Source organism: Drosophila takahashii, chromosome 3L, assembly GCF_030179915.1.
Source record: "Drosophila takahashii strain IR98-3 E-12201 chromosome 3L, DtakHiC1v2, whole genome shotgun sequence".
NCBI lineage: Eukaryota > Metazoa > Arthropoda > Insecta > Diptera > Drosophilidae > Drosophila > Drosophila takahashii.
In genome coordinates, this window is record NC_091680.1 from 2,048,167 (window position 1) to 2,510,956 (window position 462,790).

Consider the following 462,790-nt stretch of genomic DNA (forward strand, 5'->3'; position numbering starts at 1 on the left):
AAGGAGAAAAAGGAGCAGCAGGAGCAGGAGCAGAAGGAGCAGTAGAAGCTGAAGGAGCAAATCCATAATGCGCCTGAAATCCCATACCATACCATAAGATACCACGTTCCTTTGGCACCTTTGTGGCCTGCGGCGAGACAACAAAATCATTTTGCCGCCGCCGAAGGTTCCCCAAAGTTTCTTTAAAGGGGCTACGGAAAGGGGATTTCGGGGGCTTGGGGCGCCCATTATTGATTGGCTAATCAAATCATTTGGCCAGACTTACGGTGCAACTTGTAGAGCCCGAGAAACACAGAACAGACCAACGACAGGCGCAATTATCATTCCAAAGTCGCGACGCGACACGGCCGGCTAACTAATTAATAATCCCAGCGATTAGCCCAGTCCCAAAAACCCAGACTCGCCCTCTTTTTTCCCTCTATCCCCAAGCAGCCCCTATTTCGCGGGCCGTTTATTAATTAAAAGTCTCTCGGTTTCTTGGAGGCTGTAACTGGGCAAGGCTGCTCAACTCAACACCCAGCTAAGGCCAAGTCCATCTGTTGTTCCATTGGGCAAAAGAAAATGCCCTATGAAATAGTAAGGGGTTCGTTGTTTCGGTAAAGGATACGATTTCTTATAAAGTATTTGAGTTCAAAATTAAAAAAAATAGTTATTCATTTATTCTTCAATGTTCTCGTTTTTAGAGCGAGATTTTCTTACGAAACTTGTTAAGAATTTTGAAGACAAATTTTAAATCTACTTAACTGTTCCCAAGTAACTTGGCTCCTTCGTAGCTATCACTATAAAACTTGGTATACAAATGTTTTAAGTTAAGAACAATAAAGCTAATTAAGAATTATACATACAAAACTTAAACTTACCCAACTGTTCTTAGGTAACTTGGCTTTCATTGTCGCTATCAATATAAAACTTCATATACAACTATCTTAAGCTAAGATAATCAAAATTGTTAAGAATTTGAAGAACAATTCAAAGCAATCCCCATAAATCTTGGTATACAACTAACTAGAGATAGAAACAACAAAACCTTAAACGATTGACAAATTAAATTCCCTTATTTAGGTATTCCAAATAATCCTTTTTAATCGCAAGAGTATCCCACATTCTTTATCCTCAAATAATCGATTTCCCTCTTGTTTTCATTTGTTTATTTCGCGCTTTTCGGTGTTTCGGCATTAATTAGTTCTTTTGCGTGTCCAGTGGGTTTGGTTTGGTTGGCTTCGGTTTCTCCCTTGCTCGGAGGTAGGTGTTTCCTAATGAGTCGCCGCAGACGCCCTCTTGGTAACAGAAGTCGCATTCAGAACAAGGATCCAGAAGGTGTACTTGATGGGCTGTGCCCCAAATGTTTGCTCAAGTTAGTTGTGCAAATAAGTTTATTAGTCCGATTTGGGGCGGGAATCGAAAGGGGCGTTCATTATGATGAAGAACAGCAAGCCCAGGAAAGTTCCCAGAGGATGAGAACACACATAAATATGTAGTCCATTAGCGCAAGTGGAAATCGGTTGAGTTAAGAGAGACGAGATGTTCGGTTGGAGATGTCTGTGTTTTATTTAAAGTGCGAAATTTCATTTTTAATAAGCGAGGATTTTCTCATTAAGGGAATTCACAATTTGCGGTTGCAATACGGAGGAAAGTGTGTCTGTTTCGCAGCCATAAGGCATTTAAACATTAAAAGCATTAAAAAAGCAGCGAGGTAAGCGGTTGAACACGAGATGTAATTGCGGATTTATGTGCTGCCAGAGCGGAAGAGTGTTGACCAAAGGATAATGGAGTCCTCGAGCGTAAATAAAGTCTCGTAATATATTCGTGAATTTTTTCCCTTTCTCTTGAAGTATCGCAGATCCTCCATCCAATTTAAACACACTTTAAATCAATTGAATAAAGGAATGTGCACATTTTTACTGCACTTTCAAATAATCCCAATCCAAATGTCCTGTGGCCACAACATAAACAACGGAGGCAGAACCAAATAATTCCCTTTGGCGGCTCCACATGCTAATTAAATTAGTTTTGAATGAATCCACACACGCTGAAATAGCCGAAAATTCAATTTTAGCTTTGGCCGAATTCCACCAAAATTTGCAAAATCCGTTTGCAGGGATTACATTACCATAATCATCGCAGTTTGTAGCTGAAACAGAGGACAGAAAGCCGTTAGCCGTTGACCATGTGGCATTAAATGCCAATTAAATGGCCAAATGGAAGCCGGCACAAATAGCTAATTGATATATATGTATCCCTATATCTGTGTGTCAGTCTGAGTTGGGGATTATGGAGGCACTAATCGCGCTATTATGACGGACGACTGACTGGGCCAACTGATTTGGGCAAAAGGGGGAAAGGGGAGCCAAAAGGATGGTTGTCATAACAACAAGCAGCAGGATATAATTGGTTGCCAATTGAAGGGAATTTGCCGTGGTGTCAGGCCGAGTATGAAACAGTATTGGTTGGGAATTATAAGCTGCTAATGAGACACTGATATGGCGGGCTAATTAAAATTATTGATGGGTTATTCATTTCACAATTTGTGCAACGTAAAGCCAGGGATGAAAACGATTTATCCTAGAATTAAATGGCAATCAGATAGTGAAAGATTTATCTGGATTAAAAATATAATGACAAAAAAACATAATTTAACCTATTATAACGCTAAGTAGGAATTATAAGAAAAGAATAAAAATTCATCTTGAAATCGAGAGCGATTCATCTTGAAATCAAGAGCGATTCAAGAGAAGAATTAATCTACATATCATAGCGAAAAACCGAGCAAACTTCGATCTTGATTTTAAGAATTTTATTATTGTCTCACTTTTGAGATAAAAATACTGAAATTCAGATCGTTAGGATCGTTTTTTTCCTCTAAATGTAGATGCAATCACCTATGATAAATAAGTAAGGAACCCTCTTTCCTAAATAGTTTGTTAACTGTATGCAACAAATAGACAAGCCAGACCCCCCGAAACGATTCCCATTAATGAGATCTGCCTCCTTTCACTTTAAATACGCTGATTAGTCTTGGATCCTGCAGGAGCTCTTCCTGGAAATCGTGTGTTGGGCACGCGTTGTTAGGATCAACATATGGTCATAACCCGGGGTCAGTTGTTGGTCAGTACCCAAAACAGGACCTTAATCAAGGCCAAGAACCTTGGAGAAACAGCAGCCAAAGATGCAACAGCCGTCATAACAGCGTCAAAACTAATTTTCATTTTCGAAAACAAAACAGGGGATCCGAAGATCGAAGAATCGAACGGCGGCATCTGTTGCCGCAACCAAATTAAATTTACAAATTATTGAAGAAACACTTTTCATTATCGGAAAAGTGAAAACTCCCGAGATCAACCAACTGTTGTCGTGTTTTCGGTTCAAATCTGACAGCATCATCATTAGGAAGGCAGGAGATCCCTGCTCCCTAAAATATCCCTGAAGGACTCGACTGACTGACTGACAACTGACACGAGTCTCTCTCGTTCAGGTGGCAAACTACCAAGGCATCGTGATAAGCAAGACTCCTTGGGGCGTCGTCCTTTCAGTACTTTCCCTATCCAACGCATCCATCCACTTTCCCTGCTCCTTTTTTGGCTGCCACGCGCTTCAAAGTGTCAGCTGTGGACCGCAAGACTAGACCAACAACCAGATCTTAACCATATGGCATTGGGTTCGGGATCTTAAGAACAGAACATGTGACAACAAGGCGGCTGGTCGACTCATTTGATTCCATAATTTGCAATAAACACGAATGTTTATGGTAGGAAAACAGCGACTCATTTCGAGATGAAGCAAAGTGCGCCGGCGAGAAACGTCAGCTGGAGGAGTGATCCTCTTTCTTCAGAGGATTCAGATCGAAAACGAGAGTTCCGTTTCGAGTTCGGAATACAATAGGCCTTCCGGCTTGATTCTTTTATTAAGCATAAATTTTAATTTTCAACAGCCTTGAATGTTTTTTAACATAGGGATTATTAAGTATGATTCTTCTTTCAGATTATTCATATTCTTAAGGGTGGAGATTACAGAAAAAAAATCTATGTAGAAGTCGTTTTTCATAAGTACTTTTTAATTCCAGAGAAACAAAATCCTTAGAATTTATTATCTGCAAAATAATAATATTAACTGATCCAAAAGGGTCTGTGAGTTTGGTATCTTTTCTGAATGTTATTTTTAAGATCATTTATTTTTTAAGTTAATTTTTTATCAACTTCATGTGAGTCCCTTAAACCTCTTAAAGGGTTTTCAATCTTTTTAACTTTCTTTAAAGATATATATATCAAGGATATCATCAACATTATTTTCTATCTCATCTGAGGAGTTTTTAAATTTGTGTAATATTTTCTGAAGAATATATCTTATAAATTTGTTTTTTCCATCATTATTTTATCATCTCCGTGTGAGTTCCTTGCAAAAACGGCACATTCACACCCGATGATCACCACAGGACATTTAAGCGTACGTGAAGAGTTACAAAAGGTTGAGTATACCAAAAATCCCCGGAATCCCCGAATGCACGAACGTGCCCTTTGGCAGCATCGCTAATTCCCTGGCCATTGAAGGGAGCAGGAACCAAAAAAAAAAGGAACACCAAACTGGAATAGGAACAAGAAGAACCACCCGAATTGAATGCGAATTAATGTTCATTTCCATTGCAATGCATTTTCAATTCCATTTTCCATTTCCCATTGCCATTCCCATTCCCATTTCCATAAACGTGACCGAGTGAAATGTGTGTCATGGTCAGGCCATGACAAATTGCAGGGCGCGTGAGCAGGAGAATGGCAGCCGGTTTTTGGTTTTTCGGAGATTTACGAACTCCGACTGAATATCCTGATTTTCTCTGATCCCCGATTGCGAAAATACAAAAATACAAAACAATGACACAGCATGAGGCCTCAGATTTTCCGCTTTTAAGGTTAGGGGTTTACGATTTTCAGGGTTTTTGGAGGCATAAACCGATTGAGGAATTATTACGCAAAATAGAGTTTTTACAAAACGGAGTAAAACAGATTAGCAGAGCGGGGATTTTTTCCAAATAGATAGATAGATAGAGAGATAGACTACCCTTTTCTGGTGGAACTGCCTTTCTCTACTGTTCCAAAACCAAAATTCATTCGAAGCGTTGAATTGGAAAGCGGAATTATCAGCACGCGATTGCGCCAGCGATCTGTCACTAATTACTCGCGGCTGCAACAATTGCTGGGGCAGGTGCAACAACTGCAACTGCATCTGGATTGTTGATTGAGTCGCAGCAGATCGGAACGGTAAGAAAGGGAGGAGACGGAGGAGGAGGGGAAGCGGTACAGACCAGCGGTCAACAACTCCGAACTGCGGATCGCGAGCGGCGCGTGCTTTACTTTTTACTTTCAACTTGGCCTCGCGCCTCTGACCGTCCACTTTGGTTATGGATTTTTTTTCCGTTTTCAGTTTTCGGCTTCGGCTTTTCGGGATTCGTGAGCGTCGCTTCCGTGCGCCAGCTGCAATTTGTGGCTCATTGCAATGGGCCTACAATAACAACGAACCAAAAAAAAAAGGGCCAGCCGGAACGGAGAGCGTGGAGAAAGGAAGACCCCAAAACGAATGATATATGCCCTATCACTGCACTGATAAGCATATCATATTATTTTACATTTTAAAGAGCATTGTATATGTTTTAAAGAAATGTTATTCTATAAAATGAATTCGAAATTCATTACTTATTTTAACTTTAGAAAAATTGTTCTTGAATGTGAGAAAAAACGTCTTGAAAATAAGAAAAACCTTCTTAAAAACGAAAAGAATATACTCTAAACTTTTTCACTTGTCAAAAATTGTTACACATTTTAAATTCGAGAAAAAACGATTTTGAAAACGAGAAGAAAATTCTCTTGAATTTTTCTCTAGGCTAACAAATACTTTCTCACAATATTTCGTCTTGATTGCAGTATTTTTTGATCAAGACTACTTTTAAGATCAAAAATACTCTTTAAAAAATTTTAATTTGCTAAAAATTCTTAAAAACTAACGACCAAAGGAGCTATAACTTCTTAACTTTATATTTTGTTGTATAAAACTTGTACGGGGTCTATCAGAAATCTAGTTCCATGATATCCCTGTCCGTAACTCCCCTATCAACCCCCTGCCAAAGCCGTCATACCCTGCCATCCAAAATTTTAAGCGATTTCCATGAAAAAACGAGAGCGGCGCATATAGCAACAAGAACGCGAGTCAGCATTTAAAAGGCCAAGCGAGGCGTTTTACCGGCAATTATCGCGCTGGTCGGTCCGCCGAGGGGAGGATTCCACAGGAGGGCAGAGTTATCGGATGGTTCAACTGTCCATGCCACACGGCAAACGGCGCAACGGCGATTCGGGCTCATCATTAACCACAAACAACAAAAAAAAATACAAAAAATTAAAACAAAAAACCAACCAGAAAACAAAAGCGCAAAAACCACGTCGAAAAACGATGGCCAGGCTCCAATGGTTATTTTCGGATGTTATTTTTTTATATATCTCCGACTTTTTTCGGTTTCAGTTTCGGTTTCGGTTGGGAGATGGAAGTAGTGCGGCTGGAACTGGAAGCGGAGATGGAAGTGGAGATGAGAGATGGAAGATGGAAGCTGGAGCCGTAGGACCAACCTGTTGTCTGGCCTGCGTTCGTTCGCGTGTTGTAATTGCCGACGCCGTCTGCCAGCATCTGTTTTGGGGCCGTTTATCGATGGTCGATGCTCCCCTGCTCCGCTACACTCTAAGAAAAAGAACATCGTCTTAAAAAAATTACTAAAATTAAATAAAGTGAAATATTTGACGAAAAGCAATACAGGTAGATAGTAAAAATTATTTGTAGATAAAACTTCCTTCACAATAAGATCACACTTCATATTACAGGCGCATTTCTATTTGTAAGTAGATTTGTGCTTGTAATTCCCAACCGTTTATTCAGGAAGTGTCAGGTTTACAAAAAATATGAAATAACTAAGTGATGGGACTAAGAAACTTTAAAACCTTGAATAAATAGGTTTTTATATTGTTGTTTTCTTATACAGTGAATTAAAATTCTTATTTAAGGGGTTAAAAAAAATAAATAAATATATATTGTAAGATACACATGAGATTTAAATATGAAACTTGGAGAACACTTTTCTCTCTGTCAATCTCCGACCCTTTTCCTCTTTCCCACTGTTTTCCACCTTGGGCACTGTACCTCATAACCGCAGTGTCAATAATCGACAGCTGCCTCGCTTCAATATCCTTACTTTCGGATGGCGGGGGGCAAAAGCGACAACCCCCCTTTTACATAACTTCGCAGCTGCCCAAAAGTCGGTTCAGTTTCGGTTTCGAATTTCCTCCCCGAGCGTTTTTCGAAGCTGGGTCGAGTGCAGCTTTCAATTAGCCGCCTGCTCCTTGTAATGAATGCCGACAGAGCGGACTGGCTCCACATCTACATCCCCCCTCCATTGGGGGTCTCAAGCCCCCAAGTGACGACTTGTCGAGTCCCCAAAAGAGAAAGGGAGAGGGGAAGCACGTGCCACTGGCGGTGGCAAAGGTGGGTAAGGGAAAAGGGGAGGCTTAAGCTGCAGGAGCAATTTACCAGAGATTGACAGCATAATCCATCAATGGCAGTGCCCCGAACGGAGGGCTTTCAGTCGTGGAAGAGCGGCGTTCGCTCTGCGTAACTGCGAGTTTTAACCCCCCAAAGCTGACAGACCGACCAACAGGTGTAGCTTTTTATGGGGCATATGCCAGCGCAATTGATGAAGTAATTGAAGGGATAAACAGAAAAAACCTTTAAATTAAAAGGAAACTTTTGAAATAAATGTAGTTTAAACAGCTTGAAAATTATTAGATCGTTATGAATTATAACAGAATTTCATCGGAAAGAAAAAGTTAGTTACAATTTATAGACATTTTCTTAAATTAGGCTAACATATAAAGGAAATTTTAATAATTTAAGGTAAAACCTAAAAAATACATTTGAAAATATATAAAGGGCCGTTTTATCACCCGCATGTAAAACCTAAAAATTAAAGACAACTTTAAGTTTAATATGTAAACCCTGAAACGGCCTTAAAAAATTGTAAAAATATCATCATTTCTTTATCCTTTTTCAGACATATTAAAATGTAATATGCGGACGATAACCCGGCCTTAAAAATATTTTAAAACATCATAATGTTAAAATTTCTTGATCCCTTTTTCACACATATTAAAACTCCCTTAGTTTTTCCCCTCATTATCCCTATAATGTCATTTCTGAAAACTTATCTAATGAAACTAAAACGTTTTCATTATAAAAATTCAAGAAAACTACCCACACTCGAACCCCTCTTTTCATATAGTGCTGAAGTCAGGACAATTAAAATCATCATAATTAGAAACTGAAACCCATTAACCCCTAAGACCCTAGGACCCTGCAACTGCAACCCTTTCTTCGCCACTCGAGTGGATCCTGTACCCATTCCTTCCCTTCTTTTGACCAAATATATTTTCGGTTGCAATGTTTGCTCGAATCCGTAATTAAAACGTTGAGTGGTAGAGAAAACTGAGCTCTACACTTGGTTTTCAGTGGGCAGCAGGGTCAACAAGGTCAGGAAGGGGAACCCCTTTTTTCTTCTTGGGGGTGACTACTCCAGGGTGTCCATTTCCGTTTCACGCCGGGCGTGCAAATTAAAACGGAATTACAGAGCTGACTGGACTTCTGGTTCCTCGCTGAGCAAATATCTGAGCTGGGATTGGGTTTCAGCGGTGTCACGAGTGCAGACGGGTCGTAGACACCCGCCAGACAGCTCCTCCTGCTCCAAAAAAAAGGGCTGGAGTTGCATTCCCAGCTGGATTTGAAGTCGCACAAGTGCAGTCCTCACTTCACGAGGGGTTTGGGAAGATGGGAAGCCCACGGTGCTGGCTCAGCTGGCCACTTGGCATAATAATATTTCAAATTGGGCCAACTTCTGATCCACAGCCTCCATAAAAAAGATGTGCAAGTTTTCGTATTCGCTCCTCATCCAGAGAGAGCGCAAACTTTTGTAATAAAATGTTCATTAGTGCTGCAAGCCCCTGCTGAGCTGTGAGTCCTCCAAAAGGGCCATCCAAATCCCAGGCAGCCTCCCCATCCTTTTGGCCATGTGTGGCCTTCTCATCCACCTCCTCTGCGGCTGCGGATGAATTGCAGTTTTAATGTGTTGCCAGCACTTTAACTAACTGGGAATCCCGGCGAGATGATGCTGCCTGCAAGCTGCCACTGCAGTGAAAAATTCGCCAGATTGCAAAGTTGGCGAGACGAGGATGAGGTCCAACTTTTGCCGCGTAATTAAAACCAAAGCATTGCCAAAGTGGACAAGCGCCCTTTAAACTGATTAGCGCCACGAGTTTCGCGAGTGGTCAAGTGCTCCTCGATTGCGAGTGCGGGTTTTTCAACATGTTTTTGGGTTGGAGAAGGAAATAAAGAGTCCAACCGAATGCGGTTTTTATATTCCCCCTTTCTTTTTTTGCGGCGCTTGCCAATTTAGCTGCTCTGAGCTGAATACTCAAATTAAATACAAATGGGACGCAGCTTAAGTGTGGACGTTGTGATTTATATGAAGGGTTTCGGTTTAAATTGGTCAAGTCTGAAACTTTGAAACTTTGTTGATCTTACAAATTTACTTTCAACTAATTATAGTTGATTACTTAAGCAGAGTTCTTTCATCAAGTACGATTCACCATGAGAATGAGAAACATTTTGCATGGTATCCACTTATTCTCATCACTTTTCTTTAAACACTTTAAAGTTTTTATTGATTCCTTCAACTACTTGAACTTATTGACTCAAGCAGAGTTCTATTATCAAGTAATATTCACCATGAATAGGAAACCTCTTGTAAAGTATCCAGACATTCTCATTACTCTCTATATTAACACTCTTTATTCGTAGAGTATTGCGTATATTAATACCTATCAAAATGAAGAAGAAACTTTTCAAATCGGACCAATCATTAAAAAGTTATGAGCAAATAATATATAATGGAATTCAAGCAGTGCAAGCAGTTGTTTTGATGCATGCATATCTCCATCTCCCTCGCAGGTTTTCGACTATAGCGTCCCCTCTTGTTTATATTGATTCTTTCAACTAATTGAAGTTGTTGACTTAAGCAGAGTTCTTTTATCATGAATAAAAAACATCTTCCATTTATTGGCATCACTTTTCTTTAAACTCTTCAGTTTTTTTTTATTGATTCAGGACTTCTTTCTCTCGGCCATTATCTGCAACCATTATCTTATCCTCACCAGGGCTCTGTTTATTTATTCATTCTGATGACTTACTCCACAAAGTCAGAGCCAATTTGGATTTGGATTTGGCCATTGCTCCCTTTTGGCCTTCTTTTGTCTCTCAGCAAATGCGGGCTTCCTTTTTGGCTGCCCAGCAAATGGCAGTGTCGACATGTCCTGGGAACTATTCCAAATTCCAAAACGTCGTCTATGGCATACATACAAATGTCCTTTTTACTAGGCCCGTTCTGGGGTTTTGCTTATTTTTGGGAACCCGAAAACTACTGCTGACCGCAGACCCAGAAACTCCGTTGTGCTGCCTTCGTTTCGGTTTCTTGGTTCTTGGTTTTGGTTCCGGGATTAGGATGCACAATAATTTCAACAATTACTACTTGAATGCAATGTTTATGTTCAATTATCGTGGGCAGCACTACTGACCCATGGATGCCCTGGATGCGAATGCGGAGGACTCCTTTCGGGTCGTTGCAGTTCATTGATTGACATTTTTATTATGCATATTCGCTGGTCTGTTATCCTTGCTACGCTTCCTTCCTTCCGCCGCAGTATCCTTCCCCTGCCAATAACAATAAATTTCCAATTTGTCTTTGGCATTGGCCATAATGACGTCCACAAAAGAGACCTTAATCCAATAGATAAATTTCGAGCATGCCCTGGCTTCTTGGCCAGTCCTTTTAGTCCTTTTGGTTTCACGACTCCCACGACTACCACGATTCCATCGGCTGGCTGTTGCGGACAGTCTCATTACTTGTCCATTATTATTGGCCTTCATTCTCAATCAATTTTTCAATTCCATTCCCATCCCCATTGCCATTTGCAATTGGCCCGTCAAGTTCTGTTTGCCTCTTTATCGTCCTCTACACAAATTTGCATTTCGCCTTGGGTATCCTTGACGCCCAGTTCAGTTCCGGCATTTCTCGGCTTGTTTTCTGCAAAATTTGTAATTTGTTTAAGGAGGTAAATTAAAATGTTTAAATAAAATATTAAAGCATTGAATTTCACTTGAACGAAATTGTTTAAATATCCTTGGAGTTTCTCGCTAGGAGTTTCTTCTCATAAAAACTCTTAAAAAATTAATAAAGAATTTCATAATATTCCATCAACAAACATCCAATTTTCTGTATTCGTATGCAATTTCAGGATATTTTACAATTTGAATAAAGTTATAAAAATTAAAAAAAAAAATATTTATGTTGTTTAATTTCAATTTAAGTTTAATTTTTCCAAAAACGGTAATTGAGAATAATTGAAATTTGTTTAATAGTATTAAAAGTTAAATAAGGAAATGTTAGGAATAGATGACAACCTCCAAAAATTTTTTTTTAATTTTTAAGAAATAGTTTGAATTTTATTTCACAAATTATATTTTAAATTTGTATTATTTTTTTTGCAGAACCAATAACCGACACTTGGAGTTCTTTTCAGGATTTAGACACTCAACCAGATCCCAGCCTCCTCTTTGCATCTGCTTTCTGAGAAGCTGCTTGAAAGACGCGCCCCTGGCCGATGATTAGTCCTTAGATCCTTGGGCAGGATAAATATGCTGGGAAAAACACACGCATATCGCGAAACATTTGGCGGAACTTGCGGACGACAAGTGTTTGAAACAAAAAGTCGCGAAATGAGAGGAAAACTCCGGGAAGCGGAAAAAGGACACCTTGCGGGGCGGCGGCGATGGGAAGCGCAAGTGGCGGACGGCGGAATTTCCTGATTCCCCGATTCCCGCATATGTTGAGCACATGTTTGCTTGGATGGAGGAATTCCCCGGGTTCGTTTTGGGCCAGGAATCAACGTCCTGCGTGGGAAAAGCCCACCCACGCCCACTCGGTTACCTGTTTTCTCTTTTTTTTTTTGGGTGGTTGGGTGACCTTGTGGGTCCACCACCATCCAAGGGAGAGATGCGTGTCTGGCACAATGAAAATCCAGCGTTTAGTTGGAGAACTCAACCGAGCGACCTGAGGGAACGTGGGAAAAAAGGATTTACGATGAAGATGATTCCCAGCCGAGAACTGGGAACTCAGAGCTGAGAACTGAGAACTGAGAACTGTTGACGTGCCTGGTCATGGCCATGTAATGCAACTGTGTTTTTGTAACTGCTTACCTGTTGCACACACGCACATGTTAAAAAGTCATCATAAATCTCAGTCGACGAGGACTCTCTACACAGAAAAAAAACAACATATCAGATTAATATGTGTTGGTCAATTTTTTCTTTTTTTTTAAGATCAATTTGTTCATATAATTTTCATATGAATAAAGATTATGCTTATCCAATTTTACATTATTTCTTCAAAAAATACTTAGAAATTTGGTATTTTATATGATATTGTAAAAATATCAAGTTAATATGATTGAATCATAAATTTGACATAAATCTTATCGGATTTTTATTAATATGAAATAAGGTAGAATTGACCCTATATCATATCGAATTTTTTTCTGTGCAGATTTTCCCTCGCTGTGAAAATATTTTCACCTTTTCACTTTTCACATGCGGGAGTTCTTCTTCTCCGACGAACGATGATGACTGGCCAGGATGGGATATTTGTCTTATCTATCAGATCTGTGTAAATTCCCAGCTTATCATGCAAAACACGTAATACCACTGATCCTTTTGCCAGGCAGCAGGAAGTTAAAGCCAAAGCTGCTACTCCTTTTGTGCAACATGCCGTGACCTTTCCCGCGAACTCGTGACTGCAACGGCTTACGGCTGCCTAATAATTTGTATAAATATTTATTTTTGCTACCGATTTCTATCTGTTCAACGCCTCCGAGGGAGCTGAGGAAAAAAGGTGTGAAATTTAAAACCCCCTGACCATCATGATCTCCTACCGGGAATCGGGGAATCAAGGGGAATCATCAGAGGGTTATGGGTTTCGAGTTCAAATCCGGGACATGTTCTGCATAGCTGAACTTCTTGATTTGCATTTTTAGGTCAGTTGGCTGTGTGGCACGTTCCCCAAAATCAATAAAAGTCGAGGGAAAAACAATTAAGATTTAGTTATTGCATAAACCGTTAAGGGGTTTTTCAGGAATTTTGGAAATAGTTTTAAGCCTTTGAATGAATAAACTAAAAATAAACCCTCAACAGTTTTAAAGTTTTAAACCTCAAAAAATTTTAAAAATACTCAACGAGAAATCAGGTATTTGGCTATTCGAAGTAAGTATTCGTAAACAGCTGTTTATTCAAAAAACTAATTACATTTAATTGCCTAATGGCATTGATTTAATTATTGACAATTGGTTGAAAGCAAGCAGACTTAGATAAACCGTCTTTTAATCGGAAGTTCATCATCATTATCATGCTTCATTCAAAAGCATGATGTGGTTTTATTCTTCTCCTTAGAAATGGCCAAATGAATAGCAATAGTAATACAAATGGTATACAAATGAAAGCACTTTCTCTAATTGCAGTATTGCTTAAAGTTCAATATCAATATTTTGTTGTTCTATGAAAGAAATATCATTAAATCATTCATTTATATTTTAATCAAATTGAGAGGTCGTATTTAATGTTGTGCCTAGAAAACCCCTTTTAAAAAAATGTATTTATGTAAAACCTAAAATTTATTTTAATAAACCCCGATTTCTAAATTCCTAAAATTTTATTATCAATAATTTTTATCAATGCAGAACATTGAATCATAAAACATTTTATTACAAAACAAGAGAGAACGCTATAGTCGGGTGCCCCGACTACCAGATACCCGTTACTCAGCTAAAGGAAGTGCGAAGGAGATGGAGATAAAAACTTTGATCCGCCGTAACTTTTTAACGAATGGTCCGATTTAAAAAATTTCTTCTACATTTCGATAGGTATTGATAAACACCATAAAACTGCATTTTTACTTTTCCGAAATATTGAAATTTTTAAAATCGTATACAAGCGATTGTGGGCGTTAGAGGGGGCGTGGCACCCTTTTGAAACAAACTTGCGCTGCGTAGGAGCTCCCAGAATCTGCATGCAAAATGTCAATCCTCTAGCTTTTATGGTTTCCGAGATCTCAGCGTTCATACAGACAGACAGACGGACAGACGGACAGACGGACAGACGGACAGACGGACAGACGGACAGACAGACGGACAGACGGACAGACGGACATGGCTAGATCGACTCGGCTAGTGATCCTGATCAAGAATATATATAGTTTATAGGGTCGGAAACGCTTCCTTCTACCTGTTACATACTTTTGCACGAATCTAGTATACCCTTTTACTCTACGAGTAACGGGTATAATTATTTAAAAGAAAATTATTTTTAAAAGAACAATTCCCCAATCAATAAATTCCCTTTCTAGTTTGGTATTAAAATATTGCAAAATTGCAGAATTGTACAAAAAGACTTCTTATCACCAATTCCATTTTGATGAAAGGGTATTCTAGATTACTATTAAGTACAATAAAAATTCCGCAATTCCCAATCTCGTAATAACCTTGCTGGAATTTCGCAATGTGGCGAAGATTAGAAGACCCCAAGATCTGCGTAGTAAGTGGTGATGACAAAGATCGCAGATCGCCGAAGATGGTTAGTCAGTGGCAAGTGGCATTGGTAAGAAGTGTTGGGCCCCCCTCTTTCCGGATGAGTCATAAACCGTTATGGGCTATGGGTTACGAAAACCGGTGGAGTGGGGAAACCGGTGAGTAACCAGGTAACCGGTAATCAGTCTCAATCCATCGAACCGTTCGCCTCGAGCTGCAGCCAGCGAATAACTGCAGTGCACCCACATAAAGTCGGGGTCTATAGCTTATACGATTCCAACTCTTATACGCTGCGAATGAAAACACAACATGTTCGAGTTCGAGACCCTCGCTCTCTTATAAATCCCCTGCTCAAGGCACGGCACTTATAAAAACCGGCTGTCTTCCCTTTCAAAAGTCAGTTGCGTGCGAGCCGCGAGCGCGAGATCATTGAAATTTCCAAAAATAAAACTGAGAAACTCAGACGCAGGTCTCGAAATAAACAGAAACAGAAACATATAGAAAAATATTCAAATTGTCGTGTGCTAAAGTGTGAGAAATAATATATCTGAAAAACAAGCTCCTGGATTTATGAGCACTACCAAAAAAGTTACCAATGTGTGAGATACAAAAAAAATCAAGTGAAAACCAAGCGAATATGCCAATAAACTAAAGACATTTGGATTACAAGAAACCCACGCATTTTGGATTATAACATTGCGAAAGGCAGAAAAACCTAAGGTAACCTTAATGAGAATAAATATAATGGGAATATCTGGGGGATACGCAGATACTAGATATGCAAGAAATGTGCAAATTGCAATAGAAATTGTCGCACAGCAGCGGCAAAACAAAAGCACTTAAACTTAGAGGCATAATGAGTTTGTTCAACCTGCAATGCTCTCTCTCTCGCACTTTTTACCTATTTTTTTAGGGGTGCGAGTGGTGCAGCAGAAAGCATAAAAAATGCAAATTACACCGCGGGTCATGTGAAACTATGCTAAAGTGACCAAAGACCGTAGAAAAAAGAAATATACAGATATAAATTAAAACTGCGCTTTCGACAACTCGTCTTCATGCTCGCCTGGTTATTCAGTGCAGTCTGCAATGGAAATTAATAAATTAATTTATTAATAAGCTCGGCAGACTGTGATTTCGTGCCTTATTGAAATTGCTATGGCAACCGAAAAAAAAACAAGCCAAGGCGTTTCGCCCACTCACTTCGCTTTTCGAGCAGTGTAGGTAGGTAGGCAGTCGGTGAAAAACGCAACGCGACTTAAAGAAAGAGAGGGGGCCATACGAAGTCGAATGAGTGGGAGTGAGAGAAACGCGTTTTTTGGAATTTTTTTTCTGTTGTGCAAGGCAATGAGTTCGTTTTTTTTTGTGTTTCTTACGAACAATTGTTTGAGGAATTTAAGAAGATTTGTGCTGTGACTGTAATTGAATCGAATGCGATTAACATAATTTGTGAGAGCAAATTACAATAATGCCTGACCATTAGCTGATTAGTTGGCCATTAGCGAAGATGATTTCAGGGCTAACAAAAAAACAGTGCAGTTTATGTAACGACGACATAGATGGAGATACAAAAGTATCTTCAAGTTTGTCCAGCTAATTTTAGAGACTGGGAGAAAAGCAAACTTGGCCCATCAAATTTTATGGTTAGCCGTTAGCCAAGCTGACCCAGTTTTCCCCTCAGGAAAAACCAGGAAGTTGCCTCGGAGGCATTGGAATCCGTGTCCCAGACCATAAACAAAATTCTTGGCCACAGAAAAGCATGCTTTTCCTCGCTTTTCCCTTTGCTTTTCTTTTATTTCTGCTGCATTTCCCGACAGACAGAAGTGAAGTGTTGTAATTGCTCTTGTTTCAGTGGGCCGTGCGTTTTATGAATAATTTATGCACTTAATTGATTTTTGTTTATTGTTCGGTTCAAGTTAATTAATTACCAACTTTATGTCTTTACAGAATTTCTTCAAAGGCGCCACAATGGAGAATCCCACAAACGAAACCAAGGTGGATTTGGAGCCGCAGGAGGAGGAGCATTCTACAGTCGTCGCCCCTGCAAAGGAGACCATCATAGACATTCCCGCCGCCTCCATTTCCGCATCGAACTCCTCATCCTACGACACGGATTGCAGCACGGCCAGTAGTACCTGCTGCACCCGCCAGGGGGAGCACATCTACATGCAGCGCGATGTAGCCCTTCCAGCCACGCCCCTTCCGGAGGCGGAGGATCTGGGTCTGCTGAAGTACGTCCACCGACAACACTGGCCCTGGTTCATCCTAGTGATCTCCATCATTGAGGTAAGCATTCGAAATTTACACATCCCATTAAATCAAAGAAGCCGCAAAGAAGCAAACTTTCATCCCAAGAGCGATAAAAATGATATAGGGACGAAGGGCGGAAGTTTTCCAAGAGTTTTCCTCGCTTTTCCCCGCTTTTCCTCGCCTGTTCATGTTTCGTTTTCTGCGTCTGACTCGCTGGCGCCCCCGAAAATCGATTGTAAACAAGTTGAACAACAAACAGCTGAAGGAAAAGCGAACAGAAAAGTATATGAAACCAGAAACCGGCAGTTTTTTAAGTACATTTTGGTGATATAATAAGAAAGGGGAAGATATAATAAGAAATTGTAGTTTTATAACAAATTTTGAAGAAGAAAGTTAAATATCCTTTTCTTAAATTATTATTGAATATATTTTTTTAAGAACCCCTAGTAATTTCTGGATATTACATATTTAAAATGAGTTACAACCTCTTTGCAGTACATGCCCTTTTACTTCCGTAATGGAAATGATTTGCTTCGCATAGAAACTAGCACGAATATCAAAATAAACCCACGGGGCGTATGAGAGTTTTAGTTTCAGTTTTTGAAGCCCTGCCAAGTTAGTTGGCAGGACTCGCCCTAAGCATTTTCATAAGACTTTATTTGGAACGCGGTCGCGTGCCAGACAGCAACAACATAAATCAGTGTGTGTGTGTACCCCAAAACTAACCCCCAATCCCTATCGCTTCTGTCCACTTTTTAGATTGCCATCTTCGCCTACGACCGCTACACAATGCCCGCCCAGAACTTTGGGCTTCCCGTGCCGATTCCCTCGGATTCGGTGCTCGTCTATCGCCCGGATAGGCGGCTGCAGGTGTGGCGCTTCTTCAGCTACATGTTCCTGCACGCCAACTGGTTCCATCTGGGCTTCAACATCGTCATCCAGCTGTTCTTCGGCATTCCCCTGGAGGTGATGCACGGCACGGCCAGGATTGGTGTCATCTACATGGCGGGCGTCTTTGCTGGCTCCCTCGGCACCAGCGTCGTCGACTCGGAGGTGTTCCTTGTGGGCGCCAGCGGTGGCGTCTATGCCCTCCTGGCCGCCCATCTGGCCAACATCACTCTCAACTATGCGCACATGAAGAGCGCATCCACGCAGCTGGGATCTGTCGTCATCTTTGGTGAGTTTCGCTTCTGTTTAACCTTTGAAATAAAATCGATTAGAAACTGTCGTTGTAACTTCACTTCATTATGTTACTTACCTTCTTCATAAAACGCGAATTCTTCAGCTTTTTTAAAAAACGTAAATTCTTTAGCCAAGTTTTGAACCATTTTTCCTTTTAACTAAACGCGAATTCTTCAGTTATTTTCCTCTCAATTTTTTGTCCAATATATTTATGATTCTTTCGACTAATGTGCTTGCTTATCCATCTTTTTTTAACGCGAATTCTTTAGTATTTTTTTCTTTTTATAAGTTTATTTATTTTTTAACGACCCAACTAACTTGAATCCTTTTCCTTCTTCTATTTTTAGTCTCCTGCGACCTGGGCTATGCTCTGTACACCCAATACTTCGATGGCGGCGCCTTCGCCAAGGGTCCCCAGGTGTCGTATATTGCCCACCTGACGGGAGCTCTCGCGGGACTCACGATTGGCTTCCTGGTGCTGAAGAACTTCGGCCATCGGGAGTACGAGCAGATGATCTGGTGGCTGGCTTTGGGCGTCTACTGTGCCTTCACCGTCTTCGCCATTGTGTTCAACCTGATCAACACGGTCACTGCTCAGCTGATGGAGGAGCAGGGCGAGGAGATCACCCAGCATCTGCTGCACGATTTGGGAGTGTCCTAAATATGAGATGAGGAATCATCGGTATCCAGATCCAGAGTCAGATGCAAATTCAGCAGCTTCAGGAGAGATCGAGAGACAGAGAGTTGGTGGAAAAGAAAAGTTCACTCAACGATTTAGTTCAAAACTAAATTCGAAATTCGTTTGGCTTTTGCTTTTCGTTAGCATTACCGTTAATCGTTACCGTTTGCAGTTACCGTTTAACCGTTTCAGTTCCGAAACACCGAACACAAACTCAAAAACTCAAAAAAACTAAGAACTAAAAAAATGATGAGAAGAACATAAACATAAACCGAAGCCGAAACGTGTAAACAAATGTTGTGATAGAACCAAAGACTGAATTTATTTCGCGTGTAAAAACAAAGTAAAAATCAAGAGGAAAAAAATCAGAAGAAGAAACAGAACAAATCGCCTCTCGCTATGATTTAAATTAACCCATTATCCCATGTTTTCGTTTAATGGTTTTTAATTTCTGCCTGTTTTCTTAAATTATCTATTTATTGGCCGCAATTAACTCTGAATGAATCGAAGCATCGGCAGCAAAAACACTGTATCAAATTGTTTATACATCCATAAGCATAATCTGCTCTCGAACTATGTAGCTCGTAGCGATTATATATATTACATATATATAACTAGGTATAACTAGCCCCTAACAAATTGTTTCAAATTGTAAATACTATTAAGTCGCACACTAGTCAACAAAGAACAACAAAAAACGATGGGGAAACCACAGCAAAGAACCATTCAATTCAGATCAATTAAGCAAATCGAATTAAATTAAATTAAAGTCACTTAATGCGTTACAAAATCGAGCAAACATTATCGTAATCCCCCTACACACACAGACACAAAAGTATTACTAATTATATTTATTTATTGTAGGGCAGCGAGGGTTTATTAATTTGTCAATCGAGCCAACTATTTATTTATTTATTTAATAATTTAGTGAAATTCACACAAAACAAAAACAAGCACGAAAAAACAACAAAAACAATGCAAGAGAGAAAAAACAAACCAATTCAACTGTAAAAATAATACAATTCAAAAAATACACACGAAAAGCCAAAGAAAATAAAAATCAAAACATTTCAAGAATACAACAGAAATACAACAAAAGCCTTTTCATTTCCCATTTCATTTTTCTTTTCAGTTTTTCAGTTGCCACAGTTTGGTTTTTGGCCACAATTTAAGGGCAATAAATAAACGAGCAAGAGAAGATTATCAAGATACTTGATACACAGATACAAAGTCGCCAGAAAAAATATATATAGACAGCAATGTATATCTCGTACGCAAATAGAGAAATAGAAATATTCAAAGTAATCGCAGAATGAAAATAGCTAATCTGGCATAAAAGCCAGCAAAGCGTAAGCCAAAATAGAATCCTTGCGGGCCCCCAAAAAAAAAAGAACCCCAAGATAGCATATTCGATTTTCAAAATAATGGAACCACACACAACCAATCCCCAAACCCCTTCCTCTCTTCACCCAAAAAAAAAGGAAACTAGGAAACGGAAATGTTCAGCACGAGACAAGAGAAAACCAAATAGCAAAAAAAAATTATAGATAAATAAATAAACAGAGAAAAATTGAACAAAAATAAATGTCTAAATTATAAATGAAATTCTCGTTTTCTTGATAAATAACTCAGGGCGGTTAAGCACACATAAATGGGAAGTTTGAGGTGGGGGCGACGACTCAATCAATATTTGCTCCACATAAATATGAGTCGGAATTCAAAGCGAAAGACTGCAACTAAAACTTGAGGAAAATCCTTAATTAATACCCACTCCGCAGAAGGAGACTTGTGTGTGTCAACGAATTTTCCGCACTCCACACAAAAAGGGTGCAAAGGCAATCGATATTTGGTCTATATTGGCTGAAGTCGTGGCAAATTGAAAATCCCCCATGAAATATGAAGGCCTATCATAAGAATTTCGTAATAATTCATAATGTCGTTCGATATCGCATTCAATCCTGCCGGATTAGCAGGACTTAAGTCCATGAATTTTCTAGTAGGCATTCCACTCGAAGGACTTTCCCCGAATCGAAAATCATCTTTAGATATTTTTTGGTTACTCGACTAAAAAGTACCTCTGGATAAAGAATATAATGAATTTTATTTTTATTTAATATTTATTCAAGATGTTTACGGATTAATTCAAATTTGTGAAGGATGTTGAATTTATAGAATGTAAATTATATAAAAACCTCTTATACTGAATTTAAAATATTTATAAAGCTTGTTTTAGATGCCCGGCTTATGGAAATTATTCTACATTTTTAAAGGATGTTGAATTTATAGAATTACAAAATATTGGAAAAATACTTTTACTGAATTTAAAATATTTTAAAATATCTGTAAAGCTCTTCTACTCAAAATTTACAGGGTAATCTCAATTTTTAATGGATATTAAATTTATAGAAATTAAATAACTTATACAACTCTCTATTAATTAAGCTTTACAGGGTATAATCTTCATTTTTGATGCTCCCAAAGTCTCATTTATTAATGATGCATAATCAAAGATGCTTTGCTAAATCAAAGATGTCTGATGACATAGCCGAATAAATAAAACACTCGAAGATTAGGCAAGGAATTCAGTTGAATTCCTCAATGAACAGGCAATAAAATGTATACAAATAAATAAATTACTACAAAAATTAACAAACACCCTAGGTCCTGCTAATTTAGTCACTAATTTGCAATTAATTATTGCGCATAATCAGAGCTGCCTGATTGCACCCGCCAATTAAATTCCAATTAAATTATACAATTAGCAAGAGGACAGGAAGACAGCAAGGAAGTGCCAGGAGATATTCCAGATAAAGCAGATGTGACTCCAAAACGGGGGCAGCACAAGCTTAGTACCTCTCTGGATTTTCGGGGGCGGAGTAGACGACACTTGCAACTCCCATTGAAGTCTTCTTCAGACAGACAGACACAATGCCAAAGCCAAAGCCAAACCAAACCAATCCGAAACGCCAGCGGAGAGTCAAGTCGAGTCTAGGAGGCAGTTGGTGGACCAAGATTTATGGTAGACAGGAGCTGCCGCCTCGTGGACATCAAATTGAAATTCAGGCACAATGTCAACAGCAATCGGGGACGAGGTCAGACAGGCTCAGACGACGGCGGCTGCTATTGCGATTGCGACTGCGACTGCTACTCGGTATCCACACAGAGCTGCTGCCCGCTGAAGCCGAAAAATCCACATAAATAACGCGGGCATCCAACTGCCCCCCATCCTTGCACCCTGTGTTCCGTTCTCGTCCAGCTTGTTTCTGCGAATGGCAGGTGCAACTCAATCAACGCTTCACCTCGCCGCTCCTCCGCGGTATTTTGCCACAACGTTGCATGTCATCTGGAGCGACGGAACAGCGGAGCTGTGGACAGAAGCTGCGGCTTCGGCTGGGAGCCACCTGCCCAAAAGTTGACTTTGGACGTTTTTGTTTACATTTGGCGGAAAGGTGAAGTGGCATAAAATGGCATGGAATGGAGTCAGCAGAGTCAGAGTTAAAGTCAAAGTCAGATCCAGAACTCAACTGAGGAAGCTGGTGGTAGCAAGTTTCGAGTGGGTATCACAGATCAACGATCTGCGGCCAGAAAGACCTCCGTCGAGAACCTCCAAAGGGTTCAATGTTCCTCAAAGAACTCGGCAAAGGGAAGCGATGACCCGAAAGAGGTGCTCTTCATCGATGAAGGTTTCGTTAGATCCGAGAACAAGTATTTATCTTTTTCTTTGAGTGGAGGGAATCATAACTAGAAGTAAAGGTAAGCAAAGTTTATTAGTTTATCATACTTTTTATAAAGAAGTAAGTAAAATCTTTATAATTTTCAGATTTTATTATAAGGAACCTTTAAAAAATATATGTAAAAATCTAAAAACATTTTTTAATCGAATAATAACTACAAAATGACTATTTTTTACTAAAAATTGAAGGAGACTAGTTGAAAAATTAATAATAAAATTCATAATAAGTTCTAATCCTTATAAATCATTTCCTATTTTAAGTTTATTCAACTTTAAACAATAAAAACAACCTTTAACAATCGCAAGTCTTATAAAATAGTTATTAAGAGATACTTAAAGACCACCAGAAATTTATTTACTATCAAACGAACTCCATAAAAACCAGCAACCTTGTAAATAACTGCTGAAAGACGTTCTTCAAGAATCGCAAAGTTCTCCCCCAATCGGTTTGAATGAATCTAAAGGGAATGCCGATGAAAGGACCACCTATCAAAGCATATAACCTTATCGAGGCGACGACGAGTGCTCCTTAATGTGTCGAGACTTTGACCCTGAGAGGCAATTATCCCTTCTGGTCGATCGGTTTGATCGCCCTGCCCGGCATGACTCCTCGCCATCGACATCGAGCGTTTTGCGGCTCAATTAGGCGGCGGAGTTTCTTCATCTACCTGATTTTTGAGGAGTCTTTGGAGAGTACAGAGGCTACCCAAGTAGCAGCACGCTGGGGCGCTAATTGAAGGGAACGGCAAACGGCAATGGCAAAGGTCAGAGAAATGAGAAAACCACCTCGCTTCACCGATCAGAAGCCTTCATTAATATCTAACTATTCTAATCCTCGCTCAAGGGCAACATTCCGGAATAGTGGAGCATTAGTTTCAGACGAAAGGCATCCACTCCATTCATATAATAACGCAATAGACGCTTTTCCCTTATGAATCCTAGACTTTGGTACAAAGCCAATGCTGGTTTGTTGGTCAGCTCCGTTTCCAGGGAAATCATGGCGGCATCCCTCATCGCCATGGCTTCTATGGCCATTTCGGAGAGGGCTCTTCCAATGCCCCGCTTCCTGTACTCCACATCCACCGCCAGCATGGCAATGTAGCCTATCTGAGCTCCCTCGATTGTCGTTTCCAACTTGCAAACAATTACGCCCACATAACGATCGCCATCGAGAGCAAAAAAGCAAAGATCTGGCCAATTGTAGACAAAGTAGCGATAGGTGTAAATGGAGTAGGGTTCCGAGAGCTCAGAGTCGATCAGACGCTGGAGCACCTTTAGCTGCGATTCATCTTGGAAGACGCAGAAGGTTAACTGGTGCTTCTCTTTGGATTTCGAGTTATCCTTCTCCCCAAGAAAGGATGGTTCTATCTCTTCCACAGAAAGAGGGAGATTCTTCTCTGCAAAATCCAATTCTTCTTGATGGGTTGAGTGATTCTTTTCCACAATATCGGATATCTCCACAGATGAATTGAGTTTATGTTCTACAAGAAGTGCTTCCGATACATCATCTCCCATTGTGGACGATTGTGTTGAGTTTCTTAAAAAACAAGGTAATATTTCGAATTTTTAAGAACAGCTGACTAAGGAAATTGCACATAAATAATAAAACATGAGAGATTGATATGTATTAATAATTACAACAAATTGGCATTTACATTTTTTTTAAATCTGAAAAGATGTGGGCACCAGGGCATTTTTAAGGTCTTAAGGAGTAACGGGTGTAAAAATATTTATTAATGTTAGCCAAGCATTTAAGAAAATAAATCAACTTAATTAGTACTTCCAATAAATTTATGAATAGTTTCAGAACATTCCATATAGAAAATCCTATTGAAATAAACTAAATAGGATAAAAGTATACATTACAACAGTGATTTAAGGTATATAATTTGAATATATCATATCTTAATAGCATAATTTGCTAGCCCAGCCCAAAATATGAACAGATTGCAAGGAGAAACCGCCGCAAGTGAGTGAAAATGTCGTGAAAATTCCTGGCGCGACCTTGGGTGGCAAGGCACTCGCACAAATCCCAGCAGGTGACAGTCGGCGTGGCAGGCTCTAAATAGCATTACCCTGACTCCTGTCACGCTTACCACTTTGCCCCGTTTGCTCCTCCATTCAGGGCAATTAAGAGGCACGCCTGGGACAAAAAAACAGAAGCAGGATCCAAGGGAAAGAGGGAAAACTCCCCCCTTAGCATGTGAAAATTATGAAAATGTCTGCCACGACGACGACTTTGACAGTTGCCCTCGAAGAGGAATCCTTTGTTGTCTGTGCCAGGATGATGACGAGAACGAGGACGAGGAGGAATTGCCGGCAAGCACGCACAGGTGTATCCCGATCCCTGTGAGCTTCCACCTGGTGGGTGGTGACAGCTCTGAGCTCCTGGGCTCCCAACCCTCGGCTTTGCATATATGAAAACTAATTTCGTGCATTAGGTTCGTGTGTTGATTGTGTTTCCCGGTCGACTTGCCCTGGCCTTACTTCCCATTTTACATCCGGATGAGGAAAAGCTCCCTTCGAATGACCTCATGTGACCAATGGTTAATGGAGGGAATGCAACAGAAGCAATTAACCTAAAAGGCCCATAAAGGACACATACAGGACATCGTTTTTGGGGGTAACTCAATACGGGCTTTAAGTCATTTTCCTGTCCGTAAATCAGATTAGCTGGGAGGCTATAACTATATAACATTGCTTGCTTACTTACCCCGCTTTTTGTTTGATTTGCGTCCTGGTTTTTCGTTGTTTGTTTGACCAAGGTGTCCTGGCAATACTTCCTTGGGAAATCCTTTAGCTTTAATTATTATTGGTGCGACGCGAGTTTGTTTATTGATCCAGTAAATTTGATAATTTCGATTAACACGTTGGTTGTTTGGATTTATGTAGGTAGGAATTAAAGGGAAGGAATTTTTAATTTCTGTAAATTTTATTTTTTTTCATTATTTGAATTCATAACTACACTCCCTTTTGATCCACTAAATTCGATTGTTTTAATTAACACTTTGCTTCGGATTAAAATAGGGTTTTTTGACCAATTAATTAACATTTTAACGGATACGAATTTGTACATTCCCTTTAAGTTATTTTGTGGCCAATTCCTTTGGCATTCTTTAGCCTTATCTTTTATGGCAGCTCTTTTCATAGCTATTTATGGAGTTTCATTATTTGAATTCATAACTGCACTCCCTTTTGAAGCTCCAGTTTCTTTCTGCAGACTTCTTGTGTTATTATCCCCGCCACTCGACGACTCCCTTTTTTTATAATTGCTCCTGTGGCACGGAAAACCCTTCCTTCCTTCTCCACCACGGTTTCTAAGCTTTTTCAAATACCCGACTGTGGCAGAAATTAATTACACCGCCAGGACATAAGGGCACTTGGCCCAGGACAGCGGGAGTTCATGGAGTGTTTAATGAAGCGGTTTAAGTGGCGGCAGAGGGAGTCTCTCCCTGAAAAAAAAGGCGGCCAGGGCAACACAAATTTCCATATTTGCCACAGTAACAATTGCCGTCGCCGGCGTCTAGTGAGATAAATGGATGGAGGACAAGTCCTGGGGCCTTTTCCTCTTTTCTTTCCACCTCAAGTGGACTCTTTTTGTGTCCAGTGCATTGAGGAGTTGGGGCTTTTTGGCCGGCTGGTTCTGCCAATATTTCAGTTGGCCTTATGACAGCTACAAGTGCGCCCCTTGATAAGCATTCCCGACGATCCCATCCCATCCCAGTCCCCATGTCCATGTTGCGGATAAAGCGACGACAACTGGACGATGTGAGATGCGAGATGTGTGAGGTTTCTTCTTCTGGGCAAGAAGACAAAAGGCAGGTTGCCAGTTGCAGGTTGATTCCTCGCGTGGGTCGAGGCAGTCCACATGGTCGCGTGCTCCATTGTTTGTGTCTTCCCTGGAATTCCCCGATTCCGATTCCGAATCCGCATGAATATGTCAATGTAATGATCTCTCCTCTTCTGGTTTCTTCTGGTTGCCCCCCTCTTCGCATCTGTGGAATTACATAAATATTAACTTGTACTTTTTATAAACATGTTTTGCGCACCACAAACTCTGAGGATCGCCGAGGTCTCCTGGTCTCTTGTTGGAGATTCCGAGCGGAGGAAGGCTTCGATTGATATGATTTATACACTGACGACCACTAACCACTCCAGACTGGCTTCATTCCTGGCGAATAAGTTAAGTGCCGTCCAGCAAGTTAATCTATTGACTAAAGGCAAGGCATTAAACCTGATCTTAAAGTATTCTTAAGGAGCGCAATCGCATTAGAGGCTGCGCTACAAATTACGTTCTGGTTTTTACTTAGTAATTTACTTTATTTCCGATACTATTTGGAGATATGAAGGGTGTTCAATAAATTAGCTTTAAATAAAAAAGATATATAGAAAGACAAAAAAAGTATTAAATAACTAGTTAATTTTTCTTAATTAATGATTCAAAAAGTTAAAATGTTAAATGTAAAAACATTTTGTAAAACTAAAATGTATTAATTACCCCAAGATTAATGTTTTACCTAAGAAATAAAAGTATAAATATTAAAAAATAAACATAAAATATTTAATTAAATTTCATTGAGTAAATGTTTTGAAAAATATATTTTATTTAGGTATAAAAAGTGGGTTTTTAAATATAAAAAACAAAACAAAATAAATTTATTATTATACTGATTTAATAATAACAATAAATATACTAATACATTTTTTTTATTTTTCATTATTTACTAAAATGTAATTTTGAAAATTAACAATTAAATCAAAAGTACAGTTTCTTACCACTTTGCTATTATTTTCTTCTTCTTTTGAACAAGCTTGTGCAAGTCGCAGGGCATAAATAAGTATGAATATAAGCCCAATCCCACATTAATCAGCGTCAATGGAGGCGGAGGAGCTCCTGTCCACCGGATCGCTAAAAGGACTCAGTTGCGTTCCTGTCACATTTTGCATTTCCTTTGCCCTTTTTTCCGCATTTTTTCCATCATTTTTTGCTGCTTCCTGGCGGAGCACCTCCCGCGAAAATACATGTGACAAGACTGACGAATGACTTGACGGCGAAATGTGCTCAAACAAACATAAATTCCGTGTCCGCCGGGATTGGGATTTGTTGACTGCTCCTCCAGCCGGCTGTCCCGATGTTCTCCCAATGTCCTGGCCAAAAACACGCAACCGAGAGACGCCGGAAAAGCCAAAGTTAACACACGAAACGAAGGATTGGCGCAGGTGCGCGTGTCGCGTCGCCTGAAATTGTAGTTTTTTGCCAGCGGATTGTGTCATAACTCACGGAAATGATAAGGATGGATGGCCCCGCCTTATCGCCCACCTCGCGAACCGGTTAAAACGCACTATAACACTTTTTTTATCCGAATTAAAGGAATTTTCACGAACGAACTAAAAAAACCGACGCCACGCGATGCGTCCTTTGAGGATCAGTGTGTCGACACTGCGATCACACAACCAGGTGGCAACGCTGTCCTTACAAAACTTTAACTCATCATCAGTTGGCAGCCCTGTCTTTAACCCTTATATATCCAGTAATTTTTTCTAATTTTAAATTCCATTTATATTTATTTACAAATAAAACAAATTGTGTAAATACAAAATATGTAAATTTATTCTTTTCTCTGTTTGGTGCTTGATCTTAAGTGTTTTCTTAAAGCTGGCAGTGCTCATTTACGCTCGGCTATATCAAATTGAAACCGATTTATTTAAACTTTTCGGATCATTATTTAATATTATTTATCAGTTGCGGTCTTGAGGTAGTTATCTCAATTTGTGTTGTAAGGCCTGTGAATTTAGAATAAATTGATTGCTTTGCCAATATCGGTTTCCATATAGCCTTTTTTATTTGTATTTTACAGCTTTTATATATAAAGTCTTGTGATTCTGCAGTTATATTTAAGTATATATAGAAAATGTGGACTTCCTTGAGCATTATGTTACACCTAATCAGTTCGATTTGTTGTAAATATTCTCTTACAATTCTCTTACAATATAATGTTTGTACTTAACTAGCAAACAAAACGAAATTATTTACGTAAGCATACAATGAGATATATATATCTGATTCTACAGATACAGTTGCCAACAAAACAATAAACGCGAAACTTAATCGACGTCCAAAAACAATAAAAAAAAAACTTCAACGAAACGCTATGAACATAATAAGTAAGCAAAAATGAATGACAAAACAAGGAATGAATTCTGGTCATCCTGTTTGGGGAAAATCCTCCTGGGATTTCACACCTGGAAATCATTGAAATACGTTTCCGTCACTCGGATCTTCTCCACGCGAATATTGAACATGGCAAATCCATTCATAATGTTGAAGGCAATGGCAAAGACCACCAGCGCTGAGTAGGTTCCCAGGGCGATCCACCAGAGGAGCTGCTCGTGGAGCTTCTGCTCGAAACTCTTAAGAACCAGCAGACCGATGGTTAAACCAGCTATGGCTCCAGCCAAATGGGCCACATACGAAACGGCGACCACCGTTTCAGACTGATCAATGGCCAGGAATTCACTAGAAGATCCCAGCTGCAGCTCATCGCCAGCGTAGCGCGCATAGATGGCAAAGCCAAAGTCAAAGGAAACTATAAAAAGATAGAAAGTTCCATTACAATCTTTAAAAATAACTCCTAGCTCTAATATAACCCACCGAAGACCAGTATATGCAGCAATTTGATGACTCCATATCTCATCTGGTGATAATTAAGCAGGACATTGGCCAAATGGGCGGCCAGCAGAGCGTAGACTCCTCCACTGGCGCCCACAAGGAAGACATCCGGATCAAAGATGCTAGTGCCCAGGCTGCCTGCCAACACTCCTGAGAAATAAATGCAGGCGATCCTCGTGGAGCCATGGACCATCTCCAAAGGCAGGCCGAAAACCAGCTGCACTGCCACATTGAAACCAAGATGTAGCCATCCGGCATGAAGGACCATGTAGAAGAGGAAGCGCCAGATCTCATGTCGCTTATCCGGGCGGTAGATGAACATGGAGTCCGAGGGAATGGGTCCCCTTGGAGCAGCCTCTCCCGTCACCACTGAGTGATATACAAAGAAACCAAGCTGGGGAAAAATTAATGTTAGTTTTATATATATTAAGAGAGGTTTTATCAACTTACCTCCACTACAGTGACCAGGATGATGAAAAAGGGCGGCGGACAGCAGGTGTAGCGATCGGCGTAGTACTTGCGATCCCGCTCCTCGGGCAGGATCTCCATGGCCACGGCATGCACCATTTTGCGGAAGAGTGGCGGTTCGTTGAGCACTAGCTGGAAATCGTTCTCAGAGCAGACTTCACGATCTCGATGGTGTACGGCGCATTTGAAGCTACGGGTCCGCTTGCCGCTCATCTGAAAGTAAGATTCATTGGTTAATTAAATAATCAGATACACTAAATGTGAAAAATAATATTCTATTATTAATAGAAAAACACCTGTAATCAGAAAAGTTAATTTTGTAGGTTAGTGACATTTCTAGCTAAGGTAATTCGATGATTCCTTGTGTAAACGGTTCTTTGAAATAAATTCCATTCAGTTATTATATTATTTAATTTTTTATTTATGATCTGTACTGTATGAGACTTTTAAAAATATTCATAAAAATATATAAAGTATTGGAAATAAAAAAAAAAATTTTTTTGGGCACTTTTAAAAAACTAGGAGACCCTATAGAACTTCAGTCCCTTGACAACCTCACTAAAATTCGTATCACGAATCGTAATCTAGAGAACATATTTTATAAAAAAATTCAATTTGTAGTTTTGCACGTCCTTTTCAAAATGTCGAAAATTTATCTGAAGGCCATGGAGGAGGTGGTGCAGCGGAACAACGAAAACACGAACCGGATTACGGAACAGGCCCAGGGATTCGTGGTGTCGGAAAATGCCACCGATAGTCTGCTGCACACATCCTTCGATCTGACCACCGCCCAGTCGATTGTGAAGCACCTGCACTCCAGTTTCCTGAAATTGGCCCAGAGTTGCGTTCGTGATTTGGATCCCGAAGATAAGCTGTGCTTCCTGCGCGTGAAAACCCGCAAACATGAGTTCCTGGTTAGTCCGGAGGAGGTGTTCACTGTGACCGTGGTGTTGTAGCCCCCTTTGCCCACCGAAGGGTTAATGAACAATGTTTACACACTAGGAAGGAGGAGTAAAAAGGATAGAAACACACCCACTACTGCTACTGCTGTCTCACTCGCTCATTGATGGTGTTGCTGTTGTTGTTGTGCAAATTGCCGGTATTCTTTAACCCCCCGAAAACCCAAAAAACTAAACGAGCCATAAAATTATGAACATAACATTTATGCGTGTGACCCGGCCAAACTAAATTATGTTTATTATGTAATTAAGATGTTGGCACATAGATGCCGATGTCTCTCGACCATTAAAAATAACCACGAGAAGCGGGCAAAAATCCGCAAAAAGCGGAAAATGTATATTGTGTTTAATTAAAAGTGGGGACGGCGCATCCAAATGAAGCCTACACGCAATTAAAATGCCCGATTACGACTGCGAAAGAAGAAAAAAGGCCACAAATTAAAAGAGCTTCGGCCTCAGGGCACAAAATAGTTACTTCCGCCAGTCTGGGGGAGGGGAAAATTTATGTATCTTCTTGTTAATCAGCGCTAGTCGGCCAGTTTTAATGGTAGTAATTATCAAATTTGGTTTTAATTGATAAATTTCCTCTTGACAACTGGAAATTGTAGTAGTTGTAGATCAGGTGGCAACACTGGTCGGTGTGTGGGTGTGAGTGTGTACTTTAACTTTAAACAAAACGGTAAATTGATTTGATTGATAAATCATAAACTTACGCGGTGAAATCACAGATTGCTTGCTAAATTCCTTTAACTTATTTATTAATTATCCATTATGATTATTTATTAAGCACAATTAACACTTAACATTGAGGAAAACGAACGATTTTACAACTTTCCCGCCAGCGTGCGTAAGTTTCTTTCCACGCTCATTCCAGTTCCATTCCAGCATTCCATTGAAACCAGGGTTGTCAAAACAGTGTTGCACAAAGATCAGCTGATCTAATTGAGAACGCCGAAGATCAAAAATAATCCGATTTTACTTCCGAGATGACTTTCCCTTCCGATTTGGGCCAATTTCTGGGTATTAAATTGTTACGATTCGCAGACAAAGAGCGCTGAGAATCTGTGTTGTCAACAATGGGAACGCACCGGACACCCACACGCATTGTAAACGGGTGACAAATCGCATTTTTCGGCAAGATCAAGCGATCACAACAAAGTGCCAACAGGGCCAAATAGGGGAAAATTGTATTCCCAACAAATAATTGCTTATCGTTTGTTTGGCGGACGCAGGCTGCTGCGGCTGATAATGTCATTATCCTGGACGCAAAAAGGAGGCAAAAGGAGCCGGAGTCCTGCTCGCCGCATGACGTCACCAGGTAGGCGACTACCCTGACATTTAACGGTGTTAAAAGCATACACCACAGTCGGGGGCGTAAAAGTAGGTCAAGTATTTTAAAACAATAAAATAATGTACTATTTAGATTTAACAAAAATCTATATATGATATTGCATTATCTATTTTGAGTGGATAAAACTGTAAAATTCTAATTTATGTATAATTGAACATATTTAAAAAGGTACATTTTATTGTTCATCAAACTATTAATTAATATGTTAGTATTTAAATGTTTTAAGCAATTTAAACATTTTATTTGCAAAATGGATTTTGTAAATTTTATAAAAATATTTAAGTAAAAAAACAGTTAAATCATAAAACATGTTCTTTTAAAAAAAGTCCTTTCTTGAAACGGATTTCAAATTTTTTGTAAATGTATTTTTAATAGAAAAAACCCTATAAACTTCTAAAAATATTATAATATATATTCCAAATGTAAACATTCCATTAACCATAAAATTTGATCCATTAATTTTATAATCCCTTTATAAACTCTTATTATTTTGACCATATCTGTACTTTGCTTTATTCACCTTTTGCAGGGCAGGCCGACAAATTGACGCAAAACATTTAACGCTGGGGATCTCGGAGTTGGGTCGGCGGACATGGTCAAACGGCAGACGGGAGCGAGGAGTGAGAGGTGAGGGGGACGGAGCAATGGGCAAGGAAAGGACCACAGGACGACGTTGGCGGTTCTCTCTCTCTATGAGCCACAAAAAATTCCTTTGAATTGCGTCCGTTGCAGCAGAAATACACAAACAGGACGATATGTATTTTCCCGTATATTTTTTTTTGTAGCCAGCGGCCTGTGGCTATGCGCAAAAAAGGACATCTCCTCCGGCGGCGGTTGCTCTACAGGATCGGTGGTTCGGAGGTTTTTGTGGGCCCTTTATTATGCATTGCGTACGGCCTTCTCGCCCGGCGTGTTGACATTTTTATTCCAAACAGTTGAGCAATATTTATAAACTGGCCGGAAAAAAAGGAGGAGGAGTAGGAGGAGGATGAGGACGAAGAGGAGGTCATGGTGCATGATGCATGCCCAATGGCTTTATTTCCGGGTGACCATGTAAAATGTCCTCGTGGCTTGCAGCTTATTAAATGAGCTATTTGATTAACATTGTTCTGCGCCTGCTGTTTCGCTAATGAAAGAACAAAAGCGAATATTTGGACTATGGGGACACCGAGGTCACAAGGCAAAAAACATTTTCAGGACATCTATTTTAAACATTTATCGAAAAGAATATGTTTTATATTCTACCCATGTAGCAAGCCTACACCCAAAAAAAAAATTAATAGATTTACTTTTAATGCTCGTATTAAAATTATACTACATTTAATTATGCAGTATTAATTGTATACTAAATATTATAAAGATTATATTTTGTAGGTTTTATTTTACACTAACAGTTTATATTAAATACTTCAGAAAGCATTACTTAAACCCTCATATTATTAAGATCTTTTTGTAATTCAATAGCTATATCTATAAATAGTATAATTTTATTTCGGTGTAAAAATATTCAAGTTATTTATGTACAAAGCTATTTCCATTTATTTATGGTAATAAAAATGATAAGAAAATATAGAAACATCAATCAGATAAGGATTTATGTTTTCTTTATGATTAGTTTATTATCCTTCCCTAACTTACTTTTTTTAGTTAGTAAAATATAACTATTGCATATTAACATAAAGAAAATAATATTTATCAGATGTTCCTAGCCCTTATTAAATATATAAAAATATATAGATATGTATTATAATATATTAACTTCCCACTAATAACAATAATCTTCATAAACATCCAACCGACACTAAAATTTCTCAATTAACCCTGAACGTACAATTTTCCCAGCCACTCAATTACTTTGTTTTTCCTTGGCAGCTTATTAAATGTCATATTTTGCATGCCCAGGAGCAGGACAAAGTCTCTGGATGTTGATGTTTACACTGGCGAAACACCTTGGAGACCTGAAACCAGATGATCTAATTGAATGACAATATTATTCCAAGGCCTAATTCAATTTGCATTGCTTGGGAATTGCTGCAGGTGGTGAAGGAGGAGCATGGAACATGGCTAAAACACGGGTTGAATCTTAAACAAACACGGCAATTACAGCAAACGGATGCACTTGTCTGGCCAAGTCATTTGGGCCCGGGTTTCAGCTGTAATTAGCCCCGGGATGAAAGGATGCGGAATGGGCTTCGGCTTCTGTTTTCTGGCCCTTCTTTGTCGGCCTCCTCGGGGGTCCCGCCTAATTATCACATTTTTACTCATTAAATTCACATTTGCTTGTTTTTCTCCCCCAGTTAGTTATTTTTTCCTTTTTTTTGGCAGGACCTGCTGCCTAATTACAGGGTAATCAGGCTTTCAGCCGCTGCGGCCACCGAATGATGATTGATTTTAGGTTCGAGGAGTGAGTAGATATGCTAAAAAGCCTGAAAAATTCCCTACTTATTCGCTATCAACTCATTTTCATTCCAGGTGACACATCTGTCCAAACGCGTGCCACAAAAAAAGTAAAGAAATGAGAGGAAAATACAAACAGCAGCTGAAATGGATATGGAAAGCAGCCCACAGTCGCCGTCAAGGAAAAAGCAAATCGAAAACTGATTTGGAGCGGAAGTTCGTTTGCACCTTTCTGCAGTTTCCTGTATGCCGATGATGCCAGAACAATAAACAAGCTGCGGCGGCGGCATCCACGACGATTCCACAATCTACAGCCACTTCCATATCCACAATCGCAATCAGAATCGCCGAGTGTTCTATATAGTACCCATAGAGTACCTTAACTTGTCTTGGCCTTTGACGCCGTCTTTTGTACTAAGAGAGTTGAGATGGGATTGGTATATGGAATATATGAAATGGGATTGAAGATGGAGACGAAGTCACCGCCCGTTGGCTTTTGAATGAGCTGCAAATCTAAAGCTATGTGCGATTTCACACAAGTACAGATTAAGGATATGCGTGTGCAGGCAGAAAAATAAAGGGGTACTTCTTATTTGTATTCAGTAATTATAAAAATATTAGTAAGTTAGTATTTATAAATATATTTAGTAATAATAACTGTACTTATATTTTTTAAATATTGTAAAGTCATAAGGATTTTTTTATAAATGCCTAGATTGTTCTTAAATTTTTTTTAAAAATTTATAAAATAGGAAAGCTTTGTTTTGGACATTTTACCTACACATTAATTACAAATTAACATAATATAAAAATTAAGGAAAAGAAGAAAAGCTGAAAATATGTATTAAGAAATACTAAGTCCAATTATAAATATTTTTCAAAATGTTTCAATTCAATTGCTGCATATGTTATGAACTCTAAGATCTTTCCTAGCAAATTTTCCTATTTTTATTCGACTTTTATGCATCATTGATTACATATCTCTAAGATTAGTTTAATATGCTTTGTAAAGAATCTATTTATACTAAATACTTATTGTTATTTCTACATTTTCTTTCCATGTATGCAAAAGCGAGGACCAAGGAGAAAGGATCCCTGGCAGCTGCTCCTTCGGAACGCTGTATTTGATTTGCGATTCGAGGCAGGCGGAAATGGAATGACACGCGAGGCACTCTTACTTTGTTTGACGATTGGCAAAAATGGTGCCTCCATTGCCCGACAAAAAACACAGAAGGAACGCCAAGAGAGGATGAAGGACCAAGGACCAAATACCCGTGAGCCGTAAGAGACTTCCACTTGAGCCGCACGCATTGTTTGCATTTGCGAGTCGAAGAAGGGGCGTGCTGGAAATCGGATATAGGATCGTTCTTGCGTTCTGTCGCTCGGGACAATCAAATAGCGCAGCGGAGTTTTCCAACCCACTGAGCAGCCGCAATCGGCTGGGGGAATCAGCTGCCTATTGCCTATAAGACGGGTTTACTATATACGAGGAGGAGATGAGGTATGAGGTGCCAACCCGAGCCACGCGTGTCCTATGGCCAATGGTCAAAATTGGACACTGGCCGTCTCATTAGCGCACCAAAGGTTGCAAGGTTAATGATGCGCACCTCGTGCTTGGGCTTCCGTCTGCCCATCTCCCATCGCCTACCTCCTCGGGCAATTATGCGACGCACTTGAGCTTGAAGAGCCACGAAGCAGTGAGAGTACACAGTAAGAAATTCAGTAGAATTATTTACCAAAAAAAAATAGTTAGAATAATCAGTTCAACCAACGAAACAAGGTTATTTCTAGAGTAGTAAGATAAAGTTATAATGATCTTTTAATTCCATAGTTAGGTTTAATAATTTTAAAATTAAATTATATGATTTGATAGGAATTAGAGCCCTGCATGAATCATTCAATTTTTGTTTTATCATAGTATGCCATGAAATTTCTGATTTGTTTAATTCAATTCTATGTGAAATAAATTGAATGTTGTTCTAATTCATTTCAAATTGAATGAATCGAATGAAATATTTTATGAATTGTTTGAATTTTTCAGATTTTTTTTGTGTTTTCTTTTGAGAACAAAAAGTGGAAAATTTTTAACAAATCAATGTTAACTGCATAGTAAATAAAATTCAGGTAGATTTAATCACAAAATAATGGCCCTTTCTTCCTCAAAATAAATTGTCGTTTGAATTATTTCGGAATTCATGCCATTCATTCATTCAATTCTATTAAAGTCAAAATTCAAATTCATTCAATTCTATTAAACACAAAATTCTAATAAATTCATTCATATAACAGAAAAAAATTCAAAATAATTCATTGAATCCATTCATGCAGGGCTCTAATAGGAATTGCCTTCTACAAAAAGTATAGCCAGAAAAAGTCATGGGTCTCTAATATTATTTACTTGGAATTCTGAATTACTAGTTGGGAATTATAACAGAACTTGCATGTAAAGAAAAAATAAAAGCACAGGCAGAATAAACAGTTGGGAATTATAAGCTTTTGTTAGGAAAAATTCCCAAATAATTATTTATGATTATAATCATAATATGATGAACATTTCTCTAATTTCTTTAAGAACCCCTTTGAGTGATATTAAAATTTATTCTCTGTGCACGCGTAGGAGGAATGCAGTGGCCATTCATTGACCCCGTCGAGTATCTAGTAGCTCGGGTTTTTATGGTGTCGTCGTAAATGTCAGGTGCGCGCACCCCATTTAAATTTATTCAACGTAATTAGTTGTCTCCCCATAAAGCGAGTGTCTCTTTCTCTGTGAATAGTGTACATATATTGTTTTGTATAGAGTGGTAGGACAGCAATCTAATTTGATTGCCAACTACAAGTGTTTGGGGGATTATGCTGCAGTTCTTCCGCTGGCCCAACATAAATTCGATTTCCCCTTTTTTTTTTGAAGATAAATTTTTGTTTCACGGATTATACGACATATAAACCATATAAATGGGGGGCACACACAACACCTGCAGGTGCAAAAACATGCAAAAATGATCATTGCGAGATATGTGAACGGGACATGACGCCGCAGGATGCCAAACAGAGGATGCTGCACCTCCTGTCCGCGAGTTGCAGTTCCAGTCCAAAATCCCCAACATTCTCGCCTCGGTTATCGGTTAATATTCCGTGACGATGGCAAAAATATTGCAACGCAGCCAAAAGGGGGGAAATGGGTGCTGGAAAACCAGGAAAAGGGGTCTGGGTCCTGGTCCATTTCGTGTGCACGTCGTTATCCTTGCCCCGGATGCACAACAATCAAAATAAACGGCTGCCAAATTGACCATTGACCAAACATCGTCAGCAGCAGCAGCAAAAAAAACTGGAACGAGGAGAAGGTGGAGGAGAACTGCATCAGGATGTGGAGGCGGCCAAAGGACCTCCAGGATGTGGGTGAGAGAGCGACATCATCTTTGGCCCCGTCACGTCCACTTCGTTCACAATTCACGAGTCAAGCAGCCATCACGAAATAAACATGAAATTCTCTTGTTTTTATGCAGCAGGATGCCGGAAAAGCGATTATAGGTAAGAATGGGGAAAACCTTAAGTACATATCGATTAAGAAAAGCAGTTCAAGGTGATCCATTAAATTTGAGAGGCATTAAATGAAGGAGATGCCATTTATTAAGATTTTAAAAGAGAACCAAGTATTAAATAAAATAGAAAATTTGTAGGAAAAAGCTGAAATCTATATAAGATTTTAAGAAATCCAAGGAAGTAGAAAATCAATTTAAACTATGTAATGTTAAGCCAAAAATAAAAATATAAATAATCGCAAATTAAATAAAATATTAAAATGTTAAGAAAAATCAGAAATACATTTATAAAGATTTTATAAAATCGAAGTAAGAAAAAAATCTATATAAATTGAATATTAGATAAAAACAGTATAGATTTAAATATAAAATAGGTTAATTTATCAAAGATCCATTAAAGAACCCACTTAAAAACTGTCCAATATCATAAGGCAATAGCTTTAATAAACCAAAATTAAATCCTAAGCAATTGTAACAACAGAGTATCAAATTGCCTCTAAATATTGATGCCATTTAACCCAGAAATATGTGTAATGGCCCATAATTGATACCCTATAAGCTGTAAGATGCCGTCAAGAGTTAGTAACTGCCGCCTCATAATTAACCAGAAATGTTCGCTCATTTCATCTGGGGCCCGGGGCCCCACTCGATTTACGCGATATTATTGCAGAATAATGAAATCGCCAAGAGATTCCAATTCAATCTACGCGCCGCGTAGGCCATTTATGGATTGGCATTGATTTAATACCGCGTCGCGAGGCGATCGCCTCCAGGTTTTATTCCGTTTCCCCCGGGTCCAAGGCGCAAGGCATTTTGCACCTACTTCGGGGCCCCGAGGCCAAGATCAAAACCCAAGACCAAGACCACGACCAAGTCGCACTCGCGGCTCCAAAGTCCGAATCTGATCTGATTCCGATTCCGCCGCCTATCGCTCCACGAGATCAGCGGCAGAAGACGCCACCTCGGCGGAGGCTGAATCAGCGGGCAGGAGAAGCAAAGGAGGGCATCACTGCACTCAGGAAAAATCCACCTTATAAAGGTGATTTCGAAAAAATATCTAAACCTTTTAGGAAATTTAGGAAAATTGTATGATTTATAATTCATATTTTACTATATATCCGTTTTATATTGATGTATGTAGATATCAGTCGATTATAACAGATCTATCATAAAAAATAATTATTTCAACAATAAGCTAGTATGAGATTTTAAATAATCTGGTAATGATATCATATCTTTAAAAAATACTTTTAAAAGCCCAGAATTATTTATATTCGAAAATGCAACTATTGCGTATTTTTTATTTATAATTATTTATAATGTTACAATAAAATGTTAAAAATTGTCAGAATAACTCTTTTTTTTTGTTTCTTTTTAGAATTTTTATTAATTGTTTCAAATAATATTAAAACAATTGAAATAATTTTTTTAAAAAATTAAAAACAAACTTTTAAACTCCAATATTTTTAATTGAAAGGAATTTTTAAACGTACGTAGAAGTATTTTTGAGAATAGCATAATTTTTATGAATAAATTTTCCTAAAATTATATTTATTTGTAGGCAATTGTTTAAGAACTCTACAACTTTTTTGCCGAAAACAAAACGATTAAAAGGATTGTTTTTTTCTGAATGCAGTCAGGCACTCGAATGTTTATTCAATAAACCCGATCTGAGATGCGGCACCAGGAGGAGGACAGGCTGGAGAACAGCAGCTGGCTGGCATTCCTGCGAGAAGCAACCGTTGAGCAGTTCTGCAGTTGGCCCATTCAAGACAAGCCGCTGGAATTTCTTGGTGCGTGCTCGGCACAGGCACAACCATTGGCACAGGTTCCAGATATGAGATTCAGCTGGTCGGTCCAGCGTCTGCCAGCTGCGTCTCCTGATTATGATAATGGCAGTTGGACGGACTGGATCGGGTTGGACCGGGACAGGACAGGACAGGAATCGGTACCTCATCGCACCACCAGGCAGCTCATCTTTCGCCGGCCAGTTGTGCTGTGCGCAATTGCTTTCGTTTATGATCGAATGATCGAATGCCTGGCAGCTCCGTTGACTTTCTGATTAATGCAAGAATGCTCCTTGGCGGCGTTCCTGCTTTTTGCCCGATCCCACCACCACCGACTGCAATTAAAAGCGGATACTCCTCAATGAAAGGGTCACTGAAAATTGGGGAAGCCAAAGAAGGACTTGTAGAGCCAAAGACAAGGTCAGAGAATTCAAGAAATCAACCTACTTATCCGTCAAAAATTGTATGACATTTGAAAATCTTAAAATCTTTTAACTAAATGGGGAAAAAAAGTTTTAGTGACTAATATTACTTTTTCTGTAAAAACTTCATGTTATTTTTGGAAAAACATTAACTTTTAAATGCTTTCAGGCTCATGTTGCATAGATTTTAGAACCTTTCTTGAAAAAAACAACACCTATATTATTAATCTCAAACAAATTTGTGACACTATCGCCCAAAATTACTACATATATTTATGTATTAAAGGCTTTATTTTAGACAAGGTTGTTCTCAGTTCTTAATTTGGAGTGATACTTAGTGAAAAATTAAAAAAAAATATTATTTATGGTCCAAGATTTAACTAAATTATACTATATTTAATCTCATAAAATAGAATAATATTGATATTACATTATAGAAATGACTTTTTCCAATAGATTATTGAGCAGATAAGTTATACGTGTAATATGTTTAACATAAAACTAAACAAGGATAAGATTTTACGGGTTTTTTTATATCACTTCCTGTTTTAATTAACCCTATAATTTAACAACTTCTTAAATTTTCTCAATATATTTCATATTGGTACCAAATTTTATTCCAGATAAGAGCATTCCCAGTTCGCCTTCTTGCGTGGAGCCGCAGATTGATTCTTGACCGGCTGCCGTCGCCTGCTGTGCCTGATGCCCGATGCCCCATGCCAGTGAAAGAAATCCCGAACTCAAACCCAAACCGCTGGCCAGATGCAGACCGATCCGATCCGAGGAGGAAGACAAACGACAGTCGCCAGCGCGCCTCGTGCCTCCAGTTGTCATAACGTTCAACACATCGCGCCCCTCGGTGGCGTCTTTCGTCTTGGCCACATCCTCATCCTCGCCCCGTTTGCCGACTTCTGTGTGCGCTGCCATAAAAGGATTTGTCACGTGCGAGCTTTTCTTGAAAATGCAACAATCATCAGCCTGCATTATGCATGGCGCATTGCCAGGTCGGACATCGAATCTCGGCATTCGGAATTCCTGGCGATCCCTTCAGATCATTGAAATTTATAATTAAGTGGAAATATGTTGTCTACGATGGCCAACAAGGATCTCAGATTGCTGGCGGAGATATGAATTCCCCGCAAAGATACAGAGAAACATCAGAAACATGGCCCTCAATTGGAATAACAAATGCATTAGCAGGCCAAACAAGGACCTAATAATGTCCTCGTCGGGGGAATGTGAATGGAAATGCATTGTGCAAAGAATGGGATGGTTTCTCATCCACAATTACCGTTAGACACACACACACACCACATATAGAGGACAAATAAGGACATGCCAGCCTGGCTAATTCATGACTTTAAGGACACTTTGGCAAACAATCGAATTGGCCAAGGCGAAGGCGATGGAATATTCACTTTGCAATTGATTATGCATGAGTATTTGTCGTGTGCGGTTTTCTGTGTGTGTCTGCGTGCCAATCAACTGGGTAGAAGTAGAATCAATCAAAATGCAATAGGATTGCCTTGCCAATCAAAGGCAAAGCCGAGAAAAGAGCTACAGAAGTCACTTGTCCCGCTGAAGAGAAGGAGAAGGAGCAGGAGCAGCTGGCCCAGAGAGCTGCTTACTCAAATCCAAGGCAGCCCGGCAGATCCTGGCCAGTTATTTCGGACCACATCAGGACAAATAGCCAGACCCCAGGTAACCAGGACAAACACTCAAATGTCCAGCGAAGCGTTGCGAAAGGACCAAAGGAGTTATAGGATTACTGGGAGAAAAAGCTAGATTAAGGTTTGTAGAAAGTTATAAATTCAATATGAATTTGAATATAAAATTTGGTATGTGGATGAACATTATAAAATTTCAAAAACATTCTGTATTAAAAAAGCTATGTTTTTTATAATCATTATAAAACTTAGAATGTGCGATTAGAAAAATTCCACAGACTTTTGTGAAATTGGTATTAAAAACCAAGCTTCTATAATTTTGTTAGAATCCTAAAAATACATTATTTTATGTCTAATATTGTCTGATCGATATAAAATTTGGTATGTGGGTGGGAATTTTAAAAACAATTAATTTTCCTTTATGTTTGAAGGATGTGTCTATTAAATTGTGGCTTCCACAGGCTTTTTGCGTTTGTAATATTTAAAAATAAATGTTTTTCCTTCAATAAAGTGACCCCCTTTCGTTCACTGTGTATTCGTAAGCGTTGCATTTATTTGCCCAGCGCACTTTTTGCATTTGCGAAACAAGAGTGCGGCGCTCTTGGCAGGACGAAGGAGAAGCCTTGTCCTCCGTATGTTCTGTTTGAACACGAGCCTACACTTTGGTCGACGTCCTGGCCGAGTACTTTGCACCTGTGTTTGCACTTAAATCGAGTTTGCCGTTGATGAGCAGCCCGGGACAAACACACGCACGGTTACTTGGGCACTTTGGTTACTCGGTTACTTGGCCAGTGGATAGTGCATAGTAGATAGTGGATAGTGGCGATTGTAATTGCGGTGCACTCACCACATTCACAAAGTCCTGGAACGTCACGTAGCCGGGTCCAATGGGCAATTTCGCCTTCTTGGCCCGCTCCAAAAGCAGCTCCCTCTTATTCATAGGCACTTGGGAGAGGAACTCTGGCGACCTTAGGGCCAACAGGAATTCCTCGACGGATATTTCGCCAAAACCCTCGGGGTCGAACTGAAATAATGATTAAAATTATGTAGGTACAATTTGGGATAGAGGGGAATATAATGAATTACTCACCATGTCAAAGAGAAGTTTCCATTTCTGTAAAAAAAAGTTAGGATAGAAATATTATTATATTATAATCAGCGGTTAAAAGGTTAAATAGTTGAATTTTTATAAATAATTATAAGAAAACAACATTAGAAATTAAATTAAAAATAAATGAAAATCGTAAGCTTCCCAAATTTATAGGGCAATACATACATATGTTTAAAATATTAGCTATGAAAACTCACATCTCTCAGTAGCTCCCTACGAAGTTCGGCCTCATCAAAGTCCGAGTTTAGGGAAGTGTGTTCCGTATCATAGCCGGCATCATTGGTGCATTGCTGAAAATTGATAATGTTTAATAGATCTATTTCTTGAAAACTTCTCCAAGATCTTACATAACGCATTTGGGTGTGCGAGAGGGATCCAATGGAGGCCAGGGATCCGGCGATTGTGGATATGTGTTCTATATCGGCCAGGGTCTCCTGCTGACTACTACCGCCGGCATTTTGGTGACTGGTTGGGTTTTCCAGGGCCCGAGAGCTTCCTCGCTCGGAACCGGGCCACATTCTGTTGTTCCCGGCTATCCAGGTTTATTTTTGGGATCAGGGTTCTATATTATGGTTATATATTGTGTAGATTGGCAGTAGTTTTAGCGATGGTAGTTCCTCTATGGTTAAGTTAAGATTTATTATTTAAAGGTCAAAGGAAGTAATGAAATTCCACTGCAAGACGAATTACAAACACATAATTATATTAATGGATTTTTAACTTACGATATTTACTTTTAAAAATAGCTATTTTAAACAAATTAAATAATTTTGGCCCAATAATTTATTTATATTCTTTGAAACTAAACCTTTAAAACTCTTGTTTATTTAAAGACTTTAGATTTTAATAAAAAATGCTAGATATATTTTTAAGGATTCATAAAACACCATTTAATTTGACGATTTAGTATTTATTTAGTAATTAAAAAATCTATTATTATTTCATAGATGTTTTTAAAATTTTGTTATTAAAGTTCCCCAATTGGAGCCACTGTGCGGAGCTTTTCCGAACTCTTTCCCCCAAAAAGCTCTTCCTATAGAAATGAATCTTTGGCGCCCGAGCTTCCACCACCGATTTGGTCGAATGCGTTGAGATGTGGATTTCTCGCGTGTGTTGATGATTTTCGAGTGGCGGATCGAGTACCGCCGAGGTCGAAATGATATTTCTATTTATTTCAATTCAAATATTCCCTGTTTTTTCGGGGGCCTGTGAAAACAGTTTGTTACAATTTGTCGTGTTTGAGATTGTTGCATTACTTCGCGGGCCCAGAGAATTAATTCCGGTTAATCATAGGCTAAAGCCGGTAATCAATACCTTAGTCTATTTCATGCCCGGCAAACATTTTTATACCCTTGTAGAGGGTATTATAATTTCAGTCAGATGTTTGCAACGCAGTGAAGGAGACGTTTCCGACCACATAAAGTATATATATTCTTGATCAGCACCAATAGCCGAGTCTATCTAGCCATGTCCGTCTGTCCGTCTGTCCGTCTGTCCGTCTGTCCGTCTGTCCGTCTGTCTGTCTGTCCGTTTCTATGCGAACTAGTCTCTCAGTTTTAAAGCTATCGCGATGAAACTTTCCCGAAGGTCTTCTTTCTATTGCAGGTAGTACATATGTCGGAGCCAGCCGGATCGGACCACTATATCTTAAGGCTCCCAAACAAATATAAGAAAATTCATTGTAACTTTGTAGGAAGTAGGCGTTTTGATTCTTGACTACTTAAAAACAAAATTGAAATAAATCGAAACGCTGAATCTGGAATCCCTGGAACTGCACCGAGTGAGTATTCTTTTATCTACAAGGGTATATAAGCTTCGGCTGGCCGAAGGTAGCTTCCTTTCTTGTTTTTTTTCTTCTTGGCCCTTTGTTTTGATTGCCAAGGCAACGGTTTGTTGTCGTTTTCCCCTATTTCCTTCTTATCAACAAGGAGAGGTTATTGATCCTGAAGGGAACCCCAGGGAAAAGTGCGCAGAATCCGTCTGGCAAACAATTGTTTTGCATTTTGTTTACGCCTCGTCAATTTGCCGGAACTATTTTGTTTTGATTTCGATTTTGTTGAATTAAACTAGGCAATTGGCATTGATTGAATGCTTTTGTTGCCGAAATGAATGAAATTCGCTTTCTTTTTTCTACAAAGAAAATGACTTTTGTTGGTTTTTAATGGGTAACCCCTGGGGTTAAGTGCTTTTTTTTGTTGCTTGAAGGACCATATTTTTTGAAATAACTTCACTTTATATTGTTTTGAATATTCTTTATATTTATTTCAGCTTTTTACCGTTTTGTTTGCACCCACTAATTTAAAAATATTGCACATTCACATCCAGGCAACAACAAAACAAGCGAACTTTCCACCGGCAAAATGACAACTAAAAGGAGAAAAGCCAAAATAGAGAGAAGAGAGAGCAGGTGAATGGGGTTGCTGAGGGCTGCTCTCTGGGGGATGCAGGATTCCCACGGCACATGCGCTCCGTCTGGAAGGCATTTCCAACCCGTTGGCATTTCCTTCCACTTCCACCCACCCACCACCACCCCCTCCTCCCTTCTCAGCCAAGGGGGAAATGACGCAATTCCAGAGCTCGACACGACGGCACTCACACCCTCAAACGTTTACATAGATGCAGCTTTATTGAAATTTACACATACCACATACATATGAAGAAGAAGAAGCTCTCCTTTTGCCACACTCTGCTACAAAGTTGCGAATTTAAGGTGATGCTTTAATAATTACAGTCGAACTTTCAAAATTTTTAGGTAGTTCTTAAAATATTTTAAAAATATTTAAAGGTTTTTTTTTTTACTGAATAAAGTAAATAATTTTCAAATCTGTATAGTTAAAAATTTAATTTTTTGAAACTATATTGAATTTCCTGAGTTTGGTTTTGAGTAAAACTATTAAAACTGCTCAATAATGGTAATAATTTGATTTAAATTTAACAAACCAATAAAATCCTAAAGAAAAAGTTCAACTGTAAAATGGTAAATTAACAACAGAGGGAATAAGTGTGGAAGAAAACTCTCTTATAGACTTTCATGTAATTTCAGGATGATAAAAAGAAAGTGTAAGACACAGGCGTGATGTCGCTTACGAATCAAATTATATATATACGTAATCGTAGTATAAGGTAAACTAATGATAACATACAATGTTATAAATATTATTAATGCCAAGCGCAGAACTTTTAAAAACTTTTACTTGCAATTATTTACAGTCGCTTACGGTCTAGTTTTTTTGTATAGCTAGATTATGCAGAACGATCCTCTCCAGAACTTGGAGCGATTTAAGGTGGATGATGCGAAGGGCACAAGAAAAATGCGGGGAGCGGGCATCATCGAATATAATGAACACAAATCTAGGAACAGATCGCACAGTTAAATTCAATATTCAATACATTTATCTATATCGCTAGAGAGAAGAACTACTATCGATCCATGGGGAATTGAATTCTTAAGGATTTATTTAATCTCCAGCTGTCTTGTTATAGTTTAATCCTCCTCTTTTCCGGTTTTAACAATATTTACACTTCTGACGGCCTAAAAAGATCGCTGGCTTACAACATGTGATATACATACATATATATAATCTAGTAATTATGTAATTATCGAATAATATTTTTGCTTGCTTTTCCTTCTCTCTTTTTAGGTTGCTAGTTGCTTAATTCTCGCTGTAAACACAAAAGTCAAGGGATATTATCTCTTGAACCGCATAACACTTGCACACTTGCCTTAAAACGGGAAACAGAGGAAGCAGGAAAAAAAAAACATTACAACAAACTCGAATCCTAAATGTAAGGTGCTATATCCTAGATATCCGCTTAACCCTCGACCATGCGATCCGATCCCGAGTCGCACTGCTCGATGACCAGGCGGGCGATCCGCTTGATCTCGCAGTAGGGACTCTCGTGCTCGATCAGCTCGTTGAGGATCTGGATGCCGTTCTCCTGCTCCACCAGCTGGCAATATTTTTCGGGATAAACCTGATCGATATATATAGAATAACTTATAAATTCTTTATAAAATTTAAGGAGAGTATAACCCACCTGCGTCAGATTCGCCAAAGCCCAGACCGCCCAATGTTGGCACTGCGGCGTCTCGTAGCAGCGCACCAGACTCAAGATCGGCTCAAAGCTACGATAGTTGATGTTCCGCTCGCTCTTAATGTTCCACCTCTCGATGGCGGCCACCATGCGCTCCAGAACGTGCTCCCTGCTGGGCGTCTTGATCGTCCAGGCATCCGCCCCGTCCGAGGCAATGTGCGCCAGCACTCCAGCCGCATTGTAGCTGACCTGGAAGCGCAGGTTAGCATGGTTGTTAGCACTGCCCGCAATCTCTCTCTCCCGCAATCTCGCCATCAAATTCGCACAAGCACCACCATCACCCACCTCGATGCCGTCGCTCAAAGAGTCGAGCAGGCGGGCGAAGACCTCGATGAATTCCTGGGTCATCAGCTTGGGCCGCAGCCACTTGACCTCGGCCACGTTGCCCAGCAGGCCCATCATGTTCCGCAGCAGCTCGTCGCGATCGGGGAAGGTCTGTCAGGGAAAATGGTATATAGTTTAGAATTTTTCATACTAAAAAATGGATGCTAATTGCTAATGAGACCAAGGAGTTTACATATTTATGGGGCTTCCTCTTTAGCACTTCTTGAAGTTCCTCTAATATGACAATAAATATAGATTTAAAGAACTCCATCGCTTTCAAACCATCAAAGTTTTCTATTCATTAGTTAAGCCTCCCCAAACTTACATGCAAACACTTGAGGAAATACTCCATGCCGCGTCCATCGAGGAATCTCTTACAATTAATAGCAGTCTCATCGGTTACATTCCACATGGTGGACCAAGCCACCTCCATCACATCATCGAAGACGGAGCGAGTCAGGCGATCTTTGATCAGCGTCAGCATGGTCTATTGAGATTATCATAGATTAATAAATATTTCTGCATAGTTTTCTCTATCTAGACATACACTAACTACTCCTAATTCGCCCAGGAAGAGCTTCTGTCGCCCATCCACCTGGCAAGCGAGTGTGTTTAGCAGATAGATGGCTATGCGCTGGACAAAGCCCTCCTGTTCCGTCTTGGAAACGCCGTGCAGCAAGACCTTGATGAGACGCTCGTACTCGAAGAGCTGTGAAGTCAGGAGCGTTAGCTTCTTTCCATTGAATATCATATAATCCCTAGCTTACCACATCGACTGGCATGTGAAACTGGGTGAGCGTGAGGTAACCATTGCGTAGCATGGTGTCGTCGGTGAGATGCATCTCCATGCCATTCAGCAGCGTGCGAATGATGTGGTTGCGCAGCAGAGTGCCAAACTTGGAGCGATCCCTGCCCTTGACAATGTAGAACAGTGTGGCACTAAAATGAGGAATATTTATATTAAAAAAGGTCTTGATTAGCTGGATTATCAAGTCCCACCTGCCGGAGATTTGCATGTGCTTGAACTTGAGATGCCGATCCATGGCGGAGAGCACAACATCCAGTGCGGTGTGTATGTCCTTGCAGTTCTCGAAGCGGAAGAGATGGTACAGATCGTTGAGTACCTAATAAAGGAGATGATATATATTAAAATCACCTAAAGCAAGCAAAAACCCATCCTCACCCTTGTCAAAAGCACTGGTCTGTCGTGATAATAGCGAGCTGCGGTGAGAATCTGCTGCTCGTTGGCATCGCCGGCCACTTCTAGAGCCGGGATATCGTGTCTTTTGCATGCCCAGTGGGCCGTGTGATAGAGTCCGAGGAACTGCAGCGGTCGCTGGGTGCGCGACGCCAATCCCGGGATGTCGGTAAGGGCAAAGGGCTGCTCCATTTTGGTGCTAACCTGCGTGGCGCTGGTACTCGTCGACTCCTTGGTGGCCACCCCGTTGCCCGCCAAATTCGTGCCCGAGATATCCAAGTGTGTGAGATGCCGCAGATTGTCCATCAGCATCTCAAGCGTTTGATCGGGCAAATCGTAGGTTCCATGGCCATTTCCCGAACTCGAAATGGATATATCCAATGTGCAGAGACGCCGCAAACAGCAGATGGCATGCAGCTGATTGGCAATGGGCCACACATTGAACAGGATGAGAGTGTGCAGATTGGGCAGCGAGCCCAAAGCCTCCAGGCTGAAGTTGGCCAGCACGCAGGAGGTCAGATCCAGATGGCCCAGATCGTGCAGATGGGCGAACTGCAGCCGATGGTGCATCACCACGCCGTTGAGCACCAGGCGCCGCAGGTGGGGACAGGTCAGCTGGAAGTCCACCGGCTCCTTTTCGTTGGGCTCCGCATACTGCAGCAGATGCGAACTGATTCCCAGCTCCAGGGATCGCAGACTGTCGCCGTAGTGGGCGAGTAGGTGGTGAGAGCCCACGGTTATCATGTCGCAATACCACATGGACAGGGCGAATAGCTTGTGGCGCATCAGGGTCTCCAGGCCTGGAAATTATAAAAATTGTTGTTTAATAAAGTGGGATAAAATGTTTTAGATTTATAGGGATTTTATGCATTTTTTAACACTCTTAAAAGACTGGAATTTAATATTTAAAAAATTTTCTTAATTAATTAGAAGAAAGGGATAGGAAAATTACTTTATAAACATTCTTTCAGATTTCTGGTACATTTATCAAGGGCGGGCTTTATAGATTGTTTTTAAATGGACTTTTTCTATCATTCTAGACTTTAAAATCTAGAAAAACGCTATGTACTTTGAGATCTACATATATTTACATTTAGAGCCCACTTCTCAATTGATTATTTTGAAGATTCCACAGAAGCTTGTATAAGGTTTGGAATAAATTGTTTGAGATAAGGTTTCAGATATTTAATTTTTTTGTTAGATGGTCACAAAAGACATCAGGATTTTTTACATTTATTAAGAAGTTAAGAAATTACTTTAGTAAGTAAAAAGTAGAGCAAGATAAAAAATTACTTTATAAACATTCTTTCAAATTTCTGGTAAATTTAACAAGGGTAAGCTTTATAGATTGTTTTTAAACGTACAACCAAATGGATTTTTCTCTCGTTCTAGACTTTAAATCTAGAAAAACTTTGAGATCTACATAAATTTACATATTGAGTCCACTTCCCAATTGATTATTTTGAAGGTTTCAGAGAAACTTGTATGAGGTTTGGAATAAATCTCTTGGGATAAGGTTTCAGATATTTAAATTTCTGTTACATGAACACAAAAGACATCATGATATCCGAGTGAATTCTGTTCAATTACTAAATATTCAATGGAATTATACAACACCGGATGCAGGGTATCCATCGCTCACCTATGCTGCTCAGTGTGCTGTTGCGCAGATTGACGATCTTGAGCGAAGTGCGCTGTGTGTCCTCGAAGAGGCGGATGACGCTGTCGTCCAGGGGGCGATTGAAGCGCTGGTAGTTCTCCAGAAAACCATCGCAGATCTCGTTGGGCAGCACGATGCCTGGATTGAGGCCACGTTGGCCATCGGGGCGGTGACTGCTGATGATGTCCAGGTTATTGCACAGCTTCTGGTAGGCAATCTCCTTGAGGGTCAGCGGCTCCTCGTCCAGCGAGCCATCCTCCATCAGCCGCACCTTGCAGCTCATTTTGGGGCCGCAGTTCCTGTGCTCCGCCAGTGGTGCCTTAATGGTGCCTCTGTTGTCTGGAAAATAAATGGTAAAGTTGGAGTCATGATTCATCTGGAGTTTTTTATTTGTCTTACGGCGTGTGATTGGGTATTTGCCCTAAGCTACATATTTCATCAGCGCCTGAAATAAAAGCTACCTACTAATGTCCCAAATCCAAAGTACTTATTGTCATATTTCACTAGGAAACTATAAATTATACCAGTGACTTTTCTGAATTGAACATCATTTTATACGATTGTTCTGGTGATAATATTTCACAATGTGACTAATAAAATATTATGCTTTCCTATTGGAAATACCTATATTATTATATTTTCCATTTAAAACCACAATATGATGACATCATATCAAGATTATTATAGAAATGGTGAATAGTTGATAATGAGATTTAATTGAAAACAGGTTTCCTATCAAAAAACTATAGAACATCAAAACTATTCAAGACAGACTTTTACTAAAATTACTTGTGAGTATAAATGGTATATGGGTAATCTAATTATTATTACCTTGCTAGAGTGATATATGTGGGTTTTATGTTAATCATAAAAAATATATAAACTTAATTGTTTACTGAGTTCTAGTGTTTGATTATAAATTGTTTTACGGCCCCACTTTTGAGATTGCAAGTCATGTGGGTGTGAAAAGTGCTCTGATACTTTGAATTAAATTAAAAACATGAATGAAAATTACTTTTACCTTTAAGATGACAATTTAAAATTGCTTTGTAATAAAATTTTTCTTATATACTGAGTCAAATAAAGCAATTTATAACGTTCTAATTTGTTTGTCAATTGGAAAGTAGATTGACCTTTAAGTGAAATCGATTCTAAGTCGATCTAATAAGAAAAAAACTATTAAACTAACGTTCTTATAAGAAAATGCGAGTAGATTATTTTTTTTAAACTATTAAATTGAAGTGAATTTTTAAGAGTAAAACACATTTCTTTCTAATCCCATTTAGAGAGTGCAAGTCACTTAGGAAATGACTTGATCTTTAATAGAAATCAGCTCTATTTAAGATTAAAAACATTATTATTTATTGTTTTGGTAAGAGAAAGCATTACTATTGGAATTTTCTGTTATGTTTAGAGAAAAGTGTTTGTTTAAACAAGTTTTCTAAGGTTTTTTTGTTAGACCTTTTTCTTACTAATCATTTTTCGGGAAAGGGAAGTGGCTTGACCTTATAAATATGAGTTCCCCTTGGTGACTAGCCAATCTTGCCCAGACTTTCAAACAAAAGGCACGTGCCTTTGTGGTTTTAATCTGTTTTCTTGGGTTCCGATAGCCATTATAAAGCGTTACATAACCAAGGGTCATCTAATTGCCCAGGTGAAATAGGAATAAAGGGATTATAATCCCAGGAAAATCTCCTTCGAAGACCAAAACAAAGTGTAAATCTATATCGTGTGTATATGCACAGAAAAGTCGGATCACAAACATACATATATCAGCCTATCACAAATATGTACAATAAAAAATGCCAACAAACAAAATGTTTGCATGTGTGTGGGTGCGTAGTTAGTTGAAGAAAAAAAAGAAAGAAATAAAACAAAAAAAGCTCAAAAAACACAATAAAAAGCGTCAGTCTGTCTGGCTTATCTGGGCGACTAGACAAAACGGAAAAACCTGAATAATACGAAACTCCAAAGGGCGACAAACAGCTGTCTGGATATTTTTACCCCAAAACCATTAGAATCCCCTTTCGAATCCGTAGATCCCCACGCTTTCTGTACCTTTTATTTCTTAATGTCGCCCCAAAAAAAGCAGCCTCCAAAAATCCCTCGCTGCTTTTGCGTTTGTCTTTGCTTTTGGTTTTGGTTTTGCCACTGGTGCTGCTGTCTTAGTTTGATTTTGCCAGCTACTTTCGCGAGTTGCGAGCGTTTTTTCCGCGTTTGCGCTGCGTTTTACCGTTAGCCGCGGCACTCGAGCGCCACCAAATGCTATTTGTTTTTCTGCTATTTCGCGTTTTTCGTATGGAAATCACTTCATTATTTTGATTTTCTTTGTCACATTAGTATGCCCAGATGGCAAAACTGCCGTAACGGTGAAAAGTACCTTCAAAATTCCTCTGCCTATCGATAGTTTATTAATCGCGTGAGCTAGTGATGTGTAAGAATTTAAGTTTTTTAATTTTAAAATAATTAAAAAAAGCTTTTTTTTAAAGAAAGTGAAATTTGTTGTAACAAAATACATAAAACATAAAAATATAAGTACATGAGAAATAAAAATTATTCAAAAGCTTTTTTTTTGGCGCCAAAATTTAAATGTTTGTTTAAAATTTCCATTTCTATCTTAAAAAATTAATATTAATGGTTTATATATCCATTTTCCATCCTAATCAGAAATATAAAGTGCTAGAATGACATTTCTTGCCTGATTGCCATCCTCTGTTCCTTAATATTTAACCCAAACCTAACAAAAACACTAGTTTTAATGGGAAACTATTATTTATTTTGTAAGTTAAGCGCTGAAATTAATCAAATGTAAATGTACACGTTGTTAGTCGGCCGTTGTGTGCTTTTTGGGGCTTCCATTTGTGGTTCTCTGTGTTTCGAGGGCAAGCAATAATACAAAAACACTGAACATTGCTGTCCTCGCTACGGGGATCTCTCGGTTTTTAAATCTAAATCACTGCGTTGCAGAATAATCATCATCTCATCATCATCATCATAATCATAATTGTAATCTGGCTGCCGCGCCGCTCAACAATGGTCGGTTGTTTCCGGGACTGGCGTAATAAATAAACTTGTATCGTTTTGCGTTTTTAGGTGCTACGTAAAAAATGACAGAACAAAGATGGGGATCATCTCAAATCCTCCTTCTAACCGGATAGATCTCCCTGATCAAAAATCCCCTGATCGTAGAGCTCGGCGACGACTCTCCGGCCGCCGAAGAACCTTCCATCGAGTGCCTCCTTTCCTCGCATGGCCTCCGCTCCGGCCGAGAACTCCACAAAGATCTTAACGATAATCTCCGCCTCGTCGTCGTCCTCGTTCTCCGTCTGCTTCTCGTTGAAGATGATCACCCGGCTGACTGTGCCGAATTTACTGCACTCCTCCTGGATCTCCTCCTGCAGCGTTTCGTCCACATCCTCGGGACCGACCATATTTCGCAGAATGATTACCCTCGAGTCCACGGGTCGCATGAGCCGCTGCATCACCAACTGCCTGGCGCTCTGGCCCTTGATGGACATGTTCTCCTGCTGCTGCAGCGTCTGCACATCGCCCTCGTCCATCAGCTTCTTCTGCAGCTCCTCCTGCTGCTTCTCGTGGGCCTTCTTGATGTTCTCCGACAGATTTGCTGCCGTCACAGCGGCATTATTCGCAGCGGCCGAGAGAGCAGCAGCTGCTGCTCCATTGCTGGTCTCCACGCCGGTTAAAGTGGCCACAGTGGGCACTAGTGGACCACCGACGACAGTCATGGGCAGCGTGGGCGTGGCCAGGAGGGCGGGAGGCGGAAGAGTGGGCACCACCGCCTGAAGAGGCTGCAGTCCGGCGGGAACACCCAGCAAACTGGGCGCCACGGGCGAGGGAGCCTGGAAAATGCCGGGCGGAAGAAGGGCAGGTGCCGCCTGAGCCAAAGCAGGATGCAGTGCAGCCGCCGATGTGGCTGCCGAAACCACTGGCATGGCACCCACTTTGGTAACCACCGCTCCGGCGGCCATAACAGGTGTGTTTTGCGACAATCCCAGCACCGCATTGCTGGCCACCGCATCCAGAGCTTGAATCTTAGCCGTTGCCGCTGCTGCAGCCACCGCGGCAGCCGTGGGCATTGTGGAGTTTGTGGTCGGACAGGCCAAAGCATTCGGCGGCGTAATCGAGCGACCCACTCTGTAAAGAATATAGTGATTAGATTTAGATTTTACTCTTTAAAGTCTAATTTACACTAGAACAAAAAAAAACGATATGAAATAGGGTTATTTCTATCTTATTTCATATCAATAAAAAACCGATATAATTTATGTCAAATTTAACATTCAAACATATCAACATGATATTTTATCATATCATAAAAAATACCAAATGTAGTATTTTTTGAGCAAATAATATAAAAAAAGATTAAAATAATCTTTATTCATTTGAAAATGATATGAATAACTTGATCATTAAATTTCTTGATCTTTATTTTCTGTGTATGCCATGAAATTTCTGATTTGTTTAATTCAATTCTATGTGAAATAAATTAAATGTTTTTCTAATTCATTTCAAATTTAATGAATGAATAATGTTTATGAATTTTTGGAATTTGCCAGAATTTTTTTGCGCTTTCTTTTGAGTACAAAAAGTGAACATTTTTTAACAAATTAATGTTAACTGCATAGTAAATAAAATTAAGGCAGATTTAACCACAAAATGATGGCCCTTTCTTCCTCAAAAGAAATTGTCGCTTGAATTATTTCGGAATTCATGCCATTCATTCATTCGATTAAACTCAAAATAAAAATTCATTCAATTCTATTAAACTGAAAATTCTAATTCATTCGCTTCTATTAGACTCAAAATTCAAATTCATTCTCTTCTATTAAACTCAAAATTCTAATTAATTCATTCATTGAATCAATTCATACACTTACCTCAGTAGCTGACCACCCAGATCAAAGAGATTCATGCTGGCTATGGCCTCGTCCATGGCCTGTTTGTTGGCATACTCGATAAACCCATAGCCCTTGTGCGTGTGCAGTGAGGTGCCCTGGGCCAGTTTGCAGTAGAGAATGGGCCCGAAGGCCTCGAAGACGCTCTTGATGTCCTCCTCCGAGAGATCGGGATGGATGGAGGCCACGTAGATGCGGTTGAAGCTCTTGGCCTCCTCCTGCACCTCATCGATGACCTGCTGGGCCTGTGGCATATTACTCGGACGTCCCACCTTGATGTTCCTGCCGCCCATCAGAGCGCCATTCATCTGCTCCAGCGCCAACTGGGCGCCCTCGGGTATCTCGTACTCCACAAAGGCGAAACCCTTGTGCTTCTGCGTGATGGGATCCCAGGACATGTTGATGGATTTGATGGGACCAAAGGGTGTGAAGGCCACGCGGATGGTGTCCTCTTTGAGTTCAAACGAAATGCTGCCCACATAGACTCTGCAAGAAGGGAAAGGTTATTAGTTTATACAGTTTTTATAGTGGTGGAAATGAAAGTTATTAGTTTTTGGAGTCAGATCTTATCAGCTAAGAAAGCACAGCGATTGAAAACCCAGCGACTGCCTTCAGTAACTCGAAGCTGCAGTCGGGGTAGCCAATCTTCGCCACATACATTATAGATTTATGCATCATCCAGTTTGGCACAAAATACTTTAGAATAGAGCTTAAAAATGATCGATATTTCCGATATTTCGACCATGTTGATTTGATATGTTCGATAATTTATCAATATTTAATCGATAGTTTCGATATTTGTCACTATTGATTCAATATTTTCGATATTTTGTAAAAATTGATTCGATATTATCGATATTTTGACAATATTGATTAAATATTTTTGATATTTTGACAATATTTTCGATATTGATACGATAATATTGATGTTTTAAAGAAAAAACTCAAATTAAATATCGAGAAATAGAAAAATGTCGATATTTTTCCAAGCCCTAAATCAAAAACCCCTGAACTCACCTGCACATGAGTGCCAAAGCCTGTTGTCGCTGAACCTGCGTCCTCTGAGTGGCCAACTGTTGCTGCTGGTGGGCCAAGGTCTGCTTCATCAGCACCATCTTGATGCTCTGCTCCATGGCGTACTTCTTGGCCTTGCTGACCAGATCGTGCTGCTCCGATGAGAGCTTGGGCAGGGCGCCGCCCAGAAGACCGAGGAGCGCTGATCGGGTGCCCGGACCAAATTTGACATCGCCCGTCTGCTTGAGGTCGTACAGGGGCTGCGAAAGGTAGGGAATTTTCGAATCCGTGGACTTGCCTAGAATTGGGAAGAGGGATTAGTGCATCTCATACTGGGAATGGGGGGTTTTCAGTTTCATTTTCAGTTGATCATCAGCTATGCAATTTGTTTGGGACTCGATTTGACTTGTTTTTTCATTCTGTCTTTTCTGGGACACAGATAAATTGACAATCAAGAGATTGCGTTTTGAAACCGCTTAAATAAAGACAAAAACTGCCTGCTGCCTGCAAGAAAGATGAAGACAAAAAAGAAAAAATAAGAAAACAAATTGTTAATCATATAGAGGTGGCTCCTCGAGTGGATCGCGGAAATTAATCGATCGATAACGATTGTTTTGGATCATTGATTATTGGATACTTAAGGTTAATATGCTTTCACGTTGGATGAGAGAGTCTTTCTATGAGTTTCTATCGTTTATGCAGAGGGGCTTGAGTTTTTGTCATTTATTTGTCAAGGCTGGAAAAATGCAAGAATAAAAAGAGAAAGCTCCCGTCAAATAAAACATATTCGCTTATCGATAGGCAAATTGATTGATATACGTAGTGTGTATGTGTGATGCAGTGTGGTTATTATATATAATATAAAATACAGGAGGTAATGTGTTGTTTCGAGAGTAATGTGTAATGCATATCAAATCAAAATCACACACACATCCGATTATGTGCGATCGACCAAGGCGAACTGGGCACACAGCAGGATATCCGGGGAATCCCCTCCAGAAGACAAACGCAACAAAATATATCATATCATCAGGGATTTACCAAGCCAAACTCCTCGCGTGTGCTCAGCTCGGGCGAGTAGTTTATAAAAATTAGAAATTATAAGCAACCTTAGGTGCGGTTTTCGTATTCGTATTCGTTTTCGTATTCGATTTCCATGAGTTGGGGGCGTGGTAACTGACTTGAAGAAGGGTCACACACATTTTACATTGCTCAGTGATAAAAAGAGAAAAATAAAAAAAAGAAAACAAGACGCTGAAACGATAATAAGAGCAACAATATGTTTAAGTTGGTTAGGTTCTCCACCGCCCTACCTACGTAAAAAAGGCTGTTAACTACGCTTAATGTTTTAGGGCTCGCAGGGAGCAGAACTTGGGATCCAAAGATCCAAAATGTATGGGATTACTTTGAAAGGAAGGTGATCGGTAAGATCTTTTGAATAACTAAAGAATAATTCAATGTTTAATACCCCATTTTAGCTAAAAACAGACAAATGACAGGACGGACTGTTGGTTCTTCACTAGCTAAGACAAAACACAAAATCATTGGTACTTAAATGGTAAATGCAACCAGGACAGGACCGGAGCCAGAATCAGAATCTCGGAACCCGGATCAGTATCAGTCCTCCGACGTGGTGGCTCTTTGTTGGTTAGAAGCGGATTAATGTCGATGTACTTGGTTGGGCATTGGGCTGTTTTTGTGGCTGATTGGTTGGTAGTAGTAGTAGTAGTAGATTGGTAGTAGAGTAGTAGTAGTGGAGTTATCTAATCGGTCATCTCTCTCTCGATCTCAAATACCCGATGATCGATTTCGATTTCGAATTCGATTTTCGAAAACTTATGTACTTATGGCGGAACAAACTTAAAAGGAGAAAAACGCTTACGAGAACTAAAAAAGAGAGATATAGAAGAAAGAGAAAGAGAGAGATAATAGTTATATATGCATTTTGGATTAGTTCTGGCGATTCGTCGACTCGTTTGCGGTTTTTGGTTTACGGTTTGTTCGGGACTCACTGATGCCCTAGGTTTTTAGAACAACAATACGCATTTCATTGCGCGTTTTTCGCTTTCGTTATTTAGCATATATGTTTGTTATCGTTTCGTTTATCGACTGCGGATCGCGCCTTTTTCGATTTTTTTGGCGATAGACTGACTCTCAAATCGATTTGTTTGACTCTCACCTCACCTCACACCTCACAGTCTGAGTTCTGAGTTCATCGTGCGTTTATGAAGTCTGCAATTACTTAAGCAGAACAAAAAGAAAAACCGATTATTTAGTGGCGTCAGTGCTGCCCTTTAGATGCAACGGAGTAGAGTAGTAGTAGTAGTAGAGTACAAGTACAAAAGTAGGAGAGAAAATATAAGATGTGCTTATGTTTTATGCTTGGACAACCGAAAAAATACAATACAATTTGGAAGGCCGTGGGGATTCCTCCTCGTGGATTCCGTTTCGTGGACTGTTGGATTGGTTTTTGGTTGCTCTCATTGATTGAACCTATGTGCCAAGCTCATTCTCAGACATACACAACATGTTTTTTAATTTTTTTGGGGGCGATGTGCTGATCGCCACGGTTATCATTCCATCATACATAGCTATTTATAGACGGACAGATGGGAAACTCACCCGAGTCGGAGCGCGATCTTTTGGTGGCCGGCATATCGCTGATCTCGCGCTGATCATCCGAACGCGGTGATCTCGATGCTCTGTCGTTGCTGCCCTGTAAAAGGAAATTAAGAAAAAGTGGGTTAAAAGGGGTTAAGTAAAATGTTTATATACCCTAACCAAGGGTTTTGTGGTTTGAGCAAACAGTTTATAATGTAATGTATTACTTTAAAATGTAATGTAATGTAAATGTGAAAAATTAAAATATATTAGAGTATCCTAACATATTCCCCAATTACTAAATGATCACAGAACTAACAATATTATTATTTATTATAAATAAGTAACTATTTTAGTGGATATGCACAATGTAACAGATAAAAAGGGTAACACCATATGCTGAAATAATTGGATCTTCTTGATAAATAATTTATGTACACTTTTTCAAAAGGTGTTTCTAATGGATTTCATAAAAGCAGATATGGTTAATTTGTAAGATAATATGGTTCCTCCATATGGTCATATAATGAAATCGTCTATGATTGATAGATCTCTTACTCCTTTTTAATGGTATTGCTTATGTATTTCGTAAAAATAATAAACACTCTATAAATTCCACCATCTGCTTATATTTTCTATATATGTATCTATTATCAGTCTGAAATGCATTTGGAATATGCAATTTATCTGTACCAAATGAGGATTACAGTAGATAAGGTTAAACTAGAAGATAACAAGGTTTCACCATATGTTAAAGGTAGATTTTTTACGGATCTTTCCATCTCTCATCCCTCCTCTCACCCTTTCTCAGGTAAAATCCTCATATGGGACCAAAGGGCTGTACTTGCATATATAGACGAAATCGGAGGTGCGGGAGCGCGTGGTGTTAATTCGGATAGATACACATCCGCTGGGGGTCCGCAATTGTGACGTACTAGTGCCCAAATGCAAGGCAAGGTCACGAAGGGGTGCTACATCGATTCCACCCCCATCCACCAACACGCACAGCGTCCCTCCCCCCGTAAAGTACCCCCTTTGTACCGCTCACTGCAACGCCACTGGCAAGGTACCGAAAAAATGCGCAAATTTCACATCTAACCGAAACACGCGATGTGGAACTATAAACTATATCCCGCGAAGTTATTCCATCGGTTTTCGCTAATACTAACCATGTTCGCTGTTTTCCAGTTATTCTAGTGGCGATTTGTTATCCGTAAACGCTGTTATTTGCTAACTTTTATTTCTTTTGCGAAAATTTTTGTCAAGATGGATACGAAATAGTGGTGGTACTTCAGCCGATGTTTTCGCTTTTCTCAACTATCGATTCTTGGTCGTGACTATCGACATTCAACGACCGTCTGGCAACTTCAAATGCCGATACTTATCTTTTAGCGGTTGAGCATTATTTTAAAATATTTTTTTAAAAAAATATTTTTTTTTAAGTAGTAAATTATTTTTAAATGTAAAATATTTAAATAAAGTTCTAAAAAATAAATTTCGGAAAACATAACAGATCTACATTTTTTTTTCTAAAAACGATAATTAATTAACTTAATTTTTAGTTTTATTAAAAATAAATTATGGTATTATAAAATTGTAGTATTAAAACTCTTCGATTAAAATATGTTTTTAATATACTGATATGATAGTTTATAAATTATTAGAGTAAAATCTCTTTTATAAATTGTTTTTTTAATAAACTTATAGAATAAACTAAAAATAAATAGAGTATCCCCAATGTGCCATACGATAATTTTACATTTATAATTTATCGGTTGGATTTTACGATACCTTTGAGACTTCCGATTTAAAAAGCCCCAACAGTCGCTATTTAGATAAAATTTGTGAGTAAGAAAGTTAACTATTCATTTGTTTAAAAAATAATTTCCTCGAGTGTCAAGTGTAAAAGAATAAAAAAATGTATAAAAGTTAAAAATTGCATTAGAAAAAATGTGCGCTGGTGTCATTCGTCATCCGGGTTATGAATCCACACCCAAATACATAAGGGGGATTCCCTAAACTGTTGAATTGCTGAATTGTTGAAAATTCAACAAAAAATTTCACCAATTAAGGGAACGACCCAAAATGGTTCCTGTTGAATTTTCAAACAGCTGTTATTTGTTGAAAAATTTCACGAAACTAAAAGCACGTAAAATTTGATTTATTATTGCTAGTTACTGTCTAAAAGTGTTACCGAGGTATAAAGAACCACAAATATGCTTTCTAAGTTGATTTTAAAATAAATAATGCGTACTGGTGATACTAAAATGTTACAGAGTTGCCACGACTTTTAAAAAAAGGTGACAACTCTGGCTCAGTGTTGGGAAAGGTACTGTGTTTTTTTACCTAGGTAAGGTAAAAGGTATTGTCAAAAATAAATACCTAGGTAAGGTAAAGGTACTTAAATTTCCCAGTACCTAGGTAAAGGTAAAAGGTATTTATAAGGTATTTTTTATTTTTTATAATTTTTTTGTTTTGTTCAATGTAATCATTTAAACTTAAAATAAGACTAGTTTTCAGTTTTTAGTCGTCTTAATCAAACAATATCTTTTCATTTCATTTAAATTTAAATGTTTTAATATGTGCATATATTTTTAAACCACGCGGCATGAATAATTTTATGCACGTATCACTTCATTAATGTATTTATGAAACCCTCATGTACATATTTGGCGCGCAAAAATTCCGTATGTAGAAACATTGACTATATATTGTGCATATGCATGTATATGCCGTTTGTTTACGTACATACGGCATTTTTGCGCGCCAAATACACTTTGGTTTAATAAATAAATTGATGTAGTGATGGGAACATACATACGTGCACAAAATTATATAAAAAAAACTGCGATTAGTTTTAACTTCACAAAACAAACAATAGAACGGCTGAATTATTAATGCTGCGTTCCGACTATTACAATTCTGAAACGAAACGATACAATGAAACGATACTACAGTGTCGCAGTCAGATTTGGCTATTTTAAATCAGAACAATGTTTAATACCTATGTAAGTACCTTAATAATTCCAAAGGTATATAAAAATAAATACCTAGGTAAGGTAAAAGGTACTCAATTATTTGTATACCTAGGTAAGGTAAAAGGTACCACTAAATTGTACCTAGGTACGTACCTAGGTAAAAGTATCTAGGTATGTCCCAACACTGCTCTGGCTTTTCAGCAATTCAACAAAATTTTCATCAGCCCCGAGGCTGTTGAATTGCTGAAATTTCTAAAAGTTGACTTTGTATGGAACAGCTGATTAACAGCTGACCAAAATTCAACAATTCAGCAATTCAACAGTTTAGGGAATCCCCCTATATTTACGTGACGATCTGCAAAAGAAAATAACAACAATGCCCTTGTAAAATGCAAGTAAGCACACCTTTTTCCATTTACAACTGCATGTAGTTTTTCTTTATTCAACCCTTTTCTTAAGGACTACGACTAAAATTAAACTATGCATTAATATTTACAACTCTCGGTCTTTCTGAAGAGTTTTCCCCACTGTTTTTGGGTATTTTTCTCTGACGTTTCTTAAGTAGTGCACGATGGGGATGAGGAGAGCGGGAAGGGATCACCCGAAAAGGCAAGATTTAGCGTATTAGTGGGATAGGGGGATTACCTATTGTTTTTCTTTGATTTCACAACAAGGGGGTGCAGGAACTTGAACAATGACTCACTTGAAAGGGTTAATTACAACAGCTTAGATGTAAGTAATCACAATCACAATGGTCTATTACGATCTACAGGCTCTTGGTATCCGTGCGTATTCCGTTTTCTTTTTGTAAATCTTTTTTTAAAGCTAATGTCAGTCGCGCGACTTGCTTTCATATCAACATGACGAATTCAAAATAAAAACCAAATAAAAATTGAAAGAAAACTTCAAAAATAAGTGTAAAATTTTAGATGAGGCTTTGAGCTAAAAATCCTAAATCCTGGGATGATAAAATGATCCTACGAATAAATTAACGAGACCGAAGCACGCCTCCCAGGATCGCTAAGTACACAGAAATGTAAGTGGCTTCGGCTTAAGTAAATGGTTTGTTGGTTGGTTTCTTGTTTGGCGAGTGTTAAGTGTTCCAGGCTCATCGGTAGCTTTAAGTTGTTTAAGTGCTTGTTGCATGTTGGTGGTTGGTTTCTCTAGTTTTTCTAGTTGCTTGTTGCCTGGGTGAGCACCTTGGCGGCTAACGGGGTCGAGGGCCGGGCGGGCAGCAGCTTTTCAAGCTCGAATACCAATCCGCACTCGACGACGACGACTATCACAAGGTTTCAGTTGGTTTTTCGGGGTACAGAGACCCTAGTACAGATCATCCTCCATGTTGTGGATGAGTATCTTCTTGTCCTCCTTGCAGCTGGACTTGGCCAGCGTCTGCTCCACCAGCTTGGGATCGAAACAGGGCTGCAAAATATAGATATAGTTAATGAAAAGTATTTAAGAAATAAAGGTAGATACCCCTACCGTTTCGCAAATGTTCATATTACAACAGTTCTCTATCGTAATCTCGCACTGCTCGGTGGCCAGTGGCCTGTTGGTCAGCGGCGTGTCTCCTGCCGAGTTCGTCCTGGCCTGCTTGCGCACCACAAAGGTCTTCCTGATCCTCGGCCGCTTGGGTTTGTACAGGCGACGGATGCCGTGTATAATTACGGCCACGAGCAGCAGGCTGGAAACGATGCCCACGACCAGGATGATGATCACACTGCTGGTCCAGACTTTGGGCGTGATGCACACCTCCAAATGCGTGTACTGCGGAACGGCAATGTTGGTGCTGTTCGCCTGAGCCAGTTCCTCGCAGCTGGAAGGGGTTAGAAGATGTAATTAGTTGGAGTTTCTACTAGAAATTTAATTTTTAAAAATAATTCGATTTTTTTATTTATAAAAATCTTAAACAAAGAGTGTTTTGGATTTTATTAAGTAAGAAGTACAAAACTTTAGCAGACCAATATTTCCAGTTATACTTTTACCTACCGCGAATTCTTCGGAAGATAAAGAAGATTTACTAGCATAACACTATCTCTTAGACGCTTTATCAACCAAAATAAAAACCGCGATGATGGCCATTGTATATATTTACTCGTATAACACCATCACTTAGAGGCTTTGTCTTACAAGACTTAAAACCGCGAATTCTTCAGGAGATTTTGGCCAGTGTATATACAGCATCACCAATGGCGCTTTATCATAAAAGTATAAAAACCGCGAATTCTTTTGAGGATAATGGTAACAGTAACTGCAATTCGCCTGGTGCTAATAATTAAGTTATTTACCATATAGGTATTTTAAAAAAATGTTGTATATATTGCCTTAAAGGTGTAAGGCAAAGGAAAGGTGAAACTGTCAAAAAAAGACCGTTTTTACTGAGCATTTCAAAGTTTTGTTCATCTACTAATAGTTTCTTTGGGACCGTTTTATACATACGTTCCCAAAAATAGGTTGTTGAAGGACCAAACAATTTTTTTTTTCAATTAAGAACGGTCAACTGAAAACCGAAATAAACTGAAACGAAGTGTTTCGCTCAGACCGAAACCAAATCAACTGTTTTGTACAAGCTCTGGTTTCTAGAAGAAATCACAGGACTACTTACATATTGTGGCAGCCAAAGGGCACATAGGTATCCGGTTCGTGTTTCAACAGTCGACAGAAAAGCGAGCAGATCTCGGTGGAGTTCTGTTCGCAACGAGCTCCGCCAAACCGCGCGGGACACTCACAGCTGGGCGGCTCTTTCTCATCCTTGGAAACCCTGCAGTGACCGCCGTTCAAGCACAATCCCAAGCACAGGTTCACCTCACAGTGGTCGCCCGTGAATCCCGGCTGGCAATAGCACTTGGGGTAGGCCAACTCGCTCATCTGGCAGGTTCCATGCAGGCAGTAGTTGTGGCACTCGCGGATCTCGCAGCGCGATCCCTTGAAGCCGGTGGGACAGATGCATAGATCGGTCAGCGGCTTGTATTCGCCGCCGTTCATGCAGCGTTCGTCTTCGAGAATCTTCATCTTTTGGTCCAGCAGCGAGCGTATTTCCATCTTGCTGCTCTGCTCGTCCAGGCGCTCCTTCACCTTGCGCACAATGCTGGCGCAGTGGTGATCCTTCTGCAGCCGCTGGTAGAATCCAGTGCGCACCACTATGCCTCGCGCCTCCTCGCTGAGATTAGCAACGCGAACGAGGGGACTGATTTCCATAACAGGCTCGGGATCGTAGTTGGTTTGATCCGTGGTATCCTCATCCTCCTCAGCTGGCTTTGTGGTGGTCGTAACCTTAATCACCGGCACCTTGGGATGCCGCCAAACCGCCTTGGTCGTCTTGTCGGTCCAGTAGATGGCATCGTTGGTTACCGCTAGATTCAGAGGTTCCTGGTTCTTATCCTTCAACACCAACTGACGATTGGAACCATCTAGCTTAGTGCTCTCCACCGAAAAGTAGATGCCATCGAGGTCGTCGATCCAGAAGAGACGATCCGAAAGTTGATCCACCACTATGCCCTTGGGCATGTGAATGGAGGAGTTGACAATCATGGTCCGGTTGCTGCCATCGAGGTTTATGCGTTCCACTGAGGGATGCGAGTGGTTCGAGTTGGTCCAGTAGAGCTTCCGGCGGCAAACATCCACGGCCACGCCATCGGGTAATCCTCCCTCGGCACTCAGATCTACGAGGACCTTGGGAGCCACTGAACCATGAATGGGGGCAAAGAAGATCTTCTTGTGCTCCTTATCCGACCAGAAGAGGTTCATGTTCAGTGGATCGTAGGCCAATCCTCCCACAGTTTCATTGGCTGTGCGAGCAATTGTCTGCTCCACCACATGGGAGGCGGCCAGGAGATCCCTTTTCAGGGAGAATATGCTGCCATTCTGGTGCTTCAGGTCGTTAAAGTAGATCAGCTCCTCGGACTCGTCGAAGGTCAGAGCGGACAGCTCGTCGAACTGATGGGCGGCGGTGGCTATCGTCTGCCAATTGCTGTCCATGAACTGAATCCGAGTCCTCAGCGTGACGGCAAAGTCTGAAAAAGATTGTATAAAGAAGGGAGTTAGAAGATATCTTAGTCTGGTTAGGTAAGAGATATATAGTATAGGTTCTAACTTGAAAATTATCGATATTTTCGATATTTCGACAATATCAATTCGATAAAATCGATGTTTTGATGGTAACCAGAAATTAAATATCGAGATATAGCAAACTATCGATATTTTTCAAGCTATAGTTCTAAACGTAGAACTTTAAAAACACTTATAAATTTCTAAAAAGTTAAAACTGCGTCAAAAAAGTATGCAACAAAATATTTTTTAAGGTAAAATCCCATGGATTCATTTAAGAAAACGAAATTATTATACCCGTTACTCGTAGAGTAAAAGGGTATATTAAATTCGTGCAAAAGTATGTAACAGGTAGAAGGAAGCGTTTCCGACCCTATAAACTATATATATTCTTGATCGGGATCACTAGCCGAGTCGATCTAGCCATGTCCGTCTGTCCGTCTGTCTGTCCGTCTGTCTGTCTGTCTGTCTGTCTGTATGAACGCTGAGATCTCGGAAACTATAAAAGCTAGAAGATTGACATTTTGCATGCAGATTCTAGGAGTTCCTACGCAGCGCAAGTTTGTTTCAAAAGGGTGCCACGCCCCCTCTAACGCCCACAATCGCTTATATACGATTTTAAAAATTTCAATATTTTGGAAAAGTAAAAATGCAGTTTTATTGTGTTTATCAATACCTATCGAAATGTAGAAGAAATTTTTTAAATCGGACCATTCGTTAAAAAGTTACGGCGGATCAAAGTTTTTCTCCATCTCTTTCGCACTCCCTTTAGCTGAGTAACGGGTATCTGATAGTCGGGGCACCCGACTATAGCGTTCTCTCTTGTTTTTATACTGCATACTTTAAAGCATCTTTTTAAGTGATTGTAAAACTCTAGTAATTTCTAAGGTAGTTTCCAAAGTTTCCATTCCCATTTTATATTTAGAGTATTTCCAGTTTCCTTGTATTTACCACTTTTTTAAATGTTTGCCTATGCTGGAATTATTTTTATCAAAAGTTTAAGGGGCTCAATAAACGAAACAAACTAGTTTTTCCCAGCCGGACTTATTTATCGACCGATCATCGCGATGACAGCTACGTGATCAATATAGTGAAACCGACACCACTGACTCATTTACCACAAATTTAAATCACCAATAACTATGAGGATAATCGAGTGCATTTATCTAAGTAATCTTATCTATAAACCGATATGCTTCAGTGCCAATGTGAAAACAACTACTGTGGAAATCAAAAATAGTTTCTGGAAGGCTTCTAGAATTGGCAAACGTGACCGATAGCATCACTTGACTTCTATCACATCGATAAGAGTATAAGACCCCTTGCTTTATTTGCGGAAATTAAGCTCAATCAAAGGCAAAAGGCCCCCAAATTGTCGAGCCCCCCATTAAAGTTGCCAAAAGTGTCGCGAATTCCAATCAAGCGCCGCCATTTGTGGAAATTGCGACTCGAATTGAATTTTGCAACAACATTCAGGCAATGAATTTTCAACGAACTGCGTTTTATTTTTATTAATTGATTATTTAATGCGGCGCCGCTTCGGGAAATTTAATACCTAGAAATCGAAATCATCAAAAACTAGAAGGGGTCTATAGGGTCTAGACTGATAAGGGCGTTGTAAATTAGTCAACAGGCGACGAGGATCCGAAGACGTCAACCTTCAAAAGCCCCGAGGGAAATCCCTTGATACGTAAGATGTCAAACTCTCTGACCTAAGAAATCAATTTTAATCACTCAAAAGTGTTTTCTATAATGTTATTCAAGGCTATTTCTGGTATCTGATTTTGGTTAAGACTTGAGTACTTAGTGAGTTTGATTTATAAAGCAAGAGATTGATGGGGAGTGCTTTTAAAAAATATATAAGAAGGGGTTTCGGTTTATAACCTTTAAATATCTTAAGTTTTTTTTGGAAAACTGGGTTGTTATAAAATTAATTCAATCATACGTTAAGTATTTAAAAGCTTAATAAACTTTTAATTAAAGTACTATAAGTTCTGGCTATATTCCTAATTTATAAATTCAATTTTCATTCGAAAACTGGATAGTTACAAATGTATTTAGTCATAAGAAAAGCATTTTAAAGCTTAATAACATGTTGATTAACACTTTTAATTAACAACTGCTTTATATTCTCAAAAAATAATTGATTATCTCTAATGGATTTAAATTTACGAGTTAACTTCTCAATACAACAACACCTGAAACCCAAGTGACGTCAGGATCAGGCAATATTATAATAGTATCAGATCCCCTAATCAATGGCAAACTTGAAATTCGTACACAAAAACATGGCGGTCCCAAGAGATTGGTGTGCAAAAATACAAATGGTGACATGATTTGATGATAAGGGGTACCAAAAATCTGCCTTACCCCTCGGATTTTTAATTTTGATTCAGAATCTCCCCGCAAACGAGATCAAAGAACCTGTTGATCTGAAGGGGGGTGTGTCATTTAGTCGTTTATTTAATTAGCCAGGCAGGTGGGTAAAATGCGACACCTGCCTTAATGCAAACAAACAAATAAAGCAAACAATCCTGACTCGGAAATGGGAAAAACTGCAGCTGACGGAACAGAAAACAACCGAAATGGTAGCAGTTCCGTATTGGATTGTATATGGAATACTGTATAGTGTTTTTGTATCATATCAAGGCTTTACTTTCACAGTTCCTCTTACAATAACCCCATAACCAATCGATCAACAGATCCGATCGATTATCCATTCATCACTCGCGACCTGGTCATTGGCCCTATAGCTTTATAGAAACTCTACCAAAAACACCTTTCTAGGTCACTGTCGCTGTGGGAAAAAAACACCGAAAGACCACAACAAACTGCAAAAAGATATTATACAAAAACTTGTTTAACTACAGGTTATTTTAGCTTTTTATAATAACTTCAAATCCTTGTTGCAGAGCTTCGAATAGATAATCTCATTGGTAGGCCATAGCTATTGGTTATTCATGATTCATTCCAATTATCCATGGCTGTAAAATAAAGACCCGCAAAAACACAAGCCTAGCATTTACCACTCCAAAACGCAGTTGCGAACGAACCTTTCCGTCGACCTCCACGCTTCTGGTTTGAGGTCAACGTTTTTATCGATGCAGAAAATGCTAAATTGGCAATATACCATAATACCTGCGAATTGCGGAGTTCATTTGTAGAGCTATTGATTGAAAACTGACCGGGGAGACCCATAAAAACTAATCTATTAATACTAATTACTATTATAAACGCTATCTATACTTTTTAAATGTTACATTTAAATAACTTTAAATTACTATATTTACATCGTAACCACTACTTATTTAGCTGTAAAGTATTTATAAACTTTTATAGTTTTTAACAAAATGACCAGGTAAGTTCACAAACTTTAAAGTCATAAAATTCCTTTTAGTTGGTGAATTAGTAAAGTGAATTTATTGCTGAAAAGCTAAAGCTACATTGTTAAAGTGATAAAAGTTAACTTTTGAATTTAAAACCGTGCTTAAGGTAAGTTATTTTAAAGTGATTGTGTAAAGTATTTTATAATTCAGTGCTAGCATAAATATGTGTTGTGTCAGCATAAAAATAAAGTGCAACACAAATTTTGCAAAGGAAGCTAAATTCCAATCTATGAAAAATAAATGCAAGCTCAGAAAAATGTTGCAAAAAAAAAATATATGAGAAATATTTTTTCTGTAAAGTGTTTCATTTCATAAAAGTTTCATGGAACTTCGATGTTGATAAGAAGTTTTCTAAACAGTTTTATCGTTTTCAAGAGTACTAAAGTAATTGTTCAGTGTTATATTTAAAAAGTTACTATATTCCCGAAGAAATTTGAATTAAAACTAAAGGATTTACAGTTCCTGGTGCAATCCTGAACAATCCAGATATAAACTGAAGTGATTGAGATTTACAATGGCGCTACTTAAAATGCCTGATAGACCAACGGTCAATATTTCTTATGGCTGTCCCAATATAACTCATGAAATAGCCGGTATCTCTTGAAACGCCCGTAAGATATGGATTTTCGCACGGCTTTCAAAGCGTCACGGTGCGATTTCCACCCATTAGCATTATCTAATAGCGAAAGCGAGCAAGTGTTAATGGAATGCCTCGGAAAAGTTCCCAAGTCGCACGTGGGCCCCTCCGATCTATATGCTATATATGCTATATGTCAAGTCAAGTGAGATCGGGTTTCCAGATGGCTGTTTCTGGGTTTCTTTACCCAAGCAATCTGTGCGCCTGCTTGATTAGAAGGGAATTAAATGGATTCGGATTGCGAGATATAGAAATTCCACGACACTAGGTTTTAAATTTAAAGTTATACAGAACTCAGAGCTCTGGATTTGAAACACGATTCCCCCCTGGGGACTGTGGAAATTTGAGAAATCGCTGAAATCTAAACAAACCGGCGATGTTTTGTGTGGCATACGTGACAAAGTGATTCGGCCACATGGCGGCCCAAAGTGGTGGCAAATGCCGATTACAGTGCAACTCCATGCTGAAGAACTATCTTTCAGCAGAGAATTTCCCTTTTCATGGAGTGGAGACCAATTTTAAATTCAAATTTTCACCTTCACCTAATGGTCAGTGGTTTTTCCAGTTTGGAGAGCTGGAATTTTGGTTAGTTTAACTGTATCGTACAGTGCAGCTTCAAGGTGAAGAAATAATGATTTCAAGGAGATTTAAATTTATTTTTAATGGTTTAATTTAATAACCTTTTTATGGGTTGGTCACTAAAATAATTTAGAGATTTTTGAATTTTTTTTACTTTTATCAGTTGAAAGTTAGCGAAGTTCAACTGTATTTCACAGTTGTTTTTGCCGGCCACGTTGAGCCCTCAAAGAGAGTGAGAGCATGGAGAAAGCGCAACAACAACAATAACAACAGCAACACGGGGAAAACGTCTAATAACAATGAGTATCACACATTAGAATTAAACTATTTGGCTATTGGTTATCAGCTATCAGCGACGTGTGCATTGATAGCAAAAGCGCGCCTCTGCCACTGATAAGAGAGATAAAAAAAGCGTTTTTCCTATGTAGCGGGGCAGCTCCGATAGTCAGCTGATAGCGGACACAAACACATGGGAAATATGCTACGGGGCTAATGTCAAGCGATTACATAAGACCACTTGGCTGCATTGTTTATGTCGAATTGATTTCTTGATTTCTAATTGAAATCCAAGCGACGGTAAAATGAAGGTTAGGCTCCAGAGTTGCCAGGTGTGCTATCTCCTAACTGTTTTGTTCCTTCTATTCCCAATTCCTCCTCCCACTGGAAGGTTCCTCTCTTACCCCACTCCAGTGGCGTTCCGTGGACGGGGGTCATCAGCAGGCAGGTGGCGATGGCGATTATTAAAGCTGGCAGTGCTGCCATTTCCATTCCGATTCGGTTTCGGATCATTATACAGGTGGATTATATAGCCGGAGACACCTTCGATTGCACAACCGTCTGGCTTTATGGTTAGGTTTACGGGGGGTTGCGATGCAGGTGCCGTTGCTTGGCCGATTGGAAGGGGAAGGGTTGATTTGCGGGAAGGAAGGAGTCTAGAAAAAAGCGCTGAAGTCCGTAACTTTCGGAGGGGTTTTGAAAGTACGCGCCGCGGAACCCGGTTGCGACCGCTCGATCCGACAAGTTTTTTTAAACTAATTTTTAAAATCACTTGATTCGATCGGACTCCAACTCCATGGCTGGTGATGGCAATATTGGAAGGTATATTCGATATGTCCATATCGATATGTTGAATTCGATATGCTTAATTTCGATAACCGTTACTGGAAATATTTTAAAAATATTTCAAATTATGGTTAATAATCTTTCCAAGTATTGCAATTAGCTATAACTAAAGTCAAGCTTTCACCTATAAACTATAAAGTAGTTGTAAAATTAAAAATTAAATGACCAAAAATACAGGTTATTTACTGCTTGGTTTAACAACCTAGCAACATAGTTTTTGTCCCAAAAATCAGAAAAAATATATGTAATGTCAAAACAATAATAAACTTTCCACAAAATTTAGAAACTTTGGAAATTAAACACATAAAAAGACAATTTAAAAAAAAAAAATAACGGGCAGAGACAGTGTTGGTAAGTGCCCGCCTTTTAACACACAAAATCTACCGTAGAGTTGCTCTGTTGTTTTTATTTTATTTAAATTTATTTCCGGGCCAAAGACATGTACAAAAATGCACTAAAAGGCGGTATTCGCACGGCCAAGCAGGCTTGGAAGTTAAAGAACGGTGATTACACAATGGTTTCAGTTAGTTAATTTGGCATTTAGTTCAGTGGAGCGACCGACGAACAGCTGATTGGTCCACTTCCAGTCGTCCCGCATTCCAATTGGGCCACTCCACTCGAAGAAGCGTGTTGTCGCTACTATCACCGCATATTGTTCGTTTTATCTCGGTTAAACTATATGCTATACCATATCCGGAATCGGTAATTAATAGTTCTGAGTGTTACTTGCAGAACTGGGCAAACTCAACTTGGACTTGGCCAAGGCAAATTCCGATTTCGAACAGCATTTGTGTGAAGGTTTGCTTCGTTTTGCCCCCAAAAAAAACCCCGCCCCTTCTCCCCATCCAAAACTCGTATAGCTAATCGAATAACAAACGCTTATCAGTGCATTTTACGCTATATATCCCGAGTGCTAACCAGCTTTTCCGCTCTTCCAGCTGCCAGATCTTTAGAGTGTTGCTACCTCCCCGCCAGAAACGCACAGAAACACCCCTTGTTGCTACTAAAAACAGCGAAACCAGGCGATAACAACAAAAGTTACTCCTCCTCCTTCAGTATCGTTGCTAACCATTATCGGCAAACTCCACTTAACCCACCGGAGAACCCAAAGAACCCGGGAAGAACAGGAGATAAGACATCTTTTTTCCAAGCAGAAAGCGGCCACCTCAACGCGCTAATCTCCTCCAAGCAATTTGTGAAGGTGCAGAAGCAGTTCTACCGGGATTACTCTTGTGTGTCGCTAGGAGCACCTCTTAAAAGCAGTGACGCTCCCTTACTAGGAGACCTTTGCAGCCAGTATCGTGCCATCCTAGCTCACACTTCAGCGGACGTTTTACCTCTCGGAGATCATCATCATCCGGGGTGTAATCTTCAGCAGATCAGGCGAGCACATCAGCTACTCAGCAAGGCGGAGCAACTGGAGCAGGAGCGCAAGATGGCCCAGAAGGCAAAGTTCGAGAGGCTGCCCACCAATGTGGTGCCACGGCACTACGAGCTCCTCCTGCAGCCCAATCTCAAGGAGTTCACTTTCACAGGAAAGACCATAGTGCAAGTCAATGTGAGTACAGTCGAGGGTCTAGAAAGTGTACTTATCTTAGACTTTATATATGTGCCAATCTGCAATTAGCTCTTATATCTTACTGATTTAGCTAGAGATATAATAGATAAGGTTTCTTTCTGGACTTGTATAGGTATAAGATAGTCGGTATGATATAAGTATACAGGTTTTCTTCAGATAATCAATCAATATCTTACTGATTCAGCTAGAGAAATAATGGATAAGGTTTATTTCTAGACTTTTTTAGGTATAAGATAGTCGAGATGATATAAATCTTTGAGATTTCTTCAGATATTCAATTTGTTTTCTATGTAAATCTGTTAATATTATAGTTTCATTAGTAAGATGATGTTAGTTCAAGGGATTTCTAGATATAATCCATTAGTTTTCTATGTAAACAAGTATTGTATCAGTTAGCCAGTCCCGACTGTAGCATCCATCTCTTTCCATTTCTCCTCTTCTCCAGCCACTTTCACTTTTCCCGCATTGTTATTTTCTGCGCCTCATTGTGTGAACTTTTTCCTCTGACGTGTGCAAAAAAAATATGTGTATATTTCGAATGGAATTGGACATTCTCCTTGTTAACATTTCTCTTTATGCTGCAATTTGCATGCAAGCACAGCACTTGGAGTGATGAACAGATATAGATATGAAGATATACGTATAAGTACACCCACTAGGAAGTGCGATTTCTTTGTCGGCAGAAGGCGCAGAAGGAATGGTGGAATGACTGGGCGATTTGGCTTTGGAACTCGAGGGTACCGCGCAAAAATTTATTCGAGACAATCTCTTTTTGCAAACGCCGCTCATAACGGTGGATTTTGTTTACGTTTTGTTTGCGTCAACGGCGGAAATGATAAATCAACGCCAAGTCGCACTTTTGATACCCTATAAATAGGATTATTATTATTATAATACCTAACTTCAAATACTTTAAACGGTTTTTTAAATACCACTTCTTTAATTAGGAAAAATATCATTATTAGATTAGATAAAACTGATCTAAAATTTTAAAAAATAAAAAAAGTTGTTTTCGAGTTTCGAAAACCAGATCTAACAACATTTTAGTGACTTTTATAATAACTTTTGAAAATTGAAACATGTACCAATTAAGTAAGTTTAGAAACTACAGAACTTTCTAAACTGTAGATAGTCAATGCGATTCAAATATTCCCACCACTTTAAAAAGTAATTAAAATATTTATTTATTTTAATGAAGTTTTAAAGACGTGACTTAAATTATTCATATTTTATATAAGCCTTAACGTGTTTACTCATAATGGACAACAAAAAAAAGTTGTTCAAACTGCAAGTTTATGCAAATTCTGAATGCTTTTTAAGCCGGCGTTTAAGCAAAGACTTGATTAATCTGATAAGACGGGTGAAAGATTTACATTTACCATACCGGCTGGATCCTCCCTGGGTTAGTGTATAAATTTCGCCAAAAACTCGTTTTCGAGCGCTTTGATTGCCTGGCCTAAGCCGGAAACCCACAACAAAGCCAAGAAAGCGGCATTTCTACGACCTTGAAGTAACTGTTTTCGGATTCTGGCCGTTCTTCTCGACCTGGCTAACTGTTTCTGCTTACTGGTTTTTACACAGAAAGATATGATTGATATGTGCTGGTCAATTTTACATTTTTTAAAAACCAAACTATATCATTTTGATATGATTAAAAATTATGTTTCTGCTTACTGGTTTTTACACACAAAGTTCAGATAGATATGTGCTGGTCAATTTTATATCATTTTGATATTATTGTACATTGTTTGTTAAGAAAACACTAAATTTGGTATATTAAATGATATGAAATGATATGAATGATATGACATAAATCATATCGGCTTTTTATTGATATGAAATAAGGTAGAATTGACCCTATTTCATATGGAATTTTTTTTCCTGTGTAAAACCTTCTCTCTTTCGATCTTAAAAAAACTTAAGATCAGGTTGCTCACCTAACGGTTACTGACATTTTGACTGATTATCTTGCAGGTCAAGGAGCCCACCACACAGATAACCCTGAATGCCCTGGACATTGTTCTCGATTCGGTGGAACTCCAGTACGAGTGCAGCAAGTTGAAGCCCGAGAAGATTGTCTACTCGGCGGAGAATGAGACTGCGACGCTGGAGTTTGCCCAGGAGATTCCGGCGGAGACTCAGGGCGTCCTGCACATGTCCTTCACGGGCGAGTTGAACGACAAGATGAAGGGTTTCTACAGGAGCAAGTATTTCGGACCCAACGGCGAGGAGCGCTATGCGGGAGTCACCCAGTTCGAGGCCACCGACGCCAGGCGCTGTTTCCCCTGCTGGGATGAGCCGGCTATTAAGGCTACGTTTGATATCACACTGGTGGTGCCCAAGGATCGGGTGGCGCTGTCCAATATGCCCGTCCAGAAGGAGGACTCCCTGCCCGACGGTCTGCGGCGTGTGCGCTTCGATCGCACGCCCATCATGTCCACCTACCTGGTGGCCGTCGTCGTCGGCGAATACGACTATGTGGAGGGCAAGTCCGATGACGGGGTGCTCGTCAGGGTCTTCACGCCGGTTGGCAAGCGGGAACAGGGCACCTTTGCCTTGGAGGTGGCCACCAAGGTGCTGCCCTACTACAAGGACTACTTCAACATTGCCTATCCGCTGCCCAAAATGGATCTGATTGCCATCTCCGACTTCTCCGCCGGCGCCATGGAGAACTGGGGCCTGGTCACCTACCGCGAGACCTTCGTGCTGGTGGATCCCAAGAACACCTCGCTGATGCGCAAGCAGTCGATTGCCCTGACTGTGGGTCACGAGATTGCCCACCAGTGGTTCGGTGAGTACTACTTACTATGTGCATCCGGTAAATTGGATTCTTTCCCTATGGAACAGCCGTCTTTGATCTATAAGAAATCTTTAAAATGAATTTAAGATTCACCGATTCAGGTTGTCTGACGCAGAAGCACCTGAAACTCAATTTGGTATGCAGATCACTTGGGAATTGATTCTTCTTTTGGGGTTTTAGTGTCAATGTCTTGAGTTTGGGGTTTAAAATGAATGAGATTCGGAGAGTTATTTATATAGTTCTTTAAGGGTATTCCCCTGGCATATTCTGTTATAATAAATAAGGTTTTTCAATTAGGTTAGCTTAATAACTTACACAAAATAACTTAATAACTTGAAAAAAGATCAGATTGATATGTGCAGGTCTTTTTTTAAGATCAAGATAATTATTCATTATTGGTTCGAAAAATACTTAATTTGGTATTTTAAAATCGTATTTTTATAATTTTTATGAAATTACTGATATGATAAAGTATCAAGTTGATATGATTAAATCATAAATTTGACATTATGATTTTAAATGATATGAAACAATATTCTGTTATCAAAATGAATAGGGTTTTTAAATTAGGTTAGCTTAATAACCTACACAGAAAAAAGGCTTGACAAAAGATCAAGTTGATATGTTCAGGTCAATTTAATATTCTTTAAAGATCAAAATGATATGAACAAAGATGATGCTTTTCTTATTTTTTATCATTTGTTCAAAAAATACTACATTTTGTATTTTAAAGTAGTATTTTTATCATTTTTATAAAATAACTGATATGATAAAGTATCAAGTTGATATGACTAAATCATAAATTTGACATAATGATTTTAAATGATATGAAACAAGAATTTTTATATTGTTTATATACCACCATCTAATTTTAACCCTTTTCTTGCAGGCAATCTGGTTACCATGGAGTGGTGGACCCACCTGTGGCTAAACGAGGGCTACGCCTCCTTTGTAGAATTCCTCTGCGTGCATCACCTCTTCCCCGAGTACGACATTTGGACGCAGTTCGTCACTGACATGTACACGCGTGCCCTGGAGCTGGACTCCCTCAAAAACTCGCATCCCATCGAGGTGCCCGTCGGTCATCCCTCCGAAATCGACGAGATCTTCGATGAGATCAGCTACAACAAGGGTGCCTCGGTGATTCGCATGCTGCACGACTACATCGGCGAGGCGGACTTCAAGAAGGGCATGAATCTGTATCTCAATCGGCATCAGTATGGCAACACCTGCACCGAGGATCTGTGGGCTGCTCTGCAGGAGGCCAGCTCCAAGAATGTGGGCGAGGTGATGACCTCGTGGACGCAGCACAAGGGCTTCCCAGTGGTCAGCGTGGAATCGGAGCAGGTGGGCAAGAATCAACGTCTGCTGCGCCTGAAGCAGTGCAAATTCACAGCCGATGGTTCGCCAGCGGATGAGAATTGCCTGTGGGTGGTGCCCATTTCGGTGTCCACCTCGAAGAATCCCACAGGAATTGCCAAGACCTTCCTGCTGGACAAGACCGCCATGGAGGTGACCCTCGAGAATGTCGACGAGGACGATTGGATCAAGATAAATCCGGGAACGGTGGGCTACTACCGCACTCGCTACTCGAAGGAGATGCTGGAACAACTGATGCCGGCGGTGGAGAAGATGGAACTGCCGCCGCTGGATCGTCTAGGATTGATCGATGACATGTTTGCCATGGTCCAAGCGGGTCATGCCAGCACCGCCGAGGTCTTGGCTCTCGTAGATTCCTACAGGAACGAGACGAACTACACGGTTTGGACGGCCATCACCAATTCGCTGACCAATCTGCACATCCTCATCTCGCACACCGACCTCATGGAGGATTTCCATCGATTTGGCCGCAATCTCTACGAGCCGGTGGCCCAGAAACTAAGCTGGGAGCCGCGCGATGGCGAGAATCATCTGGACACTTTGCTCAGGAGCCTGGTGCTCACGCGGCTCGTCTCGTTCCGCAGCGAGGATACCATCGAGGAGGCGCAGCAACGCTTCCGCGGGCATGTTAATGGCACCAGTCCGCTGCCCGCCGATCTGCGCACCACCTGCTACAAAGCGGTGCTGCAGGATGGCGACGAGAAGATCTTCGAGGAGATGCTCGATCTGTACCGGGCCACCGATCTGCACGAGGAGCAGGATCGCATTTCGCGAGCTTTGGGATGCTGCGGGGATGTTAAGCTGTTGCGACGCGTCATTGACTTTGCCATGTCGGTGGGTGGTCCTTTGGAGTTAGAGGATTAGGCTTTTAGATTTATTTATTTTGTATTTTCTAGGGAGAAGTGAGGGCCCAGGATGCTGTCTTTGTTATCGTCGCCGTGGCCATCAATCCCAAGGGACGTGACATGGCCTGGGACTTTTTCAAGGAGAACAACAAAAAGTTGCTGGAACGCTACCAGGTAAGGGGGATTATCTATATACACTCAAAAAATTTATCGCCCTGAATTTTAAAAATTTGCTTCACTAGCGATTTTTTCTTTAAAATAAAAAACTTTTCTACTAGTAAAGAAAATTTTCTTAAAATAAATCAAAATGTACTAAGGGCCGTTTTCTCGTCCGCCTGTTAAATTACTCTGGTTTCTACTTTAAATTTAACAAACGGGAAAACGCCCCTAAATATAAGAAATTTTCCAGAAATATAGAAACAAATCGCCAGTGAAGCAAATTTTCTTAAATTTAAGGCGATTTATTTTTTGACAGTAGGAACATGTAAAGCAGTCATAAAACTATAATTTTATCTTCACAGGGCGGCTTCCTACTCTCCCGACTGATCAAGTATCTCATCGAGAACTTTGCCTCCGAGGAGCGCGCCAAGGAGGTGGAGGAGTTCTTCCAGACCAACCAGATACCCGGCTGCGAGCGCACCGTTTCCCAGGCGGTGGAGACGATCCGCCTGAATGCCGCCTGGCTGCAGCGGGATCGCGAGCAGCTGGCCCTGTTCCTGCGGGATGATGAATAAATGATTATGGCGCTCGCCAGCATACCAAAGCATTTAAGCAACGCAGCACCAGTAACCCGTAACCAGGTCATCATGATAGTAAACTACAAACTAATATCTCCATAACACCACCAACACCACACGACCAAAGCCGTCACAAATGCAAGCGAAATCCCCGAAGAAGATGAGAGCCAAATAGGTTAGCTTTAGTCAAGGATGATCCACCTATATATATCTATATATCTATTGACTACTCGCCCTAAAAGAGGGCGACCCCTAGCAGCATTTAAGACCCCGTAAGCTTATCGAATGTGTATTGCCATTCAACTTTTCTATCCCCTGGAAATTATGTACGTGTTGAGTTTATTACGATTAATAAATGCAATTTCTAGTAAGAGTAAAAAATACGATTCAATTAATATATAGTCTATATATTGTTTATTTACAATTCAAAAACTTATACTCTTAAGCTCTAACCTTCACCTCATCGGTGTTATTGTTGTTATTCTCAAACTTCTGGGCCCGGCGCCTTAGTTCCTGGGATTGCGACCAGAAAGTGGACAAACGCTGATCGCTGTTCGAGCAAAACTCACGGAAATCCTTCAGCATCTTCAGTTGAAAGAGCTCTCCGTCTGCGGAGTTATTAATGGTCTGCGCCTTCCACTTCTTGTTGGGTATCATGTGATTCCAGGCCCACAGGAAACCCACTTTCTTGGGGACATTCGTGTTGTTTGTGTGGCCATAGACGCAGCGTGTGACATTCGCCTCTTGCAGGATGGGAGATTCCACTTGGTAGTTGTTCGTGGCGCAGCTGGAAGATATTATGGATTAGATTCGATTTTAAGGTGTTTAAAGATTGCTATATCTTACCGTATCAAAGCAAACATGTTGCCCGTGCAATGCACATACTGATACTCCTTGGGCAGCTATAAAGGTTAAATTATAATGTTAAATGCTTAAAAAAGATATAAATGATACACTCACATCCTTGCCAATGCTGTATTTCTTTTCCAAAACGCAGGGCAAGAAGCCAAACTTGGCTAAGATGGCATCCTGCAAGAACAGCATGCGATCTGAACGGCTATCCTCAGGGAACTCTGCAAAATAATACAAATATAAATTAATAAAAAAGGTTAAAATTTAAAAAAAAGTAGGATAATGTACCATCAAACAGAGCAGCTCCATTGGGCAGGAATGTGGTGCAAAGCGGAATGAAAATGGGTCCTCTCAGAGGATCTGATTTCTTGGTAAAGGGCTCTGCCATGGGATCCGCTGGTACTGAAACCAGGAAGTTAAACTGATTCGCCTTGCGCATCCATCCGCCAATCTGTAGTAGTCATAAAAATACAATAAGAGATCTTATATATCACTCTCAATAATTATTTACTAACCAAATCAGCCACTATAGGACCCGATGAGGTGACCCACTCCACTACAATTTCAAAGGCGAATCTGGGCTGCAGCACTGTGTGATGTTTGACATGACCCCACTCCATGCGATCGCTCTTCTGGTTCACATCGATCTCCAGATGCGACTGGCGATAGACGCGTTCTAGAAATGATCATTAATTACAATACAAGTATTTAAGATTCAACTAAGAAACACGAACTGTTACTGCAGGTTTCTGTCCAGGATTGAGGAGCTGGAGAGTCCCTTAGGAAATTGGGCACTGGAGTGGTCACTGGCTCATCATGCCAAAGGAAGCTACATCCCTGGAACTCAATCTCCAGCCATTCGTTGACAAAGGCGCTGTAATCACCCAAAGGCGGGGCGTAATCTGAATGAAAGGGGAAGGTTTTATAAATTATATTAAAGATTTTAAGGTAAAGAACAAATATAACTTTAAACCTAACCACCTTTGGCATTCTTATCCTGCTGCACCACATAGTAGAAGACAAAGCCAGGCACCACTGGCTTCTTCCAATCACCAGAAGCATGGCAGATCATGCGCTCCCTTAAATAAATTAGAAATTAATATATGTAATAACTCCTAAGATCAAAGTAACCCACTTTCGCATGGCCTCTAGCAGCTCCAGAGGATGTCGTCCATTGTTGAGGCGGGTTTTCAACCACATCAAGGCATCGTAGGATACAAAAGTGCAGGAGGGAAGTGACTGGGTCTGCGAGAAGTAGCCCACTCCATTGACAGGATGCTTCATGGCCTCAAATATCTCGGCCAAAGTGGCATTCGGGCTGAACTTGATGTCCACGGGGAAGCTAAAGAAGATATATTAATGAATATAAATAAATAACTTCTAAGTGGAGTCCATACCCATCATCCTGGTCATCTCTGGCGGCGATTCCTGCAGCTGCCACTGCATCGGTGGCGGGAAAAATACGGGGAATCCTTCCGTTTTCCAGTTTGGGACGCACATTAATGCTGGCATGTGAAGTAGCAGAGAAAAAGGGATTAGATATGACACGATAAGGGGTTCTATTATCATCACAGGTTCCTTATCCATGGTGGGTCTGGTGTGTGTGTGTATCTGGATTTGGGGATACAGGATTTTCAGCAGGCCAATAGCTTATATATGTTGGTTAGGTTTTTTTGGGTATGTGGTTTTTTGTGAGGGGATTAGTCGAAAATCGAGTGATAGATAAACGGAGCCAGGACATCCTGACCCCTTTTGGGTGGCACAAACCTTTGCTGCGGTGAGTTTATTGGGTTATGATGCTTTTCAGTGATTCTAGGTGTGTCATGCTGCTGAAAGCCAAATACCAAATTAAATTATATAAAAAATACGTAACAAAACCAAAGGAAATGAGAAACAACAAACAACCAAACAAATTCTGAGAAAAACGGGATGCACAAAACAACAGGACTACGAGTACAAAATACAAAAAAAATATAGGGATAACCAAACAACAAGCCAGCAACAAGATATGTATATACAAATTAGCCTAGACCCAGGAATCGTTTTGGGAGTCCTGGCAGCAAACCAGCTAGGAACAGTAGCCAACCAAATCCCCAGCGAATCGTGCAGCTTTTACCAGGGACCGTATATAAAATTTCTAAATAATATAGTATAATATTTTGGGTAATAATGGTAAATTTTTAGATTTTCTGATAATGTTTTTAACTACAGAAAATATAATTATAAGTAGAACTGCAAATCATATTATTTTTTGATTTTATTGTGAATCTGAAGAATTTGCGGAGCTGTTTATGTTATGTTTCGCAGTCTTCTTGAATTATTTAATAATATATTATTTAATATATAATTAATCATCAAACAGATCTGCAAAACTATCATTTTTTGAAATTTTCTCTAGCTTTCTCATGAAACTGAAGAATTCGCGTAGGTGTTTATATTATGTTTTGCAGACCTATTAAATGTTTAATTACCACACAATTAATTAACTAATAAATCTAAAAAATATTTTCTACGGTTCCTGGTTTTTATGCAAATGCAAATACAGTGTTTTTATGTGCGTATTGTGTGTATGTTTGTGTACAAGAGAGATAAGGGGCCTTAGATCTATGATTTTTGTTTGTTTTTTGGAGTCGATATAAAAACCTGGGTCGCTTTTCCGGCAGTCGATTACTGCCGACTCGCTCCCGGAACGGAGAGTTCATGAGTCCCTGAGGAGTTGGAGGAGTTCGTTTGTCAGATTTCGGAGCGGATTGGGGCAGGTCGAAAGTGGGTGTGTGTGGCGGGAAGAAAGACAGAGACATTTGAAAGAGATACAAAAAATATTAGATAAAACCGATCTATAGGCAAACCGATCGAAGTAATCAATCAATATTCAACTCAAACGTGCGCAAATGAAAGTTAATTTTGAGTCAAAATTAAGCAAAAAAGTGCGCATATAAAATGGAACATTTAATCGATTTAACGTTAAATTCTTTTTTTAGATAAGTTAAGTAGATAACCTGGTTAGGCTGAGGCCTGGATATAATGCTGGTGCTGTGTCTCCGCTTGGTTATGTGGGCGATGGGGCTGTCCTGCAAAAGTGAGGCGAGATACTCGATACATCAGGGGAAAGGCAACGGGCAACTAAAAGCGGGCTTTGTGATGCAAGGTTAATCGGGTCAACAGTTCTAGATTTATGCTTCAAATCCCTAAATTGCTTTACAGAATCCTAAAAAATTAATTTAGGTATTTACCATTTGTTTTCTTCGGGGAATAAAGAACTATTTACAGAGTTAATTTAATTTAATTAAAGGTAAACTTGTAGTTTTAAGCTTCTTCTTTTAAAAATAATTTTTAAAATATTTAAAAATTGATTTTCAATATTTTTGAAAATATATTAAATTTACCATTCACTTTTCTTAGCGAATAAATTGTAAGAAATTTTTGAAAACGTTCCAAAAGTTCATAAAATTATTTAAAATTGCAGAAAATATATAACAAAAGTGATTTCTCTTTATGTTTCCCAGTTATTTAATCAATTTCTTCAAAGCATGAACTATCTAATAAACTCTAGAAAGCTTATTTGACCGATCAATCCTCGATTGATCCATTTTTCGACATCGCTGGCAGGACGATTAGTCAATTAGGAGTAAGAACGCAATTACAGAATTAACGCAACGGATCACGAATGCACAAAAGCCAAGCCAAGGATTCATTTGTATCTTACTCTCGCCTTGCGCGCATATTGGCGCTTTAGCTTGCTGACCGCCTCGATGAGTCGGACGAAATCCTCCACCTGTTCCCTCGTATTATCCGCCGTGACATCGGGGAATATATCGCAGCGCTGACAGCTGGCGATCTTGTTCACAATGTTCTCCCGGGGCAGCAAATACATGCGATAGCGCCAGTACTTCAAGCTCTACAAATAGATATTTCTTTAGAGGATTCTATGTAATAAATCTTATAAGGTATAGACCTCCATTAGTGGATAATCCACATCGCCACGCGTGCAGATGTACAGATCCATGTGGTTCCAGTTAAAGTTCTCCAGCTTCTCGGTGGTGAAGTTTACGCCAGAGATTTCATAGGTTTCATGCTGTGGGGCATGAAAACGATACCGGTAGTCCACATTTATGGGGGGATAGGGATGTCTAAAGAAGGAAAATTATTATTAGGGGGTTTACATGAATCGGATTAGATTTAAAACTCACCTGGGTCTGTAACCCGTGACTGTGATCACAGAACCAATCAGTGAGATCTTGTGAAAGATCCTTCCTATAGACAACAAATACTCCTTGTTGATCTCGCAAGGTGGCTTCACCGGCAGCACAGCCGATCCCGAGGAGCAGTTGCCCACCGACGGAGGCTTCTCATCGACCACAATCAGCTGGAATCCCTGAGCCAACCGCTGCGAAACGATTTCCTTGCAAACCTCCTCGGTGGATAAAGGTTTCCTATAGACCGCTCTACTCTGGGCATAATCATGATTCACATCATCGGGAAGCAAAGTGTAATCCGAGATCACATAGTCGTTGTTTAGGGAACGCTTGTCCGGAAAGTAATCCGTGGTGATGGGCAGACAGGCGGGGATGGTCAACGACTTCCAGTCGACGCCTGCAAACGGTTTCAGGCGGGGATTAGCTTGGGTTCTCAGGGATCCTGATGATCGGGAATCAGAGACAGCTGAGAAAAAGCCAACGCCGGTACAGGTGTGTTTTGTATATAAAAATCAAAAATCGCTCAAGCTAGAAGGACTACAGAAATCATAACCAAAGGAGTGGGTCTCCAGTCTCCGGGGAACGAGAGCCAGTCACCAACGGATGGGTGGATTAGCATGAGTGTGGTGTGCGTACGAAATACAGGTGGCAAAAGGTGGGCGTGGCAAGCATGCTAACGCTACAAAAACTACAAAACAACGGCAACATGCTCCAGTGGTCAAGTCAACATGCTACCAACTCCGTGAGGATTACCAAGTTAGGGGATTCCAAGTTCCAACCATTTCCCAATGGGGAGGGTGTGTTTGTGTCGGGGTTTCTGGGTTGTGCAGTTTTTCGGGTGGCTTTCTAAACTACGGATTAAGCTATAATTATAGTGGATGAGTAAACTACATGCAGGGGTTTTTAATTTTTTTGGTGCATTGGCCGAGGTTTTCAAGGGGGTTACAAGCGGGTGAGTGCAAAGCAAAGATAATCTACAGACTCGGATGAAGGGTCACCCAAAAGCAAATATGAAGCTATCGAAATAACTGTCATTGTGGATTTTGGGATACTCCAAATAATTCTCTAAGTATAATATCTGTGTAAACTATGTAAACCTCTAGATATAATATCTTGGTAAGCTATGTAGTTTATAAGGTCCTACGATAGGAAAACTCCTATGACACTTGCTATCTGACTGGATATTTTTATACAGTCATATATCATGACTCATCTCAACCTCTACAACTAATAAACAACTAATAATAAATTTTTATATTATATCATCTTTAAGTTATCGGAAAAATTAGGCATCGTAGATTCTAAAATATATTTCCTATACTTCCTAACTTTAGAAATTCTTCCAAAAATCTTTTTTAAAATGAAATAAATATTTTTTCACTAATTTAGTAATACCAAAGTTTTACTTTTTCCTACTTGTATTTTTCTGGGTTCTCTATCTTATTAGTTCTCTAGTTATTAGTTCAGTAAACTACATGATTTTTAATAATTATTCCTATAATGCACTTTTCTAATAACTTTAAAAACTCTACATATATATTAAAAGAAAATATACACCCCCATAAAAATTATCTTTTCTTAGTAAAGCAGCAACATCTACATTAACGCCAAAACTACAGATCCAAGGATCTTAAAAACCAATCTAATATCTAACTCGTGTTTTGTGTGTTGTGGTTGCAGGTGTGTTTTTGTGTGTGCTCGTGTGTTTTTTTTTTTGGATGCATCGCTAATGCTTTTTGTACAGAGTTCAAAGGTGGTGAATTTGTATTTAGTCCAAACCTATGATGATCTTTCCTCTTCCGCCGCCGCCCGCCTCCGTTTCGGTGGGCGGATCTACATCCCCGAGTGGCTCCATTGCGACCATTTCGACCATTCCGAGATGATGATGATGCTCGCCCTCGACGATCGGCCTCAGATGCTTGACTAAACGACCGATGGATGTGTGTGGATTTTTGTTTGGTTTTGGATTCGATTCGATGGGTTTTCGATACAAAATGATGGGTTGCAAATTTCGATTCGTTGGTTAGAGAGATCCGATTTGTCATTCGTGGCGGGGTTTAAATGTGAATCATACATAAAATTGGATTAGATTTATATTTCGGCTAGGATGTATTTTAATTTTTTCGGTTGGTTAGAATGAGCTACTACTTGAGTTAGTGGGCGGTGGCTTCTGTCTGCACCCAAAGCTCTGGCGGATCTCCACCAGAAAGGCAATCCCACTGCCCAGCAGTCCGCACAGAAACAGACTAAAAGCGGGCACCAGTAAATTTAGAGCCAAAGGTCTTAGCCTTAGCTTCTCCTCCAGCTCCGCCAGGGTGGAAAAGTCCTTCAGATAGCCCATGCGATGGGCCTTCCTATAGCAGGTCTCCAGCCAAAGATCCTGCAGACCGCCCTGCTGAACGTGGAGCAAGAAGCGATGCATTGCATCCTTGAGATGCGAGTCCACAGTCAACTGATACTGATAGGGATAGGAACCGTGGCAAATCCTTGAGAAGTAGAAACGCTTCTTGCGCAGAAAGCGCTGCTGCAGATCAAAAAAACGCCAACGGATGTTGCTAATGGGATAGATGTACTCGGGATCCATGGCTATCCTCTTCTCATCGAAATCCTCTATCATTGTGAAGCTAAACTTGCGGGCAAACTGATCTGCATGACCGAGGGAAGCCACAATGGCCTCCACATCGGAGGGCAGCACAAGGATGCTGTAGGGTAGCTGGAAGAGCTCCTCCAAGCTGCTGGCAGGTTTCCTTGTAAGGGTGACAGTCAGAAAGGAGGTGAGTTTGGTGCTGTACGATTGGACGAGTGTGAAGATCCCACTGAGAATTAGAAAGGTGCAAAGGCCTCTGCCTGATTTCCGCTTCCTGCATCTGGGTGAACCTCCAGCTCCTGGTACTCCCAGTATACCCCAGAGTTGCCCATCCGGCATCAGTCTTCTCACATAGACAAACTGCACGAGGAGCAGGGTGAAAAGCAGGCACAACCACAAAGGGAAACTAAAAGGCAGGAAGACGTACAGGCTCCTCGATATCTCATTGTCCAGGGGGATCATGAAGCAGCGCGGAGCCACCTGCGTGGGATAGGAGTAGTCCACTTCGTTGTTCGGATGTAGGGTATCATATAAATGCGGACTCAACTCCACCTTTCCCTCGGCAATCAGATCCATAAGAGCGCCCATATTCATCACATTCGAGCCGTTGATCTCAAAACGAAAAAGATCCATGGTGACATTCAAATGCTTCATCAGCTGGCTGATCAGGATGCCGCCCAGTCCCTCCAGTTCCCAGGCTTTCGTCTTGAGGTTCCGGTACCAAAAGGTGTTTGGAACATCCTGCTGAACGGGCATGCGTATCCGATAGCCCCAGAAATTCCTGCGATTTGCAGGAGGAAACAGATGATGCGGATCGTAGGAGGACAGGCTTCGCATGCGGATCACTCGCACATCGGGATACGGATCCATTTGGTAGAACTTCTCAGCAGCCACCACCACCAAAGCGGAGCGGAATTGCAGTTTCCAGAGGAGCTGGAAAAAGTGTTCAAGTTCCTCTTGAGATTCCCGCTTTCTAATCAAGAACATGGTCTTGGAGTAGCGTCTTCCGCGGGCTCTCTTCGCATGCCATTCGATCAGTGGATCTTTGGCATTCCTGGCAAACACCAAGTACAGCGTCTCCTCATCCTGCAGCCGACTGAAGCGCACCTGCGTCTCCTTGCCATTAGAAGCCGTCATCTGGGGCAGCAAATAAAAGTGATTGCTTGTATTCCCCATGAGTCCACGATGCAAATCATCCAGAAAGCTGGGACTAACCGATTCCCAGCTGTGGACTATGGTGATGGCATGTAGGCGATGCACTCGTCCAATCCTGTCCAGAAAGTGTGCGAGATGCGAGGGCCTGACAAAGCTTTCCTTGGCTTCGATTTGATAGCCCAAAAAGAGCGTTAGAAGCAGGAACTGGAGATACATTTCCGCTTGGAATTCACTTTCCTACTGACATCTCAACCGGTGCCCCTCTAAAATATAGAAAACCCACAACTGTTTGACCAACACTTACCCGTGGTAATTGCTGGCGTCCACTCCTGCTCCCCGGTGGCTCCCCAGAGATAGGATTTCGCCTGGGTGGCCGTTAGGTTGGGCACATTGGCGGGCAAAGCGTTCATCAGTGAGTTTTGACGGCGCTTGAAGACTAAAGATATAAAATAATGTAAATGTAGAAGGTCTAAACTTTGAATTATTCCATTTTTGTTTTATCATAGTATGCCATGAAATTTCTGATTTGTTTAATTCAATTCTATGTGAAATAAATTGAATATTTTTCTAATTCATTTCGAATTGAATAAATGAATAAATAATTTTTATGAATTTTTGAATTTGCCACATTTTTTTTGTGCTTTTTTCGAGAACAAAAAGTGGAACATTTTTAACAAATCAATGTTAACTGCTTAGCAAATAAAATTCATGCAAATTTAATCACAAAATTATGGACCTTTCTTCTTCAAAAGAAATTGTCGTTTGAATTATTTCGGAATTCATACCATTCATTCATTCAATTCAATTAAAATCAAAATTCTAATTAATTCATTTACATAAAAAAAAAATTTTAAATAACACAGGTCGACAAAATCAAGACTTTTTCTTGGCCCAAGAATAAACGCTACAAAACCTGAAAGAATTATAGCTGTAGATTACTACCTCATCCTTGGAAACTTTCCAACACGTCGAAGTTTTTAGAAATCCGTGGTCAAAGTTCCAAATTTTCGATTTTTAGGCACTTTTTGCGGCTTAATAGTAAAAAAAACCTTTCGTAGCCCAGAGCCACAATTTAGAGGAACTGGTACCTTGAACCTTTAACTTCAAGAGTGTCCAATCACAAAGCTGGGCGACCTCTATTTCTTTAGCTACAATCGATTTTACAGAAGTACTTTTTGTCACTTTTTTTCATCTATAGTAGCCTGATATTTTCCTTGTTGAACTGAGACCCGTACACATACAATACATTAAAAATATCAGGCTACTATAGATGAAAAAAAGTTACAAAAAGTACTTCAGTAAAATCCATTGTAGCTAATGAAGTAGAGGACGCCCAACTTTGTGATTGGGCAATCTTGAAATTAAAGGTTCAAAGTACCTTTTCCGCTAAATTTGCTATTAAGCCGCAAAAAGTGCCTAAAAATCGAAAATTTTGAACTTTGACCACGGATTTCTCAAAACTTCGACGTGATGGAAAGTTTCCAAGTATGAGGTAGTTCTCTACAGCTAAAATCCTTTCAGGTTTGGTAGCTTTTATTCTTGGGCTTTTTTTTTGTCGACCAGTGTAATTCATTGAATGCAGGGCTCTAACTCACAATCAATTTTCTCATCGCCCATCACAAAGCTCTGCGAGGAGGCCGACTTGCTGAGCAGCGAATGGCTGGACACTCGGTCGTACTGCTCGCCATTCTCGCATCCATAATCCTCCTGCTCATTGTTGTTGTTGCTCCCAGATTGGCTATTATTCTGGATCTGCTGCAGTGGCCGCTGCTGACCCGTTTTCGCCGGCACCGCTTGGTAGTGATGCTGCTGTATGAGCACTCCCGTTGGACCCTTGGGAAAGATGTGCGTCCAGCGGCGGCGATTGGAGGTCAGCTTGATGGTCACTTGCGAGGGATCAAAGGGATTGATGAGCGCGCGACCAGGACGCACAATGGGCGCAATGCTGACGATCGTGCGACGGGAGTTCTTCTCGGAAGCCAGCGACTCGGAGAGATTCGTGGTATCGGGTTGCTTAAAATAGAAGGGTAAGAGTTAGGAAGATCTGGGATAGAGTGGAGTATATGTAAATCACTAACCAACGCCGCCAGCATTGCAGAGGTTCCATGGTGAATGTCTGGATCGGACATCTTGCGACGCATAGAAGGTATTTGAGTGGGCGTGAGGTTCTCCCAGTCGTTGTTTCTATAGGCATAGGTCTCCAAACTAGGCACCGAAGTCTTCTTGGCACGCACTATGCGCTGCAGGGAGCTGGGAGAAGACAAACATACATTATAGAATGAAAACCTTCATAGTAAGAATAACAATCCCACCAAGTACTTTGAGCCGGCAGCGGCTGGAAGATCTGCTCGTCATACGCATCGTAATCAAACAGCGAATTGTGCTTGTACTCCGACTGATTGCAGCTGAGGAAGTGACGCTCGTTCTCCTCGCCCTCCCCCTCGCCCACAACCACATCGTGGAGCGTCACTTGGGAGCCAAAAAGAGGCAGCTTAATCCGCGGTATAAAGCTGGAGTAAGCTATCTTCTTGTTGGTGGAGTAGAAACTCAGGTTGATCCAGTGGGGCAGGGAATAATCATCAGCGGAGGTCAAAGTAGTGTCCTTGTTGTGGAATTTCAGTAAAGGAACCGCATGCAAAGGCTGCTCGCCCACGCAGACCAGATCGCTGCCCACTCCATTGTCGATAATGCGCTGCTTGGTGATGTTGGTCAGCTCGCGATCCACAGAGAAGACTCCCACTCCGGGTGTAATGACCACAGAGAGCTGTCCAGTGCGATCAAAGGTTCTATCCAAGTAGTGCTTCTCAAAGGTGTTTAGCGAGATGTTTAGAACCTCCAGAAAGTTGCCCTGAGTGGCAGAGGAATTGGTGGCCGGCGGGATCTTCATGTTTTCCCTTTCGTGATAGCGCAACACGGTGGCCTGTTGATTAAAGAGTAAGGTTACTAGCATAAGAAGCCTTACAAAAGGTAAACCCACCTGATAAGAGGTGAATAGCTTGCGCAGCTGCCCAAGAACAGTGCACCAATCGTCGCATCTTTCGTTTTGAATGGCCACGCGGTAGAAATCCTCGTAGAAGCGACCCTTGTAGTCCTGCTGCAGGCAGTCGCGCATGTGTTCGGGGAACTCATCCAGGGATTTGGCCGCATAGAAGGTGCGGGAGAAGAGCACGATGGTCACCTCGTGATTGCAGCTCAATTTCCTCCATTTCTGGAACAGTTCAGTCAGAAAACCATTGACAGCCTTCTCGAAATACAAATCTCCGTGGATGTCAAAGTCCCACATCTCGGAGGACATCTGCAGGAAGAGATAAACCATCGAAGTGCTGCTGCGAAAGACGATCTTCGTGTCCTCCGTGATGACGCCGCTGGCCACGCGCTCGCCCTGCGACCACATCTCGTACACCTGGCAGCGGATTTGCATGTCGTTGTAGTCAATCTTCTTGTTCACATACACACAGGTGTCGGTCTGAAAGGGAGGAGAAGTTCATTTAGAGCAGATCCTGCCCAGAAACTTATGTATTTCCTTACCAAATAGGTCTTTAGGCGCCACATTTCCGAGCGACCCATGTACTGATCCTTGAAGGTGATCTCTATGGAGTCCAGGGCCACATCCGCCGGGTTCACAATGCGCATCACCACATTGGAATATGGACGCATCTTAAACGCATTCGCGATCCCTGATTCAATGCTGATCACATCCCGACCGCAGCTCCCATTGAACTCGGTGATCTGGAGCAGCAGATGGGTGCCGTTCTCCTCGTCGGGCGCATAGATCTCCACCACATCGCCCACATTGGCATTGGGGTGATCCTTTAGGTTCATCACCAAATCCGCATCTGTAAAATCCATGTAACAATATTGTTTGCGCAATATTCCACCTCTTTACTCACCATAGGATTTGTTGCATCCGCGCGTGTGTGTGTTCAGCTTGTACAGCTTCATGTTGACTCGGTTTTTTGGTTGCAAAACCAGCGAACAATTATTTATTTAATTCCTTAAACAATTTTCCCCATTTTGCTTGCTGAAAATATAAAAATTCTACTTTTTTCGCCTTTTGTTTTGATTCCTTATCTGCATAGTGATGGCACTTCACGGATTGTTTGGTATATTTTTTGGTATTTCAACTCTCAAAAAATACCACTAGTGAAATTCGGTGTACCGTAATATTAAATACTAAATATTATTTTTGATAATTTAATTACGCAGTTTATAAATCATTAAATGATTTTATTAAATGCTATAAGATTCCATTTTAAATTATTTTGTAACTATTATTAATGGTTCCCATATATTATAATTTATTTTTTTTATGAAAAAAAATTATTAAATTTTCAACCTTTTTTATTTCCTAATGATGCCTTCGTTACTAGACACAGCATTTATGCAGTTTTTTTCCCTCAATATTAAAGAATAATATTTAATTTAATAAATCATTTTCCATTGCCCTCGATTGTAATTATATATTTACATATTTTTTGACCTGTCGCTAATCTTGCCAATTAGAAAGATGCGTTCCATATAAAATGTGTTATATTATTGATTTAATACATATAGCTAAGCCTGCGTCACAGAAGCGCAATCGATTTCTTGCAGATAAGAAACTCAAATAACTTTTGAGAGGTTTTATAATTTAAAATCTAATACTCCCTATACTTTTATAGTGAATAGATTGTAACACCGACCCCCGAGTGTTATCAACCTGACCGCTGCTGTATCTATTAATTTACATCTTTCTGGCCCTGAGCTAATCTAAGCAATTAAAGCGTTCTATTTAAGTTTTCCGTACATTTTTTATTGTTTTTATATATTTATTGGTTTAATGAATTTATCTCGAAATGACTTTCGCATTCGTTGTTGATTTTCAATGAATAATTTTTATTGGGTCGCAAATATCAGTGAGTACATTTCGACAAAATTTTTTTTTTAAAGACAGTTCGTTGGCCTGGGTTCAATCCCGGCTAATCCTAGTCCTCAGTCAGATAGCTGCACTCGTCGCAATTCGTTTTCCGGATTCTCGGCTTCGAAGTTTGTTTCGCAATCGCTTGTTTTTTGTTTATTGTTTGTGGTTGATTAGCAGATAGTTCGCATTTCTCTACTTATAGCGAGGGTTATGTATACAATCAGGATGCGTCGGTTGTTCGAAAATGAGTTTGCTCGTTTATATATGTAACTAACAATTCAAAGGGGGGTCACTGCGTCGTCCTCTCATCTTCTCAATCTCAACATGCAGCTTAAACGGTAGACAGAACCAGGGAACAGGCTCCTAAAGCTAACTAAACACGTACGGACTACAAGTAAACGTTAATCACTAGGGGAGGATGGCTGACCACCTCACATGGCCACGGTGGCCAGGACGACGGTGATGTCGTCCGGCTTGCCGCCCCGCGCCTGGATGTTATTCCTCCGAGCGCTGAGTGCAAAGGGCGAGAGGAACTCGCTGTTTAAGGACAGCGTGCGGGCCATTAGCGCCAGGCTGTTGGCCGTCATCTGCAGCTTGACGGGATCCCGTTCGCCCTCCACCTCGCTGAGCACCTGCAGCATCAGATCCTCCGGAACATTATCGAATACTCCATCGGTGGCGATGAGTATAACATCGCCATCGCGCACCGGGAAGCTCATGGTGTCCGCCGATTCGGGGCTGTCGCTCAGCACATTGGGCCCGTGTCCTGGCGGTGGCAGCGAAAGCTGGAAGGGTGTGTTGAAGTAGTGCTGCTGCTCCTCCGACTTGTGCACCACCTGACCCTGCCGCACCACCATAAACCCGCTGTCGCCGATGTTGGCCGTGTGCACGGTGCTCGTCTCCCGGTTGAGGATCAGCACGCAGGCTGTGCTGCTGCCCAGGATGGGCTTCTTTTGCTCCATCAGCTCGCAGTAGCTGTAGGCCAGCAGGTTGACGGGTCGCTGGGGATTGAAGTGGCTGCACTGCACCAGCCGCTCGCAGGTGCGCATGAGGAAGGAGGAGAACTCCCCGGGATCGATGCCATAGCTCCGCCAGCCGCCCACTCCGTCGGCCACGCCCATTACATCCGCGCTGGCGGTGGAGGCCTTGAACCAGGAGTCCTCGCCGTATTTGCCCGGCTTGTACTTGTGTCGCAGGTTGTCCTTGGCGAAGCCGCAGACCACCGAAACGAAACGGGGTCTGCTGGATGCTCCTGCTGCTCCTGCTCCTCCGGATTTGGTAGCTGCCCCTCCTCCGCCAGTGGCCGTCTCCAGGAGCGTGGAGAAGCTGCTGCGCAGGGCGCGCGAGATCAGGCGCGAGGTCCAGTTGAGTGACGAGTGCATCTCGATCTCGTGGTCTCGTGCTCTCAATCAATCAGAATTGCATGCGGGGGACTTTTTTTAAGGGGGTTGTTCGTTCGATTTGGATTTATTCGATCTAGGAGTACTTCTCCCTGGCCTTCACTCCTGGCGCCACTCCTCGGCACTCGGTTTGCCTCGGTGAAAACTCCTGTCTCGTCGCGGGCACACAATTTACGTTCCAATTTAATACGAAAAATGTTATGTGATGTGATACACTTTTTCACGTCAGGTCGCGATCCGGTTCCGAACTGTTTGCGAACTGGTTCCGCGCTGGCTGCCTGCTGGCTCCGCACCCCAACTCCCTCGCTGGGGAACTGGTTCCAGGGTCATAGTCACCCTGTTGCGGTATTTTACGAACCACGTTTTATGGTATTTTTTAAAATCAGTTTTAATATTTTAATATATTTGTAACCGTTTACTTTAAGTTTCCCATTACTTCTGGTTAATATATAAAATTGTATTTGAATTAAGAAATGTAAAATTTAATAACTTTAATAAATCGTGTTCATAATAAGCATAAGCAAACCGTAGCCGACGGGAAAGAACGTGAAAATTGAGTTTTTTTTCGAAAGAAAATGGAGAACAAAGAAAAACTGAATACAATTTAAGCAATAGCATTGAATGTTTTCGGAATGGATTTTTGTGAAGAGCAAATTGGTCAAGAAAAAATGTAATAAAAACCAATGCCAACAATGAGTTTCCACAAATTGGTCATTCCCTAAAAATATTAATATCTTTCACGATGTGATCATTTTCTGAGTTCCTTATAACCCCACCGTGTGAACAGGCTACAAAGGCCCATCATCGATGACTCCAAAATGTATCAAAATTATTGGGTATCGAAAATCACATCGATATTTTTCCACCACTAAACAAAAGTAGTTTGTTTTCGCTCGCCAAAAAAAAGTTGAGCTCCTCTACTCCACGCTGTTTATTTGCCCAGCTGCTGAGTGCTGTTTGTTGGTAGGTTCAAATTCAAAACCAAACAAAGACTTTAGTTTAACCCAGTTTCTGAGCCCGTGACGAAGGCAGCTTAAAACCCAAAGGAGTGCAAGAAGAAGAGTGGTGGGGGTGGGAAAAGAAGTGGGGGAGAGTGTTTTTGTTGTTGGTGGTGGACGTAGGCAAACGACATTGGCATAGAAAATTTTGCATACACTCTTCTTCCCACACACACACTCTCTCTCGACGAAAGTGTAAAAATAAAACAAACAAGTAAAAATAGCACTTGGTTTGTTGTTGTGCCCAAAAAACGTATGTATTTCTCTTTTTTTGCAGACGGAAATTGATTGGTTGTGTAAATTGGAAAGTGCACGAAATCGCGAGCGCATAACGGTACATGTATACACACACGAGCAGCACACGCACACACATGGACTCGGTGCTTTTTGTTTGATGTCCCATTTGGCGGATTGAAGACAAAGAAGAGAGAAGAGTAAAGGCGGTGGAGGAGGAGGAGGAGGACGACGACCAGGAGCGATGACAACGCGGGAGAATGTGGTTACCAGTCGCCTGTCCAAGTTGATGTTGAGTAGTGGAAGTGGAAATGGTAGTGGAAATGGCAGTAGCTCCTCCAACAACCAGGTGCCTCCTGCCCAGTCACCCACCTCGCCCACGGAGCAGTCCCAATCTCAGTCGGAGCTGAACCAACTCAAGCGGGATGCCGATCCGCAGTTCTCGCGCTTCGCCGACTACTTTGTGATATGCGGACTGGATCTGGACACGGGCCTAGAGCCGGATCGCTTTGCGGGTGAGTTTCTGGCCGAGATTTCCCCTGGGGAATTGAATTTTTTAATTCCCATGTTGCCCCTCCCAGGAGACAACCTGCACTGCTCGCCTCTGGACCGCGCCTACAAGAGCAAACCACTGGCCCACTATCCCGAAAATGTGCCCTGGAACCCCTTCGATGCTCATGGCATTTGCATGGTAAATCCAGAGTCCATTTCGAGTCATTCCCCGCCAACTTTGTTAGGGTGGGTCGGTTGATAGGGTCAGGAATATATGTATAATGGTTATGAGCCCAAAAAACACATATTTTGATGGACAATGTGTGTTTTTAGGTCAAAAGATGATGGATAAATACGTGTCAATGGAATCAGGTCATTGTATTATACCAGACTTTATAAGAGGTCATTGCCGTTTACTTTAATCTTAAAGATTTTTATTAATTCTATTTTAAAATTTCATTTTTATTAGTTTTTTTGAAATATTTTATTGGTAAAAATAGCTTATTATTTATTTTTTTTAATATTTTTAAATTAAATCCCGATTTCAATCATTTATGTTTTAAAATTGAATTTTTATTAGGTTTTTGAAATATTTTAAAATAGCTTACAAATTTATTTTCTTAATACTTGCATATAAAATCTCTATATTAGATTTCAATCATTTTCGTTTAAAAAATTTAATTTTTTTTTAGGTTTTTTAAAAACATTTATTAGTAAATAGTTTACATTATTATTTTCCTAATATTTTTATATAAAATCCCTATATAAGATACTACCTATAGCTCCACACGCCAACAACCGACCCACCCTAATCCATATTCATGTCTAATTGAGCTCAATTGGCTGCCCTTTCGGTGGAAATTCATGCTTGGCTAGCCAGCTCATTGATAGTACAGAGTGGAGTGAAGAGCGGAGCACTTCTAATTGATGCCACGAATACGGCCGCGTAGCCCCATCGATAAACCCTCTTATCTCGGGCATCTGGCCATGTGTGTTCGAATGAATGGATTTTATTTATGCCCGCCACTTGAGATCCGAGTAGTCACCCTTTCTCCTCTGTTTCTTCCACAGCTCTCCCTGCCACAGGGTCTGCGGTTCCGCACCCAGAAACACAACATCGAGCCCAGATTCCATTCGTTTGCGACGACTCGGGAAGATGGCAAGCGCTGCTATGGATTCAGCCTGGTGTTCTACGAGGAGATACGCAATCGTAACATCTGCGGGGCCATTCACACGCTGCAGAGCATGTTCATCACGGAGCTGTCGAATGGCCAGCAGACGCACTCGCTCAGCCGGGTGAAGCAGGATGGTCCGGTCAGTCGCTCGCTGCCCAGACACTTCAAGGTGGCCGGCCAGGCGCCGCAGTCCGCACAAAGCTACTACGACATCAACAAGGACAAGCTGTATGTGGCCAAGAGCATCACGCTGATCTGTCAGGCTCCCTACGCCTTTGCCGCCCAGATGTTTCTCAAGAATCTATATAGGTTTGTAGGATCTTAATGAGGTTTCAGTGAATTCCTGTACTAAAACCCATTTATTCTTTTAATCCAGATGTCTTCCTCGACAGCCTGGTGCTGGCATAAGCTTGGAGTCCTACGTGTACAACATTCTCTACGAGGTTATGCTGCCGCAACCGGGCAAGTCCATCCGCGTTTACCTGCCGCCCACGGAGCCGCATCTGCCTGCGATCGCCCTGATCCTTCAGCGACCGCTTTTGGCCACCGAGCTGCCGCTTCTCGACTTTCCCCTACGGCTGCTCTTCAAGTACCTGGGCGTGGAGTGTGTCATACAGCTGCTGACGTGCGTCCTTCTCGAAAATCAAGTTCTGCTGCGGTCCACAGGTAAGGAATGGCAAAGGGAATATCCTACAAATAATCCCTTATTTCCCCTACAGACTACCAAAGACTCATGATCGTGGGCGAGTGCATTACCTCGCTGCTGTTCCCCTTCGTTTGGCCGCATGTTTATGCTCCTATTCTGCCCGCTGCACTGCATCACTTTTTGGATGCCCCGGTGCCCTTTGTGATGGGACTGCATGCCGAATGCGAGGCGGCGCACAAGATTGGCAGCGAGGCTACCTTGTGCTTTGTGGACATTGACAAGAAGCACATCCAGCTGCCCGAGGAGCTACCAGTCTTCCCACACAAGATGGATTTTATGGCCGAGATTGGCTCCGTGCTGGATAAGTTCGAGATTGATAGAGATCGCGATCAAGAGCCTAGTTTTCGTAATGGCTATGTGAACAGGGCAGCCGGCGGTGGCGTTGGAGGCTCCGGAAGTGGCGGATCAGGTGGCGTGGATGCCATGATCTCCAGCTGCACCCTGCCCACCGGTTTGCAGGCAGTTCGTCGCAGCAAGGAGCGCTTTCAGCAGCTGCAGGAGACCGTCTACACGCTGTCGGGATCGCCAGGCGGCGGCGGGGTCGTGGACTACCAACCGCTGATAGCGCATCCCTCGCGAATCGACCATGTGCCGCGCATCGCTGACTTTCTGCGCCGGAAGGGTGGCATTCGGGGAGCTGGCTCCCCGGTGGGCAGTCCCACAGTCTCGCTATCCTCCTCGCCCGTTGGCATCTACCACGACGTGGACGCTGTGGACGCCACCATGCCAGTGAGTGCGCGGCGCGTGGAGAAACAGAAGCTGACGCCTGTGGATCAGTACTACCAGGATCTGCGCATCAACAACTCGGTGCGCGAGATCTTTCTCAATCGATTCGTGCACATGTTCCACGCCTACGAATACTTTGTGATCTACCCGAATCAGGCGCGCGATGAATGGATCTCGAATCGGGAGACGCTGCAGAACTTTGACAAATCCTCGTTCCTCTCCGATCAGCCGGAGCATCATCGCGCCTTCCTCTCGCGCTTCCTTGAATCTCAAATGTTCGCCACGCTGATCGACAACAAGATCCTGGCCATGTGGGAGTCGCAGCCCGACGAGCAGCTACAGCTCTTCGATCAGCGCGTGAAGCTACTGAGGTGAGTCTTTTAATAGTTTAAGTTTATTTTAAAGACACAAATTCAGCACTAGCGGCATAAGAATAAGGATAGAATTGTAGGGCTTTCCACAAGCAGTTGAATTACGTCCACGACGACGCCTTTTCTTTCTTGGCTTCCACTTGTGCCAATCTTTCTTTTTACGGACATGCTCTGAAGGCTCAATGTCTAGCATTCTGAAGATTATTACGTAGTATTAAAGAGGTCTAAATTTCTGGTACTATTTACTTACTCTTTCCACTTTTCTCGCCTTATTTCCCCGGGAGATGAGTCTGACATTTCGGCGGAGGAATGGTCAGTTTCCTCTGGTATTACATCCTCAAAGAGACAAATGAGAACAACATACACAATTAAAATTTGGTTAAAATTCATACTAATTCATTTTTAGGCAGACTTTACATTGGGAATTTAATACAAAGCAGTGACAGGTTTTTCAAAAATTCCATTCTTTATATCAAAATTATTTTTTTAGTATTTTAAAAACCAAGTTTTATTTTGTTCCTTATGACATAAAATTTATGATTGATGGTATGATAAGAAGGGCAGCATTGTTTTGCTTTCTGCAACCAGCTGAGCGTCTACCAACACGCTTTCTCCAAAAGCTACTCAACATTCCCCATCCATACCCAAAAACATCAAAATCAAATGCTCCACCTCCACCTCCACCTCCGCCGCGACCTTTACCGCCTCGTCCTCTTCCTCTACCGCCACCTCCTCCTCTACCTCCACCTCCACCTCCTCCACCTCTACCACCTCTACCACCTCCTTTTTTAAGATCGTAGTCATCCAGGTATTTCAAAAGACTATAGATGATATGATTTAGTACTGATTTAGAATGTTAGTATCAAATACTTACTCTCTCTTCGGTCGCTTAAGCTTTATGGGGGATGGATTCGTCATGTTATTGGAATACTGATTAGTTCTATTCGGATCCACATGTTCAATGACTAAAATCACAGCGATAAAAACAATGAAAATTTTTATAAAATACATACTATACAATTTTTAAAATGTACTTGCATTTGATGGATTTCTCAAGGCTTAGGGGTAATATTAAAAAATCGCGAAATAATTACCGTGGATGTCGATAGACCGCGAATTCTTAAGAACTTTCGTGCGGAAGATTTTCGGCAGGAATGCATGGTTCCTTTGCAATTGTATTTAAAAGTTGCGTGTTTTGCTATAAAAACAAAGAAGCATTTTCTAGTATTTTCAAGAATTCCTCAAAGTTTTTATAATTTTTTTAAAAGTAAGTTTTATTTCCTAATGCGGTTATTCCACTACATTGGTCGGCTCATTCATTAGAACAATTTTTTCTCAGCCTATACGATTTTACGTAGGTGCGAGCAAGACAGATATATGTCAGCTGCAATGAGCAATTAATGAGCAAAATTTTAAAAACCGAAGGCCACCATTTTATTTTTTTTTGTATGAGCAAAATTTAATCTAAAAAGTACAATTTTGCTCATTTATTAGAGCTACTGTAAATCGGATCTTGCTCGCACCTACGTAAAATCGTATGGGCTGAGAAAAAATTGTACTAATGAATGATCCGAACGATGTAGTGGAATAACCGCATAAGTAATACAATTCTTCGTACAAATTTTGTTCCAAATAACATAAAATTTACCATTGATGGGATAAGAATAAGGGCGGCATTGTTTTGCTTTCTGCAACCAGTTGAGCGTCTACCACCACCACCTCCACCACCCTTTCCGCGACGCTTTCCTCTTCCCCCACCTCTACTGCCTCCTCCTCTACCTCCTTTTTTGAGGTCGTAGCTAGCTATGGATTTCCAAAAACTAAATGTGATAAGTTTTAGTACTGATCAAATACTTACTCTCTCTTGGGTCGTTTAACCTCCTCGAGGGATGAATTTGTCTTGTTGGTGGAGTACTGAACAGTTCCATTTGGATCCACATCCTCAATAATTAAAATCACAGCGATAAAAACAATGACAATTTTTATAAAATACATAGTATAAAATTTTTAAAACATACTTACTTTTGATAGATTTCTCATGGTATCATACGGTTTTTTTAGAATTATATAGATAGCTATTATAGATATATGCTGATGATTTGGAACCCCACTATAAAATGTTTTCTTATAAACTAATAAATCCTTATAAATAGAGTTATAATATTATTTTAATCCATATCATGGTATCATACGGTTTTTTTAAAACTATATAGATAGCTTTTATAGATATATTCAGATTATTTGGAAGCTCACTATAAAACGTTTCCTTATAAATTTATAAATCCTTATAAACAGAGTTTTAATGTTATTAAAATCCATTTCAGGCGACGACACGGGGAGAACATGATCGCTGCCACCAGCTATGAGCCCTGTGTGCTCAGCCAGGACTCGCAGCAGGGATTCGAGAAGCGTCTGAACTGCATCGACATCGAGGTGACGCCGCCCAGCGAGATTCTGGCCAACCGGGCGGCCTACTTCCGCAGCTTTCCGCTGCTCGAGAAGGGCGTGCTCAACCAGGAGTGCGCCTCGAGGTAGTTGCCCTAGTTCAGTTCCCCATCTTCTTGTATAGTTAGTCTAGTAGAGCACGTCCTGCTTTAAGATCGAACACCTACCTACCCCTCAACCTTTTAACCCCCCGCACTCATCCTAAATAACAAGGGTCCTTAGATAAATCAGGACAGAATTGTACCTTTGCCTTTGAGAAAGGCTGACCGAACGTTTGATATTACCTAAATGTTAATTATACATATATAGATACCATAGTTAGTTGTACGTAGCTGTATTTCATGTACCTTTGTTAGCTCAAATTGGATAAAATCGAATCAAGTAGCGCGTTTTACACTGGATCTTTATTTCTACTCGTATTTTGTTCTCTTAGTGTGCATACCACTTAACAATAAATTCTGCATTCTCCAATCGTTAACCGAGACTCTTCTTTTCGTTTTGTTTTGTTCCGTTTTCCCCTTCCCCAATCGCCGTAAATTGCACCGCATGCACACACCACCCACAGCTCACCGCCTGCTCCTCCTTCACCCAAAGGTCACCTGAACACCAATCCACCATCCTCCAGCCCCCTTCGGAATCCCCACTAATCCGCTGTCTCTTTGTTCTCGTTCGAAATTCAAACTAAACTATAAAAAACCGATACTTCAAACTCATCCGCGCTAACCACTCCATCAACCCAAACCCAAACCGATTCCGCAACCGCATCCGAATCCCCAACAGAGGCAACAGCCTGCGGCGGGTGAAGAACGGCAACAAGTGGCGGGCCAGGGAGATCTCGCTCGACCAGAAGCCCAACTCCAATGCCATCAATCGACTCTCTGCGAACCTGACCACAGCGGATGTGAGTCCAGCGCTGATAGCCCAGGCCAACTGGACGTTTGTGGAGCGTCTCCTGAAGGTGAAACTTTAATTCTTAATAGAGCCCTGCGTGAATCATTCAATTTTTGTTTTTATAATTCAATTCTAAATAAAACAAATTGAATGTTTTCTAATTTATTTCGAATTGAATGAATAAATTTTATGAATTTTTTGAATTTGTCAGATTTTTTTTCTTTCTTTTGAGAACAAAAAGTGGAAAATTTTTAACAAATCAATGTAAACTGCTCAGAACAACAAATTCATGCAGATTTAATCACAAAATTATGGCCCTTTCTTCTTCAAAAGAAATTGTCGTTTGAATTATTTCGGAATTCAAGCATTCATTCATTCAATTCTATTAAACAAAATTCTAATTAATTCATTCACATAAAAAAAAATTCATAATAATTCATTGAATCCATTCATGCAGGGCTCTATTTCTTTACCTTATAAAAATCACTTTTCTAATATTTATGATCATTACAGGACATTAAATCGAAGACCAAGCGCATGCTGCTCGAAAAGATGGGCAATGAGGCGGTGGCTTTGGGTCTGAAGGGCGATGGCATTGAGGAGAACACCCTGATAGCCAGCATGTGCGATCTGCTGGAGAAGATCTGGTCGCATGGCCTGCAGAACAAGCAGGGCAAGTCCGCGTTGTGGGCCCATCTGCAAGCCTACCTCGAAATGCAGGAGGCGCGCGGAGCTGGCGACAATTCGGGAGCGGAGCAAACGGCGCCGGTGTCCAGCAGTCCAGGCAGCAAGATGACCATTGCCACAGCCTCGCCAGCGATGGCCTGGAATGCCATGCGAAAGCGAATGGATTGTAAGAGGAGCTTGGTTTACTTACCATTTCCTTTATAAAAAAATATGTATTTTAGATCTCTCCACATTCCAAACGGACTTCGACAGTCCGCCCAGTCCAAATCGCAGTCGTTCGCGGGATCGTAACAAATTCGTGGGTCTGGAGCAGCTGTGTCCTCTGCCCGAGTCCCTGGAGTTCGATGTGAAGTGGGTAGAAAAGTAGCTCCTTTAAAACTCCAATTAATAACTAACTTCTCCTAGAAATGTTCTGGCCATGGCGGACATAAAGACTCATATTGGCTACACCCGCGCCTGGGTGCGTTTGTCCCTTGAGAAGAAGCTGCTTTCGCGGCATTTTCGCACTCTGCTCTCTGACGAATCTCTGCTGCGTTCGCTCTACAAGCGTTCGGCCTTCCTGCGCTGCGAGGAGGAGAAGGAGCAGTTTCTCTACCACCTGCTCACTTTAAATACGGTCGATTACTTCAGCTTTACCAACATCTACCCCACAACGAGTAGGTCTTGCTAGTGGTCCTTGGTTTTTCCCCTGATTATTGGTCGTTTCCCTTACCCACCCACAGAGCTACCCTACCGCGTCGTGATCTTCCCCTCCCGCAAGTACGGCTCCTATCACACCTCCAGCAATGTGTGGATCATGGTCTCGGGCACCATGAATGAGACTCAGAGGGTTCCTGTGCCCAAGGGATCCCTGGAGTTTATCTTTCATGTAAGTTGGTCTGCTCCCTACCCATAGCTCTTCATAGCAACTAATCCAAGGCCCTTCCTTTTCGCAGTACAAGAACCTTGGCCTACTGACAACCATGCGCATTGGACACGACAACTCGGGACCCAGCCACAAGTGGCTCGTGGAGCAGGTGGTGATGCGCAATGAGGTCACCGGCCACACCTACAAGTGAGCTAAACTAGCAAGAGGGACAAAAGTGACCAAAAGTAACGTAATACTTATTTTCCTTTTTTTAAAAGATTCCCCTGTGGCCGCTGGTTGGGTCGTGGCGTGGATGACGACTCCACGGAGCGCCTGTTGGTGGGCCAACGGGTTTCGACGAGCGTTAAGAATGCCGAACTGGTCCCAGGATCGGATACTCGCACGCCGCCCAGGACGCGAAGTCCCAGCGTTCAGCGCCAGGAGTCACTGGCGCCCTCGGAGATTCAGCACCAGCTGGGCAACTGCGTCAATGTGCTGGTCAAGTGGCACTACAAACCCAGTCGGGATCGGGATGTGGGCACGCTGACCAACCTGCTGTGCGGGGATGATGGACTGGTTAAGTGCTTGGAGCAGGTCTTCCTCTGCGGCTTCCGCTCGGCAAGGTTCTTTGGACGCAATCTGTACATCTGGGATTATTTTAGTAAGGCGAAAGAATACTCTTGTTAAATTTATTAGTAAATAATGCTTATAAATTCTTTTACAGCCAAGATCAAGGAGCTGTTTGAGCAGAATCTTCAGCTGGAACTGGAGGACTCGGCTTCTAGCCTGGACTCCTCGTTCAGCAATGGAAGCGGAGGCGGCGGAAATAGCTTGCAGCGCCGGGAGATCTCCAGCATTTGGCGACTGTACGTTCAGCTGATGGACGAGATCAACGGAACGGCGCTGGGCAAGGACGGAAAGTTCCAGCTGCTGATCTGCCTGAGCTTGCGCGAACATCTGCTGACGCGGCTAATCAAGCCAATGGCCCTGACCAAGGTCACGCACGAGATGTACGAGGAGGAGAGCTTCCTGCGGCGCCGCAACCTACTCACCTTTCTCATCCAAATCCTCGAGCCGCTGGACGACTGCCACATCGTGCTGGAGAACTCGATCACCCAGGGCATTCGCATTCCATCGCAGTGCTGAGTGATGGACCCACTGCAATACTCATCATACACCTCACCCACGGACATTTTGCAACCAGTGACCTAGAGAATACTCACATACATATGCTCTTGAGGAATCTCGGAACTCTCGAATTCGTTGTTAGCTTTTAATATTGGAAGCGGAGGAGCACATTTTCCCTCCCCCCCACAATTACTCTTACACACCTAATTCTAATTGTAATCCCAAGCCTAGCCACTTGCCATTCAACCAGACAGCTTGCCAAGAAAACCAAGTCAAACGCTGAACGTTTTGAAGAGTGGGGAACACGAAACATTGAAGCCAAAGTTGAACAAAATTCCTTGTCATCGACGCAATCGAATTTTAAAGACATTTACTGTGCAATTAAGACGTTTACTATAAAGAATTCTAAAATGTTGTTCAAAAAATCTACATTATATATGATGGAACGTAGTAGATAAGGTCTCCCAATCCGAAACAGAATCCAGTCAGTCAATTCTCCTGAGTTCCAATTTCAACGGTAGCTTTTGATTTAGTTGATTTACCAAAGAATCTTTGTTTTTTTTACTATGCATTGTATATTATATTACTATATATTTGGTATTTTAAAAGAGTGAGTGAAATGAGATTTACCCAAAGGTGTTTATGTTATAATCAAGCTTTATTTTTACATTACATTTTTTAGCCAAACACGTTTTGCAGATAAAACCTTAAGACACTGAAAGTCAATAAATACGCAAAAGACATTAATGAATTTGATAAATTGGTTTTATTTTTAAGTAATCCATAAAATCCATAAGGATGAAAACAAATGTACTAAAATGTAAGTTATAAACAAAAGCCAGTTGGCATATAATTCCGATCCAGAGTTAAGATCAGTAGTGGTAGAGGGTTTTCCATTATCATCATAGTCAACGTTTATAGCCTCATCGTATTTATCCCAAAAATGAGTGAGTCGTTTTGGTACGTTAAACTGCATATCCTTAAGGATGTTTCCAGGTGGAGCATACCTCACCACCAAGTAACGCGTATCCTTTCTGCGGAGAGATCGCCTATCACTATCAACCGGATAAGGGTAAAATGATCAGGTGACTTACATTCTCGCCAGACCAACGCCCAGTTTAGTGGAGGCGTTCCAAATCATGGCCGTAAATTGGTAATATTTTCTATTATTACGATAGCCGCGATAATGGAACCAATCTCGAACGCAGGCCCTGGGTTTAGCATCATGGAAAACGCAGATGTTTTGCGTATAGTTGCCATCAATTGGGCCCAGTCCATGCAGTTCATCCGAATGCATTTCGTCCTCCGAATCGACATCTGTACATCCTTCTCCATCCGCAACTAATTGCTAAGTAATACATAGTTAGAAACCCATGTTTCACACTCCACAATGTTTTATAAATTAAAGCTTTTCTTGATTAAAATGAAAGGGATAGGGATTTAATGAAATAATATCGAAAATATTTCTACATGACTTTCATCTTTCTACATATGTAAATAACTACATTTATGTACATTTCTGGGTGTAAGCTATGTATAAAACACTTGCCTGTGCATATTTTTTACATTCTTCAGAGAGTTTTTCGTCCAGGACCAGAGGTTGGTTTCCGTACTTCGCCCTCCTGCGATTGTGCGCCTCAAGGATTAAAGAACGTAGGCCTATACAAAATACCCCATTGCACTGCAAAGGACCACAAAGTTCCTAGACTGAAGCTTAATTTCTTCTGGCTTACCTCAAGGGCCATAAAAAAGCAAATAATTTTAAAATGCATTGTGTTTTAGTTATTTAACAGGAAATTTCAGAATTTGACAATATTCACTTGGCGTCAATAAATATACAATCTTTATTAAACATTTTAATTTAAAATTATATTAACCAAATATCCATACATTCCGGTATCATACATCACAGTTTCATCAGTAATATAATTAAATAATTTTTCTAAATCATAGAGGAATTTAAAAACAAAAACTTTAATAAGTTTAATGTCGCTATAATCATAAAATTTTTCTTAACTTTGACTTTGAAGTTATTTACATATGTATACATTGTATACATATGTATTACTATACATATTTCCTATGAATTGAAATGTGCTTTTCAAACACCCCATTTTTTTGTCAACGTCTGCTCGAAATTATAAAGGAAAAAAAAAAGTAAACCGATCTTCCTGGACTGCTCTTGCTCTATCATAGGTGTAGCTAGAAACTTTACGAGGGGGATTACAGTATATTACTATCATAATTATCTTGGTTGTTAAAATGTAGTACTCGATTTAAAATGTACTTATGTATAAATGATTACGAAATTTAAATCGTAGATAGTGGGAATTCGCTGGAAACCCCTTTAGCGACACCCATGCTCACTGGCCAGTGCTTACAATTTCAAACTGCGCAGAATTTTTCGGAATAAGGGGAATACCATATAAACGCTCCGTTCGCATTCTGCCGAGCCGACTTCTCACCGAAACGAACGAAATGGATCATTTTAAATTTGGCTGTCGAATCGAAAAGTACAATGTCGGACTCGGACGTTCCCTGCAAATCGTTCTCTGCGGAATTAAATAAAATTGTTGGGGATCTGATCGACAAGAATCTTAAACAAAATGCAATCCCAAAAGGTGTATGGGACTTAAAAGCATTGGTACTGCGAGCACTTAATTGTAAAGGCGTAATTTTTAGCCATGGAATAATGGGTATGTACATGTATGTACATCTGAAAGTCATTTATATACACATAATAACCCTATTTAATGTAGGCTGTTCCTTCGAGTCTTTAAGGCAGATCGATGAAAATGAATACGAGTTTCATGTCAACTTGGAATTTCCGTTTGAGCTAACACCAATCCGGGATAATGATCGGCCGGGTTTTGTAATGCTTAAAGCTGAAGAGAAGGCTGAGCATCAAGCTATTGTGGATGGTTTTCTAAATCGCGAAGCCCTTAGGAGTTGGATTAAAAATATGTTAGACTTTTATTATGAAAAAATGTATTTTAAAAATGTTTACCAACTTCTTAGCGACGAGCATAATTATAAACTAACATGGTTGCCCGTTGTTAAATTCGACTACAGCAAATGGCCTTTGCCGGATCCGTTATTGCCAGGACAGACTTATAAAGCTTTTCCTTGGTACGCAATTCCGCAAACTATAAAACCTTTCGATCAACGAAGTTTCATGGCTTGGGCGCCGGACTGGGAGCGCTGCAGTATTGAAACGAATCCTTACTACCGAAAGGTGCAGATATTGATGACTGGCCTTCTATCTGCCAAAGCGATAAAAATTCCTAAACTGAAAAACGTAGTAGAAACGACAATGGTACATGCTATACTGAAGGACAAGGAGCCGACTGACCTTGGAGTTCTGTTGATCATCATTGTAGAGAGATTTAAGTGCCACCTAGAGGAAGAAAATCTATGTCAACTGTTTACGGATAATGTTAATTTGTTTCGCTGCGTAAACGAACCAGACCTCGAAAGGTACCACAGTGTTATCTGTAATGTGTTAGGCGAACTAAAAAAGTATAAGTCACAAGCTTTGACTGAAGAACAAGAGGAAAATGAAAAACCAAATCCAAAGGCAGATTGGATTAAAAATTTGAAAAGAATGTTTTCTGTTTAAAATGTAAAATTGAAACATGTCGTAAAAGAAGCATACATTTTGAGTTATAAAAAAAATATCTTCAGGTAATTTCATGAAAATCTGTTAGTTATTTAAGAATAAATATTACTAATTACCAGACAACTATTTTTCATTACATAAATCAAATACATATATCGTACTTAAACTCAAAATTGAAAAGCTTGTAAGCTTGGAAAAACTATGAAATCATATTTAAACCCTAAAATTAATTTGAAATATCGCTTATCAACCAAATTTGAATTATGATTATATCTTTTCTTTTATCAATAATAAAACAACAATAACAATAATAAAAATATTGCATTTGTTAAACGGGTTTTTGTATTATGCAACCACGATTATTTGGGTGGTTCCCCTTGACTTTTTTCATTTCATCAACTTGGGGAATACCGCCAATATTTAAATGTAATGGTATGTAAATGGTATTTTTCGAAACAGAACTGGTATTTATTTTCAGGCCAGTTGGTGTTCTTCTCGGCACGGTCACACTGCCGACACAACAAAAAAATTTCGTTCGCCTCGCATTAATCGAAATCGCGTTTGCGGCCGACAACAAAAGTTGTTAACTCAACAAACCGAGTGACGAGTGTTCCGAGTTCCGTGCGTGTGTCATTCCAGCTGAAAGCCGAGTTTCGCTTTGAGTTCGAAGATTTAACCAGGAGAAGACCAAAAAGAACCAATCGATAAACGAAAGAACCGTTCCGTTTCGAGTTGGAAGAAAGTGGAAAGTAAGTGGAAACTATTTTGGATTGCTGTGATTTTTCAATGCGGGTCAATGGGAGAGCCGATGACGTGAGCAGAAAAAGAGAGAGCTCTCTTTTTGAATTCTTTTCGGGCAATGTGCGTTTTGGATTCTTGCTCCTCAAGGCGCTTGTTTACATAATCACCGCCCCCTTGCCCCTCGCCTGCTCCGTTTACTCCACCTCGGCAAACAGCTGCTGCGCTGTCGCGGCTTATCGATTTTCCTCCTCCTGGTTGTTGTTGTTTTTGCTCTTTGCAGCCGGCAAGACGACGCCATTAATTGGCCGTCGCCACGTCATGCTTGTCGTATGATTTTTGAGTCTGCACTTGCAGCAGGTGGGGAAAGCAGGGGAAGCACCCTCATTCTCTCTCTCTCGCTCTCGATGACGCGTCATCCGGGGCCGCACTTTGCCCTGCGATCGTACGATTTCCCCAGGCGGCAGCGTCATTCCCATGGGGCAAGTGTTAGTCACCTGCTCCACTTTCCCAAGCGCCTTTTTACCGTTGCGTGGCCGCTCTTTTCCAGCCAAACAAACACAACAGAGAGGGGGAGTGAGAGAGAGAGCGCGAGAGTGGGTGCGCGTGTTTGGAGAGATCACACGCACAATCAGAATCAGCTGTTTTCGACTGCTCAATGAAATTCGTATTTTAATGCGTAGGCGTGTGCGTGCGATAGAGATAGCTAGCCCTAGAATTGTGCAATGCAGACAATCTTATCTCGCCCTCTCTCTCTCAAGCCCTAAACCGCTGTAAACTTTTTCTTAGGGTGACCCAGAAAAACGTGTCTATAGGTAACTTACAGTTCCCGTTCCCCAAACGATAGTGGTAGTTAATTCCAGCACGTAGCATCCAAAAATCACAGTTGACGTCAACTCGATTTTCGGCGTATTCCATCCATTAATGATAAGACCCCACAAGGTTATCACTGGAAATATATGTAGAGTACTGGAGAGTATAGTACACCCCACGTTCAGTCTATTATTGTATTATTGTCCACCGATCGCAGCTTATCAATGGCGAAAACACTCGTACGTAGGCGAGATTTGAATAAACCTCGAGATTCCCATGTATTTCGAGGGTTCGCAACTCAGAACTGTACTTTCAACCTTTCGCTCTTGGCCAAAAGCGAACGAGCTGCCAAAAGGCAAACTCCAAAATCATTTCCTACTACACCGTGAGATTCGCCAAAGGTTTTTGGCCTGCTAGAAAGCTTAACCCCATACTAAAATATGTGGTACAGTGCATAGTCCATAGAGTGAATCAACAAAAAACAACAAATTATTAATGACGAGATCACGTTCCTCGGATGATCTAATTTAATAAATCATTTCGTATAATCTCAACACATCCGGTTCTCGCATTTGTAACACAAAAAGTGTACGAAAATAATACAGCTATCATTATTCCAACAATTAAGAGTGTATAATGGCAGAAAAATATGTGTGTTCCTTTCTAAAGTTTGTATTACAGAGAGGTTTAATCTGTGTGATTTTTTCCATTTGATCAAATATTTACCGAACTAAACAGTTCTTGAGTAATAACAACAAATTTCTTTTAAAACTCGTATTATAGTTTTAAAAGAAATTTGTTGTTATTACAAAGAAACAATCTTATGAAATTGCCCTATAGTTCCTTATCAAATATAATTTTAATGAAAGTCAAAAAGAAGCTAGTAATGTCAGTAATAACACTAAATCAGGCGATTTAAAAATCATCTTTCTAGTTCTTTCACACATTTGATAGTCACAGGGTTAGCCTGACCTTCGTCTGGGGAAAAACGTACTTACGAGGTACTACTAGGTAGTATAAAGAAATAATCCCGTACTGATAGGGAACTTTGCCTTCCATTTCCATCCGTTTTGCCAGGCTGGCAAGATCGGACCGTCCGATTATGAGGCTTGGAGAGTGAGTTTGCTATGTGCTCACTATAATTAAGTATAATTCAGCCTGTGTTCGTCTTATCTCTGGAAGTAGTAGTTGTACTAGAAACACCGCTCGTTTCCGCCAAAAGCATTTATCGTGTTTCGATTTTCGCGATTTGCGATTCCAGTGCAGCGGAAGCGCCCGTCACCCACAAATATTGTTCTTTTCGCAGATAAGTTAACAGCAGGTAGAGGGAAATCTTATCGCTCACCTGCTTTTAGAGCCCGGCAATTTGACAATCGATTTTATGGGTCCCACACTTGTCCACTCTCGTCCACTTGGCCACTCGTCCACCCCCGCATTTCGAAATGGAACTCTCTCCGGGTTTTGTTTACCTTTCGATTCACTTCGCTGGAGGCGTTTCATCGTCATTCTTGTGAAAAAGCTGAAGTCATTACAGTAGAGACTCGTAAGGAAGATTAGATATGTTGGCATTATTATAGTTTACCCTTTTATAATATTCATTTTTTAATAATCATCATGATAAGAAGTGATTTAATATCTCATGCAAACTTTTAGTCATATTGTTAAATCATTTTTGTTTATAATCTCAGCCGATTTGACAGCATTGATTATAAACTTCCGTTCTTATGAGTAAAGAAAAAAATAAAAAAGTGATTTCAGGCTGCAATAATTCACTTCTGGTTTTCCAATAATTAAAAAAAAAAAGTCTTTTTCCAGAAATTTTAAAATAATATCAGAAACAAGAGAAACCATTTTATCGTTATGAGAGCAATGAATGACTTGTATGATTTTCTCAGAATATTTCTTATTATCGGAGATGTTAGAAGGAAAATAGTGACTTATATTGTTATTATTCATAATTAGTTTGATTAAAGTTTGAGGAATAAAAAAAAGTTATGTAAAATGTTATTAAATAACCTTCACAATTTTTAAAGAGCTGAAAAGTGAACTTATATTGAGGAACGACTGTAAATCGTACGACGTCGACTTACGACGTATCGCAGGTGGAGATGGCTGAATTGTTACTCGAAATTCAGCTTGGCAACAGAATTAGCATGCTTAAGAGGCTCAATAAATTTTGGTTGGTTCCCCCAAGAAAGCTTACATCAGTTCCCATCTTATTCGGACTTTTATCTCTTGAACTTGAACTGAAAGCGGTTTGCAAGTGACTCAGATCTCGATTAAACCTTGAACAACACCTATAAAAAAACTCTCCCAAAAATAACACACCATGCAGCTCATTTTGGGAGTCTCCAAGTGGAATTTCGCTAATCGTTTTGGTTTGGTTTGCTAGGGTGAGGGGATCTTAAGATAAGGAAAGCAAAATGTGTAGAAAACTCTGACGTATTCCCAATGCCAAGAAATATTCCGACGTAAGCCACATAGATAAATAGATATGTGTGCCATGATGAATAAACATGAGAAATCGTTTGTCTACGTTAAAATTATTGTTAACCACGCACCAGACAGCTGACCGCACAGTGGGTGACATACATAGCTTAAAATTTAATGTTTTGTAAAGTAAAAATAATTACAAAAAAATGTTTAATTTAAAGAGGTATTTATAAAAATATTTTTATTAAAATTCTATATATGTAGACGTTTCTCAAACACAAATATATTATAAAATAAAATTTGCAAGTAATATAAACATAAATATTTTTAAAGCAAATACTAAAACATTATTTGGCTTAAAAGACACAACATTTAAAAAATATAATACTATTTTAGTTAAAATTTTTGTCTAATTTTGTCCTTTTTTTCTCGAAATATTTTTTTATAATTATACGAAAAATAGTAATCACTGAAATATGCCCCCATTATGCGACATGACGATCTTGTTAAATCATTTCGCACACAGCATCGATATTTTTTGGCACAAAAACTGATTTTGGACGACCTTCAGGAAATTCGTCATTGAATGAGCGCAAGAAAATTCCCGGTAGCTAAAATATTAATCTTTTTCCGAGATTCAAATAGTATACCATGAAAAGCAGTAGAGGATTGGCTCCAGTTTTGGGTGATTGGTTCATCGAATGTTCCGTCTGCCCTTGTTTACGTAAAGTGCAGCGCCACTCGGAACTAGTTCGGTCGCCCACTTTTCCGCCTTTCCCTCCAACCCACCCCCCCATTGCTTCAGTTGCTCATCTCACTCTGCTCCCGAGAATACTACGTTTCTATTATTACCCACCTACCTACTCTTCTCGCCTCTTGTTGTTTTTGTTTACCAACTGTTTCTGTTTCGGTTTCAGTTGCGCTTTATTTCTAGGGAATTTCTGTGGTTCGATGCGCGTGGCAAATTAAATCATCCGTTTGGCAATTAAAATCGAAATCGATTTTGGCCGCGTCTCGACTTGGAAGTAAAAGGGGCGTGGCAGGGGGAGTTGGGTCAGGTGTCACGTTTTCTGTCAGCGAAAAATAATTCCAAATTTTGCAACTCGAATTCTAAATAATTGGGTTAATAAAAAGAGATATCTGATATCTTATCACATAAAAAAGCTACACCTCATAAATGGATAAAAAAAAAGATTTTCTGTTTACCACCTCAACAAGTTAATGTGTTTTTGTTTATGCACAAATGCATGCAATTTAATTTTAAAAATAATTTTGTTTATTTCAAGATGTTTACCGCTTTATTGGATTTTTATTTATAAATTGTTAAGTAAACATGTGCGTACCATTTAATGTATACCTAAATAATAAACTAATGGGAAAACAATTTGAATTGGGTCTTTGAAGTAAAAATTTTATTTTCTTTTTAAAGATAAGGTAGAAATTGATAGGAAAATTTTAAGAAATGGTACCAAACCTTTTTTTACCAAGTAAACAAGAAAAACAAAGGGCAACGGGGAACCACCGATTATGAAAACATTTAATGAATAAATAACATTGATTAATGACGTTTAGCCACTAAAACAAAATTCACAAAAATAAAGAAAATAATGGTCAAACTAAAACTTTCAAATTTCATAATGGTGGGTTATGTTATGTTCGAAATTTTACCAACAAAAATATTTGTGAGGGTTTTTAATGATATTGATTCCATGATTTAATTTCAATAAATCTGGTAAATTGGGAAAATAATAAAAGGAAATAAAACAATATTAATATTTATCCAATTGATTTACTATATTTTATTTAACCAATTTAATTTTCCCTCTCTTTTCCAGCTGAAAGTGAATTGAATCTCTGTTCCTGCGTGTCACCGTGTTGCGAAACCGTTAAAACTGCCGCTCCCAAACATTCGCTGCGATGGCCACCTCATCGATACTCGCCAAAAGCACAATTAACAGCACATCGCCACCGGCCACGCCCAGCAGCACCGCCTCCTCCTCCCCCGTCGTAGTCGCCTCCACATTGACCACCCGGAAGCGGACCTACGAGACAGCCATTGCCATGCCCTCGTCCACCAAGGGATCGGCGGAGGTCCTGGATCAGCGCACAAATAGCCCCGCAAAGTCCAAATCGAATGGGGTTGGTGGGGGTCAGCTAGAGAGCGTCCTCGTGGTCAGCGAGGGAGGAGCCAGTGAGCCCACCACTGCGGCCACCACCCTGCGGGACAGCACGCGAACCATCTCACAGAGCGACGCCGACGATGGTGGCGAAGCGGCAGCCGCCGAGGACCTGCTGCCCACCATCGCCGCCGGCGCCTCCACGTCGGATTACCTCAGCGGCGTCAAGCGCAAGTACGTGCCGCAGCAGCAGACGTCGCCCGAGCCCCTGGTGGTTCCCGCCTCCACCTCGCAGCAGTTCTTCAACGGCAGCGGTGCCTCCGATTTTGCGGTGAGCATTTAAAGGTTTTGGGATAAAGATAAGGGATTAAGATATGATTAGATATGATTTATAAGCCTAAAAAGTCCTGTTTAAATATGTATAGTGTTTACGAGGCATTAGAAAACCCTGAAATTCGATAAGTTCCATCAGATATACATTAATTTTATTTTTTAGGGATTCATTTTTGTTTGAAAATAAGTTATAGATAAATAGGATTTACATGCGTTGAATGTCCTGTAACAGAAATAATTATTATATTATAATCTATAGTATCCTGAGAAATCTATAAATCATTTAAAATAATTTCCAAATATTAGTGACTTATTAGATTATCTAATTTATATAACTTGTAAGTTATGGAATAAAAAATTGTATTTATTAGGGATTCATTTTTTATAAAAATAACTTATAGATAAATACGATTTACATGCTTTAAATGTCCTGCTTAAAATGTTATTTATAAGGCATATAAAACCTATCAAAGCTATAAATTTCATCAGACATTCATAGCTTTTTACACAAATATTTTACAATGCTAACAATCTTTAGTAACCTATTGAACCTAACAGTTCTATAAGTCATTTCAAACAACTATTCAAATATTAGTGATATATTTTATACGTATAAGAAGAATTATTAGCCATGTGTAACAAGATAGAGGAGGATTGTGTAGGCAGAAGACTTTCTAAAGCCCACTTAAAAAGACCCAACTAATAGTTTTATATTTGTTGCAGACCATTTGCAAGCCGGCGCCCTTTTCCCACGACGAGGAGGCCATGTTGGAGCGCGAGCGCTGCGACTACACTAAGCGGATCACCTACCAAATGGCCCGCTCCGGCCAGACGAACCGCCGCGTGAGGGTCTACGCCGATGGCATCTACGACCTGTTCCACCAGGGCCATGCCCGCCAGCTAATGCAGGCCAAGAACATCTTTCCCAACGTGTACTTAATCGTGGGCGTGTGCAACGATGAGCTGACCCATCGCATGAAGGGACGCACCGTGATGAACGGCTTCGAGCGATACGAGGGAGTGCGTCACTGCCGCTATGTGGATGAGGTGGGTTCTCCCTTGCTTCGATTAGATTTATCACTGAATAACACGCTTGTTTGCCCCTTGCAGATTGTCCAGAATGCACCGTGGACGCTGTCCGATGATTTCATAGCCGACAACAAAATCGATTTCGTGGCCCACGACGACATTCCGTATGGAACCGATGGCATGGACGACATCTATGCTCCGCTAAAGGCGCGCGGCATGTTTGTGGCCACCGAGAGAACCGAGGGCGTGTCCACCTCGGACATTGTGGCGCGGATTGTGAAGGATTATGATCTGTATGTGCGCCGCAATCTGGCCAGAGGCTATTCGGCCAAGGAGCTGAACGTTTCGTTCTTGTCCGAGAAGAAATTCCGGCTGCAGAACAAGATGGACGAGCTGAAATCGCGCGGCAAGCGGGAGCTGAGCAAGGTGAAGGTGGACATCATCACCAAGTGGGAGGAGAAGTCACGCGAGTTCATCGACCATTTCCTGCTGCTCTTCGGACGCGAGAACCTCAATCACTTGTGGAACGAGTCGAAGGGCAAGCTGCTGCAGGCGCTCAGTCCGCCGGGCAGTCCGTCGGGATCGGTGAATGGCGATGATACGGAGGGCGGCGAGGACTTTAGCGAAACTATTGACGACTACCTGGCCGAGAAGCTAAGCGAGGGCAGTGGCAGCAGTGGCTCCCTGAATGGCAAACAGAAGCGCTCCTCCCTGGCCCGTCGCAGTTACCAGAGTCTGCAGAGCCGATCACCGGAGTTAGTGGATGCGGATGGCGAGGAGGATGCGGAGTACGAGCGGCGCAGCGATTGATTCTAGTGCGGGACAGCAGCCCGACCTTTTCTTCTTCTCTTACTGTCTTTGAAGCTATTGTAAATTGACTTGTTTGCAACTAGTTCGATGGGCACTCGCAATCTAGAGTTGCCCCAGGATCGCCACTCGCAGGCTGAAGCCACTTCTATTTACTCTAGCCCTAAGTGGTACTGTAATCCCCTAGTTTTAGTTGGCACTCGCGTTCTCCTCCTTCCTCCACACCAAAAGAAACCACCTTTCCATCATTCAATCTTCTGAGAATCGAGGGAATCCTGTAGCTAATTCAGCTGTGTGTGGGTTTGTGGACAAGCAACCAACGCAGAAAAGACTCATTTTTGTATTAGGCACTCGGCGGATTGTGCACCAAAAATAAGTTCCAGGTGCCGCAAAATATCTAGAAATATTTATATTAAATTATTTCGCATAACATTAAACTAAGTTAACAAAAAACACACAACAACAACAAGAACACCAACCAATTGTAGAGAAAACCAAACAAAACGCATTCGGAAAATACGAAAAAAATACAAGAAAAACAGTTGGCAATAGCGGAATTATTGCAAATGCTTTGTTAAATATTTTTTGAAAAATAAACATTGAATCGAAAAAATAAATTTGTTAAATTTTGGATAAATCTAAAAGGGTAAAAAGACTTTTGAAACGAAAAACATAAAAATTCGCGTGGATGTTTTCATGGAATTTAAATTTTAGCTGTCCGAAAAAAACTTAAGAATTCGCGTGGATGGCTTCTTATTTTGTTAGAAATCTCGCCAAAGAGTTTTAAACGGAAATACTTAAGAATTCGCGTGTATGTTTTTATGGAAATGAAATTACAAGTGCAAACAAACTTAAGAATTCGCGTAGATTCCTTCTCTTTATGAAACTTAGATGAAAGTGCATAAAAAAAATAGTGAATCCCCATTAATTATCCACTTAATACTTGCATCATTCCCACAAGCTTGGGTAGTCAAATGTTTCTCCAGCAATTGCGCCTCCGATTCATTCGCCTATGTATGGCAATTGCGGAATTCTTGCGCCCGCCACCGATGATGAAACCGTTCGCCTTGATTGGACACCCATGCCCATTCCAATTCCCCTTCGCAATCCATTCACCGGCTGGAAGCGGTTCACTGATTTGTTTAATAGCGCTGCGGTTTATATATAGCTGCTGCATGCCCATCGCCTGATCGGATGGATGGATGGGCGGACGGACCCGTGCCAAGTCAGGCGACATGTCGCCGCTTCCTATTTGTTTGCGCCTCAATTTGCGGCAATTGAAGATGAGCAATGAATCCGGGCCTAGAAGCAAGCGCAACCAAGTCGTGTGCCTCGCCAGCCTCCGGACTCAATTGTATTGATTCGCCACCAGTTGCCGCCAATTTATTCTGATCGCCGCTAGTGCGCAGTTGGCGGACATCTCTCAGAGTCTCAGATTCAGAGACTCAGAACTCGACAATCCTCGACAGAGTAGACTGGTGTGTTCTATGCCGGCTCCGTCTCAATTTATACAATCAGTCGTCCGGCTGAAAGCCCCTCGAGCGGACCACTTCTGTGTTGTACTTAGAGCTAATATATTTTCTGTGTAAGAAATGGACAAAATGCCCGAAGAGGAGGAGGCATCACCGGTGTCCACGGCTCCGGCCACGCCCACATCGCCGCTGGAGTTCAAGATGTTGCCGCTTTTCATGGATTTCGAGGATTTTGTGAGTCTAAACGATGAGGCATTTTATAGAAATTAAATTACACGTGCAAACAAACTTAAGAATTCGCGTGGATTGCTTCTTTTTTTGATAAAAAGCTCGATGAAAGGGTAAAAGAGTTTTAAAAAGAAAAACTTAAGAATTCGCGTGTATGTTTTTATAGAAATTAAATTACAAAAAAGGACGTGGGTTTTAATCTATTATTATTCTTCCAGAACATTTGCCAGCCAGCTCCTTTCTCCTACGATGACAAGGCCATGTTGGAACTGGAGCGGTGTGATTATACACAGAGGATCACCTATCAGATGGCCAGAGCCGGCAAGACCAATCGTCGGGTGCGGGTCTATTCCGATGGCATCTACGATCTGTTCCACCAGGGTCACGCCCGCCAGCTAATGCAGGCCAAGAACATATTTCCCAATGTCTATCTCATCGTGGGCGTGTGCAATGATGAGCTGACCCTCCGGATGAAGGGACGCACCGTGATGAATGGATTCGAGCGGTACGAGGCGGTGCGCCACTGTCGCTATGTGGATGAGGTGAGTTTCTAGGGGGATAAAAGGATAATTATAAATATTTGAATACCCGTTACTCGTAGAGTAAAAGGGTATATTGTATTCGTGCAAAAGTATGTAACAGGGAGAACTCTAACGCCCACTAACGATTTTAAAATGTGTCTGGCGCCCACACCTTTAAAGATCTCCGAGAAGTATAAATGCAATTTTGTTGTGAATATTTATACCTATCGAAATGTAGAAGAAAATTTTCAAATCGGACCACCCATTAAAAAGTTATGTGCAATTAAATTTCATATATCCTTCTCCCTCGCACTTCCTTTAGCTGAGTGAAGGGTATTAGATAGTCGGCACACCAACCCGACAATAGCGTTCTATCTTGTTTAACTTTTAAATATCCATGTAATAATACTTCTCCTTATTTTCCCAAAGATCGTCCCCAATGCTCCTTGGTCAATAAACGAGGAGTACCTCAATGAGCACAAGATCGACTTTGTGGCCCACGATGACTTGCCCTATGGAGCTGGCGGCCTCGACGACATCTATGCTCCTTTCAAGGCCAAGGGAATGTTTGTGGTCACCGAGAGAACCGAGGGTGTGTCCACCTCGGATATAGTGGCCAGGATTGTCAAGGATTACGATGTGTATGTGCGCCGGAATCTGGCCAGAGGTTACTCGGCCAAGGAGCTGAATGTGTCGTTTCTCTCCGAGAAGAAATTCCGCTTGCAGAACAAGATGGACGAGCTGAAGACACGGGGAAAGCGGGAGCTGACCAAGGTGAAGGTGGACATCATTACCAAGTGGGAGGAGAAGTCGCGCGAGTTCATCGATGCCTTCCTGCTGCTGTTTGGAAAGGAACGACTGAACAGCTTGTGGAACGAGTCCAAGGGCAGGCTCATTCAGGCTCTAAGTCCGCCGGGCAGTCCGAATGGCTCTATCAACGGCGATGATACAACAGATGGAGAAGCAGGTTCCGAGGATGAGTACATGGAGCTGCCGCCGGATTATGGAGCGGGAACGGGGGCTTCACTCAACAGAAAACCAAGGCGACGCGTTCAAACGAACCCTTCTCCAAGTGCCAACAACGAGGTGGAAGCTGAAGATCTCGAGTACGAGCGACGCAGCGACTGACGACCTTTAAATTCCCATCATCACTCTTTCTATCCTTTCAAATGTAAATTAATTTGTTTGTAATTCAATAATACTTCCATTTGGGGCTACAGCTAGCGAAAGAACCAACAATCAGGGGTCAATTGAATGTCAATCAACACCAGTTTAAAATAGATTCTCTTTGATTTACAAATCAAAAAAAAGATTATAACATTTGATATTTTACTTGCTGCCTTTATTGGTTATGCTTATGTGAGTAATGTGAATATAAGTTGGGTTAAATTATAGTTTAGCTGAATGATTTTTCAAATCCTCCCTAATGAAAGAACAATCGCGTGTTTGTTATTTGAAATAACGTTGAAATATTCGCATCGAAACAAAAAGTACAATAAATCTTGTAGACTTGATAACTTCGATGCTCTACTCTAATCCTTCATGGAGCTCTGTTCATGCCGGTGGCAAACAGGGGAACCATTTTCTTGCCCTTGGCTTTCTTTTGCTTCTTGGATTCAGCGGGAGCAGCTGCATTGGCCTTTCCGCCTCCTACCTTTTGCTTCTTCTGGTCCAAGGCTCCTACTAGAAGTTCTCCCAAACCCCAGTGGCCTACAGATCGCTGCTCGGAATCCTCTTCGCCGGTTTTTGGCGCCACAACAGCACGTGGCGGCGGCGGAGCCGAGCGTCCCCAGGCGCCCACCTGGAAATCCAGCGATGCAGCACCACCACTGCCAGGCGATCCGCTTCCAATAGTGGGCCACAGCTCCTGCTTGGGACTGGCGCTGGCCTGAGTGACGCTGGAGTAGCGGGAGCTGCTCTCCTGGTGGCTGATAACCACGGGCACAGAGCCACTGGGACTGGGCAAAGCCTCCTCGAAGCCGCACTGCAAAGAAAACTATACATTAATAATGAAAATCATAAGTAGTTAATGGATACTTACAGTGGGAAACTCATGGGAGGAGCTTAGGTTGAGGTTAGCTGCACTGGCTATTAGTTTGCCCATCTGGCGGTCATTGATCTCGTTGATGTGCTGCTCTCGCTTACGCTCCTCACGATCCCGGCGCAGGCGCTCCTTCTTGCGATGAAGAATATCCTCTAGAGAAAATAAATATGTGGTTTAGGTTATATATTCACATGAACAAAAATTAAACTCACCTTTGAACAGCTTGAGTATTCCTCCAGAAACAGTTGGCGGCTGTAGTTCGACCTCCACAACCGAAAACTGGCAGGTCAAAGGCAAATGACCGAGACAAGTGAACTTGCGACGATGGTCCTCGTCCATAGAGTGCTGCTCCATCTGCACGATCTGCGCCTCGATGAGTAGTGGACCCAAATCCAAGGTGCCATAGCAGGCCTGCAGCATCTTCACATTCAAGGGATGCAAATAGATGTTTTGTCCGTCGTTGGATTGGTAGAAATAATAATATTTATTGTGGTTGTTTGATGAGCAGCTCAGGCTGCTGGATGATACCTCTCCCGAGGAGATGGAGGCATCGTCTGGCTTCTCAATATCAATCTTGGCTTCAGTTTCTAGGCTATGAGCCTGTGCTACTTCCTCCTCCTCCTCTCGGGGATCGAGTTTCTCGAGACCCAACTTTTCGCCACGCTCCTTAAGCATCACAAGCGCCTGCTGGATGAACACATCCTCCGGACAGGAGTCATCCGATTCGGCTAGCAGTTCGCAACGCTCCCGCTCGATAATGGCGCCCACATCCGACCGCTTGGCTATTAGAAACTTGGAGTAGCGTCTAGCCTCTTCCGCAGCCGAAACGAAGGGGAATCGCTCAAAGGTTTCGCCCAAACCTGCAGCATGCTTTTCAATAAACATGGAGCCCTTGCGGCGCCGCATTAAATGAAAGGTAATTCTCTCGCCCACTTGCCAATCCATCTGCTGCTCGATGGTGCAGCTTTTCAGATCTCCAGCATGAATGGCATCATAGCAGATGGGACACTTGCGCCAGGTTTTGTCGCTCAGCGAGAGATAGTGCAGTAAGCAGGGCCAACAGTAGGCATGTCCGCATCTAGTGAGCTTAGCCGCCACCGGGGGATACAGACAGATGGGGCACTGCAACTCCTCGGTGGTCTGGATGTTGATCTGCTCGATGTAGCTCCAATCGATGAGCGTATCCGGCGAGCCATTCACCTGCGCCTTGGCCCCCGATCGAATGACGAACTGGCAGTTGGCCTGCAGGAACTGCTCCTTGTTGTAGCGCTGCTTTCGGACGCCCAGGTGGCCGTGCTGCTGCTGCTGCTGGTGATGCCCGCGCTCCAGTTCCCTGGGCACGCAGTGAAAGTTGAGCAGATGGTTCAGATTCTGCTTCTTGCTGCCCTGTGCGTACACAGAGTTCAGTTCATGGTCAAAGTCACCGCCACGTGAGTAGCCGGCGCCGGCGTAGGCTAGTCGGGAGCCGCCTGGAGCGCCGTCCTCGCCGCGGGATGCTGGGAAATCGTATGATCCCCCGCCCCCGCGAGCCCTCGGTCGCTTGTCCACATTCGGACGTAGCTTGGCCGGCTGCTGGGCCTGCTGTTGCTGCTGCTGCTGCCTGGCGCTGCGCTGCTGCTGATCGTTGCGTGGTGTGGGAAGCTGCTCCCGTCGGCGGTTGTTCCGCTGCTTGTTGCCGTTGGCATGTACGTCTGGAAGAGGGAGGGAGAAGGGTGAGTAAGGATATTAATAGGTTATAGGTGGAAAGTGAGAATTCCCTTTCATATCCATAAATTCCCTTAAAATTAAGTGATAATTTTTATAACCAGAGAATAAATCCTATTTAATCCGAAATATTTTTTAATCTACCAACTAAGAACATTCAATTTAAGGAAATTTTTTATAAAGTATTCCAAATATATTAGGATCTTAAGTTTCACTAGACGAGGATCTGTCATATTGATCATGATTTAGTCTTAAAAACTATCTCATCTTAAAGGTTCTGTTGAAATATGATCCTATCCCAAATATCCTATTGATGGGAATACCATTTTAAATTAAGAACATTCGATCTAAGGAAATATTACATAAAGTATTCCAAATATATTAGGATCTTTAGACGAGGATTTGTCATGTTGATCATGATTTAGGCTTAAAAGCTATTACATCTTAAAGGTTATGTTGTAATATGAGCCTATCCCAAAATATTTGATGGGAATACTATTTAAAATGGTATCATATGATACTATAGCAACAGATCGTCAAGAATCAAAGACACCCTATCATGTATAAGAAAATTTACAGTTCTGTGGAATAACTGGGTGAATATCGACTACAGTAGTCCTAAAAAACTATTTCATTACAAAGGTTATGTTGTAATATGATCCTTTCCCAAAATATTTGACGAGAATACTATGGAATCATATGATATTAAAACAAGAAGTCGTCAAGAATCAAAGATATCCCTATCTTTTATAAGAAAAAGCCGGAAAAATCAGTTTTGGACGGAAAAAATGTGTAGATATCTAGAGTAATATTAAAACACCCACCACTTGACTTCCTTTGCGATGATTCACCAGACGAGGACTTGGCATGATGATTGGAGGATTGAGGCTGCTTCTTGCTGCTGTTGTTGTTGCTGTTGCTGTCCATCGTTGTTGTTATGGTTATGGGGGCACTTGGGATCGGAAATAGTACTACTAGTATAGATGGGCAGCTGCCAGTGGGCAGCTAATTGCGTCTTGCCTTGGTCTCCACACGGAGTGCGTTGAGCAAAGTATTCTCGTTGCGGATTCATGTTTACTGAGCCATGATTAACCAACGGGTACGACTAGAAATAGTACTTGCGTAATATTTCCAAATAAATTCAATGCGGCTTTCGCGAGGAAATGCAGTTAAATTCGAGGCGAAAGTACTAAATTAAGTACTTTGACTTTGCTTTTGCTAATTCTTCTTCTTCTTTTGCTAGCACTTGTTTTGTTGTTGTTGGATTAGTCTGTGGATCGTGGTATTAGTAACTGTAATCGTATTGGTGTGGTGGCCTGAAAAGGTGTGACGTCTGCTGATGGCTGCTTTTTCGGGGTCTAAAACTTGCCCTTTCCGACAATATCCACTTGCCAATTGCACACACGCTGCCGGTAGACAATCTCGTTTATGGGGGGTTTCGATTTGACGTCTCGAAATCAACGAATTTTGATGGAAAAACCAAATATCCTTTGGTCAGGGAGAAAAAGCATCCGCGATGCCTAGTGAAAAATGGCTGACTGTAAGTGTTGGAAAGTGTGGTTTCGTGAGCTAGAGGTGGACGGTTACGGGTCGTGACTGTTGAAACTATCGCATGGGTTTATTGAATATGCAAATTATTACAAGTAATTTTGATTGAAAAACAAATGGCAAATTGGATTGCATACTTATACTATGAAGTTTTTAATATGGATCGTGTTTAATAAATAAAAATGTTAATTGATGCTATTGATGGATAAGATTAATTTTTAGATCAACATTTAATTCGATAATGAAAAATACTGTTTTTTAAATGTGAATGAATACAGTTGTTTTGTATTTTTAAAACTAAATTTATTAACCATATATTATTTTAACTATCGTTATAACTTTCCTCTCTAAAATTCAGTGCTGAAAGATATCGCTACAATACTCCTAGTTAAAGTGCCCTCTCAATTAGGCAGTCAACCCACACCAAACAGCTGATTTTGTTATCTTGGCCGCACTTTGATCGGCCTTTGGCTAAAATATGTTAAATTCAACATTCCATTAACCACTCACTATCCATCACCATGGACTTTCGGAATGCCCGTGCCCGGCAGCCGGAGATCGTGAGATCCGTGCAGAAGGATGCCCGGTACACCAACGAGCTGGCCGAAGACTTCTCCGATGTACTGCGTCTCACTGGACCGAGGAACTGGATAAAGTACAACCAGATGTGCCGGCTGCTGGCGGAGCTGAGTTACCATGGATTCGCTTCGGCCAATAGCCTGCAGACGCTGGGCGAGGAGTACACGGGGATCATACAGGTGGATGGAAACTACAAGCAGATTCCCAGTCGGTTGGTGAGTAAATATAAACCCATTTTATATAAAAATTCCTAAGATTTCCTCTTATTTCTAGTTGCAACTCATAGCCATTGTCCTGGAGTTTGGAGGCGACTCCTTGTTCCAGCGACTGCTGCAAAAACTGGACACCTATGTGGCCGAGCACGAGGAGATTCGAGAGGAGGCCAAGCCGCAGCTCAAGAAGATCATTCAAAGACTGAGGCATTCGCCCAGCTATGTGAAGGCCCTGCACAAATCACTATTCTACTTGGACGCCGGCAAGTACCAGCTGTCCAAGCGCACCACCGGCATCAACTACGTCCTCATCCGCCACTGGCTGCAGCCGGAATTCTCGCTCTACGGCTACAAGATCCTGGGGGTGATCACATTCCTGCAGGTCAGCGTTTCGCTGGCCATCAGTGGCTGGGATGCCTGGCGGGAGCACAAGCGAAAGCAGCTGGAGGAGATTAAGCAGGTCGGCAAGAAGTTCCTGCAACGGGGATCGAGTGAAAAGGATGCAGATCCGGATGCCCCGCAGTGCATTCTTTGTTTGGAACCACGCAGCAATAGCAGTTTGACTCCCTGCGGACACATCTTCTGCTGGAGCTGCCTGCTCGGGTGGCTGGAGGAGCGGGACGAGTGTCCCTTGTGCCGGGAGTCGTTGAAGAAGTCACAAGTGATACAACTACAGAACTATGCCTAAGATTGGATTAAGGTTGTGTTATTCTATGTGTTATGGAGAGTATTTTTGGACCTATAAAGTACATGTATAATGAATACTTTTATTCATATACTTTATTATTCTGATGGGAACACTTATTCCAATTAGAGCCCTGCATGAATGGATTCAATGAATTATTTTGCTTTTTTCCGAAATTTCCATTCAATCAAAATGAATTTGAATGTCATTTAATTTCATTTCAAATGGTTTTTTGAATTTTAAGTTAAATTAAAATTCAACTCAATTTAAATTCAGTTAATTGAATTTATTATTGAATTGAATGAATTCAAAATTTCATGGCACACTACAAAAATTAAAAATTCATGCAGGGCTCTAATTCCAATTAAGGATCCTAAGTTTTGGGCAAATAATTTGGTGGTTTTATAACATTTTTAACAAAGTTTTATTTTGTTATGACTTACAATCTTACATTTATGAACTTAATATTAAAGTATTTTTGAAAAAACTTATACAAGTTTGGGATTTGCTTAAAAAAATAAAAGTAAACTTATTTTCTAAAAAGGTTTTTATGATAATTTGGGTATTGTATAAAAAAAAAAATGTTTCAAACAAATTAAATTAAAAATCTAGAGGATTATTCGCTTTGTCTTACATGGTTTTTAGATTTATTCAAACAATTCTATGTACATGCAAAGTGAAACAGTCTGAAAATCCGTTCACAACTTATAGTTTATAATTAATATGTTTGGTGTTAGTCTTAATATTACTTATTTACAATGTACACTAGCGATGGTCAAACAGTCGATGGCCTAAATAATATCCAGGTAAACGGTGCGATTGAATATCTGCTTCCTTCGGCGCGATTCAAAAGCGGAACGTGCCTCCGAAGGATTCTCGAAGGCCACCCGAGTATCCCCTGTGGGTTTTCCCTCATCATTGAAGCGCCTGATGATGTCATCTGGACTCAGCTTGTAGTCGCCGAAGAAGCGCAGGATATCCTTTAGTTCCGCCTTGAAGGGAACATTTCGCATGGCCACCACGCAGCCGGGACGATTGAACTTGTCGGGGATCTGGGAGGTGGCCACGGGCACCGGTGAGGCCTGTTTGCCTTGACTTTCGATTCGGGGCGACAGGGAGCTGCTGCTCAGCGGAGGATCCGGTCGAGCGAAGGGATTGAAGTGCTGTTTCACCGGGGCATTCGAGCTGCCATTGCTGTTCTCGTCCTTCTCCAGCGACTGCTGTCGCTCCACCTTCTCTGGTAACTGCTGATCCTGCGGCTGATCGAAGCGACTGGGTCCGCGACGACGTGAAGGGGGAGCCGCCTGACCTCCATTGCCACTCGACGGCTCACTCACATTGCTGCTTTCTACCTTTCCCCTGGGTCCATTGCCTCCGGGGAGATAATCCATAAAGGGTTTATTCATTCTATCCGCAATCTCCTGCGGTGTGATGGCCACCACTCGCAATCCCCTTCCCCGAAAGCGTCGATTGTGAAACTCTCGGATGGCCTGCTTGCAACTGGCGGGATCGCAAAACTCCACAATAAACTCGCCGGAACTCTGGTTACGTTCGTTGAAAAGCTGTTCGATATGCTCGATGCGCAGGTTTTCCATGGAGAAGAGTTCACCCAGATCATTGACCCTGGTGGCATATTCGCAGTTGTGGACACGTACAAAGACGTCCTCCTGGCGAGGACGCTGAATGTTGCCTTGATTATCATTGGGAAAATTGGGTCCATTGCCATTGGGAATCCCATTATTATTCATATTGTTATTCATGTTGAAGGGGTAGCTGTTGTTGCCTCCGTTTTGCTGCTGAGGTGGCATATTAAAGGGCATTTGCATGTTGCCGTTATTAACAAAGGGAGGTATCATATTGGGATTAAAGTTGGGAGCCATATTCATCTGCTGTTGTTGATGGAGCTGCTGCTGCTGTTGCTCTTCCGCCTGGCGTCTTCTGGGATCAGCGGCGAATCTGCTGGCCTGCTGCTGCTGCTGGTTCTCCTGCTCCTGCTGCATCTTCTGTCTTCTCTGCTGATCCTTCAACAGCTCATCCCGCTGATCAGCCTCCTCCTTGAGCAACTGCTCATTGGCCCTGCGCTGCTTCTCCTTGGCATTCGCCATCTCCGCCTGACTGCTGGGCCTCACCCGCAGCTGACGGAAGCCTATGTAGTGCTTGCTAGTATCCTGCAGGGCGGCCTCAGCCTCAGCCTCGCGAGCAAACAGGACAAAGGCCACGCACTCGCGACGATTGTTGGGACTGGGAGACAGGAGAATGTCCACCACGGTGTAGCTGGCGGAGAACATCTTCATGATCTCCTGCTCGGTGGTGAGTTGCGGCAGATCCTCGATAAACAGGACATTGGTGAGGGGTATGGGCATGGGCATGGCACTGCTACGATCACTCCTCTCTCCACCGTTGTGACTCCTGTTATTGCCCTCATTCTGCTGGCGATTGGCCCGTTCCTCCGCCTGCTCGAATTCCTCATCGCCCACGGGAGCTATCTGAATCAGGCGATCGCGAAACATGGTATTATTCCGCTGCACTGCCTTCTGGGCACTGGACACCCGGGAGAACTCCACGTAGGCCACGCCAGTGCGATTGCCATTCGCCATCATGATTTTGATGCCATTGTGCGGGATATACAATCCCTGGAAATACTTGCGTATGTCGCTGTACGAGGTACTTTGGCACATGCCACTGATGCGAATGTAGCAGGTGTCTGCAATGACCTGCGGGGTATTTCCTCCTCCTCCTGGAGAGCCACCAATGGAGGGTGACACCTTCGCGGGCGCCTGTTGCTGCTGGAGGAGCAGCTGCTGCTGCTGAAAGAGCTGCGGATACATCTGTGCATAGGGATTCACGCTGGCAAAGGCTATCGGTTCGCCTTCTGGTTTGGCAGGCTGCGCTTGAGCTGGTGATCCACCGCTGGCCACTTGCTGTAGAGCAGCTAGGAGCTGGGCACTGGGATTCGGAGCCTGAGCACTTGGTGCCAGATTATAGTTGTTGGTCACGTTGTTCACGGTGCTGCTGGTGGAGTAGCTCTGCAGCGAGGGCACAACCGCTGGCATCTGGAGGCTCAAACCCAAAGGTTGAGCCCATGGCGATGGAGTGGCCATCTTGAGCTCCCTCTCCTGGCTGCTATCCAAACGATCCGAGCGACGTTTGCGATTTCGTTCCCGTTCCCTCTCACGTTCACGCTCCCTCTCCCTATCGCTATCATCGGAACTGGAGGAGCGGCTGCGACTGCGACGACCTTTTCCTCCTGTCACCTCGGAGAGCGTGATCCCCGCCTGCTGCTGGTAGGCCAGGAAGGAGGGCACACCACCTCCTCCTCCTGCTGCTACCTTACTTTGTCCCAGGAAGCTGTTCAAACCCCCAATAATCGGCGGCATGGGAGCAGCTGGACTTGGCTTGGCCACCACTGGCATGGGAACTGGCACCGAAATGGGCGCCGGAGCGGAGGCTCCTTTGCGTGCCGTCTCGATCACCTTCTGCATCTCGGCCCGCGAGGAGAGCAGCAGGCGCACCTGGATCTCCATCAGCTTCTCGCGATCCTTCAACATTGCGCAGCGGGCATCCTCATCGGTGCTATATTATTAAATCAGAATAGGGAGAAAAAAAAAGGCAAAAAATCAGGGGAGTTTCTTAATAGGGAGCAAATATTCGAAGTCCTTTTCGGGAATTCGGCAGGTTTGATTTTCCACCGGTTGTCATCAGCCAGTATTTTAAAGTATTTCATGCAGTCAAAATAATAGCACCGTATTTTCATTCATTCCATCCGGATATTTTTCCAAGGGATCTATAATATTCAGCCTAAAATTTCCATATTTAATACGTGTATGTGCACTCGTTTCTTCATCCAGTGAGCATTGTTTCCAACTGGAAAAATTTTTTTTCGTTGACAGTTTCAAAGAAAATATTATGAATACTTTTCTAGTTTTAAGGACAGCCTAGTCTATAACCACTGCTGTAACTCAAAGTTTTCTATAAAAAGTACCGGGATTTAGCTATCAACTTTTATACCCTTGTAAAACGTCTATAATAAATCGGGTTAAACTTTAAACCAGTGGTCGCCGATAGAATTACCCCATGTGGTAAACCTTTTATTTGCCGGCACTCTGCCAGCACACACTATAGAACAGTGGTCGACTTTCGCATATCGCATATATTCCAACATGTCATTGTATGATCTATCTGCTGGTATTCCCCTTTTTAAACCTACTCACACCTCATAACTCTAGTATACATTAAAAATAAATTGGTTTGCATTAAAAACTGGTTAAAATTTAAATTCAATTTGAAAAAATATCTAGAGTTCCTAAGTCAAATTAACAAAAATCAATAATGTTATGTTGTTATATTAAACCTTTTAACCATTTAACCAATACATAACATTGTTTTAAACGCTGTTCATATATAAACAGAAGAGCCAACCTTACCAATCTGAAAGTAAGGATATTGTTCCAATCTTTTAATTTTAAAGTGTCGAAAAAGATCCGTCTAACATTGTGATAAACGACAATCCAAATTCCGTAAAAGAATATACTTAAATGATGTAGCAACAGACGTAATATCTAATTTAAAACTGAAAATCTTGACGTCTAGAAGATTTTAAGGACAAGATAGTGTAAGTCCTTCAAGGGCCTTTTTCTCGACCGCAGGTTAAATTTGGCGTACACTTTTAGGTCAAAAAGCCTAATTATAAATTAACTCACGGACGAGTTATGCGACCTTTAAAGTTAAGATAATCTGTGCTTTCCTTTAACTATTTAATGATTCCAGTTTGAACCAAAGAAGGTTAAGGTTTCATGGTTCAAGTTTTACTACTTTGTCGATTTCTAATACTTGGCCGTACTTACTTCGGTGCCATCCAATATGAAACAAATTTTATGAAACTTTCCTATTTAAAATGTTTTTGCCTAAAATGGTTTCTGCTTCACAGTTAGTAATATATTGTCTTATCATATAATAAGCACCATTTTTCTTTCTGCAATGTTAATTTTTCAGGTTTTCCATAACATGGAATTATTCAATCATTTTATATTCCTTTTTTTTAACATGGCACTGCTATAAAAGATCACTTGATGGAACAGAATACCTGCAAGGACGCATTATTAGGGCTGATATTACCTTTTTTTCATAGTCCATATAACCACTGGCTTAGTATATAATTATATAATTTCTTAGTGCTATTATTTTGACCGCTGCTGTGGATAGAGATACATGCTTGAATTGGAAAGAGCCCGGCAGCGACTCAGGAGAGGCTCAGGCCCCGACCCAAGTCCAGACCCGCTGGAGCTCCGAGATTGCTATAGGTTTACGTTTACGTATAGATCAGAGATTGTGGCTAACTACCTGAAAGCGATGAAAGCGTCGCCCATCTCGCCGCCGATAATGTGGACACCGCCCTCGGGAATCGAGAGGCCCGAGAAGAAGTTTCGAATGTCGCGCGCATTTGCCGTCCACGGCAGATTTTGTAACCGAATAATCACACTCATCTTGATCAATCAATTGATTTGTTATTGATTAGTTATTTATTTCTTTTTTAGTACAGACAGAGAGTTCCCTGTCTGGCTATCCGAGAATCCTCTTTCTCACTGGCGCTCCGTTTCCATAGACTGATCGCAGATTCCGTAGCTGGAGCTCATATGACCATCGTCCTGGACACTGATGATGTGGTTGCCCGTGGATGTTTTAACCTGTAACGATAATCGCAGACTTATGGAGAATTTACCAACATAATAAAATATCTTAAACTAAAATGATCAGGAATTAACACTACAGAATATTTTTATTTTCTTTATATTTCTATAAAATTTACGATTAAATATTCCCAGCTGATCCTGAAAATGTTATGTACATATTTTGAAAAAACATTCGCCAAATAATGGTAAATCAGTTCAAATAGACCTATTTATTTAAGAAGAACCTTACAAACGACCTCAAACAATGCTTCGTTCTCTTGACAATTACAATTTTTGTCAAATTTACAACTCGAACCTTGCCAACTGAAATTGAAAATACAAGTCTAAAGCGCACAACCTTCTTTAAAAAAATCTTTTTTTTTAGATTGTTAAAATCAACTTTTAGAACAGCGGTCGGCACACACATCCAATTACATTTTGTTTATTATTTGAATGAGTAATTTGCACTGCGCAGCTCATTGATGTGTGTGTGCAGACCGCTGTTCTACGTTATACATGTGCGAGCAGCGCGCCGGCAGAACAAAACCCTATGCTCACTTAATAGGGCGCTGCCGACCGCTGTTTTAGAAGATTTGAGACCCTTGCAGCTCAAGTCTTTGGATTAGAGGTCTGCATGAATGCATTCAAACTGACAAATGAATCACTCATTCTTAAAACTTGTATAAGTTTTTCTGTATTCATTACTTTAAATATGAGTGAATGCAGTACTTGTGACTGTATTGCCAAATACTGTACTCACTTTTCCAGACACAGTACAGTATATTGTGAATACAGTGTTTTTGGTGTACAATAACTCATTGTACAGTGAATGAACTTTACCCAAAATTACAAGGCCTACTGAATTTATAAAATGTTAAAGCTTGCTTATTTCTTTGTAATATTGTAATCTATCCACTAGCAGAATCACTTAAAACCTAATGAAAGAGAGAAAGTGTCGTTAGTCATAAAATATTGACGAATTTATTAATCGCTATTTAAAACATTTTCATTAATGCTGTCTATGTTGGAGTTTAAATCAGGGATAAAAATCTCAAATAATGATTATTTACGGTCCCTGGTTTAAATACATTATTTTGTTGACCATGTCTTCAGTCGAAGCAATTCTGGAACGCTTTGCGGAAGTTGGATTTTTTGCAATTGAAAACGCCCTCTCCGACGGAGCGCTACTTGCTGGGACCGCTAAGATTTGTAGGCCTAGTTTGTATAATAATGGAAATGTTTTCTTATTATTAAATCACCATTGCAGGACATTAAAGTCGTCACTGTACGAGATTTTAACGTGTTTATATGTTTCGATTTCATCATTAATTGTATTATGAAGGCTATTGCTTTGGATTGGTTGAGTGTAGTCTTCAAAAACAGGATCGATTTGTGGATTAGATTGAGTTATGGAGTCTTCGTCTTCTGATGGGCTATTGCAATACAAATTTGCACTTTTTTTTTTACTCAGAGTACAGTACTGTACAATAGTAATTGAGGCGACACTCATAGTATTGTTCAGATTGAGAAGCGTACACATAGTATTAAAAAAGTGTTGCAACTCTAAAATAGTGTACTCAGTTACTATCGGTAGAGTGGGTACTCTCTACAATATTGTATGAGTACACTAAATGTGAGTACCGTGTACAGCTGTACAGTACTGTAAGTTTTGAAATAAATACATTCATGCAGGCCTCTACTTTGGATATCGATAGTTTCTGAATTTTTACCTGGTCCTCAAAGTTAATTTTGAAAATCAATTCATAAAACTTCAGATTAAATTGAATATATTCAACTGTTTTGAGAAAAGCAGCATCCCTAATCCAAAATATACAGAACAATAAATCATTACACCGATAAAGCAGAATAATAAATAATAATACTATTTTTAATGAAATTCTAAAAGAATTTCTAATATAATATTTATAATCGAAAGTATCTTGATCGATCATCACTTCATTCTCGCTCTTACTCTTTCGATATCACTTAATTTTCACCTTATTAAATGGTAAATATTTATACATATGATTCCATTTGGTTAACTGGGTAGCAAAACCGATAAAATCTTGTCCTGTCCTTGGATAGCTGAGGCCTCAAACCCGCAAACCCACGCAAAGGCAACGATTTAATTCTGTATTTCCGATATAAACTACTTTTCGTTACAGCTTCCTTGGGGGAAAAGCTAAAGCAGTACTCTGCTCTGCTCCTGATGTTATCTCGAGTTGATCGCTCGATTGCACACACATTAGGCTCCCCACTTCATGGACTCCGCTGGCAGTTTCTCATGACAATCTGTGGGTCTTGTCTGCATTCGGCATTGCGTAAGAGGACCAGTTTGCAACAAACTGGGGAGCTCTCCATAGCTCTCAAATGAAATTAAGGTCTAAATGAGGTCTCACTTACCCGACACAGCCGCTGACCTTCGCACATGATCTTACCAAAGACAGAGAGAAATATTCGGGGAGAAAAGCTAATTATGCTTACTAAAGGTGTAGGTAGAGCAGCCGCCCACCACACAGATCCAGATCGAGGAGTTCCCACAGATCCACATGCTCTGCGATCATTAAGTCCGCTTCAATTTCCTCATTAGTCGCACTCAATTATGTGTGTGTCCATCGGAGGATGCGGGGGATCGATAGATCGGGAGGATCGGCGGCGGCGACTGCTTTCCCAAAATGAGAAGTGGCTGGAGAAAACCCGTTGATCGTTTTGGACGTAATGGGAAAGCGATTATGCAGCTTTAATTCAATCGGCATCGGCGCTGCTAGTTTTGTGCTTTGAGCTCTAATGCGGCTTGTTTGTGTCTCGGTGTCAAAGACATCAGTTATATAGATATCCAGAGCTACAGGAAACCCAAACCGAAACTCCTTCCGCCTGGCTATATAAAAAGCATTGTTGGCATCTCGGGACCGGCAGTAGGAAAATCGAATTGACCGCGTTACCGTCTCCGTCTCCGCCGCAGTCGGTCGTCATCGAGATCATCATCGCTCGATTATCGCATTCATCATCATCACGTCATCGTATCGTCATCGTTAAACGATCGGATCAATTGATTGATCGATCGCACGTGCGAAGGATTAAAGCAATGAGAAAATCGACAGTGAGTGATCGATATATGCCTAGGATTACCCTTGAAAAGTGTGCCATGAATTGTGATTATGCAGAGATTTTAGAGGATATTCTCTGACTGACTTGTTGATCAATCGATCAGATATGTTTCATTCAGTAGAGCAACTTACTGTTGGCTTTCCTCTATCGGATCTTCACTTCATTCAAACAGCTATTACTTATCCACGATCAATAGATTTTACTCGCAATGCCATCCAGTTGATCTAAGACCTTCAATCTTTATTCCACAACTATCCTCATAACACATAAATAAAGGCAATTTTAAGATTAACTCCAGTACTGCAATACACAATATAAAACTTGATTAGACCCTTGATAAATGATAGACTTACCAACATCAATATTGATTTGATTAAGTGGGGTAATATATTTTGCATGTCAGATAAGATTAGACTATAATTAACCTTCAAACATAAGTCAAAAATCATTTTAAATATGTTTTATCTTATAAGATAAATTGATCAAAATTTCCAACTATAAATAATTCCCCAGAAACCCACAAAAAAAATTTCCATTAAATAACTGAGGAATATCACTACCAAAAAGTAGAATAATACCGCAATAAATAAAATGGTAATAATTTTGATAACAATTTTAAATCAAGGCGAACTTAAATATTTAGAATAAAGGAACTTTGAGTTAGAGAAAATCGAAATATAGAAAGCAACATATGCTATAAGAATAGTGAATAGTTCAAATGTTTCCTATAATATCGTAGAATTCCTTATAGGAATTAGGAATTTAATAGAACTAATCACCTCAGGGCCTTACAAACCCATAAATTAATTCAAAAACGCAAGAAGTAGGAAAAATAAGAGTGAAAACTGATTAAAGAACATCCCACAGATTCCCCGCATTCATACAATGGCCGCCTTGGGCCTCCTCCTACTAGTTGGAGTGCACGGGACGACGATAATAAGCATCAAGTACCCGGAGAAGCCAACCGAAGTGATTGTGGATCCCCAGCCGGCCAAGAGGGACCTCAGTTTGAGCTACGCAGCCACCAACATTGACTCCAAGGAGGGAACCCGTGTGAAGACTATCACGGTGATCAAGAATGTGGGTGGCATTTCAGCGCCCGAAGAAGCTGCGGCCCTGGGATCTCCCGTCACCAAAGGTAGTCACAATCACAAGCAGCAGCCGAAGCTAATCATCGATCCAAAGCTGCACAAAAGCGAGGAGTGGGCGACTGCCTTCCGGGATAACTTTGATTCCTATGGATCATTGCCCGATGTGCCAGATATAGACGACCTGTTCGAGTTTGTGAATCGCAAGAAGCCCGAGGGTGAAAAGAAGGAGGAGACGGTGGTGCCCAGTCAGAAGGAGGTGAAGGTGGAGGTGCCAAAGGAGGTGGCTAAGCCGGCGGAGGAGGAGACCACCACCAAGAAGGCAGAAGCCAGTGAGCAGAGCGAGCAGCACAGCATCGATAGCGACGAGGCGGTGGTCGAGAAGATCAAGGGCGATGCCGAGCTGTTGCCGCACATCAAGCAGGCCAATATCCTGCGTCTCCAGGCGGCCCAGGCCCAATCCCGTTCGGGTTTACGCACCAAGGAATCCCTCATTGCCGTCAACTACTCCACGCCGATGCACCAGGTGAGCCAGTACTTCGACAACTACGTCCAGGCGGTGCCCAATGGCTATGACTACTCCAAGCCCTGCAACGCCTTAACGCCTGGGAATAGTATCCCGGTGACGACGCCCTCGGGCCGCCACTACGACATCCCGCAGAGTAACAGCAGCGGCACTGGTGGCGGCAATCATCCGTACTTGGCTCCATCGCTCACCAAGAAGACGCAGATTACTCCACAGCCTCCGATTCAGCAGCCTCCGCAGCCGGCTCCCAATTTCTCCTCCTCCGTCAACTCGATAGTGCCGCCCATAGTGAGGCAGCAGCCACCGCTGGGCAATGTGAATCCTCCACAGCAGCCGCCTCAGGTGGTGACTCCTCCTCCTCTTTTGGGAACCGGCGGAATCTCCACCAGCCAGCGTCCCTATGTGGCGCCCAGGTTGCGAAACAATGGCCTGGGCATCAGTCGGGCTCCCAGCGGCAATAGCAACAGCAATTCAGGGAGTCCGGTTCAGTTTCCCGGGAACAATAATCCCACCCAGCAGACGCAGAATTTCCGACCCGGCAACTTTGGAGGGGGAGCAAATCGTCCCAATACGCTGCGATCGCGTGGTTTAAAGTATTGAGCACTTAAACTAGAGGTTAACTCATAGAGGCGGTCAAGAATATAGTTCTTAGAGAAAGATTACAATCAAAGGAAAGCATTTCTGTGGCACTTTCAAATAACACAATTTAAAATTGTTAATTTGGAATTCATTGATACGAAAAAAGTATAAATATGTATACGAATAATATATTTTAAAATTGACAAACTTTTTTACACCACAACTTGGTAGTGATGTCTTTCAATTAATCAATTATTAAGACTATTTAAAGGTAAATGTTATGAAAATAAATTAAGATGTTGCCTTGGCAATTCTAAACTAAGAGTTTTCCGTTTTATATCATAAATGGGGTGCTACCATGGTTTCCAAAGTTTTTCAAAGGATACATATTTTATTATTTTAGGGGAGGTTTAAAAAAGAATTAAAATTTCGGCTTTATAGAGTGTATGTTTTGTTATCAAAAGAGAGATGAAATAAACAAGATTGTCGTTCTCTACATGGGCAAACTATTACAATTACAAACAGGTAATCTGAGGTAACAGTACTTAAAGTTTTTAAATAATTTTGTTGAACAAAAGATTAGTGTTCATAGCCTCGATAAAGAATACAGTCCTATAAAACTTGTATGACCTTTTTATACATAGCTAATTTCTTTTATTTCTTAAATATTTATTTTGTATTTAAACATTTTTTTTGTGGTTAGGTTTCCGCGACACCCGCAAACTTATTTTATAGATACCATTTATCATAATTTTTTTTACTTTAGCACTATTAATTTCCCCGCAGCTGTGTACCTGTGTGGAAATCTCCCGAAAAAGGTATATTTTATGGTCTGGCTCACAAGTTTTTCAAGGGAATTCTTTTTCTATACATATTATGCTCACCAATCTATTTAATATTACCTAGACTTATTTCATGAATACCACCTCTTCGGCGTCATATTTTTACCTCAACCACTATAAATTTTCCCGCAGCTGTGTACCTGGGTGAAAGTGCCCCGAAATAGGTAGATTTTATGGTGTGGATCACACATCTTTCGCGGGAAAACTATTTCTACGTATATTTACATATAATGCTCACTAATCTTGAAATGGAATCTAGAACGAGGCTAGTAGAACCCATGCTAAACTGTACCTTGGCGGAAAATTATGAATAAAAGCGAAAAGCACGACGAATTCAGCGAAGCAGAGCACAAAGAGGAACCCGCGAAGCGTTTTAACGCAAATCAATAGTTTTTAGCACAATTTTAACTGATTGTTTTAACTAAATTTCACAGATTTCCGCCGTTTTCTTTGTTTCCTCTCTCTCCCTTCCAGTGTTGTTGTAGTTGTTGCAGCATCTCCACAAGAAGAAGCGTAACGAACGGTTAGGAGAGGCGGAGGGGGCGTGGCGTCGCTGTTCTAGGTACGAGTACTTGGATTTATTCAATGAACTTTTACTCACCACGAAAACCATACAAAAACGCTAGTTATTCTGGACCACCAATGCACAAAGACAGATGGGTTCGGTTTGGCTCAAACTCTATATATTTATTTGACAATTTCTGCAGTTGATCGGGCTGAAAATTGTGATTTTCCTGGCAGCAACTCAAAAATTGAAATGCTGTGCTGTAATTTCTGCGCTTGTGTTGGTGACGGTGACAAAAAACAACATGGCGGCCGAGATCAGTGTGCTGCAGGGCATTAGTTCTAAAATACCACTATTTGGACAAATCTGGGCACACTGACCTGAAATATTAGGGGTGTGTCTTTTGATCCTGATTTAAATGATTTCATTCACTTTAAATGAATTCATTTTACCAACTACCGTTAAAGTAGGAATAAAATAAAAAATGTAACTGTATTCTTTATTTTTGATGAAAAACAAACTAGTGAACATAGTGGAATCAACTACATTGACTATCTGCAAAAATATGGCAAAGAAAGGGATTAAAGATCAAAAGATTTGAAAAAGGATTAAACTCTAAAGGGATGGGAAACACTTAATCAAATTAGTTCGAAACTATGGAGCGTAGCTCTTTTTTCCAGAAATGCAAATGCGGCGCAGTGTGAAAACGTGCGGTATTTATTTACCACCTGACAAAAGAAAATACCAACACGCCCCCGCACATACCGCAAACATATGTTTCGGTATTTTTTGTGTATTGGCACGCAGAATTCTCGGCTTGTTGTAGTTAGGTCACACACCGAAACAAATCGTTCGTAATTTTCATTTATTTTGCTCCGCTTTCCTCGCTGTTTTCACACCCACGGCTCGCGAAAAACCCCCTGGAATCGTTTGCCAAACATTGGCAAACATATTGTGTGCGTTCGCGGGCATAAATCACGCGAATCGGGCCATTCTTTTAGCCTCGAAATAAAAGACGACGTCAGTGGGCGACGCGACTGGCGTCAGGTGAAAAAAAAACGGGGAAACGAAGAAAAACTGATAATTGGAAATTGAAAAATTGGAATTGAACGGGTGCAGCGAAATTAAACGGAATTTGCAACTGTGAAAACGCTCGAAAGCGTGGAGAGTTGCATTTGAAAAAAGGTAATTAGCGTGCCAATTAAAAAGGAATTGCTCGTGTGTGTTTGTGTGTGTAAAAGTTGTTTTCCCTGAAATGGCAAGTTGTGAATTACCCGATTCGATGACGAAATAATTGAGTGTGTGTGCTGTGAATGTTTTTATTAATACATATATGTGTATTTACGATATATATGTATTTTTGCATTGATAAGCAAGGTGTGTCTGTGTGTGTGCGAAAGATAAGCTTCCTCTTTCTACACTCTCCAAAAGGTCGTCTTCGCATATGGTTTATATTTATTTTTGTTTTTGCTTCAAATTCAATTAACCCTCTGAAGCCACACAAAAAGTTTTCCGACCACCCACTCCCCCTCGTATTCAGCAACTCCCCTTTGCCCTCCATTTATCGCAATATGGCTTTTATTCGTCTTTCGCCACTCTTTTTGGAGACTCTTCTTCGACGTCGCTTGGAGACTTTGGCTTGGCCAATTTCTGTGTATCTCTCCGCCAACAGCAACTTGTTGTTGCTCTTCTTTGTGCAGCTGATTGTGTTTCATTTAGCCTTCTCCTCCTCTTCTTCTTTTGGCCATCTACTTCTGGGTTTCGTTTTGCGTACGCAAATACAAACGTTTAACATTTAACGCTTTTGCGTTGCTCACAAATTTCGAGTTCAACAATACGAGTATTATTAACTTTTGCACGAGTTCGTGACTCATTCGTTATCTCCGCCGTGATTTTCAGTCCCCTAATGGGAAACCCTTGTCAACGCCACTGAAATATTCACAATATTTAAAGTTTATGCTATATAGGGTATATATAATAATAGTTCACTAGTTTTAGTAACGTTTTTAGATCAATAAAGATCGAAAAGATAGCTTTAATTCTTAAAAAATTACCCATATTAAGATTATTATTACCCATATTGTTACTTAAATATTTATAAATGTTAAAAATGTTTTAGTATTTACAAGCTAAATAATGCTTTTATTCAAATCTATGACTAATTTCTATTATATTATTCCTTATCTCTAAATTTTGTTTATATTCCTAAAGGGAAAACCCCATAAATTTCATTACTAAACAATCCCTAGTGACGTTATAAAATTAAATATATGTACAATGTACATCCATATGCATTACACATAAAGCATATTACATATAACTTTGACATTTCCGCCATATGCTAATATATTTTGTTATAAATAAAAGTTTTATTTATCTAAAAATTGTTTCTTACAAAACAAATATGAAAAAATAACTGGAATTTTAACGGTTTCCTTTCTGTATTTCCACCCAATATTCTGTGACTCAGTTACAAGTTGCTATCTGATACTCTATAGAAATTTATAGCACTCCCAAAATATCTTATACCTGTATCTGTAGTACGAATTTTTGCACTGTATTATTCTTTTTTTCCTCCATATAACACTCTTATTATAGTGTTGTAATAGTGCTAAACACGGAACTTTTGGCCAGATTTCTTGATTTCTGTCATTTCACAGTGATATTGATTTCACGAGACTATCGTTTATAAAAACACGTGGTTTTCTTAACCCTATATCAACCCTACAACAGTGTTGAGTAAGGAACTTTGACATTTATTCCTGTTTGTCATTTTTGATTTTCTGCTACCAATTCATTCTTTTCACTTTGCCTGTCGCAGGGTCGAGACAACCAGATTTTTACAAGCTAAGAAAATAAGAGTTTCCTGTAGAGATGAAGTTGAATATTTCCTATCCAGTAACTGGCTGCCAGAAGCTCTTCGAGGTGGTGGACGAGCACAGGCTGCGTATTTTCTACGAGAAGCGAATGGGAGCCACCGTTCCGGCGGATCAATTGGGTGACGAGTGGCGGGGCTACATGCTCCGCATCGCTGGTGGCAACGACAAGCAGGGATTCCCCATGAAACAGGGCATCTTCAGCCAGCAGCGTGTCCGCCTGCTCCTGAAATCCGGTCAATCCTGTTATCGTGCCCGTCGCGATGGCGAAAGGAAGCGGAAGTCCGTTCGTGGCTGCATCGTTAATGCCAATATGTCTGTTTTGGCCTTGGTAATAGTTCACAAGGGAGAGGAGGACATTCCTGGACTAACGGACACCTTTAAACCCCGTCGTTTGGGTCCCAAACGGGCCAGCAAGATCCGCAAGCTGTACAATCTGTCCAAGGAGGACGATGTGCGTCGCTATGTGGTTCGTCGTCCTCTGCCCGAGAGGGATGGCAAGAAGGCCACCTCCAAGGCGCCGAAGATCCAGCGCCTGATCACCCCGGTTGTCCTGCAGCGCAAGAGGAAGATGCTCGCCGAGCGCAAGAAGCGGAGCACTGCCTCCAAGTTGGCCGCCGCTGAGTACGCCAAGCTGCTGTCGCTCCGCAAGAAGGAATCGAAGGCCAGACGCGAGTCGGATAAACGCCGTCGTTCGCTGTCCCAGCGCAGCTCCAAGTCATCGGTGAATTCATCCACTTCAGTCTAGGAATTGGGGAGAATTTCCCATCAATAAGCTACATTGAGGGTCTTAATAATTACTATAAAATAAAAAAGATTATAGATCTCTTTTGATATGATTTATGATTATAGTATTAATTCTTCAAGATTTGATGGTGTTGTTAGAAGCTTTTTTCTATGCATTTTGGATCTTTCTTTAAGGAATGGAAAAATGTAGATCTTTTATAATAATAAGTTCTTCGTGGAATTCTAGAAGATTGTCTTATGCAAGTCTCCTATCATCTTAGTGTTTCTAGGGAGTCGTATTCAATTATTTTTTCAAATATACCATATATATTTGCAATTTTCTTGACCGTACAGTTGATTATATTTTTACGCCTCATTAAAATGCTTTATAAAGTCGTTTCCATAAAAGTATAATCCGTTTATAATCTGTTTTCAACATAAAAGTGTATATATATTTCCCAGAACGCCTTATCGGATTTCCTAAGCCCCAATAGTCCACTTGAAATGCCACATGTTTCCGTTCTACCAAAACTTTTAGTTTAATTTCTTTGTACATAACCGTTCCAATGCACTTTTGGGCTATTTTCGTACAGCTAATTGGCTTCTCTGCTGCTGTCTCTTTATCTCCTCGAAAAGCTCTCCATTTCAAGATTATTTTTAAAGCTATTTGCGTCGCTTCCCAACCAGATGCACTCTATATAAACCGCCAGTGCCTCAAGAAACATCAAATATGTACTCTATTCTGCTTGCTTAATACTTAATACTTGTTTATTGATTGGTTGGCATTTCCCCAGGCGGGTGAAATCGATATGGAGCCGTTTGGAAGTGACCCTGAGACAAGGTGGCAGGTGTGGAGGTGGCCATAACTTTCCTTCTTGGCTGCGCCAGAGAGTCCATTATTAATATTGGATTGCGTGATGATCTAATGCGCGCGCCTCTGCTGTCCCGCTGCTCCTAAATCCCACCACCCCCTTTCCCCACCCACCGCCTACTCTTTTGTTTGTTTTTGTTTTTTAGCTGCCGCTCCACATTCTCTACTTTGTTTCTTTGCTGACCCAATTCGTCCAAACATTGTTGCAGTGTTGTCATAAAATTTTTGGAGCAACAAATCAGAGTTTTATTTACGGAAAACACATGTGTTTCTGTAAATTTATATTTAAATCTTATTGAAAAATTCTTTAAAAATAAAACTATTTAAAAATTGAATAACAAGTCATTTTTAAATTTTCACTAAAAGCATTTAATTGTTTTTATTGCCTAACAACAAATATTAATCTATATTTGTAATTATAATTATTCATTAGCTTATTATTCAACTTTTGCACATGACTGATTCACATATTTTCTTTGAACGTGTTGTTTTAAATTTATATAATCGCGAATGAATGGAAAGCAATGCAAATGTGATTAAAAATAAATATGCAGGAAATCTTAAAAATATAATATTAAAAAAAAAAGTCAATATAAAAAAGGTATATTTTTTATTAATTTTAGATTTAAGAAAATTTATTAATGATTTTAAAGGAACTAGATATAATAGAACATCTTAAAAAATATATAGAAATATAAACCTCCATTTAAAAATTGTCTATTTAATTTATTTAAAATATTACAAAATATATTTATGGTTTTAAAATAATTTAGATAATAATATAACAACTTAAAAATATTAAGAAATATTAAACTCTTTATAAGAAATGTCTTTTGAATTTTTTTTAAATATTAGAAAATATTTTTTATGATTTCAAAGCAACTATATAATAGCCAAAGGGTCAGCACAGCCATGCTGAAAATGGTTTTCGTGTCTCTGAGTAGAATGTCGTTTCTGTTTCCAGAGCAATTCGTTCGTGTGAAAGTCGAGACGAGAACGTAAATAGAGTTTTGCCTGCCTAGCTGTCTAGTGTCTACCCCGAGCATTTCATAATTCCTGCACCCAAAAACCGGGCTACACCCATTCTAATCCGACTTTCGTTTTGGATTCCCCATTGCAGCATGAGCACAACCGCCGCCAGTCTCATCGAGGCGGCTCTAAATGCCAGCGTTGGTAACAACGCCACCACAGCTACGACTTCGGGATCGCTAGAGGCCTCGACAGGGAAGACCAACTACGTGGTGGTGAACAAGATGAGCACGCCGCTGGATCCCCTGCTCCATGTGGGCGATGGCATCTTCCTGCAGACAAAGACCGCCCAGGTGCTGGCCGGTGTTTGTGTTTGGGCCGCCTTGTTTATCACCTGTCAACAGGTATGTGTCAACTAATCACTCATTTACCTGGCATATTTAATCCTCCTATTCTTTCACAGATCTACCAGCACCTGCGCTGGTACACGAATCCCCAGGAGCAGCGCTGGATCGTGCGCATCCTGTTCATCGTGCCCATCTACGCCACCTACTCCTGGATCAGTCTGCTCTTCTTCAACTCGGATAATGTTTATATTTACTTCTTCACGGTGCGCGATTGCTACGAAGGTGAGGCTACCTTTTAGGGTTCTTAAATGGCTATCAACTAATCGTTAACCTTAATCCCCAGCCTTTGTAATCTACAACTTCTTGTCGCTGTGCTACGAGTACCTGGGCGGCGAGGGCAACATCATGTCGGAGATTCGCGGCAAGCCCATCAAGACGTCGTGTTTGTACGGCACCTGCTGCCTGAAGGGCAAGACCTACACGATTGGCTTCCTGCGCTTCTGCAAGCAGGCCACTCTGCAGTTCTGCCTGGTCAAGCCGCTGGTGGCCTTCATCATCATCTTTCTGCAGGCCTTTGGGCACTACCACGATGGTGATTGGAGGTAATATAGGTCTTGGGTTTAATAGCCCAGGGTTATTGCAGATAAATGGTGTGCTATAAATTGTAGATATGGCGTAGGTGAAGTTGTGAAGCTATAATATTACGGAAAGAGTTGTTAATAGCAAACAAACATTGTTAAAAAATAGTCTTTACTTATACTTCTTTGTTAATCCCATACAAAATCGCAAATATGGAGTAGCTAAAGTTATGAACTTTGTATTTTATTAGTTAAAATTTAATTATAAGAAAGAGTAACTACAAAAGTACTCTTTACTCTTACTTCTTTGTTAATCCCACTAATACCTCTCCTTATCTCCTTTACAGCGCTGATGGCGGTTACATTTACATCACCATTATCTACAACATTTCCGTGTCGCTGGCGTTATATGGTCTCTATCTGTTCTACTTTGCCACCCGTGATCTGTTGACTCCATTCGAACCGGTTCTGAAGTTCTGCACCATCAAGTCGGTCATCTTCTTGTCCTTCTGGCAGGGCGTGGGTCTGGCCATCCTGGAGAAGGCCAACGTTATCTCGCCCATTGTGGACAGTGCGGGCACTGTCACCGTGGAACCCGGTACTGTCTCCGCCGGCTACCAGAACTTCTTCATCTGCATCGAAATGCTGTTCGCCGCCATCGCACTGCGCTATGCATTCCCCTATCAGGTTAGTTTCGTTCCGGAATGTCGTCGGAGTGGGCCAGAGATTTGACGGGTGGTATTTACTACTTTTTTGGTGATTAGATAGTGGCGGAATAAGTGCTTTTCTGGGTTATTTTCGGTGTTTATTAGGATAGATAGGTGAGGGGTTTTCATGTAATGATGAGTTGGCTGGAAAAATGTAGGTATTTAAAGTTTAAACTCAATTTTAAGTTAATAAAAACATAAAAAAAGTATATTTGAAAATCTTTTAGAAAAGTATTTTTAGGAAAAATAAAAAAGAACTATTTCTTTAAGACTGTTTTAATCTTAAAATACTTTTACATAGTTATTATTATAACTTTTTAAAACAGTAGTTTTAATAAGACAGATTATAATATATATTAGAAAGATTAGCCTATACATTTGATTTATTTTTATTTCATTAATATATTATATTATATTTATAGGTCTATGCACGCAGCTGCATCAGCGATGGACACGGACGATCTGTCACCATGCAGTCTATTTCCAGCAGTCTTAAGGTGAGCTTTTGAGACACTTTTATTAAGATTCCCTTAATCTAAACCTCCTCTCTCCCTCAGGAAACGATGAATCCCAAGGATATTATGACAGATGCTATTCACAACTTCCATCCGCAGTACCAGCAGTACACTCAGTACAGCTCAGGTTGGTCTTTTCCATCCACTTTCTCGACTTTTAAGCCCAAGATCTCTTTGTGCTCGTGTCTGTGGCATGTTTCGTTCTTTTTTCTTCGTGCCTGCTAAAAACTTATCTTATCTCCTGTGTTTCGTTGCTCTCATTTAATGCATTTCGATGCCTACTTTCATTCCATTATCGTTATGTTTTTCACACTTTTGTTTTTCTTTCTTGTTTTTCTTATCTTTTGCAGAAGTAACCTCGGCTCAGCGTTACGAAAAGCTCTAAATCTGAATATGAAAAGCAAAACTCTAGCGATGCTCGCTAATAAACACTAATTGCAATCACAATTCCAAGCGGGACGCGAACCGAAAACGAAGCAAACAAAAGTGTACTTATAGCCTTAGCTTAAAAAACCCCAACAAAGTATCCCCCGGAAACATGAAAAATACCCAAGAAAGCACACTCAGAGAGGAGATACGTACTAGGCCTAGTTACTTACTTACTCACTCCACAAACTGCTGAAAGCTGAACAGAAAATTGCCTTAGCCTGTCATTTGAGTTTAGGTACTTTTTTAGATGAGTTCCGCGCGCCGCCTCTATGTCTGTAATTCTGTATTTCCTACGTTTACACTCTACACACCTAAGTTTAAGCGTTTTTTAAAAAACAACTCTATTTAAAAGTTAGCTATTTACGGAAACGAACTATAATATTGTACAATATTATGTATTTGTAAACAAAGATTTTATTACCTGTACTGTATGCAATAGATTCTCTATTCAAGCGGTCTTCAAGTTAGATTCCCCCTCAGCATTTATTTACGTATTTCCGTTTCGCTCAAAGATACCAAAAAAACAAAGTTTTTCTTTCTTTTATTTTGATTTCCCCGTTTTGACAACATCTTTTTTTTTTGTGATAAGCTCTCGTCGTGCTTCTATTTACTTCTGTTTGTAAATGTTTAAACTTTAAACCAATTGTATAAAATATCTAAAATATCTAGCAATAAATGTACGATAAGCTTGACAACTGTTTGCCTTGCCTCGTTTTCTTCGTTGCATGTTTATATTGGCCTCATTCTAACTTTATATCATACCTATGCCTTGATTAAGAACTTTTGATTTTTTGTATTCAATTTTTATTATTTTTAAAATTTGTTAAAGAATTGGGATCTATTTTTATACTCTTTAAAGTGGTTTTATATATTATTGTTAATAGAAAGATGGTCTTTTAGATAATTTTTTTAGTACTATAATTTTTTCGGGTTTTATAAACTATTTTAAAATTAATTCAATTTCAAATAATAAAATTTAAATCTTTATCTTAAATGTTTGTACGGTTTCTAATCAAATTTGTCTCCGAAAAGATCTTAAAAAAAGTTTTTTATTGCGTTGTAGTTTTTATACTATTTTAAACTAATTAAGATCTTAATCAAGGTATACGTATTGCAAGCATGGCATGATCTAATGACCCCTGTACATAGATATAGTCCCTCGATCCGTGTGACCCGGTATGATTAAGCCCATGTTCCCACTCCACTAACCCGCAAACAGGTGGCAAGAACTCGCGCGGCATTCGCGTCTCCAGCTACGATCCCGATGACCCGAGCTCGGGAGCAGGAAATGGAACCATGCAGGCATCACAGCCCACAAGCGGGGGATACAATGCGGTGGCCACTGGACCAGGAAACGGAGGCAACGGCGGCAGCAACTGCATGGCCTCCAAGACGCTGGGCAACCAGCGGAAGTTCCAGCCCGGCGGTCAGCGAGTGGCGACCATCAGCCAGAACTACAACGAGAAGACCATGCTGCTGAGCAGCGATGATGAGTACCAGTAGAGCGGCGGAGGATGGTTGACCATTCCATCTAATTGTTAACAAACTTCAGTCTTTCGTTTGGATCCGAATTTGCTGATTCTGTCGCTTGTACAATAATCTTAAGTAGCCGAGCAGCATATAGAGCAGCATTACAACCTATTAGGCAATTAAAGAGATATATAAAGATATATCTTGTAAAGTAGGCGGGTGGTATGGATGGTATAAAATGCAATATATAGATAATTCAGGGTTTTACTTTACTAAAAAAAAGGATTTAATTTTAAATTTATTTTAACTTTTAACTATAAAGAACTGAGAACCAATCTATCTACACTAATATAAACGTATGCCTATTTTAAACGGCAAGTTGAAACGGCAGCACAAACGGTTTGACATAGAAATCTAAAAACTAAAACCGAAATTCCGCAATAATTTTAATAACCAGATATCAGTTTATTTTCCCCCTAGAAATATCTATAGAATACATTTACCATCCATAAACCTTGAATACAACTTAATCTGCGCAAAGATATTTTGTAATTTTACACCGCATATGATTTGATTCGATTCCATTTCATTTCACTTCTCTCTTGTGTACATTTGTCAGACAATTTTATTGTAAAGCGAACCAAAAAAAATGAATAGAAATCAAAACAAATAGCGAACAAAACCGAACTGCAAATGCACTTCTTGCGTCTCACGAACCGTCTACAGGCTGCTTCAACAATAAACCGCGGGCAAAAGCTGAGGAAAATCTACACAGAAATATATTTATAAGCCAAGGCTAATTTTTAAAAGCAAACTTAACACAATACACATAGCTAACCTATAGCGAATTCGTTAGTTGAATGAATGAGAGACCAGGTCCAGAATCCAAAATCCAGATTCCAGTTAAATAGGATTAGGATCCTTTCCGGACTCGAGATGCGAGATGTATAAAAGTATTTTACCCTGTACAGAGAAAGTGAAGTATTCCACAATATTGGCCACTAACCGAAAAAGCAGTCGAGAGCAGTATTTTGATAATTAGCCAGGCTTCCCATCAAAAATACGAGTGTGTGTCTGGACCAACGGAGTGAGCGGAAAAGCCGGAAATCCATAGGAAAAGTCAAATTATGTATAATTATCGGGGGCAACCGGTGAAGGAAAACGGAAAACCAAAGCAGTAACGTTTTTATGTACATTTTTTCGTTAATAATATGAAATGAGAATAAAATAAATGTCATAAAGTACTCTAAATCCATTTATGTATATAATATTTAAAGTGTTTTATTGCCATCGAACTTGGAAGTTTCTTTCTGTATACTTCTCTTATATATGCTTTAGCAACATTTTTTAATCATAAATGTTATATATAACATATCATGGGATTTTCGCAAACGTTATCAGCGGAAGTAATGTGTAAGATTATGAGTTATGCCCGTAAATTCCGGAGAACATGTAAATATTCTTGGGAAATAACCCTTATTCTTATCGCAACTGACCGCTGCCTATAAAAAGCAGTACATACGCTAAAACTCGGATAAGTTTAGTTCAGTCTTCGTCTGCGCTGTCTCGCATATTTAAAGCAATGATCTCGAGATCCTTAAAGTTTTTCCTGCCTTTTTTGGTTCTGGCGGTGGTTATTACAAGTGCTTATGCTAAAAAGGATTTAAGGTTACGTCAAAGGAAAGTGCTTTCCAAGGATCTAGCTGAAGGATGTCCCGTTGGAGGTCCTAGTGGAATTTACAAAATAAAACCCCTGGGATTGAAGTCCTTCAAAGTTCCCTGCTCCGTGGAGGGTTGGATGACTATCCAAAAACGCTTCGACGGTTCCGAGAACTTTGATCGATCGTGGCAGGACTATAAGGATGGATTCGGAAATTTATTAGGGGAGTTCTTCATCGGACTGGAGAAACTTCACTTGATGACCAAGTCACGACCTCACGAGCTATACATTAAACTCGGGATGGTCAATGGATCCACCAGCTATGCTCTCTACGATCATTTCGAAATTGGCAACGAGACGGAATCGTATGTGCTGAAATCACTGGGAGCATATAGTGGAACAGCTGGAGACTCCCTGAGCTACCATCTGAACCAAAAGTTCACCACCATTGATAGGGATAATGACAATCACAAGGATAATTGCGCTCAATATAGTTCTGGCGGTTGGTGGTACAAAGCTTGTTCTGTCAGGTAAATAATTTACAAATGTTTAACATATTTAGTGGAAATTATTATAACACTTTAAATTACAGCACGCTTAATGGAAAATTCCATAAAGACGGTCGAATTAAAAGTGAAAGAAATGGTCACTTGTATCTCAATGGAATTTATTGGACTTCCTGGCAACAATTTGATTATTGGATCTCACTTACCTCTGTTAAAATGATGATTAGACCCAAATTTTAGTTGTAAGTTGTATGCAATTCATACTGTGAATTGAGCAAATGTTTTATTTATATATGCTAAAAACAAAAGCGAATAAAACTATTTATTTATTCTTTTCTAAAAAAAATAAAGCAATTCGTCTAATCAATTTTTTTTTCGAAGGTCGGAATAATTCTTTTGAAAATCCTGTTTATTTAATTTTCCGTAATTAGGACCTTAAAAAAACGTAGAGAAGAAAACTTTGTAAGCTTCGAGCGTACTGTGTTACCCAAATTGTTAGATTTATGTGTAAGCTATTTATTTATAGGTTCATCACATACTTCCAAATGTATTTCCTTTATTAAGGACACTTTGGGATTGCAATCTTATCAATGATTAACTGGGTTTGCAGTTGGAACATTGCGTCATTGGGTCAAATTAATTACCCTTTGGCAAAACAAAAGCCAAGAACTCCACTTCAGTTGGTCAAAATGACCGACTGGGTCGGTTGGCTATTGAAGGCATTCTACTATTATGGACACCTGATCGGTTTGGGTAATTTTGAGATTAACTGGCGGACAGGTCGAGTCCTTACGACCCCAAGGAGCACCATTTATGCCATCGTGGTTAACGTCCTCATCTTTATTGTCCTGGTTGCGCAACTCTCCAAGCGAACTGATCCCAATGTTTTCTTTGGAAAAACAAACAAGCTTCATCATTATGTTATCGTCGTTATGGTCGCGCTGAGAATAGCTTCAGGTTGTTAACTATATTAGTATATATCAGGGGTGCTCAGAACTTCCTTAAGACTTGCCTAAAGTGCGGACAGCGACACACAGAAGAATCGACGTGTGCCCAATGCAAAATGGGCTTGTAACCGCACTTCTGAGCACCTCTGTACTATAAATTTACAATTTTTTTAGGTGGATTTTCTTATTGAGAATTAGAATTTTTCAGGACTTTCCACCGTTCTCAATCGATGGCGTCAGCGGGCCAAATTGATGCGATTGGCCAGAAAAGTGCTGCGACTTTTTGAGGAAAAACCGCAGGTGAAGGGAATGTCTCGCTGGGGCATTCTTATCAAGGTCATCATATCCACGGTGACTGATCTCGTGCAAATAGCCATCGCCTGGGATGCAGTGGGTCGTCTGGACTCGAATCAATCTGTAGGAATGACCTTGAACTTTTGGATGTCGGCCATTATTAACTTGGCCATATCGCAGCATTATTTGGTAGCCCTCTTCGTTCGAGCCTATTATCATCTGCTCAACACGGAATTGCGACAGGTGATCGACGAGAGCAGAAAGTTGAGCTATCTGCCTTTTAGAAAGGGGTCCTTCATGACCAGGTGCTGTTCCCTGGCGGATCAGGTGGATAATATAGCTAGGCTCCAGTCTGAACTGCAATCCATTGTCACCCAGTTGAATGAGGTCGTTGGAATCCAAGGACTGATGGTCTACAGTGGTTACTACATATTCTCAATTGCTACTTCTTACCTCACCTATAGTGTCCTCAAAAATGGTCCCGAAAATCTACAGTTGTCTATCCCAGCTGTCATATTGGCCTTCAGTTGGTGTTTCTTCTTTTATCTGGATGCCATGATCAATCTGTTTATTATGCTGAATCTTCAAGATGATCACAAGGTAATGTTATGTCTTCTGGAGGAGAGAACACTGTTTGCTTCCCGTTTGGATGTTCGTTTGGAGGAATCCGTAAGATTGTTTTTAATTCATGTGATTACCAAATTACTAAACATTTTTCCCTTCAGTTTGAAAGCATTCAATTGCAGCTGATACGAAACCCCTTCAAAATTGAAATATTGAAACTATTCTGCATTGATCGCAGTTCAACTACCGCCATGTTTGGATCCCTAATAACGAATTCCATATTTCTCATTCAATATGACATGGAATACTTTTGAGTTGCAGTGTCCATTTTAAAATAAATAATTATTGGGAAAAACTGAATGATTTAGGTACTAAAAAAATATGAATAATAAAATACATTATCTGCCAAAAAAATTACCCGGGGTTCTTATCTCGATTGAGATTTGTCTGTTTAGATCGCAAGTATGCTTAATTCTTGTTCAGTCTTGATTTTAATTCAGACAGTGCCTTACATATTTAACACAATGAAATCGAAATTGTTGGTGATTTTTTTGCCGCTTTTGATTTTTGAAGTGCTTCTTTTAACCAGTGCATGCCCACCACCACCATTTCTAAAGTTCAATTGTGATGAAAGTTGTACCGAGTTTCTCAATAATTTAATCGGTCGTTTTGTAAATTACTCAGAGACTGCTGAAAACTTGCAGATTCAGCTAATGAATGAATCAATAAATTCGAAAGACTTGCGGATTCAATTAAATATAACCAACGATGAGCTCAAGAGCCAAAAAGCCTTAGTGAAATCAATGAACGAAACAATTCAGAACTTGGAAAGTCGGCTACCTAAAGAAACTGATCAACTGAGGATAATTAATGGAGCAAATGGATGTCCCTATTTCGGTTTAGGTGGCATTTATAAAGCAAAACTAAAAGGATTAGAGGACTTCGAAGTTCCCTGCCCCAAATCTGGTTGGATGACCATTCAAAAACGTTACGATGGTTCTGAGAACTTTGATCGTTCATGGGAGGATTACAGGAATGGGTTCGGAAAAGTGACAAGAGAGTTTTTTTTGGGGCTGGAGAAAATACACTTGATGACCAAGTCACAACCTCACGAACTTTTCATTGAACTCACGATGGTTAATGGATCCACCAGCCACGCCCTTTACGATTATTTCGAAATTGGCAACGAGACAGAATCGTATGTGCTGAAATCACTTGGAAAATACAGTGGAACAGCTGGGGATTCCCTGGTCCACCATCTGAACCAAAAGTTCACAACATTTGATAGAGACAATGATAAAGCCACATATAATTGTGCTGGTGGTGAATTTGGAGGCTGGTGGTACAACAACTGTGCTGAAAGGTAAAATAGAAAAGAAATTAAACTTTTCAGAAAGGTTTTAAAAATTTTGATTGTTGCAGCACGCTCAATGGAAAATACTATAGAAGTGGCATCGTACAAACAACACATCGAAATGGAATATACTGGACTTCTTTTACTTCCTGGACCTATATAAAGTTCTTAACTTCTGCTGAAATGATGATTAGGCCCAGGCTAGATTGAATTTTGTTTTTTTTTATTTGTAAGTCATTTAAATGTATAAATATATAGCAATTGAAGGGGAATAAAAAAATGTATAGTATTTTTTTTTGTTTTTTTTTTATAATTGTAATGTTTTGTAATATTATATTATAAAAGAATTTACCTACCTATGGTATATTTAAAAAAATGGGGTTTTTATTTGATTTGTTGAACTAATTAGGTATCTCCCAAATATTATCAGGGAAAGAAGGCAACTTAATCTAAATGAGTAATGAGTAATCATTCTTAAAAAAACCACTTTTGACTAAATTATTTTTTTAAAATATTATTTCTGATATAATCACAAATCACCAAATAAACCCTTCTTGGTTCTTATCTGGAGAGAGCTTTACGTATATAAACCGCACATATGCATGGGCATAATTTAGTTTACTTCTAATTCTTCGTTAAAACAATGAAGTCAAATTTCTTGGAGATTTTCTTTCGTTCTTGGCTATTGAGGTCCTTCTCCCTACTAGTGCAGGCTCCGAAGAATCTGTTTCATCTGTTGCAGTGTCCATTTAATAAATTTGATAATAAAGAATTATTAAGAAAAATTTAGGTACTAAAAAAATTAATAATAAAAGACTTTATCTCCCAAAAAAAACCCACCCGGTGTTCTTATCTCGAGTGAGATTTGTCTGTATAGATCGCAAGTATGCTCAATTTTTGTTCAGTCTTGATTTTAATTCAGCCGGTGCCTAACACATATAACACAATGAAATGGAAAGTCTTTATGATTTTTTGCCCGTTTTTGATTTTTGAAATAGTACTTCTTACCAGTGCATGCCCACCACCACCATTTCTAAAGTTCAATTGTGATAAAAGTTGTACCGAGTTTCTCAATAATTTAATCGGTCGATTTGTGAATTACTCAGAGACTACTGAAAACTTGCAAATTCAGCTAATGAATGAATCAATAAATTCGAAAGACTTGCGGATTCAATTAAATATAACCAACGATGAGCTCAAGAGCCAAAAAGCCTTAGTGAAATCAATGAACGAAACAATTCAGAACTTGGAAAGTCGGCTACTTAAAGAAACTGATCAACTGAGGATAATTAATGGAACAAACGGATGTCCCGATTTCGGTTCAGGTGGCATTTATAAAGCAAAACTAAATGGATTACAAGACTTCGAAGTTCCCTGCTTCGAGAACGGTTGGATGACCATTCAAAAACGTTACGATGGTTCCGAGAACTTTGATCGTTCATGGGAGGATTACAAGGATGGGTTTGGAAAAGTCACGAGAGAGTTCTTTTTGGGCCTGGAAAAAATACACTTGATAACCAAGGCACGACCTCACGAACTTTACATTATACTCGGGATGTTTAATGAATCTACCAGCTACGCTCACTACGATCATTTCGAAATCGGCAACGAGACGGAATCGTTTGTCCTTAAATCACTGGGAAAATATGAGGGAACAGCTGGGGATTCCCTGAGCTATCATCTGAAGCAAAAGTTCACCACATTTGATAGAGACAATGACCAAAACATCTTAAATTGTGCTGATGAAGAGTTTGGAGGTTGGTGGTACAAGAAGTGTGCTGACAGGTAAAAAATATTCAAATTTCACTTTTAAAAGATTGTCCTTTTATTTCTGATTATTACAGCATGCTCAATGGAAAATACTATAGAAATGGTATCGTACCCGAAATACCACTAAATGGAATATATTGGACTTCCTGGCAAAACGGCAATTACACGATATCCCTAACATCTGTTGAAATGATGATTAGGCCCACATTTGATTGAATTTTGTTTGTTTTTTTTGTAAGTTATTTAAATGTATAAATATAAAAGAATTGAAGGGGAATAAAAAACATAATACATAGTAGTAATTAAATTTATTAACATCGAGTTTTCAGTTGCTCTGTTGAACTGATTTGGTCTCTCCCACATGTTATCAGCGAAAGAAGTCAACTTAATCTAAATGAGTAATGCTTAATCATTCTTTAAAAAAACCACTTTTGCCTTAATTATTTTTGTCAAATTTTATTTCAGAAAAAAAAAGATTATCTCGCAGGTTTTTTTTTTCAAAAATTCGTCAGTTTTGCAGATATTTTTGAGATATTTTTGGCTCTTATCTAGAGAGGGCTTTGCGTATATAAGCCGCACATATGCCAAAGCTGAATTTAGTTTACTTCCAAGTCTTAGTCAGCACAATGAAGTCGATATTCCTGGAGATTTTCTTGTCGTTCTTGGCTTTTGAGGTCCTTCTTTTTACCAGTGCAAGCTCCGAAGAATCTATTTTAAGATTCAATTGCGATGAAGACTGTACCAGGATGCTCAACGCTTTTATCACACATGCTGTAAAATACACTGAAACTGCTGAGGATTTGAGGATTCAGTTAAATGTAACTGATGAAAAACTGAAGAACGAAACAGAAATTACTGAATACTTGTGGATACAATTAAATGCAACAATTGAAGAGCTCCAGAGCAAAGAAATCTTAGTGAATTCCATGAACCAAACTATTCAGAAGTTGGAAAGACGTCTGGCTGAAGAAACTGATCCATTGTTGATCCTTAATGGAACAAATGGATGTCCCGTTGAAGGTCCAAGTGATATTTATAAGGCAAAATTGCAGGGTTTACCAGCTTTTGAAGTTCCCTGCTCCGAAGAAGGTTGGATGACCATTCAAAAGCGTTCCGATGGTTCCGAGAATTTTGATCGATCATGGGAGGATTACAAGGATGGGTTTGGAAAAGTCACAAGAGAGTTCTTTATCGGGCTGGAAAAACTCTATTTGCTGACCAATTCGGCACCCCATGAACTTTACATTAAAATCGGAAGATCTGGTGGATCTTCAAGTAGCGCCACTTTTGATAATTTCCAAATTGGCAATGAGACGGAATCGTATGTGCTGAAATCACTGGGTGTATTTAATGGTACTTCCGGAGATTTCTTTACAACCAGCATGAACCAAAAGTTCTCCACTTTTGATAGGCCTGGCGATTACAATATGTGCTCTACGAATGATCAAGGTGGTTGGTGGACCAATGATTGTGGTTATAGGTAAGCGAATTTGAATTGAAATTTTAATTTATATAGTTTAATTTTCAACTTGAACTTACAGCTCACTCAATGGAAAATACAATCGAAATGAAAGAAATGGACTTATTTGGAATTCTTGGCAGAATGGCGACTACACGACCTCTATTACCTCTGTTGAAATGATGATTAGGCCCAAAGTTTAATGGGCTTTCCTTTATTTTATCCTAAAAAAATGTTGTATTTATAAATAATCAAACATAATATAAACAAATATCTCAATGCTTCTAAGCTTTGGTAGTTTTTTTTATTGTTATTTATTTAGAATGTTCAAGTTCCATTAAATCGTTATTTTATAGAATACCCTCAATGTTGCCAACTAATTGATTATCCAAGTTATGTACCGTGGTTGAAATCTTCGCTGTTTAGATATCGATGTTGTTAATCGATATTGTTTCTGTTAAACGGTCACCCTAGTCCATCTATCGCTGTTTCTATCAATGCCTGGCCATCTCTAGTCAAAAAACTCGACCATTGAAAACGCTCGCGTTTTTCGTCGCGACGTTTTTATTTTTAAAAAAGAAAACCGAAGGAAATCCAAACAATTGGCCAGCAAAAAGGCTCCCTTCGAACGCGTTTTAAACCAAAAGCCAATTGGCGAAATTAGCGGCGGACAAGTGACAGCGAGTAATTCAGAAAAGGAGAGAAACAGGCACGCGAAAAAACGAAGAAAATCGAAGTTGTGTGCGGAAAACCAGTTTCCTTTTTGCCAGGCCAGCAAAAACAAGCCGAAAAGCCTGTCGTCCAGTTTTGGACTCGAAATCCAAAGAAATGTCAATGAAAGTGTCGTGCTATAAAGCTAATTAATCAAAAAATATGAAAAACAAGATTTTCCCCCTGCGATTTCCTGCGAACCGAGCTTGTTTTAACTTGGCCAACTAAAAAAAACGTAAGTACAAGCCAAGTATACACACACGAACTTGTATTTGTAAATTGCGCGTTGTTGTTGTTGTTTTCGTGTGGGTTTTCGCCTTTATTTCGCCTCCTTTTTAGCCGCCTCTGCAGTTGTATAGGTGTGTTGTGCAAAAGGCAGGTAGAAAAGAAACGGTTGATAAAGCAGAAAAAAGTCAAGGGCAGGCGTGAAAAAAGTCTATTTTTAGAAGCCTTTGTGGCTAATTTTAACCGCTATATCATTTAATTCAGCCCCCATAAAATTATAAGAAACATTTTATATAATTGATGGAAAAGAGCTTGAGATTACCAGGGAAAAATCAATAAATCAGCGCCGCTGCAGCTGTGTTTTCATCCTTTGCATGTGTATGCGTGGGCTGTTTTGGAGCCGCCGGGCGTAATTGGGGTAGGAATCGGACTCTCTCTCTCTCTAGCCTTCGCCATTCCCCACTCCGCTTTGATCCTTTTTCCCACTCTCTCTCCTTCTCTCTTTTACACACACTACGCCGTCTTACGTTATCTGTGTGAGCCGCAAAACAACAAATAAGCCGCTATAAAAAACGCGTATTTTGGCGCCCCTCTCTCTCTCCCCCAAAACTGCATTTCTCCCTGCAAATAAGAAAAATCAATAGAGGGAAAAACCCCCATCAAGAGCTGTGAAAATAACAGTCATCTAAGGCCAAATGCAAACATGGCATCAAAAGTTATTAACCCAATTTGCATATGTGAGAGCATCTCCTCGAAAAAAATAATAATAAAAAAAGAAAAAAATACTTTAGACCAGAGTTAATCAATCAAACCAACAGGGAATTCTGCGAACCGCAATTATTATGACTCAGTCAAAATTCAAATGGCAAATACCAACAGCTGTCTGCGTTTAAATTTATACGTTTAGCTAACACACTTGGGTTTTCTGTTTTCTGGACCCCAGACCAAAAGTTTTCTATATTGTTTGGATTATAAGCTGAAAAAAACAGAAGCGTGGGCATTCCGATTTGGCCAAAAGTCAAGTGGTGGCTAATGTACTTAAGGGGCTTACTATGCGTCACTCCTCTAGTGCAGTTCTTATCCTTATCTTAAGCAGATATTATTGTATACCATCTATATATAAAAAGGGGTTCCTCAAGTTTACTGGAAAACCAATATTACCATGATATCACTTTGTATGAAGCGGAATCTCTTTATGATTTCCCTAATCATTTCTGGGAAATTGGGTTGCCGAATTTTTTCTATTTTTAGGGGTTCGTAAATTTAGCGCCTCGTCGCGTCTACTCACAAATCGATCAATTATATTTTTTGCGTGTGAATTTCTGCACATCGGAAGTCGGTATTACGGATATCATAATCATATCAGGGCGCCAGTTACGACAGATTGTTTATGTTTACTTATCATAAATATGAAAATTCCGACGTTATCTTATTATGAATGATTAACTAAACAGGTGGTGAATTATGGTATAAGAAAGGTTGGAACTTTATCATGGGGAGAAGACAACAAAAAACATTTTCAAATTGAAATTAAAAAAAAAATTATACACTAAAACCAATAAGTCATAGTAGACGACCTAAAACCGATATTAGGAACTCAAAGCTAACTTGTTACAAATAAATTAATCAAGTAGGCTGTGGCTTTTAACTGTCAATCGAATTCCTACCTGACTGTGACTGGGTTAATATTATTCAGTTTATTCCTGGAGCCCGAACAAGCAACATCTCCAGAACTGAGCTCCAAATTCTCGGTTTTTTTCGGTTAACCTACAAAATGAACGTTTTTCGGCTAGTTTTAAGAAAAAAGTGAAACAATTTATAAGTCATATTTAACACGGCGGTTCTTCCATCACAATGCAGTACAATACAATACAATACAGTACATTACAATACAATACATAATAATATAATTCGATGCAATTCCGATACGACTCGGTAAGATGTTTCATCTATAGCCCATAGTTATAGCCATTGTAATAAATAAGCCTTCAGGATTTTAGTTTTCCACACTTAAAGGACAGGTGGCACTTGATTTACACACAATGAAATGAAATCGTAACACACACATGGTTCTCAAAGAATGGTAACTAAGATTGTAACTTATTTAAATTGAAAGTAACTGAATTTCCTTAGTTTAAAAATCAATTACTCAAGAATTGGCATCTCTGGTGTTCACTGGTATACACATTTAAGTCCCTCAAAACCATATGGACAACACTGGTTCAGGATATAATGAATGAATTTTATGAAGATGGTCGCACAGCACAACCTGGCAAATAATATAAATTTTGTTAATAATAATAAACTACACTTTTACACTTAAACCGATTGTTTTTATATGCAGACTGCAAATAAAAGCTGATGGAATAAAATTTAAATAGTAAATTGTATTTATGCTAATGGTGGGCAGAAATCGTCATGGTAATTGGTCTATAAGAGAAATATCTGCTAAAAAAGCTTAAAATTAAATATAGGTTGGTCCAAGAATTTAATTCATGGTTCCCCTTAACTAGTGACCACTGTATGGCACATGAGCTCATTTCCACCACTGACCTAGAATTCGTTTTCCCTCTAATTCTCTTTATCCACACTGTAATTTACAACAATTTGCAATGGTCGCTAAAGCCAAAGCCTCACTTTGTAGCTCACTTATTTTAATTGTCGCATTTATTTCGACCACACATGGTTTTCTTCTCAGTGTGTGTGCGAGCGAGATGCCAAAGGCATGACGCCATATTGCGTGCTCAAGAATGAGAGGGGGGTGGAAAGAGATAGATATATATTTTGGAGTGGGAGAGGAATGTGGATGGGGGAGCAAACAGCTGACACTTGACTCTCCGCAGCAAATTGCAATTACAAATGTTTTTTACCGTTAGGGCGGCGTCGCAACCGCATGTATGTACGTAAATTTATGCGCTACCGACTAATTTTTCTTCCCATTTCCATTTTCATTAGTAAAAGAGAAGACAGAAGCGGAAAATGGGCAAAAACAAATGCAAAACAAATTTTTCAATTAGTTAATCAGTTACGAGTCTTAACAGCTGTGGGTGTATGGGTGTGTGTGTTTGTGTGGGGTGTCACATCAGCGGTACTAAAATACCGAGCTCAAAAGATATGGAAAAAGTGCGGCCCTTTTATAATCACTTCGACTTGCACGCTGCGATGAACTCACAGCCAAGGTTGAGATTTTAAGCCCAAAAATGGATTTTAATTGCCAATAACTTCCGAATTACCAAACTTCATATTACTCAAACTGTTTTTTTTCCAAATATTATTCTTAAAATGTTTTATATTTCAAACAATTTGGTCAGAAGTAAATTGTAAAACTGGTTCAGAAATTATTTATATACTTATATTTCTAATAATAGGACGGATTTTTCTACTCTTTACCTAGTTGTGCGTGAATTCTATAGTACTTTAATTCTTCTATTTTTAAATACTTTGTGGCTAACCACCATTATTTGAATGAGTGCTGTAAATAAATGCTTACCCACACAAAAAAAGAGATAAGCTGCTCTTGGGCAACCCAAAAATATCGGTTGCAGGCAATGTTTACTGTGCCCTCACCTACATTTCCCATGTGGTTGCAGGCCGTGTTTGTACTGTATTTGTTCGGCATTAGTATTTGCCGAGTTTCCAAGTTTCCACGTTCGCCGGCCTCGTGTTTGTTTGCTTTTGTTTGTTGCCTTTCGTTTGTTTGTGTGAAAGTGAGTCAAATGTGAGATATGCTTTCCTAGGCACGGGTCTAAATTCCCATTTCCATTCCCCAATCTCCGAGTACGAACGAACCCCCATTTCTACCATTAGTTTCTGCCTTATCAGCAGGGTCTTCTGTCTGTTGTTTTGTGGCGTACTTTTCCATTGAACATTTAATGGTCGACCTGCAGCCGATTTAATTATTGAATTTATTGCTGTTCCAACGTCTGCAACGAATTTGGTACACTAAAAAATAAATGCTGAGTAATAAAATGAATTGGAAACACTTTCAGATTTACATTTTCAGTCAGAGAAAAACCAAAAATTCAGGGGTTTTTTCTTGCTTCGAAAAAAAGAAAGGAAATATTTCAAGATTGTAATATTTGCAAATTATTATTCACAAGCAAATTGTTTAACAATTGTTTGAAAAAAATATTTATCAAGAGATTTTTGATTTTAAGAAAATATTTTGAAAACCAAATAAATTTTTAGTGTTATTCATAGAGCGAATTACAATGATATTTCAAGAATTCAATTTTTTAAAATACAAACTCATGAAAAATTACAAAAATATTTCAAGTATTTTATTCTAGTGATAAATACATAATTAAAGTAAACAAGATAATTTAATTCTCTTCACCCTTTCTGCTCATTATTTTGAAATTCATCAGTGGGCAAACTTAATTAGCTGAATGGCTCACATGTTGCAAATTAATTTGAGATATGCACTGGCAACCTCCGCCTTAATTGTTTACAGATTAGTTTCAGCTGGGTGTGGCTATGTCTCTATGGCTCTATATATTCCATGCCAAGTTGGTTTTGGCGGGTGTGAACAATTAGCCGGGTTTCTCGGTGGGAGAATGCGAATGCTTGGCAAAAGTGTCACGCAAGTTGGGCATTATAATCGGGGGGGTTATGGAGGATTATGCCAATGGAGGAGGCTCATCACGTTCGACTGACTGACTGCCCAGATGCTAATCGCCTGAGTTTGAGAGCTATTTTTGGGCACGCTTTGTTTACGTTTGGCCCGAGGCATTTTTTTAGTGGGCGTAGCTTTTTTTTGGTTCCAATATTTTGCCAATTTCAAGGTGTTAATAAGGTATAAGGTGGCGTGGGGGTCTGAGGTCAACCCCCAGTGCCATGGGAATATTCTGTACTACACACATTCCATAAATTGGCCTCAATTAGGAGGCTGCTGTGTGTATAAATTATGCAACAGCAACAGCAGCAGCACATCAATCAGTTCATAAATCAATCATATTCCCTCGACTTCTCTCGCAAAACTTACAGCCAATTAAGCCAATCAAAATGGGAGTCTCGATGTGACCAAAACTCAATAAAACTCAATATGGCCATAAAATATGATTTATGTGGCAATCAAATGAGACGAAAAATGCAATTCCCCCCCAAAAAACGAATAACCTTCGACACCTTTGATTTTGCGCAACACGAAAATCAATTTTCAATTTGCATGCTCAAAACCCAAAAAACAAAATAGAAAAATAATTTCAAAGTGTTTTTCGCGTGCAAAATTATGCAAATTAGACAAGTCAACAGAGAAGAAGAAAAAAAACGGCAGTGCAAAGAGAAACCGAAATTCCACTTAAGGCCAAAAACAATGGGGGTTTCTTCTAGCACCCTTTGGATGCGCTTCGCAGAGCAATTGAACTACTCAAATACCCCCGAATCAGCTGACGTAGCACTTATCGATTATTTTCGACAATTTCAATTACGAAATAATCCGCTTGGGGGGTCACACGTTGCAGTCGCTGCGAAAACTGCAACGAGAATCGAAAACTGCCAACTTTAACCAGTTTAAATTGCTATAAAAATTCGGTTTTTTATTTCCTAATTTCTGTTTTTAGTTTTATTTACATAATCATTGAGTTATGGCATATTATTCAAAAATTGTTTTGATTTTACTTTAAACATTTTTTCGCTTACAGTCATAAATTCAGTCATTATTTTGTAAGATTGTATTTATTTCCGGGTGTTAACTTTTTGGTAATTTAAAACTGTGTTTATTACCTGGATTAATATTACTACACAGTAAAAAAGTTTAAATCCTTTAAGAGATAATCTTATGACTAATCATATGATTAATTTAAAAAATATTTACATTTCAAATCCCTTACAAAATCTATAAATATGATTCTTCCCTTTCGTAATAAATATACATAAATCATATCTAATAAAAACTGGTCATTACAGAAACTAGTTAATAATACCTTGTAAGGGCACTCCCCCAATCAATTTCTTGGCATTAAAATCCCCATCGAACACCGCAAATCAACTTACAATTAATTCAACATGGCAATGTCCTCCAAGCGATGTTTTGATCATCAATAAAACCTCCCTCGAATAATCCATTTGGCGGCACGACAAAAATGATTTTCAGCTCTCGTCGATTCGATGGCTTTTGGTCATTTACCTTTCGGCGCTGCGTGAGTCCATCCCATACCTCTCACTTGGAACCCAGTCCCCCCAAAAACCCGAACAAATCAAGATAAATTGTTAATAGCCAAAGTTCTACTTTTGCGGATCCAAAAAGAGGGGGTTATTTGGCATTGGCCCGGGATTTTCGAGGGATATAATAAACGTGTCGAGCGTCGCGTTTTCTGTGTCACTTTGCATATGATTCATGCGGCTTTTCTTTTGCGTGAGGTGTCTGTTTTATAATTTTTGAGGGTGTTTATACTAAGAGAAGGGTTGTATATTGGAAAATGCAGAAACATACTATAGTACTATACATTTGTATATTACCTGGTGTGTTAATATCCAAACCCTGGCAGAAACACGTACACTAGGGCTGGTCGATTCTAAGCCATATTGTCGAACATACTTATGGTCTAAAATGATGTTTGACCCCCCCCAAACGCGAATGAAAAATACAGCTTTTTTTGAGGAAAATATCATAGTAGTCAGCTCAGATGTATTATTAAATTTAAAATAAAAATTTGAAATTGATATTCAGTACTATAAATGTGCTGACTACTATGATATTTTTCTCAAAAAAAACAGTATTTTTCATTCGCGTTTGGGGGGGGTCAAACATCATTTTAGACCATAAGTATGTTCGCCAATATGGCTTAGAATCCTTTAAAGATTACGTTCCCCCTATACGATTTTTGGGGTCCCAAATCGACCCACCCTAACGTACACAGAGAAAATTATCAAAAGTTTTAGGTGCTAAATAAGGGGTGAAACATTTTAAAAAGTAAAACGATTCATAGTTATTTATTTTACTTTGCATTTTTAAAACGTTTTCATTTTTATTTTTAAAACGTTTTTATATGAAAACGGCACCTAAAACGTTGCATAATTTTCTCTGTGTATTTACCAAGTAAAAATCAAAACATAATTTTTATAAATTTCCATTAAAATTGAAAAGTATTTACTAAAAGAAGCTCCAATTTGATTTTGTTAAAATATACATTTTAAATGGGTTCTGAATTGTAACCTTACAATTTGAATAATTTGTGTTCTGTCTTCTATATATATAAAACTCTCCCCAATATTTAAGGTAATATATCAATGTAGAACCCAAATCAGTAAAGCTACAATGTCCATATTATTACCAAATATTCTTGCCAAAGTGTAGGTTTTTTATAAGAATTTATTCGGCCCCAAGTGACCCCAAAAAGCTCCAAATAAATATATTTTCAAGACTATGATATTATATTCCTCCATTTTTTGCTACTTTAAAATGAAATTCATATTAAATCAATTTTATTAAAATCCAGATCAAGGGAAAATAGTTCCTCCACCCCTTTTCACTCTCTCTCTCTATTTTTCCGCCCAGCTTTTCTTTTTCCTCATTTTGGTCAGTGGCATATCTCCATTTGGCGTGACTTTCTTTCCACATCAGTTTCGGGCATGGAAATTTGTCAACTGGTCGCTTTATTTGATCTGTTTCTGCTTATGTACGCTCGTGTGTTTATTTGTCGCCCTGAGCGATCGCTTTATTGTACAATTGTGCGGCTTACAACATAATTTGCCAAATGTGATTAGCAAATTATGGACATGGACGGCGCAGTGGAGCCCCAGAGCTCAGAGCTCGCTTTCAATTCAACGCTTCGTTTAACTGAAGCAAATTGAAAGCTTGGCAGCAGCGGCAGCAACAATAACAATAACAGTTGAAAAAAAGAGCAGACATGAACTAGCAACAATTACAGAAAATTGAAAAGTATACATACGGTTTTGTGGCAATAAAAATAAAAATTGGCCATTATAGCGCGAGTTCATTGACTTTCTTTTTTTTGTTTTTAGCTGTGGCACATTTCTGATGCCCCCGAGCGAAAAGTTCTTTTCGATTCGGTTGGTTATTATATTTACTGGCATTAGAACCCCGTAACATACACAGATCTATTGTCACCGGTCTTTGAAAGGCGATCTGTCGATGCGATGTCGTCATTATTGCGTGGGTTCCATCGCTTGGCTTTGTGGGGCCTTTTTGAGCTCTCTTTAGCTTACCTACTACGTATTTTGTTTAATTAGACTGTGTAATTATTCATTACACACTGTGTGTGTAATTTATTTATAAAGAAACCTCGCCATGTGTGGGTGATGCGCTGGCTAAACAAATTGTAAACAAATTGTAAAGCGCAGTTAACTTTTAGTGGGCCACACTTTACGGCCCATTTAAACTTTCTGGGAGTGTTTGCGGAACTGAAAATAAAGTTGGAAATTTACGTTCTCCCTTTTTTTATTCTTTTTGGGTACTAAGTTTGTTTTTTATTAACTTCTGTTAATGTCAGCAGTTTTAGTGGTAATTTTTGACAGTAAATTAGCATTATAAGCCATTCGAACAAATAAATCATTAGTTTCTCCATGCTAATTGATTGTTCTTAATGTCCAAATATTTGGTTTCTTTTTGTTTCCCATGGTTTTTGGTTAAGAACATTAGAAAATCAAGTCATATTAACTAATATTCGCTATCATTATAATATAAACCCATAACGTAACTAGTTTTGTTAAGATTAGAAAAGAACAAGAAAGATTGATGATTGTATCAATAAAACTGGTATACATACATTTGACATACAAAGAAACAGCTTTTAAGGTAAAGAATTTCATTTTTGTTTTTATATGACAGATACCGTTGTTTAATTTAGAAAATGAACTCATTGAGCTTCTGGAACTCAAAGAAATCTTACTAAATATTTGCACTTGATTGGCTCTATTAGTTTATGGTATTAGGGCATGCCCCTCTGACACTTATTTGCATATTCAAAATAACTGAATTTTTTTGTAGGATGACTCACCTTTTGCAGTGAACTCACCCTCAGTTAATACTGTTTTTTTTTGGTTGAAAGATGCGCCTCTACCGATGATGATTCAACCGAGTTCACAACAAACAGCAAACATCTGTTGTGTTTATTATAAATTATATTTATTGTGTTTACAATTGCGACGACTTTCGTTTGTAAATTGATGAAAAGTCGGTATGCAAATTATTTGCTGGCATATCAAACACAGCATTTTGCGCAATTAAAATAAGTGTAGTGGCTTTTTTTTTTTTTGCTGTGCCTTACCTTTGCGCAATAAAAGTTTATTAACATTTTGCACATTTGCCTAGCAACACCAACAACAATAATAAAAATAATGGAGTTAAAAAAAAAAAAAATAATAATAATAATGGTATAGTATACAAACGGTAGACGACCGCAAAAGTTGGTTAAGTTAGCTGTTGGATTTACGTACGTAACGGTACTTGAGCATGTTCAGTGTTGAATAATGATGGCGCATAAAAAATATAGAAAAAAAAAAATAAGAAAAAGCCATAGATTAACAAATGAGCAGACGCCGGTTTTTTTATCTTCTTTTTACCCATATGCAAATCTTGAGGCGGCCACGCCCACTGTCAGTTGCAATTTGAAAAAGCAAATTACGTGTCTTGGTTTCCTTGTCTGCTGGCCATATTCATATTCTCTCTCTCTCTGCCCATAAAATCATAAATTAAAGCCAAAGAAAAGTAAAATTGCAGAAACTAGTAATGAGCGACGACTTTATCTCTGATTTTGCATTAGAGTGCATAGTATAGAGTAGAGTAGAAAAGGTTTTTTGTAAACAGCAACTAAGGCTAAAACTTTAATCACAAACAATGGAAAATTTACAATATGGAAAGCTAAAGCGGGGAGTTGTGCTCTGCTCTCTGGCCTAATCTCTTCTTTCCCCCACTTTGCTTCTATCTCGGAGTTTTTCTTTTTTTTTTTATGTCGAGTGAGAGCGTTGGCCTGTGCCTATCAATGTGCTAAAAGCACTCAGACATAGTGCACTGTTAAAAAAGAATGGGTTCTTAGGAATTAGCTAGGGAAATTTGGAAAATCTAACAATAACTTTGGTACAAATAACATGTTTTTAAGGTATGGTAAATAGAGCTTGAACAATTATCGATATTTTCGATATGTTGAAAATATTGATTCTATAATATCGATGTTTAGAAGGGAAAACACAAATAAGATATCGAGAAATAGAAAACTTTCGAAATTTTTTTCAATCTCTAATTAAAATCCCACAATGAAAATTGCTTAATAAAAAAGGTGTTAATTTCATAGAGTAAATCAATTTCCTTGTAAGAATTATCGATTTTAAATAATTAGAAATAAATATTAAACCAAATCACTTGTAAAGGTGTCTAAAAGTATGCAATGAAAATCAACACAGTTTAAAAAAAACTTTTATAATAGATTTAAAATCTTCAATGCATTAAATAGCACCCTAGATTGTAATATACCTGCAATGTAACCCCCTTTTTCCCCCAGTGTGCTCTCGAAAAGCAAACGGCAGCAGATACAGATTCAGATAGAGCAGAATGGTTTCTGTATAACAATAGCTATTCAGCGCTTGGATCCGCTGGCGCTGCTGTCTAACTGCCACTGCGCTCTAATAATTATTTATAATAATTACTTTTTTTTGTGGCCCGCTGTTTTGGACATTAGCAGATCTTTTTCGGCGGCGGCGGTCTCTCTATATCTCTATCTCTGTCTCGGTTTCTATCGGGTTTAATAAATCTCGCGCTGCCAAAAGTGTTTCTCCGCCGATCGAAATCGACTGCCGCTGACCTTGGCGATTTGGTGGTTGGATTTTATAATGGCTATATTTTGACAGCCACAAATCGCTTGAAAACGCATTTCACTTGCACTGACCGAGAGACGTGCATTTCGATCGTAAATTATATGCGCTTACTATCGGACTGCCCCAAAAATATATATATTTTTTTGGCACGCACATGCAGCAGACACCCCAAGTAAAACGAAACCCCATCTGAAAGTCAAAAGGAAGAGGCCATAATACCGACATTAAATGCACCAACACACAACGCATTTGTCGTCGATCCTGACATTAAACATTTTCGCAGCCGACAATGTCAGAAAATGATGGCCGGCCGCAAAAATTACAAACTGCAGTAAAAGAAAACTAAAGTTTAGTATTTCACGAAACTGGAAATACACTTTCTTGAGAAATGATATTATATTAAACGCTGCATTATTAATTAAAACAGGTTGGGAGCAGCAGTAAGGCAAATTTATAGAATTGTAGACTTAATAACCAAAACCAATAAAACGATCATTGAACTTTTAAATAAGCTTAAATACTAACGAGATAAATAAAATTACTTACTTTACTGATAAATGACATTGAGGTGCTACCGAAATCTACAAATTACTATTCCGAATGAATTCTTTGAAATTTATTAGCTAAAATATATTGTTGCATACTTTTAGAGACTTTTATAAGAGATTTTTAAAATCCTAGTAAATAAATTTTAGGATCTACCAAAGCTTCAACTTTGTAAAACTGGTAAATTAAATCAAAAATCATACAGCTTTTTGAATTTGCATGCATGATAAAAATGGGACACTAATCTTCTTTTTTCCTCCTGAGAGATGTCTCAATTTACATTGAAATCAAATCTCATTATGGATTCATTATTCCCTGCTCGTAAAAGAGAATATCTTACACGAAAAAGCGGCACCAGCTTGCACTTTTGTGCATCTTCTGGGTTTTTCTTTTTCAGTTTTTCTTTTTTTTAATTTTTGGGGGCTGTGCCATGTGCATATGGCTTGTGTGAATATAGTGTCGTTTTTGCTTTGTCGCCTCGAGGTCATAAATATTTCGTTTTCGTTTCGTTTTGAAAATAAAAATTTACTTCTGCAAAATAAACTTTTTGTCAGACTCTTTGTTCGTGGAATTTTGTTGTGCCTGGGCCAAAATTTGCATATCAACAGAGAGTGAGTTTTGGGTTTGAGTATTCGTTTCTTCTTCATGTATTTAATGGGCCCAAAGACAGTGCGCGACATGTGCTTAGGTCAGGGAAGTATTTGAACTCTTTATTTGCGTAACTCACCTTTTTTTCTCGTTTTTCTGGCCATTTGAAATGTTAATGAGCAATTGTGGCCAGAATGGAGAGCACGTTCCAAAAACGCTTCTCGTTTTTGTTGGCCAACTTGCGTGGAACTGCCATTAAATTGTGATTTATGCTTACAACAAAAGCGGCGGAATGCTTTGTTAATAATATCGCTGCCTGCTGCCAGAAATTGTGGCTGTTCTTTCTGGTTTCCTGATATTTTGTGTAATCAACGTGCATTGAACTTTCGCACATCCATCGCCTTTTCGCTTTGTATATATCTCGTCGGGCCTACGAAACTGAAATTGAGGCAGGTCGCTCTTTTTACGGCCAAATTAGCCTTTCATATCAGGTGGAACGACATGAACGACATTCACCCACTCGCAGAAACCATTTTTAGACCACTAAATTCATGGAAATCTATATAATTAGGATGATACAATGATCTAAGATCTTAGTAATAAATAAATAATAATTTGTATACACGATCTATCGCTAAAACCTTTTATGTCTTATTAATAAACCATCATATGGTTCATATTTCAAACCACCGACATGATATTATACCGTGTAAAGTTTCTATTTAGCAAAATTTGCATATGTTTATACAATCCTTAGCTTATGGAAATTTCTTATCTCAACAAAATGTTTATTTAACTGGCATTTGTTAAACAGATATTTGATATGTTTTTGGCTGGGCATACACACATGTTCCAAGTATTTGGTTCTCACATTTCAACTAATATCCCATATTTTCAGGTATTATATCTAAAACTTCACACCCCTTTAATGTTTGTACCTTGTACATTGGTACTCAAACGATATGTAAGCCTTTTTTAAGATTTATGTTATGCGAACTTTATTTTAAACAAAATGCTTGTTTACAAAACACTTGCTAAAACGCCATTTGATATGTTTTTGCATTTGCTATTTCGTTAGATTAAAGCCGACAAGTGTTTATTTTTCATATCTTGTAAATTGATACTTCGGATTGGGTTTACTTGAAATGCAAACTTTAAGTTTATTTATTTAACTGAAGGTATCTATTGTCTAGTCGATTTTTTAGGATTAAGATTGAAAAGATAACAAAAGTGTAATTGGAATATTACATTATATTAATTTAAATTATTTTTTTTCTGTGCATTAGCGGCTTTTTGTTTACTATTTGCCTTAGACACATCCAGTGCTTTATTATTTAAAAAAAACATACAAATTTGCATAAAGTTTCTCACGCCGGCATCCACCCCCACCCCCAACCTACCACCACTCCCAATAAACACTCTCACTCACTTGCAGCAGCCCACTCTTCTCTCCGCCTCTCCTTTCCCCCCACACTCTCACTCAAATACTGCACTTAGCATCACACTCTTCTCCTCCACTCTCGCTGCGTCCCACTCGCACTTATTGGCTGGAGCTCGTTCGAGAGAGAGACAGACCCCCACTCACGCTCTCTCTTTTGTGGAGCCTGCTGTCGCTCACTCAGAATGGTTTTTTCGGCTCAGTGTGGTTTTAGCTGCGCTCGCGAGCCATACGAAGAAATATTTTGTTTAAATGTTGTATTTTTGTAAAATATTTATTCGACGCGTCATTGCCGCGCGCGTTGCTATAAAACAAAATAGACCGTAAATTAGGGTTTTCAAAAGTTCGATCGCCTACTTTTGCCGCTCTCTCCCATTCCGTTGTACCGCCATTCAACGAATTTCGAGACACGGCGGCAAGCAAATTTGATTAGCAGCTATCAAAATTGTATTTTTCGCGGTTCGACGTGTCGGCATTTAATCAGCAATTCATTTCGCTGTTTCCAATAATTGGGCAAAATCTCAAGGCCCCAAACGAAAACTTCCGTTTCGTCACTCTATAAAAGGTGGTCATCGTAAAAAGAATAATAAAATCACAAACAAAACCAAAAACAGTGCTAATAAATGTGTAACAAACGTGTATGCAAATATATTCTGTAAGTTTCCTAAGCGTGTGGGCATATAGCCTATAAAATACTATACAATACCCGTGTGAACACATTCCAATCGAATGGGATCTGTAAAATATATTGTAAAAGTGGTCATACCAAGGAAAAATATAAATTTGATGGTCGAAATTGATAAAACAAACCAATATAGTCGAAAAAAAAATATTGTTCTTTAAAAGTTCGCAAATTATAGATTATTAAGAACAGTCTTTATAGTTTTTAAATAATATTAAAAGCTGTACAAAGAAGCAAAACACACAATTTTGTAGGATTTGACAAATCATGCGAGCAGATTTCATTAAAAACGGTTCTATAAACTTGTGCATGTGGAATATTATAAAAAAAGAAATAAAACCTATGGCTCTTACAGTGTAAATATTTTTTATTAGGACAGTAAAGGTTCAGCGCACCTTGAAAATCGGATATTAAACTATCTTTTAGATTAGATTATACATATTAAAAGTTATTTATTGAAGATCTTTACTACCATTTTGTGAAAAAAGTTTCAAAAAGATAATACAGTACATACCTCAGGTAATGATTTACCCTCCACAACCATATTCACATTCCCCACATTGGTACATCACACAGCTGTGCTTAATGCTTTCACAGTTGGCTTGACTTTAGCTTTGGTTTTAGCCTCAGTTTTAGCTTTGGCCCGACTTGGGCTCGTTTTTTGTTTGAGAGATCTGTTGACTGGTCTCGATTTTTCGGTTTCGTCTCATTTGATTTCAAGGGCCTCACATTTTGACGCCTGATTGAGTTACAACCGGCGCCCCACCGCTCGTAAATCAATTTTTAGAGCCCCTTTTGCTGTACAGTAAGTTGCCAATTACAGGGGAAACTCGATAAGATGAATTCTGTAAAAAAGGCTTAACATATAAAAGTTATGAAGACAAAGTTATGATATTTCTATCATTTGTTATTTTAATATTTGAATGTGGAGTAAAGTTTAACTTAAGGATACTTTACTATACCATTGATTTCTTTATAATTGATAAATATATTTTAATATTTTGTGAATACTTTAATCTATAATACAATACATTCATTATAGAATATTTTGTGATAGTTTCACTTAAGGATACCGTACTGTATTATATTACACCGTCGGCCTCTTTGCACTCTGCGTGATCTTTAATTATGAATTAAGCGCAACTGCGTGGAAGGCTCCCACAATTAGCGTATGGAAATGATTTGCATGTCGTCGGGTTGGGAATTCATATCGTCTCATTTCACTTCCTTCTCATTTCAAAGGTCAAACTCAAGTCAATGCCAGGCCGAGTCTGCTAATTAACTGGCTGGTTGCACTGGCGAGGCGCCTCTAAAAGTACACTGTAATTGCACTTTATTTGTTTTTTTTTAATGACTCCTGCTCGTTCGGCTAAAGACATCAAAAAATCACAAAAATCGCCGGCAACTTCAGCTCAACTCAACGCTGATGCTAATTTAAATTTTGATTTATTATCACGTTCGCCTGCAAGTCTTTTTTCGAAGTCAGGGTCACTTCCCCTTTTGTTGGTTTCCCTCCTACAAGTACTAAAATCCACTCCCTTTGGTAACTTTGCCTTGTAATGAGTTGGATTTTCTGGCGCCCGATAGAAATCAGTTGTAATGGCGTGCAGTGTCCTTCAAAAGCGACCAAACAGTGGGGTGTGCACTGGGAAAAATAGTTAAGTATTTGTGCTAACAAAAAAGTTTTTCTAAGGAGTTGTGGGAAAAGTATCATTTAACTTTGCCATAAAATAAAGAATAAAAGATAAAAATAAATATTATTAAATTAATTCCTTATTAAACTACTTCCTCTTAAAAATGAAAATTTGATGTAGGATTTTCTCTATAAAGACAAGTTTTTTAAGAAAGTACCTTTTATTTTAAAAGCTTTTTTATTTATTTAGAAATCTTTTCATTTTATTTTATTTTAAGCGGTCCATATTATTTATTATTACAATTATTTTTCAAACATGTTCCTGTCTTTTTAATTTTTTTTTTTAATTTAATCCACTTTTATTTTCTTTCTTTTTAAAGTTTATGTTCCACATTTTCTCTGCATAGTAAACAGAAGAGCTTGGCTTTTAAATCAGTGCCATTACTGACCTCGCAACCGCTTTTCAGAGCTCTCTTGCCTTTTGGCCCGGCTAAGTGCAGTAATTCGTTGGTCGGGTTGAATGTTGGTTGACTGAAGAAGACCCACATGCAGTGGTTTTCTGTGGTTGCCAGTGGCCAAGCCACCCAGGCACCCACAAGTTACAGAGCTACGAACTACAGACCATCCATAAAACATTCGTGGCCAGTGGTCAGAGTCGGCAGACAACGCCTCAATTCGGTTTGTTGGTTTCTGGGCCGCAGACGAAAGTGAATTCTATATACTTAGTAGTAGTTTTCCCTTCTGGTTTCCACTACTCACTGCACACGCAAGGTTTAAATTGTGTTTCTATTTTATTTTCCGCTCATCAACTGGCTAGAAAAGAGAAAAAACGGGGAAAAAACAAAAGCCGGCAAACGATTGTCCATGCATGGCGCACATAATTGGCCCAAACGCCAAATCGACAACGCATTGTTTTGGTTTTTGAGGCTAGTGATGTTAGCGTGACGAGCTGCAATCCTTTCGAGGTAAACACCTTCGGTTTTATGGCACTTTCGAGCAAGGTCTTTCACTATTTATAGGGTGTAGCGGATAATGGTCCTTTGGTTACCTTCGATTAAAGGTTGTATCAGTATCTTTAGGCTGGTATAGATCTGGTAATTAAGTTTATACTATTGTGAATGGTAGTGAAAAAATGTGGTCTGTATTGATTTTCGATTAATGCTAGATTATATCAAGCTTTTAGCTATTTTTAGGTTAACTATCTTTTTGTAACCAAATGTTATATCATTTACCATATATTCATGTTTTTTCGAATACTTTAACGTATTTTATTAGCTAATTTTGAGTTTATGTTAAAGGTTTCCGTTTTCCTAATCATTTCTTTAGTTATTTGGAAAGTATTTGATTTATTTCACGGACATTTACCTTGATATTCCCAATTATTTTAAGATTATGGCTAAATTTAGCTTCGTTTTTTAACCTCCTATAAATAATGGCCCGTAAATATTGGCCATCTAAATAATGATTGATATTAAACCTCTTTTTCCCCGTATTTCGTTACAAATTAATGTTCAAGCCTAATCCCAGCCTTTTACCTCGTATTTAGTTACCGATTAATGTTCGCAGCTGGTCTTTATTTTCTCGAATATTTTATTGATTTTTGATTGCGATATTATGCAAACTGGAGTCGCTGGCTCACATCTCTAAAATATAGATACCATATGCCTGCAGGCTCCCATCATTTGGCGGACAATTTGTTCAGCAATTTGTGAGTGCTCGTCGGATACTCGTCGCTATTATATTGGCTTTCATATGGCGGATAGCTCCATCGATTTGCAAATCATCGCGCGATCGTCGAACCTCTCCACTTGAGACCCGCCCAACAAAACGCTCTTGCCTCCTATAAACGCAGGCCATTATGATTATTATTCCTTTCTTTTTTTTCTATTTTCGCTTTATTATTATTTTTTTTTTTACATATTTTTCTATCAAAGCGATTGCTGGCAACAATGTATTCCCCTTTATAAACTTATCGTTTGTCACTTGGCTCTATCTATCTTTGGTATCTCTACTCCATCGGATCCACTCGAGTGGTGCGGCGACTGGTTTCGGGTGGTTGGATGTTTGAATGTTCGGATGTCGGTGGTTGATGGTTGGGAATAAATAGTGTTAAAGCCACAGCCATTGAAATTCACAACACACACTCCCCGGCGAAGCTGTCTGTCGCTTTGTTTCTAATAAATAAACTAAAAACAAAACAAAATAGAAAAGAAAAGAATATTTTATTAAGGAAATAATAAAAGGGAAAAATGTTTTGGTTCTATAAAATAATGGAAACTGGTCATTTGTGGTCTCTAATCTATAGAAATTTGTATTAAAAGGAATAAATAGGTTTTACAAAATATATAAGATTACACATACCTCAAGTTAATAAATAATCTAAAGGGTGCAAATAGTTTTATGGTGAATAATACGGCTAAAATGACTATTTAAATGCTGGGAAACATATAAATAAAATAAAATATAATAAACAAATATCATTTATATTTACACTGCTCTATCCTCTCCCCATAAATACCTTTAAATACCTCACCTTCCCAACTTTCGCTTGTAAAAACGTTTCCCTAAGCTCTCCCCACATGTTCTTGGCCTCGGGTGCCAATTATATCGTATATCTTTGACAGTCTTCTCGTGTTTTGACTCTAAACTCCAGAGATCTGCTGCCCACACGTCCTTATGGGCCGCATTGTTTGGCTTTCGTTGGTTTATTTTCAATTTCCTATGTATAGTATGCAATGCAAAGCGAACATAAACAAGTAAACCCCTCTCTTATACAACCTATAAATTTACATGATCATATATTGGCTTTTGGCGTTGGCTTTGGCTTTGGGCTACGGGTCGTCATCAAACTTGTCGTCATCGTCAACTTGTTACGCCCATATTTGGCAACAGATTCAAATCAGCCAGCCACTCGACCGTCTCTCGATCATTTTATTTTATTTTATTTCACTTTATTAACTTTATCGACAGTTTATATCTTGCTTGGACTTGGTCCGTCTGTCTAGTGGCTGGTGGCGTTTGGTTCTAAGCCTTCGGCACACTGAGTATTACTCATTGGCGACCTTTGTTTGGTATCTGCCTGGCGATAAATGGGTTCTATATTAAAATCGTATATAGAAATGTGAGTAGAATCTACGGGGTTAAGTAATGTGAGGTTCATTCAACACGATGTGGGCGGTTCTCGATAATTTACAATACGATGGGATAGTTATTTAGAGATCTCCATAAACACATTCCATAAATATTTAGATTTTCCTTGAATATAACACTGATTTCCAACTAAAGGTGGTGATAGGGTTAATTTTTATGATCTATTGCAACCCAATAAAATCATTCCTTATACAATTTTCACAATTAAACAATCATTAATCGTAAAGAAAATGGTCTATAGATTTCCGCAATAAAAGCTATGATTTAAAAGTCATACTTCAATGGCTTTGCCATCGTTTAATGTTCAAAGTATACTTATTATCTATTTAATTACATGAATTTCGTGTAGAATATTAAGTAAACCAACATTTGCCATAAATGGAGAACTTTATGCATGGATCAAGGGGTCTATAAGAAAAGCTGGGGAAAAAGTGAAGTCATACCTGAGCGCAGAGAACGTGCAATTATCGAGTTACAAGTGAATTTGTTTTTATTTTTCCGTTTTCCTTCTGCTGATTATGGAGCTTGTTTCATGAATATCGCCGAGTGAGCCATAAATTACATAATTGCACTACGTTTAACTGGTGGATACTGCAACTGTTGGCGATATCTGCAATCGGTGGCCTTTGTTCTCAGTTCACAAGGTTGAATGAACTTCAATTTTATCAGACTCGGGCTTCGGCTTACAAAATACCCAAGATATGATCTGGCAATGTGTAACGATCGATATTTGCCAGCTGATTGATTTACTATATGGTATATGGTTCGCAAGCCAAGTCTCTTTGTTTGCCTTCCAGACAGACGGACTTGCACACACGATTTGCATGATCAACCACTTGATAGAGTATGGAGCTTATTAATTTTCATGTTCAACGATTTGTTGTGCTGCTGTTGGATCGCTGGATCGAATGTTCAAGTTGTGTCTTTGTATGCAAATTCCAGTTTATAGATAGATTTATAAAATATGCACTTTGCCCGTCGTGGCTAAGAGATTTTCCTTGTTTACAATAATATTACATTATTCTTTCCATTTTGTTAAAGTGTCATATAAGGAAATGCAAATATAAATCTTAAGAGAATAAAAATCTATTCATTTCGATTTGTACAAGCTTTCAAAGTGGTATTTAAAAGCAATCAATATGCTTAAGAATTCGCGAAAATATTTTTCAACTGTCAAACTACAAATCAAGAAAAAACGTAAAGAATTTGCGGATTTCTTTTAAATACTTTCTATAAATCCAGAATCCTAAAGAATTCACGGATTTCTTAAACCTATTTTATTTACAAATAAACCCTTCCCAGATTCACTTTTAAAATAATTTCCCATGCCTCAAGTGTGTAAGTCTTTGCCAAGGTGTCAAATGAAGCGTGTTTTATTTTTAACAAATAAACTTTACCTTTTTCTGTCAACTCTCGGTGAACTGTGCAAATATTTGGGCTGGGCAAACATTCTTAAATATACTTATTGTTTACGCGTAAGTTCGCTGAAATGCCCAAGGCGTTTTCCCCCGCAAACTGTGCAAACAGCGAAAGCCTTCTGAGGTTTGCGTTTTCAGTCGACTAATTCATTCCGCTGCCCTCAACATATTCCCCATTACCCATTACCATTATTATTTCCCTGTATTGAATTTCAAACGCAGCGCCATCGCTTTTTTTTGTTTTTGCATGCACTTTTGCTTCCGAGATAACAAATTGGAATGGAAATTGAAATTCTAGATGTTTGTTTGAAAAACTGAAAAAGGAAGCTACAATAATGGCGAGGGTCAAGCTTTTGTGTTATTCTAGCCTGCGGCTTGTGGGTGGTTTTGATGGGTGGTTGTCAGTTCGGGAGGTGCTATATATTTCTATATGATGTATCCAATGGGGTAAAGCTGGGAGCTTGAAGCCTTTGTACACCTGATTTTGTTAGAGATTCCGGTGGGTGCGACGCTTTGACGTCAAACTGATTTGCATTTAAACAGACGGATATTTTTGGTTTTTGTTTTATTTTCGATTATCCAGAAAGCCATCGACAAGTGATTATAGCTGGAAACTTGATATTGAATTTCTTTAGATAATTAAAAAAGATAAGATAACAAATAAGCGATTTACTTGAAAATGGTTGGCAATTTAAACATGGTTTAAATGTTACATGTATTAATCCGCATTATACAAAAATTTAATAAAGTTTTACATATAGTAAGAAAATATATTCTAAGCTAATCAAAAATTTAAGTTTAATAAGTATTGAAAAATATAATCTTTAAACAAATTTTAATCTACAGTAATTTAAATAAATTAGTGTGTAATTCGCATACTTGTATTATTTTTCAAAAATTGAAATGAAAAAACGTTTTTCAAGCAATTTGTTAAAAATTACCTTTGATTTCTTTTAATTATTTCAACATTATTTAATCAAAACCCGATAATCTCCCGTTTTTGAAAAGGCAGCAATCTGTTCTTGTCATCGCTGAAAATTGACATTAATCAGAAAATTTAGCAATGAGTTATTCATTTCCTGTTTGGATGCGTCAACGCATTGCTTAATGAGACTTAAGTTTTAAATAATTGCCAACACGAAAATGATAAAAAAAAACGGTTTAATGCATTTATAAAAACTGCTTGCAATAAAGCTAAGCAAATGTAATAATTTTTGTGTGCTGTGTATTTGTATATGTATAAATATGTACTTGTGGTTCCGTGTGAAGTAATTCATGTATTTTTTCTCTCTTATTTTTTGCAGTTTAATTGTGCAACAACAACAACAACAAGAAAAACAACAATAGTAGCAGAGCAGCGGAGTCTCAACAATTGGCACAATTGGCGATAAATCAGCTGAAGAAGAAGAAGAAGGAGAAGCAGTGTGAACTTTCAGCAAACGCAGCGGAAAAACACAAACAAACGAAAAAAAAATCAAATAATAGCGGTGCATGTGTGAAAAGGGAAAACGAATAAATCTACGAACAACGAACTGCAGGCGAGAGCGAGATAGCAATAGCAGTCTCATTAGCATTTCCAACGCGGGGGAGTAAAAGTGCATTCTCTTAAAGAGAGATAAGCAAGCAGTTGGAAGTGGAGTTGAAGAGAAAAAGGAGTAACTAGAAAGGAGTTAAAGCAGTTTGAAGAGAAAAACTGGAGTTCAGAAAAGCAGTAACTGAAATCAAATGAAGCAGTAGTTCCAATAAGAAGTAGGAACTTAAGAGAAAAAGGAGTAATTGGAATAAAAGCAAGCAGTGAATTTTAAGAGAAAAAGGATTAACTGGAATTTAAGAGAAAAAAGGAGTAACTGGAATTTAAGAGAAATAACGAGTAACTGGAAATTAAGAGAAAAGAGGAATAACTGGAAATTAAGAGAAAAGGATTCCACAGACAATTAAAGAGAAAGAAAGCAGTGCAATTAGCGAGTATCGATTTCGCAATTTTACATTCATCGCTATTTGCCATTTTTCTTTGCCCACTTTAGTTGGCAACCGTTGACAGTTGGCAGCTGCAGCGGGTGGCGCGCGGAGGCGGGGCCATCAGCATGTGGCCCTAGACAAAAGCAACAACCATAAAAAACAAGAAAAAACAGTGCAAAAAAAGAGGAGAGGAACCACTTGGCATTCAGGCAGCGAAGCATAACCATTCGGTTGGTTTAAGACCGGAAAAGCGTCGATGAGTTGAGTGGAGTTCCACTTAACCACCCTTTTTGACCCTAAACAACAACCTAAACCAAACCCCTCCGAATTCCGTCCCCGCAATGGATGCATCGCCCCTGTCGCCGGAACAGGCTGCTCCTTCCATCTTGGCCACCGGCAGGTCATTGGACCAGCAGGTGGACGCCAGTTCGCCCAACCACTCGAACTACTCGAATCTCACCAACAGCAGTAGCAGTGGGAGCAGCAGTCCCTCTGCCTGCGCCTCCTCCTCGTCTTCCTCTTCGTCGGCTCCTCAATATAGTGCGGATATACGAGCGGCACTGCAGCCTAATCCTCACCAGCAACAGAGGGGATCTTCGGGATCAGGATCGGGTTCAGCCAAGACCTGCGAGCTGGATTTGGCCGAGGAGAGGGACACATTCTCCCCCATCTCCAGTCCAGATTGCAACGGAGCTGCTGCTGCTGTAGTCGTCCTGCCCTCCACTTCCTCCTCCTCAGGTGGAGTAGCCTCTTTGGACAACAAGATCTACGAGGGAGGCAGTGGCAAAGTGAAGCCGCCTTCCAAGGAGGAGAAACAGCGTCAAAACGAGGAGATTGTCTGCATGGAAACCTCGACTGTTTCCACAGAAACTGGCTCCTGGGAGTCCATGTATCCAGAGGCCAACGTAGCTCCTCCAGAGGAAACAGAGGATCAAGAAGAAACCTCTTCTGTTTTCAAAGGAATCACAGCTAGCTCTTTGCTAAGGGATCTGGAAAAGCGGGATCAACCTTTGTCCACCTCGGGCACAAGTGCCTGTTTCATAGACGCCTCTTCTCTGCGAGACGAGGATGAGGTGCTGTCCTTTCCCAGCCTAGATGGACATAATCAGGAGGAGGAGGTGAATGGCGAGGAGGAGGAGGAGGTAGAACCTTCGCCCACAGAGCAGCTAGAGCAGTTTCACAAGTCCTTTGCCAGGTGCAAAGGTGTGAGATTAAGTCAGAAGAAGGAGGAGGAGGAGGAAGATCCCCCGGAGGAACCCCCGGCTCCTCCCATTTCCGCACCCTATAGCTTCCAGCACAATGCCCAGCACTTTAGTGTGCTTCCTTTAGGCAGCAGTCCCAAGTTCACCCAGCATCATCCTCACCAGAGTCACCATCCCGATCTCAGCTACACCACGGACTACTCCTCCAGCAGCCCGGCACCGAGTCTCGTTTGGTCAGAGCAGGGCAGGAATCACCAGAATGGCGGAGGAGGTGCCTCCTCTTCCACGCCGCACAACTCAATGGTGCATATAGAACCCGCTTCGGTTGGGAGTAACAACTCCTCCATTCACAGGGATTACACGTTATCCTCTTCTCTCTCGCATCATAGGGATTCGGGTGCCTATTGCAGTGATGCCACCGATTCACCACTGCCTTTGCCAAGAACCCCGAAGAGGAGTTCCAAGTTTGATGAGGCCAATCCCATTGTTTCGGGCGGAGCTTCTATCGAGGATTTCCGGGAGAAACAGTGCGAGAGTCCGAGCATCAAGCGGCGCACAGACACGTGTCCCATTGTCTCGGGGGGATTTGTGTCCCTGGACTTTGCGACCACTCGCCCGCTGGCGGATGAGGATGATGACCAGGAGGAGGAGGAGGATGCCGAGATAGCGGGAGTGGAGATGCGAGTGAAAACGGGAAATCCCCAGAGGAAACCCATCGCTGGGATAGCCTCCTGGGTGGTGGACATGAGTGACTGTCGGCCGGAGCGAAGGAGGAGCACCAGCAGCACCACCTCCAGTTTCCGCGAGAGATCCGATTCGAATAGTTCGCACAAGAGCGGCTGTGGCTTCTATGTTTCGCTGGATGACATGGACAGGAAGCCTCCTGCCAGTCAGGATCTCCAACCAAAAACAGTGGCTCCTCCATCGCAGCTAAGTAAATCCTATACGGCAACCAAGTCGGCTGGTTTCTTTGTGGATCTTTCGCAGAGTGATAAAGATGCAGAGCAGGCTAAACCCAAGGATCAGGAGGTGATTCAAGCAGAGGAGCCACCCAAGAATATATTCAGCATGTTCATAGATTTCGGGGAGCAGAAAACCCCCCGTTCCAATGGCAGAAAGGAACCTTTGAGTTTGGCTCAGCGGTTATCCAGTTCCCTGAGCTCATCGGCTTCCCGGAGAGGAGGAGGCGACACCTCGGAGGTGATGAAATCCAGCGCCAGTTCCACGGAAACCCTGATGGCCAAGAGTGCCAATCAAAAGGATATCTCATCAGCAGGAGAGAGCAAATCCCTGGACTACAGATGCAATTTGGAACCCCCTCTCACAGTGGCTGCACTGCGTCGTCTTTCGCAGCAGCACCGCCAGCAGACGGATCCTTCAAAGCGTCACAGTTGGGGCAGCAATGGTCAGCCGGAGCAGCCGGGCAACGATTGCAAGCGTTCCATCAGCCTGACAGCCAATGGAGCAACGGATTCAGCGGGCGCAGGTCTAATGAGCATCATTGATAAGCTACCTATAATCTCCAAGGCTTCCTCCTTGTCAATAGATAGCTCTGTCTCCCCCTACGACGACTTTAGTGGCTCTAATCCTGGTCTAAGTAGCTGTTCGGAGGAGGAGCAGCCTGGTCAGGTGCAGGGAAGGATCAAGAAGCGGCGGAGGGATGTGCAGATCAATGAAACCTATGACAAATCCAGTTTGGCCTCCGTAACCGAGGGCATTCTCTCCAAGGATCTCTCGCCCGCTTCCAACACGGATACAGATGATCTCACCTTCCAGCAGGACGAGCAAATGGCCAAGGAGCAGGCTGAGCTAGTAACTATTCCCCTGCAGCTAAGCAGCAGCTCCAATCGCACGAGCAGTGTGATGGAGACCATCATCGAGGCCAAGGAGACGGCTTCACCAAAGAAGCAGGTTACTCTGAGTAATGGCCACACCATGGAATCCCTGCATGCCACCATTGAGAAGCAGAAGCAACTTTTAGAGACGGTAAATGAGCATGGTGAGCAGCAGCAGCCGGCGGCCCAATCAATCCCCTCCAGCTTTGTCAAGCTCTCCGACATGGATAAGCCCGTGAAGCATGATCTCCAATCCCCGGATTCCATGAGCAAGAGCGTGGGCAATAACCACAGGAGTTCACAGTTGGGTCAGCGGCTCTACAGGGATGAGAATCGGGCGCGTCCTCACTCCTGGGCCATGACCAGATCCACGGGAAATACGCTGCAGAACTTCACCAACTCGGTGGACAACATAAGGAGTCTCTCGCGGCTGTTTCCCAACTTCTCCAAGGAGTTCTCCAACTCGCTGCCCAATGGAATGACCTTGGAGCAGGTCCAGAGTCACCAACAGGTGGACTACATCCAAACGGATCTCTCGGCGGACTCGAGCCTCGCCTCCAGTTTCAGTCGCTCGGGCATGGATGAATCCTCGCTGAGCTGCCGGCAGCCCAGGCGACTGGGTGAGGATCTGCTCAAGATGTTCCTGCAGGAAATAGCCACCGATATGCTAGTGGAGGTGCATGGTCGTCGCATTCGGGCGCACAAGTGCATCCTGCGGTCGCGTTGCCAGTACTTTGCCGCCATGCTGGCGGGTCACGGAGCCCAGAGTGTCGTCTCCCTGCAGGGCTACTCCTATGCGGCAGTGCACTTTGCCCTGTGTCACATCTACTCGGGTGCCTCGCATCCGCCGGACGGGATTAGTCTGATGGAGCTGGCCGCTCTGGCGGATCTACTCGGACTCGAGGGACTCAAGGAGGTCACTTCGCATGCGCTGAAGACGAACTACTGCCACAACTTCCATAAACCCTGCTCCGGATGCACAGATGGGATACTACAAGTCCTCCCGGTGGCCTTGAATCATGCCTTGGATGATTTGTACAGGAAGTGCCTGCGCTGGACGTGTCGTCACTACCTGAAGGTCTGGCCCACCAGGCAGTTTGCCCAGTTGCCGCCGGATATCTTGGGTCGCTGTCGCCAGCAGATCGTCGCTTATATGGTGGGTATCTAAAATTTGTAGCCCGTTACCCGTAGAGTAAGGGCCGTTTTCTCGTCCGTTTTTATATATTTAAAGTAAGGTTATAACAATAATTTCCCATATGATTTCAAGGTTTTAACCCTACTTTAAATTTAACAAACGGCCGTTTCCTCGGCCCTAAAAGTATGTAACAACTAAAAGGAAGCGTATCCCATAAAGTATATATATTCTTGATCAGATCTCGGAAACTACAAAAGCTAGAAGGTTGAGATTTCCCACACATATTCTTGGGCTTCCTACGTAGCGCAAGTTTATTTCAGCCGAGCGCCACGCCCCCTCTAACGCCCACACATTTAAAGATTTCCGAGAAGTATAAATGCAAATGTTTTGTATATTTATACCTATCGAAATGTAGAAGACTTTTTCAAATCGGACCATTCATTAAAAAGTTATGCGCAATCCAACATATTGTATATATCCATCTCCCTCGCACTCCCTTTAGCTGAGTGACGGGTATTAGATAGCGTTCTCCCTTATTTTATCTTTATATTAACCTCTTATAAATTTTCTTACAGACCTCTGAAACTGTGCTGGACACGGTGCTCGACTGCGACCATTTGTTGGCCCAACTTTCGGCCTATCGCTGGGGCCACGTCTGCGAGCAGCTCGTCCGCGAAATCCTGGAGGCCGCCTACGCCTATGTGGGTGACCACTTTGCCAGCCTGATTGCCAGCGACTCCTTCCTCTCCCTCGGTCACGATCGCAGCCGGCACATTCCCCGCCTGGAGACGCTGCTCCTGCACACAGCTGCGGAGCTCACACCGGAGCAGGCCTGTCGTAGTTATCAGCGGGTAACCCGCTTGAACACGGTGCTCCAGGCGAAGGTTATCCACATGCCGGCTAGCCTGGGTCAATCGGAATTGGCGCGGGAACTGCAGGGTCTGCAGGAGGAGCAGTTGGACTGGCAACCTGAGTACATTCGCCTGGTGGGAGCTCTGGTCTACGCCGTGGAGCAGTGCCTCATCCGGCAGTGCTCAAGGGCCATGCGGGTGACCGCCTGGCAACGCATGGATCTGGAGCTGCGCAAGAAGATTCAAACGCTGGCGCGACTCACTGAACCGCTGGATATGAAGCGGCAGAACGGGAAGCCGGTGTCGAAGGCCTTCTCCTTTGGCGGCAGCACACGCAGCCAGGACCTCGTGCAGATCAAGCTGGCCATCCAGGCGCAGACGAAGCGTGCCCATGCCCAGGAGACGTTGCTCTACAAGGCCACGCAGACGCAGGAGGCAACTGGTGGTGGAGGAGTGGGTGTGGGTCATGTGCAGACTGCGGAGAGGGGAGTGCAGGCCAACCATGAGTCCCGCGAGGGAGGCAGTAAGTTTTATATTTGTCATTAGACCTCGGATTTTGCATATTTTCATATTTTTATTGGATAAAGATAGATCGATTCCGAAAACATTAAAGTTCGTTATTTTTTTTGCATAAAATGCATATGCATAAAACATAAAAAATATAAAATAAACTCAACTATTCAAGATTGACCATTTCATAGCCAACCTAATTTACCCAAAGAAAATTGTCTGTTCCCTTTCGTCATTTCTGAGATATGTAATTTTTCCCAAATTTAAGGAAACCCTATTTAAAATAGTGTTTATATTTCCAACAAGCAGACGAAAAGGGGGCAAAAATAGTAAAAGGTGCAGAATAGTTTATGGCCCTATCGGCCAAACTGCTCGTTTAAATTGCTCGCCGTGTTTCCTGAAGGTTCCTTAGAATACCAGAGAGCTGCATTAAAAATGTAAGCCTCCAGTTGTTCGCATATATTTCATATATTTCCGATATGCATTCGAATTTATTACATTTGAAAAATATGACACCTTCCTAGAAACTTGGAAAAAATCGGACCAAAAATAAATATGCAAAATCCGAGGTCTATTTGTCATACTTTGCAAACAATATCTAACTCTGTTTTTTCTTAACCAGGCAAACTGCTCAAATCCAACTCCCGCGCCTACGTGCCACATCGCGCCAGCTCCCAGGTGGCCTCGGAGCGCAACAGCTTGAATTTGCATAGACGCACACAGTCGGAGGCGCCGCCAGTGACGCACAAGAAGCCACAGGCTCCCTTAGCAGAACCCAAGAGTCTCCAAGGAAAGCCTACAGTGGTGACAGCAGCAAAACTTGGTGAAGTGCGTCCCCGTTACCTGGAGCCGCGTAAACCCAGGGCTGCGGCTACAAATGGCCATGGATCCGGACCCGTGCGCAGTGCCACCAGCTCGAGTATTCCCGCTAACGGAGGAGGCGCCCGGAAGGCGCCAGCCAAAAACCTGCACATCTCCTCCAGCGACAGCTCAAGGAACTCCAGTCCGGCGGCGCGAAGAGTGCAGAATGGCACGAGGTTAGGAAACAAATCCAGCAATCTCTCCATGGACAGCTTAGGATCGCCTGCGAGGCGGGCGAAGAGCAGCTCCCGGGGACCACAGACAGATAGATACTCCTCCGATCAGAACTCCCTGGCGGAGAGCATGAAGAGCTCTGTGATTACGAACAAAACGATCTCACACGAGTCGCTTTCGGGCAGCTCAAAGATGGCCAGGATTCAGCAGCTAAATGGTCATGCTAAGGGAGCTTCGCCGGGCAAAGTGAAGGCTACCCAAAGAGGATCCACCGTGGGCAACAAGTCAACGCGGCAGCTGAAGCAGCAGCACAATGCAATGGCCTCCAATGGATCGAGTCCCAGTTCGGTGCACACGACCAAGTCGGCAGCCAGTCGATTGTCTTCCGTTAGCAGCACGCTGTCTACAAGGGAACTCTTCAAGCAGCGCTCCATTTCAGTGCCAGCAGGAGGAGCTGCCGATGGAGCGCCCACTAAGGGACGCCACAGCTTCCTTTCAGCGAAATCCAGAGAAATTCTGGCCAAGCGGGCGGAGAAGAACAAGCTGCAGCAGCAGCAGCAACAGCAGCAGAAGCAAACCGAAGCTCCTCCGGCGGCTGAAGAGCGAGGATCGGTGCAACTCCGCTCCTCCGCCGGCCCCCTGCGCTCCTCCTCACATTCCGCCGTGTCCAGCATGCTGCAGCAGCACAATCTGCGCAACAGTCTGCCCTCCAACATTCCCACCAGGCGCCCAAATACCCTCCATCTCAAGAAGACCACAGCGGCGGCGAATGGAGTGGGTAAAACGGCAACCAATGGACTCTCGAATGGCAGCTACAAATCCGCCCAGGCGGTCAAACAGAAGCTGGACCTGCTCATCGATGCCCAGATGGAGCAGCGCGTGGAGTCGAAGCTCGAGAGATCCAGCACTTTCTGCAAGGATAGCGCTGATTTGGATATAAGTGAGCTGCAGATTGTGGAGTAATCTAGAGAAGAATGAGGAGCAAAAGCATCAATGTGGGGTGGGTATATCTATTAGGCATATAGAAACCAGGAACTGTAAATAATTACTTATATTATATTATCTATTATTATAATCGTTATTTGAGATTTTTATTTTAAAAAGACTAATGTAATATTTTGTTTTAAACGTCAAAAATAACGTTCTTTTTACTCTTCTTAACTTAACTTTTGTTTGTTCATTTCTATAAAGTGCATAAAAACCAGTAAAATTGTTGATTAAAAATTGTACAAATCTTAGTAGGCCTTTTAAAATAAAAATCTGAAATAACGATTATTTACGGTCCCTGATAGAAACCCTTTCTAATTTATTATACCTTTCCAGGTCGTATCAAATATGGCCCCCAACAGAAATACAGATGCCAACCCGAAACCAGAACCGTACACGTCCCATAAGGCAACACTAGTCAATAATCTAGCATGCAGCTGCCGTTGCAGTTTGGCGCATGAAACAAAACAAGCATTATACAATAACGATAATAACGAGATGATGTTACTACCTACCCACAGCAGACAACTAGCGCGATAATTAAATATTCGTTATACCCAGACAGCTGAAGCCGTTTAACCTAACCTACCACTCCGAAATATAATTATATTAGCCTATTGGGAAGTTGGATTGATTGTATGCAAAGCGGATAGACAAAAAAGATAACTGAAAATGAAAACAAGTATTTGGTGATATTATTTAGAGTGCGCTTTATGTTTACGTTAAATGCCAAGCGACTTGTGCTTATTATATAACCCGAACTCTCTACTCAAAGTACGATGCTCTACTATATGCTTTGTGCGCTTTGCAGGCTGCATTTAACATATTTTTCTCTCTCTGTATCTCTCTAACCCGCTTTATTGTCAAAGCCCGCCCAATATAACATTATAATATATACATTATCTGTATATATATGTGAGAAATGGGTTAAAAAACCAACTCTCTCTCTATAATATTTTAAGCTTGAACTTTTTTATACTGTTGTTTATTTAAACTCGTACTCTTAACAATGGCGCATTACTTCAGCAAGGCAACCAAGGAAACGTCGTCTTTAACAAATATTATTTTAAACGAATTAATTTATACATTTTAATTATTTGGTAAATATATAGAACGAGCGAAAGTGAATTTTTGTAAGCAACCGGCATTGATATATTGATAATGAAGTGCAAGAGTAATAAATGTGTGTATTTATTAAAAGTTACCATATAAAAAGAAGAGTTTTATTTACTGAGGGTGAGATGTGTGATTTAAAAAAGAATTTAACAAAGTTACTTGATTAAATGCAGTGACTAAATGATAGATATACTTTCTAAATGTTATTTCTTTTTTTTAGTATAATTCTGATCTATTTCTAATATGATTTATTGACTACAATTAACGTATCATACAAAGCGTGTCTCGCATTCATTCAGGCTCTCCACACAAATGCTAATTACAACCGAAACTGGGACTATATTGTATAGCTATCTGCCACTCAGTCTGTATATTATATATATTATATATATACGGCGCACGGCAGCGATTGTTGGCTAAAATCTAGGCTAAGCTAAGTGGTTACATGAGGGCTAGGACTTCATGGTGAGCACCCAGTCGTTGAAGACATTCCGGCAGTGGATGACCACGCACTCGTTGCTGCAGTACTCGTCCTCCCAGTCGGGATTGATGATGGCCGGCTTGTTGCACTGCTCCCGGGTGCATTTCTGCACGGTGGCCGCCTCGGTGAGCAGTTGTATTTGCTCGGGCGGAGCAGGCTGCTCTGGCTCCTCCACTTTGGGGGTAACTAAGGGTGGAGGGACTATCACCGACTGCTGGGGAACTACAGGTTCTGGTGGAGCCTCCGTTTCGGATAGCTGATGACGATAGTCCCGCATCAAACGCACATAGTCGCGCTTCTCCTGCTCGTGCCGCAAACTATAGACGGTCTTCTGCGTCTCATCGAGTGACTCCCACATGGTCTGCACAATCACCTGCATTTGCTCGAGGGAGCAGGCGGGATTCTGCTGCTTGATGGCGGTCACAGTGTCGCGGAAGAAGAGGGCAAAGGGCGCCAGGGGTTTCGGAGGTGCCTGTAACTGCTGCTGGTGCTCCGCTGGCTGAACCATGAGACTCTGCGATGCTCCTCCTCCACCATATGTGTCGCAATCCTCCTCGTCATCGTCGTCATTCAACATGGATTGATCCAGGCTAAGCATTCTCCGCGACTGCAAGAAACAAACAAAGGGCACACGGTTATTTCAATGATTTAGTGCTTGAAAACCCAGCGTGAGCTCACTAGAAACTTCTTCATCCCAATCGCAGAGTGAGCAACTAAACTATAATGTACAAATCGCTCGCCCAAGCTGAGTTCTGTGTGTGTGGGGAGGGGGGGCGTGGCCGTGGCGAGGGGCGGTATGTGTAGCCTGCGCTGCTGATTGTGCGACTGTGTGTGCGTGCTGTTTGCTGATAAGAAGCTGACGCGGCATTTGTGGACGTTCGCCCAAGCGATAACCCAAAAAGGGGGGAGGGGTGGGGGGTGTAATGGTTGGGGGAGCTCCTCCAGCTGGTCGCCAGCACATAGCAACAACAACAGCTACCGATTCCGATCTCTCTCGCTCATTATAAAACCATTACGGCCATCGATGCGCGGCAATTAAGGCGGGCGGTCGGTCGGCAAACCAAACCGATGGGCAGCCATTCCAGTTGGTTGCTCTGCTCCTCCGGTTGGGAGAGGGAACTTGGATGCACTGCCTCCACTTACTGATTGACTGGGACTCGGACTCTCCGACGGCGTGTCGTTCAGCTCAAACACATCGCCGAATGAGGGAGTGTGGAACTGATTCATGGCAACGACGGCTGGGCGACCTGGCCTCCTGCAATTCTCCCAGGCTTATTTACAAAAAATAATAATTAAACAATTTCCAGGCGTTTTTATTATCGTGTGGGATTAGTGTGACCGCAGGCGGGTATGGGCTAAAAGTTGGGGAGGTGCGTTTTACAACACTGCTTTTGGTTTTGCCATTGGAACTAGTTCGAAATAACTGTCATCAAATTATAATTAAAAGTGTTTTTCATTAAAAATTGCAATTGGTTGCCAATTTTCTTTTTTATTTATAATAAAAAAATCAATGAAACTTTTAAATTATTGATAAAAATTGCAAGTGTTTCCCAACTTGGGTTTTTTGATTGTAAATTAAAACCATTTTTTATTAAATTTAACATACATCATTTTTAACTTTTTAAAATTGTTTTAGGTAACAACAATTGACTAATGTTGTTTACAATTACCAATTAATAAAATACTAACTCGGTACTAGTTCAATACCGGTTCCGATTTTGAAGTACAGTTGCAACCACTCTGCTCAAAAGTCAAAGTTTTTATTAAATTAAGTTTAAATGCATACAAACTAGCGTAAAATTGTATTTTTTGGCCATAGACGGCAAAATTAACGTATGAGAAGGGTGAAAAACATGGCCTGGAGCAACAACGTCCGCTTATTTCTAAAGCTCTCGTCGCAACGTTGTCAGCTCCAAAACATGGGCTCAAAAACCGAGGATTCTGGAGTCCACAAACCGGGAATCTTTGAATCCGACGTCCTGGCGAGTACATCGAATTCCAGGCACATGGAGTGCTTGTTCGCCAAATGGATAACGGACAATAACTCGATTAATGGGGTAAGTCGATTAAGATGTGTACTTATGGCCAAAAGATTCCCTAACTGTCATTTTCGTAGACCTGGCAGCAGTTCTTCAAGGATTTAGTTAAGGATCAAATAAACACGGAAACAAACAATCCCAATTATCCCCATTTTAGGGATAGACCTAACAAAGTATTGACTTTACCGGAAAAGGTTTACTATGTCGGATCCACGGAGAACCATTCAGATAAGGGAATTATTTTTATACCCTTTTCTTTTTCTAGAGAAACAATATTATTTCCCTTTTAAATTAAAGTTACACATATCAATCATCTTATGAAAAAAATCCATTTAAGTTTTAAAATAATATATAATTTAATTACAGATGGATGCTTCATTGCCAGTTAAGAGGCCAGCAATCTCTCCTCCGGTACTGAAGGTTTCGTCTGACACTTTGGAATCCGACTTAAATGCTTGCGTAGTTCGTCCTCAAAAAGACGACATGGAAGTGCTTTCACTCTCGCCGGAAATCAGGACATCAGGAATATACGACTATAAAAAAATTAGTTGCAAAATGCCTGGTTCCGTATTAACAACCAAAGCAGTGGAAAATCCATTTTCAAAAAATATGACAAGGAGAATGTCCCAAAAGAAACCACCAAAGGAGCCTGAAAAATCTTTATCAACTGTGGACAAAAACTTGATGGCTTCAAGGAGATCTAGAAATTCCCGAAATAACTTTCAAAGGAAATACGGGTCCTTTGAAACATTCTTAAAATATTGGCAGCAAGCTTCTGCAAGGGATAAATGTAAACGGCATAATGGTCCAACTATGGTTGTTAAAAAACGTTCTCAAGGTTTTTGTAAACCAAATAAAACCGTGTACTTTAAAAATTATTACGAAAAGAGACTTAAACATGGAAGAAGAAAGATGCCCAAAACCATAAATAATCCAGAAATTAAAGTGCCTTCGAAACCGAAAGAGGAAAAACTGAAGGAACAGTTAGAACCAAATGATTACAATTCCAAATTTGATAAAATCAGATTAAAAACTTTCCCGATAAAAGATAAAAATAGCGCTATAAACAAACTTAAGGACGTTAATGACGCTTTGAAGTCCACTAAAACACCTGAAAAACAAACTTCAGATTCAGAGGAGAACAAAACCAACCGTACCCAAAAAAATAAAAGTGATACTTACGAGACCCTTGAAGAACTAATCGATGATATTGATGACAGCACCTTAAATGAGGATTCAACTGATACAATTCAGCCTGAAAAAGTAAAGGATGGCAGTGAAACATCAAACATCTTAAAAATTACCTTCAAAAAGAAACCTAAAGAATACAAAACTGCTCTTAGGGTTTTTAAACCTGAAGAAAATGTTGAGTCAAAAACAGTTGATAAACAAAAACCTGCTGTACAGCCGAACAAGCCTAAATTAAGTAAACCCATACCCGAAACTTTCAGACCTTTAAGGGTTTTCAATGCCGAACAGAAAGATTCCCCAGATGAAGATAAATCGTGGATATATTTGGATGAGTTAACAGTGAAAAGTCTGCAAAAACCCAATAGAGATACGAAGATAAGCAACTTGAAACTAAAAAGTTCAAAGACTCCTAAAGATATTTAATATTTGGGTGATCTCAAAAATAGTACCATCAAAAAACCTCTCAAAAACCATGAAGAATGAATCCAATAAAATCTCAGCATGTCTTGCTAAAAGTGACTTGCATGCCAGAAATGAAGTTTTGAACTCACACTTCTCCCAGCCTTCACTCCCCTAACACTTTTGGCCTTTCTCTAAATTAATTCAAAATCTACCGGGTATATAGAGTTCCCCATAGAACATGAACCAATGTCGGCTGAGGAGTCTTGTGCGGATGAGACGCTGGGGCACTGACCACCACATCCTCGCCAGACTTGCACTGCGCTCTATACAAACTAGCTCTCGGTTGGATGGATCTGCCCAGGATCTGGACTCCTTCGCCAGCGGCTGCAGTGCCTCCTACATCGAGGGTCTCTATAACAAGTGGAAGCGGAATCCACGGTCTGTGGATGTGGTGAGTTTTTGGGATCTTTTAGGATCCCAATTTTATTTGTAGAGATTAATAGAATATTTTCCTTAATATTTTTGTGAATTATATGATAGTTTATAGTTTTTTTGGTTTATCACATATATCGCTACCTAGAATCCTATATTTTATTTAATCTTTTCCTAGTCCTGGGACGAGCTCTTCAGCGGCAATGAGAGAACTAAGCGTCATCCCATCCGATCCACGCACCCCCGGAAGTACAGACGTCCTCCGGTTGAAAGAACAGCATTAAAAGCTCGTTTGGGCGAGAGAACGGCATCCGGCGGAGGAGCCTCTCCAGCTCCTTCTGCACCTCCCAGCGACTGGAAGAATATCGATGATCACCACACCATCCAGGCCATCATCCGGGCTTATCAATCACGTGGTCATTTGGCCGCCAATCTGGATCCTTTGGGTATTGTTGGGCCTCAGAAAACCACCTCTCTAGATGGCTCCCAACGGCAGGCGGCCAGGGAGGTGCTCCGCCAGCACTACTCCTATATATTTGGTGAGGATTAAGGATAATTTAAGGATTAAAGATCATATCATTTTATATTTAATTGCAGGAGATCTCAATGCCATGTTCAAGTTGCCCTCCTCCACGATGATAGGCGGTGATGAGGAGTTTTTGACATTAAAGTAAGATAAAAATTAATCCAATCCTATATAGCTAACCCCTATATCTTTCCACCCCAGAGAGATCCTGGATCGCTTGGAGCGCATCTATTGCGGTTCCATTGGAGTGGAGTACATGCAGATCAATTCGTTGACCAAGACCAATTGGATAAGGGATAGGCTAGAAAAACCAGGAGGATTGGATTTAACCAAGGATGAGAAGAAGTTAATCCTAGAGCGATTGACTCGGGCAACGGGCTTTGAGAACTTTTTGGCGAGGAAGTTTTCATCGGAAAAACGTTTTGGCCTCGAGGGTTGCGACATCATGATACCCACTATAAAAGAGGTAGTAGACACAGCCACCAATCATGGAGTAGAATCGATCCTTATAGGAATGGCTCATCGGGGACGCTTGAATGTGCTGGCCAATATCTGCCGGAAGTCCATTGCCGACATTCTATCCCAGTTCCATGGGCTAAAAGCCAGCGATTCGGGTTCGGGGGATGTGAAGTACCATCTGGGAGTCTTCCAGGAGCGTCTCAATAGACAAACCAATCGCATGGTGCGCATCACCGTGGTGGCGAATCCCTCGCATCTGGAGCATGTGAATCCGGTGCTGCTGGGCAAGGCGCGGGCGGAGATGTTCCAGCGAGGCGATACCAATGGCAGCAAGGTGCTGCCCATCATCATCCATGGAGATGCCTCCTTTTCGGGACAGGGTGTGGTCTACGAGTCGATGCATCTGTCGGATCTGCCCAACTACACCACTTACGGCACCATACACATTGTTTCCAATAACCAAGTGGGCTTCACCACGGATCCCCGGTTCTCCCGCTCCTCGCGCTACTGCACCGATGTGGCCAAGGTGGTGATGGCACCCATCTTCCATGTAAATGCCGACGATCCGGAGGCCTGCATCCAGTGCAGCCGCATTGCTGCCGACTATAGGAACGAGTTCAAGAAGGACGTGGTCATTGACATAGTGGGCTATCGCCGGAATGGACATAACGAGGCGGATGAGCCCATGTTCACCCAGCCACTGATGTACCAGCGCATCCGGAAGCTGAAGCCCTGCCTGCTGCTCTACGCCGAGAAGCTGATCAAGGAGGGCGTCCTGACGGATGCCGAATTTAAGGGCATGGTCGCGAACTACGACAAGATCTGCGAGGATGCCTGGACCAAGTCCAAGTCGATCAAGAGCATAAGGGTGAGATGACTGATTGGTTTACTGGTTTTTTCTAATTATTCTTTTTAGTACTCCTCCTGGATCGACTCCCCCTGGCCGGGATTCTTCGAGGGTCGCGATCGCCTGAAGTTGTGTCCCACTGGCATCAGCACGGACACCCTGAAGACGATCGGCAACATATTCTCCAGTCCTCCGCCGCCGGAGCACAAGTTCGAGATGCACAAGTGAGTATCTATAGAATTTCTAGGAAACAATACCAAAAATCAGATTTTGTAACAAAAACCACAACAAATTTTATTTTATTTTGAGCAAAACATAGGAAATTGTTGACCAATTATAGAATGCCATACCTTGTTGAACTCGTAATTAAATTCCCAATCGATTGGCATTGAAAACTGAAACTCTAATTTTTGTAAATTTTTTTTTACCTCTTAAAAAATGCAAAAAATGGTAAAAAATTAAATGTTTCAAAAAGTGATGGGGTTCGTAAGCTAAGGTTGTTAGCTGTTCAAAACTGTAGATTTTTTAACTATGCGCCTTGATTTGACTAAAGTACCATAAAAAAGCTTAAAAAAAATTTTTTTTTGTCTAAGATCAGTATTCTTCCTACTTGTTTCGACCTATTTTCGTAGGCTATACATCTTCGTTAGGTTTACTGCTAAGATTGTATTAATTTACTGTTGATACAGTTAGTTCTCCGTTAATTAGCGAACAGTTAGTTCATAACTACATAACTACAAAAAATTTTTATTTTTAGAACAAATTTATTATGTAAATATTTACTCCTTCAAATATATCCATTATTTTAACTCCCTACAGGGGCATCCTCCGCATCCTGGCGCTGCGGAAGCAGATGGTGCAGGACAAGGTGGCCGACTGGTCGCTGGGCGAGGCCTTCGCCTTTGGCTCCCTCTTAAAGGAAGGCATCCACGTCCGCCTATCCGGTCAGGATGTGGAGCGCGGCACCTTCTCGCACAGGCATCATGTGCTGCACCACCAATCCGCCGACAAGGTTGTCTACATCGCCCTGGATCACCTGTACCCCGACCAGGCGCCCTACTCCGTGTCCAATAGCTCCTTGTCCGAGTGCGCCGTCCTGGGATTCGAGCACGGCTACTCCATGGCCAGTCCCCATGCGCTGGTCATGTGGGAGGGTCAATTTGGTGACTTTTGCAACACGGCGCAGTGCATCATCGATACTTTTATAGCCAGCGGAGAGACCAAGTGGGTGCGCCAGTCGGGAGTGGTGCTGCTCCTTCCCCACAGCATGGAGGGCATGGGTCCGGAGCATTCCTCCGGGCGGATTGAGCGCTTCCTGCAGATGAGCGACGACGATGCGGATGTCTATCCGGATACCTGCGATGCCGACTTTGTGGCCCGCCAGCTGATGAATGTCAACTGGATCGTGACGAATCTCTCCACGCCCGCCAATCTCTTCCACTGCCTGCGACGCCAGGTGAAAATGGGCTTCCGCAAGCCACTGATTAACTTCTCGCCCAAGTCGCTGCTCCGCCATCCGCTGGCCAGGAGTCCCTTCAAGGACTTCAACGAGTGCAGCTCCTTCCAGCGGCTCATCCCGGAAAATGGGCCAGCTGGCAAACAGCCCGATTGCGTCAAGAAGTTGGTCTTTTGCTCTGGCAAGATATACTATGATCTCTTCCAGGAGCGCGATGACCACGAGCAGGTGGAGTCTGTGGCTCTGGTGAGGGTAGAACAGGTGAGATAGTAGTAGAAGTTGTTATTATAAACAAAATAGAAATATTGATATCATATATTAGTTTGATATTATAATGAGTTCTTATATAAATCGAAGATTAATTGAATACAACAATTCTTTAAAAAAATAAGACCGCGAATTCTTATGAGCAAGAGGAACTAATATTCCTTAAATGGAAAAAATCTTTAAAATACTAGGTAAATGTCAAATGTTAATATCAACTTGATATTATTAGTAGTACCTTATTTTATATTAAGTATATTCTAATATCAAATTGATATTAATGAGATAAATGAAAAAAAGAAATGAGATTAATATAAGTTTGATTTAATAATGAATTCTTATATAATTATAAGACTATTTGAATACAACAATTCTTTAACAAAAAAAAGACCGCGAATTCTTGAGTACAAGAGGCACTAATACTCCTAAAATGGAAAATTCTTTAGATTACAATGAAAATGCCAAATGTTATCATCAACTTGATATTCTTAGTAGTACTATATTTTATATATAGTTCATTATAACATCAAATTGATATTAGTGATATCAAGTAGTTATATATTAACCATAATTCTACCTAATCCTCCAGCTGTGTCCCTTCCCCTACGACCTGATCAGCCAGCAATTGGAGATGTATCCAAAAGCAGAGCTTTTGTGGGCCCAGGAGGAGCACAAGAACAGTGGTGCCTGGTCCTATGTGCAGCCTCGTTTCGATACCGCGCTGCTCAAGAACGAAAACGAAAGGTGAGTACACATATGTAAATGCCATAGATAATCCATCTACAAATGCCAAGGTGCAATGCAAGGAGACCTTGGGCTACTCCCCTTTTCTTACGGGTGATTCAATTCAGGTGCGATTAACGTTGACGCACCTTCAGAGTGTCAACCCTCCTCGTCCTCCGCCTCCTTCTCTTCCTCCACTTTGCATGACACCCCTAGAATTCCCGAGGTGGTAAGATGGCGACGGGCTGCGTCGCCGTGTGACGCCATCTTTGGCGCTCATGGCGATGGTGATGGTGATGCTGATGGCGATTAGCGATGGTGACACCTAAGCCAAAAGCATGCCAACATCAGAGGATTTCGCTTTAATTGTTTTTGCTTTTCGATACCGAGTATTTGATGGGGAGAGGGGTATATCTTTTAAGTGGTCTTGCTTCATGATAAAGTCTATCAAAATATGTTTTAACTTTTTTATCTTAACTAACCAAAAATTTCGAAACACATTTTTTAAACTCTTTAAAAATCTGAAGAATCAGAAATATTTAACTTCTACGATTATAGTTATAGACTCTCTTAGAAAAAGTGATTCAAATTTTGTTTAGGACTATAAAGAATCAAATCTTAAAGAAAAAGATTTTCTAAATTTTACATTTCTGAATATTCAAATATTTTCTATAAAGATTTTTCATATCTTATCTTTAGGGTAAATTATGATTTTCAGTCGGTAAATTATCTGAAAATGTTTATATTAGTATTAAACTATAATTTTTCACTTTTCAATTCAGATTCCACACTCTCCCCTTGTTTTGCTTCAATTAAAATCGGTTACTATAGTAACATATCAATAGCAGATACTATAATATATGTACTAAAAATACCAGCCTCTAATCATTGTCACTTGTTGTATCTTCGTTTTCTGTTTTAATCAAACGTGTGCCAAGCGAATTCGAGGTTGCTCTGCCCTAAAGATTTACAAACGTGTGGACTGTTTCTATAAACTATGCCAAATATACGGTTGTGTATATATTTTCGTATCGCAGAAGGTGTAACGCACTTGGCCTCGTCAGAGTTCAGATGGCGCCCCCCAAAAAGTTCGTTTCCTGGCTCGATGTTTACTATATGGTTGGTTTATTACTATAATAAAATGGGGGGTGTTGGTAATCGATGAAATATGCGGGTTCATGGATCGTGGGCTGTCGTCTTCATACGATTAATTGCCAGTCGAAGACGAAGACTCCAATAATTTGTTCAATTTGGCAAACTGCGTTGTTAGTAATTGGCCCGGTCGGAATGGCCTCGTTGCAGATAGAAAGATAGAGGTCGAGATCATCGAGATCTGGGATCGCGGACAGCCATGTCGATGTTGGACATCGCATTGTATTCATGGGTGCGACTAGAACCACAAAAAAAACTGGCGCAAGGAACTTGGCACAGATTCGATTCGCGGCGTTTGATACCGAAACACCCAGCCCCTTTCTCTCTCTTTTTGCCTTATAGACGGGGTCTTTTGGCCACATATCTCGCCTCTCCACGACAATTTTATTTTATTCGCATGCGGATCCCCAACAATGGTCCCTAATAGCGCCTAGTGCTGCGCTAGATTTCTGCTCTGATTTATGGAAAACAATATTGCTTCCCTAAAAACATTTCTGAGCGGAAAAAATATTCAAAATAATATGTATGTAATATATGATTTCATGTGTAACCGCGAGGACTCTTCTGCTCTGCACTTGAAATCTTTGATGTTTATGTTGTTTTGGTCTTCATAAGTGTTCCCAACTATCGCTAAACTCGAAATTCCGAACATATAGAATGAAATGTGCTTTGTTTTTCAATTGCTTTTTGTGCAAAAATGTAGGTGCACTGGAAAAATGCGGGGTTTCTAGACAGGTTTCTAAAATTTATTAGATAATTAATATGATATATTAAAAAATATTATAATGGGATCTTTTTTTGTGTCTAGAATTTATGTAACATTTTATAATTACCCATTTGACTTGCTCAATTAGATTTATTAAATATTTTTAAAACACCTAGACACTTGATTTAATTTGATATATTTATATTACCTGTTGAATGATTAAACAAAAGATGTCATTTCTTATTATTTCCTTTGTTTACCTTTTTGCCTTAATTTATTCGACATTCCCCTGACAATAGACATGAATTATGAATTTTTCCTGTGTACTCGTTACCAGACATACATAATGTCTTGATCGCACATACAATATATAAATATATACGTATAGTACTCGGTTGCCAGCCCCGAAAATTGAATGAAAATCCCGCCAGAGGCCTTAGGAATGTAGCATATTCGCAGGTCTACTATATCTATATGATGTGGCATGCCCGATATGTTTATTGCTGGCATGTGTGTTGTGTGTTGTTTCCCGAGTTCCTTTGTTGTTTTTGTCAGCGTGAATTAAAATCTCTGGTAATTGCGAGAGATATTCTCGCAAAAGAATTCTTAAAGCGCCGAACCGAACGCCTTGACAATCAATTATGAGAAATGTCTGTCCGATGATCTTGGGGTGGTAATGTTTTTGTTTTATGGATCTATATATCTGTAGAAATAACTAATGCAGGCCACTGCACGGCAAAGCCCGCCAAAGTTTTATTAATGGCACGCATTTCTCATCTGGTATCTGTTGGGTTATTTCGGGGTTCCATCATCGACATTGATGATTGTGTTTGCCGATTGAGATATATTGTTTTATTGTTCATTCATCGAAATCACCAGTTGCGACTTTATAAATAACCCCGAAAACAAGAAGCATCAATCGCCGAGAGGAAAGCATCGGAATAAACAGATCCATAAAAGTTTTATGAGTAATTGGCTTTGGAACTCGGAACTATAAATAGAACCATCTCGCATAACTGAAATATTTTCCGCTTTATTTAACATTAAATAGCTTGTTTATAATTACACATACAGAGTACTCTTAAGATGTAAACGAAAGGCCTGGAATAAGTTACACTAAACACTAGGAGATAACACTAAGATTTAAGATCTAGGATCTACGTAAAGTGACTAGGACTAGGACTAAGGTCTAAGGTCTAAGGACGAATCACTATAACATAACTGAATGTCGAGTTGAGATCCTTAAAAAATTACCTCGCATGGCGAATGGAAATTTTTTAATTCCACTCAAAGATGGCTGGACACTGGACACACCACTAGGGGTGGGCTATCTATATATATATACCCTTTATAAGGTATATCTATCATCTATCTACACCATGTTCCATATGCTGTAGCTGGCCGCCCGTCGCTCCTCCTCGGCCACCTGTTCGTAGTCGATTTCCAGGTACTCCTTGTTCCCGAAGCGCACTTTTCGCCCAGTGTACTTCTTTATATAGCTCACGTGGGCGGGCACCTCCTTGCCCTCGATCTCCAGCTTGTACGAGATGCTGGTAATCCTCTCCAGCACTCGTCCCCGCTTCCAGCGCACCTGGGTCTTGCGATAGCGTTCGGCATACATCACCAGATCCCCGATCTTGTACTCCCTTATGTGCAGGCAGGATTTGAGGGGTTCTGGCTTCTCCTCTTCCGGTGGAGTCACCTTGCTATCCTCCTGCTCCTCCTCGTCATCCGTTACATAGGCTATGGCCCGCTCGATGGTCTCCACCTCGGGAATGACGGGCTCCTCGGGCTCCGGCTGGAGGAAGAAAGTGTCGCCAACGGAGAGGCGTCGCTTCTGCCGCTTGATGATCACCTTCTTTTTGACTTTCCTGGGTTTTTTGGGTTTGGGCGCAGGTTCTTCTATGGGTTCGGTTTCTGCCTCCAGGATTTCTTCATTCTCCACAGGAGTTTCCTCGAGAGGAGGAGCTACTTCTTCGGGCTTGGGTTCAGCAATAGCTATAGCCTTCTTTTCCTCCTCCTTGGGTTTCACCTGCTTCTTGGGCGGCGTAAGCTTGTTGATCCTGGAGGACAGCTCATTGATCTTGTTGCGATCCCTGAGTATGTTGCTCAGCTTACTAGGGTCCTGCTTTTCCTGCTTCACCGGCTGCTCCTTGTCCAGGGAATTCTTGCGCACCAGTTTCTTGAGATTCGCAGGCTTTTTCTTCGCTAGAACCTCCTGGATTTTCGCCTCATCCTGGGTGTGCTCCACCGTCTCGATCTTGACCGGCTGCACCGGACCGGCGAGTACTTTCAGCTCCGGCATGGCGGCTAGACTGTCGCCGCTTGGCGCCTGTTCTCCGGCTTTTGTAGCCTCTGCGGTCGATGAATCTTCAGCCGACGATTCTTCGTGCCTCAATGTCGCTGCTATTTGCGGATGCACAATGTCAGCGGCGATGGCCACCTGTTGCAGCTCCTCCTTCTCCTCCTCTTGATGACTGATGGGTTCTTTGGACTCTGGTTGCTTTGGTGCTGCTGCCGGCACCACCAGCACCGTTTCACCCACCAACTCCGCTAGTTTCAGGCTGGCGCGTCTGCTTCGATCGCCTGCTGGCGCTAGATTGGCAATCTCTAGACGATCAGCATCGATTGGAGGTGCTTCTACTTGTATTGCTGCTGCAGTTGTAGCCGCTTCTCCTTGGTCGCCGCTCTTGGCACTGGGCAACTTGGCTGGCACCACGCTGACCTCCACCGCCTCCTCTTTTATCGCTGCTCTTGGGACTGTTTTTATATCTGTAGAGGCGACTGCAGATGCCGCCGTGTCGCCCATCAATTTCAGCTTCTTCTTGCACTTGACAATCGCTTCGGAATCGGAGGGTCGTCGCTGGGCGATGAGAGCATCGCTCTGCTCGACGAAAGGCTCCACCTTGATCTTGGATGGCTCCACGGCGGCGATCGAGGCGCGTCTGGGGTTCTTCACCTTCACGATGACTTTCTTCTTGATCTTGGTGCTGCTCGGTGGTTGCGATGCGGGTGATGACTCATCTGGCGGGGTCTCTGAGGAGGTGGCATCTATATTTGTTGTCTCTTTAGATTCTTTGGGGGCTAATTCCTTATGAACCTTTTCTTTGTGGGTAGCCTTTTTGGAAGAGGCTTCTTTGTGAGTTGCTTTTTTATGTTTTGCTTCCTCTGGAGGAGATTCCTTCGTAGTTTCTATCTTGGAAACTGTTTCTTTCGTAGTCAAATCCTTGGATGCAGCTTCTTTTGGCGATGATTCCATGGTAATTGCTTCCTTAGAGGTTTCATCTTTGGTAGTTTCTTTTTTGGTAGTGTCTTCCTTGGTTATTTCTTCCTTGGGAGTTGCTTCCCTAACCGATTTTGACTTGAGTTCACTTTGCACCTTGGCCAGGAACTCAATTTTGGCCTGGGTTTTACTCTTCTCAGCTGGTTTGATTTGTTCAGGTGTCATTGGTAATTCTCCATTTATTTTGGGTACCTCTAGTTTTTCCTCGGAGATTTTGGGATCTAGAGCTTCTTTGATATGAGATTTTACTTCGTGATCTTTAATGTTTTTCTGTTGTTCTGAATCTCCAATATTTTCTTTAATTTCTTGGGTTCTTATACTAGTAATATTACCATCTAAATTATCCTGATCTTTAGGTGACTTGGTATCCTGATTTTCCAACTCTTTGGTTTCTTGATTTTCATTGATTTTGATATCTTTTGAAGGTGTCTCAAACTTTTCATTAGATTTGATCTCTTGGTTTTCACTGATTTCCTTCTTTTTATTGGCTTGGTCCTCTGGTTTTTCTGGAACCTCTGAAAGATCTCTAGCAAAGGGTGTCTGTTCTCTTTGGATCTTGGTATCCTGAGTAGTTTTCCCAGCTTCCTCCTCTTTGATTTCTTTTTCAGTAGTGTCTATTTTATTTTCCTGGCTCTCTTTAGTTGTAGAGTCATTTTCCTGCTCCTTTTCCTCTTCGGCCTCATCAAAGTAGCTGCGTCGTCGCACTTTCTTTACAAAACGAAAGGCAATGGGAGCAGGTTCTTCATCTCCTCCTGGTTTCAATTGGGACTGTTCCACCGACGCCGCTCCTTCCGCTTCACTTTCCGTGCTGTACTGCTTGAGGACTCCCTTGACTTCACTGAGTGCCCCAGAGATCCTTGCCTTGAGTTTATTTAACCTCTCTATGACATCCTCTGGTTTCTCCTCCACGGAATCCTGCGAACGAACGCGTCGCTGGCGTCTTAAGCGAGTTCTTTCGGGCAGCACTGAATCCGCATCGATGGAGGAGGAGATGGAGGAGATGCTATCCCTGCTAATAGAGGTGGGTTTCAAATCCCTTAGGAGAGGAGCATGGGTAAGATGAGTGGTGGAGGGGAAAGCCGTCGCACTTGGAAGCTCCACATTGCGTATACGACTAGAGGTACTTAGTCTGCTAACGGGGGATTCCCTTTGAGGACTTCTGCTGGGCAGTGAAGGACTCGCTGTCTTAAGTTCGTACTTCATTTCGCTGGCTAAGGGTGCTTCTATGATATTATTACTATTATTATTATGGTCATCCGCTTGGTCCGCCGGCTGTTGATCGAGTTGCTCGGCGGGATAAACGTCGACGGTCGTTTCTGTCTCCCGCTCCTCGCTGACTTTGCTCACGGTCATGTCCGCTCCGGCGGCTGGTGACTCGCTCCAAAGGTTACCCGTGTCCTGATGATACTGATTATCCTCTTTGGGTTGCTTACAAATCAATTCAATGGCCTGGGTTAGAAGGTCGAGCAGCTCCCAGTCCCAGTCGCTTTGCCAATTCCAATCCCAGTAGTTCCTCTCGTCGAGGAAAACGCGCACGGAACTCTTTAGTAATTCTATATTTGGCTGGGGATTCGGATTCGGATTCGGATTCCTTAGCGGTTCAAGATTCCGCTCGCGGAGATTCACGGCTAGTTGCTTCTCTGGCGACGATTCGCGGCCGTCTGAGAGGTGGTTGCTATAGCCATTCCCCATCCGATGCCCATCTATTGTCTGCTGCTCCCTGGCCAAACATATTGACTGCTGATGCTTCTGCTGCCTCTCGAAATCTCTCATATTTGCCTCATTATGATCTTCGGCCTTCTCTAATTTGCTTTGCTCGCATATTTCGCGTTTATTTTTGGCCAAATCCGCGCTAATGGCGTCGTCGTTTTTGTGGTCGTAGTTGTGTCGCTTCTCCCCGAAGGCGTCATTAAGATTTTCCGCCTGTTGATGCTCGATTTCCCTTGCCACGTTCAAGTTTAATGCGAAAGCCTCCCCCTCTTCTTGCCCGACCTCGAGTTCATTATCAAACATCGGAGGCACCTTATGTACACCACTGGCTGCTCTTGCTCCTCCTCCATTTATTTCGAGGCCCGGCTGCGTCATCGTTGTTTTTGTAGTGGGTGCCTGTAGCTGTAGTCGTGGCCCATCTTGAGGCATTGCTCGATAATTGGGAAAGCTAACAAATCGTTTTTTAATTATGGGAAATTCCTGGGGCGCCTCCTTCTCAGTGGGTGAGCCGGTGGCCACCTGTGCGTCTCGCCGGCGGGTCATCGTAGTGCTGATTTCTGGGAAGAAGCCATCGGAATTTTTGCGGGGCAGCTGCAGGAGTTGAGGGAAATTAAGGCGCCACGGTGCGTATACTTGTTGTAGGGGGAAGGTTGGTCTATACGGGGCGTATACTTGATGTGTGTTAAAAAGTATAATTTCACTGGTTTCTCTAGGGATTTCTGTTTCTAATTGGTAAACAGAGGCTACTTCCCATTGATACAAGGGAAATCCCTGGTTTATCCTGAGATTCAGATGCATGGGAAACTTTCCTGCTTGAATTGGTTGGAAATATGGCTGACATATTTGTATTTTCCTGCTGTAATTCGAGTGATTCATGGGTAAACTCTTCGGCCAAGTGGTTTCTTTTAGGTTAACCGGAAATTGCCCTGCCATTCCGAGCACTTCCGGCGACGTTTTTGACCAACAAAACACCGCTGACTCAGCGGCAGTCGACTGATTTACGATGCCATCTAAAAACATCTGCGAATTATGATTATTATTAGCCGCTGCCTGCGACATTGATGGCGTCTGCTGATGCTCCTCCTCCCTCGATCGCTCCTCCGAATCTGTCATCTTGTGGGCCTTCTCCTGACCTATTCCCGTGGCCCAGAACACGCGACCAAATCGAGCTTGTTCCTCCGTTCGCACTCGACTATCTTTCACTCAACACGCTGCAAGCGAAACTGGCGCAATCCGTCGGCGGGAGCACCAAAGATCCAACCCATCTAGGAATCTAGCAATCTGAGAATCCGTTCCCTGTGGCTGCGCCTCGCTGGCAAGCAGCCGATCATTGATCAGTCTGCAATCTATGTAATTGCAAACGAATTTTATGGTGCACAAGGTGCAAAAATAGCGAAGTGTTAATGCCCTGCAGATAAGTTGCAAAATGTTAGAATAAAAATACATTTATACTAAAAACAAAAGAACATGCTTAAAATTTTAGAAAAATAATAATATTTCCAATATAAATACAAATCATTTCGCAAAAATATAGTGTTTGTAAATCTCAAATAAAAAAGAACTTAAAATATACCATTAAATACAATAAATCAAAATCACTTCATATACCTACACTTGTTTTCTTAGCAGAGGTAAACATTATTTTTAATATCTGCCTAGTGTTTATACTTATATATAATTTATTCAAATAAACATAAAAAGCGCTTCTCCAGATTTCTTTCACTCAGAAAATACAAATTTCAAATATATTTGGACATGTCTTTAAAACCACTTAAATGTTGAAAAGCATAACAAATAATTTTCTTATTCTGTAGAAAACAGTAATATCTTTTGCTTAACTTAAAAATATTGTAATAAATACAATTTAATGTAGAAATTTGTGTTTATTTTATGAAGAAATTCTATAAAACCATAATAATTTATAATTGTGCATTACAAATCCCGAAAAAATCCTACAAATTAAATATATCTTTGGGAACCCCCTTTCGATTATCTGCAGGGCATATCAATGTTGATAGGTCTCGTAAGACAATTGAAATTGCAGTCTGGTCAGCAGAGGTTGCGCGTGTTTCCGAACCTAGACAGACCGAAGAAACGCGCTCTTCTAGATCTCTAAATATATATATATAGGCGGCCACTATATAGACTGAATAAATATGTCAGCTTGCCAAATTGCTTTTTTGCAGGCCACCAAAAAAGAACGATAGGCAGGGAGACTGAATAAAAATCGCGTCGCCCAACGCCAATGCTATTGTTTAAATAGATCTCTGGGCGACGGGGGAAACCGAAATACTGGGTGCTCCTTAAATGATTATAATCTTTAACTAACGATCCAATCCTCAGCCGCTGCGTTTCCTATCATGGACGACCGCCCAGCTCCTCGCCAGCCACTGGAAACAAGGTGCAGCACAAGAACGAGTACAAGGCCATCATCAAGAGCATTTTCGGGGAGCTGACGCCGGAGAACAAGAAGCGTCTGGAGGATAAGATCAAGGAGCAGCAGGCTAAGGCCAAGGCGAACTCTGGTAGCAAGCCAACTCCGCCAGCAAAGGGCGGTTCGTCGCCAGCAGGTAAGGGCGATTCTGCAGGCAAGAAGAGATCCGGTTCCGCTCCAGCTTCGTCCATTGCTCCTACAGGTCCCGCTCCAGCTGCAGCAGGTCCCGCCCCTCGAAAGCCATCGATTTCGTACCCAAGTAGGCCTCCTCGAGGGGAATCTGCAGGCAAGAAAAGGATGACTTCGGCTCCAGGCATGGATTCAGCTCCTCAAGATTCAGCAGCGCGAAGTCCAAGCAGAAACCCAGCTTCTCCTGCCCACGATGGTGTATCGCCGTCAACTAGGGATGAATCCTTAGCCAGGAGAAGGCCAGGTTCCGCTCCAGCTCCAAGTCCGACTACCACAGCTTCAGCTGCTCGAACGGCTCCACCTTCTACTGCATCTACCAAATCTTCAACTGTTCGGAGTCCATCGAAACTAGAGTTTATTAAGCGCAAGCCTTCACGAGATCCATCAGTTAGTAAGAGCAAAACCCAGAAGGTTCCCCAGGAAACTCCAGTCGATCCAACAAAGCCGGAGCCCTAGCCACATCCAACATCCTTCTACACTTATCTCCAAATCTTTGCGTGCAATAGTAACCTTCTATAGTCCACCCAAATAAACGATAGGCAGTAATTACAGAAAGAAAATACATATAAAACTTTACTTGTAATATCAACAACTCTCGGAGGCGACTCCTCCAACGTCCATGGGGTCCTCAGTACTTCCAGAAGTTCGGGTTCTGTTCCATGCGGCGCTGGAAATTCGTATACCAGTTCTGGACGACGGCGAAAGGCACGAAGGTTTCGCTCGAGGCGGGCGGAATGTCCCTGGCTGAGACGCCGAAGCTGGAGGCGTAGTTGAAGAAGTTCTCCAGCATTCGCTGGCCGAACTGTTTGTTGTCGTTGGCAGTGGACTGTAATAAAGAAGAATATTAGGGATTAGTGAGATGTAACATATTTTTAATAAAGAGAAATATAGAATAACTTAGGCTATAAAGTATATAATATTACTATGATATTATATGAAACATAATATTTCATATTGACAGTCTTTGTAAGGACGAGTTCTATATGATCTATATTTAATAAAGAGAAATATAGAATAACTTAGCTTAAAAAATATATAATTTTACTATGATATGATATGGAACATAATATTTCATATTGACAGTCTTTTTTAAAAACGAGTTCTACATGAAAACTATATATCTAAACTAGGGCTTGACAAAATTAGTGTTTTATGAGAACATAAGTTATTAAACAATTAGTTATATAGCGATAGTTAGGATTATAAGATTATTTTAAGATTAAATAGGTTGTTTTTCATGAATTATACAATCTTAAGAATGATAAAATAGAGGGATATAAATCTCTTATAACTAAAGTTATATAAAAGAAAGAAATCTACACAACTTGAATCCGCTTTTTCTAGATATGATAAAGCTACAAATCATAATCCCCTCCAGAACTTACCACCGCTGGCGTCTGCTGGGCCACCGTTAGCTCCGGTTCGAGCGAGACTCCAATCTGGGCGATGTGCGAGATCTCCTGGGTGCCGAAGACCATCCCGTGGGAGTGGGCCTCCAGCTCGTGGCTCTTCTTCAGCTGGGCGATCTTGAAGATGGCGGAGGGCTTGTTGTTGTTGATGTGACCCAGGTACTGCCATGTGGGCGCCGCATTCGCGTCCGGCCAGCTGAAGTATATCGCCGCCGAGGTTCCGACGGGCAGTGGGGAAACGCCGGTGAGGAAGATGACGAGGTAGTTGACGGATTCTATGTCGGGCACATTGACCAGCAGCTTGGTGGCGTCCACGGCCACAAAATCCGATTGCGGCAGGCGTCCGGAGATAATCAGACCAAACATCTTCGATTTTGAGCGGATTTCTGGACTGTTCCAGAATTCAGATGTGTCGGTTTTTGGAGGGGTAGCTATAAAATGGAACTACCAAACAGGAACTAGTTCGTTGTGGTTCCATTTATTACTTAAAGTTTTTGAATTTAAAGTTTAAAGAGTAAACTTCTTACCATAAATAAAAAATAAATATATTTTAGTTTGTTCAGAATTTAGTTATTTAATAATAGTAATGCCCATAAAATATATTTTAATTATATTTTTTACGAACTGGAACCAGCTGAACCAGTTCCTCAGCCGCAACCCTCTCTTGCCATTCACAACGAAACGGCCACACTAAACAGCTGACGCTGCGTGCGAATGCAGAAAAAAAAAGAAACACAGGGACGGTGCAAAAGAAGAGGGATTTTATTTTGATTTCGCCTGGCAATTGAGTAATGGCCGGACTCCTCCATCTGACCAAGCAGTGCAGCATCCATCTACCCGCCCACCTGGGACGCGCGAAATGCTACACACTCGCTAAGGGAACGGGCGTCCACGTGCAGGCAAGAGTGGTGAGTGGTGCGCGGGGTGCTCCGGCTCTAGAGTTCTAGAAACCCATTTCAAGGCCACATGCCAGACTATCTAGACTATAGATTACGATTTCGTAATTAGGCGTAGAATACGCAATGAATTGGCGGTTTGATCGAGTGGCTAATCAGTCTGCGTGTGCGTTGTTTTGGTACTCTATCCTTATCCCTCCTGAATTCTGGCTTATTTCGTTGCAGCAAGCATAGATCTCTTATCTTAGAGAAAACCAAAACAGCGCACACGTAGAGAGACTAGGAGGATCTAGTGATCAGGAACAGGGAACAATGGGTCGCACACAGCGTCGCCGGCTGCAGAGGGCCAAGAAATCTGCAGGGGATTCGGGATCCTTAAAGGATCTCTACATTCAGCTGCACTCCCTCGGCTGGCAGAACCACACTCACTTATCAGCCCAAAACTTTGACCAAACTGGACGAGGATTGTGCTCCAAACAGGATAGCTTTTCCCCGGAGGACGAGCTCATACGCCTGCCCGTTGGTTGCCTCATAAGCATAGCCACTTTGGAAGCGGACCAAGCATTTAAAAACCTCTTCAACAAGGAGCTATTCGACAAGGACTCCAGGATTTCCTTTCAGGCTCTGCTAGCCTGTTATCTTCTGTACCAAAAACACCTGCAGGAGTGTTCCCTGCACTCCATTTACTCCGCCTACTTGGACACCCTGCCCAGGAGCTACTCCACTCCCTATTTCTGCTCCATACCCGAGCTGCAGTGTCTGCCGGAATCTCTGCTGGAACGCACTGTGGCCCAGAATCGCCAGATTAGAGGCTACTTTGAGATAATCAAGAGTCTGATCCTCAATTGCGACTGCTGTGGAAGGAACTACGGCCAGGAGATTTGGTCCCTCGCGGAATTTAAATGGGCCTACTTCACTGTAAACACCAGGAGTGTCTATCTGAGTTCCCGCTTTCTCAAAAAGCAGAGCAGTCACTTTCAAGATCTAATCAGTGGCGATACAAACATGGCATTGGCTCCCTTTCTGGACCTCTTCAACCACTCGGATAGTGTGCAAACCACTGCCCAAATTGAGGGTCTGGATTATGTCCTCACACTAAACTCTCTACCTCTGCAGAAGACCAAACCCTATGACCAATTGTTCATCAGCTATGGAGCTCTGTCCAACTTTAAGCTACTAACAGAATATGGTTTTTGGCTAAAGGGAAACAAAAACGACTACTTTGAGTTCTCCCTGCTGGACATCGAGCACATGGTTAAGCACAACAAGGAGCTGGCCACGCAGACCTTCCACCGCAACATCTTCAAGTTCATCAGGGAGCACAATCTGCACGATCAGATGTTCGTCCACATCGACGATGGCTGCTCCCACAATTTACGGGTGGTTCTGCACCTGATCTTCAAGCAGCAGGCCTACTTTCCCAACATCCTCAACCAGATTGCCTTCGGTGACGCCGAACAGTTCGAGGATGTGCAGCCAGAACTCTCTTATTTGGTGGAATATAAAATAAAGGAGTACCAAATCTTCGGGGAAGAACTGGATAAACTTCCCAAACTGACGGAGAGTGGTTCGGTGGCACGATCTTACCTGCGGGAGTGCATCCGTTACCTCAGCGACTTTCAAAAGAAGCATTCAGCGGAATAGAAGTAATCTATTTAAAGGCTTAGCTTTCGAATCAGTACTTAAAGCATTTTGTTGTTTAGGGATCGTTAATGTAGAGATAGGAATTTGAATACTAATATTTAACACCTTAAAAATTTGAATTAAAGTTGATTGAATATTTTTCTATATTTGTAATAAATCCCAGAAAACTTTACACCATCATTTGTAATTTCTCTACTTAAACTTATAACCTTTCAGCTGAAGCATCCTCCGGAATAGAAGTAATTTAGTTAGAGGCTTAGCTTTCAAATCAGTACAAAAGCATTTTGTTGTTCAGGGATTCATTAAAGTAGAGATAGGAATTTAAATACTAATTTAATTCTTAAAGAATTCGAACTAAAATCTTATAAATGTTTTCTATATTTGTAATAAATCCCAGAAAACTTTAAACAACCATTTGTAATTTCTATACTTGATTTATAACCTTTCAGCTGTACTCTTCGCTGGCCAAGGTGGATGATCAGAGCAGCAGCGATGCCAAGCGAAAGAAGATAACCCCGTTTACGCCCACGCCGGGCAGCAAGCTTCTGGGTGGAGTATTTGGCAAGAAGGCCAAAGGTAGGTTCGCCTAGGAATTTAACCCAGCTATTAACCAATGCCGGACTTTCTGCTATTAACACGGCCTTATTATTATTTAGTACTAGCCACTCACGCTTCTTTCTACTCATGTATTGACTAACCCAAAAATTGATTTTGTTTTGTGGGCCGAGTAACCCCTAGTCGGTCAATGCCCGTTTGTATTTGTTTGTTTGTTTGTGCGCTTGTTGTGTTGAGCGCCTGTCTCTGAATTTCGGCTGCATCCAAGTGAATTCAATGCAGGTGGAGCCCCAGCAGCAGCAGCAAAAACAACAACAACAGCGCTACAGCGGCAGCGACAGCGACTTTACCGCCCACAACAACAGCAATCACGACAATGTCATGTTCATTTAGGGGGCGGCAGCGATGGCGGCTCGGGATTGGGCAAGCTGGACGCACCGGAGGTCACCTCGCAGGATATGCTGCGCGCCATGATGGCCTACATTTGGCCGAAGGAGGATCCGCTGGTAAGGAAGAGGTGAGTCTGACTATTATAGGAGTAAGCAACATTTTTCTCTTAATTAATATTTATTTTCACCTTGTAGAGTGGGCATTTCCCTGGGTCTCTTGGCTGGCTCCAAGCTGCTGACCGTCTGTGTGCCCTTCCTGTTCAAGGGAGCGGTGGATACTATGACTACCCTCAACATGGACACTGCTCCGGATGCTGTGCTCTCTGCAGCCACCGCTTTGATGTTGGGATGTTAGTAAAGATAAACCCAAAGTATCTAAATAAATCCTAACTATCTATGATCCCCAGATGGCATTGCTAGAGCCAGTGCAGCGGGCTTCAACGAGCTGAGAAATGCAGTGTTCGCCAAGGTGGCTCATCACTCTATCCGCAAGATCGCCAGCAATGTGTTCCTGCATCTGCACAACCTGGATTTGGCTTTCCATTTAAACAAGCAAACAGGAGCGCTGTCAAAAACCATAGATCGCGGATCGAGGGGCATTAACTTTGTGCTCTCCGCCATGGTCTTCAACATAGTGCCCACCATCTTTGAGCTGGCCCTCGTTTCGAGCATCCTGGGAGTGAAATGCGGACTGGCCTTTGCCGGCGTGAGCATGGGCTGCGTGGGCATCTATGCCGCCTACACCCTGAGTGTCACCCAGTGGCGCACCCAGTTCCGCGTCTACATGAACCAGGCGGAGAACGAGGCGGGCAACAAGGCCGTGGACTCGCTAATCAACTATGAAACAGTGAAGTACTTCAACAACGAAAAGTACGAGGCGGGCTGCTACAACGAGGTGCTGAAAAAGTACGAGGCGGCCAGTCTGAAGACCAGTTCCAGTCTAGCGCTGCTCAACTTTGGCCAGAATGCCATCTTCAGCAGTGCCCTCAGTTTGATCATGGTGCTGGCCGCCAAGGAGATTGCCCAAGGCAACATGACAGTGGGCGATTTGGTGATGGTCAACGCCTTGCTCTTCCAGCTCTCGATTCCCCTCGGCTTTCTGGGCAGCGTGTATCGCGAGGTGCGACAGGCTCTGCTGGACATGCAGGCCATGTTCACGCTGATGAATGTGGACAGCAGGATTCAGACGGCTTCCAATGCCCAGCCCTTGTTTGTGGACACCACCAACTCCTCGATCGAATTCCGCAACGTGAACTTTGAGTACGAGCCGGGCAAGCCCATTTTCCGGGACCTCTCCTTCACCATTCCCGCCGGCAAGAACGTGGCCATTGTGGGCGGCTCTGGCTCGGGGAAATCCTCGATGGTGCGCCTGCTCTTCCGCTTCTTCGAGCCAAACTCTGGCAAAGTGCTGATTGGTGGCCAGGACATCAGCGGCGTGGACTTGGAGAGTCTGCGCAAGGTCATTGCTGTGGTGCCGCAGGATTCGGTGCTGTTCCACAACACCATCGAGCACAACATCCACTACGGCAACCTGTCCAAGTCGCACGAGGAGGTGGAGAAGGCCGCCCGCATGGCGGATCTGCATGACTCGATCATGAGCTGGCCGGCGCAGTACGCCACGCAGGTGGGCGAGCGAGGATTGAAGCTGTCCGGTGGCGAGAAGCAGCGAGTGGCTATTGCCAGGGCCATCCTTAAAAACACACCCATCCTGATCTTCGACGAGGCTACCAGCAGTCTGGACTCCATAACAGAGCATGTAAGCTACTATATCCCATTTATACATGAGTGATTCTTTGTGAAACGTATCGAGATTTTCATTTTTATCACGATATTACACCATTTAAAAATAATTTTTAGATAGGTACAAAAAAAAAATCCATTTGACAGATGCGAAGATATGGCGACGCTTTTTTTTGCTAAATTAATTTATAACTTTAAATAAGGTGGGGTAAAAAATAAATAAAAATACTCCAAAATTATAATTTTTGACAAGCTTTTAGATAAAAATAACACCCACAATGGTTCCAGTGCAAAATATAGTCAAACAAAAAAAAATTTCAATCGACTATTAAGAAAACCTCGATACGTTTCACAAAGAATCACTCATATTTCTTATAAACTGACGGTTATCTTCCTTTCACAGAACATCCTCCAAGCCTTGACCCGCGCCACCTCAGGACGCACTAGCATTTGCATTGCCCACCGCCTGTCCACCGTCAAGGATGCCGACGAGATCCTCGTGCTGGAGAATGGCCAACTGGGCGAGCGGGGCACCCACTCGGAGCTGCTGAAACAGAACGGTCTGTATGCCCGCCTCTGGGAGACGCAGACGCAGCAGTTCGATCCCAGCCGAGAAGCCAAGGAGGAGGAGGCACCAGCGAAAGAGTCACGGGGCGTAGCTTAGACGACGAGAGGCTACCTTCTTCACCTGCACCCTATGTATGTGTTTGTTCCAAATGTTATAATCCTCCCCTTCGTTTGGCCCCCGAGTCCCTGGACCCACGAAATTCACCGTAGAATCCTCCCGGCCCGGAGATTCGCTATTTATAGGTTTAAAGTATCATTGTGACGTTTGTAAATACAGTTGTAGATATCAGATAAGAGATTTTGGAGGCGGTTTGCGGTTTACGATACAATATGGAACATTTATTATCAGTTTTATCACCCATACATTCGGTTTTTTATCGCACTGTTACGGTTTTCGCATTTTTGGGATTCGTTTTTTGGTCAGATTAAGATTTAGATAATATTATTAAATGCAATTACGTTTTGTATGTATTTTGCCTTGGGATAGTGGAAAATGGTATTGGATCCTCAACATTTTATGTAGACAAACTATATTTTTATAAATTTTTGGTCACTTAATTCAAGAAGAAATCAAGACCTAGGTAAAATTATTAAATGCAATTAATTTTTGTGTATATTTTGCCTTGGGATAGTAGAAAATGGTATTGGATTCTTGACATTTTTTGTAGATAAACTATAGTTTTATAAATTTTGATTATAAATCGAATCTGAATCAAGTGAAAACCGAAACAGTGGCGATGCTTAGCCTTCACTTTCAATCTCTCTCTTTCGCGACCGGCGGAATGGGCACATCGTAGAGCAAGTACATCAGGCAGTTGCCCATGTGGCCCAGAAACTGTTGGTAGTTGGTCACCCTATGCTGGAACTCCTGCCACAGCGGCAGGATGGATCGCTCCTCCGTCTCCTCCTTCTTGGTTTCTATCGTGATTTCCTGCTCCAGCATCGTCTTGTTGGTGTAGGTGAACAAATAGGAGGCTGGCTTCTGGCCAATGGTGGTCACCAAGTGGGTGATGTTGCTCTGCAGACCAATACTTTTCCCTGCTGTCAGGAAATAGGCTTCAAGATCTCTCTCATTCCTGTACCTCACATTCCCCTCCAGGATAGTCAACGTGCAGTTAATCAGATCCGGCGAGATAAAGTTGGTCAGTGTGAGTCCAGGAAAATCGGCCACGAAAATCACATCGGAGTAGTTGTTCCAGGCCAGCACCTCCGTTTCAATGGTCCTCAGTTTGGGTCGCATGTGATTCAGTTCGTTGAGCAGTGGCAATGACCACGAGGTGCTCTCAAAGGGCGACCACTTGGCACGCAGGAGATCCACGCGCGGATCAAAGGATCGCTGCTGGAAGCGACCATTCATCGAGCACCAGATGTCAAAGTAGATGGAGATGTTCTTGGCCATCTCGGGCTCTCCCCGCCTGAGATTCTCCTCGATGCACTTGGCATACTGGACAGCCATGTCGGCGTACTTGGTCCAGCGATCGTACTCGGTGAAGGCATATGGATTCAGGTTGTGCACCTGGCGGCTCTCGTTGTCCACCACCTGGATGGAGGTCTGCAGTGTATCGTACGAGTGCACCATCATGTCCCAGGAGTAGCCATATAGACCATTCGTCCAGTTGTTGTAGCCCTTGGTGATGAAGTGCGAGTAGGGCAGGAATAGTTGCAGGCCACAGTAGCCGAGGATGAGGCAGGTGCGCAGTCTGGCCAGGATTCCTGGATTGCTTAGCTGTTCTGCGGGATCTTTGGATTGGGGAAGAGGTCTCTTTGACCAACTGGTTAGCCTCCTGGGCCAGTCGAAGCTGAAGAAGAGCGGCACCTCGGCCAAACAAACCCAGGGAAACATGCCTGTTGGGTAGGTTTCATTAGAATATTGATTTATTTTCTATGGTTATATAAGCAGGGTTCGAAAATTAACACACATGTTAAAAACATGAAAAATGTTATTTTACAGTGTGAGCAAAATTGTTGACATGTGTGTCAAATACAAAAGAGTTAAAATGTGAAAAATAATTGTTATCACACACAGCTCACTTGTAGTTTTTACACAATGTGTTATTAACACGATTTTTTTTTTGCACACTGTGTTTTTAACACAAATGAAAATTACAATTCTTATACTCTAGAAAACCGTGAAATTTTCAGTCCAACATACAATTCTGACACTTTAATGTTAAAAACACGCTTAGTAAAAAACACGTCGTGTAAATAACACAAATGACATTTATACAATTTTTTACACACAGGTCAACTTAACACTTTGACATTTAACATGTTAATAACACAAGTTGTTTACAGTGTGTGTTATTTTCCAAACCCTGTTTATAAGACTAATTTTTTATCTATACCCCTAAACACTCACCGATTACAAAAAGCCGCGAGTTCATGAGGTGAAAGCTGAGCATGAAAGGAGTGACCAGCAGGCGCGTCTTCTCCAGAGTCATAAAAAAGGCAATAGACAGATCGAAGAAGGCGGTGAACCAGTGCACAATCAGAAGGTCAATCATCTCAGGATCAATCACCTGGCGGAAGGGAGCAAATACCCAATGGTGGCTGAGATTAGACATCGCATAACCAGATAACCACTCCAAAGAGAACTTCTTGAGACCAGCATACATGTACAAAACAAAGAACTGGAACTTAATGATGAAGTAGTTCCAGTAGGGAATACAGCGACTCCTCCTTGGATTTAACCAGCTGTCCAGGGAGCTGAATGTTAAGATAAGAATAGAAATACTTAAGATTACAGGGATTAAGAGCTATACAGACCAGTAGGACTCCGCCTGGGTGAAGAGCATCAAGAAGCCCACCAATCCAAAAAGATAGCTGTGATTATTCCACGTCGGCTTGTCCAGCAGGAAGATGTACCAGTACGGAATCAGGAATCCCAGGCAGCTGATCCTGAAGCGATAGCCCAGCATGATGCCCCAGGCACCCAGCCACATGCACAGGTAAACGCAGCCCATCAGTGGATATTCCAAAGCCCTCATTCCGTTGAAGAGCGGAAAGTGACAGTGGAGCGGATCTTGAAATCGCACATCCAACTGACCACCTCCACGCTCCTCTGCAATATCAATCAGCATGGCTGCTCCATATAGCAACCTAAAGATGCCCAAGGCGGCTCCATCTACGGGTCTCTGTAGCCACCTGGTAAAGTGGGACAAACTGGAGAAGTTGCTTATGTCGTGACCAAGGCAATCTCTGAAAAAGTGGTTCAGAAGGTTGGAGGTTTTGGCATCTCTGGGATTTATTTCTGTGGATTCCGTCGTCGTCCTGGGAAGATCTTTATCCTGAGTAGAATTCTCTGTGACGCTGGATTTCGTAGGCAGCTTTCGTTTGGAGTTGGCCATTCTGTAAATAATCTTCAAAGACAGCAACCCGAAATTAAAAAAAAGTACCCCTTGAATATCTTATAAATATCCTGACTTTTAGTCTATTCTATCCTCATAAAAATAAGATCTTAATTCATTTTTCGTAGGATTTCGAAGGCAGCTTTCGTTTGGAGTTGGCCATTCTGTAAATAATCTTCAAAAAAATATCCCTTGAACATCTTATAAATATCCTGACTTTTAGTCTATTCTGTCCTCATAAAAATAAGATCCTAATGCATAGTTTCCACTTTTAAATAAAGAATTTTTCCATCCTCATCGAGACATTCGTGTTTCCAAGCCCAAAAGATCCATTCATTCCTTTTGGTAATTAATTTTTTTGTAGAATTTATTGAAAAAGTTGACATAAATACATGCATGCATATTGGTTGTATACTAAATATATAATATATGTGTTTTACATTTCGTTTGCTGACTCTTGCGTAAATATCTACGGTTCTGTTCGGATCGTTATCGTTATCGCTGGCCTGGAGCCCACGGAAAATATTGCTGTCTGTCTGATTTCTGTTTGTTTTGTTGGTTGGTGTAAAAAAATAGATCAATTACGAAATGTACATCCATTATACTCGGTCAGTGAGTTATTATTGCAACGGATTTGCCCAGCATATCGTTTCGTTTCGAATCCAGTCCGTAAGTGTGGTGACCGAGAGTCCTTATAGCCATGGTGCATGAAGATCAGAACTCCCCGTCGTCGGAAACGCAAATACATGTATACTTTCGATCTGAATTTGAATGGGTTTATATCATCTAGCTGCTGGCCAGTGTCCTGTGCAGTGGTTCGCAAAATGTCCAAACTTTGTTTTGGGAACAGGAACAAGCTTTGAAAATGCCTCAAACTACATACATATACGAATACAATATAAATATAAGCCGTCGTCTGCTTGAATATACGTTTTTCTTTACTTTTTCTTTTGATATTGGTTACGGTTAAGTACTTAATGTGATAGGTGTCGCCACACGCGTCGTAATAAAATTTCTATCGATTTTGGAGAAAATATAACGATCGGGGTTCGAATATCTCGAGTTTCCCCGGAAGTGAGGAAAATCAAAAAGGAAGTTTATAATCTCGGTGCCTGGTTAGTAAATGATTTAAATACGCTCGTTTTTTTCTCTCAGTGTGTGTTTTTATCTTTCTTTTAAGTACGTGTTTAGCTTGGGTTTTCTTAGTGTTTTTCGGTTTTACTTTAATTTAAGTACGACAGTTATGCATAAATGACTAATATTTTTGCTTCACATCTATTTTACTTGTGAGTTTTGCCATTAAAATACTTTTGGTTTTCTCTTTATCGATTTTCATTTCATTTTTCGTTATTTACGCAACGCTAAAACATTTTAAAATGCATTTTCAAAGTTAATTCAATTTCAATTTCAATTCAATAAATATGCTTGTTGTTTTTCCATTAGATAGGTTTCATTTCGTAAGCTTTTAAAGATCTAGACAATGTTGTTTTCGAGTGTCGAAAATTAGCATGCTCCATCAGCCCAAAGGATTGGGGACAGGGAATCGGAGCAGTGTAGTTGCAACCCTTGGGTCGCGATGCAGTTCCTCCTCCTCCGTTGTGTAATCTCTCCCTGCGCAGGCGCACTGTATCCCTTGGACTGCTCCTCCTCCTTACTGCTTCACCCTCGCCCGGTCACCGCTCTCCCGGCCGCCGGGCCCGTCCCTCTAGAGGCGATTCTGGTTGAGCTGGGAGCGCGGGGTGAAGGGGCTGACCATCACGCCGCTGGGCCAGATGGCCTCGTTGAAGAGCTCGTTGAAGCGGTAGTCCGGAATGGAGATCTTGAACTTGCAGTACGACAGCTGCGACAGGTTGGCGTCGTTCTTCACCAGCTTGGTGCACTTGACCAGGTTCTTGTTGATCTTCAGCTCCTCGGCCAGGTGATCGATGACATCCTCCTCGCTCGTGTTCGTGGCAAACTTGCCCACCTGCACCCATCGTCCGTAGTCGCAGACCACCTGCAATCGATCCGAATTGCAGTTGTTGCCCACCACGATGAGGTTGTTCTGCTGCGGATGCTTCTTGCCGTCGAGTCCACCAGGCATTCCGCCCACTCCGCCACCCACTCCGGCTGCAGTGGCTCCCAGGGCCTGGAGCGGCTGGTTGCCGAACTGGAAGTACTGCTGGTACATCCTGCCCTGGATCTGGTTGACCCCGTTGCACACCTTGTTGACCTTCTCCTCGATGGTCTGCAGCTTGGCCGCAAAGCCACGCGGCGCCGAGTCCTTCTTGCACTCCTCGCAGTGGAACGAGATCATCGGGTTCTTCTGGATCGCCTCGTAGACCGCGTCGTCGATGTTCACGCAGGAGCGGTGGAACCTCCGCCGGCAGTCCTCGCCACTGCATCCGATGCTCGTGGCCGCCGCCTCTTTGGCGCCGATCGATTTTTTGCACTTGGGGCAGTTGTTGTTGTCGGCCATGGTAGTGATTCGAGTGATTCTAGTGATTCCACCAACGGTAACGGTCTTTTTTTCAGCGATTTCGCAGACGGAAAAAGAGAATTCGAAGTTCGAACTTCGAACTTCCAGGAAAAAACACACACGCACACAGTAAAGTCACCGAGAGTCAGCAATACCAATACCAGTGCAGTGGGTATGTGGTATATACACTACGGTGAGGCAGCAGCAACAACAATAACAATAATCGAGAAATTCGAGCGAAAGTCGAAAGCCTCCTCTTTCCGCTCTCCACCCTCTCTTTCTGTCCCGTTAGCGAGTGTGTGTAGAGTGTGTGTGTTTGCGGGAAGAGTGCTGAAATCGGAGAAGGGAAAATCACGCAGGCGACCGAAAACTTGACAACCGTACGCTCCGAACTTTGTAGACTGACTGTGCTGAAACACAACCCCCGAGAAAGCTGCCACGTCACAGGGGTGGTTTTAACCACTATTTCTGCCATATGATTATGCCAACCAAGTCGGGTGGCAACCAGTTTTATTCGGACTGCACCCACCCTGTTTGTGACCAAGTTGGGATTGGGCCCCATCTACACGATAGTGTTGGAAATAAGGGCCAATGCAAGGATAAGCAAGAACATTTTATAATACTTCTTACAAGGTAGGTTATTTATATTTAAACTTTAGTTGAAATTAATAAAAAAGAGATCTATAAATATTTGAAAATTACATTAACGAATTTAGTAATTAAAATGTCAGTAGATTTGTAACTCAACTCACTAAAAAATTCGACTGTTTATAATTTATTTAAATTTATAATACAAAAAATGTATTTATAAATATTTTAATCCCTATCAGCCTAAAGGAAAAGCTATTTCTTAAAAATGCCAAATAAGAAAGTTAATAAATGTCACAATTTTATATATTTCTGATGTCTGTTTATCTAATTTTAATGAAGATATTTAAGATTCTTACTCGACAAGCTTTGAAGTGTTATTTATGGTTTTCTAACACCCCCATTTTTACAATGCATTTTAATGCATTAACATTGCAATGTAGAATGGAAATAAAATAAATTGTACCCTAACTTTTATCCATCAAATATAAAAATATCAATTGAAGATCATTTTTGTTTTTTAGGAACATTTTTAGTTTATTTCAATCAAAATCGAACTATTCCCAAACATTTTTGTTTTTTAAATCTCGTTGTTAGGCATTATAAAAATGTTCCCTAATCTATTAGTAATTTGCATATTAAAATAAGCCCTTTGAAGAGCTCCACTTACTTTGTATTGTTATCGCCGTTAATGTGAAATGGGGTCAACTTTCAGCAAACAAATCCTCGGTTTACAATCAGCTTTTCTCCGCTTCCAACTGGTTTACAAGGCAATTAATCTATTTCACACGCGTACTTTATGGCTCTTATCCCAGTAATTGGAGCCCTTAAACTGCACCTGCAACCTGCTCCTCGCTGAGTGCAACTTGCAACAGTTGGCCGTTTCCCGGATGAACTCTCACCTCGCGGACGCAGCGACTGGGAAAAGGGAATCGGAATCGCGAGCAACACGGTCCGCCAACTGAGGCTGTGCGCAAAAGCTGCGCCGTATTTATACGCCACTCTGCTCCACTCAGGGATGCCCTCGTATCCTCGTTCCTGTCCCTCCTCCTTAATCCCTTGGGCCGCAGAGGGGATGATGACGGACGGTCGAGTGGGTGGCGGGGGTGTTTGCGCATGTCCTTGCCGGGAAATGGCGACGAAGTTAATAATAATAAATAAACAAGTAAATTTCCGTTGACCAAGTGTTACGGCAATTAAGCTTACCAGGCTTAGAAGTAATAAACATTATTTTTAAAAAATCCCAGGATTTATAAAAGAAGAATATATTAAACGCTAAAAAGTTCCTTAAAAAATTAATAGGACAAAATAACAAATATTTTATTTTTATCTATAGAAATTATATTAAAAAGCTAAGAAGGGTTCCTTAAAAAAGAAATATGATATTAAAGCATCAATTAAATTACTTTAAGTATTCGAGAAGTATAAATAAATACTAAAGGTATAATTATAAATATTTATTATTTTAGGGGACCTTATTTTTAATTCCTTATAAATCTGAAATTTATTAAAAATCAAAGGATTAACAATAAATTCAAATATATCTCTTAAGTATTAATTTTCCTTAAAACCCATATACCCCTAGTCAATATTTCCAGGGTGTTAAAATGGCAGGAAAAATGCAAATAAAATTTGCAGGTGTTGCGGCAGCAGCTGTGCTCTTTGCAGCTGTTATTGTTTGCCATTCGGTGTTCGCCGTCCGCCATCCGCCTCCAGGAATTGGTGGCGGACACCTTCGGTAATTGGGTTTCATTAAGTGCTGGTTGCCGGGATCCGGGGCATCTGGGGCATCGCAGGGAGGTGTTTCCTTGCCGTTTCTTTTGTGGGCCCTTGTTAGCGCTGCTCCAATTTCGCCGTCGCCTGCATTGTCAATAGATTTTAATCAGGTGTGGCAAGTGTGGTAAACAGGCGCCTTTCGCACCCCCACTTTCCCCCTTTTTCCCGATTTAAATGTAGGCTTCCCACCGCAGACGGGTTTTTATTTCCATTATCCTGTTTGTTATTTATGTATGCAGCCACGTGTGTCGTGGAATACCGAAGAGTATCCCTATCCCTTTTGCCGGAGTCAAGTGCGCAATTTGGCTAGCCAAGCGCTGGATAGTATGCTATACTTTTTGTGTGATCCTATTTATAGGCTGCGCTCCCTTTGTCGCTTAATTTGGAAACTAATTCGGTCTCAGGTAAATAAATTAAAGGTTATGGCGTTAAAGAAAAATAGCCTTAAAGTTATTTTAGCCTTTGAGAATGTATCTTAATTAGAAGGGAACAATAATAGATTTGTAGTTAGCACAAGAATATAAATATGTAACTATTTTTAAGATCAGTAACTATTTAAATGTTCAATTCTTTTTCATGCTATTACTTTTTTAATTTAAAGGATTATGAAAATTTAAAAATTACTATAAAAGAACGGGATTTAATTATTGAGCTTCTTCAGAATAAAAAAAAAATAATATTTACTTACTTTCCACAATCCATTATCTAATAAAAGAAAACACTCTGATTTTATTTTTATTTATTTATTTAAATAATTATGTATTTTCGGGGTGCAATTAATCATTAAATTAATTAGTAATATTATTGTTTATATACGGTTCATATATATATACTCTCATCTGCCGTCTGTTTTTCTTTTTTGGGGATTCTTATAGAGTTTTTCTTTGTTTTGTGTGTCCGTCTTTGTTTTTTATACGGGGATTACTTGCTCCGCCGCCCAAGGGGTTCCAGAAATCGCAATGCAATTTTAAGAACCCCCTTTGGGTTCTCCGTTCTCTGGGTGTTTTTCTTAGGTCTTTTTGTGTATACAATTGTTTTCTTCTTTTCTTTTATTTTTTTGTTTTCTGTTAAAATCCAAACAAAAATCGAAACGCTTTTCTAAACATTTGTCATTGGTTATTGTTATTACATACACATATATTGAGTTATATCTGTTAATGGTTATATGCATGTGAAGTGTCTGGGTGAGTTTCTGAGATGGACATCGAACGAGATTCTAATAAGCTTCAAGGGCGACATATTGTACACGCTACGAATATTGCTAAAAATACCTGCATTCGGATTTGGATTTACTTCGTTTTTTCGATTTCTTGCCATTAAATCTCTTTGGTTTTTCATTAATTAATTTTCTTCGATTTGTTCGTGCCCCAAAAATTGGTTGGTAGGCAAAGCACTTTGGGCAGGCGCTTGTAGAATCAATTAGTTAATACATTAATCGTAGTTATAGGTTGTATATATTCAGAACAAGGTGAGTACAATATGTGCTTCATAAGTTATATCTCTGATTCTAATCGGTTATGAGGGGGCTATGGATATGGTTATGGGTTCGGGGGATCGGTTGGAGTGTGTGAGATCTAAATATCATATCGTTACATACACGTACATATATATATATGCTCTAAGTACCGCCTCGTCTATTACTCGTAACATTGAAATATACAAACATATGTGTTAAGTGCCTCTGCTGCCAGCGTCGAGCTAAGTAAATCATCAATAAATCCTTTGGATAACCAACGTATTGTGTGTCTAGCGCTTAATTTAATCGTTGAACTGTCTGGTTTCATCTTTCAATCGAAACTGTTTTTCAAACACAACAGTAATGATTGCACATAAACATAATTCTGCAAACGAAATCGCATTGTATATTTTCACTAGACTTTAGACTTAAGGTTTCTGGTTTCTCCTTTCTTTCGGCCGACTACACTGGCGATCTCTATATATAAGTAAAGTTCCCATGAATACACATTTTAACTGTCAATTACTCATCTTCTTTGTTTTGGATTATACATTTCGAATATTCATATTTGCGTAACTTTACTTAGGAACAAAGCTTAGAGTTCTTTGGTTTTTTGGGTCTTGTTCCGAAATAGTTATGTTTTTTGTCTAGTTGATTTGCTAAGGAAACTGAGTTCAAAGAGCTGCGAACCTTGGGAAGCGACCGCCTGTCCTCCTGCTTCCACTGGCGCTCCTTGTTGCCAGTGGGCAGCGCAGAGATCCAAGTTCCATATTTCCGTATAGGGGTATTATGTACGTGGTTTTTAGAGTCACTCGTAATATTCAAGTTCCATATATTTGTATTTTCATATTTATATTTATATATACCGTTTTTTATGCATGAAATAATGTAACCATAAACAAATTAGCAACAACTTTAATTTGTCCGGAGCGTCTTCTTTAGATTTAGTATTAATATTATGACGTAAGTTACTTAAAACCTCTCCTCTCGATCGTCTAAGTGGAAATTATTATTGAGTTTTCATTGCAATTCTCGAGATTTTCTAGTTGTAACTGAGTTTTCCTTTGTTTTTGTTTTGGTTTGGTTTTTGCCCGCGTTTTGGGCCTTTTTTTAATCGAGAAATCCTTTCAGCGAGATTGCTTATACGCCGCCATGGTCACCTGTGGCTCCTGCTGCTGCTCCGCCAGCCGATCCTCCTGCCCCATCCACCAGCGACGACTGTCCTCCGGCGGGCTGCTGCGGCGGCGGCGGCGGTGGCTGCATGTACTGTGGGGGGTACTGGTACTGTGGCGGCTGCTCCCCGCCTATGAGGCCAAGTTTATCTGGTTTTTAGAAAATAATTTAGGAATTAGTAGGGTGCCTTGCAAGGTGCTCGCTGTTTAGCTCTCTTTTTAGCCAAATCTCAGACATCGATACACGAAATATTACACTTCAATGGTTAAAAGCTCACTCATGACGGAATAATAATATATATAGCAATAGGTGGACATGGGATGTGGACAATGGGACAACTGCATCGAACGAATATCAATATAGTTATGTACATTTAGGCTTCCCCTAAAAATCTCCTCTTCGCTCTTTGGTGCATTAAACTTAGGCCAATTCCAAAACACATACAACATTGAGTTGGGAAAATAAATAACCATAAATAATATAGTACTAATCACACAGAGACATCGATTAACTCACATACATGCGGCTAAAAATGAGTGTAAACGATGCAGCATCTGCTATTTAGAGAGTGATGCTTCATCGTTTACAGTCAGCTTGAAAATTATGCGAAAATCAGGGAAACAGCGGAAACGGAAATGGGGGAAAAAGAAGCGCAGGTGTCAAATTACTGGGTATGATTATTTGCATTGATATGTTGCCGTTTTTTGGTTTCTTTTTTTGCTTACAGTGTAGATCAGATTAGATCGTTTTTGTCAATGGTTCAAATAGAGAGTGTGATTAATTTTGACTATGGTTCTACGGATGCGGCTTTTTGGTGGTTAATCGATGGCTGATTAGTTTCTGTTGTTGTTGTTCGGTTGGTTGGTTTTTCGAAAGAGAGATCGTGAGCGGTTTTCTATTGTCCAGTCGCCACTTCATCCGACGGACTCTGTGGTAATTCGGTCAATTTCTCGGCCAATGGTTTCTCGAGTGTCGGTGGTTCAGATTTTAGATTTTGATTTTGTGTATGTTGGTGTGGTTGTACTTGTTGTTGTAGTAGTTGTGGTGGTGGTGGTGGTGCTGAATCTGGTGCAGTTGCCGATCCCGGAGCCACCTGCTGCTGCTGAACGGCAGGAGGCTGCGGAGCAGCATTATCATCCGACATGTACGGTTCTACGAGAAATTTGTTGGTGAATTTTTGATGTTCTATTGATTTTAAATTTATAATAAAATAATAAAAAAAAGTAAAATAAATTTAGAGTGATTTTTGAGTAAAACAAATGATTTCTTCAACGGGTGCACCTAGCGATAAACGTGGCGTATGAGTAATAAATTTCTTTACCTCACACACAAAGTGTTATTTTGGGGTAAATTGTTTTTTGCTTATGGTTAAGAAAATTGTACAAAAGCTAAAGCTTTCAGTGTATTTACTCTTCGTCTTTCTCTGTAATTGTTCACAAAAATATGTTTCAGTGTATAATAAAAAGAGAGTGTGTCAAATTAAGAGATATAAGTGAAAGTGAAAACTTTAAATCAAGTAAGAATTTGGCAGTACTTTATGCTTTTGCTGTGGTTCAGTGGTTAAGCTAGCTTTTTAGATCTGAAGGCCGTTTGCATTTTGAGTTGAGACTTAGTATCGAGTAACGAGTTTCGAGAAGGGACTACGGTTACTGGGAAACTGGTGGGTTCGAGTTTTTTGTATATATTTTACACAGAGGACATAATGGCACAATCGTGTGTCTCTGGTTGTGGTGCTGCTGCTGCCAATATCAGAACGAAACAAACGAAAAACGGAAACGGATACGGATACGGTTAACGAAACACTGAACAAACCACAAACTTTACGATTACGGCTTACGGGAGTTACGCTAGCTATTTGGAACTTAAGGTCCTACGGTTAAAAGGCTAACGGGTACAAGTCCGGGATATCGTAGGTCCATCTCAACCAAAAAGGTATAAAGTTCTCAAGAGAACTTTTACCTATATGATAAAAGATCGGAATTCCGATACCCAGAGTGATCACAACTTGATTACGGGTTTTTGGGCAAACGGCAACGGAACGATAACAACACACGACACGACTTTCAGTGGGCATCAAATCAAATCATTACCGAACCTGTGCGTATGCTCGTATGGAACCAGATGATGTTGGGCTTGGGCATATATGTAGTATGTAAGTAGTACAATACAAATATATACCGCATTTAGTTATTGTTCTAGTGGTGGTTGAAGCGCATGACATATGTGACATATGAGATCGATCGATCTATATGGTTATGGGAATTTCGCAAGGCATCTAGGTCGAATTGAGTCGGTTGAGCGAACGATCAGTTGGACTGTGAGTTCTTGGAGCTCTACTCATAGCACTGTTGTAAATGAGTCTGAATTAGTTTTTGTTCTTTGGTTCTTATTGGGTTGATTGATTGACTTTTGATTTGGTTTCGATTTGCATTGCATTGCGGCTAAGTTACTAGTTTCTTATGGAATAGTTAGTTAGCAATCTACATAAAGTTACCTAGAGAAAAAAATGGCGGAATTAAGAACGGAATTTAGATTCGGTGTGTAGATAAACGAAAGCGCTAAACCAAGGCGAACTCAAAAGACAAACACAACTGGGTAATCTTGAATGGTATTCTTTGGTTTTTCGGTTCTGTGTGTGGATGAGTCGAGTGGTTGTGGGGGTCACAGTATCATCTCTAGGGGGTGTGTGTCCCGGTAATGAGTGTACGAACACAGGCTAGGATCTACCAACTTACTTGCAATAATGCCCACGACAACCAGGCCAATCACGCCCATAATGATCATCATCTGGGGAGAGAAAAATAATATTATTGTTTGGTATTTTAGGTTATATAGCTATCGCATAGCCACCTTCAAGTTCTGGAGCCAGAATTTCCTCTTAAGCTTGCCCGCCTGCTGCTCGAACTGCGAGGCACCCTGCTGCAAGGCATCGGCACGATCGTCCAGCTCCGACAGCTTGCTGTCGCGCTCCAGCACCTTCTCCACATTCGTGCGCATGATGTCCACGACCTGGTTGGGAGTATAGGGTTTTAGTGATATAAAATAATGTGCGTAGACCCGCATTTACCAACTACTGAGGTTATGTTATGATATTTTCGATGTAATCCTGCTTGAAAATGAATTTTTTATCAATATCAACGACCTGGTCAGGAGTATAAGGTTTTAGTATTACAAAATGATGTGCGTAGACCCGCATTTATCAACTACCGAGGTTTTATTGATATTAAATTATGTACGAAGACCCGCATTTACTACCAACTGAGGATAAGTTATGATATTTTGAATGAAATCCTGCTTGTGAATATATTTCTTATCAATATCAACCAACTCGTCATGATTATAAGGATTTAGTGTTAAAAAATGATGTGCGTAGACCCGCATTTACCAACTACGGAGGTTTTATTCATATAAAATTATGTACGTAGGCCCGCATTTACCTACTACTGAGGTTATGTTATGATATTTTCAATGTAATCCTGCTTGAAATTAAATTTTTTATCAATATCAACGACCTGGTCAGCAGTATAATGTTTTAGTGTTACAAAATGATATGCGTAGACCCGCATTTACCAACTACAGAGGTTTTATTGATATTAAATTATGTATGTAGGCCCACATTTACCAACTACTGAGGTTATTTTCAATGAAATAATACTTGTAAATATATTTCTCATCAATATCCCTTCCATAACTCACCTCATCGACCTGCGCCTGTGTCTGCTGCAGACGCTTCTGTGCCGCAATCTGCTGCGGATTGTGTGGTCCGCCCACAATCTCGCCATCGCCTCCCTCTCCGGCCGGAGCTCCGGCATTTGGTGGTGCATCTCCAGCTGGTGCAGCGTCCGCCCTGCGGGAGGATAGGTTGTCATTAGTCATCGGATCAGCGGAGGAAACAAAAATAGCATGGACCAAGACTAATCAACTCCCAACGGGGTCTCTCAAATTAAATACAGTACTCGAGTTACACAAAGAGTGGGTGATCGGTGGGTGGGGTTCGACTATATGTAGTTTCTAGCTTTAATCGAAACATCTCGAAGATACGTGTGGGCTATATAGACAGTGCTGGAGTATATTTCTAGCCAGCTACCCTTTGACTAAGGAGCAAACTTACGGTTCCTTGTTCTTGTCTTTTTTGCCCATCTCTCAGACCCCCAAAAACTTAGACCTTTACCTCGTCTTGTGGGTTCTGCGGGGGCCAAAGGAAGGGAAATAATAAGTATTAAAAAATAATATCGTTTTAGAAACTTAACTAAAAAAATGAATATCTATATCGAACCGTATTTCTTTTTGCCTTTCGACCACAAAGAAATGCAAATCAATATCTCAACCCAACCCCTAAAACCGGCACTATTTGATTTGCTTATATGAGTGATTATTTTTAGAACTGTCGATTTTCCCAGTGAATACTTGTAAATAATATTAAATGGAGTTATTACCATGAACTAAGTATAGGTGATAGTACCTATTATTATCCTTTTAATTACACATTTTTTTATATTAGTCTTAAAAGTATCCCCAACTTAGTTTGCATGTCCTTACTCACTGGTGCGAAACGTGTTTTTATTGATTTTGCGGTGTGAGAGACTTGGCCATGTGATGCGGCAACGTCATCGCCAAGTAAATCATGCCTAGTGAACCGAAATGGCAGCTGCAGCTGCTTTAAGCTTTCCTTTTGTGTGTTTTTACGGGCCTCGTTTACTTTGAAGACCAGATGACAAATGTAATGGGCGACCCATGCTGCGTATACTTAATGCGGCTATCAAATGAGCATTCCCTCTGTGCGAAAAACCCAAACCCATTCCCCCGCCGGAAAAACAAATCAATAATGTCCATCCACTTACATGGCTCTTGTAGATGTGTGTGGTTGGTTGGTTCCCTCAACAAATTCGGCTGGCGATGATTAGGATGAAGGTGCTCCGCTCTTTATGCACTTGGCCTCTTTCGCTGCTGCTTTCACTGCCGCAGGTCGGGATGAAGGTGGTCAGTGGGTGGTGGTCTCTTGTAGGTGTCTAGGTGGTGGTGGGTGGTGCTGGTGCAGCTGAACTCTGCTGCTTTCGTTGTTTTTGCTCTCTCAGTGCCGCCTTCGCTCTCGCTCTCTCTGTCGCTCTTCCGCCAGAGCTTTTGTCGCCCCCTCAGTCGTCGTCAATGAAAACTCACTCCACTCCACGGGGGGATTGGCTGGATCTGGAACTGGATGATGTGTATGCGTGTGTTGGTGTGCGGGTAACACTTGCCACGACAGCCTTTCGCAGGAATTTTCTGGCTCGGCGCTGAAACTGCTGCTGAATAGAGTGCGAAAATAGTTGCAATGCTATTTTTAGTTAGAGTACCAGGAATTCTATTCTATGGGTTGCGTTCTATGTTCTATTCAAGGACCTAAGAGGACATTTTAGAGGGCAGCAACACGCCCACGTAAATGAGGCATGTCCTTCTTTCTTTCTGTATTTCCGTTGCCTACCCCCAGGCGCACTTCGGAAACTATCTTGAAAACTGCAAAACGTTTTAAAAATAATTTCAAGTGCCCAACGGAAAGAAAGAAAAATCAATGAAATTCTGCACGACAAAGATTATGACTGCCTTCGCTTCGAGATTTCAACTCCTGTTTCCTGTTCCTTGATTATAAATTTTAGCACTCTTGATGAGCACACACTTTAGCTACAACTCGCTTAGCTTTAGTTTACCAAAAACTATGCTTAAATAATATTCCTGGAATTTTTTTACGCAGCACAAGGAAAATTTTCACTTACGACGTTTTTGGCCAACTGCGAAAACTTGCAGCTTTCCTAACTGTTATGTGTATTTGGGGAAAAAGCTGCCTGGATGGTCAGCAGCGAGTGATTTTCCAGCGAGAAGCTTTTCCTTGGCGAATCCGAAGTAGCGATTGCTCAAAGGGGTGGGAAATTTAAACGTAAGCCGGGCTTTTCAGAAAGGACTTTTAAAACTAAATTAAAAAATTTGTAGAAACTACTTAAACATTGCAAAAGATTTAATTTAATCTTATAAAGATGTGTTTTTCAAAAGGAATTATACATTTAAAGGTTTAAAATGTAAAAAAATATTTACTGACACTATTAAGAAGAGCCTAGTACTCAATTTAAGCAAAAAGCGTATGAAATAAAAATGTCCTTACAAAATTTAGTTGAAATTTAATTTTTATAGACATTTCTGTTTGGTAACCTTTTAATTAAAGTGAGTACTAGGCTTAGGGTTCTATATTTTTCCTACTCAGACTAGCCTAAATTGCACTACAGCGGCTTCCTGAACTTTGTCTGAATCCAAACGCGGTACATCTTCAACCCACGACCCCGGTTGACCTGCAGCCTTCGGTCCACAATGAGTTGCTCCTCCTTGAGTCCCGCCTGGGTCATCATTCCACGCAGTTCCTCCTCCGTGAAGAAGTAAACCATGGTGCCATCGCCACGCACATAGAAGTTGTCCTCCAAACACTTGCCACTCTTGAAGCGCAGCTGTGCGAGGTCATATCTTCCGTAATCCCGGAAGAGGAGCAGGCCACCGGGTCGTAGGTAGCGATAGCAGTTGTCCAGCACCCGCTGCATTTTCTTTGGCTCAATGGCAGACAGTACAAAGATCATCACAATGATGTCCTGCGAGTTCTCCTCAAAGGGCACCTCCCATTGCTCCAACGTGGCATCCATGACAAACACCTGGCAGCGCTTCTCATCGAACTGCGGTTGACTTTGCAGGATTTCAATGGCCCTCGCAGAGAAGTCGCAACCGGAAACTTTTAACTGAGGCTCGGAGCTGTATTGTAATAAAGGCAGGATAGTGTTTCCCACTCCACAGCCCAGTTCGAAGATGTTACGGGGTTGTTGATCCTTCGTTTCTGTGGTCAAAGGAGCCAATTCCGGGAACTCTGTGAACAGCCAGTGGCGATCCTTGAAGAAGCGATTGTCGTGGATGCCGTAGAAGGAGTCCCAGAACTTGGGGGCATCCAATTGGAATTTGTCCTTCTGCTCCGCCTCCATCTTGCTGGCCGAGTTCTTGGCCACCGCCTCCTGGGCGGCCAGTTCCTGCTCCTCGTCCCACTGCACGTGGTCCCTGGGAAACGAGAATTAGAGGGGTTTCCATGAGCCCAGAACTACGGATAAGTACCAGGCATTAAACTCGAACACCTCGCGCACATCGGTGAGCACCCTGCTGCCTGCTCCCGCTGGCTTTTTGCGCTGGCGAGTGTGCTCCCAAGTTTTGCTGGCCAACCGGCGGAGGATTTGCATCCCATATTTACCAAGCATTGTGCTTGAAGACGTCGTCGGCGTCCGTGAGCAGGCGGGTTCCGAACTGGGGTCGCTTCTCGGTCTCCGCAGCGGGGGTGTCACTCATGTCGGTCCGGAATGAGGGTATATAACACCTGTTGTTCCGATCGAAATTCTATATTTTGTAAACACGTGGTGTGACCGTGGCCACAGGCATTCAAATAATACCGCAAAACAAATAATACCAAAAAAATATACCGACATTTAGTATTTTTAAGTCGCTGTCACACTTAGTCGCGCGGGAAACTGTGTTCTTGGTGATTTTCCTCGGTTTTCGGTAAACTACGCAATTAACAAAGTTCACGGAGTGCTCAAAGTGTGCAGGAAAGACTAAAGAATGTCTGGATGTCGAGTTTATACCGGAAAACATTAAAAATATGCACAAAAACGAGCGAAAAAGAGTTAATATGCAAAGCAGTGCTACCAGATCGCCGAAAAGTGAATGTTGGTTTTTGTTTTAGTGATGAGCCCGTGTTTAACAAATAGTGTTTAACAAGTGTGACGAAAATAATTTTAAAAAGTGCAATAATACAATCAATTAAATTAACAGAATTAACTCAAACAAGAAATCTAAATTGGTGGTAAGTCCTGAACTTGTTATATGTTACTATCCTACAAATGAATAACTTATATACAAAAAAAGTATTAAGGGAAACCTCTTTTAATTATTAGTAATCACCGCATTAGTCTAAATTAATTTTTAAAATTAAAAACTACGATTTGTAGAATACTATTATTACTTCGTGCGTTCTCGTCTTGTGCTGTTGCTCCCATCTCTAGAATTTCCAACTCCATTTTCGCCCCAGTGGCAACGCCGCGTCAGTTGGTATATCAAAACCGCAAACCGTCCTTTTTTGTTGTATTGTGCGTTGTTTTTTGCGACGGAGGCGAGAAATTTAAACAATTGGCATTGCGAGTGCTAGGAAACCAACGCTTATTGCGTATACAAAGAAGGCCCGTGGAGGAAGCGACCTATTCAGCGGACTGTGTGTTTTCCAGATACGCAGAGGTCCGTCGCAGGAGGACCCCCGAAAATAGAAACCCCTATTTCTAAGCGTTCCAGCCACTAAAATGATGAACGAGGCGGCCCTGGCCAACATGATACCCTACGACACTATCGGATTGTACGAGCAGCCCAAGCCGCGCTTCATCTTCAAGATGCCGCGCGTGGTGCCCGACCAGAAGTCCAAGTTCGAGAGCGACGAGCTCTTCCGCCGCCTCAGCCGGGAGAGCGAGGTGCGCTACACGGGCTACCGGGAGCGGAGCATCGAGGAGCGGCAGGTGCGCTTCATGAACGGCTGCCGCGAGGGACACACGGAGGCCAGCTTCGTGGCCTCGGGCACCAATCTGCAGCTGGTCTTCAACGCCAACCAGAATCCGTACCTGCACGACAAGGAGTGCGACTTCGACAAGGAGCACGGCAAGGTGCACATCAAGTCGTACTTCATCATGAACGGCGTCTGCGTCCGTTTCCGCGGCTGGATGGATCTGGAGCGGCTGGATGGCGTGGGCTGTTTGGAGTACGACGAGCGGCGGGCGATGCACGAGGATGCCATCCTGAGGGATCAGATCGATCGCTACAATCAGCGGCTGCGCGAATTCGAGGACACCAAGCGCGCCTACCGCGATAACAGGCAGGATGAGATGGAGGCGGTGCGACGGGGCGTGGCCTCCGGCGGCATTGGCGTGGGCGCCAGCATGTGGCGTCGTTAGTTGGACCTGTGGACGGCACCGGGGCCGTCGCACCAGCAGGAGCCGCATCACCAGACGCTTCACCAGCAGCAGCTAGAGACTCAATTCGCGAATACTCAATACTTCATGGACAACTGAGAATGCTCCGAGCCCCCTTTTCGTGGGCGAGATTTCACTACGATTACGTTAGACACGCTCGAATAATTATGCTCCTAGATTAGTCCTAGATCTAATGCCTACTTTACGTATGCTTTTATGGTATTATACTTACAACTTAGTGTGGATTTAGTGTCGTATCTTTAACTAAAATACATAATTACTAATCAAACGTGGCATTTGTTGATTCAGGGCTTTCCGATGACTGGAATTTACCTACCAGGGGTGCGTTTTAAATCAGATTAATGTGTTTCAAGAGCTTTCTATAGGGAAGTACAGTAGACATTGACTGGGAGGAACCTTAAATCAAACTAATCCATCAGTTTTCATTACATACTGCTCACAGCTTATGATTTTAGAGATTAGAATAGCTCTTGAAATTAGCCTTCTATAGGAAAATACAATAGAAATTGACTGGGAGGAACCTTAAATCAAACTAATCCATCAGTTATTGCTTAAAGCTTATGATTTTAGAGCTTAGAATCATCATTTACCTACCATGGCTGCGTTTTAAATCAGAATAACATGTTTCAAGAGCTCATCTAAACTAATATAAAGTTCGACCCCTAAAAACCGGTCAGTAGCAAATTCCACCCAGAACGGATTGACATAAAAATCTAATAAAATCACATTAATTATAGCTAATATTTTAGAGCTTAGCATCATAAAGAAAACAAGTTGCTTTGATTTTATACCATTATAATATACAGATACTGAATAATAATAAGCAAGAATCGTGTAAAACTAAGGGGTCTCGCTTGGCGTGGAGGAAACGTATAGATTAAAAAGCAAGCTTATCCGTCCTAGCGGAACTGCAGATTGGAGATGCGCAGTCCAATGCTATCCTTGCCGATCTGGCTGACCTCGCAAACGGTGCAGAGGCTGCCCTTGAACTGTGGGTCGTAGGAGGAGCCGCAGAAGGGACAGGTGACCTCCGGCTTGCCCCTGTACAGCGGCTTCCAGCTGATGCCGCAGATGGTGAACGGGTTGAACTCCTCGTACTGCAGCTGGTGCTCGTCCACGGGGTTCACCTCGCAGGCCTGCAGGATCTTTCGCACCTGCTGGGCGACATCCGGCCGAGGGGCCAACTCCAGGAGGCGGCGGGCAAAGGAGGCGGCCGTCTTGTAGTTCTTCAGCTTGAAGAACATATTGAGGGCGGTGCGCAGGGTGAGGATCTGATGCACGGGCTGCAGCTTGCAGTGCGTAAAGTAGGCGGCCATCTCGCACAGACGCTTCTGCTCCTCCAGCGTTGACTTGGGCATGCCCTTGCGCACCGTTTCCATTTTGAGACCCACAATATACTCGGCGCAGATCCTCAGCAGCTGCTGGGCCTCCGCCGTATCCACTTTGGTGTCCACCACCAGCAGCGGAATGCTGATCAAGATGGAATGGAACTTTTCCACCGCCTCGGAGAATTTGCCGGAAGTCGTTAGTTGGTAACCAGCCTGCAGGCGGGCCACTAAATCGTTTAACTTGATTCCAACCGCCGGTCTTTGTAGCTTGATGTTTGTCTCGGAGAAGTTGCGCAATGGGTAGCCACTCAGCGATTGCAGATTCGGATTAGCTGTATAACTGGTTCTAGAACAAGCGTAATTCTGCAGGAAGAGTTGCTTGAAGGGCTTGAAGTTCACCACTCCCAGCTGGTCGTTTAGCAAACGGAAGGCGGTCTCGAAGGATCCGGCCTTCACATGGTCCAGAACCAATGGAGAATTATTCGCCCATTGCTGGGCAGGCGACAATCCCTTGTTGGGCGCCGCATAGTAGTTGCTGTCCAACGCGGAGGCCTTGATCTTGGAGGCCAGCTCCTCGGGTACCACCAGATCATCGTCGCCCACATCCCAGCCGGCGCCATCCTCGCCGCCTGCTCCGCCATCTCCATCGTTGCTCAGCGCATCGTGCATCTCCTCGTCGCCGTCTTCATCTAGTCCCAGATCCGCATCAGCTCCCCAGCCATCTCCCCCGCCATTGTGCTCGTCCAGCACCGCAGCATCGGCGTTGATATTCAAAGCCTGGCGGGCAGTGGCACTCGATCCCGCCCTGGTGACCATGGCGCCCTCGAAGAAGCCCTTGGAAACGGACAGCAGCGGCCAGTTGGTCTCCAGCTGCTGGATGGGCACGGGTGGCTGCAAAAGCTGAGCATTCGGATTCACCTCAGGCAAAGCGTTGCCCTGCGAAGTAATTGTCTCACTCAGCGATTCAGTAAGGTCCTCGAATCCATGGGTGGCGGCTGTGAGATAAGCCAACGAAAGTTGCCCACAGTTCTTGAGGATATTCACCCGCTCCTTGACGTCGCCGAGGAGCAGAGCACCCTGGTACTGCGCGGAGACATCCTTGCGGATCTCGGCGATCTTGTTCATCTTCTTCAGCTTCTCCAGGTTGCCGGTGATCAAATACAGGAAGCTGAGCTTGTCAAAGTTCTTGGTGCGCTGGTAGCACATCTCCACCACCTGGTGGTTGCCCTGGAGCAGGGCACTCTGGCCCAGACGATCCCAGCAATCCTTGTCATCCAGTGCCTTGGCGGCCTCCAAAGCGATTTCAATGTTTCCGCACTCGAGAGCCAATCCAAAACGGGTCTTCTCGTCCTTGACAAAGTGCAGGGCCACCTCGGGATAGCCCTTCTGCTGCAGATAGGCGATGATGCTCTGACCCACCAGACGGGCATTCCTCACCATGTGCAAAACCTCGTCGTATTTCCGCTGAATCAAGGCCAACTTGAACTTGTACTCGGTGGGATCGATGTGAAGCACGCGAGTGCGGCACTCGCGATCCAAGCAGAACACCTGGTTGCCCTTGACGCGGGTGAGATAGATGGGCAGATCCAAAGTACGGATGATGCCGTGGTCTCCGTTGGTAATGGCGTACTTAATATGATTACTAGTGGTGTAGATAAACACCCCAGATTCATCCCAAGCTCCTGATTTCACGCGGCAGTTCTCCTGCACGGTGCACAAGTACTGCAGCCGTCGATCGCAAATGGTCACCGAGTGTTTGCAGAGCAGGGCCACCAAAGACATGTCCGGAGACCACACCACATAGCGGCACTTGGCCAGCTTGATGCTGCCCACGGAAACCAATCGCTGCACTTCGTACAGGGTGACAAATTCAGGATCCCTGATGAGCAGCATTCCCGTGCCGGCATAGAAGATCTCCTCGCAGAAAGTGGGCAGCTTCTTGGTCACCTCGTTCTTGAAGTTCTTGATCACCAGCTGCTGGTTGCGATCGAGCACTGCAAACCGATTGCGGGCCACCCAGATGGCGGTGATTCCGGAGCTGCGCTTACTGTCCGATTCGCTCTGACTTTCGGTATCCTTGGGGATCTGGCACAGGTCGTAGGTGCTGTTCTCCAGGTTGTTGGTGCGGGTGCAGATCAAAACGGCATTTAGAGCGGGGTTATAGGACATGCTGTAAACCGGTGACTTGCCCGGACGCAGCTGCATAACCACCGTGTCCTTGGTGGTGGTAAAGTCCAGTTTGCGCAGGAAGCGCTCCTTGACATAGTAGAGAATGTTGCCATGAACGGCGTAGGCGGGACGCTCGCGCTCCAGTTTGAAGACCACCATGCCTGTGATAAAGAAAAGGGATTAATACATTAAATAACTAAACTAAACAACTAATACACGTCACTCAGCTAAAGGGAGTGCGAGATATAAAACTTTGATTGAGCATAACTTTTTAATGAATGATCCGATTTGAAAAATGTCTTCTACATTTCGATAGGTATAAATGTACACAACAAAATTGCATTTATACTTCTCGGAAATCTTTAAAGCTGTAGACGCTAGACACATTTTAAAATCGTTAGTGGGCAATAGGGGGGCGTGGCGCTCAGCTGAAATAAACTTGCGCTGCATAGGAAGCCTATGAATATGTGTCGGAAGTCTCAACCTTCTAGCTTTTGTAGTTTCCGAGATCTCAGCGTTTATACGGACGGACAGACATACGGACATAGTTATATTATAGTTATTAACCCACCTCCATCGTGGCCAGCTGCAAACAGATTCAAAGTAGGATGCGCCGTGAGGATCCAGAAGCGCTCGTTGTCCCGCCGGAATGTGAAGAGGCACTGCCGCTTGGTCATGTCCCAGACGCGAATGCTGCGATCCTCGCCGTTCGAGAGGATCAAATCCTGCCGTGGGTGGAACAGCACGCTGGACACGTTGTTGTAGTGACCGCGGCAGGTGTCCACCTCCCAGGCTTTGTACTCGTTCATGCGCCACAGCTTCACGAGGCGATCATCGGCACCGGAGACGATCAGCGGCAGAGTGGGATGGAAGCTGGCCCAGTTGACGCCACGATCGTGACCCTCGAGCACGTGCTTGACCACGGCATCCGCCTGGCCGAAGAGATCCGTGGCGCCGGGATGACCCTTCAGGTGATCATCGAGGCCGCCGGGTCCGGGAGCCACGTTCTTCTTGCGCAGCCCCGAGATGTCCCACACGCGAACCGTTTGATCTAGAGAAGCGGAGACTATCTGATCCTCCGTGGGATGAAACTGGGCGCACATCACGTAGTGATTGTGTCCGGTCAGAACGCAGATGCAGTTGCGCGACTGCCAGTTCCAGATGCGAATGGTCTGATCATCGGAGGCGCTGAGAATCCAGGGATATTCGTGGTGGAAGGCCACCGTGCGCACATAGTCCAAATGGGCCAGCAGGGTGAAGATGCAGCGGCGCTGCTTGTAGTTCCACACCTTGATCTTGTAGTCATCGCCGCCGGAGACGAACAAGGGCATCTGGGGATGGAAGGCGACGCCTCTAACTGGACCATCGTGCTCGTCGAACTTCTCGAGGAGCGTGTGCATCCGGTAGTCCCACAGCTGGATGACGCCGCTGTGCAGGCTGACCAGGATCCAAGGGCGTTTCGGGTGGAAGGAGAGGCCCTTTACCCGCGCCGACTTGGACTCGAAGTTGGTCAGCATGTTGTTGGCTCTTTTTCCGCTCTGAGTAGGTGTCTCAATTGGGGGTTCCTTCTCTTCGGGGTGTCGGCTTTTCCTTCAAGCGCCCTTTTTCGTTTGCCTCGGGCACTTGCCTGTTATAAAAGGGGAAATAGTAGGTGTATTGTATTATTATTTGTTATTTAAGTACTTTATTTAACACGTAATCTACTGCCAACAATTAATTTTATGAAAAACACCAACCAATCGTTGAAATTGTGACACGTCAATTATCTTCTTCTTCTTAGGCAGGGTTGCCAGCCGTTGGCAAAGGTGCACTTATTACCATAAGTATGTGTACAACATTTTTAATAATTACAAAAATGATTATGAAATATTAGATTCTTAAATATGCGTTTATTTATTAAATTTCATTACATTTATTTTTTATTTATTGGAATATTATTGAATTAATATTTACACAGAAATACCATTTACTTTAACAGTTTCCTTGGGCAACTTATTTTATTTTTGTTTATTTAAAAAAATAGCAATTTGTTTATTTTTGTATTAAATATTATTCTCCTATTAAATGGTAAAATTACCCTTAATGCGAATACTTTTAGTAACCACTGTCAGGAACCATATATGATTCCGTTTTCCAACACTGTTCAAAAGTGCAATCAAAAAATATACCTACGCTTTGTTTACTTCCCGACCTACCATGAAAAAGTTATAAATAATAAAGATGACGCTGGCACACCGCGCACTCTTCACCTGGTTCATTGTGCTGGTCTTCCTGATCCTGCTGTGCCTGCGGCTGGACCCGCGCACCACCTGGAATTGGTTCGTCACCTTCACGCCGCTCTGGTTCTTCGATGTGATCATCATAATCTACGTGATCATCAAGTTCATCCGCAAGTGGCGGAATCTGACCTGCCTGACGGACCTGCTGTTCCTCTACAAGTGGAACATTGCCGGCGTCCTGCTGACCATCTCCTCGCAGGTGATGATCTGCCTGACGCTGGAGTACCCGCAGCAGATTCCCATCTACGTGACCATTGCCCCGGTGGTCCTGCTGCTGAGCACCGCCATCTTCTACGTGGGCAGCCGGCTGGGCAAGCGAGAGGGCTGGATTCAGTAGGATTAAGCATGTATTTAAGCAGTAGGATTAGGTGTACATAAAGTGGAGTTAGCTCAGAAGCCGTATTTGCTTTGGGTGGCGCGACGGGTCTGCCGGTTGGCCGACCACATGGCCTGCAGCTCCGCCTCGTTGGCCTTGGCCTTGTGGGCCAGGTAGGTGATCTGGTGCTTCCGGCGCGTCCCTGCCACAGGCTCCTCATCTGTAAGCACTCCAGTGGGCTGGTAGGTTGTGGACGAGGCCAGCGCTGTTCGCATCCATTCCTCGCGATCGGGCATCACCTGTGTGCCCACAATGTCGATCACCTGGCTCATCTCCTTGGCCTCCTTCCGCCGCCGCTTGGCATTCTTGCCCACCAGTGCGTCCATGGCCGCGGAATCGAGCTGCTGCTCGTGGTAGCGCTTCTGCGCCAGCTGCGTCTGCTCCTCCTCCAGGCGGGCGGCGTCTACCTCGGCTGCTTCTTGTTCGGCCATCTCCTCGAGGTATTTGCTGCTGGCCTCCACCATCTTGGCAGCTCGCTTGGCCACCAGAGCGCTAATCTCGTTGCTGCTCACCTCGGGCAGTTTGTGCTCGGAATTTAGGGAGAAGAAGTCGCCAGAGCCTTCCTCCTCATCCTCCTCGCTATCGCTGGCGGTCACCAGGGAGGTGGTTTTAGTAGGAGGCTTGGCTTTTGTGGACTTTGTAGCATCCTTTCCTTCAGGATTCTTCTTTTGAGCGGCCTTGGTGCCATCTACTCCTTCTGTATTGTGCGCTGCCCTTCGTAGCTTCACTGTATCGGGCACAAAAGCTGGAGCGGATCGGTTTTGGACAGGATTACTTGTTGGATTGGTAGCAGATGTGTTGCTCGCTGAGGGAGTTACTGCCACTGATGAGGAGCTGGAGCCCTTGGAGAAATTCCGCTCCGACTTGGCCTGGGGCAGCATACTGAGCAGACCCGATCCCTTGGGCGCATTGGGTTTGTCCACCTTGTTCTTGGCCTTGTCGGCCTTCTCCTTGTCCACATCGGAGAATTCCCGCAGCGAGGGAATGCTGATCTTGACGCGACCTTTCACCGGCGGCGGTGGAGGCTTCTCAATTTCAATTGGCAGCGCTTTCTTGTGCAGGAACTCGTCGTCTTTCTCCTCTATAATGGGTTTTCCTCCTGCTGCAGCTCGTGGCATGGGCAGGTTGGCAAAGGCGGGGGTCACCAGCTCGTCCACATCCTCATCTTCTGGGTTCCCGATGGAAGCAATGACCTTGGGCTTTGGCAAGGCCAGTAGGAGTCTTCCCGTGGGAGGCTTCAGTTCCTGCAAGGACACTTCTTGGGGAACGTAATCGTCGTCTTCATCGCTAATGTGTCCACTTGATGATTCAGGTTGTATAGGTGCCTCTTTAGAGGGACTTGATGTGATCTGCTTAGCTGGTGGTTTCACCAGTTCCACTTGTGGCCCTGGAGATTCCTCCTCGTTCTCCGAATCTTCGTCAGAACTGGCGGCATAAGCAACAAGCGACATCTTTATCAAATTGTTGAAATTAAACAATGCAATACACAAGCTACAGCTGTTTATAAGGGTAGAGTTGTCACCTGTTAAGGGTTGTCATCTCTTTTTTTTAATTATGTTGTGCTTTGATCAACACTGCTAATATTACCGTTATAATGTTTTGAAATTTAAAACAGTGATTTTTAAATTAAAATTAAAATTAAAAATTAAATTAAAAGTTCCAAAAACGTTTTTATTTTGTAGAGAATTGTAGATGTGTGTTTAAAATATTTAAATATTTACCTACCTATGCCCGTGAAAAACCATGTATACCTGTAAACTTTAAAATATGAAATCCCAGGATTAAACCCCAAAAAGGATACTTATTTAAGAAATACCTGATTAACTCCAGATGGTTACAAAAAGTATATCCATCTGGATTACCGTATGTTAGGTAATAAAACCTAAAACTATAGCTTCATTGTTCAGGTAACCTCATCTATAAGCAACTTACTACCTGTAGCAAAACTCTTATTTGGTATAAATTAGGCTGAACACACCACTGCAGGATCAGTCAACATTTTCCCTTCAGAGAATACAGATATATCCAGAACTATGCATCACCATCAGAATCTCGGAGACGCTGCCGCCTTGAATGGGATGCTCCCGCCCTACGAAGCCATGGCCATGTACGAGCAGCCCAAGCCTCGATTCATCTTCAAGATGCCGCGGGTGGTGCCCGATCAGAGATCCAAATTCGAGAGCGACGAGCTCTTCCGCCGGCTCAGCCGGGAAAGCGAGGTGCGCTACACGGGCTACAGGGAACGGGCGGCGGAGGAGCGACGGATGAGGTTCGTCAACGACTGCCGCAAGGGCTATGCGGAGATCTCGATGGTGGCCTCCGGCACCAACCTGCAGCTCTACTTCAACGCCAACCACAATCCCTATGCCCAGGAGCAGGAATGCGACTTTGAGCGGGAGCGGGGCAAAGTTCATCTGCGTTCCAACTTTATTATGAACGGTGTGTGTGTTCGATTCCGCGGCTGGGTGGATCTGGATCGACTGGATGGCGTGGCCAGTCTGGAGTTCGACGAACAACGAGCCCAGCAGGAGGATGCCCAGCTGCAGGAGCAGATCCAAAGCTACAACCAACGGATGGCGGAGTCTAAGAGGATCTACCACACTCCACAGACTCCACCCGAGGATCACCACCGCAGGGGAGGACCTGGTATGCCAGGTGGACCAATGGGTTGGTAGTGGTATATAAATATGTAAAAATTAGTTTAGCTTAAGTAAGAACTAAGTAATATCGACAATAAATAAGTAAACTACATTTTTTTGTTTTATCTTTCATATTGAATTTAAACTGCGGTTAAAATTTTAACCAAAACTTAACCTAACTCTTTGAGATCCGTTTTATAGCTCTAGTTATGTGCCCCGAATGTACTTTCTTTCTTCTATATCGTCATGGCTAGTTGTTTCGGTAGCAATGAGTCCATCATTTTGTGATTGACATTGACAGGAATTAATATGTGATTTCTTCAACTGGTGGCCCTTAAAGCTCCAATTTTTAGTGTCGCCCTCTAGTGTTCATAAAAAAAAGGCGGGCAATTTGAACAAGCCACTTAACTATTCTTGCCCCACTCTCCCCTATCAACATTCCATTAAATGGGGCTAAAATCTAACAAAAACCTAATATAGCTGATTAATAGAGAACTAGACCGCAAACCCTTTGTTCAAATAGGCCTAGTTATGATCCCATATTAAACAAAATACCCTAAATTCGCTAAGAACTTCCTAGTTTTGTGGGCCATGCAATTGGCGAAAGGCACTCATGTATGTTCACCTAATGATTGTTTATCTGGGGCTCCTTAAGGGTTGCTGGCCGGGGTCTTTGGCCTTAATTGCGCCAGTTTCGGAACAACGGAACAACCACCACCCGACTCGCCACCCGATGAGGAGTGGGTCCAGCTGCCGTTCCTTAGTTCCCACTTGGTGCTCTCCACTCTCCACTCTCCGGGGTGGGCCGGCTGTCGGTCCTCTCTGCCTCACTCGTAACTCTCGTAGTTCTCGATTCTCGGCCAGAGAATCACCGGGCATGTGAGCATATATTGATTTTCCGCCATTCCGTTTGGGATGCTGCCGAAATAAACTTTGCAACTGGTCTGAATCTGAATCCGAATCGGAATCAGTCTCTTTTCGAACGCGAGACTGAAAGCGGAAAAAAGGAAAGGTGCGCCGGCTGCCAAGTGCGAGTGAAAATGAAATAAATAGAAGGGAAGCGTCCGCCGCGAACTAAGAATTCATAAAATTATACATACCGCGCAGCAATTTGAAAACATTCGGTGGTTGTCCCAACCGAATCGGCACGAAAAGCTGCGAGTTTTGGTCTAAAATTAGCGACCGGTGTGTTTTCGGTAGGGTGTGTGGTGAACTCCGGCCCCTCCGAACCCGAACCCCCAAACGGCGGCCCACTTGGGATATTGTATAGCCCCCGAAAGTGTTTACCCATAAATTGGCCAAGATGCCCCCAGCATCCAACACGATCGTGCTGAAGAGCCTCTCTGTGTTACTGGGCCTGTTCTTCATCTTCGTGGGCACCCTGAAGCTGACGCCGCACATCAGCAAGGATCTCTACAAGGACCTGGTAAGTGGAAAATCCTGGAAAATCGATAGGGCCAGAGATTTAAAGCGGTCAGAAAGGGTGTGTGCAGCCCATTGATTTTTCACAGCGGGAATGGGATGGAGTGCAGTTTTAAAACCATCTTTTCACTAATTGGAACGCTCTTATGTAAATGTTTTAGGAAAATCATTTTAAGAAAAGTCTCATATTAGATATAGAAATATGACTGACTAATGGGCATTGAACTCGACCCCATCAATGCCAATCGTTGACATTCGGAAGACGCGAGACGCTATGATCTTCAAAAGATATTTCAGGAACAATATATGCTTTGAAAAATCACTTGAAAAAATTCCAAAAATGTTCAGGAAACTCTTAAACTTTCGAGTTCATTATAAAATATACGTTTTAATTATTCAAATAGACTGTGATTCATTCAAAAAGAGCCAAATAAATTTTTAAATTAGATAATTAATAATCTTTCCAACCAATTGCATACCTAAAATTACAATTCAAACGAATTTAGAATCCTCGAAATTGTGGCAAACTTATTATTTATCACCTTGTTTGTAAATTGTTTTGAAAGCCTCCAAACAAATGAGAAACGTGCGTATAGAACTAGAAAAGGCAAAAGATTTATAGAACAGCTGTTGGTGGGAATTTTTTGTTTACTTTCTGTAAAAACAACGCCCAATGATTTCGTTTTCAATGCCATTAAAATATTTCCCATGCCAATGTAAACAATTTCTCAAACGAAAACCACCATGACGTATAGTTCTCAATCAAATCAGGGTATACAAATGGGTTTTATATATAAACAATAGGGTGAGTCGACAGATTACTCAACAAAATATATGATACAAATTTTAAAACATAATTTTAAATATATTTTAACATGCAAACCTATATATAAAACCCCGTATATACAAATTCAAATTGGCATTGCATTCGTTACGCGCCATTTTACTTTCAAAAATCCCATGTTTTTCAATCTATTTTTTTGTCGCCAAAACTGTGGCATCGGAATTACGAAATATTTGTTTTGTTTGCTGTGCTCCCAGTGGTGTAATTGTAATTGTAATTGTAATTACCACAAACACTTGGGGCCAACGATGCCAACAAAAACATACAAATGCGACAACAAGAAAAGCTTGCCTTTATTTAAAAATAAACGGGCTGCACTGCCTTCCGCTGGGAGCAAATTCCTCGGGGTAATGTTTCTGGGCAAGATTAATTATAACCCATACTCGATTGCAGCGCACGGAGTACGTGAAGTATGCCAAAGTATTTCCGCTGACGGCCCTTTTCGGAGTGAAGATCCCCTCGAAATGGTACCGACGCACCGTTGGCATCCTGGAGATCGTCTGCGGCCTGGCCATGGCACTGATTCCCTATCGTAAGTGATGGATATATATTAAAATGATATAAGATATGATAGTACTCCCTACTCACCCCCAGATAAAGTCAAGAATGCGGCCAATGTGACGCTGCTGGTGCTGATGCTGCTGGGCATCTACCAGCACTGGATGGTCAGCGATCCCTTCGAGCGCTCCGGACCGGCGCTGGTCTTCACCTTCATGCTGGGCGGCCGCCTGGTGGTCTGGTACCAGACCGCCCGCCTCCAGGACGAGGCCTCGACGGCCGCCCAGCCGCCGGCGAATGGCGTCAAGCAGGATTAGGCGACCCTCATCACAGCATACTCATAGTCATTCACTGATCCAGCTTTGTTTTAGCACCTTAAGTTGGGCCCGAAAGCTCACTGAACATTCACTCATCATTCTAGCGAATCGAAATTCATGTTTTCACTTTGGTGCCAAATAATTATCGTATACAAAAACTATTTAATTGCAATGGCGAGAGATATTAACTAAAACCGTAGAGCCGCGACATAAAGACGACCAGCAAACAAGCAGAAATTGTAATCAAATCCTCTTCGTAAAGGGCACTTAGTCGGAACCATCTAAATTACGACTTTTAGAAACAATTTTAATAAATTTCAAACAACTCATACATATTTAAAATTAATTATCCAACGTCAGTCAATCTGAATTATCGTTTTACTTTCGTGTTAAGCGGGAGATTATTGGGTATATCGGGTGCTCTAGGCTGTAACTGTGCCTGGAAAGTGATGTACTAATACATAATGGGTATTCCTACTCGGATCCAGTGCTCAGCAGCTTGAGGGCCTTCTGCAGGTTCTCAATGGCCGTCTTCACGTCGTCGTAGTTAAGAGCACTTCCTGCGTACTTGCAATACTTCTGGGCGGCAATCATTTGGTCCGGAGTGATCTGCACTCCGGCCACGGGCACAATGGGCTGGTAAATGGTGGCCGCAGTGGCTGGATGCGGCTGACCCGTGGGCACGTAGGGCACGAAGCCACCGGGCTTCTCCTCGTCCACCGGCGGACTGGGCAATTTGTTCGGATTATTGAGCACCTCTTCGGCTGTGGGAGGAACTACGCTGGATGCTGGGGGCGATGGATCTGCCTCGGGCTCTGGAGCAGGAGCTGGGTCAGCAGGAGCTCCTCCGGCTGCCTCCTCATTGGCATTCTCCCCCTGCAGCTCCGCCTCATCATCGTCATCTGGCAAGGGACCGGGAATCGGAGTCTCTCCGTTCTTCAGGCAGTTGTGGATGTAGGCGGCCTTCCACTTGGCGTACTTCCTGTTGTGCAGCGCCTCCTCGCTCAGCTCGCCGAAGGTCTGGAGTATGTCGTAGAGCACTCCGCTGGAGTAGAAGGCCTTGACCACGTTTCTGGTGGGGAATTACAAGCATATAAATCAAGGAAATCATACCCTCCCCGTATGAGCTTGACCCACTTGCCAAAGTTCTCCTCGCGATCCTGTTTATCGGCATATAGGAATAGTTTGAGGGCATAGTTCTCGATGTGAGCCTGGGCAGCCACCTCGTTGGTCAGGGCCTCATTATCCGCATACTGCTTCTTCATCTGTTCCAGCCAGTCCATGATACCTTTAGTTCCCAGTTCCCAGGGAAAACCAAAACAAAACACGGATGAGTCATAATCGGGGAATTTGCGTATTAATTATTAGACTCACCCAGCAGTAATTTGGTTTCCTCGCCCGTTTGGGTGGAGGCCTTGAGGCCAATCTGGAGGGCACTAGTTCAGGGATCAAACAAAGAACGTTAAAATACGGGGTTTACAAAGGAAAAACAATCTCCAGGTACTTACTATAATCTCGCCCAGTATGCGATGACCACATCTCGAGTGTCGTGCTCCTGGGCCAACTTCAGGAAGTGCTGGATGGACTTCAGGGAGGGAGGACAAGGTGGAAACTCCATCTTGGTCGGCAGAGCACTTGATCTTCTACAGAATTCCTTTATATGGTTTATTTTATATGGGGTCTGGAAAAACACTATGCCGAGAGAGTTGCCAGATTGGCCAAAGCTGATTGGAGTAGAGTGACCAGCTATGTGGGTCAATCGACCTGCGCCTATCGATAACAGTTGAAACTAGTAAACCATAAACTAAAGTTAGTACCTACTAGGTACTACCTATTTCTACAGGTGTTGGTGGAGAAGCTCATTTGAGAAACGGCGGCCAAGACGATTGGAGTTCTTAGGTAAACACACTGGGAACCGGTTTAGAAGTGCCTTATCAATCCAAACTAATTGCACTTTGCACTTTAACCTGCATCCTACGCACTTTACTTTATAGCACCGGCAACATGGTTCTCTCGAAGCCCCTCTACTCGCTCTTTGGAACTTATCTGGAGCAGCTCTTCAACCATCCGGTGCGCACCAAGTCCATCACGGCGTGAGTACCTTGAACCGCTTATCAGGCTATCCGGTTAATCCATTGATTGCTCCTTGATTCCAGATGCGTTCTGGCCACCTCGGCCAATGTGACCTCGCAGAGATTGGCGGGCGCCAAGACGCTCAACCAGCATAGTGTCTTCGCCTACGGACTGTTTGGCCTGATCTTCGGAGGCAGTGTGCCCCACTACTTCTACACGACGGTGGAGCGACTCTTCGACCATGATGTGAAGTTCAGGAGGTTCTTCCTGTTCCTCTCCGAGCGACTGGTCTATGCCCCCATCTACCAGGCACTTTCGCTCTTCTTCCTGTCTTTGTTCGAGGTGGGAATCATCAGGAACTCTGAGATTATACGTATATTAACCCCCAATCTCTTCCAGGGCAACCCTCCCAGCGTGGCGATCAAGAACGTGGAGAAGCTCTACTGGCCCCTGCTGAAGGCCAATTGGCAGTACCTCTCCCTGTTCGTCTACCTCAACTTCGCCTATGTGCCCCCGATGTTCCGGTCCATCAGCATGGCCATCATCTCCTTCATCTGGGTGGTGTACATTGCCAAGCGGCGGCGCCGCTTCCAGGAGAAGCTGGCCGCCGAGAAGGCAGCCAAATAAGCATTCCGGCCTTTAAACCTTGTGTTATGTGCCTGTTGTCTTGGCTTAATATTCCAATTATTGTTTAGATTACGGCCGTACTAGTTGAAGTTCTTTATCTGCCCTGCGTTCGTTCCGGTGGATTGCAAAAAGAGGGTGGAAGATAAGCTAAAACTAACTGGAGGGTCGCCTTATCAACCGACTGTTGTTATACCTTAAATTTTGTAAACTTTTCGTACTAAAAATAAACGTATAAATAATGTAAGAGCCGTTTGTAATGCTAAAATTTAAATGGATGGAATAACAAGTAAACTATGTAAGAAGAGAAGTTAATTAGATCGATTTCACATATCTTTAAGTGTGTCCAATGCACTTATAATTAAATTCTATTTTAACGATATATTTTTTATTAAACGAACAGTAAAGTACGTGGCTTTACTAAGAATAGGATAGTATTTGAAGACGATCCTAGAACTTTTTAGACATGTCTATGGGGATAATAATACTAACTCTAGCTCTTTGTTGGGTAAAATTGGGAATTATTTCATTCTTAAGTTAAATTATATTATATATACGATAATTTCAGCTCGTGTTGGTGAAAGCTGGACCTCAAGAGGACAGCCTAAGGGAGCACAATCGTTTGAGGAGAATTCACGGTAGTCCTCCGCTGACCTTGGACGCCTCACTCTCCAGGGGAGCTGAACAATATGCGATGGTTTGAATCCAATATTACTACAATAATATAATTATTAATATTTAATTTCTTTAAAAGGAGCTTGCTTCTCAGGGAGCATTGAGGCATTCAAGTGGCGCAGGCGAATCCTATGGGGAAAACATATGCCGACACATTGATCCTGTGAAATGTGTTCAATTTTGGTATGACGAGATCGGTTCCTACAACTATGGATCAGCGAGATATAGCACGGCTACTGGACATTTTACCGCCTTGGTTTGGAAGTCTTCGAGAAAACTGGGTCATGGTCAAGCCAGGGACGGAAAAGGAATCTACTACGTGGTAGCAAGATATACTCCCAAAGGAAACGTTAGTGGGCGGTTCAAAGAAAATGTTCTCGCCGCAAGTGGGTAGGGTTGAGTATATGACTTCTAGTCATTCTGGTAAATTTACCATTCCCATGTAATAGCATATCATGCTAAAGAAAGTAAATTCCGCAATGGTATTGGCAAGCATTTTTATTAGAAAGTAATGCAAATTATTGTAATTTCTATACTCTATTCTGTGGATTCCATTTTTAGAACAAATTTTTCCATTATCGCGTTGAGGCGCTTCCGCTCTTTAAGCTGCTGCTGCATTAAATCAGATATCTGGGAACCCAAAGCTAATAATGCCTCTGTATTGGCTTCAGATCGTTGGGCATTCAAGCGGGTTTGCCTATTCAAGTCACGCAGTTCCTTTGCTATGTCCATGAGGACCGGAACAGAGCTCTCCTGCTCGGTTTCGAAAGGACTTTCTTCTTCAAGCTTTCTTTTCTTGGGCGTAGTAGTTTTTGCAGTGTAGTTGCTAAAGCGCTGCTCTAACTTAACAGCCGAACTTCTAGTTTGGATGGGATTGCTGCAATCTTCCTCCTCCTCATCCTCATAGTCTTCTATAAAAATATTACTAATTTAGATATTTTTACTATGGAAATCTCTGTAATATTATCACCATTATCTGTCACCGTGGCGTCGTCGTGATCAGTTTTAATGCTTCGCAGGGAGACGCCTTGCGATGTTTCGGACTGCGTTTTGGATGGTCGTGCTTCCACAATGGTGTCTGCCATGTCGTACAGGTCACAAATCACGGCCACTGCATCCTCCAGGGGAGTGAGGGTGTCCTGATACAGGGATCCCTTGCCACTGGCCTTTGAGTCCTCCAGCCGGTTGTTGGTAATCTTCTTGCGAATGCAGCTCTTCCAATCCTTCCAAACCTATGAAAACGGAGGAGTTTAAAAGGTTTCTTTAAAGAAAGGTTTTTTGAGGATCACCTACCCTTTTCCATTCGCAGGCCTCCTTGACAGGTGGACCCACACTGTTCAGCTCCTTGGACAATCTCCTCCAGGCCGCTTCCGCCGCCTGCTTGTCGCCCTTTAGGTAGTTTTTCGAGATGATGGGATGCCGCTCCATGAATGCGACGAAAATTGCATCCTGTTGTGCGGTTCTGTGCTTACCCCTGTTTGAAATTATCAAATAAAGTTAGTTTATGTATTACCTTTTCATAGCTGACTCTACTTACATTACTTCGACTTAAAATTGCGTATACACAATGCACACGATTCTTTTTTTTCCTAACTACAGTAAATAATTTAATATTTTGTATAATTTTCTGTTGACAATTGAGAGCATTTGGCTGCTCTTTGAAAAGTACAAAAATATCTCAGATACTTTTGTAAATATACCAAATTTGTAGTGCTCACATAGACTCAAACCATTGAAGGTACCTTTTCCATAGACACAAACCATCTTTTAGAATTTTGTATTTAAAATTTGTAAAATGTGTGTCCTTAAAATTCGTTTGCCCATTCTTAAAAAATGTTTAATTTTCCAAAAAATTTAATTTAGTTTGTTTAACAATATTCGATTACCCTCTTAAAACATCTTAGCTTAGTTTACTTACTTTGAAATTGAAAAATTGTTGAAAAAACGGTTGCCACCTCTTAAAACTAAATAATTTGGTAGGACCACCTCTTAAAACAAAATATTAAAAAAAAAAAAACAATTTACCAACATCTTAAAAACCTTTTTTTTAGCGTAAAAAATCAGACTTTTGAGTGTAAAAATTTAAATAATTGTCAAAACTTGGATTTGGGATCCATTTTGTCCAAGTTGCTCCAAAAAAAACACATAATAAAATACGTACTTAAACCAAAATCCAGAACCTTATTTTAAGCTTGAAACCACTTTTCGAAATGAAACTCAAGAAAACTACATTTAGAGAGGCAACAAATAATTTATTTATATTAAAACGCAGCTTATAACTAGCAAATAATCGAGCAAAGGCTTACGAACGAGTATTGTTGGCCTAATATCGGGGCTACAGTATAATTTCGCTAGTAAATTCATGTTCAGATGACTAACTTAGGGCTACGGAATGCGGTGTAAAACAAGTTAAATGCGCATAACAACTATCTTAGGGACTAGGAGTCGTGACTAGTGGGGCTGGTGACTAGGATTGTTGATGAGAGTGATTGCGGGGCAGGGATCTCCGGGTCTCCGTCTCAGGAATCGCCGCACATCTTGCGCAGCGAGGCGGTTAACACTCAGAAGGCGGCCAGCGATGGACTCCTGCTATTCCGCAGGGGCGTGAGAAGGGGCGTGGCGGGACTGCTGGCGCGGCTGAAGCAACTGGAGCAGCAACTGGAGGCCTCCTCCGCCGCCTCGCCTTCTCCGGTCGCCTTGTGATGATACGGAATGGGTCGCTTGCGAGCACTGTAAGTAGAATCCATAGATTAGTAAGAGATTTTAACTTATCTCTGAATAATAAGAAACTCAAATGAATAACTCACCAAATAACTGAAAATCGTAAGGAACTCAAAAGTTTTTGGCTAAAAATCAAACAAACGAAATCCTATAAAACCAAAGGTTTATAATATAATCTGTAAAGGTGACAAAGTTTATTGGCGGCTTGGCTAAAATACGAGAAATTAGGTTGACACATAATCGGATAGGCTACAAAAACATATTAGAGATATTGTTGGATAGTTAAAAAAGTCAAATTATAAGTAGTTCCTGAGTGAGCTGAAAAAAATCAAAAATCATTTAGACAAAATCAGGAGTTACGTGTGTGTGCTGTATAAATAAAGTGTGTTTGTATAATCAATGCAACTCAAGCGGATAATGGATAATGGCAATCAACTAGCGTCTTTTGTTGCGTGGCGATCGACGGCTACGGAATTAGGAAAATAAAATATATAGAAAATCATAGGATTAATATACAAAAATAAGAGGTAGTCCCGGTAGAAGAGTAGTCCTGTCTAGCTACCTCGTTATGCGACGTCTGTCTAGAAAGCTGGGCGAGCCGCGACGCCTGGGGATGGAGGGTGACCGGGAGCCGGACTGTGATGATGCGGAGCCGCTGCCTCCGGAGGAGGAGCTGCCCGAGCTGCTGTGCGAGGAGCAACTGGAGCGGGAGGAGTGCGACCCGGAGCGGGACCTCGAACTGCGCGATCCGCTGCGACTGCTGGATGAGCTGTAGCGTCTGCAAGGATAGGTAAGATCATTAGTATTTGTTTATAATTCAGGGTTCGGAAATTGACACACATGTTACAACATGAAAAATTGTATTTTACAGTGTTAGCAAAATTTTTGACATGTGTGTCAAATACAAAAGTGTTAAAATGTGAAAAATAATTGTTAACGCACACAGCACACTTGTGTTTTTTACACTGTGTTTTTAAGACGACGTGTTTTTTACACACTGTTTTTAACACAAATGAAAATTACGTGCCACAGACATTAAGAGTCGAAGGGAAAATGAAAAACCAATATGGTTATGTTAGTTTTAACCATTTCAAAGCATATATAAATTCTTATACTCTATACTCAACATACAATTCTGGCACTTTGAAGTCAAAAACTCATTGCGTTAAAAACACGCTGCGTAAAAAACACGTCGTGTTGATAACACATCGTGTAAATAACACAAATGACATGTGTGTGTTATTTATGTTTCTAACATATGTAGAATACAATTTTTTACTCATGTTAATAACAAAAGTTTTTTAAAGTGTGTGCTATTTTATAATCCCCTATAATCTTAATACTTACGATCTCGACCTGCTGTCAGAGTGATGTCGATGATGGCTTCCGCTGGTGCGCCGCTTACTGCGACTCCTGCTCCGACGCTCCCTACTCCTGCTCCTGCGGGCCGCACTCTCCGCCGCCGCTGCCGCCGCCACGGTGGCCGTGGAAACCTTGGAGACGATGGCATCCACCAGCGAGCTGTCCGCCAGCGCTGCGACCAGGGGCTGTGGATCGTGAATTTTGAAGGGTTTTATAACGATTTTCGGTTTCTGTTGATGCTGATGGTGATGATGATGGTAGCTAATACTATTGGCGGCCACGGCAGCCGCCGCAGCTGCCGCATTGAAGCTAATGGGACCGCCGCCGGCACCCCGGACATGCGGCGGATGCCCCAACAGCGGAGCACCCTGCCCACCAACCACACCGGCTCCTGTTAAAGAAAGAAGTCCCGGATGCCGCGGATTACCATGCCCAAAGAGAGCCGAATTGTAGACGAGGCCACGGGCCAAATGGTGAGCCTGCTGCTGCTGCAAACTGTGCTGGTGGTTCTTGCAGATGTTGTAGTGGGTGGCGGTCAGCAGGGGACCGTGGTTGAGGCGATTGGTGGTGCGGTTGTAGGTGCCAGGCGTGCCCGCCAAAAAGGGCAGCATGCCGGGCTGGTTGCTGTTGCTATTCCCGCTGCTAGTGCTACTATTAAGATTCGAATGGGGGAGCCCGCCACCAGCGCATGCATGAGGATTGTTAGTACTATTGTGTCTACTGTTGGGGTTATTATTGTTCAGCGTGCGGTTGTGGAAGATGCGCTTCCCCGGCGGATGTTGCTGCTGCTGCTGATGATGCATGTGCTGTGGAGGCGGCCTGTGGTGCGGGTGAATCTTATTCTGACCACCCACTGTCGGACTCTTGGCCTCGCCATTCGCCGCCACGTGGGGCGTCTTGCAAATGGGCGGTGTGCTGGCGTCCCTTTTCTTGAGCAACGGCGGCTCCTCCTCCACAGACACGGACAGCTGATCCGGCTGCTCCGGCTCCTTGCGCGGCTCCAGCGGCAGGATGACCGCCAAGGGCGGCGGGGGCGTGGTCGTTGTCAGTGGGTTGTTAATCAAAGCGGTCACATTGTTAGCCACAAGGAATTCGCTTAGCGAGTTACGTTTGGTAGCCGTCACCAGGTGGTCGCCACTGCCACTTACTTCGCTGCCCTCCTTGCTGGGGTCCTTTTCCATGATCCTGATCTTCTGCTTGGCCTTGGCCGCAATGCCCGACTTGAGCTGCTCCAGCATGCGCAGCTCCTGCTGCTCCTCGCGCTCCCGCCTGCTCTGCTGGAATTCCTCTAAGGCGGCGGCGGATTCTGCGCCTGTTTCGGCATCGCTGCCGTCGTCGCTTTGCGCCCGCAGGCGAACCACTGGAGCGGGTTTCGTCGCGGGGGCTTCCTTAGCCCGCTTCTTGTCCTGCACGATGATGTCCTGGTAGCGCTCTGGATGCCTCTCGGCGGGGGAGTAACGCAACTCCGAGGAACTGGAGCGAGAACGACGCCTCGCAGGCTTGGGACTCGCTTCGGCGAGCTTACTCTTTGACTTGGTTGCTGGCGGGGAGTTGGAACGCTCCCGTTTCACGCTCCTGCGGCGCTCCTTCTTGGGACTGGCCTCCTTCTTTACCTCTTTAAGCTCTGGCGTCCTGCTCCTCTTCTTTTGCTTCCTGGGCGTGGGCTTAGGCGATGGCGTCCGGGAGACAGACGAGCTGGAGCTACTGGAGCTATCGGAATCCGAGCTTGAGCTGGAAGCCGCCCTCTGTCGCTTCGTCTGCTCCAGGGCCACCATCACCGACTTTGTTCCGAGGATATCGTTCACCGTATCCTCGGCCGCCTTGAAGGGATTGAAGGCTGGTGTGGGCGCCACCTTCTTGGGCGGCGCCTCTGGGGAATGGGCTGGCGATTTGGATCGGGATTGGCGGCTTAACTTGGTGTCATCTGTTCGCTTTCTGCTCGCATTCGATGGCGATCGCTGGCGGCGGTCGTCCTTTGTCTTTTTGGGACTGCGCTCTTTGGGGGAGTTAATAGTTCGGGATTCCTTGGCTGGACGATCTTTGGAGCGCTGCCGCTCCTTTGAACGTTGCCTTTCCTTTGATCGCTGCCTCTCTTTGGAGCGTTGTCTTTCCTTTAAGCTCTGCTTATCTTTGGAGCGCTGCCTCTCCTTTGATCGTTGTCGCTCCTTTGATCTCTGCTTTTCCTTTGATCGATCTTTGGACCTATCTCGCCTTTTGTCCACCGATTGCTTCTTATCCTTGGACCTATGCCTTTCCTTGGATCTTTGTCTATCCTTGGACTTGGACCTCTGTCGTTCTTTAGATCGCTGTCTTTCCTTGGATCGTTGCTTTTCTTTAGATCTTTGTCTTTCCTTGGACTTGGAACGCTGCCTTTCCTTGGATCTCTGTCTATCCTTGGACCGCTGTCTATCCCTAGAACGCAGTCTTTCCCTCGATCTCTGCCTTTCCCTCGATCTCTGCCTTTCCTTCGATCTCTGTCTTTCCTTCGATCGCTCTCGCTGCCTTTCCGGCTCCCTACGTGGTGGGGTTACCGCCGAGCGTTCCCTCGTCTTGCGGTGTCGACTGTCTAGGGAGGATTCCTGCTGCCTGGATTTCGTATCCTTGCGACGCTCGCGGGAACGGCTGCGCATCGCATTGTCCTTTTCATCGGATTTAGAAGCCTTTGCGCCACGCGACTTGTCCGATTTGTTCTCCTTACGCGATGGAGAGCTGAAATGATAAGTTACTTTTAGATTTTTGCTGTACAAATTAAAGGACATCTTTACTTACTTTGAGCGCTCCGAATCCGTGGAGCTGGCACGTGCGCGTGACTTCTTTTTCAGCTTCTTGTCGCGTTTTTTCTGCATAATAAAAGAGTGTGGAGTGTTAGTGTACCGAATAGGAAGCTAGGCGCTCTTGCTAAGAGTCTAACTGTTAGCAGTAATGTTGAAAAACATCGTTCATTCTTTATGGCATGATAGACATATGAAGTTCGAGTTTGGTGCTTAAAATTTTGCAGCATTTGACTTTCGCAAGCATTCTCTCTAGGACTGGAAATTATTAACATTATTAACGTTTTTTTCTGTTTTTGTACAAGAGTTTCTTTCGATCGGCTATCACTTCGCACTAGGTATCACTATCATATGGTTGTTGTTTATTAGTAGCTTAAAGAAAACAGTCAAATGAAAGTACTTACAAAACTACAAGAGAGCCATTGAAAGCTATCCTATATCAATGAAGCGCCAAGGGTTTTCATAAACAAAATATAAATTTCTTTTCGATTCTTGAATTTACTTAACAATTACTTGGATTGATTTTTGTTGGAAAAACAAACTACGTGTAACTGAAAATCGTTTAGAATAATTTTGAAAAATGTTGGAAACCAAAAGAGATTGAGGGGCCATCTATAATATTTTATTTTATAGGAACTCTTTAGGATCAAATATGGATAGCCCCTCTTTATAAGAATGAATTTCTCTAAGCATCTATGGGAATGAAAGAAAAGTAAACAATCGAGAGAGAGAAATCATAAATCATATACTAGAATGCGTTTGAAGCCTTTTTACCTTTTACAATATTTGTGGGTGATTTTTGGTAATTTTTTTGTTTACTAATTAAGTTGTATGCTTTAGTATTTATAAGGTAGAGAACGTTTTATATGCAGGATTATATAGTTCAGTACTTTTGGTTATTATTGTCAATCGTTATTTTGAATGTTTCATATTTGGTGGAAAAAGAAGTAAATAAGCAAGAGAAGAAATGGCGTATGTTTAATATTTGGTGAACAATTGAAACAACGAAACGAAAAGTCAAACGAGTTATCATCATCATATACAGGTAATAATATCATATGTAAATATATATAGAGAGAGAGGCAGTACTTCTATTCGGATTTTTTGGTTGGTCAGACGTAGTAATTAGTTAGTCAAAGGATGAGTCGTACAATAAAGGAATAGAAATATGCATATGTTACAATATTCGTTTGGGTTTGGGTTGGTTGGAGGTTGGAGAAAGAGCTTCAGAGGTGGACTCTTTATTGGAGATTCGAGTTCTTGAGTCTTTGGGCCCAGAAAACATGCACATCTCTCCTCTCCTCGCACCTTTCTCCATCGCATCGCATTAGCTTAAGTGCAACGGGGGGTTTGGGGTCCTAGCCCTTGCATACCTTGTCCTTCTTGGCCTTCTTTCGGGCACTTTTCGACTCCCGACGATCCTCCTCGCTGCTCTCGTCCTCCTCGTCGCTATCCTTATCGCTATCCCGTCCACTTTCGCTGTGCTTGCGCTTGCGCGACTTTTTCTTCTTCGACTTACTGCAAGTAGAAGGTTACAGGCCATTAAGAATTATTATTATTATAAAATACGCATGTTTCATCTATTCAAAAGTGTTTTTTTTAGGTGCTTGCTACACAACACACAGATCATTGGACAACTAGAGCTCCCAAATACTGGTTAGCAGCAATGTATAAATAGGTTTACTTGTGGTTCAGTGCTTTACCTTCATCGAAAACTGCGCAAATTGCTTTGTCTTAACATTATAGAAGGTAATCATAACAATAGAAAGAAAGATGAGAAAGTAATTCGCTTTTAATTGTTGCAAAACACACAGAGAGACCTCTTAACGTTATCGTTTATTTTGTATTGTTTTTAATTGCTAGTAGTTCTTTACTTGTATTTTGTTTTGTGTTTTTAGTTTGGCAATGCAGTTTCTATGGTTTTATAGTTTGTAGAATCGAATTATTACTTACCGCCGGGCAGAGTTTTTTGGGGGAAATGTGAATATGGGCGAGAGTTGTGGGGGAAATATGTGTGAGTTTCAAGTGTAAAGTGTTGGCTAGTGGAGAACCCATACGTACTTAGATCCCTGATCACTCTACTCACTCTCGCTGCACACGGATTCAAATAAAAGATTGTCTTGGCAAGTGTTAGGATATCGAAAGTATACATATATTGCAGAAAGGCATTTGAAACATTTCATGTGAGTTCACTTGATTGGATTGGTTTGGTTCTTATATTGGTGTGTAGGATTAAAACTAAGTGTGAGTCATTTGTACGTGGCTTTTCGCTTCTTTTTACTTTCTTTCTCATATGAGTCCCTTTTGTGGTTTCAAATGCAATGTAAAAGAAGGAGTAGAGACGAAAAACAAAATGTATTAAGCAGTTGATTGATAGTTACATAGTATTTTCATTTTTTCACGCTCTAAGCGCACGTGTTTACAGTTTACTATGTACGATATAAGGAAGAAACCAAAAACATGACTGTAGAGTCCAAACAAAGAGCAAAGGAAACAAACACAGAGCTACGGTTGTCGAGGGATTGAAGTTTTTCAGTTCCGGTCAGGACTCTTACCTCTCTTTCTTGTGCTTCTTCGACTTTTTCTTCTTGTCCTTCTTGCGCTCAGGACTGGCCGAACTGGAGGAACAATATATAAAAGTTAATACAATATTTGAGGTACAAGTTATATGCTATAAACACACCTCTCTCTGGCGCGCTTCTTGCGCTTCTTCTTGTCCGACTTGGAGACATGTTCGCGCTCATCTCCGCTGGCTGCAGCATCTCCTCCATCGCGTTCCCGCTCCCTTTCTCGGGAAGGCGTGCGCACTAAAGCATACCGCTTGCCGGTCTCCTTGTCCTTGCCTGCTGCTGCGGCAGCTGCCGCCGCCGCCAGGCTCTCGCGCTGGGCGTCCAGTTCCTTTTGCAGAGCCACGCTTTTGGCCAGATCCTCCTTCGCCTTGCGATCGCTGTCGAAGCTGCTGCCCTCTACGAAGTACTCGGATATGTTGAAGGCCTCGCGCAGCTTGGCGTTCTTCTGCTGCTGAGCCTCAGCTATTTGATGGGTGTCACGAGCACTGTAAGTAGGAAATTTAGGAATTTGTATTAATAAATGTGGATAAAATAGTATACTTAAATATTAAACCTTAAATATAATCACTCTCTTTATCACAGAAATTAAATAAAGTTTAATGAATGCATCAAAGTTAAACTGCAGGGCTTTCTGAGTTTGAGAAATGGTAAGTACTATCTTAAGTTCTAAAATATATGCTTAAATATATATGTGAATGGGTTTTTGGGTGGCTACCTTGCGACCACCGCACTGCCTGCTCCCAGCAGTGTCTCCAGCAGGCTGCTCGAGGAATACTTGAGCAGCTCGAGCAGGACGCTGCCATCGATATTGATTTTCGCCGCCTGTTCCCTCTGGATGGAGGAGCTGTGCTCAGCTGTTCGCTGGTGACCCGGCTGTTCAAGTGCCGGCTGCTCCGATTGTTCCTTCAGCTGGCAGGCGCAGGCGCAGTCCGGATGCGACCTCTTGGAGACTGCTGGTCGCCTGGTCTTGTTGGCGCCGCTTGCCAACGCCGGCCGCAAGGGCTTGAACTTCCTGCCCACCGCCGCATAGTTCCACGTGTGGGCGGTCAAGCGGAAGCTCTCGTACTTGGCCAGGTACTCCCGGTTGTCGTGCTGGAAGTATGGTGCCTTGCTCTTCCTGGCCCCATTCGCCGGGGTAGCGGAGGAGGAGGGGATCTCACCGGTTGGGGGATGGGGACTGGTCGGGTTGCTCCCGGGGTTGCTGCTCCTTTCGTTGTTGTTCGAGGTGGTGGTGGTGGCGATTGCGTGACCTGCGCGTTTGCGTCGCTTGCGGCGTTTCTTCGGTTTCACCACCTGCACCGTGGTGGCCGCCATCGTTGTTGTTGTGCTCGTGGATGCAGTGGCCACCGAGGCAGCTGCCGTGGCTCCCACTGCCGCCGTGGCCGTGGATGTGGTGGTGTTACTATAGATCTCCGAGGAGAGCATTTTAATTATTCACTTTATGATGGGTTGTTTTTTGTTAGATGTTTGAGGGGTTTTTTATTTTATTAAATTTAAATCCATGTTTGTGGAAGACAGTGGACCTTTAAATTATTATTTATTATTCGGTTTATATCGCGTTTATAATTAGTTTTATTTAATTCACGGTTTTTTGCGACTTTTTCCTTATAATAAAAAATATATTTTAGGGTTTATATATTCATGTATTCGGAAGAAAGTGAATTCATATTATATCTTTATCTTTTTTGTCCTTTTCAACTAGCTATAGTTAGTTATTTAGTGTAAATAAATATATTAATCCATGTATTCGGAAGACAGTGGATTTGTATTATAATTATGCTTTGTAATTTATCTTTTATAAGGATTTGGAATTCGCGATTTTATAGTTTTTTAGTGTAAATATATCTATTAATCCATGCAATTGGAAGACAGTGGATTTTACGAATATTTAAGCTTTATATAAATACAAAAATAGTTTTTTTATAAGATACTTTGCTATAATTTCATCGATTATGATTGGAAGACGATGGATTAGCATTTGTTTGGTTTCACTTTGGGTTACATTTAAGTAATCTTTTGTATCCTTATCCTTCCGGAAGACGTTGGATAGTTTTTGAGAGACATTGGATTATTATTTAATATATTTATACGATTTACTCCGCTTGCTGCAACTTCGCGCACTTGCCTTCTTCACTTCGCGACTTAGACTAATTAATTACGGACTAGGATTGGAAGACTTATTTAGTGATTTGTTGCATTCGTTCGGCTTGGGTATCAAGATACCATTTCAATGGGGCTCCTCTCCACTCGAAGCACTTGCAACAACCACTAGAATAGTAGACTATATGGTAGTTTAATCCACGGCTCGACAGCGGGTTGCAATGCTGATTTAGGGGTGTCAATCAGCTTTCCTACCACCACCACCGGCAGCACTGTTTTTTCCTTCAGCGGGTGCATTTGCATTGCTACTTTTCCTCCTCCTCCTCCTTTGGCACACTTGAAGGGCTGCCTGGGTGCCGAGCACTCCCTCCCGTTCATTGGGGTTTTCCCTTTTTTCTGTTTTTGATTAGCAGGCTTATGGCTGCATTTGCTGGCTGGCGGCTATTGATTTTTCCAGCGATTTAACCCTGCTTATCGGGCACTTTTTCCCGTGTCCCCTGCGGCGGCTCCTCTGCGCCAACTCCATCTCCCTCGCAGTCCTCGCCAAGGACACTTGGTCGGTCGTTTTAGCAGGCGTTAATTGCTTCTAATTTGTATGTAAATATATATAACTAGAGATAGTTGCTATCTAGCGACTCCTGAGCGTGTTGGCCAACTGAAGCGGTGGCTTTGGAAGACTTGAAGTGACTGAAAAGCCGAGCGCATCCCGGAAAAATCTTTGCAGCAGCTTTTTCTCTACCACTCGTCGTCTGTGATTGGCCCCTTGAATCGGAAAATGCGAAAATCCAAAAGGGGGTGGCAAACTGGGCGCTGCGGCGGCGCATCGGCTGCTTATTTCTTGTATGTGGTCTACAGCTGTCGTGTGAGCTGGCCGAGATTTCGATTTATTTAACCGTTTTATTGATTTGTCCACTGGGCGCACGTTTTGTTTTAAATTACATAAGTTTTGTTAAGGAAAAAGGGCGATACTTACGCTACGCGTCCAAATTCATCCTTGGCCAGATCTGTTTTGCCCTGTCCCATCAACTTCTGGCGAAAGGAGTCCACATGCGTCTTGATTTCCTCCGGTGTGCGTCTGTAAAGGAGGAATTTATGATTATCTTTCTATATATTCAAGGGTTTTAACTTTAAAAGGCTTTCTTATACCTTTTAGACTAGCTTAATTAGTTAAATAAGGCCTAAGTGGGCGGTTTAGACAGTGAATTTAGCTACTGAGTGCTTGGATTTTTTGTCCGCCTGCCCGGACATGCGGATGTCTTCCACTCAAAATAATCTCTACAACTGAAATGCACTTTTTTCACCACCGAGCCGAGAGTCCGGGCCACCGGAAGAGTGCTCACATGTGACGCATTGAGGGGGTGGAGGCGTAGGACTCAAGGGTGGCTGCTCAGGGGGTTGTTCCACGTTCCACGCTCATTTCGGCGCGTGTGCGTCGGCTCTCTGGGAGGCGAGAGCAGCGCTACCAGGCGCCCAATGTAAACATAAACACGGAGGAGGAAGCAACAGACCCAGACCGGCGTTATATAACCGCGGATTGCCATTACACCATGTAATGTATATAGGTTCCCCCTCTTTTTAAGCTCACCCCTGCTTCTCGAGTATCTCCTCGAACTCCAGGCACTTGACTTCGATCTTGCGCTTGCGGTCGTGGTCCAGGATTTCCTTATTCGGCGGCCTGTTCAGCTGGGCGTCCAGCTTCTTGGTGTCGTCCTCGGCGCGGTAGTCCTTGTCCTTCTTCCCTGGCCGCACACACGCCCAGTTGCGCTGCACGTGTCCATTGGTGCCGGAGCCACGGGGCGTGGTCAGTCCAATGCCGTTGTACATCCTGACGGGTGTCCTGCTGTGGGAAGGGTTCTTCTAAACCATCAACGACTCCCGGCGGCCACTGGGTGCTCCACCAACGCTGCAATTTCGCGTAGGGAAAATCGATTTCAGTTGCAGTTTGTGTTAAAGTTCGATTGTATATAGGTCTGTATGTTTGCTCACCTTTGTTTTCTATCCTGCAGCGCTGCGCTGGGGATTTATTCAATTGATTTCCTTAATTTCGACCACTTTTTTGCCAAAATATGCGAAATATGCACAAGAATGCCGCCGTCTGAAATAGTGTGCAGAAATATACTCAAAATACCATGTATACAAAAATATACCAAACATATATTCAAACGGTCATGCCAAAAGGCGAGGAGCGTGTCTTCGCTATGCCGGGGTATACAAATTGATCATTTATAAAATCCCTGTAACGGTCATACTGCTGACCAAACGTAAACAAAAATTTATTTACTTTCATTTACTAACGAAATTTGCAGCTAATATTAAACCATAAACATGAGTGATGCAGAGGAAACCAAAACAGAGGCACCCACCAAGGTGGTCTTCAAGAAATCCGGACGAAAGAACCTCAGGCAACGCAAGAATTCAGATGAAGAAGAGAAGGAGGAACAGTAAGCCTTAAAAATATTAAAAGTTATAACCATTTAAATATAAATTTCTTTTTAGACTCACCCTAGATGAGATCAAGGAGCGGCAGAGGCTGCGACAGCGGCCCAATGGCGTCAGCCTGGTGGGTCTGGCGCTGGGCAAGAAGATCGCTCCCGAGGAGGAGCTGGCCATAAAGGATCCCTTCAATGTGAAAACGGGAGGCCTGGTCAACATGCAGCAGTTGAAATCCGGCAAGATGAAGGAGGCGGACGACGCCTACGACGTGGGCATTGGCACCCAGTTCTCGGCGGAGACGAACAAGCGGGATGAGGACGAGGAGATGATGAAGTACATCGAGCAGGAGCTGCAGAAGCGCAAGGGAGGCGGCACGGAGGACGCAGCCGAGGAAGATGGCGATGTGAACAAATACCTGACGCCCGAGGATGCCGCCCTGTACGCCCTGCCCGACCATCTGAGGCAGTCGTCCTCGCACCGATCCGAGGAGATGTTGTCCAACCAGATGCTCAACGGCATTCCCGAGGTGGATCTGGGCATTGTGGCCAAGATCCGGAACATAGAGGCCACCGAGGATGCCAAGCAAAAGCTGCTGCAGGATGCCAAGAACAAGAAGGACGGCCCCTCGCAATTTGTGCCCACCAATATGGCGGTGAACTTCATGCAGCACAATCGATGTGGGTTTTTTGGAATATCATTTATATTTATGCAGATTTAATTACTTTTCTTGTTTTTCAGTCAACATCGAGGACAACAGCGACCAAAGGAGACGCAAACGGGAGGAGAGGGAGGGCAACAAGAACGCGCAACATCAAACGAATCCCAATGGAGTCAAAAGAGCCACAGATGACTACCATTATGACAAGTTTAGGAAGCAATTTCGCAGATATTAAAAGTGCCAGCAATAAAAAGTACAATGATTTTTATTTTAAGAGCAAGAATTATTTATTTTTCAATTTATTTAAGGCTATTTTAATATTAAATCCCTTCATTGGGCCACTTCTGTAAAATAAAAACAAAAGGTCGATTAGTTATGCTTAAAAGAGATAGACAAAATAATTATAGGATTTAAAATCAGTGGGAGACAAAATTAATTTCAAAGCAACGCATGACTGAAGCTCAATGAGATTCCTACTCAAAATATCATCAGAAAGGAAGTACATTTTAAATTATGGATTACTAAAACATATACACACCTTGTAAGAAGTAAAACCAAGGATCCAGATACGCTTTGGAATAACTGAAATAAATCATAAAAAGATTGTATTAATTAAGAGTTTTAAAACATGGCTTCATTGCATGAAATGTTTTGATCAGTTAGAGATTAAAATTGATTTCATAGCAACGCATGACTGAAGCTCAATGAGATTCCTACTCGATATATCATCAGAGTAAAATTTATTTTAATATATGGATTTCTAAATTTATACACACCTTTTGAGAGGAAAGCCAAAATCCAGCTACGCTTCGGAACTGAAATAAATCAAAAAGGTCTTGATTAGATAAGAATTTAAAATCATTTCATTGTTGTTTTGAAATGTTTTTATCAGTGAGAGATTAAAATTGATTTCATGGTTATTTCAATGAGATTCCTACTCAAAATATCATCATTGACTTTAATTTAATAAACTAAAATTATAATTACCTTTTAAAGCAGCAAGTTGAGCATCTCATCACTTCAAGATATAGCCTGCGAATTAAGAAAAATAATGTTAGTGACAGGAAAGGTAACTATAGATCATCAAACTCACCTTTTTAAATGATGGGGTCTCTAGTATACATCCTAAAAGCAAGAAACTGAAAGAAATATTAAACCCACCCATATAAAAAACCCAACTTAGTTTTTGAGTGGTTTTATTATACCCAGACAACTTTGAAACGTTCATCCTCGCTCTACCGTGTCAGCTTAGCAATATTTTGTTTATAGAAAAGACTCTACATATAAAATGTAGAACGCAGCGATGCCATTCCACAAATTGCAGCGCTTATATGATGCCGATCTTGTTGGCAATGTCCAGGGCGTCGTAGTCGCGCGCCAGGCGCACATAGGCCTTCTTCTGGCCATCGGGGCGGATGAGCACGTTGACCTTGGCCACCTTGATGTCGTACAGCTTGCGCACGGCGGCACGCACGTGGTTCTTGTTGGCGCGCAGGTGAGTGAGGAAGACCAGGGTGTTGTTGTCCTCGATCTTCTTCATGGCCGCCTCGGTGGTGAGAGGGTACTTGATGATGTTGTACGCGTCCATGCGGTTCCTGGTGGGCACCGACTTCCTGGGGTACTTGGGACTCCTGGGCAGCTTCAAGGTGGTGGGCCGACGGAAGTGCACGTTGGTGCGGATCTTGCGGGCACGGGTTCCAAAGGCGCCCTTGATGATCTGTAGGGATTGGTATAGAAAATCGGGTTAATGAGGGATCTCTCTTAGCTATTAAGATACCCCACCTTCTTCTGGACCTTCTTGGCGTTCAGCAGAGCAACTGCCTTGGCCTTGGCGGTTCCCTTGGCGGGCTTGACGCCGGGCTTCACACCCTTCTTGGCCTTGGCGGCCGCACGCGCCTTGGCGGAGAGCTTGGCCAGCACGGACTGGGGCTTCTTGCCGGCGAGGATCTTCTTCTTGGCATCCTTGCCCTTGGCCTTGGTGGCCACGGTCTTCTTCACGGCCGTTGGCTTCTTGGCAGCAGCGGCAGCTGGCTTCTTGGCGGCACCAGCGGCGGGCTTCTTGGCAGCCGGAGCAGCAGCCTTCTTGGGAGCAGCGGCCGCTGGCTTGGCGGCAGCCGGAGCAGCCTCCTTCTTGCCGGCAGCGGGAGCCGCAGCAGTCTTCTTCTGCTCTGGCTTCTTGTCGCCAGGCTTGGCTGTAAATTAAATCCGAATTCCAATTAGTAAACATGTTCCATGTTGCGGGCGTAAAAGTTAGGTTAGGCCTGATCGATCAGCAAGGCAATGGGACGCTTCTTATGATTATTAACCCGTATTTAATCACTTATTAACTTTAAATTCAACACTCTTTTAGTTTACTTTATAGTTCAAGACACACACTTTGGCACACTTTACCACGCACGTGGCCGAAACTTCGGTTCAACGGTTTCAACACATTTTCGCCTTAAAATCGGTTGTAAATGCACAATTTTCATTTCCCACTGGTGGCCTACGCTTTCGCCTTGCTTTTGCTGATCAATTCACGCATTTTGAGCCTATTTTTGTATGTAAAATCCTTACCGGATTTCTCGGTTGGCTTTTTGGGTGGCATTTCTACGAGAAAACGAAATGAAAAGAAAAATTTTAGGTTAGGGCTAGAGGTGGGAAGCCTGCAGGGGCGCCAGTCGAAGAAGTCCCACCACTGGGATTTTCGATTTCCAAATGTTATCGATAGTTGTCAAAAAGCGGAAGAGCGTTTTGACAGAAGGGCGGCCAGATCGATGGAATTTCGCGCCTAACAGCACACTGTTAGTGCGGTTAACAGCACTGTTTGACTGTTTAACAGAGGTGAGTGGGCTGCTATCTTGACACTGAGCGCACTCAACACAGCTGAAAACATGGGTGGCAACGCTCTTGATGTTTTATTAAAAACCGTTACTTTTTGAATTTGAATTTAAAATAAAAGTTTAATAAAAGGTTTTATTTAGCGATTTAATCCTAAACTTAAAATACAAATTAATACAATGTGCAGGCTAACAGGAACAGCCACTTTTTTGAGAGCTGAAGCGACTACCAAAAAAGTTACGTAAATCTGAAAAATCAAATTCTTCATTTATGAGTTATTTGAGTTTGTTTAAACGTTCTTACCAAAAGTTTGCGATTTAACAGATGCCTGAGTTGCCTGTTCCTGTGGCTTACTTTTAGTTGACTTTATTTCCAGCTTTACAGCTTCTTCGAAAGCTAGGCCAGCAATCCTTTGAAAGAATTCCGTGACTTTGAAGCCGGATCGCGCTGAAACGGACCAATATTCCGCCTGGAGCTCGGCAGCTGCCACGCCCGCCAGTCGCTCCATTCGCACGAACTCCTCTTTTGTCTAGGAAATATACAAATTATTATTTAACTTCTCTATTGACAAATAAGCTTACCAAGAGATCTGCTTTTGTGCCCACTAAAAAGATCAAGGGTCTTTTGCTGGTATTGTAGTTGAGTGCGCTGTTCAGCCACTTTTTAGCTGATTCCAGGGAATCCCTCTTCGACATATCATAGGTTACCACAATCACTGGAATTTATTTTATTTATAATAACAATTTAATTGAAATTTATTAATACTTACCACTGGCATTGCGATAATAAGCTCCTGCTATGCATTTAAACCTCTCCTGACCAGCAGTGTCCCACCTGAAAATGAACCATATTTATAATCTATATAGATCCTATTTCTTAGAGAACTAAACCCACATTTCTAGACTGTAGTTGTGACCCAGAATACTGAAATTCTCCAGCTCAAAGTCCACGCCAATGGTGGCCTTGTAGTTCGACTGGAATTTGTCATAGCAAAACCTTAAGAAAAAAGAGAAAATTAATAGGTTTTAATATATATTTTTTTAGATATACCCACCTATTCACAATGGCTGTTTTGCCCACCGAACAATCGCCCACAAAGATGACCTTGCAGGGTCGAAACTTCGGCTTATGTGGCGACTCCAGATGATAGCGCACCTGGGGGGCAAAATCCCGTTCCCTGCTCAGCGGAGTCTGGGCGGGACTGTAGGCCGGCGGCAGGTGCCTCAGGTGGGTGCGAGGATCGTGCATGACCACCGTGGGCGGATTGGGCAACAGCAGGTTCTGCCGCAGTAGATGAGGCATGGCGAACGTCTATATCTCAACTAAATGAGCTGTAGAAACGGGGTAAAAGTCACCAGCCACGTCGTCATCGCAAACCACAAACTTTGTCGGCTACGTCGCTGGCTTGAACTTGGCGGCTATCACATGCTCAAGGTGCTGGTGGCGGCTACCTTACACCCCAGGTAATAGTGCTTTGCATTGTAAATGCAGGTGATTGATAAGACCTGCTTGGGTATGAGTTAGTTCCGATAGGAAAAAGGCCTCAAGGTGTCAAGCCAAGCTGAGCTTTAATGTTAGAATGGCTTTGTAGGCATATCATGTTGTGGCTACAACAGTGGAAAAAATATAAATATACACCAAAAAACTTAGGTACATCCAGAAATTCAAAAATTGTTAGTTAAACAAAAAGGTTTAAAGTTAAAAGGTTTAACAAAATATTGATATTCTTTTATCTTAAATGTCAGACAAAATCAGTTTAATCTCAAAGTTTTAAAATCTTTATTATGTGATCTCAGTTTAGTTTTGTTTTCGTTCTGAATCTTTTATCTTATCGTCAAAAACGTTTAATTTTGAAAAACAATGGGTTTATCTTATGAACATTTCTTCACATCTAAGGCTTAGTACTCACTTCAATCAAAAAGCCTACGAAATGAAAATCTCCATACGAAATTTTGATCACGAAATTTTTCGCCTGTCATTATACCCGTTACTCGTAGAGTAAAAGGGTATACTAGATTCGTGCAAAAGTATGTAACAGGTAGAAGGAAGCGTTTCCGACCCCATAAAGTATATATATTCTTGATCAGGATCACTAGCCGAGTCGATCTAGCCATGTCCGTCTGTCCGTCTGTCCGTCTGTCTGTCTGTCCGTCTGTCCGTATGAACGCTGAGATCTCGGAAACTATAGAAGCTAGAAGATTGGCATTTTGCATGCAGATTCTAGGAATTCCTACGCAGCGCAAGTTTGTTTCAAAATGGTGCCACGCCCCCTCTAACGCCCACCATCGCTTATATACGATTTTAAAAATTTTAATATTTTGGAAAAGTAAAAATGCAGTTTTATTGTGTTTATCAATACCTATCGAAATGTAGAAGAAATTTTTCAAATCGGACCATTCGTTAAAAAGTTATGCGTGATCAACGTTTTCTATCTCTATCTCCATCTCCCTCGCACTCCCTTTACCTGAGTAACGGGTATCTGATAGTCGGGGCACCCGACTATAACGTTCCCTCTTGTTTTTGTATAGAATAGTTCGTTTCGTTGCCTTTTTGATTGAAGTGAGTACTAGGCTTAAGTGGGAAAATTAATTCTCAAATTGGGAGCATTTGTTCCTGAGTTTTATCTGTACTCAGATTTATTTACATTGAATATGTATAAAAAACTTTCTTTAAAACTTTAAAAAATATGTATTTTTGTGACTTTATTAATCTCATAGATATAGTGTTTATGATTTTTTCTCTTTCACTTATTTCTCTATCAAGCTCTAGTTTGTTTCTTTCCTCCGGGATAGCCAAAGTAGCCAACGCTCTTCACCTGCTTGCGGAGATCGGGTTGCATGGACAGCGCCTTGAAGATGGCTCTTTTGAGCTGCTTGTATTGAAAGTGTGGGGGAAAAGGCATGTCCTCGAAGGACAACATCAGCAGGTTACCAGCCTCATTTCCGACGGCCAGCGAACGACCACAGTGGGTAAATCTATAAGAGAAATTAAAATTATAAAATCATATTAAAGGATTCTAACTTCAAACTTACTTGAAAGTAGTGTAGAAGATATCTGCATCGATAACAGTGGAGGACACTGGCTTCATGGTGCTGTTGCGCAGATCCCAGATGTCCACAGTGCTGCGACTGAGAGAAACCAGGATGGTGGAGTGAGTGCGACTCCAGCGGGCGCAGTGAACTGGGGACAGATGATGCTGGAGGGTCACGATGGGTAGAAGGATGCCAGCTAGCCAAATACGAATGCACCTAAAACGAAAAACATTAATATAACTCCCTAGAAATCAGGATAATCCCCACCAATCACTGCCGCAGGTGAGGTACATCCTTGGTGACCAGGGTGAGAACTCCATGCAGGCGGCGGGTCCATCGTGCACCTGTCGCAGTTCCAAGTGCTGCAGTGGGTAGTTTGTCGAACACTTGTATAGGGTTCCCTCATCGGTTAGAACATAATATATATCCGCCTGCACGGGATCGAGTACTATCTCCAAACACTGGGGATTCCTATTTGCCAGTAAAGAAGCCGCCGGAGGCTGTCGCTCGATGGGAATCCCCTCCAGCTCGCCCTCCGCCCGCTGCAAACGCTGCTGCTCGAAACCCAGCATATTGGGGCTATTAATCAACCTATATTTGGTCACAGCACCCGCTTGGGAGGTAGCTAAAAATGGTGTTATATGGGGATTCCTCGAACCCACATCTCCCTCGAAATAGATCCACTTAATAGCCGTTACAGGTTCGAAGTGCGGTGAAGAGGAGCGCTGTGAAATGGCCAAAGGAGGCAGATCCTGACTGGATATATCCCTTACCTCAACTCCACCATTATGAAGACCAATGGCCAAAAGTTGAGGTTGAGTGGGTGAAAATTCCACAGTGACCACGGGCACTTGATAATTGTAACGCCTCTCCGGGTTCACAGGGTTCTTGATGTTCCACACATAAACCCAGCCACATCGGGGTAACTTACCCACCTTTCCATGACTATAAACTCCATAGGCCACGGCCATTATATCACCATTACTGGGACAGAAGCTCACATCGCTCACCGCCTGATGAACTTTCCTGTTCGATGAAGGTGGACTCAATCTCCATAGTAATCCCAATCGATACTTGAACTTCACATCCTCAGCCAGAGGATCTGGTAATGCCATATTCCTATATCTCCTCTGCTGAGGTTCAAACACATTGCTGGCCAGGATGCGCATGGTCAGCATGAGGGCCAGTCGAAATCCGGGAAGACTATTGATGGCCACAAACTGATCCACTCCTCCAACGTGATAAGTGGTTATCTCCATCTTCTTCTCACCCTGAACCTGCACACTCGTGGTGGATTTCTCAAGATCCGTATAGGTATCGTACATCTCAAAGTTGGAGACATAGGAACCCATCTGTCCAGTGGTCAACCTTTCAGTGTTTACTAGTCTGGACTTCATTAGCGCCGTCATGGTTTGAGTATCTGCATCCACGGTTCTCCTAGTTTTATCTATTCCCGAGAGGAGTTCTTCGTACTTTAGGTTATCCTCCATCACCTGACGACCCTCATCCGTATCCGCCAAGGCGGTCATGCTCCTTCGTTCAAAGAGCACCATTATGGGAGTCTTTCGGAGGAGAACCTTAATGAACGGAGTGCTTGGAGGACGAGCCGAGGGGGCGGAACGGGCAGAGGCAGCAGGTTCCTTCAGATAATTCGGTTCCTCCAAAGTGGGTGACATGGGTTTGTCTAGCTGCAGCTTATAGAGATTTATCTGGGGGAATAATTTACATTATATATTTATATTTCTTAAATTTTTAAGTATTATAAAGAACCTACCCCCAAGGCAATATCATCCAGCGAAGCCCTCATCACACATTTCGTACGATATTCTGGAGTTCGTAGCTTCTGCAGCTGCTGCTGCTCAGTTTCAGGAGCCTTCATCACCGGATGCTCCTTGATCATCCTGCTCAGCTGCTCGAAATCCGCAGTGCGGTAATCCTTCCTCAAAGGTCGGGACATGTTTTTCCTCAATAAATTAAAAAATAGCTCGTGCCGGCGTTTCCTCAACTTGTTTATTGTTCGAGTTGCTAGTGCAGACATGGCAACACAATAATAATATATGGCTGCTATAACTACGGGGGCTTCAGATTACAACATGGCATTCCATTAGCAGTCTTACACATGACTGCTCTTTTTGCATCCATAAATATTTATAACACATATTTTAAATCACGCAACAAAGGTGCATAATAAGGAGGTGAAGATGCAAAGTTGGATTGGTTATGGTGGGTAGTATTTCAGGGATTAATTGGGTTTAAAAAAACCATTAGTTAGTCCAAAGAATATAGAGCATTCCAAATATTTAGAGCATTTTTCTTGGAAAACTTCTATAAAAAAGAAAACAAATCATCGACAATTGGAGCTGTGACCTGTCACTAGAAAAACCCCCGAACCGGAGAAAGGAAAAACAACAAACGGCTACCAACTACCAACTTCACTCCACAAACTAGCAACAAATGAAATTTGTATTCGTATTCCAATTAGACGCGTACCAAAAGCAATTTGCCGGTGCAATGGATGTGTAGTAGAAGAATAGTGGATAGTAAATAGTATAGGGTCTTTAATTCCGCCACATAGCCTGACAATGGCCCAAAGATGAGCCGCAGCGGAGAGGAAGCACTTGGCCATATGTACGATTGTGAGCGGTAAGCCATATGAGTACACAGGAAGAAAGTTAGATTATTTGGGAAATATTATGACAAGTTAAATATTTTAGAAATAATACTTTTGGAATATTATTTTAGCATTTTATAGATGCGATGCATAGAAAATCCTGATCCTAAAATTTATGCAAGTAATTTTATACCAATATATTTCGATCCAAAATAAAATCCTATTCAAACAATTCTTAAGGTGCTCAATTATTTAAAAGGTATTAGGAATAAATCATCCATATATCATAAACATATCATAAATAAAATTAGATCAATTGGTTAATAAATTTTCTTAGATATTTTTTATAATATTTGTAAGAAAGAAATATTATTATTTTTAAAACAGAGTCTTAAAATAATAGTCTAAATTGTAGACTTATAAATTATGTTCTGTGCAGATATAATAGAAGTCGAAAAGAAGTTGTTTATGTTAATTTGGCTTTATGCTTCGCTACGCTGATTCGCTTAATGAACAGGCAGCAAAGGAGGCAGCACGATAAAGAGAAGGAGGAGGAGGAAAAGGGGCCAAACTAAGGAGATAGCCGAGTGCAATATGTCAAATCGGAGGGGCAACCGGGCGAATGATGGCCAAGAAGAACAGGCCAAGTTGGCTTGGGCCAAATGCAGGAACCGTCAACGCATCAAAGCGTTAAGCAATAAATGTGCAGGCAGCAGCAAAAAAGAGTTAAAACCCTAAAAATATATTCAAGAAAGGCCAAAGACAATAGCCGCCTGTCTTGCAGGTTGCGTGCATTATGAACTCTGCACGAGCCAACGATCATTATTGTTATTGTATTGTTGTTGTTGCTGCCGTTGGTTAATGTTAATACCCTTGTTGTTGTTGTGGCTGTTACACATTTTGAAACGAAATTCACTGAACCGCCACCAACGCAACGCCAACTGAGACGTCGACTTCGACTTCGACTTGGCTGCGACTGCGCAGTCGAACACTGAATTAACCTGTCCATCTTACAGGTGTTAAAAAAAGAGAGACAATTTAAAGCAATTTACCAAATAAGTGTCAACAAATTAGTCAAATAAATAATGAAGAAATCTATTGAAAATCAAATTTTAAGGTGTATAAAAGTATGCAACAAAATATTTAAAAGCCTACATTTTAAAGGATTTATTTCGAAAGAGAAAATTATATTTTTCACTGCATAACTTTAAAGATTTCTTTAAATTAATAATAAATATCAAACCTAACTATTTTATGAAACTTAAAAAATATATTTTAAACTTGATATAAGAAATACTAAATTTCATTAAAAATTTAATAAATTAATATATTAATTATAATTATACATATTTATATTAAGTAATTATCTCAGACTTATATGTAGATTAAGGTAAACAGCTTTGAAAAACAGAGTAAACTTCATATCACCTTAAAATAATGTACATTAACACTGCGATATAAAACCTCATTTTGTAATAGCAATTTAATTGACTTGTCACCTTGTAAACAAGAAAACAAGTAATCAAGCTTTAAATGCAGCTAGTTTATACAAAGCGCACCGAGTGTTTGTGAAATGATTAATATTTTTGTAGCCACATAATTCTAAGCCACTATACCATGCAATATGACAGGTTTAGAGCCTGTCCAAAACTCCAAAACCGACTTAAAACCCCGGACGGGTGAAATAAAACGCTCGTTTTTTACGAACATCTAATTGTGTCCACACCCTGGAAACCCATAAAACCCGCGTCGGTTATCTCGATCTTGCATACGCCTTTTCATATGCTCCACTCGTATGCCATATGTCGCTCGTTCTCATTCATATCGGTTCGGTTTTTACACCTGTTTTATGTCCCCACTGGCCCCAATGTGCGATACCCAGACGCCGACTTCGACTGCGACGCTTCCCGAGTTTTGGTGTAACATATTTTCTTTTTCGTTTTTATTGTGGCACGGAGCGTGGAAGACTAAGACTCAGACTCAGTAAAAAAAAGCAGCAACGAAGAAGCGACGGAGCGGCAGCGCTTAAGCCGAGCTCGGAGATTTTTTTCGTAACAGAAAAGCGACTTTTTATTCGTTAATTAACCGTCGAGCGGGCCAGAAGTCCGAGTTCCCCAGCTGTCTCTCGAGTCTACCGAGTCTCCCGAGGAAGGGGCGTGAAAAGCGCTTAACGGAAGTGCAGAAAAATAAAACCGGGTAGCTAATTGAGCACACACCTTGGGCAGTGTGACACCTGAGACCCGACCCCCTAGCAAAAAAAAAACAAATCGAAATCGCTCCATATAACACCATAACTTTCCTTCGGAAGCCGGGTGTTTTATGTCTCAATTTGACGAGCTGCAGTTGTGTTTTAACCACCTAACTATAACCATCGTGGCGCGTGTGCTTAAAAAATCTAAGAAATATAATCGTAAATCTATATAACTCAGGGAACTCTGCTTCCCCCGTGAGTGATTCGAAATTTATGCTAATCCCTGGTGTCAAACGTTAACAGCATTTCGCAATAGAAACAGACAACATCCACACCCGCATAACCTAAAACGTGTGTTCACATAACGAAACCAATCAGACTTCAGATCTTATCATGTTGTTTTGGAAGAAGCGTCTTCAGCGATCGAGCAGCTCTTCAAGCAGTAAGTCCGAGCATCTCTTATAAAGTTTTTGGGGGATTGGGCAACAAGAAATATGATTTTGCCGGGCAGGTGAATTCCATTTCATTTCGTTTTTAAGCCAAGTTCGAATATTTCGACTGGCTCTTCGTCTCTTGATCTGCATAATTTGCATCTTAAAATTATTATTATTTCTGATTCCGATTCGGTTTTTGGTTTTCGGTTTTGTTGTGGCCACCGACTGGTTTTATTGATTTTATTTTGGTGATTCCCTGACTCCCTTGCGAGTAAACCAAAGATCATAAATAACAACTGGTGGGCTTTATCACCCACAAAAGGCCTAGACAAATACAAATGAGAGCGAGAGCCCCGCGGGACATGAATAATAGCTCATATCTCATTATCAAACTTCTCACCGAGGTGTTCCCTTTGTGAATGATGCTTGCCAAAAAGATTTATGAATGAATTTAATGTGTTTAGCATAATTATGCAGATCACCGCGAAGCGAAGATAATATCTCACTGAGGTGGGGACTTTGGGTTGGGGAATAATAGAAAGATTTGACAGACTCACGATTAGTTGGATAAAGATTTGAAAGCTGTGAAGGGCTTTAGAAGAAGTTAATATAATTATGATCAACATTTCTAGGAAATCTTCCCTGTATCATTAAAAATACTGGTATCTTATTTTAGGATTTTTATTGTTGAAAACTTAATTTTTATTTATAGGCCCAAACTATGTATTTCTTTTCTATGTTTGAATACGATTTTAGTATTTCCAATTCCCATACTTATATTCTTTATTTAGTAATTAAAAAAAATATATATAATAATGGTGGTTTCCAAATAATTTTATAAAAGGAGAACTTTTATAAACATTTTTTGTTCTTTTGGTGTTTATCAGTAGGTTTTAACCATACTCATTGTAATCCTACCCACTCACTTCCACTCCTTCCCCTTTTGTGAAAACCTAAAACCCGCAGTCAGGTGTCATAACACATTTGTCCCAATGGTCAACAAGGTGTAACCAAGCATCCAGCATCTCCATCTCCACACCGAACCCAAGGAATTCTTATGATTCCCCTTCTCAACTCATCTCTACCCTTTTCAACCGTTTTCCCCACATTTTTGTGGTTGCGCCTGCGCTTCTCTTGTTGTGGTTCTCCCATTTCACTTCTGCTCCATAACTTTCCACCTAAGTGCCGACTATCTGTCTGAGTCTGGGGATCTTAGTTCTGGCGTTTTATTTGGGAGAACATGACTTTGACTTGTGGTAATTTGATGTTAATGACAATCATCAGCAGCGACACAAACAATAACAACAACAGGGGGGAGACATCCACACCGTCGCCTCATAAAGGTGGTAAGGTAGTAAGTAATCCCCAACTCCCGAGGCATTTTTATGTGCGTTCCGTTCCCGAAAGTCTAAATTCATGGCCCCTAATCGGCTTACCCATATACATAGTTCTCTTTACCCTTTTGCAGTTGACACTCTTGGCTATTTCGTCCATTTAGGCATTTGTGTTATTAGTTCGTGTCTAGGGTCTTCTGATTTCTGTCCCTTCCTTATAAACTCCCCATCAACTCGCTTGTTTTATGGCTGTTTCTTGTGGCCCAGTGCCAGATCAAAAAATGAGTTCAGCGTTTTGTTGTGACACTTTAATGGCCTGCCGAGGCCCCATTCCCCATTCCCCATCGAGATGGTTATCAATATTACAAAATAGTTTTCGGTAAAGCGTGCTGGATGGGTTTGGAATGGTAAACAGTCTAGAGGTTCTTAACTTAAAGGTTATAGGCAAGGTGGATTAGTTTAAATTACCATAAATTGTGGTTTACTATTTTTGTAAAGTCTTTGTATCTGTTTCCTTACAAAACAGCAAAATATATATAAAATAAAATCTTACTTAGTACTGTGTTTAAATACAACATTTTCTAAAAATTAGTTTCTTATTTTAACGTGACTTTGTAATTCCGTTAAAATTTTTATAAGGAACCTTTATGTCATATTGGGTTTAATTCCCATAAATTCCACTTGCAAATCTTTCACTTAACCAATCTTCTCACTCTCTCAATGTTTTTGGCACACCACCTATCATAAGTGGTTTAATTCCCATAAATTCCATTTGTAGATCTCTCGCTCTCTCTCTTTATAGTCCATATCCCAGATCTTTGGGTCAGTCCCCCTCACATTCCCCTACATTCCCTCACATTCCATAAACTGGGGCCTCGAAAATCGTCTGCAAATTGCTCATAAATTACATGAAAAACCGTCGCAATGCCAAAAGCTGCACCTACACCATCATTATCAGCTTGTAAATAAAAAGACTTTATCAATCGTTAAGCCGCAGGGCGGAGGCTCTCGATCCGGAGTTGAAGTCCGGCACCCAGAGATCCGAGATCGAAGCTCCGATTTTTAGCCCCGAAAGCGACTCTCTCACCTAATAACATAAAAGTTGTCAGAGGGAGGAGATGCGATGAAGATGAAGATGGAGTGGAGTGGAGTGAAGTGCAGGTAAAGGTGAATCCACCGAAGGAGTATGAATCCCAGGCTCTTCTCCGCTCCACGGTTCAAGTACAAATATTTTTATTTATGATTTTACAGATCAGCATATTGCTCAATAATTTCACCGGCAACGGCAACAAAATAACTTTCAAATTACGCCTGCCGAGGGTTCGACGCTTAAGTGCGCCAATTTTGAGATTATTATTGCCGGCTGCGTATGCAGATAATCGTGACCTGAACCTTAAGGACCGCAGTGCCCATAATTCAACGCGGTTTGGTTTTAGGTATTCCGAAAAAGAAGAGTTTGGAAATCCAGGTTTATCGCAGATTGGTAGATAAAACCAATGTCTGCTCATCCCATTTAATTACTCTATTTGGCTTAGTTTTTTCTGCAGCCCAAAAAGTAGTTATGATCTACCGACTCTTTGGGGCGAGTATTTGGGGCAGCTTAATATTTTCCCATAAATTATTCGGGGCTAAGAGAAAATTACTTTAAAATTTATGGCCCCAGAAGAGGAACGACCCGGCATCTTACACGCTGATTTGGCCCTTTTATTTTCGGTTAGTTTCTTTCTTTTCTTTTTCGATGTCTGGCCTTTAGGATCTGAGGATCTGAGAACAGGTATGAGTATAAGTAGTTCGTGGTGCCCCGACTTGCGAAATGCAATGCAATGATATCCGCGTTCCGAGGGGGCGGGCCCCTGGAAAGTTCGCACGATTGATGATCGACTGGCTGAGGGGAGGAGTATTTTGGATTTCGGAATGGTATACGGATGGAGTTCCCCAGTTCTTCAGTTCCAGACTCCCTGGGCTCCGATGACGCCGTCCTGTCACCGCACTGACATCGCCGTTTATGTAATTACCGTATCCCCCTACCAATCTCAAGCGATCCCAGCAGATCCGATATGATCGCGATCGCACACACAGCTCTTTGGGCTTAACTGCAGCTTTAGCTCCGCTTGTCGGCCAGCTTGTAATTATTTTCTACTTAATCTTCATCACATGTGAAACATGTCGAAAAGTTAAGCGCTCGGCATGAGGCGTTGCCTCGGAACACTCCCCACTTCCCATTTGGAGTTCTCCATTATCCATTGTCCATTGCCGGGGATGCATTTCATCGCTTTTCACTTGCACTCGTCGCAAGTGAGACTTCCCCAGCCATTTCCAATTGCTAATGACTTGAGGAAATTGCCAGAACTGGAAACTAATATTTTGAGGAATTTATTAAACGAACTCTCTTCCCGAATTTCACGGTTTTCAGGGGGTCTACATATTGGGAAATATATAGGAATTTTTTGATATAATACAACAAGATATTATATTACCTTTATAAAACTTAAAGATCTTATAGATATGATCTTAAGTTGGGATTATCTCCAAAAATAAGAAATAAATAAGATCTGTTCAAACTACCATAACTTTTTACGTGCCTGCCTTTACTTTTTTCAAGATATAAAGATGAAATAAGATCTGCAGATAAGCTTTATACACCGGATAATATCTGGTGCTCGTGCTCAGAAGCCCCGCTTAATAATTTATTCATATTTTACGATGCGACATTTCGGCTGCAAGTGCATAATAAGCGATTCTTTCTTTCTTTTCTTTATTTTTTCCTGTTAAACGACAAGAGTGAAGCCTATAAACATTCATTGTGCCCCACAAAGCGACCGAGTGGCATGTATCACGTAATCGTCTGGCAGTCACATGGAACTGGATGCACGAGCATCCCATATAATACCATTCCGACCCATACAATCCTCATAATCTGTTATCTTTCAATGCCTCCCCGCTGGGCAAAGTGAAAATGAAATGGGCTGTGTGCGTGCAGCAGATCACGCCCCTTCTCTTCTCTCACTTTTGCAAGTGCATATGGTACTATATATATATCAGGTGAATTTCGAGGGTCCCACATGGAGATTTTTTGAGAAAAAGAGAGGGTGGGTCAACCTCTGACCGAATTTCCAGCGATAATTATCGGCTGGCGTGCAAATATGCGGAAAGAATGCTCGCTGGGCATTCGCATTTTGTTCGGTTTTTGTTAAGTTTTCATTTCTCTTGCTCTTTAAATGGAACTAATTAAATTCGTTGTTCGAAAGCGTTGAATTTCGTGTGTGTGAGCCCATAATTGGGGCCTTCAAGCCGCCCGGGAAACGCCCACAACTGATTCCGCTCTAATATACTGCCCCCTTGCCCCATTTCAGTCGCCACTTTGCACTGATTTAGTGTCATATAAAGTTGTAAGTGAAGATTATGTTACCAGAATTAATTGCAGCCAAGGTGAAGGTAAAGCCAGGATGGGGAATCAGAGGGGGGACGAGACCCTCTGGAGAAAGAGAGACTGCGTCCCCTTTTCGCCTTCGCCAGCAGAATGGGTATTCTCCGTCTGGTTCTGGTTAGTCCCTCCCATCCTCCCATCCTCTACTGTCTTTCTGCTGACAGCACGTGCTGAAGTTGTTCGGCCCCCTCCTCTACTCCACGCCCCTGGAGTGGGTAGCCCCCGCCTCTGTCTGGGCCTGGGACTTTTCTGTCAGTGTTGTCAAACTTTAATGGCTAAAAAGAGGCTAAAAAGGGGAAGGCTACTTCAGTAGCTACATAACATTGTAATTAAGTGAATATAGTAAAAGATATAGGTAGCTTATAAGCTTAAAATTATTTCAGTTATTTTGTTAAGATATTTTAATGATTAATGAAGTTAATCTGACTAATATGATCTTAATTTACTCAACATAACATAAATAAATAATAGAAAAAAGTTTAAAATGTTCAGAGAACTTTACAAACTACAATATTTTAGATAATTAAAAAAAGCTTTTACAGAACCCCTTGATAATAATCGAATAAAATATTTAAAAAAAAATTAATAAATATTATAGCCACTCTGAAACGTAAAACAGCCAAGTAATCATCACTGCTGGCTGGTAATTTTTATAATTTAATTGACAAAATGACAGGTTTACTCAGAGAGTGTTCCGTGGAAGCCTTAAAAAAAAGCAGTCAATTGAGGCGATATTGATTTTGGGCCCACACATGCGAGTTCCACAAGGATATGAATGCCATGATATGGACTTTCTTGGCTCGTGTACTTCATTTAAGTGCCGTTTGGCACCAGGTCGGCTACTCAACCTCTCTGGGGATGGGTTGTAAATTGAGTTCCAGCAGGATTCAGAGTCAGTAGCTTCCTTTTTTGGTGTGCAGGTGTGTGTACCGGCGGTTGAGATTTAATGTCATTTTCAGGGTGTTTCAGGGCACACTCCCCTGCAAATTGCGAACAAATTATGGAATTCCACAAATTGTGATTTGCATGAAAGGCAAAAGGAAGCAGGAAGTGGAAATCCTGCAGGAAGCCCTGCATTGTGCTTTAAGCTTAAGCTAAAGCTGAAGCTACGATGGGAATGGGAATGGGCTCACTCGGCCATGTCCTATAATATAATAATATCCTTAACGTGGCCTTTTGTTGGCCCGGCTGCTCAGCAATTCAACTTCATTGGCTTCATGGCTCGCTTTCCGAGCTCCATTCTTTGGCTGTTTGGCATTCCGTTTGATGCACATTAGATAAATATTCCATATTTCAATGCTGGCCAGCAGGGCAAACAGACGCTGCTTGTAAGGATTTGCACTGGGAAAAACGAACAGGTGATTGCAAAATTAATTATAATAATGCAAATAATATAAAAGCGGATAAAATACAATGTTTTTAGATAAGAATTCTTCTTTTTTTATGCTTTTTATGTTGTAAATAATCGAAAATGAGACCAGAGGTTTATAAACTACTGTATTGTAATACAAAGAAGCTAACCTAATAATCCCCATCTGCTTCACGATGATTTGTTACATCACAATTTTTGCAAAAAATTACAAAAATAAAAAGTTTAAATTTAAATGATAATCGATCGGGAATTTTATTACGAGTTTATCGAGGTATAACACTTCATATTCTGACATTTTCCCCCGAATATTCATAAAAATTCAATATTTTCTGACTGATTTCTGCAATTTTTTGCATAGACCAAAATTTGCCACAAATTTCTCCTGATATTTAAAACAGTTATCCCATTTTTCCTAGTGCACATATGAGTATGAGCATATTCTGCACTTTCATATATGTATTTGCCAACAGCAACTAAACCCAATCAAACAAATATTTGAGATCCGTTTCATTGTGCAGCTCTGGGCCAATGTCCTCTCTCTTTCGCCCCCGTTAGCCCCCTCTCTTTCTATTCGCTATTTCACTATTCTTCTACCGCCAAAGTTGATTTTATGAATATTTAACGGACTGCAGCAGCCGCAACAACAACAAAGGCAAATAAAGTTAAATAATAAAATAGAGAAAAAGAACAAGAACAAGCCACCAGCACTTTCAATATGGAGTATATAGAATTAAATGCAATTTTTTAACCCACTCGGAGTTGGAAAATTCTGCCATTTAATGGGTCGCCGAGTGGAAAAAGTGAAAAATAAACTAAGGGGTTTTTCCCCTTCTTTTCTCACTTGCGCTCACTGCGCGTTTAGCATTTTGCACCTGTGCTAGGGGAATTTAAGTTTAAATGTAGCATAACTCTTAGAGGGACCTTGACAAGGGTCCTGCCATCCAACCATCCTTACATATAATCCACCCACCATCATAATTATGTATGAACGCAATTACGAGGGGTTCGCTCTTTAGACGGGGATTTTTCTATTCCGGATTGGAGCTACATGCATTTCTCCCGCAGCAAAACAATTACCATATGTGGGGCTCCCCTAAATTCCGGATTTGCCCGCCTGTAACCTCAGTTATGCAATCCTTTTCGTAGCCGTCAGCAAAGTTGTTGCCTGAAATTGTTTAGATTTTTCCCCACATGCATTTCCTGCATTTTCTTCTGCGATTCTCTGTTTCCATTTGCCAGCTTACTTCCCTTTAACTTTTATTTTTTTCCTTCTAGCACTGTCTTGGTTTTATTTTTGATAATTCCGTTTTGTTGTCTTGCATTCCTGAGCGAAGCTGTAAAAGCGAGTGACTGCGGGGGAAAACGCAAAGCGGATTTTGTGGAATATTTGATGGGAGGGAAATATGTTGGGAGCACTGGCAGAAACAAGTTTATATTAAATACAAAAAGGTTTTCCTTTAAAGTTGAGGTGGAAAAGAAGTAGTTATATCTGAAATATTCAGAGGTAATATAAAGAAAAACCTTAGGTTTTTTAATATACAAAATATTATACTATCAATTTAATTGCAATCATTTAACAATCAACTCTTTGCAAATCCACTTGGATTATAGATCCCACAAGAGGAAAAAAAGATAGCGATAAAGTGCGAGGGATTCATTCAAGTGGCTTTTAATCACCATTGTATCTGAAAGCCCCCTTTCCCCCACACATTCATCTTCATAACCCCAAAGCAACCTTAGCAATAGAAGCAACAAAAAGAAGACCGTATGACAGGGACTCAAAAAACAAAGGCAAAGGAGGAACCAAACAGAAAAAAAAGGGAACCAAGCGCGTGCCTCACTGGGGATCTCTTTTTCGAACTCCCTTTCGAGAACCTGGAAATCGGAAGGCGGGGGGCTTAGTCATAACAGCAACAACAGTGGAGAGCTGGCAAGATGATGAGAAACTCGAGCGTCAAGCAGGCAGAAGCTTTAAGCCGCTAAATTGTATCGGATTACAGAAAATTCCGAGCCACGAAGCTGAAATTCCTTGCCCACAGGCGGGCAATCCTCCCCAGCAGGCTGCCCCTCGTACTTCTGGAGTCCCGAAACCCCTGCTTCCTAAACCTTTCAGAGGCGTAGAAAGGGGGGTAAAAATATATTTAATATATTTCCGATTTACTAAAGAGTTATATAGTATTTTAGATACAATTAAAGGATCTGTATATCTTAAAATATAATCATTTTTAAGATCAACTATAACAAATTAAAAATTTAAACACTAATGAAACATTATTTTAGTAATTATAATCCCCCTTCAGAATTCACCCCACTACGCCCCAGTTCCCCACCCCTCCTTTCCCATTGCAGTTGGTAATACCAAGTTGGTATGTTAATGAAGGTGCTTCAGTCAGCAGCGGGTTAAGGAGCAGGGGCGGGGCAAAAGGGGGGGCCGTTGTGGGTGTCGTCCTCGACAACTAAAAAATGGCTGCAGGGCAAACTGCATAGAAACGGATCAGGGAGAAAAGGAAAGATGACACACAAGTGCAAACCCGCTGAACCCGTGAACTCCAAGTATCTGGAATCGCAGAAAAGGGGGAAGCAGGGCCTTTCGGAATTATGAAAACCGGCACAACAAGCGAATCTTAACACAGTTTCCCCAACACGAACATTTAAGCAAAGACAATCGATGGCCACGGATGATCGGAAAGCAAAAAAAAGGAAAAGAAACGCGAAATTGCAGACAATTTGCCTAATTCGCGTTCGCGAACCCTCCAGAACCCCTTCCTAACCCCTTCTTCACCCCTTCCTAGCCCCTCTCTTAGAACAGGATGAGCCGCATTCCCTTTCCCGTTTTCAGGGGCAGCACACAAAAATTGCTGCGGTTTTTGGGCTTCAGCTTAGGTAACTGCAATTATTGTTTGCGGCTTTTCAATTGCCTCGCCCGTTCGCCCGAAATCCTCTACAGACCCCCTTCGAATTCTCCAGACCCTGGCACTTCACTTCAATCCCCGTTTCGGTTCGCGTTTTGCTGGCTAGCAGTCAGTCATCATAAGGTGAGAATATAATAGCGCACTCGTAAGATGCGTGACTGCAATTGCCCCTACGCTCGAAACCGGCTAGGCACAGTGGGTTAAAATTGGAATTTTGGGGGTAAAAAATAGGTAAATGATATTATAATAAATCATTTTTACAAACAATGATATAAATCATTTGTTTATTGATTTATTTTTGGAATACCCACTTTAGATTTAAAATATAAAATTTGTATAAATTTTCAGGACTTTGATATAATAATTGAATTTAAAATGCGGGAGACTTAAAGATAATTCGGTCTTAAAATCATTTAAAATCAGTCAAATCTCTGTATTAATTCACCCAATTATGTTGCATACTTTTAGACACCTTTAAAGGAAATTTCATGATAAAAGTGTTTTTTTATTACTATACTTACTTTTAATATCTTTTATTGTTCCACCGTTCCCCACTGAGTGACTGGGAATTTTGATCTTGGTTTCGGGCCCCAGCTGATAAGCAGCCCAAACAAACAAATAATAATGCACGATTTGTGGGCCGCAGCGGAAATTTCGATCCCGGCTTTAGCTTAGTTTGCCCTTTGATTGAGCAGCGCGCGCTTGCCTTTAACTAATTGAGCTTTATTGTGGGAGGCGGGATCTCTGGGATTCTCCAACTCTCCGATTCTCCAGCCCTGAGAATTTCCAACCGCAGACGAGTAGCAGGGAGTCCCTGGTCTTCCGGCTCCATAACTATCTTTTTCGGAGTTTCGCTCTGCCATTTAATTAAAAATGAAAAGTTCTTGTTAAGAAAAGGTTCCGACAAAGCATTTTGCGGAAAATTAAAAGTTTTCCCTTTTATTTTCGTTGGTTTTTGTTGTCCTGCGTGGGTAAAAAGTCACATGTGAGCAGCAGATTTTCGTACTTTCGGGTTTTAAGCCGTCTGTGGGGTTTTGTCAAGTTCCTTTTTTCTGAAAAGGCTGGGAATGCTCTTAACTTTTATTATGCTTTCTGTTTCTCATATGTCAACATAACAGCAATTTATTTAATTTGTGACTGGGACTTAATAGTTTTTAATGAAACTATAAATCTCTAGCCAACTGTAGTCAAACAAAAATTATATTTAATCCACAATATAGTTGGCCTTTATGACTTTGAAACTGTGTGATTATATCATTGCATCTTTTATTTGCAGTCACTCATTTTGCCATCATAATATTCCCTCTGCCGGGGCTCAAAGTTCGACGTTCATAAAACTTTCCCCTTTATTTTTCGGTTTTTTTTGCCATGTCAACTTTGGCTTACAATCCTTAAAAAGTGCACACAAAAAAGCGAGCAGTCATAAAATCAAAATAAAAACTTTTTTGTTCTCCTTGCAGCGGGCGAGAACAGGGAAAAAATCGGAGTCTGAAATATTAAAGTCGGAGTCTATTAAACTTTTCTTTTATTTTTGCTTATTGCCTCACATGAGCGAACTTTGGCCATGTATAAAACATATGATTTTTGCTTGATGGCCCCGCGGGCCAATTTATGTGTAGAACAAATGGCTGGCAAACAAAGCGGGGAGATCCTGGGAGTCCTGGCAGGATGCTCCTTCCTCTCTAATAAAATAAACCTTCAGCTAGCAAGTTGCCTGCGGGCTGTAAATTTGAGCGCCTCGTGCAGACATAAATTGTGTGTTAAATACATTTTATGCGTTCGCCAAGGACCTGCGTTTCCTTTGGTGGAAAGTCAGTGAGGCTGCAAACGTAATCAAGGTCGGTTCCCCACCCACTCTCCACCCCCTTTTCAGCCCCCCTCTGTTGACGTTACTCCGGGCAACGTTATGATGTATGGCCAGAGTCACTTCCAGAGTTTGCCTTTGCCTTCGCCTGCGTACAACGTGTCGTATGCGTATTATTAACGCACGTAAGTCGCTTGGCATCCTTTTTGCCTTCTGGAAATGCTTCAAACCCCCCACCAAACCCCTGGTAATCCTTTTGGCTGCTCCCTTTGTTGTTGCCACGGCACCAGCTGAGCATACACATGTTTGTGTCACATTTGGACTACGCTTTCTTGGCGAAATTCTCCCCATTTCCCCCAACTTTCTCCTTTCTACCGTTTTGTCTGCTTTCGCTTTGGCCCCTCAGCTTGGCATTTCCTTTGTATATTATAAAGAAATTTGTTCTGACTCGTTGTTGCTGCTACTCCTTTTGTCGATTTTGTTGTTGTTGTTCGCCGCCTGGCTTACACAGGGAAATTTAGAAAAATCTCTGGCAATTTAAATTCAATTAAAACTATGATTCCCCGAAGCATTTAGAAATATAAACCTAAAATGTTTGTAATTAAATTGTCCATCAAAATGTTGTACCGCAATGGGTGATTTGATTTCGTTATTGTTATAAAATTAGGAAACAAACTCTATGTATTTTTTGATCATTTTATTTTCGTTTAAATTGTTTGCTTAAAATTATTTATAAGATGCTTAGATTAGTTTTAGAAGCCAGTCCATTAAACAAATCAAAAATAATTCCAAACCATTTTATTTGATTAAATAGATAACTTTTAGATAACTAGTAAATAGCTTGTAGATAACTGGTAAATAACTTGTATGTGGATAACTTAAAATAATTTATTTAAATTTAAATCCCTAATTTCTTGCAGTGCAATGGGCGTGGCATTATTTGGCGGCAGTACTTCCTTAGCATACTTTCGGGGCATTCCTTGGGTTCCCTGGGTTTCTCTGGGTTCCTTGGGTTCTCCTTGGCCTGGCCAAGCCGGAAATGCTTTTAGTCACTCTTTCCTTGGGTTGGAACTTGTTTGCATTTGTCCCGGTTTTGGGGGTCCTGTTTTTCGCTCCTGACTGGCTGCTCCTTTCATTGCTGCTGCTTAAATTCCATTTTAATTTGTTGTGTTTCGTTTTATTTCTCGTGTTTTCCCGTCGTTCGTTTTTATTTTTAAACACATTTTTTCACTGGTGAGCCGCTGAAGAGCGCTTAATTACCAGCATTTCTATGGATGCTGGTAGGGTCGGGGATTGCAGGATCCCTTGATTTCCTTGAAAGCGGGAGTATGGAGTACCCTTTTGAGTCCAGGAGTAACCAGTAACCAGGAGCTGTTGAAATGATTTTCGTTAATTTCGTCAGGAGCAGCGGCTACAGTTGCCTGATTTCGTTATTTCACTTTACTCCATTTGATTTCATTTCATTTAATTTCACGAGGAAATGGAAACCGATTGCTGGCTCCGTTTTGTGGCCAGCATTTCAATTTATAAACTGTCGTTTTCCCTCTTTTAGCCACATAAAAAATGCTCTTTAATGGCTGTGTGGAACTTTAATGAAGGGGTTTCCGTAATAATTTGTCAGTCATTAAGAAGAATATTAATATATATTTTACCTTATCTCAAATACCAATTAATAAATAAATTTTATACAATCTAAACTTCTATAAATCGAATACATACCTAAATATTTAATATACAATTTAATCAATAATATTAACAGACTCTTTAGAAACTTTTCTAACAGCAATAAATATCAATAAATGATATCACTCGCTATTGTTATCTTACAAACAATTCATTATTTATTATTTTCCCGACTGGTTAAAAGCCAATTGTGTGTGCTGTTATTAAAACCTAATGTTTACCCAATTAAAATATTGCATACAATTTCGTTAATTATTTCATTTTTCGCCTGTTACAACGAGGAAAATGCGGGGCGAAAATCCCTTTGAAAACAACTGCAACTGAATACAATAAAATAGTTTTTAGTTGGTTAAACACAAGCCACCGCATGTTTCATGTTCTGTGGTCGAAAACCATTTAATGCATTCCATTGTCTGAATGCGAAAATCTCTCAAAATGCCAGTGAATTCTTTTCGGGGAAATTATTTTAATTGATTTAAAATAAAATATGCGTGTGTTGTATTAAAAATTCATTTGGCCGCGTGCATATCTGGATTTTGTTTGCAGCTGTAAATTATTTCTCCCTTTCGACATATAGAACAGTGTTTATGGAGTGACCATCATCATTTGCATAATCCGCTTATCCTCTAATCAGCTAAGTAAATTATACAGATTTTAGTTCACAAACACATACACCAAAATATCCATTACACGAGAGTGAATCATTCGAGTGGAGCACTTTGATGTCGTCGCGAATACTCTTTGCCATTCATGGGAATCAATTGAATGCCCTCAAAGCTCTCTTAACAATCCGCAACTACTTAAGCCCGCTTTGTAAGCCCCCAAAACCCCCTCGACTTTATCTTTAGCTACCAAATAACAAAGACAACATCGAAATAATCGCTGTAAGTAAAGGAGAGAGGGGGAAAAAGGGGGCTTGGCATTAGAGATAGATGCCTTTGTGTCACTGCAATTGACAAAATAATCACTGCTACATGGCTGGTTGCAGCCACAACAACAAGAGCTACAACAGCTACAACAAAATGAGACAACAAGCTGGCTGCTAGCCACAATAACAACAATAAAAACCAGCAGAAACACACATATTTTCCCGCCTAAAACGAAAGGCCAGCAAAAAAAACTAGACGGGATTAGGAGTATTGAAGAACGAAGCTCGGATTCCCTAAGAGAAAATAAAATAAAATCTAAGAGATATGAGATATTCAACATAGGGTTTAGAAAAATGTATTTAAAATTAAAAAAGTTGTAGATTTCTGTTTTAATAGTGCTGCATGAAGTATAGCTTAGTATCTAACATCTAAAATGTAATCTAAGGGCAACTATAAAGATTATAACCCATACCTTTAAAATTATAATGTTAGGCATGTTTTCTTATCCTCACTTTAAATTTAAAGTAGGCTTCAACCCTTGAAAAACAATGTTATTTTACAGTTAATAGATGACTTTAAATTTAATTAAATAAATAAGACATTAATCTCTATTTTAAAGACCCAATCACCTTTCTTAAAGAGTATGAAAACAACAATAAATATTCAACAAGCATTAGCAACATTTTCTCATGTGCGTTGTTGGCTTGTTGCGGCGATGGGATGCTGCAGCAACATTTGTAGCCGAAGCTGGGCTTTGCCGACTTCGGCTTTTCAGACTTCGGCTCCTCGCACATTTTCCGTGCGATTTTTCAACAGTTTGCAAAAACCTTTTCGCGCGGCGGCTCAGTTTGCAACTGCCGTCCGTTGGAATCGGTTGTCGAGTGTCGCAAAAGCCGGCAAAAGCGGGCCAAAAAGCTCAGCTCAGCGGGGTCCTCACAGCTATATTCGCTATATAGAACCACGATCCCGAACAGTCCGTTGAACCTCGGAAGAGCAAAGAATAGCGGAAAATAAAACAAAAAAGGTGCCAGCAAAGAGAGTAAAAATAAAAGTAGAAAGTATAAACCACAAAGCCCCCAACAACAAACAAAAAGAATATTATAAAAACGTGCAACAAATAAAAAACAAACAAATAAGCCCAGAACGTAGCGTATTTTTTACTTTTACCATAGAAACCCCCCACATAAGAACCCCCTTCACGTGTGTGTGTGTGAGTGCGGAAGTCGTCACACCGCCATTGTTAAAAAAACCCCTAACCAGGGAAAAAGGGAAAAGAAAACAAACCGTTAACGGGAAACCGGAAGTGTGTTATTAGTGGCGCCTCAAATTATATTTACTCGAAATTGAAATGCACTCCACATTTTATGAAGTAGCAGTGAAGTGAAGCAAACTAAAGTAACAAAGCCCCAGAAAATCATATTAATTAAAATTTATGCCAAAGTTTCGGTAATTTGCATGTGTGTGTGTGTGCGTTTGCCAGTGCTTTCAAGTGTGTTTGTGTGTGTCTTGTGTCTGTGTGCCAAAGTTTTAATTGAAGAAAACTTATCGCCGCATAAATGTTCGTTGCGCTATGCTAATTGAAATATAACGGCGGCAACTGTTGCAAGAGGGCGAATTGAGTGGGGAAGAGGACACAGATTACAAAGGGAATAAAAGGAATAAGGAGGGAGGAGGGAGGAGAAGGAGGAGAAGGAGGAGAAGGAGGAGTTGACAACCCGAAGACTGTTGAGAAAGGTTAGTTAATTGAATTGTGTTAACGAGATAACTTGCAAATTATGTGACTACATTTGGGAAATGAAAAGACATACTTTAATTTGGAATGTTTTTTGGAAATTATCAAATGATTTTAGGGATTTTTAAGGAGATTGTGTATCATAAGAGAACTATTATAAATACAAATTAAGTAGAGATTATATACAGCATTTAAAAGTGGTTTAATTTTTCATTGTTTTATTTTTCTTGTTCATTCAAAAATTTAGAATCTTCAGAAAAAATATTTAAAGATACAATTAATTATTACAAGTTTTAATCGGTTAGAAACATTCTTTTGTTCCTATAAGTTTAACGTATCTTTTTTAGATTGTTTTATTCTTGAGAAATTTTTATATTTTATTTTTAAAAAGTACGTAATATTATTCAATTAAAAATGTTCTTGTACTGAAAAAGTTTTATTATTTAATCATTTGTAAAGAAATACAAAACGACCAAATTATCCAATTAATGCTTTTAAAAAACGCTCAGGCATATAAAACAATTTCAAACGTCCGCAAGTCAACTTTATCGCCATTAATCAAGTAACCCCATCAAAATTCTATTTATCAGCCCGTTTATTTGCGCGCCATTCAAACTTTTGCCAAGCGTTATGGAAAACTTTTTTAATATCCTTTTTTTGGTGGGCGAAATGAAACTTTTCCGTTTGGCGGCCGCCTATCAAATTCAATAATCACTTAAAACCCATAAATATTTGGTTGGCCCTCTGACAGAAATATCCGTTTGGCACAGTGGCGAATATAAAAAGCGATGCCACCACTTTTTCACTCGCCGTCAATGTCACTTCAATGATTAAAACTTCAGCGCAAATAAAACGGGGCGAAATGCGAAAGGCGAAAGGATAACGGACGGGAGCGCTGATGCCGTTGGGTCGAAGCAGTCCAATCATCCACCGACGCACTGGGTTTTCATCCCATACTATACCATACCATCCCAGTTCGGTTTCTCCTTTTTTTAATGAAAACATAAACATCTCTGTTACCCCAAGTTACTCTGCAATTTGCTTTTCTGCCCTCTGCTGCCGCTGTTCCTGTTTCTGATCCTTTGTTTTCTTTCGGTCGTGGCTCGTAATAAATTTTTAATTTTGCTTAATTGAAAATGGCCCCGCCTTGCGAAAAGCACATGGAAAAAATATTGATTTTACTTATGATTTCTTTGATATGTTTTATTAAGAAATTTATTCAAAGAGTAAAAATAAAGGAAGAAAAAAAATAAATTATCAATTTATTTTTTAAGAAAGACCTTATTTAATCTATTTAATAAAATATGAAAAATATTGTACCAATTATAAATTCTGTAGCTTTACAGATTTTAAAATTCAGTTGACTCTTAACTTTTAGGCAACAGTTTTATATAGGTAGATAATTTTAAGATGTCGAAGATCCTTATATTAAGATTTTTTTTGAGTTTTAAAATCTTGCAATAAATTTAAACTTTAAGTGAAGCTTCCAAGTTTTTCGCTGTGCCTCAACAATGAGGCAGCGAATAAAAAATAAATAAAATATCGCCTGCTGCTCGAACCCGAAGGGAATTATTATTGAAAAAGAAGCAGTGCAGCAGCAGCGACTGGAGTTCCCATTCCCTCATTAGCCAACGGGTCGAGTGGAGAGGAGTGGAGATGTGTTTCTTAAGCTCCTATTGTCTGGCGGACGCACGTGCTCCTGGTGATTCTCCGGGGGATCTCCCGGCTGCCAGTTGCCACTGGGAACTGGGAAAACTTAGAGCTCTCGACTGGGAATGGGACACGTTCAACTGTCGCCCCGACCACTTGAGAACTCCACTCGAGTGCGGGGGCAAGGTGCTAAAAGCTGTTCACATATTTATATAGCTGGCTGTACCATATATGGGCAAACATTTAGACAAACAACAGCATACTCGGTGGGGCTTTTCTTTTGTGAGGGGGAATGGGGAAACTCGAGGAAGGGGGAGGTGAGAATGGCTACTGGTGCTAAAAATGGGTCACATTCTTGTCGTTGCACGTTGCCCCATGAATGGCGTTCATTTTGTGGCGCCAAGGCGTTGCAAGCTGCTGGAAAAACACAGACAGCACAAAAGTAGCTCTCTCCGGAGTCCAAAGGCCCTCGACAGAGGCTTCCCCCATACACTGAGAGAAAATAATATAGGTGTAATTTGAAATTGTCAACAAATTAATAAAAGGAACAAGTTAAAAGCCTTCAAGCATTTAAATTCTACATACAGATATAAAAACATATATTTTAAAAATTTTATAAAAATTGCAGTTGTTGATAGATATATTTGATATTTCTTTCAAAACAGCAGCAACTATAAAACTATATTAAATATTTTAATTTGTAAATTCCAATAGTTTTTAGTTAAGGATTTATGTATCTAAGCACTTTGATTTTCTAAATATACCCACTTAATTTATGTACTTCATTATTTATTGTTTAATTCTAATAATTATATTTTTAATCTACCTGAAAAAGCTAGAAGAAATATTTAGTTTCCATATACCTACTGTTAATTTTATCTTCTTAATTATTAAATTATTTTTTTTTTAATATAGAGTGATTTTTGTTCATATAGGACCGCTTTTATTCTCCTTACATATACCCACTCCATCCACTTATTTATTTACTTTTTATTATTTCTCAAACTTTAAGGCTTGACCTACTATTTTTCCCCACTGTGCACCACTTATGGCCAGCACCTCCTGCCCCTTCAGGCTCGTTAACACTTTTCCCAGCAGCTTATTTATTGCATATCAAGTGACACCTCAATCCCAGGCCAGATCTGCCGGGGGATCTGGGATCTGGCGAGAACAGGGCTAACTGCTGTGGGCCAATGTGAGTCCGACAAACTAAATGACGTCGTCAACGTCGCTTCAGAAATGTTTTGGCATAAATTAAACAAGGGCTGCTGCACTCCTGCATTGTCCAGTTGGAGGAGACCGAGGAGAATGGAGGCTGGAGGGGATTCTCTGGCCTGTTTGCCTTCCATTTTGTCACACATTGGGGCTCAAAGAGCAACGCCAATTTGTCTGAAATGTTTTGAATTCTAAGCGAGGATGGGAGATGGGCGATGATGGCCAGATCTTGATGGCACCGGCATGCGGATGTGATGAATGTGGGATGTGCTGGGATACTAGGATACTGGTATATGCCAGCTCTTTGTGTCGCCTGCCATATTTGCCTAGTGGAGCGTGGTCCTGGCTGAGTGTTCTGTTGCAGGTGGATTCATTCGATCCTGCTCCTCCTCATCCCGCTCCGGGCTATTTGATTTTTCCATTTTCCCACTCCTACTCCCACTTTTACCAGCGGGAGTCAATCAATTCGCGTGTGGAGGTGGATGAGGTGGTGGAGGCCACCTCTCCCTTTCCCGGCTGAGGGCTCCGTGTGAATTATGTGGCGATAAACTTAGCCAGGATGGTGCAACTTGTTACCCATATTGTGTGGCAGCACCTGAAAGCGAAACACCTGCTGCAGATGCCACAGCTTCCACTGCTTCCACTGGTGGAGCAAAGGCTCACACGTTGATCTTATCGCCGCTGCACTGCACACACCCAAAATGAAAGAGTTCGGCTTGGCCCAAAAAAAAACTAAAAGGAAAAGAAAAGAAACAGGAGAAAAGAGCCGAGGAACTCAGCCAGAAGAATCTCCAAAAGGCACAGCAGGGGTGATGAAAATAGGTGCGGATTTATGACTACTAAAAAGTATATAATTGCTTACCATTACAGTTTTTCTGTTATTCGTTATAGAACAAACTGAATATTATATAAGAGAATACTGTATAACAGAATATTATAAGTCAGAAAATGATTATGTTCGTTATGGTTATGTTTCCTTATAAATTTCCTTAAATTCCCTATTGAAATCATTTACCAAGATGCTTAAAGGTATGCAATAATATATTTTGAGTACAGAAAGATTTGGTCTTCTCTATTACTTCTATGATTTCCAATTGAGATATATTAAGACCTTCAAAGAGAAGAGAATTTTCCATTTAATTTTCCATATATATTTTTTAGAAAATAATACATTTCTGTGGGTTTTTAATTTTAAAACTATTTAAAAACAATGAAAATGGGTCGCATTGGATCGTAATTTATACAGTCTGTATTATTTTAATATAGTTTCTATTATCTTTCCCTCGACTGTGGTGGGCTGCCGTGCTACGTACCCTCGCCTGCAACTGCAACTGCGATCCAGGTCCCTGGCTTATCTCACTGACCATGATGATGATGCTGCCTTGGCCTTGGGCGTCGTCTTCTGGCCCCCTTCGTTCGGCCTCCCCCTCTTGGGGTTTCTGTTTTTGTCGTCCATTCGTTGCCATTACCCCTAGCCCCATTTATTTACATTCATTCCTTATTATTTTCGTGTGCCTTCGGTTCTTGGGGTCTTGGGAGTTTGGAGCTGGGAGTTCGGAGCTTGAAGTTCGGAGCTTGGACCTCAGAGCTGGCCAAGTCAAGGGCCGCAGCTCGCCTCATTGTCTGGCCACGATGCGATGGATGCTCATGGAACTGCCGAGGGAACAGCCCGCTAATTTCGCCTTTTCACAAAACCCCCTTTTCCCTTTATACCCCCTTTCGACTCCTCTGTCCACTGCTGCTCGTTTTGCATCTCCAAAGTTGCGATTTTGGGCCCAGCTTGTGTGGGTTGCGGCTCAGGCGAATTCCTGCGCCTTAGTTTCAACGTCTTTCAGCTGCTGGGAGGAGTTCATTGTGGAGAGGGTATGTAGGGTATATTAAGTGGAATTTTATTCAATACTTAGAATTGATATAATATAATTGAGATATTTGTAAAAGAAGTTAAGAGTTAATTTATCTTATTAGCTTAATAACTATTTATATTTATATCCTGGCCATAATATAATATATAAATATTTTTTAAATAATAAGAAGTTATTAAGCTTATTAACTAAATAAATATTTGTATTAATATCCTGGCCATGACTTGTATAATATTTTTTTAAAATAAGTAAATAAATATTTCCAAAAAACAATTAATACATATTTGAAAACAGAAAGAGTTTTTAACAAATACTTATTCACAAATAAATTTCTTTGGGTATAAAATGTTCTTCCTTTAAAAATACTTTATTATTTATTTAATTACTCAATATTAAAGGGTAACCCCAAGTCGACTCCAACTGGTATTGCCCCACCATCGGAGAAGCTGAAATCGAATAGTGGGAGGCTCATGAAAAATTGAGCAAGTGCCGCACTTGCAATTTCAACAGCTCATCTGCCGCTGTGCAAAACAATTTCTTGGCCCAGCAGCATTTTTAGCCTTATTTTATTTTTCAGCTTCAGACTTTGAGTTCAGGTTTCCTCTTGTTTGAAATAGTTCTGGATTTTAGTTCCCTGTTCATTTTCACTCTTTGAATTTTTCAATTGGCAAGTGCTTAGGCTTTAGTTTCCTTTCAACGCCTAAATAAGAAAAACGGAAATCCCAATGAGGAAAAAGCCACACTTTCCATTGTCGGAAAAAAGGAAAATAATTGCACCTTGATTGTATTTTCAGGTGTAAATTATGCATGAATGGAACTGGGCAAATGAAACTGAATAAAAACCTTAGCAGGAAAAGAAATTAAGGGGGATATTACAAGAGTTCCTGATTAGTTGGACTTTTATTTGGGAAGTGATTAAGGAACTCCGATTTACTGTGGAATTTAGGTATTGTTTTAATAAACAATACCTTTATAATATTTTAACAAAAAAAATATTCTTTCCAAGGGATGTTTTCTTCTTTGTAAAATTCTTTCAATTTATCTCCAATGCTTTTCAATCTGCATTTGAATTAAGTTTTCTTAATTTCTTTTAATCCGATTATGAGGTTGACTTACAAGAACAATAAGTCATGCCATTGTTTTTGATTTTCTTGACTTGAATTAGTAAATTGTATTGTAAATATTCAATTTCCTTTGTTTTTTACTGCATATCGTTTTCCCCTCGTTTTGACCAACTCCGAAAATCGATTCAAATCAGTGGGAGTTTTCCTGTCAACGACAAAAACCTTCAATCAAATCGGAGTATGCCAAAAATGCGAGAGCCATGCATCGGGCAATTCAATTACAAAGCCCAGCAGGAGATGAATGAATCAGTCAGTCGCCTTCTCCTTCTGCCAAATATTTCCCTATCCCTATCCCATCCCCCTCCCCTCCTCCACTTGTCATGTCAATGACCAGGTAGGAAGGACGAAGGACTCATCGCTCACCTGGCGACATGTCAATGGGAAATTCCGGGTAAATGGGGCGGAGACAAAGTTCGGAAGATAAAGCTCTTGCCATGAATATGCAGCTGATGTGCACTTGCACCCAGTATCCCAGAGAATCCAAAATCCCACCCAGTTTTTCCCGCCCTCTTTTTCCCAACCCACTTTAGCCTTAAGCTGCTCCTGCTACTCACTACTCCCTACTCACTTTCCTCAACACAGACGACAGTCTTTTGCACTCCTGCCCGTGCATTTTTCCATCGAGCAAAAACATTGAAAAGCGAGTCATAGATTTCCGTTTGTGCGCCACGGAAACAATGGCATTTTCATGTTGCACGTAAAACGAACCAAATAAAAGCAAGAAGAAGGAGAACAGATAGCACTGCCACACACACAATATAAACTTAAGTGCAATTCCATTTTTACCGATATTCCACTGCCACTGGCGCCTTTTTAAGTGAAGTGAACCAAACACAAATCACACAAATCGCAGCGATAATAGCAAAAGAGAACCCAAAGTGCCCCGAGGATATAATGTTAGATAGCTGAAATAAAACCAGCTGATCGACTGAGGAACGTTTCCGGTTCTGAAAGATTAGGGAAGTGACCTTTGTCCAGGTTGGGTATAAATATGCAGGGAATATTCTGGATAGGCACAGTTCAACTGAAATCCTCATCATGGTAAGTCCACCGGGAGAGGAAGAGAGTCTTTGGGTAGTACTTCAATTATTCCAACTTCTCCTCTAGAATACCCTACGACTTCTGGTTCTTCTTGGTCTTCTACTGGCCACTCAGGGAAGAGTCCTGGATCAGGACAAGACTCCTGAGATTGCCTCTTCACCCGAAGAAACTAAAAATGCGGAGGTGAAGCAGGAAACCCAACCAGAGCTACCGACCCAACAGTCTTCTGAGGCTATCAAACCCGTAGAATTAAAACAGGAACTCACCAATGAAGCACAACCCCAGGTGGATACCCAAGTTGTCCAGGAAAAAAAACCTGAGTTGGTTAACTCCATTGATGCCAAGGTGGATACTTCGGAAGTCATCAAACCAGAAGTTACCAAAGTAAACCAGGAACCTCAAGTCCAAGAAGTCCAACCCACTTCCAATGAGATAACTAAGGATCAGGAACTCCCTAAAAAAGAAGAAGAACCCAAAGTCCAAGAAGTACAACCCACCTCCAATGAGATAACCAAGGATCAGGAACTCCCTAAAGAAGAAGTGATTCCCCAAAAGCATAATAACAAACAGGCTCGCGATAATAAGATCCAGTTGGTGTTTGAACAGCCGGGTCAAACTCAGAACCAATATCCCCAACTGACCATTCAAGATCTAGAGAAGATCTTCAAGTATCCCGGAGTGCAGGTGATCAATGGAACTCAGTCCTCCTCGAATCAGTATCAGAACCACTTCAACAAGTTCCAAGGTTCCTATCCCAAGGTGGAATATGTTTCCGTGGTGAACACCTCAGCGAATGCCAATGTGACCGAGCACGTGCACAACCACACTCACTACTATGTCAACCAGAAGAAGCCCGGATTTCCCTTCCCCTTCCTGCCCAATCCCTTCGAGAAACTGGAGCAGCAACAGCAGCCCATTTATGTGAGCGTTAATCAGACTTCGAACTCCACCACGGGTAATGTGACCTATCACACCCACATTCACGAGGAGACCAAGCCATTCCCCTTCCTGCCCAATCCTTTTACTGACTTCCCCAAGGTCGTGGGTCTCAGCTTGGTGCTCCTACCGAATCCCTTCTATAAGAACCAGAATCAGAATACTGGATCCCAGGAAAATGTCACCTATGAATACTTTGGAAAATTCCGCGGATTTTCGGAGGAAACCCAGAAGGATCAGCAGAAGCAGCAGCAACAGCAGCAATCCCAGAAGCCCAATTTCTATCTGATTCCTAATCCCCTGGCCAATCAGGTTAACGCTGATGGTCAAAAGGGAGATGTCCTCTTCCCAGTAAACCTGGCTTCTCTTCCTCTTCTCGTTCCCGCTCCGGAATTCCAACAAGGAAAGGCTTCTGCTTCAGGAAGCATTAGTTTCCAGGATCTCATCAAGGCCACCAATGTCCATGTGAGTCAGCCCATTAAGCTGCAGGCCAACAATGGTCTTAGCCAACTTCAAAAGGAGCAGGCTGCCATCCAGCAGTTGATCCTCAGCCATCTCAGTGAGCAGCAGAAACTATTCGAGAAGCAATCTTTGGGCAGCGGAAAGAGTGTCCCGTCTGCTGAGCCAGTGGGAGTTGTCCCGGAGGAGGAGGAGAGCTCTGTCCTGTTTGCCGTGGAGATCCCAAAACCCATTTACCGCTTCTTCAAGGGCATCTTTGGAGGTTTCTCCAAGTGATAAGCCTTGAAAAGATTAAACTGACCGAAAGAACCAACTGAGAACTAAGGAAGAAACTAAGATAACGCATTAGATTTATAAATTTTATATTCTTATATTCATTAAATAAAGTAAATTGCATACCCAACTTATAAGAAATGGTTTTAGTTTATTCAAGTATAATATGATTCAAGTTGATATATAAATATTTATAGCATTTTATTTATTACTTCATCAGGAGTAAATTTAGTAACCATCTTATAAGGAATGGTTGACTTAAAGCATTTTATTTTAAATACCTCATCAAAGAGTTTCTCCCAACTACTTTCCTCCCCAGAGTCTCTTAACCAACACAAAAATTCAATCTTCTCCCCACACATTAACAGACTTTCCCAACTTAATTCAAAGAAAACTCGTGCAAATATGATAAATGTGTGTATTTAGGAATCATTACCCGGGTATTCTATTCATGGAGCTCTGAGTTGGGAGTCAGAGGAAGAGGATGGGCTCACACATTCGTCATTGCATATTAGGTTACCAAGATAGATATAATCAAAATGTGAGAACAGATCTGCAAGCACACACAAAAACGGGGGCCATTATGCCAGAAAATATATGTACTTATATGCCAACGAAATGCCTTCATGACTGCTCACCTTTTTCCAACCCTTCGGCTGCAGTATTTTCATTTCGTTGCCATTTGGAGTCGAAGGATGCAAAGGATGCGAGGGATGCCCAGGATGCAGATGCTCCGCACAGACATTCGTACTCGAGCTACGTGCATCCCTCTGCCGTTTGCCATTTTAATGAATACATAATTAGTCTTTTTGCCAAGCTCTCTCAATCCACCCACTTCCACGGAAGGATGAGAATGGGGAACTCATCCTCCTCCTTCGCATTCTCCTCGTCATGGCTTCTTTTGCTTTTGCTGATGCCACTGCAGCACCTGTTCAAATCATTTCTCATCTGAATTTAATGTCCATGCAGCAACACGTTCTAAATACACTTAAAATAAATGTTTATCACTGCAATTAAATTATAATTTTAAATAAATATTTAGATTTTCACTAAAACTTTAAAAATTGTCCTTCCAAATGACTAATCTTTTTTAGTTGATTTCTTAAAATATCATCGATGCCAATTTAAAGCAATTTAGATACCTCAATTTTTGACTTTAGCAGAAAAAAAAAACATTTTCAAGGTGTCTAAAAGTATGCAATAATATTTTTTGATCCCTAGAATCCCCTTTATTCTGTTCTATAAACGAAATGTTTTTACTTCCTACTTTCAAACACCCTTAAAATAATTTCAAAAGAGTCTATTTAAATTGAAATGTTTTTTTTTCCAAAATGTTTTATGAAACAAAAATCTATTTCCAAAAATCTTATTATTGACTTCTTCCAGTGCATCCTGCATGTGGTTCATTTCATACTTTCATGCAATATTGAGATAATGTTTGCTCCTGTCCAGGTCCATCTCCTTTGCACAGAAAGCAAGAGCGAGCGAGAGAGAGCAGATAATGGGGGACAGAGATGGCAGCAGATAATTGCCAGGATTACGCTGGCTCATAAAGTTTTCCCGGGCATTTGCAATTGTGTTTGCATTTCTCTTCAATACCAGTGGATTCACCAATGTTTTTGCGAGGAAAAGGGAGGGGAAAGCAGAGGAAATTGCTGTTTGCTGATATCGTTTATTTAATATTTAATTGAATCCAGGCCGAGTCGATTTTTTCCATTAACAAACTCAGTTAAAACCCATGACCAATTCCCATCTGCGATAGTGGACAATGCGAGTCCTTTGCGGGATATTAGTGCCGGCTTATCGGTTCGCTTTGGCTGCGCAAATTGCAGATGAAATTTACAAAAGTACCTGAAACCAAACCGCATTCGAATAAATTCCCAACGATTGGTATCTGTGTTAGCAGGTTTTGTACGTGCCACAGACCGCAAAAACCACTGAATCATCCTACATTTTAAAAATGTATTATGCAATATTCGAGCAGCCCCTTTAAACCGAATATATATTGAAAATAAAACAAAATTAATAACTTCTAGTTAAAGTTGTAAGCCGCATCCTTTGCAGCGGCCTTTGGGGGCCCCGGTTTATTACTCAAAGGAATTGGATGGGGCCCAGGCCCAAAGTAGCAGCGGATGCCCATAAATATATCATGAAATCAAAAACTTTGCCACAACTTCTACTTCTGGTTGGCTGGCGCTTCTTTTTGATTGGTGGCAAGACCCCCGCCTACTATAGTTACACTGAGAAAAATAGGCGTTACTTAAGATCTTATTGATCTAACCTTAATATTGTTAAACAATACAATTGAAAGGGAAGAAATAATTTTACCCAATAAAAATAATAATGAAATGATACATTTTTTTTTAGATTTTCGAATTACATTTTTTGAAGTTACAATTAAATTATCCTTAATTTTTACAAAACGTGTTCAAGGCAATAAATGAAGGATTTATATATTCGTATTATTATTGGGTTTTTAATGGAAAACGCTAAGGAAATTTAAATAAATATTATAAAAAACAAGACTCTCTAAATTGACGTGTCTTAAGTTTTAAGTCCCTAAATCTTGTTGTGACTTGTGATTTTCTATCTTCTGATAAGCTTAGTCTTAATTCTATCAGTTAAAAAAAGCAGGGATTATATTTTTTATATGTTTAATTTTATATTTTCCCCGGTGCACCACCCATTTGACCTCCCTAAGCCTGCGTGTAAACGTGTGGGGCAAAGTGCTGGCCACACGAACAACAAAAAGAGCAGGAGGAGAAGCAGAGGCTCCTGTTCGCTTAAAGGAGCAGAGTAATGCGTTTCCGTTTCCGGCCCGGCTCCTTGCCATCCAGAATCCAGATCCTCTGTCCTTTTCTGCGGGTTCCTTCTCCTTGTCCCTGCTGCTGCTGCCAGTCAATTCAATAAAACTTGTGTCCATTTCATTTAAAATTCTCTGTTCTATCTCCAAGCTCCTGACTGCTCCTTTTGCTCCTGCCTCGCAAATTAATGGTGTTAAAATTAGTGCCTCAGACGAAGTGGCCGCATCCTTGCCACTGAGCTCAGAAACTTTGCCAGCTCAGCTGCCCCTTCCACCTGACACCCTCTTCTATTTATTTAGTTGTCACTCTGTGGAAATTATGCCGCCTAGTCAGGCTGTTTTTGCTCCTGCGACACGTGTAACTGGAGTCCTTTTCTCCCTTTCCTGCCAAAAAACTTTTCCACCTTAAAGTTTATACTTTGGACCAACTTTTTTCTAACTTTTCTCCTTCACTCCCTGTACTTTCAGGTGCGATTCACATTCAGGAGCGTCGTTTTTTTGGCATCCTCCGGTCGGCGAAAAGAAAGGACGACGGTAAGTGGCCGGGTGTTGAAGAAATTAAGCCCCAGAATGGAAAACCGAATATTTCCCTAATGAAACCAATTAAGCAAACAGCCAAATGGCCAAAAATTGTGGACGGGTAAAAATGAAAAATCAAAGGCTAGACGATGGGTAAACAAGGTAGAGAAAGGGTGAAAGTGGTGAAAGGGACGGTGAAAGGATTGCCTCAATTACGAAATGAACACACAGGGGAAAAGCACGTCAATCGATGATGGGACTTTGCAAGCTTAAATGTCCGGCGGATGATTGAAAAGCAGCTTAACTCAGTTTGAAAGTGTGGGTTTATAAAGTGGGAAGTAGGGGAAAATAATTATAACATTATTGCTATATTATTATAATCAAAATACATTTTTTAGAATTTTTAAAACACTTCAAAAAAATTATAAAAATAAAAGAAGATGAAACTTTCATAAAACAAGCATTGTTATTGTTAGTACATTTATTGAAGCTTAAAAAAAATAACACTTATTTATTATATAAAAAATATAATTTTTCCGGTTTTTTTGTATCAAAATTGAGTGAAATTTTATAAAAATAGGAATAGAAGCTGTCATAAAAATCCCTTGTTTTTTTTGCTAGTACATGAGCTTGCAACACACTTGTACAAATAGAGATTGAGGGTTTTTCCAGGCTGCGCAAAAGCCATTTGCTAAAATCAATACATTTATTTAGACCGCAGGCTGTGGAGAGTGAAAAGCAAGCAAATCAAATGCCGGGCAAACGACACAAAATGTATTTAGCATTTGGAGGCATTTCCCAGAGCAGCCAAATATTGTAAAGGTAACTCAAATACCCAATCCAGTGTAGTCCAGGTCCATTCCGAATACATTGGACCCGACTTTGGTCCACTGCCTATTTGGTTTTGGCCAAATCGTTTTACGCTTTGTTGCCGCCAGCCATTCGCCCAGCCAGGATGCAAATATGTGCAGAGGCTTAACGTATCCAATAAAGCCGGTATCCAAAAAGACGGACATGGAGGTGGATATATAAGGGGGGTATGGAAATAGAGGCGGAGATGGTGGGGCTAAAGCCCAGCCACTGATGGACAAAGCTCTGCGGACTCAGCTCGTCATCGGTGGACATAAGCAGCTCAGTGGCTCATACAGAGCAAAAAGGATTTTGCCATCAAATAGCTATACTCCTTTAAATTGCATGTCGTGCAAAGCTAGTTTTCTGGGTTGATTCAAATTAAATTAGACTTCCTAGATTACCCAAAAATCGTATAGTATAAATAGTTAGAATACATTTATAAAAACAGGGAAACAACCGATTTTTTATTAAATTATTTAGCCATGAAAATGTTACAAAAAATTAATTTTATTAATTTAAAAGAAAACCTTTAGTTTGGAAAACTTTAGCTATTACATCTTTACACAACAAAAATTTAAAACATTTTCATCTGGGAATCCTGTATTTAAATTATTTTTTGGTCGTATATTTTTAATTTTTTTTATTTTTCACATTTTTTTATATTTATAAATTATAATTCTTATAATTCTTATAATTCTAATGTTCGAGTAATTACTTTTGTAAAAATCCCTTTTTTAAAATCCCACATATTTTAAGTGTTTGGTGCCTTTTTAAAAAATCCCACATATTTGAAGTGCTTAAAAAATCTATATACATTTTCGCCTTCACAAAGTAAACACTTTATTATTTAAAAGGGTTTTCATTCATAATGGTTTATAGTTATTTTTCGCTTGCACATTTTTCCCTTTGTGCATGGCTCAATGGCTCAATGTTTAAGCCGCTCAGTTGATTCCGAGCCTTTACCACGTGTCCAGGGGATTAGATGTGGCTCAGAGGAACAACAACTTCATCTGTCGAAGGCGGTGCGAGTGCGTGTGCGGCTTTAATTCGCTTCGTTTCGATTCGGTGCAACAATGTTGTGGTGCGATTTATATCGCTGGCCTTAAATGTCATTACCAGCTAAATGCCTTTAAATGGCCCCCCATCCATTTCATTTGACCAGTTGACCAGTTGGTTTGGCGCCAGCAGCAGCAGCAGCCGAAAGTGCGACCACTGACCACCGACCGACCACCCGTCGCGAGTCTTTATAGGATGGGATCCCTCCTCCAGGGGATCGGGTTTTCCTCATCCTCGTGGAGCCGGCAGACGCATTTATCATCCCAACCCGTGACGCGCTGTCGCCTTCAATTACACGCAAATTATTCTGCGCTCAGCGAACGGCGGCACCTGTGTTTACGTTTACCTGGTTTCGCATCTCGAAATGGGAATGAGGGGAATCTCTACTCTGAGCTTATCATTATTGGAGACGGAGGCATCTGCCAGTGATCCATCTGCCTTATGTCAAGCGCCGGCCAACCGATGCCAATCTGATGCTCCAGTTCGCATGGTCGCCCTGGCAGCGATTAAATTGATTGATCAATGGGTGTTTGGGAAAGGCGGATTAGAAACCCATTCCAATGGGGATGCTCCAAAGGCGATTAAAATGAGAGGGGAATTATGAGTTTGACGCTCAAGTGATCGAGAGCCATTTGAAATTATTTCCTTGAATTATTTGGGGTAGACAAATGGAAATATGTGAAATAATTCCCTATTTATTTAAATTAATATTTGAATATTAAGATTTTTTCGTGGTTTTATAAATGTTTGTAGAAAACTTAAAAATTGAAAAAAAAGAAAAGGACTCAAAAAGCTAAGATTTTTAGGGGTATTTTACCTCTATTTTGGTCCAAATGGGAGTCAAAATGGAAAGGATAACTGTTTTGAACAGCGAATAAGCTAAACTAACGATTCCCAACACTTTGTAACTTATTTAAGAAAATAATTCATTTGGCCATTTTTTGAATTTTTTATAAGGGGTGATTTTTTGCAAAAAATTGACAAAAATTAATATTCCTTATTTTGAATGCCTATCGATTGGGAATTTAATTACGAGTTCAGCAAGGTATAGCACTTGATGCTCCGATAGTTTTTTATATTCTTTTGGCCAAAAAATATGATTTTTGAGGTCGAAATTCAAGATTAGGATTTCTGTACTTTGAAATTTGCCAAATAATTCCAAGATCTTGAATTAAATTAATTAATAGTTCAATTAAAAAATTACTTTTTAAAGATACTAATTAAATTCGTTGTTTTCTTCTGCCACTCAAAAGATGTTTGCCTTGCCAATATATTAAAGTAACAAAGCTTTTCTGGCCATCCTATTCGGATCTGTGAATCTCCCATTTCCATTGCTATTTCCATTCACTTTATACAGCCATTGACACTCGTTTCTTTTAATTGTCCACTAAAATATGCCGCATGCCCGAGTCGAGAGCTATGCAAATACTTCAAGTTTTCCTCAAGTGCGCCGCGACTGCAAGAAGTTTAAGTCTCTGCCTTTGGACTCTATCCCCTCTGAAAGCCCCTCGAAAAGCCCCACCCAATCCTCTCGCCAGCCCCCTGATTTCTAATTAAACAATACAAATGCGAATTGGTAGCCGAAAGACAAAGACACAAATTCCGGGGGCTTTGGAATTTTGAGTCTCAAGCTTCGTCAGCAATTTGCAAGTGCAAATGTGGAGAGGGGATCGCTGTTGCTACCAGGAATTTTATAATTAATCGGTGGGGATTTGGCGCACATCTCTCAGTATTTATTCACAACCAGCCATCCCTTAGGTCTACGAAGTCGTCCAGCTCCTCGGCGTAATCCTCACCAGCTCCGTCACTTTCTCCGTGTCGCGAGTAGTGATTGAAAATCATGTCCCTGGCCGCCGGAATCACCTTTCCACTTTCGCATCCGTGCATGTCCTCGTACGTGATTTCGCCTCCATTTCCCATGCTCCCCAAGTCGTAGCTGCCATGGTGGTGGCCACCACCTCCTCCTCCGCCCCCCTTGGCTATGCCACCTCCGTGTGTGGAAAAGCCAAGTACTTTGTACACTGTTTGCTTCACACCTCCTCCTCCTCCACCATGCGATCCATGGAGCACCTTGTAGACCGTGTGGGTGTGATGGTGCGTCTTCACCTTGACCGGCACGTGGATGATGAGGCGACGGTGGCCAAGGCGACGCGCCTGTATCCCCGTCGCCATCAGCAGGAGCATTATGGCCAGCAGTTGGCCAGCCATCGAAGGACTCCCTGATGACACCTTTTTGGGGGGAAAATAAAAGGGAGATAGTTGCTAAGCGTTTTATTTCTGAGGTAAAAGTTCTGCAGAGGTTTCAAGGAAACACTCATTTAATTTGAAACTGTGAAGCAATTAGGAATCACTAAGAATCATTTAAGAACTTAGATGAAGTCTGAGTAATTAAATTAGATTTAATTAATGGACAGATTTGTTAAATTTTTAAAATGTGTTTTGAAGGTCTTAGATAAAGTCTGAGTAATTAAATTAGATTTAATTAGTTGACAAATTTACAGATTTGTTAAATTTTTAAAATGTGTTTTACTTTAATAAGTATTTATGAAAGATTTAGAATATGTTTATCATTGTAACTTTTTGTGTGTTTTTAATTTATTTTTGATTTAGTTCACCAATTTGTTTTTAATAAGCTATGGAAAATTTTAACTTGATTATATTCAAATAAAGTTCTTTTATATACTTTTAATTGATCAGCTTTAACTTGACTCACTTTGGTCATTTTGTTGATGTAGATTCAGTTAATGTTCCCGCTGATTAAGCTGGTCAGGCAGGTCCTTTAATTAATCCTTTAGTTTGTCCACTGCAACCACCGAATCCACCGAATGGCGCGAGTTTGCCTTCAACACTGTGTGGGCCGGCTGGAATCGATGGGGCTTTTATATGGATGCGGTAATCAGGTTCAGTGCACCATGGCCGCATGTGGCGTACTTATGGAGCTCCAGCCACCCCCCATCCTCCCAGCCCACCTGTCCATCATTATCTTCGGCGGCGGCGGTGTCGATTGCATTGCAGCCTCCACGGAGCCGCAACATTTGCATGTGCAGAGCGCCCACAGTCGCGTCCAGAGTTACGTGTGCCTAATTATTGCTTACAGCTTGTTGCCCGGTGAAGCACTGAGAGAAATACAGTTATTTTTAGAATATTAAATTATTAAAAAAAAAATAATATTTCAATTACCTGCAGTTATTTAAAAAAATAATAAAAACATATTTATTTTAAATCACAATTTTTGAGGTATCTTAGTTTCTAATAATGGTAGAACTAACAGATTTTTTGTAGAAATGAACAGATTTGTTTAATATTTCGTGAATTTCTTTTATTTATTTTGATTTTTTAAAAAATTTTAAAATACCAATAAATTCCGAAACATGAAGTTAAATTAAATAAAACTAGTTTTTATCCTACAACCTGTCTACAACTACTTTAAAACCTCGGCACTTCTAATATTTTTATTTAAACTATAAATTAAAATCCAGGTACTATTTTCTCTCAGTGTCTGCCTAAACTTGGGGCGCGGTCGCTGCTCAGTGGAGCGTTGTGAGTATTTTGTGCCAACAAAACAATTTTCGCCACAGCCTCTCTGCTCTTGGATCTCCTGGATTGCTGGGATCGCTTGGATTGCTTGGATTGCTTGGATCGCTGAATCGGAAGCGGCATTTTGGTGACTGGCTCTGGGAGCCGGCGAAACGGAATCGGAATTACCATTGCCAGCGGAATCTCACATACGCCGCCGCTCAATTTTCAATCCAATCCCAGTCCAATCCCTTTAAACAATATAATTTAATCCACCGGCCAGCTTCGCGCTTTGTTCAACATTTTATGCAATGCCGCAAAATGCGGAAAAGACATAGATTCGCGCGTGTTTTGCACTTAACATTATTACTTTAATTACATTTCTCTGGACAACAAACATGCGAGGGGTCCGCAGAGGCCAGTACTTAATTCGTTGCGTATTAATATTCATTTCATTAGCATTCGCCAGTGATCGGTTTCATTTACATACGTAACTTGGACAATAGCTCACCTAGTTTACGGGGCGTATGCGTAACATTTTGCTAAGGAGATTAATTTTGTTATATTATGAAAGGCATTTATTTTAATTTTCCTAAGTATTAGGAAATAAATGTTTAAGGTTATCAAACTTTGGTAACCTCCAATAAATATATTTTTTTAATATTAAGTAATTATTTATTTTAACTTTCCTTTTTATTAATTAATAACTTTATTTTGCATAATTAATCCCTGAATTAGTTTAATTAAAATTATATTTTCTGCTGCTCAGCGAAAACCATAAAATTATTACCATTTTACGACTTTTGGCAATTAATTGGAATTTTGCCATTTACTCTGCATCAGTAACTACAACAATTTCTGCTATTTATATGCAATCCACATTCGCCTCATTATATGGATTTAATATCGCACACTCGTAAAAAGCCAGAGCACACTTACGCAACAGAATGAAAATCCAGAGGAGAAGTACGAAGGTTTACCGCCCACCCAAAAAAGCATATGGCATATGGCTAATGAAACGTGGCCCGAGAAAGTTGGTCCGTCGGGCAGATAAACTGCAGTAATAAGTAAACTACGAAATGCGTTGTGGAAAACGTGGGCCATGAATTCTATAACTTTATGGCAATGGCCCACTCTAATTGTCCCGAAAGAGGGTCGCTTCAGGAGGAAGAAGCCCCAGAAATGCTATTGCCACCTTCACCTCTTTACTTTATTGTGTCAAGGTAGGGTATCTCTAGTACTTCTAGGTTTTCCATGAATATGGATCGGTTTTTTGGGTTTATTAAAATTCACTTTTAAATTAGTTTAAGTAAGACGTCGTCAAAAGCCACTTTCCTTATTCCGATATTAATTTTATCAATATTCAATCAAAGTATGCCAAATATCAAAACAGATTGAAATTCATTTGACCTTTTGTCTGCTAAGATCGTAAAAATGGTTTTTGGACTTTAGTAGTATTTTTTAAATTTTACGATCTATCACTTTGATTTTGATTCATTCATTTTTTTAATGCTCTAAACTTCTAGATATTATAATTTAATACATGGTCCAAGGGTTAAGAGCGAGAAATGAAAGAAGAACAAAGGAATTGAGATTTATAGATAGATAGATTAAAATCTGTGAATAAATTATAAACTTTCTCTTTCATTGAATGGTTCAGAAAAAATGAAAACAAATGAAATGAAACAAATCGCTTATCTTTTTATTAGGGTATTTCAAAGTGCTTTCCCAAAACTAGTGTTTCCTACTTGATTCCCTGCTTGTGCAGCCTTCCCGAAATGTTTGCCCGGGTGTAGTAATAATTTTGATCAACTTTTATAAGCGGCGTCATCAACCTGTGTGTGTCAGGGGCGTAGAGGGGGTGTTTAGTGGGTGTTTTTTGGTGTAAATAAGGGGGTTGGATGTGTGTATGCAGGGGGCTTCTAACAGCTGCAGGAGCTAAGCTCCAGCGACCTTTGTTGCTGTTGCCTTGGATGTTATGCCTAGCCATAAACTGCATGCGAAATTACCAAAAAGCAGGAACACACACCCACCCACAGTTTGTTGGATTTAAGGGCAAAAAGTTGCTCATTTACAGCAATCTGGTTGCGAAGGATAACGAGGGTGGGGCATCAGTTTCATCCTAGAGGATGCTGCTAATAAAATGAGAGTCGAGGCGCTAACAAGCCGCAGCGGACCGAGAAGCGGAGAACGGGATGGGGAATGGTAGCTCCAGAGCCCCGGAAAACCCGAAAGGCAGTGAAACTAACCCAACCAAGCCGGGTCGTAAATCCTGGCGCTGCTGCTCTGCCTTTCCACCCAGCAAAAAATACAACTCACCCATTTCCCACCCATGAATCCTGCACTATCCCAACCCGTATCCGGGCTAAGCAAACTCGTAAATTTGAGGAAATTACAACATGAAAGTCCTGGGCAGCAATGCGCGACTCTAAATTAAATAAAAATACTCTGGGTGGGGTATCAAAACGGGATGCACTTGGGGAAATTAAAAGGTACTATAAATAAAGGGAGAATTTTTAAGCTCTTTTTATTAAAGAAGCTTTTAGTAAGAAAATTATTATAATTAATTGTAGAAATTAAATAAATATTTAATTATGTTAATTATAAATGTAATTCATCCAATGTCCTTTAAAATATATAAGGGTTTGGAAAACACTTATAAATGTGTCTAAAGGTATGCAGCCATATATTCACTTTTCATTCATTCTTTGCATACTTTTAGACACTCTTATAAAATATATTTTTACCATATTTCTGGGTAAATATCTATTTATTTGAATGATATTCTTTTTTTTTTACGTTTTATAGGAAATTAAATATATTTGGAAAAATATTTTAAAATTATCCCAAGTTTTTATAGAAACTCTATAATTTTTTATACCTCATAATTCTCATATAAATACAATTTTCTCCCAGTGCTAAAGGGTGTTGAAAGGGGAGGCCTAGAACAAGAGCACTGGCCAAAACTTTCCGCACCTGTTGGCCAAACTCGCACGATGGTCCGAAAAACCTGGCGTTAATTAAAGCTGCAACATAAGCTCTCGCCGGACACAGCCCACTGATCCTGTTGGATGACCGGGACTCGGGATTTCTGGATTGAGTGGGTGGTTGGTTGGTGGCCACTCGGGAATTGGGCGTTGGACTAGGATGTGGGTGGGTGGCTGCTCCGGAGGTTTGCGACCAATAGAGCCAGCTCAGATTTGTGGCAGCGGCAAAGCGGGCAAAAAGTTTCGCCATCCGCTCGAGATTTATGTCAAACTAAAGCACTTGATGGCAGAATAGTTGGCATTTAATGGCTGCATTATTGGAGTTTGTTTGGAAAGTGCCGTAACTAATGGGTCACGGCTCTGTGCTTCAGAAGGGGCGGCAATCTGGGGGCGTAACTCTGGGTTAATGCGAACAAATTGCCATTTATCTGTGTGGGCCAACTTTTGTAAGCCACTGTCTCACAGGTGGAAACTCAACTAATGGCCGTGGACAGGCTTCGAGTGGGGAATTAGTATAACTCAATTTGTGCTGTCTTTCAAATGATTCTAGAGGAAAAAGTTGCTCTTGAATGGGTTTTGTTGGAGATACTAAATGTCCATTTCTATATTGGCAAGCAATTACCAAAAATGTTCAAATATATCATCCTCTTTGGTATTTAGTCGGGGTAATTGTCATATAATACACAGCATTTATTAACAAAAATATTTTTTAAATATTTAATTACTTGGTGATATTTTAAAGTTTGACAACTAAATTTACAACATTTCCCAAAAGTTTTAGTTTACATCCATTAAAAATATGGGAAATTATTACCATTTAAATACAAATTCCTTATAAATTTAGTGTGTTAACATTTTCTTTTCTTCTTTTTTCTTCTTTCAAAGTAACTATTTTTGAAAACTCACATTCAGGATGATCTTCTTGTAAAGTGTATAACATTTTTGAGCCTAAGCTAAGCTAACATTCTCACTGAGAAGTTCTCAGTCATTGATTTTCAGCTATCAAGAGCTTAGATATTAACAATGCATTATTACCGTTTAGGCCCAGCTCTTCTCCCGCTAATCTAAAAACCATCCTCGTTGAGTTTTAGCCGCCTTTCGTTCCGTTCTTTCTGGCCGGCAGTCAAATGTGGCGCACATCAAACGGCCAAAACAAGCTGGCCATCAGGGCCACCTGTGCATGTCCAAAAGGCCAAGTTTCCAAGTTGCCAAGTTACCCAGTTGCCCACCCAGTCTATACTCCAAAGATCGAGAATGGAAAATGGAGGAGCTGCCATAAATGCCCTCGAGGAGGAGGATGAAGTTGATATGGAGGAGCTGCAGCAATAAATTTCGATTACATAATTTGTAAATTGTTATAACCCGGCGAAATTACCATGAAATCTTTGGCAAGGCATTAAAAGATCTGCCACTTCTGGGCGAAAAACCTTTCTGTTCGGTGGGTTTGGGTACTGTTCATAAAGTTTTATGGTGTTTGACTGCCTGAGCATCTAACAAAAACAATGAGGCCTTGGCCTTTGGTTTTCCTCGGCAGTGATTTGCCTGTGGATTTGGTTTAGAAGGAGGAGGAGGTTTTTCTTATAACCTTGCACTTCCTGCTTGGGTGGGCGCGGCAGTCCAGGTTACGCATCAGCGGGCGCAATTTCATAGATGATTCTCGTAATGCCGCGATTAGTTTTTATAACCCAACCATTTGGACTTGAATCCCCAGTATCTCCAGAAAATAGCCTCTGGAGGAGCTGCTCCCGCTGTCCCGCCTAATTAATGGCAAATTGAAAGAGAATCGTTTATCTGGCACTTGCTATCATCCGAGGGTCCAGAGATTCGGCTCCACGGAGTCTATGTTAGCCATGGCCCATAAATCAACAGCCAATTACAATAAAAATTTATGATGCACAATAAAAGCGCGAAGCGCGGGGAAAAAATGACGCAGAAATAATTTACATGGCGCATTTTTCACATTTTTCAGCAAAGGAATTTATAACAATGTCCCCAAAGGGACCTACATTCCACACTCTCCACCTCCTTTATGGAGAGATGGAAATTTTTTAATAAAGCACGCGGCATTTCAAAGGGAAGACAAAGGACTCCTAGAAGAGAGAGCTCCTCCTTCGGTTTTTCGGTTTCTGCGAATGCAATTGCGGGATTTTCGCCCTTGGTTAAATGGATGGCACTTGAAGACATATTTCCCGGAGAGGCCAAAGTGCACTTGCCACCAGCTGGAGCTCCAGGAGCTCTCCATTTGCCCCTCAACGACAACAGGTTCTTCATCAGTAAATCCAGAGAAAATCCCGATCTTGGGCAGCAAATCAAAGTGCGTGCCGCGTGCTTCCCTTTCCGGTTTCCCATTTTCCCGCGTTGGGTTAGGTCCGGAATCCGGATTTTGGATTCCTTATTCCGGCTCTCGACTCCGGATTCGTTTTGGGTTTCACTTTCGGGTTCAAAGTTCTAACAGAGAGAGTGCTGCCTCACTCCCTCCTTCCTGTATTTCAATTTACATTCCGCCCGCAGGACTTATTGCTTTTTTCGCTTTGATCTTCCCCTTTTTTTGGCCGAGAGCAGCCACCCTCCAATTTCCACCAGCTCGACGAACTCATGGCTTTTTATGGCCCAGTCCTTTGACGCTTATCGTGACGCTTTTTCACTGGCACTGGCACCAAAATACCCTCCCCCCCAAGAAAAGGGGGCACATTTGTCTTCTCCTAACTTGATTTTAGCTTCGACGGACCAACAATAGTAGAGAAAAATATTAGCACTTAGGGTAAAAATATTAAATATATTAAAGTACCTATATAAACTTTAACATTTTGATATTCCTCCATCTGTGTAATTTAACAAAATTGTTTATCAACAAATAATATGTTCGATTGAAGAAATAGTAGACAAAAATGTTTCAGAATTTTTTAATAATATTTTTATTAAACATGGAAATTAAAAATGGAATATGTAGATTTAATTATATTTAATTCAATTATATAAATTAAATATTTTTGACGGCAAAATAAATAGGTAATTAATTAAATCTAATTTTCTATAGATATTTCTATTTCAAAACCTTTTTTTCTCTCTGTGCCTGAACAACCTCTTGTCCATATGGAAAGTACTCCAAGTTGGTCATAAATACGCACTTGCCAGGAATTATTCGACTGTCCTTGGACATTTGGGCATTGGCAGGACAACAAGGACATCTTGGCTTGTCCTTCTCCTGCTACTTCTGCCATTTGAATTTGTGGTTTGGTTTGGTCAAACTGAAAGTAGGATGAGTTGAGAGTTCGTCAAAGAGACCTGACAAAGCATGACAATGAAAATGGAATTTCTTTGAGTTGCTTTTAAAATAGAGAAGAATTTAAAGAAAAATACAAGAGACAATTTTACTTGATAAAATATTAATATTTATTTCGGAGGATTCTTAAATTGAAAATAAACCACTATTTAAAAGCACCTTTTAATAATAATTTATGTAAATACTTTGCATAATTGTACGAATGATTTCCAATTCGAAATAAATCAGTTAAAATCATCATTCCGTAACCCTAGATTTCTTTCACCTGCAATATAGCACACTTTCATTTCCGCACCTCCGCAGACATTTCGTGTTCAACAGCCCGGCGGCCACAACATTTAAATTTATTAAGGCCATAAAATGATATTTTTGCGGCCCCAGCCAGCGTTGCTACAAATGGGCTCATAAATATTTAAAACCGCTTAAAACACGCACGAAAACCAAAAACCCAAAGCTAACAAACGTTTAATTTTATTGCCCTGGCCGGCAGCAACCGCATCCCCCAACTCCACCCAAAACCCAAGCCCATTCCAAACCCACTAGCAAAGGGCTCTGCTCCTTCTCCTTCGAAACGTCCAACAGACAAGTCGATAAAAGATTTTAATTCACTTTTGATCGCGTTTGGGAATCGCACCTATTCAAATCTTGGCCATGTCTTGACCACCCAAAAGCGAAGGGCCCATTAAAAGGCTATAAAATGGGACTTAAGTAGTATCGCCGAGTATCGCTGTATCCCAGTACCGCCCTGCAGCCACATGATCCCGACTAATTGAAAAGCTAAAAACTGAAATTTGTGTAAATTATTTTCGGCATAAATTATCCATTTGATGGCTGTGCAGTGGCTGGCATGTTGGCACCTGGTCGGTCACCTTCTATCCCGGGCTTCCATGGCCTGTCATCAAGGATTTGGCATCGCCTGGGACAAGCTGCGCCATTGGGCTGACAGGGCTGCCTATAAAAAGCCGAAGAATGCTATAAAATGGGTTAAACGATGGTATGTTTTGGGAAATACGTTATTAGGAATAAAACGAAAAATTCTAGGATTTTTAAATCATTGTTAAAGGTGTCTAAAAGTAGGCAACAATATTTTTCGAAACAAGATTTCCGATTAATTAATTGCAAATAATTTTTATTTTTACTCCACACTTTAAATACTTTTATGAACGATTTTAAAAATACAGTAATATTTTTAAACGAATTTTCTTAGACATCAAAATTATTGATAAATGTATGTTTGTAAATAGCTTATGTCTATTTCTTAAAATTCTAAAAGCTTGATTGCCTAAATATTTCTTTAAAATTTTATAAAGATCTCAGATAAATTTTTATAAAATATTTTAGCTTTCTATCCCGAAACCCAAATAAAATTTAGCCAGAAACCCGCCGAATGAGCAACCCTGCCTAGCACCTATTGACAATCTGACAATCAAGCGAGTTTATGCCGGATTTTATGGTCTCCGTGGAGCAGTTGGACATTCGGCCCAGGTTGCCCAGGCTGGTGGTCATTTTGATGGCTCTGGACTAGGGATTGCACATATATTCGTGGACCAAGGCCCTTGGGTTTGGGGTTGGGTCGTTAAAGTTTTGACGATCCCTCCGGAAGCGTTTTAATTTGCTTTGGCACCTCGGCCAAGGGCTAAAGTCTGGAAGCGGATCGAAGTTTGGATTTAATTAAATCCCAACGAAATCAGAGTTTTATTTATATGTCTGCCTCGCTGGCGTTTTGTTAACCCATTAGCGGCGACAACGTTTTTTCGCCGGACAGAGTGGACAGAGTCAGTAAGTCTAAGTATATTGCAGTGGCCGTTTTACAGTTGTCTGGCCTGCAGCAAAAAAAAACCGAGATCCAAGATCCCAGATTGGACTTTGGAGATCTCGGGGAGAGAGTGAACCCGGTCCGTCTGAGGCGCTGCCATGTTTAGTGGCAATTAAAATGTTTTTATCTTATTAGTGCGTCTTATCTGCGGCTGCCATTTTAAGATATATGCGAGGGACGTGCGCGAAACGCCGACTAAACCACAACAGTTATCGATTGTGCAGCATCTATGGAGCATCCATATATCCATTCCAAGGTGCCCAAGGAGGCGGGAGAGGGTAACCCAGAGATTAGGCTTGATTGAAAAATTTCCAGAGTTCTTCTGTTCTATTAAAGCGATTAACCTGACCGGGATTCGCTTCCTTAATCAATTCCCACAGCCTAAATATTTTTCTTAAAAGGCTCTTTAGATTAATTGCGAAATTTCTAGAGATTCAGAGTTTGTTCTGATTTTCCTTTATGTTCGCAACACTATAAAGAATTTATTTTTAAATATATTTGCTGAAGTCTTAAGGCTGATTATGAGCTATACCTGGCTCTTAAAAATGTTGATTACTATTATTATGATATAATGTACATATATGTACAATGGACTTTAACATAATTTTCTAGAAATGCAATAGGTTTTTTAGATCTCAAAAAAATCTTTTGATCGATAAGAAAACATATCTTTTAAAAATCTATAATATATTGCAATTAATTCCATTGATTTTCCAATAAGCTTTTGCCTGACTTTTAACCTTTCCGCCGACTTCTGAGCAACACCTGTAATTGGCATGTTGTCTCCTGAGTCCGACAGTTAATCACATGCAACACCAATCAATTCCAAGCGCCTTTTAAGCCAACGGGCCAGACACAAATCAACCGGACGATTTGCACGCCTCGACATTTCTCGATTGAATTATTATCACCAGCGAGGGGCTACCAATATCTAAAGAGATTGGAGTCGGGAGTCTGGAGACCTGGGTTCGACTCACCGACAGCTGTGCGGTGGTTTTGAAGGAGGATGGATGGAAGAACCCGGTCCGTTGACCACGACCACAATGCCCCAGTGGCCACTGACCACCGTCCACTGACCACCGTCCAATACCATGTTCATGTCGGAGCAGAGCAGAGGCAACCATATTTGCAGCAGGCGGGCCAACAAGTTGCAAAACAAATTTGTCAGAGTTTTTACCATTTTTGGGCAGGCGTTGCAGCTTTGGATATGTGATTTGTGCAATGCGTTGCTGATGTCGATGTTGCTGTTGCTAGTTGCAATTGCAATTGCAATTGCATTTGCTGTTGTTGCTTTAGCTGTTGGTTCCGGCGCAATGTTGTCATTAGCTAATTTGGCAGCCGTCTGCGTTTAATTAGAGGGCCGCCAAGCGGAGCTCCGACCCGGAGCAACACTTTCGATTTTAGCTGCCCCGTGATCGGCCACGCCCTCAATCCGGCCCTGAACCGCCCCTTCGATCCATGTGCACTTCAAAGAAATGTTGTACTGAAATTTGGATTATAATAACCTGTAAGAAGGGCTTTATAAATAGTGAAGGTCATTAAAAAAGACTGTAAAATACTTTCTTTCCAATTTGATTATATAATATTTAAATACATTTTTAATATTTTATAAATTTTATACATTTTACAATGTTTACAATCTTTATGAACAGTTATTTTTTTAAGACAAACAATCACTAAAAATTCCCCTTTCACTTTGATTATATTTGTTTTATATACATTCTAAATATTTTTAAATTTTTATAGAGTTTTTAGAAAATTTGTTCTAAATATTTCAGAAAACTTTCTAAACAAGATCAGTTTAAAAGTGAAGGAATACGTATGAGTTTTTTCTAAGTGCACCAGGTGGAGATCACGTCTCACGTAGAGGCCATTAAAGGCCACAGCATCACGATCGAGTTGGAGCTGAGCTTTTTTTGGTTTTTGGGCTTTAGCAGGAGGTGGAGATGGAGCTGGGGGAGCTGGGAGTCGAGAGTCGGAGCTGAGTGAATGACTTTGAGCCGGCCTGTCGTCACACCCCCATGTAATCCTCGCACGATCTCTGCGCTTGAACCTTTTTGATTAGGGCCGGGGCAACGGAACCGCCAACTGACTGACTGGCAGAGAAGTCCACTCCCCCCTGCGGATCCCCCATTCCAAATCCCCCACTCCGAATCGCCTCGCAAAGGTCGTTAAAGTCGCATCGCTGCCGTTGCCGCTGGGCCCGCAGATTTTGGCGGGTCTTGGATCTCTTGGCTCTTGGCTCTCAGGGCTCAGGGCCTTGTCCTTTCTGCGCTTCATCAGAGCTTAGTTATGATCTGGAGTACCCTTTCGAATTGGGAGGGTTTACTCTGTATTGAGGTTGGTTTTTTGGGGGAATATTTTAGTAAAAGTTAGGACTGAAAGTCCTTTAAAAAACTTGAAATAGATATTACAACTCTAAAGGTACTAACTTATATTTTCCAAAAGGATGTTTAAATGACCTCTATAAGTAAGCTCTTTATAAGCTCTATAAAGATAAAAATATTATTATCTCCATAAATATATTTCTTAATACTCACAACCTTGAAATTTTATTGTTACAACCATTAAAACATTTTTAACATGCATTCCAATTTTCATCCGATTTTCCACCCATAAATATAGTCTGCATTCCAGATGGCCATGTTTTAATTTGTCACAATTTGTCGGCATGTAATTGCAATTTCTCTGGTTTGTTCATTTCAGGTTCGCTATAGAGTGTACCAGAGTCTTTCGAGTGCTTTGAAGGCAACTCAACTTTTCTCTTTTCATTGAACGTTGTGCAAATGTGCTAATCCAAAAAGAGAAGGAGATGCTCAATCCAATATTTGGTAGGAGTATTTTTGAAATACCGTCACGTTTCAACATTTTACTACTCACTTGTGGCACGTTGTTGCCATTGAGCATATCAGTTTGGAATTTTATTGGCCACGCTTCTTGCGTAGCTCCGATCCTCACTGGGTTTCCACTTCATCCTCATCCTCACCTTCGCCTTTGCCATTTGGGGCTCAGCTCACTGATCTTGGCCTTGATAGCCGCATATGAAGGCGGCCACAAACCATTCCCCACTCTTCCGATCCGCAATCTTCAGTCCCCGTTCTCCATTCTCCACTCTCCCGACTCCTGACATTTATATTGGCAAATATTTTAAATATTCCCTGCTCCCCGTGTGGGAGTTGTCTTCCTCTTTCGAAGATTCAAGACTTCAGGTGTCGTTATCGCGTCTCAATGGTCTTTATGACCACCGAATGGAGTGGGGGAATCTCGGACAGAAGACAGAAGAAACCACTGCACAGACCACATCATTGTTTTTTGAATCGGCAGACTCTTAACTATAATTGGAATTTTTATTGTCATGTGAAGTCTGAGCGGGATTATTGGACCGGTAGTGAGGGGTTGTCTATGGACCATAGTGATGTCTCTTTGGGGGCGGATCAATCTTGGACAAATGGTTATGAAATCCCCTACGAGGCATAAATGGATTTGGAGTTTTAATTAAGAAAGGGTTGTGAGGGAAATGGAACATTTTAGTTATTACTTATCAAATAAAAACACCTCTTATAGGAACTCTAACTAATATAATACAAATACATTTATTTCTAAAAAATAAATTCATTTTAATAAATTATGATTATTGGTAACATTCTTATAGGAGCTCGAAATTTTAACAGAATACAAATACATTTATTTATTTAAAAATAAATTAATTTGAATCTTTTAGGATTATTGGGAATATTCTTAATTCATATCTAATGATCCAAATTAATAATATTGCGCTTATCCAGACACCATTTTATACCTATATCATTACCTTAATTTCCATATTTTATAGCTGTCACACCTTTACCCACCTATCGCCAGAATGGCGGCGATGTTACTCACAACACCTCTCCCCCACCTGTGGATGGACTGCCTCTGGGTTACGAAGAAGCCGGAACTTTAGAGCTGCAGGCCCAGGAGAACGACTACGTGCTCGAGGAATCCGCATTGAGAGTTCCGCTCTCCCCGCCGCCCAACTACAGTCCTCATCCTTTGACACCACCGCCCAGCTACACAGAGAGATCCAGTCAGGTGCAGAGTGCAGATGCAGTGCATCCAGCTAGGCCAGCTCGAGTAGTAGTGGTTCCACCACCTCCAGGCGGTGGAACTTTGGCAGCCAGCGAAGTAGCAGCACGTCAGCAGGCAAGGAGAAGACGAAGACTTCGGGAGCTTCAGCAACAGCAGCTGCAATTCGCCTCCAGCACAGATAGCTCCAGTAGCTCCGGATCCAGTTGCTCGGAGTTGGGAAGCGGAGGCAGTGCCACCAGGAGGCAGCGCCGACGCAGGAGGGGATTGAGGGGTAAGAAAAAATTGGGATAAGTGTTTTCGATTTTCAAGACAACTTACTTCTCTATTTTGAGATCGCTTCCTTCTTGAAAAACAAAAATGAGGGTTTTTTCGCCTTGATTTTAAGAGCATTTCTTTTCAAATGAGTAATGTTGACTTTTTTCTGTTCTGCAGATTTCTTTATATAAAATTTTCTAGCCTTATTAATGACTCTTCCCTTTCCAGATGCCTATTGTCCGGATCTCCTGCACGCCTGCTCCCTGATTCTCCAGACGCCCGGCAGCAGCGATAGTTCCGTGGGCAACTTCACGGCCACTCCACCGCCACCGCCAACGAGAGCTGCTGGTAACCAGGAATCCCAGCCCGAGGAGAGCTTCGAGTACAGCTCCGACTATGTGGAGATCGACGAGCTGCTACCTTTAGTCGCCGGCGGGCGAGCGAAGAGCACTCCGCAGCTGGCGATGGGTCAGAACCTGAGCCTCCGCAGGCCTCGCATCTCATTGACCTGGGTGCTCCGGGAGCAGCAGCAGACGCAGACGGCTCCACAGTCACAGGCGCCGCCCTCCCCGCAGAAGGAGGTGCCCAAGGAATCGTTGGAGACCCAGTTGGATCGCAAGGATAACGAGGGCTTCTCGGCCAGAACTGAACCTGTGCCCACCCAACTAGATGTCACCAAGAAGCGCTATAGGGTTAAGCAACTGCCCAGCAACGGGGATCCCCTCAATGGCTATGCCACCACGCCCACCGCCCACCAGGCTCCTCCGAATGGCCACCTGGCCAACCAGAAGTTCTTCAGCAACCAGAATCTGCTGGATGTCTCGAGGAGCGGACCCACTAGCGGTGCTCCAGTGGCCGCCGCCTCCACCAAAGAGCTGCTCTTCGTCTGCACGCCACAGCGGGCACCGAGGAGCGATAATCACAGCGAAGCGCTGATCCTGGCCAGAAAGAGGAATGAGATACGGAAGAAGTTGGCCTCGCGCCTGCAACAGGCGAGATCCAGTGGCTCGCAGACGGGAGAAGCCAGGGGATCGGTCACGGGAGCAGAGTCCCTGAAGTGCACCTCCTATTCGGAGCCCAGTTTGGTGGCGGCCTCCGAGGGAGGAGGAGTATCCGTAGGAGGAGCAGGAGCTGCCCCCCAGCAGCAGCAGCGTCGTCACAGGCATCGCAAGCGAAGGGATCGCAATCGGGTGCAGAGATTCGGCTATGAGATCCACAATGTGGATGAGTTCCTCTCCCGCTGCTCGTTGGCCACCCCAGGCAACATACCCGTTGTCCTGGCCACAGCGAGTACTCTCTACCAAACGCGACCAGGTGGCTATCAGCTGGAGATTCCCCTGCCCCTCGGGATGGTGGTAAATGCGGTATTCAAGAACCAGAACTGGCTGTATGTGCAAACGCCCCACGCGGAGGAGGGCTATGTGGGCTATGCCTGCTGCCTGCCGCTGGGAATCCTCCCGCAGCAGGCGAGAGCGGGTTCGAGGAACACCCCCTGCTGGGAGTCCAATGCGGATGTCTTCCCGCGTCCCTGTGGCAATATGACGGATTCGGAAAAGGAGATTAGGTTAAGAGGAGGCACTCGATCCGATGGCGCCCGCACTCCACGCAGCAGCAGCTCCAAACCCGCTGAGGATCTGAAGATCAGCAGCACCACCATAAACAACAATAACCACCAGAGCAACAACAATAACCAAACAAAGGGGGGTAGCACCACTAGCTCCTTGTACGGAGAACAGCAGGTGGATAAGCTGTATCTTCGGGCTGCCTCCAAGCCGCGTCTGGTGGAGAAGGCCTATGCCCAGTTGCGCTCCACCCGGCAGGTGGCTTCCGTGGGTTCCGCCTCCGCCAAAAGTGGAGGCGCCTCCCAGGATGAGTACGTGACCCTGCAGCAAAAGTCAGCAATGGGCAAGCATCTCCACCAGTCACAGCCAGCAGCTGCGCGGCGTCTGTCCAATGTATCCTATATAACCAATGGCCAGAATGGCCAGCATCTGCATCCAACCAAGATGGTGGTTCCCCTGCCACCCTACGAGCACAAGCCCGCCAAGAACCAGGCGGAAGCGGATGCCACGCTGAAGGCACTGCGCCGCCAGCAGGAGGTGGGCCAGCGGCAAACTCTAGTCGCCATCAACACGGACTACATCACGGAGAGCATTGCGGTGCACAAGGGCGAGATTGTGACGCTGTGCGAGTGCCGCGAGTCCAAGGATCAGAGGCAGTGGTTCTATGTGCGGACAAGGGATGGACGAGAAGGCTTTATCCCAGCCGAGGTGGCCGGACATGGCTATCTGTAGATCCTAAACTAGCCTGGGAGGGATTGCTTTGGGTTGCTTGAGAGGATTTTAGAAGGGGAAAGTCATCTAAGGACATTTTCTAAAACCTTTTTCTTATCACCTTAGTCATAAAAAATTATTTTCAACTTTATCCGATTAAAAAATTCCATTTTATCTATTACTATCCGAATTTATCAAAATATCCTTAAAATTTCGACTCTAATCTACCTTAAATAATCCTAAGTTGACCTTCTTCCTTTTAAGATCTTGTGACCCAAAACGATCCAGCCTATATCATCCACCTAGCCCACCCCAAAAACCAGTCAAGCATTACATTTAAAGTAATCAACATTATAAACACATCTTAAAACACACACTTATAGCCACACATTCCATTCGCGATCCTTAGTACGCTTCTAGTTGTAAACTGTACTCGTAATCGTTTCGGTGTCTGTAATTGAATACTTGTATCTGTGTATGTGTATGTGTGCGCGTGTGGATCCTGCGAAGGATCTTGTATTTATCTAGCATTACCTAGCATTACCGAGTAGTCTATGTAATAGAACACTTGCTTAACGAAAATCAAAGAGGAAAGCGCAGACGGAAACTATTTATAAAATTACTGTACTTGATGCTTCTACTAAATAATATTAACAGATATTGAAATAAATATATGAAAGTCATTGTATTCGGTTTCTTTAAGGGAAAAATGCTTACTTTTAAAATATTTCACTTTATGATTTTATTATTCGCGTTTTTAAAAGATCGAATATGTGTATATGAAGAATAACATAATATTTTTTGCTAAAACGCTTTTAAATGGGTTACACAATTGTAATATTCCAATATTTGACCTACTTCTTAATATCTGATCTAAAATTAATCTGAGTTTTATTTATACAATTTTGGCCAAACGTTTCCTTATTACAGAACATCAGCATTTAATTTTGATAACAATTATTTGATGGTATTTAAAAATAGTTTATCAATGCCTAATGATGAACTCTTTTAATGTATTGTTTATGCACTCTAAAAATAAGTTGCTTATTAAAAATATAAATACCATATGCTTAGGCTATTGATATCAATCTGTATATGCATAGGTTCGATTTAAAATTATTGCAACCTTCGATTCGACAAGTTCGTCTCAGAGACGACACTCCGCAATTTCAACAGGAAGAGGTGTTAAAGGTACTTAATTTAATATGATTTCAGATGGTGTGTGTATCAAATGAGCATCGTAAATTGTTAGTCCAAAATTTAGAGCGAGTGAAGTAGACATTTACAAAAGTTAGGACAAAAGGGTCCCTAAATAATAATAATTTACAATTGCTTGAGCGGACATTTCTAAAACTGAGCGACAAAATAGACAGTTACAATTACAAAATACAAATCGAATGCAAGACAAAAGCTACACAGAAATACAAAACATCACGACGTAGGAAATTAATTAAACTAAAGTTGGTATGTATACCAGTTGGGGAAATTCTTAGCCTAGACAGACAGACGACTTAGAAATTAAAACAGCGGGTGAAGTGACTGAAGTTCCGGCTGCCTACTTGCGGAATTCCGGACTGGAACTGGGCGACGCCGTCGAAACATTGTCCAGATTGGTGTTTGTATTGTCGAAGCTCTCGTGCTGCGGCTCCGGCTCCGTGGGCGGCAGCGGTTTGTTCAGCAACACGGTCATGTTCTTCACGTTGCTGGGCTTCTCCTCGTCCTGGTTAATGTTGAGCATGGCATCGTTCATGCGGTGGTAGTGCGGCTTCTGCGAGGTGCTGGGTCGCGAGTAGTCCAGATGGTCATATTCACCTGGGGTAAACAATTCCAAGAATTAAATTACTGGATTTTAAAATCACCTATCTAAACACTGGACATGAGTGAAAGCGAACAGAGCACTACACAGAATGTTTCTTCAACACCACTGGCTTACCCTCGGGAAACAAAATCTTGCTATAAATTTTCACTGTTTCATACCGCGAATGTGTGCAAATGTGGAGTACATAGTTAGTTGCGAAATTTCTAAGCCTTAATTTTAGCGAGTCTAAAGACATACCGGGATCCTTGTAGCCCTCCTTGTGTTTGATCTCATCGTAGACATGCTCCTCCTTCAGCGAATCATTGTAGACAATTGGGTTGGTAGAGTCCGCATTCAAGTTCTTTGTTAACAGGTCGTGGTTGTAGTTGATCGAATAGCTACCTACTGGGGATGGAAAATCATAGTAAGAAACTAATCTTAAAGGTTCTATCTTAAAATCGTACCCCTTCCACTAGCGTTTGAATCATCGCCGCCGTAATCCGTGCTCATGGTGCTCCTCTGGTCAAAGTTATTCATCTTGGCGCGCATATTATTCGGCAGCAGTCGCGTCTCCGCCTGCATTCCATACACAGGATTATCAAAGTTATGGTTAGGCGGCCAGCTTGTGGGATTCGTATCGTGGGTATAGTGCACATGGGCAATCTCCGTCTTCAGATTGGACACCCTTCTACGATAATAAAAGAACACAGCGAAGATTATGCAGGCAAACAGGGTCATCAGGACTAGAGTGAGAGCCACACTTGCTCGACTTGCTGTTGGGTTAAAAGGGTAATTAATAAGTGAGATTAACGATATAAAATCCAAGCTAACAACTCACAATTTTCGCTCTGATCTGCAACCCTCTGGGAGGCTATAAGCTCATCGCAATTCTCCCCCGTGTAGCCACTCCTGCACACGCAACCATTAGCCGCATGGCACTGGAAGTTAGGCGACGGACATTCGCAGGTGTTCATGCAGTGCTCCCCGTAGAATCCCTCTGGACAAACCTCATCGCAGCGGGCGCCCGACCAGCCCTTCTCGCAGATGCACATGCCATCGGCCTTGCGGCAAACTTTGTGGTGAACGCAGCGGCATCTTTGCGTACATCCCTGTCCGTATGTGTCCGTTGGGCAGGATTCGTTGCAGTTGGCACCCGTCCAGCCGGACAGGCAGACGCACTGACCGCTCACGTGGTTGCACTCGCCACCGTGCTCGCAGTTGCACTTCAGTTTGCAGCCGGGTCCAAAGAGTCCAGGTGGGCAGGGGTGCTCGCAGGTGAGTCCAATGTACCCGGTGCGACAGAGAATCTCCCCAGTGATGTGATCGCAGCTCTTGTTGCCTGTAAATTAAATTCAAATTAGTAATTTTTTCTCTTTGATTGGGGAATCTTCATCTATTTCTTACCATGCTGAATCTCTGCGCAGCGCTCCTTGCACTCCATGCCATAGAATCCAGCCGGACATGGCTCTGCACAATCCTCACCCGTCCATCCCGGCGAGCAGATGCAGTTACCCGAGTCCGGATCGCAGGAGGAGTTGTTCAGGCATCTGCAAACTTTATCACAATTTTCACCATAGTAACCGCTCCGACAGTTGGTCTCGCAATGAACGCCTTGGGTTGATCGTTGGGCACCAGACAAGTACAAACAAAAACCAGAAACACACAGGTGCAGAACCAGAAAGGCAAATTAAATTAAAGAAACGAAACGTGGCCATGCAAAAGAGATGCAATTAAAATGAAAGTAATGAGATGAGTGCAGAGCATTAATGTTTGGTTGAGTTGGTATTAGAGTTGGGGAAACCTGAAGGGTATTTGATATAAAAAGTCTCTTACACTTTCTTACACTTTTTCCTAGCAGATTTTTTTTCTAATGGATTCTTTGATTTTTAAATCAAAACGTGTTAAAAGAATTTTCTAAATTACTGATAATAATAGAATCTATAGAAATAATAAATATTTTATAATGGTAAGCAAATCATGCAAGCTTAAAGATTTTAAAGTTAGGATAAAAAACAAAATCGAATTTTCTAATTTTTTCCTGAAACTAGTGACTTGTATACGATTACAATCTAAAGGACCTTTGGTAATACCATAAAAAAAGTAAATTTCCCAGTTATTTTTCAGTTTTCTCTGAGAACTAGAAGATTAATCTCAAATGATTCATCAGCATGACAATCCCAATGATCTATGATTTTGATGGGGTGAATTCAATGAGGCATATATAGAGAAATCCCGCTAGTACCTCCCCAATCCTGTTTGCAGACACATCGTCCGTTGGTGGCGTCGCAGGCCAGGCTGTTGTTGAAGTCGCACTGGCACTTCTGGGCGCATTCGTGTCCGAATTTCCCAGGATCGCACTTCCGGTCGCACTTCTCGCCCGTCCAGCCGGCGGCACAGGTGCAGGTTCCGTTCTGCGGATTGCAGGCGGCGTTGTTCTGGCAATCGCACACCTTGGCGCAATCTTTGCCATAGTGGTTGAGGTCACAGGGACGATCGCACTTCATGTTGATCCAACCGTCGGTGCACAAACACTGACCCGACTCCTGGACGCACTTGCCTCCATTTTGGCACTCGCAGCGCTGGGCGCAATCCTGGCCAAAGTAACCCGGAGCACAGCCCTCCTCGCAGGTTTCCCCTGTCCAGCCAGGAGCACACAGGCAGGTTCCATTAATCGGCGAGCATTTCGCTCCATTCTTGCAATTACAGGTCATCTCGCAGTTGGGACCGTAGCGCAGGAAGGTGCAGGGTCTGGTGCACTGGGCACTGCTCCATCCGATGCTGCAGTGGCACTTTCCCGTGTCCGGATGACACAGATCCGTGTGCTCCATGTCGCACTCGCAGGTGCGATTGCAGTCCATTCCGTACTTGTCCGCCTCGCAGATCCTCTCCTCGCATTTCAGACCCGTCCATCCCGGATTACAGATGCAGGTTCCATTGGCCCGATCGCAGGTGGCGTCGTTCGCGCAGTCGCAGGTCCTGCTGCAGTTGAATCCATAGGTATTCAGCGGACACTCGTCGAAGCAGCGTTCTCCCAGGTAACCAGGTGGGCACTCGCACTTCCCCGTGATGTGGTGACAGGGGGCTCCCTTGTAGCACTCGCAGGTCTCCTGGCATCCGGCTCCATAGCTGCCCACCGGACACTTGTTCGCACACACATTGCCCGTCCAGCCGGGATTGCACATGCAGGCACCGCTCTCCGGCTGGCACTTTCCGTCGTTCTGGCAGGGACAATCCTGCTGGCACTGGGCGCCATGCTTCCCGTCCGGACAGCGCATGTCGCATCTAGTTGGAGCGGAGCATTAGTACGGGGTATCAGGGGATCTCGGGGGCAAAATTAAACGTAGAATGTGATGGTTTTTAGAGAGAAATTAATAATATTAAATAAAAAACATGCTGATTTAATCATGATTTAATTTTAGAATATTTAAATTGAAAATATTTAAGAATGAAATTTTTAAATTTAAGTAAGAAATTTTTGAATTTAAGAAAGAAATTATTGATTGTAATGAAACAAAATTTGATTATATAAATCAGAGTTTAAAATCACATAACGAAATTGGCATAATATCATATTGATATTGTGCTGGTCAATTTAATATTTTTTCAAGATCAAGTAATTCATCTCAATTTGATATGAATAAGAATTATTTGTTAAAAAATACTAAATTTGTTATTTTATATGATATGATAAAATATCATGTTGATATGGTTCAATCATTAATTTGACATTAATAATATTGTCTATTCATTGATAAGAAATAAGGTAGAATTGACCCTATTTCATATCAATTTGTTTACTGTTTAACTGAATTATAAAACATTTTCTTATTTAAAAACAAATAAAAAACTTTAAAAATTTAATTAAAAATTAAATAATATTTTGTTTAAGTAACCATCACATTCTACGTTTAATTTAGCCTGATCCTCGGCCGAAAAGGTCACTTCTCCTCCTCCCATTCCTTCCACTTACAGGGGACCCGTGAAACCGGGCGCACACTGGCACTCGCCGGACACATGATGGCACTTTCCGCCGTTCTCGCAGCGGCACTTCTCCGAGCAGTTGGCCCCGAAGAAGCCATCCGGACAGATGTCCGCACAGCGTAGTCCCGCATACCCCTTGGCGCACTCGCAGTCGCCGGAGAAGGGCTCGCAGACGGCGTTGTTCAGGCAGTCGCACTGCATCGAGCAGTTCCGGCCGTACAAGCCGGGTGGGCAATCTACCGGAGAGTGGACACAAACTTGGTTAGCAGCGGTTCACAGGGGTTCACAGGGTTCGACAGTTAGTTGCTGCTTTCTTGCATTTGCTTTGCTTTTTTGCTTGTTTTGCCTGTAAGCCACGGATCTTTTTGCTTTGGTGATTAGGAATTAGTGGCCAAAAGCCTGCTTGCACCTGGATAATTGACTGGAGTGGGTGGGTGAGAGAGTGGGGTGTTGTGGGTAGTGTATGGGTGTGGTCAGGGTTAGATTATAAGGTCAAGATGGCAACTCAAAAGGGACAAACCAACTCAAGCTACAAAGCAACATTTAGAGGGGGAAAGCAAAGTACAACTAAGGAGATACTAAGTGCAGATCATCGGTAGTCCAAAGATATAATGCCGTTGCAAGAGCTATTACTTAAAATTTTTTACAGATACCTAAAATTAAAACATGCTACTAAATATTATTTCGATCTTTTCTTCAGTTCATTTAGGATTCTAAGCGATTTTGTATACATATACTCGTATCCTAAATACTTTTTAATTTGCCTGGGGTTTCAATATAATAATCTAAAGGCTAAGAGTTATAAAAACATTTAATTTTGATAGTAATATGAAAATCTACAAATAGTTTACATAGCCGATTGCCTTTGTTCTTATATTTGATTTATAAAGATGTTTAATATTTATATTTCTATCCTAAATATACTTTCCAATTTTCCTAAGGGACCTATACATATAATTATTTAAAAGATGTATAGTTATCAAAACATTTAATTTTGATGGGCATAGTAATATAGTTTACATAGCCGATTGCCTTTGCTTCATAAAGTATGCATGCCTATTAGATGTTCCCGGCAGAAATACATGAGCTCGAAACTGTTCCATATCAAATTTGTTGGGTTCGTATATGAAGGGTTCCTTGTTTAGCTCAGAGGATGTGCTCGCCTTCCTGGCCATCTCTTCCGGTGGAGGTGTCTTCGTTGGCTTGGTGGTGATTCCTAGCACCTGCCAAATATCATACTCCGACTCCTCCGCCACCAGCGTCTGCGTCCGGAGGCTCGGTTCACTGGGCGTTGGTGGTGGATAGTGCTGGAGGCACTCCTTCCTCCTGGCCATGTCGTTCTCGATCCTCTGCACCATCGGATGCTTCAGTGTTTTGGCATGTTCCAAAACATCCAACAAGCTGGGAAAGCGATCCGTATCGGCGATGAAGCTTTTTTCGTTGAGTGAGGCATTTCTCCTCACTATAATGTCGACATCCAGCTCCTCATCCTCGTCCAAATCGCAGTCACGGCAATCGAAATGGGTGATGTTCATGTTGGCATTCAGGGCACATATCAATTTATTGCCCAGTTTGAAGCTCATGGGGATGGAAACCATTTTCATCCGACGAAGAGGTTCATGTTTGCGTAAAAGATCGCTAATTTCATCCACAAAAATCCTAGGATTCACCTCGATGCCGGAGAGATTCAGCTCCTCCACGTGCTCGGTGCCCTTGATGCGACTGCAAAGGATTGCCAGAGCCTCTCCGCTGATCTTGTTGTGCGCCAATCCCAGATACTCCAACCTAGTGACGCTCGGTCGCTGCAGTGCCGCTCCAATGGCTGCCATGGCCCGGGAATCCAATCGATTGTACTCCAGTTCCAGGCTCTTCAGCATGCAGGGTCGCTCGAGGAGAATTCCCAGCTCCGGACCGCAGTCATCCTTCATCTGATTGTAGCCAAAGTCCACCACCTCCAGTGAAGGCAGCTCACGAAGCGCTCGACAGAGAGTATACAACTTGAAGCTATTTAAACGGCTGTTGCGCAGCCGGAAGATCTGTAGTTGCTGGAGAGCAGCCAATCCCCTGGCCAATCGAACCATATCCTTTATGGAGAACAGCACATGTCGCTTGTGGTATTCCCTGCCCAACGCGGGACCCAAAAACTCCAGTTGCAGCGACACCAGGTTAACAAAGTGCCTTACAAAGCTGAGATCTATGTGGTTGCACTCCTCTTCTGGGTAGTTAATTTGCTGGAGATGCTTTAGATAACGCTGCTTGTTGCGCTTGTCCATCACCTTGTCCTCGCCATCATCCGGTTCGGGATCCACTCGGATGTCAAAGGCGCCTGTGATGCGTTGCTTCCGCTTTCTCTTCCTCCGCGGCTCTGGTTCCTTGGACTTCCTAGCCTCCGAACGACGACGCCTTCGCTCCTCCTGCTCCGCATCCTTGGTAGCCTTTAGATCCCTCAACTTCTGACGAGCGGCGTTCCTCTCCTGGCGACGCTTTCTTCGTTCTCCACCCGAAGCCTGCTCTTCGTCGTCTGAAAAGTCAACCACAAATTTCGTATTAAAACCAATGACCTTTGATTTAACAGAGGGAGATGATTCCCCCTCCTCTTCTTCGCCCTCTTCGGGATTTTCTTCCGGGGTCATGGGCTCATCGCTGGAGATCTCAATGCCGCCGGACTCTTCGGAGGTGATATCCGGCTCCGTGTCGTCTTCCTCGCGTCCCGCTTTCCGAAAGGCGTACTCGGTAAGAGACTGCAGATGCCGAATGTCCATGGAGCGCACTTTATCTTGAATTAACTGCGCCAGCTGGGACATCTCCTCCTCTGGCCAAAGGGCAGCTGGACACGCTTCAACTAGCTCTACATACTTCAAACTCAATCCCTTGCCGCGCCAATCGTAATCGTGTAAACCCTTCATCACCAGGCAGGTATCCGAAGATTTGGCCAAGACCACACGCCTCCAGTAGCTCACATCCTCCACGTAGTAGCACTCCCGCAAAGGGAGATCCACATCCAGTGAGTCGTAGTGGATGCGCATCTTCAGCGGATCCTGGCGCACGGCAGCAGGCACATGGGCATTGCCACGCTTGGCCAACTGCCGGACGCACAGATCCGATAGGGTGGGTATGGTATCGGGACCATTAAGAGCCTCGGCGAAGGTCACTCGGTTTCGCTCGGAGAGCAGCTGCCGATGGGCAGTTAGGGGCGTCTTGTAAAGTTCGTAGACTGCCAGGAGAGCCGGGTCATTCGGCACGCTCAATCTGTTGGTGTTTCCCGGCGGAAGGTAGTCGAAGTTCTCATCCTCATCCATCCCGTGTTCCTCGTTGTGAATAGTGGTGTGTGCTTGGTTGTGTGGTACTTTTTATGGTGTTTTATATTTTTTCCTGTTTTTGTCTTACAGTTTTTTTTTGACTTTTACTGTGTTGTCATATTGGGATGTTATTTTCTTTAGATCTTTAATATTTCCTTAGTTTTGGAACCCATTGGGTAATCTAAATATTCTTCTGATTTAAATACTTTGTATTCCTTTATAATTTCTGCTGATTTGGGCTTAGTTTTTTTAAGTATTACATCAATTTCCTTTTATTTGTATTGTTAAGGCATGTTTGGATATGTTTATCTTTAGATTCTTAATTTTTTTATAGGTTTGGGATCAAACTAATTAAGATAACAAATCAAGCATTTATTAAAAATTCCTAAAATTTCTATTCCTAGAATCACTGGTTTAAACTATTATCAATAAACTTATTAACTTGCTTTCTCCCTATCAGGTCTTTTTATTTAAGTCTTTTTGCGTATCCCAAACAGTCTAATGTCTTTGTATAAACATTCTAAAAGGAACTAAAAATGATAATAAAGAGTGCCATAAAAAATAATCCAACTTCAGACATTTTCTAATCTTTGCAAGGGCATTTGAAACGACAAAGCTTCTCAAACGATTAAGCGAGCTCTTATCAACGGGGCTCGGCTCATCACTGTCAATCCGGGGGAAACCAAATAATTAAAAATTAAAAGACTTAAAACTAAATAAATCCGGACTGCAGGATGAGCCGCACCCTAGGAACACCCAAGGCGGTTCATTGTATAGATTTCGTTAAAAACACACAACATTCAAGGACAAAGTACAAATAAGTTAATAGGTCAACGAACTTATATCACAGGCGGGTCCTCCGTAGCCATGATCGCACTTGCACTTCTCCGGGGAGATGCATCTACCATGTTGGCAGGGTTCCGAGCAATGTGGCACACATTCTCCTGCACTGGCAATGTAGCCATCTGAAAGGAACCAGGGGAAATTAGTTATCCAATGGTAGTTTAAAGTATACTAGATCATCTTAACATACCACAACAATCCCTTACAATGCGATTCTTCATTATCGACTGGGTTTTGTTGACCACTCGGTGTTTAATGCGATAGGTGGAGCATCTCGGCGGGACTGCAACGCACCAGGTGGATCCCCGTTCCTGATAAGATTGCAGTTCTGTGTAGACCACCTCCACGGGATAACTAAAGATACAGTAAAGTTCGTTATTAATCTTAGTAAATTGGATTAATTTCCAGACTAATCTTACGTTTCCCTTCTTTTACAAATATTGGGTCCATCCAGATCTTTAAGATCCGCCTGGGCCAGAGCCAGCTGGACCAAACAGGCGATGAGGATTAAACGCAACATGATGGCAGTGGATTTAAGGGTTCCAGGACCTCCAGTGGGTAGTTCAATTGCTGATGCTGCTGCTTTACTGGCGCATCACATTGAACTGATAATCACAGTCAGTTTGCACTAAGGGATGACTCAAGCTGCGATTAAACCAACTGCCGAGCCGACTGAAAGAACAAAGGGAGAATGAAATGCATTAGTCAGGTTGTTGTTCACAGTATCAGTTTATTTTACAAAGTATAATATATATAGTTTCTAAAATAAGGGAGTAATTATAGATAGGGCATTACTAAACTATACTATACTGTATTAATCACCTATTTTATTAGTAGACATATAAAATATCATAATAATGTTAATAATATGAATATATTTTGGGTCGAATTTTGTCAATTCAATCATTAGTATGTATCTTTGAATTATTTCCGAATTTCGGTTTTTTTCTTTAGATTTCTATCTTAAACCATTTTTGCTACAGCTTAAACTTGCCGTTTTAAATATGCCCTTTTTTATATAGTAGTATAGGAATTGCCCAACCGATCCAAGTGGGATCTGATTCCAGTTGACCAGTTGAGATGTCAGCCTCCAACTAAGTTCCCATTCTGAATGTAGATAATTTCCAACACAGCTAGAAATTGAAAGCTGCTCTCGTTATAACCTGACTGGAAAACGATATCCCCGATATCCTTGGTCAGAACAACTAAATTCTTATCGAAAACCCAAGAGAGCGAGGTCGAGAATCAGGAGATCAGGATGCACAAGCAGCGTTTGCCATTCAACAATGGACCGGGAGGATTCGGGGCCAGTGCCTTCAACTTTAATGCCCCGCAGTTCGGCGATGGCGGTGGCTTTGGACCCGGTTCCGTTCCCGTTCCCGAGGGTCTCAATGGAATGCCCTTTCTGGCCAAGTCACCTAGCAAGCCGCTAATGCGCTCTATTAGTCGTCATCGTTCGTTGGTCGAAGGAGCAGGGTTGGATTCAATGCCTCCGCCGCTTCCGGAGATAGCTCAGCGGATCCTGAAAGGCAGCGCAATGGGACGTGGAGGTGGGACACCTCGTTTAGGAGTTCCCAGTCCCAGGAGCACCTACTATGGTTCCTACGAGGGTGAGCTCGCCGCCATGTCCATGCTGGAGGAGACCTCGCCACCGGATTATCTGAATCAAACGCCGAGTTTGGGAAAAGCCATTACAGATACCGATTCGGAGAGCGATCTGGTCAGCAGCCAGAAGGATCCTGCCGCCTCCTTGGGTGCCGAATCCCGCTGGCGTCGTGCCTTCGGCTGCCTGATGGACACTCTGCCGGAGCAGCGGCGTCAGCGCTTGGAGCAGACCCTCCACCGCTGTGGACAGACGGCGATTGCCAAGCATCTGCTGGTGCTGCTCCAGCTTCTGACCCTCGTCGTGGGTGTGGGTTTCCGCCAGGTGAAGAGGATCGGTTGCTTCTGCGGTGGCGTTCGCTTCCGCGTGGGACGCGCTAAATTCCAGTTGCGCAGCTCTCTGCGTCAAATGTTGTGGCGTCTGGCCAATGCCAAGGCCAATGACACCTTGCTCTTTCTCATCGTCGTCCTGGTGACTCCCTGGCTTTTCCTCCTCAGTTTGATGGGCTTTGCCATCTCATTCGTCTTCTCCATGAAAACGGGCTTGGCCGAGGGCGTTCGTCATCTGCGCCGGCGTGTATTTTAGGAGCAAGTGCAGCAACCAGGAGGATGGAGCTCCTCCCAAATCAGACACTTTACATAGAAACACTAGAGCAGCGCATTCCACAAAATAATACAAGACATACTAACCAAAAACCACCTGAACATCAACTATATTTTGTGTTGCAGCAACGAAATAGAGCACAAGAAAAGTAAAAATGATTTTTTTTTAAGGATTTTCATAGGTTTGTGTTTTTAAAACAGAAGGAATATTATTTTAAGATTTAGAAAAAAAAACGATAATATAATAGCAGCTCAATTAACTAATCCTATTTCCAAAATATTTAATTTGTATTTATTAAATAATTTCCTATAATTAAAATGTGTAAAATAAATTATCTGTATAATATTGCATCATTTGTTTTTGTTATTTTAATAACCATAGATAAATACTTTGTATATTATTATTGCATCTGCTTAAATTTGTTTTTATTTCCGAAAAGTTTGTTTAAGCTTTACAGGTGTTCGGTATCTGGCTTTCTGTTTATAATCGATAAGTGATCAATAATTCGAAAATAAATTAATTTGTTTACTAATAAATCTCTAGCTGCCCACTTGCTCATCACTTTTTTTTTTTGCAATTTATTCTGCATGATAAATATGGGTATAATGTTTATACTATAAACCAATCCAAAACGAAAACATTTCCGCTGCTCATGGAGCAAAAAAAAAACCAGAGATTGTGGGCCTTTGTTGGTCATGCTCGCTGCAATTTCACTTTCAATTGCATCCCGCCAGCAAAGAGCCTCATTTTCACAGCACATTACAGTATATTTTATGATTCACTGAGTGGCTACTGACAGCCACATTTAATTTGCACAGCGTATAAAAGAGTTTTCCCAAGGGAACCTCCTAAAGTTTCGATTCATTTCCCCAGGGACTTCATAATCAATTCAGGGGTTACAATAGGGATTGGTAATACGATATAAAGAACTTGACTCGAAATATATGTCAAGTCTACGTGTGAACTGGGCCAAGTAATTTCCGAAGCCGGTTTACAATTACCAATGACCCATCAAGAAACGAAATTGCATAAAAGTGGTTCGGTATCAGTAAAATTACCCAGGCCATAACATTTTCAATTGATACTATACCAGAGAAGTATATTTTTTTCAGGAAATGAAGATCCACTTTTAATATTAAACATTAGGGGCACGGTTATATATTTTACCCATTACGATCGCAGACAAAAGAGAGCTGTTTCTTTCCACCAGTCCACCCGTTTATTAAAAACTGACATGAAGCATGGGCCACCCTTATAATGTCTGTTCAGTTGGAAAATACCTACAATTAAAGCGGGGAATGTCGTGATCTACAATCTGTATTTATACGGCAAAGATAATTGCCGGTTATTTCTCTATCCAGCGTGAAATCTGATTCACTAAATCGCATGGCAGGTGGTACTCCCCCAAACTCATCACTTTTCCGATTTTAATTCAGAACAGAAAGTGGGCATTGTCAAGGTTGCCATTAGTCCGAAAATAGCGTGATGAGCTGCAAAAAGTAATCAAGTGGCGCTGAAAAGGAAAAACATTTGGGGAAAACCGAAAAAAAATTATTTTCCCCAAAGGTTTTTCCTTTTTCTAAAAGAAAAATTTAGAATTTTAACTCGGTTCTTTAGAGAAAGTAAAATTTAAGGATTTGTCACTAAAACGATAATAATTATCTTTACCGATATCACTTTAAAAACTACACTACAAAAAAGAAACATAGCAGACAGAGATAACACCTGGCAACCCCTCGACTTTGCTCAAAAGATTACGGAAGATAAGACCTGTGCGATAAGAATAGCTCAGACCCTTCTCCTCTATTCCAGCAGCGATTCGGTTCAATGATATTTGTATGTATATTTTAAGTGACTAAGTCTCCCTACGAATAAACAAATCCATTGAACGGATGATGCGTAATCAGGTCATGGACAAAAACTAATAGAATAATACGAAATCATTGTGTAAATAAATAAAACACACTTTGGGTAGCAAAAAAGTGCGAAATAAAACAAAACAGATTTTATTTTATTTGCTGAGTTTTATTCAGAAAATTAAATTCTGTGTTCTGAACTAAGGAATAAAGAATATTATTACATGATTAGATAATATATTTATGTGGATTATTCTGTTATTATTATCTTAACCTTATAATCCGGAAAATAATCACAAGATGGTTGGTATAATATATATAATATAGATTTCAATATAGAGATAACATGAACTATTTGACACAACAAAAATAAACTAGGAACCCCCATTAGAGAATTATATTAACCCATCACCATTACTTTTCATTTTGCCACTTAAGGAGCAAATAAAATGTTATTCTCCCTTCCGCATAAATCATATTAAAATGCGAAAAGCTCTCTTATTATGTGTGTTTTCTGCGAGAAAACGAGTTTACATTTGCAATTTACTTATTTGTTTACATTGCTGATTGCTGTTTTAATGAGCTAAATGAAAATGTCGTGGATGAGTCACACTGTAAGGTAAACAATGCTAGACTATAGTCTATAAACTATGTGGATCTGTGAGTTGTATAATAGGCGAGATTTTTTCAATGGAAAACGTGTCCGGCACAGTTAATTTATCGAGTATCGATTCCATTCACCATTCACAGATTCCGCGTATGAACAGCATCTGGTTTTGACTGAGTCACTTTGAGTTCATTCATAAATGTTGGGCTAAGGTTCGTTTATTAAGGGTTCGATATAACTAACTAAAATCAGAGGTTTGTATTTCCGCCCTTTCCCAATAAAAGGGTAATTGTGGCGCACCTAATGTTTACTTGCACTCCGATAACAAAATCTTATCTTAAAAAAGAGTTGCACAAACATTGATATCGATTGCAGTTCTTAATCGGACACTAAGGGCTATCAAAATATAGCTAAACTGCCAACTGAAGACCATAAATTGTTAGCACCTGTATTAGAAACTTGGCAAATAGGTTCAATTCCATTTCCGCTGACCGTCTGTCTACGTGTCTCAGTGCCTTTTAAGTGCTTCAAATATATGGGTATACTTATTTATGACTAATCACATGAGTTTTGATGAAGGAAAATGAAGAAAATTACATTCAAGTGGATCGTGCAAAAGCAAAAGCTGTGGAATACATTTTTAGACAAAGGAAAAGCTCTGCTGAACCGAAATCAAAGAGAATCATCTCTTTTTCTGATAGTTTCTAAAGATGGGGAGATTTCAATTGGAATGCCATTTTATTAAGTACTTTTGACTATTTTTATAAGAACTTAGGATTGTAATTCGGACCTAAAAATAAACATTCTTCCCGCTTTTAACTTAATATTTTGTATAGGAGTTCAAGAATCCAGAATTTGTATCCAAAATGGCTAAGTACATTTGGAAAACATCTGGTTTTGGCGTATATTTTCCTATAATCTTATATGTACGAAATGGGACGGGGAAGGCGAAGCAGATATTTCTCCAATTCCCCCATACTGCGCACTTGATAAATACTAAACAAAGATTGTCGCTTCCCGCTCCATAAAAACAGAATTATATTTTATATCAGAGGAGCCTTCACTTAAGCTGTACTTTGGATGGCGAAATCAAAGTCGAATTTACTCAAAACATCTCCAATAACCGCAACGCATATGTTTTACATCCAGTTGGCAATTTAACGCCTTGCCGTGCTGATAAAACACATTTGAAATAAACAATTGTAGAAATAATAAACGTTTTGAATGGCAAGAAATCGATTTGGTATGAAAACAAAATGTTCTGGCATTGAAACGTGACTCGTTGTTATTATAGAAATGGTGCTGTACTCGGTAAAATGAATTCTACGGTTCTTAAGTACTCAAGGCGTTCTAAGACATGGGTACAATGTATTGTTAATACATTCACTGAACAGCTTAATACTTAAAGAATTATAAAAAGTGATTATTTCAAGAGGGCAGTTAACTTCCACTATGACAAATATGACAAATTCTACAAACAAGTATATAAACCAGTAAATTTGTTGCCACGTCAGTCGCAGAGACAGCAATTTCACCTGTTTAGCTGTTTTCGCATTCATTTCACAGGTGAGCCCACATTCAGCACCTTCATTTGTATTGGCCAATTAGCAGGTGAAGCTCTGATTTCTAGCCCGAATTCGGATAAAGCTATAAGCTTCGTAGAAAAATGCAAGCAACAACTGAAAATCAAAAGAACATTTGTATATTATTCTAGTGGAAAGGCACCCACACCTTGCAATGCAGACAGACAACCAAGAATTTTGCATAATCATCATCAAGAACTGGAAAACTGCACTTGCAACAATACGGAGAAAGCAAAAAAAATGTTGGATAATGCAAGCTAAGAGAAAATTAAAAACGAACCAGAGAACTGTTGTAATCACAATGGAAAAACTGATGGGTTTTTCCTTAACAACTGTCATAGGACCAGAAATCAGACAAGGTTTTCATCCTACAGCCACTCCCTGGCACTCCACCCATCACTATCAATAAGGCTGAGTAATTATGGCGACAGCAAAGTCTGGCTTTATAAAGGAATCTGAACAGGCATTTACACATGCAGGGTATGGGATGGTTGGGTATGATATGGTATGATATGGGGGTGAGAAGAGCACACCTCTCTTTGTGCCGTTTCAGCATTTTATTTTGCAACGGCTCGTGGGGATTTTTTGCTGTGCATTGCACTTTCAAGCTCAAGTCCTAAACAGGCGTCATCGTTCATCAAATCACGTATGATAATAATGATCAAGTTCCATTGTCAGTGTCAGAGTTATTAAGCTCGAAATCGCTTGGATAAGGAAAATGTGTGAAAAATATTAATGTCTTTTATGGAAATAAACACGTAACAATTTGTCAAATGATTTTAGTGAATATTTACTGAAAAAAAATTATAAATTTATAAAGCAATCCCTAAACGACTCTTAAGTTTTTAAGTAGTTCTCCTGGGATTCCCCTTTTTTGAACTTAAAGAAATTCTCGTAATCGAAAGCTAAGGACTGGTACAACAATCAGTTTTCATAATGAAATGCGCATATTATAAACAGCACCACTCTTAAAATTTTACATGAAAATGGGATATCTGCTCTAATATTATTATTAATATTTATTAGAATATTGTAAATTTATCAAAGAGGAGGAACAATGAAAAAGGAATTTCCATAAGTCGAACAGCTTATAGATTTGGTTTTTAATTAATTTGATATAATTGTAATATTGCTAGTATTCGAAGTTAGGTAGTTAGTTTTATAGATGTAGGACTGTATTTTGTTGTACATTTCATCCAGGGAACATCTGTATCTGTGTGCATTAGTTGGGTTTTCCTTGGTGTGTGTATATTATGCTGGCTGTGTTTTCATTTGATCTGCCTGTGTGTTGTTGTTACCCTGACAGCTGGAAGCTTCCGCAGCAATCTGGAAACTGGAAAAGAACCCATAAGATGCGGGTTTTCCAGGGCGAGGGGAGTGAAGAACGATGCGGTCGATGAAAGAGAATTTCGCTAATTTGCTGCGATTGCTCTCCACGACAGATACAAAGATACGAAACCAAAAGCCAAAGAAAGGCCATTAAATTGTGCGAAAGAGAAACCAGAACAGGTTTAAAAAACTTACGGTTCTTGGTGTGCGCTCAATAAAAGCGCTAATTGACACACACACATGCAAACTGCGGCCATAAACAAACCGTGTGGGAGAGAGGGAGAAAGGAAAAAGTGGGGACAAAGCTAACTGGAACTTTCGTAAAGTCCATTTAAATTTAAACGCAAAACTTTTTTTAACACAATAACAATGACTAAATAATTAAAAAAAACTGCCACGAAAACTCACCTTGGTAGAAAAAGAAGTACGCTGTAAACTGGTTTATGTTCTCACTCAAAACAAACGAAGAATGCACTCGAAATTCCACTCAATTTACACGTTTGCGAAATGGGATTTTAGATTTCATGGATCTTTTATTTTTAAATGCTTACAACATCATCTATAGCAATAGATATATCTGCGTATTGTTTGGGACTTTCTCACCAAACGACAAAAAACTCGTTTTCGTTTCGCGACTCTCTTTATTTTTTGGCACACTATTCACAAAGCTGATTTACCAATTTATGTGGCAACCCCTTTGAATTTATAACAATTATTTTTTCGGTGCACTCAACCCGACAGCGACAACAACAACAGCAACAAGAACAACAAAGGGGTCGACGCACAACAACGCAATTCTTTAATGCACTTCAATTATTTTCGTCGCTCAATTGGAGCTCATTTTGCAAGCACCGCGAATTCTATTTACTTTATTTTTATTTGCCCACGCACACAACCGCACGCCGCGGAGCTGGAATTTATTTAATTTATTTAAAATTCAGCGAAACGCGCTGCAACCGTTTTTTGTTCGTGCACTCGTCAGTATGACCGTCACCGGAGTGTTGAGGAAATACTTTTGTAGGACCTAACAGCGTTCGCCATAAAATACCGGTGAAAGGAGTCACGGTTTCTGTGGTAACGGTTTAGTCACTTTTTTTTGGTTCTTGACGTTAAATAATTATTTATAAAATTATAAATAATTAATTTAATTACCCTCTTTCAAAAATTTCAATTGAAATATTTTGTAAAATAAAAACTATATAGTTTTTATTAACGGCTATGAATCTATACCTTAAACCTACTACGCTTTTAAAAACAATTATGAAAATCGTTTTTATAAAAATAAAAAAAACAACGTTTTTACCATATTTTGTCTCCCTCTTCCAGGCCATTACAAATTCTAACTTAAGATTGAGGGGGATTTCCCTTTATTTATTTTACTGAGACGATAGCCTGCCCCGAATGGGAAATTGCTCTGAGATTATCTCTTAATTTCTTATAATATACAAAACTAAACCTCATTTACTTCAGATTTCCACAGTCATGGAGACAATCAAGCTGTGGCACAGTGGGCAAGTGCGATGCCTTGAGATCTCCGTGGGGGCAGCACAGTGATGGCAGGTGGTGCAGATCCAAATATTATTCGTGGGCTGGGTGATGGGTTTCCCGGAGGAAATGCAGGCGGGAAAACGGGCATTGCACTCGGGACAAGATGGTGAGCTATGAAATATTAGGAATACATAATTATTAAGAGGTGTTCTTTAGGTAATTATAATATACCTACCTATCTGGAACTGGCACTCCACAGGAATAGCAATCCACTTTCTCCCCAGCGGTATCCTCTGGATCATACTTGGCAAAGATCCCGGCGGCCAGCTCCTCGTATCTCTGAAGAGTCGCCTCCGGCAGGTGACCCAGTTGCTCCAGCTTCATGAAGGCCTTGGAGCAGGTGCCAAAGGCCCGATCAGCACAGCTAGCCAGGGCTAATAGACTATATATGTGTTCCGGAGGCAGTACGTCCTCATAATCCCTTAGTCGCACCGCCGTGACCACCGCACTGTGGATGATCCCGAAGCGCAGTTGCCGCTGGGCGAGGAGCATAAAGTGATAGGCCTCGGAACAGTGCCACAGTCTCTCTATTTCAGCTGCATCTTCGAGAGCAATCGAGTCTAGAAGGGTATTCCTTCCACTGGCATAGTCAATTTCGGGGGTAGCCACTGCCTTGAGATGCTCCTCTGCTAATAGAGAAGCCAGAACATATAGCTTCTTGATCCTCAGTAGAGGAGCTCGCTTCTCCTGTTCCCTCTCCGCCATTTGCGATAAAAGACGAGCTGCATCCAGGTGACGTCCCGCATTCCTCTGCATCTCGATGGCCTCCTTGAGGCGTCCCTCCTGAAGCAACTGGGCCGCATGCTTGGCTATCAGGGTCTGCACTTGGGGCAGCTGGAATCTCTGGGCCAGTTCCACTGCCTCGCCCCACTGGCGGAGATTCACGCAGGTTGATACCGCTGCCTTTTGGTCACCAAAGCGAAGATGAGCCTGAACCGCCTCGGAACACATGCCCACGGAGGCCAGCATCTCGGCCAGCTTGGGAAGCAGGGGACTCTTCTCCGGCAGCCTTTCCACACACTTTTCCAGATCATCAAAGAGCTCTAGGTGATATAGAGCCTCCATGTAGCCCTCCAGATAGTGAGACTTCTCGTAATACTCCCTGGCACTCTCCCAGGATCGTAGATTCGCAAAGTGATGGCCTATCTCCCGCCAGGCAACCTCCATTTGCTGATCCGATACCCCCGATCCGCCCATCCTATACAGCTGCACCACACGGAACCAATCGCAGAGGGTCATTCGCAGTTCTATGGCCAAATCCCGTCGATCTGCATCTAGGTAAAGCTTCTCCGCCTCCTCAAACTCACCGTAGAAAGCAGAGATCTCCGCTCGCTGCAGTTCTTTCGAGTGGATGGTCCTCAATCTCTTGACCAACTTGATACCCGGATAGTGGGCACATCGCACAAAGGCATTCTCCGCCGTCTCAAGTTCAAGTTTCTTCAAGGCAGACTCGGCCAGCAATCTCCAGAGCCTCGGATGCGGATTATCCTCGATGAACTGCTTGGCATCCTCCAGACCCACATGCTCCAGAAGATCATCAGTGTCTCTCAAAGACTTTACCCTCAGTTGGATAAGATGCGATGAGTTCTGAAGCTCACCCACGCTGATGATGTCGTCTAACAAGACACTAGTGATCTCCAGATCCTCAAAGGTGCAAATGTAGCCGGAACAGGAGACGGGCTCCTCGGGATCGTTGCCCCGGAAAATGTACATCCTCGTCTTCTCCATCAGAGCCAAGAGCAGTGGGTTGTCCTTGGCCCAACTCACGGCCCAAACGTCCTTTCGCTCCACCCGACTGAAGTTCAATTGGGTCTCCCTATTATCATCCAGATCGAGCAGGGTCATCACTCCCATGTGATCAATAATAGCAGCACGTCTAAAGAAATAGTTTAGATAGTTAGTACTTCAATAGAAAAAGACTCTACCCACGTGGAATTGCAGTTGATGGCCATCTTGTAGACCTTGGAGTTCATCAGGTGGCGGTTCCTCAGCGCCACATTGGCTATGCTGTACTCGTTGATGGCTCCCGATTCCCTGGCCACCAGGAGCAGCTTCTCGGAGAGGGCCAAAGCACAAATGGGATCACTGATTCCACGCTGCGTGGAGTGACCATCACTGCTGCTGGTCAACATCAAATCCTTGGCCATCTCCACGCCAGTGGGTGTGTCATCGATGTGGAAACGCTTCTCTTTGCGGGCTTTTACACTGTGCAGGGTGGAGGCACTCTGAAAGAAAGGATTAACTATCTATATGATCTATAATAATTAATTAAACTACCCACCTTGGGGGTATGGTAATGCCAGATGAGGATCTCCTCCTGCGAGGCTATGGCCACATAGCTCGAGTTGATGCCCACAAAGCAGGGTCTGATGTCCGTGTACTTGGCTAAAACAAATATGGTTAGACTAATAAGATCTTTTAATTACCCTTTATAATACTCACAATCCACAGTGGTTCCTATAGAGTTGCACAACAACAACTGGTAAACTCTGTCATCCGCTGGATTACTCCGATTCTCCAGAGTACTCAGTGCAATCTCCTTGATGTTGCTACTAACACACTCCACTCCCAAAACGCAGTGTTCACTACTGGAGGCCAAACACAAAGTGGGTTCCACCTCCTTGAGGAAACTCTGATTCGAAACGGTGTTCCAAAAGGTAATCACACTCATGGGAGAATCTCGAGTACTAGAGTTACTATTCAGAAACACCACAGTCTTCTCAAAGTAACACCAAATGTAATCCGGTCGGATGTTGGCAAAGTAAATAAAAGAATCCACGGCCATGGCGATGCGAAGTGATTTGCCCTCCCAACTGAGCGAGGTGATGTCGGTTCCTGGAACTTTGAGGGTCCTATAGATCCTGCCCATTGGCGAGTAAAAGCACACCTGGTTGGAGTCTCGCTGCGAGGGTGGAGTAACTGCATCTAAGGTGGTTCCACAAATAGCTAAGACAGTTCCATCATGGTTCCACTTGGCGTCCACATTGCGCATTCCAGTGTCGAAGATTGTGGGGGCTATAAAACCTTTAGGGTTTAGTTTTCTTATAAATAAAGGGTTGTTTATAAGCTATAACCTACCATCATCATTTTCATTCCTCATGATCTGCACCCTTCCGTTCTCGTAGCAAATGGCTAAAACAGGACGTTTCCGACTCTGGGATACCCTACCACTAAACCAACAGATGCTGGCTATGCGATGAACCCTGGAGGAGGAACCCCCACCTAAGCTCACGCACTGGATGTGTAGTTTCATCTGAAATATATATAATCTAAGTAATATAGCTATAAAAGTAATCCAATCTCCACTCACAGCAAAGTTCCCTTGATTATCATACAGATGACACTCTCCATTGGCCAAGGCAAACAGGATGAGTCGATTATCCGGACTCCACTGGACTCCAGTTAAATGAGTACCCTTGAGTTCCTTGCCAAAGATGCGATTGCCATCCACAGAACCCACAATTATAGCCCCGTCTTCGTAAACTATGCAGATCCTCGAACCATCCGAGGTCCAACTCATGCTGGCCACGGTGGACTTCTTCCTATCGTTGGTCATCTCCTCGTACCAGGATCCCTTGTACAGCATCCACACCATGATCACCCCATCCGTGTCCGAGGAGGTCAACTTCTGCTGGGCATCGTTCCAGGTGACCACCCTCACCGACTCCTTGTGCCCGTCCAGCGTTTGATTCATGGACAGATTGGAGACGGCGGCCAGGCCACCTTTACTTTGGCCATTGGCAGCAGCTAAAGGATAAGATATTAATATTAAATTTAATAATTGTTATGTTAACGGTACATAAATATAAAAAATCGTAAGTCAAGATTACAAGAAGAATGAAATTGGGGGCTTACTTGAACGGAAAAATAAAAATAAACTAGATAATAAAGAATAAGATGTAAATTGGATAATTTAATTTAATTTTGTTATAAATTGATAATGTTATATTTATAAAAAATGCCAAAGATTATTTTATTGAACAGGAATCTTTACTTTTATTAATCAATTCTGTTTATATCTTGATCTTGACACTTAGAAATAAAATTTCATTAGGACATATACCAACAAAAAGAGATTGAAAACGGTTGATAAACCCAAAAGGTAGGTTACAAAGTACCAAAAATAACTAAATAGATTCAATCTTGTAGGTACCTTTTTCGAACCCACATATCTTATAGACTTACCCTGATCCAATTTGAGGACCTTGAGCAGTCCATCCGTACCGGCCACTGCAATATAGCCCTCCTCTTTGTTCCAAGCAATGCAGTTGAGCTTGACATTATTGGGAATGGCTATCTGGGGATAGAGACTTAATAATTACTATTTATTCACTTGAAATTAAGGTGAATACTACCTTTTTGCTGAGATAAACAAACATTTTTGCGTTGCAATTGCAATTGCACTTGTCTTTTCCTTTAACTATTTTTCATTTCATTTGCTGTGGCAACAAAACGAAGTGGTTTCCATGGTGATCTTAACTCCAGTTTGGATTGTATGGTATTGTATTGCTCAGCTGGCTAAAATACAAAGCCGGTTTTGTGGTAAAAGGTAGAGAAGAACCTGTTGCCACATTTTGCTATCGAAGCACCTGTTTGTTATCGAAGGCGGATCATTTTAAATATCCATGTATAAAGTAAAATAAATGTATATAACACTTATATTTTGGTAACTTCACAGATAATTTATAAAGACAAGGCCAGAAGTGTGCAATCACTTATAAATTAAAGATTCCATTTACTGTCAACTGATATCTGATATAAAATTTATAGGGGTAGCTTTCAAAAAGTAGTCCAAACCAAATAAAATAAATAACTGTCCCATATGACAACTAATCGATTACGAAAGTCATAATTACTGGCTTAATTAAACAACCTTATCAGAGAAATAAAATCATAAAGATAGTGAAAGGCTGCAGTTCCATTACAAGACACCCATTAAAACTACATATTATATCATTATTACAAATTACATTTACTTCTATAAATAGTTAGTACTTCTTATACATTTAAATTAAATTCATTTAAAATCACAGGAAACACAAAGTGCATATTAGGCTAATCGAATTCCTCTCTTTAGGAATTCATGGGCCATTTTGGTGGCCAGGAACATGTAGACCAGCAGGATGATGACGGACTCGAGATTAGAGCGATCTTCTGGCTTGAGGAATATATTCACCATGCCAGTCAAGACATTGGCCACCAGGAAGAATGTCAATCCATTTTGGTTTAAAGCTTGGTTAATGGTGAATGGCACAATGGATTTATCCCTTCCTTTAGCAGGAGAATCTCCAGTTAGAAGACCCTTTTCCTGTTCCTCCAAAGGATTCGCTTCCCACGGCATCACACTGTTGATCACAAAGTCGATGGCTCCAAAACTGGCCCACAAAGTGGTGCAGCCAATGGCCAGCATCCAAATGACATAACCCAGATTGCAGGTCACTCGGGAGATTCCAATTCCATAGGCACTGATCACAAAGAAGCTCCAGAGGATCACCACCATGTAAAAGAGTCTCCTAAGTTTTCTTATGAATTCCGAGTAGGTCAGAAGACTGGAGGACACCATCCAGCGATTCACATAGATGGATAGCAGATACAATCCCACAAATCCCGGCAAGGATACCAAACCCTCGCGATTTGCATTGAAGAGGTTTGAACGCTCTATATCATCATTCATCACATAGTCGGAAAAGCCCAGTAAACTTAGGCCAAATTGGTGTATTAATAATAGACCTGTAAGTTTAGTTATTGGATTATTAAATGGCAAGTTAGTAATATTTTTGCCTTACCAAAACCCAAGGGCAGCAAATGCAGATCCTTGCGAGCCAAAATGCTGACCATAGCTCCCAGGAACTTGGTAAATCCGAGGGTGAAAAAGGCATTCAAATGCTGACCATATTCATGGTCATCCTGTCCATAGCCCAGAATCAAAATAGCTATGGTTCTAGCTAATCCTAACAAGATTAAAGGCATAGCCGAGTATAAAACACTCCTCCGAATATCCGAAAGGTGTCTGGATCTCCGGGAAACCATGGCCATGGTGAAGACAAATAGACCAATGCCAGTATCCATCAGCTTGGCTCCATATTGCCTGCTTTTTCTATAAGGTCTGTAGAAGCTGCCAAAATCAATGGCCAAAATGCAGATGGCGGTTATCAAGTGAGTCAGAGCTCGAAGAACAGAAAAGCACATGGGTCGATGGCCACCCAAATCGAACTGGCTGCGGATTCTGGCTTTTTCCAGAGCCCTACTTCTCTGAAGGAACCAAAGAGTAATCAGTAGGATTACCCCTCCTATATAGTTACTATAATCCACGGCCACCGTGACGAGCAGAATGCAGGGCAGGATGACCAAAGCGAATTCCACCGCATAGCAGAGATTGGGGGAGCCATGGAGTCTCAACTTTTGGCTAACCACTCTTGCCAGGAGAATAAACCAAAAGGTGGAGAGGATGAGCAACAGGGATTCCCAACTCTGGATGAGAGTATCCCTGAAATTCCAGTCGTATCCCTGGCCCAAAAGCCGCTCCTCGAGGGTTTGGTTAGCCGGATTCAGATCGGGAATATGCTCCTCCGCTGCCGCTCGACTGCCCATGGCGACTGGCGATTGGAGGCGACGGGATATGGGATACCCCTTTGGACTCACCTCAGTCACTCGCTGATAAAACTAGCTCTTAATCTGCCTGCTGATAGTCGCCACTTATCGGTAACCGAGAGATAGGCATAGTCATAGCCGTTCGATTCGATTCGGAGCCTCAATAAAAAAATAACACACACAAAAAGCGAGAAATACGAATTACGAAATTCGTTAAACTTCAAACACTAGAATGTAGATAGCAACTGAAACGCGGCATTCCTTTTTGGAATTAAAAGTTCGCCGATAAGAAATGACGGTCAATAGGATCTGGGAACATTTTTGATAACACAAGTCAAGCACTTCAAGATCGAGGATAACCAATTTTGACAGCACTTTTTACCACCTTTACCCCTTTTTTCTCTCTGTACACCCACGCACCATTCTTATCTATGCTTTGTTTACTAAATTTAACAGTTTTTCACACCTCACTGTAATTAGCTACTGATAAATTTGAGGCAAACTTTGCCTTTACGTAGCGATTTAACATTTAGGAATGGACTGGAATAAATTAGCGCGACAAATGACAGGCGCAGAACGATTTAAACGGGAATGCACTTTAGAAAAATACCTTTAATGTGTCATTGCTGCTCGCTGATATAATCTATATATTATTTTTAACACAGTGACGATTTATTGTTCTCTTGTTACCTAATATTTACTATAGGGAGGTCGCGCTTTAAGTCAGAATTAATCAATTGTCAACATCACCTGGCTATTATTAGCACATTTAAATCGACCTACTATATACATAATGCAGCTGGAAATTTAATGGGCAAATCGTTGAACTGTTCAGTTTACTCGATTTTTGAAATTTAGAAATATTTACATCTTTAAAGACTTATATAGCATTTTACTTATGAAATTCCAATTAAATTTATATTTTACTTTAAATGCGCGCCCTTGTTAATCGATTAACCACACTCGATAGCTTACAATCAAATTCCGCCCATCTGGCAGCCCCCTGGCAGTTGGTATTTTTTAGGGTATTTCCCAAATTAAAAGAAAAGGAGGCTCGTCTGCGGTTGCAAAGTGATAAAACCGCAAAAATAGGCCGTAAAATGGTGTTTATCCAGCAAATAAAGTGTGCTGACTTAATGTCGGTTATCTAGTTTTATACCCGTTGACCAGCTCAACTTGAAATTGAGTTGAGAAAGTGCCAATGTGAGTTTTTGCCTTCGGCCGGCACGTGTTTAGTTTTTTTTAGTGGTTTAATTACTTAATAAGTTGTTAATTAAAGCTCATTAAGTGGAGTGTTAATTAAAAGACAAGCTAATTTGTTAATTAGAGCCTACATTTGAGTGATTGAGGTTAAATGGTTGGATTTTTAAGTGCTTATTACGTATGTAGCTTTGTTGTTGTGCTTTTCCCTAGGCGTGACGTCATGGGGCGTTGGACCAATCAAAATGCAGCTTTCAAGGGGCTTGTCCCACTAGTGACGTAGGCAACACCGACTATTGATTTTTGTTGTTGCCCGTGCTGAAAAACCACGTGAGTTTCCTGCGTTTCCACCCACTTTACCTCCCCCTTTGATCATTATATGCTTTTGTTGCTCAGTTCGAATAAATAAACCCATTCAAACGCGAACGTTCGACGCAGTGGGATCGCAAAATACGGAAGCAAAAAGTGCAATTTAGTTTCTAAATATTATTGCAACCTGCATTTACGTAACTAATTGCAGGCAAGTGCTAAGGAAAATTATAAATATATGTATTTAGGTGTGTCTGGGTGTCAACAAATGCACTAAGCAAAAAGAATATCACAAATGCATTAAATATTATAGATTATAATATAATTTTCCATAACAAATTTAAAATATCGCGTTAATAAATTGTTAAAAAAAAGACTTCATAAATCTATGCATATATTCGACATAATAAAAAAAGACCATTTTTTTTTTAAATGTAACCCCTTTTTGGAAATAATAAAATCTAAAAATAATCTAAAATTATCAATTTTCAGATTTAACCTCCTATTACTTCATTAAATAATTAAAATGTACTGCAAAAAGCCTTACTTCATTTTATTGATTAACTGTATTAAGTTGGCTCTGATTAAATTCTAAATACAATATAAGCTAAATTAAATAAAACCGTTTTTATTATTAGCAATTACACAAAATATAATAAATATTAGAGTCCCATAAAAATGTAAGAAATATTTTTTCCGTCTGTAAAAGCTCTTTAGTTTGTCTATCAACAACATTCTTTCCCAGAAGTGTGCACATTATTCTAGATGCAACCAGATGATTAAACAATTATATGGCGCCTGAAAAGCTTGCTAATCGAATGACCTTTGACCTGACGTGACTGGGGATTTCATTACATGTCAATAGCATGCAACTCTCCCACTTCTCCACTGCAATTACCAAATCAAAAACATCGGCACACCCAACAAAAAAATGCAATCACAACAAAAACCTTGCTTATCAACAAGCAACAAATATTTCTGCAATCGCTTTGAGTAAGAAATTTAGTCATACGATACGATACGATAAACGATATAATTGCGATAAGGCAGCTATATATAGTCCACCGGTCGTATGCGTAATTTAATTTATGCATGTAGGTGCAAAAAGTTTAGTGAACCTTTGTACCCCTGATGTAATCATTTATTGCACTACTTGCACTCGAATTACACGATTTACAAACAAAAGAACAAAGAGGCATAAAATGCAAAAATCACAGTATAACTGTGATATTGGGACTGAAATAACCAATAATAATACGATATTTTACAATGACTTAAGTGGTTCTACAAAAATATACACTCCCACTTTGTGTATATATGTATACTGCGATATATGTGCGTAAACAAAAATTGCACATCAAGGAAATACAATTCATTATCTTGATGGTCGATGGTCAAGTCGATTTTGGAAATACCCTAGAAATATTATAAATATTATGATATCTTAAAAAAATAGTTTTTTAATCCAAATTTAATAAACATTTTTTGAAGTACTTCTTTATAATAGTTCCATTATTTTAAAATCGATTCATATATCACCATTTTCTTGATATACCCCATTTCAACCACTAGTTTCCTACTTAAGGCCATCAAGTCGGGCCAAATTGCTTTCGTTTGTGGGCCAACACACACAACGCATGCATATGTATATTTTCACAGTGACATTTGGCTTTAATGAAGTCGTTTTAGTTGCCCAAAATGATTTCATTAACTCTATATCGGTTATATAAACAACCGACGAACAAACGAACACACTCCCCCTTTTCGCTTAATGGATGCAAATATTTAAATACAATCGTTTGCATTTCGCTTTACTTCGTTTTCTTGGCCTGCTCTTGAAGATGTCACATGAATTCTGCTTTGTTTTATTTGTTTGCCCCTCAATGGAATATTTTTAATATTTGTTGTATCTTTAAATAGCCGGGGGCCTATAAGTATGAGCTGAATGAACGCCCACACACGTGAGATTGCGTATGCGGATTGTCTTTGAAAAGCTGAAGAATTTATGTGTGGGATAAGTTCAGTGGAATAATTTCCGCCCCGTGAAAATGAGACATTATTATGTACGTGTACATAATTGTAGGGAAAGGGGTAGAATATACTAGAGATTCCATGCAAATTGTAGCTATAAAGATGCCTCAACAATCCCTAATTTCATTCCATAATACCGCTAAGTTTCCAAGGGATTCCCACTAATTTACAGTGGGTTACTTGATCATCACCTATTCACATGTTAGTTCTAATAGGTATTTTACGATTAATGTAGCATTATCATTTTCGAAATTTCTTGAGATTGGAACCCAGACAAATTTGTAATTTTCCACTGTTGATAGAGGGCGAAATTCAGAGTGAGACCTTTTTGTGTTCTCGAAATATTTAAGATATTTTTTAGTGCTATTTTAAGATTTATGGGTTGGAGCTTTTTTATGCTTTGTATCTCGTTGATTTATTTGACATTTGGATGGGGAAAAATCGGAACTTTTCCGTGACCAAGTGCAAAAAGCAATTACTATTGTACTTTAATTAGCATATTTATTTATTTTATTTATTTTTTCTCTACTTACAATACAATTGACCCACTGTATTGGTTTATATCCGTCTGGGGCGAAATGCAAATGCGTGTTTTTAAATGCCAAGGCTGCCTGGCATCTGTCGCAACCAGTTGGCAGTTTATTGCACCGAGAGGAGCGTCTAGTGCTACCTCCCAATACACCACCCACCCACCAATCGACCCCCTAATCCACTTGCCCATCCACCCACCGACCCAGACATCCCCGCTCTTTGCCTTTTGCCGGCTTGTCTTATCAGCCATCGGTTTTTTTTGTTGCTACTGCCGGTTTTATTGGGTCTGGTCGATTCAATTCGATTCGATAGGTAGTAGTAGTCGGTAGTTAAGAGTTCGTAGAGTTCCCGATTTGCCCCATCCGAGTGCCCATCCATACTAAAAGCTTTTCACTGCGCTGCCGCGCCTTCGGAATCGTTTGATTTTCGACTTTCAGATACTTTTTGGCGCTCGCCGCGGTCGGTTGTGTTTTTTATATTCGTCGCGCTCTGCTTTTCTCTCCTCCGATCGATTCCCGCTCTTTGACTTTCGCCTTTCGCTCTCTCTTACATTTCTAAAATATTTAAACAAGTGTTATCAGCTATAAACAACAATCGGAATATCAAAAGTGAGGCAACAACTCATCAAATATTATTTATCGCAGTTATCGTCGATTGTTACTTGCAATCGTAAATCATCCCTTGTAATTGCAACTATTTGTTAATTCCTTGATGGTTTTCATTTGAATGTTCCCAGCAAATATTGCTCGATCAGCCCACTGGAAAAGTGCTTTCCATATCTAATCTACGATTTCGGGTAACATAACTTTTTATGGCTAGTGTATCGATAGTTGCTTATCAGAGGAACAGTGCTTAACAAAAGTACACAGCCATAAAAATAAACGCACTAACTTTGAAAAGTGTCGCCTGGTAATTTAACCTGACAACCAGATGAGTCCGGAAAGCGGGGAAACTGTGGAAAGTTTTCGAATGTAGATCTGAATCAGCTTACCTAGCGGTGAAATAAAACAACCTATATGTGCACTCAATCATTAGGGTCTTATCTCTGTTCCGAGCACTTGACCTTGTCGCAGGGAGCGCAATCACGAATCAGTAGCTTACCATAATTTATGTATTCCAGTTTCTAACGTAGCTCCTAAATCCGAGCGATAAGTTGTTGGCGTCAACAAGTGTGTTTTTTTCTCTGTGTGAGAGTGGGAAGAGGGCTCGACCATTAGAATGGGAATCAAGCCCCCCAAACGAGACGGGCGGGTACAAAGTCAACAATGGGCCAAACAAGTGCTCGAGTACAACGTACTCGTGTTTTGAACACAAGTCCATTTCAGATCATATCGCTCGACAGGTCCACCATGTCCATGTGTCTCCAGGGAAGTGTGAATGGCAAATATAGAACCCGGGTGTTGAAAATAAAAGAGGGAGGGGGTATATGAGAGATACGTACAGCCTTTCCACTTTATCTCAGATCGTTATCGCGGAATGATTTTATGGTTATTGTGTTTGAAATATTGGTTGGACCTCCAGCGGAAGTACCTTGAATATGACGTTCGTTTTTAAGCTTTCGGGTTTTTTGAGGCAATAGAAAAATATTACTAGGAGATAATAAAATGTTTATGATATAGCTTATTATCATTACTAAATAATTTACTAATAATTTCAAACGATATATTTTTTTTAAATAAATAGGTTTTAGGAGCTATAGCTATTATCACTACTAAATAATTAACTAATAATTTGAAACAATATATTTTATTATAATAAATAGGTTAAGGAGCTATAGCTATTAGCTATTATCATTACTAAACAATTTACTAATAATTTGAAACAATATATTTTATTAAAATAAATGGGTTTAAGAGCTGTAGCTGTTATCTTTACTAAATAATTTATTAATAGTTTCAAACAATATATTTTATTATAATAAATAGGTTTTAGGAGCTATACCTATTATCTCTATCATTTTATTTGTAAACAATTTTTTACAAACCCATTTTACAACCCATTATTATGCAATAATTCACCCAGACTAACTGTTATCTTATCTCATAAATTGCAGGCAGCATGACCGAGGGCAAGAACTTACCCCACTCGAGTGCGGATGTGCCTTTCCGCAGCAAGGAGCTGCGCAAGCAGTCGCTCATCCAGCACACCGGTTTAGTAGGAGTCATCGATGAGGGCACCAAGACCATTGGCTTCTCCATTTACACCACACCGGATTTCAAGGAGATCGCCGCTCACCGGGTGGAGCTGAGCGTGATCACTCCCCAGGACGGCTGGTACGAACAGGATCCGCTGGAGATGATGGCCTCGATCAACAAGTGCGCCGAGGAGGCCATCAAGCAGCTGCCCGAGCAGGGATTCTCCGCCAGCGACATCGCCACCGTGGGCATTACGAACCAGCGAGAGACAACAATTGTCTGGGATGCGGTCACCGGGAAGCCACTGTACAATGCACTCTTGTGGAAGGACATCCGCACCAGCACTACGGTGGAGCAGATCGTGGCCAAGGTGCAGGACCCAAATCACTTTCGCAGCAGCACTGGCCTGCCCATCTCCACGTACTTCTCGGCTTTGAAGATTAGGTGGTTGAGGGATAATGTTCCCGAGGTGCGACAGGCGATCAGGGAGAGGCGTGCGAAGGCGGGAACCGTGGACAGCTGGATCGTCTGGAATTTAACAAATGGTATGTGGGATTTAGAGACCTGCAATGAATTATTTTGAATTTTATTGTTTGAATTAATGAATTAATTAGAATTTTGAGTTTATTAGAATTGATTGAATGGCATGGATTCCGAAATAATTCAAACGACAATTTCTTTTGAAGAAAAAAGGACCATAATTTTGTAATTAAATCTGCATGAATTATATTTTTTAAGCAGTTAATATTGATTTGTTAAAAATCTTCTCAAAAGAAAGCACAAAGAAAATCTGGCAAATTTAAAAAATGCATTCAAATTATTCATTCATTCATTCAATTCGAAATGAATTAGAAAAACATCAATTTATTTCACATAGAATTGAATTAAACAAATCAAAAATTTCATGGCATACTATAATAAAACACAAATTGAATGATTCACACAGGGCTCTAATATATATCCTCTTACTTACTTACTTTTCCCGCTCCCCAACAGGTGCCCTCCACATCACCGACGTGACGAATGCCTCGCGCACGCTGCTCATGAATCTGGAGACCCAAAACTGGGATCCCGTGCTGCTCAAGACGTTCGGCATCAAGGAGGACATGCTGCCCACCATCCACAGCTGCTCGGAGATCTTTGGCAAGATCACATCGGAGCGAAGTCCGCTGCGTGGCATGACTCTTAGTGGAATCATGGGCAACCAGCAGGCTTCTTTGTTGGGTCAAATGTGCGTTAAGCCGGGACAGACGAAGAACACCTATCGCTCCGGCTGCTTTCTGCTCTGCAATACGGGAGATAAGCCCGTCTTCTCGCGGCACGGACTGCTGACCACGGTGGCCTATAAATTGGGTCCCCAGGCGCCCACGATCTACGCCATTGAGGGAGCCGTTTCGGTGGCTGGTCATGCGCTCTCCTGGCTGCAGAACAAAGTGCGCATCCTGCCAGACTCCAGGGATGCGGAGAAGTATGCCGAGATGGTGCCCACCTCGGGCGATGTGTACTTCGTGCCCGCCTTCACTGGACTTTATGCTCCCTACTGGCGGCAGAATGCCCGTGGCATCATCATTGGACTGACGCAGTTCACCCGCAAGAATCACATAGTGAGGGCTGCGCTGGAGAGCATCTGCTTCCAGACGCGCGACATCCTGGAGTGCATGCATCAGGAGTGCGGCTACGAGATCAATAAGCTCCATGCCGATGGCAAGCTGACGACGAACAACCTGCTGATGCAGCTGCAGGCGGACACCATTGGCCTGCCCGTCTTTCGCTCCCAGCTGATGGACTCCACGGCTTTCGGCGCCGCCATGTGTGCCGCTCAAGCGGAGGGCGTGGATCTGTGCCAATTCGAGCCCGAGAAGCGCTACTACGAGAACGTGCACTACGACACCTTCCTGGCCACCACCACGGATGTGGAGCGCAAGGAGCGCTACGGCAAGTGGAAGAGGGCTGTGGAACGCAGCCTCGGATGGGTGATCAAGCAGAAGAAGACGCGGGAGCACACGGAGGAGAACTACCGCATGCTGTCCTCGCTCCCAGCGAGCATCTTCCTCATCAGCAGCTTCGCCATGCTGGTGCATTCCCTCGCCGCAAGTGGCCAGTAAACATGACTCAGGATTGCCGCCCGGCATTCGGATCGATTCTCGGTTGTGATAGTAATTATTTGTCCGGATTTCGTTTGGATCTTACACACTGTACATAGTCCTCCAAGGACAATGGGTGGTTGAACGTGCTTTAAACCCTGTAAATAGTTGCTTACTTAGAGCTGGAACAAGCTCCAACCTACTAATTTAAGACTATCCTGTAGCCTGACCTATCTTATCCTGTTTTCGTTGCATATTCTGTACTTCTTAGCCTTAGATTGACGATGGCTGACCGTATCAGCGCAATTGTATATAGCCAAAGTGCAAACGACGTTTCTAATTTAAGTAGGTTCCGTACTCGTATGTGTATGTATATGTAGTGATTACGCCCCTTAAACAATAAACACAAATAATACGAAACGAAAACTTGGCGTCTTATTGCGATTTACCAGGAATTTCAGTGCAATATTTGCTCGATCTCTGATTAAGCTCTTAGTTAGAGGGGCGATAATACGAAGACGATGTGCGTAAGAGCCGAACAGGGAATATACTAAAAAATATTTGGGATTGGGGTAACAAATGGGACTTGTTTTAGATGATTTTAGAGAATATAGAACATTAACCCAAATATTAAGTCAAGGAACAAGGTCCAAATTGTATTAATCCTCATATATTTGCTCCAATTTATAAGAACTATACCCCTATCTAGAGTATCTCTCCCATGGTGGGGTATGTTCCAATATCAGGTGCGTTATCATGCAGCGGAAATGTCAGCTATCAGTTAAATATGACTAAAGTAATCGATTGATTAATAGCTAAGGGGTGTGTGCTTTGCTATTGGTGAAGAAGGTGGTATTTTAACGTTTTTAACACTTTAAGGTGTGTCCGGGAAACAGATATCAGGTTACTAAAATAGATGAGACCACAGCGGACTAATTAAGTCGCCTTTTTTTATACGCGAAATTTTAGAGGAAAACTTTTAGGGGTTTCTAAGTTTAGAAGATCCATAAGTATAAGGTTTTATAGAATTTCGGGGTCACCAATAGCTATACAGTATAAAGTATCTTTTAGATAATGTGTGAAATAAAAAAAGTCATTCAATGAATTTAATGATTGACAATTTTTTATGCGCGAAATTATTGTGTGGAAAACTTTTAGGGGTTTTTAGTTTAGGAGTTTTAAAGGTATAAGATTTTTAAGCACATCGGGATCACCAATGGCTATATATTATTATTTGTAGGTTATTGTTTGGTCACACAGAAGTCGAATCAATGGAATATGGAAATTCCTTTAGAGGACACCTACTGTGCGAAACTAATTTAAAGAGGAAACTCTGGGAAAACCTGAAAAAGGGTTGAAGAGGTGTGGTCAATCAACCGTAAAATGGAAACTAGAAAAACCACTGAACCCTATAGATACATTTCCAAACAAACATTTCCTATTCAAAGGCAAGTCAAGATAGCCAGTATCCACTGTACTATTTCAGCTGGGGATCTCATTTAAATTGGATCTACCGATTACCCCAACACAAACACCAATACTCACTCATAAATATGGGTTCTCACACAGATTCTGGCGTGCAGGTTGCGATATAGTTATAGGTAGTACTATCCACATACTCAGGTAGTCGCTCAGCAGGCAGAAAAAAGGTAATCGTAAAGGTAAAGGTAACGAAAACAAATGCTCACCTTTGGCAACAACAAAGAAATTGATTTTCCCTGTTCGTCTTTAAAGATTTTTCTGAATCAGTGCAGCGAGCAACAACAACTAGAACCGGAATCCGTTTGAAGTTGAAGCGCGCGCAACACACACGCACACATGCGCAGTGGAGTGGAGTTGAAGTTGGAGCTCGAGTTTGAGCTTGGATTGTAATGTGTGGGTGTCAGTTGCAAGGCGCTTCGAACTCCTACACTGACAAAAATTAATCTAATTGATAAGGGAAAATTATTTTAAGTTTTATTATTTTAAAAACTTTATTTTTAATGTAATATTAAATAAATGGTGTTCAATTGTATAGATATTTAAATTAAATAATTTGATGCCCATTTTGATTCAATAAATTCCAAAAACTCTTTTTATTAAGGGAATACTGGAGCTCGTTTGTATTTGATTAGATTAACTTATAAACACGCTTTAACACATTTTATGTATTTTTAAAATTCAAAGATAAAATGCATTTTCCGCATTAACCTTTTAATTTTATTTATCTTCGCTTTCCATTTCTTCGCTCAGTGTAAGTTCGATCTCCAGAGTTCGAAAAGATCAGAGTGCGATCGAAGTCGAGAACTGTCTCTCAGTTACGTTTGAGTTGCGAGCGCGGCTTGATCTCCGCTCTCTTCGAATCTCCGAATCCGAATCTAAAACCGCGTCGCTGCTTTTGTTTTCCGTGTGTGCTTTGCGGTGGTGGTGCCTTGTTTATGTTAATCCAATATTTATATATACAGGCGAAATATTGCAGAATTAGCAATAAATTCGGCCAATTTATCGGTATTCGGTTTTAGAAGCGTGAGACCCGCGAGCTGAAAAAGTGGAAAAAAATGAGTGTGCAGCATAAGTGATCGCTGGAAGTTAAAGGGTCAAACCGGTTTTCGGACAACATGGAGTTGCCACCAGCAGCAGCGGCAGCTCAACAGAATGCGTCGGCATCCTTGCAACGTGTCTCATCGGAATCCAGTCTTGGTCGCGATCGCGATCGGCAGGGGGAGCAGGAAGCTGGAGGAGCAGCAGCTGCTCCGCCTGGCCAACTGATGGGCCATCACTATCATTACATCCAGTATCCGGCGCACTTTCAGCCGCTGCAACTTGAGGAGCAGCAGCCTCAACAGCTGCAACAACAACAACTGCCCTGCCAGTGTCCCTGCTCCTGCGGCAGGGCACCTGCTCCTCCTCCTCCTCCTGCTCCAACCAAACCCGGCCAGAATGCCTCGATGGCCGTGGCTGTGCTGGTCCACCAACAGACGCCCAGTCAACAGGAGCCACTCAAGGCCCAGTCCGCCCAATCCCTGCTCAATCACTCCTACCAGGCGCTCCACGAGGAGCACCAGAATCATCATCACCAGGAGCAGCTCCAACTGGACTCCTCCGCCGGAGCCGGAAGCTGTGATTGCGATCTGGAGTGCTCCTGTCCAGCCACCGGAGGCAACTCCTCGTTGGCCCAGCACAAGAGGAGTCTACTGGCGGATGCCATGCTGGGGGCAGATGAGATCACGGTCAGTGAATCGGACAACAATAGCACCATGATCAAGAAGAAGAAGTCAAGATCTGGCGGAGGAGCTGCAGCACTTCCGCCGAAGACACAACCCACGGGGGATAGTTGCAATGACATCTACCACGACACGGAGCTGGATGGAGCAGGAGGAGTGGTGGCTACTTCCCCGGGTTCGGGAATCAAGTCACAGATTCTGGATGATAATCGGCCACCTCTGCCGCCACGCCCACCGCCCAGGCCCAGGAGTAATGCGAATGGTTCCATAGGTGAGTTGAAAGAAGTTCTTAATTTTGGTAGGGGGAAGTTAAGAACTCGTTTTGGTATGGAAAACTGGAAGATCTCATATGATACTTTTATTCGAAACTAGTCTGTTGGTAATACAGATTTTAGGTACATAAATGAAATAGTAATTGATATTAACAAGGAATTTCGGGAAAAGAGCAAAGAATCTTATAGGGGGTATACAGAAATCTATTCTAACTAATTCTAACTATTCGATGGAAATTCGGCAAAAATGTGATTACTTAATAACATGGTATTAGTATTTTTTATGGCAAAAACCATTGCAAAAAAGTTTTTATTTTTTAAACTCTAATCCTGTTATTTTCTGAATCTATTTCACGATCATTACCCATAACTTGTAAGTGCTCTTCATTCCCCATTTTCTCTGATCCATTCTCCCTTTGCCCTTGTTCTTGTGTTTCATTCTCGAATTCGTCTTCTTCTTCATTTTCGATTAGCCTTTCATTAATGATAGTAACTTGTAAGTGCTCTTCCTTCCCGATATCCTCATCCTCTGGTACATTCTCCCTTTGCTCTTGTCCTTGCGCTTCATTCTCGACTTTGTCTTCTTCTTTTTCTTCATTTTCGATTAGCTTTTCATTCATGAGCAATTTTTGTTCTTCTTCCTTCCTTTTTTTCTCAGCAGCTTTCATTTGTTTTCTCTCTTCCTTCTTTTGTTTTTTTTTTTCTTGCTTTCTTTTTTGTACTTCTCTATGTACCATCCTTTCTTCCCGGTACATTTTATCTTGTAATTCAAATATGAGCTTTTCTTCTTCCTTTTTTTTCTTTTTCTCTTCAATTTCATCCGTGATCTTTTGAAAAGCCGCGGACGTACATTTTCCGCCGTTTTCCTCGCGCTCTAACAGATAGCACAGGTAATACGTGTCTACAGCCGTTCCATAGATCACAAATACCACTTTTGTCAAGAAGTAGGCGGAAATGCATACCACTATGGTGGGTACCACATTGTGTTGAATCGAACACCAAGGCAGGACGAAATAGGTGAACCCTCCTGCGATGATGATTATCACCATTCTCAAATAACACAAGAAAACGTGACCGACTTCTTCAACATAAAACCCAAGAGATGCGTTTTCGTTGGTTAATTTTTTCGAATGATCGCCACTATATTTCAAATCCCAGCCCTGATCGGCACACATGATGTAGGCATTGTAATATGGGGTTCTTAGACAAACCTGGGCAAGCCAGGACAAAGAGGGTGCAAGGAACGATGGTGAGATTCTAATTATATTGCTGGCTAATCTTTTGAACATGGTACCGATCGAACCCTTAACCACGGTTCCAATATGCTTTTTAATGCCCGAGAAGAAAGTCGATTTCGACTTCCAGTAATAATTGACGAACTTGGAGGCTAGTATCATGTAGCTTAAGTCGTAGATCAAGGAGTCTAAGTAGACGAAAATGAATACGATGTAGAAGAGTGCAAAATTTGTCCACCACGATCTGTCAATCTCTTTAAAGCTGCAGGTGCCTTCCGAAATATTCAAAGTCTTTGGGTCGCAGGATTTACCCGATTCGTCTTCAAATAAAGCTTCATCGGTGCTGACCAGAAGCAAGCAAATAGCTATAGTAAAAGCTAGGGAAATTATAAAGAGTACTAAGTTGAAGAACGTGAACCCCAAAGTCTTCATGAGCTTTTTTGTCGTCGCCTTACTGGCCTCCTTAAGGAGAACAGATACAAAGCTGATGCTTGAACTCTGTTTTATGCGCTCACTTATGAAAAATATGATGGTCAAGAAAAGGATCGCTGATATAAACATCCATTGCGTTCTTTTATACAGCTCGAAGCCGAAAATGATGGTATTCGTCTTTCCAACATTTATGGCCCTATAAATGGAGTACCCAAAGGCTATTATTAGAAATACGATCATTAAAAAAAAGGAGGCCTGCAACCAGAAATTGGGTTTGCATCTCATAAGGGAAACTATAGTCACTGAGGCGATCAGAATGCCGATGCAGACAAAGATGATGCAAAGCTGAGACCTTTTCAGATCTTCGATTAGTTCCTTATCCGTTGCATAGATGACACTCTGGGTCGCATTTTTCATCAAATTATTTAACGTCGGGAAAGTCTCCACGAATGAATTCTTGAAGAGAGTTTCGTTCAGTAAGTGGCGGCACTCCTCCGATGATGTGGTCAAGCCCATGATCCCGCTGTGGACCTTCTCGCGAATGTTGTCGCTTGGGAGGTAATCACATATGTTTTTCGAAGTATCGGAAATGCATCGGCCGAAATATGAAGTGCTGTTGCTGTACCATCGCGCACAAACTTTGCGCTCAATGGCCTTCTCCATGTCCTCTATTGTGCTCACTTGGTCCTTGATCTTGTCCGTCAGGCAGATGAGACGACTGTACAGGTCCTCGAAGCTGAGTTCGTCCTTCATCGTGTCCCACAAGAACGTTTCGTTGGGACAGGACTTTAAACACACCTGTTGAATGATTTAGTATATTATAATATCTTAAGAATGTATTTTAAATTTAAAATATTTGTATACCCGCTACTCGTAGAGTACTTGCAGGGTATATTTCTGACTACAAAAGCTAGAAGGTTGAGATTTCCCACACATATTCTTGGGCTTCCTACGCAGCGCAAGTTTATTTTAGACGAGCGCCACGCCCCCTCTTACGCCCACAATCGTCCACTAACGATTTTAAAATGTGTCTGGCGCTCACACCTTTAATTATTTCCGAGAAGTATAAATGCAATTTTGTTGTGCATATTTATACCTATCGAAATGTAGAAGACATTTTTCAAATCGGACCATTCATTAAAAAGTTATACGCAATCAAAAAAAAAGTTATATATCCATCTCCCTTGCACTCCCTTTAGCCGAGTGACGGGTATTAGATAGTCGGGACACAAGCCCGACTATAGCGTTCTCTCTTGTTTTAAAGTGTGGAATGTGGAAGAAACTTTTAAATCGGACAATATATTAAAAAGTTATGGGCAAAAATTTAGTATTACCTAAAACTATTTCTTTACTAAAAATATTTATGTAGTTATAATTAGTTAAATATATTTGTTTACCTGTGGGGTCTCGCACGTTGACAAGGGATTTAACAGTGGATTCTGGCACTTATCCATGTCGAAATAGAACAATTTTGATTTGTTCACTTCGGTACCAGTGCCGCACACTTGCCCTAAAGAGTCCTTGGGTCTATAACTTCCGAATGGTAATTTGGTAGCGATAACAATAATCCACAGGAAGGCAAAAACCCCGAGCAAAACCAACCAAACCTTGTCCGTGTGCCTGCGAAGCCTGTGATGCGGTAACATTGTCGCCTGGTTGATCAGCTCCCCAGTTTCCTCTGACATCTCGGTCTACTGAAAAAGTCAATGGAAAATTACGGATCAATCACGGATTATTATTTTCCTTTTCTTTTTAAATATTTTCTTTACATAAATCCTTGTATTTTAAAGATTTTTTATTATACCCGTTACTTGTAGAGTAAAAGGGTATACTAGATTCGTGCAAAAGTATGTAACAGCTAGAAGGAAGCGTTTACGACCCCATAAAGTATATATATTCTTGATCAGGGTCACTAGCCGAGTCGATCTAGCCATGTCCGTCTGTCCGTCTGTCCGTCTGTCTGTCTGTCCGTCTGTATGAACGCTGAGATCTCAGAAACTACAAAAGCTAGAAGGTTGAGATTTCCCACACATATTCTTTGGCTTCCTACGCAGCGCAAGTTTATTTTAGCCGAGCGCCACGCCCCCTCTAACGCCCACAATCGCCCACTAACGATTTTAAAATGGGTCCTGCGCCCACATCTTTAAAGATTTCCGAGAAGTATAAATGCAATTTTGTTGTGTATATTTATACCTATCGAAATGTAGAAGACATTTTTCAAATCGGACCATTCATTAAAAAGTTATACGCTTTATAAATTGTCAACATATATCTATCTCCCTCGCACTCCCTTTAGCTGAGTAACGATTATTAGTCGGGACACCAACCCGACACAGCGTTCGCACTCCCTTTAGCTGAGTGACGGGTATTAGATAGTCGGGACACCAACCCGACTATAGCGTTCTCTCTTGTTTTTTTTGTGAAACTTACCTTTTTTGCAGCCCTAAAGGTTAACAATGCAGGACTGATCTTAAATATGGTATTTGAACCAAAGTCGTTTTTTTGATAGAAGAGTAGCAAGGATTACGTTACTGGATTTCCCGATAATAGTTGCACAGGCTCGAAAACTTTAAAGAACGATTCGTGTACTTCTAATGGTATCCAGAAAAGAACTGTGGCTTTTATACTTGCGTTTTGCCTTAAATACACATCTTAAAACACCCAAATCTGATTTCCAAGGAATACAAGATGTTCTTAGAATTAAGCGTTATACTAGTTCATATTAAATTTATTTTGGAACGATTATCGGTAAGGGTAAGTTAGTTCTACTTCCGGAATGAAGGAGGGCATTTCCATCTGTGTATGTTCTTTAAGTATGGTGTCGCTCTTAGTTTAGCAAGTTTGGTGTATTATCACTAACGTTGTACAAAGGTTTAAAAAACTAAAGAGCGATAAGAAAAATGGGAGCCCTTATACAGGCCCCGTCTTAAGTTTATATCTTAAAACACTGAGAACCAGATTTCTAAGAAACTAAAATTATTATGAACGTGTGTTTAAATATAAATTATAACGATTACGGCCTTCTGGTATATACTAGTGACGATGGCACTTTCAACACCACAAATTTCTCGTAAGAAATTTTTTGACGAAATATGTTTATTTAAAATATTGCCAAATAAATTCGAAAAATACATTTTATTTATATTTTAAATTGGGAAAAAATTATGAAAATAATGTTCTTGCAATGCCACAGATAAAGTTTCCATTTGCTGGTTCTGTCGTATACGTCTTTGAAGACTTGAGAAATAAAAGCAAATGCATTCCACTTAAGAGTGTTGGCAAATATGAAAGATACATATAAAGATTATTTCTACAGAATTTATTCCATAACTTTATGTACATACAAAAAAAGCATGTTTATGCTAAACCCATATCGTTTTTACATGAAATACCCTTTTCGACCAGGTCAAATTTACCTGGCCACATATCAAATTAAAATTGATCTTTATCGATTTTTTTTTTGGTGTAGATTTTTTTATGATGTATTATGTTTCTTGAGGTAAACAAATTTTGTTTCATTTAGCTAAAATATAAATATTTTGGTAATATGGTAATATATGGTAACAATGGGCTCTTTTCAATTTTATAGGGTATCATAAGATTCGCTCAAGGTCCTGGCTCTCATTCCCCAACAGTGCTGTCGCGAATCACTGTTTTTCCTGGTCACAGATTTCGTGTCAGTGATTTTCCGCCCCGTTGCGAACGCAGCTTCCGCTTCGCCGTGACTTCCTCATCCGCGTTTCCTGCGCCTGCGCCCGAAGACCTTGCTCTTCTCTCTTCCTTTTTCGTCCTCTCTATTTCTCCTGGAGCTGGTGCAAAATATTTGCTCGGGGGGTTGGCGCTGTGCTAATGTCAGTCGGGATTTCAGTTGACACCGTTCCTGTAATTGCAACGCACACTCTTTGTGGCGCCACCTCCCAATCTCCAGCAGTATCCAGTATCCAGTATCCAGTATCCAGCGTCCAAGTGCCCCACTCCATTGGCCCAAGTCCGCGCAGATGCCTCATCCCATCATCGCCAGCTTTCTCCCCTCATCTCAGCCAGCTTCCATGGCTGTGTAGATATTTTTCTGTTTTCTGTTCGCTGCGGAGAAAAAAAGAAGAAAGAGTGATAAAACGTGTTCCGGAATTTCGCAGCTTTTTTGAGGAGATCCCCGCCAGGATGTGTTCTTAGTTGATAGCCAAACTATCATTTCCGACTGACCAAGGAATCCAATCCGTATATCCCATACAACATGCACGGCTATCCGGTGATGCAGTTCGTGCAGTACAGCATGCCCCCGCCCTGCTCCTGGGTGCCAGCTCCTCCTCCTTCCTCGGGGAACGTGGATGGCCATCATCGCGGCTCTGGTTGGGATTGAACTAATTCTCTCTCTTAGTCACTCGTATTTAATATATATTTTATTCACCTATTTTACAGCCCATCGCCATGGAGCTGGGATCAAGAAGTACGTTGTGTGGTGCCTCATCTGCGGCGGCTTCAGTTGCCTGCTGGGCGTGCTCTTCCTGGGCGTCTACTTCCTGCTCCATTCCTACACCATCACGGTGGGCAACTTCGAAACGGTTCCCACCTTTGTGCCCGCCACCCTGCTCATCCTCACGGGCATCTGCATCATGAGTCTGGCCAGGCGGAGGAATCGATATAGTTATTTGGTGAGCAAGACCTCTTTATACCTTCTCCAAACCTTCGATAAACCTTCTTTAAAACTTCTTTAAAGCTTAATTAAACTTTAATTAAACTATAATTCCACCTTATTTAAACCCTCCGTAAACCTTCTTTAAACCTTCTTTGAACCTTCTTTAAACCTTCTTCAAACTTTCATTAAAAGTTCATTAGACCATTTTTAAATCTTCTTTAATCCTTCTTCAAATCTTCTTTAAACCTTCTTTTAACCTTCTTTAACCCTTATTTAACTCTTTTTTAAACCTTATTTAACCCTTCTTTAAAACTTCTTTAAACCTGATTTAAGCCTTGTTTAAACGTTCTTTAAACCATATTTTAACCTTCGTTGAACCTTCTTTAAACCTTATTTTAACCTTCTGTAACCCTTTTTTAAACAGTCATTAAACCATGATAGAACCTTATTTAAGACTTCTGTAAACCTTCCGTAAACCTTCATCAAACTTTCATTAAACCTTCTTTAAACCTTTGTTGAACCTGCTTTAACCCTTCTTTAAGCCTTCGTTAAACCTTCTCTAAACCTTCATTTAACCATTTTTAAACCTTCTTTAACCCTTCTTTAAACCTTCTTTAACCTTTTCAGATCAAACTATCTGGAGCCTGTGGCCTGGTCTCCGCTCTAACCTGCGCCTTGGTCACCGTGACCACCACTGTGCTCCACATGAGTCGTCTGCAGGCTCTGAGGGAATGCGAGTATGCCCAGAAGACGAGGACTTGCACCTGCTACTCGGATCTCATTGAATCCCAGGTGGATCGTGTGGATAAGGGTGAGTGGTGGCCATACCCCAAAACCAAACCCTTGGCTAATTAATCCAATCCCTTTCAGAAGGAGTGCGCCTGGTGTTCGATTCCCTCTCGGATTGTGGGGTGGTTCATGGCTCCCTGTACTCCTGTTTGAGGGCCATCTTTGGCCTTTCCGTAGCCGGAGTTCTGATCGCCGTCTTCAGCTGCATGTTGGTGTACCAACTGTTGAGTCACGAGCGGAAAAAGATGTACTGGGAGCAGCTGGAGCTGCGCTGCCGTTCCCTTTACGCCAGTCAGGCTCCTCCGCCCAGTTTGGGTCCTGGCAGGATGTTGAACTGCCGGTGCTGTGAGCAGTGCCACGCCCACAGGCAGTTGACGCTGCCCCTGCAGGCCACCGCATATCCCTGGGATGAGGCGACGGTGGCCGCCGCAGCAGCAGCCGCCGGCGGAGGAGGAGGTGGAGGAGAGCAGCGCTTCTGGGCAGCTCAGCCGCCGGGTAACTTTTACTCACCGAATCCCGGAGGCGAGGATGCGGTGGGCAGCTGCCGGAGTGGAGAAAGGAACGGCGGAGGAGGCGGAGGAGCTGGTAGGAGTAGCAGCGGTTGGAGCTGGCCAAGGATGCCCTGGCAAAGAACCACACCGGATGCAGGTCGTCGCTTCCGTCAGGCTGCCGCCAGTCCGGATTCCCAGTACGGCTTCAGTTCATCCACTGCGGTCCAGGGAGATGGCAATCAGATGCTCATCGAGGAGCCCGTGGTGGCCGCCGCTTATGGAGCGATGCCGCCGCCGAATGCTCTACCCTATGGCGTTTGGGGTCCTCCGCCGCCGTACAGCGATCCCAATAGTCCTGCGAGGCGGGGTTACTATCAGTATCTCCAGCCCACTGCTTGCCTAGTGGGAAATGCGGGTGGGACTGTGGCTGTGACCCTCACCCAAGAGCAGCTTCATCCGACTTTACAGCACTCGCATCCGCAGCAGCAGCAGCAATTGCAACAGTTGCAGCTGCAACGCCTCCAAGTCCAGTCCGCCACTCTGGAGAGGATGGATGGGCTGAGCAGTGCCGGGAATGTGAGCACCCTGGTGGCCGCCACTCGCTCCTCCGCCTACAAGTCCAAGGCGGAGTATGAGAACACACCCTCTGATAGCGATGGTGGTAATCCTCGGGAGCGGGAACGCTGCTCCAATACGCTGCCCACGAGGAAGCTGAAGAAGCGACTGGAGGCGGGCACGGGAGCCAAGAGCATTGGACCACAGAGCAATCCTGGCCAGCAGCGACCGAATGTCCAGCAGTTGTTCGCCAAGCAGGAGCAGGCAGTGCAGGCTAATCCCCAGGAGGCGCAGCCCCAGACGGCGGGGGTGGAGAACAGTGGCTACCAGGACTCCAATGGAGCCATTGCCAAGGATCAGGCGGTGGGCACAGATCCCGCGGAATCGGAGGTCTACTTTGCGGACGTGAGCAGCTGCTGCAACATGTCGGTGAAGAACGACAGCTACTACGACAATGCGCAGCGACATCAGGGTCACCATCAGGTGCATCAGGGTCACCAGGGAGGTCACCATCACCAGCACAGCAACTGCAGCCACAGCAGCAACGAGGATTATCTCGCACAGAGATTTGGACGCGGAAGGGAGCACTCCGTGAGGAGCCGACTGCCCATTCCGCAGACGAGAAGGGAAGATGACTACGAGAGCTCCAACCTGAACATGCCCACGCTGAAGGAGCAACAGCAGCAGGCGCAGCAGCTGCAGAAGGAGATCTCGCGGCAGAGCATGTGCTCCGTGGAGTCGGAGGCCAAGACGGAGTTCACCGATCTGTCGCCATCGACGCCTTGTGGTGGGAATCTTCCCCTGCCGCCGCCGGCCAACTTTGCCAGTGATCCTCCTCCGCCGGCGGCGGGTCAGCAGTCCAGCAGTCCCAGCTTCGTGGCCTCGTTTCCCTACTCCTCGGAGTCGCAGTGCCTGGAGGCGCATCGTCGCTCCACCAAGAACATCCACGAGTTGCTGATTGCCGGGGGATCAAACGTTGGTGGGGATTCCCATTACGAGGTAATCAACGATAGGGGTGGCAATCCCTATCAGCGAACCCAGCAGGCCAAGCACAAGGCCAAGTCGAAGACGCGATCGCGGGAACAGCTGGACATCTATGGCAGTGGAGCCGAGCGATCCGACTGGTCATCGGATGGAGGTCGCTTGTGAGGCACCGACGAACAGGAGGTATTTGTCTAGCAGCGGTTTCACCTTCATTATATTCTCTATAGAGAAGGATTCGGATATCAGTGATGGAAGTCCTTCAGATTTCTCGTTTATCATACGATATAAGTATCATCACTGCCTGTAGAACCAATCACCTTTGGTTTTCGAATCGTCGCATCTGTAATGTTTGCCATCCAACAAAAAAAACGAAACTCTATTCTATTAAATATCCTCTCTATCTCCCAACTATCAATGGCCCCCAAGGGGGCGCCAAAAAGAAGACCTTGCTTTAACTACTTTACGCGATATCCTTTGCATAGTTTACTTAGAACATATATTATTACTTAACACATATGGTAGCATTGAATTGAATGTTGACAACTTGTAGCAATGATAATCTATATGGATATTATTATTATATATACAAATTATGTTATATTTACCTGCGTATTTACATAGTTGCGTATACACACACCGACATATACACACATACAACAAATATATGACTAGTTAGTTAAATGTTAGAGCGCCAGTTAAAATTTATTAAACGAGTACACCAAGTATAACCAAAACATTTTAAGAAAAATTTAAATGGATTTTTTAATGGGAAGGTTTGGGAACTGGATGATGGAGTTTTATAATAGTTTGGGAGATCTCTCACATTTTTAAACCCTTTCATAAACCCTTTTTGGACATCCAAATAAAACCATTGTATTTTTTTCTTAGAAATTTAAATTTGGACTTTAATGACTACGTAAACAAGGTGATGTTTTGCTTAGACTATGGCCACCGGTGGACCTAACCCAATCCTTTATTGGGCCACCCGGTGCAGGAGCATGAAGATGGCAGTCAATCCGAGACCCAAACTCACCACAGAAGCACCTGCATTCTTTCGATCCGCAATACTGCCATGCGGAATCTCATTCTCGGAGTCATCCGGCTTTGTTTCCGGAACAGCCAGCTCCTCCACGGCCAGCATGGTGGCCTCATTAATAGTTCTCAGCAGGGGATAGTTCTGACTCGATCTCCTTGGCAGTGAAGTCACCTTCTGGAAGTCCTCGTACGTATCCTCATCCAGCTTGCAATTGCCCAGGAAATCATCCGTATCCACTGACCACACCATCACTCCCGCTAATCTCTTGGTCATGGCGAACAGCACTTTGTTGGCTATGGAACGCGAACTATCGTAGGTCACCACATTGATCTCCTGGGTGAAGACGTTGCGCTCTGATCTGGCCAGCACCTGGCTGGTTTGGGGATCCCATTGGCGAGTCCATCCAGAGGTTTGATTGCTCAGCGTGTGGCAGATCTCGTTGTAGCCGAGGAATCCATCTTCCCGGGTGTAGGGACCCCTGAAGCCAACTCCATCGCTGGCGTCGTTGAGGTTTCCTTGGGCCACCGTTTTGAAGGTGCGTCCGTAGAATGGCAGACCCATCACTAGCTTCTCTGGAGGGGCGCCCAGTTTTAGGAGGTAGTCAATGGAGAATTTCTGGAAAAATAAATTATGGATAGGGTTTAAATTAAGGGTTTACGAAAATTCGATTTTAAGACTAAGGGCTGGTATTCAACCTAACAAAAAGTCATCCAAAACAAAAAACTTCAGTGAGAAAAAAGTCAAGAATCCTTAAAAAAAACATTTCAAATAATCTTATATCTTAAATAACTCTGATTTTAGGAAGGGTCTTTTTAGGATAAATATAATGTAGAATTTAACATAATATCTTAATTCGGTAACAATATGGTCCTGCAAGTTATTGTATTTTCTATACATTTTAATGACACTTCCAAAACTATAACTTTATAATATCTTAGATAAAATAACAAATTAAAAAAAATATATTTTATCAATTACAAGATAGTTAAAAAAAAGAAATCTTTACAACGATCCGAACTATTTAATAACCCTATTATAATAATAATAATAATTTTCCTCCTATTCATAATCGAAGGATACCATAATAACTCAAACTGGGGTTTATATCATTAGTTTTTGATACTCTCAGCTAATAAATTAGATGCACCGTGTAAGGTACATAAAATAGTAAAAACATTCCCGGAATTAATATTTTTCCAAGAAACTTCCTCAACAGGTGCTTCACACTCACCACACTCAGCGGATCATCCGCGGGCGCCGCAAGCGGTGCATTATAGCCCACTCTCTGATCCCAGCTGCCGTGGTAGTCGTAGCACATGATGTGCAGGTAGTCCAGGTAGCGCGAGATCTGCCGCACATCGTAGGCCTCATCGATGACCTTCTTGGCCGCTCCGATGGCGGAGGTCAGCAGCAGTCCGTGGTTATCGAACTCCTCGCGCAGCTCCTTGGTCAACAGGACGAAGTTCTCGCGATCGGCGGGCTTTCCCTTGCGCTGCGTGGGATACTCCCAGTCCAAGTCCAAGCCATCAAAGTCGTACTTCCTTATGAAGCTGGACACCTGCTTCACGAACCGACCGCGCAGCAGACTGTTGGCCACCAGGGTGGAGTAGTTGGCCGATCCCTCGTTCCAGCCGCCGATGGCCAAGCTGACCTTCAGATGCGGATGAGTGCGCTTCAGGCCCGTCAGCTTCTCGTAGCCACCCTTGCCGTACTCCTCCTTAAGGTCCTGCCAGGGATCTGCAGAGAAAAAATTATTTATTAGTACTAAAAAGGAAGAAATTAAGATTACTTTATTTATATCATCTAATAGATAACAGAAAATATAAAGATCAATTTGATATTTAAGGTTTAACTGTTCTTTTAACAAACAAATATATAGTTAGTAAATTAAACAAGTTTTTATCAATACACAATTTAAATAAAAGTCAATTAAGATTACTAGTAGTATTTTTATGAATAACAGTTATTTCCTTGACATTTAAAAAAAAAAGAAATAATTTAAAAAAACATGCTTACCGTGTTTTATATAACTTACTAAAAATTTTTAAAAAAAGCCAACCGTGCATGTTGTATAACTATATTTTTTTAAAATTTGTTTTACCCACAAAATCGCCATAAATCAAGTTTGAGTTTTATTTTTGATCACGACGAATAACGGTTATTTGTCAACTTTTATTATAAAAATCAAAAAATAACAGTTATTCTTTGAGTTTTACTTTATGAATCCGAAAATAACTGTTAAAATGTGATTTTTAACATAAAACTCATAACAGTTAGGGTCCCTGATTACTACATTGATATCATCTAAAAGATCTATTTGATATTTAAGGTATAGTTGTTCTCTTAACAAAAAAATATATATTTAGTAAATTAAAAAAGTTCTTATCAATACAAAAATTAAAGTTCATACTGTATTCAAAGTTCAAATTCTCTAAAATTTTGTGAAATATTTTTTTTATTTATGAATAAATTAAAAGAGCACTTATATTTTAGTGTTTTATATTACTTCGTATTATATTTTTTATAGGCAAAACGTTTTTTCTCAGACATTTTTAGAATCATTTATGGGGATTTCAGATATATTTAACAAAAATATAAAATTTTTACTGAAATATGTTAAACAACAAATTATCCTAGAACCTCAAAAACTTTAAAAGCTTAGACCTGAACTTATTTCTCTCTGTGTAAGCCATAAGGAAGCCTTTTAATTTGCATACTGGATATAAAATCGAACCGGAAACTCACCCAACGACTTGATGGCTGCCTGGGTGATGTCCAGACCCGCGAAGGCGTAGACCACATGGGTGCACAGGTTGGGATCGAAGTTGTCGATGGCATAGGCACCCAGCTCCGGTCGGTAAACAGCCCAGGTGGATATGTAGCAAACCACCACCTTATCGTGCAGGGGTCCTGGAAATAAACAAAAAAATAAGTTAGCAACCCCTTTGTGGTTAACCTATAAGACTTTAAGACTCACCTGTCCTGGCGGCCACTGAAGCCCACAAGCTGCCCGAAATGGAGGCCAGGAGGAGGAGCAGCCACAGCTGCGGTGGGGAAGCCCTCAGTCGACCCTTCAGCGTCATCTGTCTGTGGCTTCGGTTTTTCCTGGGGAAGAGTCAATAGATCCAGAATCGAGTTAAATGCTTTGCGGGGCTGCAACTGCAACTATGTTGTGACAACACATAATTCCAATTCAGCTCAATTGTCGGCTTAATTGATGGGCAAAAGTGAAAGGCACAAGAGTCATGTAAACCCTAAGAAAACTGGCGTACTGAAGTCAAAGTCTGGGTTGGGTATACAATATACTATATTGACTTCCCATCTGTTTGTTTTTAGAGGATGGGCAATCGGAATAAACCAAATATATGTAGTTCCCATCCGTTTGTTATAAGAGATAAGCAATGAATCGCTGACATGCAATGTTTTTATTTGCTTATTGTATTTCAAAGCAATGATTAATTTTGTATGCTCCTTAAGCTTGACATTGGTCAATCGAAATATTCAACAAAAATTTATAGCCTTTAAAGATAATACCCTCTTATTAGTCACAACCAATTAATTAATAAGTAGCACTATAAATCTATTAATAATACACACACTTAACATATTTTTGCGGAAGATAAACCGGCCAGAAAAACTGTTTGTCATCCGGAATTCGAAAAAAAGATTATTATTGTATTATATCTGAAGAATAGGATGGAAAGTTCTATACACAAAATTAGTATAAAACGCATATATAATTTTTGTTATTTTTAAGATTTATTTTTCTTTTTTATTCTTTAAAGTGTAATAAAGTTTCTTGAAGAACTACAGTACGAACCGCGTGAGTCACTGCAAATGGACTTAAAAAATCTAAATCAAGTCCGAATGTAATCAAAGAATTCGCTTTGTTCTTTATAGCCCGGCTTGGATCATTTAATTCCACAAAGTGGATATAAATGACGACTGGCTAGTGGCCTTTTTGAGTGGCTGGTCGAACCTGATTCTCAACTTTCGCCGGTGCGCCCTTAAATAGCTGGTCAAGTCAGCGAATCTTTGGTGCATCGAGCAGAACAGTGAATCATGAAATCCACACACAGTTCCAGACTGTTTTTTTATTATTTATCTTGCGAGGGTAAAACAAGTTGGCCTTGGTATCTCAAGTCTGATAACGAACGGCATGAATAGGCACTTAAAAGTTGGTAATATTGTGAGAGACGGAAAATATAGGAAGTGCGCACCGAGAAATGGGTGGAAAACAAAGCTTAAGAGGCGGTTTCACTTTCCGGCTTTTTACTTTTCCACCGAAACTTATGCATATTAATTTGTTTCTTTTTTATTAGTTTTTGTGGCTCAGGTTGCCCAGGCAAACCGGAATTTGGCGTTCATCACGAGTTTAGAGACCCCGACCCGTCTCGAAAAAAACATGGGTACGAAATCGAAAACGAGAGGAAAAAACCAGGCCATGAAGCCGAGAACAAACATCAGTTCAAATGGGGTGGGAGATGAACTCCCATTTTCGTACTTTGTAGGTTGCGCATGCGCAGCAGAGGAAGTCGAAAGCCAATTAACAAACACACACGATCGTTAAAAACCGAAGAGAAACCCTCAGGTGACATCGAAAAACAAGTACATTCACTGTTTTTTTTCTTTGTCAAGTTAAGTATAAGTATAGGTACAGTATATGTAACTCCGTTAGCGTATCGAATTTATACGGTTTGGTATTCTGTACGATATGCACTATGTTTTATTACCCGAACTTCTGTTATTCCGCTTTAACACTTTGCACCGCCTTCGTGGCCAGCTCGCTTATAAATGAACGCGACTCTCTTTCATCGGTCACAGCGGACCAGGCCACAGCGTAAATTGATACATATATTCGGATCCGGCTCTATAGAGCACTCAAGCCGAACCCGATCCACCCAGTCCGCATACAAAGTATTCTCCAAGAGCCAAAATGCCAAGACGTTGGGGGAGCAAAAGCCGCGCTCAGCATAAAACAAACCAGCGAAGAGCACGTACTTCATGAAGAGCAGGTTTTAAAAGACATTATAACTTTTAAGAGATCTTTAATTTAAAACTTACAATATGCAATTTTATTATCAAGTTTATAACAAATTAATAAATAAATTTTTTTTATAATTTGTTTTAATAACAAAAAAATACGAACATAAGATTAAAAAATATATATATATAAAATAACATAACGGCTTAATTTGGATGAATATAGAGCTTTATAAATTCTTTTACGTAAAAATTTTTAACCATTTAACTTTGGCTTTTATTTTTTTCCATGAACAATCATTTAACTGGTCTAGTTTGCCCTGGAAACTCTTTCCCTTTGTTTAAAAGACAACTGTCAGAAATCTATTACAATTTTTAATTCATACATTTGGTTTCCTCCTGATCGGTAGTCAAGTAATATTTCCTGGGCCTTTAAAAATATTATTAATTTCTAAAATATTATTAAAATTCAATAATTCCCGTTACCAAAACTCAGAAATATATTGTATCCATCCGCAGACTTTTTTAAAAGCTATCACCAAATCGCGCCAAGTCTATCGGTTTATCGGGCTTTTGGTGCCAGAGGAAAGTGCCATCGCTGATTTTTGGACGTAAACAAGTGCGTGCACGGGAAAACAGGAAAATATTAGCGGAGCGACAACCAAAATAGGCAAGAAACAGATTATAGAACTGCCCTTAACCAGCGATGGACGAAGAGAAGGATCCCGATCCCGTGGCCAGCGGAGCGGCATCCGCCTGCAAACGCCAGCGACGCAACACCGATTCCCGTGAAGATGGTAATGGTGATGGTGATGGTGGTGGCCAACTGGGAGACGCGGCGCAGATTGGGTAAGTGTGGTGGTCTACGTCTGTTAAGTAAGCTCTGCGGCTTGGATAACCAATTGATTTTTTTCCGGTTGCTTGGACAGCGAGGAGAAACACCAGGTGGCCATCAAAGGCACCACAATCACAACAATGACGAGCAACAACAATAACGAAGAAGAGAAGGTACAGGAGCAGCCGGAGAAAAAGGATTCTGAGGAAAAGGAGCCGGCAGAGGCGCAGGCTAACAAGGATTCCTCCCTTCCCGCTGAGGAACAAGCGGGCCCATCCCACCTGGAGTGTCAATTATCTCCCCACGCCGCCAGTTCCGTGCTGGCAGCCAGTAAACCAAAGCTCCCCAGTGGCACCGGCACCATCGACAGCGATGATGATGAGCCACCGGCGACTCCGCCGCTAGGTGAAACCTCCCCGGATCTCACTTCGCCCAGGTTCAACCAGCGCAACATACCGGCCACACGCTCCTATCGCCGCATCAGCATAGAGCTGGTGGGCACGGTGACCGACTCGGAATCCGATGCCGAGTTGCCAGAGCTGCAGACGGAGGAGGAGACCGAGGAGGCGGAGGGTGATAGCGATGACCCGGCGGCGGAGGCTGCTGCTGCTGTTGTTCCGGAGGACGATGTCTTCCACAGGCAGTCTTCCTCTGACAGTTCTTCCAACGACGAAATGGTGCGCTATTCACTCTCCAGTGAAAGTGATTCAACAATTGAGGTGAGACCTTAAACCTTAGCCACTAAGTAATTAAGTAGCTTTTTCTAGCAGGGTTGGAAAAATAACACACACTGTAAAAAACTTGTGTTATTAACATGTTAAATATCAAAGTGTTAGGTTCAATAAAAGTTATTGACTTGCGTGTAAAAAATGTATCCTACATTGCGTTAGAAACATAAATAACACGCATTAACACAATGAGTTTTTGAGAGAATTATATGTTTTTCTAGAGTATAAGAATTCTGTTGTGACAATTTATATTGTCAAAGATGAGCAAAGATGCTCTGGGGTTTTTCCACCAATTTGAAAATTATAACTCTAAAAGGTGCACTTCATGGATGGTCTATTTATTATCTACAATTACTTCGAATTCAGTTTTTTCACTTTACAATCTTCAATGCTGACAATGGTATCAATTTTAATTTATTATATTAGATTATTAAACGCGACCAGCGGCTGGGATGACTGCTTCTGTTCGATGCCCATAAAAGAATCGTCGATCGTTCTCTCTCTTGTGACTCCCTTTACATAAAACTCGGTTATAACAGAGTGGTGGGTTTATGTTCTCTCAACTACAGCAAACGTCCGAACATGCCGCCCCCAAATACTGAGTCCAGTATTTAAACCAAATTTCTGCACTTTGCTGTAAAGAAATAAGTGTCATTACGATATGTAGAGGTGGACAAAGTATGTACGTAATTAATGTTTATTCCGTAGCCTCTGAATAAGTAGCTAATGGCAATGGACAGATTTTCGACAAAGAGCGTTTATAAATTCCGGATGCCGTCTTAATAGATGCGACTCGAATGAGATTATCAGATCCTGGATGTAATTCGACTATGCGACCGAGCTTCCATTCATTTGGCGGAAGCCGATCATCTTTAATAATAACTATGTCGTGTAAACGCAAGTTTTCCTCAACCCGCTGCCATTTTGGACGAGATTGTAAGTGTGAAAGCCAATCCGAGCTCCAACGATGCCAAAAGGTTCGAAGCAGTCTTTGTCCTTCCAAGAATTGTGCGTTTAACGATTTATCCGAAGCTGATGGATTAGGTAGCGCCATCATGGAATCGCCAATTAAGAAATGGGCCGGTGTCAGTACTGCTAAATCCTCCATATCCGAGCTCAACGGGCAAAGTGGGCGAGAGTTCAAACAGGCTTCGATTTGAACCAAAATAGTTGAGAGTTGTTCGTAGGTCATGAGCGCCCCTTTACACGTGCGATGTAAGTGTGTCTTAACCGCTTTAACATTCGCCTCCCATAATCCACCGAAGTTTGGGCTGTGTGGCGGATTGAAATGCCATTGAATCTGCTGAGCGGTTAATTTTGGAATAACCGTTGCGATAACGCTTTGTCGAAACTCTTCATGCCAAAGGTTTAGGGATTTATCTGCTCCAATGAAATTGGTACCGCAATCGCTGTAGATGTGTTGGCAGTATCCACGTCTGCCAATAAAACGTTGTAGAGCCCACAAAAAATCCTGAGAAGACAATCCGGTAACAGCTTCCAAGTGGACTGCCTTTGTCGCCAAGCATATAAAAACTGCAATATATGCCTTGTATTTGTGGTGTCCACGAAACTTTGACGCTTTGATTTCTAGCGCACCGGTATAGTCCACGCCTGTGGCTTCAAAGGCTCGCTTTGGTGGGTTCACTCGATGTAAGGGAAGGTCTCCCATGAGCTGCGTGACTGCCTTCGGTCTGTGCTTGAAGCAGTCAACACATTTGTGCAGAATCTTTTTAACTGCCTGTTTCCCATTAAGAATCCAAAACGTTTGCCTTGTCACTGCCAGTGTAAGTGATATCCCGCCATGTAATGTGTTGAGATGAGCATTACGAATGACAAGTTCGGTAAAATGATGATCCTTTGGCAAAATGATCGGTGTGCGTTGATGCGGCGATAGGTGCAATGCATTTTTCAATCTCCCTCGGACACGCAGCACTCCTTCGTTATCTAGAAATGGGGAAAGTTGACTTAATTTGTTCGATCTAGATAAATGTGTTTTTGTCTTTATTTTTTGAATCTCCACCTTAAACGTTTCATGTTGCACTAGTCGGACAATGTGCCCTAGTGCCTGCTGAAACTCCTGGGCGGTAACTGGACCTCTCTGTCGAGAGTCCACGCGCGTTTGTGAATTGTGAATAAAGCGTCGTACGTAAGCCATTATAAACAGAAGTTTGTTGTAAGATGAAAACGACGTGAGTAAAGAGTTTGGATTTCTCTCAACGCAGCTGTGGGTTTGTAGAGAAAGCGATTTTTGCTCACACGAGAGATTGGTGCTATCAGGAATGTCAAAGATTTTGCTAGGCCATTGAGATTCTGGTAGTCGTAGCCAAGAAGGCCCCTGCCACCATAAATCATAGGCAGCTAATTGATCTGGATAGAGACCACGCGTCGCGCAGTCTGCAGGGTTATCTCCGGTGGGCACATGTCTCCATTGAGATGCAGAACTGGACTCCAAAATTCGTCCTACACGATTCGCTACGAATGTTTTCCAATGTAAGGGATCCCCCGCAATCCAATAAAGAACGATCGTTGCGTCGCTCCAGAAATAGGTCGAAATGGGATGCGTTGGTTGATCTATTTGCTTGCAGAGCCAGTCACCCAGTTGTGCGGCGAGTACAGCTCCACATAGTTCCACTCTAGGAATTGTCAACGGCTTTGTGGGTGTGACTCGACTCTTTGCAGCTATGAGATGCGTGTATACCGAGTTATTTGTATGTTGGACCCGCACATAGGCACACGCTGCGTATGCCATAGAAGAGCCATCACAAAAGATATGCAGCTGCAAGGATGCGATGGTGCTGGGTAAATACTGTAACCATCGGGGTATTCTCAGTGATTCAATTTTAAGTAAATTGGTGCAGTATTCTTTCCACTTGTGCTGAATTACTGGCGGTACCGTTGCGTCCCAAGCTAATCCTGCTGGAGTGCCATCAGCCTGTTGAATACGTATGCTCCAGACTTCTTTGAGAATAACCTTGGCGATGATTATGACTGGAGCAACGAAACCTAAAGGATCGTACAGACGTGCAACTGTAGCAAGAATTGATCGTTTAGTGAAAATTTCATCAATTGTAAATTTTAATTTGAAACCATAAAAGTCTTCCTTGGGGTGCCAATATAGCCCCAAAGTTTTAATGGACTCTTGGTTTTCGATTTCCAAAATTTTGGAATTGGACATGTGCTCAGGAGGAATAGAGTTCAAAAGACTGGGATGATTTGCTGCCCATTTTCGAAGCTCCATACCAGCTGATTGAAGTGCCCCGATGACATCATCTCGAACTTGAAGGGCTCCCTTAATTGTCTCATGTCCACTTTGCAAATCATCCACATATATTTCTTTTCGTAAAACATGTTCTGCTAATGGAAATTGATCTCGTTCATCCTGAGCGATCTGATGCATGATGCGAATGGCTGTGTACGGGGCTGATGCTGTTCCAAACGTCACAGTTGTTAAACAATAATCCTTTATAGCATTGTTTTCCCTTTGCCAAATAATCCGTTGGAAGTGTGTATCCTCCGGGTGTACATCGATGCAACGATACATTTTCTGAATATCGGCCGCAAAGACATATTGTAAAAATCGCCAATTGAGAATGACCCCACCAAGGTCGTTTTGTAAGGCTGGGCCTATACAGAGAATGTCGTTGAGCGATTTTCCATTTGATGTCTTGCATGAGGCGTCGTACACAACTCGAAGTTTTGTGGTGCTGCTGTCCGCCTTCAGAACTGCATGATGGGGTAATGTGCATGCAGTATAACTGATTGAGCCTCCTTTGTCCGCCAGGCGATGCTGTTCTTCTGAGGTGATGGCTTCAGTTATTTGGTGCAGCTCGAAGTATTCCTCCATGACCTTTGAGTATTGTTCATACAGATCTGGTTTCTTTTGGAATTTTCGCTGTAAAAAATGAAACCGATTTAGGGCAGTTTGTTTTGATTTTCCTATGGTTTGGTTAGGATCAAATAAGGTTTTAAATGGTAGGCGCACCATGTACTTTCCATTTGGTTGGCGTATATGAGTGCGTTTAAAGTGGTCTTCGCACCATTGTTCTTCCGCAGTGTAGAGACGGGTTGTACTTACTGCTTCCAATTCGAAGAATTTTTGAACTAGAGTTTCCAGATTAGAATGATGACATTGTATGGATATCGTGTGTGTCTGTTTTGGCGTAATTCTGCCAAAAATGATCCAACCAAGTTGCGTGCATTGGGCAATTGGTTGATCGTAAGATCCTCTCCTGATTCCACTCATCATAAATTGTGGAATGGTGTCCACGCCGAGGAGCACATCTATGCTATTAGTGTGCATAAAATTTGGGTCGGCGAGCTCCAACCCAGTTAAATGTGGACACGTTGGTAGAGTTAGATTCGTCCTTGGTAAAGGAGAAGTCAGGGTACGCAAAACGAAGGCATTTTCCACCCACATCTTGAATCCTGAATTAGTAGTTGAGCTTAAAGTACATTCGGTGCGATATTTGCACCTGTTGGTGGAATTCCCTCCTACCCCTGATATTTCTGCTGAGACTGGAAATCGGGGAAGCCCTAGCGCTTGGACTACAGTTTCCGTAACAAGGGTACCTTCTGATCCATGATCGATAAGGGCTCGGACCACCGCTGACTGACCTGTGGCATTACTATGAAGACGAACCAGAGCAGTTGCGAGAATCATCGTATGAGGTGTTGAATGTGAGGCTGACGCGCTGATGAGCTGTGTGGTGTTGCTAGATGCTGTCAGACCCTGTGAGTTGAGACTAGTTATGTTTCCTGCAGACTGCGCGACATCACTAGCCTTTACCTGGGTTGGGAAATGTAAGAGAGTGTGATGGCGTTGTCCACATTGTAAACAGTTTTTGCTGCTGTTACATTTTGACAGAGAATGGGTGGGGCTGAGGCAATTGAGACATACCTTACTGCGGTCAACAATAAGTTTGCGAGCGAAAGAATCCTTTGCTAAAAAGTCTGGACAACGACGTAAGATGTGTTGGTCATTGCAATGAGCGCAGCGAACAGAGTTGGTAGTAACCCCTGAAGTATGGCAGCTACTGATCCTGGTTTGTGCGTTGCCTGAATGTTTGATGACGTTTCGTTGGAAGCCGTTGACTCCTTGTGGTTGCCGTGGTGGAGGTGGAACCTTGCGACCTTCAATTATATCGATGCTAAAAAGTCGGTTGTTGAGAAATGATTCCAAAGTGAAAAAGGTTGGGATTTCCTTTGTACTCCCAAGACTGTGTTCCCAGGCTTGGATAGTTTGCGATGGCAGCTTAGTGGTGAGATGATGCACAATCCAATGATCGCAATTGGCAATTGCAATGTTGAGGCGTTTGAACTCATTGATGCAAACGTTGGCAACGTTTAACATATGTTTTAGTTCGGCTGAACTTTCTTTGGAAATTGATGGCAACTCATATAGGGTATTCATATGATGCATGAATAACAATCGGGGATTATTATAACGCGTAACAATGAGACTCCAGGCGACGAGATAATTCGCTTCAGTCAAGTCCATTTGATGCACGTCTTGATCTCGGTCCGCTGGGAGTGCTTGCTTCAGAAAGTGGAATTTTTGTATGCTGGAAAGTGCACCATTATCGTGAATAAGTTGTTGAAAGACATCATGAAAGGCTGGCCATTCAGTCAGCTTGCCAGAATAACTAGGTACTGGTAATTTTGGTAGTTGAACTGTAGAGCCAGGCGCTTGTAGCATGGTGGTGTTGTGCATCGTTGAATTAGAATGGCTAGGAGTAGCGTCGCTGGGAACTGTTGGAAACCGGGTCTCGAAGGCGTCTCCAATCTCGCAATAATATGTTAAGTAAGACTCTTCAAACCTTGCTGCTAGTTGAGAGGTAAAATATTCATGTTCAGGTGAGCAACCGTTCAATAAAAGAGTTTGATGATTGGTGTCGAATTCCTTTGAGAAATTTTCAAGTTTATTTATACGAGTTTGAAAATAGATTTTAGTTTTTCTTGACTGACTATCCTTTTTAAAATTTTGATAAAGTTGTTTAACACGTTCAAAAATATCAGCTTGAAGTATATGTAGGTTTGATAGGCTGGCATCGCTGGATGCCTGCCCCTGCTCCTGGTCTTTATCTGCTGCCATGTTTCAGCTTTGATTGTATTACTCTTATACACTGAAAAATGTACTCAATACTTTGTCAACTCACCAACACACCACAACGACACTTACCCCTTTCAAGTTGTGACGTAACGAAATTGAACGAAAAGTCTGGAAGTCCAAGTGAAGTCGCTCCAGGTTTGACGAAAAGGTGTGGGGGATGCGACGTGATAGATTTCGGCAGCGAAACAGCTTCTCTCCAGCATCTAAATTAACCCACGTTGACTTCGGCAAAGCGATGGATCGGCAGGGCAGCGCAGTTGGAGGGTAAAGCGTATGGGACGATAGTGTAACAGCACTTATACATGTGCTGCCGTTTGCTGGTTATATGTAGTTGCGAATGGAAAATTTATAACCATGTGCCAGATTTCACAAAGTTTAGATCCAAACTGATTAATTAATTCGAAAACAGATTAGTAGATAATTATTCCAGAAGGCGTGATTGGATGGGTCCCCTCATGGGCCACCAAAATGTTGTGACAATTTATATTGTCAAAGATGAGCAAAGATGCTCTGGGGTTTTTCCACCAATTTGAAAATTATAACTCTAAAAGGTGCACTTCATGGATGGTCTATTTATTATCTACAATTACTTCGAATTCAGTTTTTTCACTTTACAATCTTCAATGCTGACAATGGTATCAATTTTAATTTATTATATTAGATTATTAAACGCGACCAGCGGCTGGGATGACTGCTTCTGTTCGATGCCCATAAAAGAATCGTCGATCGTTCTCTCTCTTGTGACTCCCTTTACATAAAACTCGGTTATAACAGAGTGGTGGGTTTATGTTCTCTCAACTACAGCAAACGTCCGAACAAATTCATATATGCTTTGAAATGGTTAAAACTAACATATAAGATATAATGGCCTATATTGGTTTTTCATATTCCCTTCGATTCGTTAATGTCAGTGAAATGTAATTTTCATTTGTGTTAAAAACACGTCGTGTTTATAACACATTGTGTAAAAAATACAAGTGAGCTAACAATTATTTTTCACATTTTAACGCTTTTGTATTTGACACACATGTCAACAATTTTATTAACATGTGTGTCAATTTCCAAATCCTGCTAGTCATAGGTTAATTGCCTTATGAACCTTTACTAATCACCTTAAGAATCAACAGGACGACGTGGAGTTCAACGAGCACGTGAATGCCGACGACCGTGCGAAAGTCGACTGCGCCGTGGACGAGGCGATGTGCAAGTGCAAGCCCCAGTACTCGTGGAACATTGACCAGGAGCTGCTGCAGCGGGAGCACAACATAATCAACCGTATCGGTTGGCGTGGCGGCCACACCTCGTCGCAAAGCTTCGGCCAAGGCTACTATGGCTCGCGCCAGGTGGTGGAACAGTTGACCCTCCTGAGTTCCCTGAACAAGCACGATGGCTGCGTAAACTGCCTGAATTTCAACCGCGCCGGCGACCTGATTTGCTCCGGCTCCGATGATCTCAGCATTATCGTCTGGGACTGGGCGAACGACAAGGCGCTGCACCGTTTTCGCTCCGGCCACAGCATGAACATCTTCCAGACCAAGTTTATCGACAGTGCCGGCTGCCTGGACATTGTGTCCGCCAGCCGAGATGGCCAGGTGCGCAGGTCAGTCATCCCACCCTCTGGAGGCACCATCAAGCCCATGCGACTGTACACCCACAGCGATTCGGTGCACAAGATAGTGCTGGTTCCGCACAGCCGTCACGAGGTGATGAGTGCTGGCGAGGATGCGGCTGTCAAGCACTTTGATTTGCGCGCCAGCAATGCCGCTAGCACAATGCTGCGCTGCGTCTACCACGATGAGAATGAACGCGGTCGTGTTCGCCTGTTTAGTATCGCCCACCATCCCTATGCGCCCGAGTTCTGCGTCAGCGGTTCGGACGATAAACTGCGGGTCTACGACAAGCGCAAGCTGACCAAGACCCTGCTGGAGATGACGCCTTCTAATATAGAGGATGTGAGCATGTGCCGCCCTGCGAACCAGGCAGCCTAATCTCTGTTTTTTTTCTTCTCGTGTCCAGGAGAAGATCACGCAAATTACCTGCGCCGTTTACAACCACAGCGGCAGCGAGATATTGGCCTCATACAGCGATGCGGGCATCTACCTTTTTGACAGTCGGAATACCAAAGACGGCGAGTATCTGCACTGCTACGAGGGGCATATGTAAGTTTAGGGAGCATCACTAGTATGTCCTGGTACTCATATTACTTCTTGTGCTTTAGCAATAGCCGCACCATCAAGGGAGTGAACTTCTTCGGACCCCGTTCCGAATATATTGTCAGCGGCAGCGACTGCGGCAACATATTCTTCTGGGACCGGAACACAGAGGCGATTATTAATTTCATGAAGGGCGACCATGCCGGCGTGGTCAACTGCCTGGAGCCGCATCCCTGGATGCCGGTGCTGGCCACCTCGGGCCTGGAGCATGACGTCAAGATCTGGACGCCAAATGGACCTGATAGGGTAGGATCAATTAATAACTACACAGAAAAACACCGATATGAAATAGGGTTATTTCTATGTTATTTCAATTTAAGATTCAAACATGTCAACATGATATTTTATCATATCAAAAAAATACCAAGTTTAGTATTTTTTGAGAAAACTATATAAGAAAAGATTAACATAATCTTTATTCATATCAAAATGATCTTTAAAAAATATCAAATTGACCATTACCAATTTTTTTCTGCGTAATAATATATAGATTATGCTCACCAATTTAATCTCTTTTTCCGCAGAAGGTGCCCGACGAGGACTCGCTGAAGCAGACGCTGGAGCGCAACTTCAGGCGCAACATTGTGGACAGAGGTGACTTCGACATCAACCAATTCCAATACTTCATCCGTGGGTTTCTGGAGGGTTCTGGCTCGCGTTCCCGTTCCCGCGTCCGCCCCTTGAATCGCAACAGAATGGCATCCTGGCTACCTCATGGGCGGCAGCATAGGGAAAATAGCTCGAGCACCAGCAACGGCTCCAGTCCCTCCAATCCCACGTCCCAGCGGCGCAGCAGCAACAGCTCCGACGATGCCAATGGCGAGGGAGCCGCCGCAGCCGCTGCGCTGGACACCCTGCACTGCCGGACGCAGTGAGGCCGCAACCGTGGATGAGCTTCAAAAGCCCTCCTCGGTAATCTTATAATTTTCGATATTATAGATACTATTAGAAAGCGTTTCCGAAGCTGTGAATTTGTAACCGTAACACATAAGTGCGCATATTTTATTTTTAAACAGGGTTTAATAAATGCTCATTGAAAAAAATATTCCGTGCTTAGTCGAGTTGTCTTTAGAAATGACTTTAAAGCAAAGGGTGGGCTCACTTTTGTAGGTGTAGTATATTCTTGTCATACAAGAATTTTAACGAGTAGTTCGAAATACCATTTTCTTTATCTTGACTCCATTTTTTTTAAAGAATTTTTTCTTACATGCCATTAATTTAAAATAGTTTGGTAAATAAAGAGAATCTTTAAATTTTTTTATATTTTGAGAGATCTATATTTCTGTGATTTTGTTTTTTATTTAATGTAGTACATTAAACAAATTTAATAGCATTTTCGATCCAGGGCTTGAGCACAGCCACATTAGCATAGACTCCAGGGAAATAGGGATGAGCACATTCATTGCCAGTGGAAACGATGCCAACAAGTTTACCATCGACGACCAGAGGACCTCCGGAGTCTCCCTGACAGGAATCCTTTCCTGAAGCAGCGGCACAGATCTGATCTTTAGAAATATACCCATAAGACCTTCTACAATCATTCCAATCCACTATGTTCACTATGGTCTTTAGAAGGTCTACCGATGACGGTCCTTCATTTTCGATATCTCCCCATCCGGAAACCAATGCGGGTGTTCCACTTGCAGGAGCTTGATCTGCCAAAGGAATAGGTCTGACGCTGTCACCCAACTGGAGTTTGGTCTTTAGCCGGATGACGGCTATATCATTCAAGTAGTATTTATGTTGGAAATTCTCGTGCCGTATGATGTTAGATATCTGCACCACTTGGCCTCCTTGGTTCGATTTTGATGAACCCACTCTCACGGAGTACTCTTCTGGATTATTGGACTCAACACAATGGGCAGCAGTTATAACGATCTCGTCACTAAAAACGACAGCACCGCAATCATATTTGCCCAAGTATTGAAGGAAGGCCTGCCATGGCACCTCGGAAATGTTCGCCGTCTGTCCTCCGACAATCCTTTCCGAAATCGATATAGATCCGGCGGCGATCAGAGTTGCGCTGGAGATCAGAAGAGCCCACTGGATGAACATCTTGAAGAGAGTTTGAGTTGAGAGTGACTTTAACCCACACCCAAAAAAAAGTAGTCATCAATATGCCCCTATTTAGGTGTCAATGTGACACTATTGAGTGGAAAAAAATCTTTGATCCGAACGTCATTAAATTGACCCTATTCTGGTGTCACTTTAATACTTTCGAAAATATTAATTTGACCCTATTTGGTGTCAAAGAGCCACTAGCCGGTGTCATTTTCTTAGTATTAAATAAAATTTAACATTTGCTTGAAAGCTCCTGTAACCATTCTGCCATGGCAAAAATTAATATGGGCATGGCTCAGGGGCCAAGGCGCTAGGCTCTGATATTATTTTGTGCTCGGGGGAACGAGGTTCGAATCCCGCTCGCAACACCTTTTTCTTTTTTTTTTATCAGTAATCTAACACAACTTAACATTTTTGTTCTTAAAATGATATATTTGCATTTTAAAAACTTTTTACCTACTCTTATTTATCTGGGTTTCGAACCGGGGACCTCTCGCATCAGAGGCAGACGCCTTACCAACTGGGCCATCGAACCATTTTGCGCGCGAGCGAACACTTGACAAGTATAAACGAAATCGATACTAGAGTAAAACATCGCCGAACTTCGAACTTCGAAAATCAAAAATGATAATTATTGGGAACGATGTGAACCTAGTTTTATCAAAATGACACTATTTAGTATCAAATACGATTTTTCTGAAAACGCGGTGTACTTTTGACACTCATTTGGGAGCAAATTGACCCCAAAAATTTGATCCTAGGGGCAGTGTCATTTTAACCCACAGTTATTAAATTGACACTCAGGATTTTTTTTTTGGGTGCAGAAGAAGCCACTCTTTTATAGGTATTCAGTTGCGGTTTTCGTTTATCTAACACAGGAATGTTGGCGAATACCTTGAAAGTCACAAACCTAATAGAATCTACCAAGGAAAGTCCCCTAATGCTTAAAATAGAAGCCAATTAACATTTTTTAAAGTATACCTGAATGTAGTTATCAATTTGAAGGCTAATTTTATACATTTGGCAAACACTTTTGGTGATAACCAATAAAGAAAATGTTTTAGAACTTTAAAAATAAAAACCAATTAAAGTTACATTCTTATTTTTGTTAACTCATTTATTATTTTCTGTTCGGTGACAGTCTTAATTTGAAGGCAGGATTTAGTTCAGGGTAATGTAATGTAACAAACATAAGTAAATTCAAAAAATCATATAAGCCTTTCGAAAAGCCTTTGTCGCTGGTCTGGCAGATGAGGGCCACGCTCCTTTCGATTTCGAGGATGAAGACAGGATGCCGATATAAAGACCTGTTTATGAACTCCCTGCACTGCCGGACGCAGTGAGGCCGCAACCGTGGATGAGCTTTTCGATTTTCGATATTATAGATACTATTAGAAAGCGTTTCCGAAGCTGTGAATTTGTAACCGTAACACATAAGTGCGCATATTTTATTTTTAAACAGGGTTTAATAAATGCTCATTGAGAAAAATATTCCGTGTTTAGTCGAGTTGTCTTTAGAAGTGATTTTAAAGCAAAGAGTGGACTCTCTTTTGTAGGTGTTGTATATTCTTGTTATACAAGAATGTTAACGAATAGTTCGAAATACCATTAACATAGAAACCAATTTTCTTTATCTTGACTGTAAAATTATTTTAATGCATTTTTTCTTGCATGCGTTAATTTAAAACAGTTTGGTAAATATAGAGAATCTATAAATTGGTTAATATTTTGAAAGATCTATATTTTAAATTATAGCGAAAATAAATATGGTCTGTGATTTTGTTTTTAATTACTTTTTTATTCAGATTTTCGATATGTATAAAACACTTTTTTAATGAAGTACATTAAACAAATTTAATAGCATTTTCGATCCAGGGCTTTAGCACAGCCACATTAGCATAGATTCCAGGGAAATAGGGATGAGCACATTCATTGCCAGTGGAAACGATGCCAACAAGTTTACCATCGACGACCAGAGGACCGCCGGAGTCTCCCTGACAGGAATCCTTTCCTGAAGCAGCGGCACAGATCTGATCTTTGGAAATATACCCATAAGACCTTCTACAAACATTCCAATCCACTATGTTCACTGTGGTCTTTAGAAGGTCTTCCGATGAAGGTCCTTTATGTTTGATACGTCCCCATCCGGAAACCAATGCGGGTGTTCCACCTGCAGGAGCTCTATCTGCCAAAGGGATGGGTCTTACATTGTCACCCAACTGGAGTTTGGTCTTTAGCCGGATGAGGGCTATATCATTCAAGAGGTAGATATAATGGTAATTCTCGTGCCGTATGATGTTAGATATCTGCACCACTTGGCCTCCTTGGTTCGATTTTGATGAACCCACTCTCACGGAGTACTCTTCTAGATTATTGGACTCAACACAATGGGCAGCAGTTATAACGATCTCGTCACTAAAAATGACAGCACCGCAATCATGTTTGCCCCTCTCAAGAAGAGAGACCTGCCATGGCACCTCTGAAATGTTTGCCGGCTGTCCTCCGACAATTCTTTCCGAAATCGATATAGATCCGGCGAAGATCAGGGCTGCGCTGGAGATCAGAAAAATACACTGGATGAACATCTTGAATTGAGTTCGAGTTGAGAGTGACTTTAACACAGAAGAACCCACTCTTTTATAGGAATTCAGTTGCGCTTTTCGTTTATGTAACACAGGAATGTTAGCAAATACCTTGGAAGTCACAGACCTAAAATAATCTATTAGGCTAAGTAACTTAATTCTTAAAATAGAAAACATTTAACATTTTTTAAAGTAGGTATACCTGAATGTAGTTATCAATTTGAAGGCTTATTTTATACATTTAGCAACAACTTATTGTAATAACCAATAAGGAAAATGTTTTAGAACTTTAAAAATCAAAACCAATTAAAGTTACATTCTTATTTTTGTTAACTTATTAATTATTTTCTGTTCGGTGAAAGTCAAAACTTGAAGGCAGGGTTTCAGGGCTAATGATATGTAATGTAATGTAATTCTATACATTCTATATTATATTTTAACAAACATAAGTAAATACAAAATATTACGGTCGGATCACATATTAAACAAGAAAGAACGCTATAGTCGGGTTCGTGTCCCAACTATCTAATACCCGTCACTCGGCTAAAGGGAGTGCGAGGGAGATGGATATATAACCTTTTTTTGATTGCGCATAACTTTTTGATTAATGATCCGATTTGAAAAATGTCTTCTGCACTTTGATAGGTATATAAACAACAAAATTGCATTTATACTTCTCGGAAATCTTTAAAGGTATGGGCGCCAGACACATTTTAAAATCGTTTGTGGGCGTTAGAGGGGGCGTGGCACTCGGCTAAAATAAACTTGCGCTGCGTAAAAAGACAGACGGACAGACGGACATGGCTATATCGACTCGGCTAGTGACCCTGATCAAGAATATATATACTTTATAGGGTCGGAAACGCTTCCTTCTCCCTGTTACATACTTTTCACGAATACAATATACCCTTTTACTCTACGAGTAACGGGTATAAAAATGTCCCTATGTTCTAAATTGTTTTTTTCTTCTTTCAATATGACTGGTATGGAGGGGCGGATTAAGACAATTCGCCGCCCTAGGCATTTTTGATTTTGCCGCCCTAGACTGCAGCCAAATTTTCCTTAACAGTCGAGATTTGCCGCCCTACACTCATAAAAAAAAATCGAAGAATTTCCTTAAAATCTAGAAAATTCTTTCTTGAATTTTTGCCAAAGGCGACCTCACCTTTGTTTCAAGAAATGGTTTTTTTGAAAGGCACCATTAAAACCAGAAAAAATATTTCTTGTTTTAAGAAATTAAATTTCTTAAAACAAGAAAGGGTTTTTTAGAAAGCCACCATAAAAACAAGAAAAAATATTTCTTAAAACAAGAAAGGCGATTCTTGTTTCAAAGGTGGTTTGTTTCTTGTTTCAAGAAATTAAATTTCTTAAAACAAGAAAGGGTTTTTTAGAAAGGCACCTTTTGAACAAGAAAAATTCTTTCTTGTTTAAATTTCCTTTCAAGAAATTTTATTTCTTGATTTAAGAAATAATATTTCTTGAAGGGAAGTTTTATATTAACACTGAAACCCTAAAAATAAAATGTAACTTGGTTTTTTCTTTTGCATATTTTATTTATTTAAATTTAAAACATTTAACACTGAACATTTAAACAATTTTAAATAACACATTTTTGACTTAAGAAAACATTATTATAACCAAATATGTAGTTGCAGGCATAAAAAATTATTTTCTTCGGCTTTCCTCATCTGGAAAAAAAGAGTTATTGGGATATCAATGATTTGTTTTTAGATAAGAATAGATAGATGTTTTTAGATAATAGATAATAATGTAATGTTAATAATAGCCAAAATACAAACACGTTGGTCAGACGACCGAGAGAGGAGCAAGACAGGTAGAAAATGAAGAAGGAAGGGTTGAAAATCTAATTTCAGAAAGAGCCACATACATACATATATATTTACATACAGTCCTTTGCGCGAAGGGAGACCGAATGTAAGCAGGTCAGATCATGACAATTTTAAGAAGGAGTAGAGAGAAACGTCGCGACGCGTAGGTCAAGCGAGCGAGAGAGAGGAGCAGAATATGAAAGGGTTGAAAATCGGGTTTCAGATCGGGTGAGCCGCGTACATGCATAGATATTTACATGCATACATAAGTATGTCAAACAAATACAACATATTTTTCTTACCTTAGAATGTTTTAAAACAAAATTACAGCTTCGCTAAACAAATTATTTGGCTGATGCAACTGCAGGTATTTTCACTCTGAAAAATAAATAAAATGCGAGTAATAAGATAAAGTTATTATAGAACTCTACAGCCACAGATTTATATACAAATGTATGTATGTACGTAGCTCTTAGCTAAAAAACCATTCAACTAAATTGGTATACGCTTGGTAAAGAGATTTGAAATTTATCCTTTAATTACATACATACAATTGTACGCCCGCTATACAAAAAATTATATATTTACATACCTTTGAATATTTGGAAAAAGGCTTAACCTCTTATCCGCTTGAAAATCACGTCCATCACTCACGAATTTTTTTCACAACTGACGCTCGGGGGATCAGAGAAGTCGGTAGCCGGGTAGGCCCTTCGTCCCACTTCGTTTTTCTTGTCGTTAACATTCGGCAGCCGAAGGAAGTCAATGGCTACTTTCCTATATTCTAGGGTCATTTCATTCATATATTCAAAGGTGATTTTGTCCTAAAATACGTACAAAAATGTTTTGGCTGCGACGGCAAAACAGACATATGAGATTTTCATTTTTCTATTTTTAAGAAAAATTCTTTCTTGAATTTTTTCCATCAAGAAAGGTTTTCTGTATTCAAAGGCCAATTTTCTAATAACAAGAAATTTTTTTTCTATTTTCAAAGGTAGGCCGATTCAATGGCGAGATTTCCAAAATTTAGAAATTAATTTTTATGAGTGTAGGCAGCTGCCACGCTTCGTTCGACTTCAAGGACGTGGAGTGGATGCCGATATATAGAACTGGTTATGAACTATCACAGCACTTGACTAGAACTTATATTTGACACGTTTGAAATATCCATAAAGCTATCTAACAACCATCCGGCAGAGAAAAAGCTTAATAAAAGCCATTGAACTAACATATTTTATATAGCTGAGTTGAGAAATAAACCCACTCTTTTATAGATCTAGTCAAGGCTTATCAAGAATGTCAACGAATAGTTTCGAATTCCGAAACCTAATCAAAGGCATATACTAAAAATATATAATTTTTTATTAGAAATCAACTTTTGGTAAACAATTTAAATAGGGTTTTAATTTTTTATTAGGATTTTCAGTATGCTTCAAACTGCACACTTATTTACTTTCGTACATTAAAGATTTAATATTATCTTCGATCCAGGGCTTGAGTACAGCCACATTAGCATAGATTCCAGGATAAAAGGGACGAGCACATCCTTTGCCATTAGAAACGATGCCAACAAGTTTACCATCGACGACCAGAGGACCTCCAGAGTCTCCTTGACAGGAATCCTTCCCGGGAGCAGCGGCACAGATCATATCTTGAGTCATAAACTTATAGGACTTTCCGCAAACATTCCGATCTACTATATTCACTGTGGTTTTCAGAAGGGTTTTCGAATTCACCCCTTTATGTTTGATAGCTCCCCATCCGGAAACCAATGCAGGTGTTCCACCTGCAGGAGCGCTGTCTGCCAAAGGGATGGGTCTTACACTGTCACCCAACTGGAGCTTGGTCTTTAGCCGGATGACGGCTATATCATTAAAGGACGAGCCGAAGATTTTTAAGTATTTATCGTGCCGTTTGATGCTTGCTATCTGCACCACTTGGCCTCCTTGGTTCGCTATTGATGATCCCACTCTCACTGAGTATTTTTTTAGATTATTGGACAAAACACAATGGGCAGCAGTTAAAACTATATCGTCACTAAAAATGACAGCACCGCAATCATGTTTGCCCCTCTTGAGAAGTGAGACCTGCCATGGTACCTCGGAAATGTTCGCCGGCTGTCCTCCGACAATCCTTTCCGAAATCGATATAGATCCGGCGGAGATCAGGGTTGCGCTGGAGATCAGAAAAGCCCATTGGATGAACATCTTGAATTGAGTTCGAGTTGAGTGTGACTTTAACCCAGAAAACCCCATTCTTTTATAGGTATTCAGTTGATGTTTCCGTTTATCAAACACAAGAATGTTGGCGAATAGTTTAGTGCCCTCAGACCTAAAAGAATCTAACAAGCAAATTAACTTAGTTGTTAAAATAGAAACTAATTAAGATTTTTTGAAGAATACCTGGATCTAATTATACAATTTGAAGTTTATTTTTAGGAATATACCAAACATTTTTTGCAATAGCCAATTAGGAATAGTTTTTGGAATTTTAAAAATAAAAACCAATTAATATTTATTTTTTTCTTAGCTCATTTACTATTTTCAGTTCTTGGATTGTCTAATTGTAATGGCTTGAATAGAAAATGTTACAATCGGACCATATTTTCACACCTTCAATTATTTTTAAAAATATGCTTATATTCTAAATTGTATACTTTAATATCGTATTATGAATATTGTTTCAATATGGAATACTGGTATGCTTAAAACATATATCTAGAAAATGTTTAAAAAAGCTGGTAGAAAATGGTACACAATATAAAAATAATTTAATGAACTCTAACAATAAGAAGGGTCCCGAAGGCCCTTAGTCGCTGGTCTGGCAGATGAGAGCGACGCTCCGCTTGACCCAGTGGGAGGCCTTGATATGGGTGTTTAGCAGCAGTGGAACCACGTAGTTGGTGGAGTGTCCCGTTGTGGAGAGGGTGCCCTTGCGTTCGCCGGTCTTGTAGAGGGGACAACGGTATCGCGAACCCTCGACCACATCAACCAGACCCACTGGCCTGAAGAAGATCACCGGCATGGCATAGATGAGCACCTTGGGAAACTGCTCCACCAGAATGTTCTCTCGCCACTCCCACCGGGCGCCCTCCAAAAAGAGACCATTACAGTACACCCCATCATCCGGTGGCGACGCCTTCGTCTCAACCTTCAGCACATCGTAGTCAAAGGTCAAGGTATCAATAGGGATCTTATACTTTCTTGCAAAATTCTGCATGGCACCGGTGAGGAAAGCCTGTGTGAAGAAGAATCCGGACAGCCAGAAGGTTGGAGGCTTTCCATGATGATGCCAGTCGTGCAGCCAATTCAGTCGCTTGTAAAGATCCTGAACATAGGATCCCAAGGGTTTTAGGCAAGGATACGATTTAGACATCCACTTGGTGGGAATGCGATTGAACTTCATTGCAGTCATTACGTTCTCCAGATCGGGTGTCATCACGATGATGCCTTTAATACCCATGGCCAGATCCCGACAGGTGCCTCGAATCTCCTTCTGCAACTTGAGGAAGCGCTCCATCTCCTGCACCACCACGGTGTTCATGGATTCGTTGTAATCCACTGGGTATTTCTCAGCCGCCGCCTCAATGTCCATATCGGGAGGCATCTCCTTTTCGATCTGCTTGATTGTGTCCAGGATTACCTGCTCTACACTTACTCCTGCTCCTGCGGATCCCGCTGCCTCGCTGCCCAGCAAAAGGATCATCGAATCGAGCAGGGTTTTAGTGGTCTGTAAATCTCGGGTTATTCCAGAGTTGGCATGCAGACCATAGACTTCCGGTGGCGCCAGTGAGGGAAGATTCTCATCCAAATACCTCAGGATCTCTCGATGCTCTGTTTTCCTAGGCAGGATGTAGCGATCGTCGCTGGCGAACCTATAACGGTTATCCGACACCGCCTGGGGATTGCAAAAGTCCGCCAGGATCGTCACGATCAACCTGCGATCCCAGTTGTCCGTGACTCGACCTCCGTAGTTGCACTCGCTGGTCAAATACGAGATGGCATCGTAGGGCACATGATCATACTGATTCAGCAGCATCTAAAAAGAGAGAAGGATTATATTACTATTATAGCACTAACTAGGGTTCGACTGATCTAAAGAATTCGCGCTTTTGTAAAATTGTTCTCTTTTTTGCATTTCATTCGTGTTTTTCGCAACAAACCCACTTTGAATACCTATTTAGGACTAACTAGGGTTCGAATGTTCTAAAGAATTCGCGTTTTTGTAAAATTGTTATCTTCCTTGCAGTTCATTCGGGTTTTTTCAACAGACCCACTTTGTATACCCATTTGGTGCCCTATTACCAACTTACACTTAGTTGCAGCACAGAGATCTGCAGATCGGACTCGTTGAATCCATAGGCAATGTTCCAACCCAATGGGCCGTACTTCCTCCGTTCCTGAACCACCGCATGGAAAAAGCAAATACCATAGAGCAATCGGGTAAAAGCGCGATCCTGCTTGGCACAACCCGTATAAAACTCATAGTCGTTAATGGGTTCAGAGTTATAAGATCGCATGAGGTTCTCCTTGAGTCCAGTGGGCGGTTCATTGGTCATCTTGACGCCGTTTTGGAGAATGGTCACCGGGAATTGGGGCGTGGGATAAGCGGTTAGCCAAATACGGAAGTTGGCTGAAGGAGAGGGAATTGGAATTAAACATTTTTAAGTTATTAGGAATATATCAACTCACGTGTGGTATTGAAGGTGTCCATATTCTCCCAGAGGTACTCCAAGTAGGGCATCCACGAAGCAGCCAAGTGACAATTCTGCAGGCAAACCCAATAGCCCATCTCCTGGGCGTTTTTGATCAAAGCCGTGGCAATGGGACCCTGTCCCTGACCCAGTGAGATGCTCTGGAAGGTCTCCTCCTGGCCCATCTTCTCCGCAAAGGCCAGCAGGGATCCCAGTGGATCCGCTCCAGGTGAGAGTATAAAAACCAACGGAGTGAGTGCCGTGGAATCAGCATAGGATTTGGAAATATCAAACTCCGGTGGCGTTACATACTGATCTCCGATGCACTCGGCGATGAAGATGCGCACCGCCAGGAAAACTGAATCGGGTCTTAGAGCTTTCAACACAATGATCTTCTCGAAGGCGGTGGTCTTATCCTGCCAAGGCGGAGGCAATGGTTGCTTCTCCGGCGAAAAGTGATCGTAGATCGCCTGCCAAGCGGGCAGATGACTCTTGAAGTGCTCCACAATGCCACGCAGCTCCTTGAGCTCCTCCAGGCGGAGGACATTTAACCACACGGTCTCCGTTATCCAACTGGGATCGGGATTGGGTGGCAGACTGGTGGACTCCTTGGCATTGGTGACCAAATGGGCAAAGTGTCGCATTTCCACCTGACCAGTGCCTAGTAAAATCCTAGCGGTGAGGATAAAGGAGTAGAGCAGCTTATCCTTCTCGAAAATAGAGCGACAAACGTTGTTGTATAGATTCCGGGTGAAGCCATCCACCAGGAACTTGATGCGTCGCGGCAGATCCTTCGACTTATTAGCCGTCTCAATGGAGTACATATAAAGATTGATGTACCAATTCAAGGAGAACTGGTACATGGGATCAATGTTGGGCAGATCAGTGATTGAGTAGTAGAGTATGGAGGAATGCGCCGCCACGGGTTTGTAGTTCAACCGGAACGCCTCAATCTTGGCCACCGTTTCCTTGGCCGCCTCCTGCTTCTCCACAATGTCCTTGGAGAGTCCTTTTGAATCTGCCAGGATCTGAATGGCCCCCTCGTTCTCGAGGATGTCCCCGCCCGCGCTCAACGTCTTCAGGATCATGTTCTCCGCATCCCGCAGAGCTCCCTTATTGGCCGCCGCCTCGGTGGTTAGAGTGATCCTCAGCTCCTGGAGATCAGGTCGCTCCTTGGCCACCACAATGCTGAGCAACTGATCCATCAGGGCATTCTGGGTCAGGGCAAAGTTGATGACTGTGACCTTGTTAAAAGTCTCGGGTAGAAAGTGAGGATTGCGCAGATTGCAGGTCATGTAGAGGCGGAAGTTTGGGTTAACTGGAACCACTGCCTCGCCCAAGCTGATGTGCTTAATCCCGCCCTGAATGAAGGTCTGTCGCATCAGGATGGGATCCAGGGGAACCTCCAGTTCCTCCTGCACGTTCTCTATTATTACAGGTGTTCCGTATTCCAGGGCCTCGGCAATCACCTTCATGTAGTTGCTCTGATTGAACTTCACACAGTTTAGCCGGTTCTTTCGCTCCATGTTCTTTAACCAATTATTTGCCTGAGCCTGTGGATCAATGAACAAGCTATACCGACTGGAATTGGAAGATATAATGGCATTCTCGCTGGAGAACTCATCATTGGGAAGACCATCTAGTTGCCAGTTTTGGATGGTGACCTCTAGACCGAGTACATCTGTGATGGAGTAGTGTGCAGAACAGGGTATCTTCAAATCAGTAACCTTCTTGAACCAATCCTTCACACACTCCGATCGATACTGAAGATTAACAGCTGACAGGTAGGCTATGATACCACAGGAAATCAAAACATCACCGGGGAGATGGTCATATAGCTCTTGGAGATCCTCCGCCGCCTTGTTCCATCGCGACTTCTCACCACCCAATCCTCCAATTAGAGCCTCCGCTCGGAGCAACTTATTCCTACAACTCTCGGCATGATCCTCGGTCTTTTGCATCTCCACATTCGCCTTGTCCAATTCGATGTTCAACTGGGCCACCTTCTCCTCAAGCGCCAAGGCCAAGGCCCTTTTCTGGGCCAGGAACTCCATGGTGTCGGCGTACTCCTTCTCGGCGCCGGCCAACTTGGCCTTCTTGGGCGCCACCACCTTGGCCACCTCGTCGTACATGTCCATGGCGATGATCCACTGGCACAGACCCTTTGCCGCACTCGAGGCCTTGGCCACAACCTTGGGATCAAAGTCCTTGTTGGGAATGAATTCTTTACGAATCCGCTTGATAATATCGGCGGGGATATTATCTTTATCGAACTCTTTAAGAGCAGGCAGGAAGTTCATCTCTCCCAAGAGCCGCTTACTGGGTCCCCAGTAATCTTGCACCATTTTCCCGGAAGATGGATCTGGAATGCGTTCTGGAGGGATTCCTTTAATCACACAAACGGCAGCCATAACGAGTTTAATGACAGGCGGTGGATTCTTCATGGACTTCACGAGGGTAATGTCCGCTGGTTTCAGGGTATTCAAGGCAGCCAGGGCATCTTCCAGGACAGGAATGGCTTTCGCTAAATCCCTTTCACAATCCTGCTTGAGCACCTGCGCAGCTTCCGCCTGAACGGATGCCACCTCCTCATCCCGTTTCACTTGCTCAGCGGCGGCACTGGCGGCTAGAGTTTCCTTATTAATCTCCAGCATCATTTTGCGGGAAGCCTCCGCCAGGGCAACTAATTTGGGCTGCAAAGCATTTAGATCTCTCTGCATTATAGAAATAGCAGCTGCTGCTTGGGCCAGGGTATCCAATCCCCCAATGTACCTCATCTTGGCCAGCATCGTTTCACTCTGCTTTCGGTAGATGAGCGTTTGGAAGGAGCGTATGAGCTCTATGAAAGAGGCATTAGTCTGGTAGATATGCCTCCCTGTCATTTGACAAAAGGAGCGGGTAGCCTTCGCAGCTGTAGTATGGAAATACTGACAGGTATCCATGATAGCCACCTTGATATCCTCATTAGGAACATTCACATCCACCAGCGACATCTTGGCAATCATGTGGAGCGCCTCCTCGGGCCAACTGTCATACCAATCGATGGTGCAGCAGTTTACAAGCGAAGGATACAGGCGAACCCTCGTCCTTAAGGCATCTCCAATGGGCGAGAAGCTCAAGATCATGTGAAGCTTCTGCTTACAGCGGTCCACGAAGAAGGAGAAGACCTGCAGCGCTGAGACGTCAATGTTGCGATTGCCTCCCTGGGCAGCCAGACGCACCATCTCCAGGACCTCCTGCTTCTCGTCGATGGGGAAAATATTGGGCACCTCGCCCTGGTTAAGCAGACAATCGATGTCCTGCAGGAAGAGCTCCATTTTGATCTGGTTCTCGGTTATCAGGAAGGTGGTATGTTTGTTCATTCCACCCGCCTCCTTCAGGATCGCCTTGATGTCATCATGCCAATCGTTTGCCCCATAGTTCTTGGTAATCTCCGGCTGGAAGAACGACGTCTGCACCATATTGGTGGCCAGTTTGGTGAGGGACTGACGTCCTGAACCACCCAACCCAATGATTAGGGCACTCGCTCCTTGAATCGAGATAATGCGACATATACGATTCAGATGCTGAAGGGCAAAGGTGAACAGGGTGATGTCCATCTTGTTGCGACGCGTTGAGTTGTAGTCTTCCAGACTGGTCAGTGCCAGATTCAGGAAGACCTCCACACTGGGCACCTCCTCGTAGCGTCGTTCATCAGGAACACTATCTTCGTCAAAGTAAACGCCAAACAGGATATTGCTGGCCGCCTCCATGGTGAACACCTGCTCGTCTTGTCCCTGGAAGAGAGTAAATCTGATTAGTCAAAGAATTCCAATTCCGCGAATTCTTCAGCATCAACCAACTGAACTAAATAGACCGCGAATTCTTGAGAGAAAGTGAAAGAAACTAAACCAGCTCACCTGCACACAGTATCTCTCGAAGACGTTTTCCACCTTGTCCTTGAAATTAACCTTGAGACAATCGTTTAGTTTATCAAACATCCACTTGCGATCCACGTCGTCCACGAGGCGATCGTAGAAGACCCGCATGGCCTCGTGATACCAGACGCGCACGAAGATCTTCTTGTCCGTCACCGACTCCTTTCGGACCAAGGTGCATCCGGTCACGACGCGGGAAATGTCCCGCAGGTTAAATATGTAATGGGACTTTGCAGGCGTTGCTCTTATTTCCTTACAAATGGTATTGTAGATGGATTGAGTTCCTGAAACTATCTGGTTTGCCACTACGAAGACATCCTGTCCATGGCCAGCACGACGGAAGCCATTCAGTGCCACATTCAAGAAGATACGGAACATACTATCATCGCTAAAGGTGTTAATCGAATACACATTAAAGTGATTCAGGAATCTAGCATAGACATCCTGGCGACTTCCGCCGGGCAGACCACATGCGGCCATGATCAGTACGTTGTGGATATAAATTTTCGAGCTATCCTTTAAATCATAGACATGTCCGTAGTCGAAGAACTGACGCAATAGCTCGAGAGGTGGTTGGGCTCCATAGACCTCCTTCACCGGCATATTCATGTCGTCCACGAAGAGCACACTCTGCATTCCCTTCGGTGGACCGTAGATGCCTCGCTTCCACTTCTGCAACTTCGAAATGAGCAGCTCCTGGCACTGATTGGCCGAGATCATCACCGTGAAGGTGATGAATCCCGTCTCGAACACCTCCTTGTCCAGCTTGTTCATCAGGTAGTTCTGTATGTAGACCGTCTTTCCTGTGCCCGTTGGTCCTACGAGCAGCATTCTTTTCTTGTGATCCACATGCATCTTGAGTAGATGAATATACCTCGCTGTATCCACCGTGGGCACTATCACCCCCGTCTTGGTTTCCTCCACATCCATGCGTTTGGCCAGATCAGGCCAATAACGCCAGGCTCCACGTTGTTTGTAGAGGAAGACATAGTCCACTAGTAGACCCTCGGTGGGTGGAGTTATCTCCATCTTGCCTAGGGGTTCCGGCGGCGGAGGATCGCTGTCCCAAAGCTAAAGTGACACATAGGGATTTATACATATATGATAAGAAGATTAATCCTACCTTCTTCAAGAACACATCATACTTCTCCCGCGAAGCTGTGTCCAGCACTCCACCCACTCCCCAACTCAAAGCGAACAGCATGGCGGCCTGGAAGTAGCTCTGTAGATACTTCTGGTAGTCCTCCGGATTCTCCTCAATTGCCTCCGCAATCTGCATGTCAAACAGATCAAAGGTGGTCCTCATGCAATTAAACTCCCCGGGTTTGATAAACTGACTGCAGTATCGACGCACAAAAGTTTGGCTCTGAAATAAAGAAACCGTAGGTTATAAGATTGAAGTGATATCAGTAGTGCTAACTTACTGGGGGAAGAAGCCACTGGAGCAGGGCCATCACATATGCCACGCCCTCTTCGTCCGCCCATCGAGGATCAGCCTTCTTTAGCCAGCTTTTTGCAAAAGCCCGCCATCCCAGGGTGGAAGGCTCCATGTAGATCATTCCACAACGGGAAACTGTAGCCGGGGAAGCCTGAGCCAGATCCATTACCTCAAACACCATGGACATTTCGTTGCTCATGGTAATCACTTCACCGCTGGTCAGACACAGCTTCTTGTTGTCGTCCAAAACCGTATTCATGTTCTCAATCCAAACGGCATCCACAGGTCCATCAAAGATGACCTATGAATATTTAGTTTAATAATAGATTTAAAAGCAATATTTCAAGGACTCACCCACTTCCTATCCGGCGTGGGCGTCATGGCAAAGTCACGAAAGATCTTGGCCACCAGGCCATCTGTCCATTCATAAGAAATAGGATCAAAGGAGCCATAAAGTTGATTCATTGTAATGGACTTTGGGTTCATAATGCCCATTTGGACGTGCTGAAAGTAGCTACTTTTCTGAGGAGCCTTAATCTTCAAAGCGGACAGGACCTTCGCGAGCACCTGGAGCGTCTTGGATTTCCCAGCTAGCGGTTCGCCCACCAGCATGAATCCATGTCTCACGATAATCATTTCGTACGTCTGAATGACCTTCAGTAGAAAACTGGGAGCTGGCTCCAGAACCTCCTCCAAACAGACGCGTTTGAACTCGGTTTCCACCAGGGAGTAGTCTATATGAGGTAGCTTAATTCCTGGAAAGATATCCGAGATGATTCCCTCGAACAGGGGAACATCGAAGGAGAGAAACTTGGGAAGATTCACGTCTATCAAACTTCGTAGCAACAAGATATCCTCCACTTCATCCGGAAACTGCTTCTTAATATTTCCGCAGGCGGAGAGCACCGTCTTCACGGCTCGCATTCCATAATCATAGTGATTCTGGCTGGACAGCTGTTCCGAGCAGAGTCGATAGGTGGTCACAATCTTCACAGCCAACTTGCGAGCATCCACAAAGCCATAGGAATACAAGGAGATCTCTCCAATCATTGCGTAATCCGGCACCATCATGGCCACAGAACGAAAGAGCACCTTCAAATTATCCGGCAATTCGGAACGACCGGCATAACCTGGATTCATGGTGATGCAAACGTAGCAGGCAGGATTGAGGGTTAACTCGGTTCCCTCGAACATGAACTTGGTGGCATTACTCCGAACAGCCTGGATGATGAGAAGAATCTGTTGAGCCACCACGGAAAGAACCTCCAATTCGATTCGGTTAAACTCATCAAAGCAGGCCCAAGCGCCGCAGGAGGCTAATCCCTTGAAGAACTTGCCCATTGCCTTGTAGTCCAGACCATCGGAGCAATTGAACACCTTACACTGAACAGCTAGAGCTTTGGCCAGATCTTTGGTGGTCTCCGTCTTCCCTGTTCCAGCGGGTCCTTCGGGAGCTCCATTCAAATGGAGTTGATAGGCTCCCACGAGAGTGCGATAACAGCGATCTGTGAGTGGGGTGATCACCAGGCGATCAGAGTTACCCAGATACTCATTCGCAAAGGGAACAGTGGCATTGATGATTCGCACCCAGGTCTTGTCATCCTCCCAATAGTATCTCATCTGAGCCAACCACTGGAAGTCGAACTCACTGCTGACCTTGTTCTTGATCAGATCTTCGGACACATCCTTGGCATGTACATCAATGACAATCAAGGACTTTATAGTTATCCTGTTAAGGTTACTGATCTTGGGCGAACGAACCAAGGTTACAATATCATTGAGCTCCTTGGACAACTCCTGGAAGAAGTTCTGCATAACGGTCATGTTGCCGCCGAAGGTGCGACGTAGGCATCCATGGACGCGGGAGGCCCAGTAGACCTGTGAGATGGCTAGCACCGTCATCTGGGGCCACTCCAAAACCCACTCGTGTCTCTTAACCTTGGGGTAGTGGGCAAAAGATAGCTCGTTCTGATACCGCACCGCCTTAAGCATCTCGTCCTCCACTCCAATTAGCCACTTCTCCACACTTCCTCCAGCCGCCGCTGTAGAAACCTGTTCAATAAACTCTATCGACTCCTTGTCACTACTAATCATGGCCAGCACATTCTTGGCCGCATCGAACTCCAGGCTATTGATGCCCTCGAAGCATTTGCTCAGATGGGGCAGAACACGCAGGGGGTCCTTTGTCTCCGAGAGGATCTCCAGCATTTCATCGTTGGCGAGGAAGAAGAAGCGAGGGAAGTACAGTCGCTTCTTCTCTAGGTAGTTACTCACACCGGTGGCTATGTCCTCCAGGAGCTCATTGGCTTTCTGCAAAGACTCTAGCAGACCCGAAACGGGAGCAGTTTCCATTACCAGTGGCTGGCGAAGCACCAAACCCATATTCCTGGTGTAGGTCTGCTCCACGATGACAAAGAGACGACCTTCCTCCGGCATCTGTGCCACAATGTCCTTGGATGAGAAGATGGGCAGCAGGTAGAGGTAGTTGGCCTGCACCTTGCCCCACTGATCCAGTGTCTCATTCACCCGCATGATCTTCTCGTACCACGCCCGCACCTCCTCCTCGCAGGGCTTCATAAAAGCTGATCCTCGCATGACTAGTGTTTTGAGGATGTGGTCATCGAGTAAGGCTTGAATGTCATCTAAGCTACTCAGGATCTGCACGCCAGTTTCCTTGTAAGGACCATAGGGAAACACCCTGGTCTCCCACTCCTTAATCATCGCTTGCAAGGCATTCCACAGCTGCAATTCCTTATTCGCTCCAATGCTAATGATCTCAAATTGATCGAGAATGGGGTCCAAACCGGAGTTGAGAATCTTCCGAAGAGTGGTTCCCGCATCGGGCGTGACATCCCACCCCGCGATCTCGGACATCTCCTTCCAGTGACGCTTGCGCAGAGCAGGATTGCACATGGTGTTTACTATAAAGACTCCAGTAGTGAAGTCCTTGATCGACTGGATCATCGAGGTGCAGAGACGCAGAGGCACTGGGTGCTTGGCAGGATCGGGATCTTCTGTTTGACCCTGCAGAAATAATTTATTATATCTCTTAAAGAATTTCTAAGCCAAGTGATCTCACCTTGAACTTGCACACGGGATTGTCAATAAGATCCTGTTTGATCTTGACCCTGTAATACTTTTGATTCTTCTGGAACTCCTTGAGGTAATCGTCAGTAGTTCTCTCCACGAAATGCGGTTCCAGGTACTCGAAGGGACCATCGTTCCAAACGCTCAAGTAACGCTGCCACTCAATGCAGCATCTGAAGTTAAGATATGTTTTAAGTTTAAGTATAGGATATATATATAGGATACCCACTTCATAAGCTCGGCAAAGGGATACACAAACGTTTTGATGATCTCCAGTTTGGGATACTCCGTTTGGGCAATCTTGAAGAGCTTCTCTTCCTTGTTGATCCAAGCTACATAGTCGTCGAAGGTCTTTAGTTGGTCTATAAAGTTCTGTAGGATTATATAGCTATCACGAAACTTGTCCGGTCGACTCATATCGTCAATGACGGCCAGTTTGGGCAGCAGGTCATCAATGTCCGTGTTTAGTTTCTTGATGACCTCCTGCAAATGCTCCTCGAATGTAAACTTAAATTGCTCCTGCTGCGAGGCATTATAGTCGCAAATGTCGTTTATGTCCTTGATCCAATTGATCGTCTTGATGGTGAGGTCAAAGTGGTATTTGGACATTTCCGTGAGCTCAACGATATTGGTGCCCACTTGAAGGCAATACTGTATCCGATCGGTCAACTCGGCGATCTTATCCTTCTTCACGTGGATCATGTATTCAGCACTTTCCAGAAGCTCCTCTGTAGATTTCGGGATCTCCAGCGCCCGGTACTTGATCTTCTCGAACTCATCGCAGATCTCCACCTCTGCTTTGATGTGCTCCCTTATGATAATTGTGGTGATCTCGTCAATCAGATTCTCGGCCAGACTTCGGAGGCCATTTACAGCTGGCTCGTTGTGGATTACGGCCATCACAAAGTACTCCGTTCCAGGTTCACTTCGCAGCATTTGAATAAAACCATAGTACATGTCGATTCGAGCAAAGTACTCCTCAAACTCATGAGGTTCGGACAGAAACTGGTTAAGGGCATCTCGTTCCTGCCAGGAGTAAAGCGCATAGTACTTTTCCCGGAAGCCCTCGATATACTGGATTACCTCCTGATATGTGCGCAAGATAATGTCTTGAACCTATGGATAATATTATTATTCATTAGGGGATTAACAATCTCAGAAAAACTATGAAGCCAAGATTAAAATTTCGAAAAGTTTTAAGCTAAGAATTCTTATTATCCGAGAATAAACGTTCTTGTAATCAAGGCGAAAATACCCTCTAATTTCATTTTCGAATAGAAACGATCTTGAAACAGATATGAAGACAGTTTCTCTATACGAGAACTATGAACAGAAATAAGCCAAGATTAAAATTTTGAAAAATTTCAAGCTTAAAATTCATATTTTTATTATTCGAGAATATACGTTCTTGTAATCAAGACAAAAATACTCTCTAAATTGAATTTAAATTAGATCCGATTTTGAAACAGATATGAAAAATAGTATCATATATATGATCATGGGTTTTATTCTATACATCTTATACCCACCTTATCAATCACGTCCTTTAGGTAGTTCTCATTCATCTCGATCTTCAGGTAATCGTTCACCTTTGCATACATGGCCATGGAGGTGAGTGTCTGGACCTGTGGCTGCAGTGGCTCCATGCGGTAACCCACCATCGATATCTCGGTGGCAATCTCTGCAAAGGTTCTCAGAATAGCCCACACATTAGGACGGGTATCCAGGTCACTGGAGAACTCGGCCCACTCCAACGACATTCGCAGCATGGGCATTGTGCGCGGGTGACTGCACATCCGGTACATCTCCTCGAAAGTGCGGATCTTCATGTTGGTCATCTCGCGGTTCATCAGACCCTCCAGAGCGTTCCAGGCCCGCTTCCAAGTGCTCATCGGCATCACGCGCTTGCGCATTAGCTTTCGTAGAACGAGAACCACCTTGGGATACCAGGTCCACCGGAGGAAGGTGTTCACCTTGTCCAGTTGGTTCTGGATGTACTTGCGGTAGAACTTGTAGGACAGTGCCTCCCGTCCACCCAATCCCAGCTGCTGTTGCATGGCACCGGTGGCCAAAACGTAGTGAAAAACGCAGGCGAGATTGGGTAGCTCCCCCACGGATATGTTCAAGATGGCCCTCAGTGGCTGCTGGAGGATCAGTAGCTTCTGGGCGATGCGCCGCCGGTTCTCCAGGAAGTTTGTGTAGTTCTGAGTGCGACCTGGTCTCCTAAAGCCAATATCCGGATGGGGAAGCTCAAACTGAGCCGGATCCTCGTCGGAGAATTCCGGATGTCGCAGGATGTTCTTCATGCTGTAGACCTTCATCAGCCGATTGAACTCCTCGTGGACATCCGCCATGTAGGCCTGCACCAGTTCCGGGTACTTGTTCTTCAGCCGCTCCGAGGCGAAGCTCAGGATCTTGGCCTCGGTGCGACGCAGCATCGGGGGAACCACTATCTTCCTCACCTCCCGCCGCAGGTTGTCCTCGTAGTGGCTCTGCGGCAGGAGGCGCATGTCCGGCTCCGGCTGATATTGCTGGCGGGCCACCCGCACCTTGACATCCGCCGCCTTTTGCTTGAGGAACTGATAGTGCCGCCTTTCGTGGACCTCGCTGATGCGGAACTTCAGCAGCGGGTTCTTCATATACGGCTCATTGTCGTACTTGGTGATGTCCGAGGCCGGGCGGTGCATCCGCTCCAGCTTCTTGGTGTACATGGTCGGCGCGCCTTCTTTGGTTTGGGATTTGAAAGTGCAGGGATTCCAGGAAGTTTTCCAATTCTCCGATGGTAATTGTTGCTAAGGCGACTTGTTGTGTTTGTTTATTTTGTTTGTTTCCCTGGGGAAGGAGGTTGTTTGTTTCCGGTTCGATGACCTTGGAGGAGGACTATTAGCCATGTGAAAGTTCATTTTTATTTATTGATTGATGGCGATAAATGGAATGGACAGTGGACCGCGGCCAAAGCTCATTCCGTTTTTTCTAATAGATAGATTTGAATGATATTCGAATGAAGCTAAAGTAGACACATTTTTTCATAGCTTTTTACGGTCCACAAATTCCAACGTGTCATTTTTGGCAAAGCTAAGGAAAAGTTACCTTCTGGTAAAATTTCAAAGAACCTTAGTGCGACTTTGTAAATATTTTCCATTTCCGATATAGTTTTTTTCAGGAAAGATTTTGGTCTTATTGGTCTTTGAATATTCATAAATTTAGACATAAATGCACAGAGAAAATTATACAACGTTTTAGGTGCCGTTTTCATATAAAAACGTTTTAAAAATAAAAACGAAAACGTTTTAAAAATGCAAAGTAAAAAAAAATTTGTATGAAGCGTTTTACTTTTTAAAATGTTTCACCCCTTATTTTGCGCATAAAACTTTTGATAATTTTCTCTGTGTGCAGAAAAATTATTCTTTGTACAGTTTTTCGAATATAATTGAAGCATTAAAAAATCTATATTATTTTTATTTGCAACCCGTTGGTTATGGAATAAGTCCCATAATCCACTATTTGTGTATTATTAGCTGCGTTATCCGATATAATAGCAATTCAATATTTTTTTAAATTTAACTCGTGCAATTTCTTTAATATTACACTTAATGTGAGCGTCAAATTTAGTTTATAATTATGTTGGGCAGTTAGCAGATAGGTTTGTAATGCGTACGTTGCTACCTTGTACCTGTACTTATAAGCGAACATCTAAATAAAATATAAAATAAATTAAAACTGGCGCTAAATGATTAAGAATATACATATATTATTATATATATTTATAAAATATTCTTCTTCGGTACGCTGCAAAAGAATGGGTCGGTGTCCAGGCCTGCCACCATTTTATTTCGATTAGTGAGGCTTTTCTAAGAATAAGTTGCCACTACGCCTATAGTCCATCAGCTCTGGTATTTGCGGTATCTTTAATTTAAGAAAATCACAAATTTTCTTCGTCTTTTGGGGTATATCCTCAAGAGTGGTCAACAAATTTTGGTAATCTTTTCGGAATTAAATAGTTACATGTCTCTTTTATACGGTCGTTTTGGAAAATTCAATCTAACTCAACCACACGAGGAGGTGGGCGCATTCAAAATTTTAAAGTCACAGCAAAGTTTAAAAATCTTCATTTGTGAACAGCGTTTAAAAATTAAATAAAAATATTTTCTTCTACAATGCATTTTTGATCCAAAGACACCTTATGTCCTTAATTTTTAGGACACTTATCAGTTTTTTGTGAATTGTTTTGGAATTTTTAAAATTGTTTTTCTTCCTTCCTTCACAGTGACTATTCACAAACAGTGCCAAAATTATTTTTCGGCAAAAATGCATAGCATAGCGTTAGAACTCAAGAAAACGCGGTAAAAAAAAAAATGCGCGTTAAATACTTGACTTGAATATTATAAATAAAAGCAAAAGAAAGCTAAAATAAATATTGTTTTCTTTAATTTATTAATAAATGTACACTACAAATTATAAAAATATAATTTAAGATCGTATGTGGGTTAATGTTTAAATTAAATTAAATTAAATTAAATTAAATTAAAAAAATTATAAATAAAAAAATATCAAAAATATCTGATATTTTTTTTCTAATATATCAAATATCATTTTGATTTTTTGTTTAAATAAAAAATATCATCGATACGATATTTTTAAATATTTCGACATCCATACTTTCGACTGCCTCCCTTTTGCTGATCGTGATTCCTGGGACCTAATTCTGCCTTTGCTGCTGGAAACTTCGGCGACAGCGCTGCTGGAAACTTTGGCGGTGCAGAAACATCGATGTTTGAAGCAGGGAACGTAACTGTTATAAGTTTTATTTTAAAAATCACACTTTAACAGTTATTGTCTGATTTGTAAAGTAAAACTCAAAGAATAACTGTTATTTTTTGAGTTTTATAATAAAAGTTGACAAATAACAGTTATTCGTCGTGATCAAAAATAAAACTCAAACTTGATTTATGGCGATTTTGTGGGTAAACAAAATTTTAAAAAAATATAGGTATAAAATATGCGCGGTTGCCTTTTTTAACAAATTTTTAGTAAGTTATAAAAAGCACGGGTATCATGTTTTTTTTAATTATTTCATTTTTTCAAAAATGTCAAGGATAACTGTTATAGAATAACTGTTATTCATAAAAATCAAAAAATAACAGTTATTTTTTGAGTTTTATTATAAAAATCAAAAAATAAAAATCATTACGGATTTGTAAACTACAATGGCTAATAAAAATTGTGGTGTATTTAAAAAATTTTTAGGACCCTTTTAAGTGCGTGATTTTTTTGTATGAAAAATTTACAATAACAGTTATTTTCGTTCCCTGGTTTGAAGACATCGATATTTTTCGATGTTTTTCAAAAAACATCGAATGAAACATCGATGTTTTCCAAAAAAACTTTATAATTTAAAATATAATTAAAAAATCTCAATAAAAATAAAAAACAAACTTAAAAATTAAATGAGATCATAATTCTTATTAATGAACATAAGTTGGTCTACGATGCTACTCTTTAAACGGGTACGGCGATCGGAAATTATTTGACTGCCTTGCTAACAGCTCGTTCGGACTCGCAGGACGTGGCAGGAATACACAAAAATTTTTTTGCAAGCTCCTTGTAAGGCTCCATTTTTTTTTGAACATTGCTGGAATAAAAATAATTATAATAATTTGAAAACATCGATGGTCCAAAAAAACATCGATGTTTTGAAAATTTGGAAAAACATCGATGCATCGATGTTTCCATCGATGTTTCTGCACCTCTAGGCAGCGCTGCTCGCGTCGTTGGTGGTCTCTTTCGCTCCGTTTGTGTGAGCGACGCGGCTGCTGTCAATTCGTCGAACATTATGCAGAAGGAAGCATCGAAATTAGCTGCGTTCGCAACAAGGTCGAGCGTTCCGCAATATGTGTCGAAGCCGTTGACTACCAAGATTAACCTACTGACCTCGTAGACCGCGAGGTACACCTCATCCTCATCCTCGAATTGACCTTCCACCACACTTGCCTCAAACCCCATCGTGGCGAGCACCCCCCTAAACGTCGTTGCGGCACGACTGACTAGGGGTAGCCTGCAATTTTTAATTGTAATTGTACTTTTAATTAAATTTGTTGATTTTAAATCACATCATTACGTGGACTGCAAGTCTGCGACTTCCTCTAGTTCCACAGGCGGCATAGGCGGCGTCGGTGGCTCCGTTTTCGGCGTTTTAATAAAAAAGGCCATGTAGGGAGTGTCAGACTCGTTCAACGAGCTGACATATCTACACGTCATGGCGGTCACCCGTTCATCGTCCGCCCGGTACCATAGGCTAGGATTGTCCATGTGCCGGACAATGGCGAAGTAGTGACCATTAGTGAAACTATAGCCACTATGAATAATCAAAGCATTTAAGCTGTAGAATTCTTGATTTCTGTTGCAATTTACGAACACCTAAAAAAAATATTTACTTTAAAAAGTCATAAATTATTGTATTGTTGTACATCTTACCGTATCTTGCATTGTGACAGGAGACATATTTTTTGAGTGATCAAACGAAAATCTATTTATTACTAAGACCAATATTTCCGGATGACTATCCGCTTTTAGTTCGGTTCGAAATCGATTCGGAGTCATCCATGGTTTGAACCATCAGCTGGAGGGTGTTCAGGACATTCCTGTATATAATGAAATCTCTATAAGGAGATCCGTTGGCGATCCGTTGGCAGTGATCGCAGGTAATTAATTCCGTTCTGCAGAACATGAACGGTCGAGACACGTCCTCTGACAAGTGGGTGAACAGAAAGCTCAGCAGCTCGGCGCAATCCTCCTGCTGGCCCTCCACAGATGAAAATCCCACCATCTCGAGGTTGGCCAGAAATGGATATCGCTCCTTGTGGTGGGGTTATGAATACCGGTCCTTGTGACGGTCGAGAATTGGGTTTGCAAGCCTTTTGATGGCTTATCAATCCTGCAGAAGTTTTAAAACCATCATGACAGTGTTTACACTCCGTCATATTGACCATTTTATTCCTTTTTAACCTCTTACTAAAGTGGTCCGTTTGGTGGCTCCCATGCTCGGCCACCATCTCGGCCTCCTCCGCATTTCGCCTCTTCTGTGGGCAATTTTTCATGTGCCCATCAATACATTTGCCCGGCTGAAATGTTTTCCCGCAGCTAATTTCCTTGCATCCCGCCCTGTGTTCATTTCTCTGGTTTATGCTCCTGAATGTTTGAGAACAGTTAGTGCACTGATGCCGGTAGCTGGCGTATTGGTCGGCGGAATCCGCCGACAGCGCGTCTGTTTTCGACGGAATCGATGATATGGCATCCGGTCCTGCACCGGCACCAGTGTCGGAAATGTCTTCCATTTGATTAGCTAGAATGGCTAGGTCCTGATGGCCTTCGTCCCCATGCTCCACAAAATACTGCTGCTCCTGGCGTGCAGCCTCCTCCTCTTGTAGCAGTAGCTGCTCCGCGAAAAGGAAAAGTATTTGGGCCATTGCCAACCGGCTTGCCGCGCGCGATCCGTCGAATGGCGGCTTTTCGAAGAGATCCGCGTACGTCCTGAGCGTATTAGAAATATCGGATGTCATTATTTTACTTTGATTTCAAAACGCGCTTTAAATTCTCTCGCCTTAAAAGTCTCGATAGAAAAGTGAAAAAATAAAAATCTCCATTTAATGATTATTTTGTAAGCGAAAAAAATATCGCTCAGAAATAATGATTATTATGTGAGCGATATTATTTCGCTTAAAAATATCACTCAAAGTGGGATTACAGCCGTTCTGTACGGAATTTTACAAACTTTTAAATTTCTGCTTGTAGGTAGAACCACGGAGCACACATCGAGTTAATAAAAGAAGGTGATTTCTTTGTATAAACTTTTTAAAACGTTAGTGTTAGTGTATTGGTCCACCGAGCTGTAAGCACGAGTTCGATTCCCACAGAAAGTGTTTTTATACAAAAAGATTTTTTTTTGTTTTTTTAAGCGGTTTATACAAAGAAAATTAATTTTTTTCTTAACGGAATATGTGCTCCGTGATTCTACCTACAAGAGCACATTTAAATCTTTGTAAAATTCCGCGTAGGACGGATGCAATCCCACTTTGAGTGATATTTTTGAACGAAATATATCGCTCACGAAATAATCATTATTTCTGAGCGATATTTTTTTTGCTTACAAAATAATCATTAAATGGAGATTTTTATTTTTTACTCAAAAAAAATAATCATTATTTTCGGTCCCTGGATAGAAGTAACGAGATCCCACACATTCAAATTTCGGTTGCATTTGCAATATCGGTGTTCTAATCAATATCGTTCCAATTTCATGTTTCAGCTGAAGAGGAAAGAGAGAGAGGGGTGAGGCGGGCCAAGGCGAATCGAGCAACGGGACTTTTCAATACTTATTCGATTCCAATGTAACAAATTGAAGTATCGTCAACAGCCATTTAATAATTTGTTGACCGATCTTTATGAAACATATCTCATTTTTTTAGTCGTTTTATCTACTATGTTTAGATCGTAGAAGAAGGATCTTCCTGGACTGCTCTTGTTCTATCATAGGCGTAGCTAGAAACTTTAAGAGGTGGCTTACTATGCGTCACTAAATCTTATTATCAATTTGCTTTAAGGAAAATAAAGTTGCGTGAAACGAAAGCCAAACAAGAGAGAACGCTATAGTCGGGTGTCCCGACTATCAGATACCCGTTACTCAGCTAAAGGGAGTGCGAAGGAGTTGGGGATAAAAACATTGATCCGCCGTAACTTTTTAACGGATGGTCCGATTTAAAAAATTTTTTCTACATTTCGATAGATATTAATAAACACAATAAAACTGCATTTTTACTTTTCCAAAATATTGAAATTTTTAAAATTGTATATAAGCTATTGTGGGCGTTAGAGGGGGCGTGGTACGATTTTGAAATAAACTTGCGCTGCGTAGGAACTCCTAAAATCTGTATGCAAAATGTCAGTCCTCTAGCTTTTATAGTTTCCGAGATCTCAGCATTCATACGGACAGACAGACAGACGGACATGGCTATATCGACTCGGCTAGTGACCCTGATCAAGAATATATATACTTTATAGGGTCGGAAAAGCTTTCTTCTAGCTGTTACATACTTTTGCACGAATACAATATACCCTTTTACTCTACGAGTAACGGGTATAATGACGTTCACCTCGTTCTGGATTGGGCGCACGCGGAATGTCGGGCAGGGATTCCAGAAAGTTTTCCAATGCTTCGATGGTTATTGTTTATTTTGTTTGTTTCCCTGGGGGAGGAGGTTATTTGTTTCCGGTATTACCGCCGGTTTGATGACCTTGGAGGAGTACTATTAGCCATGTGAAAGTTTATGTTTATTTATTGATCGATAGCGTTATCAATTCGATTGAAAATGACATTATAAGATACAGAGATTAACAACGGTTTAGCAACAATAATAATAGTTACAATAATAATTACATAACGTCTCGCTCTCCCTCGATTGCGTTCGAATATACAAAATTCTAAAACACCCGAAATGTTTGTCAAAAAACAGCCTTAAGTTTATGTCCTATAACTTATGCAGCATGAGAGGTTTGGGTTTTTGGAAGGGTAGAAGGTGAAAGGAAGGTGCGGTTTGTGCTTGTATAGTGTAAAGCGCATTACAGTTCACAAAAGTTGTACGTATAGAATTACAAAACATAGATGAGCGTTCCTCCCTCACAATAGTTGTATCAATAGATTCGTATCAAAGAAATTGCACGTGTTTGATTTGACAATATTTAAATTGGCTTCTCGTGTGTGTATTTTGTGTTGTGTGTAGGTACGTTTAAGCGTTTCCATATCATACGAGGACTGGTTGTAATCAGATGATATCAAAGTAAATTCCATAATCTTTTAGCTACAGTCCTGATAGTTCGTAATTATTGCGTAACTACATACGAATATGCATATTAAACATTACTAGTGATTGACTCTAGTTCGCTGCGGTTGGGATTCATTGGTCCTGGGGCCGCTCCACTCGCTACCTCTCCTCGAACTGCAGCACATAGTCCTTGAGCTGGCCAGGCAGATTCAGACGGTTGATGTTCTGGGCCAGCTTTCGGTTCATTGCTTCGTAAATCGCCCAGCGGGAAAGCTGCTTCAGACTGCGCGGCCGACGATAGAGCGACGAGATCAGGGCTATCAGCTGCTCCGTCTTCTTGCTGGGCACCTGGGCCACATAGAAGTTGTGCAGCGCCTTCAGGCAATTGAAAAGCGGCTCGTGATTCATGGTCAGGTAGAAAAGGTGTATCACCCTCGTGTAGGTCGCCTGGGGATCGTTCAGGATAAACTCCTTCTTGGTGATCAGGATGATGTAGTAGAAGAGCAAGTAGCACGAGTTGGTGCGGAAAGAGCTGCGGAAGGTGGCCAGCTCGTTGGAGAAGATCGCAGTCCCAGGCGTCGTCTTTCCACTGAGCACTATATTGGGATCGGCCCCGTACTGGATGAGCGTCAGGGTCAGTTCGTAGACACACTCCATGTCGTGGCAGGTTCGCACATTATGGACCATGTCCATAACCGCCTGTAGAATGTGCTGATATGTTTTATTGCAGTCCAGGCCATGCTGCAGTAGCATCAGCAGGATGTTCTTGATGAAGTCGAAGTTGGTGCGCTTCTGGGTGTCGCAGTTGAGCGTAAAGTTCTCGCTCACCGTGAACACGAGCACGTGCAGCGGCTTTAGGTTGGCGCGGTAGGAGCAATTGGGATTGGCCCCGTGCTGCAGCAGCATGCGGATGCAGTTTAGATAGCAGACCTATTGATAATTAGGATTTAGTTTGAGAAACAACAAGTTAAATCGAATTTTCCGACCTTCATGGAGTGCGTGAAATGATGCAGGTGATCCTTATTAATTAGCGGCACTAGCAGAACCATAATGGGCACAGATCCATCTCTTCCCACGATGTTGGGATCGCCATTCTCCTTGATCAGCATGTTGAGCAGCTCGTAGCAGACCTCCCAGTCTCTTAAATGTCGAAACACACAGGCCATGGCACTGTTTCCCGCCTGATTGATCGACTGCTTTGCACCGTTTTGCAAAAGGAATCTAACCAGGTGCAGGACATCCCACTTGCTCCACTTATCGTAGCCGTAGCGAGCTTCCTCCAGGGCATAGCGAACAATCAAGGCGTGCAGAGGAGTGTTGCCCAGTGAATCCGGCGCATTGATTAGCTCCTTGCAGCCACGTTCCAGCAGGATGCGCAGCGTGGCCAGCGTGTCGTCAGCGGATTTGCGAGCGGCAAAGATAACTAAGGAATAATAATAAGTTATTTCCCTTTCAATATCTCTTCTCAGATAGTAAAAACTCACCAACATGCAGCAGGGTCATCTGCTGGGTGCACGTCCTTACTGTGGTAATGGCTCCCTGATGAATGAGTAGCTCCAGGAAGCGTCCATCATGGAGCACAGCATGATGAATCGGGTAATACTCGTCCATGATGAGATTGATCTCCTCCGAACGCGTGACCACCAACTGCTGAACGCAATTCCAGGCGCCGCGTTCGCAGGCCAAGTGCAGCAGCGGCTTCTTGACCCTGAACGGAATCCACGGCTCCTCCATCTTCTGGGTGAGCAGGCTCAACACATTATACTGATCCCCGTCGATGGCGTAGTAGAGGGCGTTCTGCAGCTTGGTGTTCAGTCGCTCGCTAACGTCGTCCACATTATTATGCCACTTGCCGCTCTCCTCGCAGTTGCGCGTATGGGCGCCGGGAAAGCACATCCTGGTGTCCACGTCGATGCGGGCGCCGTGGCGCAGGAGCAGCTCCACGCACTCCTCGTAGCCACGCAGCGTGGCGATGTGCAGGGGCAGGGAGCAGGGCGAGCGGTTGACATCCGGACGGTGGCGGTGCAGCAGCCACTTGGTGAGATCGATGTGATTGAGGCCAACGCTGCGCTGCAGGATATTGTAGCCGTGGTCGTCGTGCATGGCCAGGATGTTCTCATTCTTCGGGATCTGGATGAGCAGGCTCTCGAGCGTCTGCAGCGAGACCTTTGGGTTGGCGCGCAGGATGTCGAAGAGCGTCTGGATCGTCTCCTCGGTGGCCTTGGACAGCTTGCCGTCGCGATGCGAGAGTAGCGCCGATCCGGAGCGGAACACCTGGCTTACGGAGCCGCCCATGGCTCGCAATGGCTTCTATCCCCTCCGTCTAGCACCTCACTGGCATCCTCTATCCTCCTGCGGCGCAGTTTCCGGGGAAGATCGGGCCAGAGCCAAATGCGTATCACTTCCGAAACGAAACCGTAAAAATCAATAAGAGCACTGAAACATTCGCCCAAATCAGCACTGGACGACGGCTGGCTGGCGAGAGGCTGCTCCGGTGGCTTCAGTCGCGAGATTCCACATCCCTGTGCTCCGTTTGCAGGCTAAATTCATCGCATCCGGGCGTTAAATGGGTTTAATTCCAATTACAAAAACTTTTCGCTCTTTGCAGCTCTGCTTCTTCTTCTTTTCGATAGCTAACAGCTGAGCCAGGGTGTGTGGGCAGGAATATCGGATATCGATAGGCGGTGGAGGTACAGTGAGTACTACATAATAACTAATGTATAAATTAATATTATTAATTATGATATAAAAATAATTATTTAAAAATGAACATTGAAACAAATTAGAAATATAGAATTATGAATTTAAAAACAGCCTATTTTTTACCTTAAAAAAACAATAAAAAATAATGTTAGTAATTAGGTAAATGAGGTAAATTGCTTCAATATTTTAAAAATAATAATAAGTTAAAAATATCAACTCATGGTTACTAGCCCGATAGTTAAAAGGGTGCACTTGGAGCGCTGGGATATACAATTAAATAAATTACATAAGGAACAAATTTAAATATTGAAATTATATTTTTTGCTACGAAAAAAAGTATCATTATAAACTAAATTAAAAATATTACAAATTTAATTTTTTTGAAGAAGTTTTATACCAAATTACACTCGTTGTTTAAGATTACTGGTTCTCCTTAGCCAATCTTCACTGTAACAAATTGGCGCCCAAAAAGAAACAAGCGTCTTGAGAGGATCCCGAGTTCCTAGATCAAAATACAGCTGGAAACATGAGCAACCGCCTAGAGACCAAGTACGAGAACCTGAGCAGCATCTTCCGGCTCAAGGGACACGATTACCAGAAGCAGTTCTGCCACCTGTATGCTCACCGCCTGGCCGAGATGACGCGCCTCCTGACGCCGCTGGCCCAGAAAAAGTGGGGCAGCAAGGAGCCCATCAAGAAGCTGTGCGAGCTGCGCGGCGAACAGGACGTCCACTGCATCCTGATTGGCACCATCTTCAAGCACCAGGCCCACAAACCCAGCATTCTGCGTGACATTTCCGAGGAGAACCAGTTGGCTCCACAGCCGCCGCGACAGAATTACTCGGAGCCGGAGGACAAGATTGTGCTGGAGGACGAGCTGCAGCGGGTGCGTCTCCAAGGCGAACTGAAGCCCGAGCTCCTGGCCACCGGCGTTGTGTGCGCCGCCCTCGGAGGCACCGACAGCGAGGGATTCTTCAATGTAAAAGACATGCTCTTCTACGAAAGTGGCCCGCAGAAGCCATTGGCCATGACTAAGAGGAGCCGCCTCCTAGTGCTCGCTTCGGGATTGGACCAACTGCAGGCCCACAACTTTGTGGAGGCCCTTAATCTCTTCCAGTACTGGCTGGCTGGGAGTCTGGGCAACGCCAAGGAGGCAGGCTCCATGGTGCGTTTGATAGTGGCTGGGAACTCCGTGCGAGCGAGTGCAGTGGCCCATGTGCCCACGCTCCAGGTGGCCCGCACCCAGGCGAATGCCAACGATACCGTCCAGGCTGTGACCCAATTGGATCAGTGGTTTGCCTCGTGGGCAAGGAGTTTACCAGTGGATGTAATGCCGGGAGCCTATGACCCAGCCAACTTTATGCTGCCCCAGCAGCCCTTCCACAAGTGCATGTTCCCCCAGGCCGCTCAGTTGGCCTCCTTCCAGGCGGTGATCAATCCCTACAACTGCCGGCTGGACGAGGCTTTGGTAATAGGAACCTCTGGCCAGAATGTATCCGATCTGCTGCGCAGCACCTCGCTGGAATCTCCGCTGGAGGCTTTACGATGCACCCTCACCTGGGGCCACATTGCGCCCACTGCGCCGGACACTCTGGCCTGCTATCCCTACATCGACAGCGATCCCTTCATCCTGCGCGAGTGTCCGCATGTGTATTTCGCCGGCAACTGCGAGTCCTTTGCCACGGAGCTTCATGAGGATTCCTCTAAGAAGAAACGCACGCGCCTGGTGTGCGTGCCCAGCTTCAGCCGGACGCAGAGCGTGGCCGTGGTGGACCTGGACACCCTGGACTGCCGCCAGGTCAACTTCAGCGTGGATACAGAATAAGAATCATTAATAAACCCCTTGTTAAGTCTTGAGAATCACTGGTTTTATTCGCTATCCTAGTGCACCACGGGTCCAAGAGGTTCGCCCCGGATATTGGCCAGATCCAGGCGGGAGTCGATGGTCTCGTCTATCAGTCCGATCACCGCGATGTTGTCCCCGCGGATGATGTGCAGCCCCAGGACGATCTGCTCAATCCCAGAGCTCGTGGAGAAAACCCGCTCATGGCACTCGTCGATGATGATGTTGATGGTCTGGTCGAAGCCCTTGAGGGTCCCAATGAAGTTCCGCCCGTCCGCCGTGATGATGGACACTGTGTGGTTGATGTAGGACTCCAGTCCGGACATTTTTGGCTAATCTTTTAGAGCTTCTGCGTCCAGCGGATGAAAATAAATACGAAAATGGCAAAACGATAGCAAGCGCGTCGCTCCGATAACGATAGCGATAACACTCGCCGAACAGCTGATACGGTTACGCTGCTCATGTAATCGGTGTGGATTTGAGGATTTTCTATTTTCCCTTAAGATTTCAATTAAATTGGTGAAAATGCTGCGTCGCCTTGTCCAAGTGGGTGCCCGGGAGCTGAGCCGCAGCCAATCCTCCGCCGCCACCGCCGCGGAGAAGTGGGATCTGTACGCCGGCGTGCTGGTGGAGCGCCTGCCTGTGGTCTCAAAGTCGCTGAATCCCCTCGAGAAACAGTTCCAGGACATGTTGTGGCGCGTGGAGTACGAGAACAGCCTGAAGTCCGACCACGAGCTGAAGCACGAGCGCGAGATTGTCCAGGCGGAGCTGATCAAGAAGGGCAAGATGCAGGTGGACATGGAGGACAGCGGCTCCAAGCAGACGGCGCAGGATCGCAAGGATGCCTACATCGAGGAGCTGAAGAAGTTTCAGCTGGGCGAGCGCACCACGCCCGATGATCAGGCTGGGAAGACCAGCTCCACGGATCGCTGCCTGGAGGACACACTCTATCTTCTCGTCCAGCAGAAGCTGGGACAGCAGGAGCACCTCGTCCTGCCGCAGGGAAAGCGGGAGGAGGGCGAATCCATGCGCCAGACGGCGGAGCGGGTGCTCCGCGAGCGTTGCGGCCAGGAGCTGCAGGTGCTCTTCTACGGCAATGCGCCCGTGGGCTTCCACAAGTACAAGTATCCTAGCAATCAGCGAACGGAGAGCGTTGGAGCCAAGGTCTTCTTCTACCGGGCATCCCTGCGATCTGGTCAGGTGGAGGAGAAGGTGGCCAAGTTCGAGTGGCTGCCCAAGGAGGCTCTAAACGGAAAGCTCACGAATGCCGCCTATGCGGAAAGCGTTAACAAGTTCTTGTTGTAATCGTAATTGTTAAATCTGTTTTGATATCTAATGAATAAATATAGATGCTACTTGGGCTGAAAAGTCCAGGGGATTAGCTATTTAAAGACTTTTATCTGGGATAAAACTGTTGAGATAGGATCAATATCAATTATACAAATCAGATCTTTTTTAAAAATATGGAACCAATACTTAAAAAAATTTTTTTTTAATTGGAAACTATCAATATTTGTAATTAATATATTAATAAAGATTAATTGGGAATTAATAAGTAAATATTTAGGGATGTTCCATTTTAATATAAAGTTTCAATTAATACAATTTTTTATTACGAGAATGTCAAAAAATAGACCAAATATAAATTATATGAAAATAACATAATTTCCCATCATATAACAATAAAAACACTCCACTCTTTTAACATTATTAGACATGGAGCAATATATTTATTTTTGCAATTCACGGATTGTAAATATACGTTCAATACAGAGGCAAATTTTATTGTTTTGTTTTTCTTCGTTCTTTTTTTTTGGTTTTTTATTTTTATTTTTGAAAAAGTTTACTACTTTCGTTTCGAATACACGTAGAAACTGGAGAAAACACAAGGCTGGAGGCTGAATATTATGTATTTTTTTTGGGTAGCAAGAGTATCTTAAACTTTTTGATATTTCAATTGTATCTCTATGTTCGTTACAAGTTACAGACATTCAATATGGAAAATGTGAGTTGCTCGATTACTGGAAGCTAAGCTGTATATCATCTGCTGTTCAGGCGCAAGTTGCTCAGTTTACGTTGACTATATCCTCGATTAAATATCTTCTCCGGCCACCTGACCACCAAACTGAAACGTCCAAATTTTAGATACTTTCATGGGGACTGTGATCTTGAAATAAATGCAAAAACTATCATGTTGATTGATAAATATATGTATTGCAAGGTGCTATTGTTGATTTTAGGTTCATTGTGGCATAGGTTCTTAAATAAGCATTAAACTGTTTGACTTAGAGACTAAATTATCGAAAATAATGGTGTAAATATATATTGTTTGCTTTGTTTTTTTTTGTGGTTTTGTTGGTTTTTAGAAATATACTTTAAATTGTAAGACATATGCTCAGGCGCGCCACTAAACAAGTTCTCCTTAGTTCTGGAACAGCGTTCGCGTAAAGTCTATGTAGTCCAGGGCATCCTTGATGGGCTGGCCGGAGCGCGGTTCGGAGAAGGGTTTCATGCGCTGCACGCAGTAGTCCGCCATGTCCTTGGTGAGGTTCTGTAAAAGGCGAAATGTTAGGAATGGTTCATACTAAGGTAAAAACAAGAGAGAACGCTATAGTCGGGTGGGTGTCCCGACTATCTAATACCCGCCACTCAGCTAAAAGGAGTGCGAGGGAGATGGATATATACAATTTTGATTGCGCATAACTTTTTAATGAATAGTCCGATTTGAAAAATGTCTTCTACATTTCGAGAGATATAAATATACACAACAAAATTGCATTTATACTTCTCGCGAATCTTTAAAGGTGTAGGCGCCAGACAAATTTTAAAATCGTTAGTGGGCGATTTTGGGCGTGGCACTCAGCTGAAATAAACTTGCGCTGCGTAGGAAGCCCAAGAATATGTGTGGGTAATCCCAACTTTCTAGCTTTTGTAGTTTTCGATATCTCAGCGTTCATACGGACAGACAGACAGACCTTTTACTCTACGAGTAACGGGTATAAATATACTTACGCAGTAGAGCTCCTCCTTGGTGACGTAGGGACGGTCGGCGGCGGTGATGGCGCGGAAGGCATTCTCGATCTCCTCGTAGGACTGCACGTTCTCCGTCTCTTTGGAGATCATGAACGCAATGTATTCCTGCAGGGAGACGTAGCCATCGCGGTTGGGATCGACCACATCGAGGATGGCCTCGAATTCCGGGTCGGGTTGGCCCTCCTCCACCATGGGCAGGTCGTAGCCGAGGGCGCGCAGGCAGGACTTGAACTCCTGGTGATTCAGCTTGCCGCTCTTGTCCTTGTCGAAGTGCTTGAACATCATCGAGAACTCCTTGAGGGAATCCTCAGATACTCCAGAGTGATTGCGTGCCTGGATCTGCTGCTCCAGATTGTGCTGCATGCGCATGGAGAGCTGGTCGAGCTGATCCCACTGCTGGGCCAAGCCCACTGTCGAGTGTTCCGTGTAGCGATTGTCCAGGATCAGATGCTCCTCCAGCAAAGCGCCCAGCTCCTCGATCTTCTTGAGATCGACGCGACGGGCACGCACCTCGGTGGCCTTGACGCGAAGCGCCTCCAGTTGCTGTTCCAAAGAACCGGAGCCTTCCATCATGGACGTTCTGTGGGATTTGCGATGTGCGTGGTTGAGAATTGGCGGTTGAAATACAAGCATTCGTTAGTAGGGCAGACAATATCGAGTGATTAGGTCTCAAACAAATTTGGAACGTTACAATGATATAATGCATATAAGAAAAGCAAATCTTGTTAGAGGTCTGTTACGGGCAGCGAATATTATTTTCTGGATTTTTCGGGCTTGCAACTAGTTTGTCTTCCCATTGTTTTTTTGTTTATATTTACAGGTGTCTGTGGGAATTTATTTTTTTGGCGGGACGCGAGTTCTTTGGGTTTAGTGTAGTTAAGATTGTTTTCTTTTTGAGTTTGTCAGCAACAAATAAAGACGAAAGTTGTCTAATTTCTAGGAAGCGAGTTAAAAATAAGAATAGCGCCAAACGGAACGTTTAAATTGGAAAAAGCTACTAGATTTTGGTTAAACACTCTTCGATTGAACAGAAGAAATATGATAATAATTTAAATTGCTCGATTTCTACGTATTTTTGTTCTATATGCTCTCGATTTGCATGCTAAAGAGTTTAGTTGTTCGTTAATTTTGGAGTAAGTTGAGGTGAGAGACCAGAGGAATAATGGAGCACGTTGATATATCTAGTTGACATATCGGGTGGGTCGGGATCGGTGGTGCTCTCGCTAATGCAACTAACTAAAACTAGGCCTTAGTTATTGCTCGATCTTATCAGTGTGGATAGTATTTTATTTACAGGCCCTCGGCGCACGAGGTGCCAAAGCAAGAGAGTTACTCCCAAAGGTTAGTGGAGGCGCAGCGGGGCTCCAACGCGAGTTAAGAGGAACCAAAAAAGATCACAACAGAAAATAACAAGAGTTCGAAACGCAGAATTACCCTTGACGGTTATAACCCAGCATATAATATCTAGAAAATATAGAATGGATCTTTCAGTTACGTAGTATTTCACAAGACCACAAGACTTGTTTTCGGATTCGTGTGGATTGGATTGGATGGATGGGTGTTTGATCCGAGAAAACCGACACAGTAAACCCCCGTAAATAACCCTAACCCAACCCCAACTAACCTGGTCTCTGTGAGCCACTGGTGGAAGAGATTGGCGTGCTTGGCGAACTCCTTGCGCAGCTTGTCGTTCTCCTCCTGCCGCTTGGCCTCCTTGGCAAGTTCGCCATCGCGTTCCTCTATGATCTTTTGCAGGTTACGCCAGGTCTCCTCAAGAGCTTCCATGGTGAACCACGTGTAGGGATTGGGTCCAACATTAAAGCTCTTGATCTTCTGGTCGAGTGCTGCCAATGCCTTGAAATCAGCTTCGGCCGACGAGAGGGACGCCTGGAATTGGGCATGGGCGTCGCGCAGGGCGCGGATTTCTTCGATCGAATTGCAGCGAACAGGATCTGTGAGATCCTCCTCGGCATTTTCGAACCAAGAATTGAAGGCCGAAGCTTTCTTGGCAAATGTCAAGTAGAGTTCCTCGATCTGGCGGAACTGCTCCTGCATGGCCAGCAGTCGCTGTTTGCGGGTATCGCTGGCATCGCGCAGCTTCTGCCACCTGGCAATCACGTCGCCATGGCGCTTCAGAATGGCCGGCGATTGGGCGTGGCTGGCGTTGATCAGTTGGTCCTTCAGTGCGGTGATGTTGTGGATGCCCTCCTGCTCGAAGGCATTGAGACCTGAATGGGAAAGATTTATAAATTAATAAGTGAACTAGATTATATCTAGAGCAATGCGGGAATCATTCAATTTTTTCTGTATCGTTTCTTGGCTATTTTTGATTTATTTAATTTAATTCTATGTGAAGTGAATTAAATGATGTTCTAATTTCTAAGCTCAAACTAAACTAATTCTATTAAACTAAAAATTGAAATTATTTCATTCACATAAAACAAATAAAATTAAAAATAATTCATTTAATAAAATTCATTCAATCCTATTAAACTCAAAACTCCTATTAATTAAATTTAATAAAAATTCATAATAATTCATTGAATTAAATTCATTCAATTCTATTAAACTCAAAATTCAATTCTATTAAACTTAACATTAAAATTCATTCAATTCTTTAAACCAAAAATTCTAATTAATTCATTCACATAAAACAAGAAAATTGATAAATTCATTCATAAAATTATTTCAATTCAAGAAAATTCAAAATAATTCATTGAATTTAATTCATTAAATTCTATTGAACTCAAAACTAAAGTTCATTAAATTCTTTAAACTAAAAATTCTAATTAATTCATTCGCATAAAACAAGAAAATTCAAAATAATTCATTGTATAATAAGTTATTATATTATTATTAATAACCCATTCACACCCACCTGCATCGAATGTCTCCTGCTTGGTCAACAGCGTCTGCACGGTGGACAGATCCCGCCCGAACTCATCGGAGCGCACATAGTTCTCCTTGTCGTCGATCCAGCTCTCCACCACATCGGCCTTCCACATGAACTGCAAGTAAGCAGAGTTGTCCAGCAGGGCGCCCTTGCGACGGGCGGCCAAAGCCGAAAGGTTGTCCAGCTTCAGCTTCAGCTGCTGGCAGCGCTGGGCAATGGACTCGCCATGGTGGTTCTTGGCCTCCACCAGCTCGCTGCCCTGGTCGCAAATCAAGGAGCAGCGATCCTTGTGGGCGGTAAAGTCCGTCTCGAAGGCGTCGTGCTTCTTCAGCAGACCCTGAACGGCGGCCATCGAGTCGCCATAGTCCTCAACCGAAAGCAACTGCTGCTTCTCGGTGATCCAGGCCTCCTCCTCCTCCACTTGGGCCAGGAACTGCTGGTAGGTCAGCGACTCATCCAGCTTCTGGCCACGCGTGGCAGCCAGATTCTTGAGTTCAGCCCAAGCCTGATTGAGAGCCTTCAGGCGCTGCTCAATCTCGGGAACTCCAAGATTAGAGACATCCATCAGCTTCTCGCCAGCCTCCTGAACAGCCTGAATGGCCGGCTCATGGGAGCCCAGCTCCGCCTCCAAACGCTTATGTTTCTTCTTCAGATTCTGGACACCCGTCAAATCGCGACCATAATCATCGGAGCCCACCAGCAGCTTCTTCTCCTTGATCCAGCTCTCCTCGTCGGCAATGTCGCGGAAGAATTGGTGCAGGGTCAGGGCCTCATTCAAACGCGCCTGGCGATGGGCAGCCAGGTTGCAGATGCGCTCGTAGCGCTCATTGATGCTCTGGCGCTTCTCCTGGATGCCCGCAGTATCGAACTGGCCGCTCTCCACCAAGGAATCGGCCTGGTTGTTCATGTCCTTGATGCGGTCTTCGTGCGCCACGATATCCGCCTCGACCAACTGATGCTTCTTCATGAGGTTTTGGACCGAGGCCAAATCCTTACCAGAATCCTCAGTGGTCAACAGACTCTCGACCTCGCCCAACCAGAAGTCCAAATCCTTGACAGCAGCGATATAGGTGCGCTGCTTATTGGCCTCCTTGAGCTTCAGCGACTTCTCAGTAGTCTTGTGAGTGAGATATTCCCACTGATCGGCGATCTGTGTGAGCCGCTTCTGCACCGCATCCTCCGAACCGCTGCACTGCTTCTTATCAATCAGATTGCCGCCCATGGCGAGGACACTCTGAATACGATCCGCATTGGCTGCCAACTCAGCCTCGAAGGCCTGGTGCTTCTGGTGCTTCGACTGGATGTTGGCCGGATCCTTGTAGCTCTCCTCGGTGGCCAGCTGCAGCTTCTCGGCGATCCAGTTCTCGATCTCGTCGGCATCGCGCGAGAACTGCTGCAGTGTCTGTTCGTCGCCCAAGCGGGAACGCTTCTCGATGAGGCCATCCTTAAGATGACGCCACCTCTCCAGCACCTGCTTCCTCTTCTCATCGACCAAATTGGAGGCATAGTGATTCTGGGCAATCAACTGATCGGCCACCGTCTGCAGGGCCGCAATCTTCTGCTCATGCCCATTGATGGCCTTGTCGAAGTCCTCGTGCTTCTTGATCAGCGCCTCCACATTGCCGCCGGCATTGGCATCGTCATCCGCATTTAAGAAGGCCTCGCGGGCCGACATCCAGGACTCGGCCAACTCGCAGTCGCGCATGTACAGCTGCAGATCCAAGTTCTGCTCCAGCTGCAGACGCCTCTCCGTCCAGGCCTTCTCCAGATCCTCGCGTGCCTTGGCCAGATCCTCGATCTGCTCCTTAATCTCCGGCGACGCGTAGTGATTCGCCTGCAGCAGCTCGTTTCCAAACTGCTCGAAGGCACCGAAGGTTCCGGCGCGGGCATCGATCTCCGTGCGATGTTCCTGGGGGAAATTCAGGGTGAAAATAGATTAGTTTATGGATTTAGAGATCTGGATAAGGTAACGCCGTGTTAGAACAACATTGCAACGCTGGCTGGCTGGGGCCGCTGAGGATCGGATCGATTGCTGCAGCCTCGAATTAGTCAAAAGTAACGAAAAGAACGAAGTTAAACTGAACAATTCGGTGGATAAACTGGGTGAAACGTGAACGGATGTTCCATGATGATGATGATGAGAGGATTGGTACAGAAAGCTGTATAGTTTGAATTATTTAAACATGTAGGTATATAAAGCTATATACAGGAGAAGATAAGATGGGTATTATAGCTCAGATTTTTCATAAATTTTGGTATTTAGAAAACCTAGAGTTTCTTTAAATATTTCCTATATTCTAACATTTTTGGTAAGAGCAAAGAAGGTTTTAATAAAATTGGTTGTTTAAAAGGAACTATTGCAAAACGAATCTTATGATAATAAAAGAAATTCGTTTTTCAGAATAAAGAACCCAACATATCATCTCGTGAATTTAAATCTTAGAAATCATAGAAATTTTGAAAAAAGCTAAATATATTATACGAATAAATGATCTTAAGTCTACTTGAAAAACATAAAATCTTGAAAGCTATTAATACATTTGATGGTAAAACAAAATATTACATTTTTATAAAGACTAAAAATTAAAAAAAAGAATCATTTTTGGCTTTCAGTTTTTTTTCAGACGGATGAATTCAACATTTTATTTTTAAATACCCATAAGATCATTGATCTTCGTGAATTTTGACTTTTACGTATATCAATTTAGCACAAAACTTCATATATTATACGAATAAATGATCTTAACTTCACGTAAAAAACATAAAACCTTGTAAACCTTATCTGGACATTGAGAAATCATTAAGATCCGAGTGAGGGGGTTAATGCTGATGACGGCCCGATGTGTGTAAGCAATATATTAGATAAGATAACAGGAAACCGCTTGGTGTTACCAAGAGAACAAAATATATGTGTGTGTGTGAAAAGGAAAAGCTAAAGCCGTAGATATGGTCTGATATTTGTACATGAAGGGTATTCACACTGATCGAAATAAAGATAACCAAGGAATTTCAAGTACCCTTTGGATATACACAATGTTTTTGGAATGGATGATACGAGTTTTGGCGAGCGCACACACAAAAACACAACGAAACACGGATATGGAGTGATGGTGGTTAGCGAAGGATCTACCTCGTCGCCGGATGGAGATGCGATGCTGGTGGTCGAGGCGGTGGCCTTACGAGGCGAGGAGCTGCTGCCCAGTGTGAACTCAATCTCGGCACGATGTGCCTGATTAATTGTTTATTTGTTTTTAGGGGTTTGAAATGTAGAAACACAACCATGATGGGGATATTTTTGGATGTTGTCATGAACCATGAACCATGTTGCCGTTGTCGATTGTTCGTTGTTCGTTTTTGACATATGACACGAACCAATAAAAAACAAAACCAAAAAGACAAGATAATATAGTCGAGAGGTGTTCAGATATGAGGGATAAAACGGTCTGCTGTTCAAAGAATGTTAATACTTAGGGGGGATATAAAGAAATATTATAAGAGGGTTTTCACTTTCCGTTCTTAAGAGAAAAACTACAAAAAACGGAAAAGTGTAAATGCCATTATGTTGTGTTTTTTAATACCTATCGAAATGTAGAAGCAATTATTCCAATCGGACTATTCATTGAAAAGTTATGAGCAAATAATGGAATTCAAGCAGTGCAAGCAGTGGATTAAGAGGAAAAACTACAAAAAACGGAAAGGTATAAATGCAATTTTGTTGTGCTTATTAATACCTATCAAAATGTAGAAGAAATTGTTCAAATCGGACCATTAATTCAAAAGTTATGAGCAAATAAAGAAATTTAAGTAGTGCAAGCAGTTCAAGCAGTGGCTTTGCACCATAAATATCTCCATATCCCTGAAAACTTTTTAAATTTTAAATTCAGAAAGTGAAAACCCCTAAGATTTTAAACGTTCCTTCAATTTAATTAGATGCTAGTTAAAATTATAGTCGTATTCTCCATCGACATCCTCACCTGATGACGTTCAATCAAAGCCTCGGCTCCGGTGACATCGTTGGCCAGCTCGTCGGAGGTGACCAGGCTCATCATCGAGTTGATCCAGGCCAGCAGATCGCGGTAGTCGCTGAGGAAGCGCTGCAGGTCGTACGAATCGAGCAGCTTCTCCTTGCGGGCCGTCGACTTGGTGATGATCTGGTCCCACATCTCGTTGATCTCCTTCTGCTTGGCGTACGTCTGCTCGGCGGTGTCGGGATGCGATTGCATCAGCCTATTGGCGGTCTCGTCCAGCTGGCGGATCTTGTCCCGCAGAGCGGCCAAATCCCGCTCCACTCCCTCGTGCTTGCGCTGCAAAGTCTGGACACTGCGCAGATCCTTGCCCAAGTCGTCGTTGTTCAGGGCATTGGCCTTCTCGGCAATCCAGTCCTTGGTCTCGTCGATGTCGCGATGGAAGCGCTGCACCTCGTGGGCGGAGCCCAGTTGGCTGGCCTTTTCGGCGGTCAGAGTCTGCAGATTGTTCCACTTCTCGTTGAGATCCTGCATCTGCGTTTGGATCTTCAGGGCGGCCTCCGTTTGTCCCAGTGAAGTCAGCTGCACGGCAATCTCGTTCATGTTGGCCAGACGCACTTCGTTGGCTTTCAGGTCGTCGTTGAAGTCGTCGAACTTCTTTTGGAGAACCTCTACCTCCTCCAGATCCTCGCCCACAACATCGGCGATCTGGGCGTGGTTCTCCTTGTCTCTGATCCACTGGGCCAAATCGGCAGCCTCGCGAACGAGGACGTACGCCTTTACGGTCTCATTCAACTTATTCTGACGCTCGCGGGCGAGAGCCAAAAGATTATCGTACTGCGAGTTGATTTGGTTCTGTCGCTTGGCAATCGAATGGTTGTCCACGAGGTTCTGCTGCGAGGCACTCAAACCGGCTTCAATCTTCTTGATATAAGCAGCTGGGACGAAACCCTGACGATCGTTGACCTCCACCTTCCACCAGTCCTTGTTGTTCGAGTTGAGGAGAGTCAACACATCGCCCTTCTTCATGGACACCTCACGCGGGGATTTCTCGGTGTAATCGTAGAGAGCCACCACGCATTCTTTGCCTGTGATATCCACCACAGGGGTCTCCTGCTGGCGGCAGTTCTTGGCCTGCTCCTGCAGCGCCTGGATGGTGTTGCCAAAGGCCTCGAGATCCGAGACGAGAGCCTCGTGCTTCTTGAGCAGCGCCTCCGAGGAATCCTCGTCCTTGCCGTAATCACTGCCCGTGGCAATCGGCTCCTTTTCGCGCATCCACGACTCCGCCTCGTTGGCATCGGCAAAGTACTGATGCGCCTGCAGCGAGTCGTCCAAATCCTGTTTGCGCTGGCTGGACTTCTCCTTCAGCGTGTTCCACTGATCTTGCAGGGCCTCCAGACGCTGACGGATGTCGTCGCTGGCGAAGGGCTGATCCTTCAGCATGTTCTCGCCTGAGCTAATGACATTCAACAGTCTAGCCTCATGGTTATTGATCTCAGCGAGGACAGCCTGGTGCTTCTTGATCAGATTCTGCACGCCAATCAAATCGCGACCGCGGTTGGTCGAAGCAGCAATGGGTTCCTTCTCGCGAATCCAGGCAGCCTCATCCTCCAAGTCGCGGAAGAGCTGCTGCACCTGCAGCGAGTCCAGCAGATGCTGCTTCCTCTCGCCCATGGGCGCCGCCAAGGCGGCATAGCGAGCCGAGAGATTGCCCTCCTTGTTGCGAATGTTGTCGGCATCAAAGTGACCCGACTCAATGAACTTATTCGCGGCCACCTTGATGCTTTCGATGCGATCCTGGTGGGCCATCACATCGGCCTCCAGCAGAGCGTGCTTCTTCTGCAGATTCTGTACAGAGGTCAGATCCTTGCCATGATCCTCGGACAGCAGCTGACCCTCAATCTCGCTCAGCCAGAGCTCAATGTCCTCGATAGTCCTGTTGAATTGCTGCTGCTGGCAGGCCTCGTTCAGCTTGGTGCCCTTCTTGTCCGAGGCCTGGACGAGCGTCTCCCACAGGACGACGATCTCCTGCATGCGAGTGTTGATCTGATCGGCGGCATAGTGCTGCTTCTCAATCAGCTCGGTGCCCACATTCGTAATATCCTCAATCCTCGACTTGTTGGCATTGAGTTCGTGCTCAAAGTTCTGGTGCTTCTGCATCTTGCCATTGAGATTAGTGGGATCCAGGTAGCTGTCGTCCGTGGCAAACTTTAGCTTCTCGCTGATCCAGCCCTTGGTTTCGTCGCAGTCCCGCTCGAATTGCTGATAGCGGTTGGAGTCCTCCAGCAGCTGGCGACGTCGCGAGGATTTCTCTTGGAGAGCAGCCCGCCTGGCCAAAAGCATCTGGCGACGCTGAGCCACATCATCAGCCGCATAGTGCTGGCCATCAATCAGCTTGGTGGCAAAGATATCCAGCGCTTTGATCTTCTCCTCCTGGGCGGCCAGACTCTTCTCAAAGTCCTCGTGCTTCTTGATGAGAGCCTCCACTGAATCCAGAGAATCCCCGAGATCCTCATTCGCCAGAAAGGCCTCCTGCTTGGCCATCCAGGTGTCGGCCTGCTCGGTGTCGCGGTAGAAGAGTTGCAAATCCATGCACTGCTCGTAGAGGATGCGGCGATCCTCCCACAGCGACAGCAGCGAGCTCTTGTCGTTCTCCAGAGCGGCCAGCTTCTCCTGAATCTCGGCGGCGGCATAGTGCTCACGCTCGAGGAGTTTCTGCCCGGATTCGGTGGTCAGCTTGAAGCTATCCTCGCGCGCATCGATCTCGCCCTTGTGCTCCTGGTGGCGCTCCAGCAGAGCCTCCGCACCGGCCACATCCTTGGCCAGCTCGTCGGCCGAAATGATGGCCTTCATGCCGTTGATCCAGGACACCAGATCCCGGAAGTCGGCGAGGAAACGGTGCAGGTAGTAGGACTCATCCAGCTTCTGCTTGCGCTCGCGCGCCTTGGTGGTCAAACTCTGCCAGTAGTTGGCGATCTCGGACTGCTTGTCGCGGATCTGGTCGCTGTGATCGGCGTGAATGGAGCAAAGGCGCTGGGCCTCCGCCCCCAAAGTGGATACCTTGTCCTCCAGCGCAGCCAAATCGCGCTCCACTCCCTCGTGCTTGCGCTGCAGCGCCTGAACACTGGCCAAATCGCGGCCATAATCATCCGATGAGAGCACCACATCCTTCTCGGCAATCCAGGCGACAGTCTCGTCGGCATCGCGATTGAAACGCTGGATCTCGTGGGCCCCGAAGAGCTTCTCCTGCCGCACAATGGCCAGCTGCTTCAAGCGCTGCCAAGCTTCATTCAGCTCCTCCTTGCGCTTGGTGATGGTATCCCTCTCTGGATGACCATCCTGCACTAGTTTATCGGCCAACTGGTTGACCTCGGTCACACGATACTCCTGCGAGGCCATGTCCTTCTGGAACTCATCGAACTTGCGCTGCAGCACCTCCACGTGCTCCAAGTCCTGGCCAAACTCATCGGCGGTCACGAAGGTCTCCTTGTCCTTGATCCAGAACATGACCTCCTCGCACTGGCGAAGGAATTGCACCAGGACAAGAGCCTGCTGAAGCTTCAAGCCCTTCTCGGCCAGCCGGCTGAGGAGCAACTCCCACAGCTTGTGGAGTTCATCGAGACGCACCTGAATCGACTCGGAGGCAAAGTGCTGCTGGTTGATCATCTCCTGACCCGTGTTGTCCAGCGAAACGATGGCATTGCTGTGCGCCGACACCTCCGCCTCGAAGGCCTGGTGCTTCTGGATCTTGGCCTGCAGATTGGTGGGATCGCGGTAGCTCTCCTCGCTGGCCGCCTGCAGCTTCTCGTGGATCCACGACTCCAGCTCGTCGGCATCGCGCTTGAAGTACTGGAAGCGGCGCGAATCCTCCAGCTTCTCGCGCTTCTGGCGCGTCTCGATCTTGAAGTCATTGTAGCGCGAGAGCACCTGCTCACGCCGCTCCTGGATGTCCTCGACTGTCTCGAGGATCTTCACCTCCTTGGGTGTGAAGTTCTCCATTTCGATGGTTCGTTTGCTTGTCTAGTTTATTCTTTCGTTCGTTTTGATATTGATATTGCTGTGGTGGTTTAGAAATTAGTTTTAATTTATTTTTAAGTATTTCATTTAGATTTTACCTTGGGCTCCTCTGGGCGCTGTTTTTATTTTAATTTAATACTGCTACTTCCTCTTCATCAAACGTTCGACCGTGCTCAACTGCAAAAGGAAATGGAGGGGGAATAATTAGTTTAATTCGGTTTAATCAGCACAAACGCAACCAGACTGAGTCAATTACTTAATCGTTGGGTCATTCATAAGATGGGGAAAAAAAACAACCATGGGAATAAATAACTTAAAAACAGTTGAGGCTGGCATTTCACAAATTTATTATCTTTTAAGCTTGTTTGGATATTTCTGAATTTTGTTTTAAATTCTGAGAGTATCATACTCATTTTGTAGTATTTTTATTTTAATTCATTCATTTGATTTTACGTCGCCTAATGGAATTTATATTATCTTGAAAAGGGAAGCAAAATAAAAACAAACAAATGTAGAGCTTATTTATTTGTAATTTAAAGCTTATTGTGGTATTTCTGTTTTTTGAATTAAATTCTGAGAGTATCGTCCTCATTTCGAAGTATTTTTTTCATTCTTTTGTTTTTGCGTCGCCTAATGAAATTTATATTATCTTTAAAAGGGGAAAAAAACAAACAAATGTAGAGCTTAAAAACGATATAGGAATCCCCTTATATAACAATATTTTCTTTAAATTTTTAATTTAATATAAATATTTTTGTTTCAGCCGAATTTGTATAAACTCACTTTTAGAATTTGGTACCCACATATTTTTTAGCACCCTGGTTTTTTTATCACATACCTAAAATCATATTTATGTAATTTTTATACATTTAGAATGAAAGTTCCAAACTTCCTTCTAAACAATTTAAAATTTGTAACTGTCTTACTAATCATTGTATAATTTTCCCCACATATTTCTCACTTAGTTGTCGACTGCTCCTCAGGTCGATGATCACATCGATCGACAGCCTCGTCCCCTTTTTTCGTAACCTCAACGCTTGCACACACAACTACTCCAAAGCAAACTAAAACTGCGAAAGTGACGCATTCTCCCTTGCTGATTAGGTTCCATCGGCTATCGCTATCTTATCGCCTACATTCTCAATTTCCGAGTTATTTCCAGCACAGAAATACATAAAAAGAAACGCTTTATTCGAAACATACATTTGAAATGACATAACCAACAGTTTAGGACTTAAAAACTATCCAGATCCCGTGATAAATCGGCCAGCATTTCCATAAACAAATGCGATTTGGCCTCGTCTTCGTGGCTTTCGTTGGAGGTATCCTTCCCCGAAAGCGAGAGTTGCTGGAGGAGATTGGAGAGGGTGCTCCACACATTCGGTGGCCAATTCTCCGCAAAGAGCGGCATGAAGAGTTCGTTTAGTTGATCCGCTTTTATGGCTCCTGATTGCAGCATGGATCTCAGGAGTTTTTCCAGCATTCGAAAGTTGTCCATATTGTGACCCATCTCCTGCACAAAACTTATGCTGAGCAGGCCTTCGTAGATTCCCGGTGAGGCTTCACTGGCCAGGAACTGTGGTGAACGCCACACGGAGCAGCAGGATGAGATTACATGGTCATCAAGGTAACTTGGTTTTCTGTTGATAAGCAGCTGGAGGAGATGCACCAATCCCGAGCCAATTAGGTGATAGAAAACAGTGGGCATTTGGGGAAACAATACAGCCTGTTGGGATTGTTTGAGCAGTTCTCCAAGATCCTCCCGACATCCCACATTTTCGGGCCGCAAACTGAGGCAGTGCAGCCACTGTTGAAGCTGGAAGAGCAACTCCGACAAGCTGAAGCCCAAATCTGGTCTAAGTTGGAGTTCAGTGGAGCCACCGCTGGAAATACCAGCTGCATCCGCCTTGTTTCTGTTGGAGTGGAAAACCTTAATGGCAAGTTCCTGGAGATCCCCATGATAAAATGTGGATTGGAGGACACTAGATTGGAGCCACTGCTGCAGTTGCGACTGAGCTTGAATGCGAATCAAATGCGCATAGGTGGAACGCAGCACCGCATTGGTGCTGGCGGGTAGTAGGGCCTCCAGCGATTGACCTATGCGCCTGTCCAGCATTTGAGGCACTTGCTCCTTCCACCGCTGACAGACCTTCTCCCTGGCCTCCTGGAAGATCTGCTGCAGCTTCTGGTACACCTCCTCCTGCTTTATAGAGCTGATTTCATTCACTCTAGCATCCGCTGACGACTTGGAGGGCAGTAGAATCTCCTGCTGGGCATCCTTCACCACGCACTTGAAACTGCGTTCGGTCACGAATTCAATTAACCGCCTGGTGGAGGCATTTTGCGAGTGCAGGAAGGCATCGGCCAACTTGCGCTGCTGCTGCTCCGAGGGAGTCAACTCACTAGAAGTCTCCTTGGCGGCCACACCACTGCCAGTCTGCTGCAGTTGCTCCAGCCTGGTGGTGATGTACCTAAACCGACCACTCTTCGCCTGACGAGAGGGCGTGATGCTCACGCGGAACTCTTGAAGAAAAGGACAAGCCACGGGGAGAAGTTCCTCTAGTAAAGAACTATTCGATTTCTCCTGGCAACGCAGGCCATTCAGGCAGAGATCCACAACCGATGATGAACTAATCAAAGCCCTATGACTGTAGTAACCATTGACCAACTGCGGCTGTGCATCCAACAGCCAGCCTATGCAACTCCTGGCCATAAACACAGCTCCTGGTTGCAGTTTATCCATATGCAAACCCGCATACAATCCGTAGAGCAGCTCCAAGGTGGCCAGCGAGTCGGGAAGATGCAGGCTGACCAAATCGAGCATCACCAGGTATTGAACCAACCAGGGTAGAGTGATCAGCAGCTTGCCCTGCCGCATAGAGCGTTCCAAGATCTCGCGGAGATTGAAATCCGGATGAAAGTGGCTGCGCAACTGCAGTTGTTGTGGGCAAAGATGTGGAGGCGTTGGATTGCCATGTTGGGTAGTCCCACTGAAAGGCAAAACAGTGACATAGCCCAGAAATTTGGCCAGGATTAGCATGTTGGCCATGGCCTGGACACGAACCAGGTAAGGTCCCTGCTGAGCGGACTGCTCCTCGGTACCCACATCCTCGGCCAGCTGGAGCAGATCAAAGGTGGAGTCGTTGTGACGCACTAACTGCGCAAATAGAGCGAGTTTCAGGTGCACCAAAAAAGCCAGCGACGAACAGCTGGCTATAAAGTCACGGAAAAAGGCCTGCGAACGGGGAAACTGACCCTCCACACTGGAATTCGAGGTCACCAGTCGCTGGGCGAGTTTATTGTGCCTCAGAGGATCCAGTTTTAAGCCCAGTTCTTCAGGAGATTCGGTGGTTTCAGTGGCGGAGATTAGCAGTTGACTGACAAACAACTTGGCAAAGTGAGCCATATTCACCGGATGCTCCGATACCTTGAAGATTTCCCTAATCCGAGGAGTCAACTCGCTGGCAAAGTTGAAAATGCGATTCAGGTGGCTCACCTCCCACTGCTTGAGGGTTTTATAGAACAAATCTCGCTGGGTTTTAAAGGCCCCGAACTCATTTTGCGTGGGAAAGTTGTCCCGCGAATCCTTTTCCACATGATAGTAGACATTCTGTTGAGCCGATGAGGAGGAGGTGTCCAGGGAAAAGGGTGTGGACAGCTCCTGTCTCTGTTGGCAGCTCATTTCCAGTTGTTGCACCATCGCCGCTGGCAGCAGGCTCAATCTCTCGTTCTGCAGGAGAACTCCTAGGGTTCTCTTATCCAATTGTAGCAGTAGCTTTTCCTGATTTTCTAGCATTTTCAAGGCAAAAAAGACACAACTTTTGTACTGGGTGAGTCGCTCCAAGGCAGCGGGAGCTTCAGATTCTGCAGAGGATTGCCCAAAGTCTCTTATGTTGACCAACTGCATCACAAAGCTCAGTTCACTGAGGACATTGGGCACTAGATTCAAGTCCATTAGCAGGCTATAAATGCTGGCCAGCAACTGCAACTGGTGGGTATCGCTCACATCCTCCAGATTGAAGGTTTCCCCGGGGAATATCTCATCGTCGGGGGTTCTCTCCTGCTGACTGATTGGAGCCTCACTTTTGATCTCCTGCTTGTTGAGCAGCAGCGATTTGCGTGCCTCCATTTCGAGGGCGGCTCCCTGACTTCTATCGAAGATCTCGCTGCTCTGCGAGATGCGCCAGAGATTGTTGTCGTTGCTAAAGGAACTGGTGTCGCCAAAGGAGGAGGAGCTGGCCGAGACATTCTTGCTGATGGTCATGGGTAGAACTCTTCGCCTGGGTTTGGATTGGGGTGTGGTTACGGCTCCTTGCTGATTCTGCTGTGGCGTGGTCTTCTTCTTGGAACGCTGCTGGCTTTGGTTGGGCGTGGTGACCAGAAAGTCGCCCAGGCAGAAGCTATGACCTCCTCCGGGAGGAGCTGCTCCTCCTCCACTTCTATTGGGCGTGCTGCAAAACTGACCGCCACTTCCTGGCGTGGATCTGCGACCCTGCGGCTGCTGGCGAGCTGGAGTTGCGGAGTTTCCGCTCCTGTTGAGGATCAGAGATTCATTAAACTGTAGCTGCTCCTCCAGATCCTTCACCACATCGTCGGTTGGTGGTGCTTTGGGCTGTCGAATGGGTGTCAAAGATTGAACAGGAGTCTCCGAGCTGCGAGAGTAGAAATAAGGCTTGGTGGTCTGACGCAGTGCAGCCAAAAAGTAGGCGGCAAAGTCCTCCAGGCTGCAGGTGTCCTTGCCGCCCTTGCTTTTGAAGTGCCCCACGAATTTCTGCTGCAGCTGGGGGCGTGGCACCTTCTCCAATTGCAGAAGCAACTGCTGCAGATGCTTCTCTTCCGGCTTAGTCATTTTTTAGGGTGAGTATCTCTTAGGGGAGTCCCTCTGTGGGCATGATCTTTCTATTTTTGACCTTTCGCCCTCCTCCTCCTCTCTTCTCTTCTCCTTTCTTTCTTGTTTCCCTGCAACGGAAGAGGAGAGAGAAGGGAAATGTGTGTTGGCTCGGCTTTTCTGGGTTTTTCGTTTTCTAATTTATTTTTATATTTTTGAGATTTGTTTGGATTTTGGGTTTGAATTTGGGTTGAAGTTGCAGGATTTTTATTTTTTCTTCTTCTTTTTTTTGTATTGACATCACTTTTTTCACACACACTAAACTAAAACAAAGCGAGATGCACGAAAGACATTACGAGTTATCAAATTTAGGCGGCGATGACATCATCACCTGTACTAAAAGCTATAAGAAGTGAAATATTGGTTAGGATAGAAGGGTTAAAGTTAAGGGGTTACAGGTCCATTTTTGGGGAAATTTATAAGATTACTAAAAAAATTTCACAGATAGTGTGGGCTAATTTATCTAAACATTGAGAAGAGGAAAATAAACATAATATTTATTTATTTTTAGACACAAACAAATTAGTATTTGTTTATATTTAGCAAAGCCCAAAAATCCTATTTATGTTTTTCTATGACCAGTTATTACTGTACTGCATACCAGCTACCAATAGAGCAATTAAGATAAGGAAATCTAAGATATGTCTGGAATGTGCCAAAAGATTACTAAAATTATGAAATTTCAAATATCTTTAGATGAAATAATTGCTATTTACAAGTAGTGATTAAGCATTTACTACTGTACTTTCAAATAATTTAAACCAATTTAGCAATTTCGATTTGAAATGCCCGGAATTTAGCAATTAAATTATTTAAAAATTTTAAAATTCCAAGATTTTAAGATCTTAAGATGAAATATTAAGTACAAGTTAAGGGAGACCTCCCTATAGAAGGGGTCAAAACAGTGACATCATTTCGGGGAGAGGGTGGGGTCAAACATGCAGACAAACAAACAAATAACACACATTGCCGCAGGAAATTGAAATAAATCAGAGGGAGATAGCAACAATCCAGGGCTTGGCAGCCATACAAAAATTTGTTTCACAAACACACACACACTTACACATGGGCAGGCAATTTAACTGTTTATCGCGGTGGCGAATAAAAACAACAACAGTAAACACAAGTGCGAGAGAACCCACCTTAATGAAAAGAGAGCGAAAGAAAACACATACACCACTCACGAATGAGGGAAAGAGGGAGAGAGAGAGAGCGAGAGAGCGAAACATTAATTGAAGTGTCTATCAGAAAATAGCCGAGGATGACGTAATGCGTACGGTTTGGAATTATGAGCAATCATTGAAGAGGCCCCAAAATCAACTAGTACGCAAAGTGCACATATAAACCCCAAAGATTGACAGAATTACAAACATACAAAAACATGCTATGCCAAAGTCAAGGACATTTCCCCCACCCAAAAAACAGGTTTTGGCAAATGTAAGGCAAACAATTTACTATTTTTTTTACTCGTACTTAAACTCTCTCGCAAACACAAACGAGCCAAGAGAGAGCGTGGGAGAAAGCTCTCTCGCGCTTTCTCTCTGCTGAAGTTGCCGCACCACCGACACCACCCACCCCACCCCCCGATGACGTACACACACACACACCGACTTCTGTACTCCTGCGTAACTCACACACACACATGCACAACTGGAGTACCAGATACTTTTTCTTCAATTGCAATTAGAATCCCGAATTTGAAAAAGAATATCAAAATTTTGATGCCTAATTAAGCACTGGCATTGGACCTCTCGACTTTCAGTTATGGCCAAGACTTTTCTCTCACTTTTAGCCTGTTTAATTGGATTTTTGTGTCGCCTTCGAGGGTGTGGCGTTGACCCGAAAAATTTTCACTTTACACGCAAACCGAATTTCAATTGCAATTTGAACCCAACTAACGGTAAGCTACGTGCGAAAATCATAGAACAACTTACACTTTGATGGAAAACGTATCCGTTTACAGTTAATTTCTTAATTAAACTATTGATTTTCAGTAGTTATTCGCAATTTACACGGAGCGCCTCAATATTCACGGACCGCACGCAGAATTTTTTTTTTCAATATGTCGGCCGATTAGTGATGTGAGAAGTCATCAAAGCATCGATAGTTTTGTAAATATCGGTTGCCTGAAAATGTTAAGGTGGTGTTAATAACATTAGGGGTCGTTTTTTCGTCCGCATGTTAAATTTAAAGTGGACTTTAAATATTTTTAAAAATATTTATTTTTATTTAAGTAAAGAAAAATCATAACTTCATTTTGAGTTCTTACATTAGATAACTTATTGGTGTTTGGCTTGATCCATTTGTAATTTTTGGAATGTTGCCTACGCTACAAGTTCAGGCCATTCGGGATCCATATATGTATGCCTGAGTTATTATAACTAGTAGACAAGACAGGCAACATCGGGTGCACCTCCAGGTGTCCCAAATAACTGGCCTCCGGGCCAGCATTACCGCAGATGACTTCCTCCGTATTTTTGTCCCAGAAAAATATATTCGTTGAATTGCGGCCGACAATGTACTGCGAACGGGGTCCGAAGAAATGTACTCGGTCTCTAAAGATGAAAAGCAAAGTGTTACAAGTGAGTGGATGGTTGGCGATGTACGACTTACAAATCCTCATAATAGCAGTGCAGAAAACCGTCTTCCCTGCAGTTTCGACTGTCGAGAAGAAAGTTTTTCCCATCGTTGAAGGAAGCCAAAATCTCACTGCCGTTGTGGTTGTAAACGACGCTGTGGACAGTCGGACAGTCACAAGAATTATTCGGGGTCATTTTGTAAATAGGCTTTGTGAGCTGGCGCCTGTCATAAACGCGCACCACATTATCGTTTGCGCCGACACAAAATTCCGGGGCAATCGGATGATGGGCTATGCTGCGCAAAGCTGTATCATTTTCGTCCTTACGGACGTGGAAAATTGTTTCTTTCGTACTGGGGGTGCGGAGATCGAATATCCTAATGGTTCCATCTTGACAAGCGCTCATAATCTCGTCACGATTTTGCGGCACTATCACAATCTGATGTATGCAGTTCTCTTGAAGGTCGCTATGGCTGAAGAGGCACTCGGATTTGGGTGCTCCTCCGGAGGGTGGGATGAGCGACCGAATAACCAGGCCCTCGTAGGTCCAACACACGATGTCCAGACAACCGTGGCTGCTTATAAACTTGGCCTTATAGATGTAGTTCTTGGGGTCAGGACGAAATTTGTGTAGCACCTTATTATTCGCCCAATCCCAGATGACGATTTTAGACTGTGTGCTGGAGATAATCAAGTTGCCTTCCCGGTTGAAGTTAAGGCTGAAGGCGGAACCGTGCTTCAGTGTCTTCAGTAGGGTTAAATGTTCCACAGCCTGGCGGGATCCGGCAAATCCCTGGCCAAAGCTCTGGTCAGAGGTGTGGCCACCACGCCATCCAATGCGATTAATGATGTTGTGCTCCCGATGCATCAGCTCCCTATCGCAGTTCCAAGTGTACACTGGCTTGGATTCGCCTACAATCCTCTGAAATTGCTTGCTCTCCTTGTCATCAGACCGCTGAAACTAGTAGGGTAGTAGATAGAAATCAATAATTTAATCAGTTTTGCTTAAAAAATATAATACTCACCGACCGATCGCGATCGATGTCGTTATTAGAGGGATTTTCCTAAAGGGGCAGAAAATTATATTGTAATACATTGGCAATTTTGTAATAAATACGTATGCAGAACTACCTCCGTGCTAAATGAATAATGTTCATCCCAATCCGAGGATTCTAAGGAACTTCTGTCGTCCTGTATGTTGGAAGTGGATGATGACTCACTGGTCAAAACTTCTTCGTCGACGTTCATCGCGGTCAAAATTCACGGTCAGTTCTTCTGAGAAATTTAAAACGGACAACAATTACTGAAGTGCACGCTTGGACATGTTGGCGCCTAATATCGATATAGCCGATGATATCGAAGTTTAGCGACGCATGGCTTTCTAGAAGTTGCCATTTCACACATTACAAGAGCAACAACACAGAATCCACAAAATATTCGAGACTTTTAAGCGCTGTTTTATTCTAAACCGAGTACACGAATTATATTTTAATTTTAAGCAAAAGTAATAACATACCACAAGTCGCGCCTCAAGTCTCTCCGATCGTCAATAGAGCTGGAACTAAAACCGATTTCTATCGATTGTTACCCATTGCTGGGTAATAAACTTATAAACTTATTAAATAAACTTGATCTGCGTTGGTTATATGAAAACTGAAGAAAAGTTTTTACAATAACCTTTTTTATGACATTAATTATAAAATATCCACTAAAATATCCACTGAATACACACCTCAATTTTAAAATGTTTCTAGTTTTAATTGAAAATGAAAAAAAAGTCCTTTGAGAATAGATTTGTTTAATAATTAAAATTTTGAAAATAATTTTTTGTATGTAGTACATACTTATCCGCTACCGATATTGCAAAAATTTTCAACACTGTAACGAGTTATCGATACTATCGTGAGTGGCTAGCCCAGCACTAATTTCCAGAGCAATCCAAAAAAAAAAAAGGAAGCAGCGGAAAAAGAACAAAAACCTGCAGCATTTACACTTAAAGGAAGTCCGAAGCGAACAAACAGCAAAATGGTGGACTACAGCAAGTGGAAGAACATCGAGGTGGGTGCCCATTTAATCGAGTGCCCACTGAATGCGAGTCCCAATCCCCACACTGCACATTTGAATTTCAGATTTCGGACGACGAGGACGACACCCATCCGAACATCGACACGCCTTCCCTGTTCCGCTGGCGGCACCAGGCGCGCGTGGAGCGCATGGCGGAGCTCGACCAGGAGAAGGACGAGTTCAAGAAGAAGCGCCAGAGCTTCCAGGCGCGCCTCATCGACGTCAAGGAGCGCATCTCGAAGAAGGACGGCGACGAGGCGGCTCTGAAGGTGGGTCATCACTTGTTGCATGGGATTAACCGTTTCTTGAGAGGATCGGAGATGTAATGATAGGTCAAAGGGGTCATTTATGTATCCCCAAAGGGTTACCTTACTTCTGAATTTATTCTAATCATATAGTATCCAGAATTTTCTACCAAAAAAGAGTCATTTAATCTGAAATTGATTGAAAATTCTTTGTAATTCAGTTTGTGATAATCTTTTCAAGAAGAATAATATTCTCTATAGGAAAAAATCTCCTAAGCTTTGTATATTTTTCGCTAAGTAGTTTAAAAAAGCCCTTAAATTATGTATAGAAATATAAAATTCAAAAATTCATAGTTATAACTTCCCATTATGATAATTTTTTGATATTATCCAGCATTTTCTCCCAAAAAAAGAGTCATTTAATCAGAAATTGAATGAAACTTCTTTGTACTTTAGTTTGTGATAATCTTTTCAAGAAGAATACTCTTCTCTATAGAAAGAAGTTTCCTAAGCTTTACATATTTTTTATTATAGGTCAACCAATTTTCTATTATAACCATATATGTTTTTTAAAAGCCCTTAAATCTAGAAATATAAAATTCAAAAAATTTATAGTAATAACTTCCCATTATGATAACCCATAGTCCTATTTTAGTACACCACATAATTTAATGTGCAAATTCCCATTCCCCACCCACAGAAAGAGCTCGAGAAGATCGAGTCCGAGGGCAAGGAGCTGGATCGCATCGAGAGCGAGATGCTGAAGAAGGAGAAGAAGACGCCCTGGAACGTGGACACCATCAGCAAGCCCGGATTCGAGAAGACGGTGATCAACAAGAAGGCCGGTCGCAAGCCGGACGAGAATCTGTCCGAGGAGGAGCGCGAGCAGCGCATGAAGCAGTTCGTCAAGGATAACGAGAAGCTGTGCAAGCAATACGGCATGCTGCGCAAGTACGACGACTCCAAGCGATTCCTGCAGGAGCACCTGCAGCTGGTGGGCGAGGAGACGGCCAACTATCTGGTGATCTGGTCCATCAACCTCGAAATGGAGGACAAGCACGAGCTGATGGCCCACGTGGCGCATCAGTGCATCTGCATGCAGTACATCCTGGAGCTTGCCAAGCAGCTGGACGTCGATCCGCGCGCCTGCGTCAACTCCTTCTTCTCGAAGATCCAGCACTGTCAGCCCGAGTACAAGGCGCAGTTCGAGAGCGAAATCGAGGGCTTCAAGGGGCGCATTCAGAAGCGGGCGCAGGAGAAGATCCAGGAGGCGATAGCCCAGGCCGAGGAGGAGGAGCGCAAGGAGCGCCTCGGTCCCGGTGGCCTGGACCCAGCCGATGTCTTTGAATCCCTGCCAGATGTAAGCATTGAGTGGTTTTCTCTTAGGTGAGAACTAAACCCCTTCTTTTTTGCAGGAACTGAAGGCCTGTTTCGAGTCGCGCGACGTGGAGCTGCTGCAGAAGACCATCGCCGCCATGCCCGTGGACGTGGCCAAGCTGCACATGAAGCGCTGCGTGGATTCCGGTCTCTGGGTGCCCAATGCCGCCGACTTGGAGGGCAAAAAGGATGAGGAGGAGGAGGATGAGGACTCCGAGGACGCCGCCGGTGGCAAGGAGAAGACCGACGATGCCAAGTCGGAGAGTGCGGCCAAGGAGGAGCCCATCTACACTGGCGTCAGCACCGAGGACGTTGACTGATAGCCATGATAGCCACGTTTCCATCTACACACCATAGCTCTAATCTTAATGTACTGTCCACATGCAAACTACTTCATCCATTTATCCAGATCCCCGCGTCAGTTGAGTTTTTGTATATAATTTGAATAAAAGTCAGCTAAATTCTCAGTAACTTTTGAAGACGCCTTCTGTGCTGCCAGTTGTTTATATCAGGGTTTGAAAATGCTTTGAATGCTTCCTATGTTTTGCTTTTACTGTGCTAAATCAACGATAGCAAATCTATAGCAGCTTGTTACAATTGACAGCAATAAATCGCGCTTGATATAAAAATGTAAGTAAACATTTTTCATGTTTAAATTTATGGATTTATTCAGGGACCGTAAATATTATTAAAAAAAGTACCAGTACCTGTTTATATTTTTTTAAATATCAAACAAACCATTAAAAATAAAAATCTTGTATAACCGTGAATTCTTAGGAACCATTTGCTGTGCTTGGTTTAAAATTTATATCGATTATTCAATGAATGCGAATTCTTTAGGGTTAACTTCTTTAGATTGAATATATCTTAGGATAAACTATTTTGGCCTTTCATATTTTTGATTTCTATAGAAGCTAATCCTCTTGCTCTGAGGAATTCGCGGTTATTGAGGAACCGATTAATATATCAAACAAACCATAAAAAATAAAAATCTTGAATAACCGCGAATTCTTAGGAACCATTTTCTGTGCTTGGTTTAAAATTAATATCGATTATTCAATGAATGCGGATTCTTTAGAAGATGAGAGTTAACTTCTTTAGATTGAATAGATCTTATGATAAAATGGTTAGACTATTTTGGCATTTCATATTTTTGCTTTTGCTTCTCAACTCACAGTTTTTGAAAGCCTGGCTTATATACATAGTTTTTTCCGCCAGTGGAAACAATGAATCGACCGGAACTGGACTACTATGCGGTGCTCGACCAGCCGAGGAGCGCCACCAAGGAGCAGCTAACGCTGGCCTATCGCCGCCTGGCCATCCGCCTGTGCCCGCATCGCGACAAGAAGGACGAGCAGGACTTTGTGCCGCTGGCCCAGGACGGTCGGCTCACGCACCTCTCGCCGATGGGCGAACCCCGCCAGTGGGCCTACATCAACATGGCCTTCGATGTGCTGGGCAACGATCTCTACCGCGCCATCTACGATCGGTTTGGCGAGGCGGGTCTCTTCGAGGGCGTGATGCTGCCGAATGGCTATTTTCCGCCCTATCAATACGACGGGGATCACATGAAGGTCTACGAGCGGGTCTTTGGCAGCTACTCACCCTATGCCAATGTGATCGATGCCATTGCCAATCCGCCCAGCTTGTATGCCACCCGACAGCATGGAATAGGTGTCCGCTTGAAGGATTCCAGCACGGAGCGAATCATCGAGCTTTCGCTGGAGGAGGTGCGCACGGGCTGTGTGAAGCTGATGAACGTGTGGCGCCAGGAGATCGTGGACGCCAAGGAGTCGCGGCTGGAGAAGCGCAAGCACACCTTAAAGCTGAACATTGCGCCGGGAACCACGGCGGGAACCAGGTTCTGTTTCAAGGAGGAGGGCGATCGCTATCCGGCCACCATTCCGGGTGACATAATCTTCATAGCCGCGGATAAGCCACATCCGAATTTCGAGCGGAGGAACCACCACGATCTGGTCTACAGGCACTGCATTGACCTTTGCCAGGCCTTCACCGGCTTCACCTTCTTCATCACCACTCTAGACAGACGCCAGTTGAAGGTGGTCATCACGGACGTGGTGCAGCCGGGATATACGAAGGTGATTCCCCTGGAGGGTCTGCCCAAGTGCCGCAACCTGGACGCAGTTACGGCTATCAAGGAGGCCAACAAGAAGGTGGAGCAGTTCGGGGATCTCATCATAGAGTTTAATTGTGGGTGGTCCTTATTTTTGGGGTTCTTTTATTGATGGTTTCCCTATATTTTCTGTAGATATTTTTCCCAAGTATTTGACGCCACACATGAAGCAAATGACTCGCGAATTTTTCCGTGAATTCCGCAAGCTGGAAATTGAGCTTGAGGAGGAGGAGGAGCGCAACATGGTTTAACGGGAGTCTCTTTATTGTTATTCCTTAAAACACTTGAAATTCTGCGTACTGCTGAAATAAATTTTGCGTTTGATTCTGAAATATTAATACTATTTGGAACCCCTTATTTACTGGAAACTTCGTATCGTTTGAGATGAGATTTTTATTTAACAGTACTTTAAAATTGGTGATTCAAAACAACCTTAACGGTCAAATTTGAATTTACGCATAACAAGTTGACAGCTTTGTCAAACATATCGATTATCGTCAGTGTTGGGTAGTGCGTTGATAAGCACCTACTTTTATAATTTCCTTTAATTAGGTACAATAGATAACTAAGGATACATACATAAATCGTTAATTTGTAAAAATTATTTATTATTGTATATTTAGAAAATAAAAAAATCATTAACATCTATACAAAAAGGTGAGAAAAAACTTTGTTCTCCTCTATGTGCCATCCTTTCTTCCTTGTATTTTCTATTTTCTTCTTCAAATTTTTCCATCTCTTCCTTCTCCCTTTCTTTCTTTATCTCATCAATTTCATCCATGATATTTTGAAATTTCTGTGACTTACATCTTCCGCCGTTTTCCTCGTAATCTATCAGACAGCACAGGAAGAACGTGTCCATGGCCGTTTCATAGACAACGAATACCCCTTTCGTCAAGATATGGCCGAAAATGACTACCACTATGGTGGGTAACACATTGTGTTCCATTGAAAGTAAGGGCAGGACGAAATAGGTGACCGTTCCTGCAATTGTGATTAGCAGCATTCGCGCGTAAAGCAGGAAACTGTGACCCATTTCTTGAACAAAAAACCGAAGAGATGCGTTTTTGTTTGTTAATTTTTTCGAACGATTGCCGCTGTATTCCAAATCCCAGCTCTGAACGGCACACATGATGTAGGCATTGTAATATGGCGTTCCTAGATAAAACTTTGAAAGCCAGGAAAAAAAAGGCCCAAGGAGCGATGGTGAGATAAAAATAAGAGTTCTGATTATACTTTTGAACATGTTACCGAACGAACCCTTCGCCACGCTTCCAATATGTTTGTGAATCTCCGAGAATTTCGAATCCCAGTAAACCTTTACGAACCTGGAGGCTAGTATCATGTAGCGTAAGTCGTATATCAAGGAGTCTAAATACATGAATATGAATGCGCTGTAGAAGAGGGCAAAATTTGTCCACCATGATCTGTGGATCTCTTTAAAGTTGCAGGTGCCCACCGAAATATTAAAAGTCTTTGGGTCGCAGGAATTACCCGATTCGTCTTTAAATAAAGCTTCATCGGTGCTGACCAGAAGCAAGCAAATAGCTATAGTAAAAGCTAGGGAAATTATGAAGAGTACAAAGTTGAAGAGCGGGAAGACGAAAGTGTTGAGGTTTTCGGTCGTCGCCTTACTGGCCTCCTTAAGGAGAACAGATACAAAGCATATGCTTGAAAACTGATTGGCTAGCTCACTTAGGAAAAACACGAAGGACATGAAAAGGATCACAGATATAGAGATCCATAGCGTTCTTTCATACAGCTGGAAGCCGAAAATGGTGATATACTCGTCTCCCGCATAGTAGGTCCGACAAATGGACCAACCGAAGGTGAATCCTAGGACTGCGATCACTATTAGGAAGGACCCCTGCAACCAGAAACGAGGGTTCCATCTCATAAGGACAACCGAAATCAGTGAGGCGAACAGAATGCCAATGCAGACCAAGAGGATGGAAATCCAGGAGTTTTTCAGATCTTCGATTAGTTCCTTATCAGTTGAATACATGACATTCCGAGTCGCATTTCTCATCAGATTGTTTAAGATCGGCAAAGTCTCCACGAACGGATTCTTGAAGACAGTATCGTTCAGTTGGCGGCGGCACTCCTTCGATGAATTAGTTTTATCATTTTCTGGAGCTCTTTTAGAGGTCGAGCCCATGATCCCGCTTTTGACCTTCTCGCGGATGTTGTCGCTTGGGAGGTAATCACAAATGTTCTTCGAAATGTCGGAAATGCATCGGTTGAAATATGAAGTGCTTTTGCTGTACCAGCGAGCACAATCTTTGCGTTTAATGGCCTTCTCCATGTCCTCTTTTGTGCGCACTTGGGCCTTGATCTTGTCCGTCAGGCAGATGAGACGACTGTACAGGTCCTTGAAGCTGAGTTCGTCCTTCATCGTGTCCCAAACGAACGGTTCTTTGGGACAGGACTCCAAGCACACCTGTTGAAATGCAAGTGATATATTATATATCTTAAAAATTGTCTATAGTAATGGGTATCTGATAGTTGAGGCAATTGCGTATTATTTTGTATTAATTATTTTTATTTATTCATTTATTTTATTAGTAAATACTAAACTATTTGATAGGTATGACTAGTAAAATATATTTGTTTACCTGTGGGGTTTCGCACGTCGACAAGGGATTTAACAGTGGATTCTGGCACTTATCCATGTCGAAATAGAACAATTTTGATTTGTTCACTTCGGTACCAGTGCCGCACACTTGCCCTAAAGAGTCCTTGGGTTTATAACTTCCATATGGTAATTTGGGACCGATGACCAAAATCCACAGGACGACTAAGGACAAGAGCATATACCACCAATTCTTGTCCGTGTGCCTGTCAAATCTGTGAGGCGGTGTCGCCTGGTTGAGCGGCTCCCTTTCTTCCTCTGACATCTCCGTTCACTGAAAAAGTCAGTCTTTTTTTAAGCATTTTCTAAACATAAATCGGTGAATTTTTAAGATTTTATATTATTGCAGATTTAGAAAATATAAAAATTTTCATTTATACAAAAAAGTAAGATTGATATTGTTCTAAATATTTCTTTATAGAAAAATAACGACCATTAAATTCAGAAGAAGTGTTTCACTTATTATTTTAAATTTAGAAAATAAAAACATTTACAGTTATAAAAAAATAAGATTGCTAATGTTCTATATATTTTTTTATAGCAAAATAACGACAATTAAATTCAGAAGAAGTGTTTCACATATTTTAAATCTTAATAATCAAATCATAAAAATATGATCGAATTTTTAACTTATTATTTTTTGTGTAACTCACCTTTTTTGGCGCTCTCAAGGTAAATAATTCAACACTGATCCTAAAAATTTCTTGAACCAAATCCGCTTCTTTGATATGCGAGTAGCTACATATAAATCAGTAACTTAATGTGTTAAGATGTTCAATCCCAAGAGAATGAAATCCACATTTGCTAAGTTGATGTTTCAAACTGATTTTTATTTTGTAAAACGCTAGCTTATATATCTTAGAGTGGAGTACAATGTGTCGAGGAAAGGGATTTGAATATAGGGGCTCATTAGAATACTCAAAAATAGGCGTACTTAGAAATACTTTTGGAACATATGATAACACTTGAACTCAACTCACAATGCCAGGCAATACAATATTATAAACATACCATGCTCATGTGTTAGCATTCTGCAGGGGCCAGGACGAATTATGGCCTGCACTCGTCTTGTTACATTTATTCGTCCTACTATACATATATACAATAAAAATTAATATAATTATTAATCCTACGGTTAATGTCGCATGACATGTGATAAAAATGTAGTTATTTTTATTCAAAGAGAATGGAGCTCGCTTATATCTTTTCTAATCTGAGTCTTACAAAGTTTATTAATTTTTTTTAAATCTTTAATCTGTCGTTCAGTATTGTCCAGAACAGTATCACATTGACCTTCAAACCCATGAAGCTTATCAAGTCAAACTAGATCCCAAGATGACTTCGACAGATCTTAGTAAAGGGAATTAGTCTCATGTAATTTCTTGATTGACCATTTTTGTTGTCCTTGTGTGGGTAAACTTGCATTAGACACCTGGCAAAATAACATTAGCATAGATTCTAGGGCTACTGCGAGTGCCCTTAGTCTTCTTTGCAGAGATAGGTAATTCGCTCTCTTCAGCCTCAATTTCAGTTGGAGGACAAACTTTTTTAAAAGGTCTTATAATTGAGCCATCTTGTACTTTACTACCATCTTTACACTTACTACTCTGACTCGGTCTTCTTTTCCCTTATGACTTTCTTCTACTTTTCACAAGGGCCATCTAGCGGGATGACAATTTATATAAGTAAGACAATTTAGCCTTTATTAAGGTTTGGCTTACGTAATTTCCATTTATTTTAAGAATTGAAGGGTGTTTAAATCATTTTTTGTATACATGTACCTTTGATACATTGTAAAAATAACGGTTAATTTAAATTAAAATCAATTGCTCAACGAAAAATATAAAAATAGAATTTTAATCATTAAAAAGTAATTTTTATTATTTAACTTATAATGATTACGGTCCCTGATTTTTAAACTTTCCTATATTTGTTACCTTGTACCTTGCCTAGGTACAATTTGGTCGTACCTTTCCCAACACTGATTGCCTATCGATTTATCGGCTATCGCTCGGCAACCCTGGCCATCAGCTGTTGGAGAAAAGAAAATGCATTTGGCATTCCATTCCATTTCAGACCAGAGTTAATTAAAAATCAATTGCAGCAGCAGCACGCGAAGTGGCCAGCGAAAAGAGTGCAGGAACACCTGGTGGCATCGGCATCGGCATCCGCAGGGCGCAGTAACTGATCCGCAGCTGCTCCACATCGAGTGCAAATCCGATTACCCAAAGACAAAGTGTGCCAACGCCACACGACCAACGAGAACAACGCCCCCACCCAGAAAAACTCTATAGAAACCAGCCAGCGGAAGTGGAATCCACGCTCCACTGGTCACTACACACACGATGCACCTCAGCGCGGACATTTCCAGCGCCCTGCAGCAGATCGAGGCTGTGAAGAAGGGCATCGATGAGTCCGACGATCCCAAGCTGCAGATGCAGACGGCGGAGAGCCTGAGCACCATTCTGGGCATCCTGCAGGATCCCGTCTTCCGCACCATCGTCCATGTGCAGGACTCGCTCTCCGAGCTGAATGCCCAGCTCGCCCAGCATCCGTCCATGTTGCCCAATGACTTTGACATCGATGTGGCCGGCAATCTGGTGCTCAGTTTAAATGGCGGTGAGGTCATGTACGACTTTGAGGATCAGCGCTCCTCCTCGCACTCCCATTCGGCGCCCGGAAGTCCGGATAAGGGGGGAGAGGAGCCGCGTCCGCAGAGCCAGAACTCCAAGGGCGCCGGCGCAGCGGATCTGTATGCCACGGACTACGCGCAGATTCAGGCCATTGAGCTGGTCAACGATGGAACGGGTCTGGGATTCGGCATCATTGGAGCCCGCAACTCGGGAGTGATTGTCAAGACCATATTGCCAGGTGGAGTGGCCGACAGGGATGGTCGCCTGCGCTCGGGGGATCACATCCTGCAGATAGGCGATGTAAATCTGCATGAAATGGTCTCCGAACAGGTGGCTGCCGTTTTGAGGCAATCTGGAACCCATGTCCGCCTGGTGGTCGCCCGTCCCGTTGAGCAGAACGTGCCCACGCCTCAGTACGCCCTGGAACCTGGCACTGCCGTGGTGCCCACCCGCGTCCTCGTCGATCCCGCCGAGCTGGAGCGTTACCTCATCTCCACCGGCTATCCGGAGATCTTTGGCGAGAGCTCCACGGCCTCCACGCCGCAGACGACCACGGAGGATGATCGCTTCGTGTATCGCGGCGAGACCTCCATGCTCATAGACCCCAACATCGATCTGGAGGAGCTGCTGGCCCTGCCGGAGACGGAGAAGCTGCAGGTCGAGCTGAAGAAGGATGCCAACGGCCTGGGCATCACCATTGCCGGCTACGTTTGCGAGAAGGAGGAGTTGTCGGGGATTTTCGTGAAGAGCGTCTCGCCGGGATCGGCGGCAGACCTCAGTGGACGCATCCGGGTCAACGATCGCATCATCGAGGTGGACGGCCAGTCGCTGCAGGGCTACTCGAATCACCAGGCCGTCGAGCTGCTGAAGAAATCCGGTCAGGTGGTGAATCTCCGCCTGGAACGCTACTTGCGTGGCCCCAAGTTCGAGCAACTGCAGCAGGCAATCGCGGCCAATGACAAGCTTCCGTCCAGTGCTCCTGGAACGCCTTCGAGGGCGCCCCTGCCCACGCCAGTGGCCACCACATCCTCGGCCACCACCACACCATCACGCAGTATCACCAGGGAGTTGGAGGAGGAGGCTGTGCCGGCGCCAGAGGCATTTATGACCACTCCCCCGTCGGTCACCACCATGACCACCACCACTTTGAGCTCCTTTGGAGCGGGTAAGCAACTGGTGGCCGTAAGGGATTCACTGGATGGCTCCACGAAGATCATACCCACCGAGGTTGTGCCTTTGGCGGAGAAAACAGAGGTGAGTAATTGTTAAAAACATGTAAAATTTTATTTTACAGTGTGAGCAAAATTGTTGACATGTGTGCCAAATGAAAAATAATTGTTTACACACACAGCTCACTTGTGTTATTTACACAATGTGTTATTAACACGACGTGTTTTTTACACACTGTCTTTTTATCACAAATGATTGCACTGATATTAACGAGTCGAACGGAAAATGAAAAACCAATATGGGCAATGATATCTTATATGTTAGTTTTACCCATTTCAAAGCATATATGAATTCTTATACTCTAGAAAACAGTACATTTTTCTGACACTTTAATGACTCATTGTGTTAAGAACACGCTGTGTAAAAAACACGTCGTGTAATTAACACAAATGACATGTGTGTGTTTTTTGATTCTAACATACAATGTAGAATAAAATTTTTTACGCACAAGTCAATAACTTTTTTTGAACTTAACACTTTGATATTTAACATGATAAGTTTTTTACAGTGTGTGTTTTTTTCCAACCTATGCTAGTGAGTCATTACCCAGTCATTCTAATTAAAATTTCTCCTCCTACAGGCCAAAAACAGCGGTGTGATCACGCGTCACAAGTACTACACCGATCCGGAGCTCTCGGATGACGCGGAAAGCGAGATCATCCGCAAGTGGCAGAAGATTGTGGGCTCCGATGTGGAGGTCATAGTGGCCCAGATCAAGAAGTTCGCCGTGGGCGGTTTGGGCATCTCCTTGGAGGGAACCGTGGACGTCGAGGGAGGACGCGAGGTGCGACCCCATCACTACATTCGTTCCATCCTGCCCGATGGACCTGTGGGTGTGAATGGTGTCCTCCGCTCGGGAGATGAGCTTTTAGAAGTTAATGGCGAGCGTTTGCTGGGCATGAATCACCTGGAGGTGGTGGCCATACTCAAGGAACTGCCGCTGGACGTGCGCATGGTGTGCGGTCGCAACCGGAACACCTCGCTGCTGCCCTTCTCCGATGACACGTTGAAAAAGCTGAGCAACAACTTTGAGAACCTGCTGCCGGCCACCGATCGCCTGGTGAAGGCCAAATCGGATGGCAGCCTGGCCACCGCGGGCTCCGTGGCCGATGGCGATTCGGTGGCTGCTGCCGCCGCCTCCTTTAGCAAGCTCAAGTCGCGTTCACTGGAGCCGCTCACGGGATTGGCCATGTGGTCATCGCAGCCGCAAATCATCGAACTGGTCAAGGGCGATCGTGGACTGGGCTTCTCCATACTGGACTATCAGGATCCGCTGGATCCCAACGATACGCTGATTGTAATTCGTTCCCTGGTGCCCGGTGGAGTGGCCCAATTAGATGGACGCCTCATTCCCGGCGATCGTCTGCTGTTTGTGAACTCCATCAACCTGGAGAACGCCTCGCTGGACCAGGCGGTGCAGGCCTTGAAGGGCGCCTCCAAGGGAGTGGTGCGCATTGGCGTGGCCAAACCGCTGCCCATGACGGACAACTCGCTGAAGGCCTGCAGCAATGCCAGCACCACCAGCGAGGAGACCCTGGATGCCCAGCCATCGCCGCCAGCGCTGCCCACAGCTGCTCCGCCCGCAATGCCGCTGGGAGCCGAGCCGGATTTGATTCCCGACTGGCGGAATTAGGAAGTAATCGAGGAAGAAACATTCCAGGCAGCTGAATCTTTAAAACTAGAGTTACACAACCGATTGTTATTACCGAATCAAAATGTTATGCATATTATTAGCACCGAATTGTGTTTGTCCCCCTCAACGAAACGAGCATTCCACACCAGCATGCAATATCTAAAACAAACCACTAGTATTAGCAAATGAATTTTAACATGTATGATGTATGTACTTAAACTAAATTAAATAATGTACCTTCCGTACGGTCAATGAGTATCACTAGGGGAATGGATTTCCTAGGAGCTATTGCACCCGGTTCAGCTGCCGCTCGATTCGCATGTAGTTGCGTCTGGAGAGGATTCGATCGCGAGCATAGCTAACCAGGTAGCTCAGTAAGCCGAGTACCAGGCAAAAGACCTCGAATTTCAGGAAGTTCATCTGCTCGATCAGCGCCACGCGGTCGCAGCTCCTGGTCACGATCTCGCCGCTCTGGCAGCGCAGCACCTCCTTGTAGTGCGTGTGGATGCAGACGCCCAGACTCCGGCTGACTATGTCGAATTCGGAGCAGGGATGGCACTCCTGCACCATCGTGTACTTCTCGTTCCGCCAGCACGTCGAGTTGTCCTCGATGACGAACTGCGGCTCCCGGCGACGAGGTCCCTCCGCCGCATATCGGGATTCCACGAAGAGCACTAGGATTGTGACCATTGTTAGGGCTCCCAGTCCAAGGAGCATATGATGGCGTTGGCAGTTCTCGAGCATTGTGGAGGCGGGAGGATGGCTCTCTTATTGGATTAATTCGCGGTAGAATCTAGGGGGTCTAGGTTTTAGTGGGTGATTCAATTTCTAGACGGGATTACCTCTGTTTCTGATTCCACTTGTTATTGTTTTGTTGTTGTTTTTTTAGGCCACTTTTACAGTGTGACCACAGCTGAAACATTGACATTTACTGGTTCGTTTGGAAAAGCTGTCTTTAGAACTAGTTCGCGCATTAATTAAGAACATACGTGACTCATCTATTAACGCCTTTTTTTTTTTTAATAATTAGGTCCCCAATATATTAATCTAAGTATTACATATTACATTACTATTTACATGACTTATATATTAACACCTTTTTGTAATGTATAACTAATTTTCCCCCCAATATGAATGTTAATCCAAGAATTGCTGTTAAGTATTTAACATGATAAAAAGATAAGGTTAATCAAATATTGTATACATTCTGTTTTTTAATTATGTAGTTTAATCATTTAATCACCGAAAACCAGATTCAAGATTTCCCAAAACCAGTTTGTTGTGCAATTTTCCATTAATTTAAATTGAAATTAAGATATTTTATTTTAATTTCTTAGCTACTTCGTTTCCTACTATTTTCTAGAAATATTTTTAGAGTGCTTAGTTTAAAACCAAATAGTAACGTTATCATTAAATTGAATACCGAAATATAAAACATTTCATGCTTTAGTATTATTTTGCATAGTTTTATATAGCTTAAGATTATAATTTTAAATTTATAGAATAAGTCTTCGTTTTTTAATGGTTTATCCCTGAAAAAAAAGGTCACGGAAAGGTTACTACTCATTCGTAGTTACAAAAGTAACTAGTTCCGCTCCGGTTAGAGGAACTGCAAAGGTGTGACCAGAATGCAACTACAACCGAACTAGTTCGCTGTTTACGAACGAGAATGGACGGAGACCAAAACAATTACGGACGATAGGCACAAAGCGGACGTGAGAAATCTGTGAAAATTTTTATAAATCGCGTGTGTGGGCGCTTTGAAAATGGTGCTGCGATCGGGGATCATAATTCCGTTTCAGTTTCGCGACACGAAGAAGCTGCTGATGATCGGGGTGCCCGAGGAGAACCGCAACCTGAACATATGGGACCTGAAGAACGTGGGTAAGCATGGAGGTGGTGGGTGGGGAGCCCCCCATATAAAAACATGGAGCCCTTCCTATAAAAAACATGAAATAAACCTAATAATTGGTAATTCCTTAGTGCGCGCCGCCTTCGGGATCTATAACTTTGAGTTCCGGAACAAGAAGATCGGCTTCAACATCCCCGACGAGCTGCTCCTGCACTATTTGGCCCAGCGGCACGACCTGACCAACTTCGTCATAGAGATCAGCCAAGGTAAATAGCGTTTAAGTTACGGTTACGGCCAAGTCGCGTTCCCATTAGCGTTTAAGCGGACTTAACCCGGAGTCGCCGAGGATTCCTCGGTCCCATTTTGTAGATCCCTTGTGTTTTTTGTAGACGCGGCGTGTGCGCTTCGCTTGTAAGTCTCTGCAATTGCCATCTGTAATAAAACCCAAATTGTAAAATGCTCCCTCTTGCAGCCCTGGACGATGGCCACGCCAAGGAGCTGCTCTCCTACGAGCCCTCCTGCTCGATGGCGGCTCTGAAGCAGCAGCAGGCGCAGCAGCAGCTGCATAATCCCCACCAGCATCACCATGTGCCACTGCCGCAGCGTTCCAACGAGAGCGCCTCCCATTATGTGCCCGGCTCCCAGCCCACTTCCCCGGCGCTGGGGATGAGCAGCGAGGCCGTGGACTCTCCGCTGGAGCAGCAGGCCAACAACTCCGGCTCCGAGCCCAACGACAATACCCACAAGTTGCGCCTGGGACCGGCCTACGCGGAACGAACGCCCGAATCGCTCACCCAGTCCATCGATCCCATGGACATTATACCCAAGGCGGAGTCCGAATCGGAGGTGGAGCGTCTGCAGCGGGCCTCCCGATTCCTGGCGCGCCAGGAGCAGCATCAGGCGCAGCAGCATCAGCAGCACCAGCAGCAGCAGCAGCTTCTACCCGGTCAGCAGATCTTCCCCAGCTACACGCATCCCTTGCCACCGATGAACGCACCGAATCCCTCCCAGCAGTCGCCCTACACGCCGGGTCTAATGAGTCGCTTCAGAAGTGAGAAGGAGCTCCTAAACCAATCGAAAATCTCTCTTTAATAATTCATATATTTTTAAGAACGCGGCGAACGCATGTCCAAGGACCAAAAGGAACTGTATGTCAAGTTTTTCGAGGACAATCCCTGCATGCTGTCCAACCACCGGCGACACGATGGCCTCACCGAACCTTTGTGGGCCAAGCTGGCCCACATGCTGAACAGCGTGCCGCAGGGCGCGGTGAAGAACGTGGAGGACTGGAAGCAGACCTTCGACGCCTGGCGGTATCGCATCTTCATGTACACGCGCTACAACTCCAAGCTGAGCATGTCGGAGACGAGCGATCCGAAGAACTTCAAGCCCCTGACGGCGACCGACCAGAAGGCGTACGCCATGTGGACCAGCCACAAGCACATAGCGCCGCAGGACTACGAGAAAATGGACATGTTCGTGCCGCTGGACGAGGCGAGCACGGCGACGAACAGCTATGACTACTAAAAACGGGATCAAAGTGCAAGGAAGCAAACTGTTAATGTGTACTTTAACTAGTGCTAAGAAATACAATAACTTTTAAGATACAAAAAGCTGCTTTTTAATGTCATAAGAGAGGGTAGAGCTAAGATTTAATGTTTTTAGAATGTTTTACTAACTAAATACATATTTATTTATTCCAGTTTACGACGTTGCCTTGGACAACTATGTGCTGAATCGCCAGTGCCGCTGTGCGGACCAGAAAATGCTCAACGACTCGCCGACGCCCGAGGAGCCCACCAATCTGTGCCAGCCCAGCAATGTCCTGGAGGCGGCGGCCACTCCGATCATGACGATGCCGCCCTGCGAGGAGGAGGATCACGACCATGAGCACGAGCACGAGGAGAGCATGAAGTACCGGATCGACAAGGGCAGCAGTGGAGCTGCCTCCGCGGAACTGGGCATGCCCGCCTACGAGGCCTGCTCGCCCAAGATGGACTACGACACGCAGGACGAGCTGCCGGATTCACCGCACTCGCAGCCGCTTCCGCCACCGCCGTTGCCTTTGCCCGCGGCCCTGCCGCTCCCACCGCCACCCACCTCGCATCACCAACATCTGCAGCAGCAACATGAGGTATAAAATACGAGGAAACCATAAGAATAAATGGGAAAAACTGGAATTTTTTAATGAAGACCTGAGGGTCAAAGTCTAAATTATAGATAAATGCAGAAATATTTATAAAAACTACGATAGTTTCAAATTGCTGAATCCATCAATCTTCTAGATATTTTACCTAATATTTATTAAATCCCATGTACAAGTTTTTCACTAAATTATTATTATTATATTATTTTAGGCGGAGCAGCAACAAATTTTACAGGAGCGCATCCAACAGGAATACATTATCCAGCAACAACAGCAGCATCAGCACCTACAACAACAGCAACATTTAGCCCTTCTACAGCAACAACAGGAACAACAACAAATTCAACAGCAGCAAGGTGTAAATATGGCCATGGGCACAACTACAACCAATAACATTCGACGTAAGTAGTTCTCAAAAAATATTAAGAGACCTGTAAGAGTTGGGAAAACATTTTTTAAAAGCCTACTCATCTCTTTTGCAAAGAAAAACTTGTATATTTTATCTTAAAATGTTTAATTTCCATTTAGAAACAAAATACAGGTTATTTCGAACTTCATATCCACCCACGCCAATCAGCTTTGCAAGCAATGCAATACAAAGATATAAATTTGGATGCAAATCGGGGAATTTAGACATTAGTTATTCCCAGCGTTCACGTTCATAACGGCAAAGATGTCTAACAGCAGTAATGTGGAGAACTGAATGCAGGAACCAAGAAAAATAGTTATTAGAATTATACTGTTGTAGGATAAAATGCAATTTGTGTATTATTGCGATTCGTAATGATCTCTAAAGGTCTCTAAGAGTTTTTCTAAATAGAAAGATTTAGAGTACACATTTAAATATTCCCTTTCCTTGTAAAAAAGAAATGAGGAAATGTGACTTACGTAGAAAAATAAAGCTCGTTAGAGGAAAAAAATAACTGAGGATTTTTCCAGCTTTAAACATCCCTCTTTTATCCTGTGAAAACAAGGCATTAAAATATTGTTTTAGGTATTATTGACTGTAAATTACCCATTTAATGCCAAGCAGGAGCAATATGCCAGCGATAAAATATAATATGCTAGTTGCTGCGTTAACATAACTATAAATTTGGAAATGTGGATATTGAATATAGTTTTGCATAAGAAAGAGAAAATAAAGCATCCAGATCAATGTAAAAAGCGCACCAAAAACCATACAGCATATTGGATAGCACTTTGCGTAATATTTTGGGGAATTGCGCCTGCACATTAGGGAATAGAATTTTAAAAATATATATAATTTAGCTTCTTTACTTGAATTTATTTTGTACTCCCTGAGCTGTTTACTCCCGTGAACTGAGTTTAAAAGATTCTAGGATTTTATTTCATAGTTCAGAGACTTTTTTGAAAAGGTTCCAGTTTTCAATCCATTGAAAGTTGTATAAATTTGACATAAAGAATGCGGTCAGCTTAATTGCCCATCAAAAAGGAAACATTACAATATTAATACATATTTTATAAAAAAATAATATATTTTAATACAAATAATTACGGTTTTCCATTAAAGCACAAAGTATTCCAATCGCAAAGTCCATAAATAAAAGCAGTGTGTAAATTCGGTTTCACGGACAGACCATCTCAAGCGCATTCCAAATTTATCAGATGTATAATATTTGCATTAATTTGACCATACGTTTGAATAATGATGATTTAAATATTTTTACTGATTGCCTGAACGAACAATGTTGTTAATTAATCCCAAATCCAAATTTTAACTCACCCGCAGAACGCAAGGAGCGCATGTCCAAGCGGCAGAAGGAGCTGTATGTGCACTTCCTGCAGCAGCACCAGTTCATCAACGATCATCGCCGCAACGATCCTGTGCTGGATCCCTACTGGCTGAAGCTGGCCAATCTGCTGAACGCCGTGCCGCAGGGCGCCGTGAAGCATGTGACCGAGTGGAAGCAGACCTTCGACAACTGGCGGTACCGCATCTTCCTCTACGCGCGCTACAACTCCAAGCTGCAGGACGAGGAGGCCCAGAATCCTCGGAACTTCAAGCCCCTCACGCGGACCGACAAGCAGGCCTACATCATGTGGATCCGCAATCCCGATACGGCGCCACCCGACCTGGACAAGATGCGCAACGTCTTCTGCAATCTGGAGGAGACCGCCGTGCAGCAGGAGTAGAATTTGCCATTGTCTTAGCCTGTAAATCACTTTAAATCCTTCTTTGTCTTTGTCTTCTTTATAATGGTTTTGTATCGTATCGTGTATGTCGTGTGCCGCTGTTTGTTTTCCTGTCTTGGAAATGCATTTTCCTTTTAGTTTTCTTTGTCATTGTTATGCTTATATGAATATTAAACATGTGTTTTTTTGAATGAAGCGCTAATTTTAGTCGGAAATATGCACGGCAGAGTATATTTAGAGTCGAGCAAGCAGGTCGTTAGCCCCCAGCTGGTGTTTTGCATATGGTTATATAGCCACAATGAACTTTAATGCTGAACAGGTTATGGAATTAATACACAAATATTAGGTATGTGCGTGGATTTGTTCAACCCGCAGTTCGCTGGCAAGGATATCGAATTTGGATTCGACAACAACTGTTTTGGCCTTGATGGAGATATTGGTTGGAGTAGCTTTGAGTGACTCCATGACAAACTCCTTTCAGAACCAGCTTTGTATAGCTAGGTACACTTGAAAATTGACAAAATATCAAACTTATTTGTGCTGGTCAATTTTATATATTTTAGAAATTACATTATCAAAATGATATGAATTAGGATTATTTTGAATTTATTTTACATTATTTGTTCAAAAAATACTACATTTGGATATGGATAAAATATCATATTGATATGTTTGAATCATAAATTTGATATGAAATTAGGTAGAATTGACCCTATTTCATATCGATTTATTTTTCTGTGTATCTCGATCTAGACACACACCCACCCACACACCCGGTTTCGTCTACCGATGCTGATTAATTTGCTGCCCGCGGCGGTACAGCATCCATCCAGCATCCAGTGCGGCTTGTACTTGTCGCTAATCCCCTGCCATTAATTATACGTTCAATCATATCCGATACGCCCGATGCCGTCTCTATACAATCGACACTTGACAGCTTTTGTGGGGATTATTTTTATTGGCAAATCCCGATAATAATTCCTTCTTTTGCCGATCTGCAAATTAGTTCCAGTGTTTCTTGAACCTGAACCTGAAAAAGGGAGCCCCACCGATTAGCATATTGTTAATTAAAAAGAAAGAAATTGCTTGGGTTCGGTCTTTGTACATTTTATTCTTCTGATTAAATGGCAATTTATCATAAGTTATTGCACTTAATTGTGTGCAAATGCAAAGTGCTGCGGGACCATTTAGAAATCTTGTTTTATTGGTAACATTGGAAATGTGTTATGTTACATAAATAACTAACTTAAATGAGCGTATCGGCTCGGGAGATATTACAAATGACTGGTAATCGCGGGGGGCTCCCCACCACCCCCACCACCATAATTTGCCTTTTGTCTGTTATCTGCAGCGTTGCCAATTGCCATTCCTAATAAAGATAAATGAACCCGCACTCATTCCAACCGATTCACTCCGATCCGCTCCGTTCCGAAGGCATTGAGTTGGGTTATTGGCTGTGACTTTTTGCGGCCGATTGCCCCCGTATCTCGCTTGGGTTCTGGCATATGGGTACATGCGAAAAAATAAGCTCATTTTTGGAATGACACAAGCGAGGAGTATATAATTACCAAGATGCGTAACGTCCATAAAACTAATTTTCTTGGAAAATTATCTAAATATCGAATTTGTTTATTTATAATTTCTATTAAACTTTCTCTGCCTTCTGAAAAGCTTAATTATTGAATATCAATTATATTATATTTAATAAATGTTTTAATGGTTGTATTGCTGGAATGATACTTGTAGGGACTTTTTTGATTACCAAGATGCGTAATGTCCTTACAAATAATTTCTTTATAAAACGATAAAGAAAATGTTGATTTAAAAATTCTATTACAATTTCTCGGACTTCTATAATGCTAAATTATTGGATACCAATTATATTATATTTTACAAATATTATAGAAAATATTCAAATATTTATTTTGTTACCTTTAATTTGTTATACCTTCTTTTTTTATATAGTTACCCACTTATATATTTTTTCCACTGCACTTCGTATCTGCTGCGTCAGTCAGGCGTTCAATATCAATATTTCAGCATTCAGCATTTGCATACGAGAATTCGTAGGCTGACGTCTAGGTGGCATTCGTTAGATGTCCCCGTGTATGGATTATGACAGGTGGGGGAAAACAATGCGAAACTTGGTGGCTGCCACGCGGTTAGGATCGAGTCAGATCGAGATCATATGGGCTCATGTTTAATTCATCTGTAACTGCATATGGGGCACAGGGTAACCGGGTAGCTGTTCTCAGATCGGCCGTCGATAGCCGTTGACAGATTAATTCGAAGTTGCGAGTCCAGAAACCAGAAATATGAGCCGTGTCTTTCTTAAGAACTGGGTGGAGTTGGGCTGGGCCGCCCGATAACGGTTTGGTTCCTAACCCAGTTTCCGCCGTCTAATCCACTCCAATCCATGGCGCACTGCTCTAAAAAAAAGTACCATATATTAGCCGCTCACTTTCAATAGTAATTTATCAAAATTAAAATTATCACATCAGATTAGTTCGGCTAGCAAAATTCTCCCACACTCTCACCAAAAAAAAAAGTCAGTAAAAGACCAGCAGCAGTTTAGTCCCGAAAAAATAGCGAACAAAAACTAAAAACTTCATCAGATCAATCATAAAGACATAAAAAATGCTGTAAAAACGATAAAAACACCATAAAAGCGATAATAATCTTTTGAAAGACCTGTTTTGCCCAGCAATGATCAGAGCAGACCAAAGACAGTTCCAAGACAGCCCAACCAGCCACCATCACCGCCCCACTGCACCACACACTTTACTGAACAACGACGTACAGAGGGAGAAATATGTGGTTAGTTGTATAAAATACTACAAACTATATAAGCCCAGTTTTGATAGGATATATTTTTAAAATACAATATATAAAATTATTAAACGTATTTAAAGTATTCCAAAAATTCTATATATTTTGAGATTTTTTAATAGATCTATTCTATATAAATTCATTAGAGTTATGAACCCTTTTTATAAAAACACTCTAAGTGTAGAGGATTTATTTCAGTACCTTTGTTTTACCATGGGATATATTTAGAGGATAGAAAGGTTTCAAATAGATTGAAAATCCCCTAAAATTCGATATTTTTTAGATTTATTCAACAGATAAATAAAATAAAATCGAAATAATCCTTCAGAGTCCACTTTTCACAAAAAAACCGCAAATGCAGAGGATTTCTTTCAGTATATCTTACCATATCATACCAAAGGCAACTTGTCAGACCAATGTGATCTTAACAGACATTTCTGTTGATTTACTATTCGAACTTAAATACACAGACACACACATAATTGGAAAAACTTGTGTATGCTAATCGATGGGCGAACTGATTGATATGGCTTTTTAATTGCATTTACAATTTAATTGACCTGAACTATCTTTGCCGCAGAAGGCAAAAGGCCGAAATCGCCCCAGAATCACTTAGCATAATTTAATGACTTAATGAGGAAACTGAAACAGATCTTCCATTAAGCGACACATTGTGAACCCATAAAATTCAATTAAATTAAATGTATTTTGCATTAACATAAGGCGGCCGATAATTATAACGAGTATTGGATGTATTTGTGTTTTTGTTTCGTCTGGGGTCTCATTAACTTGGACAGCCAATAAAATCAAACTCGGTTGACATCCAATCAAATTGATGGGGACAACCACTTCGTTGTGGGGGCTATTGAAGTGTTTAATAAAAGAAATTAAAATACGCCAGCCTTCAGCTCATGCGTAAAGAGCTCAGTCGCCTCAGACTATATGAGACTATATCCGATTTCAATGTCGCTCACGTAATCGCTCTCTGTAATGCCATATTCAATTGTGGTTCAGTGTGGCTCGGGTAAAATCTCTTACGTATATGTGTGTTATCA

At 42.0% G+C, this 462,790-nt stretch overlaps 85 protein-coding genes, 6 long non-coding RNA genes and 3 other non-coding genes across 177 annotated transcripts; 43 read left to right on the forward strand and 51 right to left on the reverse strand.

Annotated features, from left to right (window-relative positions):
- The first annotated feature begins 15,116 nt into the window (after positions 1-15,116).
- On the forward strand, positions 15,117-20,278 carry rho (rhomboid). Its single transcript, XM_017138473.3, has 4 exons — positions 15,117-15,428; positions 16,653-16,991; positions 17,715-18,132; positions 18,485-20,278. The coding sequence occupies exons 2-4, from the start codon at positions 16,674-16,676 to the stop codon at positions 18,796-18,798; spliced, it is 1,050 nt and encodes a 349-aa protein (XP_016993962.2). The 5' UTR covers positions 15,117-15,428; positions 16,653-16,673; the 3' UTR covers positions 18,799-20,278.
- Positions 20,279-21,778: 1,500 nt separating this feature from the next.
- Naa30B (N(alpha)-acetyltransferase 30 B) lies at positions 21,779-24,132 on the reverse strand. Of its 3 annotated transcripts, none has more exons than XR_011418750.1 (2): positions 22,909-24,132; positions 21,779-22,557 (listed from the first exon to the last, which is right to left on the reverse strand). XR_011418750.1 is itself a non-coding variant. In XM_017138365.3 (1 exon), exon 1 carries the CDS (start codon positions 24,062-24,064, stop codon positions 23,378-23,380), a length of 687 nt encoding a protein of 228 aa, XP_016993854.2. In that variant the 5' UTR covers positions 24,065-24,132; the 3' UTR covers positions 22,883-23,377. The 3 variants fall into 3 exon arrangements, 1 of the variants encoding a protein (XP_016993854.2); XR_011418751.1 differs by having other exon boundaries at positions 21,780-22,557; positions 22,939-24,132; XM_017138365.3 differs by lacking the exon at positions 21,779-22,557 and having other exon boundaries at positions 22,883-24,132.
- Positions 24,133-28,367: 4,235 nt separating this feature from the next.
- On the reverse strand, positions 28,368-31,520 carry LOC108055192 (stem cell tumor). 2 transcript variants are annotated; one of them, XM_017138467.3, is made up of 4 exons: positions 31,360-31,520; positions 29,670-29,900; positions 29,202-29,613; positions 28,368-29,136 (listed from the first exon to the last, which is right to left on the reverse strand). In XM_017138467.3, the coding sequence occupies exons 2-4, from the start codon at positions 29,898-29,900 to the stop codon at positions 28,787-28,789; spliced, it is 993 nt and encodes a 330-aa protein (XP_016993956.1). In that variant the 5' UTR covers positions 31,360-31,520; the 3' UTR covers positions 28,368-28,786. The 2 variants fall into 2 exon arrangements, with proteins under 2 accessions (XP_016993956.1, XP_070070473.1); XM_070214372.1 differs by lacking the exon at positions 31,360-31,520 and adding an exon at positions 29,984-30,030.
- robl62A lies at positions 30,242-30,980 on the forward strand. The gene has a single exon (XM_017138468.3). It carries the CDS (start codon positions 30,329-30,331, stop codon positions 30,641-30,643), a length of 315 nt encoding a protein of 104 aa, XP_016993957.2. The 5' UTR covers positions 30,242-30,328; the 3' UTR covers positions 30,644-30,980.
- A 40-nt stretch (positions 31,521-31,560) lies between the features above and the next one.
- On the forward strand, positions 31,561-33,229 carry LOC138912855 (uncharacterized). The gene is made up of 3 exons (XR_011418417.1): positions 31,561-31,964; positions 32,527-32,624; positions 32,783-33,229. It is a non-coding gene; the product is annotated as an uncharacterized lncRNA (long non-coding RNA).
- A 4,028-nt stretch (positions 33,230-37,257) lies between these two features.
- On the forward strand, positions 37,258-45,536 carry LOC138912856 (uncharacterized). Its single transcript, XR_011418418.1, has 4 exons — positions 37,258-37,922; positions 39,570-40,140; positions 40,766-41,933; positions 45,246-45,536. It is a non-coding gene; the product is annotated as an uncharacterized lncRNA (long non-coding RNA).
- Positions 45,537-46,347: 811 nt separating this feature from the next.
- LOC108055189 (protein zer-1 homolog) lies at positions 46,348-52,555 on the reverse strand. Of its 4 annotated transcripts, none has more exons than XR_011418416.1 (10): positions 52,256-52,555; positions 50,180-50,536; positions 48,523-49,337; positions 48,339-48,463; positions 48,107-48,278; positions 47,887-48,048; positions 47,665-47,826; positions 46,959-47,450; positions 46,644-46,895; positions 46,348-46,583 (listed from the first exon to the last, which is right to left on the reverse strand). XR_011418416.1 is itself a non-coding variant. In XM_017138460.3 (10 exons), the coding sequence occupies exons 2-10, from the start codon at positions 50,478-50,480 to the stop codon at positions 46,734-46,736; spliced, it is 2,295 nt and encodes a 764-aa protein (XP_016993949.1). In that variant the 5' UTR covers positions 50,481-50,536; positions 52,256-52,555; the 3' UTR covers positions 46,348-46,733. The 4 variants fall into 4 exon arrangements, 3 of the variants coding, with proteins under 3 accessions (XP_016993949.1, XP_016993948.1, XP_070070472.1); XM_017138460.3 differs by having other exon boundaries at positions 46,348-46,895; positions 46,959-47,204; positions 47,301-47,450; XM_017138459.3 differs by having other exon boundaries at positions 46,348-46,895.
- Positions 52,556-52,950: 395 nt separating this feature from the next.
- Positions 52,951-60,044, reverse strand: hfp (Poly(U)-binding-splicing factor hfp). Of its 5 annotated transcripts, none has more exons than XM_017138446.3 (5): positions 59,898-60,044; positions 58,750-58,843; positions 56,131-56,425; positions 55,096-55,599; positions 52,951-54,352 (listed from the first exon to the last, which is right to left on the reverse strand). In XM_017138446.3, exons 1-5 carry the CDS (start codon positions 59,898-59,900, stop codon positions 53,344-53,346), a joined length of 1,905 nt encoding a protein of 634 aa, XP_016993935.2. In that variant the 5' UTR covers positions 59,901-60,044; the 3' UTR covers positions 52,951-53,343. The 5 variants fall into 5 exon arrangements, with proteins under 5 accessions (XP_016993935.2, XP_070070705.1, XP_070070706.1 ...); XM_070214604.1 differs by lacking the exon at positions 59,898-60,044 and adding an exon at positions 57,237-57,381 and having other exon boundaries at positions 56,131-56,863; XM_070214605.1 differs by lacking the exon at positions 59,898-60,044 and having other exon boundaries at positions 56,131-56,863.
- A 2,068-nt stretch (positions 60,045-62,112) lies between these two features.
- On the reverse strand, positions 62,113-71,439 carry cue (Protein cueball). Its single transcript, XM_017138458.3, has 4 exons — positions 71,036-71,439; positions 64,312-65,719; positions 63,189-63,522; positions 62,113-63,128 (listed from the first exon to the last, which is right to left on the reverse strand). The coding sequence occupies exons 1-4, from the start codon at positions 71,142-71,144 to the stop codon at positions 63,027-63,029; spliced, it is 1,953 nt and encodes a 650-aa protein (XP_016993947.2). The 5' UTR covers positions 71,145-71,439; the 3' UTR covers positions 62,113-63,026.
- Positions 71,440-71,845: 406 nt separating this feature from the next.
- Psa (puromycin-sensitive aminopeptidase) lies at positions 71,846-79,199 on the forward strand. 2 transcript variants are annotated; one of them, XM_017138392.3, is made up of 7 exons: positions 71,902-71,980; positions 72,210-72,275; positions 72,416-73,035; positions 75,031-75,847; positions 76,746-78,070; positions 78,133-78,255; positions 78,603-79,199. In XM_017138392.3, the coding sequence occupies exons 1-7, from the start codon at positions 71,917-71,919 to the stop codon at positions 78,813-78,815; spliced, it is 3,228 nt and encodes a 1,075-aa protein (XP_016993881.2). In that variant the 5' UTR covers positions 71,902-71,916; the 3' UTR covers positions 78,816-79,199. The 2 variants fall into 2 exon arrangements, with proteins under 2 accessions (XP_016993880.2, XP_016993881.2); XM_017138391.3 differs by lacking the exon at positions 72,210-72,275 and having other exon boundaries at positions 71,846-71,980.
- A 45-nt stretch (positions 79,200-79,244) lies between these two features.
- On the reverse strand, positions 79,245-91,683 carry Iml1 (GATOR complex protein Iml1). 11 transcript variants are annotated; one of them, XM_070215602.1, is made up of 22 exons: positions 91,499-91,683; positions 91,137-91,444; positions 90,586-91,074; positions 89,921-90,528; positions 89,687-89,858; positions 89,204-89,621; positions 87,913-88,044; positions 85,646-85,789; positions 83,861-84,263; positions 83,626-83,800; positions 83,377-83,568; positions 82,670-82,741; positions 81,438-81,496; positions 81,068-81,175; positions 80,806-81,012; positions 80,649-80,749; positions 80,405-80,572; positions 80,186-80,346; positions 79,959-80,121; positions 79,779-79,891; positions 79,665-79,720; positions 79,245-79,605 (listed from the first exon to the last, which is right to left on the reverse strand). In XM_070215602.1, exons 1-22 carry the CDS (start codon positions 91,548-91,550, stop codon positions 79,260-79,262), a joined length of 4,647 nt encoding a protein of 1,548 aa, XP_070071703.1. In that variant the 5' UTR covers positions 91,551-91,683; the 3' UTR covers positions 79,245-79,259. The 11 variants fall into 11 exon arrangements, 10 of the variants coding, with proteins under 10 accessions (XP_070071703.1, XP_070071702.1, XP_016993873.2 ...); XM_070215601.1 differs by having other exon boundaries at positions 81,438-81,499; XM_017138384.3 differs by lacking the exon at positions 81,438-81,496 and adding an exon at positions 82,314-82,378 and having other exon boundaries at positions 80,652-80,749.
- Ir62a (Ionotropic receptor 62a) lies at positions 85,785-87,846 on the reverse strand. Its single transcript, XM_017138389.3, has one exon. It carries the CDS (start codon positions 87,822-87,824, stop codon positions 85,998-86,000), a length of 1,827 nt encoding a protein of 608 aa, XP_016993878.2. The 5' UTR covers positions 87,825-87,846; the 3' UTR covers positions 85,785-85,997.
- Positions 91,684-92,466: 783 nt separating the features above from the next.
- Positions 92,467-94,166, reverse strand: LOC108055200 (protein phosphatase PTC7 homolog). Its single transcript, XM_017138474.3, has one exon. The coding sequence runs from the start codon at positions 93,888-93,890 to the stop codon at positions 92,940-92,942; it is 951 nt and encodes a 316-aa protein (XP_016993963.1). The 5' UTR covers positions 93,891-94,166; the 3' UTR covers positions 92,467-92,939.
- A 566-nt stretch (positions 94,167-94,732) lies between these two features.
- pns (DENN domain containing pinstripe) lies at positions 94,733-105,357 on the forward strand. 3 transcript variants are annotated; one of them, XM_017138429.3, is made up of 15 exons: positions 94,733-94,871; positions 95,184-95,655; positions 95,722-95,831; positions 96,704-97,116; positions 97,184-97,473; positions 97,527-98,610; positions 100,935-101,141; positions 101,836-102,013; positions 102,460-102,799; positions 102,855-102,984; positions 103,039-103,289; positions 103,356-103,501; positions 103,569-103,687; positions 103,759-104,141; positions 104,205-105,357. In XM_017138429.3, exons 2-15 carry the CDS (start codon positions 95,385-95,387, stop codon positions 104,624-104,626), a joined length of 4,344 nt encoding a protein of 1,447 aa, XP_016993918.2. In that variant the 5' UTR covers positions 94,733-94,871; positions 95,184-95,384; the 3' UTR covers positions 104,627-105,357. The 3 variants fall into 3 exon arrangements, with proteins under 3 accessions (XP_016993918.2, XP_016993920.2, XP_070071497.1); XM_070215396.1 differs by lacking the exon at positions 94,733-94,871 and adding an exon at positions 94,973-95,120; XM_017138431.3 differs by lacking the exons at positions 101,836-102,013; positions 102,460-102,799; positions 102,855-102,984; ... (3 more) ...; positions 103,759-104,141; positions 104,205-105,357 and adding an exon at positions 101,621-101,811.
- Positions 97,903-100,711, reverse strand: LOC138913079 (uncharacterized). Of its 6 annotated transcripts, none has more exons than XM_070215402.1 (7): positions 100,633-100,711; positions 100,469-100,551; positions 100,259-100,413; positions 99,705-99,808; positions 99,485-99,575; positions 98,861-99,431; positions 97,903-98,804 (listed from the first exon to the last, which is right to left on the reverse strand). In XM_070215402.1, exons 5-6 carry the CDS (start codon positions 99,526-99,528, stop codon positions 99,131-99,133), a joined length of 345 nt encoding a protein of 114 aa, XP_070071503.1. In that variant the 5' UTR covers positions 99,529-99,575; positions 99,705-99,808; positions 100,259-100,413; positions 100,469-100,551; positions 100,633-100,711; the 3' UTR covers positions 97,903-98,804; positions 98,861-99,130. The 6 variants fall into 5 exon arrangements, with proteins under 6 accessions (XP_070071503.1, XP_070071502.1, XP_070071504.1 ...); XM_070215401.1 differs by having other exon boundaries at positions 100,259-100,430; positions 100,633-100,700; XM_070215403.1 differs by lacking the exon at positions 100,633-100,711 and having other exon boundaries at positions 99,649-99,808; positions 100,259-100,430; positions 100,469-100,618.
- On the reverse strand, positions 105,358-106,498 carry LOC108055174 (Golgi-associated plant pathogenesis-related protein 1). Of its 2 annotated transcripts, none has more exons than XM_070215398.1 (4): positions 106,342-106,497; positions 106,158-106,289; positions 105,703-105,956; positions 105,358-105,642 (listed from the first exon to the last, which is right to left on the reverse strand). In XM_070215398.1, the coding sequence occupies exons 1-4, from the start codon at positions 106,378-106,380 to the stop codon at positions 105,381-105,383; spliced, it is 687 nt and encodes a 228-aa protein (XP_070071499.1). In that variant the 5' UTR covers positions 106,381-106,497; the 3' UTR covers positions 105,358-105,380. The 2 variants fall into 2 exon arrangements, with proteins under 2 accessions (XP_070071499.1, XP_070071500.1); XM_070215399.1 differs by having other exon boundaries at positions 105,501-105,642; positions 105,703-105,949; positions 106,342-106,498.
- Positions 106,499-108,765: 2,267 nt separating this feature from the next.
- Positions 108,766-117,114, forward strand: Pcyt1 (Phosphocholine cytidylyltransferase 1). 2 transcript variants are annotated; one of them, XM_017138401.3, is made up of 4 exons: positions 108,766-108,976; positions 114,047-114,659; positions 115,385-115,708; positions 115,772-117,114. In XM_017138401.3, the coding sequence occupies exons 2-4, from the start codon at positions 114,129-114,131 to the stop codon at positions 116,498-116,500; spliced, it is 1,584 nt and encodes a 527-aa protein (XP_016993890.2). In that variant the 5' UTR covers positions 108,766-108,976; positions 114,047-114,128; the 3' UTR covers positions 116,501-117,114. The 2 variants fall into 2 exon arrangements, with proteins under 2 accessions (XP_016993890.2, XP_070071498.1); XM_070215397.1 differs by lacking the exons at positions 108,766-108,976; positions 114,047-114,659 and adding an exon at positions 115,165-115,319.
- Positions 110,637-112,240, reverse strand: LOC138913080 (uncharacterized). Its single transcript, XR_011418655.1, has 3 exons — positions 111,982-112,240; positions 111,124-111,297; positions 110,637-111,074 (listed from the first exon to the last, which is right to left on the reverse strand). It is a non-coding gene; the product is annotated as an uncharacterized lncRNA (long non-coding RNA).
- Positions 117,115-117,977: 863 nt separating the features above from the next.
- Positions 117,978-119,940, forward strand: LOC108055157 (Phosphocholine cytidylyltransferase 2). The gene is made up of 3 exons (XM_017138404.3): positions 117,978-118,203; positions 118,416-118,739; positions 119,148-119,940. The coding sequence occupies exons 1-3, from the start codon at positions 118,090-118,092 to the stop codon at positions 119,844-119,846; spliced, it is 1,137 nt and encodes a 378-aa protein (XP_016993893.2). The 5' UTR covers positions 117,978-118,089; the 3' UTR covers positions 119,847-119,940.
- A 98-nt stretch (positions 119,941-120,038) lies between these two features.
- LOC108055155 (E3 ubiquitin-protein ligase RNF10) lies at positions 120,039-124,066 on the reverse strand. The gene is made up of 4 exons (XM_017138400.3): positions 123,291-124,066; positions 120,975-122,453; positions 120,760-120,914; positions 120,039-120,702 (listed from the first exon to the last, which is right to left on the reverse strand). The coding sequence occupies exons 1-4, from the start codon at positions 123,391-123,393 to the stop codon at positions 120,259-120,261; spliced, it is 2,181 nt and encodes a 726-aa protein (XP_016993889.2). The 5' UTR covers positions 123,394-124,066; the 3' UTR covers positions 120,039-120,258.
- A 329-nt stretch (positions 124,067-124,395) lies between these two features.
- Pex10 (peroxin 10) lies at positions 124,396-125,646 on the forward strand. The gene is made up of 2 exons (XM_017138442.3): positions 124,396-124,808; positions 124,867-125,646. The coding sequence occupies exons 1-2, from the start codon at positions 124,536-124,538 to the stop codon at positions 125,491-125,493; spliced, it is 900 nt and encodes a 299-aa protein (XP_016993931.2). The 5' UTR covers positions 124,396-124,535; the 3' UTR covers positions 125,494-125,646.
- A 276-nt stretch (positions 125,647-125,922) lies between these two features.
- LOC108055175 (RNA-binding protein 12) lies at positions 125,923-138,145 on the reverse strand. 3 transcript variants are annotated; one of them, XM_070214532.1, is made up of 3 exons: positions 137,904-138,145; positions 130,831-131,174; positions 125,923-129,063 (listed from the first exon to the last, which is right to left on the reverse strand). In XM_070214532.1, the coding sequence occupies exons 2-3, from the start codon at positions 130,971-130,973 to the stop codon at positions 126,282-126,284; spliced, it is 2,925 nt and encodes a 974-aa protein (XP_070070633.1). In that variant the 5' UTR covers positions 130,974-131,174; positions 137,904-138,145; the 3' UTR covers positions 125,923-126,281. The 3 variants fall into 3 exon arrangements, with proteins under 3 accessions (XP_070070633.1, XP_070070634.1, XP_044250508.1); XM_070214533.1 differs by lacking the exon at positions 137,904-138,145 and adding an exon at positions 137,443-137,861; XM_044394573.2 differs by lacking the exon at positions 137,904-138,145 and adding an exon at positions 137,409-137,861.
- LOC108055176 (uncharacterized) lies at positions 134,089-136,490 on the forward strand. Its single transcript, XM_017138441.3, has 2 exons — positions 134,089-134,259; positions 135,135-136,490. Exons 1-2 carry the CDS (start codon positions 134,245-134,247, stop codon positions 136,479-136,481), a joined length of 1,362 nt encoding a protein of 453 aa, XP_016993930.2. The 5' UTR covers positions 134,089-134,244; the 3' UTR covers positions 136,482-136,490.
- Positions 138,146-138,849: 704 nt separating the features above from the next.
- Positions 138,850-141,514, forward strand: LOC108055179 (small ribosomal subunit protein eS6-like). Its single transcript, XM_017138445.3, has 2 exons — positions 138,850-138,992; positions 140,629-141,514. The coding sequence occupies exon 2, from the start codon at positions 140,682-140,684 to the stop codon at positions 141,429-141,431; it is 750 nt and encodes a 249-aa protein (XP_016993934.2). The 5' UTR covers positions 138,850-138,992; positions 140,629-140,681; the 3' UTR covers positions 141,432-141,514.
- Tmep (Transmembrane endosomal protein) lies at positions 138,852-148,554 on the forward strand. Of its 2 annotated transcripts, none has more exons than XM_017138443.3 (8): positions 138,852-138,992; positions 143,401-143,653; positions 143,713-143,878; positions 143,940-144,198; positions 144,522-144,861; positions 145,304-145,378; positions 145,439-145,523; positions 147,045-148,554. In XM_017138443.3, the coding sequence occupies exons 2-8, from the start codon at positions 143,402-143,404 to the stop codon at positions 147,326-147,328; spliced, it is 1,461 nt and encodes a 486-aa protein (XP_016993932.2). In that variant the 5' UTR covers positions 138,852-138,992; position 143,401; the 3' UTR covers positions 147,329-148,554. The 2 variants fall into 2 exon arrangements, with proteins under 2 accessions (XP_016993932.2, XP_070070709.1); XM_070214608.1 differs by lacking the exon at positions 147,045-148,554 and adding an exon at positions 145,747-146,525.
- Positions 148,555-148,836: 282 nt separating this feature from the next.
- Positions 148,837-149,701, forward strand: LOC108055135 (fibrinogen-like protein 1). Its single transcript, XM_017138363.3, has 2 exons — positions 148,837-149,485; positions 149,548-149,701. The coding sequence occupies exons 1-2, from the start codon at positions 148,878-148,880 to the stop codon at positions 149,699-149,701; spliced, it is 762 nt and encodes a 253-aa protein (XP_016993852.2). The 5' UTR covers positions 148,837-148,877.
- Positions 149,702-150,150: 449 nt separating this feature from the next.
- LOC108055140 (putative gustatory receptor 36a) lies at positions 150,151-151,580 on the forward strand. Its single transcript, XM_017138369.2, has 3 exons — positions 150,151-150,418; positions 150,617-151,371; positions 151,428-151,580. The coding sequence occupies exons 1-3, from the start codon at positions 150,151-150,153 to the stop codon at positions 151,578-151,580; spliced, it is 1,176 nt and encodes a 391-aa protein (XP_016993858.2).
- Positions 151,581-152,069: 489 nt separating this feature from the next.
- LOC108055126 (fibrinogen-like protein 1) lies at positions 152,070-152,830 on the forward strand. Its single transcript, XM_017138354.2, has 2 exons — positions 152,070-152,629; positions 152,689-152,830. Exons 1-2 carry the CDS (start codon positions 152,070-152,072, stop codon positions 152,828-152,830), a joined length of 702 nt encoding a protein of 233 aa, XP_016993843.2.
- Positions 152,831-153,578: 748 nt separating this feature from the next.
- Positions 153,579-154,619, forward strand: LOC108055125 (fibrinogen-like protein 1). Its single transcript, XM_017138353.3, has 2 exons — positions 153,579-154,405; positions 154,465-154,619. Exons 1-2 carry the CDS (start codon positions 153,585-153,587, stop codon positions 154,604-154,606), a joined length of 963 nt encoding a protein of 320 aa, XP_016993842.3. The 5' UTR covers positions 153,579-153,584; the 3' UTR covers positions 154,607-154,619.
- A 397-nt stretch (positions 154,620-155,016) lies between these two features.
- On the forward strand, positions 155,017-156,032 carry LOC108055124 (fibroleukin-like). The gene is made up of 3 exons (XM_070214387.1): positions 155,017-155,743; positions 155,802-155,870; positions 155,932-156,032. Exons 1-3 carry the CDS (start codon positions 155,017-155,019, stop codon positions 156,030-156,032), a joined length of 897 nt encoding a protein of 298 aa, XP_070070488.1.
- Positions 156,033-156,339: 307 nt separating this feature from the next.
- On the forward strand, positions 156,340-187,303 carry LOC108055146 (serine-rich adhesin for platelets). 2 transcript variants are annotated; one of them, XM_044394348.2, is made up of 5 exons: positions 156,340-156,795; positions 178,318-183,165; positions 183,720-184,518; positions 185,128-186,540; positions 186,864-187,303. In XM_044394348.2, exons 2-4 carry the CDS (start codon positions 179,314-179,316, stop codon positions 186,501-186,503), a joined length of 6,027 nt encoding a protein of 2,008 aa, XP_044250283.1. In that variant the 5' UTR covers positions 156,340-156,795; positions 178,318-179,313; the 3' UTR covers positions 186,504-186,540; positions 186,864-187,303. The 2 variants fall into 2 exon arrangements, with proteins under 2 accessions (XP_044250283.1, XP_070071991.1); XM_070215890.1 differs by lacking the exon at positions 156,340-156,795 and adding an exon at positions 170,353-170,785.
- LOC138912988 (uncharacterized) lies at positions 158,470-159,115 on the forward strand. 2 transcript variants are annotated; one of them, XR_011418551.1, is made up of 3 exons: positions 158,470-158,720; positions 158,778-158,868; positions 158,940-159,115. It is a non-coding gene; the product is annotated as an uncharacterized lncRNA (long non-coding RNA). The 2 variants fall into 2 exon arrangements; XR_011418550.1 differs by having other exon boundaries at positions 158,472-158,720; positions 158,919-159,107.
- Positions 187,304-187,341: 38 nt separating the features above from the next.
- LOC108055147 (TOX high mobility group box family member 4) lies at positions 187,342-189,476 on the reverse strand. 2 transcript variants are annotated; one of them, XM_017138383.3, is made up of 2 exons: positions 188,803-188,899; positions 187,342-188,731 (listed from the first exon to the last, which is right to left on the reverse strand). In XM_017138383.3, exons 1-2 carry the CDS (start codon positions 188,815-188,817, stop codon positions 188,096-188,098), a joined length of 651 nt encoding a protein of 216 aa, XP_016993872.2. In that variant the 5' UTR covers positions 188,818-188,899; the 3' UTR covers positions 187,342-188,095. The 2 variants fall into 2 exon arrangements, with proteins under 2 accessions (XP_016993872.2, XP_016993871.2); XM_017138382.3 differs by lacking the exon at positions 188,803-188,899 and adding an exon at positions 189,268-189,476 and having other exon boundaries at positions 187,347-188,731.
- Positions 189,477-189,849: 373 nt separating this feature from the next.
- LOC108055169 (DNA ligase 1) lies at positions 189,850-191,777 on the forward strand. The gene is made up of 3 exons (XM_070214436.1): positions 189,850-190,181; positions 190,241-190,394; positions 190,528-191,777. The coding sequence occupies exons 1-3, from the start codon at positions 189,960-189,962 to the stop codon at positions 191,775-191,777; spliced, it is 1,626 nt and encodes a 541-aa protein (XP_070070537.1). The 5' UTR covers positions 189,850-189,959.
- A 217-nt stretch (positions 191,778-191,994) lies between these two features.
- Positions 191,995-206,508, forward strand: LOC108055167 (2-oxoglutarate dehydrogenase-like, mitochondrial). 2 transcript variants are annotated; one of them, XM_070214435.1, is made up of 9 exons: positions 191,995-192,207; positions 192,367-192,727; positions 192,786-192,858; positions 192,916-194,041; positions 194,090-194,244; positions 194,840-195,737; positions 196,330-196,484; positions 205,658-205,884; positions 205,951-206,508. In XM_070214435.1, exons 1-9 carry the CDS (start codon positions 191,995-191,997, stop codon positions 206,391-206,393), a joined length of 3,651 nt encoding a protein of 1,216 aa, XP_070070536.1. In that variant the 3' UTR covers positions 206,394-206,508. The 2 variants fall into 2 exon arrangements, with proteins under 2 accessions (XP_070070536.1, XP_016993913.2); XM_017138424.3 differs by having other exon boundaries at positions 205,658-206,508.
- On the reverse strand, positions 199,335-204,427 carry LOC108055166 (microtubule-associated protein futsch). Its single transcript, XM_070214334.1, has one exon. The coding sequence runs from the start codon at positions 204,425-204,427 to the stop codon at positions 199,694-199,696; it is 4,734 nt and encodes a 1,577-aa protein (XP_070070435.1). The 3' UTR covers positions 199,335-199,693.
- Positions 206,484-207,780, reverse strand: LOC108055168 (protein OPI10 homolog). Its single transcript, XM_017138427.3, has 2 exons — positions 207,323-207,780; positions 206,484-206,763 (listed from the first exon to the last, which is right to left on the reverse strand). The coding sequence occupies exons 1-2, from the start codon at positions 207,710-207,712 to the stop codon at positions 206,566-206,568; spliced, it is 588 nt and encodes a 195-aa protein (XP_016993916.2). The 5' UTR covers positions 207,713-207,780; the 3' UTR covers positions 206,484-206,565.
- A 332-nt stretch (positions 207,781-208,112) lies between these two features.
- On the forward strand, positions 208,113-209,888 carry LOC108055153 (SET domain-containing protein 4). Its single transcript, XM_017138397.3, has 2 exons — positions 208,113-208,254; positions 208,468-209,888. Exon 2 carries the CDS (start codon positions 208,555-208,557, stop codon positions 209,884-209,886), a length of 1,332 nt encoding a protein of 443 aa, XP_016993886.2. The 5' UTR covers positions 208,113-208,254; positions 208,468-208,554; the 3' UTR covers positions 209,887-209,888.
- ABCB7 (ATP binding cassette subfamily B member 7) lies at positions 208,113-213,431 on the forward strand. 2 transcript variants are annotated; one of them, XM_070214598.1, is made up of 6 exons: positions 208,113-208,254; positions 210,336-210,462; positions 210,724-210,958; positions 211,026-211,180; positions 211,238-212,586; positions 212,974-213,431. In XM_070214598.1, exons 1-6 carry the CDS (start codon positions 208,138-208,140, stop codon positions 213,232-213,234), a joined length of 2,244 nt encoding a protein of 747 aa, XP_070070699.1. In that variant the 5' UTR covers positions 208,113-208,137; the 3' UTR covers positions 213,235-213,431. The 2 variants fall into 2 exon arrangements, with proteins under 2 accessions (XP_070070699.1, XP_016993883.2); XM_017138394.3 differs by having other exon boundaries at positions 210,835-210,958.
- Positions 213,432-213,717: 286 nt separating this feature from the next.
- Positions 213,718-220,323, reverse strand: GC (gamma-glutamyl carboxylase). 2 transcript variants are annotated; one of them, XM_070214599.1, is made up of 4 exons: positions 220,201-220,323; positions 215,904-216,496; positions 215,497-215,843; positions 213,718-214,982 (listed from the first exon to the last, which is right to left on the reverse strand). In XM_070214599.1, the coding sequence occupies exons 2-4, from the start codon at positions 216,482-216,484 to the stop codon at positions 213,892-213,894; spliced, it is 2,019 nt and encodes a 672-aa protein (XP_070070700.1). In that variant the 5' UTR covers positions 216,485-216,496; positions 220,201-220,323; the 3' UTR covers positions 213,718-213,891. The 2 variants fall into 2 exon arrangements, with proteins under 2 accessions (XP_070070700.1, XP_044250465.1); XM_044394530.2 differs by lacking the exon at positions 220,201-220,323 and having other exon boundaries at positions 215,904-216,513.
- Positions 216,834-219,364, reverse strand: LOC108055154 (uncharacterized). The gene has a single exon (XM_017138398.3). It carries the CDS (start codon positions 218,940-218,942, stop codon positions 218,190-218,192), a length of 753 nt encoding a protein of 250 aa, XP_016993887.1. The 5' UTR covers positions 218,943-219,364; the 3' UTR covers positions 216,834-218,189.
- Positions 220,324-222,033: 1,710 nt separating the features above from the next.
- On the reverse strand, positions 222,034-233,191 carry nSyb (neuronal Synaptobrevin). Of its 9 annotated transcripts, none has more exons than XR_011418488.1 (7): positions 233,173-233,191; positions 228,777-229,214; positions 227,632-227,782; positions 226,786-226,944; positions 226,671-226,722; positions 224,661-225,087; positions 223,969-224,084 (listed from the first exon to the last, which is right to left on the reverse strand). XR_011418488.1 is itself a non-coding variant. In XM_044394633.2 (5 exons), exons 1-5 carry the CDS (start codon positions 228,073-228,075, stop codon positions 223,903-223,905), a joined length of 573 nt encoding a protein of 190 aa, XP_044250568.1. In that variant the 5' UTR covers positions 228,076-228,163; the 3' UTR covers positions 222,034-223,902. The 9 variants fall into 9 exon arrangements, 2 of the variants coding, with proteins under 2 accessions (XP_044250568.1, XP_044250570.1); XR_006412413.2 differs by lacking the exon at positions 233,173-233,191 and adding an exon at positions 229,683-229,796; XR_006412414.2 differs by lacking the exon at positions 233,173-233,191 and adding an exon at positions 229,683-229,789 and having other exon boundaries at positions 228,777-229,217.
- Positions 229,960-231,363, reverse strand: Mettl2 (methyltransferase-like protein). Of its 2 annotated transcripts, none has more exons than XM_017138411.3 (2): positions 231,182-231,363; positions 229,960-230,994 (listed from the first exon to the last, which is right to left on the reverse strand). In XM_017138411.3, the coding sequence occupies exons 1-2, from the start codon at positions 231,274-231,276 to the stop codon at positions 230,181-230,183; spliced, it is 909 nt and encodes a 302-aa protein (XP_016993900.2). In that variant the 5' UTR covers positions 231,277-231,363; the 3' UTR covers positions 229,960-230,180. The 2 variants fall into 2 exon arrangements, with proteins under 2 accessions (XP_016993900.2, XP_016993899.2); XM_017138410.3 differs by having other exon boundaries at positions 231,049-231,324.
- Positions 231,999-233,229, forward strand: Bgb (Big brother). The gene has a single exon (XM_017138422.3). It carries the CDS (start codon positions 232,281-232,283, stop codon positions 232,920-232,922), a length of 642 nt encoding a protein of 213 aa, XP_016993911.1. The 5' UTR covers positions 231,999-232,280; the 3' UTR covers positions 232,923-233,229.
- Positions 233,230-233,739: 510 nt separating this feature from the next.
- On the reverse strand, positions 233,740-238,263 carry alphaCOP (coatomer subunit alpha). 2 transcript variants are annotated; one of them, XM_017138456.2, is made up of 3 exons: positions 238,195-238,263; positions 237,030-238,085; positions 233,740-236,619 (listed from the first exon to the last, which is right to left on the reverse strand). In XM_017138456.2, exons 2-3 carry the CDS (start codon positions 237,973-237,975, stop codon positions 233,861-233,863), a joined length of 3,705 nt encoding a protein of 1,234 aa, XP_016993945.2. In that variant the 5' UTR covers positions 237,976-238,085; positions 238,195-238,263; the 3' UTR covers positions 233,740-233,860. The 2 variants fall into 2 exon arrangements, with proteins under 2 accessions (XP_016993945.2, XP_070070312.1); XM_070214211.1 differs by having other exon boundaries at positions 238,142-238,225.
- Positions 238,264-238,575: 312 nt separating this feature from the next.
- Positions 238,576-239,133, forward strand: LOC108055202 (transmembrane protein 60). The gene has a single exon (XM_017138477.3). It carries the CDS (start codon positions 238,679-238,681, stop codon positions 239,072-239,074), a length of 396 nt encoding a protein of 131 aa, XP_016993966.1. The 5' UTR covers positions 238,576-238,678; the 3' UTR covers positions 239,075-239,133.
- On the reverse strand, positions 239,067-240,642 carry LOC108055201 (proline-rich protein PRCC). The gene has a single exon (XM_017138475.3). The coding sequence runs from the start codon at positions 240,562-240,564 to the stop codon at positions 239,128-239,130; it is 1,437 nt and encodes a 478-aa protein (XP_016993964.2). The 5' UTR covers positions 240,565-240,642; the 3' UTR covers positions 239,067-239,127.
- Positions 240,643-241,076: 434 nt separating this feature from the next.
- Bro (Brother) lies at positions 241,077-241,860 on the forward strand. Its single transcript, XM_017138367.3, has one exon. The coding sequence runs from the start codon at positions 241,147-241,149 to the stop codon at positions 241,786-241,788; it is 642 nt and encodes a 213-aa protein (XP_016993856.1). The 5' UTR covers positions 241,077-241,146; the 3' UTR covers positions 241,789-241,860.
- Positions 241,861-242,609: 749 nt separating this feature from the next.
- LOC108055186 (novel acetylcholine receptor chaperone) lies at positions 242,610-245,179 on the forward strand. 2 transcript variants are annotated; one of them, XM_017138455.3, is made up of 3 exons: positions 242,610-243,178; positions 244,412-244,550; positions 244,613-245,179. In XM_017138455.3, exons 1-3 carry the CDS (start codon positions 243,056-243,058, stop codon positions 244,831-244,833), a joined length of 483 nt encoding a protein of 160 aa, XP_016993944.1. In that variant the 5' UTR covers positions 242,610-243,055; the 3' UTR covers positions 244,834-245,179. The 2 variants fall into 2 exon arrangements, with proteins under 2 accessions (XP_016993944.1, XP_070070927.1); XM_070214826.1 differs by lacking the exon at positions 242,610-243,178 and adding an exon at positions 243,587-243,760.
- Positions 245,120-246,596, reverse strand: Vta1 (vesicle trafficking 1). Its single transcript, XM_017138449.3, has 4 exons — positions 246,342-246,596; positions 246,208-246,269; positions 245,971-246,121; positions 245,120-245,905 (listed from the first exon to the last, which is right to left on the reverse strand). The coding sequence occupies exons 1-4, from the start codon at positions 246,449-246,451 to the stop codon at positions 245,308-245,310; spliced, it is 921 nt and encodes a 306-aa protein (XP_016993938.3). The 5' UTR covers positions 246,452-246,596; the 3' UTR covers positions 245,120-245,307.
- On the forward strand, positions 246,591-247,775 carry LOC108055184 (uncharacterized). Its single transcript, XM_017138453.3, has 4 exons — positions 246,591-246,732; positions 246,828-246,926; positions 246,990-247,248; positions 247,306-247,775. The coding sequence occupies exons 2-4, from the start codon at positions 246,838-246,840 to the stop codon at positions 247,531-247,533; spliced, it is 576 nt and encodes a 191-aa protein (XP_016993942.1). The 5' UTR covers positions 246,591-246,732; positions 246,828-246,837; the 3' UTR covers positions 247,534-247,775.
- A 138-nt stretch (positions 247,776-247,913) lies between these two features.
- Positions 247,914-248,713, forward strand: LOC108055185 (Golgi-associated plant pathogenesis-related protein 1-like). Its single transcript, XM_017138454.3, has 3 exons — positions 247,914-248,038; positions 248,099-248,227; positions 248,285-248,713. Exons 1-3 carry the CDS (start codon positions 247,997-247,999, stop codon positions 248,597-248,599), a joined length of 486 nt encoding a protein of 161 aa, XP_016993943.3. The 5' UTR covers positions 247,914-247,996; the 3' UTR covers positions 248,600-248,713.
- Positions 248,686-249,875, reverse strand: LOC108055183 (uncharacterized). The gene is made up of 4 exons (XM_044394592.2): positions 249,743-249,875; positions 249,499-249,679; positions 249,176-249,437; positions 248,686-249,116 (listed from the first exon to the last, which is right to left on the reverse strand). Coding segments are annotated over exons 1-4 (819 nt in total). The 5' UTR covers positions 249,745-249,875; the 3' UTR covers positions 248,686-248,742.
- Positions 249,876-250,436: 561 nt separating this feature from the next.
- Srrm234 (Serine-arginine repetitive matrix 2/3/4) lies at positions 250,437-261,863 on the reverse strand. Of its 9 annotated transcripts, none has more exons than XM_044394345.2 (11): positions 261,716-261,863; positions 261,315-261,632; positions 260,703-260,804; positions 258,345-259,031; positions 257,743-258,114; positions 257,615-257,677; positions 256,433-256,577; positions 255,058-255,128; positions 252,274-254,997; positions 251,489-251,704; positions 250,437-250,935 (listed from the first exon to the last, which is right to left on the reverse strand). In XM_044394345.2, exons 2-11 carry the CDS (start codon positions 261,551-261,553, stop codon positions 250,767-250,769), a joined length of 4,788 nt encoding a protein of 1,595 aa, XP_044250280.1. In that variant the 5' UTR covers positions 261,554-261,632; positions 261,716-261,863; the 3' UTR covers positions 250,437-250,766. The 9 variants fall into 9 exon arrangements, 8 of the variants coding, with proteins under 8 accessions (XP_044250280.1, XP_016993897.2, XP_070071965.1 ...); XM_017138408.3 differs by lacking the exon at positions 258,345-259,031 and having other exon boundaries at positions 252,274-252,473; positions 253,437-254,997; positions 261,716-261,862; XM_017138409.3 differs by lacking the exons at positions 250,437-250,935; positions 258,345-259,031 and adding an exon at positions 251,099-251,392 and having other exon boundaries at positions 252,274-252,473; positions 253,437-254,997; positions 261,716-261,862.
- Positions 261,864-261,966: 103 nt separating this feature from the next.
- LOC108055196 (splicing factor C9orf78) lies at positions 261,967-263,103 on the forward strand. The gene is made up of 3 exons (XM_017138471.3): positions 261,967-262,170; positions 262,226-262,839; positions 262,901-263,103. Exons 1-3 carry the CDS (start codon positions 262,055-262,057, stop codon positions 263,053-263,055), a joined length of 885 nt encoding a protein of 294 aa, XP_016993960.1. The 5' UTR covers positions 261,967-262,054; the 3' UTR covers positions 263,056-263,103.
- A 123-nt stretch (positions 263,104-263,226) lies between these two features.
- On the reverse strand, positions 263,227-263,323 carry LOC123003119 (small nucleolar RNA Me28S-Am2634). The gene has a single exon (XR_006412426.1). It is a non-coding gene; the product is annotated as a small nucleolar RNA Me28S-Am2634 (small nucleolar RNA).
- A 142-nt stretch (positions 263,324-263,465) lies between these two features.
- Positions 263,466-263,563, reverse strand: LOC123003120 (small nucleolar RNA Me28S-Am2634). The gene has a single exon (XR_006412427.1). It is a non-coding gene; the product is annotated as a small nucleolar RNA Me28S-Am2634 (small nucleolar RNA).
- A 135-nt stretch (positions 263,564-263,698) lies between these two features.
- On the reverse strand, positions 263,699-263,780 carry LOC123003121 (small nucleolar RNA Me28S-Am2634). The gene has a single exon (XR_006412428.1). It is a non-coding gene; the product is annotated as a small nucleolar RNA Me28S-Am2634 (small nucleolar RNA).
- Positions 263,781-263,999: 219 nt separating this feature from the next.
- Positions 264,000-265,527, reverse strand: RpL23A (ribosomal protein L23A). Its single transcript, XM_017138472.3, has 3 exons — positions 265,377-265,527; positions 264,603-265,012; positions 264,000-264,537 (listed from the first exon to the last, which is right to left on the reverse strand). Exons 1-3 carry the CDS (start codon positions 265,405-265,407, stop codon positions 264,148-264,150), a joined length of 831 nt encoding a protein of 276 aa, XP_016993961.1. The 5' UTR covers positions 265,408-265,527; the 3' UTR covers positions 264,000-264,147.
- A 301-nt stretch (positions 265,528-265,828) lies between these two features.
- On the reverse strand, positions 265,829-266,942 carry RabX5 (RAS oncogene family member RabX5). Its single transcript, XM_017138366.2, has 6 exons — positions 266,695-266,942; positions 266,535-266,636; positions 266,410-266,474; positions 266,222-266,355; positions 265,944-266,169; positions 265,829-265,887 (listed from the first exon to the last, which is right to left on the reverse strand). Exons 1-6 carry the CDS (start codon positions 266,940-266,942, stop codon positions 265,829-265,831), a joined length of 834 nt encoding a protein of 277 aa, XP_016993855.2.
- A 1,456-nt stretch (positions 266,943-268,398) lies between these two features.
- Positions 268,399-270,716, reverse strand: LOC108055139 (dynein axonemal intermediate chain 4). The gene is made up of 4 exons (XM_017138368.3): positions 270,447-270,716; positions 268,940-270,381; positions 268,673-268,888; positions 268,399-268,615 (listed from the first exon to the last, which is right to left on the reverse strand). Exons 1-4 carry the CDS (start codon positions 270,708-270,710, stop codon positions 268,399-268,401), a joined length of 2,139 nt encoding a protein of 712 aa, XP_016993857.3. The 5' UTR covers positions 270,711-270,716.
- Positions 270,717-273,516: 2,800 nt separating this feature from the next.
- On the forward strand, positions 273,517-321,717 carry LOC108055142 (uncharacterized). 2 transcript variants are annotated; one of them, XM_017138375.3, is made up of 4 exons: positions 273,517-273,916; positions 300,873-300,938; positions 318,266-318,772; positions 318,985-321,717. In XM_017138375.3, exons 1-4 carry the CDS (start codon positions 273,868-273,870, stop codon positions 321,048-321,050), a joined length of 2,688 nt encoding a protein of 895 aa, XP_016993864.2. In that variant the 5' UTR covers positions 273,517-273,867; the 3' UTR covers positions 321,051-321,717. The 2 variants fall into 2 exon arrangements, with proteins under 2 accessions (XP_016993864.2, XP_070071714.1); XM_070215613.1 differs by lacking the exons at positions 273,517-273,916; positions 300,873-300,938 and adding an exon at positions 317,170-317,264.
- On the forward strand, positions 295,816-297,731 carry LOC108055144 (probable basic-leucine zipper transcription factor R). The gene is made up of 2 exons (XM_017138377.3): positions 295,816-295,933; positions 296,000-297,731. The coding sequence occupies exons 1-2, from the start codon at positions 295,931-295,933 to the stop codon at positions 297,602-297,604; spliced, it is 1,608 nt and encodes a 535-aa protein (XP_016993866.2). The 5' UTR covers positions 295,816-295,930; the 3' UTR covers positions 297,605-297,731.
- LOC108055123 (uncharacterized) lies at positions 304,569-305,620 on the reverse strand. Its single transcript, XM_070214489.1, has 2 exons — positions 305,545-305,620; positions 304,569-305,060 (listed from the first exon to the last, which is right to left on the reverse strand). The coding sequence occupies exons 1-2, from the start codon at positions 305,551-305,553 to the stop codon at positions 304,569-304,571; spliced, it is 501 nt and encodes a 166-aa protein (XP_070070590.1). The 5' UTR covers positions 305,554-305,620.
- A 29-nt stretch (positions 321,718-321,746) lies between the features above and the next one.
- Positions 321,747-339,522, reverse strand: drpr (multiple EGF like domains draper). Of its 5 annotated transcripts, none has more exons than XM_070215609.1 (11): positions 338,940-339,522; positions 331,370-331,622; positions 331,141-331,304; positions 330,947-331,072; positions 326,798-327,044; positions 325,070-326,109; positions 324,232-324,438; positions 323,666-324,166; positions 323,292-323,600; positions 323,086-323,229; positions 321,747-322,841 (listed from the first exon to the last, which is right to left on the reverse strand). In XM_070215609.1, exons 2-11 carry the CDS (start codon positions 331,468-331,470, stop codon positions 322,585-322,587), a joined length of 3,096 nt encoding a protein of 1,031 aa, XP_070071710.1. In that variant the 5' UTR covers positions 331,471-331,622; positions 338,940-339,522; the 3' UTR covers positions 321,747-322,584. The 5 variants fall into 5 exon arrangements, with proteins under 5 accessions (XP_070071710.1, XP_016993859.2, XP_070071713.1 ...); XM_017138370.3 differs by having other exon boundaries at positions 323,086-323,232; XM_070215610.1 differs by lacking the exon at positions 321,747-322,841 and adding an exon at positions 322,913-322,995 and having other exon boundaries at positions 323,086-323,232.
- Positions 324,753-325,469, forward strand: LOC138913125 (uncharacterized). Of its 2 annotated transcripts, XR_011418740.1 has the most exons (3): positions 324,754-324,793; positions 324,876-324,927; positions 324,995-325,469. It is a non-coding gene; the product is annotated as an uncharacterized lncRNA (long non-coding RNA). The 2 variants fall into 2 exon arrangements; XR_011418739.1 differs by having other exon boundaries at positions 324,753-324,793; positions 324,876-325,469.
- Positions 327,780-330,242, reverse strand: LOC108055143 (uncharacterized). The gene has a single exon (XM_017138376.3). The coding sequence runs from the start codon at positions 330,105-330,107 to the stop codon at positions 327,825-327,827; it is 2,283 nt and encodes a 760-aa protein (XP_016993865.2). The 5' UTR covers positions 330,108-330,242; the 3' UTR covers positions 327,780-327,824.
- LOC108055145 (uncharacterized) lies at positions 332,029-333,313 on the forward strand. Its single transcript, XM_017138378.3, has one exon. It carries the CDS (start codon positions 332,209-332,211, stop codon positions 333,136-333,138), a length of 930 nt encoding a protein of 309 aa, XP_016993867.2. The 5' UTR covers positions 332,029-332,208; the 3' UTR covers positions 333,139-333,313.
- A 359-nt stretch (positions 339,523-339,881) lies between the features above and the next one.
- On the reverse strand, positions 339,882-347,192 carry Oseg4 (intraflagellar transport protein Oseg4). The gene is made up of 10 exons (XM_017138469.3): positions 347,091-347,192; positions 344,435-344,668; positions 344,265-344,376; positions 343,390-343,826; positions 343,158-343,332; positions 342,522-343,094; positions 342,361-342,464; positions 342,009-342,304; positions 340,255-341,955; positions 339,882-340,190 (listed from the first exon to the last, which is right to left on the reverse strand). The coding sequence occupies exons 2-10, from the start codon at positions 344,456-344,458 to the stop codon at positions 339,998-340,000; spliced, it is 3,615 nt and encodes a 1,204-aa protein (XP_016993958.2). The 5' UTR covers positions 344,459-344,668; positions 347,091-347,192; the 3' UTR covers positions 339,882-339,997.
- PIG-Wb (Phosphatidylinositol glycan anchor biosynthesis class W b) lies at positions 345,041-347,115 on the reverse strand. The gene is made up of 2 exons (XM_017138470.3): positions 345,866-347,115; positions 345,041-345,809 (listed from the first exon to the last, which is right to left on the reverse strand). Exons 1-2 carry the CDS (start codon positions 346,668-346,670, stop codon positions 345,130-345,132), a joined length of 1,485 nt encoding a protein of 494 aa, XP_016993959.2. The 5' UTR covers positions 346,671-347,115; the 3' UTR covers positions 345,041-345,129.
- A 515-nt stretch (positions 347,193-347,707) lies between the features above and the next one.
- Positions 347,708-355,386, forward strand: Gk2 (Glycerol kinase 2). Of its 5 annotated transcripts, XM_070215195.1 has the most exons (4): positions 347,708-347,873; positions 348,084-348,200; positions 352,795-353,421; positions 353,873-355,386. In XM_070215195.1, the coding sequence occupies exons 3-4, from the start codon at positions 352,800-352,802 to the stop codon at positions 354,979-354,981; spliced, it is 1,731 nt and encodes a 576-aa protein (XP_070071296.1). In that variant the 5' UTR covers positions 347,708-347,873; positions 348,084-348,200; positions 352,795-352,799; the 3' UTR covers positions 354,982-355,386. The 5 variants fall into 5 exon arrangements, with proteins under 5 accessions (XP_070071296.1, XP_070071295.1, XP_070071297.1 ...); XM_070215194.1 differs by lacking the exon at positions 348,084-348,200; XM_070215196.1 differs by lacking the exons at positions 347,708-347,873; positions 348,084-348,200 and adding an exon at positions 348,298-348,394 and having other exon boundaries at positions 352,799-353,421.
- Positions 355,387-357,357: 1,971 nt separating this feature from the next.
- On the forward strand, positions 357,358-368,284 carry LOC108056900 (uncharacterized). 4 transcript variants are annotated; one of them, XM_017140931.3, is made up of 4 exons: positions 357,358-358,434; positions 364,522-364,754; positions 365,366-365,549; positions 365,609-368,284. In XM_017140931.3, the coding sequence occupies exons 1-4, from the start codon at positions 357,558-357,560 to the stop codon at positions 367,720-367,722; spliced, it is 3,408 nt and encodes a 1,135-aa protein (XP_016996420.2). In that variant the 5' UTR covers positions 357,358-357,557; the 3' UTR covers positions 367,723-368,284. The 4 variants fall into 4 exon arrangements, with proteins under 4 accessions (XP_016996420.2, XP_016996421.2, XP_016996423.1 ...); XM_017140932.3 differs by having other exon boundaries at positions 365,612-368,284; XM_017140934.3 differs by lacking the exon at positions 357,358-358,434 and adding an exon at positions 364,034-364,451 and having other exon boundaries at positions 365,612-368,284.
- Positions 368,285-368,439: 155 nt separating this feature from the next.
- Positions 368,440-373,479, reverse strand: Cht2 (Chitinase 2). 2 transcript variants are annotated; one of them, XM_070215417.1, is made up of 5 exons: positions 373,327-373,479; positions 371,571-371,698; positions 371,339-371,503; positions 369,825-370,330; positions 368,440-369,208 (listed from the first exon to the last, which is right to left on the reverse strand). In XM_070215417.1, the coding sequence occupies exons 2-5, from the start codon at positions 371,674-371,676 to the stop codon at positions 368,531-368,533; spliced, it is 1,455 nt and encodes a 484-aa protein (XP_070071518.1). In that variant the 5' UTR covers positions 371,677-371,698; positions 373,327-373,479; the 3' UTR covers positions 368,440-368,530. The 2 variants fall into 2 exon arrangements, with proteins under 2 accessions (XP_070071518.1, XP_016996441.2); XM_017140952.3 differs by lacking the exon at positions 373,327-373,479 and adding an exon at positions 373,098-373,242.
- A 475-nt stretch (positions 373,480-373,954) lies between these two features.
- LOC108056913 (DDB1- and CUL4-associated factor 8) lies at positions 373,955-384,493 on the forward strand. Of its 2 annotated transcripts, none has more exons than XM_070214565.1 (6): positions 373,955-374,425; positions 374,506-375,130; positions 382,367-383,200; positions 383,265-383,407; positions 383,467-383,707; positions 383,986-384,493. In XM_070214565.1, the coding sequence occupies exons 1-6, from the start codon at positions 374,283-374,285 to the stop codon at positions 384,334-384,336; spliced, it is 2,337 nt and encodes a 778-aa protein (XP_070070666.1). In that variant the 5' UTR covers positions 373,955-374,282; the 3' UTR covers positions 384,337-384,493. The 2 variants fall into 2 exon arrangements, with proteins under 2 accessions (XP_070070666.1, XP_016996443.2); XM_017140954.3 differs by having other exon boundaries at positions 373,956-374,425; positions 382,376-383,200.
- Positions 375,405-382,085, reverse strand: LOC123003078 (uncharacterized). Of its 2 annotated transcripts, none has more exons than XM_044394540.2 (2): positions 381,318-382,085; positions 375,405-381,261 (listed from the first exon to the last, which is right to left on the reverse strand). In XM_044394540.2, the coding sequence occupies exon 2, from the start codon at positions 381,228-381,230 to the stop codon at positions 375,837-375,839; it is 5,394 nt and encodes a 1,797-aa protein (XP_044250475.1). In that variant the 5' UTR covers positions 381,231-381,261; positions 381,318-382,085; the 3' UTR covers positions 375,405-375,836. The 2 variants fall into 2 exon arrangements, with proteins under 2 accessions (XP_044250475.1, XP_044250476.1); XM_044394541.2 differs by having other exon boundaries at positions 375,405-379,031; positions 379,215-382,085.
- A 216-nt stretch (positions 384,494-384,709) lies between the features above and the next one.
- LOC108056870 (trypsin beta-like) lies at positions 384,710-385,572 on the reverse strand. The gene has a single exon (XM_017140892.3). It carries the CDS (start codon positions 385,514-385,516, stop codon positions 384,776-384,778), a length of 741 nt encoding a protein of 246 aa, XP_016996381.2. The 5' UTR covers positions 385,517-385,572; the 3' UTR covers positions 384,710-384,775.
- Positions 385,573-387,348: 1,776 nt separating this feature from the next.
- Positions 387,349-388,112, reverse strand: LOC108056867 (trypsin beta-like). Its single transcript, XM_017140887.2, has one exon. It carries the CDS (start codon positions 388,105-388,107, stop codon positions 387,367-387,369), a length of 741 nt encoding a protein of 246 aa, XP_016996376.2. The 5' UTR covers positions 388,108-388,112; the 3' UTR covers positions 387,349-387,366.
- Positions 388,113-389,353: 1,241 nt separating this feature from the next.
- LOC138912998 (uncharacterized) lies at positions 389,354-390,960 on the reverse strand. Of its 2 annotated transcripts, XR_011418563.1 has the most exons (4): positions 390,771-390,960; positions 390,526-390,710; positions 390,236-390,311; positions 389,354-389,792 (listed from the first exon to the last, which is right to left on the reverse strand). It is a non-coding gene; the product is annotated as an uncharacterized lncRNA (long non-coding RNA). The 2 variants fall into 2 exon arrangements; XR_011418562.1 differs by having other exon boundaries at positions 389,355-389,792; positions 390,526-390,944.
- A 368-nt stretch (positions 390,961-391,328) lies between these two features.
- On the reverse strand, positions 391,329-392,335 carry LOC108056866 (trypsin delta-like). Its single transcript, XM_017140886.3, has one exon. The coding sequence runs from the start codon at positions 392,186-392,188 to the stop codon at positions 391,379-391,381; it is 810 nt and encodes a 269-aa protein (XP_016996375.2). The 5' UTR covers positions 392,189-392,335; the 3' UTR covers positions 391,329-391,378.
- A 205-nt stretch (positions 392,336-392,540) lies between these two features.
- Positions 392,541-405,888, reverse strand: Dhc62B (Dynein heavy chain at 62B). The gene is made up of 10 exons (XM_017140888.3): positions 404,598-405,888; positions 403,298-404,184; positions 403,061-403,241; positions 400,336-403,005; positions 399,968-400,282; positions 399,667-399,909; positions 398,526-399,614; positions 394,625-398,402; positions 394,246-394,565; positions 392,541-393,971 (listed from the first exon to the last, which is right to left on the reverse strand). Exons 1-10 carry the CDS (start codon positions 405,777-405,779, stop codon positions 392,742-392,744), a joined length of 11,895 nt encoding a protein of 3,964 aa, XP_016996377.2. The 5' UTR covers positions 405,780-405,888; the 3' UTR covers positions 392,541-392,741.
- A 3,249-nt stretch (positions 405,889-409,137) lies between these two features.
- Positions 409,138-409,628, reverse strand: LOC138913003 (ubiquitin carboxyl-terminal hydrolase 17-like protein B). Its single transcript, XM_070215155.1, has 2 exons — positions 409,543-409,628; positions 409,138-409,485 (listed from the first exon to the last, which is right to left on the reverse strand). Exons 1-2 carry the CDS (start codon positions 409,567-409,569, stop codon positions 409,183-409,185), a joined length of 330 nt encoding a protein of 109 aa, XP_070071256.1. The 5' UTR covers positions 409,570-409,628; the 3' UTR covers positions 409,138-409,182.
- A 2,754-nt stretch (positions 409,629-412,382) lies between these two features.
- Positions 412,383-415,528, reverse strand: LOC108056906 (ankyrin-3). The gene is made up of 3 exons (XM_017140945.3): positions 414,371-415,528; positions 413,873-414,309; positions 412,383-413,816 (listed from the first exon to the last, which is right to left on the reverse strand). The coding sequence occupies exons 1-3, from the start codon at positions 415,179-415,181 to the stop codon at positions 413,046-413,048; spliced, it is 2,019 nt and encodes a 672-aa protein (XP_016996434.1). The 5' UTR covers positions 415,182-415,528; the 3' UTR covers positions 412,383-413,045.
- A 498-nt stretch (positions 415,529-416,026) lies between these two features.
- On the forward strand, positions 416,027-417,787 carry PolD2 (DNA polymerase delta subunit 2). The gene has a single exon (XM_017140908.3). The coding sequence runs from the start codon at positions 416,116-416,118 to the stop codon at positions 417,412-417,414; it is 1,299 nt and encodes a 432-aa protein (XP_016996397.2). The 5' UTR covers positions 416,027-416,115; the 3' UTR covers positions 417,415-417,787.
- On the reverse strand, positions 417,433-417,880 carry LOC108056884 (U6 snRNA-associated Sm-like protein LSm8). Its single transcript, XM_017140910.3, has one exon. It carries the CDS (start codon positions 417,756-417,758, stop codon positions 417,471-417,473), a length of 288 nt encoding a protein of 95 aa, XP_016996399.1. The 5' UTR covers positions 417,759-417,880; the 3' UTR covers positions 417,433-417,470.
- mRpL46 (mitochondrial ribosomal protein L46) lies at positions 417,869-418,817 on the forward strand. The gene has a single exon (XM_017140909.3). It carries the CDS (start codon positions 417,958-417,960, stop codon positions 418,735-418,737), a length of 780 nt encoding a protein of 259 aa, XP_016996398.2. The 5' UTR covers positions 417,869-417,957; the 3' UTR covers positions 418,738-418,817.
- An 809-nt stretch (positions 418,818-419,626) lies between these two features.
- On the reverse strand, positions 419,627-438,300 carry alpha-Spec (alpha spectrin). 4 transcript variants are annotated; one of them, XM_017140906.3, is made up of 9 exons: positions 438,163-438,300; positions 431,439-431,517; positions 427,333-431,380; positions 426,489-426,587; positions 423,344-425,267; positions 422,090-422,693; positions 421,900-421,929; positions 420,445-421,045; positions 419,627-419,983 (listed from the first exon to the last, which is right to left on the reverse strand). In XM_017140906.3, exons 3-9 carry the CDS (start codon positions 431,320-431,322, stop codon positions 419,855-419,857), a joined length of 7,377 nt encoding a protein of 2,458 aa, XP_016996395.1. In that variant the 5' UTR covers positions 431,323-431,380; positions 431,439-431,517; positions 438,163-438,300; the 3' UTR covers positions 419,627-419,854. The 4 variants fall into 4 exon arrangements, with proteins under 4 accessions (XP_016996395.1, XP_016996393.1, XP_070070670.1 ...); XM_017140904.3 differs by lacking the exon at positions 426,489-426,587; XM_070214569.1 differs by lacking the exon at positions 421,900-421,929.
- Positions 432,511-438,287, reverse strand: dlt (codanin-1 like protein dlt). The gene is made up of 2 exons (XM_017140907.3): positions 438,163-438,287; positions 432,511-436,299 (listed from the first exon to the last, which is right to left on the reverse strand). Exon 2 carries the CDS (start codon positions 436,187-436,189, stop codon positions 432,575-432,577), a length of 3,615 nt encoding a protein of 1,204 aa, XP_016996396.2. The 5' UTR covers positions 436,190-436,299; positions 438,163-438,287; the 3' UTR covers positions 432,511-432,574.
- A 196-nt stretch (positions 438,301-438,496) lies between the features above and the next one.
- Positions 438,497-441,416, reverse strand: LOC108056873 (DDB1- and CUL4-associated factor 8-like). 4 transcript variants are annotated; one of them, XM_070214572.1, is made up of 5 exons: positions 441,239-441,416; positions 439,938-440,081; positions 439,832-439,870; positions 438,842-439,767; positions 438,497-438,783 (listed from the first exon to the last, which is right to left on the reverse strand). In XM_070214572.1, the coding sequence occupies exons 2-5, from the start codon at positions 440,052-440,054 to the stop codon at positions 438,558-438,560; spliced, it is 1,308 nt and encodes a 435-aa protein (XP_070070673.1). In that variant the 5' UTR covers positions 440,055-440,081; positions 441,239-441,416; the 3' UTR covers positions 438,497-438,557. The 4 variants fall into 4 exon arrangements, with proteins under 4 accessions (XP_070070673.1, XP_070070674.1, XP_070070672.1 ...); XM_070214573.1 differs by lacking the exon at positions 441,239-441,416 and adding an exon at positions 440,323-440,453 and having other exon boundaries at positions 438,842-439,761; positions 439,938-440,269; XM_070214571.1 differs by lacking the exon at positions 441,239-441,416 and adding an exon at positions 440,323-440,453 and having other exon boundaries at positions 439,938-440,269.
- Positions 440,706-442,963, forward strand: Cdc37 (cell division cycle protein 37). The gene is made up of 4 exons (XM_017140956.3): positions 440,706-440,864; positions 440,936-441,139; positions 441,816-442,475; positions 442,531-442,963. The coding sequence occupies exons 1-4, from the start codon at positions 440,832-440,834 to the stop codon at positions 442,810-442,812; spliced, it is 1,179 nt and encodes a 392-aa protein (XP_016996445.2). The 5' UTR covers positions 440,706-440,831; the 3' UTR covers positions 442,813-442,963.
- Positions 442,964-443,667: 704 nt separating this feature from the next.
- Positions 443,668-444,964, forward strand: LOC108056871 (dnaJ homolog subfamily B member 13). Its single transcript, XM_017140893.3, has 2 exons — positions 443,668-444,703; positions 444,762-444,964. The coding sequence occupies exons 1-2, from the start codon at positions 443,719-443,721 to the stop codon at positions 444,875-444,877; spliced, it is 1,101 nt and encodes a 366-aa protein (XP_016996382.2). The 5' UTR covers positions 443,668-443,718; the 3' UTR covers positions 444,878-444,964.
- A 207-nt stretch (positions 444,965-445,171) lies between these two features.
- LOC108056859 (choline transporter-like 2) lies at positions 445,172-448,025 on the reverse strand. Its single transcript, XM_070215290.1, has 3 exons — positions 447,912-448,025; positions 447,242-447,532; positions 445,172-447,066 (listed from the first exon to the last, which is right to left on the reverse strand). Exons 2-3 carry the CDS (start codon positions 447,521-447,523, stop codon positions 445,246-445,248), a joined length of 2,103 nt encoding a protein of 700 aa, XP_070071391.1. The 5' UTR covers positions 447,524-447,532; positions 447,912-448,025; the 3' UTR covers positions 445,172-445,245.
- Positions 448,026-449,284: 1,259 nt separating this feature from the next.
- On the forward strand, positions 449,285-452,999 carry Patj (patj crumbs cell polarity complex component). Its single transcript, XM_017140929.3, has 2 exons — positions 449,285-451,145; positions 451,702-452,999. Exons 1-2 carry the CDS (start codon positions 449,604-449,606, stop codon positions 452,752-452,754), a joined length of 2,595 nt encoding a protein of 864 aa, XP_016996418.2. The 5' UTR covers positions 449,285-449,603; the 3' UTR covers positions 452,755-452,999.
- JTBR (jumping translocation breakpoint protein JTBR) lies at positions 452,801-453,686 on the reverse strand. 2 transcript variants are annotated; one of them, XR_011418449.1, is made up of 3 exons: positions 453,597-453,686; positions 452,969-453,547; positions 452,801-452,913 (listed from the first exon to the last, which is right to left on the reverse strand). XR_011418449.1 is itself a non-coding variant. In XM_044394577.2 (3 exons), the coding sequence occupies exon 2, from the start codon at positions 453,496-453,498 to the stop codon at positions 453,040-453,042; it is 459 nt and encodes a 152-aa protein (XP_044250512.1). In that variant the 5' UTR covers positions 453,499-453,547; positions 453,597-453,686; the 3' UTR covers positions 452,801-452,913; positions 452,992-453,039. The 2 variants fall into 2 exon arrangements, 1 of the variants encoding a protein (XP_044250512.1); XM_044394577.2 differs by having other exon boundaries at positions 452,992-453,547.
- A 713-nt stretch (positions 453,687-454,399) lies between these two features.
- LOC108056909 (uncharacterized) lies at positions 454,400-459,097 on the forward strand. Of its 2 annotated transcripts, XM_017140947.3 has the most exons (5): positions 454,405-454,638; positions 454,738-454,872; positions 456,310-456,740; positions 456,964-457,153; positions 458,503-459,097. In XM_017140947.3, the coding sequence occupies exons 1-5, from the start codon at positions 454,521-454,523 to the stop codon at positions 458,904-458,906; spliced, it is 1,278 nt and encodes a 425-aa protein (XP_016996436.2). In that variant the 5' UTR covers positions 454,405-454,520; the 3' UTR covers positions 458,907-459,097. The 2 variants fall into 2 exon arrangements, with proteins under 2 accessions (XP_016996437.2, XP_016996436.2); XM_017140948.3 differs by lacking the exons at positions 456,310-456,740; positions 456,964-457,153; positions 458,503-459,097 and adding exons at positions 455,079-455,657; positions 455,718-456,219 and having other exon boundaries at positions 454,400-454,638.
- The last annotated feature ends 3,693 nt before the right edge of the window (positions 459,098-462,790 follow it).

Excerpts from the sequence above, each read along its gene's own strand:
- LOC108055201 (XM_017138475.3), bottom strand. The coding sequence starts at position 240,564 with ATGTCGCTTGTTGCTTATGCCGCCAGTTCTGACGAAGATTCGGAGAAC.
- drpr (XM_017138370.3), bottom strand. The coding sequence starts at position 331,470 with ATGTTGCGTTTAATCCTCATCGCCTGTTTGGTCCAGCTGGCTCTGGCC. Across the intron at positions 323,601-323,665 it reads TGCAGATCAGAGCGAAAATT|CAAGTCGAGCAAGTGTGGCT; the intron begins GTGAGTTGTTAG and ends TTAACCCAACAG. Across the intron at positions 323,233-323,291 it reads TTCAAACGCTAGTGGAAGGG|TAGGTAGCTATTCGATCAAC; the intron begins GTACGATTTTAA and ends TTCCATCCCCAG.
- robl62A (XM_017138468.3), top strand. The coding sequence starts at position 30,329 with ATGTCGAAAATTTATCTGAAGGCCATGGAGGAGGTGGTGCAGCGGAAC.
- ABCB7 (XM_070214598.1), top strand. The coding sequence starts at position 208,138 with ATGGCCGGACTCCTCCATCTGACCAAGCAGTGCAGCATCCATCTACCC. Across the intron at positions 210,463-210,723 it reads ATTTGGCAAGAAGGCCAAAG|GTGGAGCCCCAGCAGCAGCA; the intron begins GTAGGTTCGCCT and ends AATTCAATGCAG. Across the intron at positions 212,587-212,973 it reads TGGACTCCATAACAGAGCAT|AACATCCTCCAAGCCTTGAC; the intron begins GTAAGCTACTAT and ends TTCCTTTCACAG.
- LOC108055189 (XM_017138459.3), bottom strand. The coding sequence starts at position 50,480 with ATGAGCTGCAAGGTGCGGCTGATGGAGGATGGCTCGCTGGACGAGGAG. Across the intron at positions 47,827-47,886 it reads GCGAATTAGGAGTAGTTAGT|ACCATGCTGACGCTGATCAA; the intron begins GTATGTCTAGAT and ends TAATCTCAATAG. Across the intron at positions 46,896-46,958 it reads CTTTGGCGAATCTGACGCAG|GTTTATCCCGAAAAATATTG; the intron begins GTGGGTTATACT and ends TATATCGATCAG.
- rho (XM_017138473.3), top strand. The coding sequence starts at position 16,674 with ATGGAGAATCCCACAAACGAAACCAAGGTGGATTTGGAGCCGCAGGAG. Across the intron at positions 16,992-17,714 it reads TAGTGATCTCCATCATTGAG|ATTGCCATCTTCGCCTACGA; the intron begins GTAAGCATTCGA and ends TCCACTTTTTAG. Across the intron at positions 18,133-18,484 it reads GGGATCTGTCGTCATCTTTG|TCTCCTGCGACCTGGGCTAT; the intron begins GTGAGTTTCGCT and ends TTCTATTTTTAG.
- Ir62a (XM_017138389.3), bottom strand. The coding sequence starts at position 87,824 with ATGTATCTCCAGTTCCTGCTTCTAACGCTCTTTTTGGGCTATCAAATC.
- LOC108055124 (XM_070214387.1), top strand. The coding sequence starts at position 155,017 with ATGAAGTCGATATTCCTGGAGATTTTCTTGTCGTTCTTGGCTTTTGAG. Across the intron at positions 155,744-155,801 it reads ATCACTGGGTGTATTTAATG|GCCTGGCGATTACAATATGT; the intron begins GTACTTCCGGAG and ends CACTTTTGATAG. Across the intron at positions 155,871-155,931 it reads ACCAATGATTGTGGTTATAG|CTCACTCAATGGAAAATACA; the intron begins GTAAGCGAATTT and ends TTGAACTTACAG.
- GC (XM_070214599.1), bottom strand. The coding sequence starts at position 216,484 with ATGGCCAACTCCAAACGAAAGCTGCCTACGAAATCCAGCGTCACAGAG. Across the intron at positions 215,844-215,903 it reads ACCCAGGCGGAGTCCTACTG|CTCCCTGGACAGCTGGTTAA; the intron begins GTCTGTATAGCT and ends CTTAACATTCAG. Across the intron at positions 214,983-215,496 it reads CTCGCGGCTTTTTGTAATCG|GCATGTTTCCCTGGGTTTGT; the intron begins GTGAGTGTTTAG and ends CCTACCCAACAG.
- LOC108056909 (XM_017140947.3), top strand. The coding sequence starts at position 454,521 with ATGGTGCTGCGATCGGGGATCATAATTCCGTTTCAGTTTCGCGACACG. Across the intron at positions 454,639-454,737 it reads ATGGGACCTGAAGAACGTGG|TGCGCGCCGCCTTCGGGATC; the intron begins GTAAGCATGGAG and ends GTAATTCCTTAG. Across the intron at positions 456,741-456,963 it reads ATCTGCAGCAGCAACATGAG|GCGGAGCAGCAACAAATTTT; the intron begins GTATAAAATACG and ends ATATTATTTTAG.
- Pex10 (XM_017138442.3), top strand. The coding sequence starts at position 124,536 with ATGGACTTTCGGAATGCCCGTGCCCGGCAGCCGGAGATCGTGAGATCC. Across the intron at positions 124,809-124,866 it reads AGCAGATTCCCAGTCGGTTG|TTGCAACTCATAGCCATTGT; the intron begins GTGAGTAAATAT and ends TCTTATTTCTAG.
- Mettl2 (XM_017138410.3), bottom strand. The coding sequence starts at position 231,188 with ATGCTTGGTAAATATGGGATGCAAATCCTCCGCCGGTTGGCCAGCAAA. Across the intron at positions 230,995-231,048 it reads GTGTTCGAGTTTAATGCCTG|GGACCACGTGCAGTGGGACG; the intron begins GTACTTATCCGT and ends CTCGTTTCCCAG.
- LOC108056870 (XM_017140892.3), bottom strand. The coding sequence starts at position 385,516 with ATGTTCATCCAGTGGGCTCTTCTGATCTCCAGCGCAACTCTGATCGCC.
- LOC108055179 (XM_017138445.3), top strand. The coding sequence starts at position 140,682 with ATGAAGTTGAATATTTCCTATCCAGTAACTGGCTGCCAGAAGCTCTTC.
- LOC108055154 (XM_017138398.3), bottom strand. The coding sequence starts at position 218,942 with ATGGCCGACAACAACAACTGCCCCAAGTGCAAAAAATCGATCGGCGCC.
- Bgb (XM_017138422.3), top strand. The coding sequence starts at position 232,281 with ATGATGAACGAGGCGGCCCTGGCCAACATGATACCCTACGACACTATC.
- Bro (XM_017138367.3), top strand. The coding sequence starts at position 241,147 with ATGCATCACCATCAGAATCTCGGAGACGCTGCCGCCTTGAATGGGATG.
- hfp (XM_017138446.3), bottom strand. Across the intron at positions 56,426-58,749 it reads AAGATCGCGCTCCGACTCGG|GCAAGTCCACGGATTCGAAA; the intron begins GTGAGTTTCCCA and ends TCCCAATTCTAG. Across the intron at positions 54,353-55,095 it reads CTGGGTGGTCAGCTACTGAG|AGTGGGTCGCTCGATTACGC; the intron begins GTAAGTGTATGA and ends TATTCTTTACAG.
- LOC108055175 (XM_070214532.1), bottom strand. The coding sequence starts at position 130,973 with ATGAGTGTGATTATTCGGTTACAAAATCTGCCGTGGACGGCAAATGCG. Across the intron at positions 129,064-130,830 it reads GACGCTTTCATCGCTTTCAG|CACCGATGAGGATGCCCGCT; the intron begins GTAGTTAGCCAC and ends TTAATAATATAG.
- LOC108055192 (XM_017138467.3), bottom strand. The coding sequence starts at position 29,900 with ATGAGCGGCAAGCGGACCCGTAGCTTCAAATGCGCCGTACACCATCGA. Across the intron at positions 29,614-29,669 it reads TCCTGGTCACTGTAGTGGAG|CTTGGTTTCTTTGTATATCA; the intron begins GTAAGTTGATAA and ends ATTTTTCCCCAG. Across the intron at positions 29,137-29,201 it reads GCTGCATATACTGGTCTTCG|TTTCCTTTGACTTTGGCTTT; the intron begins GTGGGTTATATT and ends ATCTTTTTATAG.
- LOC108055145 (XM_017138378.3), top strand. The coding sequence starts at position 332,209 with ATGCACAAGCAGCGTTTGCCATTCAACAATGGACCGGGAGGATTCGGG.
- Pcyt1 (XM_017138401.3), top strand. The coding sequence starts at position 114,129 with ATGGCCACCTCATCGATACTCGCCAAAAGCACAATTAACAGCACATCG. Across the intron at positions 114,660-115,384 it reads GCGGTGCCTCCGATTTTGCG|ACCATTTGCAAGCCGGCGCC; the intron begins GTGAGCATTTAA and ends TATTTGTTGCAG. Across the intron at positions 115,709-115,771 it reads ACTGCCGCTATGTGGATGAG|ATTGTCCAGAATGCACCGTG; the intron begins GTGGGTTCTCCC and ends TGCCCCTTGCAG.
- LOC108056867 (XM_017140887.2), bottom strand. The coding sequence starts at position 388,107 with ATGTTCATCCAGTGTATTTTTCTGATCTCCAGCGCAGCCCTGATCTTC.
- LOC108055167 (XM_017138424.3), top strand. The coding sequence starts at position 191,995 with ATGAACCAATGTCGGCTGAGGAGTCTTGTGCGGATGAGACGCTGGGGC. Across the intron at positions 192,728-192,785 it reads GCACTACTCCTATATATTTG|GAGATCTCAATGCCATGTTC; the intron begins GTGAGGATTAAG and ends ATTTAATTGCAG. Across the intron at positions 192,859-192,915 it reads GAGGAGTTTTTGACATTAAA|AGAGATCCTGGATCGCTTGG; the intron begins GTAAGATAAAAA and ends TTTCCACCCCAG.
- LOC108055196 (XM_017138471.3), top strand. The coding sequence starts at position 262,055 with ATGAGTGATGCAGAGGAAACCAAAACAGAGGCACCCACCAAGGTGGTC. Across the intron at positions 262,171-262,225 it reads GAAGAAGAGAAGGAGGAACA|ACTCACCCTAGATGAGATCA; the intron begins GTAAGCCTTAAA and ends ATTTCTTTTTAG. Across the intron at positions 262,840-262,900 it reads CTTCATGCAGCACAATCGAT|TCAACATCGAGGACAACAGC; the intron begins GTGGGTTTTTTG and ends CTTGTTTTTCAG.
- Iml1 (XM_070215600.1), bottom strand. The coding sequence starts at position 91,550 with ATGAAGCTGTACAAGCTGAACACACACACGCGCGGATGCAACAAATCC. Across the intron at positions 91,075-91,136 it reads GGCGCCTAAAGACCTATTTG|ACCGACACCTGTGTGTATGT; the intron begins GTAAGGAAATAC and ends CCTCCCTTTCAG. Across the intron at positions 80,122-80,185 it reads GTCCTATAGTGGCTGATTTG|ATTGGCGGATGGATGCGCAA; the intron begins GTTAGTAAATAA and ends TGACTACTACAG.
- PIG-Wb (XM_017138470.3), bottom strand. The coding sequence starts at position 346,670 with ATGGGCAGTCGAGCGGCAGCGGAGGAGCATATTCCCGATCTGAATCCG. Across the intron at positions 345,810-345,865 it reads TTTGCTGCCCTTGGGTTTTG|GTCTATTATTAATACACCAA; the intron begins GTAAGGCAAAAA and ends CTAAACTTACAG.
- Psa (XM_017138392.3), top strand. The coding sequence starts at position 71,917 with ATGTACAAAAATGCACTAAAAGGCGGTATTCGCACGGCCAAGCAGGCT. Across the intron at positions 73,036-75,030 it reads AGACCATAGTGCAAGTCAAT|GTCAAGGAGCCCACCACACA; the intron begins GTGAGTACAGTC and ends ATTATCTTGCAG. Across the intron at positions 78,256-78,602 it reads AGTTGCTGGAACGCTACCAG|GGCGGCTTCCTACTCTCCCG; the intron begins GTAAGGGGGATT and ends TTATCTTCACAG.
- LOC108055202 (XM_017138477.3), top strand. The coding sequence starts at position 238,679 with ATGACGCTGGCACACCGCGCACTCTTCACCTGGTTCATTGTGCTGGTC.
- Oseg4 (XM_017138469.3), bottom strand. The coding sequence starts at position 344,458 with ATGTTTGTTTATCTCAGCAAAAAG. Across the intron at positions 341,956-342,008 it reads GCCATCAACTGCAATTCCAC|ACGTGCTGCTATTATTGATC; the intron begins GTGGGTAGAGTC and ends CTATTTCTTTAG. Across the intron at positions 340,191-340,254 it reads GGAGTGCCAGTTCCAGATAG|CTCACCATCTTGTCCCGAGT; the intron begins GTAGGTATATTA and ends AATATTTCATAG.
- mRpL46 (XM_017140909.3), top strand. The coding sequence starts at position 417,958 with ATGCTGCGTCGCCTTGTCCAAGTGGGTGCCCGGGAGCTGAGCCGCAGC.
- LOC108056873 (XM_070214572.1), bottom strand. The coding sequence starts at position 440,054 with ATGAACGTCGACGAAGAAGTTTTGACCAGTGAGTCATCATCCACTTCC. Across the intron at positions 439,768-439,831 it reads ACATCGATCGCGATCGGTCG|TTTCAGCGGTCTGATGACAA; the intron begins GTGAGTATTATA and ends CTACCCTACTAG. Across the intron at positions 438,784-438,841 it reads CACTGCTATTATGAGGATTT|AGACCGAGTACATTTCTTCG; the intron begins GTAAGTCGTACA and ends TTTCATCTTTAG.
- LOC123003078 (XM_044394540.2), bottom strand. The coding sequence starts at position 381,230 with ATGGCAGCAGATAAAGACCAGGAGCAGGGGCAGGCATCCAGCGATGCC.
- Srrm234 (XM_044394345.2), bottom strand. The coding sequence starts at position 261,553 with ATGTACAACGGCATTGGACTGACCACGCCCCGTGGCTCCGGCACCAAT. Across the intron at positions 255,129-256,432 it reads AGAAGGCCAAGAAGGACAAG|AAAAAACGCGACAAGAAGCT; the intron begins GTATGCAAGGGC and ends TTTATTATGCAG. Across the intron at positions 250,936-251,488 it reads GACAGACGTCGCATAACGAG|TGCTCGCAAGCGACCCATTC; the intron begins GTAGCTAGACAG and ends TTCTACTTACAG.
- alpha-Spec (XM_017140906.3), bottom strand. The coding sequence starts at position 431,322 with ATGGAGAACTTCACACCCAAGGAGGTGAAGATCCTCGAGACAGTCGAG. Across the intron at positions 426,588-427,332 it reads CTTTGATTGAACGTCATCAG|GCACATCGTGCCGAGATTGA; the intron begins GTGAGGATGTCG and ends ACAATTAATCAG. Across the intron at positions 419,984-420,444 it reads CCAAGGAGGAGCTCTACTGC|AACCTCACCAAGGACATGGC; the intron begins GTAAGTATATTT and ends CGCCTTTTACAG.
- Cht2 (XM_070215417.1), bottom strand. The coding sequence starts at position 371,676 with ATGACGCTGAAGGGTCGACTGAGGGCTTCCCCACCGCAGCTGTGGCTG. Across the intron at positions 370,331-371,338 it reads GGCAGCCATCAAGTCGTTGG|ATCCCTGGCAGGACCTTAAG; the intron begins GTGAGTTTCCGG and ends TTTTCTCTGCAG. Across the intron at positions 369,209-369,824 it reads CGGATGATCCGCTGAGTGTG|AAATTCTCCATTGACTACCT; the intron begins GTGAGTGTGAAG and ends TTATTTTTCCAG.
- LOC108055126 (XM_017138354.2), top strand. The coding sequence starts at position 152,070 with ATGAACGAAACAATTCAGAACTTGGAAAGTCGGCTACCTAAAGAAACT. Across the intron at positions 152,630-152,688 it reads TACAACAACTGTGCTGAAAG|CACGCTCAATGGAAAATACT; the intron begins GTAAAATAGAAA and ends TGATTGTTGCAG.
- RpL23A (XM_017138472.3), bottom strand. The coding sequence starts at position 265,407 with ATGCCACCCAAAAAGCCAACCGAGAAATCCG. Across the intron at positions 265,013-265,376 it reads AAAGCCAACCGAGAAATCCG|CCAAGCCTGGCGACAAGAAG; the intron begins GTAAGGATTTTA and ends TTTAATTTACAG. Across the intron at positions 264,538-264,602 it reads CCAAGAAGGTCCAGAAGAAG|ATCATCAAGGGCGCCTTTGG; the intron begins GTGGGGTATCTT and ends CAATCCCTACAG.
- LOC138913079 (XM_070215400.1), bottom strand. The coding sequence starts at position 100,605 with ATGTATTTTATAAAAATTGTCATTGTTTTTATCGCTGTGATTTTAATT. Across the intron at positions 100,431-100,468 it reads GTTAAACGACCCAAGAGAGA|TTTTTGGAAATCCATAGCTA; the intron begins GTAAGTATTTGA and ends TATCACATTTAG. Across the intron at positions 99,576-100,258 it reads TTATTCTTATCCCATCAATG|TCATTGAACATGTGGATCCG; the intron begins GTAAATTTTATG and ends CTGTGATTTTAG.
- PolD2 (XM_017140908.3), top strand. The coding sequence starts at position 416,116 with ATGAGCAACCGCCTAGAGACCAAGTACGAGAACCTGAGCAGCATCTTC.
- LOC108055125 (XM_017138353.3), top strand. The coding sequence starts at position 153,585 with ATGATTTTTTGCCCGTTTTTGATTTTTGAAATAGTACTTCTTACCAGT. Across the intron at positions 154,406-154,464 it reads TACAAGAAGTGTGCTGACAG|CATGCTCAATGGAAAATACT; the intron begins GTAAAAAATATT and ends TGATTATTACAG.
- Cdc37 (XM_017140956.3), top strand. The coding sequence starts at position 440,832 with ATGGTGGACTACAGCAAGTGGAAGAACATCGAG. Across the intron at positions 441,140-441,815 it reads GCGACGAGGCGGCTCTGAAG|AAAGAGCTCGAGAAGATCGA; the intron begins GTGGGTCATCAC and ends CCCCACCCACAG. Across the intron at positions 442,476-442,530 it reads TCTTTGAATCCCTGCCAGAT|GAACTGAAGGCCTGTTTCGA; the intron begins GTAAGCATTGAG and ends TCTTTTTTGCAG.
- LOC108055146 (XM_044394348.2), top strand. The coding sequence starts at position 179,314 with ATGGATGCATCGCCCCTGTCGCCGGAACAGGCTGCTCCTTCCATCTTG. Across the intron at positions 183,166-183,719 it reads AGCAGATCGTCGCTTATATG|ACCTCTGAAACTGTGCTGGA; the intron begins GTGGGTATCTAA and ends ATTTTCTTACAG. Across the intron at positions 184,519-185,127 it reads TGAGTCCCGCGAGGGAGGCA|GCAAACTGCTCAAATCCAAC; the intron begins GTAAGTTTTATA and ends TTTCTTAACCAG.
- LOC108056859 (XM_070215290.1), bottom strand. The coding sequence starts at position 447,523 with ATGTCAGAGGAAGAAAGGGAGCCGCTCAACCAGGCGACACCGCCTCAC. Across the intron at positions 447,067-447,241 it reads CGACGTGCGAAACCCCACAG|GTGTGCTTGGAGTCCTGTCC; the intron begins GTAAACAAATAT and ends GCATTTCAACAG.
- LOC108055157 (XM_017138404.3), top strand. The coding sequence starts at position 118,090 with ATGGACAAAATGCCCGAAGAGGAGGAGGCATCACCGGTGTCCACGGCT. Across the intron at positions 118,204-118,415 it reads TCATGGATTTCGAGGATTTT|AACATTTGCCAGCCAGCTCC; the intron begins GTGAGTCTAAAC and ends TTATTCTTCCAG. Across the intron at positions 118,740-119,147 it reads ACTGTCGCTATGTGGATGAG|ATCGTCCCCAATGCTCCTTG; the intron begins GTGAGTTTCTAG and ends ATTTTCCCAAAG.
- LOC108055183 (XM_044394592.2), bottom strand. Across the intron at positions 249,438-249,498 it reads AGGCCTGCGAATGGAAAAGG|GTTTGGAAGGATTGGAAGAG; the intron begins GTAGGTGATCCT and ends CCGTTTTCATAG. Across the intron at positions 249,117-249,175 it reads CGCCACGGTGACAGATAATG|AAGACTATGAGGATGAGGAG; the intron begins GTGATAATATTA and ends ATATTTTTATAG.
- Naa30B (XM_017138365.3), bottom strand. The coding sequence starts at position 24,064 with ATGGGAGATGATGTATCGGAAGCACTTCTTGTAGAACATAAACTCAAT.
- Gk2 (XM_070215195.1), top strand. The coding sequence starts at position 352,800 with ATGACCGAGGGCAAGAACTTACCCCACTCGAGTGCGGATGTGCCTTTC. Across the intron at positions 353,422-353,872 it reads CGTCTGGAATTTAACAAATG|GTGCCCTCCACATCACCGAC; the intron begins GTATGTGGGATT and ends GCTCCCCAACAG.
- LOC108055143 (XM_017138376.3), bottom strand. The coding sequence starts at position 330,107 with ATGGATGAGGATGAGAACTTCGACTACCTTCCGCCGGGAAACACCAAC.
- LOC108055185 (XM_017138454.3), top strand. The coding sequence starts at position 247,997 with ATGTCTATGGGGATAATAATACTAACTCTAGCTCTTTGTTGG. Across the intron at positions 248,039-248,098 it reads TAACTCTAGCTCTTTGTTGG|CTCGTGTTGGTGAAAGCTGG; the intron begins GTAAAATTGGGA and ends CGATAATTTCAG. Across the intron at positions 248,228-248,284 it reads GAGCTGAACAATATGCGATG|GAGCTTGCTTCTCAGGGAGC; the intron begins GTTTGAATCCAA and ends TTTCTTTAAAAG.
- Patj (XM_017140929.3), top strand. The coding sequence starts at position 449,604 with ATGCACCTCAGCGCGGACATTTCCAGCGCCCTGCAGCAGATCGAGGCT. Across the intron at positions 451,146-451,701 it reads CTTTGGCGGAGAAAACAGAG|GCCAAAAACAGCGGTGTGAT; the intron begins GTGAGTAATTGT and ends CTCCTCCTACAG.
- nSyb (XM_044394633.2), bottom strand. The coding sequence starts at position 228,075 with ATGGGCAAAAAAGACAAGAACAAGGAACC. Across the intron at positions 227,783-228,046 it reads AAAGACAAGAACAAGGAACC|GGCGGACGCTGCACCAGCTG; the intron begins GTAAGTTTGCTC and ends ATCCTCCCGCAG. Across the intron at positions 226,723-226,785 it reads TCTGGCTCCAGAACTTGAAG|ATGATGATCATTATGGGCGT; the intron begins GTGGCTATGCGA and ends TTCTCTCCCCAG.
- dlt (XM_017140907.3), bottom strand. The coding sequence starts at position 436,189 with ATGACTAAGCCGGAAGAGAAGCATCTGCAGCAGTTGCTTCTGCAATTG.
- LOC108056900 (XM_017140931.3), top strand. The coding sequence starts at position 357,558 with ATGGAGTTGCCACCAGCAGCAGCGGCAGCTCAACAGAATGCGTCGGCA. Across the intron at positions 358,435-364,521 it reads TAATGCGAATGGTTCCATAG|CCCATCGCCATGGAGCTGGG; the intron begins GTGAGTTGAAAG and ends CCTATTTTACAG. Across the intron at positions 364,755-365,365 it reads GGAATCGATATAGTTATTTG|ATCAAACTATCTGGAGCCTG; the intron begins GTGAGCAAGACC and ends TAACCTTTTCAG.
- LOC108055168 (XM_017138427.3), bottom strand. The coding sequence starts at position 207,712 with ATGTTTGGTCTGATTATCTCCGGACGCCTGCCGCAATCGGATTTTGTG. Across the intron at positions 206,764-207,322 it reads CCCAGCAGACGCCAGCGGTG|TCCACTGCCAACGACAACAA; the intron begins GTAAGTTCTGGA and ends TCTTTATTACAG.
- LOC108055200 (XM_017138474.3), bottom strand. The coding sequence starts at position 93,890 with ATGCACTCGTCACTCAACTGGACCTCGCGCCTGATCTCGCGCGCCCTG.
- LOC108056884 (XM_017140910.3), bottom strand. The coding sequence starts at position 417,758 with ATGTCCGGACTGGAGTCCTACATCAACCACACAGTGTCCATCATCACG.
- LOC138913003 (XM_070215155.1), bottom strand. The coding sequence starts at position 409,569 with ATGTCTCCTGTCACAATGCAAGATACG. Across the intron at positions 409,486-409,542 it reads CTGTCACAATGCAAGATACG|GTGTTCGTAAATTGCAACAG; the intron begins GTAAGATGTACA and ends TATTTTTTTTAG.
- LOC108056906 (XM_017140945.3), bottom strand. The coding sequence starts at position 415,181 with ATGGGCGGCTCCGTAAGCCAGGTGTTCCGCTCCGGATCGGCGCTACTC. Across the intron at positions 414,310-414,370 it reads GATGACCCTGCTGCATGTTG|TTATCTTTGCCGCTCGCAAA; the intron begins GTGAGTTTTTAC and ends ATTATTCCTTAG. Across the intron at positions 413,817-413,872 it reads ATTTCACGCACTCCATGAAG|GTCTGCTATCTAAACTGCAT; the intron begins GTCGGAAAATTC and ends AATTATCAATAG.
- cue (XM_017138458.3), bottom strand. The coding sequence starts at position 71,144 with ATGATCCGAAACCGAATCGGAATGGAAATGGCAGCACTGCCAGCTTTA. Across the intron at positions 65,720-71,035 it reads CGGAACGCCACTGGAGTGGG|ACTTTGCCGTCACGCTGAGG; the intron begins GTAAGAGAGGAA and ends AATCTTTTTCAG. Across the intron at positions 63,129-63,188 it reads ATATGAACATTTGCGAAACG|CCCTGTTTCGATCCCAAGCT; the intron begins GTAGGGGTATCT and ends TATATTTTGCAG.
- LOC108055184 (XM_017138453.3), top strand. The coding sequence starts at position 246,838 with ATGGTTCTCTCGAAGCCCCTCTACTCGCTCTTTGGAACTTATCTGGAG. Across the intron at positions 246,927-246,989 it reads CGCACCAAGTCCATCACGGC|ATGCGTTCTGGCCACCTCGG; the intron begins GTGAGTACCTTG and ends CCTTGATTCCAG. Across the intron at positions 247,249-247,305 it reads TCTTCCTGTCTTTGTTCGAG|GGCAACCCTCCCAGCGTGGC; the intron begins GTGGGAATCATC and ends AATCTCTTCCAG.
- LOC108056866 (XM_017140886.3), bottom strand. The coding sequence starts at position 392,188 with ATGGGGTTTTCTGGGTTAAAGTCACACTCAACTCGAACTCAATTCAAG.
- LOC108055174 (XM_070215398.1), bottom strand. The coding sequence starts at position 106,380 with ATGCATTTTAAAATTATTTGCTTTTTTATGGCCCTTGAG. Across the intron at positions 105,957-106,157 it reads AATGTAAAAAATATGCACAG|CAATTAGTTGCGGATGGAGA; the intron begins GCAAGTGTTTTA and ends TGTATTACTTAG. Across the intron at positions 105,643-105,702 it reads GGCGTTGGTCTGGCGAGAAT|AAAGGATACGCGTTACTTGG; the intron begins GTAAGTCACCTG and ends ATCTCTCCGCAG.
- Dhc62B (XM_017140888.3), bottom strand. The coding sequence starts at position 405,779 with ATGTACACCAAGAAGCTGGAGCGGATGCACCGCCCGGCCTCGGACATC. Across the intron at positions 404,185-404,597 it reads TAAAGGACGTGATTGATAAG|GTTCAAGACATTATCTTGCG; the intron begins GTGGGTATAAGA and ends TATTATCCATAG. Across the intron at positions 394,566-394,624 it reads GGACACCTTCAATACCACAC|CCAACTTCCGTATTTGGCTA; the intron begins GTGAGTTGATAT and ends CCTCTCCTTCAG.
- LOC108055140 (XM_017138369.2), top strand. The coding sequence starts at position 150,151 with ATGACCGACTGGGTCGGTTGGCTATTGAAGGCATTCTACTATTATGGA. Across the intron at positions 150,419-150,616 it reads CGCGCTGAGAATAGCTTCAG|GACTTTCCACCGTTCTCAAT; the intron begins GTTGTTAACTAT and ends AGAATTTTTCAG. Across the intron at positions 151,372-151,427 it reads ATGTTCGTTTGGAGGAATCC|TTTGAAAGCATTCAATTGCA; the intron begins GTAAGATTGTTT and ends TTTTCCCTTCAG.
- JTBR (XM_044394577.2), bottom strand. The coding sequence starts at position 453,498 with ATGCTCGAGAACTGCCAACGCCATCATATGCTCCTTGGACTGGGAGCC.
- LOC108055169 (XM_070214436.1), top strand. The coding sequence starts at position 189,960 with ATGAGAAGGGTGAAAAACATGGCCTGGAGCAACAACGTCCGCTTATTT. Across the intron at positions 190,182-190,240 it reads ACAATAACTCGATTAATGGG|ACCTGGCAGCAGTTCTTCAA; the intron begins GTAAGTCGATTA and ends TCATTTTCGTAG. Across the intron at positions 190,395-190,527 it reads CACGGAGAACCATTCAGATA|AGATGGATGCTTCATTGCCA; the intron begins AGGGAATTATTT and ends TAATTTAATTAC.
- LOC108055147 (XM_017138382.3), bottom strand. The coding sequence starts at position 189,351 with ATGAATCAGTTCCACACTCCCTCATTCGGCGATGTGTTTGAGCTGAAC. Across the intron at positions 188,732-189,267 it reads GTCCGAGTCCCAGTCAATCA|TCGCGGAGAATGCTTAGCCT; the intron begins GTAAGTGGAGGC and ends TGTTTCTTGCAG.
- LOC108055142 (XM_017138375.3), top strand. The coding sequence starts at position 273,868 with ATGTTGTTTTGGAAGAAGCGTCTTCAGCGATCGAGCAGCTCTTCAAGC. Across the intron at positions 273,917-300,872 it reads ATCGAGCAGCTCTTCAAGCA|GTGCGATTCACATTCAGGAG; the intron begins GTAAGTCCGAGC and ends CTGTACTTTCAG. Across the intron at positions 318,773-318,984 it reads ACGCAGGAGGGGATTGAGGG|ATGCCTATTGTCCGGATCTC; the intron begins GTAAGAAAAAAT and ends TTCCCTTTCCAG.
- RabX5 (XM_017138366.2), bottom strand. The coding sequence starts at position 266,942 with ATGCCTCATCTACTGCGGCAGAACCTGCTGTTGCCCAATCCGCCCACG. Across the intron at positions 266,475-266,534 it reads CACAACTACAGTCTAGAAAT|GTGGGACACTGCTGGTCAGG; the intron begins GTGGGTTTAGTT and ends GTTCATTTTCAG. Across the intron at positions 266,356-266,409 it reads TTATTATCGCAATGCCAGTG|TGATTGTGGTAACCTATGAT; the intron begins GTAAGTATTAAT and ends AATAAATTCCAG.
- LOC108055153 (XM_017138397.3), top strand. The coding sequence starts at position 208,555 with ATGGGTCGCACACAGCGTCGCCGGCTGCAGAGGGCCAAGAAATCTGCA.
- LOC108055166 (XM_070214334.1), bottom strand. The coding sequence starts at position 204,427 with ATGACAGATTCGGAGGAGCGATCGAGGGAGGAGGAGCATCAGCAGACG.
- LOC108055155 (XM_017138400.3), bottom strand. The coding sequence starts at position 123,393 with ATGGACAGCAACAGCAACAACAACAGCAGCAAGAAGCAGCCTCAATCC. Across the intron at positions 122,454-123,290 it reads ATCGCAAAGGAAGTCAAGTG|ACGTACATGCCAACGGCAAC; the intron begins GTGGGTGTTTTA and ends TCCCTCTTCCAG. Across the intron at positions 120,915-120,974 it reads AATACTCAAGCTGTTCAAAG|AGGATATTCTTCATCGCAAG; the intron begins GTGAGTTTAATT and ends TATTTTCTCTAG.
- Vta1 (XM_017138449.3), bottom strand. The coding sequence starts at position 246,451 with ATGGAGTTTCCACCTTGTCCTCCCTCCCTGAAGTCCATCCAGCACTTC. Across the intron at positions 246,122-246,207 it reads GGAAACCAAATTACTGCTGG|GTATCATGGACTGGCTGGAA; the intron begins GTGAGTCTAATA and ends TGGGAACTAAAG. Across the intron at positions 245,906-245,970 it reads CGCGAGGAGAACTTTGGCAA|AAACGTGGTCAAGGCCTTCT; the intron begins GTGGGTCAAGCT and ends ATTCCCCACCAG.
- LOC108056913 (XM_070214565.1), top strand. The coding sequence starts at position 374,283 with ATGGACGAAGAGAAGGATCCCGATCCCGTGGCCAGCGGAGCGGCATCC. Across the intron at positions 374,426-374,505 it reads GGAGACGCGGCGCAGATTGG|CGAGGAGAAACACCAGGTGG; the intron begins GTAAGTGTGGTG and ends TTGCTTGGACAG. Across the intron at positions 383,708-383,985 it reads CGCCAAATGGACCTGATAGG|AAGGTGCCCGACGAGGACTC; the intron begins GTAGGATCAATT and ends CTTTTTCCGCAG.
- Tmep (XM_017138443.3), top strand. The coding sequence starts at position 143,402 with ATGAGCACAACCGCCGCCAGTCTCATCGAGGCGGCTCTAAATGCCAGC. Across the intron at positions 143,879-143,939 it reads GGTGCGCGATTGCTACGAAG|CCTTTGTAATCTACAACTTC; the intron begins GTGAGGCTACCT and ends CTTAATCCCCAG. Across the intron at positions 144,199-144,521 it reads TACCACGATGGTGATTGGAG|CGCTGATGGCGGTTACATTT; the intron begins GTAATATAGGTC and ends TCTCCTTTACAG.
- pns (XM_017138429.3), top strand. The coding sequence starts at position 95,385 with ATGACAACGCGGGAGAATGTGGTTACCAGTCGCCTGTCCAAGTTGATG. Across the intron at positions 97,474-97,526 it reads AGTTCTGCTGCGGTCCACAG|ACTACCAAAGACTCATGATC; the intron begins GTAAGGAATGGC and ends TTTCCCCTACAG. Across the intron at positions 98,611-100,934 it reads CAGCGCGTGAAGCTACTGAG|GCGACGACACGGGGAGAACA; the intron begins GTGAGTCTTTTA and ends AATCCATTTCAG.
- LOC108055186 (XM_017138455.3), top strand. The coding sequence starts at position 243,056 with ATGCCCCCAGCATCCAACACGATCGTGCTGAAGAGCCTCTCTGTGTTA. Across the intron at positions 243,179-244,411 it reads AGGATCTCTACAAGGACCTG|CGCACGGAGTACGTGAAGTA; the intron begins GTAAGTGGAAAA and ends ACTCGATTGCAG. Across the intron at positions 244,551-244,612 it reads CATGGCACTGATTCCCTATC|ATAAAGTCAAGAATGCGGCC; the intron begins GTAAGTGATGGA and ends ACTCACCCCCAG.
- LOC108055135 (XM_017138363.3), top strand. The coding sequence starts at position 148,878 with ATGATCTCGAGATCCTTAAAGTTTTTCCTGCCTTTTTTGGTTCTGGCG. Across the intron at positions 149,486-149,547 it reads TACAAAGCTTGTTCTGTCAG|CACGCTTAATGGAAAATTCC; the intron begins GTAAATAATTTA and ends TTTAAATTACAG.
- LOC108055139 (XM_017138368.3), bottom strand. The coding sequence starts at position 270,710 with ATGTCTGCACTAGCAACTCGAACAATAAACAAGTTGAGGAAACGCCGG. Across the intron at positions 268,889-268,939 it reads CTCACCTGCGGCAGTGATTG|GTGCATTCGTATTTGGCTAG; the intron begins GTGGGGATTATC and ends TTTTCGTTTTAG. Across the intron at positions 268,616-268,672 it reads ATCTTCTACACTACTTTCAA|ATTTACCCACTGTGGTCGTT; the intron begins GTAAGTTTGAAG and ends TTTCTCTTATAG.
- alphaCOP (XM_017138456.2), bottom strand. The coding sequence starts at position 237,975 with ATGCTGACCAACTTCGAGTCCAAGTCGGCGCGGGTAAAGGGCCTCTCC. Across the intron at positions 236,620-237,029 it reads TGCAGCTGGCCACGATGGAG|GCATGGTGGTCTTCAAACTG; the intron begins GTGGGTTAATAA and ends TCTTTATCACAG.
- LOC108056871 (XM_017140893.3), top strand. The coding sequence starts at position 443,719 with ATGAATCGACCGGAACTGGACTACTATGCGGTGCTCGACCAGCCGAGG. Across the intron at positions 444,704-444,761 it reads TCTCATCATAGAGTTTAATT|ATATTTTTCCCAAGTATTTG; the intron begins GTGGGTGGTCCT and ends TATTTTCTGTAG.